General features: G+C 34.3%; 36 protein-coding genes, 5 long non-coding RNA genes, 1 other non-coding gene and 3 pseudogenes across 100 annotated transcripts; 22 read left to right on the top strand and 23 right to left on the bottom strand.

Annotated features, from left to right (window-relative positions):
* Nucleotides 1–23318: 23318 nt before the first annotated feature.
* On the bottom strand, nucleotides 23319–46764 carry LOC112732754 (putative disease resistance RPP13-like protein 1). 5 transcript variants are annotated; one of them, XR_003168107.3, is made up of 3 exons: nucleotides 42779–46764; nucleotides 42443–42671; nucleotides 41907–42347 (listed from the first exon to the last, which is right to left on the bottom strand). XR_003168107.3 is itself a non-coding variant. In XM_025781550.3 (2 exons), exon 1 carries the CDS (start codon nucleotides 46478–46480, stop codon nucleotides 42797–42799), a length of 3684 nt encoding a protein of 1227 aa, XP_025637335.1. In that variant the 5' UTR covers nucleotides 46481–46764; the 3' UTR covers nucleotides 23319–23401; nucleotides 42779–42796. The 5 variants fall into 5 exon arrangements, 1 of the variants encoding a protein (XP_025637335.1); XR_003168106.3 differs by having other exon boundaries at nucleotides 42443–42648; XR_003168108.3 differs by having other exon boundaries at nucleotides 42443–42562.
* On the bottom strand, nucleotides 23713–26487 carry LOC112762288 (putative disease resistance RPP13-like protein 1). The gene has a single exon (XM_025808235.1). It carries the CDS (start codon nucleotides 26485–26487, stop codon nucleotides 23713–23715), a length of 2775 nt encoding a protein of 924 aa, XP_025664020.1.
* A 20211-nt stretch (nucleotides 46765–66975) lies between the features above and the next one.
* Nucleotides 66976–71756, bottom strand: LOC112732749 (putative disease resistance RPP13-like protein 1). 7 transcript variants are annotated; one of them, XM_072213149.1, is made up of 6 exons: nucleotides 69094–71726; nucleotides 68533–68631; nucleotides 67955–68112; nucleotides 67664–67808; nucleotides 67485–67594; nucleotides 66976–67387 (listed from the first exon to the last, which is right to left on the bottom strand). In XM_072213149.1, the coding sequence occupies exon 1, from the start codon at nucleotides 70424–70426 to the stop codon at nucleotides 69614–69616; it is 813 nt and encodes a 270-aa protein (XP_072069250.1). In that variant the 5' UTR covers nucleotides 70427–71726; the 3' UTR covers nucleotides 66976–67387; nucleotides 67485–67594; nucleotides 67664–67808; nucleotides 67955–68112; nucleotides 68533–68631; nucleotides 69094–69613. The 7 variants fall into 7 exon arrangements, with proteins under 7 accessions (XP_072069250.1, XP_072069260.1, XP_072069253.1 ...); XM_072213159.1 differs by having other exon boundaries at nucleotides 67485–67603; nucleotides 67955–68104; nucleotides 68529–68631; nucleotides 69094–71723; XM_072213152.1 differs by having other exon boundaries at nucleotides 67955–68104; nucleotides 68529–68631; nucleotides 69094–71723.
* A 2068-nt stretch (nucleotides 71757–73824) lies between these two features.
* Nucleotides 73825–79192, bottom strand: LOC112732746 (putative disease resistance RPP13-like protein 1). The gene is made up of 3 exons (XM_072213147.1): nucleotides 75299–79192; nucleotides 74614–75051; nucleotides 73825–74478 (listed from the first exon to the last, which is right to left on the bottom strand). The coding sequence occupies exon 1, from the start codon at nucleotides 78824–78826 to the stop codon at nucleotides 75317–75319; it is 3510 nt and encodes a 1169-aa protein (XP_072069248.1). The 5' UTR covers nucleotides 78827–79192; the 3' UTR covers nucleotides 73825–74478; nucleotides 74614–75051; nucleotides 75299–75316.
* Nucleotides 79193–92908: 13716 nt separating this feature from the next.
* On the bottom strand, nucleotides 92909–98494 carry LOC112732720 (putative disease resistance RPP13-like protein 1). Of its 5 annotated transcripts, none has more exons than XM_025781491.3 (5): nucleotides 94711–98494; nucleotides 94451–94465; nucleotides 94182–94298; nucleotides 93978–94097; nucleotides 92909–93842 (listed from the first exon to the last, which is right to left on the bottom strand). In XM_025781491.3, the coding sequence occupies exon 1, from the start codon at nucleotides 98353–98355 to the stop codon at nucleotides 94729–94731; it is 3627 nt and encodes a 1208-aa protein (XP_025637276.1). In that variant the 5' UTR covers nucleotides 98356–98494; the 3' UTR covers nucleotides 92909–93842; nucleotides 93978–94097; nucleotides 94182–94298; nucleotides 94451–94465; nucleotides 94711–94728. The 5 variants fall into 5 exon arrangements, with proteins under 5 accessions (XP_025637276.1, XP_072069246.1, XP_072069245.1 ...); XM_072213145.1 differs by lacking the exon at nucleotides 94451–94465 and having other exon boundaries at nucleotides 92909–93569; nucleotides 93683–93842; nucleotides 93978–94088; nucleotides 94711–98479; XM_072213144.1 differs by lacking the exon at nucleotides 94451–94465 and having other exon boundaries at nucleotides 93978–94088; nucleotides 94156–94298; nucleotides 94711–98479.
* Nucleotides 98495–100876: 2382 nt separating this feature from the next.
* Nucleotides 100877–106330, bottom strand: LOC112732711 (putative disease resistance RPP13-like protein 1). Of its 4 annotated transcripts, none has more exons than XM_025781476.3 (5): nucleotides 102577–106330; nucleotides 101936–102285; nucleotides 101562–101773; nucleotides 101372–101467; nucleotides 100877–101289 (listed from the first exon to the last, which is right to left on the bottom strand). In XM_025781476.3, exon 1 carries the CDS (start codon nucleotides 106198–106200, stop codon nucleotides 102595–102597), a length of 3606 nt encoding a protein of 1201 aa, XP_025637261.1. In that variant the 5' UTR covers nucleotides 106201–106330; the 3' UTR covers nucleotides 100877–101289; nucleotides 101372–101467; nucleotides 101562–101773; nucleotides 101936–102285; nucleotides 102577–102594. The 4 variants fall into 4 exon arrangements, with proteins under 4 accessions (XP_025637261.1, XP_025637252.1, XP_072069237.1 ...); XM_025781467.3 differs by having other exon boundaries at nucleotides 101936–102341; nucleotides 102577–106316; XM_072213142.1 differs by having other exon boundaries at nucleotides 101150–101289; nucleotides 101372–101430; nucleotides 102577–106316.
* Nucleotides 106331–111520: 5190 nt separating this feature from the next.
* Nucleotides 111521–118705, bottom strand: LOC112732680 (putative disease resistance RPP13-like protein 1). Of its 9 annotated transcripts, none has more exons than XM_072213131.1 (5): nucleotides 114810–118584; nucleotides 114180–114324; nucleotides 113373–113604; nucleotides 112177–112309; nucleotides 111557–111925 (listed from the first exon to the last, which is right to left on the bottom strand). In XM_072213131.1, the coding sequence occupies exons 1-2, from the start codon at nucleotides 118421–118423 to the stop codon at nucleotides 114279–114281; spliced, it is 3660 nt and encodes a 1219-aa protein (XP_072069232.1). In that variant the 5' UTR covers nucleotides 118424–118584; the 3' UTR covers nucleotides 111557–111925; nucleotides 112177–112309; nucleotides 113373–113604; nucleotides 114180–114278. The 9 variants fall into 9 exon arrangements, with proteins under 9 accessions (XP_025637225.1, XP_072069227.1, XP_072069221.1 ...); XM_072213128.1 differs by lacking the exon at nucleotides 112177–112309 and having other exon boundaries at nucleotides 111557–111654; nucleotides 111740–111925; XM_025781440.3 differs by lacking the exon at nucleotides 112177–112309 and having other exon boundaries at nucleotides 111521–111925; nucleotides 114810–118705.
* An 8706-nt stretch (nucleotides 118706–127411) lies between these two features.
* Nucleotides 127412–129843, top strand: LOC112762272 (uncharacterized). The gene is made up of 2 exons (XM_025808234.1): nucleotides 127412–129235; nucleotides 129823–129843. The coding sequence occupies exons 1-2, from the start codon at nucleotides 127412–127414 to the stop codon at nucleotides 129841–129843; spliced, it is 1845 nt and encodes a 614-aa protein (XP_025664019.1).
* A 10541-nt stretch (nucleotides 129844–140384) lies between these two features.
* Nucleotides 140385–146713, bottom strand: LOC112762256 (putative disease resistance RPP13-like protein 1). 5 transcript variants are annotated; one of them, XR_011870180.1, is made up of 3 exons: nucleotides 142330–146713; nucleotides 141753–141949; nucleotides 140385–140703 (listed from the first exon to the last, which is right to left on the bottom strand). XR_011870180.1 is itself a non-coding variant. In XM_072213109.1 (2 exons), the coding sequence occupies exon 1, from the start codon at nucleotides 146275–146277 to the stop codon at nucleotides 142348–142350; it is 3930 nt and encodes a 1309-aa protein (XP_072069210.1). In that variant the 5' UTR covers nucleotides 146278–146396; the 3' UTR covers nucleotides 141462–141949; nucleotides 142330–142347. The 5 variants fall into 5 exon arrangements, 1 of the variants encoding a protein (XP_072069210.1); XR_011870183.1 differs by having other exon boundaries at nucleotides 140385–140700; nucleotides 141831–141949; nucleotides 142330–146557; XR_011870182.1 differs by having other exon boundaries at nucleotides 140385–140700; nucleotides 142330–146396.
* Nucleotides 146714–147662: 949 nt separating this feature from the next.
* On the bottom strand, nucleotides 147663–150838 carry LOC112717883 (bystin-like). The gene is made up of 5 exons (XM_025769810.2): nucleotides 150698–150838; nucleotides 150425–150472; nucleotides 150020–150178; nucleotides 149874–149939; nucleotides 147663–149778 (listed from the first exon to the last, which is right to left on the bottom strand). The coding sequence occupies exons 2-5, from the start codon at nucleotides 150445–150447 to the stop codon at nucleotides 149751–149753; spliced, it is 276 nt and encodes a 91-aa protein (XP_025625595.2). The 5' UTR covers nucleotides 150448–150472; nucleotides 150698–150838; the 3' UTR covers nucleotides 147663–149750.
* A 2626-nt stretch (nucleotides 150839–153464) lies between these two features.
* Nucleotides 153465–155879, top strand: LOC112732675 (protein BPS1, chloroplastic). The gene is made up of 2 exons (XM_025781421.3): nucleotides 153465–153837; nucleotides 154481–155879. The coding sequence occupies exon 2, from the start codon at nucleotides 154493–154495 to the stop codon at nucleotides 155552–155554; it is 1062 nt and encodes a 353-aa protein (XP_025637206.1). The 5' UTR covers nucleotides 153465–153837; nucleotides 154481–154492; the 3' UTR covers nucleotides 155555–155879.
* Nucleotides 155880–158386: 2507 nt separating this feature from the next.
* On the top strand, nucleotides 158387–162434 carry LOC112732663 (mitogen-activated protein kinase homolog MMK2). Its single transcript, XM_025781412.3, has 6 exons — nucleotides 158387–159163; nucleotides 159974–160103; nucleotides 160218–160355; nucleotides 160931–161263; nucleotides 161565–161748; nucleotides 161875–162434. Exons 1-6 carry the CDS (start codon nucleotides 159009–159011, stop codon nucleotides 162048–162050), a joined length of 1116 nt encoding a protein of 371 aa, XP_025637197.1. The 5' UTR covers nucleotides 158387–159008; the 3' UTR covers nucleotides 162051–162434.
* Nucleotides 162435–162627: 193 nt separating this feature from the next.
* Nucleotides 162628–168141, bottom strand: LOC112732653 (probable polygalacturonase). The gene is made up of 6 exons (XM_025781405.3): nucleotides 167998–168141; nucleotides 167556–167900; nucleotides 164937–165057; nucleotides 164001–164175; nucleotides 163720–163790; nucleotides 162628–163467 (listed from the first exon to the last, which is right to left on the bottom strand). The coding sequence occupies exons 1-6, from the start codon at nucleotides 168007–168009 to the stop codon at nucleotides 162758–162760; spliced, it is 1434 nt and encodes a 477-aa protein (XP_025637190.1). The 5' UTR covers nucleotides 168010–168141; the 3' UTR covers nucleotides 162628–162757.
* Nucleotides 165814–165885, top strand: TRNAK-UUU (transfer RNA lysine (anticodon UUU)). The gene has a single exon. It is a non-coding gene; the product is annotated as a tRNA-Lys (tRNA).
* Nucleotides 168142–170825: 2684 nt separating the features above from the next.
* On the bottom strand, nucleotides 170826–171754 carry LOC140177760 (uncharacterized). The gene is made up of 2 exons (XR_011869261.1): nucleotides 171487–171754; nucleotides 170826–171033 (listed from the first exon to the last, which is right to left on the bottom strand). It is a non-coding gene; the product is annotated as an uncharacterized lncRNA (long non-coding RNA).
* Nucleotides 171755–173496: 1742 nt separating this feature from the next.
* Nucleotides 173497–174272, bottom strand: LOC140178063 (uncharacterized). The gene is made up of 2 exons (XR_011870176.1): nucleotides 173898–174272; nucleotides 173497–173773 (listed from the first exon to the last, which is right to left on the bottom strand). It is a non-coding gene; the product is annotated as an uncharacterized lncRNA (long non-coding RNA).
* A 2541-nt stretch (nucleotides 174273–176813) lies between these two features.
* LOC112732648 (putative N(6)-adenosine-methyltransferase MT-A70-like) lies at nucleotides 176814–181285 on the bottom strand. The gene is made up of 8 exons (XM_025781398.3): nucleotides 180877–181285; nucleotides 179120–180293; nucleotides 178890–178988; nucleotides 178659–178742; nucleotides 178212–178561; nucleotides 177904–178120; nucleotides 177708–177787; nucleotides 176814–177417 (listed from the first exon to the last, which is right to left on the bottom strand). Exons 2-8 carry the CDS (start codon nucleotides 180281–180283, stop codon nucleotides 177174–177176), a joined length of 2238 nt encoding a protein of 745 aa, XP_025637183.1. The 5' UTR covers nucleotides 180284–180293; nucleotides 180877–181285; the 3' UTR covers nucleotides 176814–177173.
* Nucleotides 181286–182774: 1489 nt separating this feature from the next.
* On the top strand, nucleotides 182775–188833 carry LOC112762239 (putative disease resistance RPP13-like protein 1). 7 transcript variants are annotated; one of them, XR_003812773.2, is made up of 5 exons: nucleotides 182794–183195; nucleotides 184009–187241; nucleotides 187373–187556; nucleotides 187886–187963; nucleotides 188522–188833. XR_003812773.2 is itself a non-coding variant. In XM_025808232.3 (4 exons), the coding sequence occupies exons 2-3, from the start codon at nucleotides 184056–184058 to the stop codon at nucleotides 187550–187552; spliced, it is 3366 nt and encodes a 1121-aa protein (XP_025664017.2). In that variant the 5' UTR covers nucleotides 182794–183195; nucleotides 184009–184055; the 3' UTR covers nucleotides 187553–187556; nucleotides 187886–187965. The 7 variants fall into 7 exon arrangements, 2 of the variants coding, with proteins under 2 accessions (XP_025664017.2, XP_029146668.1); XR_011870174.1 differs by having other exon boundaries at nucleotides 182867–183165; XR_003812770.2 differs by having other exon boundaries at nucleotides 182775–183195; nucleotides 184009–187556.
* Nucleotides 188523–195253, top strand: LOC140178060 (putative disease resistance RPP13-like protein 1). Its single transcript, XM_072213094.1, has 5 exons — nucleotides 188523–188642; nucleotides 190494–194114; nucleotides 194474–194653; nucleotides 194758–194855; nucleotides 194963–195253. The coding sequence occupies exons 1-2, from the start codon at nucleotides 188633–188635 to the stop codon at nucleotides 194108–194110; spliced, it is 3627 nt and encodes a 1208-aa protein (XP_072069195.1). The 5' UTR covers nucleotides 188523–188632; the 3' UTR covers nucleotides 194111–194114; nucleotides 194474–194653; nucleotides 194758–194855; nucleotides 194963–195253.
* A 173-nt stretch (nucleotides 195254–195426) lies between these two features.
* Nucleotides 195427–196230, top strand: LOC140178062 (uncharacterized). The gene is made up of 2 exons (XR_011870175.1): nucleotides 195427–195654; nucleotides 195889–196230. It is a non-coding gene; the product is annotated as an uncharacterized lncRNA (long non-coding RNA).
* Nucleotides 196231–196594: 364 nt separating this feature from the next.
* On the top strand, nucleotides 196595–202272 carry LOC112732631 (putative disease resistance RPP13-like protein 1). Its single transcript, XM_025781384.3, has 2 exons — nucleotides 196595–200708; nucleotides 201907–202272. The coding sequence occupies exon 1, from the start codon at nucleotides 196971–196973 to the stop codon at nucleotides 200688–200690; it is 3720 nt and encodes a 1239-aa protein (XP_025637169.1). The 5' UTR covers nucleotides 196595–196970; the 3' UTR covers nucleotides 200691–200708; nucleotides 201907–202272.
* Nucleotides 202273–203479: 1207 nt separating this feature from the next.
* LOC112732621 (monosaccharide-sensing protein 2) lies at nucleotides 203480–211354 on the top strand. Of its 2 annotated transcripts, XM_025781383.2 has the most exons (6): nucleotides 203480–203612; nucleotides 203743–203868; nucleotides 204818–205378; nucleotides 209321–210162; nucleotides 210233–210420; nucleotides 210596–211354. In XM_025781383.2, the coding sequence occupies exons 2-6, from the start codon at nucleotides 203784–203786 to the stop codon at nucleotides 211044–211046; spliced, it is 2127 nt and encodes a 708-aa protein (XP_025637168.1). In that variant the 5' UTR covers nucleotides 203480–203612; nucleotides 203743–203783; the 3' UTR covers nucleotides 211047–211354. The 2 variants fall into 2 exon arrangements, with proteins under 2 accessions (XP_025637168.1, XP_072069186.1); XM_072213085.1 differs by lacking the exons at nucleotides 203480–203612; nucleotides 203743–203868; nucleotides 204818–205378 and adding an exon at nucleotides 209119–209230.
* A 1642-nt stretch (nucleotides 211355–212996) lies between these two features.
* LOC112762207 (putative disease resistance protein At3g14460) lies at nucleotides 212997–216602 on the top strand. Its single transcript, XM_072213082.1, has 2 exons — nucleotides 212997–215608; nucleotides 216193–216602. The coding sequence occupies exon 1, from the start codon at nucleotides 212997–212999 to the stop codon at nucleotides 215589–215591; it is 2595 nt and encodes an 864-aa protein (XP_072069183.1). The 3' UTR covers nucleotides 215592–215608; nucleotides 216193–216602.
* Nucleotides 216603–216692: 90 nt separating this feature from the next.
* Nucleotides 216693–218443, bottom strand: LOC112732611 (methyl jasmonate esterase 1). The gene is made up of 3 exons (XM_029290832.2): nucleotides 217996–218443; nucleotides 217468–217608; nucleotides 216693–217078 (listed from the first exon to the last, which is right to left on the bottom strand). Exons 1-3 carry the CDS (start codon nucleotides 218383–218385, stop codon nucleotides 216791–216793), a joined length of 819 nt encoding a protein of 272 aa, XP_029146665.1. The 5' UTR covers nucleotides 218386–218443; the 3' UTR covers nucleotides 216693–216790.
* Nucleotides 218444–225658: 7215 nt separating this feature from the next.
* Nucleotides 225659–232759, top strand: LOC112732585 (putative disease resistance RPP13-like protein 1). Of its 14 annotated transcripts, none has more exons than XM_072213080.1 (5): nucleotides 226092–226230; nucleotides 227327–227558; nucleotides 227949–230967; nucleotides 231334–231477; nucleotides 232175–232631. In XM_072213080.1, the coding sequence occupies exons 2-3, from the start codon at nucleotides 227367–227369 to the stop codon at nucleotides 230475–230477; spliced, it is 2721 nt and encodes a 906-aa protein (XP_072069181.1). In that variant the 5' UTR covers nucleotides 226092–226230; nucleotides 227327–227366; the 3' UTR covers nucleotides 230478–230967; nucleotides 231334–231477; nucleotides 232175–232631. The 14 variants fall into 14 exon arrangements, with proteins under 14 accessions (XP_072069169.1, XP_072069166.1, XP_072069154.1 ...); XM_072213078.1 differs by lacking the exon at nucleotides 232175–232631 and adding an exon at nucleotides 231787–232162; XM_072213068.1 differs by lacking the exon at nucleotides 232175–232631 and adding an exon at nucleotides 231809–232162 and having other exon boundaries at nucleotides 225659–226408; nucleotides 227327–230967.
* LOC112732510 (putative disease resistance RPP13-like protein 1) lies at nucleotides 225721–348242 on the top strand. Its single transcript, XM_025781257.3, has 2 exons — nucleotides 225721–225754; nucleotides 346519–348242. Exon 2 carries the CDS (start codon nucleotides 346698–346700, stop codon nucleotides 348207–348209), a length of 1512 nt encoding a protein of 503 aa, XP_025637042.1. The 5' UTR covers nucleotides 225721–225754; nucleotides 346519–346697; the 3' UTR covers nucleotides 348210–348242.
* Nucleotides 250815–255961, top strand: LOC112732568 (putative disease resistance RPP13-like protein 1). Its single transcript, XM_025781323.3, has 2 exons — nucleotides 250815–255126; nucleotides 255485–255961. The coding sequence occupies exon 1, from the start codon at nucleotides 251395–251397 to the stop codon at nucleotides 255106–255108; it is 3714 nt and encodes a 1237-aa protein (XP_025637108.1). The 5' UTR covers nucleotides 250815–251394; the 3' UTR covers nucleotides 255109–255126; nucleotides 255485–255961.
* Nucleotides 254899–256507, bottom strand: LOC112732581 (uncharacterized). The gene is made up of 3 exons (XR_003168059.3): nucleotides 256370–256507; nucleotides 255124–255810; nucleotides 254899–255026 (listed from the first exon to the last, which is right to left on the bottom strand). It is a non-coding gene; the product is annotated as an uncharacterized lncRNA (long non-coding RNA).
* On the top strand, nucleotides 256787–261575 carry LOC112732573 (putative disease resistance RPP13-like protein 1). Its single transcript, XM_025781326.3, has 2 exons — nucleotides 256787–260612; nucleotides 261313–261575. Exon 1 carries the CDS (start codon nucleotides 256918–256920, stop codon nucleotides 260596–260598), a length of 3681 nt encoding a protein of 1226 aa, XP_025637111.1. The 5' UTR covers nucleotides 256787–256917; the 3' UTR covers nucleotides 260599–260612; nucleotides 261313–261575.
* Nucleotides 270211–271999, top strand: LOC112732559 (putative UDP-rhamnose:rhamnosyltransferase 1). The gene has a single exon (XM_025781313.3). The coding sequence runs from the start codon at nucleotides 270416–270418 to the stop codon at nucleotides 271793–271795; it is 1380 nt and encodes a 459-aa protein (XP_025637098.1). The 5' UTR covers nucleotides 270211–270415; the 3' UTR covers nucleotides 271796–271999.
* Nucleotides 287499–288412, bottom strand: LOC112732550 (protein P21). Its single transcript, XM_025781304.3, has one exon. The coding sequence runs from the start codon at nucleotides 288374–288376 to the stop codon at nucleotides 287696–287698; it is 681 nt and encodes a 226-aa protein (XP_025637089.1). The 5' UTR covers nucleotides 288377–288412; the 3' UTR covers nucleotides 287499–287695.
* Nucleotides 296966–302789, top strand: LOC112732534 (putative disease resistance RPP13-like protein 1). 3 transcript variants are annotated; one of them, XR_011870172.1, is made up of 4 exons: nucleotides 296966–300777; nucleotides 301232–301300; nucleotides 301685–301791; nucleotides 302266–302789. XR_011870172.1 is itself a non-coding variant. In XM_072213087.1 (2 exons), the coding sequence occupies exons 1-2, from the start codon at nucleotides 297098–297100 to the stop codon at nucleotides 298844–298846; spliced, it is 1650 nt and encodes a 549-aa protein (XP_072069188.1). In that variant the 5' UTR covers nucleotides 296966–297097; the 3' UTR covers nucleotides 298847–298922. The 3 variants fall into 3 exon arrangements, 1 of the variants encoding a protein (XP_072069188.1); XR_011870170.1 differs by having other exon boundaries at nucleotides 301685–301860; XM_072213087.1 differs by lacking the exons at nucleotides 301232–301300; nucleotides 301685–301791; nucleotides 302266–302789 and having other exon boundaries at nucleotides 296966–298466; nucleotides 298566–298922.
* On the top strand, nucleotides 320475–325077 carry LOC112732528 (putative disease resistance RPP13-like protein 1). The gene is made up of 2 exons (XM_025781278.3): nucleotides 320475–324523; nucleotides 324784–325077. The coding sequence occupies exon 1, from the start codon at nucleotides 320861–320863 to the stop codon at nucleotides 324503–324505; it is 3645 nt and encodes a 1214-aa protein (XP_025637063.1). The 5' UTR covers nucleotides 320475–320860; the 3' UTR covers nucleotides 324506–324523; nucleotides 324784–325077.
* On the top strand, nucleotides 325408–332127 carry LOC112732518 (putative disease resistance RPP13-like protein 1). 2 transcript variants are annotated; one of them, XM_025781272.3, is made up of 2 exons: nucleotides 325408–329457; nucleotides 331992–332127. In XM_025781272.3, exon 1 carries the CDS (start codon nucleotides 325850–325852, stop codon nucleotides 329441–329443), a length of 3594 nt encoding a protein of 1197 aa, XP_025637057.1. In that variant the 5' UTR covers nucleotides 325408–325849; the 3' UTR covers nucleotides 329444–329457; nucleotides 331992–332127. The 2 variants fall into 2 exon arrangements, with proteins under 2 accessions (XP_025637057.1, XP_025637052.1); XM_025781267.3 differs by lacking the exon at nucleotides 331992–332127 and adding an exon at nucleotides 330282–330609.
* On the top strand, nucleotides 332108–336781 carry LOC112762111 (putative disease resistance protein At3g14460). Its single transcript, XM_029294013.2, has 3 exons — nucleotides 332108–335702; nucleotides 336005–336072; nucleotides 336428–336781. The coding sequence occupies exon 1, from the start codon at nucleotides 332262–332264 to the stop codon at nucleotides 335682–335684; it is 3423 nt and encodes a 1140-aa protein (XP_029149846.2). The 5' UTR covers nucleotides 332108–332261; the 3' UTR covers nucleotides 335685–335702; nucleotides 336005–336072; nucleotides 336428–336781.
* A 1617-nt stretch (nucleotides 348243–349859) lies between the features above and the next one.
* Nucleotides 349860–351625, top strand: LOC112732501 (limonoid 7-O-acetyltransferse-like). Its single transcript, XM_025781249.3, has one exon. It carries the CDS (start codon nucleotides 350115–350117, stop codon nucleotides 351489–351491), a length of 1377 nt encoding a protein of 458 aa, XP_025637034.1. The 5' UTR covers nucleotides 349860–350114; the 3' UTR covers nucleotides 351492–351625.
* A 183-nt stretch (nucleotides 351626–351808) lies between these two features.
* LOC112732492 (uncharacterized) lies at nucleotides 351809–358434 on the bottom strand. 2 transcript variants are annotated; one of them, XM_025781238.3, is made up of 4 exons: nucleotides 358098–358275; nucleotides 356801–358000; nucleotides 352278–352817; nucleotides 351809–352040 (listed from the first exon to the last, which is right to left on the bottom strand). In XM_025781238.3, the coding sequence occupies exons 2-4, from the start codon at nucleotides 357713–357715 to the stop codon at nucleotides 351939–351941; spliced, it is 1557 nt and encodes a 518-aa protein (XP_025637023.1). In that variant the 5' UTR covers nucleotides 357716–358000; nucleotides 358098–358275; the 3' UTR covers nucleotides 351809–351938. The 2 variants fall into 2 exon arrangements, with proteins under 2 accessions (XP_025637023.1, XP_072069132.1); XM_072213031.1 differs by having other exon boundaries at nucleotides 356801–358434.
* Nucleotides 358435–370320: 11886 nt separating this feature from the next.
* LOC112732475 (mechanosensitive ion channel protein 1, mitochondrial) lies at nucleotides 370321–373873 on the top strand. The gene is made up of 7 exons (XM_025781222.3): nucleotides 370321–370480; nucleotides 370762–371653; nucleotides 371748–372025; nucleotides 372284–372384; nucleotides 372487–372594; nucleotides 372963–373184; nucleotides 373362–373873. The coding sequence occupies exons 2-7, from the start codon at nucleotides 370866–370868 to the stop codon at nucleotides 373461–373463; spliced, it is 1599 nt and encodes a 532-aa protein (XP_025637007.1). The 5' UTR covers nucleotides 370321–370480; nucleotides 370762–370865; the 3' UTR covers nucleotides 373464–373873.
* An 89-nt stretch (nucleotides 373874–373962) lies between these two features.
* On the bottom strand, nucleotides 373963–375675 carry LOC112732483 (putative UDP-rhamnose:rhamnosyltransferase 1; annotated as a pseudogene).
* Nucleotides 375676–377820: 2145 nt separating this feature from the next.
* On the bottom strand, nucleotides 377821–379538 carry LOC112732470 (UDP-glycosyltransferase 91C1). The gene has a single exon (XM_025781220.3). It carries the CDS (start codon nucleotides 379422–379424, stop codon nucleotides 377979–377981), a length of 1446 nt encoding a protein of 481 aa, XP_025637005.1. The 5' UTR covers nucleotides 379425–379538; the 3' UTR covers nucleotides 377821–377978.
* Nucleotides 379539–382799: 3261 nt separating this feature from the next.
* On the bottom strand, nucleotides 382800–384308 carry LOC112732463 (putative UDP-rhamnose:rhamnosyltransferase 1; annotated as a pseudogene).
* Nucleotides 384309–388550: 4242 nt separating this feature from the next.
* Nucleotides 388551–393961, bottom strand: LOC112732460 (putative disease resistance RPP13-like protein 1). Its single transcript, XM_025781197.3, has 2 exons — nucleotides 389722–393961; nucleotides 388551–388911 (listed from the first exon to the last, which is right to left on the bottom strand). Exon 1 carries the CDS (start codon nucleotides 393418–393420, stop codon nucleotides 389740–389742), a length of 3681 nt encoding a protein of 1226 aa, XP_025636982.1. The 5' UTR covers nucleotides 393421–393961; the 3' UTR covers nucleotides 388551–388911; nucleotides 389722–389739.
* A 3444-nt stretch (nucleotides 393962–397405) lies between these two features.
* LOC112732452 (putative disease resistance RPP13-like protein 1) lies at nucleotides 397406–402873 on the bottom strand. Of its 6 annotated transcripts, none has more exons than XR_011870157.1 (4): nucleotides 398794–402873; nucleotides 398438–398580; nucleotides 398111–398289; nucleotides 397406–397770 (listed from the first exon to the last, which is right to left on the bottom strand). XR_011870157.1 is itself a non-coding variant. In XM_072213024.1 (2 exons), the coding sequence occupies exons 1-2, from the start codon at nucleotides 402482–402484 to the stop codon at nucleotides 398273–398275; spliced, it is 3708 nt and encodes a 1235-aa protein (XP_072069125.1). In that variant the 5' UTR covers nucleotides 402485–402873; the 3' UTR covers nucleotides 397892–398272. The 6 variants fall into 6 exon arrangements, 2 of the variants coding, with proteins under 2 accessions (XP_072069125.1, XP_072069123.1); XR_011870158.1 differs by having other exon boundaries at nucleotides 398111–398285; XR_011870154.1 differs by lacking the exon at nucleotides 398438–398580.
* A 735-nt stretch (nucleotides 402874–403608) lies between these two features.
* Nucleotides 403609–405285, bottom strand: LOC112732440 (putative UDP-rhamnose:rhamnosyltransferase 1; annotated as a pseudogene).
* A 50350-nt stretch (nucleotides 405286–455635) lies between these two features.
* LOC112732434 (uncharacterized) lies at nucleotides 455636–463158 on the top strand. Its single transcript, XR_011870116.1, has 2 exons — nucleotides 455636–456096; nucleotides 457574–463158. It is a non-coding gene; the product is annotated as an uncharacterized lncRNA (long non-coding RNA).
* The last annotated feature ends 7202 nt before the right edge of the window (nucleotides 463159–470360 follow it).

Raw genomic sequence — 470360 nt, 5'->3', positions numbered from 1 at the left:
ATACAAAAAAAAAACCCTAAAAAAATTAAAAGAAGGAGAAGAAATTACAAACTCTTAGACTTAGAAGGAGAAAAAAGGACTAAAAATAGACATCACCCTGAACCAAAAGTACAAGCGCCCCAAGGATATGAAAAAAAAAGTTAATAAAGAAAAACCCAGTTAATACCCCTGGAAAGGACGCAGATCTGATAAAGAACAAGAAAGAAAAAACAATCACTAAAAAAAAAAAAAAAAAAAAAAGAAAAAAGAGATCTAAAAAAAAAAAAAAAAAAAAAACAAAAAATAATAACTTAGAACCCAGCCAGGAGAAAAAAAACGACGGCGCGTTGATCGGGTTTTAAGTAGGAAGGTCGGAGGATTACCTTCCTACAAACACATAGTGTATGAATAAAGTAATCCCTTAGAAAAAAAAGAAACCCCACAAGATAGAATCTGATAAAGATCCAAGAAAAGAGGATTACAAAAATAACTTAGAAGAGGACGACGTAAAGAAGTCGACCTCCTACAAAACAAGTTATAAAAGTAATCCCTGAAAGAGACCTGACAAAGGTCCAAGAAAGAGGATTACAAAAATAACTTAGAGAAGACGACGTAATGAAGTCGACCTCCTACAAAACAAGTTATAAAAGTAATCCTAAAGAGACCTGACAAAAGTCCAAGAAAGAGGATTACAAAAATAACTTAGAAGAGGACGACGTAAAGAAGTCGGCCTCCTACAAAACCAAGTTATAAAAGTAGTCCTTAGAAAGAGATCTGGCAAAGATTCAAAAAAGAGGACTACAAAAATAACTGGAAAGAGCACCAACGTAAAGAAATCGGTATGAAGTGCTAAAAATACAAGCAAAAGCGAGAAAACCGAAAAACAAGTTGGACCCACACAACCACAACCTCAAAGGACCCAAGCTACAAACAATAAGTACAAAGCAATCCAAAGAGGCCGAGCCGCAAGGTTCCAACACTCTCAGAAACCAGAAGAGATACCAAGTCAAGTGCAAAAAAGCATGATATAATCTACAAATTTATAAAGCTTCAGAGGCCACCAAAATTTACCTCAAAAAGCTAGCAAATCTACTTTTGTCTTTCAAAGTAAAAGTTGCTAGGCAAGCAACTAGAAAGTGTCAGCAATTAACAAAACAATAAAAGTTTAAGAGCCCACAAGCCGGGCCAGCTACATAAATATCCAGAGAGAAATCAGCAAATATCAGGAGCCTTCTTGGCAGCATCAGGACAAGGAGAAGGAGGGCGAGTCTGAATAGGCACAGCATCTACAGTTCCATCCTCCTGGTTCAGAATCTGGCAATCCGGATCAGACACAACCGGAGGATTTGAAGAGGTCGACACTTTGGCAGAGGACACAGGGGGAGGTTCAACATCATCATCATCCTCATCATCAGGGACAATCTTGCCATCCCTGACAACGTTATCCAGGCTGAAGAGGGTAAGGTCGGCCTCGGGAGCAATAACCCGAACTTGCTCCTTCAGGTTCTCATAAGCAGCAGTCACACTGCCAACGAGATGACCCTGAAGCTCAGATTAATCTTCCCGGGCACTCTCCAGCTCCCCCCTCAGGCGCATCACCTCCCGATAAGACGTAACATAACTATCCTTATGCATCAGTGTCGTGTCTCGGCCAGCCTTGCATAAGATGCCAGAGAAAGGGAGCTCGCCTTTTCATTCTCTAGATCTTTCTCCAACTTGGCCACCTTTACCTCGAGCTCCTCCTTCAGCCCCTTCATCCAGTCAAACTCTTGCTTTGCCTCCTCCATAAATTCTTTGGTGGCATGGAGAGGAAGATTCTGAGCAGTTCGGTACAGAACAGCCCCCAAATACGCCATCTTAACGCTGTTTCGGGTCATAAATTCCAAATGGCGAAGGATGGACACATCGTCCATGGGAAGGGCACATAGGGACCGATTTGCTGATCCACGAATTCAATTGCATTAAAGTCGGGAGCATCAAGGTTGAAAGGCTCAGCTATTTTTTGTTTCTTATTGGGAGGAGCGCCAGAAGGAGCGGCAGAAGTCGGGGAGGGTCAGCCAGACGAACTCGGGGAGTGGGATCACCTTCCTCGGCCCAGGAGAACTCGGCATGGACGGCTTCACGCGCACTTGGGAAGATCCCTCCCGGCCGCCTTGGCCGAGATGTTTTTAGTAGCAGTCGCTTTCTGTGCTCCTTTAAAAGCCTTCATGGATTCATTATTCTTCATTGCCTCTGCAAATAAAACACAACAGTAAGAAATTACGCTGCAAGTCGGAAAGGCATTTACGAGCAATATAAACGGATAATAAAGGAAAAATCAGGAACGCAAAATACCCAGCTCAGTTTGAAGAAGAGAGGGATTGGTTAAAAATTTCTTTGTATTAAGATGGGGAGGTTGACCCCAGTGTTCTTCCAAGACGGTCACAAAAGCTCGCTCAGCTTCATCCAACATTTTCCACGTGTATCTGGACACTCTTACATCTTTTGCCATTCTAAGGGAAAGGCGGCTCATCATTTTCATCCAGAAAAAAGGGCCGAGCTCCTTCAATAGCTCGAACTTTGAAAAAGTAGTTTTTAAAATCACAAAATGATTCGTCAAACATGGAAAAGACCTTCTTTCCCTAGGAAGATCGAAAGGAGACCAAGCTGTCTTCTTTTTACTACTCTAGACTTCGTCAAAACAAATAGATAGAAGAAGAGAGATTGCGAGGTGGGAATACCAAAACCATTACACAACAATTGAAAAATTTTTATGAAACCCAGGAATTAGGGTGAAGTTGAGAGGGAGCAACATTACAGGACCATAACAGGTTGGTCTCAAATTCAGTAAAAGGAAGGGTGATACCCAGCTGACCAAAGAAAAGTCATAAGCATAGAAAAAAGGGCGATCTCTAACAACCCGAGTAGAGAAACAAACTCTCTCTTCAGAAGAGGGAGGGACTAGTTCATAATTCTTTTCATCACCAACATTACTACAGACTCTAAGAAACTGCCTAAGCTGCGCACAAAACTCGGAATCAACCAAAGAGACACACATAAGAACCATTGAGTCCACCCAATCGGTCATGCCCTCAGGAACCTGGGAAGACATCTCTACAACGTTATTGCGAGAAGACATGAGGCCAACTAATCCTACAATAAGAAAAGAAGATAGGATTACTAAAAAAATCTCAGATGAGGGGCAAAACAACTCGACTAATATGGTACAGGCGAACAAACAGAAAAGGAAAACCCCAAGACTCAAACCAAAGTCCTGGGGCATTCTTTGGAGGCAGTAACAAAGCAAGGTTAAAAAAGAAATTTCTACAGCTTACGTCCCAGCTGTAACACCCTACTACACAGTGTTTTATGCTTAAGTCATAGAACAGAGGTAGTGTGGTATTACAGACCTTTAATAGTAAGGATATACATATAATACTGAAAGAAATAATATACTAGGAGCCTTGAAACAGAGCGGGTAAACAAAAATCGCAAAATAAAAAGCGCAACGCTCAAGGAATAGGATTACTTGCGTGCTAAGAAACCTAATAGGAACATGATAAAACAATAAACGAAGGGATAAAGAAAAGCCAAGGAACAGCATAACTAGCCTCTGACTCAGCCTGCGAAGCTAAGGCTGGCCGAAGGATACATATATACATATAAACATACATAAGTGTCCCCAAAATATACCAAAATACCAAAGTAAACTCCTATCTCTCCCTCAACCTCTAAGAGGAGCAGCATACATAAGTTACTTGGAGAGTAAGCTACACATATACATACATATATACAAATAGAAACCAAAATATACCCAAGGACTACTTCGCTTTCCAGAATCCAGACGCCTAGCGAGGAGCCTCTCGACCTGCATCTGAAAAATAACAATACAATATGGAATGAGAACCGGAGGTTCTCAGCATGGTAAAAGTGCCACGCGTATAAGAAATACGGTCCTGAGAATGCCATAGGCAATCCTAGAACTCCGTTATTCAATTATCCAACTTAAGTACTAAACAGAAGCCATAAACAGGGGTAGGTATTCTAAATCTGCCTAACTTACTCAAGTTCAAGCTTAACCTAACATCAAACCATTTCCTCCGTTTTCTCCATCCTTTCATCATTCAGAATGTAACAGAAACAAGCAACCAAACAAGTTCACGCACAAGTAATAATCAAATAGTACAAATAGCAAGTATAACAAATAGCAGGTAATATATATCAATTAGGCATACCCAAAAATGCATAGCAATCAATACAAACAAATGCATATGATGCATGCCTGTCCTATGGCTGATGGGGCCCATCTGTCGGTTATCCAGCCAACCCGACAAGTCCGAAAACCTTAGACTGTCCCCCGTCGCGCATCCCCAAGAGTCTATGCATAGAGTTCACATTCAATCATCATATAATCACTCAATGGGGGCTATCCATACCCGGGAATTTATACGTGCCCGGTCACCCTTACGACGTAGGGTCAACAGAGTATCGAGATTCAACCTGGAACACGTGGTGGCGAGCCACGGCTCTTACCCAGGAACTCGTATCTCAGATAGCATTATTCATAAGCCATTTCATAGTCATAATCATTATTTAATCATTCATCAAGCCATGGCATATTAACTCCTTTATTAACAACCTCCCTTTCACATTTTTCATCGTCATTCCCTTATAATTCAACTTGATTACCCTTTCCGGGTCCTGACCAAACTTTTATCAAACTCTTATCATCCTTCTTAATATCGAATAATCTTAAAATCAATCCAACTCTAACATTAAATCAATCACATCACACGAGGATTGAACTTTAACTTCTCGAACTCATGACTATCACTAAGACATCCTCGACACTCTATTTTCTTTTCTGTTTTTAATATAGCAAATGAACTCGGAATTGCACAAACTTTATGTCCAGGCGTTCATATTGAAATAAGCTTTCTAACAAACTAAATATCATAATTTTCTGATTTTTCTAGCCTCAGGAATAAAGGAAAATCTGTGACTGCTCTGCAGTGCATAAAACCAGAAAAACAGCAGCAGCATGTGATATTCAAAATTCAATATAAAATCCAAGTTAAATCCAATGACTTTGAAAATTAATTTAGTTAAAATTTACTCATCCAGGTTTCTTTCTCAATTGGTTCTGAGTCAATACCATTTTTAATGAAAAAGTTACATTACCTGGAAGTTAAGTAAAAATGAGACAAAATCTGTTTTAAAAACCAACAAGCTTAGTACCTTTCAATTGGAATAACTTTTATTACAAAACTCCAATTAAGCTAAATTTTGATTTGAGAACCCCTAGCTCATCTAAAAACAAGTGTGTCTTGGTTGCAACCCAATTTCTATTTAATTCTAAGAGTTACAAGCATTGGAAGTTGATGCATAGCTTGCTGAAATCTGTTTCTTTTTAGTTTTGACCACCAATATTCAAAAATTCACAGCTCCCAATCCTCAACTCTTGAAATTCTGAAATTTTAGAGAACTAAAGAAAGTTAATCAAATTTTATAACAAAATTGGTTTCGCTCCAAAACTCAACTCGTAAAAGTCGCAGCAAGACAAACAAGTTGCTGCCTGTTTGATCTTTTCTGCTGCTGGACAGATTTAACAACCTAACTTTAAAAATTTGCCATAAATTGTATATTTAACAAAAAGGTCCCAAAATTTCCAGTTTAGTTCCTTATATTCCCAAGTTTAGCCCAAACTTGGTCTCATGCAATTCCGATCATTACATAATTAGTTACAGCATATACAATACCACCACAACACAACTCTACATCCTTATTAACAAACACCAATTCTAATCCATCATAAATAAATATAAGAGCACACCATTAATAGCTTTCACACCTCATAATTCTAATATATAAATTCACTAACAAATCTATTCTAACAACATTACAAGGCTAATCATTAAATACAACAAACAATCCAACTTATTCTATGGTTCCTCTAACCTAAGTTTTCACAACACCGTAAATATTAAACGTGCGAAACTTAAACCATACCTTGGCCGATCACTTAATTCACCCAAGGCAGCTTCTCAACATAAAATCACAGCCCCTTCAAGCTCAATCAAACAGCCCCAAAGCAAGCCTTGTCACCAACAAAGCTCCAAGTAATCCAAATTCAAGTTCAATGCATAAACACCCTCTTAAACTACACCTAATACACATATATATGTTCCAATTCAGTTCTCTATTACCAAAAACAAGATTGAGCTAGGGTTAGGGTGTTCTTACCATACCCATATGCTCAATAGCTTGAGCCCACAAGTTCCGGAATCTAACTTGAACCTAGAACACAAAAATTGGACAAGATTCACTATAGGTTTTCAAGTTTACCAAAGAAAGAGGGATAGAGATTCTGAACTCAATAGAAGGCTTACCAGAGAAATTGTTTGGATAGAAAGGTAGAGCTCGACGCGCTGAGCGCGTGGCCGCGAACGGTGCGGCAATCGGAGCCCGGATGAGGAAGTTATGGTAGTTGGAAGGAATGGTGAGGGTTAGGTTTCTTCTCTTCTCCCCCTTGCTGTGTTTTTCGTTGCTGTGGTGAAATGGAGAAGATGAAGCTGCTGCTTCATTTATGTTAGGGGCCCGGTTGAACCCATGGGTCCGGTTTGGGCCTCGGTTCAACCGGTTCGGCCCTTCCGGTCCGATTTTGGGCCAAATTATCGAAATTGGTATCAAAATTTTCGTTTCGATGAGCTCTATCCTATTTTAATATTAGTTTTGTATTTTTAACTTTCCTAATTAAAATTCAATATATTAACTAATAATTTACCGATTTTAGCGGGGTTTACATCCTACCCACCTAATTAGGAATTTTGTCCTCAAAATTCAGAGGGAGTTACCTGAAAAGAGGTGTGGGTAGTCCTTTCGCATCTCTGATTCAAGCTCCCAGGTATGTTCTTCAATACCTGCCCGACTCCAAGCTACTTTCACCAAAGAAACTTCCTTTCCGCGGAGACGTTTGGTGCTGGTATCATCAATCCTAACCGGAGTTACTGGAAGCGTCAGGTCTTCTCTCACTTGGACTGATTCCGGTTCTAGGACATGACTAGGATCAAAAGTGTATTTACGAAGCTGCGATACATGGAACACGTCATGCAGGTTCGAAAGATGTGGTGGTAACGCGATCCTATACGCCACTGGTCCAATTCTCTTCAGGATTTCAAACGGCCCAATGTAACGGGGATTTAACTTCTTGGTTTTGATGGACCTCCCTATTCCAGTGGTTGGAGTAACCTTCAAGAAGACGTACTCTCCTTCCTCAAATTCTAGAGGCTTCCGTCTTCGGTCTGCATAGCTCTTCTGACGGCTTTGAGCTTCAAGCATTCGACTCCGAATTCTCTTTATTTGCTCAGTGGTTTCACTTACCATTTCAGGTCCTATCAAGCTCTTTTCTCCTGCTTCGTACCAACATAATGGAGACTGGCATTTTCTTCCATACAAAGCCTCATATGGAGCCATTCCAATACTTGCATGATAGCTATTGTTATAAGCAAATTCTACCAAAGGCATATATCGATCCCAGCTCGCCGGTTGATCCAAAACACAAGCTCTTAACATGTCTTCCAAGGTTTGGATTGTTCTTTCTGATTGGCCATCCGTCTGAGGATGATAGGCAGTGCTTAAGCTCAATTGAGTGCCAAAAGCTCGCTGAAATGCACCCCAGAACCGTGATGTAAAGCGAGGATCTCTATCCGATACAATGGTGGAAGGTACGCCATGTAACCTCACAATCTCCTTTATATATAAGCGCGCCAACTCCTCCATAGAACAACTTATCCGAATAGGCAGAAAATGAGCTGATTTGGTCAATCGGTCTATAACCACCCAAATAGCATCACAACCGGTCCGAGTCCTTGGTAAGCCCAAAACAAAATCCATAGCAATGCTCTCCCATTTCCACTGTGGAATCTCCAAAGGTTGAAGGGTTCCTGCTGGCTTTTGGTGTTCGATCTTAACTTTCTGACAAGTTAGGCATTTAGAAACATGTAACGCTACATCATTTTTCATTCCTGGCCACCAGAACATCGTTTTTAAGTCTTGGTACATCTTAGTGCTTCCAGGATGAATGGAGAACCCGCTCTTATGAGCTTCCTTCAATATGTTATGTCGCAAATCCCCAACATCTGGCACAATTATCCGGCCCTTGAACCTCCACAATCCATCTCTATCTTCTGACACTCTCCATTGCTTGCCTTTCTCAATCGCCGGCAAAATCTTATACAATTCTTGGTCGTTTTGATGAGCCTTTATCAGTTCAGCCTTGAATTCGCTTGAGATCTGTAATTGGCTTAAGCATAAAGTCCCAAACTCTTCTCTGATTCCCAATTTCAATCCTTCGAAGGCTCTCAACAACTCTTCCTCTCTCAGCATCATCCAAGCAGCACATAGGGATTTTCTACTCAAGGCATCCGCCACTACATTCGCCTTTCCCGGATGATAGTTTAGCTCGAAGTCATAATCCTTCAGAAGTTCCATCCACCTCCTCTGACGCATATTCAATTCTTTTTGTTCAAACAGGTACTTCAGACTCTTATGGTCCGAGAAGACTTGAAATTTCACTCCATAGAGATAATGCCTCCAAATCTTCAAGGCAAAGACAACGGCTGCAAGTTCCAAATCATGAGTCGGATAGTTTCTTTCATGAGGTCTTAATTGACGTGAGGCATAAGCTACAACCTTATGATGCTGCATCAACACGCATCCTAAACCTTTCAAGGATGCATCACAGTACACCTCGAATGGTTCTCTCGGCTCAGGCAACACTAATACAGGGGCGGTAGTCAATATCTGCTTTAAGGCAAGGAAACTCTCCTCACACTCGGGAGTCCACACAAAAGGAACATCCTTCCTGGTCAGCTTCGTTAAGGGTAAAGCGAGCTGTGAAAACCCTTTAATGAACCTTCGATAATAACCCGCCAAGCCTAAGAAACTCCTGATTTCCGTCACTGAAGTTGGCCGCTCCCAATTCATCACCGCCTCAACCTTAGCGGGATCCACTGCTATTCCTTGTTTACTTACCACATGACCAAGAAATTTCACCTCAGACTTCCAGAACTCACACTTGGATAGCTTGGCATACAACTTCCTATCCTTCAGAATTTGTAGCACTGTTCGCAAGTGTCCAGCATGCTCATCCTCAGTCTTAGAATAGATAAGAATGTCGTCAATAAACACAACAACAAACTTATCCAGATATGGATGGAAAATTCTGTTCATGTAATCCATGAATATCGCCGGAGCGTTGGTTAGTCCGAAGGACATCACGGTATATTCATAGTGGCCATAGCGCGTTCTGAAGGCAGTCTTTGGGATATCCTCATCTCTAACCCTTATCTGGTGGTATCCGGATCGTAGATCAATCTTGGAGAACACGCCAGCTCCCTGTAATTGGTCCATCAGGTCATCAATCCTTGGCAGCGGATATTTATTCTTCACTGTAACCTTATTCAGCTGCCTATAGTCAACACATAAGCGCATGGTTCCATCTTTCTTCTTCACCAATAATACTGGCGCACCCCACGGAGATACACTTGGTCGGATAAAATTCTTACCCAACAGATCCTCCAGTTGAGACTTCAATTCGGCCATTTCTAGAGGCGACATCCTGTAAGGAGCACTCGAGATTGGTCCGGCCCCAGGTACTAAATCAATAGCAAACTCAACTTCCCGTTTCGGTGGAAATTCATTAATATCATCAGGGAACACCTCCGGAAACTCACACACAACTGGGATTTGTTCCAAATCTTGATCATCACCCGAAACACCCGCAGCTAGCAACAATATCCCCTGACATTCAGCCCCAGAACAGTTCACCATCATGGAATTCAAGTAGTAGTTATTCACTACAACCGGCCCTTCAGTGTCTTCAGGCATGAAATACACTGTTTTCGCCGAGCAATCTAATAGAACGCGGTTCTTGGATAACCAGTCCAATCCTAGAATGAGATCAAGACCAGTCATCGTCAAACAAATTAAGTTATGCACGAAATCACGCCCTTGTACTCGAAAAGGAACTTGGGGGCACCCTAATCTAGTCACCATAGCCTCGTGGGTAGCATTATATACCTTTAAATCATACCCCAGTACTACTATTTTCAATCCTAGCTTATCAGCCTTCTCAAATGCAATAAAAGTATGTGAAGCTCCAGAATCAAACAAAGCATTCAAAGTTTTACCCGCCATCTCACATTTACCTCGGATCAATGCCTCTGACCCCTCAGCGCCTATAGAAGAAGTAGTGTATACCCTTCCTGGTTGCTGCACCCTGCCTGTCTCATATCTCTTCTTCTCGGGGCAACCACTAGCCAAGTGTCCCGGCTGCCCACAGGAGTAACAGACTCCAGTCCCAAACCTACATTGTCCTGAATGATACTTTCCACATCTGTGGCAACTCATATCCTGTTGTGGCTGCTTACCCTGTCTCCTTCCCTGACTAGCATTGGTATTAGGCCTCCTGGAGTTGCCTTGCCCCTGATTATTCTGAGGAACAAAGCTACCACGCTTGAACTGTCTGCCTCTGGGTGCAAAATTTCTCCCTGTGGTCCTCTGGAATGGCATCCTCAGACCCCCTTTTTCTGCTGCAGCCCTTCTAACACAATCCTCTGCCACCCTGCTCCTATTTACCAACTCAGAAAACACCCGAATCTGCATAGGCGCCACAAAGCTCTGAATGTCACTCCTAAGGCCTCCTTCATACTTTATGCATTTCCACTCAGCAAAGTCCTCAGGAGCTCCCTGACAGATGCGTGAGAAGCGGCACAATTCCTCAAACTTACTGGTATACTCAGTGATGGTCATCTGTCCCTGTTTAAGCTGAAGCAGTTCGAGTTCTCTGGCATTTCTAACTGAAGTGGGGAAATATTTTTTATAGAATTCATCTCGGAACAACTCCCAAGATATCACAATCCCATCAGGTTGCAGAATGCGCCTCATGCCCTGCCACCAGTGCTGAGCTTCACCATGCAACTGATAGGTCCCAAACTCAACCCACTGCTCATCCGGAACCTGTTGAGCCTGTAATGCTCGCTCAATGGCCTGTATCCAATTATCAGCATCAGTCGGATTCGAGGTCCCTCTGAAAGTTGGAGGGTGAACCTTCAGGAAGGAATGTAGTGACATAGGACCATTCTCACCATTATTGCCATTATTTCCATTATTAATTTGATTTCCCAGGGCTTCAGCTGTTGCTTGCATTGCTGCTGCCATATTGCCTAATGCAGCCATGAAGTCTATAGGATTAGGAGTGTTTCCTGATGCCTCAGGCATGGCATTGCCTATTCGGCCTCTACCTCGCCCGCGTCCGCGTCCGCGAGTAGACATCTGGTCCCTATACACACCAAACAGGTGATATCAAGTTGATCAGTCTCAATATCGCAAGTTCAGTGCTTTAAGTCCCAAATGCATGCTCAGGAACGTTTATGCCACATACATCAATTAGATATCCTAATAGCACATAAACACATACACAGAGAATGCACAAAAGCACAATCAGTCCGTCCTCAGGCTCTATAGGAACGAACTGCTCTGATACCATAATGTAACACCCTACTACACAGTGTTTTATGCTTAAGTCATAGAACAGAGGTAGTGTGGTATTACAGACCTTTAATAGTAAGGATATACATATAATACTGAAAGAAATAATATACTAGGAGCCTTGAAACAGAGCGGGTAAACAAAAATCGCAAAATAAAAAGCGCAACGCTCAAGGAATAGGATTACTTGCGTGCTAAGAAACCTAATAGGAACATGATAAAACAATAAACGAAGGGATAAAGAAAAGCCAAGGAACAGCATAACTAGCCTCTGACTCAGCCTGCGAAGCTAAGGCTGGCCGAAGGATACATATATACATATAAACATACATAAGTGTCCCCAAAATATACCAAAATACCAAAGTAAACTCCTATCTCTCCCTCAACCTCTAAGAGGAGCAGCATACATAAGTTACTTGGAGAGTAAGCTACACATATACATACATATATACAAATAGAAACCAAAATATACCCAAGGACTACTTCGCTTTCCAGAATCCAGACGCCTAGCGAGGAGCCTCTCGACCTGCATCTGAAAAATAACAATACAATATGGAATGAGAACCGGAGGTTCTCAGCATGGTAAAAGTGCCACGCGTATAAGAAATACGGTCCTGAGAATGCCATAGGCAATCCTAGAACTCCGTTATTCAATTATCCAACTTAAGTACTAAACAGAAGCCATAAACAGGGGTAGGTATTCTAAATCTGCCTAACTTACTCAAGTTCAAGCTTAACCTAACATCAAACCATTTCCTCCGTTTTCTCCATCCTTTCATCATTCAGAATGTAACAGAAACAAGCAACCAAACAAGTTCACGCACAAGTAATAATCAAATAGTACAAATAGCAAGTATAACAAATAGCAGGTAATATATATCAATTAGGCATACCCAAAAATGCATAGCAATCAATACAAACAAATGCATATGATGCATGCCTGTCCTATGGCTGATGGGGCCCATCTGTCGGTTATCCAGCCAACCCGACAAGTCCGAAAACCTTAGACTGTCCCCCGTCGCGCATCCCCAAGAGTCTATGCATAGAGTTCACATTCAATCATCATATAATCACTCAATGGGGGCTATCCATACCCGGGAATTTATACGTGCCCGGTCACCCTTACGACGTAGGGTCAACAGAGTATCGAGATTCAACCTGGAACACGTGGTGGCGAGCCACGGCTCTTACCCAGGGAACTCGTATCTCAGATAGCATTATTCATAAGCCATTTCATAGTCATAATCATTATTTAATCATTCATCAAGCCATGGCATATTAACTCCTTTATTAACAACCTCCCTTTCACATTTTTCATCGTCATTCCCTTATAATTCAACTTGATTACCCTTTCCGGGTCCTGACCAAACTTTTTATCAAACTCTTATCATCCTTCTTAATATCGAATAATCTTAAAATCAATCCAACTCTAACATTAAATCAATCACATCACACGAGGATTGAACTTTAACTTCTCGAACTCATGACTATCACTAAGACATCCTCGACACTCTATTTTCTTTTCTGTTTTTAATATAGCAAATGAACTCGGAATTGCACAAACTTTATGTCCAGGCGTTCATATTGAAATAAGCTTTCTAACAAACTAAATATCATAATTTTCTGATTTTTCTAGCCTCAGGAATAAAGGAAAATCTGTGACTGCTCTGCAGTGCATAAAACCAGAAAAACAGCAGCAGCATGTGATATTCAAAATTCAATATAAAATCCAAGTTAAATCCAATGACTTTGAAAATTAATTTAGTTAAAATTTACTCATCCAGGTTTCTTTCTCAATTGGTTCTGAGTCAATACCATTTTTAATGAAAAAGTTACATTACCTGGAAGTTAAGTAAAAATGAGACAAAATCTGTTTTAAAAACCAACAAGCTTAGTACCTTTCAATTGGAATAACTTTTATTACAAAACTCCAATTAAGCTAAATTTTGATTTGAGAACCCCTAGCTCATCTAAAAACAAGTGTGTCTTGGTTGCAACCCAATTTCTATTTAATTCTAAGAGTTACAAGCATTGGAAGTTGATGCATAGCTTGCTGAAATCTGTTTCTTTTTAGTTTTGACCACCAATATTCAAAAATTCACAGCTCCCAATCCTCAACTCTTGAAATTCTGAAATTTTAGAGAACTAAAGAAAGTTAATCAAATTTTATAACAAAATTGGTTTCGCTCCAAAACTCAACTCGTAAAAGTCGCAGCAAGACAAACAAGTTGCTGCCTGTTTGATCTTTTCTGCTGCTGGACAGATTTAACAACCTAACTTTAAAAATTTGCCATAAATTGTATATTTAACAAAAAGGTCCCAAAATTTCCAGTTTAGTTCCTTATATTCCCAAGTTTAGCCCAAACTTGGTCTCATGCAATTCCGATCATTACATAATTAGTTACAGCATATACAATACCACCACAACACAACTCTACATCCTTATTAACAAACACCAATTCTAATCCATCATAAATAAATATAAGAGCACACCATTAATAGCTTTCACACCTCATAATTCTAATATATAAATTCACTAACAAATCTATTCTAACAACATTACAAGGCTAATCATTAAATACAACAAACAATCCAACTTATTCTATGGTTCCTCTAACCTAAGTTTTCACAACACCGTAAATATTAAACGTGCGAAACTTAAACCATACCTTGGCCGATCACTTAATTCACCCAAGGCAGCTTCTCAACATAAAATCACAGCCCCTTCAAGCTCAATCAAACAGCCCCAAAGCAAGCCTTGTCACCAACAAAGCTCCAAGTAATCCAAATTCAAGTTCAATGCATAAACACCCTCTTAAACTACACCTAATACACATATATATGTTCCAATTCAGTTCTCTATTACCAAAAACAAGATTGAGCTAGGGTTAGGGTGTTCTTACCATACCCATATGCTCAATAGCTTGAGCCCACAAGTTCCGGAATCTAACTTGAACCTAGAACACAAAAATTGGACAAGATTCACTATAGGTTTTCAAGTTTACCAAAGAAAGAGGGATAGAGATTCTGAACTCAATAGAAGGCTTACCAGAGAAATTGTTTGGATAGAAAGGTAGAGCTCGACGCGCTGAGCGCGTGGCCGCGAACGGTGCGGCAATCGGAGCCCGGATGAGGAAGTTATGGTAGTTGGAAGGAATGGTGAGGGTTAGGTTTCTTCTCTTCTCCCCCTTGCTGTGTTTTTCGTTGCTGTGGTGAAATGGAGAAGATGAAGCTGCTGCTTCATTTATGTTAGGGGCCCGGTTGAACCCATGGGTCCGGTTTGGGCCTCGGTTCAACCGGTTCGGCCCTTCCGGTCCGATTTTGGGCCAAATTATCGAAATTGGTATCAAAATTTTCGTTTCGATGAGCTCTATCCTATTTTAATATTAGTTTTGTATTTTTAACTTTCCTAATTAAAATTCAATATATTAACTAATAATTTACCGATTTTAGCGGGGTTTACACCAGCACCCCTCAAACAAGAAAAGAAGATCGCAAACAGCAAACATTTTTCATCAAAACAGAACACAAAAAATCATCAAAATCACTGTCTTACAGCCTACCAGCAAAAAGCATCCCCAAAACATCAAGCACGCCAAGTAGAAACTATCAAAGGCGCAACCTTTTTTCAAGAATCAGACAAAAAGTAATCTTCAAATAAAGTGAGGAAAAGATACAGATTTTCTGGGTATCGGTATCAGACAGAAACAACAGAACATGCAAACCCCTAAAAGCATCAAGCAACAGGAAAAGCAAAAAGGATCATGCAGAAGATGAAAGAAACTCCCAGAACACATATTTCAACAAAATAGGCGCGACAAAAAATAGAAAGATACAAACTTTCCCTAAAGTAAAATCAAAACTTCATCATAAAACCAAGCGACGAAAGAAGAAGAAAATGCGAATGGAACTAACCTGGAGAAGAAAGAAGCTTCAAGGGAAGGAGGAGACGTAGAAATGAAAGCTGCCCAGAAAATCGCTAAGCGATGCCGCAACGTAAGAAAAACAGAAATATGGGCGAAAGACAGAGAGCGAGAGAACAAAGGAAGAAATTGCGAAGAAGTTACGAAAAGAGTGAAGAAGAGAAACCGTTTCCTGAGTGTGAAATTCAAAAAATAAAGAAGTTAAGGGAAACGGGGCAATTAATGCCAATTAATTAGGGTATTAAACCCTCGCACGTTCCCCAGAGCAAAGCGCTAATACAAAAGTGCACGCTTTTAGAGGAAAACGTTATACATTCAAAAGGCTCTACAAAGAAAGGAACCGACAAAATGCTTGAGTTCGGCTTCACTAGAGAAGAACCGAAGACAAGGACTCGACCTCAACAAAAAGACTGAGCTCAAGCAGGGGCACTGTTCATACCCTGGGTCAAGCTATCCGACCCGGGATGTTTAGCGACAAGCTGACCGACCTCTTCAGGTTAGACGATCCGACCTCTTCTCAAAGAGCTCGACCAAATCGACAGTGAAGCCCAATGAAGGGCCCAAATAGAGGAACACGACCCAAATCCAAAGGCAGCCTAAGCCTACAGAGAGAAGGGCGGTTCCCTTGAAGATAAGCTGACCTCAGCTCAAAGGTAAAGATAAGATGAGATAACTAACTTATCTTATCTAAAGAAGGTCACTCCACACCATTATAAATACACTAGAGCACCCAGGTATAACTCATACTCTAATTCTACTAAAAAACATGCTTAATACCCGTGCTAACTTAAGCATCGGAGTCTCTTGCAGGTACCCCCCACCCTCCGGTGGCTGTGGATCAGAAGGGTAGTCAAGCCAACAAGTCGGACGCGACCGCTTCGGTCCTCTCCTATCAGCCAGACACATCGGTACCGACCAGTACAGAAGGTCTCATCCGAGATTGACCTCCAGTTTCAGGTAACCCTCAGAACAACTACAGTTTGGTTGTCTACCGCTCCACTGTATTGTGTGAGCTCTCTTGTTAAAAAAAATGTGCCACATGTCATTCTCTCATTGCAATTGAAATCAAATTATTCCTTCCAAAATTAAAGAGTTCTCTCATCCTCCCTCTTCCGTTCTCTATTTTTCTCTTTCCTTCAACCACTCTATCTATTTTATATATCATTATTGTTCCGAGGGTTACCTGAAACTGTAGGTCGATCTCGGGCGAGATCTTCTATACTGGTCGGAGCTTACGTGTCCGGCTGGTGAGTGGCGGCCAGAGCGGTTGTGTCTGACTTGTTGGACTGGTGATGCGGCTGATCCTTTGTCACCGGAGGGTGGGGGTACCTGCAAGGGACTCCGATGCTTAAGTTAGCAAGGGTATTAAGCAGGTTTTTTGTAGAATCAGAGTATGAGTTATACCTGGGTGCTCCAGTGTATTTATAATAATGTGGAGTGACCTTCTTGGATAAGATAAGGTAGTTATCTTTATCTTATCTTATCTTTGAGTGAGGTCATCTTATCTTTAAGGGAACCGCCCTTATCTCTATAGGCTTGGGCTGCCTTTGGATTTGGGCCGTGTTCCTCTATCTGGGCCCTTTACTGGGCTTTCCTGGCAATTTGGCGGAGATCTTTGAGAAGAGGTCGGATAGTCCTAACCTGAAGAGGTCGGTTGTGTTGTCGCTAAACATCCCGGGTCGGAGAGCTCGACCCAGGGTATGAACAGTGCCCCTGCTCGAGCGCGGTCTTTCTTTTTGAGGTCGAGTCTTAGTTTTAGGACTTCGATCCTTCTCTTGGTGAAGCCAAACTCGAGCATCTGTCAACTTCTTCTTTGTAGAGTCTTCTTCTTTTTTGAATGTGGAATGTTTTTCCTTTTCATTTCTTCTAAAAGCGCGCGCTTTTGCATTAGCGCTCTAGCCTTGGGAATGTGCGAGGGTTTAATACCCTCATTAATTGATTTTTAATGCTCCGTTTCTCTTGGCCCTTTTATTTTGAATTTTACACAAAAAACGGTTTTTCTCTTCTCTGTAACTTCCCCTCATTTTTCTCTCTGTCTTCTTGTTTCGCGTTTCCTTTGCGGTGTTGTTGGTGCTTTCTTTGTTCTAAAAGGCGATTCCATATTATATCTTCCGTCTTCAACTTCTTTGAAGCTTTCTCCTTTTTCCAGGTTGGTTCTACTTTCTGCTTCTTTACTTCTTTCGTCGCTTTGCCTTTGGCTCTTTGGTAAAGTTTTGATTTTTCGTTTGAATGCATGCTGGAAAGTTTGAACCTTTTCGTGTCGTTATGCTCAATTGTTGCTGTGAGGGATGTTTCTGGCATTTCTCCTGATGATTGAGGTTTTTTAGGGCTTTGCATGTTTTGCTGCCTTTTTATTTGATTTTGTAGTTTTCTGGGGTAATGGCTTCATTTGGTTCTTTTGAAAAAAGGTTGCGTCTTTGATGTCCTCCGCTTGGCGTGTTTTTGTTGCTTTCTGATTTGAACTGCTATTTTTTGTTGCTCCTTTGATGACTTTGTTTTGACTTTATCTCTTTCTTCTCGGGATGTTGTCTCAAAGAAAAGGGCTTTTCTTTGCTGGGAGTTTTGTTGGGATGTTAGTCTTGTAGATTTTTTCTGAGTCCTTACTCTGTCACTGCCTCCAAAGGATGCCTCTGGACCTTGTCTTGGGGTTTTCCTTTTACTTGTTTGTATGCTCGAGTCATGCTCTGCTATGAGTTGATTTTGACTTTGCCCGAGATGTTTTGGTTAGTAATCTATTTTCTTCTTTCTTGCTATAGGACTAGTTGACCTCATGTCTTCTCGCAAAAATATTGTTGAGACATCTTCCCAAGTCCCTGAGGGCATGGCTGATTGGGTGGATTCTATGGTTCTTCTGTGTGTTTCGTTGGTTGACTTCGAGTTTTGTCAGCAGCTTAGGCAATTTCATAGGATTTTTAGTAATGGTAATGATAAAAAGAATTATGAGCTTGTATCTCCCAATTCTGAAGAAAGGGTTTGTTTTTCTACCCGAATTGTTAGAGAACGCCCTTTTTTCTATGCATACGACTTCTTTTTTAGTCAAATGAATATTACTCTTCCTTTTACCCCCTTTGAGACCAACCTATTGTGGTCTTGTAATGTAGCTCCATCCCAACTTCACCCCAACTCCTAGGTTTTATAAAAATCTTTTAGTTGCTGTGTCACAAACTAGGTGTCCCTGCTTCGCAATCCCTCTTCTTTTATCTCTTTGTTTTGACAAAGCCTGGGGTGGTTAAGAAGAAGGCCACCTGGGTTTCTTTCCGAGCTTCCCAGGGAAAGAAGGTTTTTTCTATGTTTGATGAATCTTTTCGCGACTTTAAGAATTACTTTTTTAGGGTCCGAGCTGTTGAAGGAGCTCGGCCCTTTTTTCTGGATGAGAATGACGAGCCTGCCTTTCCTTTAGAATGGAAAAAGAATGTAGTGGTGTCTAAATATACGTGGGAGATGTTAGATGAGGCTGAGAAAGCCTTTGTGGCTGTGCTGGAAGAAAACTGGGGGCAGCCTCCCCATCTTGATACAAAGAAATTCCTAAGAAATCCCTTTCTCCTCCGAGCTGAGCTGGGTAGTGGTCGATTTCTCTTTTGTTTTTTTGCTTATTTTGTCGAGTTTATTTCTTTTCTTTTCTGATTCATAACTTGGTTTCTCGCTGTGATGTTTGTTTGCAGAGATGATTAAAAATAATGACTCCATGAAGGCCTTTAAAAAGGTGAGGAAGGCCACTGTGGCCCAAAACATTTCTGCCAAGGCGGCTGGAGAAGGATCCTCCCATGTTCTGCCGAAGCCATCCGCACCGAGCTCTCCTGGACTAAGGAGGACGATCCCTACTCCTCGGGTTCGTTTGGTTAATCCTTCACAGGCTTCTGTTGCCACCTCTAACGCTCATCCTCCGAAAAAACAAAAGACAGCTGAGCTCTTCAACCTTGATGCCCCTGATTTTGATGCTGTCGAGTTTGTGGACCAGCAAATTGGTCCTTATGGTACCATCCCTACTGACGATGTCTCTCTTCTTCGCCATTTGGACTTTATTACTCGGAGCAGCATCAAGATGGCACACATGGGGGCTTTATATCGGACAGCTCAGGATCTTCCCATTCATGCTACGAAGGCCTTTATGGAGGAGGCTAAGTTAGAGTTCATCAGATGAAAGGTTTAAAGGAGGAGCTTGAGGTGAAGGTGACCAAGTTGGGGAAAGAGTTGGAGGGTGAGATGGCTAGTTCCATTGCCCTGGCGGCTTCTGTGAGATTGGCTGAAGACACGGCGTTGAAGCACAAGGAGAGCTATGTCACGACCTATAGGGAAATGATGCGTCTCAGGGAGGTTTTGGAGTCTGCCCGAGCTGATTATGTCGAGCTCTAGGGTCACCTTGTAGGCAACGTAAATGCTGCTTATGAGAACCTGAAGGAGCAGGTTCGGGTTCTTGCACCCGAGCTTGACCTTACTCTCTTCAGCCTGGACAACGTTGTAAAGGACGGCAAGATTGTCCCTGACGACCCTGATGACGATGATGTTGAACCTCCTTCTGTGCCCGCCACCAAAGCCTCTGTTGTGCCGACTTCTTCAGCTCCTTCAGCTGAGCTTGGTCATCCCGAGTCAGAACCTGATTGTCAAATCTTGAACCGGGATGATGGGACAGTGGATGCGGTGCCTCTTCAGACTCGTCTTCCTTTACCCCGTGTTGATGTTGCTGAGAAGTCTTCGGATCCTCAATGATATTTCTGGTTGTTTGTGTAGATAGCCCGGCTTGTGGGCTTTTGAACTTTATATTTTGTAAATGGTGGTTCTGACTTTTTGCTACTTTCTTAGTTGCTTGTTTAGCAACTTTATTTTGAAAAACAAAGTAGTTTCCAAGCTCTTGGGGCTGATTTTGGTAGCCTATTGAGTTTGTTATTATTATAACTTGTGTTTTTCATAACATGTCTGTCTGCATCTTGTCTTGGTACCTTTTTAGGTTTTTTGGGAGTGTTGGAGCCTTGTTGTCCGACCTCTTTGGATTGCCTTTGTATTTCATACTTGTGGCTTGATTCCTTTGAGGTTGTGGATGTTTGGATCCAACTTGTATGTCGGCTTCCTCACTTTGGCCTGAAGTTATTTCTAGTAATCCGTGTTATTTGGACCTTTGTGAGGTCTCTGTTAGGAATTACTTTTTATAACGTTAAGGTTTTTGGGAGGCCGACTTTGTCATGTTAGTCTTTTCTAAGTTACTTCTAGTAATCCTCTTTTTTGGACCTTTATCAGGTCTCTTTTAGGGATTACTTTTAGAACTTGTTCATGGGAGGTCGACTTCATGATGTCGGTCTCTTCTAAGTTATTTCTAGTAATCCTCTTTCTTGGTGTACATGTGCCTCACCTGTGCTAGCGCCACCAACAGAAGGCCTATCCTAGTGTGTGCATGCGCACAAAGGCGTGCGTACGCACAGGTAAATTTTTGCTTCTGTTGGGTGTGTGCGCACAGCTGTGTGCGTGGGCACACATCAGAAAATCTGGTTCTGCTGCAACATTCAAAATTCCAGTTTTTCGCACCAATTTTCCGGCGTCCATAACTTCCTCTACCGAATTCGATTTTTTGCAAATCTTATATCATTTTCAAGCTTTTAAATCCTCCTTTAATTTGAAACAAACATCATCTTTATCAAAAATGTGTAGAGCAAATTATAGACTACCAAAGTTCACCAATATTCACTTTTTTACCAAAATATACCAAACCCCACTTTTTACCAAATTCACATTCTTTACCCACAAAACCTGCAAATTTACCACATACCAAGTCCCTTTTCACTAACACCAACCACTAGCACATTAACACACACCATTTCATGAAATCCATACATTAATTCTAAAATTCACCATTCTAACCACAAGCTACAACTTTGAAATTTCATTAATTTTTCTTCTTCAATTCATTAATAACAACCCATAAATCATCATTAACCAATCAACAAGTCATAACCACAAATTCTCATTGACAAATACTAACAACATCATCAATTCACCATTATTAGTTCCAATAACACATTCTCATTAATTCCATTCATCTCATGACCATTAATTTCCAACACAAGCCTAATAATCAATTTACCATCAACATCACAAAACTAACCATTTAGTGCGTAAAACCCTTTTCAACTTATCCTATAGTTCTCTAGCCTAAGTTTTCACACAACCTTGCATATTAAACGCGCAAAACCTAAATCATACCTTGGCCAATTTCTACGTATTACTCGAGACAACCTTGCAATGCAAGCTCACAAGTTCCACTCCAAAAATCCAGCCACCAAAGTTGTTCCGAAAGCTCCAATTCACAAATCCAAACTTCACTCTAACATAATTTCAATCTAATTTACACAATTCACTAAATTAGCACTAAGTACATAAAATTGGATAACCCACAAGGGTTTAGAATTTCCTTACTTACCCATTGATGATTGAAGTGCAATCCAATAATTATCCAATTTTAGATTGCACCTAAACCACCAAAATTATCAAAATCACTCAAAACCTCAACAATTTTCGTGTAGAAAAGGGGCACAGAGAACTGGGAATGAATAGGAGAGAACTTACCACTTTGTTCAGATAGAATTGAAGAGGACTCCGAGACGAACGCGTGGCCGCAAATGGCTTGTCAATCGGAGCTTCGGATCGAAAGTTACGGATGATTGAAGCTATGCCAAGGGTTTGGAACCCTCTTCCCCCTTTCCTTGCATGCTGCACGGTTCTTCTTTGAAGAAGGAGAAGAATGAGCTGAGCTCATTTTATTTAAATGAAATGGTTGGGCCCACGGGCCCGGTTCGGGTCCGGTTCGACCGGCTCAGCCCGATTGGGCCGAATCTTTTTGAAATTAGTATCGAAATTCTAGTTTTAAAGAGCTCTATCCTATTTTGATATTAGTTTTACATTTTTAATTTTCATAATTAAAATTTAATTTATTGACTAATTATTCGCTACTTTTACGGGGTTTACATTTAATGTGGGAAAAAAACCTCTGAGTGTGAGAGATGTAAAACTTACAAATCAAAGCTACAAAACAAGTCTCAAGCTACAAACAAGTCTCAAAACTTACAAGCACTACTAAGCATACATGCAGAACTCTTGTACAAGAACATAAAAGCATAAACTAAATGGTGAAATCAATGATACAATAGACGACCGTTGCTTATGAACTTTTTGGCTACAGAGCTCGGATTGCAATCACACCTCAAAGTTGAAGGACTATGAATGAAGAACTCCAGGTAAACCAAAAAAGAATTTAACCATCCGATCATTCATTTGTTCAGGTTAATACACTAATTGGGATGTAGAGGGACTCTCCAAAAAGAGTTTGCTTGGGCCTCACACTAAGGAAAATTATCATAACCTGCTTGATAAATACAGAATGATGTATTATTCCTTTTTAGCTTCAAAAACAGAACCGAAAGGGACAAATTTTGTTTGAGAAAAGATTGACAAAAAATAATAATACCGCAATGCAAAATCTTACAGAAGTACTTACATGCTCACCAAGTTGCAATTGCCACAGAAGCTGCTAATGCACATTATAATGGTTGAATTCAGAAAGAAAGTTGATCCTCGACCATAGCAGTTATCTATTTCTTGATGCCCCTGGAAAATCTATTTGAGTTGGTATTCATAAGAAATGATATGAGATAGAGCAGCTTCAAAGATCAATACCTCTAGATCCATCAAGTTTATGTTACCTTCATAAAGAGTTTAGCTTCAACTCTTCGTCTTGTAGCGTTTTCCGGGCAAAGGACAGTGTTGAATTTGAAATAGTAACAGAAAAAGGAAGCTTTTCTCCTGCCATATTCTCCAACCTAAAGTAAATTGCAGAGAGGAATAGAGTAACTATACCTACCTGAAGCTAAAACAGAAATCAGTTCTTTTGATTGAATGAAGGTAATGTAAGTATGGTTTGTTTTACATAAAGATTATGTGCTGAAATCTTAGCCATCTGGGCACTTGTACCTCGGTAGAAGCTACCTGCAGAGGATGGTAAAAACAGTAAATTTGATTCATCCAATTATTTAATATATCTAAAGAAATTATTAAGTGCTGGATACACTAAAAAAGATATTCATTGTCCTTCAGTTTTTATTTCATGGTAATTAATTCTTATGTTCCTCTGTAATTGCAATTTAATTGTGGTAGCATGTGTGAATCATGAAGATTAGAGAATTACCTGCTCAGAAATATCTATTTAGACGACTTTAAGGAAATTGATGCATGTATAATTGAATTGTGGTGGCATGAGAACCATGAAGTTAGATAATTACCTGCTCAGAAATCTCTATTCAGGAAATTTTTTTGCTATCGACTTCAATGGTTGGGATGTGGGAAATTTTGGGCCAGATTAATTGATGCTTGGGCAGCAAAGGACAGTCTTCAATTTTGAGTAGCAAGAGAGAGGGAGACAGCTTTTCTCCTTCCATATTCTCCAGCTTTGGACACCAATAAATGTGTAGTTGTTGAAGGGAGGTGAGGCGGAGAAGCTCGTTGCACTCCAATGTCTCCAGATTATCAAAGTGTTCGATATGTAGAGTGGTAAGGGAGGGAAGGTGAGGCAGCGAACCCACCTCTGGGTATGACTTTATGTTCTTACACTCATAACCAAAAATACTGAGATGAGTGAGGGCGTGCAAGTTGCCCATCCATGATAGATCCCTCATTTGTTGCTCGCCAATTCCCACTTCAAGTTCTTTCAAGTTAGGCGGCAAACCACCCTCTGGCAACCTGCAAATATTTGGGCAACCATATATCTGGAGAGAGTGTAAAGTTGGGAGTAGACTCTTCATGTCACGTGGTAATGCCTCCAACTTCTCACAATCTCTGACTTGAAGATGAGTCAAGTTGGGTGCAGCCAGTCCTTCTCCTGCAAATGACACTAATTTCTCGCAGAGAACAATGGAGAGCCATTGAAGAGCAGCATGTGGTGCTTCTGACATTGAGATTGATTCCATATTCCAACAGTTTATGATCTCCAAATTCTTGAGATTGGGAAAGACCTCCAACGACAAGGAGGTCAGTGAATCACAGCTGTGTTGTATTAGTAGCTCTACCAAATCATACTTCTGCTGCTGCAGATGGGGAAATTCTAGTTTTCTACATTCACAGATGTGTATTTGTTGGAGGCAAGTTAGATGGTTGATGCTGATCATTGCCTTAAAGGAAGACTCCATCACAGATTCACTTCCCCTAATTGATAAAGTATCCCCATCAAGAAACATGGCCTCGGTGTGCCGTTCTATAAAGTAGTCGCCTATACGTAGTGTGCGAACTTTGGAAACATCCGACAAAGAAGAAACTATTATGAAGAATACCTGATTACGCATCTCTTCCTTCAACATTGGACAATTTGTTATTTCAAGCTTCTTAAGTTGGGGAAAAGTTTCCGACTCAGATACGTGCCACACCTCCCAACATGCCATGTTATCAAATACCAAAGTCTCTAGTGAGGGAAACGGTGCAATATGCGAAGAATGATGATCTCCTTCATTCTTGTAAAACTCCTCCCCAATACTCCTCAGCTGATCAAAACCTACAATGCTTAGGGACTTAAGAGACGGCAGCTGTCCAAGCGAAGGCAGCATGCAGCAATTCTTGCAACACTCTAGAGATACATGTGTCATGTTTTCGTAGGAACAGTTCCCCAACCAATCTGGAAATATTGTACCCTTGTATCCTTTGATTTCCAAGTATTTCAACCCATTATGCGGTTGCAAGTTATCGAGGATATCTCTTTCTTTTTGTGTACTTGAAACCAAATCATCACCAGAAGACCATTCCAAACATAATTCATCAATGTGCTTCTTATCCATTATCTTTGCCCTCTTTGCTTCTTCCACATCAACAATATTCTCCAACTTCTTAATCTCAAAGGATTCATGAAGATTTACCAGCCTTCCTAACTCCTGGGTTCCATTGTCTTCGTGCTTGCCAACGACAAAGGAACTTAAAACGTGCAACTGATTCAATTTGCTCATTTTTCTGGGCATTTCGTCTAAAGAGGTTTTTCTAATATCAAGATGCCGCAAACTCACAAGATTATGCAAACCACTAGGCAGTGTTGTTAGCTTAGAGCAACCATACAACATCAATATTTGCAAATTACACAACTTACACAAAGACTCTGGCAATTTCTTAATATCAGTCCAAGAGAGATCCAAGTAGCGCAGATGGATCAATTCTCCTATTAAATTAGGCACCTCATCAAGTTTCGTAAGGGATAAAACTCTCAAGTATTTACACTTTGATAATATCTCACATGTTGCCGCTTCAATGTTGCAGTTTGCAGATGAGAAATCGCCAAACAATAATAATGTTCTCAAAGATTCTACTTTAGAAATAGAATTATAAAGTTTTGAGCTACAATGAGTTAAATCCACAAACAAATGCCGAGTCTGAATCTTTATCTCCTCCTCTTTACCAAGTTCTTCTGAGTTGCAATAGAAATCTCCAGCAAGGAATATTGCTAAGTCGTGCAAGAGATCATGCATCACAAAATAATCACTGAAGTCTTCACTCTTCGTGAAAAATAATCTGGAAGTAAGTTCATCAAAACACTCACAACCAACTTCTTCTAAACTCTCTCCTCTCTTTGGTGGTGGTAAAAGTTCTTCTGCCTTCCACAAAAGGATTAATTCATCTTTCTCAAATTCATAATCTTTGGGATATAAAGCACAATAAACAAAACAACGCTTTAAATATGGAGAAAGATGGAAGTAACTTATCAGTAATGCTGGAATAATCTTACTCTTCTCCACCGAAAATTCCCAAATATGACTCATTAGTATCTTGTTCCATTCCTCAACATCATGCTTAGTACGTAACAAGCGACCAAGTGTTTCTGCAGCTAATGGCAAGCCATCGCACTTCTTGACAATCTTTTTACCTATTTCTTCAAGTGCTGCTCTCCCATTTGATTGTGGAAAAGATGCATTTTCTGCAAACACTGACCAACAATAGTCCTCCGACAACTTCCTGAGAAAATAAGGGCGACAATTTTGAACTGCGGAAGCAACATTTTCCTCCCGAGTAGTTAGAAGAACAATACTTCCCTTATTCTCCATTTGTTTGGATCTTTCTTGCTTTTTAAGTCTTTTCTTATTACCTATCAAACATAAAAGGAGCACTCATGCTAGGAATTCATCCCCTGAGAAACGCTGCATCAATTTTTTGAACAATGATATACATGTCAGATTGAAAAATAAAAAAGGCCATCTCGAAGTATATGAACAAAAATTTGCTTCAGAATTTTATCTTCAGGCCCTCTAGGAAATTTGTTTTGAGTTGATATTCACAAGAAATGTTATGAGATAGAGCTATGTGAAATATGAATACCCATTGATCATCAAGTTTAGAGTTATCCTCATTAGAGTTTAGTTGAAAGTTAGTTGTTACAATCCACCAATAATATAATCTGCACTTTATGTTACCAAATCTTCAAAGAAGTATCCAAATTAAGCTTGCAAACAACATCTTATCATACCAGCTAAAGTATACTAAGCGCATGAGAGAGGTATTCACACAGCATCAGATAGTTTTTCAGCGAATTTTAAGAGAAAGTATTGAAAAAGATGGATGACACTAAGACACAGTTTTGAGTTAACTGCTGAGGCTGACATCAGATTGTATTGTGAGTTAAGTAGAGGAATCGAATAACAAATTCAACAAGAGTTTATAGAGAGACGCCCATGATTTCCACTGGTTTGATCCTACCCTGGAATCTACCTTTGGTCGTCACTAAGAAACTTGACTAGAGATTTCCTTTTTTTTTTTTAAACTATGATCAAATTCAAATCTAAGCTTAACACCACATATTACAACTTACAAGAACAAACTCAGAGATCATTCAAGCCTTTACTGTGACCAATGCAACTGTTGTCTTTGTGGAAATTTTGTTGCACAGTTCAAACTTTTTCTTAGAAGCTACTTTTATTATATGTTAATTTTACATAAAATTATGTATGATGAACATTTTATTTTGTCGACGCTGTTGTGCAGTAAAACATTTGTTGCAAAATTCATAATGATCTCTTTTAACACTGCTGCAAACTGGCTCTTGTACTTGTGATAAAGTGTACACATGATGTAAAATAATAACAAAAATAATAATAACGCATGGTTTCTTAATGAATTGACTGATAAATAGTGTGTGATTCTTCACTTCTATTGAATCAACAACAACTATAGTGTTTGCCTATAGAGATTCCTTCTTGTTAGAATCTAATATATTCATGTCTTCATGGTTCATAGGCAAGATACTTAATCAGTATTTTACAGTATAAGAAAAAAAGTTTTTACAGTATGATATAAAATTTGTTTTTCACTCTAAGAATAAGAATTAATTAATTAAACTCACTATTATTCAAATCAAAGCTACAAAGAAGTCTCAAAAATTACAAGCACTAATAAGCATACATACACAACTTGTACAAAAGGACATAGACCCATCAACAAAATAAAATCAGCGATCTCGTTTACAGTCTTTCTCTTCTCATGTTTCGTATTCCTTATATGCGCTAGTTCTTAGGGACACGATTTGTGCATACGGAAAGTGAATCTGGTTAGTCTATGAAGTTATAAGGAGTTATGGAGTTTTGAGGCGACGAGAGGAAGTGATCATGCTTTGTTAAAAGTTGTGAACGAATATGTGCCTATTTGATTTTGGATTTTAAAATTTTGCTTATGTTAAGCCATTTTAACAACTCTAGCATTACCTAGTATATTTTCTTCTATGTTTATGTGATATGATTTTCTTGGAGCCTTTAAAATATTCAAAAGGGGATGTGAATATAAATCTTTTCTTCATTTTATATCAATTTTCGAGGGCGAAAATTTTTGTAAGTTGGATAGAATGTAACATCCCTCATTTTTGAAAAATCTAAATATAAATAAATTGTGATTTTACCTTATTGAGTTTAAACTTTATAATTTTAGAAATTATTTTATTAGAGATAATTAAATAGATTCGGAGATAATTTCGTTTTAAATCAAACAAGATTCTTAAGTAATTTTCTATAATGGAATATTTTGTATAATTTTAGTAATTGAAAAATTAGAAAGAATTGTATGATTTAATTCAAGTAACTTTTATTCTGAAAGGATTACGATTTATTTTATTAATTTGATATCTTATTTCATAAATTAGTCAATTAAGAATAATTAAATTAGTTTTATTAATATTTGGAGTTTAAGTTAATCAATATTCTTATGTAATTTTTATAATTGGTTATTTCATATGTTTTGGAAATAAAATTTAGTGATGGAAGTATTATATAATTTAATTTAAGTAATTTTATTATAATTAGATATTTTGTAAATTGAAATTAAAGTTCCGGTGATAGAAAAATAATAAAAGGTTATATCATTTAATTTGAATAATTAGTATTGAGTTTAAACTATATTTTATAAAAATGTGATTAATATGCTTATTTTATAATTTACACTATAAATAATTAATTGAACTTAGCAATATGTTGATAAATAATGTTCTTATATATTTTTAAGAGAGTATATTTAATTTTAAAATTACTCTACTCTTTAATTTTATCAAAATATCTATTCATATCTATCCATGTTCTTTTATAAAATCCTAATTTCTAACCCTAATTTCCCAAATTGAGAAACCCTAACCCTAATGTTTCCCTTTCCTCAGCCACTGAACGCAGCCTCTACCCGCTTTCCTTCCTAAACACCACACACACACAAAAGAAGAAAGAAACGCAGAGAGAGAGAGAGAGCACGAAGAGCAGAGAAAAGAGAGCCCGCCGCCGCGACCGTCGCACTGCCACCGTTCAACTCCGCTCGCGCTGCCGCGCGTTCTGTCATCATCAGAGTCATCGTCGTCGTTTGTGGAGCCGCGAGGAGCTCGCCGTCGAGTTGCTTTGCAGCGCCGTCCCGTCCATAGAGCCGAGCCCGAGCCCGCTTCGTCACCGCCGTCGGGGTCTTCATCGTCGCTGGTGCGGTCGGAGCCGCCGTCGTTGGAGAGAGAGCAAGCGCGAATCTGAGAAAGGGAGAGAGAGAGAGATACGACGCAACAGAGGAGGAAACGAGAAGTCTTCTGTCATCAACGCCACGCCTCTTCACCACCGCCGCCGCCGGAATTTCTGGTTGCCGCCATGATTAATGGTGAGTTAGTTAAACCCTAGCCATGAGAACCACCATCTTTGAACCTTTACTGCTCTGTAAATACCCAGTATCTACTCCTGATGCTCTTGACTATGTTATGTTTGTTGGAGCTTGTCTCCATGGAGCCACTGGCGGGGTGTTGCTGCTGCCGGAACCACCGCGGGGTGCTGCTAGGAATCGCTGCTGCCCTGCTTCCGCTATACTTAGGTTCAACATCCATTGGCCTGGGTTAGCCTTTTCCCCTTATTTCTGCTCCAATTGCACGCTCTATTCTGCCGATTTCTTATTAAACTGCTTGTTCTTGTTTTAATTCAAATTTGGCTTGTGCTCTGTTTTAAATTTCCAGAGCCGTTTCTGCTTCCGATTCTATTGAATTTGAAATCTTCGCTTCGTTGCAACCATGATCACTGTTGTGGGAGCTAACGCCGCTGCTATCTTGATTGAGACTGTTGCATAGCTAGTATTGGTCCAGCCAGCTGCCTCGCTATAATCCAGCCTCCGGGTTCTTTTAATCGCGACATCGAGGTAGGGGGGTTTAAAACGATTTCAATTTAAGAATGCTTACAAGGTTTATTGAATAACTGCAAATAGATTTAATATCTGTGAGTAATTGATTGACTATGTGAATATTGAATTGTGGCTGAAATTTTGATTGAAATGGTTGAGGTTGTGACTTGGAATTGTTGATTAGTGATATTGATTGATTGTGTGGATTGGGAATTGTTTGATGACTGATTTTTGAGAATTCCTGAATTTTAATGGGTTATGTTGGATTTGTTACCATTGAATTATTATCTGGTATATTGTAATGTTAATGAACTTGGTTGGTGGTTGAGTTGGGATTGGTTTTGAGGGGTTTTGAAGGGTTGGATTTTGAATACTAAATAGATTGCTGAAAATCTGATTTTCGAAATTTAAAAAGTGACTTTGGAAGTGAACCAGTTATTCAACGATAATCGGAATGCTATAAGAGTAAAGGCCGAGTAAAGTATGATAAAAGTTGCTGTTGAGACTCAATTTTGAGAAGTTTGAATTAATTATAGAACTAGTTATGACTTTTCAAAGTTAAAATGTAAAACTTGATTTTCTGCATTATTTTTAAAGGAAGCCGGAAACTTTGAAAAACTATAACTATTTCTGCGAATATCGGAATTGCGTGGGACCAAGTCCGGATTGAGCTTGGGAATATAGGGAACTGGACTGCTGAATTTGAGACTTTTTCACTAAGTTTATGGTTTATGATGAATTTTTGAATTATGGATGTCAAATCTGGTTTTTACTGCAGAACATTTAACACAGCAGCAACTTGATTCCTTTAATAGAAATTCTGCACCTTGAATTTTGAAATGGAACCAATTTTAAATGAAACTTTGGTCCTAATACTTTAATTTCATAAAAATTTAGAATTGTTAGAGTTGTGGTTTTAAAGATTTGGATTTTCAAAGAAAGATGTTTTATGCAGTAAAAGTCAGGCTTTGTTTTCAAAGTCAGTAACTTTGAGGTTTTATAATTTTTAAATCTGGGATGATATTGAGATGCAACCAATTGGAAGTGAAAACTAAGTATGTTTAGCATATGTGACTTAAATTTCAGGGCTATCCATGTTTTAATGAGTAAGTTATGGGACTTGGAAGAAGATAAGTTCATTAACTTTTAAAGCAGAATTCTGCAGAAAATTAGTCAACTTCTAGGTTATATAACTTCTTCATTAAAAATGATATTAACCTGAAACCAATTGGAAAAGAAACTTGGATGAGTGAAGTTGAACTGTATTAATTTTCAAAGTCATTGGATTTAACGTGGATTTTAAATTGAATTTTGAATGTCACATGCTGCTGCTGTTTTTCTGGTTTTACGCACTGCAGAGCAGTCTTGGTTTTTCCTTTATTCCTAAGGCTAGTGAAATCAGAAAATTATGATCTTTGGTTTGTTAGAAAGCTTATCTCAAGACTAACGCCTGGACATAAAGTTTGCACAATTCCGAGCTCATTTGCTATATTAAAAACAGAAAAGAAGATAGGGTGTTGGGAATGCTTGAGTGAGAGTTATGAGTTCATAAAATTAAAGATGAACCTTAGTGTTATATGGCTGTTTCAATGTTGGAATTTGCTTGTTTCTGAATTGAATTGATATTGGAAAGGTTGAAAAGAGTTTGGTGGATTGTCTGGTTGGGACCCGTAAGGGTGGCTAAGTCCTATTTTTAAAGGAGATTATGTCCAAATTTTTATAAAAGTAAAAGGGCTTCATCAAAATGAATACTTGAGACTTGTTTAACGATAACAACTTTACTGATTCTTTTGAGAAAATATATTTGGTTTATAAAGTTGCTAGCAAGGACGTGGGTTTTGTCCCGCTTGCATATTTACAATTACAAAAGAGTAAAGAGATAAAGAGAAAAAGAGTAATATAGATACAGATGAAAGAGTATTCAGAGAAAAGTAAAGAGATACAGAGAATATAACAGCGAGAGTAGAGTAAAGAGATATTTGTATATATATATATATATATATTTTAGATGCTTGATGCAACGCAGAGCTATATTTAATATATATTAGTTGCTTGATGCAACCCAGAGCTATATTTAATATATATTAGTTGCTTAATGCAACCCAGAGCTTCTGTAGGGAAACTAAGTTACCTACAGCCATTTTCCGCTTCCCCAGAGCAGAGCAGAGTATATATATATTTTCCTGCAGTAAGCAGAGGCTGTCTCAAATGAGCGGCTATTATTATATGCGCATTTATTTAGGAACGGAAAATCGTATCCGGAAAATCGGGATTACTCGTGACCGGATAAATGTCGGGATTGCGGGCAGCCAACCGACACATGAGCTCATGGCCTGTACTAGGACTAGACATGCATCATTCTTGTCTGCGCATCACTCTCTGTTGCTTTTCTTCCTGTGTGTGACTATTTCTTTATGTTTGTCTGCTTGAGTGCTAGGTGTGTGCTTTATTTCCTTGTGTTCTTCTGTTTGTGTTCTGTTGTCTCTACTTTTTATTTCTATCTTTATCTTCTGTTTACTGTTTCGTTATATTATGTTATTCGTCTGCTAATCGACCCCAAATAAATGAACGTAACTAATAACCCCGACCCTACTAAGAACTCCCCAGTTCTTACCCCTTCTCTCTCCCTTCCTCCCCCAGATGGAGACGGGCGTGATCTTCTATGAGTTCGAGGACCCTTACGTCTACGAGGATCCGGTACATCACAGTTATTTCATCATGGGATTGGAGCCTCGTATTAGACGATACGCGTTACCTGATCGAGCCTTTCAACATCCTCTGTCGAGCCCGCATTTTGACCCTGATACTCCTTACGACTTTCCCTTATCCTGGTTACATCCTGACGCACCTGTACATCCTTTTCCTGATGACCCCGAGCACCCTATACCAGCTCAACCTTTGAATGAGGTGGAACTTGAGCCTATCATTCCTGATGAGCCCGAGTTAGCTGGTGACTACGTACCTGTGATACCACCAGAGTGAGACTTTCCCCCTGAGCCGGTCCCTGACTTTCCACAGCCCGATGAGCCGGCATTACCGGATGATGGGGTAGCTCCTATATACACGAACGGACCTGTGCTCGCGAATGGTTTTGTACACAGTGACAGCAGTGTTTCTGGTGGATCTGAGGGTATAGTTGTAGCTGCGGATGATGAGGAGGAGGAGGATCCTGAGATAGAGATAGAGCAGGATGAGGAGATGGACGAGCCTCACGGCGATTCTCTGAACGGCCACGAGTAGATATAGTTTGACTGCGGAAGGGGCATTCTTTTGATGACACTCTAGTCTAACATTATCGGATAGATAGTCTCTCACTTGTGTTAGTACACCCGAGAGCTAGGAGCTATATAGTGGTTAGGCTAGCCTGGGTGCCAGTTTAGCGGCTTTTTGTATGGGCCAGGCCCTGGGAGTGTCGTGTAAATATTAGCTACGTAGGATGACGAGGATGTAAACTGACTTGATCTTGTGTAAACGTGGTGGCAGACGCCTTGAGCAGGAAGAATTTGAGTATTTCTTGGATGATGATAAAGGAAGAGAAGCTACTTGCGGAATTTGAGGACCTTAAGTTGGCTATGACTGAGACGTCAAATGGAGTCTGTTTGGCGCAGTTGCATATAACACCAGATTTTAAGATTAGGATTCAGCAAGCACAAGCACAGGACTCAGAAATGATGACGATGCTGAGACGGATGAAAGTAGAAGAACCAGAAGCTGTAAGACTAGATCGTAGCAGTCTCTGGAGATACAAGAACAGAATTTGTGTGCCTAGCTCTGGGGATTTACGACAAAGGATTCTTGCAGAAGCTCATCAAAGTAGATTTTCTATGCATCCTGGAGTAACAAAGATGTATCAGGATTTGAAACAAATGTTCTGGTGGCCGGGCTTGAAGAAAGAGGTAGCTGATTTTGTCTCAAAATGTTTAACTTGCCAGAAGGTGAAGGTGGAACACCAGAAACCGTCAGGAACCCTGCAACCCTTAGAAATACCACAATGGAAATGGGAGCAGATCACTATGGATTTTGTTATGGGATTGCCAAGGACTTCAACAGGACACGATGCCATTTGGATAATTGTGGACAGGTTGACAAAATCAGCGCACTTCCTTCCGATTCGAGTTGACTATACATTAGAAAGGCTGGCATGGATATATATTCAAGAAATCGTACGATTGCACGGAATACCTTCATCAATTGTTTCAGACCGAGATTCGAGGTTTACTTCCAGATTTTGGGGAGCTTTCCAGAAAGCTTTAGGAACAGAATTGCATATGAGTACAGCATACCATCCTCAGACAGACGGACAATCAGAGCGGACAATCCAGACATTGGAAGACATGCTAAGATCTTGTGTGATGGATAACCAAGGTAGTTGGGATAAATATTTGCCGTTAGTCGAGTTCGTCTACAACAACAGTTACCAACAAAGTATCGGGATGGCACCATATGAAGCTCTCTATGGAAGGAGATGTCAGACACCATTGTGTTGGAATGATGATGGAGAAGCTAGTGTCTTGGGTCCAGACTTAGTGCAAGAAACTACTGAGAAGATAAAGGGGATTCGCCAGAAGATCCAGATAGCACAGAGTCGTCAAAAGAGCTATGCCGATAATAGACGTAGACCCTTAGAGTTTAGTGAGGGAGACCATGTATTTCTTAAAGTAACCCCGACTACTGGAATAGGTAGAGCCCTTAAGACTAAAAAGCTTAACCCTCGATACATAGGACCTTTCCAAATACTTAAAAGAGTCGGTCTAGTAGCTTATCAAGTAGCCCTCCCTCCATATCTGTCAAACCTTCATGATGTTTTCCATGTCTCACAACTTAAGAAATATATTCCCGACGAGAGTCACATTTTAAAATCAGACAGTACAGTTACGAAACGATTTGACATATCAAGCATCACCAGTTCAAATCGTAGAAAGAAGTGATAAGCAGCTGAGAGGCAAGATTGTTCGCTTAGTCAAAGTAGCTTGGGGACAAAGAGGAGAAGAAGAACACACTTGGGAATTGGAGGATAAGATGAAAGTTGATTACCCGCATCTATTCTCAGGTAACTGAAATTTTGAGGGCAAAATTTTCTTTTAGGAGGGTAGAATGTAACAACCCCGGTTTTCGAGTACGCGAGATATTTTCTGAAAGTATGGAGAACTCCGGAGGATCAGTAAGGGGAGAAGCTCTGATATATTATCAAGTATCTCAATCCTAATTATCATTATGTCATCTTTAAGCTAGAACCTTTTATGAGGCAAGCTCGATAATGCAGTTACGAAGAACATAGCTTTTGAACCGTATCGGTTAGGAGTTTTGATCCGGTTTTTCGTAAATAGTCTCAGTTTGACGAACCGGACTCGATTCATGAGAGAAGAGAGATAATAGGGTAATATCATCATTATATGAGTATTAGAAGCTTCTTGAATGATATTATAAGGTTACCTGGTCAGTTTTAGTTAAAAACAGAAAATCGGTTTAACTGGGTTCACAGTTTACTGGTGCAACTTAGCACCAGCACTCTCTGATGACTTTAGCAATGCTAAGGCCTCATTATTCATGTTTTATTCTCATAATGAATATGTTACTAGTGTCATTTATGCTAGTAGCTCAGAAAATAATTTTTAGAGATGTTTTTGCAAGTGTTCCGATACACCTAGTTTTAGTAGTTATACACCTGAGATATTTTAATATTATTTTAATCCACCTCCAAGCCAACCAATCACAACTCACCCTACACCCCCAAAACCCCCAAGGCTGGCTCATTTTCACTTTGTGGCCGAAAATAGGTAGAGAGAAAAAGAGAGAAAAGTTCTTAGTTCCAAATCTTCAAAGCTTGATTTCTGCTGAACTAAAACTCAAATCAAAATTCCAATCCGACCAAAATGATCCTCTCTTCTTTCTCTACATGATCATATGACTTATCAAGGCTGGGATCAAGGTGAGTTGGCTGCACCATCTCTCTTTTGATTCGGTTTCAAGGAAACATGGTTAAATATGTGTTTCTTGGTGTGATTTAGGAGGAAAAAGTGCTTAAGGACCACCTGAAAGTTTGATTGGATTAGGAGCAGCAAAACCAGGTAGGGTGTCACGAAATTAATCTTGATTATTTGTGTTTGAGATGTGTGAATGTTGTGTTATTTGGCTGTGCTAAAAATTGGTTGCATATATGATTGATTCTTGGTGAAAATTTGGTGAAATTTTGATGAAATTTGATGAAATTCAAGCTTTATGTTCATGTTCTTGGAGCAGCTGGAAAAACGAAACCCTAGGCTTAAATTGAGGTTCAATTTGTGATGAAATCATGTAGAAAAGATGGGGTTTTAGTGGCTGCTAATTTATTATGAATTGTAGTAAAAATCGGTTGCTGAAAAGACTGAAAAACGGGTAAAAACAGAGAAAGAATTTGAAGAATTTATGAAGAACATGAAGAACACTTTGAGTGTGATGAAGAACAATGAAGAACAGGCCTTAGATCTTAAAAAGGGCAAGGAAGTAAAATTTTTGGTGTTTTAGGGGTTGTTTGGTAATTTCTGAAAGTTAGGGTGGTAAAAGTAGAAATATTAAAAGTTACGGGTGGTAAAAAGTGAATTTTAAAGGTTAAAAGTAAAAGTGAGTTAATTTTCGAAAATTTAATAATAAAATAATAAATAATAATAAAATATTAAATAATAATATTTAATTAAAAATAATATTTTAATAAAAATAATAAAATAATGCAGAAAATGCAGTTTTCTGTAAAAGCTTTAGAAAGACAACTTTAAGTGCAGAATCTCATAATTACCTTCATAAAACACTTAGGGAGTGGTAATAACATGTTGGGGAGGAAAAGATAAAGAAAAGATAAAAGTTAAAGAAAAGATAAAAATCGGAGAAAAAGTCTGTAAAGTTTTAACGACAGAAAGATAGACAGAGACTAGAGAACGAACTAGGGCAACATAGTTAGACCTTGAGTTCCGACTAGGAGTAGGTATTATATGAAAAGTTAAAATGTTTCAGTATAGACGTAATGAACCTATACTTGGGACAGGCTAAATATTCATACCGAAGTTTACATAAGCTTTAAATACATACGTTAAGCAGAGAAACATGGAGAATAGAGTAATCAGAGCAGAGTAGAGAAACACAGAAAACAGAGTAACCAGAGAAAAGTAAAGGGATATTTAATATATATTAGTTGCTTGATGCAACCCAGAGCTATATTTAATATATATTAGTTGCTTAATGCAACCCAGAGCTTCTGTAGGGAAACTAAGTTACCTACAGCTATTTTCCGCTTCCCCAGAGTAGAGCAGAGTATATATATATTTTCCTGCAATAAGCAGAGGCTGTCTCAAATGAGCGGCTATTATTATATGCGCATTTATTTAGGAACGGAAAATCGTATCCGGGAAATCGGGATTACTCGTGACCGGATAAATGTCGGGATTGCGGGCAGCCAACCGACACATGAGCTCATGGCCTGTACTAGGGTTAGACATGCATCATTCTTGTCTGCGCATCACCCTCTGTTGCTTTTCTTCCTGTGTGTGACTATTTCTTTATGTTTGTCTGCTTGAGTGCTAGGTGTGTGCTTTATTTCCTTGTGTTCTTCTGTTTGTGTTCTGTTGTCTCTACTTTTTATTTCTATCTTTATCTTCTGTTTACTGTTTCGCTATATTATGTTATTCGTCTGCTAATCGACCCCAAATAAATGAACGTAACTAATAACCCCGACCCTACTAAGAACTCCTCAGTTCTTACCCCTTCTCTCTCCCTTCCTCCCCCAGATGGAGACGGGCGTGATCTTCTATGTGTTCGAGGACCCTTACGTCTACAAGGATCCGGTACATCACAGTTATTTCATCATGGGATTGGAGCCTCGTATTAGACGATATGCGTTACCTGATCGAGCCTTTCAACATCCTCTGTCGAGCCCGCATTTTGACCCTGATGCTCCTTACGACTTTCCTTTATCCTGGTTACATCCTGACGCACCTGTACATCCTTTTCCTGATGACCCCGAGCACCCTATACCAGCTCAACCTTTGAATGAGGTGGAACCTGAGCCTATCATTCCTGATGAGCCCGAGTTAGCTGGTGACTACGTACCTGTGATACCACCAGAGTGGGACTTTCCCCCTGAGCCGGTCCCTGACTTTCCACAGCCCGATGAGCCGGCACTACCGGATGATGGGGTAGCTCCTATATACACGAACGAACCTGTGCTCGCGAATGGTTTTGTACACAGTGACAGCAGTGTTTCTGGTGGATCTGAGGGTATAGTTGTAGCTGCGGATGATGAGGAGGAGGAGGATCCTGAGATAGAGATAGAGCAGGATGAGGAGATGGACGAGCCTCACGGCGATTCTCCGAACGGCCACGAGTAGATATAGTTTGACTGCGGAAGGGGCATTCTTTTGATGACACTCTAGTCTAACATTATCGGATAGATAGTCTCTCACTTGTGTTAGTACACCCGGGAGCTAGGAGCTATATAGTGGTTAGGCTAGCCTGGGTGCCAGTTTAGTGGCTTTTTGTATGGGCCAGGCCCTGGGAGTGTCGTGTAAATATTAGCTACGTAGGATGACGAGGATGTAAACTGACTTGATCTTGTGTAAACGCTACATGTTTTGTTATAATGTACATGATGTATATTATCAGCTGTGTTTCTATGTTTCTTTATGCCACTTTTCTGTTATTCTTTTTATATGCTTGTTTATTTTACCTGAATGTCCTCAACAAATAAAAAAAAAAACATTACTCGTAAGATTTGCATCGCTCTAACAAGGAACAGGCTCCTATATTAGATAGTAAATAATAATTGGAAAGGATAAGTTAGTAACACTTAGCTTCTTGTATGACCATGGCATACTGGGAGTTGGGTCGTTACAAGTTGGGACCCGTAAGGGTGGCTAAGTCCTATTTTTAAAGGAGATTATGTCCGAATTTTTATAAAAATATAAGGACTTAATCAAAATCAATATTTAAGGTTTATTTAATGATAATAACGTCCATGATTCTTTTAAGAAAAGATTATTTGGTATATGAGATTGTTGGCAAGGGCGTGGGTCTTGTCCCGCTTGCGTATTTGCAATTATGAAAGAAATAGGAAAGAGTAATGTACTTATTGTATGATTATCTGTTGCTTGAAGCAACCCAAGAGATGTCTGTTTGTTGCTTAAGGCAACCCAAGAGATATTGTTTGCTTATCTGTTGCTTGGAGCAACCCAAGAGATATTTATTTGTTGCTTGAGGCAACCCAAGAGATGTTTTTCTTCATTTGTTGCATTAAGGCAACTCCAGATATACTTGTATGATCATCTGCTGCAATGAGGTAGTCAGATAGATAATGGTGTGATCACCGAGAATGTTTTCCTACGGTATAGATCCATATTTTATTTCTGTAAGGCAGAGGGGTTATTTCCTGCTACAGAATACTGTGACCACCTGTTCCATTTCTGTAGTGGCAGATGGGTTATTTCCTGTATACAGAAGGTGGTTCGGCATACATCCCTGCAGTGGCAGATGTGTTATTTCCTGCGTGCAGTGGACCCTGTGGTGGCAGAGGGGTTATTTTCCTGTACACAGGGGTATAGCCAACAGGAAAGCCATATCCGGCTGGTAATGCTGGGTTACGTTGGGAGCGGGTAGAAACCGACAGATGAGCTCATTACCTGCACTAGGACTAGACATCCATCATATGCATCTATGTGACATTGTTTGGGTTGTATATTGTAATTGGATTGCCTAAGTGAATAATTCTGTTTAACTGCTAATTGCTATACTTGATGTAATTGCTCTTGATTGTGTTTGAACCTCATTACTTGTGGTTGTAACTGATTGACTGGATTGTGGTGAATTGGATGTTGATTGAATTGCTTAGGCCTGAGGCCGTGATTGGTTTGTGTTTGAGGTTTGATAAAAGTATGAAAGATTAAGCTGGTTCAGCATAGACTTAATGAACCTATGCTTGGAACAAATTAGTCATTCATACAGTCTAGGAAACTTTTAAGAGTTTTATAAAGAAAATATGGGTTTAGGATTTTGAATAATTAACTAATGCTTTTAAAGAAGGTTAATTTTCTTTTAGATGTCTCTGAATGTAATTAACTATTTGCGCTTTATTCTTTACTTTCACGGCATTCTCGACCTCTACTGAGAACATGTGGTTTGGTTCTCACCCCAAATTTTCCACCATTTCAGTGACACAGGTTTGAAGACGCAATTTGAAACTGCGAGCGATTAGTAGGTTTTCTTTATGGTTTTAATTGCTTTCATAGAGTCCCCTCGCTCTTGTCCTTTGAAGTTTTATTTTAACAGAGGGGTAGGTGTTGTAGTTGGATTTATATGACTTCTTATGTATAAGAATTACTAATAATAATACCTCTGTGATTATTATTATTATTTGCAATATTTATCCTTGATACATGTCTTTAATGAATAAAAACAAAATTTTCTGGCATTTTCTTAAATCTGAAACGCGAAATCGATACAAAGGCTCAGTAATTAAGTTGTGTTAGTACACCCGAGAGCTAGGAGCTATATAGTGGTTAGGCTAGCCTGGGTGCCAGTTTAGCGGCTTTTTGTATGGGCCAGGCCCTGGGAGTGTCGTGTAAATATTAGCTACGTAGGATGACGAGGATGTAAACTGACTTGATCTTGTGTAAACGCTACATGTTTTGTTATAATGTACATGATGTATATTATCAGCTGTGTTTCTATGTTTCTTTATGCCACTTTTCTATTATTCTTTTTATATGCTTGTTTATTTTACCTGAATGTCCTCAACAAATAAAAGAAAAAAAAACATTACTCGTAAGATTTGCATCGCTCTAACAAGGAACAGGCTCCTATATTAGATAGTAAATAATAATTGAAAAGGATAAGTTAGTAACACTTAGTCAACTTCTAGGTTATAATTGTGTTTCATGCAAGTGTGTTCGTGGATGTGTCTAATAAAAATGTCTTTTTTATAACTGTGTTTAATAGAAGTATCTTTATAGATATATTTTCTGGATGTGTCTCTTTATATATGTATTTAAAATATATTAATTATTAGACACATCTACGAACACACTTTCATGAAACACAAATATAAATAAGAGTTGGCAGAAGTTGGCGGATACTTTTCCTTAAAATATACAACTCTTTTCTTATTTTCAATTACTAAAATTATACAAAATATTCTATTATGATAAAATTACATAAGAATATTAATTGATTCAAATTAAAATTATCTCTGAATCTATTTAATTATTTCTAATAGAATAATTATAAAGTTTAACTTTAATAAGATAAAATCATAATTTATTCATATTTAGATCTTCAAAAATGCGGAATGTTACAAACTTCCTAATGCACATTTTAAAGGTTGAATCCATAAAGAAAGCAATTCCTTGACCAAGATATTTGACAAGTTCATAGGAAAACAATACATAATTATTTGTAGAAATTTATATAATCCTCCATAATGTCAAATGCTTAAGAGAATAATGCCTATAGTATATCAAGTGCTATTCTATTTTCTAACGTATTATTTTCACAGCTTTCTCTTTTTTCAAAGCGACAAGTCGTTCTGTGCATGCCAAGAGAGAGAGAGAAAGCAGACAAAATGAAAGGTGCATGGTATATTCAACCAAGGTAGACTCCAAGGCTTTATTTCCCCTACTTGTGTGCACATTTGGGATTTGGAAACATTAAGCTACTAGTTATATAGAATGCACCTCAATATAATTTATATGCAAGATATTTAACATTGTAAAATGATCATCCATGGTGGGAATAAACTAAACCTGTCAAAGGCATAATATGAAAGCACACAAATATAATATAGGCATACTATGGCAATAGTTAACACCAGCAAGTAATTGAAGATAAGACAGAACAACAGAACCCCAAATTTTAATGTGCGAAAAAACCTCTCAATGTGAGAGATAAAAAAACCCACGGGAAGGCAAAAATTTTCAACAAACAAGTCTCAATACTTACAAGCACTAATAAGCATACATGTAGAACTCTTGTAGAAGAACATAAACACATAAACTAAATAGTGAAATCAATGATACAATAGACGGTTGTTGCATAAGAACTTTTTGGTTAGAGAGCTTGGATTGCAATCACACCTCAAAGTTGAAGGACTATGAATGAAAAACTCCAGGTAAACCAGAAAAGAATTTAACCATCCGATCATTCATTTGTTCAGGTTAATACACTAATTGTGATGTAGAGGGACTCTTCAAAAAGTGTTTGCTTGGGCCTCACACAAAGGAAAATGATCATAACCCGCTTGATAAATACACAATGATGTATTATTCCTTTTTAGCTTCAAAAACAGAACCGAAAGGGACAACTTTAGCTTGAGAAAAGATTGACACAAAATAATAATACTGCAATGCAAAAGTTTACAAAAGTACTTACATGCTCACCAAGTTGCAATTGCCACTGAAGCTGCCTAATGCACATTTTAATGGTTGAACCTAGAAAGAAAGTACATCCTCCACCATAGCAATTATCTATTTCTTGATGCCCCTGGAAAATCTATTTGAGTTGATATTCATAGGAAATGATATGAGATAGAGCAGGTTCAAAGATCAATGCCTCTAGATCCATCAAGTTTATGTTACCTTCATAAAGAGTTTATATTCCTCTGTAAATGCAATTTTATTTAAAAATATGAGTGTTAACAAGTATCACTTGTGCATGTGTGAATGTAATTGTGGTAGCATGTGTGAATCATGATGATTAGAGAATTACCTGCTCAGAAATCTCTGTTTAGAAGACTTTAATGTCAGGGATGTGGGAAATTTTGGGCCAGATTAGTTGATGCTTGTTCTTGCAGTGTTCTCCCAGCAAACCAGAGTCTTGAATTATCAGTAGCAAGAGAGAGGGAGGCAGCTTTTCTCCTTCCATATTCTCCAGCTTCTTGCATTCAAAAATGCGGAATTGTTGAAGGGAGGTGAGGCGGAGAAGCTCGTTGCACTCCAATGTCTCCAGATTATTAAACCCCGATATCTCAAGAGTGGTAAGGGAGGGAAGGTGAGGCAGCGAACCTACCTCTGGGTATGACTTTATGTTGTCGCAGTAATCACCTGAAATTTTAAGATGAGTGAGGGCGTGCAAGTTTCCCATCCATGATAGATCCCTCATTTGTTGCTCGCCAATTCCCACATGAAGCTCTTTCAAGTTAGGCGGCAAACCACCCTCTGCCAACCTGCAAATGTTTGGGCAACCATATATCTGGAGAGACTGTAAAGTTGGGAGTAGACTCTTCATGTCACGTGGTAATGCCTCCAACTTCTCACAATTTCTGACTTGAAGATGAGTCAAGTTGGGTGCAGCCAGTCCTTCTACTGCAAATGACACTAATTTGGAGCATTCACTGATGGAGAGACGTTGAAGAGCAGCGTGTGGTGCCTCTGACATTGACACTGATTCCAGATTCATACACCCTTCTATCTCCAAATTCTTGAGATTGGGAAAGACATCCAACGACAAGGAGGTCAGTGAATCACAGCTGTGACGTATAAGTAGCTCTACCAAATCATAGTTCTGCTGCTGTTGCTGCGAGAATTCTAGTTTTCTACACCTCCAGATGTATATTTGTTGGAGGCAACGTAGATGGTTGATGCTGGTCATTGCCTTAAATGCAGACTCCATCACAGATTCACTTCCCTTAATTGTTAAAGTATCCCCATCAAGATACATGGCCTCGGTTTGCCGGAATATAATGAGGTCGCCTATATGTAGTTTGCGAACTTTGGAAACATCCGACAAAGAAGAAACGATTCTGAAGAATACCTGATTAAGCATATCTTCCTTCAACATTGGGCAATTTGTTATTTGAAGCTTCCTAAGTTTAGGAAAAGTTTCCGACTCAGATACGTGCCACACCTCCCAACATGCCATGTTATCAAATACCAAAGTCTCCAGTGAGGAAAACGGTGCAATATGCGAAGAATGATGATCTCCTTCATTCTTGTAAAACTCCTCGCCAATACTCCTCAGCAGATTGAAACCTTCAATGCGCAGGGACTTAAGAGATGGCAGCTGTCCAAGTGAAGGCAGCATGCAGCAATTCTTGCAAGACTTTAGAGATACACTTGTCATGTTGGTGTAGGAACAGCGCCCCAACCAATCTGGAAATGTTGTACCCTTGTATCCCTTGATTTTCAACTCTTTCAACCCATTCTGCGGTTCCAACTTATCGAGCATGACTTTTTCTCTTTGTGTGTCTGAAACCATATCTTCGCCTGAAGACCATTCCAACCATAATTGATCAATGTGCTTCTTATCCATTATCTTTGCACTCTCTGCTTCTTTCACATCAACAATATTCTCCAATTTCTTAATCACAAGGGGTCCATGAAGATTTTCCAGTCCCCCTAACTCCTGGATTCCATTGTCTTCGTGCTTGCCGACAACAAAGTAACTTAAAATGAGCAATTGATTCAATTTGCTCATTTTTCCAGGCATTTCTTCCAAAGAAGTTCCTCTAATATCAAGATACCGCAACTTCAAAAGATTATGCAAACCACTAGGCAGCGTAGTTAGATTAGAACAATGATACAACTTCAAGGTTTGCAAATTAGACAAGTTGCACAAAGACTTTGGCAATGTCTTAATATTCGTCCAAGACAGATCCAAGTAGCGCAGATGGACTAATTCTTTAATTGAATCAGGCACCACCACAAGTATACTGAAGGATGAATCTCTCATGTGCCATGTCACCACACCACGTTTACAGAAGGATAAAACTCTCAAGTATTTACACTTTGATAATATGTCACACGTTGCCGCTTCAACGTTGAAGTTGGGAGATAAGAAATTGTTAAACAATAATAATGTTCTCAAAGATTCTACTTTAGAAATAGAATTATAAAGTTTTGAGCTACGATGACTTAAATATACAAACAAATGCTTAGTATGAATCCTTATCTCCTCCTCTTCACCAAGTTCTTCTGAGTTGCAATAGAAATCTCCAGCAAGGAATATTGCTAAGTCATGCAAGAGATCATGCATCACAAAATAATCATCCCTGTCATTATTCTTTGTAAAAAATAATCTGGAAGTAAGTTCATCAAAACACTCACAACCAACTCCTTCTAAACTCTCTCCTCTCTTTGGTGGTGGTAAAAGATCCTCTGCTATCCACAAAAGGATTAATTCATTTTTATCAAATTTAAAATCCTTGGGAAATAAAGCACAATAAACAAAACAACGCTTTAAATGTGGAGGAAGATGGAAGTAACTTATCAGTAATGCTGGGATAATCTTACTCTTCTCCACAGAAAATCCCCAAATATCACTCATTAGTATCTTGTTCCATTCCTCAACATCGTGCTTTGTACGTAACAAGCGACCAAGTGTTTCTGCAGCTAATGGCAAGCCATCACACTTCTTGACAATCTTTCTACCTATTTCTTCAAGTGCTGCTCTCCCATTTGATTCTGGAAAAGATGCATTGTTAGCAAACACTGACCAACAATAGTCTTCTGACAAGCCTTTCAGAAAATAAGGGCGACAGTTCTGAACTGCTAGAGCAACATTTTTCCCGCGAGTAGTCAGAAGAACAATACTTCCCTTATTCCCATATTGGAAAGGCGTCATAAAATTACTCCATTTGTCACCATCATCACTCCAAACATCATCCAGAACAAGAAAGAACTTCTTATTAGACAATTCTTCTTTCAAAGCATTTTGAAGTGAATTGAAATCATTGAGACTACAAGTACCTCCATGGAGCTGCTTTATGACATTCCTTGTAGTCTCAACAACTTCAAACTTCTCCGAAACGCAAACCCATGCTTTCAGATCAAATCCCTTCATGAACTCCTCCTGATTGTTGTACAGCCATTGGGCTAAAGTTGTTTTACCAACCCCACCTATGCCAACAATAGCTATCACAGACAGGTGATGCTCATTGTTGTCATTCAGCATCTTGACTAAAGCCTTCTTGTCATCCTCCCTGCCATACACATTCCCTCTCACAAGAGAACTGGTTGGAGTCCTCCATGATGAGCCACCAGTGGGAATCTTTTCAAGACCAAGGAAATCTTTTTGTTTTCCAAGATCCTCTATTCTTCTAACCACCCCTTCCATCTTCTCTACCATGTCATCTCTATGTCGGTTGATGAAGAAGCTAAGGGAACAGCAAGAACTTTCCTTCTTTTGTGTGGTGCCTTTGATGAGGACAGTGTCGAGCAAGTCCTCAGCACAGTAAACAGCATCCCTGAGATTATCGAGCCACTTCCTCACCAATGGATTACCGAACTGCTTCATCTCAGCATCAGCAACAAGAGCTTCAGCACCCAACAGAGCAGTCTTCAGCCTTTGAATCAAGTCAGAGCCAAGCTTCTTTCCCAGGACCAAGTTGATAGCATCAGTTGTAAGGAGCCTGTCAAAGACAACGTTAATGAAGCCAGAAAGAAAAGCTCCACCAACAAGTGTAGCAGCCATGATATGATCTCAACAAGTGATCGGAAATTTAGATATGAAGGAGAGTTAAAAATGCAACGCTTGCAGGCTTTGTAACCGAACTGTGTGTTGGTATATCAAAGCTTACAGTGAAGATGAAGAAGCAGTTCTGTATTGGTGTCTGAGGGTCCTAATAATTAACGATACAGGGTCTGACGGTCCTAATAATTAAATATTGGTGTCCTTTGTGGGACTGTCTTGCTAGCTCTCTATTAATTTGATGTATTTGATTGTTATTTTGGAATTTAGAAGCTGCATACAAAGTAATTTTCGTTTTTGCCATTAACTTTTCTATTGTTACCACTTTTCATTAATTTTTTATAATGTGAAGTGGGATGAGTGATATACCTTAACATTGTAATGTTTGGTGTTTTTTTAAACTAGATTGAGACCCGCACAATACGCAGAGAGTTAGATTACTTATTATATTATAAATAGATTTTAATAAATGTTATATTAAAAATATTTTAGAAAACATATTATAATAGATTTTGAATTTATTTTTTTAAAAAAGACATAGATTATTTATATTAGAGTTATATAAAACTGCATTTTCATTTTTTTTTCATTTTTCGATTTGCATTAATTGATACACTGTCTTTTTTGCGCTTTTTTTTGTTTGTAAATAATTAAAAAAATGAATGAATGAGAATGAAAAACATATAAAAATGTTAAATTAAATTTAAGAAATTTTTTACAATTAGTATTAGAGATTAAGAAATGAAGAGTAGTAAAAGTCTTAATATGTATAAGTTGTAGAATTTGAATATTTGTAACTGAAATTTTTTATAATAATTATTATTATGACACTTTTAATGTATGTTTATTGCATTTAATTAGTATTTGATATTTCAATTGAATAATAATAGATAAGAATTTTTTGTTTTAATTTTTTTAAAATATTTTACTAAATAGTAATTGGTTGATTTTCATCTTTTGCCAAGTCATTAGAATTGCTGATGTGACATCATTAGCAAAGAAAAGATGGCTTAAACTTATTGTGGAGAAAGTTAGTATCAACTTTTATATATTATAAAAATGTTAAATTAAATTTAAGAAATTTTTAACAATTAGTATGAGAGATTAAGAAATGAAGAGTAGTAAGAGTCTTAAGTTGTAGAATTTGAATATTTGTAACTGAAATTTTTTATAATAATTATTATTAGGACACTTTTAATGTATATTTATTGCATTTAATTAGTATTTGATGTTTCAATTGAATAATAATAGATAAGAGTTTTTTGTTTTAATTTTTTTAAAATATTTTACTAAATAGTGATTTGGTTGATTTTCATCTTTTGCCAAGTCATTAGAATTGCTGATGTGGCATCATTAGCAAAGAAAAGATGGCTTAAACTCATTGTGGAGAAAGTTAGTATCAACTTTTATATATTATAAAAATGTTAAATTAAATTTAAGAAATTTTTGACAATTAGTATGAGAGATTAAAAAATGAATAATAGTAAGAGTCTTAATATGTATAAGTTGTAGAATTTGAATATTTGTAACAGATTTTTTTATAATAATTATTATTATGACACTTTTAATGTATGTTTATTGCATTTAATTAGTACTTGAATAATAATAGATAAGAGTTTTTTGTTTTAATTTTTTTAAAACATTTTACTAAATAGTGATTGGTTGATTTTCATCTTTTGCCAAGTCATTAGAATTGTTGATGTGACATCATTAGCAAAGAAAGACGGGTTAAACTTATTGTGGAGAAAGTTAGTATCAGCTTTTATATATTATAAATAGATAGATAAATAGATAGATAGATAAATTGATTTGGCAAGATTTGAGTGGTGGATTCTAAAATTTTGCCAAGTAAGTGATGGTGCTGACATGACGTTAGTAGAAGAAGAGAAATAACTTAGAAGTAATGTGGGTAAACCTAATTTTGGTTGTGACCGTTCGATAGAACCGTTTAAAAAAAGAGGAATACATAAACATGTGCTACTTGCAATGAGTTCACAATTAAAATGTTATTATTTATAATAAATAAATAGGGCTATTGAAAATGATATTGAACAACAGAATGAGAAGAGTAAATGACAAAGTTGAAAATCTTTAGGAAGATACCTGGGATGAATTTCTTACGTTGGCGGCGCCGAATGGTGACGTCGGTCTGAGACCCATAATCGAGCTCTGACAGGAAAATGCAACAGGAGGAATGAAGTTTGCCCTGGTTTCTGCAATTTATGCAATACGGCTCCGCCGGAGATAGGCATCGTGATCGACAATTTGTTTTGAGGAAAAAACAATGGCTCATGGGACCCGAAGATGATGGAGGAAATAGAATCTTAGTACGGAAAGGTGCCAAGAGGAAGAGGGTTTCGAGAAGTATGAGAAAGGTAATAAGCTATTTGGTTTTCAGAGCTTTTTTTGGGGGTAAATGTTAATTTGTGTTTTTGTTGTTTTAGAAATAAGAATTGATTTGAAAAAGTTAAGTTGTTGGTTTTTATTGTGTTTTTTAGTTGTTTTTTATGTTTTTTTTTCATTTGAAAATAAAAGTTGATTTGGTAAGATTTGAGTGGTCAATTCTAAAATTTGCCAAGTAAACAATAGTGCTGACATGTCGTTAGTAGAAGAAGAGAAATAACTTGGAAGTAATGTAGATAAATCTATATACCTACTTTTATATATTAAGAATAGAAGATTATGAGAGGCACATAAATCAGTGGGTCCGAGTACAAAAATCGGACGGTCCGATTTTTGCACTCGGACGATCTAATTTCTACTCCCTAAATTAAATCATCCCACATTTTAAAAAAATACTGCACCAATTTACAGAAAAATACTATTATTAATCCGATATTAAAAATAAAAATGTGGATGAGGAGCTGCTCCTTCCAATTCAGGTTGACATTGACTTCAAGTGGTCCCAGTTGGCTCACACTAACTTTAGTCCTTGATTCTACTTTATTTCATGCAGGCAACATAAATGAATCTTGGGGTAAGTTTCAATTTTCAACCAACGTGTTATGTTATGGGAACGGGTTCAATAGTACTACCATACTAATCTCTCTCAAATATATCAAATCGAAGTCGTTATGCTAATATTTGTTACTAGTCACCACTCAGTACTATATTAAGAGTTATGTATTTCTTATACAAAGATGAAAGAAACATAACAAACTAAAGAAGTCTAAAATAATTATTTCTTATACAAGCTAATAACGCGTGCAATAAGATGTATTTGTAGTGAACAGCAAGGTAGTTGAGATTGAAATTGAAGAATAAATTAAACATGTAAAATGTAAAACCGTAACTGGATTTAAATCGAAAAATCATTTGATATCATAGAAATTTTTAAAATTTATTGGCTTATTCAAAATTGTAATATTAAAAGATTTTAAGAATTGGATTTAAATTTTGTAGTAATGTCTCAGTCTTATACTCGTGTTTTTAACTCATGAAAGACTCGACGAAATTGCAAGTTGAGGAAGGTTTCAACTTTGTACGAGCAAGGCAATAGTACGGTTTTCTAAAACTTTTATCGGTGATTGAGAGTTTGAGACGCTCATGATTATTTCTTTTTTACTTCTTATTTCTTTCTACACAAAAAAAAGGGTCTTTCTTTGAGAGATAAACCGCACTTTAATTGTTAAATAAGAGTGTTGGAAGCTATATAGTCCTCCATAATGTAAAATTTTGAAGAGAATATATAATGGCTAGGGATCATGACTTATTCTCTGTTTTCTGAAGTACTGTTTTAATATGTTGGACTTATACTTGTTTTGGGACTATCTTGTTGGCTCTGTATTAATATTGGTGTCCTTTGAGGTGCATGCATCGTAAATTTATCGTTACTTTCATTTCCAAAACTTTAAAACAGGCCATGTGATTGCAAGACGTGGAGTAGAAGTTTTTGTGGAAATTTTGTGTAATTTGATGTGATGTGACGAGCAGCTGCTCCTTCCAATAATTCAGCTTAAGCCTAGACGGCATTGACTTCAAGTCGTCGCAGCGTAAATGCATGCAGCATAAATGCATCTTGTGGAAAGTTTCAACTTCCAACCACCGTGTATGTTATGGGGCCAGGTTCAATAGTACTACCATGCTAGTCTCTCTCAGATACATCAAATCGAAGTAGTTATGCTATATAACAAATCAGTTACTCAGTATTATATTAAGAGTTATGTATTTGAACTATTACGAGTTTACAACTAGTTATCTAGCGTATAATGGATTTAATATTATAATAATAAATTGTTCAATAAGAATGTAAAATTTTGAAGAGAATATGTAATGGCTATAGGATCATGAGCTATTTTCTGTTTTCTAAAGTACCGTTTTAATAAATTTGAGCCATTCCCTTACAGTTATTACTGGTTCGATTCAGAAATTAAAAAAAAGAAGACCTACAGGCTACAGCTATAGAATTGCAAGTTAAGTTTTTTTTAAGAGTTGTACGAACAAAATTTAGACATGTGCATGTTGTAAAGAACTATAGATAATTACAGTGTTAGGAGCTGACGTTGTAAAGAATATTTAGAGAAATACATTATATCTTGAAACTATATGGAGTTTTAAAACCAAGAGTACTTTCCAAAGAAATTAAAGTGGTATATGCATGTTACATTGTTAAGTAACTAAGGTAGCGTTTGTTTGTAGAGACACGACAGAACAGGACACTGAGACAAAGACAATAGGACAGAGACATTAAAAATTATGTTTTGTGTATCGTGTTTGGATACGATGGATAGGACACTAATGTAATGTCCAATATTATGTTTGGATACACATGGACAAGACTAAAATATTATATAAAATGACTAAAATAGCCATGTGATTCCAAATTTTTTAGTATAAACTAATTTAATAAATAATGAGAGTACGTAGGAGTACAGACAGTGGGAACTTGAAAAAAATATTTGAAGTAGTAAAAAATTTTAATAAAAAATTATATAATAGTATTTATATTAAAATAAAATTTATAAATATAATTATTTTTTTAAATTTATTATTAATATGTAGGAATACATATGATTAATATTAACAAAAAAAAATCTGAGTTTGATTAATAAAGAATTTCATTTAGGTTAATAAGTCAAATTAATTTTAAATACAAAATCAGTTTAAAAAAAAGAATCCATTTTTAAATGGAAAAAAATAATTTTTGCACATAAAAATCTATTTTTATTTAGAAAATTAATTTTTTTATCTAAAATTTTATTTTTCTTTTCAAAAAATTAATTTTTTTAAAATTATATAAAATCAATTACAATTTATAAATTATTTTTTAGCATTTTAAAATATCAATTTTACCTTTATAATATTTATCTTTTAAAAGTCTCCAGACTAATTATTTTTGTTATTATTTTTATTATAAATCAAATAATATAATATAAGGTTAAAATGATGTTGAAGTAAGAATGATAAGAAAAAAGAAATTATCCAGTCTAATAAATTTTTTTATAAAAAGTAGAGAGTACCTGAGAAAAAAAGAGAAAGAAAAAGAACGTAGAGATAGAAAAAGAGCATGGAGTAAAAAAAGTACTTTCTGAGAACAACGTAAAATAGGAAAAATAAGAAAAGGTAACAGTGTAATAATAAAAAATAGCACCATGGACAAAAAAGAAAAAAAATTCATAAAAACAGTCGGCGTCCCTCTTCCAAATCCCGTGTCCATCATTGTCCTTTCTAAAAGAGTGGACACAAAAGTATAAAAAACTGTCCCAGAGACAATATGTTCAGTGTCCATGTCTTTGCTTCCAAACACTTTTTAAGAATGTACTGTCCATGTCTCCGTGTCCTGTCTCCGAAAACAAACGCTACCTAACAGTTATTCTTCTTCTGAAGGTGTCACTGATTCTTTACTAACAAGACACAGTATCGGTAGAACCTAGAAAATTCATAGCAGTGGAGTGCTTAACTGCCTTTGCTCTAACTTTTCATTCTTTCTTGCAAGTGGTGGTGTCTCCCGTGTCTAGGAATATTTTGGTACCACATTTTTAAGATTTTTCCTCCTTGTCTGCACATCTGAAAACATTAAGTTTTTTTTTTCTTTTATAATTTTGGAAACATTAAGCTACTAGTTATACAGCATCCGCCTTAATTCAATTTTTATAATCTTTTAATCTTGTGAGAATCCTATATATTATATGTGATGAGTTTGGAAAACTCTTATTTAATTTTGATGATGAACAAACATTATTGAAATATTTAAATACAAAATTATTAATTTAATCCTAATTCATATATGTTTAATTAATAATTTTGTTGTGCAGATTTTGTGCTGGGCCGAAACAAAAGAAAATATAACAAAGCCCAACTGTTGCATTATTGATTCAGCTTTGTGTTTGTAATCAAAGCTAGTTATAATTGGGCCAGAATAAATTGTTGCAAGCCCAAACATATGCTTTCCATGCTTGATCCGAAATCAATTTTATCAGGAAAGCAAATGTTAACCAAATGGGCCAGCTTTGATTATATTGTCACAAAGCCCAAATTAATTTGATTGGATCAGAATTCTATTGGGTCAGATTAAGCTTTATTGCAACATAGCCAAAATTCAATTCTGATGAATGTTTCCATGCATGACCGAACCCAAGAAGCAAAGAAAATTGGTTCATTGCCTCCAACGGATTCCATTCCTCACTTTGGATGGAATTCAAATTTGATTTAATGCATTGGAAACATAAGAAAGAGAGAGAAGATTGATTTGATGGCTATTATGTCAAACATGCCACTCTATGTTAGGGAAGTAAAAGCAAGCTATTCCAAATTAATTTGCTTAACCACTTTGCTTTGCTTTTCCTCGGATTCTTTTCTTCTCTCTCATCACCTTCTTCTTCTTTGTTCGGTCCTTGTCCAGGAAACAATGGAAGAAATATTCTTCAACACCGAAAGGAAGATGTTGCATGCGACTAAGACCATCAAGCTAATGATGGCAAGAAAACACACCAAAATAAAAGTGAGCTGTGGCTAAGATATTCACCAAATGTGGTTAGATTTGGTGAGATTATCTTGAGCCTTTTATGCTCAAAATGGAAGAAGAAGATTCGGCCAGATAGAAGAGATTCTTGAAGCATGGCTTGTCTTTGATTCTGCTCAACCACCACAGGGAGTAGCTAGAGTGGCGAAGTGATGGTTGAAGGCAGAGATTGAAGCAGATGAAGTCATCATCATCATGAGGCATCAAGGGCCAGAAATCCATCTTGGAGAGGAAGCCAAGGATGGAGAGCCCGGATTGATGAAGGGTGATGATCAAGAAAGGACTAGAGGTAATTGCATGTTGGTTAATGCATGGTTATCTCTTCTCTCTCTGAGTGGCCGAACCGGTTCTATGATTGTTGAAGGAGGAAGAAGTTGGTTCGGTTTTGGCTTCAAGTGTGGAGGCTTTCCTCTTCTTTAAAAAGGGGGAACAACCACTGTTGGAAGCAAGGAGAAAATTTGAGAGTGCAAGGCACAGAGTTCTCAGAGCTACCTGAGCTAACAGATTTCTCTTCTCCTTCAATGTATTCTGTTTTGTAATTTTTCTGTTTAATTTTGTCATGTCTTGAGTCTCATGGAAAAAGGCAAACAAGTGAGGTTTGTATGAAAACGCCATAGAGCGGAAAAAGGCAGAGAGTGCAAAATTAAAAGAAAAAGCCATAGATGTCTTAGAGGTCCTTTGTTCATCTATGTTGTGTATCATGATTCTGTGGGAATCCCCTTGTAAGTTGGGTTAGCACTTTACAAGTTGTAATCTGATTGATTATAGTGAAATTCCATCATGTTTGTGATGGAGACTGGATGTAGGCTGCACTGCACTTAGCAGCCGAACCAGGATATATCTGGGTGCAATCTTCTTCTCTTTCTACTCCATTTCTGTTTTCTACTACACAGGAGCAAAAGCCAGAATTATCTCGTGTCAAGTGACGAGACAAAACAAAAAGTCTCGTGGCAAGGGACGAGACAAAACAAAGTTGCTCGTGTCCAGTGACGAGCAAAAACAGAAAAGTCTTCTCTGAAGGTCAGCAAGTGTTAGCATCAGAAAAAGGGGGCTAAGATTCAACCCCCCCTTCTCTTAGCCACTGAAACCATCAATTGGTATCAGAGCTTGGTCTCAAAGAGATCAAGCTTTGCAGCTTGGAGTAAAGATCCTCATGGCAGAAAATAGTGGCACAAATGTGTTATCATACAATCTGGCTGAAGGACAATCAAGCAACAGACCTCCCCTCTTCAATGGGAAAAATTATACCTATTGGAAGGAGAGAATGAAGATATTTGTACAAGCCGTGGATTACAGACTTTGGAAGATCATCCTGGAAGGTCCTAAATTTCCAACTACCACAAATGCTCAAGGAGTAATCTCTCTTAAACCAGAAGCAAGCTGGACCGAGGAAGATAGGAAGACGGTGGAGTTAAATGCCAAGGCAACCAATCTGCTCAACTGTGCTATCAGCTTTGAGGAATACCGATGAGTATCACGATGCACAATGGCAAAGGAAATCTGGGACAAGTTGCAAATCACTCATGAAGGAACTACCATTGTAAAGAAGACTCGGACAGACATGTTAAACAGGGAATATGAAATGTTTGCAATGAAGGAAGGAGAGTCCATTGATGAACTGTTCGAACGGTTCAATATCATCACTGTTGGCTTAGATGCTCTTGGAATCACACATTCAGAATCTGTGCTAGTGAGAAGAGTGTTGAGATGTCTCACAAAAGAGTGGGAAACAAAAGCTTTAATTATTTCTGAGAGTAGTAATTTAGATTCCATGACACTTGATGATTTGAGAGGAAATCTTCTTGCTTTTGAAAACTCCTATTTGAAAAAAGATTCAAAAAAGAAAGAAATTGCTTTTTCTTCTGTGACTAACCCTCTGGATGATGAATCCAGTGATAACTCTTCTGAAAATGAGTTTGTGTTGTTTGCAAAAAAATTCAGGAAAATGGCAAAGCTCAAAGGCAAAGGCAGCAGCTCAAGGAGGATGAAGAAAGACCTTAGCAAAGTAACTTGTTACAATTGCAAGGAAATGGGTCATTTCAAATCTGATTGTCCCAAGTTGAAAAAGGAAGAAAAGCCGAAAAGAGTGAAGAAGAAGGGACTGATGGCCACATGGGAAGATTTGGAAAATGACTCAGATAATGATGATGAAGAGTCTGAGACTAAATCACAGCCCTGTCTCATGGCAAATGAGATAGATCAGGTATCATTTCAAAACCCTGACACTGAAGACCTTCATCTTATGATAGACCATCTTTCTGAAAAAATAAGATGTTTTCTAACTGAGAATCAAGATCTTGAACAAAAAAATTTCATTCTTAAAGCTGAAAATGACTTTCTCAAAGAAAAACTAAGGAGGCCGAAACTGCTAGTGATCTTGTGGAAGAGAATAAGCAGTTAAAAGCACAAGTTAGAAGCTGTGAAAGTAACCATTCTGTCCTTGCATATGTGAATTATTTTAAGCAAAATGAAGAGTTGCTTAAAGAGGTTAAAAGACTTAAGGAAGACTTAGCCAAATTCACCCAAAGTTCTGAAAATTTGAATCAAATCTTGGCTAGTCAAAAACCTCTTTATGATAAAGCTGGGTTGGGTTTTTATAAATCTGAAAAATCACATTTTGAAAACATTGCTTCATCTTCGAATGATGTTAAGTATCAAGACCCAACTTCCTTTAACAAAACAGCAACTCCAAGATTTTGTAGACTATGTAACCGAAGTGGTCATTTTCCAGTTCAATGTTTCTTTGGAGAAAGAATGATAGGTGATAAAGTTTACAAGGTTGTTTTTGATTATAATGATCTGGGACACAAGAGATGGTTTAACGTGAAAGGATCCAAGAAAATTTGGATACCTAAGGTCACTTGAGTTTATTTTGTAGGTCTGCCTAGCATCCAAGAAAAAGGAAAATATGTGGTACATAGATAGCGGATGCTCTAGGCATATGACCGGAAAGACAACCTTCTTCATAAAGCTTGATGAATATGATGGAGGACTTGTCACCTTTGGTGATGATGCAAAAGGAAAAATAGTGGCTGTTGGGAAAGTTGGTAAAAACTTTTCTTCTTGTATAAATGATGTGCTTCTTGTAAATGGTTTGAAACATAACTTACTTAGTGTTAGTCAATTGTGTGATTTGGGTTTTGAAGTTATTTTTAAGAAGTTTGTTTGTTTGGTTGTTTGTGAGAAAACTGGGGATATTTTATTTGAAGCCAAGAGATGCAACAATGTGTATGGATTAACTCTTGAGGATTTAAAGGAACAAAATGTAACATGCTTTACATCTTTTGAAACTGAAAAATGGCTTTGGCATAGAAAGTTGGGACATGCTAGCATGTACCAAATTTCTAAGCTAGTCAAAAGGAATTTGGTGAGAGGTATCCCAAACATCAAGTTTGATAAGGATCTTACTTGTGATGCTTGCCAATTGGGCAAACAAGTAAAATCCTCTTTTAAATTAAAAGATGGAATCTCAACCAAAAGGCCTTTGGAAATGTTACATATTGATCTTTTTGGTCCTATTAGAACTCAAAGTTTAGGAGGTAAATATTATGGTCTTGTTGTGGTTGATGATTACTCTAGATTCGGTTGGGTACTTTTCCTTGCTCATAAGAATGATGCGTTTTATGCTTTTTCCACCCTTTGCAAAAAAATTCAAAATGAAAAGGATTTGAAAATTGCCCATTTGAGAAGTGATCATGGAAGAGAATTTGAAAATCAAGAATTTGAAAAATTCTGTGATGACTTAGGAATTTCTCATAATTTCTCATGCCCTAGAACACCCCAACAAAATGGGGTGGTTGAAAGAAGGAATCGAAGCCTTCAAGAGATGACTAGGGCCATGCTATGTGAGAATGAAACTCCTAAATTTTTATGGGCTGAAGCTGTGAACACAGCATGTTATATTTTGAATAGAACAATCATTAGAAAAGGGCTAAAGAAAACTCCTTATGAGCTATGGAAAGGAACCCCTCCAAATCTTAAGTACTTTCATGTTTTTGGATGCAAATGCTTTGTACTTAACAATAAAGAAAATCTTGGAAAATTTGATCCAAAATCCTATGAAGGAATGTTTGTTGGATATTCCACCACAAGCAAGGCTTATAGAGTTTATCTCAAGGAGCATAGGACGATAGAGGAATCCATACATGTTACTTTCTGTGATTCTAACTTAATTCCCAGTACTGTGATAGATAATGATTCAGATGGAGAAGGAGCCGGAACAAGCAAAGAAAATCCCAAATCTGTCCAGAATGAAGAATCTGCCAGTCCAATTTTGTCTCGTCAGATTGAAGGAGAAACTTCCGATTTGTCTCCTGAGCAGGGACGAGAAACTGAAACAGTGAGACCACCAGAAGTTCATCAAAGCTCAACACCTGTCCGAAAGCCTAGAGAATGGAAGTCTATGAAGGGTTATCCTCATGACTTCATCATTGGTGATCCCTCTCAAGGAGTAACAACAAGATCATCCACCAAAAGGCCAACCGAACCTAGCAATCTTGCTCTCTTGTCACAAATAGAGCCCAACAATGTCAAACAAGCTCTTGAGGATCCATCATGGGTCAAAGCAATGCAAGAGGAGCTTGCTCAATTTGACAAGAATAAGGTTTGGACACTAGTACCGCATCCGGATGGTAAGAAGGTAACGGGTACTAAGTGGGTTTTTAAGAATAAACTTGGTGAGGATGGACAAGTTGTTCGTAACAAGGCTAGATTAGTGGCCCAAGGTTACGATCAAGAAGAGGGTATTGATTTTGATGAGTCTTTTGCTCCGGTAGCTAGAATGGAAGCAATTAGGTTGCTTCTTGCCTATGCTGCCCATAAGGGTTTCAAAATGTTTCAAATGGATGTTAAGTGTGCCTTCCTTAATGGTTTTATTGATAGGGAAGTATATGTGGCTCAACCCCCCGGTTTTGAACATAAAGAATTTCCAAATCATGTTTTTAAATTAACTAAGGCTCTTTATGGTCTTAGACAAGCTCCAAGAGCTTGGTATGAAAGGCTTAGTGCCTTCTTGTTGGAAAATAATTTTCAAAGGGGAACCACCGACACTACCTTATTCATTAAAGCATCTAATGATGATATTCTTCTTGTTCAAGTTTATGTTGATGACATTGTATTTGGTTCGGCCAATGTTTCCTTGTGTGAAGAGTTTGGAAAACTCATGACTAGTGAGTTTGAGATGAGTTTAATGGGAGAGCTTACTTTCTTTCTTGGCCTCCAAATTAAGCAAACTCCTAGTGGTACTTTTATTCACCAAGGAAAGTATGCAAAAGAACTTATCAAAAAGTTTGGCCTAGAAAATTCCAAATCAATGGGCACTCCTATGCATCCCAATACTAAACTTGAAAAAGATAATGATGGCCAAGATGTGGACGAAACAAGGTATAGAGGAATGATAGGTTCACTCATGTACCTTACCTCCTCTAGACCGGATATAGTCCAAAGTATGGGTGTATGTTCAAGGTTTCAATCCCATCCAAAAGAATCCCACCTTACGGCTGTTAAACGCATCATTAGATACATTAAGGGAACTTGTAATTATGGATTATGGTATCCTAAATCTGATGACTTTTGTGCAGTAGGTTTTTGTGATGAAGATTATGCGGGAGATCGAGTGGATAGAAGGAGCACCTCAGGCATGTGTTGCTTCCTTGGAAGCTCACTCAACATGTGGTCAAGCAAGAAACAAGCCACAGTGGCTCTATCCATGGCTGAAGCCGAATATGTTTCCGCATCTGCTTGTTGCTCACAACTAATTTGGTTAAAAACACAATTGGAAGATTACAAATTAAAAATCAATAGTATACCCTTATTTTGTGATAATATGAGTGCTATAAACATTTCAAAAAATCCTGTTCTGCACTCAAGAACTAAGCACATTGAGATAAAATATCACTTTATTAGGGAACATGTGCAAAAGGGTACTATTGATATTCAATTTGTAAAATCTGAAGACCAAATTGCTGATATTTTTACAAAACCTCTCTGTGAAGACAGATTCTGTACATTGAGAAAAAGTTTGGGAATGTTTGATTTAAGTTTCATTGAAAATCTGTGAATTTGTGACTCTGTTCTGTTTTTCTCGTAGGTTTGGACGAGATGAAAATAAATGGCACAATGGAAGAGCTGTGGTCTAGGGGGAGGCAACGCAGAATTCAAATTTTTATGGGCCCCACCAAAATTTCATGACCCCACTATAACAGTTTTGTTAGTTATCTCTCTATGCTAATAAGAATCTTCTTCCTTGTGTCATCATATCTTCTTGGAAGGGGTTATTGTCAAATCAAATCCCTCCCTCCATCTAATCCCTTGATTTAAGGCAACCACTTTTCAGTTTTAGATTTCAAAAGTTAAAAGGGAAATCATCTTTTTGGGTAATAACCACCCCATAATGGTCATTAACCGCCCACTAATGATCATTATTTCCATCATTCTCTCTCTCCAAGCCACATTTAATGCGTCACCCACCTTGCTTCTCTCCCACTCCACTCGGTTATCAACCACACCCTTTCATATTCTCATTCCTCCATTACTATGAAAAAGAAAACCGCGCCAAGAAAGAGTGAGAGAATTCTTCTTTCTCAGAAACCATCAATGCCTCAAACCCACACTCACATCCACATTCATTCAACCTCATCATCTTCTCTTTCACCACCATCAAAACAAACAACCATCATGAGAAAAAAGGTGATTGCTCACAAGAGTTCAGGCCGAGGCAAGAACAAGAAACCCGCAGTTGAAAAAGAAGAGCAAGAATCTCATACTTCTCCTACTCCTTCACCTCCTCCCTCATCACCGAAGAAGACCACCCCCGGAAAAGGCTCAAAGAAGAATCAAGGGTTTGCACTAAATGACACAACTGAACCTCCAAACTTGGAATCCATGGAATTCCGAGACAAGTATGGCAAGTCTCACTCTCATTTTGATCCAAGCAGATTTAACTCCTGCACCTCTTTTGAGTTTCACAAAGAGGTTATGGAGAAACGTCATTTGTGCACTACCTATCTTGTTAGTCTCGAAAATCTCAAGAACACCAACATTCCCTCTCTGTTTGAACTTCTCAACTGGAAGCCTCTGCTCCTTATCAAAAAACCAGTGTACCCAGGTCTTGTTCGAGAATTTTATGCTAATATGCAACTCATTGATGGCACCCTTCATTCCTATGTCAAAAGGGTTCAAATAGCCCTTGATGCTGAGACAATTGGAGCGGCCCTGGGCTTCAAGGATGAAGGTCCGCGAGCGTATATGGTGGAGAAATGGGACACACAAGTTGGCGTTTCACACAATACCGTTCTCCAGCACATTTGCAAGAACCTCTCTGGATTGCATGGCACCATTCCAACCCACAAAGCCCTTGGACCGGTCAATTCCCTGCTTCACAGAATCATCACTCATATTCTGACACCCCAAAGCGGCTCACACAACCGAGTAACATTTTCTGACTGTCTCATATTGTTTGCTTTGGTTACCTCTACTCCTATTTCCTTTGGTTATATTATGATTAGACACATGTGGGATTCTGTTAGAAGCACCAGAAAGGCTAACCTGCCTTATGGTATGTTTTTAACTGGAATATTTGAGTACTTTAAAGTTGATTTATTGAATGAGAAGGTAGAAAACGATGTGTCTACAATCCGAGGTGGAGGAGCGACTAAGGAAACCAAAGGGCGAAAATCGGACAGTGAGCATGAAGGAAGGCCAGAATCTTCAAAAACAATCAGATCCATTCAACAGATTTTGGGAGAATTTTCAAACATGGCAGACATGATGTTTCGATCTCATAAAGAAGCCCGGAAGTAAGCTTGTGAAAATGAGAAAGCTTGGAAAAACTGCAAAGAAAGGGTCAACTTGATGCTGGAACACCTTAACAAGGATTTGGGAGATGATAGTGAAGGAGGCGCTGAGGAAGAGGATATTCAATTCTCTGATGATTAGTGATCTTTTACTCTGTTTGATATTGGCTACATTAGGCTCAATCTTTTTTGTATAAGCATGACTTGATACTCACTGCTTTAGGATAATCTCTAGGATGCTTTGATACATTTCTGCTATTTTATCTTGAATTTTTTTGTTATGTTTATCATGGTTTGTGCAGGTGCCCCTTTGATGACAAAAGGGGGAGGAAATTTAGGTTCCAAAATTGAAATTGGAACGAAACAAGGGCTGGAAAAACAGGGAAACAGGGGTTGAAATTTTCAATTTTGAAAATTTATGATCACCCTTGTTTAAAGAATGCATGTTGTTATTGCATTTGTTTTACTATGATCATTACTGTTTGAACTGCAATTTTTAGTTTATCATGATTAGTTTATTTGGCATTAGGTTTATAATGATTAATTTAGTTTGATGCCTGGCTGTTTGTTTCATCATTGATAAACTTGTTGCATTGAAAATTTATTTTTGGCAGTTCCTTTAAACTGTGTAAAATATCAAAACTGCCTTGTTTTGTTCTTCAAATATTTTTCATCATGTTGATTTGCTCTGATATCCTAAACAGGAAAATGTTTGAAAAATATTTGGATACCTTTTGGGTTTGAGCAGTAAATCAGTTTATGATATCAAATGAGTTTTGATTATCAATTAAAAACTGCTCATAAATCAAGCATTTAGCATCATGTATAAATATGCTAAATAACATTGTTACTTTAAGCTTGATTTTAAATGTTACAGGTTTATGCTTCCCTTGGTAAAATAGCATATATTAAGGGGGAGCCATGTGACATTTTGAAAGGGGGAGAAATTCAAAATCAAAGGGAGTATTCCTTACTCAATCTTTAAATTTCTTTCCATTTCAATTTTAATAATGTTTGTCATCAAGGGGGAGATTGATGAGTTTGGAAAACTCTTATTTAATTTTGATGATGAACAAACATTATTGAAATATTTAAATACAAAATTATTAATTTAATCCTAATTCATATATGTTTAATTAATAATTTTGTTGTGCAGATTTTGTGCTGGGCCGAAACAAAAGAAAATATAACAAAGCCCAACTGTTGCATTATTGATTCAGCTTTGTGTTTGTAATCAAAGCTAGTTATAATTGGGCCAGAATAAATTGTTGCAAGCCCAAACATATGCTTTCCATGCTTGATCCGAAATCAATTTTATCAGGAAAGCAAATGTTAACCAAATGGGCCAGCTTTGATTATATTGTCACAAAGCCCAAATTAATTTGATTGGATCAGAATTCTATTGGGTCAGATTAAGCTTTATTGCAACATAGCCAAAATTCAATTCTGATGAATGTTTCCATGCATGACCGAACCCAAGAAGCAAAGAAAATTGGTTCATTGCCTCCAACGGATTCCATTCCTCACTTTGGATGGAATTCAAATTTGATTTAATGCATTGGAAACATAAGAAAGAGAGAGAAGATTGATTTGATGGCTATTATGTCAAACATGCCACTCTATGTTAGGGAAGTAAAAGCAAGCTATTCCAAATTAATTTGCTTAACCACTTTGCTTTGCTTTTCCTCAGATTCTTTTCTTCTCTCTCATCACCTTCTTCTTCTTTGTTTGGTCCTTGTCCAGGAAACAATGGAAGAAATATTCTTCAACACCGAAAGGAAGATGTTGCATGCGACTAAGACCATCAAGCTAATGATGGCAAGAAAACACACCAAAATAAAAGTGAGCTGTGGCTAAAATATTCACCAAATGTGGTTATATTTGGTGAGATTATCTTGAGCCTTTTATGCTCAAAATGGAAGAAGAAGATTCGGCCAGATAGAAGAGATTCTTGAAGCATGGCTTGTCTTTGATTCTGCTCAACCACCACAGGGAGTAGCTAGAGTGGCGAAGTGATGGTTGAAGGCAGAGATTGAAGCAGATGAAGTCATCATCATCATGAGGCATCAAGGGCCAGAAATCCATCTTGGAGAGGAAGCCAAGGATGGAGAGCCCGGATTGATGAAGGGTGATGATCAAGAAAGGACTAGAGGTAATTGCATGTTGGTTAATGCATGGTTATCTCTTCTCTCTCTGAGTGGCCGAACCGGTTCTGTGATTGTTGAAGGAGGAAGAAGTTGGTTCGGTTTTGGCTTCAAGTGTGGAGGCTTTCCTCTTCTTTAAAAAGGGGGAACAACCACTGTTGGAAGCAAGGAGAAAATTTGAGAGTGCAAGGCACAGAGTTCTCAGAGCTACCTGAGCTAACAGATTTCTCTTCTCCTTCAATGTATTCTATTTTGTATTTTTCTGTTTAATTTTGTCATGTCTTGAGTCTCATGGAAAAAGGCAAACAAGTGAGGTTTGTATGAAAAAGCCATAGAGCGGAAAAAGACAGAGAGTGCAAAATTAAAAGAAAAAGCCATATATGTCTTAGAGGTCCTTTGTTCATCTATGTGGTGTATCATGATTCTGTGGGAATCCCCTTGTAAGTTGGGTTAGCACTTTACAAGTTGTAATCTGATTGATTATAGTGAAATTCAATCATGTTTGTGATGGAGACTGGATGTAGGCTACACTGCACTTAGCAGCCGAACCAGGATATATCAGGGTGCAATCTTCTTCTCTTTCTACTCCATTTCTGTTTTCTACTACACAGGAGCAAAAGCCAGAATTATCTCATGTCAAGTAACGAGACAAAACAAAAAGTCTCGTGGCAAGGGACGAGACAAAACAAAGTTGCTCGTGTCCAGTGACGACAAAAACAGAAAAGTCTTCTCTGAAGGTCAACAAGTGTTAGCATCAGAAAAAGGGGGCTAAGATTCAACCCCCTTCTCTTAGCCACTGAAACCATCAATATGTTTCATTGGCAATAGTATGGACCTGACAAAGGCATAATATAGTAGCACCCAAACATAATATAGGTGGTAGAGCTCAGATTGCAATCACAACTCTGAATTGAACAACTATGAGTGAAGAATCTCCAGTTAGTCAAGAAAATATTAGGCCGTCTGATTATTCACTTGATCAGGTTAATATACTAATGGGAATGTAGAGAGACACTCCAAAAGTTGTTTTGCCTGGGCCTCACACATAGGAAAATGATCAGAACTTGCTTGATAAATACACAATGATGTGTTCAACATTGTTGCCTTCCTTTTTAGCTTCAAAAACAGAACCGAAAGAGACAAATTCAGCTTTAGGAAAATTTGACATCAAAATAATAATACTATAATGGTAAATTTTACAAAAGTACTTACATGCTCACCAAGTTGCAATGGCCATAGAAGTTGCCTAATGCACATTTTCATGGTTAAATCTATAAAGAAAACAGATCCATCTATCTCTTCAGGCCCCTGGAAAATATATTTGAGTTGGTATCTAAAAGAGACACTACGAGATAGTGCAATTTAAAATATCAATCCCCATAGATCCATCAAGTTTATAGTTTACCTTCATAGAGAGTTTATCTGCAACTCTTCTTCCAGCGTTCTCCGAGCGAAGGACAGTCTTGAATTTGAAGTAGTAACAGAGAAGAAGGCAGCTTTTCTCCTTCCATATTCTCCAAACTGAAGTAAATTATAAAGAGAAATAGAGTAACTATACCAACCTGAAGTTAAAATAGAAATCTCCTCTTCCGATCCCTATATATTAGTCCAGTTTACCACATTGAAAGAACTTGTAGATTGAATGAAGGTAATGTAAATATGGTTTCTATTGTATAAGATTATGTGCTGATATCTCATCATATAATCATACATGGAAAAAACAGTAAATTTGATTCATCCATTTGTTTAATACATCTAGAGAAATTCTCAAAAGTTCTGGATACACAACAATGAATTCTTGTCTTCCTCTTTAAATTGTGGCAGCACGAGAAACATAAAGATTATCAAAACTCATCACCAATACGCTCGAGCTTATCAAACCTTGAATCCACAGGGACTTAAGAGATGGCATCTGTCCAAGTGAAGGCAGCATGCAGCAATTTTTGCAATACACCAGAGATACACATGTCATGTTTTGGTAAGAGGAATGCCCAACCCAATCTGGAAATATTGTATTTCTGTATCCATCAATTGCCAACTCTTTCAAGCCATGGTGCGGTCGCAGACTGTCGAGGATATCTCTTTCCGTTTGTGTGCTTGAAACCATATCATCATCTGAACACCATTTCAACAATAAGTAGTCAATGTGCTTTTTATCTATTATCCTTGCATTCCTTGCTTCTTTGCCTTCAACAACATTTTCCAACTTCTTAATCTCAAATGTTCCATGAAGATTTACAAGCCCTACTAATTCTTGGATTCCATTCTCTTCTTGTCTTCACACAACAAAATCACTTAAGAATTGCAACTCTTTCAATTTGCTTATTCCTCCAGACATTTCTTTCAAAGGAGTTTTTCTAATATCAAGATGCAGTAAATTACAAGATTGCGCATGTCACGGGCAACATGGTCAACTTAGTACATTCATACAACATTAGTGTTTGTAGATTATACAAGTTGCACAATGACTCTGGCAATGTCTTAATATTAGTCCATGAGAGATCCAAATAGCGTAGATGAATCAATTCACCTATTGAATCAGGCAATACATCAAGTTTATCAAATGATAAAACTCTCAAGTATTTAAACTTTGATGCTATGCTTTCCATGCTAAACAAATCGTTGACATACAAGGATGTCCTCAAAGATTCCAATGTAGCAATGGAATTAAAATTGAGACTGAACGATTCAGTTTTCGAAATAACTTCTACTTTGTCATGTATAGTATTTTTTTTGTTACTTTATATTATTTTCACCTTAGGAGTTTTTTGTTTAATCTTTAGATAGGAATATTGATATACATCTTCATCTTCCAATGTTCTGTGCAATAGACACATGATAAAAGAAAAGTTTCCAGCAACATAACGCAACAAGAAGCGAAGTTGAGAAATGTGGTTTATAGATATTGATTATTATCACCATCATTATTATTTTTGGTATATTGATTTTTGCTTGGATTATAATTGGGACATGCTACTATGGTTTAAGTACAGCATTAGTGACCCTCTAATGATGATCTACTAGTAAAAGAAACGCTACTTGTGACATTCCTGGATCTTGATCAGCCAAGCCAACTCTTATTTAAAGTATTTTAACAACCGATAATGCCGTGGAAGTACTTAATGAACTGAATTTCCTTTTGGAAGAATATGATTCTTCACTTTCATTTATTCAAGGAAAATTGGGTATATGCCAACAGATTATTAGTTCTTGTAAACACCCCTGCAAGCTGCAAACATTTCAAGGTAATTAACAGTTGATGCATTATATTCAGTTCTAGTTATAAACGGCGTTCTTAATAAATATTCTTGAGTTGAGTACAACAACCAAATTGAATTTGGTTTCCTTCGGATATATGGTATATTCAACCAAGCTAGAAACCAAGATTTTTCCTCCTCATGTGCACCTTTGGAAACATTAAGCTACTAGTTATATAGCATCTACCTTAATATAATTTTTGTAGTCTTCTAATCTTACCAGAACCCTATATATTTATGGTTCTTAGGTAATAGACTTAAATTGTATTTTACAGTAACACTGTAAAATTACTTTTCACTCTAAGAATGGTGGGAATAAAATAAACCTGTGAAAGGCATAATATGGAAGCACCCAAACATAATATAGGCACACTTTGGCAATTGTTCATACCAGCAAATTATTGAAGATAAGACAAAACAACAGAACACCAAATTTTAACATGAGAAAAAACCTCTCAATGTGAGAGAGAAAAAACCCACCGAAAGGTAAAAATATTCACTATTTTCCAAATCAAAGCTACAAACAAGTCTCAAAACTTACAAGCACTACTAATCATACGTGCAGAACTCTTGTCCAAGAACATAACCACATAAACTAAATGGTGAAATCAATGATACAATAGACAGCTGTTGTTTAAGAACTTTTTGGCTAGAGAGCACGGATAGCGATCACACCTCAAAGTTGAAGGACTGTGATAAGAACCTGCTTGATGAATACACAATGATGTGTCCAACATTGTTGCATTCCTTTTTAGCTTCAAAAACAGAACCGAAAGGGACAAATTCAGCTTGAGAAAAGATTGACATCAAAATAATAATACCGCAATGCAAAATTTTGACAAATGTACTTACATGCTCACCAAGTTGCAATTGCCACGGAAGCTGCCTAATGCACATTTTAATGGTTGAAACCAGAAAGAAAGCAAATCCTCCAGCATAGCAGTTATCTATCTCTTGATGCCCTGGAAAATCTATTTGAGTTGGTATCCATAAGAAATGATATGAGATTGAGAAGCTTCAAAGATCAATACCTCTAGATCCATCAAGTTTATGTTACTTTCATGAAGAGTTTAGCTGCAACTCTTCTTCTTGTAGCGTTTGCCGGGCAAAGGACAGTGCTGAATTTGAAATAGTAACAGAGAGAAAGGAAGCTTTTCTCCTGCCATATTCTCCAACCTGAAGTTAATTGCAGAGAGGAATAGAGTAACTATACCTACCTGAAGCTAAAACAGAAATCACTTCTTTTGATTGAATGAAGGTAATGTGAATATGGTTTGAATTTATATAGAGATTATGTGCTGAAAGGGACAACTTAATCATACTCAATCAAGCCTCTTCATATCTGCAATTGACACTGTTTCGGTTTCAGAATATTTGACCTTCTCTGCTCAAGTGACAGCAAGGGTATTCCCATGTTTCTGAATTGCTGCTTATTCCTCAATGTATCTCATGCAGAGCTCAGAGGCTTTCTCCTGACACACTAATACACAAATTAATAACATCTCAAGACTAAGAGTTTGTCATCAGAAAAACCAAACACACAGTTATCAAATGCATAGTACTGCAGTAATGTTGGATCATTGTTTAGATTTTAGGATCAGCAGTGAAATGATATTTAACAAACATAAATGCCACCAAAAAGTGAAATTGCAAAGAGGGAGTTAAATGCAGTTAGAGAGAAAGATAAAGTGATCAACAAGCATAATTTAATTGCCATAATATTACAAGTTAGAAAGAAAAGATTTTCAATATAGACATTTCAGAACAGAATCTTAAGTAGCTTAATATATGTCCAAACTGCACATACCAGGATAAAGACCATTGGCTAAATTCATGGTATGCCTATATTTTAGTTTATTTAAAAATAATAATTTCAAAATAAAAAAAGATAGATACTGACCAATATGTGAAGTTGATAGAGATGAAATTGTTGTCTGATGGCTTCATCGCAACTTGACCTTCTAATGACATTAGCTATATCGAGTTCACCTTGGGAAAACTGTTTATCGATAGCGTGTTGAAAAGAAATTATACAAGGCATTAGATGAGTGTATAATAATATGAATAACTCTCCATCTATTCAACTTAAGAGTTACAAATCCAGAAAGCAGTTGAAAAGATTATACAGCAATAATTTGATCCTTTTATTTTGAAAGCTTATACACCTCATGCTGATTCCTTTTACTTTGAATCTTCTAGCACGATAGGTAACTTTGATAAAAATAAAAAGGATTAGAAACAAGTACATTTTCAATCTCGGAAACCATTTTAATAGTCGTATTTAATTTGATATGTACAATGAATTTGGTTAAGCATAAATATAAAGATTAGGCAAAGAAAAAAACACCATTTTTAAAACTCTTTTCTTTCCACAAATCAAGCTATCATTTTTTGGTATGACTTGTGCATGTGTGAATTTAATTGTGGTAGCATGTGTGAATCATGAAGATTAGAGAATTACCTGTTCAGAAATCCCTGTTTAGAAGACGTTAATGTCAGGGATGTGGGAAATTTTGGGCCAGATTAGTTGATGCTTGTTCTTGCAGTGTTCTCCCAGCAGACCACAGGCTTGAATTTGAAGCAGCAAGAGAGAGGGAGGCAGCTTTTCTCCTTCCATATTCTCCAGCTTCTTGCAGTCAGAAATGTACAATTGTTGAAGGGAGGTGAGGCGGAGAAGCTCATTGCACTCCAATGTCTCCAGATTATAGAACCAGCATATATTCAGAGTGGTAAGGGAGGGAAGGTGAGGCAGCGAACCCACCTCTGGGTATGACTTTATGTTGTCGCAGTGATAACCTGAAATTGTAAGATGAGTGAGGGCGTGGAAGTTGGCCATCCATGATAGATCCCTCAGTTGTTCCTCGCAACCTCCCACACCAAGTGATTTCAAGTTAGGCGGCAAACCACCCTCTGGCAACCTGCAAATGTTTGCGCAACCATATATCTCGAAAGTCTGTAAACTTGGGAGTAGACTCTTCATGTCACGTGGTAATGCCTCCAACTTCTCGCACAATCTGACTTGAAGATGAGTCAAGTTGGGTGCAGCCAGTCCTTCTCCTGCAAATGACACTAATTTGGAGCACCAAGAAATGGAGAGACGTTGAAGAGCAGCGTGTGGTGCCTCTGACATTGACACTGATTCCAGATTCATACACCCTTCTATCTTGAGATTCCTCATTGTTGTACAGCCATTGGGCTAAAGTTGTTTTACCAACCCCACCTATGCCAACAATAGCTATCACAGAGAGGTGATGCTCATTGTTGTCCTTCAGCATCTGGACTAAGGCCTTCTGGTCATCCTCCCTGCCATACACATTCCCTCTCACAAGAGAACTGGTTGGAGTCCTCCATGATGAGCCACCAGTGGGAATCTTTTCAAGACCAAGGAAATCTTTTTGTTTTCCAAGATCCTCTATTCTGCTAACTACCCTTTCCATGTTGTCTACCATGTCATCTCTATGTCGGTTGATGAAGAAGCTAAGGGAACAGCAAGAACATTCCTTCTTTTGTGTGGTGGCTTTGATGAGGACAGTGTCGAGCAAGTCCTCAGCACAGTAAACAGCATCCCGGAGACTATCGAGCCACTTCCTCACCAATGGCTGACCGAACTGCTTCATCTCAGCATCAGCAACAAGAGCTTCAGCACCCAACAGAGCAGTCTTCAGCCTGTCAACCAAGTCCGGGCCAAGTTCCTTGCCCAAGACCAAGTTGACAGCATCAGTTGTAAGGAGCCTGTCAATGACAATGTCAATGAAGCTAGAAAGTAAAGCTCCACCAACAAGTTCAGCAGCCATGATATGATCTCAACAAGTGATGGAAATTTAGATATGAAGGTGAGTAAAAAATGCAATGCTTGCAGGCTTTGTAACCGAACTGTGTGTTGGTATATCAAAGCTTACAGTGAAGATGAAGAAGCAGTTCTCAATAATTTGTTGGCAACAAGACAAAGATAATTAACGATACAGGGGTCTGAGGGTCCTAATAATTAAATATTGGTATCCTTTGTGGGACTCTCTTGCTAGCTCTCTATTAATTTGATGTATTTGATTGTTATTTTGGAATTCAGAAGGTGCATACAAAGTAATTTTCATTTTTGCCATTAACTTCTCTATTGTTACCTTTAATTTTTGCCATGTGATTGAAAACTTATTCGTTAATTTTGTATAATGTGATATGATGAAGAGCTGCTCCTTCCAATAATTCAGGTTCAGGCAAGAGGACATTGACTTCAAGTCGTCCCAGCTGGCTCACACTAACTTTAGTCCTTGATTCTACTTTATTTCTTGCAGGCAACATAAATGCATCTTGGGGTAACTTTCAATTTTCAACTAACGTGTTATGTTATGGGACTGGGTTCAATAGTACTACCAAACTAATCTCTCTCAAATACATCAAATCCAAGTAGTTATGCTAATATTAGTTACTAGTCACCACTCAGTACTATATTAAGAGTTATGCATTTCTTATACAAAGATGAAAGAAACATAACAAACTAAAGAAGTCTAAAATAATTATTTCTTATACAAGCTAATAATAATGCATGCAATGAAATGAATTTGTAGTGAACAGCAAGGTAGTTGAGATTGAAATTGAAGAATAAATTAAACATGTAAAATGTAAAACCGTAACTGGATTTAAATCGAAAAATCATTTGATATCATAGAAATTTTTAAAATTTATTGGCTTATCCAAAATTGTAATATTAAAAGATTTTAAGAATTGGATTTAAATTTTGTAGTAATGTCTCAGTCTTATACTCGTGTTTTTAACTCATGAAAGACTCGACGAAATTGCAAGTTGAGGAAGGTTTCAACTTTGTACGAGCAAGGCAATAGTACGGTTTTCTGAAACTTTTATCGGTGATTGAGAGTTTGAGACGCTCATGATTATTTCTTTTTTACTTCTTATTTCTTTCTACACAAAAAAAAGGGTCTTTCTTTGAGAGATAAACCGCACTTTAATTGTTAAATAAGAGTGTTGGAAGCTATATAGTCCTCCATAATGTAAAATTTTGAAGAGAATATATAATGGCTAGGGATCATGACTTATTCTCTGTTTTCTGAAGTACTGTTTTAATATGTTGGACTTATACTTGTTTTGGGACTATCTTGTTGGCTCTGTATTAATATTGGTGTCCTTTGAGGTGCATGCATCGTAAATTTATTGTTACTTTCATTTCCAAAACTTTAAAACAGGCCATGTGATTGCAAGACGTGGAGTAGAAGTTTTTGTGGAAATTTTGTGTGATTTGATGTGATGTGACGAGCAGCTGCTCCTTCCAATAATTCAGCTTAAGCCTAGACGGCATTGACTTCAAGTCGTCGCAGCGTAAATGCATGCAGCATAAATGCATCTTGTGGAAAGTTTCAACTTCCAACCACCGTGTTATGTTATGGGGCCAGGTTCAATAGTACTACCATATTAGTCTCTCTCAGATACATCAAATCGAAGTAGTTATGCTATTTAACAAATCAGTTACTCAGTATTATATTAAGAGTTATGTATTTGAACTATTACAAGTTTACAACTAGTTATCTAGCGTATAATGGATTTAATATTGTAATAATAAATTGTTCAATAAGAATGTAAAATTTTAAAGTTATATAGTCTTCCATAATGTAAAATTTTGAAGAGAATATGTAATGGCTATAGGGTCATGACCTATTTTCTGTTTTCTAAAGTACTGTTTTAATAGATTGGAGCCATTCTCTTACAGTTATTACTGGTTCGATTCAGAAATTAAAAAAAAAGACCTACAGCTATAGAATTGCAAGTTAAGTTTTTAAGAGTTGTGCGAACAAAATTTAGAGAAATACATTATATCTTGAAACTATATGGAGTTTTAAAACCAAGAGTACTTTCCGCAGAAATTAAAGTGGTATATGCATGCTACATTGTTAAGTAACTAACTGTTATTCTTCTTCTAAAGGTGTCACTGATTCTTTAGTAACAAGACACAGTATCGGTAGTAACCTAGAAAATTCATAGCAGTGGAGTGCTTAACTGCCTTTGCTCTAACTTTTCATTCTTTCTTGCAAGTCGTGTTGTCTCCCGTGACAGCGATGGACACTATATAAAACTAGGAATATTTTGGTACCACATTTTTAAGTTTTTCCTCCTTGTCTGCACATCTGAAAACATTAAGCTTTTTTTTTTTTGATAATTTTGGTAACATTAAGCTACTAGTTATACAGCAAACTCCATACAGGTATTTTTTCATAAGTTTTTTGAATTCATGCTTTAGTTCTCTCATGTTATTCTTCAATAATATTTTTAATTGATTATTTATTTGTATTTAATAGTGATATTTGAATCACATTCATGAGCACACCGATAAAAATGTCAGTATAGCAAACTCTTTACAGTATTTTTCTATAAGTTTTTGAATTTATGGTTTAGTCCTCTCATGTTGTTTTTGAATAATATTTTTAATTGATTATTTATTTATATTTAATACTTTAATAGTGACCTTTTAATTGTGAAATCATTGCAAGCAACACAAGCTTCTATATTCCTCTTTTGTAACGGTTTTATACTATAACAGTCACAACTAATATTAATGTGCATGGAGTATCGCTTGCACAATTTAGTTGAAATGGAGTATCATTCTTTGTTCATGTCTTATTCCCCTTTTTATAGAAGGATTTTCGCTTGCACACTAGTTAGAGAACTATAATATGCCAACGAATCCAAATTAATTAGGCATGCAAAGAACATCTAATTATATCAGCCAAACTATACATAGTAAGTACATGGCAGCAAACAATTTCATATTAGAAAGAGTTAGTATAGGATCTACAATGAATTTAATATGATATTTTGTAAATAATTGCACGTTTTAATCAACCAAAAGTAATTCTAAAGCAATACTCTGAGCTTTTTGTTCGGTATGCACCATAGAACACAACACAGCAAGTCAATAAAAATATGATCACAAAATTATAAAGTTTATTAAAACTTAAAAGTATACCATTCTCTTAATGAAACCTTTATTTTTTGGTCATATGATTTCGAGGGATTAACAAAGCTGTTGTACCTACCTTTGAATAGAAGTTAATTAATTAACTGTTTCATGCTGGTAAGATGCAGAGTATCATAGCTTTAACATGTAAGAGAAGGCACAAAAATACAACACCAAAATTTAATGTGGGAAAAAATATCTCGGTGTGAGAGTCCAAAGAAACTCGGGAGAAGATAAAAAGCTTCATTATTATCCTAATCAAAGGAACAAAATAAACAAGCCTCAGAACTTACAAGCACTGATCACACATGCACAATTGAAGATAAGACATAAAAAGCTTCATTATTATTCTAATCATGGTGGGATTGAACTAAACCTGTGAAAGGCGTAATTTGGAAGCACCCAAACATAATATAAGCACACTATGGCAATAGTTAATACCAGCAAATAATTGAAGATAAGACAGAACAACAGAACACCAAATTTTAACGTGGGAAAAAAACCTCTCAATGTGAGATTAAAAAACCCACAGGAAGGTAAAATTTTTCACTATTTTCCAAATCAAAGCTACAAACAAGTCTCAAAACTTACAAGCACTACTAAGCATACATGCAAAACTCTTGTACAAGAACATAAACACATAAACTAAACGGTGAAATCAATGATACAATAGACGGCCGTTGCTTGTGAACTTTTTGGCTAGAGAGCTCAGATTGCAATCATACCTCAAAGTTGAAGGACTATGAGTGAAGAACTCCAGGTAAACTAGAAAAGAATTTAACCATCCGATCATTCATTTGTTCAGGTTAATACACTAATTGGGATGTAGAGGGACTCTCCAAAAAGTGTTTACTTGGGCCTCACACAAAGGAAAATGATCATAACCTGCTTGATAAATACACAATGATGTATTATTCCTTTTTAGCTTCAAAAACAGAACCGAAAGGGACAAATTTAGCCTGAGAAAAGATTGACACAATATAATGATACCGCAATTGAAAATTTTACGAAAGTACTTACATGCTCACCAAGTTGCAATTGCCACAGAAGCTGCCAAATGCACATTTTAATGGTTGAATCCAGAAAGAAAGTAGATCCTTGACCATAGCAGTTATCTATTTCTTGATGCCCCTAGAAAATCTATTTGAGTTGGTCTTCATAAGAAATGATATGAGATAGAGCAGCTTCAAAGATCCATCAAGTTTATGTTACCTTCATAAAGAGTTTAGCTGCAAATCTTTTTGTAGCGTTTGCCGGGCAAAGGACAGTGCTGAATTTGAAATAGTAACAGAAAAAGGAAGCTTTTCTCCTGCCATATTCTCCAACCCGAAGTAAATTGCAGAGAGGAATAGAGTAACTATACCTACCTGAAGCTAAAACAGAAATCAGTTCTCCAAATATGAAGATTATGTGCTGAAATTTTAGCCATCTGGGCACTTGTACCTCGGTAGAAGCTACCTGCAGAGGATGGTAAAAACAGTAAATTTGATTCATCCAATTGTTTAATATATTTAAAGAAATTCTTAAGTGCAGGATACACGAAAAAAGATATTAATTGTCTTTCAATTTTTATTTCATGGTAATTAATTCTTATGTTCCTCTGTAGTTGCAATTTTATTGAAAAATATGTGTTTATAAGTATGACTTGTGCATGTGTGAATTTAATTGTGGTAGCATGTGTGAATCATGAAGATTAGAGAATTACCTGCACCGAAATCTCTGTTCAGACAATTTGTTTGGAGTCCACTTCAATGGTGCGAATGTGGGAAATTTTGGGCCAGATTAGTTGATGCTTGTTCTCGCAGTGTTCTCCCAGCAAACCACAGTTTACCATTGTGAGTAGCAAGAGAGAGGGAGGCAGCTTTTCTCCTTCCATATTCTCCAGCTTTGGACACCAATGAATGTGTAGTTGTTGAAGGGAGGTGAGGCGGAGAAGCTCGTTGCACTCCAATGTCTCCAGATTATCAAATAATTTAATATGAAGAGTGGTAAGGGAGGGAAGGTGAGGCAGCGAACCCACCTCTGGGTATGACTTTATGTTCTCACACTCAAAACCATAAATAATAAGATGAGTGAGGGCGTGCAAGTTGGGCATCCATGATAGATCCCTCGTTTGTTGCTCGCAAATTCCCACTTCAAGTGATTTCAGGTTGGGTGCAGCCAGTCCTTCTCCTGCAAATGACACTAATTTGAAGCACCGATAGATTTTGAGACATTGAAGAGCAGCGTGTGGTGCCTCTGATATTGACACTGATTCCAAATTCCTACAATGATGTATATCGAGATTCTTGAGATTGGGAAAGACATCCAACGACAAGGAGGTCAGTGAATCACAACTGTTATGTATTTGTAGGTCTACCAAATCATACTTGTGCTGCGGTAGCTGGGGGAATTCTAGTTTTCTACAGTTCAAGATGTGTATTTCTTGGAGGCAACGTAGATGGTTGATGCTGATCAGTGCCTTCAATGCAGACTCCATCACAGATTCACTTCCCTTAATTCTTAAAGTATCCTCATCAACAAACATGGTCTCGGTTTGGCATTTTATATAGTGGTCGCCTATACGAAGTGTGCAAACTTTGGAAACATCCGACAAAGAAGAAATTATTCTGAAGAATACCTGATTACGCATCTCTTCCTTCAACATTGGGCAATTTGTTATTTCAAGGTTCCTAAGTTGAGGAAAAGTTTCCGACTCAGATACGTGCCACACCTCCCAACATGCCATGCTATCAAATTCCAAAGTCTCCAGTGAGGGAAACGGTGCAATATGCGAAGAATGATGATCTCCTTCATTCTTGTAAAACTCCTCCCCAATACTCCTCAGCTTATCCAAACCTAGAATGCGCAAGTACTTAAGAGATGGCAGCTGTCCAAGTGAAGGCAGCATGCAGCAATTCTTGCAAAACTTTAGAGATACACGTGTCATGTTTTCGTAGGAACAGTTCCCCAACCAATCTGGAAATATTGTACCCTTGTATCCCCATATTCTCAACTCTTTCAACCCATTCTGCGGTTGCAAGTTATCGAGCATGTCTCTTTCTTTTTGTGTACTTGAAACCAAATCATCACCTGAAGACCATTCCAAACATAATGCATCAATGTGCTTCTTATCCATTATCTTTGCGCTCGTTGCTTCTTTCACATCAACAATGTTCTCCAACTTCTTAATCTCAACGGATCCATGAAGATTTACCAGCCCTCCTAACTCCTGGATTCCATTGTCTTCGTGCTTGCCAACAACAAAGGAACTTAAAACGTGCAACTGATTCAATTTGCTCATTTTTCTGGGCATTTCTTCCAAAGCAGTTTCTCTAATATCAAGATGCCGCAAACTCACAAGATTATGCAAACCACTAGGCAGCATAGTTAGCTCATAACAGCCACGTAACTTCAATGTTTGCAAATTACACAAGCTGCACAAAGACTCGGGCAATGTCTTAATATTAGTCCAAGAGAGGTCCAAGTAGCGCAGATGGATCAATTCTCCTATTGAATTAGGCACCACATCAAGTGTATGAAACGATAAAACTCTCAAGTATTTACACTTTGATAATATCTCACATGTTGCCGCTTCACTGTTGCAGTTGGAATATGAGGAACCGCCAAACAGTAATAATGTTCTCAGAGATTTTACTTTAGAAATAGAATTATAAAGTTTTGAGCTACAACGATATAAATCTACACGCAAATGCCGAGTCTGAATCCTTATCTCCTCCTCTTCACCAAGTTCATCTGAGTTGCAATAGAAATCTCCAGCAAGGAATATTGCTAAATCATGCAACAGATCATGCATCACAAAATAATCATCACCGTCTTTAATCTTCGTGAAAAATAATCTGGAAGTTAGTTCATCAAAACACTCACAACCAACTTCTTCTAAACTCTCTCCTCTCTTTGGTGGTGGTAAAAGTTCTTCTGCCTTCCACAAAAGGATTAATTCATCTTTCTTAAATTCATAATCCTTGGGAAATAAAGCACAATAAACAAAACAACGCTTTAAATATGGAGAAAGATGGAAGTAACTTATCAGTAATGCTGGAATAATCTTACTCTTCTCCACCGAAAATTCCCAAATATGACTCATTAGTATCTTGTTCCATTCCTCAACATCATGCTTAGTACGTAACAAGCGACCAAGTGTTTCTGCAGCTAATGGCAAGCCATCGCACTTCTTGACAATCTTTTTACCTATTTCTTCAAGTGCTGCTCTCCCATTTGATTCTGGAAAAGATGCATTTTCTGCAAACACTGACCAACAATAGTCCTCCGACAACTTCTCGAGAAAATAAGGCCGACAATTTTGAACTGCGGAAGCAACATTTTCCTCCCGAGTAGTCAGCAGAACAATACTTCCCTTATTTCCATATTGGAAAGGGGTCATAAAATTACTCCATTTGTCAGCATCATCACTCCAAACATCATCAAGAACAATAAAGAACTTCTTATTGGACAATTCTTCTTTCAAAGCATTGTGAAGTGAATTGAAATCATCGAGACTGCAAGTACCTCCATGGAGCTGCTTTATGACATTCCTTGTAGTCTCAACAACTTCAAACTTCTCCGAAACGCAAACCCATGCTTCCAGATCAAATCCCTTCATAAACTCCTCATTGTTGTACAGCCATTGGGCTAAAGTTGTTTTACCAACCCCACCTATGCCAACAATAGCAATCACAGACAAGTCATGCTCATTGTTGTCATTCAGCATCTGGACTAAGGCCTTTTGGTCACCCTCCCTGCCATACACATTCCCTCTTGCAAGAGAACTGGTCGGAGTCCTCCATGATGAGCTACCAGTGGGAATCTTTTCAAGACCAAGGAAATCTTTTTGTTTTCCAAGATCCTCAATTCTTGTAACCACCCCTTCAATCTTGTCTACCATGTCATCTCTATCTTGGTTGATGAAGAAGCTAGGGGACCACCAGGAAGATCTTGCATTCTTTTGAGTGGTGGCTTTGAGGAGGACAGCATCGAGCAAGTCCTCAGCACAGTAAACAGCATCCCGGAGACTATCGAGCCACTTCCTCACATTGAGATTACCAAACTGCTTCATCTCAGCATCAGCAACAAGAGCTTCAGCACCCAACAAAGCAGTCTTCAGCCTTTGAACCAAGTCAGAACCAAGCTTCTTGCCAAACACCTTGTTGACCGCATCCTCTGTAAGGAACTTGTTAATGACAATGTTAATGAAGCCAGAGAGGAAAGCTCCACCAACAACTGCACCAGCCATGATATGATCTCAACAACAGCAACAGCAAAGTGAATGGATTTTCAGAGAAAGGTGAGAGAACAATGGTTGCAGGGTATAGTGAACTCAATAGAGGGGGTTTCTTAATCAAGTGTACAAAGAAGGTGTCCAGCAAGTCTCCGAGCTAACTTAAAATTATTCAAATTTCAAAGTAGTGGAGTGTCTTGATGGCTCTTAATTATAAAACTATATTTTAATTTTTAATTGTTATTGTTATTGCTATTTTGGAAGGTGCAAGGTAATTGCATAAAACCTTTAATCGTATCTTAACTAGCTTTTGAATGATGCAATGTGAATGTGAATGTGATAGCAAGGCACAGAAAGTTCCAACTAACTTTTTGAAAAACCAATTGAATTGTAGTCTCTGTGGAAATTTTGTATCACAGTAAACATCATTGAGCTGTTTATGGTTCATAATAAAATAATGATGCTGATGCTGCAATGTTAACTTCCTTAATACTAATTAACTAAGGATTTAAGGTCTAGTTTTTCTTTCTTTTTCCTTTTGGAAGTTGTTTCTAACAAACATTACTTTACAGTAAATATGTGATGAAAATTTGTGTCTTGATGTACATGTTCACAAAGTTTATGTCTTATGAAAGTTCTCCCAACAATAAGGCAAGTAGAGGAATTTGGCAGAGAGATACTGATTAGTATATGATAAGTTTATAACGATATTGATTTCACTTCGATTATCGTTGCTGGCATAGTATCACAGACAGCATCCATGAGTAAAGTTCTTATTAGTAATATAGTAGTCTCTGTCAAATGCATCAAATTGAAGTAGTAATGATATATAACATATCAGTAATCAGTATTACATTAAGAGTTATGGTATTCAAACTATTACAGGCAGTTTATCAAGTAGTATCATGGATTTACTATCAAGCAGAGTTCTTCCCCACTTTTCTTTTCCTTTTAAAATATATATTTTTTTTAGGGAAAAAAATCTCAGCACCAAATAGTAGAGATAGAGACAAAAGTTTTGTTTCTACGCTTAGTATAAAATACAAAGGAGAAAGAAACAAAACAAGCTTAATATATTATGAGGTTATTAATAACAATAATGCATGGTAGTTGTCTTATTTTAATGACTTGTACGTTGCTAATGTCTTAGTCTTAGTTTAATAGTTTGTTTGGAACTTTTCATTTGTGTTTTTAAGTCTGAGAGATGCAACAAAACTGCAAGTTGAGGAAGGTTTCAACTCTGCCATGAGTCACGACTAAGGTAATAGCTATCAATCTTTGGGAATATGCGAGGCATATCCAAGTCAAATTAGGCGATTAGTCCGATGAACCAACTTTAGTTTATTAAACCATAGAAACAAGATCATGACATTAGATATTTCATATTGCAAACATCAATTGTATAATAATATATGTGTTTGTACTGGTTCTACTCTGAATTTAGTTTAAGAAGACTTTGAAATATTCCTCACTGAATCGTTGCCAACTAATTTGGCAAACTCAAATAACCATTTTCCACAGTGCATGAAGCCTTTCAATTCGATATTAGAACATCATTGGAGTTCTGTTTTTGGATCTTTCTTGCTTTTTATGTCTTTTCTTATTACCTAACCAACATAAAATGAGAACTCATGCTAGGAATTCCCCTGAGAAACGCTCCATCAATTTTTTGAACAATGATATACATGTCAGATTGAAAAATAAAAAAGGCCATCTTAAAGTATATGAACAAAAATTTGACTTCAGAATTTTATCTTCAGGCCCTCTAGGAAATTTGTTTTGAGTTGATATTCACAAGAAATGTTATGAGATAGAGCTATGTGAAATATCAATACCCATTGATCATCAAGTTTAGAGTTATCCTCATTAGAGTTTAGTTGAAAGCTAGTTGTTACAATCCAATAACATAATTAGGAGTTTATGTTCCCAAACCTTCAAAGAAGTATCCAAATTAAGCTTGCAGACAACATCTTATCATACCAGCTAAAGTATACTAAGTGCATGAGAGAGGTATTCACACAGCAGCAGATAGTTTTTCAGCAAATTTTAAGAAAAAGTATCCAAAAGGATGATGAGACTAGGACAGAGTTTTGAGTAAACTACTGAGGCTGACATTAGATTGTGTTGCAAGTTAAACAGACGAATCGAATAACAAATTTCGACAAGAGTTTTGAGAGAGACACCCAGGATTTACACTGGTTCGATACTAACCTGGAATCTACATCCAGTCCTCACCAAGAAACTTGACGAGAAACTTCCTAATTTCTTTTAACACTGATCAAATTCAAATACAAACATAACACCACAGATTACAACTTACAAGAACAAACTCAGAAATCATTCAAGCCTTTACTGTGACCAATGTAACTGTTGTCCTTGTGGAAATTTTGTTGCAGAGTTTAAACTTTTTCTTAGAAGCTATTTCTAATATATGTTAATTTTACATAAAATTATGATATAATGAACATTTTAATCTGTCAATGCTGCTGTGCAGTAAAACATTTGTAGCAAAATTCATAATGATCTCTTTTAACAGTGCTGCAAACTGGTTCTTGTACTTGTGATAAAAAATAATAATAACACATGGTTTCCTAATGAATTGAGTGATTAATAGTGTGTGATTCTTCACTTCTATTGAATCAACAACTATAGTGTTTTGCCTATAGAGATACCTTCTTGTTAGATTCTAATATATTCATGCCTTCACGGTTCATAGGCAAGATACTTAACCAGTATTTTACAGTATAATACAAAATTTGTTTTTCAGCCTACGAATAAGTATTCAAATCAAAGCTACAAAGAAGTCTCAAAACTTACAAGCACTAAGAAGCATACATACACGACTCTTGAGAGCTAAGATCACAACCACACCTCCAAATTGAAGAACTATGAGCGAAGAATCTCCACTTAAATAAGAAAAGGTTTGATTATACTATCATTTATTTGATTAGGAATACACTAACTGGTAGCTTGATCATGGATGTCTTTTTCTTTGTCTCTTGCTGCCTAATTCAACGTTGTTAGTTAGTTAGTTATGATTTAATGTCTAAGCCACTCTTCTTTAGTCTTATACAGCTTTTCACTATAGTGATTGACCTAATTGCCTTGCATCTCTAAAATAAGGTTGTTCCTGCATCCAAGAATAAGTATTTTTTCTCATATTTATTATTACTGTTATTATTGTTATCATTATTATTATTATGTCCAAAAATATATCTCATATGAGAATTATCATGTGATATTGATTTTTTTTAATTATTTTTATGAACTTATACTAATAATTTTTTGACATACTAAGTAGAGAAATTCTATCAATACAGCAAAAAAACACTTCTCGTGTGTGTTTAGTAATTTTTTAATATTGTTGTTAAATTAACAAGATAATATTTTCTAGCTAGAGAGAGAATTTGACTAGATCTGTTGAATATTGACATTTTTAAAATCAATTGTGGAACTTCAAACACTAACTCTTATCCCTTTATTTCTCCTATTTTGGTCTTCCTTTCTTGCTTTGTCATTGTTATTACATATCAAGCATAAGTAACAAAAATATCCTTTCTTGGTTTTGATTCTTTGTTTTTTTTTTTTTTTTTAAAAGAAAAGAGAAAAGAGATAGAGAAAGCAGATAAAATGAAAGAAAGTTATCGGGTATATTCATTCACAAAGCTTGTCCCCTTCTTGTGTGCACATTTGGAATTTGGAAACTTTAAGCTGCTAGTTATATAGAATGCACTTCAATATACTTAACATTGTAAAATGATCATTCACTCTAAGACTAGAATTTGACCCGTGGTAAATTAATGAAAATATATAATAAATATTAAAAATTGTTATGTTTTGTAGAATTAAATTAAATATGTGTAAACTAAAGTTAAATTTAAAAAATATTTTATTTAAAATAATTTGTAGTACAAATAATTTAGATGTTGGAGTTGTACAAAGTGACATTTTTATTTGGTAGTTTGATTTTTGTATTTGTTTTAGTTGATGGACTTAGTCTTCTCATATGGCGCTCGTCCTTCTTTTTCTTTATTGGTTGTTGTTAGAGTCGTTGTTTTCTTCTTTCTGTCGTAGGTTTTTTTGAAGACATGTTCTTTATGAATTGTTGAGTTATATGCACTTTCTATTGTGTTATGTTATTTGTTCCATCTTTGCATGTATGTTCTTCTTCCGAAGATGTGTCTTGAATTTGTATGATTTTCTTTCTCCTTAATCTGTTGATGTGCATGTGATTTTCGTCTGATGATATTAGTATTGACGAAGTTATTTTCTATAATCAATGAATAATTTAAATTAGAAATAAAAATGATGTCTTGAATAAATAATTTTTTATAGTACCTTTGTATTCACTAACCAATGTTGATGTGAGTGCAACAATTCATTTTTTTGGCCTTTTATTTGTGTTGTAATTTCTTTGTTTATTTGCTTTGAGAGATTTCTCTACTAAGTGAGTTTCAATATGATGTTCCTAAAATTATTAGTCTTTTGTTAATAACTATATATGTAAATGAAAAATGAATTGCTGGTATATCATTTTCATTCTTCGTATTTTTACGGGTTTTCTTTAACATCTACTTTTTCTTCTTCTCCTAGTGTATGCAATTTTTCAATGACATCTACAATAAAAAGAACAAAAATGTGTAGAGTTTTTTTTTAAATAAGTTATTTTTAATAAGAATAATTAAAATAATATAAAGTGAAATTATCTATTAATATTTTTCTTTGACCCACTCTGTCAAACAATGTCTCAAGTGATATAAATTCAAAATAGTGTTGGAAAATGTTTAAAATTGGGTTTTTAATTTCTTTCATAACAGTTATGAGTAAAAAGTTTGCTTTCATTGTACTTTTAATTGGTCTGTACAAATCATTTGCATCTTCTATTTTCAATTTTTTTTATAGTATAGACTTTTTCTTCTTGTAACAAATATTTAAATTTGTTCATTATATTTTTCTTCACAATTATATGAAGAGGTGTTTTCTGCGGTGTTAGTAAATCATAGTTAATAATTAGTTAAAAAAAATTGATTATATTTATTTTTTTAAGTTATTAGAAAAGGAACAATAAATAGCATATTAAAAGAAGTATAATTTTAACGATATTAAAATACAATTATATATAAAGTATTATAAAATAATAGAAAAAGTATAAAAAGTAAAAATAATTAAAGTATTTTTTTCGTAAATTCAATTTAAAAATATAATAAATATGTTTGTTTTGTACCTTTTCATCTAATATGATCATTTCTAAGCAAAGAGACTCCTTTTTATTTGTGGGTGTTAATGTTTCCATAAACGAACTTTGATAAACCAATTGTCTGTTTGTTTGGTGATATTGTCCAAAGAATGATGCTCCATTGAGTAAGTTTGAGATGTTGTGTAGTTCAGAAATAAATTTTTTGTGTTAAATTTGATATTATTTGAAGGAATAGTGATAAGACACTTATATAAGTAGTTCAAATAGTATGGAATTTGAATATTTGTAACGTAAAATTTATTATGATTAATAATATTATTATGACATTTGTAATATGGATGTTTATTATATTTAATGAGTTATTTATAAAAATTAATAAATTAATTATTGGGGTTATGAATTTATTGTAATGTTTAGGACGGTAAAATATAATAAATATATGGATATGAATTTAATGTTTTGTAAGTTACCAATTATTAATTTCTGATTATTTTTATTGGTAATTTTACACCATAATTTGCATATATTTCTATTACTTATATATATTTACTGATTTGTAAATAATAGTTGATTTGACAAAAGTTGAGTGGTTGATTCTAAAGTATTATTGCCAAATAATCGATGTTGTTGACATGACATTAATAAGAGAAAAAAAAATCTAAAATGTAATGTGGATAAACTTATCTATTTACTTTTATATATTAAGAATGGATGCCACTCACATAAAGATGTCTAAAACGTCTTTTTTTAAAGATGTTTTCATGTTGTGTTTTAATTTGTTTCTGTATAATTTATTCGGTATTCCTCATCACATATTATTAAATTTCTCAAAAGATTTTCTTTCCAAAGACAATAAAAAAATATTTAATTTGGACTAAAACAAAAAAGGTAATAGATTAACTATTAGATTTTTTTTAAAAGATTATTTACATAAAAAAATATATCACATTCATCAAAATATATATATATATATATATATATATATATATATATATATATATATATATATATATATATATATATATATAAAACAAGTTCAAGTCTCTTAAAATTTTTATAAATAAAAAAATAATTAATTTATATTCGTACAATATATAAAATAATTACTATATTATTATTATATTATAGATTAAGATTCACTAATTTAAATTTTTTTATTTTTAATATAAACATTAGAAATAAATAAAATTTTTATAACTAAATGTAGTGTAACAAAATATATATAATATTAATTAGTTCTTAAAAAATTCTAAAAAAATAGTTTCTTTTATTTTAGTAAAATAATAATTTATTAAAGTAGACAAATTAATTATTTTCATCTCATAAATAGCTTCTTTTAAGACATAAAAATAATTAATTAAGACATTGGTTAAGATAATTAAAGTCACTATTTCATTAAATTTTTAATTTAAAGAAAAATCCTAGTTAATTTTGGTATAGAAATTTCGAATTTGAAAATATTGATAAAAATTATGTTGAATTTTGATTTATTTGACTCTCATTTAAATTAATCACTACATAAGTTAAAGTTCTATTTTGAAGTTATGTTCGAGCTTTAATCTGATTTTTAAAGTTTCAATTTACTTTGTTTGATTTTTTAACTTAGGTATCCGTGACTCATATTAGGGTTTTAAGTGTTTAGTTAAAAAAATAAGGTAAAAAAATTTCAATTGTCACATCAAATAGTCGCTAGAATGTATAATGTAGCGGTCGTTAGTCCATCTCAACATGTCGTTAACGATTTTGTGAGACAGTGACAAAAATAAGATTAGGAACCAATGTGAGTCATAACTATTAAGTTGGGAGACTAAATTGAGTAAATCGAAATTTTTGAAATTAGATTAAAACATAGTTATTAGAACCGAACCAGTGATCGAACCGGTCAAGCTACTGGTTCACTGGTTTATTGGTTCAACTGATAAATCACTGGTTGAACCGATAAAACCGGTCTCACGTAAATATAAAATATAAAATAGTTAAAAGTTTAAAATTAAAATTTAAAATACATATTTTCACTAATATTTTATGAAGAATCAAGTCTCAACTTCTAAAAATAACTAATATAAAAAAACCATAAAATTTTAATACTACAATAGTATCTTATTTTGACACAATAAAAACATAATTAATTCACAAAACCTATCATCTAACTATAATATCAGTAGATTTTAACACTAACATAAAAACAAATAACCTTAATCGCAATTCTAGCAATAAAATAGATCAAGTGAATTAATAAATTTTTAGTGAAATTTATATTTATATTAATAATGGCTAAGTGGCAAGTAGAGGTTATTTTTGCTCCAATGTTCTTGGTTCGAGACCTTGTGGAGACATTTTAAAAATTTTTCAAGCAGACCAGTTCGGTTAGACTGGTTTGCACCGGTTCTTATCGGTTCACACCGGTTTTATTTCTTAAACGGTCCAAGGAGTAAACCGAACCGGACTAGGGTCCAATTCTAGTCCGGTTCACTAGTTTTCTGGTCGAACCAGCCGATCCAGTTCGGTTTTTATAACTATGGATTGAAATACAAACATAATTTCAGAAACTAATAAGTATTATCTCTTTGTTGACAATTAAGTTGTTTTAATGCTAATTAAGATCTAATAATGGTTTATAATAAAAGAAGCATTCTTTTGCAACAATGAACCTATAGTAGTAGTTAGCGGTGTTCATAGATTAGATCATATCCATATAAATTCACAATATTTATCCGTATCTAATTTGTAATTTGAGGATATGATCTGATCTATAAGATGATCGGATCCACACTCTAATCAGATAGAAGTAAATATGTTTAAAAAAGTAAACCAAAAAATTATTGACTTTTTTTATAAAAATAAAATTTTTAATATTTTTTATTTTATGGATATATTTGATATCTGATCCAAACATAAAAAGTGCGAATATCGAATTTGATCTAATGAGTTTAGTGCGGATTGGATTGAAATTTCAGCCATATCCCATCTGTAAACACCCTAGCAATAATAACTAAAAAATTATAATGATTATATTTTTAACTAAGAGGAAGTGCCAAAAAAAGGTACTAAATACAAGAACATTTAATCAATTATTTTTTTTTTACTTTAAAACAGTTGGACTTTTTTTGCTCATATATATGATAATTGTTTTATATATCACACAAATATAAACGTTTTTTTTTCTATGATCTTAAGAAAGGTTTTGTAAGTCCCTAACCTTGTTATCGATTTTTGTAGTGTTAGCCTTCATATTATCAATTTGATTCATATATAATTCGGATGATAAATTATTTGGTGACGTGCTTCTTTTTTTACTGTGATATACTTGTTTATTATTATTATTATTATTATTATTATTATTATTATTATTATTATTATTATTATTATTATTAAAAAATAATAGGCCAAATTATTGCCATAACATAATATAAGTATGGAAGTTTATCATTCTTCTCTAATGGAGGAAATAAAATTCTTTTCAATAGTTTATTTAACGTTTAGTAGAATAAAAATAAATTTTATTAGAATAAATTTTATTAGGAGTTTAATATTTTTATTCATCATAAAATATTTATAGAATTACTCGTAGATAAATTTTGGAGAAAAAGAAAAAAAACCAATTTTTTATTTTATTTTTAAATAAACTTTATTTTTAATTTTAAAATAAATTTTATTTTTATTTTTTAATAATATTAATTTTTTACCATATATAATTATTCAATTATTTTTTAATCATATATAAATAAATTACTCTTAATAAGACTTTTTTGTGTTATTCAATTATCTTTTTTAAAAAATAATTAATTATTAAAATAATTAAACTTTTCACAACAAAAATAATAAAAAAATTATGAACGAAAAAAATTAACCATCTTGATATTTTTTTTTATTCATATTTTAATTATAAACATAAATATAATTTAATTATATTATTTATGAAATGTGACTATAGATGTAGATAAAATTTAGTTAGGTTACTTATATATAGTTTCATTGTATTGTATTGCTTATAAAGTTAGATTATAATTATGACAATAGAATTGTTCTTGTATTTTTATATGTGTGACTAATTGGTGGTGTTAAAACATTACTCTTAATCTATTCTTAATATATAAAAGTAGATACATAAGCATGCACCACATTACTTCTAAGTTGTTCCTCTTATTCTACTAACGCCATGTCAGCAATATTGCTTATGTGGCAAAATTTTAGAAACAACCAATCAAATCTTGCCAAATTTCAACCACTCAAATCTTGCCAAATCAACTTCTATTTTCAAATTAAAAAAAAAAACTAAAAAACAGAATAAAAAAACAACAAAAACACAAATTAACATTTACCCCAAAAAACTTCTGAAAACCAAAGAGTTCATTACTTTTCTCATGCTTCTCGCCTGAAAACTCTTTACTCTTCTCATGCTTCTCGAAACCCTTTTCTTCTTGGCACCTCTCCGTACCAAGATCCTATTTCCTCCATGCTCTTCCGGTATGAGCCATTGTGTTTTCCTCGAATCAAATTTTACTCTTCTCATACTTCTCGAAACCCTCTTCTTCTTGGCACCTCTCCGCATTGCATCAATTGCAGAAACCAGACCAACTAAAAAAATTCGTCCAACGAAGAAAATTCGTGCCAAGTATTTTCTTAAGGATTACAACATTGAGGTAATTTTATATAAGAAATTAAAAGTAGATATACTTAACCTATCTTTTATCTTTTTTATTCATAAACTTATTCTTTCCCAGTCGTTTATGCTTGCAGTACTTGATTCCATATCAATGGCATTTCAACAAACTCATGAGAATATATCTTCTATAAAGTAAGTCATCTCTTACACATTGTGAGTCGATGAGTAATTTCATACCAAACTCCTTTGAAAAAACTTGCGATAATATATTTTTTCATAAGTAATCAATTTTTTACGTCTGGAGTAATGTTTATATTTCTTTCTTCTAAAATTTCTCATACATATTTTTTGTGAAAATGAGTGTTTCTACAGGTATAACACACTTCGAAATAAGGTCGACCTCTACAATGCTCTAACTGGTCCGAAAATTAAATCTCAATACTTCTTTTTAGACATTGCACATATAACCATGGGTTGAATTTAAGGATATTTTTTCCTCTTAGTTTTGTATACTTCTAAATTTATTTATATATTATGCTACAGTTTTTTATTTTTTTTCTTTTACAAAATTCTTAATCATATCATTTATAAATCATAATTTAAACCACTTAAAATTGGTCTATGAAATTTATGTAATATTCTTAATCACATATAACAATTTAAATAGGTTAAAGTTACATTTTAAAGCTTATAATAATTTATTAGTTAGTAAATAAATTTATATCATTATTATTGCATATTACTTCACTAAGAAATATATATTTAAATGTGACAATATCATATTAGGTGGAATGTTTGGTCATCTTTAACATTAAGATATTGGCATTCAATTTGATCCACCAAAGACCGATCACATTTAATAATATGATATTATCTAATTCAACTTGCTAATTTATGTATTTTATTAGAAATAATTGGTATTATTCATGATTACAGATAAAAATACTATTATTAATTAATGAATTGCTTTAAAAGTGGGATAAGAAAAAATGGGCAGAAAGAAGATGTACTAGCTTCTATTCTAACTGCAAAATTTTATGAAGTCATTTAATTAAGTAATTACAATATTAATTTTGAATTACTGCTAATAAACTTTTCGCCATTTTCGGTACGTTAGTATATATTAATTGTTCAAAGAGAAACGTTAAGGACTAATATTTTTTATTAATATTAGTCTAAAAATTTTCAATTAAGTCCATATAATATACAAATATTTTTTAATCAAGTCTTTTTAAATTAAAATTTTTGAAATTAAATTTGTAACATATAAAGACATTGAAATCATATTTCTATATTTATTATATCTTACCGTTATAAATAATACAAAAAATTTATTATACTAATAATTAATTTATTAATTTATGTAAATTAACTCATTAAAAATTTATATCATTATTATTGCATATTACTTCACTACTGCCATTATTTCAGCGAACATAGGCCTCAACTTTGGATCTCTACAATACAAAAAGAGTATCATATAGTCACACCAAGCATCGGGTGTATTTCATTCATGTAGGTGAAGTATTCTAAAACTTCCTAAAACTTAAACATTTGCAAATAGCCTAAAAGTTTTCTATTAAGTCCATATAAATCTAGAAGTTTTTTATTAAATTCATATAATATACAAATATTCTTCAACCAAGTCTTTTTAAATTATAAATTTTGAAATTAAGTTTGTAACCTATAAAGATATTAAATCTATATTCTTATATTTATTATATTTTACCGTTATAAACAATATAATAACTTTATAACACCAATAATTAATTTATTAATTTCTATAAACTCAATCATTAAATGTAATAAATATCCATATAATAAATGTCATAATAATATTATTAATTATAATAAATTTTACGTTACAAATATTTAAATTATATACTATTTGAACTACTTATATAAGTCTCTAATCACTATTCTTTAAAATAACATCAAATTTACCATAAGAAATTTCTTTTTAAACTATACAACATCTCAAACTTACTCAATGGAGCATCATTCTTTGGACAATATAACCAAACATACGGACAATTGGTTTATCAAAGTTCGCGTGGTTCGTCTATGGAAAACATTAACACCCAAAAATAAAGAGGAGCCTCTTTTCTTAGAAATGATTATATTAGATGAAAAGGTACAAAATAAACAAATTTATTCTGTTTTTAAATTGAATTTAAAAAAATGCTTTAATTATTTTTGTTTTTTATACTTTTAATATTATTTTATAATACTTTATATATAATTGTATTTTAGTATCGTTAAAGTTAAACTTCTCTCAATTTGATAATCATTGTTCCTTTTCTAATAATTTAAAAAAATAAACGCAATCATTTTTTTAACTAATTGTTAACAATGATTTACTAACACTGGAAGGAACACCTCTTCATGTAATTGTGAAGAAAAATATGATAAACAAATTCAAACATTTATTAGAAGAAGAAAAAGTCTATACTATCAAAAATTTAAAAATAGAAGATGCAAATGATTTGTATAGAGCAATTAAAGGTACTATGAAAACAAATTTTTTAATAACAACTATTGTGAAAGAAATCAAAGATCCAGTTTTGAACATTCTCCAACACTATTTTGAATTTGCATCACTTGAGACATTATCTGACAGAGTGGGTCAAAGACAAATTTTAACAGGTAATTTTATTTTATATTATTTCAATTATTCTTATTAAAAATAATTTATTAAAAAAAATCAACACATTTTTGTTCTTTTTATTGTAGATATCATTGAAAAACTGCATGCAATAGGAGAAGAAGAACAAGTAGATGTTAAAGGAAAACCCACAAAAATACGAAGAATGGAATTGATACTCAAAGAGTAAAAAAATATACAACCAATTCATTTTTCATTTAGATATATAGTTATTAACAAAATACTATTAATTTTAGGGACATCGTGTTGAAAGTCACGTTGTGGAGAAATCTCTCAAATCAGATAAATAAAGAAATTACAACACAAATCAAGGGCCAAAAAATTGTTGCACTCACATCAACATTGGTTAGTGAATATAAAGGTATGATCTTTTTCAAAAAATTTTAATTTATTGTTTTTTTTAGTTCAAAGAATTATATTTTATATAATACATTAATTGACACAATACGACACAATCTTATTTTATATAACCTATTATATTATAATATTAGGTGATTATTAGGTTAGTACAACTTCAAGTACAAAAATCTATATCAATCCAAAAATTGAAGAATTCACACAGCTGACTTATGGATATTTCATAACTAATAAGTCTCTCAAAAATTAATTCATTTATTTCTAATTTATATTATTCATTGATTATAGGAACCAACTTCGCCAACACCAATATCATCAGACGAATATCACATACCTATTAAGAGGTTGAGGAGAAAAAAAACGATACAAATTCAAGACACATTTTCGGAAGAAGACCATACATGCAAAGAGGGAGCAAACAACACAAAAGAAAGTGCACACAACTCACCAATTCATAAGGAACATGCCTTCATAACAACCTATGATAGAAAGAAGAAAGCAACATCTCTAATAACAACCAATAAAAAAAAGGAAAACGAGTGCCACATAAGAAGACCAATTTCATCAATTAAACCAAATACAAAAATCAATTCCAACATCCAAATACTTTGTACTACCATTTCTTTTAAATAAAATACCATTTAAATTTATTTTTAATTTATACATATTTCATTTAATTCTACAAAACATAATAATTTTTAGTATTTATTATATATTATTATTAATTTACCGTCCCGCGCATCGCGCGGGTCACATTCTAGTTATAAATAAGGTATATAATTTAAAAAAATCAAAGACTCAATTAAAAAGATATGAAAAAAATGATGTTAAAATATTCCAACTCTTTAAAATAAAAATATTCGAAATTCAATTAAAAATTATTTAAAATTTAAACTCAATAAAAATTTATATTCAATGTGTTTAGTATTATATATATATTGATGAATGTGATATATTTTTTTATGTAAATAATCTTTTAAAAAAATTTAATAGTTAATCTATTACCTTTTTTGTTTTAATCCAAATTAAATATTTTTTATTATTTCTGTAAAGAAAATCTTTTGAGGAATTTAATAATATGTGATGAGAAACACCGAATAAATTATACAGAAACCAATTAAAACACAACATGAAAACATCTTTTAAAAAAAGACGTTTTAGGCATCTTTATTTGAGTGACCTCGTTAATAGATAGATTGGTGGGAATAAATTAAACCTGTCAAAGGCATAACAGAGAAGCACCCAAACATAATGAATATAGGAGGCACACTCTGGCAACAGTTGATAGCAGCAAAATATTGAAGAGAAGGCAGAAAAATACAACACCAAAGTTTAATGTGGGGAAAAACCTCTTGAGTGTGAGAGAGAAAAAAAACCCACAGGAAGACAAAAATGTTCACCATTTTCCAAATCAAAGCTACAAACAAGTCTCAAAACTACAAGAACTAATAAGCATACATGTAGTCATGCAGAACTCTTGTACAAGAACATAAGGGAGGGAAGGTGAGGTAGTGAACCCACCTCTGGGTATGACTTTATGTTCTCACACCCTAAACCATTAATAATAAGATGAGCGAGGGCGTGCAAGTTGGGCATCCATGATAGATCCCTCATTTGTTGCTCGCCGATTCCCACATCAAGTGATTTCAAGTTAGGCGGCAAACCACCCTCTGCCAACCTGCAAATGTTTGGGCAACAATATACCTCGAGAGTATGTAAACTTGGGAGTAGACTCTTCATGTCACGTGGTAATGCTTCCAACTTGTCACAATATGCGACTTGAAGATGAGTCAAGTTGGGTGCAGCCAGTCCTTCTCCTGCAAATGACACTAATTTGGAGCATCCACGGATGGAGAGACATTGAAGAGCAGCGTGTGGTGCCTCTGACATTGACACTGATTCCAGATTCCTACAATAATATATCTCGAGATTCCTGAGATTGGGAAAGACATCCAACGACAAGGAGGTCAGTGAATCACAGCTGTGTATTAGTAGCTCTACCAAATCATACTTGTGCTGCGGGAAGAGCTCGGATTGCAATCACACCTCAAAGTTGAAGGACTACGAGTGAAGAACTCCAGGTAAACCAGAAAAGAATTTAACCAGTCGATCATTCATTTATTCAGGTTAATACACTAATTGTGATGTAGAGGGACTCTCCAAAAAGTGTTTGCTTGGGCCACACACAATGGAAAATGATCATAACCTGCTTGATAAATACACAATGATGTATTATTCCTTTTTAGCTTCAAAAACAGAATCGAAAGGGACAAATTTAGCTTGAGAAAAGATTGACACAAAATAATAATACCGCAATGCAAAATTTTACAGAAGTACTTACATGCTCACCAAGTTGCAATTGCCACAGAAGCTACCTAAAGCACATTTTAATGGTTGAATCCAGAAAGAAAGTAGATCCTCGACCATAGCAGTTATCTATTTCTTGATGCCCCTGGAAAATCTATGAGTTGGTATTCATAAGAAATGATATGAGATAGAGCAGCTTCAAAGATCAATACCTCTAGATCCATCAAGTTTATGTTACCTTCATAAAGAGTTTAGCTGCAACTATTCTTCTTGTAGCGTTTGCTGGGAAAAGGATAGTGTTGAATTTGAAATAGTAACAGAAAAAGGAAGCTTTTCTCCTGCCATATTCTCCAACCTGAAGTAAATTGCAGAGAGGAATAGAGTAACTATACCTACCTGAAGCTAGAACAGAAATCAGTTCTTTTGATTTAATGAAGGTAATGTAAGTATGGTTTGTTTTATATAAGATTATGTGCTTTGAAATATTAGCCATCAGGGCACTTGTACCTCGGTAGAAGCTACCTGCAGAGGATGGTAAAAACAGTAAATTTGATTCATCCAATTGTTTTATATATCTAAAAAATTCTTAAGGCTGGATACATGGAAAAAGATATTAATTGTCTTTCAATTTTCATTTCATGCTAATTAATTCTTATGTTCCTCTGTAGATGCAATTTTATTTAAAAATATGTGTTAATAAGTATGACTTGTGCATGTGTGAATTTAATTGTGGTAGCATGTGTGAATCATGAAGAATAGAGAATTACCTGCTCAGAAATCTCTGTTTAGACGACTCTAATGTCAGGGATGTAGGAAATTTTGGGCAAGATTAGTTGATGCTTGTTCTTGCAATGTTCTCCCAGCAAACGACACCGTTCAATTTTGAGTAACAAGAGAGAGGGAGGCAGCTTTTCTCCTTCCATATTCTCCAGCTTTGAACAGTACACAATGTGCAACTGTTGAAGGGAGGTGAGGCAGAAAAGCTCGTTGCACTCCAACGTCTCCAGATTATCAAAGTATTCAATATAAAGAGTGGTAAGGGAGGGAAGGTGAGGCAGCGAACCCACCTCTGGGTATGAATTTATGTTGTCGCAGTAATGACCTTCAATGGTAAGATGAGTAAGGGCGTCCAAGTTGGCCATCCATGATAGATTCTTCATTTGTTTCTCGCAAAATCCCACATCAAGTGATTTCAAGTTAGGCGGCAAACCACCCTCTGGCAACCTGCAAATGTTTGGGCAGCCATATATCTCGAGAGACTGTAAATCTAGGAGTCGACTATTCATGTCACGTGGTAATGCCTCCAACTTTGAGCACCATGTGATGCTGAGATGAGTCAAGTTGGGTGCAGCCAGTCCTTCTCCTGCAAATGACACTAATTCAGGGCAGTCAAAGATGGTGGCACGTTGAAGAGCAGCGTGTGGTGCCTCTGACAATGACACTGATTCCAGATTCATACACCCTTCTAACTCCAAATTCTTGAGATTGGGAAAGACATCTAATGACAAGGAGGTCAGTGAATCACAACTGTCTACTATTTGTAGCTCTACCAAATCATACTTGTGCTGCTGTAGCTGGGGGAATTCTAGTTTTCTACACCCTTCGATGTGTATTTCTTGGAGGCAACGTAGATGGTTGATGCTCATCATTGCCTTCAATGCAGACTCCATCAGAGATTCACTTCCCCCAATTGTTAAAGTATCCCCATCAAGAAAAATGTGCCGTTCTATGAAGTTGTTGTCTATATGTAGTTTGCGAACATTTGAAACATCTGACAGAGAAGAAACTATTCTGAAGAATACCTGATTAAGCATCTCTTCCTTCAACATTCGACAATTTCTTATTTGAAGCCTCTTAAGCTGAGGAAAAGCTTTTAAGTCAGGTAAGTGCCACACCTCCCAACATGCCATGTTATCAAACTTCAAACTCTCCAGTGAGGGAAACGGTGCAATATGCGAAGAATGATGATCTCCTTCATTCTTGTAAAACTCCTCGCCAATGCTCCTCAGCTGATCGAAACCTCCAATGCTGAGGGACTTAAGAGATGGCAGCTGTCCAAGTGAGGGCAGCATGCAGCAATTCTTGCAAAACTTTAGAGATACACGTGTCATGTTTTCGTAGGAACAGTTCCCCAACCAATCTGGAAATATTGTACCCTTGTATCCCTTGATTTTCAACTCTTTCAACCCATTCTGCGGTTGCAAGTTATCGAGGATGTCTCTTTCTCTTTGTGTACTTGAAACCAAATCATCACCTGAAGACCATTCCAAACATAATTCATCAATGTGCTTCATATCCATTATCTTTGCCCTCTTTGCTTCTTTCACATCAATAATATTCTCCAACTTCTTAATCTCAATGGATCCGTGAAGATTTACCAGCCCTCCTAACTCCTGGATTCCATTATCTTCGTGCTTGCCAACGACGAAGTAACTTAAAACGTGCAATTGATTCAATTTGCTCATTTTTCCGGGCATTTCTTCCAAAGAAGTTTCTCTAATGTCAAGATGCCGTAAACTCACAAGATTATGAAAACCACTAGGCAGCGTAGTTAGTTCGTAACAACGACGCAACTTCAATATTTGCAAATTACACAAGTTGCAGAAAGACTCTGGCAATGTCTTAATATCAGTCCAAGAGAGATCCAAGTAGCGCAGATGGATCAATTCTCCTATTGAATTAGGCACCACATCATGTTTATCAAGGGATAAAACTCTCAAGTATTTACACTTTGATAATATCTCACATGTTGCCACTTCAGTGTTGGAGTTGGGAGATGAGAAATCGTCCAACAATAATAATGTTCTCAAAGATTCTACTTTAGAAATAGAATTATAAAGTTTTGACCTACAACGACTTAAATCTACATACAAATGCCGAGTCTGAATCTTTATCTCCTCTTTACCAAGTTCTTCTGAGTTGCAATAGAAATCTCCAGCAAGGAATATTGCTAAGTCATGCAAAAGATCATGCATCACAAAATAATCACCAAAGTCTTCACTCTTCGTGAAAAATAATCTGGAAGTTAGTTCATCAAAACACTCACAACCAAGTTCTTCTAAACTTTCTCCTCTCTTTGGTGGTGGTAAAAGATCTTCTGCTATCCACAAAAGGATTAATTTATCTTTCACAAATTTATAATCCTTGGGATATAAAGCACAATAAACAAAACAACGCTTTAAATATGGAGGAAGATGGATGTAACTTATCAGTAATGCTGGAATAATCTTACTCTTCTCCACCGAAAATCCCCAAATATGACTCATTAGTATCTTGTTCCATTCCTCAACATCGTGCTTTGTACGTAACAAGCGACCAAGTGTTTCTGCAGCTAATGGCAAGCCATCACACTTCTTGACAATCTTTCTACCTATTTCTTCAAGTGCTGCTCTCCCATTTGACTGTGGAAAAGATGCATTATCTGCAAACACTGACCAACAATAGTCCTCCGACAACTTCCTGAGAAAATAAGGCTGACAATTTTGAACTGCGGAAGCAACATTTTCCTCCCGAGTAGTCAGAAGAACAATACTTCCCTTATTCCCATTTTGTTGGAAAGGGGTCATAAAATTACTCCATTTGTCACCATCATCACTCCAAACATCATCCAGAACAATAAAGAACTTCTTATTCAACAATTTTTCTTTCAAAGCACGGTGAAGTGAATTAAAATGCTCAAGACCTTGAGTATCTGGAGAGATCTCCTTTATAACATTCTTTGTAGTCTCAACGATATCAAAGTTCTCCGAGATGCAAACCCATGCTTTCAGATCAAATCCTTTCATTAAATTCCCGTTGTTGTACAGCCACTGAGCCAAAGTTGTTTTACCAACCCCACCTATGCCAACAATAGAGATCACAGACAAGTGATGCTCACTGTTGTCCTTCAGCATCTTGACTAAGGCCTTCTTGTCATCCTCCCTGCCATACACATTCCCTCTCACAAGGGAACTGGTTGGAGTCCTCCATGATGAGCTACCAGTGGGAATCTTTTCAAGACCAAGGAAATCTTTTTGTTTTCCAAGATCCTCAACTCTTCTAACCATCCCTTCCATCTTGTCTACCATTTCATCCCTATCTCGGTTGATGAAGAAGCTAAGGGACCAGGAAGAACTTGCATTCTTTTGAGTGGTGGCTTTGAGGAGGACAGCATCCAGCAAGTCCTGAGCACAGTAAACAGCATCCCGGAGACTATCGAGCCACTTCCTCACAGATGGATTACCGAACTGCTTCAACTCAGCATCAGCAACAAGACCTTCAGCACCAAACAGAGCAGTCTTCAGCCTTTCAACCAAGTCAGGGCCAAGTTTCTTGCCCAAGACCAAGTTGACAGCATCTGTTGTAAGGAGCCTGTCAAAGACAACGTTAATGAAGCCAGAAAGAAAAGCTCCACCAACAAGTGCACCAGCCATGCTATGATCTCAACAAGTGATCAGAAATTTAAGATATGAAGGAGTAGAGTGAAAAATGCAATGCTTGCAGGCTTTGTAACCGAACTGTGTGTTGGTCTGTCAAAGCTTATAGTGAAGAAGTAGTTCTCAATAATTTGTTAGCAACAAGATAAAGACAATAATTGACTAAACAGGGATCTGAGGGACCTCATAAAAAGTTGGTGTCGTTAGTGGGACTGCCTTGCTTCCTCTTTACTAATTTTATGTGTTTGATTGTTATTTTGCAATTTGGAAGTGTCATGCAACGTATTTTTCAGTTTTGCCTTTAATCTTAACTGTTGTTGCCTTTTATTTCCAAAATTTTGAAAAGCACAAGCCATATATCACCTTATCATTATCATAATGAGCCATTTGTGGTGGGTCATGGTAAAGTAATGATGTTGATAATTAGCAATGCTCACTTTCTCAATATGATTAAGGTCTACTTTGTTCTCTAGCACCTTTGTCTGAGTAAAATTGCTTTGGTCTTTGTATTATACTTTTTTGTTTCTATTTTCTAATGAATCACGACACTCCACTCTTCTGAATTATTAATCAGTGTAATGCAACAATTTTAATCCATACCTTGTAAGTTTTTCTTAGTTTGTAGTACAAATTAGTAGATAAGACAATCACTTTAAGTCCTCCCAGCTGGCTCACACTACTTTATTTGAGGGATGCAACATAATTGCATCTGGTGAAAAGTTTCAATTGTTACAGGAACAGGTTCAATAGTACTACTATACTAATATCTCTCAAATGCATCAAATACTAGTAGTTAATTACTTATGGTATTTGAACTATTACTAGTACTTATCAAGCAGAGTTATGTATTTAGTTGCAAAGTTTTTCTTTCTTTTTTCCCCATATATATATTATTTTTAATAAAAGTAAATAATGCATGCAATGGAATTAATTTTTGGTGAAGGGGGTTATTTATAAGTGCTTAAAATCTTGGCAATTGATGGTTAATGCTAATTTGTTTGGTACTGATAAATGATAATTGCTTTCATGAAGTAAGAAAGTTGCAAGTTGAGAAGGTTTCAACTTTCTCATAAAATATTTTTCTCACTCTTTTTCTCAATTTGTTAGACCAGATGCAAAGTTTAAGAGGAGATTTTTTTTTCTTTTGAATTGTTGGATTTAACTATTATCTTCTTAAAAACATTAAACTGAGTGAACTTTCCAAAGAAAGGCAGCATTATAAAAATACAAGACATGAGACAATATGATAGTGCAAAACTGATGAAGAAAATAATCAATTTTCTATTCAGCTTTTTTCCCCACACAACTAAATTGATTATGTTGTCACTTGTCAAGAGTTCTGCAATATTATATATTTTGGAGTTAGATTCATTACTTTTTTCTGTTTTTAATTACTTACTGTTGCTATCTACTGAAGATATCTGGTCTTGTGTATGTCTTTCTCTTACAAGTTAGCAGTATCAACTATGCAACTAAATAGTTAATAATAAGTTTCACTTTCTTTACAATTTCTCATAGCTTTTTAATAATCAGTTTCACTTTCTTAAACATGCATGATTAGTTGGTTTCTCTCAAATATGTTGATCCTAATGCCACAAAGAGGCCAAAAAATGTGTATCCATAAATGTCAATGTAAGTTGGGGCCTGACACAAAATTGGGTTGGTAATAGTAACAACAAAGATAGCTTTGTTAAAACAAAGATATTTGACAAGTTCAATGGAATAGTTAGAAGCTGTTTTCTTGGGACACACTTTTTTTCTGTCTCTTGCTGCCTTATTCAACATTTAGTTGGCATGATAATTATTTTTAGCTGGAGGGAGTATTTGACTAGCTCCTTTGAATGTTGACATTTTTTTAATCATTCTGGAACTCCTGAAGACTAACTCATCCGTTTATGTCTTCTATTTTATTTTTCTTGCTTGTTTTGTCATTTTTGTTGAATATCAAGCATAAGTAATAAAATTTATCCTAATAAGCCCTTTATATCATAAGTTAGTATCCTTATTCCTTACTAATAACTCAATGTCCTCACCTCTACCATGATTTATGGAGGGAAAACCTAATATTTTTTTACGTAACTTTTTTTAAGAGAAAAATTTTGTTGTCATTCTTGGATCTTGATCAGCCAAGCCATCTATTGTTTAAAGTATTTTAACCGCTGACAATGCCATGAAGTACAAACTGAATTTCCTTTTTGAAGAGAATGATTCTTCACTTTCACTTATTCCAGGAAAATTGTGTATATGCTGCGAGATAAAGTTCTAGTATACACCTATGCAAACATTTTAGACAAATTAATAATTGATGCATAAGCAGGGTTGCTAATCAGTATTCTCGAATTTAGCATCCACCTTAATATAATCTTGTGAGATTCATATATATCAGTGATTCATAGGCAATATAGACCAGTGAAAGGCATAATATGGAAGCACCCAAACATAATATAGGCAACCTATATATGGCAATAGTTATACCAGCAAAATACTGAAGAGTAGGCAGAAAAATAGAACACCAAAGTTTAACGTGAGAGATCAAAAAAACCCACATGAAGGTAAAAAGCTTCAGTATTATCCATATCAAAGCTACATAGATGTCTCAAAACTTACAAACACTAATAAGCATATGTGCACAACTCTTTGTACAAGGACACAAACTCATCAACAAAATGAAACCAAATAAGTGCAAAACTTCACCGGAAAAGCAGCTGCAGTCTACGAATTTTCTGGTAGTTCTGCTAGAGAGATCAAATCACAATCGCTACTCCAAATTGAATAATTATGAGTGAAGAATCTCCAGTTAATCAAGAAAAGATTTGACCATCCGATTATTCACTTTGCTTGTGCCTCAAACATAAAATGAACAGAACCTGCTTGATAAATACACAATGATGTGTAACATTGTTGCCTTCCTTTATAGCTTCAAAAGCAGAACTGAAAGAGACAAATTCAGCTTTAAAAGATTTGACATCAAAATAATAATACTACAAATAGTAAATTTTACAAAAGTACTTACATGCTCACCAAGTTGCAATGGCCATAGAAGCTGCCTAATGCACATTTTCATGGTTGAATCTATAAAGAAAACAGATTCATCTATCTCTTCAGTCCCCTGGAAAATATATTTGAGTTGGTACTAAAAGAAATGCTAAGAGATAGAGCAATTTCAAATTCAATAGCTATAGATCCATCAAGTTCATAGTTACCTTCATGCAGAGTTTAGCCACAACTCTTCTTGCAGGGTTCTCCAAGCAAAGGACAGTCTTGAATTTGAAGTAGTAACAGAGAGGAAGGAAGTTTTTCTCCTTTCCATATTCTCCGACCTGAAGCTAAAATAGAAATCACCTCTTCTGATTCCGTATAAGATTATATGCTTAAATCTCGACCATCTGGGAAGTTGTACCTCAGTATAAGCTACCTGCAGAAGATGTTAAAAACAGTAAATTTGATTCATCCATGCATGTAAAGAAATTCTCAAATGCTGGATACACAATAGAAAGATATTCCATGTCTTTCAATTTTTATTTCACGGTAACTAATTCTTATCTTCCTCTTTAAATATGAAGATTAGAGAAATTACCTGCTCAGAAATCTCTATTCGGAATATTTGTTGGCCATCAACTTCAATGGTCGGGATGTGAGAAATTTTGGGCCAAATCTGTTGATGCTTATTCTTGCAGTGTTCTTTCAGCAAATAACAGTCATGAATTTTGAGTAGCAAGAGAGAGGGAGGCAGCTTTTCTCCTTCCATATTCTCCAGCTTTGAACAGTACTCAATGTGCAACTGTTGAAGGGAGGTGAGGCGGAGAAGCTCGTTGCACTCCAATGTCTCCAGATTATCAAATCCCCGTATCTCAAGAGTGGTAAGGGAGGGAAGGTGAGGCAGAGAACTGGCCTCAGGGAATGACTTCACTCTCTTACAGCCATCACCTTTAATGGTAAGATGAGTGAGAGACTCAAAGTTTCCTGGCATCCATGATGCACAGCTGTATTGAATTTATAAGAATGACTCTTTTTTGAGAATAACAGAGGATATTTCTTTTGAGTACAACTACAAAGTGAGAGGTTTCCCAATGAGTGAAAAAAAATGCAAATTTATATCAGTCCAACTAGTTAATAATGTATAAAGAAAGAGGGAGGTGTTTTCTTTTGAGGAAAAGGAATTTTATGTATGTATAATTGAATTGTGGTGGCATAAGAACCGTGAAGTTAGATAATTACCTGCTCAGAAATCTCTATTCAGAAAATGTGTTTGTCATCGACCTGAATGGTGGGGATGTGGAAAATTTTGGGCCAGATTAGTTGATGCTTGTTCTTGCAGTGTTCTCCCAGCAAACCACACTCTTTAATTTGAAGTAGCAAGAGAGAGGGAGGCAGCTTTTCTCCTTCCATATTCTCCAGCTTGTTGCAGTACTTAATGTGCAATTGTTGAAGGGAGGTGAGGCGGAGAAGCTCGTTGCACTCCAATGTCTCCAGATTCTTAAAGTTGAAGAGACGTAGAGTGGTAAGGGAGGGAAGTTGAGGCAGCGAACCCACCTCTGGGAATGACTTTATCATGCTCGGAGACCAATAATCATCAATAATGGTGAGATGAGCGAGGGCATCCAAGTTGGCCATCGGCAATAGATCCCTCCATTGTCTCCCGACAGTAAGCTGTTTCAAGTTAGGCGGCAAACCACACTCTGGAAACCTGGAAATCTTTGGGCAATCTTGTACGCTGAGAGACTGCAAATTGGGGAGGAGAGTATTCATGTCACGTGGCAATGCCACCAACTTTGAGCACCTGAAAACATCGAGATCAGTCAAGTTGGGTGCAGCCAGTCCTTCTACTGGAAATGACACAAATTCGGGACATTCAGAGATGGAGAGATGTTGAAGAGAAGCATGTGGTGGCTCTGACATTGAAATTGATTCCAGATTACCAGACCTATGTATCGCGAGATTCTTGAGATTGGGAAAGGCATCCAACGACAATGCAGTCAGTGAACCACAGTTTTTCCCAATTTGTAGCTCTACCAAATCATACTTGTGTTGTTGCTGCTCCGGGAATTCCAGTTGGTGGATGCTGATTGCCTTAAATACAGAATCTATCACCGACTCACATCCCCTAATTGATAAGGTATCCTCACGAAGATACAACGTTTCAGATCGTCCACTACGATTTTTACATATACATAGTTTTCGAACTTCCGAAACACCTGACAACAAAGAAGAAATGACTCTCCAGAATACTTCACCAAGAATATTTCCCTGTAACATTGGACAATTTATTATTTCAAGCACCCTGAGCTGAGGAAAAGTTTCTGATTCAGGTAACTGCCACACTTCCCAACATGGCATATGCCGAAATACCAATCTCTCCAGTGAGGGAAATAGTGCAATAGGCGAAGAATGTTGACCGCCTTCATTCTTGTAAAACTCCATGCCGATGCTCTTGAGCTGTTCGAAACCTTGAATGTGCAGGGCCTTAAGAGATTGCAGCTGTCCAAGTGCAGGCAGCATGCAGCAATTCTTGCAAGACTCTAGAGATACACTTGTCATGTTTTGGTAGGAGGAATGCCCAACCCAATCTGGAAATATTGTACCCTTGTATCCTTTGATTTTCAACTCTTTCAACCCATTGTGAGGTTGCAAGCTGTCCAATATCTCTCTTTCAGTTTGCTTGTTTGAAACTATCTCATCACCTGAAGACCATTCCAACAATATGCACTCAATGTGCTTCTTGTCTATCATCCTTGCACTCTTTGCATCTTTGGCGTCAACAACATTCTCCAACTTCTTAAGCTGAAATGATCCATGAAGATTTGAGATTCCTCCTAATTCCCGGATTCCATTATTTTTATGCTTGTCCACCAGAAAATCGCTTAAAATGTCCAAGTGTATCAATTTGTTCATTTTTGGGGGCATTTCTTCCAAATAAGTTCCCCTAATATCAAGATGCCGCAAACTCACTAGATTATGCAAACCACTAGGCAACATAGTTAGCTCATAACAACCATACAACTTCAACGTTTGCAAATTCCGCAAGTTGCACAAAGACTTGGGCAATGTCTTAATAGAACAATAAGAGAGATCCAAGTGGCGCAGATGGATCAATTTTCCTATTGAACTAGGCAGCACATCAACTTTATGAAAGGATAAAGCTCTCAAGTATTTACACTTTGATAATATGTCACCTGTCGCCTTTTTATTCTCGAAGTTGGGATGGTGAAATCCTCTAAACAATAATGTCCTCAAAGATTTTGCTTTAGAAATAAAATTATTAAGTTTTGAGCCACAATGATATAAATCTACACGCAAATGCCGAGTCTGAATCCGGACCTCCTCCTCTTCACTAAGTTTTTCTGCATTGCAATAGAAATTTCCAGCAAGGAATATTGCTAAGTCATGCAAGAGATCATGCATCACAAAAGCATCTACAACCCCATCTAGAAGCTGATGTGTGAAAAACAATCTAGAAGTTAGTTCATCAAAACACTCGCAACCAACTTCTTCTAAACTCTCTCCTTTCTTTGGTGGTGGTAAAAGATCTTCTATCATCCACAAAAAGATCAATTCATCTTTCCTAAATTTATAATCTTTGGGATATAAAGAACAAAAAACAAAACATCGTTTCAAATATGCAGGGAGATGAAAGTAACTTATCAATAATGCTGGGATAATCTTACTCTTCTCCACAGAAAGTTCCCAAATATCACTCATTAATATCTTGTTCCATTCCTGAACATCATGCTTCGTACGTAACAAGCGACCAAGTGTTTCTGCAGCTAATGGCGAGCCATCACACTTCTTGACAATCTTTCTACCTATTTCTTCAAGTGCTGCACCCCCATTAGATTGTGGAAAAGATGCATTTTCCGCAAACACTGACCAACAATAGTCTTCTGACAACCCTTTGAGAAAATAAGGGCGACAGTTTTGAAGTGCAAAAGCAACATTTTCCCCGCGAGTAGTTAGAAGAATAATACTTCCCTTCTTCCCATATTGGAAAGGGGTCATAAAATTACTCCATTTGTCACCATCATCACTCCAAACATCATCTAGAAGAATAAAGAACTTCTTATTGGACAATTCTTCTTTCAAAGCATTTTGAAGTGAATTGAAATCGTCGAGACTACAGGCGCCTCCATGGATCTGCTTCCTGACATTCCTTGCAGTCTCAACAACTTCAAACTTCTCCGAAACGCAAACCCATGCTTTCAGATCAAATTCCTTCATGAACTCCTCGTTGTTGTACATCCATTGGGCCAAAGTTGTTTTACCAACCCCACCTATGCCAACAATAGCAATCACAGAGAGGTGATGCTCATTGTTGTCATTCAGCATCTTGACTAAGGCCTTCTTGTCATCCTCCCTGCCGTACACATTCCCTCTCACAAGAGAAGTGGACGGAGTCCTCCATGATGAGCTACCAGTGGGAATCTTTTCAAGACCAAGGAAATCTTTTTGTTTTCCAAGATCCTCTATTCTTCTAACTACCGCTTCCATCTTCTCTACCATCTCCCTCTCTCGGTTGGTGAAGAAGCTAGGGGACCACCAGGAAGAACTTAGCTCCTTTTGAGTGGCAGCTTTGGCGAGGACAGTGTCGAGCAAGTCCTCAGCACAGTAAACAGCATCACAGAGACTATCGAGCCACTTCCTCACAGATGGATTACCGAACTGCTTCATCTCAGCATCAGCAACAAGAGCTTCAGCACCCAACAGAGCAGTCTTCAGCCTTTCAACCAAGTCAGGGCCAAGTTTCTTGCCCAAGACCAAGTTGGCAGTATCCATTGTAAGGAGCCGGTCAAAGACAACGTTAATGAAGCCAGAAAGAAAAGCTCCACCAACAAGTGCACCAGCCATGATATGATCTCAACAACAGAAAAGTGAATGGATTTGCAGAGAAAGGTAAGAGAACAATGGTTGCAGGGTGTAGTGAACTCAGTAGAGGGGTTTTCTTAATCAAGTTTTCAAAGAAGTTGTCCTACATGATATCACGTGGTATCGGTTTCCACGGTAACTATAAAAGATTCGGTATCAGTGGAGTGCTTAGCTGGTTCTACACTAGCTCCATTTGTTAATTCTTGTTTGAAAGATGCAACACATTGTTAAATAGTAAAAATATTGGTGGTGTGGTTTCACTATGATCAATGGACACTAGTCTTTGTGGAATTTATATAAAACTATAAGAAGCATGAAGCTGTACAAGAATCATGGTATTATGGTTATAATATAAGGTTAAAATCTGTTGGCTTTCACGCCTTCACGTGTTGATAGCTAGCTTATCTATGAGGTTGTTTTAAAACATAACTCTGTACACTGTTAAATATGTGCTGCTTTGGGACTAATGATTTTTGTATTTTTATTTCTGATAATTGATACAGAATAATTGAAAGTAGAGGAAGCTTTCAAATGTTGCACGGCCAAATTTAATCATGTATAGAACTATAGGTAATTACTGCATTAGGCGCTCATGATGATTCTTTTATTGGATTGCTGCATGTAATATTAACTTCTTCTCAGAGAAATACAGATAAAACCAAGAGAATTTTCCAAAGAAAGTAGTACATACAAGCTATGTAACTAACAGTTAAAATTTTTCGTTGGAAGGTAAAGCACAATTGGATTTTATCTTTAATCCTAACTCATGACTGTGCAGTGTGATTGCAGGATTAGCATTTTGTGTGACCAATGGAATTGTTGTCTTTGTGATAATTTTGTTGCAGTGTTAAACCTTTTTCAAAGAAGCTTAATAATGCATGGCAATAGCGTGTGTGATTTTTCACTTTTGTTGAATCAACAAAAATTCTTATGTTTGACCATAGAGATTCAGATTCTATTAAATCACTCTTCCACCTTAGCCCATGACAATAATAAAGACGTCTCACGGCCCACAAATTCAGCCCAACAGAATACTCAAATTCAATTATAATTTTAGTCTTTATCTTATCTTATAGTTATCTTTATCTTTATCTCTATCTTATCTTTATCTTATCTTTTATCTTTTATAGGCCAATGCTCTATATATACTTAGTTTTACCTTCATGGTGAACAATTCAATCAATCAACAATCAATAAAATTTCTTCATCTTTTCTTTCCTTTCATTATTATTCTTTCACAATTTTATTATCTTTGTATACTCTTTCCATTTTATTATGGTATCAGAGGTCCTCTTGAGCTCTGCTGACATCCATGGATCAAGGAGAAAGGACACACCAGCAACTTCATCCGGAGCCTCTTTTGGACCTTTCGTCAGCCCAACACTTTTCTCTTTCATAGCACTTCCTTTCAATGAAGAAGCTCGTCCTTCAAACCAACTTGAGCTTTTGCCAAGTCCAACTACTCATTATCTTTGTTCTTTCAATACTTTTTCTATTGTTGACAATTCTTCAAATCGAGATTCATTCTTGAATACTTGGATCATTGATTCTGGTGCCACAGATCACATTGCATCAAATTTGTCTTGGTTTATTTCTTACACATAAATTTCTCCTATTATTGTTCATTTACCAAATGGTTCTCAAGCTGTTTCTTATAAAGGCATTGTTCAATTTTCACCATCTTCTTTATTTACCTCATTTCAACTTTAATATTATCTCTGTTTCAAAAATTACTTCAGCACTCACATGTGAATTCACTTTTTCATCTTCTTCTTGCACTTTACAGAACAACAATTTGGGGACGATTGACTTGGCCAGAATGAGAGAGGGATTATATGTCTTTGAACCCAATTTTGGTAAAAATTCATTCACTACACACTATAAATTCCATCCAATCTCCACCCATTACACCTTCTAATATATGGCATTTTCGTTTAGGACACCCTTCTAGGCAAAGACTTAATCATTTACGTCCTTTTATCTCTATGCATCATGATGAGGCTTGTGACATTTGTCATCTTTCTAAGTAAAAGAAACTTTCATTTTCTCAAAGTTTTAACAAAGCCAAATGCAAGTTTTGATTTATTACATTTTGATATTTGGGGTCCGTTTCGACAAAGTTTTATTCATAATCATAAATATTTTTTTACTATTGTTGATGATTTTAGCCGCTTTACATGGGTTACTTTATTAAAATCAAAAGGAGAAGTGCAAAATCAAATAAAAAATTTTATTACTTTAATTAAAACACAATTCAACTCCAAAGTCAAAACTATTCGTTCCGATAATGGACCAGAATTTATTTTACCTTATTTTTATGCTTCAAAGGGCATTATTCATCAACGTAGTTGTGTTGAAACTCCTCAACAAAATAGAAGGGTAGAACGCAAGCATCAACATATTTTGAATATAGCTCGTGCTCTTATGTTTCAATCTAATTTACCATCATCTTTTTGGTCTTATGCTGTTAGACATGCTGTTTATTTACTTAACAGACTTCCATCATCCGCAATTAATTTTAAAACACCATTTGAGATTATATTCAATCATCCACCAAATTATCATGACATTAAAGTTTTTGGATGCTTATGTTTTGTTTCTACCCTAATGGCAAATAGATCAAAATTTGATCCAAGAGCCAAAAAAGCTGTATTTATTGGCTTTCAAAGTGGTTTTAAAGGATATATTGTTTATGTTTTAGAAGATAAAAGAATTGAGATTTCTAGAAACGTAATTTTTTATGAAATGATCTTGCCTTTAGTCACAAAAAATGCCCAATTCCATACATTCAACCCAACATTGCCAAACACACCTTCTCAAAAACAAGATTCAGTTAGCCTTTCAGTTGAACCCTCACATATACCCATTGACCCAACTCCACCTAGTTCTTTATTTTCTCCAACAACCTCTCCCTCTTCCTCACTATCGTTACCTAGCCAAGTTGAACCCATGACCACCGAATCACTCTCAACACAGACACCCATCTCTCCTTCCGCACTAGACACCAGTCCACCATCACCTTCTCATCCCCCGTCACCTTCTTCACCACCTGAACAACCCCATCCTCGTCATTCCGACCGGCCTCACTGACCTCGAGCATATCTCTCTGATTACTTGTGTAATTCCTTTCTCATCTCTACAAATCAATCTCCCTCAAAGTGCAAGTATCCCTTATCTTCAGTCATGTCTTTTTCTTCTCTTTCATCTTCACATAAAAAGTTTCTTTTATCTCTACATTCTGATGTTGAGCCAAAGTCTTTTAAGGACGCCAATCAACACTCTAATTGGCGTAGTGCTATGAAAGATGAGTTGGATGCTCTTGAGCTCAACAAAACTTGGCATCTTGTTGATTGCCCTGCAGGGGTTAAGCCGGTTGGCTGTAAATGGGTCTATCGCATCAAACGCAAGCCTGATGGTTCAGTTGATCGATATAAAGCACTTCACTCAAACTAAAGGTGTTGATTTTTTAGAAACTTTATCCCCTGTTGTCAAGCCTGCCACCATCAGATTAGTTTTGGCATTGGCCTCTATGAAGCGTTGGCCCATACATCAGTTGGATGTCAATAATGCTTTCTTATATGGGGATCTTTCTAAGGATGTTTATATGACTCTGCCACCCGGATTTACATCTCCTCAACCGAATCAATGATGTAAGCTACTAAAGTCACTGTATGGTTTACGAAAATCTAGTCGTATGTGGTATGACAAACTTTCTCATCTTTTTCTATCTCATGGATATCAGCAGACCTCATCTGATTATAGCCTATTTGTTAAATTCATTGGTGATAAAATTTCTATTCTTTTAGTCTATGTTGACGACATTGTTCTTACTGGTAATTCCATTTATGAACTTGCTACCATTAAGTTTATTTTGCACCAACACTTCCGAATTAAAGACTTGGGCCCATTAAAATATTTTTTGGGTATTGAAGTTGCTCAATCAGAGAAGGGAATTTGCTTATCTCAAAGAAAATATTGTCTTGATCTTTTAGAGGATTCTGGTTTATTAGGTGCTAAACCTGCCTCTGTTCCAATGGATAGTACCACAAGACTATATCAAGACAAAGGTCCCCTGCTATCCAACCCCTTTGTATATCGCCGTTTGGTTGGCCGTCTTATCTATATCACCACTACTCGACCGGACATCATGTATGCCACTCACAATTAAGTCAATTCATGGCATCTTCTATTGAATCTCATCTTCAAGCTGCCAAGCATGTGTTACGATATCTAAAAACTAGTCCCGGCAAAGGACTTTTCTTTCCAAGGGAATCAGAAATTCAGCTTCTTGGCTTTAGTGACTCTGATTGGGCCGGATGTCCTGACACTCGACGATCTTTAACAGGTTATTGTTTCTTCTTAGGCAATTCTTTAATCTCTTGGAAGACCAAGAAACAAACCACTGTTGCCTGCTCATCCACGGAAGCAGAATATCGTGCACTTGCCAACACAACTTGTGAACTTCAATGGATACTAAATGTGTTACAATTTTTACGCATCTTTCCTATCCGCCCACCAATTTATATTGTGATAATCAGAGTGCTCTTCAAATTGCTACTAACCCAGTTTTTCATGAACGAACCAAACATTTAGAGGTTGATTGTCACTTGGTTCGACAAAAAGCTCAAGCTGGAGTGACGAAACTTCTCCCAATTCCCTCTTCTGGGCAACTAGCCGACATCTTCACCAAGCCTTTGTTTCCTCAAACCTTCCATCTTAATCTGAATAAGCTTAGTATTCTTGACATCTTTCATCCTCCAGCTTGCGGGGGCGTATTAAATCACTCTTCCACCTCAACCCATGACAACAATACAGACGTCTCACGGCCCACAAATTCAGCCCAACAGAATACTCAAATTCAATTATAATTTTAGTCTTTATCTTATCTTATAGTTATCTTTATCTTTATCTCTATCTTATCTTTATCTTATCTTTTATCTTTCATAGACCAATGTTCTATATATACTTAGTTTTACCTTCATAGTGAACAATTCAATCAATCAACAATCAATAAAATTTTTTCATCTTTTCTTTCCTTTCATTATTATTCTTTCACAATTTTATTATCTTTGTATACTCTTTCCGTTTTATTAGATTCCTTTCTTGTGATAAAGTTATATATTTATGGTTATTGTGATGAGCTCACTTGTTAAACAAAAAAAACAAATTTATGGTCCAAGGCAAGATATTTAGTTTACGTTAAGTCGTTAACATTGTACGGTTATTTTTCTTTTACTCTAAGACATAACATAGACACACTATTAAAAAAAATATTAAAGAGAAGGCAGAAAGATACAACAACTGAAAAAAATCTCTCAATGAGAGTTAAAAAAAAAAATCAGGAGAAGGTAAAAAGCTTCATTATTCATCTGAATCAAAGGAACAAAAAAAGAAGTCTTAGAACTTGCAAGCACTGGCCACACATGCACAACTCTTCTGCAAAAACAAATAGTCTCCCACAAGATTAAATTAATGAAACTTTCTGGCAGTTCTACTATAGAGTTCAGACTACAAATCACACCTCCAAATTGAAGAATTGTTTGTGAAGAATCTCCAGTTAAAATTTCAGCTCAATATCACAATGTTTTCCCATGCGATCGTTCACTTGATGAAAATAAGTTGCTGCCCTGCAAGGGTGAAAATAGCACCTCCTTTCAACTTTTCTTCTTTTGCTCAACTGCTTGTGTCCACTCAAGTTAATCCCAATCTGATTAGGTTAATACATTGATGTTAAGAAAATGACCAGATTACCAGAACCTGTATGATAATTAATTAATTACAAAAGAGTATGAAAAATTTAATAAATGGAAGTACAGCACAACCAATCTTCCTTTCTACTATCTCTTGTTCAAAGAGACAAAAATCAGTTTGAGGAAATTGGACATTAAAATAACAATGTTGCAGTGAAAATTGAGGCTGACATAATGTCAAAAGACAGAAAAAATTGTATGCGGTTACTTATACGCTCATCAACATGCATTTGCCAAAGAGGCAGCCCAATGCACATTCCATTGGTTCATGAACACAGCTGCATATATTGAAAGCAGATCCTTGACCAATGACCATAGTGGTAATCTCCACAGACATACCCCTGGAAATTTTGAGTTGATATTTTGCTTTAACATAGATCACTGTAGAATAGTTGATGCATTATTTTCACTTTTAAATCTAAGCTTTAACAAAGAAAATTGAATTTAGTTTTCTTTGGTTCTATGGTATATTCAATCAAGCTAGAAATCAGGATTTTTCTCCCTTTTTTTTTTTTTGAAAATTTGGAAACATTAAGCTACTTGTTATATAACATGCACCTTAATATAATTTTCATAAAGGTAAAGTACTATTTTGGTCCTCAACATTTGGACCAAATTCTAATTTGGTCCCTAACGTTTCAAATGTCATCTTTTGGCCCAAAAAATTTCAAACAGTTTTAAACGTGATTCTACCATTAAATTTGATACTAATAGTTAATAGAATGAGTAATGTGGAAGTTAATACTAGTTAAGTCATATCTTCTTCCATGTATTCTAAAACCTTCTTCTAGCACTTCTTCTCCTCAATTTTCTTTTTGTACAAAACTCCAAATTCTAATAATCAATCATCAATGCTTCAAAATCAAAGGAAAAACTCTTATATTAGTGATCGTTGATAGATTGATTTTACTTATATACTGAAATCAAATGCTATTAGCTCTTCAATATGCGAATTGTTTGTGTCAAATTTATTGGTGGGATAACATTGAACCCACTAAAACATTTTTGAGATTGAAATATGACGTTAAAAAGTTTTTGGGACTGAAATAAAACGTTTGAAACGTTAGGGACCAAATTAGAATTTGGCACAAATGTTCGAGACCAAAATAATACTTTACCCTTTTCGTAATCTTCTAATCTTGTGAGAATCCTATATATTTGTGGTTCATAGGCAATATACTTAACTGCATTTTACTATAACATTGTAAATTATTTTTCACTCTAAGAATAATGGGAAGGGAATAGATCTGTTAAAGGCATAATAATAATATGGAAGAACCCAAACATAATATATGCACACTATGACAACAGTTAATAGCATCAAAATGTCGAAGAGAAGGCAGAAAATACAACACCAAATACATCAGCAAGATAAAATCAATGAAGCAAGAGTGCCAAACTTACACCAGAAAAGCAGCTGCTGTTCAGTGTTCACAAAATTTCTGGTAGTTCTACTACAGAGCTCGGACTACAAATTGAACAACTGTGAGTGAAGAATCTCCATTTAAAGATTCAGCTCAATAAGATTTGACCATCCCATCTTCACTTGACAAAAACAAGTTGCTGTTGCAAAATTAGCAACTCCTCTCAACTTTTGTTCTCTTTGCTCACATTCTTGTGTCCACCAAATCTTATCCTAACAATAAAAAGCAGAACTTTTATTGTTTACACTATTTTTCACTTTTTACTTCACAAAGTATTGAAAATAAAAAATTGGAAATAAATGACAAAAAATTTATTTTCTCAAAACAAATCAGCCCTGACATAGTGCTAAAAGGAATCAAAATAAAAAAAATAGCAACCATTATTACCCATATATTATCATGGAGTTTTATTTTTATTTTTTTTGCTGAAACAATAATAGACAGGAAGTCAAAGACCATTACTGGTTGATCAGCCAAAAATTAAACTATGATGAGTTTCATAAATATGCAGACATGTCTACAATCTAAATTTTTTATACAGGTTCTCATTTTTTAAGATGAAATAAATTCTTAAATATCCTTATTTGTCCTTAACTTTGCTTTTGGTTCCAAAACATTTTGGTGTACGATACAAAACAACACTCTTGGTTCGAAATACAGTACTACTAAACAAAACTTTATGTGATGTTCCTCATGACAGCAAAAATAAACAAAAAAATAAAGGAGAGGAATGAATCATCTTTTTCATAGAAATGCAAATGATGAGTATATAGGGAGTAGCAGTTACAAGTTTGGGTCTTGAAGCATGGTTGCATCAGGGCCTTGTTTCTCTCAACCACATACAAGGGACATAATCTTTGAAGAATTCTAGTTTGCTTGCAGCGATTTAACTTAATTCCGCATAAAACCTTAGCACAAACCTTTGTGCCGCCCTGTTTGACGAAGAAAACTAAGATCAAGAGGACATTGAGTGCTAAACGATCACGGCACATTAAAGACAATTCCCCTATGCGCATATAGGACCAAAAAAACAAAGAGGAAATCGAAAGAAACAAGGCATCTAACTCTTAAAAATCAGGAATAAAGTATTTTCCACAAGATATTTTTTGCATGAAATTCCACGTGCAGTATTTTTGTATCCTTATTTTCATCTGAGTTTAAGCAATCATCAATATTCCTTTCATATTTGAGTTTTCATTATGCAATGAAAAAAGAAAGGCCGAGCTGATATTAAAAATGGGAAGTACAGTGTTTGATGAGAGATTTGTGTAATACTTTTAAAAGAAATTCTCCGGTGTCAGAGAAAAGAAAAAGATATGAATGTTAAAGTACCATGAATAGCAATCACCAACTACGAAGATTTCTTAGGCAAGATTATGTTTTCGTCTATCACTCAAGCTACTTCATCTCATATTACCTTTCGACAAGTAATTTTTCGCGAATTTCGCAGTGTCCATAACCAATGAAGGGGATATGAGAAATTTTTGGCCAAAGTTGCGGGTCCTTCTCGTTGCAGCGTTGACTCAGCAAAGGGCATTCATAAATATGAAGGTGTGACAGAGAGGGAGGCAGCTTTTCTCCTGTCATATTCTCCAGCTTTGGACAACATTCAATTTGTAAATGTTGGAGGGAGGTGAGGCGGAGAAGCTCGTTGCACTCCAATGTCTCCAGATTATCAAATCCCCGTATCTCAAGAGTGGTAAGGGAGGGAAGGTGAGGCAGAGAACTGGCCTCAGGGAATGACTTCACTCTCTTACAGCCATCACCTTTAATGGTAAGATGAGTGAGAGACTCAAAGTTTCCTGGCATCCATGATGCACAGCTGTATTGTTTTGCGTAAATTCCTAAATCAAGCCATTCCAAGTTAGGCGGCAAACCACCCTGGGGCAATCTGCAAATGTTTGGGCAACCATATATCTCGAGAAACAGTAAACTTGGGAGTACACTATTCATGTCAAGTGGTAATGCCTCCAACTTTGAGCAGCTGCTAACATGGAGACTAGTCAAGTTGGGTGCAGCCAGTCCTTCTCCTGCAAATGACACTAATTCGGGACATTCAGTGATGGAGAGATGTTGAATAGCAGTGTGTGGTGCCTCTGACATTGATACCGATTTCAGATTCCTGCACCCACTTATCCCAAGATTCTTGAGTTTGGGAAAGACATCCAATGACAAGGAGGTCAGTGAATCGCAGCTGGAATATATTGTTAGCTCTACCAAGTCATACTTCTGCTGCTGTAACTGGGGGAATTCTAGTTTTCTACACCTCTGGATGCTTATTTCTTGGATGCAACTTAGATGGTTGATGCTGATCATTGCCTTAAATGCAGATTCCTTCACAGATTCACTTCCCCTAATTGATAAAGTATCCCCATCAAGATACATGGCCTTGGTGTGCCGTTCTCTGAAGAATACCTGATTAAGCATATCTTCCTTCAACACTGGACAATTTGTTATTTCAAACTTCCTAAGTTGAGGAAATGTTTCCGACTCAGATAAGTGCCACACCTCCCAACATGGCATGTTATCAAACTCCAAACTCTCAAGGGTGGGAAACGGTGCAATATGAGAAGAATGATGATCTCCTTCCTTCTTGTAAAACTCTTCGCCAATACTCCTCAGCTGATCAAAACTTTTAATGCGGAGAGACTTAAGAGATGGCAGCTGTCCTAGTGAAGGCAGCATGCAGCAATTCTTGCAACACTCTAGAGACACACTTGTCATATTGTTGAAGGAACAGTTCCCCAACCAATCTGGAAATATTGTACCCTTGTATCCCTTGATTCTCAAATCTTTCAACCCATTGTGCGGTTGCAAGTTATCGAGCATGTCTCTTTCTTTTTGTGTGCTTGAAACCAAATCATTACTTGGAGACCATTCCAAGCATAATTCATCAATGTGCTTCTTATCCATCATCTTTGCGCTCTTTGCTTCATTCACATCAACAATATTCTCCAATTTCTTAATCTCAAAGGATCCATGAAGATTTACAAGCCCTCCTAACTCTTGGATTCCATTCTCTTCGTGCTTGCCCACGATAAAGAAACTTAAAACGTGCAATTGATTCAATTTGCTCATTTTTCCGGGCATTTCTTCCAAAGAAGTTCCTCTAATATCAAGATGCCGCAAACTCACAAGATTATGCAAACCACTAGGCAGCGTAGTTAGCTTAGAACAATGATTCAACTTCAATGTTTGCAAATTACACAACTTGCACAAAGACTCGGGCAATGTCTTAATATTAGTGCAAGAGAGATCCAAGTAGCGCAGATGGATCAATTCACCTATTGAATCATGCACCACATTAAGTTTACTAAAGGATAAAGCTCTCAAGTATTTACACTTTGATAATATCTCACATGTTGCCGCTTCAATGTTGCAGTTGGGAGATGAGAAATTGCCAAACAATATTAATGTTCTCAAAGATTCTACTTTAGAAATAGAATTATAAAGTTTTGAGCTATAATGACGTAAATCTACACACAAATGCCGAGTCTGACTCCTTATCTCCTCCTCTTTACCAAGTTCTTCTGAGTTGCAATAGAAATCTCCAGCAAGGAATATTGCTAAGTCATGCAAGAGATCATGCATCACAAAATAAACACCAAAGTCTCTACTCTTCGTGAAAAATAATCTGGAAGTAAGTTCATCAAAACACTCACAACCAACTTCTTCTAAACTCTCTCCTCTCTTTGGTGGTGGTAAAAGATCTTCTGCTATCCACAAAAGGATTAATTTATCTTTCTCAAATTTAAAATCCTTGGGAAATAAAGCACAATAAACAAAACAACGCTTTAAATATGGAGAAAGATGGAAGTAACTTATCAGTAATGCTGGAATAATCTTACTCTTCTCCACCGAAAATCCCCAAATATCACTCATTAGTATCTTGTTCCATTCTTCAACATCATGCTTTGTACGTAACAAGCGTCCAAGTGTTTCTGCAGCTAATGGCAAGCCATCACACTTCTTGACAATCTTTCTACCTATTTCTTCAAGTGCTGCACTCCCATTTGATTCTGGAAAAGATGCATTGTCAGCAAACACTGACCAACAATAGTCTTCTGACAACCCTTTGAGAAAATAAGGGCGACAATTCTTAACTGCTAAAGCAACATTTTTCCCACGAGTAGTTAGAAGAACAATACTTCCCTTATTCCCATTTTGTTGGAAAGGGGTCATAAAATTACTCCATTTGTCACCATCATCGCTCCAAACATCATCTAGAACAATGAAGAACTTCTTTTTCGACAATTTTTCTTTCAAAGCACGGTGAAGTGAATTGAAATGCTCAAGACCTTGAGTATCTGGAGAGATCTCCTTTATAACATTCTTTGTAGTCTCAACGATATCAAAATTCTCTGAAACGCAAACCCATGCTTTCAGATCAAATCCCTTCATTAAATCCCCATTGTTGTACACCCATTGAGCCAAAGTAGTTTTACCAACCCCACCTATGCCAACAATAGAGATCACAGACAAGTGATGCTCACTGTTGTCAATCAGCATCTTGACTAAGGCCTTCTTGTCATCCTCCCTGCCATACACATTCCCTCTCACAAGAGAACTGGTTGGAGACCTCCATGATGAGCTACCAGTGGGAATCTTTTCAAGACCAAGGGAATCTTTTTGTTTTCCAAGATCCTCTATTCTGCTAACCACCCCTTCCATCCTGTCTACCATGTCATCCCTATCTCGGTTGATGAAGAAGCTAGGGAACCGCCAAGAAGAACTTGCATTCTTTTGAGTGGTGGCTTTGAGGAGGACAGCATCCAGCAAGTCCTCAGCACAGTAAACAGCATCCCGGAGACTATCGAGCCACTTCCTCACCAATGGCTTACCAAACTGCTTCAACTCAGCATCAGCAACAAGAGCTTCAGCACCCAACAGAGCAGTCTTCAGCCTTTCAACCAAGTCAGAACCAAGCTTCTTGCCAAACACCTTGTTGACCGCATCCTCTGTAAGGAACTTGTTAATGACAATGTTAATGAAGCCAGAGAGGAAAGCTCCACCAACAACTGCACCAGCCATGATATGATCTCAACAACAGCAACAGCAAAGTGAATGGATTTTCAGAGAAAGGTGAGAGAACAATGGTTGCAGGGTATAGTGAACTCAATAGAGGGGGTTTCTTAATCAAGTGTACAAAGAAGGTGTCCAGCAAGTCTCCGAGCTAACTTAAAATTATTCAAATTTCAAAGTAGTGGAGTGTCTTGATGGCTCTTAATTATAAAACTATATTTTAATTTTTAATTGTTATTGTTATTGCTATTTTGGAAGGTGCAAGGTAATTGCATGAAACCTTTATTAATTGTATCCTAACTAGCTTTTGAATGATGCAATGTGAATGTGAATGTGATAGCAAGGCACGGAAAGTTCCAACTAACTTTTTCAAAAACCAATGGAATTGTAGTCTCTGTGGAAATTTTGTATCACAGTAAACATCATTGAGCTGTTTATGGTTCATAATAAAATAATGATGCTGATGCTGCAATGTTAACTTCCTTAATACTAATTAACTAAGGATTTAAGGTCTAGTTTTTCTTTTCTTTTTCCTTTTGGAAGTTGTTTCTAACAAACATTACTTTACAGTAAATACGTGATGAAAATTTGTGTCCTGATGTACATGTTCACAAAGTTTGTCTTATGAAAGTTCTCCGAACAATAAGGCAAATAGAGGAATTTGGCAGAGAGACACTGATTAGTATATGATAAGTTTATAACGATATTGATTTCACTTCGATTATCGTTGCTGGCATATAGTATCACAGTTAATGACAGCATCCATGAGTAAAGTTCTTATTAGTACTATAGTAGTCTCTGTCAAATGCATCAAATCGAAGTAGTAATGATTTATAACATATCAGTAATCAGTATTACATTAAGAGTTATGGTATTCAAACTATTACAGGTAGTTTACCAAGTAGTATGATGGATTTACTATCAAGCAGAGTTCTTCCCCACTTTTCTTTTCCTTTTAAAATATATATATTTTTTTAGGGAAAAAAATCTCAGCACCAAATAACTTAGAAAATTCATAGCAGTGGAGTGCTTAATTGGCTTTGCTCTAATTTCTCATTTTTTAATTCTTGCAAGTGGTGTTGTTTCCGTGTCACCAATGGACACTACTAGTCTTTGTGGAAACTATATAGAACTAGGAACATTTTGGCACCACATTTTTGTATGTATATCATTGTAATATATTGAGGTTATTAATAACAATAATGCATGGTAGTTGTCTTATTTTAATGATTTGTACATTGCTAATGTCTTAGTCTAAGTTTAATAGTTTGTTTGGAACTTTTAATTTGTGTTTTTTAAGACTGAGAGATGCAACAAAACTGCAAGTTGAAGATGGTTTCAACGGTGGTATGAGTCATGACTAAGGTAATAATATTTATCAATCTTTGGGAATATGCAAGGCATATCCAAGTCATATTAGGTGATTAGTCCGATGAACTAACTTTAGTTTATTAAACCATAGAAACAAGATCATGACATTAGATATTTCATATTGCGAACATCAATCTATTCTTAATATATAAAAGTAGATACATAAACATGCATCACATTACTTTTAAGATATTTCTTTCTTCCTACTAATTCATATTCCTATATTTATTATATCTTACCGTTATAAATAATATAATAAATTTATAACTGCAACAATTAATTTATAAATTAAAAGTTTAAAAAATGAAAATTATATTTTATTATTATAATTATATTTATTATAATCATTTTAATCTTTGCCAATGAGTTATATCTCAAATGGCATAGTCTCCCATATTGGTCGCGAGTTTGAGTCTCTGTATTTTTGGTAAAAAAAATAATCATTTTAATTTTTAGAAGTAACACTAGGTACAAAGAACTATTATTGTAGTTTTACTTATTATTAAAAACATATTCTATTTTATTTTACCAATATAAAATTTGAAAAGAATATTTGAAAACTAAAAAAAATTATTAAAAGAGTATCAAAACGAAACCAAAAAATATATGATATTAGACATACATTTTCATATATTAGATACATTCGTCGTAGTATATAAGATGGATCATGCATGCATGTTTACCTCAAAATACTAATTAACTATTTTTTTCTTTTTTTTTTTACTCAAAATGTTTAACTTTTAGCTTTTGTTGCGTATATTTGTACATATAAGATGCATCATTTATGGATACAAATCTAGCATCATGCATGAATGTTTACCTCAAAACACTAATTAACTATTTTTTTCTTTTTTTTTTACTAAAAATGTTTAACTTTTAGCTTTTGTGGCGTATATTTATACATATAAGATGCATATATAATTATTACAATAATTATGTTGATGGCAACTCCATAAATTTAGGCCATTGACTACGTTAATTGTATTGCCAACTTTAGAATAATTATTATATTTGGCACAACTTTAGAATCAACTATTCAATTCTTGGCAGATCAACTATTATTTCCAAATCAACAAAAATATATATATATACAAATAAAAAACTAAAAAATAGAATCCAATATATTTGTAAAAGTAGATATATAAGCATGCACCATATTACTTTTGAGACATTTCTTTCCTCCTATTAATGTCATGTCAACAATATTGTTTACTTGGCATAACTTTAGAATCAACCACTCAATTCTTGCCAAATCAACTATTATTTTCAAATCAGCAAAAAAAATAAAATATACAAATAAAAAACTAAAAAATAGAATCCAATAAATTTGTAACCTTCAAATATATCGAATTCATATTTCTATATTTATTATATCTTACCGTTATAAACAATATAATAAATTTATAACCGCAACAATTAGTTTATAAATTTAAAGTTTAAAAAATGAAAATTATATTATATTATTATAATTATGTTTATTATAATCATTTTAATTTTTTCCAATGAGTTATACCTTAAATGGCATAGTCTCCCATATTAGTCACGAGTTCGAGTCTCTGTATCTTTGGTAAAAAAAAATAATCAATTTAATTTTTAGAAGTAACACTAGGTACAAAAAATTATTATTGTAGTTTTTACTTATTATTAAAAATAAATTCTATTTTATTTTACCAATATAAAATTTGAAAAGAATATTTGAAAACTAAAAAAATTATTAAAAGAGTATCAAAACGAAACCAAAAAATATATGATATTAGACATACATTTTCATATATTAGATACATTTGTAATATATAATTAAGATGCATCATGCATGCATGTTTACCTCAAAATACTAATTAACTATTTTCTTTTTTTTTACTCAAAATGTTTAACTTTTAGCTTTTGTTGCATATATTTGTACATATAAGATGCATCATGCATGGATACAAATCTAGCATCATGCATGCATGTTTATCTCAAAACACTAATTAACTATTTTCTTTTTTTTATTAAAAATGTTTAACTTTTAGCTTTTGTTGCGTATATTTGTACGTATAAGATGCATATATAATTATAACAATAATTATGTTGATGGCAACTCCATAAGTTTAGGCCATTGACTACATCAATTGTATTGCCAACTTTAGAATAATTATTATTTGGCACAATTTTAGAATCAACTATTCAATTCTTGGCAGATCAACTATTATTTCCAAATCAACAAAAAAAATATATACAAATAAAAAACTAAAAAATAGAATTCAATACATTTGTAACCTCCAAATACATTGAATTCATATTCCTATATTTATTATATCTTACCGTTATAAACAATACAATAAATTTATAACCGCAACAATTAATTTATTAATTTTTATAAATAACTCACTAAAAGTAATAAACATCCATATTATAAATGTCATAATAATATTATTAATCATGATAAATTTTACGTTATAAGTATTTAAATTCCATACTATTTAAACAACATATATAAGTCTCTTATCACTATTCCTTCACATAACATCAAATTTAGCACAAAAAAATTTATTTTCGAACTGCACATCTCAAACTTACTCAATAGAGCACCATTCTTTCAGAGTAGAATGATTAAAAATCGAATAACTATCCAAGATCTAATGGCCATGCAATGAGAATCTGATGATCAGGTATGACAAAAAAATCACAATATACATCATACATTTATACTTATATTACTCAAATACTATATACGTAATGATAACATAAATTGAATATTGGAATAGGAAAAGATCTTCACAATTTTAGCAACTAATTTTAGTAACTATAAACGAAATTGATGACAAATTAGGATGAAACTATGTTAAATGTAAAAAGTGTCAGAAGAAGGTATATAAAAAAAAAGAAACAACTACATTGTAATCAAACACCACAATATCAAACAATAAGGTAGCTCTATATACTTTTCATAATCTCATCTATCAAATTATTAGTTGCTAGCCCAATACTTATTTTAGGTTTATAATTCAATTAAAGGTTTTAGATCAAAGTGTTACAACAACTTTTGTACTATTTGATGGTGACGCAAAAAAACTTATTGGACACAACTGCTTCAAATCTAATGACATTTCAGAAAAATAATGACAGTGAAGCACCACCCCATCAAGAGATTAAGGAGAAACAAAACCATACAAATTCAAGACACATCTTCGGAAGAAGAACATACATACAAAAATAGAACCAAATAACACAATAGAAAGTGCATCAAACTCAACAATTCATAAAGAACATATTTTCGCAAGAACCAACGACAAAAAGAAGAAAGCACCAACTCTAACAAGTAACAACCAACAAAAAAAAAGGAGGACGAGCGCCACATAAGATGACTAAGTCCATCAACTAAAATAAATGGAAAAATCAAATCACCAAATAAAAATGTCAATTTCTACAACTTCAACATCCAAATCTTTTGTATTACAAATTATTTAAAATAAAACACCTTTTAAATTTAACTTCAATTTACACATATTTAATTTATTTCTACAAAATATAACAATTTTAATATTTATTATATATTATCATTAATTTACCGTCGCGCGGTTCTCATTCTAGTTCTTAATATATAAAAGTAGATGCACAAGTTTACTCACATTACTTTTAAGCCATTTTTCTCCTCCTACTAATGCCATGTCAGCAACATCGCTTACTTAGCAAAATTTTAGAATCAACCACTCAATTTTTGCCAAATCAACTATTGTTTCCAAATCAGCAATATATATATATATACAAAAATTTGTAATCAAATTTGTAACATACAAAGACATTGAATCCATATCCCTATATTTATTATATCTCACCATTATAAACAATACAATAAATTTATAACTCCAATAATTAATTTATTAATTTCTATAAATAACTCATTAAATATATTAAAGATCCAGTTTTGAGAGAGTGGGTCAAAAAAAAATATTAACAGGTAATTTCACTTTAGAATATTTCAATTATTCTTATTAAAAATAACTTATTCAAAAAATTTTTTACACATTTTTGTTTTTTTTATTATAGATGTCATTGAAAAACTACCTACACTAAGAGAAGAAGAACAAGTAAATATTACAGGAAAACCCAGAAAAATACAAAGAATGAAATTGATACTTAAAGAATAAAAAAACATACAAGTAATTCATTTTTCATTTACATATATAGTTATTAACAAAATATTAATAATTTTAAAAACATCGTGTTGAAAATCACGTGAAAAATTTTCTCAAGTCAGATAAATAAAAAAATTACGACACAAATAAAAGGCCAAAAAATTGTTGCACTCACATTATAGGTTAGTAAATACAAATATACGATCGTTTTAAAAAAAATTTAAACCTATTATTTTTCTTGGCTCAAAGAATTATATTTGATGGTTTCAGTGGCTAAGAGAAGGGGGGTTGAATCTTAGCCCCTTTTTTTTTTGCTTGCTAAAACTTGCTGTACTTAGAAGAGACTTTTCTGTTTTATCTCGTCCCTAGCCACGAGACATTTTCATTTTGTCTCGTCATTTGACACGAGACATTTTTTATTCTTCATCTGAACAGTAAAAACAGAATTGAAGTAGGAAGAAAGAGAGAAGATTACACCCAGATATATCCTGGTTCAGCTGCTAAGTGCAGTGCAGCCTACATCCAGTCTCCATCACAACAATGATGGAATTTCACTATAATTATCCAGATTACAAGTTGTAAAGTGCTAACCCAACTTACAAGGGGATTCCCACAGAATGATGAAACACAACACAGATGTACAAAGGAACTCTAGGACATCTATGGCTCTTTCTTTTAATTTTGCACTCTCTGCCTTTTTCCGCTCTATGGCTTTTTCTTACAAACCTCACTGTTTGCCTTTCTCCATGAGACTCAAGACATGACAAAATTAAACAGAAAGATACAAAACAGAAAACATTAAAGGAGAAGAAGAACTGCTAGCTTAGGAAGCTCTGAGAACTCTGTGCCTTGCACTCTCAAACCTTACTCCTTGAATCAAACCATGACTGTTCACCCCTTTTATAGAGAAGTGAAGCCTTCACGGTTGAAATCCAAACCCGAGCTCAGCTTCTTTTCCTTCACAACAAAACCGGTTCGGCCACAAAGAGAGAAGAGGTAACTCATGCAAATACCTCTAGTCCTTCCTTGGTCATCACTCTTCATCAATCCGAGCACTCCATCCTTGGCTTCCTCTCCAAGATGGATTTCTGGCCCTTGATGCTTCATGATGATGATGACTTCATCTGCTTCAATCTCTACCTTCAACCATCACTTCGCCACTCTAGCTACTCCCTGTGGTGGTTGATCAGAATCGAAGACAAGCCATGCCTCCAAGATCTTCCTTGCTGGCCGAATCTTCATCCTTCTTTTTGAGTAAGAAGGATCCGAGATTACCTCACCAAATCTTACCAGATTAGGTGATAATCTCAGCCACAGCTCATTTTTATTTTAGTATGTTTTCTTGCCATCATTAGCTTGATGGTCTTGTAGCTTGTTCTTCCCTTGCTTCGGTAGCTCCATTTTGCTTTCATGGAAGCCATTGTTTCCTGTGTAATAACCGAAGAGAGAAGGAAAGAGATGAGAGAGAAGAGAGAATGTGAAGAAAAAGTAATTCAAAGTGATAAAACAAATTAATTAAAGATAGCTTGCTTTTTCTTCCCTGGGTAGCGTGTAAAGTTAATGCCATCAATCATGTCAATGATCCTCTCTCTCATATTTCCCATGCACTTATCAAATTTATTCTAATAAATTTGAAATCCAACATGATGAGTAAAGGAGTTCCGTTGGAAGCTATGGAACTATGCTATACATGCTTAGTGGGTTCGGATCATGCATAGGAAACACTCATCAAATGTGAAGTTAGGCTTAGTTGCAACAATTGTTAATTTTTGGCCCAATAATAATTTAGCTCTACTTTGTTGGTTATAAAGCTGAACAAAATTCACACTTGGGCTTTGCAACATTTCTTTTGTTTTTGTTCGGCCCAAATTATAATTCAGCTTCATAGCATGAGAAGCATGTAGCAAGGCTAGTTGGGCTTAATCCAGAATTTCATTTTCGGCCCAATTCAATTCCTGCATTACAAAATTATTAATTAGCATATAATCAAATAACATTGAATTAATAATTTTGTAATTAAATATTTTAATAATGTTTGTTCATCACAAAAATTAATTTAGAGTTTTCCAAACTCAACAATCTCCCCCTTGATGACAAACATTATTAAAATTAAAATAGAAAGAAATTAAAGGTTAGAGTACGAGTACTCCCTTTGAAGATTAAGTTTCTTCCTTTCCATATTGTTACTTGACTCCCCCTTAATATATGCTATCTTACCAAGGGAAGCATAACCTGTAACATTTTAATCAAGCTTTCAAAAATACAATGTTATTTAGCATATTTATACATGATGCTAAATGCTTGATTTATGAGCAGTTTTAATTGATAATCAAAACTCATTTGATATCAAAACTGATTTACTGCTCAAATTACACATCAACTAAGCTCAAATAGTGTTGTTCAAAAAATTCAATTATTTTCCAGTCAAAGTATCAGAGCTATATCATTCAAGTAAGGAAAATAGTTTTGAATCTCATATGAACAAAATATGGCAGCCAGTGGCGGATCTACGGGGGGACCTAAGGTGGCCATGGTCCCCCCCAAATTTTTTTTAAAAAAAATAGTAAATAGTAATAATTAATAATATTAAATTTTTTTATATATAATATTAAAAAAAATATAACTTACAAAATTTTATAAATTAAAAAAACTAAAAACTGCATTATGTATTAGATATTTGAATTATTGTTGCTCTTGTTAACAAATAGCCCATTCTAATAATTAATAAAAATGGTTCTATTATACTAGCCCAAGCCCATACTATTAATTAAAGTAACCCTAGTACATTTTTCAAATATTTGTTTCAAACTATCATAGGCATAGCGCCACTTTTCTCTCTCTTTTAGTGATTCCCAAACTTTTGGTCTTCTACTCTTCTCATTCTAATTTTCTTTCCATACCAAAACAAGACATATGAAGAAAAACCATTGAAGAGAAATGAACAACAAAATATTAACCATTGAATGCACAACAAAGATTCAAAGAGGTATATTTCAATTTTTTTTAAGTTAATGACAATGTCAAGTATTATTTACATTTTTTATTTAAAATAATTAATTTATTTTTTTTATAATGGACAGTGTTCAAAGATTGAAGTGAGGACAAAACTCAATAGAATTATTTTTTTGTGAGACTTGGAACAAAAAATAATCAGGTAAATCAATAACTTTATTTTTGGTTATTATATATTTGTGTTTCTAAAATTATTTGTTATTGCTCAATAGGTTTAATATTTTTTTTTAAGAAAATAATATATATGCAATTATTTTTGTTTTTTTTTTGTTAGATAGTTCAAGTTAAGTTAAAAATGTCAAAGATGAAAACAATTCACTCATTTTTCAAGAGAAAAGAGAGAATATATGATGAACAAAATTCAGCTTCAGATTCTTTGAGTAATGTTCAAAATATTATTGAACAACCTGTGACACAACTTGTTGAGCAAGATATTCAACCCCCTGCTTCCAAAATAGCAAGGACTGAAATAGATCAAGTTAATATTGATACATTGATGCGTGATCCCGGAAAGCGTCCGCAAATTTGGAATTATCCTATCAATCAACAAGATGAAATCCGTAGAGCATACATAAAGTTTGGACCATATCAATTTATTATGGATGAGTACCCTCTTTCTGGTCTAGAAAGTCATCCTCGTCGTTTCAAAGCTCATTGGTTTAAGAGTTTTTCTTGGCTAGAATATTCGCCAGAAGTGGATGCTGCATTTTGTCTTCCATGCTATTTATTTTCTAGAAAATCAAGTCCATTCACATCAGGAGGATTTCGCAATTGGAAAAAAGTGAATAATGGAAAGGATTGTGCATTTTTATCTCATGTGGGTAAATCTCTTAATTCTCCTCATAATATTGCTGTTAAGTCTTGTAAAGATTTGCTTAATCAATTATGTCACATTGACAAAGTATTGGCTAAGCAAAGCTCACAACAAGTTTTAAGCAATAGATTGCGTCTTAAAGCCTTTATTGATACTGTCAAATGGTTAACGTTTCAAGCTTGTGCTTTTAGGGGACATGACGAGAGTCATGAGTCTCAGAATCGAGGAAATTTTCTTGAAATGTTAAAATTATTAGCTTCTTACAATAAAGAAGTGGATGCAGTTGTTTTGGATAATGCTCCTCAAAATGCAATATACACATCACCTTCTATTCAAAAGGAAATTCTACATGTTTTTGCTAGAAAGGTGCAAAATGAAATTCGCAATGAGATTGGTAATGCAAAGTTTTGTTTGATTGTTGATGAAGCTAGAGATGAATCTAGAAGAGAACAAATGGCACTTGTTGTTAGATTTGTTGATAAGCATGGATTTGTCAAAGAAAGGCTAATAGATGTTGTTCATGTCAAAGATACTACTTCTGCTACTCTAAAACAAGAGATTTGTTCTGCATTATCTCATCACAATCTCAACATTCAAAATGTTCGAGGTCAAGGGTATGACGGAGCTAGTAATATGCGTGGAGAGTGGAAAGGGTTACAAGCTTTAATTATTCAAGAATGTCCTTATGCATATTATGTTCATTGCTTTGCTCATCAATTACAGCTAGCTCTTGTTGCTGCGGCTAAAGAAGTTGTTGATGTTCATGCTTTTTTCCAAAGTTTGAGTAATATTATCAATGTTGTGTGCTCTTCTTGCAAACGCAATGATGAATTACGATCTGCTTATGCAACTGAAATTTCCCATTTAGTTGCAACTAATCAAATTGAAACAGGAAGAGGAGCAAATCAAATTGGCACATTAAAAAGATCAGGAGATACCAGGTGGAGCTCTCACTTCAACTCAATTTGTAGCCTTTTACGTATGTTTGGAGCAACAACTTCAGTTCTGGAAGATTTGGCTACTAATGGATCTACATATTCTCAACGTGGTGATGCTACTTATGCTCTTAAATCTTTATTATCATTTGATTTTGTTTTCATTTTGTATATGATGAAAGAAATCATGGGAATCACTGATAAACTTTGTCAAGCATTGCAACAAAAATCTCAAGATATTTTGAATGCTATGCATCTGGTTTCTAGTACAAAGTCATTGATTCAACAGTTAAGAGATAGTAGTTGGGGAGCACTTTTGGAGAAAGTTAGTTCTTTCTGCAATGATCATGCTATTCAGATACCTGATATGGGTGCTTCTTTTAGTGACATAATTCGGTCTCATCGTAAAAAGGATGTTGTCACTGTTGAACACCACTATCGTGTTGACATTTTTACTAGCGTGATAGATTTTCAATTGAAAGAGCTAAATAGTAGATTTAGTGAGCAAGCAACCGAGCTCCTCATACTGAGTACATCTCTAGATCCTAAAGATGCTTTCAAGTTATTCAGTGTTTGCAACATATGCAATCTTGTAAAGAATTTCTATTCTTTAGATTTTTCTGAGCAAGAAAAGATTCAATTGGATTATGAGTTACAACATTATGAACTTGATGTGGTTAAAGCTCCAGATTTTCAGAATTTGTCTACTCTTGCTGAATTGTGTCAAAAATTGACAGAGACAGGAAAATCAAATATATATCCTTTAATTGATAGATTAATTCGTCTTGTTTTGACTCTTCCTGTGACAACAGCAACAACTGAACGGGCCTTTTCAGCTATGAAGATTATTAAAACAAGGCTTCGAAACAAGATGGAAGATGAATTTTTAGCAGATTGTATGATTGTATATATTGAAAAGGAAATTGTTTCAAAATTCACTTCAGAGATGATAATTGATGATTTTAGTTCCATGAAGTATCGTCGAGCAAGTTTAAAAATATCAAAATCTTAAAGTATGTAGTTGAACATTGACTTTTATATAATATAATTACTTTTTTGATATATATGCTACAAATCATATTTTGTTAATTTTTTGTTATATTTTATATTTAATTGGCCCCCCTCTTATGAAATTTCTGGTTCCGCCACTGATGGCAGCTGTTAGATATCACAGTTTAAAGGAACTACCAAAAATATGTTTTCAGATCAATATATTTACCAAGATGAATAAGAATATCCCAAATAAAAACATGTTCATCAAGATAAATCAACAATCAGGCATTCAATAAATCAAACATCATTATAAACCAAATGCCAAATGCAATATGCCGCAGTAACCATAGTGAAACAAATATGATGACAACATGCATTCTTTAAACAAGGGTGATCATGAATTTTCATCAATTGAAAATTTCATCCCCTGTTTTCATTATCCTCCCCCTGTTTCATTAGTTCCAATTTTCAATTTTGGAGACTAGTTTTCCTCCCCCTTTTGTCATCAAGGGGCACCTGCACAAAATATGAATAATACCACAAAACATTCATAACAAAAGTAACAAGAGTGTGTCAAAGTATCACAGAGCAGGGAGTTTCAAGTCATGCTCATACAAAAAATGGATTGAGCCTAATAGAGCCAATATCAAATAAAAGGAAAACAAGCATTAATCATCAGACAAGTTATAATCAGAGTCTGCAACTTCTTCTTCACTGCCAGTGCCCAGATCCTTTTCCAAGTTCTCCAGGATCATACCAACTCGCTCTCTACATCTCCCCCAAGCACGTTCATTTTCATAGGCTAGCTTTCGAGAAGCCCTATGGAATTGAATCATGAGTGTAGACATGTTGGAGAATTCGGTGAGGATTTCCCTTGTTGACTCGGTTGCTTTGGAGGATTCAAACTGGCTTTCAAGGTCACTGTCCATTGGCATTGATTTCTTACCCTTTGCTCCTTTTACAGCACCACCGCCTTTAATCATAGAAATTTTGTTCTCCACAGTCTCATTTGTTAAATTTACCTTATAGTACTCATAAATACATGTGAGAAACATTCCATAAGGTAAGTTAGCCTTTTTGGTACTTCTTACACAGTCCCACATATGTCTGATCATGAGATAAGAAAATGAAATAGGAGAAGAAGTAACAAGGGCAAAAATTATTAAGGAATCGGATACAGTTACCCTATTGTGAGAACCACTTTGTGGAGTTAAAATGTGGGTAATGATGCGATGCAGCAATGAGTTGGTTGGGCCAAGAGCTTTGTGAGTAGGAACAGTGCCATCTAACCCAGACATGTTTGCACAGATTTGAGAGAGAACTTGCTTGTAAGGAATCCCAACATGATCATCCCATTTGTCACTCATGTATACCCTCGGTCCCTCGTCCGTGTACCCAAGGGCAGCACTGATGGTTTCAGTGTTCAGAGCCATATGCACACGTTTCACATAAGAGTGAAGAGTACCATCAATCAGTCTGAGATTCGCATAAAATTGCCTAACCAATTTTGGATATACCATTTTGTGAGTGTGTAGCAGTGGAGTCCATTTGATGTTATCAAACAGGGGTTGCAAAATAATTCCTTTGGCTGACAGTTGATCAAGATTCACCAAGTAGGAGGGACAGATATGCCTCTTTTCCAGAACTTCTTGATGGAATTCATAAAATGCACATGTCAGGAATCTGGATGGATCATAATGAGAATGTGGCTTGTGAAACTTGTTCTTGAATTCCAGTGACTCAAGATTTGCCGGTTCCTTGGTTTCATGCAACACGAAACCTTTGGGCTTCTGAGAGCTTCTGCCGGAAGTGTGTGGTGTTGTCTTCTTTGGTGATCGCGGCGGTGGAGAAGGAACGGGTGAGGTTTGAGACGACTCTTCTTCAACACTGGGCTCCTTGTTTTTGCCACGGCCAGAACTCTTGTGAGCAATCTTCTTTCTCATGGTGGATGTTGGTTTGACCGATTGAGAAGGTGAGGAAGAGGATGTTGAGTGAATGTGAATATGAGTGTGTGTTTGTGGAGTGAACGGTTTTTGAGAGAGATGGATTCTTTCACTTTTTCTTGATGCAGTTTTCTTTTTCATTATGAGAAGAGAGATAATGGGGGTGGAAGAAGAAAGGTTGGCCGAATGTGGAGAGTGGAGGGAGGTTAAGGGAGCAATAAATGTTGATTGGAGAGAGATGATGGGAGTGGTTAATAGTCATTATGCACGGTTATTAACCAAAGCGATTTCCCAAAAATTTGAAAAGAGAGTTCCTTGAATCAAGGGATTAGTTGAAAAGGTAGGATTTGATTTGACATAACCCCTTTTTCAACTAGATATGATAGGACATCTTTGAGATTTGGTTTTCAAAAAATGAATAACTAACAAAACGGTCAGAGATGGGTCAAAGGGATTTTGTGGGGCCCATTGAAATTTGTTTCTGCGCAGCCTCCCCCTTAAGCATAGCTCTCTTATCATTTATTTTTTTTTTATCTCGTCCATTCCTGCGAGATAAAATTGAACAAAGTCAGAAATTCACAGTTTTTCAACTTGATTTAAATCAATCATTCCCAAGCTTTTCCTTAACAAACAGAATCTATCTTCACAGAGGGGTTTTGTAAAAATATCAGCAAGTTGTTCCTCAGATTTTACAAATTGAATATCAATAGTACCCTTTTGCACATGTTCTCTAATAAAATGATATTTAATTTCAATGTGCTTCGTTCTTGAGTGCAGAACAGGGTTCTTGGAAATATTTATTGCACTCATGTTATCACAAAATAAGGGTATGCTATTGATTTTTAATTTGTAATCTTCCAATTGAGTTTTTAACCAAATTAATTGTGAACAACACGCAGATGCGGATATATATTCAGCTTCAGCTGTAGATAGAGCCACTGTGGCTTGTTTCTTGCTTGACCACATGTTGAGTGAGCTTCCTAGGAAGCAACACATGCCCGAGGTGCTTCTTCTATCCACTCAATCTCCCGCATAATCTGCATCACAAAACCCTACTGCACAAAAATCATCAGATTTTGGATACCACAAGCCATAATCACATGTTCCCTTAATATACCTAATGATGCGCTTAACAGCCGTTAAATGGGATTCTTTTGGGTGAGATTGAAATCTTGAACATACACCCACACTTTGAACAATATCCGGTCTAGAGGATGTAAGAAACATTAATGAGCCAATCATTCCTCTATACCGTGTCTCATCCACATCTAGGCCATCATCATCCTTTTCAAGTTTAGTGTTAGGATGCATTGGAGTTCCCATTGGTTTGGAATTTTCTAAGCCAAATTTCTTTATCAATTCTTTTGCATACTTGCCTTGGTGAATAAAGGTACCACTAGGAGTTTGTTTAATTTGGAGGCCAAGAAAGAAAGTTAGCTCTCCCATTAAACTCATTTCAAACTCACTAGTCATGAGTTTTCCAAACTCTTCACACAAGGTCTCATTGGCCGATCCAAACACAATATCATCCACATAAACTTGAACAAGAAGAATGTCATCATTAGAAACTTTAATGAACAAAGTAGTGTCGGTGGTTCCCCTTTGAAAATGATTTTCTAATAGGAAGGCACTAAGCCTTTCATACCAAGCTCTAGGGGCTTGTCTAAGGCCATAAAGAGCCTTTGATAGTTTAAAAACATGATTAGGAAAATCTTTATGTTCAAAACCGGGGGGTTGAGCCATATACACTTCTCTATCAATAAAGCCATTAAGGAAAGCACATTTAACATCCATTTGAAACATTTTGAAACCCTTATGGGCAGCATAGGCAAGAAGCAACCTAATTGCTTCCATTCTAACTACCGGAGCAAAAGATTCATCAAAATCAATTCCCTCTTCTTGATCGTAACCTTGGGCCACTAATCTAGCCTTGTTACGAACAACTTGTCCATCCTCTCCAAGTTTATTTTTAAATACCCATTTAGTACCCGTTACCTTCTTACCATCCGGATGAGGTACTAATGTCCAAACCTCATTCTTGTCAAATTGAGCAAGCTCCTCTTGCATGGCCTTGACCCAAGATGGATCTTCAAGAGCTTGTTTGACATTGTTGGGCTCCATTTGTGACAAGAGAGCAAAGTTGCTAGGTTCGGCTTGCCTTTTGGTGGAGGATCTTGTTGTTATTCCTTGAGAGGGATCACCAATGATGAAGTCATGAGGATAACCCCTCATGGATTTCCATTCTCTAGGCTTTCGGACAGGTGTTGAGCTTTGATGATCTTCTGGTGGTCTCACTGTTTCAGTTGCTCGTGCCTGCTCAGGAGACAAAATGGAAGTTTCTCCTTCGATCTGACGAGACAAAACTGGGCTGACAGATTCTTCATTTTGCACAGATTTGGTGTTTTCTTTATTTGTTCCATCTTCTTCACAATCTGATTCATTATCCTTTACAGTACTGGGAATTAAGTTAGAATCACAAAAAGTAACATGTATGGATTCCTCTATGGTTCTATATTCTTTGAGATAAACTCTATAGGCCTTGCTTGTGGTGGAATATCCAACAAACATTCCTTTATATGATTTTGGATCAAATTTACCAAGGTTTTCCTTATTGTTAAGTACAAAGCATTTGCATCAAAAAACATGAAAGTACTTAAGGTTTGGAGGGGTTCCTTTCCATAGCTCATAAGGAGTTTTCTTTAACCCTTTTCTAATGATTGTTCTATTCAAAATATAACATGTTGTGTTCACAGCTTCAGCCCATAAGAATTTGGGGATTTCATTCTCACATAGCATGGCCCTAGTCATTTCTTGAAGGCTTCTATTCCTTCTTTCAACCACCCCATTTTGTTGGGGGGTTCTACGACATGAGAAATTATGAGAAATCCCTAAGTCATCACAGAATTTTTCAAAGTCTTGATTTTCAAATTCTCTTCCGTGATCACTTCTCAAATGGGCAATTTTCAAATCCTTTTCATTTTGAATTTTCTTACAAAGGGTGGAGAAGGCATAAAAAGCATCATTCTTATGAGCAAGGAAAAGTACCCAACCAAATCTAGAGTAATCATCAACCACCACAAGACCATAGTGTTTACCTCCTAAACTTTGAGTTCTAGTAGGACCAAAAAGATCAATATGTAACATTTCTAATGGCCTTTTGGTTGAAATTCCATCTTTTGATTTAAAAGATGATTTTACTTGTTTGCCCAATTGGCATGCATCACAAGTAAGATCTTTATCAAACTTGATATTTGGAATTCCTCTAACCAAATTTCTTTTGACTAGCTTAGAAATTTGGTACATGCTAGCATGACCCAACTTTTTATGCCAAAGCCATTTTTCAGATTCAAGTGAGGCGAAGCATGTTACATTTTGTTCCTTTAAATCCTCAAGAGTTAATCCATACACATTATTACATCTTTTAGCTTCAAATAGAATATCCCCAGTTTTCTCACAAACTACTAAACAAACAAGTTTCTTAAAAATGACTTCAAAGCCCAAATCACACAATTGACTAACACTAAGCAAGTTATGTTTCAAACCATATACAAGAAGGACATCATTTATACAAGATGAAAAATTTTTACCCACTTTCCCAACAGCCACTATTTTTCCTTTTGCATCATCACCGAATGTGACAAATCCTCCATCATATTCATCAAGCTTTATGAAAAAGGTTGTCTTCCCAGTCATATGCCTAGAGCATCCACTATCCATGTACCACATATTTTCTTTCTTCTTGGATGCTAGGCATACCTGCAAAATAAACTCAAGTGACCTTAGGTATCCAAATTTTCTTGGATCCTTTCACGTTAAACCATCTCCTATGTCCCAAATCATTGTAATAAAAAACAACTTTGTAAACTTTGTCACCAATCATTCTTTCACCAAAGAAACATTGAACTGGAAAATGACCACTTCGGTTGCACAGTCTACAAAATCTTGGAGTTGCAGTTTTGTTAAAGTGAGTTGGGTCTTGATATGTTACATCATTTGAAGATGAAGCAATATTTTCAAAATGTGATTTTTTAGATTTATAAAATCCCAACCCAGCTTTATCATAAAGAGGTTTTTGGCTAGCCAAGATTTGGTTCAAATTTTCAGAACTTTGGGTGAACTTGGCTAAGTCATCTTTAAGTCTTTTAACCTCTTTGAGCAACTCTTCATTTTGCTTAAAACAGTTCACATATGCAAGAACAGAATGATTACTTTCACAGCTTCTAACTTGGGCTTTTAACTGCTTATTTTCTTCCACAAGATCACAAGCAGTTTCGGCCTCTCTTAGTTTTTCTTTGAGGAAATCATTTTCAGCTTTAAGAATGAAATTTTGTTGTTCAAGATCTTGATTCTCAGTTAGAAAACATCTTATTTTTTCAGAAAGGTGATCTATCATGAGATGAAGGTCTTCAGTGTTAGAGTTTTGAAAGGATACCTGCTCTACCTCATTTGCCATGAGACAAGGCTGTGACTTAGCCTCAGATTCTTCATCATCATCATCGGAGTCATTTTCCAAATCTTCCCAAGAAGCCATCAGTCCCTTTTTCTTTTCCCTTTTTGGCTTTTCTTCCCTTTTTAACTTGGGACAATCAGATTTGAAATGACCTATTTCCTTACAATTGTAACAAGTTACTTTGCTAAGGTCTTTCTTCATCTTCCTTGAGCCACTGCCTTTGCCTTTGAGCTTCACCATTTTCCTGAATTTTTTTGCAAACAACACAAACTCATTTTCAGAAGAGTTATCACTGGATTCATCATCCAGAGGGTTAGTCACAGAAGAAAAAGCAATTCCTTTCATTTTTGAATCTTTTTTCAAATAGGAGTTTTCAAAAGCAAGTAGATTTCCTCTCAAATCATCAAGTGTCATGGAGTCTAAGTTACTACTCTCAGAAATAATTAAAGCTTTTGTTTCCCACTCTTTTGTGAGACATCTCAACACTCTTCTCACTAGCACAGATTCTGAATGTGTGATTCCAAGAGCATCTAAGCCAACAGTGATGATATTGAACCGTTCGAACAGTTCATCAATGGACTCTCCTTCCTTCATTGCAAACATCTCATATTCCCTGTTTAACATGTCTGTCCGAGTTTTCTTTACAATGGTAGTTCCTTCATGAGTGATTTGCAACTTGTCCCAGATTTCCTTTGCCGTTGTGCATCGTGATACTCTTCGGTACTCCTCAAAGCTGATGGCACAGTTGAGCAGATTGGTTGCCTTGGCATTTAACTCCACCGTCTTCCTATCTTCCTCGGTCCAGCTTGCTTCTGGTTTAAGAGAGACTACTCCTTGAGCATTTGTGGTAGTTGGAAATTTAGGACCTTCCAAGATGATCTTCCAAAGTCTATAATCCACGGCTTGTACAAATATCTTCATCCTCTCCTTCCAATAGGTATAATTTTTCCCATTGAAGATGGGAGGTCTGTTGCTTGATTGACCTTCAGCCAGATTGTAGGATAACACACTTGCGCCACTGTTTTCTGCCATGAGGATCTTTACTCCAAGCTGCAAAGCTTGATCTCTTTGAGACCAAGCTCTGATACCAATTGATGGTTTCAGTGGCTAAGAGAAGGGGGGGTTGAATCTTAGCCCCTTTTTTTTTGCTTGCTAAAACTTGCTGTTCTTAGAAGAGACTTTTCTGTTTTATCTCGTCCCTAGCCACGAGACATTTTCATTTTGTCTCGTCATTTGACACGAGACATTTTTTATTCTTCATCTGAACAGTAAAAACAGAATTGAAGTAGGAAGAAAGAAAGAAGATTACACCCAGATATATCCTGGTTCAGCTGCTAAGTGCAGTGCAGCCTACATCCAGTCTCCATCACAACAATGATGGAATTTCACTATAATCATCCAGATTACAAGTTGTAAAGTGCTAACCCAACTTACAAGGGGATTCCCACAGAATCATGAAACACAACACAGATGTACAAAGGAACTCTAGGACATCTATGGCTCTTTCTTTTAATTTTGCACTCTCTGCCTTTTTCCGCTCTATGGCTTTTTCTTACAAACCTCACTGTTTGCCTTTCTCCATGAGACTCAAGACATGACAAAATTAAACAGAAAGATACAAAACAGAAAACATTGAAGGAGAAGAAGAACTGCTAGCTTAGGAAGCTCTGAGAACTCTGTGCCTTGCACTCTCAAACCTTACTCCTTGAATCAAACCATGACTGTTCACCCCTTTTATAGAGAAGTGAAGCCTTCACGGTTGAAATCCAAACCCGAGCTCAGCTTCTTTTCCTTCACAACAAAACCGGTTCGGCCACAAAGAGAGAAGAGGTAACTCATGCAAAAACCAACATGCAAATACCTCTAGTCCTTCCTTGGTCATCACTCTTCATCAATCCGAGTACTCCATCCTTGGCTTCCTCTCCAAGATGGATTTCTGGCCCTTGATGCTTCATGATGATGATGACTTCATCTGCTTCAATCTCTGCCTTCAACCATCACTTCGCCACTCTAGCTACTCCCTGTGGTGGTTGATCAGAATCGAAGACAAGCCACGCCTCCAAGATCTTCCTTGCTGGCCGAATCTTCATCCTTCTTTTTGAGTAAGAAGGATCCGAGATTACCTCACCAAATCTTACCAGATTAGGTGATAATCTCAGCCACAGCTCATTTTTATTTTAGTATGTTTTCTTGCCATCATTAGCTTGATGGTCTTGTAGCTTGTTCTTCCCTTGCTTCGGTAGCTCCATTTTGCTTTCATGGAAGCCATTGTTTCCTGTGTAATAACCGAAGAGAGAAGGAAAGAGATGAGAGAGAAGAGAGAATGTGAAGAAAAAGTAATTCAAAGTGATAAAACAAATTAATTAAAGATAGCTTGCTTTTTCTTCCTTGGGTAGCGTGTAAAGTTAATGCCATCAATCATGTCAATGATCCTCTCTCTCATATTTCCCATGCACTTATCAAATTTATTCTAATAAATTTGAAATCCAACATGATGAGTAAAGGAGTTCCGTTGGAAGCTATGGAACTATACTATACATGCTTAGTGGGTTCGGATCATGCATAGGAAACACTCATCAAATGTGAAGTTGGGCTTAGTTGCAACAATTGTTAATTTTTGGCCCAATAATAATTCAGCTCTACTTTGTTGGTTATAAAGCTGAACAAAATTCACACTTGGGCTTTGCAACATTTCTTTTGTTTTTGTTCGGCCCAAATTATAATTCAGCTTCATAGCATGAGAAGCATGTAGCAAGGCTAGTTGGGCTTAATCCAGAATTTCATTTTCGGCCCAATTCAATTCCTGCATTACAAAATTATTAATTAGCATATAATCAAATAACATTGAATTAATAATTTTGTAATTAAATATTTTAATAATGTTTGTTCATCACAAAAATTAATTTAGAGTTTTTCAAACTCAACAATATTTTATATAATATATTAAATGAGACCATTACAACATAATTTTATTTTATATAACCTATTATATTATAATATTTTAGGTCATTATTCGGTTAGCACAATTTCAAGTACAAAAATTTATATCAATCCACAAAATGAAGAATTCACACATCTGACTTTTGGGTATTTCATAATTAATAAGTCTCTCAAAATTTAATTCATTTATTTAATTATTCAATTTAACAAATATATAAAAAAATTTAAACAGGACTGATCAACGTGAAGAAGTAATGGAGATACCAAGTCAAAACAATATTAACACAAATCTTCATAGCAGAATGATTAGAAATAATAATTATCCAAGATCTAATAGCCATACAATAGGAATCTGATGATCAGGTATGACAAAAAAAACTCACAACATGCATCATATATTTATATTTACTCAAATACCATATACCTAATGATAACATAAATTGAATATTGGAATAGAAAAAGATCTTCACAATTTTAGCAACTATAAACGAAATTGATAACAAATTTTGATGGAAGTATGTTGAATGTGAAAAGTGTCAAAAAAAGCATATAAAAAAGGAGACAACTACATTTGTGGCACATGTAATCAAATACCACAATATCCAACAATAAGGTAATTCTATATACTTTTCATAAGATTCATTTATTTAATTATTAGTTACTAACCCAATACTTATTTTAGGTTCATAATTCAATTAAAAAATTCAAATCAAAATGCTACAACAAAAAGGAGGACGAGCGCCATATAAGAAAACTAAGTCCATCAAATAAAATAAATGCAAAAATCAAACCACCAAATAAAAATGTCATTTTGTACAACTCCAACATCTAAATCTTTTGTTACAAATTATTTTAAATAAAATACCTTTTAAATTTAATTTTAGTTTACACATATTTAATTTAATTCTACAAAATATAACAATTTTTAATATTTATTATATATTATCATTAATTTACCGCATCGCGCATTGCGCGGGTCTCATTCTAGTTACAGTAAATACGTGATGAAAATTTTTGTCATGATGTACATGTTCAAAAACGCTTGTCTTATAAAATTTTCCCCAACAATGAGGCAAGCAGAGGAATTTGGCAGTGAGATACTGATTAGTATATGATGAGTATAACAATATTGATTTTGACTTCGATTTTCATTGCTGGCATAGTATCAGTTAACGAACAGCATCCATCAGTAATGTTCTTGTTAGTACTATATCAGTCTCTCAAATGCATCAAATCGAAGTAGTAATGATATATATTAGTAATTACTAAGTATTATATTAAGAGTTATGGTATTTGAACTATTATTGGTAATTATCAAGTAGTATCATGGATTTAGTATCACCAAATTTTAGAACGGCTAATCATAAAAGAAGCTGAACAAGTAAAAAAGACAATAACAAAAAAATGATGTTCCTTTTGCAGAGGAAAATGATAATGAATCACAGTGAAAATAATGTTTAACTGCAGATTTTTTGGGAAGTGCTTAAGAAAAATAAAGTGAACTTCAATGAAAAAAGTAGAGGGTAAAATATAGGGACAAGACTTGTTTGCCCTATAAGTAATATAGAAACTCTTTATACTGATTCAATCTCCAGATGGAGTCTTTGTTCAAATGGACGACCAAGCCTCCAAGATACTGCTTCTGGTTGCCAACACATCAATCCAGCTTATGACCTCAAATGAACTAGGATTGATGAATATACAGGCTACCTGCTGAAGATGGTAAAAACAGTAAATTTTATTCATCCATTTGCTTAATACATGTAAAGAAATTCTCAATTGCTGAATACACAAGAAAATATTCCCTGTCTTTTAATTTTTATTTGATGGCAGTTCTTATCTTCTTCTATAAATGTGATTTTGTTGAAAAATATGGATGTTAAGTATCACAAATAGCAACGAGTTTTTTCTCTTTTTTTTGATATTTTTCATTTATAGAAGCACATACAAATGCACCAAAGTATTAGAAGTTAGAAAGCATAATTTTTCAGTAGATATTGTCCATAAGACCATAACTATACCTCATTTGTGAATTGTCAAGTAATATTGATCTATTTCTCAATTATTTTTGTCAGCTTATAATGATAATTATCATTTTAATATATTAAATAGAATAACTCTATCAATACAGCAAACAACACTTGTATAGTTGTATGTGTTTAGTAATTTTATAATATGAATTAAATTAGAAATACAGTTAGTAAAAAAAACTTCTTGCCACTCTTGGATCTTGATCAGGCAAGCCAAATCTTGTTTAAAGTATTTTAACTGCTCACAGTGCTGTGGAGGAAGCCTGCACTCGTGTGATGTACTTAAAGTTGTGTACATGCCAACTACCAAGAGATTAGTTTTTGTATACACCTACGGAAACCTTTTAAGCTAATCAATACTTGATGCATTATTTTCAATATTCTTGAGTTGAGTACAGTCCAATTGAAATGAAAGAAAGTTACATGATATATTCAACCAGGTCAGAAACGATGCTTTTCCCCTTCTTGTATTGATATTTGGAATTTGGAAACATTAAGGTACTAGTTATATAGAATGCACCTCAATATAATTTTCATAGGCAAGATATTTAACATTGTAAAATGATCATTCACTCTAAGAATGGTGGGAATAAACTAAACCTGCCAAAGGCATAATATGGAAGCACCCAAAAACGTAATATAGGCATAGTATATATGACAATAGTTAATAGCAGCAAAATATTGAAGAGAAGACAGAACAATTGAACACCAAAGTTTTACAAAAGTACTTACATATTCACCCAAGTTATAATTGCCATAGAAGCTTCCTAATGCACATTTTAATGGTTGAATCCATCAAGTTTATGTTACCTTCATAGAGAGTTTAGCTGCAACTCTTCTTCTTGTAGCCTTCTCCGAGTATACGACAGTCTTGAATTTGAAGAAATAACAGAGAGGAAGGTAGCTTTTCCCCTGCCATATTCTCCAACCTGAAGTAAATTATAAAGAGAAATAGAGTAACTATACCAAGGTGAAGCTACGACAGAAATCACTTCTTTTGATTGAATGAAGTTAATGTAAGTATGGTTTCCATCTGCCCATCTAGGCACTCGTACCTCGGAGAAGCTATTGCAGAAGATGGTAAAAACAGTAAATTTGATTCATCCATTGTTTAATATATCTAAACAAATTCTTAAATGCACGAAAGAAGACATAGACTGTCTTTCAATTTTTATTTCATGGTAACTAATTCTTATAGTCCTCTGCAAATGCAATTCTATTAAAAAAATACAAGTGTTAATAAGTGTCACGTGTGCATGTGTGAATTTATTGTGGTAGCATGTGTTAATCATGAAGATTAGAGAATTACCTGCTCAAAAATCTCTGTTCAGACGAATTTAATGGTGGGGATGTGGGAAATTTTGGGCCAGATTAGTTGATGCTTGTTCTTGCAGTGTTCTTCCAGCAAAGGACACTGTTTAATTTGAAGTAGCAAGAGAGAGGGAGGCAGCTTTTCTCCTTCCATATTCTCCAGCTTCTGGCAGAATGAAATGTGCAATTGTTGAAGGGAGGTGAGGCAGAGAAGCTCGTTGCACTCCAATGTCTCCAGATTATCGAAGCACCATATCTCAAGAGTGGTAAGGGAGGGAATATGGGGCAGCAAACCCACCTCTGGGTATGACTTTATGTTCTTACACCCGTAACCATAAATTCTTAGATGAGTGAGGGCCTCCAAATTGGCCATCCATGATAGATCCCTCATTTGTTCCTCACAAATTCCCACCTCAAGTGATTTCAAGTTAGGCGGCAAACCAGCCTCTGGCAACCTGCAAATGTTTGGGCAACAAAATATCTCGAGAGAGTGTAAACTTGGGAGTAGACTATTCATGTCACGTGGTAATGCCTCCAACTTGTAGCAATGTGTGATGCTGAGATGAGTCAAGTTGGGTGCAGCCAGTCCTTCTCCTGCAAATGACACTAATTTGGAGCACCCACTGATTATGAGACGTTGAAGAGCAGCATGTGGTGCCTCTGACATTGAGATTGATTCCAGATTCCCACACTGTGATATCTGGAGAGAGTGTAAACTTGGGAGTAGACTATTCATGTCACATGGTAATGCCTTCAAATTGTAGCATTCTATGAGGCTGAGATGAGTCACGTTGGGTGCAACCAGTCCTTCTCCTGCAAATGACACTAATTTGTGGCATTTATAGATGGTGAGGCTTTGAAGAGCAGCGTGTGGTGGCTTTGACATTGAGACTGATTCCAGATTTCTACACCATGATATCTCAAGATTCTTGAGATTGGGAAAGGCATCCAAGGACAAGGAGGCCAGTGAATCACAGCTGTCTTCTATTTGTAGCTCTACCAGACCATAATTCTGCTTCTGTTGCTGAGGGAATTCTAATTTTCTACATCTACGGATTTTCAGCTTTTGCAAAGATTTGAGAAAACAATTGGCCGAAAAGGATACATGAGAGTTATACCCTGAGATGTGTATTTCTTGGAGGCAACCTAGATGGTTCATGCTGATCATTGCTTTCAATGCAGACTCCTTCTCATATTCACATCCCCTAATTGATAAAGTATCCCCATCAAGAAACATAGATGCGGGGAGCCATTCTATAGAGGAGTTATATATACATAGTTTGCGAACTTTGGAAACATCCGACAAAGAAGAAACGATTCTGAAGAATACCTGAGTAAGCATCTCTTCCTTCAACATTGGACAATTTGTTATTTCAAGCATCCTAAGTTGAGGAAAAGCTTCCGACTCAGATACGTGCCACACCTCCCAACATGCCATATAATGAAATTCCAATGTCTCTAGTGAGGGAAATGGTGTAATATGCAAAGAATGATGATCTCCTTCATTCTTGTAAAACTCGCCGCCAATACTCCTCAGCTGATGGAAGCGTTGAATGCGGAGGGACTTAAGAGATGGCAGCTGTCCAAGTGAAGGCAGCATACAGCAATTGTCACAAGACTCTAGAGATACACTTGTCATGTTTTGGTAGGAACAATGCCCAATCCAATTTGGAAATATGGTACCCTTGTATCCCTTGATTTTCAGCTCTTTCAACCCACTGTGCATTTGCAAGTTATCGAGCATGTCTCTTTCTTTTTGTGTGCTTGAAACCAAATCATTACTTGGAGACCATTCCAAGCATAATTCCTCAATGTGCTTCTTATCCATCATTTTTGCGCTCTTTGCTTCATTCACATCAACAATATTCTCCAATTTCTTAATCTCAAAGGATCCATGAAGATTTACAAGCCCTCCTAACTCTTGGATTCCATTCTCTTCGTGCTTGCCCACGATAAAGAAACTTAAAACGTGCAATTGATTCAATTTGCTCATTTTTCCGGGCATTTCTTCCAAAGAAGTTCCTCTAATATCAAGATGCCGCAAACTCACAAGATTATGCAAACCACTAGGCAGCGTAGTTAGCTTAGAACAATGATTCAACTTCAATGTTTGCAAATTACACAACTTGCACAAAGACTCGGGCAATGTCTTAATATTAGTGCAAGAGAGATCCAAGTAGCGCAGATGGATCAATTCTCCTATTGAATCATGCACCACATTAAGTTTACTAAAGGATAAAGCTCTCAAGTATTCACACTTTGATAATATGTCACAAGTTGCCGCTTCAATGTTGCAGTTGGGAGATATGAAATCGCCAAACAATAATAATGTTCTCAAAGATTCTACTTTAGAAATCAAATTAAGAAGTTTTGAGCTACAATGACGTAAGTTTACACACAAATGCCGGGTTTGAATCCTTATATCCTCCTCTTCACCAAGTTCTTCTGAGTTGCAATAGAAATCCCCAGCAAGGAATATTGCTAAGTCATGCAAGAGATCGTGCATCACAAAATAATCATCACCGTCTTTAATCTTCGTGAAAAATAATCTGCAAGTTAGTTCATCAAAACACTCACAACCAACTTCTTCTAAACTCTCTCCTCTCTTTGGTGGTGGTAAAAGATCTTCTGCCATCCACAAAAGGATTAATTCATCTTTCTCAAATTTATAATCCTTGGGATATAAAGCACAATAAACAAAACAACGCTTTAAATGTGGAGGAAGATGGAAGTAACTTATCAGTAATGCTGGGATAATCTTACTCTTCTGCACAGAAAATCCCCAAATATCACTCATTAGTATCTTGTTCCATTCCTCAACATCATGCTTTGTACGTAACAAGCGACCAAGTGTTTCTGCAGCTAATGGCAAGCCATCACACTTCTTCACAATCTTTCTACCTATTTCTTCAAGTGCTGCTCTCCCATTTGATTCTGGAAAAGATGCATTGTCTGCAAACACTGACCAACAATAGTCTTCTGACAACCCTTTCAGAAAATAAGGGCGACAATTCTGAACTGCTAAAGCAACATTTTTCCCACGAGTAGTCAGAAGAACAATACTTCCTTTCTTCCCATATTGGAAAGGGGTCATAAAATTACTCCATTTGTCACCATCATCACTCCAAACATCATCCAGAACAATAAAGAATTTCTTGTTCAACAATTTTTCTTTCAAAGTATGGTGAAGTGAATTGAAGTGCTCAACACCTCGAGTATTTGGAGAGATCTCCTTTATAACATTCTTTGTAGTCTCAGCAATATCAAAATTTTCTGAAACACAAACCCATGCTTTCAGATCAAATCCCTTCATGAACTCCTCCTCTTTGTTGTATACCGATTGGGCTAATGTTGTTTTACCAACTCCACCTATGCCAACAATAGCAAACACAGACAGCTGATGCTCATTGTTGTCATTCAGCATCTTGAATAAGGCATTCTGGTCATCCTCCCTGCCATACACACTCCCTCTTACAAGAGAACTGGACGGAGTCCTCCATGATGAGCTACCAGTGGGAATCTTTTCAAGACCAAGGAAATCTTTTTGTTTTCCAAGATCCTCAATTCTTGTAACCACCGCTTCCATCTTGTCGACCATGTCATCTCTATCTCGGTTGATGAAGAAGCTAGGGGACCACCAGGAAGAACTTAGCTCCTTTTGAGTGGCGGCTTTCGTGAAGACAGCGTCCAACAAGTCCTCAGCATAGTAAACAGCATCCCTGAGACTATCAAGCCACTTCCTCACAGATGGATTACCGAACTGCTTCATCTCAGCATCAGCAACAAGAGCTTCAGCACCCAACAGAGCAGTCTTCAGCCTTTCAACCAAGCCAGGGCCAAGTTTCTTGCCCAGGACCAAGTTGACAGCATCAGTTGTAAGGAACCTGTCAAAGAGAACGTTAATGAAACCAGAGAGGAAAGCTCCACCAACAAGTGCAGCAGCCATGATATGATCTCAACAAGTGATAAAAAAATTTAAGATATGAAGGAGAAGAGTGAAAAATGCAATGCTTGCAGGCTTTGTAACCGAACTGTGTGTTAGTGTATCAAAGCTTATAGTGAAGAAGTAGTTCTCAATAATTTGTTAGCAACAAGACAAAGACAATAATTGACTAAACAGGGATCTGAGGGGCCTCATAAAAAGTTGGTATCGTTAGTGGGATTGCCTTGCTTGCTCTTTACTAATTTTATGTGTTTGATTGTTATTTTGCAATATGGAAGTGTCATGCAACGTAATTTTCAGTTTTGCCTTTAATCCTAACTGTTGTTAACTTTTATTTCCAAAACAAGACATGTGATTGAAAGATGTGCAGTTGCAGTTTTTGTGGAAATTTTGTGTTTTGTATTTCTCCTCAGATACCTTATCATTATCATAATGGGCCATTTCTGGTAAATTTTGGCAAAGTAATGAAGCTGAAGTTAAGCAATGCTCACTTTCTCAATTATTAAGGCATACTTTGTCGTCTAGCACCTTTGTTTGGGTAAGAAATTGCTTTGGTCTTTGTATTATACTTTTTGGTCTCTAATGAATCATGACACTCCACTCTTTTGAATTATTAATCAGTGTAATGCAACAATTTTAGTCCATACCATGTAAGTTTTATTTTCTTTAATTTGTAGTACGAACTTCGAAGTAGTAGATAAGATATGGTGTATGTGATGTGATGAAGAGCTGCTCCTTCAAATAATTCGTCTTCATTCACTGTATTCCCTTTTTGATTGTGTGGTGCTCCAAACTTGTTAAAGACATTCACTTCAAGTCCTCCCAGCTGGCTCACACTAACTTTGTGCTTGATTCTACTTTATTTGATGGATGCAACATAATTGCATCTTGTGAAAAGTTTCAATTGTTATAGGCACAGGTTCAATAGTACTACTATACTACTCTCTCTCAAATGCATCAAATACTAGTAGTTAATTAGTTATGGTGTTTGAACTATTACTAGTACTTATCAAGCAGAGTTATGTATTTAGTTGCAGAGTTTTTTCTCTCTTTTTTTCTCCCATATATATAAACAAAAAGTTTTAATTTTCAAATTTCTTAGTACATAAAATACAAAGAAGAAAAAAACATAAAAAGACAAAAGATGCCTAAAATTATTATTTTTAATAAAAGGAAATAATGCATGCAATGAAATGAATTTGTGGCAAAGAGAGTTATTTATAGGTGCTTAAAATGTTGGCAATTGATGCCTAATGCTAAATAGTGCTTTTAATTCCATGAAAGAAGTAAGAAAATTGCAAGTTGAGAAGGTTTCAACTTTTCTCATAAGATATTTTTCTCACTCTTTTTCTCAATTGTAAGACCAGATGCAAAGTTTAAGAACTCACATGATGTTCAAAGCAGAGGTAGTAAGCTTGACACCAGCAGAATCCACAAGCATGATAGCCACCTTCACATCTTCATAAACCATCGATCACTAATTACAAAGATGCTTGTACTTTGTAGGCTTTGCAATTCTCATAATTTCTTGGCAGGACTGTTAACAGAAAGATATTCATGTTAGTCTGTTTCCCAATAATAAATAACTTCTACTTCATCATGTATAGTATCTTGTTTCTCAGTTTATATTTTTTTCACCTTAGGAGTTGTTTGTTTAATCTTTAGATAAGATTATTTGTATACATTTTCATCTTTCAATGTTCTGTGCAATAAAAAAAATTTTCCAGCAACATACCCCAAACAAGTTAAGAAATGTGGCTTATAGATATTGATTATTATCATTATTATTATTTTTAGTATATTGATTTTTTCTTGGACTATACATGGGACATGCTACTGTCATACTGTGGTTTAAAGTTTAAACACAGCATCAGTAACGCTCTTTTGATGATTTACTAGCAAAAGAAACGCTAATTGTGACAATATAAGAAATTTCATATTGGAATTGCTTTTGGCCTCAGTATTTTATACCCTCCCCTTTTTTCAGTATGAAAGATAAATCTTCCAAAATAACTGTGGTACTCCTAACTTGAGGAAGGTTTCAGCATATGTGACACATTCATGATGATTTTTTTATTATTATTGTTGGATGTGTAACCACTTTCTTCTTCTCAAAAACATTAAACTGAGTGAACTTTTCGAAGAAAGGAATCATAGTAAAAATACAAGACATAAGACAATATGATAGTGCAAAACTGATGAAGAAAATAATCAATTTTCTAGAAGAAAAAAGACAATATATATATTACTCCCACAAAACACGCAGGTCTAAATCTAGTAATATATTAAAAGAAAAACTAAAATAAGTCTAAAGGATGAACTTCTTCATTCCTTTCTCTGATTGCTTGCTATTCTACTCTTCCCTATTTGTAGCCAATTTTCCTATATACTGAAAAGGATGAATCGACAAAAATATAATAATAAAAAATTAACAAGAATAATAAAAAAAATAAAAAAATAAGTTGTGTCTCTTGTTAGTGTCTTTGTACACAATGTCTCTATCCATGTCTCATCTGTCAAACACGATTTTGTGTTATCGTGTCCTTATCTTAGTGTCCTGTTCCTGAAAACAAACGCAGCCTATGTAAACGGTCTCTCTGTAGGCATGGTACATGATATAGCTCAATGACGTCGTTTGATTCATGTAGCTGACTCCACCTAGTAGGACAAGGCTTTGTTGTTGTTATTGTTTTGTTGTTGCCTTGCATGCCTACCATGACAACGGCAATCTCAGCTTTTTTTTCTCAACAACCTCAGCCAATGTCTATAGCATTTTTGATTATATAAAACTAAGGAGCATGAATCTGCATATCAATCATGGTCTTATGGTAGTAATGATATAAGGTTAAAATCTGTTGGCAATAGACAAGCCTTCACCTGATGATAGCTAGCTTATCTATGAGGTTGCTTTAAAAAATAACTCATTACAGTTTTAAATATGTGATGCTTTGGGACTAATGATTTTTGTATTTTTATTTCTGATAGTTGATACAGAATTGGAAGTTGAGGAAGCTTTCAAATGTTGCATGACCAAATTTAATCATGTAGAACTATAGGTTACTGCGTTAGGCGCTCATGATGATTCTTTTATTGGATTACTGGATAAAGAGAAATACATTTCTGTTTGGTGAGATTATAACTTTAAATTAATATTCCTTAATTTAATTTCTAAATCTTTCTGTTTGTTTGTCACATTTATATGTTGCAACTGTGAGTGAAGAATTTGTCGTTAAAGATTCAGCTCAATAAGATTTTATCATAATAAAAATAAGTTTCTTTTGAAAAAAGTTGCAAAATCACCACTAATACATTAACAGAAGAAAAAAAAATGTACATTATTTTTGTTAAAATTAAAACTTAACTCTGTTAATATCTAAAAATAAAAAAAATAAACTTGTGTACAGATATCTTAGCTTCATATTATGGTATGCCAGGTTCAAAAGATTCATTGAAGGTCTGACGCAACTAGTTATCGTTTAGCTCTCTAATGATCTCATGCGTAAACTGCAATACGAGAAATTAATATCAGTTAATTATGAGTTATGACGGAAAAAATTGAAAGTCAAGGAAACACGTCCATCAGAGACCCCTGCACTCACTGGTTCATGCTTTTGCAATAGAACATTAAACGATCTTTATCTTGGTACTGTAGCTGATTTTTGTACCTGAAAGAAAGAAATATCAAATAAGTGCATCACTAATGAATAATAATTACAACTTGGAACAGAAAGAGTGAATCAGTGACCTGTGCACAAATGCAAGAAGTGATTGGTGCCATAACAAAGGAAGTTGTCTAGTTTCAGTGAGAAATCTCATAAAGTGATCCATTAATGCATTAACAGCAGGATCAGGATTAGGATCAGGCAAATCAGGTTCTTTCTCCAATAAAATCTTCATAAAATAGCTGCAGTTTCCCATCAAATATAACATTTTAGCAAACTGCATTTTAAGCTATGCCACCTGTTTTGAGTATGTATGTATATTTACAATAGACAATTATTAATTGTTGCAATAATTAATAAATATTAAATAAGATAAATTCTGACTAATTTTTTGTTTTCCTAACATTATCATTATAATATATATTGTCACGTTCTTAATTTTGTACATATGATACTTTAATAAACAAAAAAAAAAGAATAAAAAATACCTTATAGTGCCAGAATGTTCCATGCTTGCCAGCTTCGATAACGCAAAGCTGTAAACAAATTGAAAAGTTTGAGTGAACCCAATATTGGCATTAATACATTTATTCATTATTTTAAGTGTACACTAAAATCAGCTACTAATATAAAATATATATTGTAATATAAAATACAAATAAAATAATATATATATTTATACACAATTATATTTTAACAGATTTTAGTATATATATAATAATTATTAAATTTATATTCAAAGAGTGCTTCAGCTAACATACCTGTGAACAAGTGGAGGAATAAAAATCCCCTCTAAAATGGACCCAACATATACCGCTTCTCTGACGGTGCAAGTTCCTGCCTGGATATCACAAGTATAAATTGTTTAGAGCACAAACAATGACTTGTTTGTTTAGTCCTTTTAATTTCTTAGATTATATATATATAATGAGCTACGGCAATGTACTGGTTACTTTAGATATATTTGACTTTTTATTTTTAATTAAATAATAATCTCTATGATAAAACCATATAGTTTTTACTTCTGCCGTAGTCACTGAAGCATTCATATATCAAATTATATATGATGAAGAATCATACAGCATTAAGATAAGCATTAATTGAATCCGTTATAAAGAAAGATGTATCAAACTTGGCTTGGGGTCTTAAATTTAAAGTTAGAGTAAAGATAGAACCAAAAGCATATCAGCCAAAATCCAGCCAAATATCTTTGGATGAATTCAAAATTTTTACGAGTTAATATATATGGATGTTTCTTCTACTAAGTATTAGAATGTTTCTTTTTCATATTAAATAAATGTTCTTTTATATATTTTTCGAATTTGTGATTGTTAGAAGTGGATAGATTAATATGAGAAAAAAGAGGAAGGTTTTTATAGGTTTTAATTAGGTTTACTTAATCAATTTAAAAATTTTTAAATTTTAAATTTAAAAAATTTAAAATTAATTAATTATTAATATAAATTAATATAGTTTTATTTAATTTTTGGCTAATAAACTTTTAGTTACTTATACTTTTCCTTAAACTTATTATTGCTAGAAAGACAGGTGGTGCACGTAATATAAAGCGGCATTTTCTATGACCATAGAGAACTTTCCGTGGGAGCAGCTCGTTAATGAAAAAGGGCCCATTATTGTTTTCTTTTTCTTTCTTCATCAACATATATATATATATATATATATATAAAAGATGGACTTGTAATTTAAGAAATTGGTTATTTTTATGAAAACATTTATGATATTCTAAATTTTAGATGATTTAGTGTGTGTTTGGATTATCATTTGTAAACAAAAATTTATATAAAATTAATTTTATAAAATTGATTTTGATCAAAGTGAGTTAGATGAAAAATTACAGTAAATTAAATATTGTTTGGATTATATTATTTAAAATCACTTTTAGATAAAAAATTGTAGAAAAGGACATGGATTTAAATAATTATTCTATGTTATCTTATAATTTTATTTTAAATATTTAAATAAATTTTAATATTTTTTTAGTACTTTTAATATTTTTTATACTCTAATAGGATTAATAAAATTATAATGAAAAGTAAAAAAATATTTCATACAAAAAAAATAACAGTAAAAGAATTCATATAAACAAAAAAACCTAGAAGTTTTATAGAAAAAACAGTAATATGCATAAGAGAGTATTAAAAAAAATTATATAAAAAAATAAACATATGAATAATGAAGGACATAATTGGTATATAGAACATAAATTTCAATCCAACGTGAAAAAGCTAAACGGAAAAACTAGAATTTATAGCTTTTGGTAAACGTGGGTTTGAAAATATAAATCACTTCTGTGTTTAGAGGATAAAAACGTTGTCAAACATGAAACGCATTTCTCTTTTCTCCAACACAAATTCAAACACACCCTTAACATGTTCAGCTGAACTTATTTTGACTGAATTATCTAACGATTTATAAAGTAGTCACCATTTAAGAATTAAATTCTATATGTACCTCACAGAGTGGAAACACAATTCCATCGAAGAATGCTTGAGGTACAAGTGATGCCCTTCCAAGTGATTGAAATAAAAGATAATGCAACTCTTGATTTTTGCTGATATAATCTCTCACTCTTGGAAGCAACACAAGCTTGTAGAAGCTTTGTGCTTTTGCAGTGAACGATAAAATCTTTGTGGTTTCATATACAGCATTTAGTGACCAATTCTGAGGTTGATTTTCTGTAAAGTACATGAATAAGAACAAGAACAAAAATCAAATTTTCAAAACAAGAGAAAATAAAGAAAAAGGACAAGTGGATGCAGCTTAATATTACCCCAAGCCATTGTAGTTTTGCTTGCTCACTACTTTAATTACTGAATTTCTACATAAATAAACCCAGAATACTCAATTTCTAGTTAATTTTGTAAAGAATTTTTGAGAGTTTATTTTTAATCATGTTAAAATTCAATCTAATCCAATTGAAAATTTAATCAAATTACAATATTTGATTCAAATTTAAATTTTAAAACTGATTTTATCTCATCTAGCTCACCTAACAAACTATTATAAAGTTAGCATAAACAATATTGAAAGCTTATTTTTTTCGATTTAAACGTATTTTCAGCAAATCAAATAAATTAATTTAAACTTAATTTTCAAAACTGATTTTATCTCATGCAAAACAAAACAAAATCAATCTTTTATCTTTTTTATTTTATTATGGATTCGGAATCTTTTTATATTCTAACGATAAATACCGGAAGAATAGTAATTAGGCGAGATGGGCCTAATCCATCAAGTGATACCAGAAGTCCAAGAAAGTCCAAAATACTTTATGAACTTGGACAAAAACTATGGTATGGCCCAAGATGATAGTTAGGACATAGATCATGTTCATGGCCCGGTCTAACCAAAAAAATAACACTTGGACCTAGTCAATTTGAGTCAAATTTGGTTCGGTTTTATTTGAACACAAATATGCTTAGTCTAATAAGATGAGAAAAATAAAACATGCAAAAATCATGGTCTAACTCTAAACTCTAAAGCAAAATAATAATCATGGGTTTAAAATGAAAGGGATAAATATTAAGAAGTTTCTAGGATATAGGATAAGCCATCATACACCACATAACAGCACCAAGCCACCAACCCAGAACCTGGCTAAACACACTCAATGAACGCGTTGAAAAAATGACATAAAAAAATATAAATAAATTTACGCGAAATCATGACAGACCAATGGAATATCTCCACGTGTCCCCACTTGACAAAAAAATCAAGCACCGCATCGTATCTTTATCATGACCAACCCCGTTTTCATCTACCACAGAGCGAGAATCGGTGTCTAAACTCTGAACCCTAAAAACAGAGACCAACAAAAACTCCCAACTTCAAAACCGAAACCCGTTTTCTTCTTTCACTCTCCTTTAGTTTTTCTCCCCAGGTAACGTCTTTTGCTCTTTGCTTCTTCATTTCATGCTAAAAAGGGATTTTTCTGTTTTTAAAACTGGAAATATCATTTTTGGGAACATGACTGGAATTAGGGTTGTTAATTTTTCTTCTTACTTTTGAATTGATGTTATAATTGGTGATTTTCTTTGGTTTGGTTGGTTGATTGCTCCTAGATCTGAAAGGATTTGATAAGGTTCATGTAGTTTGACTTTTTTTGTGGTTGGTAAATTTTGTTTTTGATTATATTTTTTGGGAATTTTATAGTTCTGTTGATGATTTTTGCTGTGGTTCTCTGGATCTTTGTAGTTTTTAGGTTTGGATCTGAACTAGGTCATGGGAAATTTAAAGGTTTTCAAGGAGGAACAGTTTTGATGGAAAATTTTGGGGGTTTTTATTTATAGATTAAAAAAAAATCTATTTTAATTTTTAAGGTTCTTTGTTCTGAGTCAGCCTGCTTTTTGGTTAGTAATTTGTGATTTACCTTGTATCTTTGGATTATTCTGTCTTTTTAAAAATGGGAAACTTTGGAATTTGCCCCAATTTGTTATGGTATAACTTGTTAATTCAAGTGAGTATGTTCAATGCTATCATACCTTGTTACATCAAATTTGATTTTACTGTCTCTTTTGTTGCAGTAAACCATAGAAATGAGCCGTGCACAGGATCCACACCCTAACAAATCCTTTTTCCCCTTTGGTAATCCTTTTCGGATGATATCACCTAAAGGATCTCGCCTGTCTCCACAACAACTAACAATATTACACGAGTTTGAGGCAAAGTTGGCTGAGCGGCTGAGAAAGCTCACACCCAAAAGCAAGGATGAAATCCTCAGCTTCACTTGGATGACATCAGCTATGGCATCGATTCGTGAAACTCATAGTGATGTACTAACCCTTATAGCAGATCTCGAGCTGCCTGTGACTGACTGGGACGACAAATGGAAGGATGTGTACTTGGACATAAGTGTGAAGTTGCTAGATATTTGCAATGCATTTAGCTCTGAGATCTCACGTCTGAACCAATCTAATCTTTCAGTTAAGTGTGCGCTGCATAGTTTGGAGTCTGCATCTCCAAAGCATTTTATTCGTGCTTGTTCGTCACTTGATAGCTGGAGGCAGCTTACTAATTCTAGGAACCCCAGAATTGAGAAATGTCTTACCGTTTTGGATGATCTTGTGGGATCACTTGATCTGCCCAAGGTTAAAAATTCTGCCAAGGGTAAGGCCTTGATGCAAGCCATGTATGGAGTCACGGTGCAGACAGTGTTTGTTTGCAGCGTGTTTGCCGCAGCTTTCTCAGCCTCACCAAAGAAGTTGCTGAACTTGGATGTCGCTGACGTGTATTCCTGGGCTCCAGCATTCAGAAGTTTGCAGACTTTTGTAAATGAGGAAATTAGAGTTAGATTTTCCAGTGGCAGATTTTCTGTGTTGAATGAGTTGGAAGCCATTGATGCCTCCGTGAAGGAATTGTACCCTATAATCCAGGGTAGTGTAGATACAGTGAAGATGGAATCATATCAACATAATGTTCACAAGTTGAGCAATGCATCAGGGAATCTTTCACAAGGACTAGATCTTCTTGCTAAGGAGGTGGATGGATTCTTCCAAGTAGTTCTAACTAGCCGTGACACTTTGTTGTCAAATTTGAGGCCAGATAAAATTGTAAATGAGAGAGTACATGGGAGTAAGGTAGATCAGCTAGTGCACTAATCATGCAGCAGACTGACTTTGGTGTATGTATAGTGTGGGGTTTTTCTTTTTTGTTTTGTGGTTTTAGAATTGTAGTGTTTATCAGGTTTTGTTTGGTTTGGTTAAGATTGTGCAAGTTATATTAGATTATAGTGTAGTATTATTAAGGTGAAATGTGTACCTGAGTTGTTCTGTGTAATATCAAAGCAGTTAAAATATATATTGAAAGTGTTATTTTGCCTAAGCTACTGCTTGTGTGTTACACTGTGATGTGTGTGTTTGTAGATATGTATTATGTAATAAACAATTGAACATGTAATGTAATATTAGTTACACTTCCTACTAATTACTTTTGAATAGTATTTTATGGGAAAAGCTCAGAATACAAGCGATTAGGGCTTGTAATTATTACAAGTTTATTAATGTCTAATCTATCAAAACGTGTTGCAACTCCTACGTTATTTACACGCGCTTTATTCATGCCGTTTCATGTTTTTTTTGTGCCTCTTTTTCTTCTTTTTCTTTCTCCGTGCTTCCTCTTCCTCTTCTTCTTTTTTCTCTGTGTCTCTTTTTTTTCTCTTTCTCTCTTTTTTTTATTGAAATTTCTTCTCCTTTTTTCGTTTTCTCTTTTTCCTTCATCAAAATCACTAGAAAAAATGAAGAAATATTATTCAAGGTACGTTTCTTGCCTTCTCTTTCTCCTTCTTCTTCTTCTTGCTACACGTTCTTCTTACTCATTCTGTTCTTCTTCTTCATTTACGTGCTTTTCTCTCTGTTTTCTTTTTTCGTTATTCTCGATTTCTATTGTTTTTTGACATCAAGCTCTGAAATCATTTTTGAAGAAGAAGAAGTAGCAGAAGATGAGGAGGAGAAAGAGAGAGTTCTGAATTATGCATGATTTTGGGTGTATTTTCTTAAATCCTTTGGATGTATTTTCTGTAATCTTTTGGGTGTATTTCTATAATCGTTTAGGTGAATTCCTGTAACCGTTTGGGTGTATTTCTGTAACCTCTTGGGTGTATTTTATGTAATCGTTTGGGTGTATTTCTGTAATGCCTGCCATTTTTTCTGAAATAAAAAATACACCCATAAATATCAGTAAGATACACCCATAGATATCAGTAAGATATCACTCAAATACACCCAAATGATTACAGAAATACACCCAAATGATTACAGAAAATACACCCAAACGGTTACAAGAATTCACCAAAACGATTATAGAATACACCCAAAGGGTTACAGAAAAATACACCCAAAAGATTTAAGAAAATACACCCAAAATTCGTTGAAGTACATCTTATGCATAATTCAGAACTCTTTCTCTTTCTCCTCCTCATCTTCTGCTTTTTCTTCTTCAAAAACGATTTTACCATGAAAAATTGAAAAAAAAAAAACGAGAAAACAGAGAGAAAAGACGTAAATGAAGAAGAAGAAGAAGAAGAAGAAAACGAGGAAGAAGAACGTGCAGAAACGAAAGAAAAGGAGAAGAAGAAGAGTAAGAGGAAGAAGAACGTGCAACAACAAGAAGAAGAATTTCAGAAACCATGAAAATCGAAAAAAACGAAAAAGAGGAAGAGGAAGAGGAAGAGGAAGAGGAAGAAGAAGACGAAGACGAAGACGAAAAAGAAGAAGAAGAGAAGAAGAAGAAGACGAAGACGAAGAGGAAGAGGAAGAGGAAGAGGAAGAGGAAGAGGAAGAGGAAGAGAAAGAAGAAGAAGAAGACGAAGAGGAACCGTTTGAGTGGGGCGCGTATAGTTACGCTCCATTCAAAATGAGTTAGTGCGCGTGTTAATAAAGTTTGGGCTGATAACTTGTAAAATTTGTACGGTGTTTTTACTTGTATGTGTAGCAGGCCCCTTTTATAATTAGGTATTATGCAAGGACAAGTATATTGCTTTGCCTTGCTTCTATCCTTTTTCTGTTATACCCTCTATTTTTATGTATTCATAAATTCTTACATCTCATTTTTGAAGACTCAAGAAGTTCAGAAATAGAGAACTCTTCTTAGCAGAGTAGCAGACTGTTAAAGAGTGTAAGAAGGAACTAAAATAATGAAGTGTGCTGTTATATCTGGTTTGGATTAAATTAACATAAGGGATTAAAAAAGATAACTGCACAACTAGATCAAATGTAAATTACAGTGAAAATAAAATAAGAATCTCCTGAGGAATATTTGCACAACTTGCACGCAAGATCAACCCTAAACAATTGACCAAGACCATTTGGAAAGATCATAGAAACCCTCTCATCCGCAAGCCTATATTGACTCCACTCATTCTAGAGTCTAAACTATCAGTAATTCTGTGTACTTTTCAATTTTGGTAACCTTTTTACATGCTTGCAAGTTACAATCTCAGGTTTAGTCTCACTCCATCTTTTAAGAGAAAAAGTGATTGTTTATAAATTTAAGATTCTATGTTTTATCAATAAGTAAGCATATTGTTGGACTAATTCAACTTCAGTAACACTGTTTTTCTTTATTCAATTAAAAGCTTGCTTGAGATAAAAGGAGTAATAAACAGATTAAACAAACAGTATCAACTTGTGAAGCAACATGATATTCATTAACCTTTTGATCTTATCACATAAGATAAGAAATATAAGAAACAAACCTGAAGGCCATAATGAAGAAATCACAGACAACACACCATAAAAACAATGTTCATGAGAAAGACAAGTCTTAAAAAAAAAAAAACAGTTTAAAAAAAAAGTTTGATTACTGAATCACGGGTTCAGACAAGTGTGTCCACTTCAAGAGGCTCCAACATTGTTGATATATATGTATATATATATATATATATATATATATATATATATATATATATATACATGTTAATAATTACAAATTGTGGAGACATTATCAATAATTTTTTGTGATGAAACTAAAAAATATGTATTAAATGAAATTCCAATTATTTTATTAACAAATTCTATAATATCTTTTAATATTTATATATAGATTAGTTAATCTAATTTTCCTTGAAATTAAAAGATATAGTACATAACATTATTTTACTCACAAAAAATTAAATTTATTTACAGTATTTAAGTTATATATAGCACTAACTATTTTTTATTTTGTAAATATAACATTAATATCCTTTATAGAAATCACATGACAAAATATTAAAATGTATGTATTATATCCACATTCTAAGACATTATTTAGACATGGAAAAAATACTAAAATAATGTCTAAGATATTTTTATAAAAAAATTCTAGATAAAAAAAATAATTTGAAAAAATACTAAGACATGAGTTAAGATTTGAGGAAAAATAATTATTTCACCAAAAATAATTTAGACAAGTTTGACTAGTCTTGTTTCTCTTTACTCTGTTGTCGCCAAAATCCTCAAAGTTAGCTCCTTTCTTGCTCTGAACCCCCTTTTCTATATTGGGTCTCTTCCCATTTCTCCATTTTTGGTTTTGGTCTCTGAATTTTGAAGATCTCATAGTGATAGTCATAGAGAGATGTCTGTTGATTCAGCTGAGCATAGCATACGAGGTGTAGCCACTCATGGTGGACGCTATGTTCAGTACAACATCTATGGCAACCTCTTTGAGGTTTCTACAAAGTATGTCCCTCCTATTCGCCCTGTTGGAAGAGGTGCTTATGGTATTGTTTGGTGAGTAAGCAAAAGAAACCATAAAAAATAGCTCTTTTTTCTTTATTTTTTAAGTTCAATTCATTGTTTTGCTTCTGTTTTTGTATTATTTTGTGAAAGGGGTAGTTCTTATATTTGAAGTGTGTTTTTAACTTGCATCTTCTGATTTTGGAACACCTTAGCTTGTAATGCTAATCAAACCTTTTGTAGGTTAGTTGATTTAGATTTAGGAATGGAAGTTAACTGTTATTTGTTAGTTGGTGGGTGGTTGATTGTTTTATTTCCTGGATTTCTTGTCATTTTAGTGTTTAGTGAAGTTGATGTTAGGCATGAAATTCATGAATGAGAATATCTGTTTGTTGATTTAGAGATTTGAATTTTTAAAAAAGGAAGACAATAAATTTGGTTATTTTGGTGTGATGATGATCATTTTTGTGGCCATGAATGTGTCAGGTTTTGATTTTTGACTGAGAATCCTGAGCTAGATCATTATGTGGGTTGTTAAAATGAGATGATTGTTCTCTAAAATCTGTTTCTGATTTTCAGTTTGATTTTTCTCTTAGATAATCTTGTTATATGGTTGGTGCCATCAAAGTGATGTAATCATAGCTAATATCATCCATTTTTTTGTGGCTTCGAATTTCCTTTTCTGCGAATCTGCCCGAATGAAAGTTGAAAATGAGGTAGGAACATATTCTGGTACCTCTGAGTTTGTATGCATAGGTGCTGCTGAATGCTGATATGTTGTGCATGGCTTATTATAGTTTGATGTTTGGATAGTTAATGTTACAAACAATTTAAGGAACATTTTTGTTTTTAATTGCCTTGAAGTGCTGCTGTAAATGCCGAGACAGGTGAGGAAGTTGCCATTAAGAAGGTTGGCAATGCATTTGACAACAGAATAGATGCCAAAAGGACCTTAAGAGAAATTAAGCTTCTTCGGCACATGGATCATGAAAATGTAATTTGTTATGTTTTTTAGTTTTTTCCCTCTTGGCTTTGATTTTAAAATCTTCATTGGTGTTCAATTTGCAAAGTAGACTGCTTCACTTATCAGTTATTTTCTGCATTGAAGGTGATGTCCATTAAAGATATCATTCGACCTCCACAGAAGGAGAACTTCAACGATGTTTACATTGTTTCTGAGTTAATGGACACAGATCTACATCAAATAATACGTTCCAATCAACCATTGACTGATGATCATTGTCGGGTCAGCACTCGAAATGTTTATTTGGCATCTAATTTTTAATGAATATCTAGTTCAGGTGCTCCTAGTTGAATTGAATGACCTTTTCTTTCAATTAATGTCTTGAGTAGTTTATTACTCTTCAGTTGACTTGCCTGATAAGTTGATTACTAACTTATGAAATATGAGTTACTTATATTTTTTTTTACCATCTTATAGCTTGTTTATTGGTCTTTTTTTCTTGTACATGAATCCATTGTTATTACAAACTTGAAACTTTCAATCTATAGAACCATTATGCTTTGGTTTTCATCAGTTATTAGGCTCCTATCTTGAGTCTGTCTTTTGAATGATAACAACAAACAAGCGTATATGGTAATTGTCATTCGTGAGAGTATATAGCCACATGTATTTATTATTTAAAATGTGCTCTGAAAATCTATGGAGATCCTTGGAGGACATATAATATAATAGGTACTGTGTCATACATCACCTATTACAGTATTACAGTGAATTGCTCTATCCCATATGTTATGGTATGACCTCTATAGCATATTAGACTTAATATTTAAGGCTATTTATACAATTTTTGTTTGCAGTATTTTCTATATCAGTTGTTACGAGGGCTCAAATATGTACATTCGGCGAATGTTTTGCACCGTGATCTAAAGCCTAGTAACTTGCTACTGAATGCCAATTGTGACCTTAAGATTGCAGACTTTGGTCTTGCTAGAACTACCTCTGAAACTGATTTTATGACCGAGTATGTGGTTACTCGATGGTATCGAGCTCCGGAGTTGCTTCTTAACTGTTCTGAATATACAGCAGCTATTGATATATGGTCGGTTGGTTGCATACTCGGTGAAATCATGACAAGGCAGCCCCTCTTTCCGGGGAGAGATTATGTTCATCAGCTGAGACTGATCACAGAGGTATTAACTAGATATCTTGAATGAAACCTTTTACTGTAACTCTTGAATTGCTAACACAATCTTTTGAGACTTATTATATTTGTGTTTGAATTTCTTGTTCTTGTTTTTTCATTTTAGATTTTACCTTTGGATCATGTGTAATTTAGAGTTCTGATTCTATAACTTGAAATGATTGTCAATTTATGTGTCAATATCTACTCGGACGGCGTCACTGCCTTAATGTTTTGATCATTTTTCAGACCTTCTCATGTTGATTTAAAATTAGCTCAATTATGACAAAGTTTCTGTTGCTTTCTTAAAGCTGGTAGGTTCACCTGACGATGCCAGCCTCGGATTTCTTCGAAGTGATAATGCTCGTAGATATGTAAAACAGCTTCCACAATGTCCAAAGCAAAATTTTTCTGCTAAATTTCCCAACATTTCTGCTGGTGCCATTGATTTGCTAGAAAAGATGCTCATCTTTGATCCAAGCAAGCGCATTACAGGTAAAAGAACATGCAAATAATTGTGAATTCATTAATGTTCAAAATGATTTTTAGGCTTTTGTATATGACAGGATTTCATTTTGTGTATTTTTATTGATGTTACTAGTTACTTTTGATACTTTACAGTTGATGAAGCTTTGTGCCATCCTTACATGGCACCACTCCATGATATTAATGAGGAACCTGTTTGTCTAAGACCGTTCAGTTTCGACTTTGAGCAACCGTCATTCACTGAAGAAGACATCAAGGAACTCATCTGGAGAGAATCTTTGAAGTTCAATCCTGATCCACCAATTTACTGAAAGCTTGCATTAACTGTTGTATATGCATAGTGACTGAAATACTTGATGACTCCTTTTAAGAGCTATGATATGAGACTACTTGAAAAGTTGAAGATCTCTACATGATTTGAAACATATTGGAGATACTAAGATTCATTGTGAGATACTATGCGGAAAGGATCAAAAGATGCCCAACATTACTAGAAGGTTTAGCATAGACTTAGGGACCATACTTTGATTTACTGAACTGTTACTGCTAGATGAGGAGAATATACACAAGATCCTTTAAGCTTTGGATACAGAAACTGATAATAATATCTAACTGTATGTCATAAAGTGTAAGGGTTTGTTATTGTCCAAAATATTTGAAAGAAAAAATAAATAAATATTGTTGCTTAAGTAAAAGAAGTCTGTAGAAAAGTTTTTATTGATGTTAACAAGGTAATCAAACTCAAATGTTTACCTAAACTCGTATATTTGTATGCTTCATGAGGACTTAACCTTGTAAAGCTACGAGTTTACGAGTTAATTCGAGAGTTTTGATAACTTTGAATGTTAGCATTGAACATAAATAAAGTTGAAGAGGGGAAAAACAAAGTTAAAGAAACTCTATAAATAACATAGTTTAACAGAGTTCATTTCACAACTTGAGCAATAGTATCTGGATAATCTAGGAAGGACTAGAGATATATAAATAATAACTAGGTAGCATGTTTCATGTGTTATGCTTATGCATGTTTCATGGTGTAACTACATTTCTTGAGTTTCACCATATCAATAGGTAAATTCTCAGGTGGAAAATCACAAGCTGTGATCTTCTTTGGACCCTGATCAGGTAACAAATCACATGGTTGAGGAGTCACACCACTAGTAACCCCTTGAATATCAGTGCAAGTCCATGGCTGCTTCTTATGCTTTGCAGCCAAACCAATTGTGACATTGGCCATGCAAATTCCAGTAAAAGGGTCTTTAGATATCCCTTCCAATCTTGCAGCCATGCTCACATTCTCAGCAACAACATCTCTATAGTTGATACCTTTGATCTCAGGCAACGCATTCGGATCATAGTGGCTATCAGCATGGGAGCCATAGTTACCAGTCATCCAGAATGCCCATTTCATTGTGTGAAGGTACATTCTTTTGACATAGATGTCCTTAACATACCCTCCTCTCCCTACAGCCGTCTTGATCCTGACACCGGATTCTGTGTTGATCGCCGTGATGTCTTCGGCTCTAACGTCTTCGATTCCGCCGGACATTTCACTTCCTAAGGCAATGGTAGCACTGTATGGTGAAATGCAAGTGAGTCTTCTAATTGCAAGTTGTTTTGTTGGCATACCAAACTTTATTCCATATTCATCCCAGCCACTCTTCACTGCTACACAATCATCTCCAGAAACTATGTAGCAATCTTCAATTCTGGTGTTTGTGCAAGAATCTAAGAATAGGAAAAAAATCAACAAAAGGAAAGAGAAAAATTTATTAATCTATATTCTATATGATTTGTTTAGGTACTCTTAGTTTGTTTCTGTTAACTGTTAATGCCACTAACCTGTCTGTCTAGCACACATCAACATTTAACATAGGCATGTTAATGGAAAGGATTAAAACTATATGTTTAAATTTTACAGAAAATACTTATTTCAATTTTCTTTAGTCCAATAATGTTAATGTTCATATATATGCTTACCTGGGTTAATTCCATCAGTGTTTGGAGATGTGACAGGAGCATTGATGGTGATGCCTTTAATGATAATGTTGCTGTATAGTGTTGGAAACTTTATTGTTAGTTTTGAAATTGGAAAAAAAATCAATAGTAGTTGTTATTATGATGGTGTCACAAAAGTCAAAAACTCAAATGTGATTTTGAAATGCTTTCAACTTTTAAGACTTTAATTTGAATAATGTGATCATATATATGAACTAATAACTATATGACAAGGATAGGATTATTGTTATTATGATTATTACCTGCTATAAGTTGGATGAACATGCCATGATGGTGAATTTAGGAGTGTTAGATTTGAGATTTGAATATTGTCTGAGAACATTAATTCAATTAAGTAAGGGCGAGTGTATTTCAATTTTTTCTTGTGAAATTGTTGCCACCAAAATGCACCTTGACCATCTATGGTGCCATTGTCTCCTGTTACCACCACAAGTGATCATAATCATTTCATTTGTAAGATTAGTCACTATCATGATAAAATTATTTAATTAAGTAAATTTCAAAGGATTTATATATTTTGCATATGCTATCAACATAAAAAAGTTTTACATGAATATATAACCATGTATTGTTAAATAAAGAAAAGTATTTTTTTTTATTTTGAACAGTGTATAAATAATTAAACTCAATTTTAAATAATACATAAAAGTTGATATGACTAATTTATCACATGACCAAAAGAAAAAGAATGCAGTATATGTATGTATCCAACAAATTAGTATTTTTTTTAATAATTAAAAATAAAAAATAGAAACTTAGAAGCAACATGTAGCACATCAAATTAATTAAGATATTTCAGTCTCATTGCATTGTTAATGATATTGTTAACCATTTATCATACCAATAACTAACTTCCATGCTCTTGAAATAACTAACCAGTTATTTGAATATGAGAGTAGGTTACCTAAGAGAGACAATATTGACTTTAAATATAAGCTAGATACCTAATTAAAAGTACTTGACTAAAATGAGCAAGTATAAAATGTAATTGAAAAACTAAAAAAGGCTAATAAATATATAATATATAGTCAATTAGATGTAAGTGAACTGTGGAAATTAAAGTAGAATTCAAACATTTTGAAGAATAGAACATGTGTTAGATGAAACTTTTCACCAGCTCTTAACTAATAGTTTGATTATTATTGTTTTCCCTATACAACTTTTTCTTTTTTTCATACCTGTGATAATGACATCAGTGAGGTTTGTTCCAAATATGAGGCTGGTGTATCTTCCAGCTGCAGCATCTCTTCCTCTTCCATAAGATGGTAGTGGTTTGATCACAGGCCACTCATTCATATCCTAACTCAATATATTAATACAAATCAAAATTCCATTAAGTAAATTATATTCACATATAAAAATAATTTATATATTGGTTGGAGATATATTTGTGACAATTAATAAACTCCATCTTCAATTTGTCTCTAACAAAAAAAGGTACTAATATGAAGATTAATTTTTTATAATGTTAATAATGTCCAAACAATGATGTTAAATTTTTATTTGTCTTCAGTTGGAAACAATAAGCTATGTATTGTTTATATTGGTCTTAAGAGAGTATATTAATTTCATATTATACAGGAAAAGGAGAAAAAGAGCAGAAAACTATGATAACCAATATCATCTCTTTCAAATAAATAATATCCGCATCTTTATTAATTTATTTTGTTAGGTCTAGTCTTAATCAATATTATATCTTTAATATTTAGTATTTCTTTTTTACCCTAAAACCCAAAATAAAATGCCAAAATGTGTCAGAACTCGCAAGTAGTCACAACCTGAACAATTCCCACATGAACAAAAAGACAAAAATGTGTGTTAGAAGTTAGGAGTTAGCACCATACCATGTCACTATAATAAAAATGTTTTGGAAGAAAAAAAAATCGACTTAAAAAATTTAAATTTATCTTATTTAATATTTATTTATTATAATATACGTTAAATTAAATTAAAAGTAATAAATTTTGACTAATATTTTTTATTATTAAATATTTTCGTTTGGCTCTTAAAATTTGTTTACTATTTTAACATTTGTAAACAATAATTAAATGTGTAGCCGTCTTAGCTCAGCGGTAGAGCGCGTGGTTTTTAACCACGTGGTCGTGGGTTCGATCCCCACAGACGGCGTTTTGTTCTATCGAACTAGAGCTAGTGTTTCAATTGTTTGTATGTTGTTTTCATGAATTAATTAACAACATTACTTATACTTAATGACACTCAAGAAATTCTAGACATGTTAATCTTTTCCTTAATGAATTCAGCTTACTATTTTGTTTAAAAATAACTACCAATTTAGATAATAAAGTAATACATTGTAAATTAAAATAATCTAAGCAATGCATAATCTAAAATATATTAATTATACAAAATTGATAATTATTTTAAAATAAATGGAATAATAATGTTTGTTTTCTACCATGCAAGTAATCATAGTTTGGAGTATTAGTTACTTCCTAATTTATTCCATTTCTTAATAAGACATAGTGGTGGTTACATTGGTTTGTTTCATGTCAGAGTTGGGAAATAGTGCTTGCCATGTTTTTCAAAAGGGTTTGTAGAAAGAAATGGCAGATGAGGCCAACTAAGTGGAACAAAAGCATTATTAGGGAATAAGTTTTTTTTATTATTATCATTTTTTATTTGCATAAAGCAGGCCTTGATATAAATTGTTTATGCTTGAGATCATATATAAGCTATGGAACTTAGTATCTTTGTTTATTTAGTCATTAAAAATGAAAGTAAACAGAGAAACCAGAAAATAAATGATGATCAATCAAGCCTTAATCTCATGAAAAAAAAGTGTGGTTATTTACTTATTTAGTTATCAAAGAATGATTATCACATGGATCAGCTCTAATACAATAATTCTTGGAGTATAATTTAAGAAAAATGTTAAAAAATCGATGAACTGAATTTTAAATCGGTCTAAATTAGTATTTTTTTTATAAAAAATGACTATAATATCTTTATTATAAAAAATAATTAAAATACTCATATATATATATATATATATATATATATATATATATATATATATTAATTTTAAATCTTAATTTCATGATGGTTAAGAGAGAAGAGAAGGGTTAAGATTTAGAATTTAAAATATATATATATATATATATATATATATATATATAATAAGAGTATTTTATTATTTTCTATAATAAAGGTATTGTAATTATTTTTTATTAAAAAATTATTAATTTAAATTGGTTCAAAATTTAGTTCATTAAATTTTTGGTTAAATTAATTTGTCTAATCTAATTTTGACAAAAATAATACGATTTAATCAGTTATATATATTAAATTTTAATTACTAAAAAATATCTTTAAAAAAAATATTTTAAACATCTTTATCTAATGATTCCCAAAATTTATGGATTCATTATCTTAATACTTTTCATTATGACATCTATCTAAAATGTTTTTAAACTTCATTTAATAATTAGTGTTAAAAATATAACATTCATACGTTTTTTCTATTTTTTGAAAAAAAGTAGCTATCAACTTCTATAATCTAAAAGTTTAAAATTCAATCTGTATTCATTCTTAAAAAAAAAAATCAGCTTACAACGAATAAAGACAAAAAAAAATTTATGCACAAAAAAAAAAAGTTTAAAGCAAGCAATTTTATTAAATTCTGACCAGCATGTAATCAGAAAAACAAAAGTGAGTAATTTCACACTATTGAATAAAATCTCACACCATTAAAAATATCATTAATGGCTACAAATCACAAAAGTTACTGCCCTAACATTTCTCTTGCAAAAATTAAAGTAAAACAAAAAAGAAGGTACCTGAGAAGCAAGAAGAACAGCATCTTGATGCAAATACAAAGTGAAGTGACTAATGAGATTGAAGCTTCCAGTGAGCCATTTTCCAGCAGGAACATAGAGCTGAGCACCACCTTTTGATTCATACTCACTCAGCTTTCTGATTGCATTTTCAAATGCCTTTGTGTTTGATGTTTTTCCATCTCCAACTCCTCCATAATCAACCAACGATGCACTGTGTGCTCTGCAGTTTATAGCATTGTACTCAAATGAATTGCTTCTAGAACCACTCTTTGATCTTCTGCTCTCACTTTTCTTTGAATTCAGCAACACAATCACCACAATCAAACCACAAACTAGTCTCATACCCTGCAAAATCAAACATGTAATAAAATAATAAAATATACAAATAAAAATATATAGTAAAGTTTAATAAAAAAATTGCATAAAAAGAGGGTCTTATTACTTCTATCCTCATGTTATTATCTTTCAAGAGGAGATTCTTCAAGTACTAAGAGAAAAATAAAAGGCACTTTAATATTTGTTTTTTGAATTTTGAGGTGTGTGTGAATGAATGAGTGAAGCTATATGTCAAGTATTTATAGGAGGGAAGGTTTAATAATTTATTAGCTATGGCTAAGAGCAGGTTCATGAATTTAAATTTTAAAAGGAGCACTTTTTAGAATTTGTGTAGAAGCATAACCAACCAAATAAAATTATTTATTGTTTGTTTAACCTCTCTAATTAGTGTTATAAGAATATTAATTTTTTTAAAGTGTATATTGGATATGTAAAATTTTGAACTTTTAATACATTAAATAAAATAAAATTTAAACAATAAAAATTAATAAATAAATTGGTAAGTATACATCTTGATTTTAACCTACATATCACATCACAAGTTAGTGTCATTCATAACTCTTAGAAACATATATGTCTAAGAATGCATTGTTTTAGTTATAAGAAGGTGGCATGCTCTAATCTAATCATGTAATAATAGAAAGTTTGTTAATTTGTTGTGTACAAGTCTTAAATCTTATATTAATAGCTTCAACTTAGAGTGGATGTATATTTTCTTTCCCTTTTGCTTTGAAGGTATTTTCATAAGCAGAACACGTTAAAGAAAAGGAAATTTTTTTACTTTTATTTGTTAATTTATTTATTGAAATATGTATGTTTATTAGAAAGTAAAAACTTAGATACAGTTATTTTTACGTGAAGATGATAGTTAAGAATTATTAGATGATTTGACATGTTTGACTAAATTATTAATTAATAATTTTTAATTTTCAACTTCACATAAAGATAACTGCATGTGAGATTCTATTTTATTAGAATTATATTTTTAAATAAAAATATATGCATATTATATAATATATTATAATTTATATATGTATCTATATTATTATTGGCTAGTGTTTTTTTTAACAATTGATGATTTTTTTTTCTTTTAAATAGGAGTGTGAATTATATTAGCCCACTTTACTTTTTATCTTTGTCCTTGAGTTGGTCAGACATAATAATGTGCACATGAAAGCATAAAGCCATAACATAAGGTGGTTTTGGTTAACTTCCAAGTCCAACTCTTCCTAGATTTTCATATTCACATGTCCAACACTATCAACTAAAACATTTCATATAAAAACACCTTGGGATAGCATGTATGTGCTGCTCCGTTGTCCGCTTAAATAAATATTAAGAGTTTAAATTTTATTTTGTGTATATAAAATTTATTGATCAGCAGCAAATTACTCCTAAATAAAGTTTACATCTGTAATAAATTAATTTTAAACTTATCGAATTAAAAAATATCATAAAAAAAAATGCATCTAGTCCCAATTTTAAATGCCCACTATATTATAAATTTTAAGATAAATTACACTCACTTCTTGATTTTATCAAAAATATATAATAATTTTCTTGAAGATTAATATATAATATTAAAAGTATTCCATAAACTCCAAAAACCATTCACTAAATTAGTCGACATATGTTATTTTACATTTTTTTAACAAAATAATAAATCAGTAAAATCAAGTTTTAAAACTATATATAATATTTTCTATAAGAAAAATATACAATATTAAAAATAATCCATAAATACTAAAAATTAATTATTATGTATTTATTTATATACATGTCATTTTACATATTTTTAACAAAATAATCAACAAATAAAATTAAATTTATCATAATAGAATAATTATTTTTTTTTATAATAATACAATCAAGCTTTTTCATGAATACCAAATATATATTTCTATATAATCACTAATTAGTAGCTAATTTTGTGTTTATGTATCATTAAATTGAAATAACCTTAAAATAAGTCGTGAAAAATTATTTTCAACCCCGTCAATAATTCTCTATGCATAGACTATTAACAGTCAGAGGATAATTACAATCTTCTTTTCTTCTAGTTTTGTTACGAAAAACATTTTTGTTATTTCAATTGAATTAAACAATTATTTTTTAAAGATATGCAGGAGGTGACAAGAAATGTATAAAAATTTGTTAATTACATTAACACAAAATTTCTTTAAGTATATATATTATTTAGATTATACTGTTTGCTAGTGTAATATATAGGAAAGGTAAATCTTGGGAATGTCAAGTGTAATTTAGGGTAGATTTTATTTTTAAAATATTAAGGTTCAGTTTGAATAAATAATTTAATTAATTTAAAATATAATTTAAATAATAAATATTTATATTAAAAATAATTTATAAATAATTTAATTTTGCATTTAATTTTTTAATTTTTAAAAAATAAAATAAAATAAGTTTTATTATGAAAATTTTTTTTATTTGAATAATTTTTAAAAAAATTATAATTTAATTTTAAAAATTATTACAAATATTAATACTATTTTTTTTATAAGCCAAAATTTTAAAAAAATAACTTTTGAAAAATAGACCCATATATATACCTTCTTCTAGAATCTAGAGGTTACCAAGATCCAAATATATATATATATATATATATATATATATATATATATATATATATATATATTGTTCACAATCAATCATTTTCTCAGTATATATCAAGTGGCAATAATTCTTATGAGGCTTTTATTTTAAGGTATCATTAAAAATTATTTTCCAGAGAGAAAAAAAAATTATTGTAACGCACACTATTATTGTAAAAATGTTCTCTTTTTCTTTCTCCCCTCTATTTATTATATTATTTAATTAATTTTCGATTAGGATGAACATATAATAAACAACTACAACAATTATATATATTATATATATTATATATATTATTGTATTTCAGAACATTTTATTACATTTTGTTGCAATAGCTATTTTTACTATTTTATAAAAATATTACAATAATTAAGTTGTTGAAACTCAAATATAACTAAAGTACAGGACAAGATAAACAAAAATTCAGAATATTAAATTAAAAAATCATTAAAACAATTAAAATCAAGCATGTGAATCACTTCTTAAAAGGTTCTTCATCTATGCATCGGAGGATTCTCATAAGCTTCATCTGATAACCCAAAAATAATAATTAAGAAAAAAAGAAAATCTTAAAAAGGTAAGTGTAAAACACAAGTACACAACAAATATTCAATTTAATTACTTTAATGGTTTCTATAATTTTTTTAATTAGATATTTATACAATATCAAATTTGTTATTAAATCTCTACCGTGATAAAAATGTTAGAATTAATAGAATATTCAATTAAATTATATAAAATATTTAGTCAAGTGTTAGATATATTCGTTTTGTTTAACAGAATATTCCGTTAATTTAAAATATTTTTGTTACGATAGAGATTTAATTACAAAATTTGATATGATATAAAAATTTTAAAAAATATATAAAAATTTAATTAAAAATTCAGTAAAACGATAAAAATTGACAGAATAATTAAATCTAAATATTTATATGTGATAGTGTAAACTAAAAAATATTTAAAATAAATTATTAGCACTTACCAATATTAATTTACTCTATAATGATCATAGCATCTAGTAATGCAAAACGTCCTTATGGTGTGTTCTGGAAAATTTTTTCGGCATCGATCGATACACTTTTCTAATTCAGATGCAATATAATAATTAGAAGAAGTAGTAGTATAATATGGTTGAGGAATTATGTGATGAAACTCAATAATGGCAAAACAAATAATCACTCCTATCATTAAAATTGGAATTATTGCATGTGATGCACAGATTCTAGCCATAGATCTCTTTTGTTCTTTCTTATTTGTTGTATTGAAGTCATAAGTTTGTGATAAATTTTTATTTATATAGTGTTAATTAAGACTTTGTTTAATATTATTATTACATGTAATAACATGATTCTAGAATTAAGATATATATTATATATTCACTTAGATTGTGTCCCATTCATGTTACTAATAGTTGTAGATCAATAAATAAAACAAATTCTCATTAACTATTAAATTAGTTATTATGTATTTATTTATATACGTTGTTTTATATAATTTTATAACAAAATAATTCATTATAAAAATAATCAAATATATATATCATAACAGAAAAAAAATTTATAATAATTTTTTTCATGAATATCAAATATATATTTTTCTATATGATGACTAATTAGTAGCCAATTGTGTGTTTATGTACCATTAAATTGAAATGACCTCAAAATAAGTTGTGAAAAAATATTTTCAACCCCGTCAATTCTCTATGCATAAAGTATTAAGTATTAAGTCAGAGTCAAAGGATAATTACCTATTTTACATAGACATATGGACACAGTGAACACAATATATGATATAAAATAGGTAGATACTTAAATTTAAAATTTTTATAAAATATGAAGACAAGTATATATAGAAAATATAAAGTATTTTTTAGATAAATTATAATGATATTTTAATATTTTATTAATATTAAAATATAAATTAATTTTTTAATTATTTTTAGTTTTTTTTAATTATGTAAAATATTTAAAATATTTTTTATTTTAATAATTAATAATATATGCTATTTCAATTCTAAACTCATTTCAAGAATATATATTAAGAAAAAAAGTATAGGATACTAACATATTGTTAATTTATTGTTAACAATAATTAAACATTATATTTTAAATACAAATATAAAGAGATACATCCATAAAATATATTTATAAAGACACTTTTATTAAATATAGTCATAAAAAAGATATTTTTATTAGACACATCCACAAGGACACTCCCATTAAAATTATAAATAAGAGTTGGCAAAAGTCGGCAGAAATGCTATTGGTAACGTAGCGATATTGTATTAAGAATAAGGATAAATATGCTGACACATGATAATATTTAAATATTTTTAAGTGTGTTTAAAAAATAATTTTTTATTAAGACAAAATTGACCACAAAGAAATATGCGTATTAATCGAATGTGGATGAATATTGTATGATTGTATCCAAAATATATTTGACAGATGGATACAACAAATCAAAAAAGTGTTGTGCTTCATAGGTAATTACAATCATTACTTCTAGTTTTGTTACTAAAAACATTTTTGTTAATTAAGCAATTTTCTTTAAAGATATGCAGGAGGTGACAAGAAAGGTATAAAAATTTGTTAATTACATTAACACAAAAGTTTCTTTAAGTATATTATTTAATTATTCTGTTAGCTAGTGTAATATATGGGAAAGGTAAATCTTAGGAATGTCAAGTGTAATTTAAGTTAGATTTTATTTTTAGAATACTATATATATACACCTTCTTCTAGAATCTAGAGGTTAATTACCAAGATCCAAATATACATTTAGATATACGGTGTGTATTATATTATTGTTCACAATCAATCATTTTCTCAGTATCAAGTGGCAATAATTCTATGCTTTCATTTTAAGGTATTATTTAAAATTATTTTTCAGAGAGAAAAAATAATTATTGTAAAAATGTTCTCTCTTTTTTCCTCCCCGGTCCTCTATTTATTGCATTATATATTTAATTAAATTTCAATTAGGATGAACATATAATAAGCAACTACAACAATTATATATTATATATATATATTGTATTTCAGAACATTTTATTACATTATGTTGCTATAGCTATTATTGCTATTTTATAAAAATTACAATAATTAAGTTGTTGAAACTCAAATATAACTAAAGTACACGACAAGGAAAAAACAAAGTAATAATATTAAATAAAAAAAGCATTAAAACCATTAAACTCAAACACATGAATCACTTCTTAAAATGTTCTCTTCATCTATGCATCGGAGGATTTTCATCATAAGCTTTATCTGGTAACTCAAAAAAAAAAAAAAAAAAATCTTGAAAAGGTAAGTCTTAGAACACAACAAATATTCATATATATAATAAATAGTATAAACTAAAAAATATTTAAAATAAATTATTAGCACCTACCACTTTTAATTTACTCCATAACGATCATAGCATCTACTAATGCAATACCTCCTAGTTATTGTGTGTTCTGGAATAGTTTCTCGGCATCGCTGGATACATTTTTCTAATTCTAATTCAGATGCAATATAATAATTAGAAGAAATAGTATAATATCGTTGAGGAATTATGTAATGAAACTCAATAATGGCAAAACAAATAATCACTCCTATCATTAAAATTGGAATTGCATGTGATGCACAGTTTCTAGCCATAGATCTCTCTCTTTTATTCTTTTCTAGTTGTTGTCTTGAAATCATAAATTTGCGATAAAATTTTATTTATATAGTGTTAATTAAGACTTTGTTTAATATTATTATTACACGTAACATGATTCTAGAATTAATATTATATGATCACTTAGATTGTGTTCTATTTTTGTTACTAAGAGATGCAGATTAATAAATAAAATAAATTCTCATTATGATAAAGTGTTGTTTTCAGAATATGTAGTTTATTATTTTAATTAAGTTTAAATTGGCTTTTGAATCCAATGAACTTTATATATGCTTTATTGGTGGCCGTCAAACGGTGTTTTATATATATATATATATATATATATATATATATATATAAAGATAAATGCCTTCTATAAATGAAGGTAAAGTATATTTTTTTGTCTTTGAAATTTGATAAAAATTGTAAAAATATTCTTGAGTTTTATTTCGTTTTAATTTTGTTTTAAAAATTTTTAATTTGTATCAAATATATTTTTTATGACTAAATTTTTAAAAAATTTAAGACCAATCTAATAATAATGCATGAAAATTATACTTGATTTGTTTGTGTTGAAGATTATTCTTATGAAATTATTGTTGAATTGGTCTTAAAATTTTTAAAAAATTAGTCATCAGGAGTATATTTAATGTAAATCAAAAATTTTTAGGACAAAATTAAAATAAAATAAAATTTAAAAATATTTTTAAAATTTTTATCAAATTTTAAAGACAAAAATAATACTTTAACCCTAAATATTATTAAGACTAATATTCTAAGGTATATAATCAATAAAAAAATGGTAATTAAGTTGCCATCTATACTTGTCATGTCATGCATGCATGAGTTTTTACATATTTGCCCCATATTTACTTTATATTTATCCTAATTTTAGTGCAATTTCTCCCTCAACATTTACCCTTACAATTCCATTAATATTGTATACTTATATAAAAAATAAGAAAAATATTATGTGATCAATATATTTTTTTTAACAAATGAATCAATATTAATTAATTCTCTACTTTTTTATTTCTTACTAAAAACGTTAGACTCCTACCATTCTCCTAAGATGATGTCATACACTCACATAATTAACTAATTAATTTATGAGGGTAACTATATAATTTGACTATTATTTTAGGATGAAAAATAACATTTGCAACCATGTATTGAGAATTATGGGTTAAAGTATATTGGGTTTGGTGTGGCAGCAACTTTGGAGTATAGTGTTGGAATATATTATATACTATTATTATAAAGAATTATAGACTTATAGTTATAATGATTAATGGGACCTATCCTTCCTTAGCTCTTTATTGGAGTTGTGAGGTCTCATAACTTTATGTCTCAATTGGTTTTGATTAGTGTTCTTCTCTTCCCCTTCAAGGGCACGCCACCCTCCACCATTGCCGTCCCACTTCATGGCCGCAGCACAAATTTAGATATATTTTTTAATTTCATTCATAAAGTTGAAGACAAAGTAGATATATCATATATTGTGACTCAAATTTTCAACATGTTTATCATTCATCATATCACTTAGACTAGATCTACATATAGACAATTTATTCATTGTTTAGTGAGTGATTAAGGTACATACTAAATAAATCTAAATCTAAATCTAAATCAAATCAACTCTCTTAGAATAAACTAAAAGGTCTTATGTAATAAAAAAGTACTATATGCAAATCTACTACATTTTAGTTATTAAATTAGTAATACGTAACGAAATATTATGGGTGAACACGAGTAGCAGAAATTCAATTACCCGTCTGAATCCGAATCGAATCAATTAAATTGGTTTTGGAACCAACGGATAATTGGATCCGAATCCGAACCAAACTAATGGCTCTTTCTAATGATTGGTCCGGGTAACGATTTTGAGAGTGCAGAATCCGAACCAACTCGTAAATCCGACCATATATTAATTAAATAAAAATTTAAAATATATATATGCCTTTTAATGATTTTGAGTTTCTCTCTATTGCACTTTTGTATTTAGCTTTTAATGTGTTTGGTGTTTAACATATTTGGATTTTAATGTGTTTAGTTTTTAATATATTTGATGTTTAACATGTTTGAATTATTTCTATTGATTTTACATATTTATTGTACTTATAGAATTTTTAAGATAAAATTTCGTTTTTTTTTATGAATTTCTGTTTCATCGGGTATCCAATTATCCGAACCAAACCAATCCGTTTTTAATCGGTTTGGTTTAATTCGAATACATATACAAAAAAACGTAAATTCAAACCAAATCGAACCAATTACAATTCAATTAATTCAGTTCTAATTTCACCATAAACTCGAACCAACTCAACCCGTACTCATCCCTAAGAAAAATGATTGGTGGAAAGGGACAAATTTTTGGTTAGGCATTAAAGCACTCTTTGCTGGCTTTGGGAGTGAAGGTAGTTTTGTTTTTTATTCTTTTTCTATTTTAGGTTAAGCAAGGGTAGAGCTTGCGGGGCTACCATTTTTTCTGGGCTAAAGATGAAGTTGATGCTTTACCTTTTGGTTGAAAACCCAAAATGGATATCTTAGCCATTGATTATATGTTATTTGACACGTATCTTCAATATATTTTATGTGAATGACTACTTTGATGATTCATTTTTTTGTGTATATCTAGCATAAGAATTCCTCAAAAGGAAAGAATTTTCTTTCAAGTTATTGGCAGACTGATATGATGCCTAAACATAATGTAATGACTAATGAACATGAACATTCAAGTACACAGCTAAAATGAGACTTCTACAACATTTCCTCATCACTAACCACTCGCTTTTCTAATTTACATAAGTACACTACAGATATTTAACCAAATTAGCCGTTTCTTCTCAAGAAAAACCTTGCCACTCTTTAACCTTTTTTTTTTTTCAAAAGAGAAAAGCAATGTGAGAAGAACACAAGTCAACACTTACAACTACAAAAGGTCAAAATGCTGTTTTGATGTGTTCCATTCAGATTTATCAAGAAAAAAGCCCTACTAATCATGAGTGACTCGGTGGAAATTTATCAGGCAACGTCGACATCTATTGCCATTGCCTTCTCTTCTGAGGCATAGGAAGTGTCTGGAGCTGCAGTGGACTTTGGTTCTGTAAATGGACTCTGTGTATGAGTCGAGTCAACTTCCATAGCCGAAGGTCTGGGAGGTGATGGCGGCTGCACCTCCACATCAGGATACGCGGCCTTAAACCTTGCCCGCAGTCCCTCATCAACCAACCTCACACCACTTAACTGATTACCAAGTGACATCCACCTAAGGGAACAATGGAGACATGATCAATTACAAGAAAGTAAAGAACTACCACAAACAGAAAAAAAATCTTCTCCATAAAGATGAAGTTTTGAACCTAAATCCACAACTATGACAAGGTTAGACTCTTTGGTCTGACAAATCAAAACCAGATTATAGATAACAAAGTACTTAATCTATACAACAATATCATGGAACTGTAGTAACATTGGATCAAATGATCATTTCAAATCAAGACTAGCCAATGGGTTCAATCTCAGTCAAAGAAATATATTTCAGTCAAGAAAACCAACCCTGCATGAGTATTGTGCATGCGAGCAAATAACTCCAGCTTTCTTGTTCTTGGACTTATCCTCTCCAGCATCGGATACATCTGCAGGAAAAAATTACTATAATTCTTTATCTCATCTTCAAAAGGAAAATGAGATTAATGCAAAATTCAATGACATAATAATTATCTATCAGGAAGTAGTTGAATGCTATAGAAACCTCATCTGGCTTGCGGCTTGTTTCCCTGACTTCAGCAACAATAACATCGGTATCAATATTTCGGTTCACTTCAGGGTTCCCCTTTATCCCAACAAGACAATGTTCCTTACTATGATTGAGCCAATGGCCTGTGCGGCCAGTTCTGATTATTCTCTGAAGTTGATTTGTTTTCACCCAAATTATCTCCTCAACACGTTTATATCCCCAAAGTTCTAAGCTGCAGAAGGCATTATGCAATATAAGCAAGCCAACTTCACTTGTTATCAGGGAAAAAAAAAAAGTATGTGACCAGTAACAAGTGCACATACCATTCACGTCCAAGCTCCATCGCACGTCCGGTGACCCACAGAAAAATAAGTCCATCGGTTTGCAGTGCAGGGACATTAAGACTGCGCATCTCATCATCAGCCATTGTTCCATAAGGCAGTTCCATGTGAATATCCCATGGTGGATCTGCCATGATTACTCCAAATTGACCTAATATGTCCATCCTAAAGTTACGTATATCACAGTTGATCCATTGTGGCTCACCAAGTTCCACCTCAGAACAATATTCAGCTCGCTGAGGTTTTAGTGGCTTTGGAGGCGGAGGTGCACCCATCATTGTTGGAGACACGTCAGGTGTAGGGTCATACTCATAATGAACATACTTGCATGTCTATCAAAGGAAAGAAGAACGATAGAGATCAGATTATGTGATACATAAGCAAAATAGGACAATTCACAATAAGATATAATCACAGAAAGAAACATGCCTTCATGTGCCGGCAAGTATCAAGAAAAGAACAGTCCCCTAAATTGATGTCTGTATGAGGAGCAATTATCCGTCTAAAATGAACCTGTGAAGAAAAGGATCAGTAATTGTTATCAACAAAAGCAGATTGATTATTGGAAATCACATCCACAAGTGACACCAGCCTAAAGCAATAGAGAACAAATAAAAAATGAAATCATACAGGTGGGAAAACAGAAACGAAATCACTAACCTTTTCACATGCTATAAAGGAACCAGATTGACGACGACAATCCTCTTTTGTCAGCAAGTCACAGTATTGCCTCACTTGAGAACCACCTTTTGTTTTGAACTGAAAAATATATTGCAAACCAATCTTAGAAATATTAACCTATACATAATGCTGGCGTGCAGTAAAAGATGGCAAAAAGCACAATAGAAACTTCAGCATTAAGCCTTTTGAAGTAGGAAATGAGGTCGAACCTTAGCAGCAACAGCAGTCTCCTTTGCAGTTGGTCGGTGAATTAGGTCCAAAAGCTCCTCACCAGTTTTAGATTTTTGCATCTCCCTAAATGATTTCTTATTCAACAAAGCCTCAAGATCCTTCATATCATCCTCTATGGTTCTTGGTTTCTGTGGCATTGAATTAGGACTATTACCTGGTGCATTTGGCCCCAATGGGAGTCTATGCATTGGTGGGATACTCAGGCCTCTATGTGCCCCCATCATGCCCATTACTCTTGGTGCTCCCCTGGGTCCTCCCGGAAACATTGGTTGTAAACCAGACATGTGAGGGTCCCCATGGGGCATCCACATATCAGACATTGGCCTAAGACCTGGCCTTCCCATCCCAAGCAAACTGCCATTAGCATTAGTGCCACCTGGAGTGATTTGCCCTTGATTTTGATTTGCATTTCCATCTCCGGAACTTGATTCGAGTTGCTGATACTGTGCAGTTTCCGGCAACTCTCTAAGAAGCCGAGTTCGGTCTATATTTAAAACCATAATTCTTGCCTTGCCACTTACCACGAACTCCTCCAGCTCAACACCACCATTATCTTCTGCCATTGACCTCAAAGCTATCTCCACTGCAAGCGTAGATCCCGAATCTCCCCCAAGCTCCTGAAGTGCTGCCTTCTCTGCAGGCGTAACCGTCTGATCATTCTCCAATTTTCTCAACACAGTGGAAGAATCAATTGGCGTGAATGGTACTCGCCCTAGCAAACAAACAGCAACCATTGATCGGACCACTGCCAACGGATTTACACTCTCGGATTCAACCTGGTTAACTGTCTTTGAATCCACAGATGTTTTCTGCTTTTGATTCTTGGTATTTGTCAGGTAACCCTCATTAGAGCCATCAGTGCTTTCAGTATTAAAACGAGTTGTTTCAAGAGTTTTCTTGGGATTCAATTTTGGGTCAGGTGGAGGCAAAGCAGGGGTAGGAGCAAACGGCCGATGATTGAAAGAAGAAACAACTTTGAGAGAAAGGTCAAGAGAGGACACAAGATTGGGGATTATGGTCTGTATAGAAGAAAGCATCTCCAGGTGAGCCTTGTGTTGGGTCTCTATTCGAGCTTCGAGGTGCTGCCTTATGTCTTTAACGGCAGCTATGGTATCCTCATTACCATCTGATTGTGTCTCCATTGATTCCTTCCTAAAACCCAAGAATGATACATACATCAGATTTCATAAACTCTTGCTACTATTTATGATTGAACATCAAGCAACAGATACAAACACAAGATGAATAGTGGCAACTAAAAGAATTGAAATGAAAAATTAAAGAAATGATTAGGTAAACAAAACAATATCTTAGTTTCACTAACCCAAAAAGGAATTCAAAATTTTGAAGTACATTGATATTGTCAATTCAATCAAATAGCAAGTAACTACAGCACAAATGAACCCTAAACCAAAATATTAGCAAGCTGAAAACTTCATTAAAAAAAAAAAAAATCAAATTTTCAAACATTGCAGTAAACAACGGATTGAGATAAACTAATCATCGAAACCTCAATGACATTTAAATAGCTACCATCAAGGAAACTCCAGAAGTATGCCTAATTCCCAGAGCTACGTAAATGACACTGAATCACCCTAAAAACCAGTCTAAATCACAAAATCCAAAACAAGAAAACCAACAAGAAGTATATCAGCATCTCAAATAAAGAAAAGTGCTTAAATTTATATGAAAAATTGAATCTTTTTCTAGTTTCTCGCAGCAAAGCTATAAACACCTTGGAATGAAGAGCAAAACTCCTGATTCTTAGGGTGAATAGAGAGGGGAAGCTGAGAATCAAAATCAAGGATAGACGTGTTGAATGCGAAGTTTTTGACTTGCTGGAGCTTCGAAGATTTTCCGGTGGATTCGGCGGAGCGAAGGGTTGAAGAGCACTGGCGGAGAAGAAGAGAAGCAGCAGATTACATATATGTCTTCGGACTCAGTAGACCAAAATCCCCTCCAAAAGTAATTACAAAAATATACCCCTGTAATTTCTATTTTATTCGAGAGTACCCCTCTTTTTGTAATATTTTCGTTTTAGACCCCCTACCAACTTTGGAAAACAAATTTTCCCACCGTATCTTTCATCTCAGTAGACATAGTTGTTAGAACCGAAGTATGAAGGCTTGTGAATGTGATTAATCATTAATCAGGAAATGCATAAGGATTATAAGTAACTTATCCTTGTCTTCATGTTCAGATCAACCAAGTGTAATTACCAAGTCTTTAATATGTTTGATTAAATGCAAATGCAATGATGCAAAACCAACCGATTCATATTTATTAGGGTGCACATGGCCGTCTTGATTCGAAGATCTGGTCTGATCTCGAATATTTTAGAAGTTAATTTGGTGTGATTTTACGGATAGATCTTTTTAATTTTTTTTAACAATTGAGGGAGTAAAGTGTGATTTCTTATTATTAATTTTATAAGTGGGACCAAAAATAAATATGAGAGAGAACAATAAAAGGTTAGAGATCACACTTTACATTCTCAATTTTTTTTAACAATTGAGAGGATTCATTTCCGTGATTTCACCGAGTTTAGAGTTGGGTAAAAATCTTAAAAATAGACCCGTTCATTATTTCGAGTCGGATCCGAATCAAAGCGAGTCCGGCTTTACTCGATCCATGTGCACTCTAAGAAAACTAAAAAGTATATATATTTTAAATTAATTTCAATATTATGTTATATTAATTATAAGCTTATAATTTTATTTTTAATCACATTTGTTGAATTAGAAAATAAATCAAAAAAATATTAAATTAAAATTTATAGATAAATTTAAGTTTAAATATAGATATCAATTTTTTGATAATAAATTTATTCTTTATAAATAAATGTATCATAAATAAATTTTTTTATAAATAAAATTTTTTATAAATTATTATTAAAGACTCAGTTTTCACTTGATTTAAACTTAATATAATTATGACCTTAAAATATTTAGGTTTCATCCGGTCTAAAATCGAGTTAAAGGTCTACAAAATAAACTTAGTATATAATTATTTGGGAGCCACTTAAATAAAGATGTTAAAAACGTCTTTTTCTAAAGATGTTTTTTAAAAATTAAAATTTAACACATATAATCAGTTAAATTATATTATTTTTATTAAAATTAGAGTGGACAAATCAGTTTAGCACAAAAATTAATAAATTAAATTTTGAATTGGTGTAAATTAATATTTTTTATAAAAAATTACTATAATATTCCTATTATAAAACACAACTAAAATATCTCTATTATATATATATATATATATATATATATATATATTAATTTTAAAAACTTTAAATTCTAACCTTATAACAATAGAGAAAAAGGGCTAGAATTTAGAATTTTCAAAATTAATATATATAATAAGAGTATTTTAATCATTTTATATAATAGGGGTATTGTAGTAATTTTTTATAAAAAATAATATTAATTTAGACATATTCAAAATTTGATTCACTATTCATTTATCAAATTAATTTTTCTGACCTAATTTTGATAAAAATAACATAATTTAAATTATTATATGTGTTAAATTTTAATTATTAAAAAATATCTTTAAAAAAAAACGTTTTCTGCATCTTTATGGAAGCATCCCTTAATTATTTACCACCTTGCATAAGTTAAATATACGGTTGATCAATACTCTCTAGCACATGTCAGTATTATCCGGATCCAATCAGTGAAGAACATGTTTCAATAATAAAAAGCTCACCTCAACAGAGAAGAGAAGCCACGCGGGCTCACGGCTGACGGCACGCAGAGAATGAGACAGAGAAGCGAGCTCACCGCGAAGCACAGCAGTGAAGGCGATCCACTGCGGAGGAGGAGGACACTAGGAGCACGGACTGGCAGAGGCAGTGAAGACGCGACACGAACGGAGGCGACAGGCGAGCGAGGGACGCTCAAGAGCCGGTGAGACGACGGAAAGGAGCCGACGAGAGGCTCGGCGACGAGGCGGCGACCATGGGGTGGCGGTGAAAGCTCTAGCTGCGGCTGCCGTTCTGCCTTTTAGTTCAAGTGAGAGAGTGAGGCTCTGCCTCTGTTCCTTCGATCAGGTGCAGTGAAGTTGATAGTTGAGAGTCAAACTGATTTGATTAAATTTTTATCTAACTGTTCTCAATTATCAATTTCACTTTAAATTGATGGTACTGAGTTTTCACCTAGATAATTTTAGTGATCGTTTTAATTGTATACATATTTAAACGTGCAAATATCTTTACCGTGTAACAGATTGTAGAAAACTGTAGTAATACCTTGTTGGGGGCGACAGTTGAAACCTTCCTAAGTAGCACTTTTGTTGCATCTCTAGGAATTCAAAACACAAAAGTTATCACTTCTAAACAAATTCAGCATAATACTTTAAAAAATGAACAAGTTATACTTTGAAGAACCTTGAAGACAATGTGTGAACACTATTGTTATTAATAATCTCATAATATCAAATATGCAGCAATATGGTGTCCCTACTTTTATTTGGTTAATTAAAGGTCAAACTTTAATACACCACGTGCAATTTGAATAAGCTGTTTTCATTCTTCAAAGAAGAATTAAAAAATGAAGACTTACATCAAAGCCAGCTAGCAACTCTGCTGTCATGAATTATTTAAAGTTAGTTACCACTTGATTCCCATGTTCTTATACCATATGACATCATGGTCATACATATTGGGATATACTTGATCCAGTAGATCACCGAGTTCAGTATCCTGCAAACATTGTTCTCTTACCCTTTTGTTTTGAAAATTTGACTACTTTGATCTTGTTTGAGATCATGGCTGGAGTTCTTGTTGGTGGAGCTTTTCTGTCTGGCTTCATTAACGTTGTCTTGGATAGGCTAATTTCGGTTGATGCAATCAACTTGGTTGCAGGCAAGAAGCTTAGCTCTGACTTGGTTGAGAGGCTGAGGAATGCTCTGATGGATGCTGGAGCTCTTGTTGATGATGCAGAGCTCAAGCAACTGGATAACCATGATGTGAAGGAGTGGCTCAACTGTCTCCGAGATGCTCTTTACACTGCTGATGACTTGCTGGACCGCGTCTGCACCAAAGCTGCAACTCAAAAGGGGGTATGCAATTTCTTGCCTAGCTTCTTGAATTCTGAAGAGAGGCAGATGGTGAAAGAGATAGAAAGGGTGGTTACAAGGATAGAAGATCTTGAGAAACGCAAAGGAAAGCTTGGGCTTGAAAAGATTTCCACTGCTAGCTTCTCCTGGAAAACTACATCCACTTCTCTTGTAAAAGGGAATGTGTATGGCAGGGAGGATGACCAGAAGGCCTTAGTCCAGATGCTGAATGACAACAATGAGCATCACTTGTCTGTGATCTCTATTGTTGGCATTGGTGGTGTTGGTAAAACTACTTTGGCTCAATGGATGTACAATAATGCAGAGTTGATGGAGGGATTTGATCGGAAAGCATGGGTTTGTGTTTCGGAAAACTTCAATATTGTTGAGACTACAAGGAATATAGTAAAGGAGATCTCTACAAATACTCAGGATCTTGATAGCTTCAATTCAATTCAAGATGCTTTGAAGAAAGGATTGTCCGAAAAGAAGTTCTTTATTGTTTTGGATGATGTTTGGAGTAATGATCATCATCAATGGAAGGATTTTCTAGCCCCTTTTCAATATGGGGTTAAGGGAAGTACTATTCTTCTGACTACTCGCAAGGAAGATGTTGGTTCAGTTGTCCAAACAAATTATCACCCTCACTATCTCATTCCATTATCAGAAGACTATTGTTGGTCAGTGTTTGCAGCCAATGCTTCTTTTCCAGAGTCAAATGGGAGCCCAACACTAGAAGGAATAGGAAAAAAGATTGCCAGGAAGTGTGACGGTTTGCCATTAGCAGCAGAAACACTTGGTTGCTTGTGCAGAAGGCATGATGCTGAGGAATGGGAAAAAATCTTAAGGAGTGATATTTGGGGATTTTCTACAATTGACAGTAAGATTATTCCAGCACTGTTAATTAGTTACTTCCACCTTCCTGCACATTTGAAGCGTTGTTTTGTTTATTGTGCACTGTATCCGAAAGATTATCTTTTGGATAAAGATGAACTAATTTTGCTGTGGATGGCCCAAGATCTTTTAAGGCTACCAAATAGAGGAGAGAGTTTTGAAGAAGTTGGTTGCAAATATTTTGAAGAATTAGCTTCCAGATTATTTTTTAAACCAAGTAAGTATAATTTTAAGAGATTTGTGATGCATGATCTCTTGCATGACTTGGCAATATTCCTTGCTGGCGACTTTTATTGTAGAATAGAAGAACTTGGTGAACAAGAAGAGAAGAAGGTTCTCACTCGTCATTTATCACATATCTCACGTGGAAGCTTAGGTCCTCGAATCTCGAAAGTCTCTAACTCCATTGCGAAATTGGAATCTTTGAGGACATCGTTGTATATCGATGATTTGTTTAACCTGGAAAGCATAGCATCAAAGTTTAAATACTTGAGAGTTTTATCCTTTCATAAACTTGATGTATTACCTGATTCAATAGGTGAATTGATTCATCTACGCTATTTGAATCTCTCTTGGACTGACATCAACATGTTGCCAGAATTGTTGTGCAACTTGTATAATCTACAAACATTAATATTGTATGGATGTACTAAGCTGACCATGTTACCCAGTGGCATGCATAATCTTGTGAATTTACGGCATCTGGATCTTAGGAAAACTTCTTTGGAAGAAATGCCTGGGGGAATAAGCAAATTGAAACACTTGCGTGTCTTAGATTTCTTTATCGTGGGCAAGCATGAAGATAATGGAATCCATGAATTGGGAGGGCTCTCAAATCTTCATGGATCATTCCAGCTTAAGAAGTTGGAGAATATTGTGGATGTGAAAGAAGCAGAGAATGCAAGAATGATAAACAAGAATCTCATCAGCAAATTATACTTGGAGTGGTCTTCAGGTGGTGATATGGTTTCGAATACACAAACTGAGAGAGAGATACTCCACAGCTTGGAACCGCACAATGGCTTGAGAGAGTTGACAATAAGGAGATACAGGGGTACAATATTTCCAGATTGGTTGGGGCACTGTTCTTACAACAATATGACACATGTATCGTTGGTGTGTTGCATGAACTGTTGCATGCTGCCTTCACTTGGACAGCTACCATCTCTTAAGTCCCTGTACATTCGAGATTTCGGTCAGCTCAGCAGCATTGGAATTGAGTTTTACAAGAATGAAGACAATCCTTCTTTGCATATTGCTCCTTTTCCCTCACTGGAGACATTGCAACTTCAGGATATGCCATGCTGGGAGGTGTGGAATTTACCTGACTCAGAAACTTTTCGTCAGCTTAAGAGTCTTCAAATAACAGATTGTCCAATGTTAAAGGGAGATATGCTTCATCATGTATTAATGAGAATTGTTTCTTCCTCAATGGATGTTTCAAAAGTTCGCAAACTGGAAATACTACAAGATGACAAAGAAAGGTTTCAACAGATGCTACTTTCTGGGGATACTTTATTATTTAGCGGTAGTGAATCTATGGTGGAGTCTGCATTTAAGGCAATGATTAGCATCAACCATATAAGTTGCCTCCATGAAATAATCATCCGGAGGTGTAGAAAACTAGAATTCCCCCAGCTACAGCTGCAGAAGTATGATTTGGTAGAGCTACTAATTGAAGAGAGCTGTGATTCACTGACCTCCTTGTCGTTGGGTGTCTTTCCCAATCTCAAGAATCTCCAGATAAAACGGTGTAGGAATCTGGAATCAGTGTCAATGTCAGAGGCACCACACGCTGCTCTTCAACGTCTCTCCATCTATGACTGCCACAAATTAGTGTCATTTGCAGGAGAAGGACTGGCTGCACCCAACTTGATTCATCTTCAAGTCGCATGGTGCTCCAAGTTGGAGGCATTACCACGTGACATGAATAGTCTACTCCCAAGTTTAGAGTTTCTCGACATACGAGGTTGCCGAAACATTTGCAGGTTGGCAGAGGGTGGTTTACCTCCTAACTTGAAATCACTTGAAGTGGGAATTTGTGAGCAACAAATGAGGGATCCATCATGGATGCCCAACTTGCACGCCCTCACTCATCTCAGGATTGAAGGTCATTACTGCAACAACATAAAGTCATACCCAGAGGTGGGTTCGCTGCCTCACCTTCCCTCCCTTACCACTCTTGAGATATGGCACTTCCATAATCTGGAGACATTGGAGTGCAACGAGCTTCTCCGCCTCACCTCCCTTCAACAATTGCACATTTCATTCTGCAGGAAGCTGGAGAATATGGAAGGAGCAATGCTACCTTCCTCTCTGTTGCTATTCAAAATGGAATACTGTCCTTTGCTGGAAGAACACTGCAAGAACAAGCATCAATTAATCTGGCCCAAAATTTCCCACATCCCAACCATTCAAGTCAATCGCAACAAAATTTCCTGAATAGAGATTTCTGAGCAGGTAATTATTTAACTTCACGGTTCTCATGCCACCACAATTCAATTATACATGCATCAATTTCCTTTTCCTCAAAAGAAAATACCTCTTTTTCTTTACACATTATCAACTAGTTGGACTGATATAAATTTGCATTCCTTTTTTTTTTCCCATTCATTGGGAAACCTCTCACTTTGTAGTTGTACTTGAAAGAAATATCTTCTGTTATTCTCAGAAAAGGTCATTCTTATAAATTCAAAGACATGGAATATATATATTGTGCATCCAACATTTGAGAATTTCTTTACATACATCGATAAATGAAATCTACTGTTTTCATCCATCTTCTGCAGGTACATTGTAATGAAGTAAAAGTGCCCAAATGGCAGAGATTCATCATATATAATCTTATACAAATACTTTAGCTTCAGGTTGGTAAATTTACTCTACTTCATTCCATTCTAGAATTTACTTTTCCTCTTCTGTTGGGAAAAAGAAAAACGTTATGAAAACTTGATTTTAGAAAAACTAGATATATGCCCTTAATGGTAAAATTGTTTTTCTGCCTTTGCTACTATTTGATGTTTATGGCTTTATGCTGAACTAATTGGTACTTCTATGTAGTAACTTAAATTTTGATTCTTTAACTGTTTTTGGAATCTATAAATTGTACTTTTTGTTACGATTCTATTTATTGTGGTTCATTCATAATTTTAGCAGAGAGATCAATTGAAATCTTTTAAAAATATTCGAGGTAAAATTAAAACTTTCACCAAATGCTAGGGACATTTAATATGGTTTTCGTTGTTTTCTTTTCTTCTATTCTTTAATCTTCTTTTAAATTTTTTGCAATATAACACAATATGATGCAGTTTGCAACTTTGAGTGATAGGCTAAAAGAAAATAAAGCTTATTGTCTTTCCTAAAATGGAAAGTGAAGCTTCAAAATAATTTAACAATCTTGTTTCTGTTTGTGCCATCTTTTGCAGGTAAAAAGTTCACAGATGTTCCAGATTTCATTGTACATGTATATGTATATGGAGATGTGTAAAGTGGATTAATGTGTTGGGAAGCAGTAGTGTTTTGTGATTTCGGCTTTCATGTTAATTGGTATGTACACTAGTTTAAATTAATGACTGATGTGTATCATATCTACACATTATTCAATGCTTTGCTTCAAAGATAGGAACCGTAGCTGGTTGTTTGGTTATATGACTTATATCAATAGCAGTCATGTTTGAACTTTGAACCAACATGCTAAACAAATGAGTTTCAATATATAATGCAAGGGTTGTATCAAACTTGAATTGTAGGTATTCTTTTTTTTTTAAAAATTTACAATTCAAAGGCATCATGATGATTAACATCGTTATTGAACTTAGCTGAAGTAGTGTTACTTATATGTTGATGTTGATAATCTACATCTTACCTGCATGAAACAGTTATTAATTAATTAACTTCTATTCAAAGGTAGGTACAACAGCTTTGATAATCCCTTGGAATTATGACACAAAAATAAAGATTTCATTAAGAGAATGGTATACTTTTAATAAATTGCTCATTTAAACTTTACAATTTTGTGATCATATTTTCGTTGACTTGCTGTGTTCTATGGTTCATGCCGAACAAAAAGCTCAAAGTATTAAAACGTGCAATTAGTTATAAAATATCATATTAAATGCATTGTAGATCCTATACCAACTCTTTCTAATATGAAATTGTATGCTGCCATGTGCTTACTATGTATAGTTTGGCTGATATAATAAGATGTTCTTTGCAAGCTAAATCTGGATTCATTGGCATATTATCGTTCTCTTACTAGTTACTTTCTGCAACCATTAAAATGTGCGTTGGTGGCCTCTATGCCAATGGCAAGTTGGTGAGCATGTAATTATTTTTGTAAAATATTTGTGTCATATGACATTATGTTAACCTCATCTTCCATTGCAGTATTGTTATATTGATGTCAAATTTTTCTCAAGCTGAATTTGTGCCTTTCTGTTTTTGAATCTAAAAAGGAAGCCAATAATGTTGAATAAGGTACTCAGATGAATTGTGAATTCATATACGCAAATTGTTACGCGGTATGTTAGCTAATATAACTGGTAAATTCATGACCCAAATTTAGTTTAGTATACACCATACTTCCTGTGCTGCCATACAAAAATTGTCCTCTCATTCCAACCTTCTAGTTGGAGTGTGCAAAAATTCTAATACCTGATTGAGGATATAAGAAGTTGTTTCATCTTTAGAAACTCTGCTACACGCATACCCTGCTAGTGTTGATCAATTTTAATGAACATATTCAATCGTGGTTTGTTTTTAATTCCTCATCAGACATCACCACCAGGACCAAAATCCAAAATTTATCTCCAATTTGAGAATTTATGTTTACCCATAACTGAAAGGACAAGATCTTGCAGACTTGTTATATGCAAGATTGATAGTTGAGATATTCATGTCTAAATTTTGACTCAAAAAGAATGAATTCAAGAAGGTGCTTTCAATGATGGAATAGTATTTTGACTCAGAATTAAAAGTTCTGAACAAATTATTAAACTAAGCATACGACATTAGCAGCATACAAATTAGAAGAAGGTAACCTCGAAGATAACTACCATTATTGTTGTTAATAACCTCATAACATACTACAATCATATACATACAAAAATGTGGAGCCAGCATGTTCCTAGTTTTATATAGTTTCCATTTATCACAAAGACTATACTGCCATGAATTTCCTAGGTTGCATCGGAGATTACTATGTCTTTTTGCTAAGGAATCATTGACACCTCGTCCTTATACTCTTGATTAAGTAAAACTAGTTCACTATTCTCTAGCCATTGCTCTCTTACCTTTCCTGAAATCCATTCACTATCATGGCTGGTGCACTTGTTGGTGGAGCTTTCCTCTCTAGCTTCATTAATGTTGTCTTTGACAAGTTTCTTACAACGGATGCAGTCAACTTGGTCTTGGGCAAGAAGCTTGGCTCTGACTTGGTTGAAAGGCTGAAGATTTCTCTGCATGCTGCTGAAGTTCTGGTTGGTGATGCTGAGGACAAGCAACTTGACAACCAACCTGTGAGGGACTGGCTCCACAGTCTCAGGGATTCTGTTTATTGGGCCGATGATTTGCTTGACGCTGTCTTTACCAAAGCCGCCACTCGAAAGGAGGTAGATTCTTTCTGGCCTATTAGCCTCCTCAACAGAGATAAGGAGATGATAGATAAGATGGAAAGGGTGGTTAGAAGAATAGAATTTCTTGAAAAACAAAAAGATTTCCTTGGTCTTGAAAAGACTACCAAGAAGAACTTCTTGTCATGGAGAATTCCATCCACATCTCTTGTAGAAGGTAATATATATGGCAGGGAAAAGGACCAACAGGAAATAATCAAGATGTTAAATGATAATAGAGAACATCAGTTGTCTGTGATTCTCATTGTGGGCATAGGTGGGGTTGGCAAAACAACTTTAGCTCAATGGTTGTACAATAATGAAAACTTGATGGAGGGGTTTCAAGTCAAAGAATGGGTTTGCATATCTGAGGACTTTAATATTGTTGAGGCTACAAAGAATATTATAGGTCAAACTGCTCGGAATATTGAGGATTTCAATTCACTTCAACTTAAGTTGAAGGAGAAATTGTCAGAAAAGAAGTTCTTTATTGTTTTGGATGATGTTTGGAGTGATGATGGTGATGTTTGGAAGAAATTCAAAACCCCTTTTCAATATGGGGCCAAGGGAAGTATAATTCTTGTAACAACTCGTGTCAAAGAGGTTGCTTCTGTACTCCAAACTTGTCCTCCTTACATTCTTAGTGAGTTGACTGAAGAATGTTGTTGGTCGGTGTTCGCAAACAATGCTTGTTTTCCAGAATCAAATGGGAGTTCAACATTAGAAGAAATTGGTAGAAAGATTGTCAACAAGTGTAATGGATTGCCATTGGCTGCAGAAACACTTGGGCGCATGTTGCGAACTAAACATGATGTTAAGGAATGGGAAGCTGCATTAAAAAGTGATATTTGGGAATTTTCCATCAAGAATAGCAAAATTATTCCAGCATTGTTAATCAGTTATTTCCAGCTTCCTGCACATTTAAAGCGTTGCTTTGTTTATTGCTCATTGTATCCAAAAGATCACCATTTTCATAAAGATGAACTAATCTTGCTCTGGATGGCTGAAGATCTTTTAAGGCCGCCAAAGAGAGGAGAGAGTTTAGAAGAGGTTGGTTGCGAGTGTTTTGAAGAATTAGCTTCCAGATTATTTTTCAAACAATGTGAGTACTTTGATAAGTGTTTTGTGATGCATAACCTTTTACATGATTTAGCATTGTTCCTTGCTGGAGACTTCTATTGTAGATTTGAAGAACATGGAAAAGTAGAAAGTGTAACTACCTACACTCGCCATTTGTCTTATGATAGTTTGAGTCATCTGATCTCAGAGCATTTTGATTCCATCAATAAAGTTGAATCTTTGAGGACACTTTTGCCTAACAATTTTTTTTCTCATTCGGACAACATTGATAGTATAACATGTACCTTGATATTGAAGCTCAAATATTTGAGAGTTTTGTCATTTCTCTCATTTGAAGGACTTAATGTATTGCCTGAATCAATAGGTGAATTAACCTACTTGCGTTACTTAGATCTTTCTGAGACAAGTATTAGAACACTACCAGAATCATTATGTGACTTGTACAATCTACAAACATTGAAACTGAATGAGTGTTCTAGTTTGACCATGTTACCCAATGGCATGCATAAGCTTGTGAATTTGAGACATCTCAGTATTAGAAGAACTTGTTTGAAAGAAATGCCGGAAGAAATGAGCAAATTGAAACACTTGCACTTTTTAAGCTACTTTATGGTGGGCAAGCATGAAGACAATGGAATCCAAGAGTTAGGAGGGCTTTTAAATCTTCATGGATCATTCGAGATTAAGAAATTGGAGAATGTTGTTGATGCCAAACAAGCAAGGAGTGCAAGGATGTTGGATAAGAAGCACATTGACAACTTATTGTTGGAATGGTGTTCAGGTGATGATATGGTTTCAAACACACAAACCGAAAGAGATATACTCGACAGCTTGCAACCTCACCATGGCTTGAAAGAGTTGAGAATCAAGGGCTACAAAGGTACAATATTTCCAAATTGGGTGGGACATTGTTCTTACCAAAATATGACTAGTGTATCTCTATATTCTTGTAACAATTGTTGCATGCTGCCTTCACTTGGACAACTACCATCTCTTAAGTCTCTTCTCATTCAAGGCTTTAATCAGCTCAAGAGTATTGGCATGGAGTTTTACAAGAATGAAGGCGATTGTCATTGTTCGCCAATTGCACCGTTTCCCTCACTCGAGACATTGGAATTTTGGGATATGCCATGCTGGGAAGTGTGGCACTTATCTGATTCAGAATCTTTTCCTCATCTAAAGAAGCTTCAAATAACAGATTGTCCAATGCTAAAGGGAGATATACTTAATCAGGTATTCTTGAGATTCATTTCTTCTTTGTCTTCAGATGTTTCCAAAATTCGCAAGCTAAGTATACAGAAAGATCATAAAGGAAGGTCTCAAGAGATTTTACTTAAGGGGGATAGTTTGTCAATTAAGGGATGTGAATCTGTGATGGGGTCTGCATTTAAGGCAATGAGCATCAACCTTCTAACTTATCTCCAAGAAATACAAATCTCAGGGTGTTCTTATGCTGTATCCTTTCGAGGCGATTGTTTACCAAAATCTTTGCAAAAGCTAACAATCTTGAATTGCAGCAAACTAGAATTCCCTCAGCAGAAATACAATTTCATGGAGCTATATATAAAAGACAGTTGTGATTCACTGTCTTCATTCTCATTGGATGACTTTCCAAATCTCAATAATCTCAAAATAGAAAAGTGTGAGACTCTAAAATCACTTTCATTGTCACAACCACCACATGCAGCTCTTAAACATCTATTCATTGATGACTGTTGCAAATTTGTGTCATTTCCGGTCGAAGGACTAGCTGCACCCAACTTGACTCATCTCAGGGTCACATATTGCTACAAGTTGGAGTCATTGCCTGCTAACATGAATACTCTTCTCCCAAATTTACAGTCATTGGAGATACAACGTTGCTCGGAGATTTGTAAGTTGCCAAAGGGTGGTTTCCCTCCAAACTTGAAAGAGCTTAGTGTGGGAGGTTGTGAGGAACAATTGAAGGGTCTATCATCAATGTGTCACTTCAATGCCCTTATTGAGCTTACAATTGAGGGCTATTTTGGTGTGACATCATATCCAAAGGTTGGTTCACTGCCTCAGCTTCCCTTGCTTACCACTCTGCGCCTCTGGGGCTTTCTTGATTTGGAAACATTGGAGTGTGACCAGCTTCTTCACCTCACATCCCTCCAACAATTACATATTCAATGGTGTGTGAAGCTAGAGAATATGGAAGGACAAAATTTGCCTTCCTCTCTCTTACTACTTCAAATTATAGAGTGTCCTTTGCTTGGAGAACACTGTAAGAAGAAGGATGAACAATACTGGTCCAAAATTTTCTACATCCCCACCATTCAAGTTGATGGTGAACAAATTTTCTGACCAGGTAATTCTCTATTTTTCATGTTTCTCATGGTATTTCATAAATGCATAAATTTCCTTTTCCTTAAAAAAAAAAGTTAAATTTAAAAGTTCTCTCTTTCTTTAGACAACATTAACTAGTCAGTTGAACTGATATGCCAAGAAGAATTTTTGCATTATTTTCTTTCATTTATCAGGGAAGGTCTCAATTTGTAGTTGTAGCTAAAGAAAAATCCTTTCTTACTCTAGAAGAAGTCATTGCTATCTGTGATACTTAACATTCACATTTTTCAATATATCTTGTGGATCCAACATTTGAGAATTTCTTTAAATGTAATAAACAAATGGATGATTCAATGTTACTGTTTTTACTATTTTCTACAGGTAGCATGTACCGAGGTAATAAGTGCCAAGATGGCTGAGATTTCATGATACATGTGTTTAGAATCTTATATAATGGTACCTGAAATAGTTGAAAAGGACACTCTAGTAGCTGAAATAGTAGACAGAGGATAATGTTATGCAGACAGCATTGAAAAACATTTCTATCAACTTCTCTTTGTGGTGAGCTTTTTTCTCTGTTCCTATTTCTTTTAGCATTTTAATTTTTTTAAACCTGAATAGACATACTAGGATTCAATTTATGGTTTTTATTCTAAAATATGCAGCTTGTACATATGGGCACCGCATAAATGGATAAAACGTTGTTCTATTCGGCCATCGAGATGATAAGTACAAGTGTGATGAGGTTGCTGCCAAATCAAATGTATGTACTGAAAATTATTATTGCAGTTAATTTATCAGTTATTATATATGTTGCTGATGACAAACATTATTTTTGAGAAAGTATTAATATGTGTGTCAATGTTTCAGCCTTTCAGTACATAGATAAATTGGATACAAAAAGGGAAGAGTGGAGCAGCAAGCAAATCAGAGAAAGATGGCAAAAATTTTTCATTCTAGGCGAATTCTGTGTATGATTTTGTGACTTGCGTGAGCTCTCATATACTAAAAAAAACATATATAGGCTTGAGGAAATTTGATTGCTTGTTAGTCTTGAGAATGAGTCTTGCTTGGTTGTTCTTCGGTTGTGTTGTGTGAGATGTTTGTGTTTCTGTGATTACTTGTTTGTAACATACATTGAAATAGGTTGTTGCTGTGTTCCCTAGCTCTCTCATTTGCATACTTAGATTATCTAGCATTCATATGTGACATTGTTTAGAACTTCTTATTTGTGACTAACATATTATTTTGAATAATCTTTCATGTTCAAAATAATTACTTATCTGAACAAATATAAAGAATCCATGATGAATCTAATCCTCTCTTCTAAAAAGAAATTCACAGATGCAAGTTAAAAGCTAGCAGCCTAAAGAGAATGGTTTAAGCATTCAGAGGAGGAAGCATTTAAGTTACAGGAAAACAATAATTAAGATTCAAATAATGTCGCAAGATACACTACAATGCTCTCAAATGAGCCCAACAAACACATTTGAGGGCATCCAAAAGAGCTTTTTTAATTTAAGAGTCTTTGCAGAACCGTTTCTCAGGAAGCTTTGAATAGAGTACGTAACTACTTCCTCTAAATTTTGACCTTAACAAATTGACTTATAGCACAAGATTGATGATTGAGTTATTAGTATCTAAAAAATCTTAACACTAAAAAAATAAATTCAAGTTGAATTTCTTAAATGAAAAAGGAAAATGATATACTTATATATGTAAATAGATAATTTCCATACTTTATTTTGAGAAAGTTTTGCTTCTTTTTACTAACATTACCAACCCAACTTATGTAGAAATTCATAGATGCAAGTTAAAAGCTGGCAGCCTAAAGAGATTTGTTAGGCACTCAGACGAAGCATTCAAGTCACAAGAAAATAATAATTAGGAATCAAATAATGCTGCAAGATACACTGCACTTCCTGCTGCTTCATTTTTGGGTCTCTTTTGTGGCTTTGGGACCAAGAGACATATTTGATTGAGAGTATGCTTAGTGCAAAAGACTTAGCAGAACCTATGGCCAGACCAAGATATTGGTGTTCAAATTTTGCTACTAAAGAAAATAAAATTCAAGTATCATTTCTTAAATGAAAAAAGGAAAATGATATATTTATACATTTAAATAGACATTTTATCCCTTTCTTTAATCTTTTCAACAGTTAAATTGTTTCAGTTATGCCTTGTGCATGCAACAACTCATTAGCCAGCGGCAGACCCTTAAATGGAACTCAAATTTGCGGCGAATTAGTTCTTGGCCTGTTGGGCTGGAGGAGACCGTGGACACAGAAAAAAAAATTGTTTCAATTATATTTCTATTTAAATGTGCAACCATCAGTCCCCAATAAAAGATTGTAGAAAACCTTACTTATACCATGTTGCTGGGACATCTCAGAATCAGACACAAAAAATATCAATTGCAAACAAATTAAACATACAAAACATTACGAAAAAAAAAAAAGGAGTTCTTTTAAAACTAAGCTTGAAGACAGCTAGCTACCTACCATGTGATGTGAAGCCAATGTCTAAATACTATTGTCAACGCATTTTAATTAACCTCATCACAGATCACACTATCCTTATTGTCATTGATATCTTCCTAATATGCAGGGATATGGTGTCCCTACTTTTATATACTTAATTAATGAATAATCTGTTTCATCTTCCAAAGAAGAGTTAAAAAAAGAATGAATACTTAGAGCAAAGCCAACTAGCAACTCCACGTGATGCTCATGTTCTTGCTGCTAAGGAATCATTGACATCTCGCTCCTTATACACTTTTATTCAGGAAACCCCGTGGAGTTCACTACCCTGCAAGCATTGTTTTCTTACCTTTCTGGAGAATCCTTTTACACTTTGCTGTTTCTTTTGTGATCATATCATGGCTGGTGCACTTGTTGGTGGAGCTTTCCTTTCTGGCTTCATTAACGTTCTATTTGACAGGTTCCTTACAACTGATGCGGTCAACTTGGTTTTGGGCAAGAAGCTTGGCCCTGACTTGGTTGAAAGGCTGAAGATCTCTCTGCATGCTGCTGAAGTTCTGGTTGATGATGCTGAGTACAAGCAACTTGGCAATGAACATGTGAGGGATTGGCTCAACAGTCTGAGGGATGCTGTTTATGTGGCTGATGACTTGCTGGATGCTGTCCTCACCAAAGCCGCCACTCAAAAGGAAACGGAGGTAAGTTCTTTCCTCAACCCCATTAACTTCTTCATCAACCGGGATAGGGAGATGGTAGATAAGATGGAAGGGGTGGTTAGAAGAATAGAGTATCTTGAAAAACAAAAAGATTTCCTTGGTCTTGAGAAGAGTACCAAGAAGAACTTCTTGTCATGGAGAATTCCATCCACATCTCTGGTGGAAGGTAATATCCTTGGCAGGGAAAAGGACCAAAAGGAAATCATCAAGATATTAGATGATAATAGAGAATATCAGTTGTCTGTGATTCCCATTGTGGGCATAGGTGGGGTTGGCAAAACAACTTTAGCACAGTGGGTGTTTAATAATGAAGACTTGATGAAAGGATTTCAAGTCAAAGAATGGGTTTGTATCTCTGAAGACTTCAATATTGTTGAGGTTACAAAGAATGTTATAGGCCAAACTGCTCGTAATGTTGATGATTTCAATTCACTTCAACTCATATTGAAGGAAAAGTTGTCACAAACGAAGTTTTTTATTGTGTTGGATGATGTTTGGAGTGATGATGGTGATGTCTGGAAGAAATTTAAAACCCCATTTCAATATGGAGCCAAGGGAAGTACAATTCTTATAACAACTCGTGTCAAAGAAGTTGCTTCCATTGTCCAAACTTGTCCCCCCTACATTCTGAATGAGTTGTCTGAAGATTGTTGCTGGTCAGTGTTCGCAAACAACGCTTGTTTTCCAGAATCAAATGGGAGTCCAAGACTAGAAGAAATTGGTAGAAAGATTGTCAACAAGTGTAAGGGGCTACCACTAGCTGCAGAAACACTTGGACGTATGTTGCGAATGAAGGACGACGTTAATGAATGGGAAGCTTTACTAATGAGTGATATTTGGGATTTTTCTGTGAAAAACAGTAAAATTATTCCAGCATTGTTAATTAGTTACTTCCATCTTCCTGCACATTTAAAGCGTTGTTTTATTTATTGTGCATTGTATCCGAAAGATTATCTTTTTGATAAAGATAAACTAATCTTGCTGTGGATGGCTGAAGATCTTTTAAGGGCACCAAAGAGAGGAGAGAGTTTAGAAGAAGTTGGCTGCAAATGTTTTGAAGAATTAGCTTCCAGATTATTTTTTAAACCACATGAGTATTCATCTGAGAGTTTTGTTATGCATGACCTTTTACATGATTTAGCATTGTTCCTTGCTGGAGACTTCTATTGTAGTTTTGAAGAGCTTGGTGATGTGGACAATATGTCTGACCGAACTCGTCATTTATCCTATAAAAAATTGAGTCATTTGTCCTCAAAACATTTTGATTCCATAAGTAAAGTTGAATCTTTGAGAACATTATTGCTCATCAATTTATTTCCTCACTCATGCAAGGCAGATGTTGAAACATCGTGTATCCTAATATCAAAGCTCAAAAGATTGAGAGTTTTGTCATTTCTCAGGTTTGAAAGATTCGAAGCATTACCTGATTCAATAGGTGAATTAACCTACTTGCGTTACTTGGATCTCTCTAGAACAAGCATTAGGACACTACCAGAATCATTGTGTGATTTGTACAATCTACAAACACTGAAGTTGAATGGGTGTTCTTGTTTGACTATGCTACCTAATGGCATGCATAAGCTTGTGAATTTGCGACATCTTGACATTTGGGGAACTTCTTTGGAAGGAATGCCGGGAGGCATGAACAAATTGAAACACTTGCACTTTCTAAGCTTCTTTATGGTGGGCAAGCATGACGACAATACAATCCAAGAGTTAGAAGGGCTTTTAAATCTTCATGGTTCATTTGAGATTAAGAAATTAGAGAATGTTGTTGATGTGAAAGAAGCAAGGAGGGCGAAGATATTGGATAAGAAGCACATTGAGTGCTTATTGTTGGAATGGTCTTCAGGTGATGATATGGTTTCAGACACACAAACTGAAAGAGATATACTCAACAGCTTGCAACCACACAATGGCTTGAAAAAGTTGAAAATCAAGGGATACAAGGGTACAATATTTCCAGATTGGTTGGGATTCTGTTCCTACAACAATATGACAAGTGTATCTCTAGAGTCTTGCAAGAATTGCTGCATGCTGCCTTCACTTGGACAGCTGCCATCTCTTAAGTCCCTGAGGATTCGAGGTTTCGATCAGCTGAGGAGTATTGGCGACGAGTTTTACAAGAATGAAGGTGATCATCATTCTTCGCCTATTGCACCGTTTCCCTTACTGGAGAGTTTGGAGTTTGATAACTTGCCATGTTGGGATGTGTGGCACTTATCTGAGTCAGAAACTTTTCCTCAACTCAGGAAGCTTGAAATAAGATATTGTCCAATGTTAAAGGGACATATGCTTAACCATGTATTCTTGAGAATGTTTTCTTCTTTATTAGATGTTTCAAATGTTCGCAAACTAGATATACTGGAAGATGATAAAAAAAGGTCTCAAAAGATGTTAGATAATGGGGAAACTTTATCAATTAGGGGATGTAAATACATATTGGAGTATGCATTTAAGGCAACCATCGTCCACCATCTAACTTCCCTCCAAGAACTACAAATCTCAGGGTGTTTGTCTGCTGTGTCCTTTCCAGGCAATTGTATAACCAAATCTTTGCAAAAGCTGAAAATCTTGAATAGCAGCAAACTGGAATTCCCCCAGCAAGAGCAGAAGTATGATTTGGTAGAACTAAAAATTGAAAACAGCTGTGATTCACTGACCTCCTTCTCATTGGATGCCTTTCCCAACCTTAAGAATCTTGAGATATCATGGTGTTGGAATCTGGAATCAGTTTCAATGTCAGAGCGACCGCACGCTGCTCTTCAACGTCTCACCATCCATCAATGCTCCAAATTTGTGTCATTTCCAAGAGAAGGAGTAGATGCACCCAACTTGACTCATTTCAATGTCACTGGCTGCTCAAAGTTGGAGGCATTGCCATGTCACATGAATTCTCTTCTTCCAAATTTACAGTCTCTCAACATAAGAGATTGCCAGAAAATGTGTAGATTGCCAGAGGGTGGTTTGCCACCTAACTTGAAAGAGCTTACTATCGGGAAACAATGGAAGGTTCTATCAACAATGGGCAATTCTGATGCCCTCACTCATCTTTCCATCTATGATTGTGATTGGTATAATAAAAGCACAAGGTCATTCCCAGAGGTTGGTTTGCTGCCTCCTCTTCCTTCCCTCACCACTCTGTGTCTCTATTACTTTCCAAATCTGGAGACATTGGAGTGCATTGAGCTTCTCCGCCTCACCTCCCTCCAACAATTGTCAATTATGTCGTGTCCGAAGCTGGAGAATATGGTAGGAGAAAAGCTGCCTCCCTCTCTGTCACTACTTCAAATTAAAGGCTGTCCTTTGCTTGGAGAACACTGCAACAACAAGCATCAACTAATTTGGCCCAAAATTTCACACATTCCCAACATTCAAGTCCATCGCAAACAATTTTTCTGAAATGGGATTTCTCACTAGGTAATTATCTAATCTTCATGTTTTTCATGCTTTGATAATGCTAGAGATATAACCATTTATGTTGTTTCCTCCTATCAGCTTAAGCTTTTGGGAGGAGTAGTATCATGACAGATAAATTTCCTTTTTCTTTGAAAAGAAATAAGAGAAAAAGTTCCCAGTTTCTTTGGACAGCATTAACTTGTTGAACTGTTATGCCAAAAAGAAATTTTGCAATAACTACATCAGAATTCTTTTAACAGTATTTCTTCCTTGTCTTGTTTGTATACAGAGATATGTATGTGTGCAACATGCTATCTGAATTTTGATAACATATTTGTATTGTGTCTATCCTTATTCTACACTCATCTAATGCCTTTGTATAATTTCTTTGTACACGTTATCTCTTAATGGTGAATTTCTTTCTCTCCCTTTAAAAAAAAAAAAGGCATACCATGAATTTAAATGGTCTTTTTATCCTGATATGTGCAGTTGGTACATATATTAGGCTGCAAAGGATCAGAATAAATATACTAATCTTACATGCGAGAGTCAAATTATTCATGAAGAAATATTGTCAAAGATGATAGCTACAAATATGATAGGGTTATTGCCCTCTAAAAATCAATGTATTCTGTGTTGGAATGCCTTAATTGAAAAAAAAAATCTTTGTAACTTGTAATATTAACTCCTACACCTAGCCAGTCTCAGTTGGAATCAAATTTTGCATGTAATTGCATTACTATTTTTGCTGATCTTGAAATAACTTGAAATAAAAAGAATGACCTACATTGTGTTGATGAGATTTTCATGTAACTGCATTACTATGCATTCTCACAAAAAGGAATAGAAAATTGAAAAAAAAAAAACACAGAAAGGATGCAGAATAATAAATGTGTGTTTGTTTTTTATGATGACAAATACTTGGTCCTGAAATTTTTTAATTTGTGTGTTTGTGCATTCATTTCTGAGAGAAAGAGTGAGTCCTAGCAACATATACAAATCCTAGCTTTGTTACTAATGACAAGTTGGTGAGCATGTAACTACTTTTGTAAAATATTTGTGCTATTTGACATTATGTCAGCCTCAACTTCCATTGCTGTATTGTTATTTTGATGTCAGTTTTTTTCTCAAGCTGAATTTGTACCTTTCAATTATGTTGAATAAGTGCTATTTCTCAATATTTTTAAATTGTTCATATCCTTGTATATTTATCATGCAGGTTTTGGTCATTTTATTTGTCACAAGCCAAAGCCTTTTGGAGTGTCTCTCTACATTCCCATTAGTGTATGAACCTAATCAGATTTGGATTAACAAGATCGGAAATCGGAAATTCTTCACTCATAGTTCTTGAATTTGGAGGTGTGATTGTGATCAAAGCTCTGTAATAGAACTGTCAGAAAGTTCATAAACAGTGACTAGTTTTTTGGTGAAGTTTTGCATTCTTGTTTCATTGATTTCATTTTGTTCATGTGTTTGAGACTCCTTAGTAGATTTGATTCTTATTCTTAGAGTGAAAAAATAATTTTACATTGTTACTCTAAATATATATTTACTTATATATTTAAAACAATGGATGGTTCATACTGTTTTCTCTGTCACCTTTATTATGTCACAATCTTTGTCTTTATTTATTTATATATAACTATTATAGGACATATCAAATAATGAACAAAGTAGTACAAATGAACGGAGAGGAATTTCTCATAAAAGCACATAGCCATCATAAAGCATGGAATTGTTGTCCAGAGATCATAGGTAGTGCTAAGAAATAAACAAGTGGTTTATCCTAATTGGCATTTACATCTTTCCACGTGTGCTTGGATCCATTTGCTCTCTCAATTCTCAGTTCATAATTAACCATCTCTCCCTAATGTTTTGTGTTATTAATAAAATATTTGCATTATTACATGAGAAAACAGACTTTGATTTTGATATATGGTCTGAGAAGAGAGCTTACTTGTGTTTAGAACCGTTAAAATGGTCAAATTCATCTAGCGAGTCCCTTTACTCATTTAAACGGGTAATTTTTGTCTTTAAAATTAAGCCTATTTAAATTTTGGCTTAAATAGAATGAGTCTGATTAACTCAAAAAAAATAACAGGTTAAATAAGCGGTCCGTTTATTTTTTTTAAAAAAAGTAGCACTTTTAGTTGATATATTTTTCGATCTGACTCAAAAATTCGATCAATCAACTAAAAAAATACTGTTTGTTTAAAGTTTATTTTTACCTAAAAGTGATTTTTTGTCAAAATATTTTTCAAAAAATAAAATAAAAGGATAAATGGACTAGTTCATTTAACCTATTGGGTTGACCATAAACGATTCGGATTGAAAAATTATGGTCCGCGAATGAAGCGGACTTAAACGGACTACCTCTAACCCACGGGATTAAACAGGGCAGGCCTAAATAGTCTGGGCTGGTCCGTTTGACAGTCCTACTTATGTTGGGCCACTATTAGAAGCTCTCGACAACTAAAAAGATTTTGGAGAAAGATCAAGCGAGAGAACATAAGATGAGAAGACATTACATCTAACTCAAAATCTTAAAATGTCAAGTTAATGAGTCTCTCATCTTATAAACTCCTCACTTCTCTTCATTTTATTTTTTTTAATGTATTACACTCTTCACACTTGTTACTTAACCATTTAGAGACTAGTGAAGAGTAGAATATACCGGTAAAATAATAAAAGGTGAAGGACAAAATTGTCAATTGAAATCAAGGAAGGCAATCATGGAAAGGAAATAAATATCAGCCATCAGCAAATACAAACAAAGTACGTATGGGGGTTAAGGAAAATGTTAGAAATTATTCGAATCAGACAGATACCTTTAAATGATTATAAATATATATATACACACACGCTATGAATCTATATTCACACACGACACTACCCGAGAGGTTACTACAAACTTCAAGAGCAAAGGTAATTAAGATAACTAACTTGGTTTAATCATTAAGCATATAGTATAATATATTCCATTATTTGCATTTGTGTTACTCTCTATCACTCTTGGTTCAAGATTTTCAATTCACTAATCAACTGATTTTTCCAGGTTAACATACATAAGAGTATCTCTAGATATTGCTTTTAAAAATGGGAGCCAGAGGAGCCATACTTGTGGCCATTGCAGCTTCCATCGGTAATTTTATTCAAGGATGGGATAATGCTACTATTTCTGGTACTCACTAATCATCCATCACCTTCTCTTCTCTTTCTTTCTTATATTATGAGAAAACCATGCTACTTTCTTCTTACAAAATCTTTAAATAATATTTTTCTCCATGATCAATTTACAAAATATAACTTTTTTCCGAAAAACTAAAACAAATTACTTTTTAATTTATTTGACTATAATACTCTTAGTTATATAAATTAGTGATAACTCAAATCATCATATAGAATAATATGAAATATATGTTTATTATTAACAGAATGAATTTTATTTATTTTTAATATTTTAATCACATAATATAAAATATTTTAATTTCTTTTATATATTTCATGATTAATAATAAGGTTGGTGATTTTAGCAACACACAAATTCAAAGTATATATAGTAGCTTAAATTTAGTCATATATGCACTCCTATAGAAAGTAAGAAAGTTGGTAAAAATAATTATAAAAAGCCTATAGATTTTCCTGAATTTATATTTTTAAAAGTAAAAAATTAGTAAAATAAAAAGTTAATTATTATTGATTTTGTAATTTTATTATGAAATATATGTTTTATTAACTTCTTTATTTTATAAGATCTTGATCCAATCCTCGTATATATGTATTTATTAGTCATAAAATAATGATTTGTCTATAAAAATATTAGATACACACTAAAAAATAATTAATCATCAAACAAGTTATCATATATTTATATAAATATATATATACAGTAACTCATTTTTAACGTGTATTTTCTGTTTTATAGTTTAATATGTATTTTACACTAATAATTAATTTTAACATATATTTAGTATAATTTTTAATTTATTAAAAATAAATAAAAAATACTATATATACACAAAAAAATAGTTATTAAATCTAAGTTATTTTATATTTTAATGTGTATTTTATACTCGAATATAATTGGAATAAATTCATAAATGACATATGTGATGATATGTTGCTTGTAGGTGCCATTGTTTACATAAAGACAGAGCTAGCATTACAAACAAGTGAGGAAGGACTTGTGGTAGCCATGTCCTTGATCGGAGCAACACTCATAACAACATGCTCCGGCGCAGTTTCAGACTGGCTTGGCCGCCGTCCACTGTTGATAATCTCATCGGTATTTTACTTCCTTAGTGGTTTGGTCATGTTATGGTCCCCTAACGTGTATGTCTTATGCATAGCAAGGCTTCTAGATGGATTCGGAATTGGCCTCGCCGTCACTCTTGCTCCGATCTACATATCGGAGACTGCTCCGCCGGATATAAGGGGTTCCCTGAACACGCTGCCGCAGTTCACAGGCTCTGCAGGAATGTTCTTGTCATACTGTATGATCTTTGGGATGTCACTGGAAGCTTCTCCAAGCTGGAGATTAATGCTTGGGATTCTTTTTGTTCCGTCTTTGTTGTATTTTCTGATTGCAATATTTTTCTTGCCTGAATCTCCTCGGTGGCTTGTCAGTAAAGGAAAGATGCTTCAGGCGAAGAAAGTTCTCCAGAAATTACGGGGCAGAGAGGATGTTTCAGGTGTGTTTTCTTCCATGTTTAATGATACGAGATGTAAGAATATTGAGTGTTATATCGTGATCTTAATCAGTCAAAAATTTCATTTTTATTTGCACTTTGAACTTTTTTGATTAAATTGTTCTTAACATCTTCTTTTGTAGTTTTTCGGGTTGGACGAACTTTTAAGAAATTTTTTTAATTATTTTTTTAAATTTTTTTAAAAAATAAAAATAATTTTATATTTAAATATTTTATATAAATTTTTTAAGAGAAAGTATATAGAGTCAATGAAATATTTGTACAATATGTACAATGGAGGTTTAGGGAGTATCAGAGATATAATCATTAGTATTACTTTTTTCCATCAGTTGAAGCTTTTGAGAAGAGTGGTATCATGACATGATTAATTTAAACTTTTGGGATGAGTAATTTCATGACTTGAGATGTTTATTATCCCTAGCACTCAGGATAGTATGGGTGATGCGTTAATGTTGCAAATGTGAGGAGTGTTGAAATTAGTCTCACATTAAAGAAAGCATAGAAGGAGTGAGGAGTTTATAGGATGAAGAGCTCCCACGGTTGGCCCAACATGATGTTCATTTTGTAACTCAATAGCTCATTGTATATATTATACACTTAAACCATTGGCTCCCTAGCACTACTCATTTTTTTATTTTTTTTATTATGTTTTTTCAGAGATTACGGAGATTTCATATGTGTTTTTAGGGTCATATTTTTTTTACTAAAGATAAGAGACTCGAACCCGCAATCTCTTAATTGAGTATGGAGAGACTATGTCATTTGAGCTATTACTCATTGGCTTTTAGGGTCATATTTAGTAATAAGTGAAAATTCAAATGTATCTTTTATTCTTAATATATAAAAGTAGATACATAAGCATGCATCACATTACTTTTGAAACATTTTTTTTTCTCCTACTAATGCCATGTCAGCAATATTGCTTACTTGGCACAATTTTAGAATCAACCACTCAATTTTTGCCAAATCAACTATTATTTCCAAATCAGCAAAAAAAAAATATACAAATAAAAAACTAAAAAATAGAATCCAATAAATTTGTAACCTCAAAATATATTGAATTCATATTCCTATATTTATTATATTTTACCGTTATAAACAATACAATAAATTTATAACTGCAACAATTAATTTATAAATTAAAAGTTTAAAAAATGAAAATTATATTTTATTATTATAATTATGTTTATTATAATCATTTTAATTTTTGTCAATAAGTTATACCTCAAATGGCATAGTCTCCCATATTGGTCGTGAGTTCGATTCTCTGTATCTTTGGTAAAAAAAAATAATCATTTTAATTTTTAGAAGTAACACTAGGTACAAAGAACTATTATTTTAGTTTTTACTTATTATTAAAAACAAATTCTATTTTATTTTACCAATATAAATTTTGAAAAGAATATTTGAAAACTAAAAAAAAAAAACATTTATTAAAAGAGTATCAAAATGAAACAAAAAAAATATATGATATTAAACATACATTTTCGTATTAGATACAAATAAAAAACTAAAAAATAGAATTTAATAAATTTGTAACCTCCAAATACATTGAATTCATATTCTTATATCTATTATATCTTACCGTTATAAACAATACAATAAATTTATAACCGCAACAATTAATTTATTAACTTTTATAAATAACTCACTAAAGATAATTAACATCCATATTACAAATGTCATAATAATATTATTAATCATAATAAATTTTACGTTATAAGTATTTAAATTCCATACCATTTAAACTACATAAATAAGTCTCTTATCACTATTTCTTCACATAACATCAAATTTAGCACAAAAAAATTTATTTTCGAACTGCAATGAGAATCTGATGATCAGGTATGACAAAAAAAATCACAACATGCATCATACATTCATACTTACTCAAATACCATATACCTAATGATAACATAAATTGAATATTGGAATAGGAAAAGATCTTCACAATTTTAACAACTATAAACAAAATTAATGACAAATTAGGATAGAACTATGTTAAATGTAAAAAGTATCAGAAGAAAGCATATAAAAAAAATAACTATATTTGTGGCACATGTAATCAAACACCACAATATCCAACAATAAGGTAACTCTATATACTTTTCATAATCTCATCTATCAAATTATTAGTTGCTAACCCAATACTTATTTTACGTTCAGAATTCAATTAAAGATTTTAGATCAAAGTGTTACAACAACTTTTGTACTATTTGATGGCGACGCAAAAAACTTATTGCGCACAACTGCTTCAAATCTAATGACATTTCAGAAAAATAATGACATTGAAGCACCACCTAATCAAGAGATTAAGGAGAAAGAAAACCATACAAATTCAAGACACATATTCGAAAGAAGAACATACATACAAAGATGGAACCAAATAACACAATAGAAAGGGTATCAAACTCAACAATTCATAAAGAACATGTGAAGCAAGAACCTAACAGCCAACAAAAAAAAGGAGGACGAACGCTACATAAGATGACTAAGTCTATCAATTAAAACAAATACAAAAATCAAGCCACCAAATAAAAATGTCACTTTGTACAACTCTAACATCCAAATCTTTTATATTATAAATTATTTAAAATAAAAAACTTTTTAAATTTAGCTTCAATTTATACATATTTAATTTATTTTTACAAAATATAACAATTTTTAATATTTATTATATACTATCATTAATTTATCATCTCGCACATTGCGCGAGTCTCATTCTAGTTTTATTTAAAATTGATAGTTAAAATTGATTAAAAAATTTGACAGCTATCAACTTTACATAAAGTTACCTAAACTTCCAACTAAGTAATATGATATTGATATGTAAGAGTTAGGCCTGGGTTATGTTGATCTCTTAATCCGTCAAAATTTCATTTCATATGCACTTTGACCTTTGATCATTAGCTTTAACATCTTTGGTTTCTAGCTTTTGGTTTAGATGGTCTTAGAATTTTTGAGATATTTGTTGTTTTCATTGGAAAAATTGAAAAATGCTTTGAGATTTTTTTTGTCTTATTAGGGAAAAAATGAATAAATCCACTAAATTAAAATTTAAAATTATTTAAAAAATTGTATGCGGTGTTTTGAATTTGATAATAATAATCTTTTAGTAGTAAGGTTGTTTAATTGTATAAAAAATGTAAAATTTATATTTGCCTTAAAAAAAATAAAACTCTTTTAATTAATTTTAAAAGACTAAACTACTATTTTAAAAAGATTAGAATCCTCTTTTAGAAAGAGGTGTGATACGATAATTTCAAAAGACCAACTTAAAGGATAATTTTGCCTTTTATTATTATTTAACCAAAAAAATATTTAGCCTTTTTAGAATAAATCAAATTTAAATATTTTAGTTCTAATATTATTATCCAACCTTAATCTTAAATGAGTATTTTATTTTTATAATATTAATCCTAGAAAGTATTTTAATTTTTTAAAATCAATCAAAAGAGTGTTTTAGTTTTTCTAAAATAAATTATAATCCCTAACTCTTAATATAAATAAACAACTTTAATCTTAAAAGATTATTTTACTCTTAGGACATTAATTCTAAAAGGTTAATTTAATCTCAATCTCTATCTCTTTTATTATATTTTTGCTAGTTACTTAAAACTTTTTTAATTATTTCAATAAGACCAACAGTGTTGAAATATTTTGAGACCATCTAAATTGGACCCTCCTTTGTAGTGTATCTCCCATCCCTTAACTTCTAAATAGTTTGGTAACACTGATTTCAAAGGTTTGTTTGAAACTTCATTATCTCTCACATTTGCAAACTGGAATCTCTTTTCATCATTGAAGATATCTCATGTGATTCTGTAAGATAGAGTGAGTGACATGTTTGCATATTATATCTTCTGATTTACTTGGTAGTTAAATATATGAATAAAATTTGTTGTGATCAATTCTAATGCACAGAGGAGATGGCATTGCTAGTTGAAGGTCTTGGAATTGGTAGTGAAACATCCATAGAAGAGTACTTAATAGGTTCTGCTGCTGATCAAGAACCAAGTGAGAAAGATTACAAAGTCTTGTTATATGGATCTGAAGGTGCTGGTCTCTCTTGGGTTGCAAAACCTGTTGTTGCTTCTGGACACAGTTCTATGAAGCCTGCGTCGCGGCTTGGAAGCATTATTGGCAATCAAAGCATGCATCTCATGGATCCTCTTGTCACCCTCTTTGATAGTATTCATGAAAAGATTCCTGAGACAGGAAGTATGAGGAGTGTGCTTTTTCCACATTCTGGAAGCATGTTTAGCAGCACAGTTGAGAATCATCATCATCATGCTAAGAATGAACAATTTGATGAAGAGAATATAGAAAGAGAAGGTGATCAGGACTACTACCCTTCAGATGCTGTTGATGGAGTTTCAGATGATGATTTGCGTAGTCCTTTGATTTCGGCTCGTGGCAGTAGTATGTTCAACCATCTCAGGTCTGGTGGTGATGGTGAGGCAGGGATTGGTGGTGGCTGGCAGTTGGCATGGAAATGGTCTGAAAAAGAAGGAGGATTGAAGAGAGTTTATTTGCATCAAGAGGGATCTAGACGTGGATCTCTTGTCTCGGTTCAAGGCCAAGGCGAAGGTGTCCATGTTGCTGCCTTGGTTAGCCAACCTGCTCTTTATTCCAAGCAAACAATTGGACCTGCAATGGTTCATCCATCTGAGGTTGCTTCAAAGGGATCAATTTGGAAAGATCTTACTGAACCTGGGGTTAAGCATGCATTGATTGTTGGGATTGGAATACAAGTGCTTCAGCAGGTAGTGGATAAATATGTTCATGTTGTTTGAATTCTCTTTCATGACCATCAAATTCTAAATATCTGTGCAGCTTGCAGGGATAAATGGAGTTCTATACTACACTCCTCAAATTCTTCAAGAGGCAGGTGTTGAAATTCTTCTTAAAGATATTGGCATTAGCTCCAAATCTACATCATTCCTACTCAGTGCTATCACAACTTTGTTGATGCTTCCTTGTATAGCTCTAAGCATGAGGCTCATAGATATCTCAGGAAGAAGGTACTTTTTTTCCCCTTCTTTTAATGTATATTGTTTTATTGGTTATATAAGTTTTTCACACGAAAACAAAGAATTTAACCCTTTAAATACTTGCATCATGAAATGGAAGGTTCAAATTATGTTTTAGGATCTTTTGAAAACAGTACACTTTCTAAGCAGATTTCTTGATGTACAGGCAACTACTACTCGCCACGATTCCTGTGTTGATAGTCTCACTTGTGCTTTTGGTTGTTGGAAACGCAATAGAGTTCAACTCCATTGTCCATGCACTAATCTCAACTATATCCGTTGTGGTTTACTTCTGCTGCTTTAAGATGGCCTATGGACCAATTCCAAACATACTCTGCTCTGAGATTTTTCCTACGAGGGTGCGCGGCGTCTGCATAGCTATATGCGCTCTAGTGTTCTGGATTGGAAACATAATTGTCACATACACACTGCCTGTGATGCTCAGCTCAATCGGACTCGCTGGTGTCTTTGGTATATATGCTGTTGGTTGCTTCATCTCCTGGATATTTGTGTTCTTGAAGGTTCCAGAAACCAAGGGAATGCCCCTTGAAGTCATCACTGAATTCTTTGCTGTCGGCGCAAGAGTAAGACGGGCTGCTTCTGCCAAGAATCTGTAACAGAATATTGATCTCCTTCTCATGAGTTTAGAGTGTGTGTATGCATGCATGTCAGTTAGTTAGTTAGTTAGAAGAAAAATATCTTGCTTGTAGTTCAACTTCAAACATATCCCATGTAAGGTTTTGCATTTGAGTGGAAATAATCATGTGGAGGCTGTTGTACTAAAGCTTTTCATACAGTATATATTGTTCTTACATAAAGGTTTGAAATTTTGATTGGTGCCAAAATTAGATGTACATATTGTATGTATTGTTCTTACAAAAGAGAACTCCTTTTAGAGGAAAATAATTCATCTTCACAGGAAAAATTTCTGTTTATACTTTTTATTACAAAATTTTTAAACCCAAGAAGGAAAAAAAAGCAGCTATACTTATTTTTCTTATGTAAATTCTACCACTATTAATTTTTATTAATTATTGTTTAAAAGCAGCTAATTGAAGTTAACTCAGTTGATATAGTTTCTTTGATTATAGCTTCTTCCTTATCCAATAGACCTTAGCTTGGAGGACTTGGACTTTTAAGTCAATGAAGTTTTCTAACACGTTACTAACAACACACATTATTGGAACAACATTGGTTGAAACTTTTTATTAACATAGTTTTTTTAATAGAAATAATTATCTTCTTTTTATTTATCTTGGAAAAAAAACTCTCATAAAATAATACATTAGTTGAAAAAAAAGAAAAAGGTAACATCAGTCCCACTAACAAAGTCAACTTTCTGTTTTTGCCAACAGATTATTGAAAACTATTTCTTCACTATAAGCTTTTATACACCAATACTGATTTCGGTTACAAAGTTTTTCACTCTCCTTCATATCTGAATTTCTGATCATCACTTGTTTAAGATCATATATATCATGACTGGTGCACTTGTTGGTGGAGCTTTTCTTTCTGGCTTCATCAATGTTGTCTTTGACAGGTTACTTACAGTTGATGCAGTCAACTTGGTGTTGGGCAAGAAGCTTGGCTCTGACTTGGTTGAGAGGCTGAAGATTTCTCTGCTTGCTGCTGAAGCTTTGGTTGATGATGCTGAGTACAAGCAACTGGGCGACGAACGTGTGAGGGAGTGGCTCAACTGTCTCAAGGATGCTGTCTACATTGCTGATGACTTGTTGGATGATGTCCTCACCAAAGAAGCTACTCAAAAGAAGGTACTTTCTTTCTTGCCTAGTTTCCTCGACCGGAAAAGGAAGATGTTGATGGTAAATAAGATGGAAGAGGTGGTGACAAGAATAGAATTTCTTCAAAAACAAAAAGATTTGCTTGGTCTTGAAAAGAGTACCAAGAGGAACTTCTTGTCATGGAGAATTCCATCCACATCTCTTGTAGAAGGTAGTATATATGGCAGGGAAAAGGACCAACAGGAAATAATCAAGATATTAAATGAAACCAGAGAACATCAGTTATCTGTGATCTCCATTGTTGGCATAGGTGGGGTTGGTAAAACAACTTTAGCACAATGGTTGTACAATAATGAGGACTTGATGGACAGGTTTCAAATCAAAAAATGGGTTTGCATCTCAGAGGACTTCAATATTGCTAAGGTTACAAAGAATATTATAGGCCAAGATGGTTGTAATACTGATGATTTTAACTGCCTTCAACATGAATTGAAGAAAACATTGTTGGGAAAGAAATTCTTTATTGTTTTGGATGATGTTTGGAGTAATGATGGTGATGTTTGGAAGAAATTTATAACTCCATTTCAATATGGGGCTAATGGAAGTATAATTCTTGTAACAACTCGTGCCAAAGAAGTTGCTTCCTTAATCCAAACTTGTCCCCCTTACATTCTCAATGAGTTGTCTGAAGACGGTTGCTGATTAGTGTTTGCAAACAATGCTTGTTTTCCCGAATCAAATGGGAGTTTGCCACTAGAAGAAATCGGCAGAAAGATTGTCAAGAAGTGTAAGGGGTTACCATTAGCTGCAGAAACACTTGGACGTATGTTGCGGATGAACCACAATGTTAAGGAGTGGGAAAGGGTACTAATAAGCAATATCTGGGAATTTTCTGTTGAAAAAAGTAAAATTATTCCAGCATTGTTAATTAGTTACTTTCAACTTCCTGCATATTTAAAGCGTTGCTTTGTTTATTGTTCATTGTATCCCAAAGATTACTGCTTTACCAAAGATGATCTAATTTTGCTGTGGATGGCCGAAGATCTTTTGAGACCACCAAAGAGAGGAGAGAGTTTAGAAGAAGTTGGTCATGAGTGTTTTGTTGAACTAGCTTTTAGATTATTTTTTAAACAAGATGGGGATGGGTATGTTTATAAGATGCATGATCTCTTGCATGACTTAGCAATTTTCCTTGCTGGAGACTTTTATTGTAGATTTGAAAAGGTTGCTGATGCAGAGTATATGTCTAGTCATATTCGCCATTTGTCCTGTGAAAGCTTGAATCATCTGAATCTTGATTCCTTCAGTAAAATTAAATCTTTGAGAACACTCTTGCAAATCAATTTCTCTTCCCTTTCAGACAACATTGATGCTGTAACATGCATTCTGATGTTGAAGCTCAAATATTTGAGAGTTTTGTCCTTCAAAATGCTTGATGTATTGCCTGATTCAATAGGTGGATTGATCTATTTGCGTTACTTGGACCTTTCTTGGACAAATATTAGGACACTCCCAGAATCATTATGTGACTTGTGCAATCTACAAACATTGAAGCTGCATAACTGCACCAGTTTGATTATGCTACCCAATGGCATGCATAAGCTTGTGAATTTGCGACATCTTGATATTTGGGGAACTTGTTTGAAAGAAATGCCAAGAAAAATGAGCAAATTGAAACACTTACACATATTCAGCTACTTTACTGTGGGCAAGCATAAAGACAATGGAATCCAAGAGTTAGGAGAGCTTTCAAATCTTCATGGTTCATTTGGGATTAAGAAGTTGGAGAACATTGTTGATGTGAAGGAAGCAAAGAGTGCAAAAATAATGGATAAGATGCACATTGACTGCTTATCATTGGAATGGTTTTCAAGTGATGACATGGTTTTAGACACACAGATTGAAAGAGACATACTCGACAGCTTGCGACCGCACAATGGCTTGAAAGAGTTGACAATCGAGGGATACAAAGGTACAATATTTCCAAATTGGGTTGGCCATTGTTCCTACCAAAACATGACCAGTGTATCTCTAAAGTCTTGCAACAATTGCTGCATGTTGCCTTCACTTGGACAGTTGCCATCTCTTAAGTCCCTGCACATTGAAGGTTTTGGTCAGCTCAAGTATATTAGTGATGAGTTTTACAAGAATGAAGACAATCCTTCTTTTCATATTGCTCATTTTCCATCACTGGAGAAATTGGAATTTCGAGATATGCCATGCTGGGAGATGTGGCACTTACCTGACTCAGAAACTTTTCCTCAGCTTAAGAGGCTTCTAATAAGAGATTGTCCAATGTTAAAGGGAGATGTGTTTAGTCAAGCATTCTTGAAAATCCTTTCTTCTTTGTCTGATGTTTCTAAAGTTCGCAAACTAGATATATCAGAACGATGCTCTCAAGAGATGTCACTTACTGGGGATAATTTATCAATTGGAGGATGTGAATCCATTGTGAAGTCTGCATTTGAGGCAATTAGCATCAACCATCTAACTTGTCTCCAAGAAATACAAATCTCAGGGTGTTTATCTGCTGTATCCTTGCCAGGCAATTGTTTACCTGAATCTTTGCAAAAGCTCGCAATCTGCAGCTCCGGGAAACTGGAATTCCCGGAGCAACATCAGCAGAAGTATGATTTGGTAGAGCTACAAATACATTCCAGCTGCGATTCACTAACCTCGTTGTCATTGGATGCCTTTCCCAATCTCAAGAATCTTGAAATACATTGGTGTGAGAATGTGGAATCAGTTTCATTGTCACAGCCACCCCATACTGCTCTCCAACATCTCAGCATCATTGGATGCCCCAAATTTGTGTCATTTCCTGGAGAAGGATTGGCTGCACCCAACTTGACTAGTCTCCATGTTAAAAGGTGCTCAAAGTTGGAGGAATTGCCAAGAGACATGAATACTCTTCTCCCAAATTTGGAGTCCCTTGAAATGCAACATTGCCAGGAAATTTGTATGTTTCCAGAGGGTGGTTTGCCGCCTAATTTGAAGTCACTTACTGTCGGAGGTTGCAAGCAACAGTTGAGGAGTGTATCATCAATGGGAGGAAACTTTGAGTCTCTCACTCATCTTGAAATTTCAGGTGTTGGCTGTGAGAGTGTGAAGTCATTCCATGAGATAGGTTCACTGCCTCATCTTCCCTCCATTACCACTTTAGTGATCAGGGGATTTTCAAATCTGGAGACGTTGGAGTGCAACGAGCTTCTCGGCCTTACCTCCCTCCTACAATTAAGAATTGGAGGGTGTCCAAATCTGGAGAACATGGTAGGAGAAAAGCTTCCCCCCTCTGTGTTAACATTTCAAATTTCTCACTGTGGTTTGCTTGGAGAACACTGCAAGAACAAGCATCAACAAATTTGGCCCAAAATTTCACACATCCCGACCATTCAAGTTAATGGCAGACAAGTTTTGTGATAGAAATTTCTAAGAAGGTAATTCTCTAATCTTCATGTTTCTCAAGCTTCCACAATTGAATTCATACATGCATAAATTTCCTTTCTATTGAACTAAATTAGTCCTCTCTTTCTTTAGACAACTTTAACCAGTTAGTTGAACTGATATGCTAACAACAGTATTCTAATTCTGTACTTTTATTTATCTGTCATACTTAGCATTCGTATTTTTCAATAAAATTGTATTTACTTGAAAGAGCATGTAGGATAGTTAAAGGATTCTGCATGAGGTGTATTAGCTTTCAACATGAAAAGGATCAAGTTATTGCTGTGTAATCTTTTTTAGCCATAGGTTGAAACATGTAACTATATGGCAACATTAGACAAATTTATTTTAGATGCCTATAATAATCTATTTCTAATACTAAGAAAAGAAGGTTCTTCAATATTAAGTTGGGACTATCCATATTGCATGTATCTATCCATATCATCAGCTAGAACTAGAAGAGTAAGTTGGGACTTTTGCCTTCAACTACTTTCTGGATTTGTAACTCAAAGTTAAACAGGGGAAGAGTTATTCATATCATTCTACACTCATCTAATGCCTTGTATATTTTCTTTAGGATACATTATCAATAGTTTTCCCAAGATGATGAAGATATAGCTAATGTCACATACCCCCTGCCTGTGATGCTCAGCTCAAATTGGACTCGCCGGTTTCTTTGGCATATATGCTGTTGCTTGTTTCATCTCCTGGATATTTGTGTTCTTGAAGGTTCCAGAAACAAAGGGCATGCCTCTTGAAGTCATTACTGAATTCTTTGCCGTCGGTGCAAGAGTACGCCAGGATGCTTCTGCCAAGAGTCTGTGACATAATATTGATTTCATGTGTTCAGCATGTGTATGCATGCATGTCAGTTATTTAGTTAGAGTAAAGATATCTTGCTTATTTAGTTCAACAGCAAATCAAACATATCCGATGTAAAGTTTTGCATTTGAGTGGAAATAATCATGTGGAGGCTGTTCTACTGAATATTTTCATTGTTCATGATAATGTAAAAAAGCAACTTAAGGTGGAATCCAAGTTTATCATTTTTAGTTTTAAGAAATCTCTAGTAAAACGTAGGACAATCTTGAATACATTTATTTATAAATCTTCTTTCTCATTCATGAAAAAGCTAGTTAAATATTTGTGAATTGTGATACATATTGAGATGCATGCTAATAATAGGTGGTTGCAATGTGGTGAAGGCAAGAGAAAAGCTCTTGTGGTTTAGAGAACATAGGCATGTGATCAGCATCAGCAATGAATTTCACATCAGTTTCTGGGTTCTTTTCAATCATAGACAACTGAACATCCTTCTTGATAGCTTGGTCTTGTTCGCACACTATGTATACTTTGGCCACACTCCCATACTTTTCCCTTGTAACTCTTGTTTGCTCTCTCACCATTTCTTGGTCCCCATACAGCCTTGTTGGCCTAAGCAATGACATTGCTAGGCTAATATCCTGCTTCATAAATTACAGAACAATATTACATGTAAATATTATCATCTTTTATCAGTATTTTGTCATTAATAATTTACACTCGTATTTCCAAAAATTTGTACACAAAAAGCATATAGTTTACATTTATGTTCACGAGATTTTGCACACATGAGTTAATACAGTTTATGAATTAGTAAAATATATCTACTAAAGACAATTTAGCGTTTGTGCTGGTCAAATAATGATCAAAATTACTAAAAACTGCTGGTTCCAAAAATTTCTCAAAATTATATTATTATTATTATTATTATTATTATTATTATTATTATTATTATTATTATTATTATTATTGTGATGTGTATTACACTATTACTGAGAACCTGAATTCCAATAATTAGAGACAGACATACCTCAGGTGGACACAATTGGTATAAATTGGATGCTAGGTGTTCGGGCCCAAATATCATACACCCATTGGGCTTACTAGCATTTTTAGCATCCTCATCAAACATGATCTTCGAGTCCATGCTAGAATATACTTTTTCCCTATGCTGAGAATTTCGCCAACCAACTCGATTAATTAGATTTCACTTATAAGCACATCAATAAAGCATTTGTAAATTGGGAAATTCATATATTCATAATTTATTCTATGAAATTAAGGTTAGTTTCATCGATGATGATGATGATCAAATGAATGAATGAAGGAATTGTTAAATAATTATTAGAGTAAAGTTACAAATAAACTTTAAAGATTTACGCTTTGGACAGATTAGTTTCTAAAAAAAAAAAGAATACTAATAAAGTCAACAACAGACATGGATACACTAACTTGTTCATGTTTATTATGAAAGATTTTATTTGTATTTTTTTTAGAGATTAATGGATCAGAAATATAAATTTTGATGATTTATTTGTTACTTTACTCTAATTATTACCTGTTGGATACGAGTCATAAAGGTTGGATCTTGAGAAGAAGGCATGAAAGAAGCTACAAAGACAGCAGCTGCAATCTTATTTGGGAACATTTCCATGGCCATGGAAATGCAGATACCGCCCAAGCTGTGACCCACCAATATAACTCTTTCCTCTGAAGGCAGAGACTCCAGCAACTCCATCAATGGCTCCACATATTCGGTTATGGAAGCCAGCTCTTGAACCTTCTTTGGATGGATCCCGGAGGCAGCCATGTCCAGAGCTGTCACTCTGTCACCACCTGATTTCAACAAAGCAGATACCTTGTACCAGCACCACGCGCCATGGCAGGCACCATGAACCAGCACAAAATGCTTCTTGTTTTCCATAGCTACTCTCTCTTGCCTAATCATTTGTCTTTGTTACACTATTCTTCCACCTTTTAAATATTTAATAAAAAATTGTATTGTTGACAAGTATAAAAAAATATAAAGAATAAAATATATTTTTTGTTTATAAAATTTGTCTAAAATTTTAAAAATATCTCTACATTTTATTTTGGATTAATTATCTCAAAAATTTTCGATTTGTATAAAATATATCCATGACAACTAAATTTTAGATCTTATCTAACAATAATACATGATAAATAATGTTTAATTTGGTTATATTAAAAGTTGTTTTTATGAGATCATTCTTAAATTGATCATATCTTTTTAAAAAAATTAGTTGTTAGGAGTAAATTTAATGCAAATAAAATTTTTTTTAGGACAAATTGAAACAAAATAAAATTTAAAAATATTTTTAAAATTTTTAACAAATTTTAAAAATAAAAAATATACTCCATAATAATATTTTTCATAAATGCACCAAACATATTGAGATTGATGTTATTCGTCTCATAGTTGTTGGAAGTACTTGAAACTATAGATCAGACTGGTATCTTTACGAAGACTTATTCTACTGGTTTTTATTTTCGAACTCTACTATTTAAATTCTAAACTCAAGATACTCCCACTTGAGTTTGCAAAAAAATATTATAATATAATTAAAACTAATTAAGATTAATTAATATCATTTATATTTATATTATATATCTATATATTTATTATAAGATTTTGTATTTTTATTATTTTAATTTTTTTAACATCTATATATACTTTTTATATATTATACTTTTTGACGCACATTTAATAATACACGATCACTTTTTTTTTTTAATTATTCTCTTATTTCTAACCAAAACAATATGTTTTGATTATTATATAGAACTTGCACTTTAACTTGCTATTTGTTTTCTTGCTTGTATATATTAATTCACGCTTTTAGAACAGTATGTTTTGGAGTGGGTATCCGTTACTTTCACATGCATATTAATATATAGATGATTTCATCTCCTGGAATAATAATTTCTTAATTTAACAAGGCATGTTTGCATCGGAAACAACGAGGGGATCAAGGCGCCGAACTAACATAAAATTTGGGAAAGAGTCAAAATTTATTTTAATATAAAAAAATTAAAATAAAAATTTACACATAATTTATAAAGAAAGTTGAAATTTAAGAAGCCATTATGTCATAATAAATCTTAAAAAGTTAAATTTAATAGTATTTATAAAATTTTCTGGAATATTTGAGAATATTCTAGATAGTTTTGGAACGTTTTAAAATGTTCTAGAAGGTCCCAGAATATCTTAAAAGGTTCTAGAAGACTCTATCCTAAAACGTTTCGGAACCATTTAGAACATTTTCAAACACTCCAAAAAACTTTACAAACACTATTAAATTTAAGGGTTAAGTTCAATTTTGGTCTCAAACGTAGGGGTCGAAAATTTGTTTCATCCCTAAATTTTATTTTTAAACAAAATCGTCCCCAAAGTTGACAGTTATATTAAAATGGTCCGACAGACAATTATGCCCCTAAATTTGTTACTCTCCTTAACTGTTTGTTAATTAATAATAATAATAATATTAATAATAATATTATTAATAATAAAAGGGAACGTTGTGGGAGAGGGAGAAGGGGAATATGTTGGCTTGAAGGCTGTGAGGAAGAAAGTTGTGCTAGGGTTCGACTCAGTGGAGGACGGGGACAGAAACGCCGATTGGATGGCTTCCCAGAGTTCAAGATCGGATAGAATTCGAACACCTGTGAAGGAGATGGTATGTGGGCATGGTGAAAGGCCGATTCTGCGTACCTCAACAACGAAGGACAACCCAGGTCGACGATTTTGAGGTTGTGTCTACTATGAGGTATTTTGATGGCCTCTAATTTCTGAGATTGAATTTTTCCATCTGGGTTTCCTTCATCTTATGAGTTCTGGGTGGTGATAGGTTCAGGATGCCTGTGATTTCTTTAGGTAGGCAGACCCAGAAGCTAGAGGAGCGCTGCGGGATTCTGAGATTGCAAGATGCAGGAAAAAGATTACAACCTTGAAGACAAGGTTGAAGGATGTCGAATGGAAGTTGAGGATTGTAGCTACTTTAGGGGTAGTTGGGTGGATTGGGTTTCTCTATTTGTTGCTGCATAATCCAGACAATTTGAGGCAACCATATGAAATACATTTAATCAGGAGATGATTAGAACATTATTTATAGGATTTTTGTGTGTTGTTTTGGTTATTTGATACTGTTGTTTTGGTTTCTCTATTTGTTACAATGATGTTATGTGATGTATCCCCTGTGAAGATGTTTCAATGTATGAATGAAGGTGTTGTGCAAATTTTCAATCATGAAGCAGTGAAAATGTGTTGAAAACATGTAAAGAACATTTATGTGCTAATTTGGATAAAACCTTAAGCAATGAACCTTAAAACACTGACAAAGTCATTCACAACAGCATCTATAAGCCAAAATGGCCAATTATAGACTTGTAGTTGTCACTTAAACAGCAAAAACATAGACCAACATAGTTCATAAACAAACTTAAAACCAGTTAACCACATGGAACAAAATAACAAAATATTGTTAGCATAATGTTACCCTGGTACACTTGAATCCTAACTTTATTGGTAGCCCATCTAGTTATTATATAGACCCTAATGTCCTCTAACATAGTGACAATTGGTTTTTCTCTAGCCTCAACTATGACAGCATTAAAACTCTCACTCATGTTGTTAACAAGGGAGTCACACTTTGAATAAAATGAAAAGCGAGAACGGGACCAGAACCTGGGTGGAATGCTGTTCAAGTGCCGAAATGCATCCTCCTTCTTGAGTCTCATTGTCTTCATCTCCTTCTCCCATTCTTTCTAGTACGTAGACTTTGCACATCTTCACATTTGATTCTTCAGCTCCAATCCAGAAAATTTCTTCCTGAAGTTGTTATACAAATGCCTCACACAGTATCGGTTGTTCACCCCAGGGATGACTTCCTCAAGAGCTGGTAACAAGCCCTACATCAGAAAGGTAACCAACCTAATTAGTATAGTCTTCACCATAAGTTATAAAATGCACAAACAACTTCAAATTAATGTTTACCTTTTGCTGATCCGATATGAATGTACACTTTCCAATTTTATCAACATCCAGATCATCAGATAAATGTCTCAGAAACCAAACCCAGGAATCCTTGGTCTCAGCTTCAACCACCACATAAGCAATAGGAAGGATCTGGTCATTAGGATCTCTTCCTATTGCAGTCAGTAACTGGCCACCATGAGGAGTCTTTAAGAAACACCCGTCCAAACTGATAAAGGGTCTGACATGTTGGAAGCTCTTCTTGCATGCATTGAAGCAGACATACAATCTCTGGAATACACAATAGTTCATCAATTCGGGGTTCTGGACCTCCTGGACAAAATCTGGGCTCCTAATCACTTTCAAGCTGACAGATGAACCTGGGTTGGCCCTTAGAATCTCCGCACAGTAATCATTAATCCTTCTATACTGCTCCCTAAATGCACCCTGAATTTGACTTAGTGCCTCTTGCTTCGACTTGGCTGCCATGGACTTGGTCACAGTAACATTCTAGTGTTAACTCCCTTATTTTAATCCTCATATTAGACTCTACCTTCTTTTTAAATTGGGCTCCAAGCCACTTAGTGTGCAGTATCCCAACTCTGTGCGTTTGCATGTAGGTGTGTTTGAGGTTCAAGCTTATTAACTGCCAGGTGGATTCATCCCCAACCCTATGTGCATAGAGCCAAAATGGACAATCCTTCTGACACACAGCTCTAACCCTGACCAAATCACACTTCTTAAATTTGATGCTCCTAGCTGTATGAACTGCATATGCCAGCACAGTCTCCTTAAATTCTTGTCTGGATGCATAAAGTGTTCCTACCTCCCACCTATAGCTGCTCATATCCTTCAAAGGTTTATGAACTGGAAACCTTTGACCCACACGATCTGATATATCATCAGCATCATTCTCAGCATTGTCATCATCCCCCTCATCCCCACCAATCATATGGTCCATCTCCAACTCATCACTATCTGCTCCATCCTCATCACTAAACTGATTTATACCATTACCCTTTTCCTTGCCAGCAGTAGCTTCTTCCGGCACAGAATTACCATAATCAAATCCACTATCACCCTCAAAATCCTCATCACTATCAGTGAAGTGCACCTCTCCTGTACTGTCCCCTTGCTCATCAGATGGCATGTACTCAGGGTCCTCACTATCTTCATCATTGGACTCACTTCCATCTACCTCAAACTCATCCCCCACATCTCCACCCTCGGTTGCCTCATTAGGTTCGGCACTGGCCCCTGCTGCCTCAACCCCGTGCCCTACGAAAACAACCAAGCCAAGCCCATCATATGTTCCCTCTTCTGCAACTCCGTCCCCCAACGTCAACGTAACCCATTTCTGGAAACGGCTCGGCATCACCCACATCGTGGACCACATACAACTCTACCAAGCCCCGTAACCCAGCAATGCTGTACATCTCGATTGCTTCTGTGTCACCCTTCAGCATCTTCAGGCAAGTCTCCAAATCATCAAAGCTTGGATCTTTATACCACAACGCAACAATGTTGGCCTGCAAGTAACCAAACTGCCTTAGTTCTTCATAGGCCTTAAATAAAAACCAACGATCGCCATCAATGTCCTCGATGATGGTACTTTGACCCTTCAGGTACTTAAAAACCCCCTCCTCATATCCGAATGCACCCCCATGATGCACCCTTACGTTCATATACACCATCTTCTGCTCAATCAACCCTGCCATACAGCATAATACATTACTCACAAACATATATACAAACCCTAGCTATAGCAGCAGACTCAAAAGCCTGCATTCAACCCCGAAATGCTCAGACAGAGCAACATGGTGATGAAATGCAAACCCCCAACATGTTGTGAACAGTTGACGTGATTGCTTGGGGGATGGAAAGTAATCGTACCTGACCAATCAGCTATTGCAGCGATGAAGATTACTCACCAATGTCTCAGCACACCGATTCTTAACCTTAATTAACTCCCTCAACGGTGACAATACTTTCTGTACACCCTCTTTGTACCTACGTCTAAGGGTTTCACACCAACGTTTTAGTTTTCAAGTGTTTCAAGGAAGTTTATGAGTTACTTGATGAGGAGGTATGCATTTCGCGGGAATGAAAATTAAAGGAGAGAAATCGCAAGGACAGAATTGTCATTAAAATTTATTTTTGGTACGAATGGATCATTTTAATACAATTGTTAACTTTGGGGACAATTTTGTTTAAAAATAAAACTTAGCGACGAAACAAATTTTCGACCCCTACGTTAAGGACCAAAATTAAACTTAACCCTAAATTTAACCTTCTAAAATTTACCGTGACAATTATCTCTAGAAGTATGAGAACCTCCGTCCTTGGAGAGGATGCTACCATGAATTCATGGTTAATGTAACACTTAGAAAGTTCATATTGCTTCCATCTAAGCCGTTCAAAACTAATATACCTAGATTTAAATTTGCGCGTTGCGACAAATTAAAATTAATTCATTTTTTATACATAACAAACTATTTAATAAAAAAATCTTAAAAATTAATATTAAATTGATATAAAATTGTAAACTCATTGTACATTTTAGTATTTAAAGGAGTTCAACACTTAATATATATGTTTAGTAAATTTAAATATTATTGTGAAAGAATAAAACTGTTAGATATAAATGGATATATGAATACAATGTTTCAATAATTGACGATAACATTCATGAATCATGACATCATGCTTTTTTGACATTATTATTATAACTAAATAATATTAAAAAATATAAATTATTAAAAATAAAAGTAATATATAAATGACAAAGACAATATATAATTAATAAACATAATTAAATAAAAAATAACAAAAAAAAATTTAAAAATATTGTAAGAATTTCATACATTATAGTATTTTAAGAGTTCATAATATATAGTGAACAAATTATTTAACAAATCAAAATAAAAAATATCATTAACCAAATTTTTTAAATAATTGTGCAAAACATTAGTAATAATAGAGGAGAAAGAGTAAAAACTAAAAAGGTATAAAATTATGTGAGAAGAGATAAAAAAAAGTGTGAAGTGAATATTGATTTATATAGTAATATAAATATAAATGAGAATAAAAAGAGGGAATAAATTAAATTTTATTAATTAATTTATATTTGTTAAAATAAATAACATTACTATTAAAGATATAGAATTACTTATATAGAAATAAAAAGTAAAAAAAATATTAAAAGATAAAGCTAATCACAACCTAAGAAGATTAAAAAGCAATATGATGATAGAAAAATTATAAAATGACAATTTCACTCAGATGTTTATGTGATAATAATAGAAATTATCTAATATGTTAAATATTCGTAATGTCATTATTTAGATTTTCTTTTTATACATGCATGATTGATAGATAGATAGATAAATAAATAGACAGATTATAGATAAATTTTTATAAAATAAAATTTATTCTCCAAATAGGAGATGTAATACGCTTTTTATTTTTAATATGGAAAAGAAAGTGGAGTGATACAACATTATGAGAAGAGGGATGCTTTTCCTGCATGTAATGTCAGGGGTGCTTTAATAAAATTTGGAGGGTCCGTTTTGATTTTTTTAAAAAAAAAACAAAACTAATCGACGGTCCGATTAGTTACTCGTAAAATTCAAATTTTTCATTCCTCACAACTCGGACCATCCGATTTGGTTATCCAATTTTTTTACACAGAACTCGGATAGTCTGATTTCTTCCACCAGATTTCAGCTAAAAGTTGTCCTACATTTATACCCCCATAATCCATATCAGCGCATAACACACATATGGCTGGCATATCTAAATTAATGAGCCAGATGTAATATTAAAATTTAGACCATCAAAATGAATTAAAATTTTTTTTTTTTGCTTTTGTAGAGTTAGATAATTGAATATGTGAAATTATGAGAATAATATTAGATTGATTATATAAATACTATTCTCTATAGTAGTATAAAATAGATATATTTTTTTATGTTATTGTTATAGATGACATGCCAATTTTTATAGAAAACATAAAAGTCTATATATCATTTATTCACTGTAATATTATTTTGGACTCTCTTTTAATATATTATAATAGATTATTTACTGTTAAAGAGAAACAGAAACAGAAAATTGGAGATGCTAATATTGGAAGCAGATATATTATAACATAACACAATAATTGGAACTATCCACAGGATGCAATTATGTTGCATCCATCAAATAAAGTAGAATTAGAAAGAAGGATAGCATCAGCATTATTATTTTACCATGACCCACAACTATAATGATAATGATAATGTATCTGACATCAAAGACAAAATTTCCACAACACATAAAATTAGTACAGAGCCAGCACGACACTTCCACTAATCAAGGAGGCCAACTTTTCATTGTGTCATCCTTCTTCCTCTTTTTGCCATCAAATTGTTGAGAACTACTTCTTCATCTTCACTATAAGCTTTGATAGACCAACACACAGTTGTTCATAGCTGAAAATCTCTGACCACTTGTTGAGATCATATCATGGCTGGTGCACTTGTTGGTGGAGCTTTTCTCTCTGGCTTCATTAATGTTGTCTTTGACAGGTTCCTTTCTTCCGAGGCTGCCAACTTGATCATTGGCAAGAAGCTTGGCCCTGACTTAGTTGAAAGACTAAGGATTTCTCTGCATGCTGCTGAAGCTTTGGTTGATGATGCCGAGTACAAGCAATTGGACAACCCTTCTGTGAAGGACTGGCTCAACAGTCTCAGGGATGCTGTTTATGTTGCTGATGACTTGCTGGATTCTGTCCTCACCATAGAGGCTACTCGAAAGGAGGTACGTTCTTTCTGGCCTATTAGCTTCCTCAAACGAGATAGGGAGATAGTAGATAAGATGGAAGATGTGGTTAGAAGGATAAACTTTCTAGAAAAACAGAAAGATTTCCTTGGTCTTGAAAAGACTACCAAGAGGAACTTCTTGTCATGGAGAATTCCATCCACATCTCTTGTTGAAGGTAATATCTTTGGTAAACAGGACTATTTTAAAATTAAGTTAAACTTTCGGATCATTTTGTAGCTAAAAAAGATCGATGACGAAAAAAATTTTCAACTCCTATTTTTGGGACAAAATCGTACTTAACCCTAATAATAAATAAATAGATAGATTTGAATATGAAGCATAGTTACCCAATAATTTTTTGGTTTGGCAACAGTTGAAACGTTCCTCAAGTTACAATTTTATTACATCTTTTTGATAATTAAAACAAAAAAAATTGTCTGTTCAAAACAAACCCAACATAAGACATCAATACGTAGAATTTATTTTTAAAAATGAAGAGTGCTAGGGACCAACAATTTTTGTGATTTGTAGCCATTAAATAGCCATTAATAATGATTTTAATGGTGTAAGATTTTATCTAATGACTCATTTTTCTTTACTAGTTACATACTGGTTAAAATTTAATAAAGTTGCTGTCCCGCTAGACATTTCCTTTAAGAATAACCTAAAAGACAGGTACCACGTGAAGATGTAAATGCATTGTCTATTGGCACAACATTTTTTAATCTTATATTGTTACCATGATTCATGTGCAGAACATGTTCCTATAATTTTTATATGTTATTACCATTATTGTTGTTATTAATAACCTCATAACATAATATATATTGCCATGATATTTTCATACATGCATGTGTTGCAGTATGATGTTCCTTGTTTATTTAACCACTTTTATATAATTAATTAATTTTTAAAGGAGAATTATTAGATCAAAGCCAGCTTGCAACTCCATAGAGTTCACCGCCTTGACACCATTGTTCTCTTACCTTTGTCTGAAAAGCCATTCACTTTGCTGTTGCTGAGATCATATCATGGCTGGTGCACTTGTTGGGGGAGCTTTGCTCTCTGGCTTCATTAACGTTGTCTTTGACAGGTTCATTACAACGGATGCGGTCAACCTGCTCTTGGGCAAGATGCTTGGCCCTGACTTGGTTGAAAGGCTGAAGATTTCTCTGCTTGCTGCTGAAGCTCTGGTTGGTGATGCTGAGTTCAAGCAATTGGACAATCCTTCTGTGAGGGAGTGGCTTAACAGTCTGAGGGATGCTGTTTATGTGGCTGATGACTTGCTGGACGCTGTCCTCACCAAAGCCGCCACTCAAAAGGAGGTATGTTGTTTCTGGCCTATTAGCTTCCTCGACTGGGATAGGAAGATTGTAGATAAGATGGAAGGGGTGGTTAGGAGAATAGAATTTCTTGTAAAACAAAAAGATTTCCTTGGTCTTGAAAAGAGTTCCTATAGGGACTTTTTGTCATGGAGAATTCCATCCACATCTCTGGTGGAAGGTAATATCCTTGGCAGGGAAAAGGACCAACAGGAAATCATCAAGATATTAAATGATAACAGAGAACATCAGTTGTCTGTGATTCCCATTGTGGGCATAGGTGGGGTTGGCAAAACAACTTTAGCACAATGGCTGTACAATAATGAAAAGTTGATGGAGGGTTTTCAAGTCAAAGAATGGGTTTGTGTCTCTGAAGACTTTAATGTTGTTCAGGTTACAAAGAATATTATAGGTCAAACTGCTCGTAATGTAGAGGATTTCAATTCACTTCAACTTGAACTGAAGGAAAAATTGTCGCAAAAGAAGTTCTTTATTGTGTTAGACGATGTTTGGAGTGACGATGATGATGTCTGGAAGAAATTTAGAACCCCCTTTCAATATGGGGTAAAGGGAAGTACAATTCTTGTAACAACTCGTGTCAAAGAGGTTGCCTCTGTAGTCCAAACTTGTCCCCCTTACATTCTCAGTGAGTTGTCTGAGGATTGTTGTTGGTCAGTGTTCGCAAACAATGTTTGTTTTCCAGAATCAAATGGGCATCCAAAACTAGAAGAAATCGGTAGAAAGATAGTCAAGAAGTGTAAGGGGTTGCCATTAGCTGCAGAGACACTTGGAAGCTTGTTGCGAACAAAACATGATGTTAAGGAATGGGAAGCTGTATTAATAAGTGATATTTGGGAATTTTCTGTGAAAAACAGTAAAATTATTCCAGCATTATTAATCAGTTACTTTCATCTTCCCGCACATTTAAAACGTTGTTTTGTTTATTGTTCATTGTATCCCAAAGATCATCGTTTTCGTAAAGATGAACTAATGTTGCTATGGATGGCCGAAGATCTTTTAAGGCCACCAAATAGAGGAGAGAGTTTATTAGAAGTTGGTAGCAAGTGTTTTGATGAACTAGCTTCTAGGTTGTTTTTCAAAAGACATGATCACTATGCTTCTGAGAGCTTTGTGATGCATGACCTTTTACATGATTTAGCATTGTTCCTTGCTGGAGACTTCTTTGGTAGATTTGAAGATCTTGGTAATGCAGTGAATGTGTGTACTCGAACTCGTCATTTGTCTTGTGAAAGTTCGAATCTAGTCTCAAAAAATTTTAATTCCATCAGTAAAGTTGAATCTTTGAGGACATTTTTGTCAATTGATGTCTTTTCAAAGTCAGATAACATTGATGATGTAACATGTACTCCAGTATTGAAGCTCAAATATTTGAGAGTTTTGTCACTTCCATGGTTCAAAGGACTTAATGTATTGCCTGAATCAATAGGTGAATTAACCTATTTGCGTTACTTGGATCTCTCTAGGACATGTATTAGGACACTGCCAGAATCATTGTGTGACTTGTACAATCTACAAACATTGAAGCTGGAATGTTGTTCTAGTTTGACTATGTTACCCAATGGCATGCATAAACTTGTGAATTTGCAACATCTCGATATTTGGGGTACTCATTTGAAAGAAATGCCAAGAGGAATGAGCAAATTGCAACACCTGCACACATTAAGCTACTTTATCGTGGGCAAGCATAAAGATAACGGAATCCAGGAATTAGAGCTATTAAATCTTCATGGATTCTTTCGGATTCAAAAATTGGAGAATGTCGTTGATCTGAAAGAAGCAAGGAGTGCAAGGATAATAGATAAGAAGCACATTGACAACTTACGTTTGGAATGGTCTTCAGGTGATTATACGGTTTCAAGAACACAAACTGAAAGAGATATACTCGACAGCTTGCAACCGCACCATGGCTTGGAAGTGTTGCAAATCAAGGGATACAAGGGTACAATATTTCCGAATTGGATGGGGCATTGTTCTTACCAAAACATGACTCGTGTATCTCTGGAGTCTTGCAAGAATTGTTGCATGTTGCCTTCACTTGGACAGCTGCCATCTCTTAAGTCCCTCTGCATTCAAGATTTTCATCAGCTGAGGAGTATTGGCATGGAGTTTTACAAGAATGAAGGCGGTCATCATTCTTCGCTTCTTGCACTGTTTCCCTCATTGGAGATTTTGGAGTTCAATAACATGCCATGTTGGGAGGTGTGGCACTTACCTGACTCGGAAACTTTTCCTCGACTCACGAAGCTTCAGACAAGAGATTGTCCGGTGTTAAAGGGAGATATGCTTGACCGGGTATTCTTGAGAATCATTTCTTCTTTGTGGGATGTTTCAAAAGTTCGCAGACTAAATATACGTACGGGTTATGAAGGAGAGTCTGAGATGTCACTTAGTGAGGATATGGTATCAATTAAGGGATGTGAATCTATGCTGAAGTTTGTACTTCAGGCAATGAGTGTCAACCATCTAAGTTGCCTCAAAGATATCTATATCTCAGGTTGGTCGCTTGATGTACTCTTCCGGGACAATTGTGTACTCAAATCTTTGCAAACTCTGAGCATATGGGGATGCAGCAAGCTGAAATTCCCCCAGCAACAGCATAAATACAGTTTAGTAGAGCTATACATAGAAGGAAACTGTGATTCACTGACCTCATTGTCGTTGGATGACTTCCCCAATCTTAAGACTCTCTCTATATCAGAGTGCGAGAATCTGGAATCAGTTTCATTGTCAGAGCCATCACATGCTGCTCTTCAACGTCTCACCATCTTTAGATGCTGCAATTTTGTGTCATTCACAGGAAAAGGACTGGCTGCACCCAATTTGACTCATCTTGAGGTCAGCTTCTGCACCAAGTTGAAGGCATTGCCACGTGATATGAATACTCTTCTCCCAAGTTTATAGTCTCTCGAGATAGAGGGCTGCCAGGAAATTTGTAGGTTGCCAGAGGTTGGTTTGCCGCCTAACCTGAAACAGCTTATTATTGGGAAACAATGGAAGGGTCTATCGTCGATGGGCAACTTGGACACCCTCACTCATCTTATCATTGATGGTTTTGGCAGTGAGAATGTGAAGTCATTCCCTGAGGCCGGTTCGCTGCCTCACCTTCCCTCTCTTACCACTTTGAAGATCAGTCGGTTTAGTAATTTGGAGACATTAGAGTGCAACCAACTTCTCTGCCTCACCTCCCTCCAACATTTAATAATTGAACAATGTGAGAAACTGGAGAATATAGCAGGAGAAAAGCTGCCTTCCTCTCTCTTACTACTTCAAATTGACTATTGTCATTTGCTGGGAGAACACTGCAAGAACAAGCATCAACAAATTTGACCCAAAATTTTCCACATCCCTTCCATTGAAGTTGGTACCAAAGAAGTGTTTCTATGGAGAACTGGTAGGTCATTCTCTAATCTTCATGTTTCTCATGCAACTACAATTAAATCCATACATGCATAAATTTCGCTTTCCTTAAAAAAAAAAAAGTGTTGTATTATCTTCTTTCATTTATGATTCCCCTGTTTGTAGTTATACTTAAAAGAAATATCCTTTGTTAATCTGAGAAGAACTCATTGCTATTTATGATACTTCAAATTCATATTTTTTTCAACAAAAACACATTTAAAGAGGAAGGTAAGAAAGACCATGAAATAAAAATTGAAAGGCAGGGAATATCCTTTTTGTGTATCCAGTATTTGAAAATTTCTTTAAATGTATTAAACAAATGGATGAATCAAATTTACTGTTTTGACCGTCTTTGCAGATCACTACTCGCTCAGAGGTAAAAAGATGCAGATGGCTAGGATTTCACCATATGTTAGGAATTAATAATCCTGAGTTTGTTCGAGGAGTAAACTGGGGTTGTATGTTAGGAATCAGAGGAGGTGGTTTCTATTTTTAGCTGCAGGTTGGTATGATTACTCCATTATACTTTAGAATTTACTTTGCTGTTTTATTTGGAAAAAAGGAAAAAGTTATGAAAGCTTGATTTGAGAAGGAATTAGTTATATGCACTTCATGACAAAATGGCCTTTGCCACTGTGTGATGTTTATGCTGAACTAAGTTGAATATAGCAACTTAAATTTGGTTCTTTAACTGTTTTTGAAATCTGTATGATGTACTTTTTGTTACAATACCATTGAACATTGACTGTTAACAATTTTATATGTTTATAAAATTTGTATATTTATATTCAAATTTGTTAGTTTTCAACAGTTGTGGGGCTGGCTGCACCCAGTTCCAAGTTTCTATGCAGTTCATGAACAAACTTCAACATTGGGTCTGATGTTTCTGCATTGTGTGGCCACAAATTCTGAGATACAAGAGCCTTGCCACCTTGGACAGTAGACTTTGCCACTATAATTAACAGCAAAGTGATATAATTTGGTTAATAAGGACAAAGATAAAACAAGATTATTGTTTATGGAATTAGTTTTTTCTTTGTTTATGTCAGCTTCAATTTTCACTGCAACATTGTTATTTCTTTGTCAAGTTTCCTCAAACTGATTTTGTCTCTTTGAAGATGAGATGATACAAAGGAAGATTGGTTGTGCTGTACTTCCATTTATTAAATTTTTCATATTCTTTTGTATTTATCAAACAGGTTCTTTACAACAATCTACTAACCTAACTATAGGGATTTACTTGAGTGAACACAAGCAGTTGAGCAAATAGAAGAAAACTTAAGAGGAGGTGCTATTTCACCTCAGCAGATTTTTTCATCAGCAACTTGTTTTCATCAAGTGACTGTTCGGATGGTAAAATCTTATGATATTGAACTGAAATTTTAACTGGAGATTCTTCACCCAAAGTTCTTCAATTTGGAGGTGTGGTTTGCAGTCTGAGCTCTGTGGTAGAACTGCCAGAAAGTTTCATTAATTTAATCTGTTGGGTGACCATTTTTTTTCTGGAGAATATGTGGTCAGTGCTTGTGAGTTCTGAGACTTGTTTATTTTGTTCCTTTGATTCGGATAATAATGAAGCTTTTTACCTTCTCTTGAGTTTTTAACTCTCACATTGAGATAATAATGAAGCTTGTATATGCCACTTTCTTTGGAAAATTTTCTTGGTTTTATCTCACAATATACAGAGTTTTGTGATCTGTATTTCTCTGAGAAGCAGATAATATTTACATGCAGCAATCCAATAAAAGAATCATGATGAGCGCCTAAGGCAGTAATTACCTATAGTTCTATACATGGTTAAATTTGGTCGTGCAACATTTGAAAGCTTCTTCAACTTTCAATTCTCTATCAACTATCAGAAATAAAAATGCAAAAATTATTAGTCCCAAAGCATCACATATTTAACAGTGTAAGGAGTTATTTTTTAAAGCAACCTTATTGATAAGCTAGCTATCATCACGTGAAGGCGTGAAAGCCAATGTCTATTGCCAACAGATTTTAACCTTATATGATTACCATAATACCATGATTGATATGCAGATTCATGCTCCTTAGTTTTATATAATAAAAAATGCTATAGACATTGGCTGAGGTTGTTGAGAAAAAAAGGCTGAGATTGCTGTTGTCAACTTGTCATTGGTAGGCATGCAAGGCAACAACAAAACAATAACAATAACAACAAAGTCTTGTCATACTAGGTGAAGTCAGCTATATGAATCAAACAACGTTATTGAGCTCTATTATGTACCATGTCTACAGAGATGCCATTTATATATAGATCTCGTTTTGACCACCTCATGAATAATCTTCTTAAGTCTTTCTCTGCCTTTCACCCATTGTCTATTGTCTATCTTCCATCTCATCCACCCTCCTGATTAGATGCTTTTCACATGTCCAATGTAACCACCCTACCCCATGAGGCCTGTGATATATATATATATATATATCAAATTAAAATTAGAACACGTAGCACAAAACTTTTTTTTTAGTACTTCCAAGCGACGAACCTTTTTCCGATTCAATTATTTTATGGAATAAGTACTCCCATAAGATTTTAATAATCTCTTTGGTTGTTTTTGAAGAGGACTAATGAATGAATCATTGAACCATATTAGTTTGATAATCCAAACCTTTAAACCGGATTGGTTTCCCTTTTCCCGGTTCAACCAAACCATGCTTCCTTTTTAAATAAACCAGACCCAAAGAAACTCTGATTAAACTCATCTTCTCTTCTCCTCTCACCACCGAACGTGTTTCAAAGGAAACTATGGTTACCTCTTCATGTAATCAATGCTGTGATATGGTGTTACAAGAGGAAGAGGCCACGAAGCCTTGCCACATCAGCTCACCTCTTCCCACCTTCTGTAGATATATATAGATGAGCCAAGTCTCTCAATTTTCCTGAAAACCACACGAAGAGAAGAAAGGAAGCAAGAGTAATGGCCAAGAAGAAGGAAGAGGAAGACCCAGCAGAAATCATCATCATCTGCGTGCGTCACCACCAAGAAGAAAGAGAAGGGCCATCAAGAGCATAGTTGTAAGAACCGGACCGGACCGGCCGGTTCGACCGAAAAACCGGTGAACCGGTGGTCCAGCCGGTTCGGTTTTAACTTTAGACCGAAGAAGGAAGCAAACCGCTCAAACCTGGGCGGTTCGTCACAAACCGGACGAAACCGGTCAAAACCGGCCGGTCCTATGGTGCTCAAATATTCAAAAATGCATGCAGTGGGTTTCGAACCTGGGTCTCCTTGTTAGACAAGGATAAAGAATACCACCAAGCTAGCATGTTCATTTGGAAATTTATGTGCTAATTATTCTATATATTATATACATACACAACTAAATTATTTTATATTTATTTAATTTAATTTTTGTTTTATACTCATTTTTTAATTCTTTAAAATTTATAGAATTATTAAAATAAGTATCAAATATTTTAATATTTACATTTACATATTAAAATGTTAGTAAAGATATTTATTTTAAATTTTTTAGAGTATTGAATTAGTAGGTCTTCGAAAATTTCGACTTAAGACTAATTAGTAGGGACATCTAAACATCACCACTAAATTTCATATGAAAAATTAATGGAGGGACGTAATGTGTTCATCGTTTGCTATCTTGAAGGACTAAATTGATATTTTATTTTTTTTCAAGGGCTAACTAATTTGAAGTAAAAAATTTTAAGGATGGACCTAATTGTCACTTTATTCAATTTTTTCTATTTTATATTTTTTATTTACGTACGACCGGTTCTATCGGTTCAACCAGTGACCCACCGGTTGAACCAGTGACCCAGTGACCCAGTAACCTGACCGGTTCGATCACCGGTTCGGTTCTGACAACTATGATCAAGAGAGCTGCTACCCGAAGCCAAAGAAGGAACCCTACCTCTTTCCCTTTCTGGTTTTCTTAGTGTTCTTCTTGTTGGGTAAGAACCAGTAACTCTGTGTTCTGTTGCTTTTCCCTAAATTAAAGATTCTACCCTTATGAGCTTCAATTCTTTTAATTGATGACCAAACCAATCAAATTCAGCCCATCACAAGAGTAAGAACTCTTTTTTTTTGCTCCACATGCAACTCGGCCAATTAGCCCTGTGAATTGACAAATCTCTTTAATTATGTTTGTTAGGATTTTCTGATTTAATATAGCAAAGGACAGTCTTTGGTTTGTGAAATTCTCAAAGAGAGGTAAGGGATAATATATATAGAATATCTTATTTGTAGCTGTGTGTACTGGTGATGATGGATGGTTTATGTTACGGTCTGGCCCAAGGACCCGACGGGTCGACCCTGGCCCGAGCTCCACCCGACCCGGCTCCTCGCCCTTCAAACGACCCGGACACGTGTCTTGTACGTCCCACACGCGGCGGCAGGACAATGTCCTTGGGAATATGGGCCTGTCCTCACGAGGGGCCCACTACTGACATGTATATAAGGGGAAGATTGGCTCTTCCCCCGAGGTACGTCACCTTTCACATCACTTTTCCCGCCTGCACACTAACTGACTTGGGCGTCGGAGTGTCTTTGCAGGTGGCACCCCCCCTCATCCTTTCTCCAGGACGAGTACTCGTCTACCCGGCAGATCCGCAACCAGCGCGACCAAAGCTAGGGCGTTCTCACTCCTCCATCCGCACATCCGATTTGTCCGGAACCCGACAACCGAACATTGGCGCCGTCTGTGGGGACTCCCTGCCTAAATGGAAGTCGTGCTGGGTCCCGGCGACCAAGCTCGAGCAGCCGGAGCGGAGGGGGCAGCCTCCGTCGCCTCGCTAAGGGGACGGCGGAGGTCCCCCCAACAACACACGAGAACACGACCATTCGGGGGAACGGGCGGTGATAGCGCCATAATAATGCAAGAGCTACGCCACAGAGTCCAGAACCTAGAACGACAGCTGGCCGACCGGGAGCGGGAGGGACGATCTACCGATCCCAGCTATACCCCGTCTCCTGGGAGTGAGGAAGAAGACTCTCACAGAAGCCGCCCGCGGCGTACATCCGCATCCCGGACGGAAGCGGAGAGCACGCAGGAGGAGTCACCCATAATGAGAAGGCGAAATGACACGATCATCTACTCCCGCGGCAGATCAACCCGCCGAGCGGCGAGAGGTCGTGAAGACGGGAAAGGGAGATATGAGAGAACGCGACAACCTGTGATAATGGGCGTCACCCCGTTCCACCGATCCATCCTCGAAGTCCGGTTGCCGAAACACTTCGACAAACCAACGGACATGAGGTACGACGGAACTCAAGACCCTCTAGAACACCTCACGGCCTTTGAGGCCAGGATGAATCTAGAGGGAGTGGGGGACGAAGTAAGATGCCGCGCCTTCCCGGTGACCCTAGCAGGGCTAGCGATCAGATGGTTTAACGGCCTCCCTCAAGGTTCCATCTACAGTTTCTCGGACATCAGCCGTGCATTCTTGGCCCAATTTACAATGCGGATAGCAAAGGCCAAGCACCCTATCAACCTTCTAGGGATAACCCAGAGACAAGGAGAGCCGACCAGGAGGTACTTAGATCGGTTCAACGACGAATGCCTGGAAATCGACGGCCTAACCGACTCGGTGGCCAGTCTCTGTCTGACAAACGGCCTCCTCAACGAAAACTTCCGAAAACACCTTACCACGAAGCCGGTTTGGACAATGCATGAAATCCAAACGGTGGCCAAGGAGTACATAAACGACGAGGAAGTCAGCCGAGTCGTGGCTGCCAATAAGCGGCAGTCCGGTTATAGCCAGGCTCGACAACAAGGTAATGAGGAAAGAACAAAAGGAAAAGTCAGGGAGGAGGCAACGAACAAGGCACCCAGACCGTTCCCTCGAGTCGGGAAATTTACAAACTACACTCCACTTGCTCTCCCCATCGTGGAAGTCTATCAGCAAATAGCTGAGAAGGGAATCCTTCCGAAGCCCCGACCACTTAAGGACCGAACGGGAGGAAACAAGAACCTTTATTGTGATTATCATAAGGGTTATGGCCATCAAACACAAGACTGTTTTGACCTGAAGGACGCACTAGAACAAGCGATAAGAGAAGGAAAGCTAGCGGCGTTCTCCCACCTCATCAGGGAGCCGAGAAGACGTTATCGCGAACAAGATGAGGAAGACAAAGCCCATCTGGCCAAGCGGCGACAAGAACCCGAAGACAGAGATCACGGCCTCACTGTGATAAACGTGGTAACGGCAAAAAATGCCGCGCCAAGATCCCGGTCGGCACACAGGAAAGACGCTAAGGTTCTGACGATTTCATCCCCGCAGGTGCAAAACTCTAAGAAACCTCCCTCCATTTCTTTCGGCCCGGAAGACCAATGGTTCAACGACGCCCCGGAAAACCCCCCATGGTCATCACGGCCAGAGTAGGAACCGGCCTCGTCAAACGAATCCTTGTCGACACAGGAGCTGATTCAAATATCATGTTCCGTAACGTGTTCGACGCACTAGGGCTAAAAGACGCCGACCTGACGACTCACCAGCACGGGGTTATTGGGTTGGGCGACCACTTCATCAAACTGGACGGAGTAATATCCCTACCAATCTCGGTGGGGCAAGCCCAAGGCCGAAGGTTGGCGATGGCGGAGTTCGTAATCCTCCGAGATTCCACTGCCTACAACATCATCTTAGGAAGAAAAACAATCAATGATTTCGAAGCCATAATCAACACAAAGCTGCTAGTCATGAAGTTCGTTACCGATGACGGATCCATAGGGACCATAAGGGGAGACCTCGAGACGGCGGTCGCTTGTGACAACGCCAGCCTCTCCCTTAGAAAGAAGTCCAAGGAGGCATCCGGCGTGTTCCTAGCCCACCTTGATGCCAGAGTGGACGACAAGTCGAGACCGGAACCAGAAGGGGATCTGGAGAAGTTTAGAATCGGTGACGACGTGGAAAAATTCATATTCGTTAACAAGAACCTCCCACATGAGTTGAAGGAGCCTTTGATCGAAATGATAAGAGCCAACAAGGACCTGTTCGCCTGGACTCCAGCCGACATGCCGGGCATAGACCCAAAAATCATCTCACATCATCTAGCCGTCAAGGTGGAGGCACGCCCAGTGGCCCAACGGAGGAGAAAGATGTCGGCAGAAAGAGCAGAGGAGGTGGCTAGGCAGACGGCCAGCCTCCTAGAAGCAGGCTTCATACGGGAAGTAAACTACTCGACATGGCTCTCGAATGTGGTATTGGTGAGAAAACACAACGGCAAGTGGAGAATGTGCGTGGACTATTCTGACCTCAACAAAGCATGCCCCAAAGATTGCTTCCCCTCCCTAACATAGATGCACTCGTCGACGCCGCGGCGGGATATCGGTATCTAAGTTTCATGGACGCCTACTCCGGTTACAATCAGATACCGATGCACCGTCCTGACGAAGACAAGACGGCGTTCATAACGCCAGGAGGAACTTTCTGCTATAAGGTAATGCCATTCGGATTGAAAAATGCGGGGGCAACATATCAAAGGCTGATGAACAGGATATTCCACGACCTCATAGGGAAAAAAGTTGAAGTCTACGTGGATGACATTCTGGCAAAAATGACACGAACTGACGACCTCTTGAACGACCTGGCAAGTGTATTCGCCTCCCTCCGTCAACACGGTATGAGGCTGAATCCCCTCAAGTGCGCCTTCGCCGTGGAAGCCGGCAAGTTCCTGGGATTTATGATAACACAGAGAGGGGTAGAAGCTAACCCGGAGAAATGCCAGGCAATACTCCAGATGAAGAGCCCGGGTTGCATCAAGGACGTCCAGAGGTTGGCAGGGCGGTTGACCTCATTATCCCGATTTCTCGGGGCCTCGGCAACCAAGGCCCTGCCATTCTTTAACCTCATGAAGAAAGGGATGGCGTTCGAGTGGACACCCGCATGTGAAGAAGCCTTTCAGCACTTCAAGGAAATCTTGGCAGCACCACCCGTTCTCGGGAAGCCAAAAAACGGGGAACCACTATACCTATATCTCGCCATAACGAGTGAAGCCCTGGCCGCAGTTCTGGTACGGGAGGACGGAAAAGCTCAACAGCCAGTCTATTTCATAAGCAGGGCCTTGCAAGGGGCAGAATTAAGGTATAGCAAGTTGGAAAAGCTAGCCTTAGCACTCCTAACTTCCTCACGAAGGTTAAAGCAATACTTCCAGAGTCACCAAGTTGTCGTCAGAACGGACCAAGGGATCCGGCAAGTACTTCAAAAACCCGACCTGGCGGGAAGAATGATGACTTGGTCCATCGAACTCTCCCAGTATGACATACGATACGAACCCCGGCAAGCCATCAAGGCGCAGGCAATGGCGGATTTTCTAGTAGAAGTGACGGGAGATCCAAGCGAAGAGGTGGGTACACGGTGGAAGCTCCATGTGGACGGAGCCTCCAACCAGACCTTCGGAGGTGCCGGGATCCTCCTGGAAAGCCCAATTGGGATTGTATACGAGCAGTCGGTCAGGTTCGAGTTCCCCATCTCGAACAACCAGGCAGAATATGAAGCCCTTATAGGAGGCTTAACCCTGGCGGCAGAAGTCGGCGCAAGAAGACTAGAAATATGCAGCGATTCCCAAGTCGTCACCTCCCAAGTAAACGGTAGCTATCAGGCCAAAGACCCCTTGCTACAGAAGTACTTGGAAAAGGTTAAAAGCTTGAGCCAAAAGTTCGAAGAGGTCACGGTCCATCACGTACCTAGAGAAAGGAACACAGGGGCAGACCTCCTATCAAAGTTGGCCAGCACAAAGCCAGGGGAAGGGAACCGGTCTCTCATCCAAGGCATGACAAGAGAACCAGCAATCGCACTGCACATGACAACCCTAAGTTCTTCATGGCTAGACCCCATCACCAACTTCCTAGAACACGGCAAACTCCCTAGTGATGAAAAGGATGCGGCGAAATTAAGGAGAGAAGCGGCCAAATACGCCGTCATCCAAGGACAGCTGTTCAGGAAAGGGCTCAGCCAACCCTACTGAAGTGCCTACACCCCGACCAGACGGGCTACGTCCTTAGGGAAGTCCATGAGGGCTGCTGTGGGCACCACATCGGAGGCAAAGCCCTAGCAAGGAAACTAATCCGAGCCGGATACTACTGGCCGTCGATGATGGCGGATTCCAAAGAGTTTGTCAAAAATTGCGTAAAGTGCCAACAGAACGCCAACTTTGCCAGGGCGCCGGCCTCCGAGTTAAGCTTGCTAACGACCTCCCGGCCGTTCTCTCAGTGGGGAGTCGACCTCTTAGGGCCCTTCCCAGTCGGCCCTGGGCAAGTCAAATACCTCATAGTTGCAATTGACTACTATACCAAATGGATAGAGGCCGAGCCACTAGCTAGCATATCCTCGTCCAATTGCAGGAAATTCATGTGGAGGCAGGTGATAACGCGATTCGGGATACCGGAAGTCGTCATCTCGGACAACGGCACACAGTTTACTGACAAAAAGTTCACGGAATTTCTCAACGGCCTGGGTATAAGGCAAAGGTTCTCTTCGGTAGAACACCCTCAGACGAACGGACAAGTGGAGTCCGCCAACAAGGTTATCCTTTCAGGGTTAAAAAAGAGGTTGGACAATAAAAAGGGTGCTTGGGCCGATGAACTAGCAGCGGTTCTCTGGTCCTACCGAACAACCGAACAGTCCTCCACTAAGGAAACTCTTTTCCGACTAACGTACGGGGTGGACGCAGTAATACCCGTGGAGATCGGGGAACCAAGCCCGCGGTTGCTCTTGAAAGGAGTGGAGGAAACCGTAGAAAAGGACCTGATAGATGAAGCTAGGGAAATGGCCCATTTGACAGAAACGGCGCTAAAACAAAGAATGGCTCTGCGCTACAACACCAATGTACTCAAGAGGGAATTCGAGCCAAACGACCTCGTCCTGAGGCGAAATGATATCGGCCTACCGACCCCCGGAGAAGGCAAGCTAGCGGCGAACTGGGAAGGCCCCTATAGAGTCAAGAAAGTGATGGGGAAAGGAGCATTCAAACTAGAAAGGCTTGACGGCAAAGAAGTCCCGAGAACATGGAACGCGGACAACCTAAGAAGATTCTACTCCTAGAGGAGGGCCCGACAAGCCGACCAACCTAGCTAAGTAGTTAATTTACAAATTTAACTTGTGAACTTTTCATAGCGACCTATCGAATAAGATATACTTGTGCAAATTTTCTCTCCTGTTTTATCACTCAATTTTCCAGATAAACCATCCCATCACGACCAACGACGACGCGCGTCCCCGGGACTGATCACCCCGGGAACCCGTCAACCACCGTCGCAACGACTACGCGAAAGGCCATGGGCCGTTGATATAAATGACGACAATATACCAAAAACGGTTAATAGAAACGGTAACACGACTAGACGAGCAAACGACTAAAAAGGTCATTGTTCACAAGCCAAAATAAAACGGCTAAAATCAAACTATTCACAAGCCAAAACGGCTAAAGTTAAAATTGTTCGCAAGCTAAGATGAAACGGCTAAACAAAAACTTTAAACAGAAGACTCATTTCTTGGGGGCGTCGACAACCTTGCCATCTTGAATGACCTTGAGAACACCAATCGCCGACGTATCAAACTCGGGAGCAATGACTTTGACCTGAGCCTTAAGAGCCTCCTCGGTCGCCAAAATTGCACCCTTCCCCTGCTTCACGATATCTTTGTACTTAGCCTTCCACGTTGCTAATTCGACCTCCACGGCTTGCTTTTCCTTCTCCATCTCGGCCACCCGTTTTTGCGCCGCGCCGACCTGGCTTTCCAAAGTCATCTCACGTTCAACAAGACGAGAAACTGTGGCGTCCGAGTCCTTTAACTTGTTCTCAACAGTGGCAGTCTTCTTCTCGGTAGCAGTGGCCCTCTTCTCGGCGGCGTCAAGTTTTTCATTTGATTGGGTCAACTGCTCCCGGAGAGTCTCGACTTCACTTTTCAACTCATTATTAGCCTTCCCACTAGCTTCCAACCTCCTGCGGAGGGACTCCATCCCGGACAGCTCAAACTCAGCCTTCCGGGCTATCACGGCGCCCCGCAGAAGAGTACGGTACATCCACCTCGCCTGCCCGGCAAGGGAAGACTCGTGAAAGTACTCCTCAGTACCAGGGATCAGCTGGGAATCTATGAAGTTCCCAGCGTCAAAATTCCTCTCCATAACGGTAAGGACCCCCTCGGGACTGGAGGACATCTTCCTTTTCCTCTTGGGGTTAGGAACCTCCTCCACACCATCATCGACCTCAGGGGTAGACGTCGAACCCCCGGTGCCTATCACCTCGCGGAAAGGAGAAGCGTGAACCGTTTTATCACCCTCGACCTGGGCAGCTTGGGCCGAGGTCCCGGTTCCGTCAACCGCGGCTTCTTGCTCGGAAGTAGTTTTGTCCTCCGGGGGAATTGCGGACTTCTCGGCGGCCGATTTTTCATTATCCCCTTCGTCGTCGCTGGCACAGAGGAAAGTTTGGAACAAGTTGGGAAGACCCGTCACCGACGCAGACATCTCCACTGCAGGAAAGTAAAGAAGATCGGTTAATCGCCACAAAGTATCAGTAAAAACACAAAGGTAAAGGGCAAAGTACAAGTTTCTCACAAATATAATTACGACCGGACTCCCGGTCACCCATAAGGAGGTGGGGATTCACTTGATTCTTCCCAAAGACCGCCATCAACACCTCGGCGATCTGCCTATCTACCGTTGACATGCCATTATAGGTTACCTTAATAAAGGTATTGGACCCTGCCCCGAAACTCCAATAGGTCGGGATGAGCCGTACTCCCTCCAACGACAACCAAAAGGGGTGACGACCTTTGACAGGGCGGACCTTGAAATATTTGTCCTTAAACCCATGGTAGGAATCTTCGAACAAGTCAAAAATCCTCCGACCCTGGGCAGACCGGAAGGACATGAACCCTTTTTTGTGTTTCCCCTCCTTGGAAGGGTTTGTGAGGGTGAAAAAGAAGAGGAAAACATCTACAGACACCGGCAGTTCGAGGTACTCACAAACCATCTCGAAACAGTGGATCGAGGCCCAACTGTTCGGATGCAACTGCGACGGCGACACGGAAATTCGACTTAAAAGCGCCATTTGAAAGGCTGAAAACGGGATACGAACTCCGACCTGGGTGAACATGGACTTGTAGAACCAAATCCAGTCGGCAACTCGGGGATGTTGGAAGTTGATTTCATACAATCGCTCGTGAGGAGCCGGGACAAAAACGTCATAATTGGCTTCCTCGTCAGTCCCTCCGCACAAGTACCTGGCCTGTCGGAACTCGGTGAGCTCCTCCTCGCCCATTTGGTTAGGCGAATCCTTCACGTCGGAAACGACCCAAGCATAGGGGTCGTACGCCGCGGGGTTAACGGAAGCCCGGAAAACCGTGCGAGCCATACCTACATGGGAGGACCATCCAGTCAGTCTAAGATATCGGTTGCTCAGGCCGAATACAGACACTACCCCCCACGACTCCCCAACTAAGGCCAATCGAGACTAAATCACGAAAAGAAGAAGAAAAGCCTACCCTGGAATGGTACTTTCCCCCCTAACACATCTAGTCGCAATTAAAAGGCTACACAACAACAGCAAAAAACCAAACAACAAACATGCAAAAATAATGCATAAAAGAGAGTGTGATTCGAAGGTTACCTGAATATTGTTAAAGAAAGATGCGAAGGAAGATGCGCACCACAGCACTGCAAAGGAATGTTGAGATTTGGGAGCAAGAAGAAGGCAGAAAAAGGGAGATACAAAAGAAAGAAAGGAGTGCTTAAACTGATCCGTTTAAAAACTGCCCCAGGAAGCGCGAAACGTCTGGGGGCAGAATGGTCTTTTCAGCAAGGGTTTTTCACCCCATTATGAGCATTTAATGCTCGGCACGGGGAACGATGCGACGAAACGGTTGCTGGTGCAATCAAAGGACACGCGCGTAGAGGGCACATCCTTATCACGAACGGCCGACCAGACGACCCCAAATGAGAGACGAGACAACACGCCATTGATAGCTCCCACAGCTACCATTGGCGCGTGGGGGCACTGTTACGGTCTGGCCCAAGGACCCGACGGGTCGACCCTGGCCCGAGCTCTACCCGACCCGGCTCCTCGTCCTTCAAACGACCCGGACACGTGTCTTGTACGTCCCACACGCGGCGGCAGGACAATGTCATAAGGGGAAGATTGGCTCTTCCCCCGAGGTACGTCACCTTTCACATCACTTTTCCCGCCTGCACACTAACTGACTTGGGCGTCGGAGTGTCTTTGCAGGTGGCACCCCCCCTCATCCTTTCTCCAGGATGAGTACTCGTCTACCCGGCAGATCCGCAACCAGCGCGACCAAAGCTAGGGCGTTCTCACTCCTCCATCCGCACATCCGATTTGTCCGGAACCCGACAACCGAACAGTTTACCATGTGTTTGATTGATGAGAGGTGTTTATTAATTTTCTGTTATGATGAAATGCAGAAAAGTGAATTAGAGTTATGAATGTGCCTTTGTAAAAAGGGATAAATTGTAAAATCCCTATAATACCCCTTGTTCCTCTTTTTTTTCAAACCAAACCCTAATCCTCTTCTAACACACTCACTCACCTCTCACTACCACACACACTCTCACTCCCGTCACACCCTCTTCCTCACAGCACACACACCCAGACCCTAACGGAAAAAAAAAGAAAGAAAGAAAAAGGAAAGAGAGAAAAGGGGAGACCGCGAGAAGAGAAGGGAGGAGGAAGGCGGGAGCTGTCCACGCCGAGCCACCATGCGAGGAGAGAGAGAGTCGCACTTCATCACTGCCGGCCTGGAGCATGCCGTTCGTGTCCCGTCGCGTCGCCGCCAGCCGCGTCCAGCTCGCTGCAGTTGCGTCACCATCAGAGGCCAGAACCGAGAGAGGTGCGTCGGAGAGGGGGGACGAGTGCGAGAGAGGAGACGCGGAAGAAGATTGCCGCTGTTCTGCCTCGCCGCTGTCGAACGGTTACAGCCGCCGCGCCTTGTCTCTGTCGCCGCTAAGCTTCAACCGCCGCCAACTCTGTTGGGGGTCACCGTCATTGTTGAATGAAGAGGGAGAGTTGAGTCGGCCAGTGAAGGGAAGAAGAAAGAGTCGCGATGGAGGAGCCGTTCACCATCGTCGCGTCTGCTGTTGCCATCAACGGAGCTCGTCGTCAGGGGAGCATCACCGACGTCACCACTAATGAACCGTCTCCATCCCTGTTGTGATCTTGCTCAGCCCTACACCCCCTTCATTCTTGTCTCTAAATCAGCACAATTTTTCCCCTGTTCTGACTCCATTTATGAAACTGTAACGCTTCCACCTTTACTCTGCTATATCTTCTTCTTTTCTTACATGCTCTGGTTTTAATTGTGATAATATATCTTTGTTTTAGTACTATCGCCCTATTTGTTGCGTTTCTGCTGGAAATTATCTTGAGTACTGGTATTAGTGCTATCATGGAACGGTTGGAGCTGTTGATGTTATGATTACATCTGCGATGTAGCCGTGGAAGTTGCTGCCACCGTCTCGATCCAAATTCTATGCTCATTCATTTCATTTTACTTCAATCCTCCTCACCTTGGATTCTGGCACTCCGGGTTCGATATCTTCGGTCCCTTAGGACCATGTTGTGAGTAGGCTTTACATTTATAATGGTTTGGTTTTACGTCTATAATTATTTTGATATATGGCACTTTGAACTTAGTTATACTCACAAAAATTATTATCAAATGATTTTAAATTGGTTTTACTAATTGATTTATTAGAACTAAATATTTATCTTTGTGAAGCTCATTTTAATATGCACATGAGACTATATATTTTATGAGACTATGTATGTTTGAAAATAAAAGTTTATATTATCTTAAAGCATTTGGTTTTATTTGAATATGTATTTTTGAAGTATTGAAATTTGGTTGGTACTCACTTATTTTGGAATTGTGAAACATGTTTGAAATGCCTTAAGATTGAGAAAATATGATTGAATATGATTCGGATGAGAAAGTATTATCTGATTTGATTTGATTCGATACCTTATATATTTGAAAGATCAAAGATTTGTTGTATTTGAAATTATATGTTTTGAATTGGTTTGGGAGGCTCGTATTAGAAAACCGTAGTTAACGGCGGTTATGACGTTAACCTAGATGCATCTGGCTCAGACCTCAGCTAGCAGGGGCGTTGCTAGCCTAACGTGTAGGCCACACGTTGGATCTGTTATTCCGTACGGACACACGAGAGGAAAGGGCTACCCTTAGAGGTGGAGCCGTCTAAGTGTGGACTATTTGATTTTATTTCTGTATGAGAACTCCCTTATTGATTCACATATTCATATAAATTATTATTTTCTAACTAAGATTATTTTTATGATAATGTTTATATGGTCTCATGTGGATTATAGATGTATTGTCTAGTCACTGAGTTGCAAAACTCATTCCGTTTTTCTAAAAATATTTTTCAGGAACAAATACTTGAATGTGTGAGCCTTCTATTCAAGAGTAATGATCTGCAATTGGTACTTCATTTTTGTTGAGTTCTTAGACGTCATATGCTCCATATGTCACAGGCAGGATCCATCCATATCTATTTATTTTACCTTTTAATAAAAATATGAAATTTTTCGTTTTAGAAACTGTAAATTTCTTTAAAATATTTGTAACTTTCTTATTTAATTTATATTTGGGTCTGATAGGCTTGCCAGGGAACTGTTTCCCTGAGCGTCGGTCATGGTTCATTTTGGGCCGTGACATAAATTAATGAGTATAAACTTTTAGAGATATGCTGACCATGCTAGCAACTTTAGTTAGTAAAAAGAAAGGTAAAATTATGGTTTTAGATGAATTCTAGGCTTGAATGTGAGAGTTGGTATATGAGGTTGTTGGAAATACATTTTGCAGAATTTCTGCAAAAAAATCTGCATAATTGGCAGTAAAACGAACGATTTTCTGGGAGCATTCCAGACCTAATTTTTAGATGAAATTTTTTTTGTAAAACTTTACTGTGTCTTGAATATGTCATAAAAATTTCAGGGAATTTGGCTAAGCGGTTTGGAAGATATGAATTTTTGAAGTTTAGTGGTTGCTACAGAATTTTTTAGTTTTCTAGTTCTGTAGTACCAACTTTCAGACGCTATAACTTTTGATTTAAACGAAATTTTGAGTTTCTCTTAAAAGAGTTTTAAAGATTTATCAGTCTATTTTAAGTGAGAACAAGTTTCAGGTCCATATATATTTTATAGACTTAGATTAAGTCATTTGAAAAATGGGTTGTTTGCTGAAAATTCTGAACTGATTCATAAACACAGGGCACCTCTTCCAATTGATAATTAATTACTCAAATGAAGTGATATGAACCTGAAACTTATGCGTTTTTAAACTTGGGAATGTTGACTGTAATCCCACCAAAATTTAGAAGCAACGGATTAGAATTGGAATTATTGTGGAATTTATAAAAAATACTGCTGCTGTTTGTTTTTCCAAAATATTGTAAATGCAGTAGCAGAATTCTAAATCTTGTAAAAAATTCAATTCTAATTTAAGTTCAGCAAAACCTAACTTAAATTGAAGATTATGATCTCTAGAGTTACCTTACCAAGAAAAATAGGTCGCGCATAAGTATTTACAACACAAGAAGGTTTTAGATTGAACATGCTTAGGAAATGAAAAGGGATGTAAGTTGCCCTAGGAAGGGTTAAAGTTAAAAACAATGATATTGAGAGATAGAGAGAAGAAAGAAAAATGAGGAACAAGGAACGAAATAAAAATTGAGAATTATATTGAATGAGCCTTGTGCCGAACTGCTAATACGAAAGTGCCTGCCTAATGGATAGTTTGAGATTGCTAATGCAGGAATGTTCGCCTAATTGATAGCATTATTCCTTACTGTGATACACATTGAACTATTATTATAATGATGCCTAATTGACACGGGTAACCGTGATGCCAAGGTGTCTAATTGACACAGTAAAGGGACCATATTCGGGGTTCACTCCGAGTAACGTTGGGTTGCGGGTAGACAACCGACGCATGAGCTCATGGCCTGCGCTAGGAACAGGCATGCATCATCTTGTTTGCGCATATGTATTTCTTGTGAATTAATCACTGCTATTTCCTACTGTCTATGCTATCTACGTGTTATATGTATATTTGTGCCTTGAGTCTCTGTACTTGTTCTTTTTCTGTTTCGCGACAACTTAGAGACAAAGACCCTAGGTTTCCCTTTTATCTTGCTGAGAACTCTAGGTTCTCACCATTTTTTCCTTTTTTCCCCCTCCCCAGATGGGTTCGGTAGACGAGTCCATTTGAGTTTCAGGTTTCGATACATCGTCCACGTTTCGACCCCGGCATATCGTACGTATTCACTCTAGCTGAAGACCATTCCGGAGATCGACCTAGCTGACTTCTTTACTCTTTTTGGTGATCTTAGTATTACTTTCCCCTCGCTTTTGTAGTACTTTTAGAGGGGTAGGACATCTTAGTAGTTCGGTTCCAGTTTAGGAAACCCGTGTGAGGGTTGGGACTGACTTCTTCTTTTGTATCTGTACATATAACTTGGTATGATACTCGGCTTTTGATAGACGGCACGTATCCTTAAACTTAGCTCATGTGTATATTTGTATATATGTTTATATATGTTATTATCTATTGTTTTGTGTTTTCCTACATCACAACTTAAAAAAAAACTAACCTTGCGAGCAACTAACGCTAATCCACGAATAATAGTTTATTCACGATTAAACCGATAAAGGCTTTTATTCAAATTTGTTTCAAATTTAAGTCTAGAGCTAAGTAGGCCCACACGACGAGTAACACCTGAACATTTGGCATTGGTCATGACGTGTCAAAAGTTGGGGTGTTACATCCAAACCACCTGAGACATGATTCTACAATTTTTTCCACAATAGGTGCTACTCCAACACTCTCTCTTTTATATCTTTATTCCTTATTCTATCCAATCGCGTATGACCACTTATCCATCTCAACATCTTTATCTCTGCCACACTTAACTTATGTTCGTGCTCCCCTTTGACCGCCTAACATTATGTACCATAAAGCATAATCGGTCTAATAGCAGTGCGATAGAATTTGCCTCTTTTTTGTCACATATAAAACCAGACGCACTCTGCCATTTTGACTAACTTGCTTGGATCCTATGATTTACATCCTGTTCAATCTCTCAATTATTCTGTATGATGCACCCAAAATACTTAAAACTCTTAACTTTTCGTAGGATGTTTTCTCCAATCTTCACCTCTATATTAAGGTTTTTCCATCGCAGGCCGAACTTACATTCTATATATTCCGTCTTGCTACAGCTTATACGCAAACCATTCACTTCTAGAGCTTCTTTCCATAAATTCAACTTCTTATTTAGGTCTTCTCTTAACTCTACCATAAAGACGATATTATCGACAAAAAGTATGCACTATGGCACATGCTCTTGGATATGCTCTGTGAGTACTTCCAAGACTAATGTGAAAATGTATGGACTTAAGAATGATCCCTAATGTAATCCTATACCAATAGGAAATTCCTGTGTCACATCACCTTGAGTTTTCACACTAGTTGTAACCTCATCATACTTGTCTTTAATTGCTCGAATATATGCGATCCTTATTCTTTTCTTTTCTAAAACCTTCCATAAGACCTCCCTTAACACCCTATCGTATACATATGTTACAGTACATAGCCGATTCTAAGTTGAAGTTTAGAACAATATGTTTTGATTATCATGTAGAACTTGCACTTAACTTGCTATTTGTTTGTATTAGGCAATATTTTTTTTATTTTCTACAATATTTTTCATTCTGATAGACCAAAGACTAATCTGGTATGAGTAAAAAATTTTCAACACTTATTTAATTTTAAACCGACTATTAAGCTAATAGCAGACCAACCCAATTTGATTTATATTAGGCAACACTTTTTAGAACAATATTTGTGAAGTGGGTATCCGTTATTTTCACATGCATATTAATATATAGATGATTTCATCTCGTGGATTAATAATTTCTTAATTTAACAAGGCATGTTTGCATTGAAAAACAAGGAGAGGATGCAACCATGGATTCATGGTCAACGTAACACTCAGGAAGTTCATATTGCTTCAATCTAAGCCGTTCAAAACTAATATACCTAGATTTAGAAATTAAAATTAATTAATTTTTTATACATAAGAAACTATTTAATAAAAAGATCTCAAAAATTAATATTAAATTTATATAAAATTGTAAAGACATTGTATATTTTAGTTTTTGAAAAAGTTTTATTGTGTAAGAATAAAACTGTTAGATATAATGGATATATGAATATAATGTTTCAGTAATTGAAATTAACATTTATAAATCATTTCATCATACTTTTTAACATTATTATTATAGCTAAATAATATTAAAAAATAAGTAGTTGAAAATAAAAGTGGTATATAAATGATGACAAATACAATATATAATTGATAAATACAATAGATCAAAAATAGCAAAAGAAAATTTAGAAACATTGTAAAAATTTCAGATATTATAGTGTTTTAGAAATTTATCATTTAATATATAATGAGTAAATTATTTAGCAAACTAAAATAAAGAACTGTGGTCATCAATCAAATTTTTTAAATAATTGTGCAAAATATTAGCAATGATAGAGAAAAAAGAGTAAAAAAACATAGAATTATATGAAAGAAGATAGAAAAAAAAAATGGAGTGAGTGTTGATTTGTACGGTAAACATGAATATAAATGAGAATAACCAGAGAATCTTCCTTCTTTCGTGTTGTAGCTGCTCAACTTACTCCCCATGTTAACTCTACTTGATAACCACTTGAAATAGTTCAAATAGTACCATCACTCTTAATTTAATACTAAGTAGTAAGTAATATATATATATATATGTTATTTGATGTATTTGAGAGAGATTAGTATAGTAGTACTCTTGAAACTGGTCCCAGAAGCCCTAACATAACACACTAACTGGAACTATCCACAAGATGCAATTATGTTGCATCCATCAAATAAAGTAGAATCAACTCAATCAACGACAATGTAAGTGTGAAACAGCTAGAAGCTAGGTAATTCACACGATTTTTTCAGGAACAGAGATGTTGGGAAGGAATATCTTTCAGCTAACAAGTTAGGAGCACCACACAATCTCACACACCATATCCGATCTATTAATTTGTAAGAATATTTTTGTTATAAACAATTTCTTACCAAAAAGAAGAAGGATAGCATCAGCATTATTATTTTACCATGACCCACAACTAGCTCATAATGATAATGATAATGTATCTGACATCAAAGACAAAATTTCCACAACACATAAAATTATTACAGAGCCAGCAAGACACTTCCACTAATTAAGGAGGCCAACTTTTTATTGTGTCAGCCTTCTTTCTCTTTTTGCCATCAATTTGTTGAGAACTACTTCTTCATCTTCACTATAAGCTTTGATAGACCAACACACAGTTGTTCATAGCTGAAAATCTCTGACCACTTGTTGAGATCATATCATGGCTGGTGCACTTGTTGGTGGAGCTTTTCTCTCTGGCTTCATTAATGTTGTCTTTGACAGGTTCCTTTCTTCCGAGGCTGCCAACTTGATCATTGGCAAGAAGCTTGGCCCTGACTTAGTTGAAAGACTAAGGATTTCTCTGCATGCTGCTGAAGCTTTGGTTGATGATGCTGAGTACAAGCAATTGGACAACCCTTCTGTGAAGGACTGGCTCAACAGTCTCAGGGAAGTTGTTTATGTTGCTGATGACTTGCTGGATTCTGTCCTCACCATAGAGGCTACTCGAAAGGAGGTACGTTCTTTCTGGCCTATTAGCTTCCTCAACCGAGATAGGGAGATAGTAGATAAGATGGAAGATGTGGTTAGAAGGATAAACTTTCTTGAAAAACAGAAGGATTTCCTTGGTCTTGAAAAGACTACCAAGAAGAACTTCTTGTCATGGAGAATTCCATCCACATCTCTTGTTGAAGGAAATATCTTTGGCAGGGAAAAAGAGCAAGATGAAATAATCAAGATAATAAATGATAATAGAGAGCATCAGTTGTCTGTGATCCCCATTGTGGGCATAGGTGGAGTTGGTAAAACAACTTTAGCACAATGGTTATACAATAATGACAAGTTGATGGAGGGGTTTCAAGTCAAAGAATGGGTTTGCATATCAGAACACTTTGATATTGCTCAAGTTACAAAGAATATCATAGGCCAAAATGCTCGATGTATTGATGATTTCAACTCACTTCAACTTGAATTGAAGGAAAAATTATCTGCAAAGAAGTTCTTTATTGTTCTGGATGATGTTTGGAGTGATGATGGTGATGTTTGGAAGAAATTTAAGACCCCTTTCCAATATGGGGCCAAGGGAAGTACAATTCTTGTAACAACTCGTGTCAAAGAGGTTGCCTCTGTAGTCCAAACTTGTCCCCCTTATGTTCTTAGTGAGTTGTCTGAAGATTGTTGTTGGTCAGTGTTCGCAAACAATGCTTGTTTTCCAGAATCAAATGGGAGTTCAATACTAGAAGAAATTGGAAGAAAGATTGTCAAGAAGTGTAAGGGATTACCATTAGCTGTGGAAACACTTGGACGTATGTTGCGGACGAAGCACAATGTTAAGGAATGGGAAGATGTACTAATTAGTGATATTTGGGAATTTTCGGTGAAAAATAGTAAAATTATTCCAGCATTGTTAATTAGTTACTTCCACCTTCCTGCACATTTGAAGCGTTGCTTTGTTCATTGTTCATTGTATCCGAAAGATTATGATTTTGATAAAGCTGAATTAATTTTGCTATGGATGGCAGAAGATCTTTTAAGGCCACCAAAGAGAGGAGAGAGTTTAGAAGAAGTTGGTTGCGAGTGTTTTGATGAACTAGCTTCCAGATTATTTTTTAAACAACATAAGGACTCTTCCAAGAATTTTGTGATGCATGACCTCTTACATGATTTAGCATTGTTCCTTGCTGGAGACTTCTATTGTAGATTTAAAGAGCTTGGTGATGCAGAGCATATCTGTCCACAAACTCGTCATTTGTCCTATGAAAGCTTGAGTCACTTGATCTCAAATGATTTTGATTCAATCAGTAAAGTAGAATCTTTGAGAACATTCTTGCCAACCAAGATCTTTTCTTGTTCAGACAACATTGATTGTGTAACATGTATCCTAATATCCAAGCTCAAATATTTGAGAGTTTTGTCATTTCTCTGGTTCACAAAACTTGATGTATTGCCTGATTCAATAGGTGAATTGACCTATTTGCGTTACTTGGATCTCTCTAGAACGAGTATTAAGACACTACCAGATTCCTTGTGTGATTTGTATAATCTACAAACATTGAAGCTGGATGACTGCTCTAGTTTGACTATGTTACCCAACAGCATGCACAAGCTTGTGAATTTGCAGCATCTCTATATTAAGAGAACTTCTTTGAAAGAAATGCCAGGAAGAATGAGCAAATTGAAAAAGTTGCACATTTTAAGCAACTTTGTGGTGGGCAAGCATGAAGTCAATGGAATCCAAGAATTAGGAGGGCTTTTAAATCTTCATGGATCATTTGAGATTAAGAAATTGGAGAATGTTGCTGATGTCAAAGAAGCAAGGAGTGCAAGGATAACAGATAAGAAGAACATTGACAAATTACAGTTGGAATGGTCTTCAAGTGATGATATGGTTTCAAACACACAAATAGAAAGAGATATACTTCACAGCTTGCAACCACACAAAGGCTTGAAAGCATTGACAATAACAGGATACAAGGGTACAACATTTCCAAATTGGGTTGGGAACCGTTCCTACAACAATATGACTCGTGTATCTCTAGTGTCCTGCACCAATTGTTGCATGCTTCCATCACTTGGACAGCTGCCATCTCTGAAGTCCCTTAGAATTGGAGGTTTTGATCAGCTGAAGAGTATTGGCATGGAGTTTTACAAGAATGAAGATGATCATCATTCTTTGCATGTTGCACCTTTTCTCTCACTAGAGACTTTGGAGTTTTCTGATATGCCAAGTTGGGAGGTGTGGCACTTAACCAACTCAGAAACTTTTCCTCAACTCAGGAAGCTTGAAATAACAGATTGTCCAATGCTAAAGGAAGATATGCTTAATCAGGTATTCTTGCAAATAATTTTTTCATTGTCAGAGGTGTCGAAAATTCGCAAGCTACTTGTAGGTGAAGATCATTTTGGAAGCAGTCAACGGATGATTCTTGAAGGGGATACTTTAATAATTAGTGGATATAAGTCAGTGGTGGAGTCAGCATTTGAGGCAATGAACATCAACCACCTAGCTTGCCTCCAAGAACTAAGAATCATACAATGTTGGTTTGCTGTATCCTTTCAAGGAAATCACTTACCAAAATCTTTGCAAAAGTTGACAATTGAGAATTGTGGTGAACTGGAATTCGGAGATCACCATCAACTGCACTACAATTTAGTAGATCTATCCATAGAAGCAGGTAGCTGTAGTTCACTCACCTCATTCTCATTGGATGCCTTTCCAAATCTCAAGACTCTCAAGATATCAGAATGTAAGAATCTGAAATCACTTTCATTGTCACAGCCACCACACACTGCCCTTCAACATCTCACCATCTATAGCTGCCCCGAATTCGTGTCATTTCCGGGAGAAGGACTAGCTGCACCGAACTTGACTCATCTTGAAGTCACAGATTGTAACAAGTTGGAGGCATTGCCGAGTGACATGAATACTCTTCTTCCCAATCTAAAATCTCTCCACATGCTACATTGCCTAGGAATTTGTAGGTTGCCAGAAGGTGGTTTGCCACCTAACTTGAAAGAGCTTACTATTGGAGTTTGTGAGGAACAACTGAAGGATCTATCTTGGATGGGAAATTTGGACTCCCTCACTCATTTTACCATTCTTGGTTTTGATTGTGATAGCTTGAAGTCATTCCCGGAGGCCGGTTCCCTGCCTCAACTTCCCTCCCTTACCACCCTAAAGATCAGTTGGTTTGAGAATCTGGAGACGTTAGAATGCAACGAGCTTCTCCGCCTTGCCTCCCTCCAACAATTAATAATTGAAGAATGTCATGAGCTGCAGAAAATGGCAGGGGAAATGCTGCCTTCCTCTTTGTTATTGCTTCAAGTTGAAAGATGTCCTTTGTTGGCAGAAGGCTGCAAGATGAAGCACCAACAAGTTTGGTCAAAACTTTCACACATCCGCACCATTGAAGTTGATGGAGAACACATTTTCTGAATAGAGATTTCTCACCAGGTATTTCACTAATCTTCATGTTTGCCATGGTACCCCAATTCAATTCATAAATTTAAATATTTTTTGTTTTTTGTGTATCTAGCATTTGAGAATATCAAAATTGGATGATAGCTCTTTGATTACATAATCAGTAGTTGTGTTGGAAGATTCATGTAGGATAGTAAAAGGAATCTGCATGAGGTGTATAAGCAACTTTTCAAAACAAAAGGATCAAGTAATTGCTGTGTAATCTTTTTTAACCATAGATTGAATCATAGGTAAAAATTAATAGTAGTAGATGCCTATAATAAGCTATTTCTAATACTAAGAAAAATGGTTTTTAGGATAATAATTTCTTCCTTGTTTTGTTTGTATACAGAGATATATCAGTGTCCAACATGATATTCTGAAAACAGAAACAATATCAGTTGCAGAAAAGGAGAGGGAAACTTGAAAGATAAACATCAACAACTGATAAGATCTTGTGGACAGTTGCAACTTGCATCTGCACTCAAAACAATGCATGCATGTAGTAAATGTATTGCAGTTAAAGCTTCGTTTTCTGAGAGAAGGAGTGCACAGTCTATTGGACTTATTGGTGCTGTTGTTTGATTGAAATCGGTGCTGATAGCTGAGATTGAACTCTCAAAGTTGAAGGCTTCATCATCCATTTGTAAGAATACTTTAATAGTGAAAATATAGAAGCTGCACATTGCCACATTTTGTTACTTTATTTAATTATTTACAACAAAGCCAGTTAATGAGTTAAGATCAATTTTTAACTGGTTTGATAAAAGTAAAATTTCATCATATATATTCACACCGTGAAAGTTCTTAACACCTTCAATTTCTCTGTTAATGATAGCAACTAGCAAATAGCAACCGTATGTAATTAAAAGAGTGACAAAAAAAAAAAACCAAAAATATCCCTAGTCCATCACAGAACTCTTGACAAGTGACAATATAATCAACTCAGCTGGAAAAAAAACTTAAAATAAAATAAAACCGACTATTTTCTCCACTTTTGTTTTTGCATTATGTTGAGCATGATTTCTTATGTCTTTTGTTTTTAATATGTATATACAACTTTCCATGGAAAGTAATCTCAGTTTAACACACAAATAAGTATAACAATCTAGAGTTTCATTTCATGATATGTATCACTTTATGAGTAGAACATAATATCTACATCCATCAATTCAATAATGAAATAATCATCATGATTCATTAGCCCCTAATTCTGCTTTATCAATATAGTATGTACCTGCTCTAATTCGTGCAAGAGTTGAAACCTTCCTCAGCTTGCATTTCTGCAGCAAATTAAAAAATACAAAACTAATTAGTTCCAAACAAACTAAGTGTAATAAATTCAACAACATACGATTTACAATCTTCATTATTTTTATTCTTTTAAGAAGTAACCTTGAAGATAGAAAATTATTAGAAACATAATATATCACCATGGTACTTACATACATACATGTGCAGTCACATGAAGTTCCTAGTTTTATGTAATTAACTATTTTTCACAAAGACTAGTGTCCGTTGGCCACACTGAAACAACACCACTTTTGCTATTTGCATAAGTTGTCTCATCCTTCAATGAAAAGTTAAAAAATGAAGAGTTTGTGAAAAGCCAGCTAGCAACTCCATTTGTTAGAATTATTTTAATTTACCTGGGAGACCGATACCACGTGAAATAATGGACATCTTGGGATATTCTTGATTCAGTAGCCCCTCAGTTCAGTACCTTTTAAAAATTGTTCTCTTACCTCTTCTGAAAGTTTGATCACTTTGCTATTGTTTGAGATCATGGCTGGAGTTCTTGTTGGTGGAGCTTTTCTGTCCGGCTTCATTAATGTTGTGCTAGACAGGCTCATTTCTGCTGATGCTGTCAACTTGGTTGTGGGCAAGAAGCTTAGCCCTGACTTGGTTGAAAGGCTGAAGAATGCTCTGACAGATGCTGGAGCTCTTGTTGATGATGCAGAGCTCAAGCAACTTGATAACCATGATGTGAAGGAGTGGCTCAACTCTCTCCGAGATGCTCTTTACACTGCTGATGACTTGCTGGACCATGTCTGCACCAAAGCTGCAACTCAAAAGGGGGTACGCAATTTCTTGCCTAGCTTCTTGAATTCTGAAGACAGGAAGATGGTCAATGAGATAGAAAGGGTGGTTAGAAGGATAGAAGATCTTGAGAACCGCAAAGGAAAGCTTGGGCTTGAAAAGATTTCCACTGCTAGCTTCTCCTGGAAAACTCCATCCACTTCTCTTGTAAGAGGGAATGTGTGTGGCAGGGAGGATGACAAGAAGGCCTTAATCAAGATGCTGAATGACAACAATGAGCATCACCTGTCTGTGATCTCTATTGTTGGCATGGGTGGTGTTGGTAAAACTACTTTGGCTCAATGGATGTATAATAATGCAGAGTTGATGGAGGGATTTGATCGGAAAGCATGGGTTTGCGTTTCGGAAAACTTCAATATTGTTGAGACTACAAGGAATATAGTAAAGGAGATCTCTGCAAATACTCAGGATCTTGATAGCTTCAATTCAATTCAAGATGCTTTGAAGAAAGGATTGTCCGAAAAGAAGTTCTTTATTGTTTTGGATGATGTTTGGAGCAATGATCATCATCAATGGAAGGATTTTCTAGCCCCTTTTCAATATGGGGCTAAGGGAAGTACTATTCTTCTGACTACTCGCAAGGAAGATGTTGGTTCAGTTGTCCAAACAAATTGTCACCCTCACTATCTCATTCCATTATCAGAAGACTATTGTTGGTCAGTGTTTGCAGCCAATGCTTCTTTTCCAGAATCAAATGGGAGCCCAACACTAGAAGGAATAGGCAAAAAGATTGCCAAGAAGTGCGATGGTTTGCCATTAGCAGCAGAAACACTTGGTTGCTTGTGCAGAAGGCATGATGCTAAGGAATGGGAAAAAATCTTAAGGAGTGATATTTGGGGATTTTCTACAAATGACAGTAAGATTGTTCCAGCATTGTTAATTAGTTACTTTCACCTTGCTGCACATTTGAAGCGTTGTTTTGTTCATTGTGCACTGTTTCCAAAAGATTATCACTTTAAGAAAGATGAACTAATTTTGTTGTGGATGGCCGAAGATCTTTTAAGACTACCAAAGAGAGGAGAGAGCTTGGAAGAGGTTGGTTGCAAGTGTTTTGAAGAATTAGTTTCAAGGTTATTCTTTAAAAAGCTTCAAGACAATGATGAGTATTTTGTGATGCATGATCTCTTGCATGACTTGGCAATATTCCTTGCTGGAGATTTCTATTGTAGAATAGAAGAACTTGGTGAACAAGAAGAAAAGAAGGTTCTCACTCGCCATTTGTCATATTTCCCACCTGAAAGGTTACATCATCCAATCTCAAAAGTCTTTAACTCCAATGCAAAGTTGGAATCTTTCAGGACATCGTTGTATATCGATGATTTATTCAGCATGGAAAGTGTAGCATCTAAGTTTATATGCTTGAGAGTTTTATCCTTTCATAAACTTGATGTATTACCTGATTCAATAGGTGAATCGATTCATCTACGGTATTTGAATCTGTCTTGGACTGACATTAACAGGTTGCCAGAATCATTGTGCAACTTGTATAATCTACAAACTTTAATATTGTATGGATGTTCTAAGTTGACCATGTTGCCCATTAACATGCACAATCTTGTGAATTTACGGCATCTTGATCTTAGGAAAACTTGTTTGGAAGAAATGCCAGGAGGAATAAGCAAAATGAAACACTTGCATACCTTAAGCTCCTTTGTGGTGGGGAAGCATGAAGATAATGGAATCAAGGAATTAGGAGGGCTCTCAAATCTTCATGGATCACTTGAGCTTAAGAAGTTGGAGAATATTGTTGATGTGAAAGAAGCAGAGAATGCAAGGATGACAAACAAGAATCTGATGAACGAATTATACTTGGAGTGGTCTTCAGGTGATGATATGGTTCCGAACACAATAGCCGAAAGAGATATACTGGACAGCTTGCAACCTCACAACAGCTTGAAAGAGTTGACCATCAAGGGATACAAGGGTACAATATTTCCAGATTGGGTGGGACACTGTTCTTACAACAATATGACAAGTGTATCTCTAGAGTCTTGCAACAATTGCTGCATGCTGCCTTCACTTGGACAGTTGCCATCTCTTAAGGCCCTGCGCATTCAAGGTTTTGGTCAGCTGAAGTGTGTTGACATGGAGTTTTACAAGAATGAAGGAGATCATCATTCTTCGCATATTGCATCGTTTCCCTCACTTGAGAGTTTGAAGTTTGATAACATGCCATGTTGGGAGGAGTGGCACTTACCTGACTCAAAAGCTTTTCCTGAGCTTAAGAGTCTTGAAATAATAGATTGTCCAATGTTAAAGGGAGATATGCTTTATCGGGTATTGATGAGAATCGTTTCTTCTTCATTGGATGCTTTGAAAGTTCGCAAGTTAGTTATAGTTGAATTTCGATCAGGATGGCTTCTAGACAGAATTCCAGGTATGTCACTTAAAAGGGACACATTATCAATTAGGGGATGTGAATATGTGGTGGAGTCTGCAATTAACGAAATGATGAGCATTAAGCATCTACCCTCCCTCCAAGAAATAGAAATCTTCGGATGTTCGTTTGCTGTGTCCTGGCCTTTACTACCCAAATCTTTGCAAAAGCTCAAAATCACGGTGTGCAGCAAAGTGGAATTCCCGCAGCAAAAGTATGATTTGGTAGAGCTACTAATATACAGCTGTCGTTCACTGACCTCCTTGTCGTTGGATGTCTTTCCCAATCTCAAGAATCTCAAGATACATAATTGTAGGAATCTGGAATCAGTGTCAATGTCAGAGGCACCACACGCTGCTCTTCAGCGTCTCTCCATTGTTTACTGCTCCAAATTAGTTTCATTTGCAGGAGAAGGACTGGCTGCACCCAACTTGATTCATCTCGAGATAACAGGGTGCTGGAAGTTGGAGGCATTACCACGTGACATGAAGAGTCTACTCCCAAGTCTCCAGTCTCTTGTGATATCTGGTTGCTCAGATATGTGCAGGTTGGCAGAGGGTGGTTTACCGCTTAACTTGAAAGAACTTTATGTGGGAAATTGCGAGCAACAAATGAGGGATCTATCATGGATGCCCAACTTCCACGCCCTCACTCATCTTACACTTTATGGTTATAAGTGTAAGAACATAAAGTCATACCCAGAGGTGGGTTCGCTGCCTCACCTTCCCTCCCTTACCACTCTACATATCGAACACTTTGATAATCTGGAGACATTGGAGTGCAACGAGCTTCTCCGCCTCACCTCTCTTCAACAATTGCACATTGAGTACTGTTCAAAGCTGGGGAATATGGAAGGAGAAAAGCTGCCTCCCTCTCTCTTGCTACTCAAAATTGAAGGGTGTCGTTTGCTGGGAGGATTATGCAAGAATAAGCATCAACAAATTTGGCCCAAAATTTCCCACATCCCCACCATTAAATTTTCTGAATAGAGATTTCTGAGCAGGTAATTCTCTAATCTTCATGTTTCTCATGCTACCACAATTAAATTCACACACGCATAAATTTCCATTTCCTTCAAGAGAAAAAAGACAATTGAACTCGTATGCCAAATTGCATTCTTTTCTTTCATTTATCTGGGAACCTCTCACTTTGCACTTGTAGTTCAACAAATATCTTTTCCTTCTTTCACAAACTCATTGCTCTCTCTAATACTTATTCACATTCATATTTTTCAATAAAATCACATTTACAAAACAAGGTAAGAATTAACATGAAACAAAAATTGAAGGACAGTGAACATCTTTTTTGTTGAAAACATTCTTTTTTTTTTGTTGGTATGTTTCTCTCTTCCTCTCTATAACTTTATTTTTGCTGTTTTGCACAGAAAAAATAAAATAATAGCTTGATTTGTGGAAAGAAGAGTTATAAATAAAATGGTATGTGCAGTTTGTACATATATTAACCTGCAGTGGGATTCAAATGATTCAAGAAAAAGCATTGTCATAGAATATTTGATCTTTTTCGACTGAATTGAAGAGGATAGCTACAAATATACAGGGTTATTATGCACTCTCACAAAAGGGTATAGAAAATAAAAAGAAAAGAAAGTTTGTAGAATGATAAGTGTGTTTGGTTTTTGTGATGACAAACACTTAGTCTTGAAATCTTTTACTTTGTGTATGTGTAACCTCTGAGTCCTGCAGGAGATACATTGAAAATTGAGCAGAGAAGGTCAAAGATTCTGAAAACAGAATTGATAGCAATAGCAGAAAAGAATATGTAAACTTGAATCATGAATAGAAGCTGCTTTTCTGGTGAAGTTTAGCAATTTCATCTTGTTGATGTATTTAGATGAGCATCTTCTCAGTGTAGAAGAGATTATGTATGATGAAGTTGTTGCCAAATCAACCTATGTACTGAATATTATTGTTGTTGTTAGTTTATTAGTTATTATTGTTGGGAATAAGACACCATTCCCCCTTGAAAAAACACATTTGACAGAGAAATAAAATAGACACAATCACAACACAAGAATTTAACGTGGAAACTCCAATTACCGGAGAAAAAACCACGGCCGGCCGTTGTCAAATGACAACTAGAGAATATCACTATGTGAAAATTGTTACAACACATAGACTTCTTTCTCTCACCGGCACCCCAGTACACCCACACTCTCTCAAATCAAATATCTAATTACACCTCACAACACTCTCTAATCAAAGAGTACAGAGGAAAAGAAAAATCAGATACAAGCTTAAAGTGTTTCCGACTGGTGCAAAAACAAATGGAGAACTTAGCCTCATATTTATAGCCTAGGCCACCCACTCCATTTGCTATCCTAAGCAATGTGGGACTAATTCAACCAAATCCTAACAATCTCCACCTTGATTGAAATAGTCACACATCTTCAGCTTCCATTGTCAACACCGACAATTCTTTGCTGCCATTGTCTATACCGACAATCATAGTTCAGAGAACTATCATACTCCACCATGAAAGTATACTCACTTGGAATTAGACCACTCCAAGCATTTCGCCTTGGTACAGATCGAAACCTTGCTGAAAATTCAGGGTGCAACTTCCAAATTGGCTTTTCCTGGAAGTTCTTCAGCCATCGACCTAACTCCGCCACACACCTTGCATCTCAACGCCAACCAATGCCCGTGTGCAATTGTGGACCCGATTGCCACAACTTATCCTTATCCATGGCAGTGCGGTAATACCATGAGGATACTTCTTGTCTTCTAGAGAACATCATCTTCTCTCATAGAGAGAGCAATATTGCAAGTATCAGATTGAGAGTCTTTTTCTGAAACTGCATTACCTGGACAATTTCTCCTTACATGCCTAGGCTTTCCACATTTCCAGCATGTTACACTCCTTCCACGATTTCCTTTTCCATAATTGTCACTTCTAGCTACAAGCGCCAAATCTGATGAAGTGCTACCCTCATTTTTCATTCTTCTTTCTTCAGCAATGAGCTTACTGGCAACTTCTTCAAAATTCAGAGTTTCCTTCCCATACATTAAAATAGGTTTGATATACTCATAGGAAGAAGGAAGAGACAATATGAGCCTCAGTGCCTTATCTTCATCATCAATTTTCACTCCAATTGCCTCTAATTGGTCGGAGATTTTCACATTGTGATCCATGCGTAGATTATGGAACTGCTCCTTCAATAACAACCGATTTGAGATGCCCTTTGCCTGATACAACCCTTCGAGTTTATCCCAAAGTTCCTTGGCTGTTTTCATTCCTTGCACATTTGCAAGAACATTCTTAGCCAAACACAGGCGAATAGCACTTGCAACTCTCAAATCTAGTTCCTCCCAATCTTCATCCTTCATACCAGAGATCCTCTCCTTCAACGCCTTGTGCAAACCTGATTGTATCAACACATCCTTGACTTGTATTTGCCACAAGCCAAAATTGATTCTTCCATCAAATTTCTCTAGCCAAAATTGATTCTTCCATCAAATTTCTCTATTTCAAGCTTCACAGCACTTGAATATCCTGACATTGTTGCAACCGTATACTAGAATAGTATAACTCAACTGTAGACCGTGCACTAGGAAGGGTCCCCAGGAAAGAGAGGTGGATCACAATGGACACACTTAAATACCAAGTCTTTCCTTAGCCAGAACCTTTCCAAACTGCACTCTCACAGTGTCACACTGCCTTCCAGCAACAACAACAGCAACCAAATATCAACCTCAAGTCACAGGACAAAATTCTTTTCTGATGTGGAAGGTCAGACTAGGCTGCAACCACAGAGCATACTAAGAATAAATCCCACCGAACCGAAGCTCTGATACCACTTGTTGGGAATAAGACACCATTCCTCCTTGAGAAAACACCTTTGACAGAGAAATAAAATAGACACAACCACAACACAAGAATTTAACGTGGAAACTCCAATTACCGGAGAAAAAACCACGGCCGTTGTCAAATGACAACCAGAGAATATCACTATATGAAAATTGTTACAACACATAGACTTCTTTCTCTCACCGGCACCCCAGTACACCCACACTCTCTCAAAGCAAATATCTAATTACACCTCACAACACTCTCTAATCAAAGAGTACAGAGGAAAAGAAAAATCAGATACAAGCTTAAAGTGTTTCCGACTGGTGCAAAAACAAATGGAGAACTTAGCCTCATATTTATAGCCTAGGCCACCCACTCCATTTGCTATCCTAAGCAATGTGGGACTAATTCAACCAAATCCTAACAATTATGTTGTATGATGATAAACATTATTTTTGAAGCAGATTGAATGTGTCTCATTGCCTTAATGTAGCTCCATTTTTTTCTTTTGGTTTAGAAATAATTATTGTAGACAGAAAAAAATATGACCTGGATATGTCTTGAATATTCTCAAGATTGATGGTTGAGATATTAGTGTCACTCTAACAGATAAGTATCATTTATTTATTTATATCATATAAAAGATTATGCAAGCTTATCACAGAATGAGTTTGTAGTATATTGTTTTGTGTAATTATGTTATGTCAATAATTTTGTATAGATGACAATTTTATAATATAAAAAATAATAAAATTCTACATTAAATAATATTAAATTTTAATCATGCTAATCATTTAATTTTGATATTTATTATTACTTAGTTAAATTAAAAAGTAACAATTATATACGATTAACATTTATATGAAAATTATAATAATAATAATTTTAAATTATAAATATTCAAAGTATATGCTATTTGGTCTACTTAAACATATTAAGTAACATTACTTTTATTACTATACTCCATCTCATATATTCTTTTAAATGAATTGTCAAAAATATCTTTAATTATGTTCAAGTTTAACATAATAACATCTGATTATTATATGGACATTCTAATATATCATGATTAATAAAATTTATATGTAACTAGAATGAGATGTGCGGAGCAGTAAATTTTTTTTAACTAAATATCATTTAAAAAAAATTTTACACACCTTTTTGTGGTTCTTAGGCTTGCACTTCCTTGCCTTTTCCTTCTGTTTCGCCAACCTTTGTTTTTGTGCAATTTCTTCGTTTTGAGCTTATAATATTGACATAATATCGTCTTCTTCGTTGTATAATACGTATCTGACTCCACTGCCAAATTCCATGATTCTTTCCTGAGGAGAATAAGCCCAACCCGGATTAGAAAACCCAGCTCCATCAAACCGTGTCTCCTCAATCATTTCTTCAATCATTGGCCCAGATATAAATCCTTCCAACTGTGGCCCAGCACCTTGATAGCCCAGCAAGTTGCACTCCATACCATGATTTTTGTCTAACAAATTGGTTCTAAGAGGGTCCGAGCTATAACTTTCTTTATAACGCAAGTTGGTACAGATGGATGAGGGTCTGTGTTTTTTAACCATCTCTCGGATTCGATACTCACTGGAGGATGAGAATAGAGTTTGTTTATTTGGAAGGTCGCCCATTTTGTGTGCCTCTGCAGTACTCGAGAGGGATTAGTCATTGGACTTCCGATCTGATAAATATCCTGGTGCAAAAAAAAAAAAAAAACTCCTTTGTGAATCCCACCAAACCAATCACCAATTGTTACCGTAAATGTCCTCTCTAAATCCATCTCCTCACTATGATCATATCCCCCAATATTAGCATTCCCATTAAACTATTCAAAACAAATTGATCCGTTACCTTGTTTTCATAAATTGGTTTTAAATGCTATTTTTTCAAATCAATTCAAAAATATTTCCGGAATTACAACTCTGCCCTTTTTTCAGCACCCTCCTTTGTCCCCGCCAACACCAATTCTGCCACCGGATCCCAAACCACTATTAGAGACTTCACAATTATGTCATCTAACCCAACATTCTCATGATCTTTCCATGTTTCTTCTTTAACCAAAACACTCGCTGATCCAACCTCTTTTACAAGAACATCAAAACCACTAGAATCAATAGTGATGTGAATTCATTCATTAATAATATCTGCTACACAGGTATCAATTTGATAATATATAATAAATATTAAAAGCAGATTCTACACATCCATGTAACTATGTAACCAAGTTGGCCTAATACCAAAAAAATTTAATACCATTAAATGAAACGTGAAATACACGCGCCGAACACACATGAAATCACTCTTACCCAACGCTTCTTCTCTTTCTCCCGCGCTTCTTTTCATGTTCGTTTACGCACGGAGCGTCTTCTTCTTCTTTGCCTTCTTCTTCGCATTCCTCCTTCTCCTCCTTTTCCTCCTTTTTCGCGTTCCTTCTTCTTCATGTGTTTTCTCCTTATCGTCATTTTTTTTGTTGCTGCTGTATTTTTTTGTCTTTTCCTCCTTCTCTCTCTGGTGAAGAAGCAGTAGAAAGTGAGGAAGAAGAATTTTGAATAGTGCAGAATGAACCGAACACAGTACTCATGGTGAACCGAAAATAGTACTCATGGTGAACCGAGCACAGTACAATTGTATAGTACTGAGTGAACGAACCCTGAATGTTAAACCCTAAATCCTAAATCCTAAACCATGAACCCTACCGTAAACCCTAAATCCCTAAAACCCTGAACCATAAACCCTAGACCCCTAAACCCTAAACCCTAAACCCTCAACCATGAACACGGTGAACCGAAATTAAAACACGGGGCGAACCGAAAGTTTGAAACACACTGAATCCCTGTACACTGAACCTTAAACCCATAAACCCTAAACCCTAAAACCTTAAACCCTAAAACCCTATTGTCATTCTTTTGTTGTTGTTACTGTTGTATTTTTTGTTTTTTTTTTCTCCTTCTCTCTCCTGTGAAGAAGCAGTAGAAGGTGAGGAAGAAGAGTTTTGAATAGTGCAGAATGAACCGAATATAGTACTCATGGTGAACCGAACACAGTACTCATGGTGAACCAAACATAGTACTCATGGTGAACTGAACACAATACAATTGTATAATACTGAGTGAACGAACTCTGAATGCTAAACCCTAAACCCTGAACCCTACCGTAAACCATAAACCCCTAAAATCCTGAACCTTGAACCCTAAACCCTCAACCATGAACACGGTGAACCGAAATTAATACACGGGGCAAACTGAAAGTTTGAAACACACTGAACCCTGTACACTAAATCCTGAACCCATAAACCCTAAAACCCTAAACCCTGAAATCCTATCGTCATTCTTTTCTTGTTGTTGCTGCTGTATTTTTTTTTGTCTTTTTCTCCTTCTCTCTTTGGTGAAGAAGCAGTAGAAGGTGAGGAAGAAGAGTTTTGAATAGTGCAGAATGAACCGAACACAATACTCATGATGAACCAAATACAGTACTCATGGTGAACCGAACATAGAACTCATGGCGAACCGAACACAATACAATTGTATAGTACTGAGTGAACGAAACATAATCCATTATATAAAATCAAATTCAAACAATTTTCTGCAGAATGAACCGAACATAGTACTCATGGTGAAACAATTGTATAGTACTGAGTGAACGAAACATAATCCATTATATAAAATCAAATTCAAATAACTCTACCTACAATTTATATATTATCAATTCAATTCAGTACACCTCCGTCCGTTTAATTCAATTCAAATTAGCAATTGCATTCCATTTAATTCGATTCAAAATTGAATAATCCAAACTTTGTCAATTTGATTTGTTTCAGAAGAGTAATCCAAATCGCTCTCCTGATTTGAAGTTGAGTCATTTATTGTTTCGATTCAGAAGTGCAGATCGAAAAGAAAACGAAGAAGAATAGGAAGAAGATAAATGCAGCGTAACCAGATCGAAATAAGAAAACGAGAAGATGAACGCGACCAGAGGAGAATGACGAAGGCAATGCAGATCAATAAGGAAGAACGTGAGCAGAGAAGAAGAAGGAGGAGGTTTACGTTGTAGTAGAAGGTTTACGTTGAGAAACGTTTTAGGTTGCAGCACGTTATATGTAGCGTGTGTATGACAAACGAGTGAGGGGTGGGGACGCGCGTGTGGAGGAAATTACTTGGTTAACAACCATATAAAAAACACATGGATGCAGAGCTTTTTTGATATTAAAAATTATTATATTTTGTAGAATTAAATTAAATATGTGTAAACTAAAGTTAAATTTAAAATGTGTTTTATTTAAAATAATTTGTAGTACAAAAGATTTGGATGTTAGAGTTATACAAAGTGACATTTTTATCTGGTAATTTGATTTTTGTATTTGTTTTAGTTGATGATCTTAGTCTTCTTATGTGGCGTTCGTCCTCCTTTTTTCTTTATTGGTTGTTGTTAAAGTTGTTGCTTTCTTCTTTCTGTCGTACATTCTTGTGAAAGCATGTTCTTTATGAATTCTTGAGTTGTATACACTTTTTATTTGATTGTTATTCAATTTTTAATCATTCAACTCTGAAAATTTGTGTTAGCATTGTCTTGGATTGGTTTTTCTATTATTTTTTTCATGTTAATAAGTCCTGTTTAAAATTTTTTATATTTGTTAAATTAAATAATTAAATTAATTAATTAATATTTGAGAGATTCATTAGTTATGAAATATCCATTAGTCAGTTGTGCAAATTTTTTCATTTGTAGATTGATTTAGCTTTTTGTACTCGAAGTTGTACTAACTGAATAATCACCTAAAATATTATAATATAATAGGTTATATAAAATAAGATTGTGTTATATTTGTCTCATTTAATGTATTATATAAAATATAATTCTTTGAATTAAGAAAAACAATAAATTAAAATTTTTTTGAAAAAGATCGTTCCTTTGTATTTACTAACTAATGTTGATGTGAGTGCAACAATTTTTTAGCTATTTATTTGTGTTGTAATTTCTTTATTTACCTGACTTGAGAGATTTTTTCACAATGTGACTTTTAACATGATGTTCTTAAAATTATTAGTATTTTGTTAATAACTATATATGTAAATGAAAAATAAATTGTTGGAATGTTTTGTACTGAGGAATGCTAGGGGCTAGCAAGTTTTGTGATTTGTACCTATTAATTAGCCATCATTAGTGTTTTTAATGGTGTGAAATTTCATCAAATGGTGTGAGATTTCATCCAATGGTGTGACTGTGTGAGATTGCTCACTTTTCTCTTGATGGTTAAGTACTGGCCAAATTTTAAGAGAAGTGCTGCCCCTATACTTGCTCTTTTTTACTATTTAAGAATCAATTCCATTCTTCGTATTTTTGTGAATTTTTCTGTAACATCTATTTGTTCTTCTTCTCCTAGTGCATGCAGTTTTCTAGTGACATCTACAATAAAAAGAATAAAAATGTGTAATAAAATTTTTTGAATAAATTATTTTTAATAAGAATAATTAAAATAGTATAAAGTGAAATTATTTGTTAATATTTTTTTTGACCTACTCTATTAGATACTGTCTTAAGTGATACAAATTTAAAATAGTGTTGGAAAATGTTCAAATTTCTTTAACAACAGTTGTGAGTAAAAATTTTGATTTAATTATACCTTTAATTTGTCTATATAAATCATTTGCATCTTCTATTAGAAAAAGAACAATGAATAGCATATTGAAAGACGTATAATTTTAACAATATTAAAATACAATTATATATAAAGTATTATAAAATAATATAAAAATTATAAAAAGCACAAATAATTAAAATATTTTTTTCGTAAATTCAATTTAAAAATACAATAAATATGTTTATTTTGTACCTTTTCATCTAATATAATCATTTCTAAGCAAAGAGACTCCTCTTTATTTGTGGGTGTTAATGTTTCTCATAGATAAACCACGCGATCTTTGATAAACCAATTGTCTGTTTGTTTGGTGATATTGTCCAAAAAAAATGATGCTCCATTGAGTAAGTAATGTTACTGATATGACATTAGTAAAAAGAGAAAAATATTTTAAAAATATTATAAATAAACTTATTTATTTACTTTTATATATTAAGAATAAATTTTATGCTATACATTCTCAATTTTTGTATTTTTCTTTTATTATCTTCAAATACAACCACTAAAAAAAGCTCAAAATTGAAGCCATGGACCACAATCTTTTTAATACAATACTTTTAAATCTATAACATATATATAGTATAATTAATTTAGCTTTCCATACATAGCGCGAGTTTTAATCTTTTTTAAAAATGTAGAAAACACACACATCAATAGCTCCAAGCAAACTATTAGACTAAGACTAAGACTATCAATATCAATGTACAAATTATTAAAATAAGACAACTAGCATGCATTATTGTTATTGAAACCTCATAATATGTTACCATGATATACATACACAAATGTGTTACCAAATGTCAATTAAGTTCTCCACTGCTATGAATTTTCTAAGTTATCTAGGAGACAGATAACGATGTCATTATGAAATTTGGATATCTCTGACCTGATGTGTCCCCCAATCACATGGAACTTTGTTGCATTCATAAAAAATATATATATCCCGGGATTTGATGTGTTCCCAAATCAGTGTGAGACAGCTAGAAGCTCAAAGTTACTGATGCTGTAACAGTGCAAGGATAAAAACTAAAAAGACTAAACATTAAATAAAAATCACATTAAAATTCAATAATGAATAGTATTTCACAATATACAAAAATAGTGAAGAAGAGAAGAGACAATATAGAACTAGTGGTTGTTATTGACAGTAAATTAGGTGCAAGTATTTTAAACCTTTTACTAGCTAGAAGAGACAATATAGTACATTGAAATTGATTAGCAATTTCCTAAAATAATAAAGTTTGAACAGTCATACACAGAAAGAAGATAGCATATATCTTTTTTCTTTTGTATATTCATATATATCCATCAAAACTCATAGGATCCTTACACAAGAAAAACAAAACAGAGGAGAAAAAATGTCTGAGAATGCAACTCATCATGTGGTGATGCTTCCATGGTCTGCATTTGGCCATTTGATTCCGTTTTTCCAACTCTCCATAGACATAGCCAAATCAGGCATTCATGTCTCCTTCATTTCAACACCAAAAAATATTCAAAGGCTTCCAAAACCACCTTCAGATTTATCTCATCTTTTCCATTTGGTGGAAATTCCATTTCCATCATCATTAGACTCATCACATCTGTTTGGTGGTGAGGCTACTGTGGACATTCCATTTGACAAAATTCAGTACCTCAAGTTAGCATGGGATCAAATGCAAAATCCAGTGAAGGAATTTGTGTCTAAGTTGCAACCAAATTGGATCATTTGTGACTTCCATGCACACTGGGCTGTAGAGATTGCTCAAGAGCTTCATGTGAAACTCATGTACTTCTCTGTTTACTCTGCTTCCACTATTGTGTTCTTTGGACCACCGGGTCAAATGAGAGCACCAACATCGCCAGAAGACCTAACATCACCAAGAGAATGGGTGAATTTTCCGTCTTCAGTGGCTTTTCAACGAAACGAGGCCATTGCGTTCTATCAAAGTGCATACATAGAAAACGTGACAGGGTTAAGAGACATTGATAGGGTTGCCAGTGTAATAGACAGCGCAAATGCTCTATCATTTCGCAGCTGCTATGAGATGGAAGGTGAGTATTTGAATCTATATCAAGAACTTATTGAGAAGCCGGTGATTCCTATAGGTTTGCTTCCTCCGGAGATGCCAGAGAGAAGACTTGTTGATGAGTTTTGGAGTAAGACTTTCGAGTGGCTTGATGCGCAAGCAACAAAGTCGGTAGTCTTTGTTGGGTTTGGTAGTGAGTGTAAGTTGAGCAAAGATCAAGTTTTTGAGATAGCTTATGGATTAGAGCTTTCTGAACTTCCATTTTTGTGGACATTGAGAAAACCAAGCTGGGCAATTCATGATCATGATTCTCTGCCTCTTGGATTTTGTGAAAGAACATCAAAGAGAGGAAAAGTTTGTTTTGGATGGGCACCACAAAAGGAAATTTTGGCACATAAATCTATTGGGGGGTCTTTGTTTCATTCTGGCTGGGGATCTATAATTGAGACTTTGATGTTTGGCCACACTCTTGTAGTGTTGCCATTCGTTGTTGATCAACCTCTCAATGCAAAGGCTTTGGTTGATAAGGGTCTTGCTATTGAAGTGAAGAGAAATAATGAAGATGGTTCATTTAGTAGAGATGACATAGCCAAATGCCTCAGAGAAGCTATGGTATTGGAGGAAGGAGAGAAGCTTAGAATCAAGACAAGAGAAATTGCTAAAGTTGTAGGCGATTTGAAGCTTCACCATGATTACATGGAAGAATTTGTCAAGTTTCTTAGGACTTGATGAATCTGAGAATAGACCTTGTTATTAGTCCAAATGTGTCTTACAGTAGTCATTAAGGAATAAACTCTTAGGCTGTGTTTGGTAAGTGTTTTAAGACAGATCATGGAGATAAGATAGTTACCGAACAAACTCTTAATGTTATCTATGTATTTAAATGTGACTTAAGCAGTAGATCAACTATGTAATAAATTATCTTCTGCTTTTGATTTTGTTGTATGGTTTGAGCAAAGCAAGTCTAGAATTACTTCAACTTGGAGGAAGTTTGGATGGTTAAAAACTTGATATTGAAAAATCGTTTTCTTAAAATTGAAATGGTAATTAATGCATCAGAAATATTTTTGATAGTTCACAAAAAAAAAAGTATTTGTAGAAAAGCTATCTATCTAGAACAAAATCTAATCTGAAAGTGAAACATCATCTTTCAGAAGTACATGTGCATTAATTGGTAGAAGTGAAACATCATCTTTCAGATACTGTGGCAAAATGTCGTTTGTTAACACCTTTCGCCGATGACCATATGAAACTTGTTTGACAAATTATTAGTGTATGGTAGATTAAAAAACATGGTAGATACATGTAATTACCATTGAGTGACAAACAGCTCATGAATCATTATGATGTTTTCTGTAATACAAAATTTCCACAAAGATTACATTTCCCTTGGTCCTAAAAACTTTGAACTTTGCACATCTTGCAATCTCGTTGCATCTTTTCCAAAATGACAATAACGTTTAAAGTAGGAATATGATTAAACATTAAAGGTATTATGCAATTACGGTGCACCTTCCAAAATGACAATAACATTTAAAGTATAGTGTTATAAAAATGAATAGTTAGTAAAGAAAGTGTTTTGAATTATTTTAAGTTATCTCGGGGACTGATACCACGTCTTGTTGCTAATTTGCAATTGCAAAGAATTGTTCTTTCCTTCTATTCTGAAAACTTTAAGCATAGTTCTTTCCTTCTATTCTGAAAATTTGATTACTTTGATCTTGTTTGAGATCATGGCTGGAGTTCTTGTTGGTGGAGCTTTTCTGTCTGGCTTCATTAATGTTGTCTTGGACAGGCTCATTTCTGCTGATGCTGTCAACTTGGTTGTGGGCAAGAAGCTTAGCTCTGACTTGGTTGAGAGGCTGAGGAATGCTCTGACAGATGCTGGAGCTCTTGTTGATGTTAAGAAGTGGCTCAACTGTCTCCGAGATGCTCTTTACACTGCTGATGACTTGTTGGACCGCATCTGCACCAAAGCTGCAACTCAAAATGTCACTCTCTTGGGTAGTTGGGTAGAAACTTCAATTCTGAAGATAGACAGATGGTGAATGAGATAGAAATGGTGGTCAGAAGGATAGAAGATCTTGAGAAACGCAAAGGAAAGCTTGGACTTGAAAAGATTTCCACTGCTAGCTTCTCCTGGAAAACTCCATCCACTTCTCTTGTAAAAGGGAAGGTGTATGGCAGGGAGGATGACCAGAAGGCCTTAATCAAGATGCTGAATGACAACAATGAGCATCACCTGTCTGTCATCTCTATCGTTGGCATGGGTGCTGTTGGTAAAACTACTTTGGCTCAATGGATGTACAATAATGCAGAGTTGATGGAGGGATTTGATCGGAAAGCATGGGTTTGCGTTTCAGAAAAATTCAATATTGTTGAGACTACAAAGAATATAGTAAAGGAAATCTCTATAAACACTCAGGATCTTGATAGCTTCAATTCAATTCAAGATGCTTTGAAGAAAGGATTGTCTGAAAAGAAGTTCTTTATTGTTTTGGATGATGTTTGGAGTAATGATCATCATCAATGGAAGGATTTTCTAGCCCCTTTCCAATATGGGGTTAAGGGAAGTACTATTCTTCTAACTACTCGCAAGGAAGATGTTGGTTCAGTTGTCCAAATAAATTATCACCCTCACCATCTCATTCCATTATCAGAAGACTGTTGTTGGTCAGTGTTTGCAACCAATGCTTCTTTTCCAGAATCAAATGGGAGCCCAACACTAGAGGGAATAGGCAAAAAGATTGCCAAGAAGTGCGAAGGTTTGCCATTAGCAGTAGAAACACTTGATTGCTTGTGCAGAAGGCATGATGCTAAGGAATGGGAAAAAATCTTAAGGAGTGATATTTGGGGATATTCTACAAATGACAGTAAGATTGTTCCAGCATTGTTAATTAGTTACTTTCACCTTGCTGCACATTTGAAGCGTTGTTTTGTTTATTGTGCACTGTTTCCGAAAGATTATGTTTTCAATAAAGATGAACTAATTTTGTTGTGGATGGCTGAAGATCTTTTAAGCCTACCAAAGAGAGGAGAGACTTTAGAAGAGGTTGGTTGCAAGTGTTTTGAAGAATTAGCTTCAAGGTTATTTTTTAAACCAGCTAAGTACAAATTTGAGAGATTTGTGATGCATGATCTCTTGCATGACTTGGCAATATTCCTTGCCGGAGACTTCTATTGTAGAATAGAAGATCTTGGTGAACAAGAAGAGAAGAAGGTTCTCACTCGTCATTTGTCATATTTCCCACGTGGAAGCTTAGGTTCTCATTCCATTGCGAAATAAAATAAGCTTAGGATCAAATCAGATAAGGTTTCAACCGTATTATTTCTAACAATACAAGACCGAAACACGACTCGAACCACCGTGGAGACTCCAAGTAGAGTGCCAACATGAAATGGGTGGGATAACAGTTCAGGTTGTTTATCGAAATGAGATGCAAGATGTGGAGATACATATAAATAATGAGAACCCGTATCAAATAACACTCGAACTTCTAAAGAACAAACTTGTAAAGTACCTGCCACCACAGTATTAGAAGCTTGAGCATCTTGACATGTTAAAGCGTACACACGTGCCTGACCTCTTCTTTTTGGCTCCCTCCTCTGTTATAAGTCTGACCCCTGCCACCTGCTCCTCTGCCACTAGGACCAGATGAATTTCTAATAGACATAACTGAAGATGATGGCATTGGTGTTGTAGGACGTGCAATACCTGGAGCAAAGCCTTTTCTAGGATTTGGACAATCCCTCCTAAGATGACCAGATTGATCACAACCAAAACATGCACCAATAGCCTTAAAACATATACCAGAATGGTAGATCCCACACTGCTGGCAGTAAGATTTAGTTGGTCTTGTCTGATTAGAACCATGTCCGCTAGATTGAGGGGTGCTCCCCCCCCTCCCCCCCAAATAAAAGGTCTTGAACTCGAAACACTCATAGGAACAGATCCAAAAGAAGCAACCCCACCGAAAGATGTTTGAGGACGAGCTCGATAACCCGAATAACCGTGCTGATTAGTCTGACCATGATGAGACTGAAATCTTCCTGAACTAGCTCCACCAGAAAATTGTCCCTTCATCTTAGGCTTCTTACCAACATCCTTAAAAGCATTTCTCTCCGCTATCCCAGCTTCAATTCTATAAGCAGAGTTTAGTACATCCTTAAAAGACATGCATCCGACTTCAGGCATAAGAATAGTGAACATAAGTTCTGCCAACCTACGAACGAACTGACGTACTTTCATCTCTTCTGAATTTTCCAAGTATGGAGCACTCTTAGAAAGTCTAGTAAACTCCTTAGCATACTCGGTCACAGTCATATTCTCTTGCTTTAATCTTTCAAAGGTAATTGCATCTTCTGCTTGCTTGTTAGCTGGATAAAATCAAGCGAGAAACTCTTCAGTGAACTCTTCCCAATAAGGAGGAGAAAGTCCAGCTGCTTCTTTGCTCTCAAGAAGAGACTCATACCATATCTTGCCGAACCACGCAAGTTGTAGGATACTAACTCAACAGCCTATTCATTGGTGCACTTAAGAGCTCGAATAGCTTTCTTTGTATATTCTAGATATTGTTGTGGATCTTCATCCAATGAATCTCCATTGAAAGTGGACGAATTCAACTTCAAATACTTTTCAATTGGCGGCTCTTGATCCCCAAACAATTGATGAATTCTATGAGGCTGAGGATTTGGCATATTAGGAATTCCTGCTCCACCCCTATTTTGATTTGTTAGGACCTGTAATACCGCATTAAGGGTTTAATTCATTCCCCTTAATTCAGCCGCTAAGTCCGGTTGAGCCTCTCTTACTGCGGGGTTCTCTCATTCGCGCCTATCAGCTATCCTTTGGCTCCTTGGCCTTTGTCGAAGCGCTCCAAGTGGTGGAGAAACTGCCCTATTAGATTCACCAGTATCAGGAGCTCCAACAGCTCCATCATGTCTTTTCTTAGGTGGCATCTTCCACTTATCGAGTAAGTAAAGCGATTGGATTACCAACGACATATGTATATGGAGTTTAAAGACAATAGGACAGACAGAAAGAATTATGAAACCAAAAGATTGAGGACAACTTCCTATAGGCCTCTAGTAACATCACACATTGTGAAAATGGACCGGATTCCATTTGCACAATTGTAATCTTACTAAAGGACACTTGCTCCATATTACACAGGAAAACCTAAGGCTCTGATACCACTTTGTCATGGCCCGAATGATGCCATGACTGGCGCTCAAGGGACAAGTCCCTTAGCAAGCCAAACGATCAAATTTTCAGAAAAACGGACAGAGTCTCCTCTGTTCCTAGGACCTTACCAACATAAATATTATCTTCCTGTATCAATAATAAACATCCATTCCAGAGACAACAACAACAAACATATTCCAATCATATCCACAATCAAACATGTCCAAAATACGCATCATATATATTAAGTTGATAACTAAAGTATATATAGTTAAATCCATAAGTCTTACATAACCAAATCATAATTACTACCTAAACAGTTCAAGATTCAAAATAACATAACACACACGAGGATCCTACCTGTGACATATGGAGCATTGACATAATCTAAAGTTTGAGCAAAGATTCCATTACATAATGACTTAGCCCTTGGAAAGAAGAAGGGCTCACGAAAATGACTAAGATCTACTGAGGGACAGGTGAAATGGAACCTGGAATGACTCCTGTATCTAAAAAACATGGGAATATAAAAGGGTGAGTTTTGCAACTCAGTGAGCAAACATTACATCTATAACCCACACGAGACAATACAGAGTTTACCTTGAAAATTATATTTCTTTTCAGAGATGAGAAATTCATATTAATTAATTATGCAAACAAATAGATAAGTAGTTAAACGGATGAACTGAAATGAGAGTTCTTATTCCAGAAGTCAAATCAAATCAAATATTACACACCTAGGGTGGCTCCACCTCTAAGGGTAACCCTTTCCTCTAGTGTGCTCGTACGGTATAACAGATCCAACGTGTGGCCTACACGTTGGGCTAGCAACGCCCCTGCTAGCTGAGGTCTGAGTTAGATGCATCTAAGTTAATTAACGGCATAACCGCCGTTAACTACGGTTTTCTAGTCAGAGTCTCCCAAACCAATCCAAACCAAATCATTTATAACAAATCTCTAATAATTATAACATATTACTAAATTTCCATAGTAAATCAAACATATATAACAATGCATACTAAAATTTAATTAAAATTTAATAGAGTCAAATAAGAAAACATGTATGCTTTACAAAATATATAAATATCGTCTCGTGTGTATTTTTATAAAATTATAAGTTTCTCAAATCAATATTTATTTCAAAAATTTAAAAATCAAAATAATCAAATCTTTTCAAACTCCAAAAAAAATTATTCAATATAAAATTGATAATAATATATTTAAAAACAATTATAGACATAATATCCACTCATAACTTGATTCCAAGAAACTGGAAGCAACTATGAGCGTGTCAACAAGCTACCGAATGATGTCCAATAACTCTACAACTCTAGAAATATGACAATAATGATATTTGTGAGCTACTAATGTTGTTAATTAATACAATCTTATTCACTTTGATAAAAGCCCCAAATTTCCTAATCTTAATAACCCTAATTCGAATTTTGCTATATCCACATGTATAGAGATGACAAAAATTAGAGATATAGCTAATTATTGAGTCAAAGAGTTACCTTGAAGTCTCAATAATTACCGGAACGAGTAAAGTATCATTTTTGTCCCCCAATGTTTGGGGTAAGTCTCAAAGTTGTCCCTAACGTTTCAATCGTCCTATTTAAGTCTCTAACGTTTCAAAATTGACTCAATTTATCCTGCCGTTAGGGATCCGTTAGCAGAATTGACGGCGGGACAAAATTGAGACAATTTTGAAACGTTAGGGACTTAAATAGGACGAAAACGTTAGGGACAAAAACGATACATAAAAATAACTTTTAATTTAATTTTATCTTTTAATAATATTAATTTTTTACTGTACATAATATTCACTTATTTTTAAATTACATCTAAATAAATTGCACTTAATCACATTACTTTTATTTTAAATAAATTTATTTGTTTATAATTTTAAAGAATTTTGATACATTAGAGACAAAAGTTATAATTTATATTTTATTATATATATATATATTATTTTATTCTTTTTTGCAAGTTTATATACTAATCATTCTACAAACATTTCATGATAACTAAAAATATTTAAAAGTAAAATTATAAAAAATTAATTTATTTAAAATAAAAGTAATATGATTAAGTGTAATTTATTTAGATGTGATTAAAAAATAATTGAATACTATGTATAGTAAAAAATTGATATTATTGAATGATAAAATTAAAATTTATTTCTACGTATCATTTTTGTCCCTAATGTTTTCGTCCTATTTAAGTCCCTAACGTTTCAAAATCGTATCAATTTTGTCTCGCCGCAATTCTGTTAAGGGATCCCTGAGTTAGGGACTTAAATATGACGATTAAAACGTTAGGAACAACTTTGGGACTTTCCCAAACGTTGGGGACAAAAACGATACTTTACTCTTACCGGAACTCAAAAGTTGAATACTTTCCTCACTAATTAAGTTGAAACTCGATGACTTAGGATTGTGATAAATGAAATTTGAATGAATAAAATAGAGAAGAGAAGGAGAAGGAAGTAAAATGAAAGAAGTGAGTTTAATGATAGTGTATGATTTCAAGAAGAAGAGATGAGAAGATGGAAAGGATGATGATGAAGAAGAAGAGAAGAAGAAGAAGAAGAGAAGAAGAAATGAAACTGAAAAGAGAGAGAAGGGTTTGGGAGAAAGAAATAACTGGGGTTGGAGAGGGGGTGAGTCACGTGACTCACTAAGTCCCTCTTCCTTTTTTTTTTCTCTCACTCTCTCTTCGGTTATAACAGAAACTTTTTCTTTTATCATGTGTCTATTGCACAGAAAATCGGAAGATGTGTTAGAGATATAACCATTAATGTTACCTTCTCCTATCAGCTTAAGCTTTTGGGATGAGTGGTTTCATGACATGGTATCAGAGCTCTATGTCCGAAAGGTCAAGAGTTCGATCCTTGGAGAACCCCAAAAGTGAAAAAAAAAAGAATAGAAAATCAAGCAAACCCAAAAGAGAGGCTCTCCTAGTGGTTTCATGACAAGATGAAGATGTATATCAACAATCCTACCTAAAGATTAAACAAACAACTCCTAAGGTGAAAATATATAAAATAAGGAAAAAAAATACTATACATGACAAAGAAGAAATTTTTTGGAAAACTGAATTGTTCAGTCTCAGGAAATTTTAATTCCATTGCTACATTGGAATCTCTGAGGACATCCTTGTATGTCAACAATTTGTTTAGCATGGAAAGCATAGCGTCAAAGTTTAAATACTCGAGAGTTTTATCATTTGATAAACTTGATGTATTGCCTGATTCAATAGGTGAATTGATTCGTCTACGCTATTTGGATCTCTCATGGACTAATATTAAGACATTGCCAGAGTCATTGTGCAACTTGTATAATCTACAAACACTAATGTTGTATGAATGTACTAAGTTGACCATGTTGCCCAGTGGCATGCACAATCTTGTCAATTTACAGACATCTTGATATTAGAAAAACTCCTTTGAAAGAAATGCCTGGAGGAATAAGCAAATTCTTAAGTGATTTTGTTGTGGGAAGACAAGAGAATGGAATCAAAGAATTAGGAGGGCTTGTAACTCTTCATGGAACATTAGGAGTGCAAGGATAACAGATAAAAAGCACATTGACTACTTATTGTTGAAATGGTGTTCAGATGATGATATGGTTTCAAGCACACAAACCGAAAGAGATATCCTCGACAGCATGCGACTGCACCATTTCTTGAAAGAGTTGGCAATTGATGGATACAGAAATACAATATTTCCAGATTGGGTTGGGCATTTCTCTTACCAAAACATGACACGTGTATCTCTGGTGTATTGCAAGAATTGCTGCATGCTTCCTTCACTTGGACAGATGCCATCTCTTAAATCCCTGTGGATTCAAGGTTTTGATAAGCTCGAGCGTATTGGTGATGAGTTTTGATAATCTTTATGTTTCTCGTGCTGCCACAATTTAAAGAGGAAGACAAGAATTCATTGTTGTGTATCCAGAACTTTTGAGAATTTCTTTAGATGTATTAAAAAAATGGATGAATCAAATTTACTGTTTTTGCCATGTATGATTATATGATGAGATATCAGCACATAATCTTGTACACTAGAAACCATGTTTTCATTACCTTCATTCAATCTACAAATTCTTTCAATGTGGTAAACAGGACTAATATATAGGGATCAGAAGAGGAGATTTCTATTTTAACTTCAGGTTGGTATAGTTACTCTATTTCTCTTTATAATTTACTTCAGTTTGGATAATATGGAAGGAAACTAAATTCAAATTGGTTGTACTCAACTCAGAAATATTACTGAAAATGATGCATCAGCTATCAACTAGCTTTAAAATGTGGTACCAAAATATTCCTAGTTTTATATAGTGTCCGTCGGTGACACGAAAACAACACCATTTGCAAGAAAGGATTTAAAGAATGAAAAAGTTAGAGCAAAGCCAAATAAGCATTCCACTGCTATGAATTTTCTACGTTACTACCGATACTGTGTCTTGTTACTAAGGAATCAGTGATACCACCAGAAGAAGAATTTTTTAACTGTTAGTTAAGTAACAACTTAGCATGCATATAACACTTTAATTTCTTTGGAAAGTACTCTTGGTTTTAAACTCCATATAATTTCATGATAATGTATTTCTCTAAATATTCCAATAAAGGAATCATCATGAGCGCCTAATGCTGTAATTATCTATAGTTCTTTACAACATGCACATGTCTAAATTTTGTTCGTGCAACAGTTAAAGGCTTCCTCAACTTGCAATTCTATAGCTGTAGGTCTTCTTTTTCTTTTAATTTCTGAATTGAACCAGTAATAACTGTAAGGGAATAGCTCAAACCTATTAAAACAGTACTTCAGAAAACAGAGAATAGGATATGATCCTATAGCCATTATATATTCTCTTCAAAATTTTACATTATGAAGGACTATATAGCTTCCAACACTTTTATTGAACAATTTAAAGTGTAGTTTATCTTTCAAAGAGAGCCCCTTTTTTTGTGTAGAAAAAAATAAGAAGTAAAAAAGAAATAATCATGAGTGTCTCAAACTTTTAATCACTAATAAAAGTTGCAGAAAACCGTACTATTGTCTTGCTCGTACAAAGTTGAAACCTTCCTCAACTTGCAATTTCGTTGAGTCTTTCATGAGTTAAAAACACAAGTATGACCCATTATTACAAAATTTAAATCCAATTCTTAAAATCTTCTTATATTACAATTTTGGATAAGCCAATAAATTTTAAAAATTTCTATGATATCAAATGATTTTTCGATTTAAATCTAGTTACGGTTTTACATTTTACATGTTTATTCTTCAATTTGAATCTCAAATCTCAACTACCTTGCTGTTCACTACAAATTCATTTCATTGCATGCATTATTAGCTTGTATAAGAAATAATTATTTTAGACTTCTTTAGTTTGTTATGTTTCTTTCATCTTTGTATAAGAAATACATAACTCTTAATATAGTACTGAGTGGTGACTAGTAACTAATATTAGCATAACTACTTCCATTTGATGTATTTGAGAGAGATTAGTTTGGTAGTACTATTGAACCCAGTCCCATAACATAACACGTTAGTTGAAAATTGAAACTTACCCCCAAGATGCATTATGTTGCCTGCAAGAAATAAAGTAGAATCAAGGACTAAAGTTAGTATGAGCCAGCTGGGACGATTTGAAGTCAATGTCCTCTTGCCTGAACCTGAATTATTGGAAGGAGCAGCTCCTCATCACATCACATTATACAAAATTAATTATGATAATTCATATGTAAAAGTATTTTCACATAAACAACACATGTTGGTATAAATGTGATTTTATAAAATCAATTATGATTAAAAAAATTTATTATCATATAATTTGTGTTGGAATATTTTTTTATAGGGCATTGAAAAAATAATATTTTTAAATAATGTTAATTAAAATTACATTGAAGTGAATTTTATTAATAGAATATAATTTATATATTTTTTTGTATTACCTTTTAAATTTATTTTTTACAATAAAATGATATATTTAAAAAATAGATATTATTTTTATGGTTTAAATATTAAAAAAATATTATTTATAATTACAAATTTTAAAAATATGTAGTGTTAAAATTTTGTGTGTAAGTGACAACATTGAAATCATATTTAACTTATGCACAAGAATATGCCTAAATAATAAAGATCCTTCACATTGGATCTAAGTTTACAATAGTTAAGTAGAATATATTAATACATAATAATAATGTCTAATTCATCTAAAGAAAAAAAAATCAATGAAACAGATTTTAACAAACATTTTTTTAAATATTTTTTAGTCTAAATAACATTTAATCAAATAATTTTTTAATATAAATATTTTATTTAAGATGGTACAAATTATAAAAGTTTGTCTGATGTAGTATAAATTGGTTTTAAAAGATAGAATTTTAAGATTTTATTTTAAAAGAAATAAATACTCCATTAGGTTGGTAAAATAAATAATTAAATATTATTTAACTCACAAAATACTTATGAAATCATTGTAATTTATAAATACGAAAAAATTTGTAACAAATTATATATATAATAAGTAAATTTTAAATGTTAATAAAAATTATCAACTATCAAATAGGTATAGATCCTAAGAACATGTGAAGATTGGATCGCATTAAAATTATTTATTTTTCACTACTTCACTATTTTTTTATAATTAGTATTTTAATTAATATAATTATTTTTTATTAAAATATTAACCTCTTTTATAATAATTAATTTTACTTTTTTATAATAGTTAATTTATCTTTTTTTAAAATTTAGTTACAATGTATTTTAAAGGTTACCATTTGAAAAAAATTATTAACTGAATTAAATATCAATATAACAAAAGAGATTAATGATTTAATTTTTTTGTATACTAAGTAAATTAATTTTTTAATAAATATATATTAGTCTTTTTATAAACAAATTATACATAAATTGATAAATATAATAAAATAAATTAAATACATGATTTACGAGTAGTACAAGTTATACACTAGAGACTAATAATATAAAATAAATATTATTTAGTTAGTATTTATTGTTTGTAATTAGAATATAAACTATTTTTATTAAAGTTTTAATTTTTTTTGGATTGTATAATAGTAACATATTTAAACACAAACACAATAATTTTTAGGGTAAAGTATATTTTTTGTTCTTAATATTTGTTAAAAGTTTTAAAAATATCCCTAAGTTTTTATTTGTTTCAATTTTATCCATCAAATTTTCAATTTGCATCAATTTTATCTTTATTGTTATTTTTTTTATAATTAATATTTTTCTTTCCGGTTATACCCTCATATCCCCATCAATCCATCATCATTATCATCTCTCTTTCCCACACACACACACTCTCTCTCTCTCTTTCCATCCTCGCCATCGTCATCGAGCACCACTATCGACAGCAGTGGCGGCAACTGCAGGGAGCCGAAGAGGGCGAGAAGAAGGCGGCAGCAACTAACGGAAGTTGGGTATTTGTGGCACCACTCTCTCTCCACCACCATCTTCATTTCCATCCTCACCATCATCTCCACCACCACCATCATCATCTCTCTTTCCCACTCTTTATCTCTCTCCGTCCTCACCATCATCTCTACCACCGTCATAATCGAGCAACCACTATCGGTGGTGGCGACCGCAGCTGTAGGGAGCCGAAGAGGGCGAGAAAGGGGGAGAAGAAGGCGGCGGCAGCTAACGAGAAAGGGGCAGCCTTTGCGGTTCAGAAGAGCGAGCTTGGTGTCACTATTGGATATTTGTGGCACCACGCAGCAGCGGAGGCTTCTCAGGAGTCAGGAGTATGCAATTTTTTTTATTTTTTAGTTTCCTGAAAACTCAATGTAAAATTTGATTCTGAAATCTGTCTATTGCAGATATATGTAATTGTTATTGTTGTTGTTATTGTTACTATTATGTTTTGTTTGTGAGGAGATAGTTCAAAGTTTCGAAATTAGAGTGAATGGAATCTTGGGTTGAGTTTGATGTAGTTTGAGGATGTGTTTTTGTGTTTATTGGCTAGGTCTTTGGATTATCTTAAAAAATTTTGGAATTGATTGTGATATAAATCTTGTTCTTGGGTGTGAATATTTGGTAGTGCTTCAAAGGAGGAGAGAGATGACTTTGGTGGTGCTGGGATTGTGCAAAGAAGAAAAAAAAGGTTGGTCATCGTCAAGAATGGAGCTCGATGGAAATGGTGGTGATGGAGAGTCGGAGGAAAAAGGAAAAAGAAGGAGAAAATGGGGGTATGACCAGCGATGATAAAGAAGGAGGTTGATAATGGTTGCTCAATGATGATGCTGGTGGAGATGATGGTGACGATGGAGAGAGAGAGAGAGAGAGTGAGCGAGAGACGATGATGATGGAGATATGAGGGGTATCATTGGAAAGAAAAATATTAATTATTAAAAAATTAATAATAAGGATAAAATTAATGCAAATAAAAAATTTGATGGACAAAATTAAAATAAATCAAAATTTAGAGATATTTTTAAAATTTTTAACAAACATTAAATACAAAAAATATACTTTACTCTAATTTTTATATTTAAATAAAATCTTTTAATATGAACTAAAAAAATAATAAAATTATTTTTTTCTCTATAAATATAAAATAAAATAATTTTATATACTGTAAAATAAATTTTTATATATAAAATTTTTTAAAATTAAAAATAATAATTATTAATATTAATAAAAAAATATTAATAAATTTTATAATGAAATAGTGTTTGATCCGGGCGTAGGCCGGGGTTTTACACTATGGAGGATTATATATATATAGCTTCCAACACTCATATTTAACAATTAAAGTGCGGTTTATCTCTCAAAGAGAGCCCCTTTTTTGTGTAGAAAAAAATAAGAAGTAAAAAAGAAATAATCATGAGTGTCTCAAACTCTTAATCACTGATAAAAATTGCAGAAAACCGTACTATTGTCTTGCTCGTACAAAGTTGAAACCTTCCTCAACTTGCAATTTCGTTGAGTCTTTCATGAGTTAAAAACACAAGTATGAGCCATTATTACAAAATTTAAATCCAATTCTTAAAATCTTCTTATATTACAATTTTGGATAAGCCAATAAATTTTAAAAATTTCTATGAGATCAAATGATTTTTTTATTTAAATCTAGTTATGGTTTTACATTTTATATGTTTAATTTATTCTTCAATTTCAATCTCAACTACCTTGCTGTTCACTACAAATTCATTTCATTGCATGCATTATTAGCTTGTATTAGAAATAATTATTTTAGACTTCTTTAGTTTGTTAGGTTAATAATCAAATTAGTTTTTAAATAAATTTTTAATTAAGGTACGAATTAATTATATTTGTCCTTCAATCACTCAACTAATAATTTTTTTAAATTAATGTTGTAAAACGTTAATTGATAACATATATAATGCTTGATATGTCTAGTTGGATATTGACTAAATATGTTTATAAAAATTTATTAATTTAGTCATTTTTCCTAATTACAAAAATCTTATTTTCAATATGAACTAGTGACTAAATTGATAGATAGATTTTCGTAAAAGTCAACGTCCAATTGAACATGTTATGGTCATGTATATGCTATGATAGCTATCAGTTAACATTTCACATCATCAATTATTGACGAAAATTGTGGGGGGATAATCGACGGACATATATGATTAATTCGTCATATTTAAAAGACAAATTTAATTGAAAAAATCTTTCAGAAACGAATTTAAAAAATGCCTTATCTTTCAAAGACTAATTTAACTATTAACTCTTAGTTTATAATGTTTCTTTCATCCTTGTATTTTGTCAATGTGTATAAACAAAAGTCTGTCTCTATCTCTATTATTTGGTGTTTAGATATTTTTTTTTTAACTGATACTAAATCCATGATACGCTTCACAGCTAGTTGTAAACTTGTAATAGTTCAAATACGTGACTCTTAATAGAGTACTGAGACTAGTAACTAATATTAGCATAACTACTTCGATTTGATGCATTTGAGAGAGATTAGTATGGTAGTACTATTGAACCTGGACCCATAACATAACACGTTGATTGAAAATTGAAACTTACCCTAAGATGCATTTATGTTGTATGCATGAAATAAAGTAGAATCGGCCACATCTCTAATCAATTGCCGCTCTAAAAAAAGTGTGGTCATTGACTATTTTTGGCCACACTTTTAAAGTGTGGCAAGAAAAAAGTGTATTCATAGACTTTTTTTCTTTTCCCTTCATATAGTCCATGAAATTGAATTACAAAACGCTATATTCACTGACTCTTTTTAAAAGTATTAATTTAAGGGCTTGCCTTTTAGCCAACGAAATCATAGTGGTAAGAACCGGACCGGACCGGCCGGTTTGATCGAAAAACCGGTGAACCGGTGGTCCAACCGAAAAACCGGTGAATTGGTGGTCCAACCGGTTCGGTTTTAGCTTTAGACCGAAGAAGGAAGCAAACCGCTTAAACCCGGGCGGTTCGATGCAATCTGTGAACCGGCCGGTCCTATGGTGCTCAAATATTCAAAAATGCATGCAGTGGGTTTTGAACCTAGGTCTCCTTGCTAGACAAGGATAAAGAATACCACCAAGCTAGCTGTTCATTTGGGAATTTATGAGCTAATTATTCTATATATTATATACATACACAACTAAATTATTTTATATTTATTTAATTTAATTTTTGTTTTACACTCATTTTTTTTAATTCTTTAAAATTTATACAATTATTAAAATAAGTATCAAATATTTTAATATTTACATTTACATATTAAAATGTTAGTAAAGATATTTATTTTAAATTTTTTAGAGTATTGAATTAGTAGGTCTTCGAAAATTTCGACTTAAGACTAATTAGTAGGGACATCTAAACATCACCACTAAATTTCACATGAAAAATTAATGGAGGGACGTAATGTGTTCATCGTTTGCTATCTTGAAGGACTAAATTGATATTTTATTTTTTTTTCAAGGGCTAATTAATTTGAAGTAAAAAATTTTAAGGATGGACCTAATTGTCACTTTATTCAATTTTTTCTATTTTTTATTTTTTATTTACGTACGACCGGTTCTATCGGTTCAACCAGTGACCCACCGGTTGAACCAGTAACCCAATAACCCAATAACCTGACCGGTTCGATCACCGGTTCGGTTCTGACAACTATGCAACGAATTACGTAATTATTTGAACTAACACTTACTTAAATGAATTAGAAAGTTAATTATTAGACTAATCTAAATTAATTATCGAAATAAGTAGTCAACGACCTGTAAGACAGGATGTCAATAATACTGATTAGTATTAATGTACACACAGCATTAATGTTTTATTGTCACCATTAATAATTTATTAAGAACACTCCATGATGTGTTAATTATCATATTAATGACAGATTTATATACGCCCAAGACGTACAAAGTAGGCCCTTTATTTGGAGGTGCTAATTAACATAATTAATTAGCGGGGGTGTTTGGGAGGTTCAAGGGCAAAAGACAACCTTGTAGTTGGTTCCTCCGGGGCAAGTAAACGTGCTTGTCTGGTCATCCTTAGGGTAACTGTATGCGTCAGGGCACCTAGTTTTAAAATATCTTGAATAATCAGTGGCGCTGCAGCTACCAGAATTGCAACAATACTGATCCGTCTTGAAAACAGTGCAAGGGTTGTTGCAGCCGCCATTAGTCTTCAGCTGGCTAGGGCACTGTCCGATGATGTCGGCAGTGCAGCTAATGGAGCGCGTGCACCCGTTTGAGGTGGGGCTGAACTGCATGGGAACGTTGAAACCGTCCACCAAGGATATGTCGTAGAAGTCCAGGTTGTTGTATTGGTTTAGGGCGAATTCTGCCAGCGTGTTTGGTGGTTGGCCGTATCCGCTGCACTGGAGCCGACCGCCGCAGTCGCCGGTGTTGCAGTGTCCGTTTCCTGAACCGTCGAAGCTGCATCCTGTTCGGGCCCAAATGCGTGCTGCGGTCGTGCGGGCAGCAACCTGAATGGTCCATGTTTGGCCAGAGTTAAGCTGCCGGCCGCCTCCGGTGGGCACCGCGGCGGCCCAGACGGTGTAGGAGCATTTGTTGATTATGTCAAACTGTGCTGCCCTGGCGGCAGCGAGGTATGTGGTGGCGAGGACGAGGAAGATGGAGAGGGTTTTGGTTGTGGCCATCATTATTGTTGAGTTTGGTTTCAGTTGAGTGCAAGAGGGTTGTGCTTTATATATAGGATTTTTTTTTTCGTGACGATCGATGCCGTGTTCTTGAATGAGACAATATGATGACATCATAGACTAGTCAACAAGTAATGTAATTGGAAAGTTCAACATATAGGCCACCATAGTTAGTGTATAAAAATGCACTTCACTTTAATTTCCAATAATAAAATACATATTTAATCAACTGTTGAATTTATATATGGGAAAAGGGGGGTTTGCCATATAGTACACGTAAAATAGTACACGTAAAATAGCCGGATCCTTTATATATATACCCAAAATAGTACATGTAAAAGGGAGTTTGCCGTGATTATCCCAAAATAGTGTAAGCCAGCTGGGACGACTTGAAGTCAATGTCTTCTAGCCTGAACCTGAATTATTAGAAGGAGCATCTTACGGTAAATTTTAAAAAGTTAGATTTAACAGTGTTTGTATAATTTTTTAGAATATTTGAGAATATTTTAAATGGTTCTAAACATTTTAAAATATTTTAGAAAGTCTCGTAATATTCTAGAAGGTTCTAGAAAATCCTAAAAGTTCATAAAGTATTTTAGAAGAGTATGGATGTATATAGGAGTATGAAGAGTAGTATGGAAGAATCTAGAAACATTTAGAAAGTTGTAGTAAGATAGATATTCGTAATGAAGGTTCTAGATAATTAATCTGAACAGTTGATTAGATTTAATCCTAACCATCTATTAAAGGGGTGGATGGCTATAAATATGAGGTGAAGTGTGAGGTGTGTGAGAATCATTTGTAACAAACTCTTGAAAAGTAAAGTGTTCTTTCCACCAAAACTTCCTTTCTCTTGTATTCTTAGCTTTCTTGCTAAATATTGAGGGTTAGGCTGACTTGATCTTAGCTCAAGAGGTTGAGTAAGTTCGAGTGCCGGCACAGTAACGTTGGAGTGTGTCCAATGCCGTGACAATTTGGCATCAGAGCAAGCTTCGAGAGGGAGTACAAGTAGTTTGTAGGTATGGCTTCTAGTGTACCATGGAGCATGTTGAGTCTCTAAGGGGAAGGAATGCTATTCCTTCTCAATGGGGAGGCAAGAATGTCCGTTCTTCAAGTGAGTTTAGAGGTAATTAAGGACTCTAACTTCTTAGAAGAGAGAGTTTCTATATTGGAGAATGTTCTATCCTCTATGGATGAGCGTTTTCAAAAGATAGAACATGATAAGGAGACCCTCGAGGCTCACGTGTTAGGAGAACTAGATGCTTTCAAAGAAAGCATGCTCCAAATCAAAGAGAAGCTTGAGAATTCTTTGAAGTTATTTGAGGAAGTTCGAGTTTGGTTTGAGGAGGCAAAAACTCGACCAATTATTATAAGTGAGACGACAAAGATTGATCTTCCAAAGCCAAAGGAGTTCAAGGGCGTGAGGGATGCTTGAGAGGTGGAGAACTTCCTATGACAAATGGAGAGGTACTTTAAAGGCCAAGGGGTGGTCGAAGAAGCAATAAAGGTACTCAATGCAGCTCTCTACCTTTCTGATAATGCTACTTTGTGGTGGAGGAGAAAGTGCGTAGATATGGAGAAGGGTACTTGCAACATAGTCACATGGGAAGATTTCAAAAGAGAGTTAAAAAGACAATTCTTCCCTGAGAATGTGGTCTATGAAGCAAGGAAGAAGTTGATGGAGTTGAAGTACAAGAGTACGATTAGCAACTACATAAAGGAGTTTACTACTCTTACGCTTCAAATTTCCAATTTAGCATCAGAGGATGCATTGTTCTTCTTCATTGATGGACTCCAACTTTGGGCAAAGCAAGAACTATAAAGAAGGAATGTTAAGGATGTCGATGAGGCCATCGTGGTGGCCGAATCACTTACTGAGTATCATAGAGGAGACTCTAAACCTAAGTCTTCCTCCAAGTCTAGTTCTACTAAAGGTGGGGGAGACAAGGGAAAGAGTTTCTCGACCAAGAAGGAAGGAAAATACTCTTCAAAGAAAGAGTACGAATAAAAGAATAAGACTTTCAGTCCCAAAGGAGGATGCTTTGTGTGCAAGAGACCACACTAAATAAAGGATTGTCCCAAGTTAGGGACTTTGGCATCTATCGCCGAAGAACGAGAGGCTCAAAATCAAGTAACTGAGTGTGTTGGATCCATCGATGAGGAAGTGGCTCGATAATCTTAGGGATGCTGTTTACTGTGCTGAGGACTTGCTGGACACTGTCCTCGCCAAAGCTGCCACACAAAAAGAGGAAAGTTCTTCCTGGTGGTCCCCTAGCTTCTTCATCAACCGAGATAGGAATCACATGGTAGAGAAGATGGAAGGGGTGGTTAGAAGAATAGAGGATCTTGGAAAACAAAAAGATTTTCTTGGTCTTGAAAAGATTCCCACTGGTGGCTCATCATGGAGGACTCCATCCAGTTCTCTTGTGAGAGGGAATGTATATGGCAGGGAGGATGACAAGAAGGCCTTAGTCAAGATGCTGAAGGACAACACTGAGCATCACCTGTCTGTGATGGATATTGTTGGCATAGGTGGGGTTGATAAAACAACTTTAGCCCAATGGCTGTACAACAATCAGGAGGAGTTCATGAAGGGATTTGATCTGAAAGCATGGGTTTGCATTTCGGAGAAGTTTGAAGTTGTTGAGACAACAAGGAATGTCATAAAGCAGATCCATGGAAGTACTTGTAGTCTCGATGATTTCGATTTACTTCAAAATGCTTTGAAAAAAGAATTGTCCAATAAGAAGTTCTTTATTGTTCTGGATGATGTTTGGAGTGATGATGGTGACAAATGGAGTAATTTTATGACCCCTTTCCAACAAAATGGAAATAAGGGAAGTATTATTCTTCTGACTACTCGAAAGGAAAATGTTGCTTTCGCAGTTCAAAATTGTCGCCCTTATTTTCTCAGGAAGTTGTCTGAGGACTATTGTTGGTCAGTGTTTGCAAAAAATGCATCTTTTCCAGAATCAAATGGGAGAGCAGCACTTGAAGAAATAGGCAGAAAGATTGTCAAGAAGTGTGATGGATTGCTATTAGCTGCAGAAACACTTGGTCGCTTGTTACATACTAAGCATGATGTTGAGGAATGGAACAAGATACTAATGAGTCATATTCCAGCATTACTGATAAGTTACTTCCATCTTTCTCCACATTTAAAGCGTTGTTTTGTTTATTGTGCTTTATTTCCCAAGGATTATCCATTTAAAAAAGATGAATTAATCCTTTTGTGGATGGCAGAACATCTTCTACCACCACCAAAAAGAGGAAAGAGTTTAGAAGAAGTTGGTTGTGAGTGTTTTGATAAACTAACTTCCAGATTATTTTTCACGAAGACAAAAGGCTTTGATCATTTTTTTGGGATGCATGATCTGTTGCATGACTTAGCAATATTCCTTGCTGGAGATTTCTATTGCAACTCAGAAGAACTTGATAAAGAAGAGGAGATAAAGATTCAGACTCGGCATTTGTGTGTAGATTTACGTCATTGTAGCTCAAAACTTTATAATTCTATTTCTAAAGTAGAATCTTTGAGAACATTATTATTGTTTGCCAATTTCTCATCTCCCAATTGCAACATTGAAGCGGCAACATGTGAGATATTATCAAAGTGTAAATACTTGAAAGTTTTATCCTCTGATAAACTTGATGTGTTGCCTAATTCAACAAGAATTGATCCATCTCCGCCACTTGGATCTCTCTTATACTCATATAAAGACATTGCCTGATTCTTTGTGCAGCTTGTGTAATTTGCAAACATTGAAGTTGCGTCGTTGTTTTGAGCTTACTACGCTGCCTAGTGGTTTGCATAATCTTGTGAATCTGCCGCATCTTGATATCAGAGGAACTTCTTTGGAAGAAATGCCCGGAAAAATGAGCAAATTGAATCAGTTGCACGTTTTAGGTTCCTTTATCGTTGGCAAGCACGAAGACAATGGAATCCAGGAGTTAGCAGGGCTGGTAAATCTTCACGGATCCGTTGAGATTAAGAATGTGTTTGGCAAACCAATTTGAGAGGATAAAAGTGTGTTAAAGTTCTTTGAACACTATTTTTTTGTGTTCGGCAATCTTTTTCTTCTAAACGCAGAAGTGATTTTGCAGCTTAAAAACGCGTTTACTGTAAGTAAAAAATTATTGCTTCTGCGTTCACTTTAAAATATGACCTTTAATGATCATTATTAGTTTTTTTCAAAAGAATTTTCATATTTATTTTAAGTCATTTTAAATATTTTAAATTCTTTTTCAATTTTTAGTACTTTTTTTATATTTTGATTTTTTATTAAATTTGTTATTGTAATTCTTTTATAATATGAATTATTGATCTTATTAAAAATGATAAAATAAATAAAAAACTAATCATACATAATAATGAAATTATAAGTAATAAAATTTTACAGTACAAAATAACACTAAATAAAAGAATACTGAGAGTACTAAAAAAAATTATAGAATATTTTTTTGTTTGACATTCTAAAATTTATTATTATAATTTTTGTTCATTGTTTATTATTCTAATTTGTTATAATATGTATTATTATTTCTATTGAAAATGATAAATTAAATAAAAAATTAATCATAAATAATAATAAAAATATAATTAGTAAAAAATTAGAATCTAAAACAGTAAACAAAATAAGATTACTGAGAGTACTCATAAAAAGTATTAAAATATATTATTTTATATGTTATTTTTAATTTAATAAATAAATATTAATTTTTATTAAAAAAATTATAACAAACTAAAATAGAATTTTATAAAAAATATTATATAAAAAATATACTAAAAGAAGTATAAAAAAGAATTAAATATACTAAAAAAATATTATAATTTAATATTATATTTTGTTAGTAATTAACTAATTATCTATCTAAAATTGATTTTAACTAATATTATCTAAATAATTTTATTTTACCAAAATTAATTTTAGTATAAAATTGCCAAACATAAATTATATTGGCACAAATTTACTTCCATCCAAAATCAATTTTACAAAATCACTTTCATTCAAATTTCAGTTTGATCAATTCTAATCCAAACACACTAAGAAGTTGGAGAATATTGTTGATGTGAAAGAAGCAAAGAGGGCAAAGATAATGGATAAGAAGCACATTGATGCATTATGTTTGGATTGGTTTTCAGGCGATGATTTGGTTTCGGGTACACAAAAAGAAAGACACATCCTCAGATCCTCGATAACTTGCAACCGCAGAATGGGTTGAAAGAGTTGAAAATCGAGGGATACAAGGGTACAATATTTCCAGATTGGCTGGGGAACTGCTCCTACGTAAACATGATACGTGTATCTCTAAAGTCTTGCAAGAATTGCTGCATGCTGCCTTCACTTGGACAGCTGCCATCTCTTAAATCCCTAAGCATTGAAGGTTTGTATCAGCTGAGGAGAATTGGCGAGGCGTTTTACAAGAATGAAGGAGATCATCATTCTTCGCATATTGCACCGTTTCTCTCACTGGACACTTTGCTATTTGATAACATGGCATGTTGGGAGGTGTGACACCTATCTGAGTCGGAAACATTTCCTCAACTTAGGAAGCTTGAAATAACAAATTGCCCAATGTTGAAGGAAGAGATGCTTAATCAGGTCTTCTTCAGAATAGTTTCTTCCCTGTCGGATGTTTCCAAAGTTTGCAAACTAGATATAAATGAGCACAGCGAGGCCATGTTTCTTGATGGGGATACTTTAACAATTAGCGGACGTGAATCTGTGATGGAGTCTGCATTGAAGGCAATGATGAGCATCAACCATTTACGTTGCCTCCAAGAAATACACATCTTGTGCTGTAGAAAACTAGAATTCCCAATACAAGACAGCTGTGATTTGGTAGAGTTACAAATAGAAGACAGCTGTGATTGTTGGGCCGACCGTGGGGAGCTCTTGACAATCGGGGAGACTTCGGAGAGGAATCAAATGAGAGAACATAAGATGAGAAGATACCACATCCAAATCAACTGCGTGCTCCAAATTAGTGTCATTTGCAGGAGAAGGACTGGCTGCACCCAACTTGACTCATCTCAATGTTAGCAGGTGCTCAAAGTTGGAGGCATTACCACGTCACATGAATAGTCTACTTCCAAGTTTACACTCTCTCGACATATGTGCTTGCCCAAACATTTGCATGTCGCCAGAGGGTGGTTTGCCGCCTAACTTGAAAGAGCTTACTGCCGGAGGTTGCGAGAAACAAGTGAAAGATCTGTCATGGATGGCCAATTTGGACGCCCTCACTCATCTCAGAATTTATGGTTTAGGGTGTGAGAACATAAAGTCATACCCAGAGGTGGGTTCGCTGCCTCACCTTCCCTCCCTTACCACTCTCAAGATATGGTGGTTTAATAATCTGGAGACATTGGAGTGCAACGAGCTTCTCCGCCTCACCTCCCTTCAACAATTGCACATTGAGTACTGCTGGAACCTGGAGAATATGGCAGGAGAAAAGCTGCCTCCCTCTCTCTCGCTACTTCAAATTAAACTGTGTCCTTTCCTGGGAGAACACTGCAAGAACAAGAATCAACAAATTTGGCCCAAAATTTCACACATCCCCACCATTCAAGTTAGAGGCCCGAAATAATAACTGTTTCTTCCTTTCTGGATTTGGATACCTCATCAGACAGATTCACAAGGTGATGAAGGTATGTAGCTAATGCAGACATGATTCAAGAATATGCTTTCCACATTTAAAGAAGACAATCCTGTCTCTGAAATAGTCATTAGAAGGTGAAGTTCTGGTGATGCCATCAGGAGCAATTTCATTCCTATCAACTTCACTCATTGATCTTTATCTTGGTATGTGCAGTTTGTACATATATTAACCTGCAGTGGAATTCAAATGATTTAAGAAAAAGCATTGTCATAGAATATTTGATCTTTTTGGACTGAATTTAAGAGGATAGCTACAAATATACAGAGTTATTTTTATGTAAAGTCAGTGTATTATGTGTATGAAAAAAATTTTCCTTTTATAACTTGTAGTATTATGACCATCAATCACTTCAGTTTCTCTATAGTTTCTCTAGTTCTGTTTTGACTTCCTGTTTTTGGGTGTCATTTCTTTTCACTGCTAACTCTAAAATCAAACCAATAATCCAACATTGAGTTCATGAGGTTTTCACATAAGTGTGTCTGTGGACATTATGATGAACACTTAGTCTTGAAACGTATATATAATTTGTGTTTCAGGAGATACTTTGAAGATCAAGCAGCAATTGTCCTGAGAGCATTGCAGTTCTGTAATGGATCTTGAATGCCAGTTTCAGTCAAAACATGCAAAATAAATGAAGAATCATTTTCCACCTTTACTTTTGTTTTTCCAAAGAAAAAATAAGATTGAAAGATAACGGATGCCATTATGAAAATTAGTAATAGCACATGGGGAGAAAAGATGATAAAGTTGCTATTAGCATGAAGGAGCATAACAGGTGAAGGAGTTGTGAAGAATGTCATGAGCTGCAGAAAATGGTGTTATTATTTTGATTGTTAAAGCTTAGATTTAAAAGTGAAAATAATGCATCAACTATTCTACAGTGAACTATGTTAAAGCATTTGCTATGAGTTATAAATTTCAACTCAAACAAAATTTCCAGGGCTCTGTCTGTGGAGATTACCACTATGGTCAAGGATCTGCTTTCAATATATGCAGCTGTGTTCATGAACCATTGGAATGTGCATTGGGCAGCCTCTTTGGCAAATGCATGTTGATGAGCGAATAAGTAACTGCATACAATTTTCTGTCTTTTGACATTATATCAGCCTCAATTTTCACTGCAACATTGTTATTTTAATGTCCAATTTCCTCAAACTAATTTTGTCTCTTTGAACGTGAGATAGTAGAAAGGAAGACTGGTTGTGCTGTACTTCCATTGGTCACACAAAATGCTAATCCTGCAATCACATTGCATAGTCACTTTCTTTGGATTAAAGATAAAATCCAATTGTGCTGTACCTTGCAAAGAATAATTTCTGTTAGTTACGTAGCTTGTATATGCCACTTTCTTTGGAAAATTCTCTTGGTTTTATCTGTATTTCTCTGACAAGAAGATAATATTTACATCCAGCAATCCAATAAAAGAAATAAAGAATCATCATGAACGCCTAATGCTGTAAGTACATATACTTCTATACATGATCAAATTTGGTCGTGTAACATTTGAAAGCTTCCTCAACTTTCAATTCTGTATCAACTATCAGAAATAAATATACAAAATTTATTAGTCCCAATGCATCACATATTTAACAGTGTACGGAGTTATGTTTTAAAGCAACCTCATAGATAAGCTAGCTATCAACACGTGAAGGCGTGAAAGCCAATGTCTATTGCCAATAGATTTTAACCTTATATTATTACCATAATACCATGATTGATATGCAGATTCATGCTCCTTAGTTTTATATAATTCCCACAAAGACTAGTGTCCATTGGTCACAGTGAAACCACACCACTAATATTTTTGCTATTTAACAATGTGTTGCTTCTTTCAAACAAGAATTTAACAAATGGAGTTAGTGCAGAGCCAGCTAAGCACTCCACTGATACCGAATTTTTTATAGTTACCTTGGAGACCGATACCACGTGATATCATGTAGGACACCTTCTTTGAAAACTTGATTAAGAAAACCCCTCTATTGAGTTCACTACACCCTGCAACCATTGTTCTCTTACCTTTCTCTGCAGATCCATTCACTTTTCTGTTGTTGTTGAGATCATATCATGGCTGGTGCACTCGTTGGTGGAGCTTTTCTTTCTGGCTTCATTAACGTTGTCTTTGACCGGTTCCTTACAATGGATGCTGTCAACTTGGTCTTGGGCAAGAAACTTGGCCCTGACTTGGTTCAAAGGCTGAAGACTGCTCTGTTGGGTGCTGAAGCTCTTGTTGCTGATGCTGAGATGAAGCAGTTCGGTAATCCATCTGTGAGGAAGTGGCTCGATAGTCTCCGGGATGCTGTTTACTGTGCTGAGGACTTGCTCGACACTGTCCACACCAAAGCCAGCACTCAAAAGGAGGAAAGTTCTTCCTGGTCCCTTAGCTTCTTCATCAACCGAGATAGAGATGACATGGTAGACAAGATGGAAGGGGTGGTTAGAAGAATTGAGGATCTTGGAAAACAAAAAGATTTCCTTGGTCTTGAAAATATTCCCACTGGTAGCTCATCATGGAGGACTCCATCCACTTCTCTTGTAAAAGGGAGTGTGTATGGCAGGGAGGATGACAAGAAGGCCTTACTCCAGATGCTGAATGACAACAATGAGCATCACTTGTCTGTGATGGCTATTGTTGGCATAGGTGGGGTTGGTAAAACAACTTTAGCCCAATGGCTGTACAACAATGAAGGGGAGTTTATGAAGGGATTTGATCTGAAAGCATGGGTTTGCGTTTCGGAGAAGTTTGAAGTTGTTGAGACTACAAAGAATGTCATAAAGCAGATCCATGGAAGTACTTGTAGTCTCGATGATTTCAATTCACTTCAAACTGCTTTGAAAGGAGAATTGTCCAATAAGAAGTTTTTTATTGTTCTGGATGATGTTTGGAGTGATGATGGTGACAAATGGAGTAATTTTATGACCCCTTTCCGACAAAATGGGAATAAGGGAAGTATCGTTCTTCTGACTACTCGGGAGGAAAATGTTGCTTCCGCAGTTCAAAATTGTCGCCCTTATTTTCTCAGAAAGTTGTCGGAGGACTATTGTTGGTCAGTGTTTGCAGAAAATGCATCTTTTCCAGAATCAAATGGGAGAGCAGCACTTGAAGAAATAGGCAGAAAGATTGTGAAGAAGTGTGATGGCTTGCCATTAGCGGCAGAAACACTTGGTCGCTTGTTACGTACTAAGCATGATGTTGAGGAATGGAACAAAATACTAATGAGTGATATTTGGGAATTTTCGGTGGAGAAGAGTAAGATTATTCCAGCATTACTGATAAGTTACTTCCATCTTTCTCCATATTTAAAGCGTTGTTTTGTTTATTGTTCTTTATTTCCCAAGGATTTTAAATTTGAGAAAGATAAATTAATCCTTTTGTGGATAGCAGAAGATCTTTTACCACCATCAAAGAGAGGAGAGAGTTTAGAAGAAGTTGGTTGTGAGTGTTTTGATGAACTAACTTCCAGATTATTTTTCACAAAGATTCAAGATGATGACGATTATTATTTTGTGATGCATGATCTCTTGCATGATTTAGCAATATTCCTTGCTGGAGATTTCTATTGCAACTCAGAAGAACTTGGTAAAGAGGAGGAGATAAAGATTCAGACTCGGCATTTGTTTGTAGATTTAAGTCATTGTAGCTCAAAACTTTATAATTCTATTTCTAAAGTAGAATCTTTGAGAACATTATTATTGTTTAGTAATATTTTCTCATCTCCCAACTGGAACATTGAAGCGGCAACATGTAAGATATTATCAAAGTGTAAATACTTGAGAGTTTATCCCTTACAAAACTTGATGAGGTGCCTAATTTAATAAGAGAATTGATCCTTCTGCGCTACTTGGATCTCTCTTTGACTGATAATGAGACATTGCCAGAGTCTTTGTGCAACTTGTGTAATTTGCAAATATTGATGTTGTATGGTTGTTATAAGCTAACTACACTGCCTAGTGGTTTGTATAATCTTGTGAGTTTGCGGCATCTTGATATTAGAGGAACTTTTTTCGAAGAAATGCCCGGAAAAATGAGCAAATTGAATCAATTGCATGTCTTAAGTTACTTTGTTGTTGGCAAGCACGAAGACAATGGAATCCAGGAGTTAGGAGGGCTGGTAAATCTTCATGGATCCCTTGAGATTAAGAAGTTGGAGAATATTGTTGATGTTAAAGAAGCGAAGAGGGCAAAGATAATGGATAAGAAGCACATTGACAAATTATGGTTGGAATGGTCATCAGGTGATGATTTGGTTTCTAGTACACAAAAAGAAAGAGACATGCTGGATAACTTGCAACCGCAGAATGGGTTGAAAGAGTTGAAAATCACGGGATACAAGGGTACAATATTTCCAGATTGGTTGGGGAACTGTTCCTACCAAAACATGACACGTGTATCTCTAGAGTGTTGCAAGAATTGCTGCATGCTGCCTTCACTTGGACAGCTGCCATCTCTCAAGTCCCTAAGCATTAAAAGTTTCGATCAGGTGAGGAGTATTGGGGAGGAGTTTTACAAGAATGAAGGAGATCATCATTCTTCGCATATTGCACCGTTTGCCTCACTGGAGACTTTGGTATTTGATAGCATGCCATGTTGGGAGGTGTGGCACGTATCTGAGTCGGAAACTTTTCCTCAACTTAGGAAGCTTCAAATAAGAAATTGTCGAATGTTGAAGGAAGAGATGCTTAATCAGGTATTCTTCAGAATAATTTCTTCTTTGTCGGATGTTTCCAAAGTTCGCAAACTACTTATAGGCAACAATTTTATGAAACGGCACATTGAGGCCATGTTTCTTGATGGGGATACTTTATCAATTTGGGGATGTGAATCTGTGGAGGACTCTGCATTGAAGGCAATGATCAGCATCAACCATCTACGTTGCCTCCAAGAAATATGCATCTCGAGGTGTAGAAAACTAGAATTCCCGGAGCTACAGTCGCACAAGTATGATTTGGTAGAGCTAAAAATACAAGACAGCTGTGATTCACTGACCTCCTTGTCGTTGGATGTCTTTCCCAATCTCAAGAATTTGAAGATAGAAGGGTGTAGGAATCTGGAATCAGTGCCAATGTCAGAGGCACCATACGCTGCTCTTCAACGTCTCATAATCAGTGGGTGTTCCAAATTAGTGTCATTTGCAGGAGAAGGACTGGCTGCACCCAACTTGACTCATCTTCAAGTCGCATATTGTGACAAGTTGGAGGCATTACCACGTGACATGAAGAGTCTACTCCCAACTTTACAGTCTCTCCAGATATATGGTTGCCCAAACATTAGCAGGATGGCAGAAGGTGGTTTGCCGCCTAACTTGAAATCACTTGGTGTGGGAGGTTGCGAGGAACAACTGAGGGATCTATCATGGATGGCCAACTTGCACGCCCTCACTCATCTTATCATTAGAGGTTCTGGTTGTGATAACGTGAAGTCATACCCAGAGGTGGGTTCGCTGCCTCACCTTCCCTCCCTTACCACTCTTGAGATAAGCTGGTTCGATAATATGGAGACATTGGAGTGCAACGAGCTTCTCCGCCTCACCTCCCTTCAACAATTGCACATTTCAGAGTGCGAGATTCTGGAGAATATGGAAGGAGAAAAGCTGCCTCCCTCTCTCTTGCTACTCAAAATTGAACGCTGTCGTTTGCTGGGACGATTATGCAAGAATAAGCATCAACAAATTTGGCCCAAAATTTCTTACATCCCCACCATTCAAGTCAATTGCAAGAAAATTTCCTGAATAGAGATTTCTGAGCAGGTAATTCTCTAATCTTCATGTTTCTCATGCTAAATTCACACACGCATAAATTTCTATTTCCTTCAAGAGAAAAATAATTCTCTCTTTCTTAGACAATTGAACTCGTATGCCAAATTGCATTCTTTTCTTTCATTTATCTGAGAACCTCTCACTTTGCAGTTGTAGTTCAAGAAATATCTTTTGTTTCTTTCACAAACTCATTGCTCTCTCTAATACTTATTAACATTCATATTTTTCAATAAAATCACATTTACAAAAGAACATAACAATTAACTAACATGAAACAAAAATTGAAGGACAGTGAACATCTTTTTTGTGTATCCAACATTTAAGAATTTTTTTAGATGTATTAAACAAAGAGTTTGATTTACACCGTCATCCAATTAGATTCATGCATTTAGATGGCTTTTGAAGTAGTGAGTTTAAAAATTAGTATCTACACTGGAATGAACAGGATAGAAAAGGAAGACATGATGGAGAAAGTTGGAGTGGCACTCCTAGTGAAAAGCTTCTGCTTTTGTTGGTATGTTTCTCTATTCCTCTCTATAATTTTATTTTTGCTGTTTTGCACATAGAAAAAATAAAACAATAGCTTGATTTGTGGAGAGAAAAGAGTTACAAAATGGTGTTTCTGTCTTTGCCAATTCTTTATGATAAGAGCCAGTTGTGCTGCAAGATTCATGTAGGAATAATAAAAGGAATCAACATGCATGAGGTGTATAAGCTTTCAAAATAGAAGGATCAAGTTATTGCTATGTAGTCGGTTTTTTTTTTTTCTTACCACAGTTTGAATCATTACACAAATCGAATAGTATTAGATGCCTATAATAAACTATTTCTAATACTAAGAGAAAACGTTCTATAATAATAATTATTTCTTCCTTTCTGGATTTGGATACATCATCAGACAAATTCACAAGGTGATGAAGGTATGTAGCTAATGCAGACATGATTCAAGAATATGCTTTCCAAATTTAAAGATGACAATCCTGTACCTGAAATAGTCATTAGAAGGTGAAGTTCTGGTGATGCCATCAGGAGCAATTTCATTCCTATCAACTTCACTCATTGATCTTTATCTTGGTATGTGCAGTTTGTACATATATTAACCTGCAGTTGGGTTCAAATGATTCAAGAAAAAGCATTGTCATAGAATATTTGATCTTTTTGGACTGAATTGAAGAGGACAGCTACAAATATACAGGGTTATTTTTATGTAAAGTCAGTGTATTATGTGTATCAAATTTTTCTTTTATAACTTGTAGTATTATAACCATCAATCACTTTAGTTTCTTTATAATTGCTCTAGTTCTGCTTTGACTTCCTGTTTTTGGGTGTCATTTCTTTTCACTGCTAACTCTAAAATCAAACCAATCATCCAACATTGTGTTCATGAGGTTTTCACATAAGTGTGTCTGTGGTTATTGTGATGACATTATGACAAACATTAGTCTTGAAATGTATATATATATATAATCTGTGTTTCAGGAGATACTTTTGAAGATCAAGCAGCAATTGTCCTGAGAGCATTGCAGTTCTGGAATGGATCTTGAATGCCAGTTTCAGTCAAAACAAGCAAAAGAAATGAAGAATCATTTTCCACCTTTACTTTCGTTTTCCCAAAGAAAAAATAAGATTGAAAGATAACGGATGCCATTATGAAAATTAGTAATAGCACATGGGGAGAAAAGATGATAAAGTTGCTATTAGCATGAAGGAGCATAACAGGTGAAGGAGTTGTGAAGAATGTCATGAGGTGCAGAAAATGGCAGGGGAAAAGCTGCCTTCCTCTTTGTTATTGCTTCAAGTTGAAAGATGTCCTTTGTTGGCAGAAGGCTGCAAGATGAAGAAACAATATCAGTTGCAGAAAAGGAGAGGGAAGCTTGAAAGCTAAATATGCAGAGTTGATAAGCTTGTTTGTGTGAAATTGTGTTGAGAGCTCAGATTGAACTTTGTATCTTGGAGGCTTCATCATGATTCTATATAGTGCAAAATCTCACCTCTTGATTTGATATAGTTTTATTAACGAAAACATAGAAGCTGCACAGTGCCACATTTCTGTTATTTAATATAACTAGAGTGAGACCCGCGGAGAGGTAGATTATTTATACTATATAGTATATTTTAATAAATGTTATATTAAAAATATTTTAGAGAACATATTATAAATAGATTTTAAATTTATTTATTTAAAAAAAAACATAGGTTATTTATATTAGAGTTATACAAAACTACATTTTTTTTTTTCGATTTACATTAATGGATACACTTTGTCTTTTCTTGCGATTTTTTTGTTTGTAAATAATGAAAAAAATAAATGAATGAGAATGAAAAACATATAAAAATGTTATATTAAATTTAAGGAATTTTAGACAATTAGTATAAGAGATTAAGAAATGAAGAGTAGTAAGAGTCTTAATATGTATAAGTTGTAGAATTTGAATATTTGTAATAAAAATTTTTTATAATTATTATTATTATGAAACTTTTAATGTATGTTTATTGCATTTAATTAGTACTTGATGTTTCAATTGAATAATAATAGATAAGAGTTTTTTATTTTAATTTTTTTAAAACATTTTACTAGATAGTGATTGGTTGATTTTCATCTAGCAATTTTGGATATTAACTCTTCCGGTCTGTCATTACCACTGCAAATTCTTCTACAACAAAGAGAATAAGACATGGTCAAAATGATAATTCATTTCAAGTAAATTGTGGAAGCAATATGCACATGTGGAATAACAATTTGAAAAAGAGGAACATGTAAATGTAAATTGTGGAAGAAGTACTCCACATGTAAAATAACAATTTATAATTTGATGATGAAATATTGCAATCGATAGTATATAGGGAGCAATAATTTTAAATGCACATTAATTTTGATTGTGACTGTTAGACAGAACCGTTTAAAAAAGAGGAATACATAAACTTGTGCTACTTGCAATGAGTTCACAATTAAAATGTTATTATTTATAATAAATAAATAGGGCTATTGAAAATGATATTGAACAATGAGAAGAGTAAACGGCAAAGTTGAAAATCTTTAGGAAGATACCTGGGACAAATTTCCTATGTTGGCGGCGCCGAATGGTGACGTTGGTCTGAGACCCAGAATCGAGCTCTGCCAGGAAAACTGCAAGAGGAGGAATGGAGTTTGTCCTGGTTTCTACAATTTATGCAATGCGGCCTCGCCGGAGATGGACATCACGATGTACAATTTGTTTTGAGGGAAAAAAATTGGCTCATGTGATCGGAAGAGGATGGTGAAAATAGGATGGGACCGGAAGAGGAGGGAGGAAATAGGATCTTGGTACGGAGAAGTGCTAAGAGGGTGAGAGTTTGAGAAAGGTAATAAGCTATTTGGTTTTGAGAGCTTTTTGTTGAGGTAAATGTTAATTTGTGTTTTTGTTGTTTTAGAAATAAGGATTGATTTGGAGAAAGTTAATTTGTTGGTTTTTATTGTGTTTTTTTTATGTGAAAATAAAAGTTGATTTGGTAAGATTTGAATGGTAGATTCTAAAATTTTGCCAAGTAAGCGTTGTGCTAACATAGCGTTAATAGAAGAAGAGAAATAACTTAGAAGCAATGTGATAAACCTATGTACCTACTTTTATATATTAAGAATATATTATTTACAGCAAAGTAAGTTAAGATCAATTTTTAACAGGTTTGATAAATTTCATCTAAAGAATTTCTTTAGTTCTCTGCAATTAAACATTAGTTTCACCATGACTCGTTATTCTTTCATGACTTTTACTTTTCTTTCTTGTTTGATTTTTATTAACTAGCATTATAAATGTCACATAAATGATAAGGAGTAAGATAAAAGAAAACTGACTATTTTCTTCGCTTCAGTTTTTTGCATTGTGCTGAGCATGATTACAGATTTCTTATGTCTTTTATTTTTAAGAGTTTAATTTTATACTTTTACAGCCATAAAATACAGTCAAGTAATCACATTTGTATTTTTAGATGACTATTTTTATCGTCAATAAAAATAGTAATTATTTTAATGATGTGGTGTTGCATGATTGAATACACATGTAAAACCGTTTTACATTAAATTCTATTTTTAATGTGTATATACAACTTTTCCTTGGAAAGAAATGTATTTTACATAGTCGTGCAGTCACATTTGTTCTTTTAGATGACCATTTTATGCGATCAATATGAAAAATAATTATTTGTACTAATATGACATTACGTAATTCGATGCACGTGTAAAACTATTTTATACTGACAATGCATCAAAATTAAATTCACCACAATATAGCGATGATATGTATATCTCTGAAAAGATGATAATATTTACATCCAACAACTATTCAATGAAATAATCATGTTGATTCATGAGCCAATAATTCTGCTTTATCTATATTAGAATGAGACCCACGCGATGCGCGAAGCGGTAAATTAATGATAGTATATAATAAATATTAAAAATTGCTATGTTTTGTAGAAGTAAATTAAATATGTATAAACTAAAGTTAAATTTGAAAAGTGTTTTATTTAAAATGATTTGTAATACAAAAAATTTAGATGTGGAGTTGTACAAAGAGACATTTTTATTTGGTGGTTTGATTTTCGCATTTGTTTTAGTTGATTGACTTAGTCTTTTTATGTGGTACTCGTCCTCCTTTTTCTTTATTGGTTGTTATTAGAGTTGTTGCTTTATTCTTTGTAGGTTCTTGTAAAGACATGTTCTTTATGAATTGTTGAGTTGTATGTACTTTCTATTGTATTGTTTGTTCCATCTTTACATGTATGTTCTTCTTTCGAAGATATGTCTTGAATTTGATGGTATTCTTTCTCCTTAATCTCTTGATGGGTATGTGATTTTCGTCTGATGATAATTTTTTGGCCCTTTATTTGTGTTGTAATTTCTTTGTTTATCTGACTTAAAGGAATTTCTCCACAACGTGACTTTCAATATGATGTTCATAAAATTATTAATATTTTGTTAATAATTATATATGTAAATGAAAAATGAATTACTTGTATATTTTTTTACTCTTTAAGTATCAATTTCATTTTTCGTATTTTTGTGGATTTTTCTTTAACATCTACTTATTCTTCTTCTCGTAGTGCATGCAGTTTTCCAATGACATCTACAATAAAAAGAACAAAAATGTGTAAAAAAATTTTTTTGAATAAGTTATTTTTAATAAGAATAATTGAAATAGTATAAAGTGAGATTACCTGTTAATATTTTTCTATATTTTTCTTTGACCCACTCTGTCAGACAATATCTCAAGTGATGCAAATTCAAAATAGTGTTAAAAAATGTTCAAAATTCGATCTTTAATTTCTTTCAGAACAGTTGTGAGTAAAAAATTTGCTTTCATTGTACCTTTAATTAATCTATACAAATCATGTCACAGCCCAAAATGAGCCATGCGCTTAGGAAAATAGTTTCCCAACAAGCCTAACTGATTCGAATATAAGATAAATAAGAAGGTTACACATATTTTTGATGAATTTACAATTTTTTAGGAATAAATAATAACACATTTTTAACAAAAATAAAATAAATAAATATGAATGGATCCTGCCTGTGACATATGGAGCAGATGACGCCTAAGAACTCAACAAGGAATAGATACCCATTGCAGATCATAACTCTTAAATAGAAATACTCACATAATCAAATATTTATTCCTGAAAAATATTAAAAAAAACGGAGTGAGTTTTGCAACCCACTGACTAGACAGTACATCTATAATTTACATGAGACCATATAAATATTATTATAAAAATAATTTTATTTAGAAAATAATAATTTATATGAATGACTGAATCAATAAGGGAGTTCTCATACAGAAATCAAATCAAATAGTTCACACTTGGGCGGCTCCACCTCTAAGGGTAGCCCTTTCCTCTCGTGTGTTTGTACGGAATAACAGATCCAACGTGTGGCCTACACGTTAGGCTAGCAACGCCCCTGCTAGCTGAGGTCTGAACCAGATGCATCTAGGTTAACGTCATAACCGCCGTTAACTACGGTTTTCTAATACGAGCCTCCCAAACCAATTCAAAACATATAATTTCAAATACAACCAATTTTTGATCTTTCAAAAATATACAGTATCAAATCAAATCAAATAATACTCTCTTATCAAAATCCTTTTTAATCATATGAAATGTCAAATATACTTTACCAATTTATAGTATATGAATGAGTATTCACAATACTTTAATGTTTCAAAAACACATATTCAATAAAATTGAATATTCTAAAATAATACAAAACTTCATCAAACATGTATATAGTCTCATGTGCAGATTAAAAATTCAAATTTTACAAAAATAATATTTAATTCTAATAAATCCATTATTAAAATCAAATTCAAATCCTTTGTTAATAACTCGTAAGTATAGTCATAAATTCAAGCAGCATATATCAAAATAATTATAGATGTAAAGCCAAATAATTATAAATGTAAAGCCTACTCACAACATGGTCCTAAGGGACCGAAGATATCGAATCCGGAGTGCCAGAATCCAAGGTGAGGAGGATTGAAGTAAAATGAAACGAATGAGCGCAGAATTTGGATCGAGACGGTGGTAGCAACTTCCACGGCTACATCACAGATGTAATCATAACATCGACAGCTCCAACCATTCCATGATAGCACTAATACCAGTACTCAAGATAATTTTCAGCAGAAACGCAATAAAAGTAGGGCGATAGTACTAAAACAAAGACATATTATTGCAATTAAAACCAGAGCATGTAAGAAAATAAGAAAATATAGCAGAGTAAAGGTGGAAGCGTTACAGTTTCATAAATGGAATCAGAACAGGGGAAAAATTGTGCTGATTTAGAGACAAGAATGAAGGGGGTGTGGGGCTGAGCAAGATTAAAACAGGGATAGAGACGGTTCATTAGCAGTGACGTCGGTGATGCTCCCCTGACGACGAGCTCCGTTGATGGCAACAGCAGATGCGACGATGGTGAACGGCTCCTCCATCGCGACTCTTTATTCCTCCCTTCACTGGCCGACTCAAACTCTCCCTCTTCATTCAGCAATGACAGTGACCCCCAACAAAGATGGTGGTGGTTGAAGCTTAGCGGCGACGGAGACAAGGCACGACGGCTGTAGCAGTTTGACGTCGGCGAGGTAGAATGGCGGCAGTCCTTCTTCCGCGTCTCCTCTCTCGCACTCGTCCCTCCTCTCGGGCGCATCTCTCTCGGTTCTGGCCTCTGATGGCGACGCAACTGCAGCGAGCTGGACGCGGCTGGTGGCGACGCGACGGGACACGAACGGCGTGCTCCAAGCCGGCGGTGATGAGGTGCGACTCTCTCTCTCCTCGCATGGTGGCTCGGCGTGGACAGCTCCCGCCTTCCTCCTCCCTTATCTTCTCGCGGTCTCCCCTTTTCTCTCTTTCCTTTTTCTTTCTTTCTTTTTCCGTCAGTGTCTGGGTGTGTGTGCTGTGAGGAAGAGGGTGTGAGGGGAGTGAAAGTATGTGCAGTAGTGAAAGGTGAGTGAGTGTGTTAGAAGAGGGTTAGGGTTTGATTTGAAAAAAAGAGGAACAAGGGGTATTGTAGGGATTTTACATTTTACCCTCCTTATAAAAATTTTCGTCCTCGAAAATTGATATAATCTTCAAAACTTTACATGGTTTTTGCACTTTACCGAAAATGAGAAATGAGTATAACGAGGTGCAAAAGTTACAAGATAGGATCTCGATAAAACGATATCATTGGCATTTTCCTACTCTCGTTCCCTTGACAACTCAGATATACATAGCCCTCTTCACGTTGTTCGTCAATCTTTTCTAAATACAATCTTGGTTCTGTAGTACATATCCATGGTAGCAACCAATCTTATGTCAAGTGTTTGAATTTTTAACTTTCCGAACTTCCGCATCGATAGCTGTGTCCTAAAGAACTAACGTATCAGTTGCTATATCTGGGAATCGCACGTGACATTGAAACAAACACGAGTTTGCTTAAAAGGATTCAAAATTTAGGCAGAAAAGAGCAAACATCACATATGGTGTTCGTAAGAATTCGGGAAGATGCGTAGGATCACAACCAAACAAGGATATACAAAAACAGTGAAGCATGCCAAAAAGAGAATTAATCGCATCTTAGCAAGGAAATCTGAATCAAGAAACTTCGATAGAATAATAAAATAAAAGATGGTGTATGAAGTCGAAACAAGTTTATGTTGGATCAAAGAAGTATGAAGTTCACAAAAGATGGCCACTAAAATCAACAGTAATATTCACAAAGATTTAAGAGAATGACTAGGAACACAATTAAATAACACACAATCTTTTAGAATCAAAGAAGAGGAAGAACATAAAAGGCCTAAAAATTTTATAATATTTATCGAGCAAACTAAACAGCAACAGCACTATAGGTAAGGAAAACTAAACAGCAACAAACATACAACGTAAATAAAATATCCACAACAATTATAAATCCAAATCCCAAGCAACAAGACAAAGACAATAACAAAGGGACAAAGCAAAACAACAAATAGAAAATTTGACCGCACCTTTTAGAAAGACAATTGTACAGTTATGAAAATTAAAAACAGTAATTGTCATAAAAATTAACATCCTCATTTTCTCTTATCTAGAATTCTTTGACAAAGGCCATTTGAAATAATTATTGCCATAACCTTGAATATTAACTATACTAGAATAAAATTTAATAGCTTTTGACTATAAATAATAGATAAATAACGTAAAACATAACGAGAAAATACAAGTAATTATCTCATTATTCTCAAAGCCAAAATTCACATATACATTTACTCATTTTTGTCATTATTGTAAAATAAAGTTAAATGATTCCCTATAATTATGCAGCTAGACTTAGTATGAAGTTACAAATAAATTCACATATAAAATAATGATAATAATAAAACTAAAATTTAAAGTACTGACAATTAACACACTAAGATCAATTATAATAACTACTTTCTTCTTCCTTTTTTTTTGTTTTTTGGTCTAAATCTCCAATTATGAATTTGCTTTTAATATAATCAAAGCACGTAGCAAAAGAATTTCAAAAAAGTAGTATGAAATCAGATTTCTTGTAAAGATAAAACACCAAAAAAAATTCATATTCATAAATATATAAATATTTAATATTTAGTTTAGAATATTTAATGCATATTTCATTTAAATGTATATTTAATGTATTTAAATGTATATTTAATGTAATTAAATGTTTGTTGTCTACATCAGTCCATCCAATAAAACTGAAAATTTAGAATAATATTATATATATCTATTATATAAATATATTAGGCTATAGTAATAGTCAATCCAAAAATTCCATTATATCCCTTCTAAAAAAATTGTTCTTTTTCGTCTCGTATTTTGTAGAAATAAATGGTATGTGGATACAGCAGAGAATTTGCCTTTTTTCTCTTATTCAAACTAAAAGTGAAACTCAAAAAAAAAGAGAACTCAAAAAAACTAAAAAGAAATAGCAGTATGACCTCTAGCAATGCTATATATATATATATATACTTTATCTTTGTTTTTTTTTAAATAAATGGAAAACACACATGCAAGTTTAACTTTGGTTATAGAAAAAGGTTGAGTATCTTTTATGTAAAAAGGAGAACAACAACTATAAACTATAAATTGCCAATTGTAAACCAGTCATTATGCATATACTGATGCACGTATTTTATATAGACAAATATCTATATCTGCTTTGCAGTAATTTTCAACCGATATTAATGGCTCTTAAAATTTTAATATGCATAAGAATAAATAAAATGAAAATAGGAGCATATAATCATCAATGGTTGGAGGAAGATGTGAAATTCTTGTAAAAGAAATTTCTCAAAAGAAAAAAGAAAGAAAAAAGCTTAAAGTAATGGTGATGTTTTATGTATACAATACATTCTGATAGAAGTCAAAACGCCAAATGTTGAAATACTTTAACAACTTCGCAAAGAGTCAAGAATTATAATAACTAAATACTTAAATGAGTGCAAAGCAAGAGAACAGAGCTTCCATAATCGTGACAAAGAAGCTAATGATTAAGATGCAAAGCAAGAAAATATTCAAGTAAATACTCCATAATACTAGTAATAACATTAGCAATAACTTCGTTGCAAGAGAAAAGACTTTCAAATTACTAATCATTCAATAAAAAAAATCCTAACTTGTTGAAAAATTTACCAAAATAGTCTTTATATATTATGATTGTCCTAATAAAATCTCAAGTTGTTTTAATATTGATTCCCACTTATAAATTTAAAAGCAACAAAGTTCACAAAAATCCTATATTATCACATTAAAATAAATAATATATTTTCAATCCTAGTGAAAATTTAATTTAAAGTATCATTGTATAGCTCAAGTAAGTACATAATTTTACTTACGTTATTTTATTCCACAAACCCAACCAAATGTAATTCATGAAACATCAGGTTTTGTTGAGAAATCAGATAATTTTAAAAGGTTTAATTACTCTGTTGGTCCCTATAGTTTAGCGAAATTTTCAATTAGGTCCCTACACTTTTTTTCCTTTCAATTGGGTCCCTGCCCCCAATTTTTTTTTTCAATTAGGTCCCTACCGTAACCAAACAGTTAGATTTAACGGAATATTCCGTTCCTAAGTTAAAGATTCTTTAACTTTATGTGAAATCCCTAATGCTCTTTCACTCATATTTTTTCTGAAATACCATTTTACCCTCTCAGAGTTAGAAACTGTTCGGTCTCTTCTCCCAAACTTAGAGAAGAAAGTTGTTTGCATTCCTTGCTTTCCAACTCGCTCAGCTGCAGAGATCAACTCCACCGGAATATTGCGGGAGGGTTTGGCATCTCCGGTATCACTGCCGTCATCGTAGGCGTTGCTTCTTCCTCTAGGTAAGACAACGCTCAACGTTTCACTCATTGAAGGGTTTTTGTTCTTTTCTCCTGGGAAAGTTTGTCATTCTGTTTATTAGAGCTTCCTTTTGTTTCTGAAAGTGTTTGAACAGGGATTTATGGCATTATTTTTTTTTGTTATGGTTATGGGTGATTTGGATTTCAGTATCGAAATTCATCATGGTGGAAAATTTGTTGACAATGGACAACGATTAGAGTATTTAGGAGGAATGGTTGTGGAGGATTTACATTTTGAGGTTGATGAATGGTCATTGCAAGAGATTGTCAGTCAGCTAAAGCAACTAGGGTATAAGGGTTTCACTAGGGTCTGGTACAAGGAACCTGGGATGGATTTGAAGTCAGGTCTTAGAGAGTTGAAGTCCGATGGGGATGCGATGAGAATGGCTAGGTCACTGATGTCAAATTCCTGCAAACATTGTGAGGTATATGTTGTCGATGGAGCCAGAGAAAGTAATGGGATTGAGATCACTTCAACTGATGCTGATTATGTGCCAGAGAAAGGTGAGGACAGTGCTGATGATGATGGGTTGCTAGAGGTTGAAGTGGATGCTGAGTCAGAGCCTTCTACTAAAGAAGAGGTATTTGATGATAGTGCTGATGATGGTGACCATGATGATCAGTTTGGGTTTGAGGTAGAGGATAATGATCCACCATCAAATGCATTTGGGGGATTTACTGGCCCACTAAATGATGAGAGAACTGCAGCAGCTGGCACAGCTGAAGGTGATGAAGGTTCAAGGGAGGGTGATGAGCAAGTTGGGGGCTTATCTGATGGATATGAGACTGATGACATAGATAGTTATGAGGGGGACTCTGATGATATGATAAAAAAGAGGAGGTTCCCTAAGTACAATGAGGCAGAGATGAACAGAGAGTATGAATTTCAGGTGGGGCTGGAATTTAAATCACTTAGACAATTCAAAGAGGCTGTTAAGGAGCATGCCCTATTGAATGGTAGGGACATTAGGTTTCGAAAAAATGATAAGGTGAGGTGTAGAGTTGTTTGCTTAGGAAGAAAGGGAAAGTGCAAGTGGGTTTGTTTTGCGAGTAAGGTGGGGGGTTCTGACTATTTCCGGATCAAGACGTTGAATGGAAAGCATGCATGTGGAAGGAACTATAGCGGAAGACTTGCATCAAGTAGTTGGATCTCAAAGAAGATTGCCAACAACATCAGTAGAGGGGAAGAGATGAAGCTTGCGACAGTTATTCAGACTATACAAGACAAATACATGGCCAATATCAGTGTTGGTAAGGCTTACTGGGCAAGGAGGAAGGCAAGAGAAGAGGTACATGGGCGGGCAATCCAATAGTATGCTAAACTAAGGGATTACTGTGCAGAGATACTTAGGGCAAATCCAGGATCTAGTCTGACCATATTGGTTGATAGGCCTTCTCTTACGCACCAGCCCCGATTTATGAGAATGTACATGTGCCTTGATGCAGTCAAGAAAGGCTTCTTGGCGGGGTGTAGACCTATTATTGGCGTGGATGGATGTCACTTGAAGGGCGACCATGGACAGCAGCTGCTAGTTGCTGTTGGCAGAGATCCAAATGACAATTACTTTCCCATTACCGTAGCTGTAGTAGAGGCAGAGACTAAGGACAGTTGGGGGTGGTTCTTGGAGATGCTGTTAAATGACATTGGAGAATCAAGAAAATGGGTTTTTATGAGTGACCAACAAAAGGTATCACTTTAATTTTTTGCAACTAATTTTATCTAAATATAAGAATGCCATGTTTATGATGATATATGCAACTGATATGAGTTTGTGAATATAAGTTTGTGAATATAAGTCTGCCATGTTTATGATGATATATGCAACTGATATGAGTTTGTGAATATAAAGTTGTGAATCTAAGTTTGCCATGGCTAAGCTTTTGAACATTAAGCTTCAAAATTTCATATGTTAGTGAACATTTACCTGACTATGTTGTGTATACTGTGTTCTGGACTGAATCAATAAAACAGGGGCTAATGCAAATCTTTCAAGAGGCATTGCCAACACTGGAGCATAGGCTTTGTCTGAGGCATTTATATGCCAACTGTAAGAAAGCTTATGGGGGTGGTACTGTACTAAGGGACCTAATTCTGTCTATTGCCAAAGCTACCTATGTGGAAGAATGGGAAAGAAGGATGAATCAACTAAAGGAGCTCAACAGAGACTGTTATGAGAAGTTGTTTGCTTTGGATCCAAAATTGTGGACAAAGAGTCACTTTACATTTCTGGCCAAGAGTGACATGTTGATGAACAACATCTCGGAGGCATTCAATGGAAGAATCCTAGAGGCAAGAGACAAGCCAATTCTGACAATGTTTGAATGGATTAGGTGCTATTTGATGACAAGGTTTGCAGAGAAAAAGAAGAAGGCAGAGAGGTATGAGGGTACACTTTTGCCAAAACCAAAGAAACGGCTAGATATCATCGCGGTTACAGCTATGGAGTGGGAAGCTAAATGGGCAGGAGACCTGAAGTTTGAAGTCCATCATAAGAACAGGATGATAATGGAAAGGTTTGTGGTCGATTTGATGGCTGGGAGGTGTAGTTGTAGGTTCTGGGGTTTGTGTGGTATGCCGTGTCCCCATGCTTGCTGTGCTATCTTTGAGAAGGGTGACAGCCCAGAAGATTATTGTAGTAACTATTACAGCAAGGCAGCATACCTTGCTACATATGGGCAGTCAATATCACCAATTAATGGAGAAAATATGTGGCCAAAGATACAATGTGATACCATCATCCCTCCAATTTTCAGAGTTAAACCAGGAAGGCCAAGGATGGTTAGGATAAGGGAACCCGATGAAAACAGAACACAAACAAAATATAGAAGATCTGGAGCTTCTGTCACCTGCAGTAATTGTGGCCAATACGGACACAATAGGAGACTCTGTCCAAACCCTATAGTGACATGTATTGTTTGCCAAGTTATTTTCTTCATATGTTGATGAACTATTATTAACTGCTATTTCATCTTGTAGCTCCTGAAGGCACACAAGGATCTGATGCTGCAATTGGAACTGGAGGAGTTGACTCTGCTGCTAATGAACCTGCTGCTGCTGATGAAGTAAATGGATCTGCACCTGTTGCAACTGCTAGATCCAGGATGGTTAAAGGGAGAGGCAGAGGAAGAGCAGCAGGAGGGATGGCCAGAGGAAGGGGTAGAGGGAGGGCTGCACCCATGACTGCAACAGCATCAAGGCCTTCAAACACCCCTGCACCCACATCCCAGCCACCACACCCCTGCACCCCCATCCCAGCCACCACACACCCCTGTCCCACCCTCACAGGCTACAAACACCCATGCACCACCATCACAGCCTGCACCACCATCACAGCCTACCACCTTACCCACACCAGCATCACTGCCCACCACTTTGCCTACACCTGCATCACTGCCCACTGCACCAGCATCTCAACCTTTGCCCAAGACCAAAATCTTTGGTGTCAGAAGAAGTGGAAGACTCAAGATTGGAGTTAGGAAGGCAACAAATCAGCCGCCTGAACATGTTGACCTTACCCTTGATTGAGGCTGAAGAAAGTTTAGGGTTTCTTTTTGATATCTCTTGTGTTATGTAGGATTTGTGTTCACCTGTGACTCTGGTTTCTTTATTGTTTGGACCACTGTTATTATGTGTTGTGGACCACTTTTGTTATGTGGGTATAAAACTGATATGAGTGGGTGTCACATTTATTTTGTTGCTATCTAGGTGTCCTACATTATATAATGTAAAAAACAATGGTATCTATTATAATTCAATGCATCTTTTGTTTTACCTACTTTTTTCTCAGTTTCATACTTGTATGCATATTAAATAGCAAAGGAACAACTTTCATTTAGAAAAATTAAACATTTCATATAACTTCATTGAACCCAACATAAACATTACACTATTGTCTTATATAGACTATTACATTATCATAACAGCCATGCTTTCTACATCTTTACATATAACACTACAACAATCAAAACACCTAATATCAAGCCCAGCATAATTAGCATCTTGTATTGCTTTTTCATACTATCTTCCATCTTAGCAAATTGCTGCTCCACTGAACTCAACTCAGCACATAACCTTCCTACCCAGGCATCTACTTCTCCAACCTCTGCAATTAATCTCTCTAGATCCACACTTAATCTGTCTATCTTCCTTTCTTGTGCCTCCAATTCTCTAACCCTTCCAAGTACTTGCTGTGAACTGTTCACTGCATCTTCTCCAGATATCTTTTTTTCTTTCCCATCAACCCACTCAAAAAACTTGCATCTCCTATTAGGGCAAGAAATGAATCTTCTGTTTGGATTTTTTGAAGTACTTGAACTACGAAGAATCAGAGTGTCTCCACAAAAGCACCGAACCCTCCTTTCCTTTTGCTTCAACCATCCGCTCTTCTCATCTTCTTCATCATCAATCCACTCGAAGAACTTGCATTTTGGCATTCTCCCACAACCAACATACCTTCTTTCATGGCTTGCTACTGCCGAAGAAGACATCACAGCAACTGCCTCACCACAAAAACAAAGATGTCTCTTCTTGACGAGGGTTCTGAAACTACAGACTCCTGAAGATAACTGACTCTAATCTATGAGTATTGACATAGTAAGGGTAAGGGTTGCAAAGAGACGAGCAGAAGTTTGAGGAAGAGGCGAAAAGAAGAGAGATAGAACTCAGATCCCTACTGAGTCTCCTTCATTTGTAAGCGATAACTGAGGGTTATAATGGTCATATCACACAATCTTAACGTTTTTTGTAACGTTTACCGTCAATAGGGACCTAATTGAAAAAAAATTGGGGGCAGGGACCCAATTGAAAGGAAAAAAGTGTAGGGACCTAATTGAAAATTTCGCTAAACTATAGGGACCAACAGAGTAATTAAACCATTTTAAAACTAGAGTTATTAAGGGGTACATAATAAGAAAGCATGGTTTATAATAATTAGTTGAATACAATAAAAAAAATTCGTATAAATAATTTATTTTACTTTAAGAAATTAAATATCTAGTCTTTTTATCAAAAATCGTCAACAATTCCTTCTAATCTCTAAGATCTACAATCTAAATATCACAAAGGCATTACAAATCAAGAAAACCAATCTCCCTAAACCTCTGAGAATAAGAGCAATAGTTGAAAATAAGGAAATTTTCAGAAAAGCAAGGGTTAAGAAAATTCTCAGGTTTCAGATCATACTTAAAAGCAAAATTCATCTTATAATCACCAACCAAAAGGCAAGCGTTCACAATCTTTCTCTCAACTTATCAAGTAGGAAATAATTCCGTGACAAAAAGTCATATTCAGCAACAAAGAGCCATAATGGAAACAGATCATCAAATTAGAAAACAAAACTAAACTTCTAGATCGAAAAAGACTTTCGATCCAGCTAACTTATCACCCAAATAATTCACTACACTTAAGCAAAGAAAACCAACAATCGAACAAACAATAATAACACTCTATTCATATGTTTCATCACATAGTCCTTCTTGAGCAACTAAATAGCTGTTTTCAAAATTATTGATTTGAAAAAAGAATTAAAAGCTAATCAAAATTATGTTAGCTTCAAAAATCATCAACATAAGAAGAAAAATCTCAATATCGCTTATCAAATCCAGAACAAAGCATCTCGATCAAAAACTCAGCAAATTCATGCAATCCACAAATCCAAATACAATTCTATAAGGAAATCAGATGGTAATTCACAGCAAACATAAATCGAATCTTTTAAGTAACTCATGAACTATTGACATTAGGAATCATAGAGAACAACCCAAAGACAAAGAAGATTAAAGCACACATTCACAAAATCGGAGAAAATTAGAACTAGCTAGGAGAGAAATCGCGAACCGGAACCAAAACTGAAACCCTTGTAAAAACACATTTGAGAAAATCTACCAAAGGATATGTCAAGATTGGGTACAAAAGGACAGGAGTAGTAATAAGCGGCAGAGAACGCATGCCCTCAATAATCAGAAGACAACAATGACATAGAGGACAAGGAGGACATTCCTATAGGCCTTTGATAGGGCACAATTTGTACAAATAGGCGCGCTTCTATTTATACAATTGTGATTCATTCATAGGACACTTGCTCCATATTACACAGATTAAACCTAAGCTCTGATACCATTTTGTCACAGCCCAAAATGAGTCATGACTGGCGCTCAGGAAAATAGTTCCCTAGCAAGCCTAACTGATTCGAATATAAGATAAATAAGAAGGTTACACATATTTTTGATAAATTTACAAATTTTTTTTTTGAATAAATAATTACATATTTTTAACAAAAATAAAATAAATAAATATGAATGGATCCTGCCTGTGACATATGGAGCAGATGACGCCTAAGAACTCAACAAGGACTAGATACCCATTGCAGATCATTACTCTTGAATAGAAATACTCACATAATCAAATATTTATTCCTGGAAAATATTTAAAAAAAGGGAGTGAGTTTTGCAACCCAGTGACTAGACAGTACATCTATAATTTACATGATACCATAGAAATATTATTATAAAAATAATTTATTTTAGAAAATAATAATTTATATGAATGAGTGAATCAATAAGGGAGTTCTCATACAGAAATCAAATAAAATAGTCCACACTTGGGCGGCTCCACCTCTAAGGGTAGCCCTTTCCTCTCGTGTATCCGTACGAAAAAACAGATCCAACGTGTGGCCTATACGTTAGGCTAGCAACGCCCCTGCTAGCTGAGATCTGAGCCAGATGCATCTAGGTTAACGTCATAACCGCCGTTAACTACGGTTTTCTAATATGAGCCTCCCAAACCAATTCAAAACATATAATTTCAAATACAACCAATCTTTGATCTTTCAAATATATACATTATCAAATCATATCAAATAATACTCTCTTATCAAAATCCTTTTCAATCATATGAAATGTCAAATATACTTTACAAATTCATAGTATATGAGTGAGTATTCATAATACTTTAATGTTTCAAAAACACATATTCAATAAAATCGAATATTCTAAAATAATACAAAACTTCATCAAACATGTATATAGTCTCATGTGCAGATTAAAAATTCAAATTTTACAAAAATAATATTTAATTCTAATAAATCCATTATTAAAATCAAATTCAAATCCTTTGTTAATAACTCGTAAGTATAGTCATAAATTCAAGCAGCATATATCAAAATAATTATAGATGTAAAGCCAAATAATTATAAATGTAAAGCCTACTCACAACATGGTCCTAAGGGACCGAAGATATCGAATCCGGAGTGCCAGAATCCAAGGTGAGGAGGATTGAAGTAAAATGAAATGAATGAGCTCAAAATTTGGATCGAGACGGTGGCAGCAACTTCCACGGCTACATCGCATATGTAATCATAACATCGACAGCTCCAACCGTTCCATGATAGCACTAATACCAGTGCTCAAGATAATTTCCAGCAGAAATGCAACAAAAGTAGGGCAATAGCACTAAAACAGAGACATATTATCGCAATTAAAACCAGAGCATGTAAGAAACTAAGAAAATATAGCAGAGTAAAGGTGGAAGCGTTACAGTTTCATAAATGGAATCAGAACAGGGGAAAAATTGTGCTGATTTAGAGACAAAAATGAAGGGGGTGTGGGGCTGAGCAAGATCAAAACAGGGACGGAGACGGTTCATTAGCAGTGACGTCGGTGATGCTCTCCTGACGACGAGCTCCATTGATGGCAACAGCAGACGCGATGATGGTGGACGGCTCCTCCATCGCGACTCTTTCTTCCTCTCTTAACTGGCCGACTCAAACTCTCCCTCTTCATTCAGCAATGACAATGACCCCCAACAAAGATGGCGGTGGTTGAAGCTTAGCGGCAACGGAGACAAGGCGTGACGGCTGTAGCAGTTCGACGGCGGCGAGGCAGAATGGCGGCAGTCCTTCTTCCGCGTCTCCTCTTTCGCACTTGTTCCCCTCTCGGACGCATCTCTCTCGGTTCTAGCCTCTGATGGCGACGCAACTGCAGCGAGCTGGACGCGGCTGGCGGCGACGCGACGGGACACGAACGGCGTGCTCCAGGTCGGCGGTGATGAGGTGGGACTCTCTCTCTCCTCGCATGGTGGCTCGGCGTGGACAGCTCCCGCCTTCCTCCTCCCTTCTCTTCTCGTGGTCTCCCCTTTTCTCTCTTTCCTTTTTCTTTCTTTCTTTTTCCGTCAGAGTCTGGGTGTGTGTGCTGTGAGGAAAAGGGTGTGAGGGGAGTGAGAGGTGAGTGAGTGTGTTAGAAGTGGATTAGGGTTTGGTTTGAAAAAAAGAGGAACAAGGGGTATTGTAGGAATTTTACAAATCATTTGCATCTTCTATTTTCAAATTTTTTATAGTATAGGTTTTTCTTTCTTGTAACAAACGTTTGAATTTGTTCATCATATTTTTTTTCATAGGTGCATAGTTAATAATTAGTTAAAAAAAATTGATTGCATTTTTTGTAAGTTATTAGAAAAAGAACAAAGAATAGCATATTGAACGAAGTATAATTTTAACAATATTAAAATACAATTATATATAAACTATTATAAAATAATATAAAAAGTATAAAAAGCAAAAATAATTAAAGTATTTATTTCGTAAATTCAATTTAAAAATACAATAAATATATTTGTTTTGTACCTTTTCATCTAATATAATCATTTCTACGTAAATTAATTCTCTAGTAAAAAAGAAAAAATATTGTTTAGACATGTGAATACTGAATAGGTATTTCACATTCTTCTATCAGACTATCACAATTAAATTTAATAATCATTTCAATTATTTGCCTATTTAAATGTTTCAACTATTCAACTATTTATTAAAATATTAGTTGGGTTGTGAAAAAAGTCTGAAACCTTCCTCAAGTTGCAATTTTAATTTGTTGCATCTCTTGGAATTAAAAACACAGAAGAGTAACCTTGAAGGCATCTACCGCTTGAAGTCAATGTCTATGCGATATTGCCAAATGCCAACATATTTTAATCTCATACTATCCATTATTGTTATTAATAATGATATCCATTGATATCATATGATGATGAACCTACATTAAATTATATAGTTAATTAATTTCCAGAAAGACTAGTTTCGGTTGGTCACCCTTTTGCTATTTGAATATTGTGTTTCAACCTTCAAAGAAGAATATAGAAATGAAGTAAATATCTCTCTCTTCCTTACATTCTGAGAATCCAATCACTCACTGATTCATTTGCTGTTGTTGTGATTTGTATCATATCATGGCTGAAGCACTTGTTGTTGGAGCTTTAGTTTCTGGCTCCATCAGCCTTGTTCTTAACAGGCTCATTTCACCTGAGTTTGTCAACTCGGTGGTGAGCAAGAAGCTGAACCGCAAGTTGGTTGAGAGGCTCAAGACTGCTCTCTTGGCTGCCAAAGCTCTGGCTGCTGACGCCGAGCAGAAGCAGTTTGGAAACGATCATGTGAGGAAATGGCTTGATAGTCTCAGGGATGCTCTCTACACTGCTGATGACTTGCTGGACCGTGTCTTCATCAAAGCTCGAATTCGCAAGAAGGTACGCGTTCGCCTTCCTCTCCGCCTTAATTTATCTGTTAGGAAGATGGTGGCTAAGATAAACGAGGTGGTTAAAAGAATAGAAGATCTTCAGAAACTTAAAGATAGCCTTGGTCTGAAAGAGATTCCAACGGGTAGCTCCTCATGGAGAACTCCATCCACTTCTCTTGAAAGGGGGACTGTCTATGGCAGGGATGATGACAAACAGGCATTAATCAAGATGCTAAATGACAACAATAATCATAACTTGTCCGTCATCTCTATTGTTGGTATGGGCGGGGTTGGTAAAACTACTTTAGCACAATGCTTGTACAACAACAAGGATTTGATGGACGGGGTTGATCTGAAAGCATGGATTTGTGTTTCTGAAAATTTTGATGTTGTTGAGACTACTAAGAATGTTATAAAGGGGATCTCTTCAGGTGTTTGTAGTCTTGACAACTTTGATCTACTTCAGCAAGATTTGAAGAAAAAACTGTCAGAAAAGAAGTTCTTCATTGTTTTGGATGATGTTTGGAGTGAAGATGCTGACAAGTGGAATAGTTTTATCACCCCTTTTCAACATGGGAGAAAGGGAAGCACTATTCTCCTAACTACCCGCAAGGTAAATGTTGGTCGAATAGTCCAACACTATAACTCTTACACTCTCAAGGAACTGTCAGATGATTATTGTTGGTCTATTTTTGCGGACAATGCATCCTTTCCTGAGTCAAATGGGAGCTCGGAACTGGAAGAAATAGGTAGAAAGATTGTCGAGAGGTGTGATGGTTTGCCATTAGCTGCGGAAACACTTGGACGCTTGTTGCACTCAGAGCGTCGTGTTGAAGAATGGAATAGAATACTATCGAATGACATTTGGGAATTTCCTATGTCAAATAGTAAAATTGTTCCTGCATTGTTAATAAGTTACTATCATCTTCCTGCACATTTAAAACGCTGCTTTGTTTATTGTTCGTTGTATCCCAAAGATTATCAATTTGACAAAGATGAATTAATCTTGCTATGGATGGCTGAAGATCTTTTACGACCACCAAGGAAGGGAGAGACTTTAGAAGAAGTTGGTTGCGAGTGTTTTGATGACTTGTCTTCAAGACTATTTTTCAAGCAGGCTGAGCACTATGCTAGGAAGTATTTTGTGATGCATGATCTCATGCATGACCTGGCAACTTTTCTTGCTGGAGATCTTTATTGTAGATTCTCAAAAGAACTTGGTGAAAAGGAAGAGAGGAATATTCTAACTCGTCATTTGTCATACACTCATTCAATCCCTGAGAAAGCATGCTCCTCTAGTGAAATAAAATCTTTGAGGACATTATTATATATCAATGATATACCTTATATCCGGGATGAGCGCGCAACATTACCATATGACATATTGTCAAAGAATAAATACTTGAGAGTTTTGTCCTTTGATAGACTCAATATATTTCCTGATTCAATAGGTAAATTGATCCAACTGCGCTATTTAGGTCTCTCTAGAAGTGATGTTCAGATATTGCCCGAGTCACTGTGCAATTTGTGTAATTTACAAATATTAAAGCTAGAAGATTGTTCAAAGCTGACTATGCTGCCCAATGGCATGTGTAATCTTGTGAATTTGCAGTGTCTTGATATAAGGGGTACTCCTCTGAAAGAAATGCCAAAAGGAATGAGCAAATTAAAACAGTTGCACATTTTAAGCAAGTTTGTGGTGGGAAAGCAAGAAGACAATGGAATTCAAGAGTTAGGAGGGCTTTTAAATCTTCATGGATCACTTGAGATTGAGAAATTGGAGAATGTGGTTGATGGCAATGAGGCAAGGAGTGCAAGGATAATAGATAAGAAGCACATTGACGAATTATTGTTGAAATGGTCTCTATCTTCAGGTGATGATATGGTTTCAAACACACATACTGATGAACAAGATATACTTTGGGGCTTGCAACCACACACTGGCTTGAAACAGTTGACTGTTGATGGATACAAAGGTAAAATATTTCCAGATTGGATTGGGCATTCCTTCTACCAAAACATGACAAGTGTATCTCTAAAGTGTTGCAAGAATTGCTACATGCTGCCTTCACTTGGACAGCTGCCATCTCTTAAGTCCCTCCGCATTGAAAGGTTTGATGAACTGAAGAGCATTGGCAAGGAGTTTTACAAGAATGAAGGCCATCAACATTCTTCGCCTATTGCACCGTTTTCCTCACTGGAGGAATTGATATTTTATAATATGCCAAGTTGGGAGGAGTGGCACTTACCTGACTCAGAAGCCTTTCCTCAGCTTAAGAGCCTTGAAATAAGAGATTGTCCAATGTTAAAGGGAGATATGCTTAATCAGGTATTAATGAGAATCGTTTTTTCCTCATCGGATGTTTCCAAAGTGAGCCAACTGGAAATACAAGAAGATGGTGAAAGATGGTATAAAAAGATGAGCCTTGATGAGGATAGTTTATCAATTAGGGGATTTGAATGTGTGGTGGAGTCTGCATTTAAGGCAAGGATCATCCACCATCTAACTTCCCTCCAAGAAATAGAAATCTCAGGGTGTTCATCTGTTGTATCCTTGGGGGGCAATTGTTTACCCAAATCTTTGCAAAAGCTCAAAATCTTTAATTGCCGCCAAATTGAATTACTCCAGCAACAACACAAGTATGATTTGGTAAACCTACAAATATATGAAAGCTGTGCTTCACTGACTTCATTGTCATTGGATGCCTTTCCCAATCTCGAGAATCTGGAGATAGAATGGTGTTCAAATCTGGAATCAGTGTCAATGTCAGAGCCACCACACACTGCTCTTCAACGTCTCACAATCAGTCAATGCTCCAAATTTGTGTCATTGCCATCTGACATGAATAGTCTTCTCCCAAACTTACACTCTCTGGACATACAAGGTTGCCCAAACATTTGTAGGTGGCCAGAGGGTGGTTTGCCGGCTAACCTGAAAGAGCTTAGTGTAGGAGATTGCGAGGAACAAGTGAGGGGTCTATCATGGTTGGGCAACTTGGACAACCTCACTCATCTTACCATCTCAGATCATCACAGTGTGAGCAGAATAAAGTCATACCCAGAGGTGGGTTGGCTGCCTCGCCTTCCCTCCCTTACCACTCTACATATCCAAGCGTTTGATAATCTGGAGACATTGGAATGCAATGAGCTTCTCCGCCTCACCTCCCTTCAACAATTGCACATTTCATGGTGTAAGAAGCTGGAAAATATTGCAGGAGAAAAGCTGCCTGCTTCTCTCTTACTACTTCAGATTGATGCCTGTCATTTGCTGCGCAAACGCTGCAAGAACAAGCATCAACAAATTTGGTCCAAAATTTCCCACATTCCCACCATTCACGTCGATGGCAAGCAAATTTTCTGAGTAGAGGTTTCTGAGCAGGTAATTCTAGTTATCCTGATATGTGCAGTTTGTCATAGAATATTTGATCTTTGGGGACATAATTAAAGAATGATCCAACATTGTGTTCATGAGATATTCACATAACTGCATTATTATGCATTCTCACAAAAGGGTATAGAAAATAAAAAGAAAACAAAGTTTGTAGAATGATAAGTGTGTGCTTGGTTTTTTGTGATGACAAACACTTAGTCTTGAAATCTTTTTACTTTGTGTATTTGTGTAACCTCTGAGTCCTGCAGGAGATACATTGAAGATTGAGCAGAGAAGGTCAAAGATTCGAAAAATAGACAACACTTGGCTCAATAGAAATCATGAACAGCAGCTGCTTTTCGGGTGAAATTTGGCAAATTCATCTTCTTGATGTATTTAGGTGACCATCTGCTCAGTGTAGAAGAGATTATGTATGACAAAGTTGTTGCTAAATCAACCTATGTACTGAATATGATTATTGCTGTTAGTTTATTAGTTATTATGTTGTATGATGATAAACATTATTTCTGGAGCAGATTAAATGTGTTATTGCGTTGATGTAACTGCATTCTTTTCCCTTTGTTTTAGAAACAATAAACTAATATATTATCACTGTACAAATTATTAAAATAAGACAACTAACATGCATTATTGTTATTAAAATAACACAACTAGCATGCATTATTGTTATTAAAATAAGATAACTAACATGCATTATTGTTATTAAAATAACACAACTAGCATGCATTATTGTTATATCCATACAAAAAATATGGTGCCCAAAGTTTAATATAGTTTCCTCAAAGACTAGCAGTGTCCGTTGGTGACACGGAAACAACACCACATGCAACAAAGAATTAAAAAAATGAAAAAGTTAGAGCAAAGCCAATTAAGCTCTCCCCTGCTATGAATTTTCTAAGTTATCACGTCTTATTGCTAATGTGTGTTGGTTTTTGTGATGACAAATACCACTTTTCTTTTGTTTTTTCAAAGGAAATATAAGATTCAAAGATAACGATGTCATTATGAAAAATGTTGAATATTGAAATGCAGTTACATGTGCAGTTACATTGCTTCTTAGTTTTATATAATTTCCACAAAGACCACCAATACCTTGCTATTAAACAATGTGTTACATCTTTTTTCTTTTAAACAAGAATTAACAAATGGAGTTAGTGCAAAGCCAGCTAAGCAATCCACTTATACCGAATTTTGTATAGTTACCTCTTACTTTACACTTTTGAGACTCAAATTCCTGAGTTCAGTTACAAACTTGTGAGCATTGTTACTCTCATTCTAATCTGCAGAGTACTCTTACTTTTCCTTGAGATCACCATGAACAAAGTGGGTGAAGCTTTTCTGTCTGGTTTCATCACTGTTCTCCTGGAGAGGTTCATTTCAGCTGAGACTTACAACTTGGTTGTGGGGAAGAAGCTTGGTCCTGAGTTGGTGAGAAGGCTGAAGACTGCTCTCTTGGCTGCTGAAGCTCTGGTTGCTGACGCGGAGCAGAAGCAGTTTGGTAACCAATTTGTGAGGAAGTGGCTGGATGATCTGAGGGATGCTGTCTACAAGGCTGATGACTTGCTGGACCGTTTCTGCATCAAAGCTGCAACTCAGAAGAAGGTAGGAACTTTCTTGCCTAGCTTCCTCAATTTCGAAGAAAGGCAGATGGTCAATCAGATAGAAGAGGTGGTTAGAACTATTGAAGATCTTGAGAGATGTAAAGAAAGCCTTGGCCTTGAAAAGATTCCCACGGGTAGCTCCTCATGGAGAGTTCCATCCACTTCTCTTGCAAGAGGGAATGTGTATGGCAGGGAGGATGACCAGAAGGCCTTAGTCCAGATGCTGAATGACAACAAAGAGCATCACCTCTCTGTAATCTCTATTGTTGGCATTGGTGGGGTTGGTAAAACAACTTTAGCCCAATGGGTGTACAACAATGAAGAGGAGTTCATGAAGGGATTTGATCTGAAGGCATGGGTTTGTGTTTCAGAAAATTTTGATATTGTTGAGATTACAAGGAATGTCATGAAGGGGATCCTTGGAGGTACTTGTAGTCTCGACGATTTCAATTCACTTCAACATTCTTTGAAAGAAAAATTGTTGAATAAGAAGTTCTTTGTTGTCTTGGATGATGTTTGGAGTAATGATCAACATCAATGGAGAAATTTTATAACCCCTTTTCAATACGGGGCTAAGGGAAGTACTATTCTTCTCACTACTCGCAAGGAAAATGTTGGTTTAGTTGCTCAAACAAATTATCAACCTCTCGTCCTCAACACGTTGTCAGAAGATCAATGTTGGTCGGTGTTTGCATCTAGTGCATCTTTTCCAGAATCAAATGGGAGCCCTGCACTAGAAGAAATAGGCAAAAAGATAGCTAAGAAGTGTGATGGTCTGCCATTAGCAGCAGAAACACTTGGTTGCTTGTGCAGAAACCATGACGCTGAGGAGTGGGGGGAAATATTAAAGAGTGATATTTGGGAGTTTTCTACGAATGACAGTAAGATAATCCCAGCATTATTAATAAGCTACTATCATCTCCCTCCATATTTGAAACGTTGTTTTGTTTATTGCTCATTGTTTCCCAAAGATTATCAATTTGAGAAAGACGAATTAATCTTGTTGTGGATGGCAGAAGATCTATTACGGGTATCAAATAGAAGAGAGACTTTAGAAGAAGTTGGTAGCAAATATTTTGACGATTTAGCTTCTAGATTAATTTTTAAAAAGCATCACCATGACTATTTTGTGATGCATGATCTCTTACATGACTTGGCAATATTCCTTGCTGGAGATTTCTACTGTAGATTAGATGAACTTGGTGAAGAAGAGGTGTTGAGGAGTCTTACTCGTCATTTGAAATCTGGAAAATTTTCAGTCTCAAAAACTTTTAATTCCATTGTTACACTGGAATCTTTGAGGACATCCTTGTATGTCAACGATTTGTTTAGCATGGAAAGCATAGCATCAAAGTTTAAATACTTGCGAGTTTTATCATTTACAAAACTTGATGTGGTGCCTAATTCAATAGGAGAATTGATCCATCTGCGCTACTTGGACCTCTCTTGGACTTATATTAAGACGTTGCCAGAGTCTTTGTGCAGCTTGTGTAATTTGCAAACACTGAAATTGTATTATTGTCGTAAGCTAGCTACGCTGCCTAGTGGTTTGCATAATCTTGTGAGTTTGCGGCATCTTGATATTAGAGGAACTTCTTTGGAAGAAATGCCCGGAAAAATGAGCAAATTGAATCAATTGCACATTCTAAGTTACTTTGTAGTTGGCAAGTACGAAGACAATGGAATCCAGGAGTTAGGAGGGCTGGTAAATCTTCATGGATCCGTTGAGATTAAGAAGTTGGAGAATATTGTTGATGTGAAAGAAGCAATGAGGGCAAAGATAATGGATAAGAAGCACATTGATGAATTATGTTTGGAATGGTCTTCAGGTGATGATTTGGTTTCAAGTACACAAAAAGAAAGAGACATCCTCGATAAGTTGCAACCGCGCAGTGGGTTGAAAGTGTTGAGAATATGGGGATACAAGGGTACAATATTTCCAGATTGGTTGGGGAACTGTTCCTACGAAAACATGACACGTGTATCTCTAAAGTCTTGCAAGAATTGCTGCATGCTGCCTTCACTTGGACAGCTGCCATCTCTCAAGTTGCTGCGCATTCGAGGTTTCGGTCAGCTGAGGAGTATTGGCGAGGAGTTTTACAAGAATGAAGGAGATCATCATTCTTCGCGTATTGCACCGTTTCCCTCACTGGAGACTTTGGAGTTTGATAACATGGCATGTTGGGAGGTGTGGCACGTGTCTGAATCGGAAACTTTTCCTCAACTTAGGAAGCTTCAAATAACAAATTGCCGAATGTTGAAGGAAGAGATGCTTAATCAGGTATTCTTCAGAATAGTTTCTTCTTTGTCGGATGTTTCCAAAGTTCGCAAACTACTTATAGGTGACCACATAAGACGGCACACCGAGGCCATGTTTCTTGATGGGGATACTTTAACAATTAGGGGAAGTGAATCTGTGATGGAGTCTGCATTTAAGGCAATGATGAGCATCAACCATCTACGTTGCCTCCAACAAATACACATCTTGAGGTGTAGAAAACTAGAATTCCCCCAGCTACAGCCGCACAAGTATCATTTGGTTGAGCTACAAATTCATGACAGCTGTGATTCACTGACCTCCTTGTCGTTGGATGTCTTTCCCAATCTCAAGAATCTCCAGATAGATAGGTGTAGGAATCTGGAATCAGTGTCAATGTCAGAGGCACCACACGCTGCTCTTCAACGTCTCTCCATCAGTGGATGCTCCAAATTAGTGTCATTTGCAGGAGAAGGACTGGATGCACCCAAATTGACTCATCTTCAAGTCAGCTTCTGCTCAAAGTTGATGGCATTACCACGTGACATGAAGAGTCCACTTCCAAGTTTACACTCTCTCAAGATAAAGGGTTGCCCAAACATATGCAGGTTGGGAGAGGGTGGTTTGCCGCCTAACTTGAAATCACTTGAAGTGGGAATTTGCGAACAACAAATGAGGGATCTATCATGGATGGGCAACTTGCACGCCCTCACTCATCTCACAATTAATGGTTATAAGTGTAAGAACATAAAGTCATACCCAGAGGTGGGTTGGCTGCCTCACCTTCCCTCCCTTACCACTCTTGAGATATGGCACTTCCATAATTTGGAGACATTGGAGTGCAACGAGCTTCTCCGCCTCACCTCCCTTCAACAACTACACATTTCATTCTGCAACAAGCTGAAGGATATGGAAGGAGAAAAGCTGCCTACCTCTCTCTTGCTACTTCAACTTACAAGGTGTGGTTTGCTGGGAGAACACTCCAAGAACAAGCATCAACTGATCTGGCCCAAAATTTCCCACATCCCCACCATTAAATTTTCTGAATAGAGATTTCTGAGCAGGTAGTTCTCTAATCTTCATGTTTCTCATGCTAAATTCACACTCGCATAATTTTCCATTTCCTTCAAGAGAAAAAAGACAATTGAACTCGTATGCCAAATTGCATTCTTTTCTTTCATTTATCTCGGAACCTCTCACTTTGCACTTGTAGTTCAACAAATATCTTTTCATTCTTTCACAAACTCATTGCTCTCTCTAATACTTATTAACATTCATATTTTTCAATAAAATCATATTTACAAAAGAACATAAGAATTAACATGAAACAAAATTTGAAGGACAGTGAACATCTTTTTTGTTGAAAAGATTCTTTTTTTGTTGGTATGTTTCTCTCTTCCTCTCTATAATTTTGTTATTGGTGTTTTGCACAGAAAAAATAAAATAATAGCTTGATTTGTGGAAAGAAAAGAGTTATAAAATGGTATGTGCAGTTTGTATATATATTAACCTGCAGTGGGATTCAAATGATTCAAGAAAAAGCATTATCATAGAATATTTGATCTTTTTGGACTGAATTGAAGAGGATAGCTACAAATATACAGGCTTATTTTTATGTAAATTCAGTGTATTATGTGTATGGAAAATTTTTTCTTTTATGACTTGTAGTATTATAACCATGAATCACTTTAGTTTCTTTATAATTGCTCTACTTCTGTTTTGACTTCCTGTTTTTGGGTGTCATGTCTTTTCACTGCTAACTCTAAAATCAAACCAATAATCCAACATTGTGTTCATGAGGTATTCACATAAGTGTGTTTGTGGTTATTGTGATGACATTATGACAAACACTTAGTCCAGAAATGTATATATATAATTTGTGTTTCAGGCAGTTTTGGCTGGAATGGATATTGAATGCCAGTTTTAGTCAAAAGAAGCAAAAGAAATGAAGAATCATTTTCCACCTTTACTTTTGTTTTTCCAAAGAACAAATAAGATTGAAAGATAACGGATGCCATTATGAAAATTAGTAATAGCACATGGGGCGAAAAGATGATAAAGTTGCTAATTAGCATGAAGGAGAATAACAGGTGAAGGAGTTGTGAATATCAATTCACATCAAATCATAACTTTTCTTTTTCTTTTTATTTGTATATTTCTTTGTTGTTTTATGGTTGATATCCAATGCATTAATACATGAGTTCAATTTGGAATTCTATTACTACTTAGTCACGAGCGATCAATGGTAAAATAAATATTTGTTCATTATATTCCAAAGATGAACACTACAAATTTAAACATAAAAAATAAAGATCATACTAAGATTCAATGATAATAAAATGAGTATTTGTGCACCATATCCCAAATTTACTGAAATAAAATAAAAAAGACGGCTGTTTCCAAAAGCACATATTCATGTATGTTAATACCAGATTAGTTATGTGGTAGGTAAGATTTTTTTTTTTAGTGTGTATGTAAGATTGTTTTGGTGTGGATTTTTTTTAGTGTGTATGTTAATACCAGATTAGTCCAAATGTTTCTTATACTGAGTAATTAAGGAATAAACTCTTAGTTTGAGTTTGATAAGTGTCTTAAGACAGATGCAGATATATTGAGACTATGGAGTCAGATAAGATAGTTAGCAAACAAACTCTTAATGTTATGGATGTATTTAAATGTGAGTTAAGCAGTAGATCAACTATGTAATAAATTACCTTCTGCTGTTGATTTTGTTGTATGGTTTGAGCAAAGCAAGTCTAGAATTACTTCCAACATGCAATAGATCAACTTGGAGGAAGTTTGGATGGTTAAAAACTTAGATATTGAAAAATCGTTTTCTTAATATTGAAATGGTAATTAATGCATCAGAAAATATTTTAATAGTTCACAAAAAAAAAAGTATTTGTAGAACAAAATCTAATCTGAAAGTGAAACATCATCTTTCAGAAGTACATGTGCATTAATTGGTAGAAGTGGGAGCTTTTGTTAGATGACATGCATGGATATCAAAATTTGTAAAGATAAAAAATGAGATATTTTAGTGGTATTAATAGCTTGAGTAACTTTTATAAAACAATCTGGTGGTGATTAACCATCTCAATTTGGATTGGATAAAAATAATAAAAAAAATACTAATAATGAAATTCATATTGTGGAAGTCAGTCACAATTATATGAAGCAAATTATTCAGATTCTTTCTGGTAAAGACTACATTTCCATTGGTCCTAAAAAAGTTTGAACTTTACACATCTTGCAATCTCATTGCATCTTTCAAAAAGTAGGAATATGATTAAACATTAAAGGTTTTATGCAATTACGGTGCACCTTCCAAAATGGCAATAACATTTAAAGTATAGTGTTATAAAAATGAAAAGTTACTCCACTGTTTTGAATTAAGTTATCTCGGAGAATAATACCACGTCTTGTTCCTAACTTGCAATTGTAAAGAATTGTTCTTTCCTTCTATTCTGAAAACTTTAAGCTTAGTTCTTTCCTTCTATTCTTAAAATTTGATTACTTTGATCTTGTTTGAGATCATGGCTGGAGTTCTTGTTGGTGGAGCTTTTCTGTCTGGCTTCATTAATGTTGTCTTGGACAGGCTCATTTCTGCTGATGCTGTCAAATTGGTTGCGGGCAAGAAGCTTAGCTCTGACTTGGTTGAGAGGCTGAGGAATGCTCTCATGGATGCTGGAGCTCTTGCTGATGATGCAGAGCTCAAGCAACTAGATAACCATGATGTGAAGGGTGGCTCAACTCTCTCCGAGATGCTCTTTACACTGCTGATGACTTGCTGGACCGCGTCTGCACCAAAGCTGCAACTCAAAAGGTCACTCTCTTGGGTAGAATCTTCAATTCTGAAGATAGGCAGATGGTGAATGAGATAGAAAGGGTGGTTAGAAGGATAGAAGATCTTGAGAAACGCAAAGGAAAGCTTGGGCTTGAAAAGATTTCCACTGCTAGCTTCTCCTGGAAAACTCCATCCACTTCTCTTGTAAAAGGGAATGTGTGTGGCAGGGAGGATGACAAGAAGGCCTTAATCAAGATGCTGAATGACAACAATGAGCATCACCTCTCTGTCATCTCTATTGTTGGCATGGGTGGTGTTGGTAAAACTACTTTGGCTCAATGGATGTACAATAATGCAGAGTTGATGGTGGGATTTGATCGGAAAGCATGGGTTTGCATTTCGGAAAACTTCAATATTGTTGAGACTACAAAGAATATTGTAAAAGAGATCTCTACAGATACACAGGATCTTGACAGCTTCAATTCAATTCAAGATGCTTTGAAGAAAGAATTGTCTGAAAAGAAGTTCTTTGTTGTTTTGGATGATGTTTGGAGTAATGATCATCTTCAATGGAAGGATTTTCTCGCCCCTTTTCAATATGGGGTTAAGGGAAGTACTATTCTTCTAACTACTCGCAAGGAAGATGTTGGTTCAGTTGTCCAAACAAATTACCACCCTCACTATCTCAATCCATTATCAGAAGACTATTGCTGGTCGGTGTTTGCTGCCAATGCTTCTTTTCCAGAATCAAATGGAAGCCCAACACTAGAAGGAATAGGCAAAAGGATTGCGAGGAAGTGTGACGGTTTGCCATTAGCAGCGGAAACACTTGGTTGCTTGTGCAGAAGGCATGATGCTGAGGAATGGGAAAAAATCTTAAGGAGTGATATTTGGAGATTTTCTACAAATGACAGTAAGATTATTCCAGCATTGTTAATTAGTTATTTTCACCTTCCTGCACATTTGAAACGTTGTTTTGTTTATTGTGCACTGTATCCGAAAGATTATCTTTTGGATAAAGATGAACTAATTTTGCTATGGATGGCCGAAGATCTTTTAAGGCTACCAAATAGAGGAGAGAGTTTTGAAGAAGTTGGTAGCAAATATTTTGAACAATTAGCTTCCAGATTATTTTTTAAACCAAGTAAGTACAATTTTAAGAGATTTGTGATGCATGATCTCTTGCATGACTTGGCACTATTCCTTGCCGGAGACTTCTATGATAGAATAGAAGAGCTTGGTGGACAAGAAAAGAAGAAGGTTCTCACTCGTCATTTGTCACATTTCCCACTTCGAAGCTTATGTCCTCCAATCACAAAAGTCTCTAACTCCATTGCGAAATTGGAATCTTTGAGGACATCGTTGTATATCGATGATTTGTTAAGCATGGAAAGCGGAGAATCAAAGTTTAAATACTTGAGAGTTTTATCCTTTCATAAACTTGATGTATTACCTGAATCAATAGGTGAATTGATTCATCTACGGTATTTGAATCTCTCTTGGTGTAACATTAATAGGTTGCCGGAATCGTTGTGCAACTTGTATAATCTACAAACATTAATATTGTATGGATGTACTAAGCTGACCATGTTGCCCAGTGGCATGCATAATCTTGTGAATTTACGGCATCTGGATCTTAGGGGAACTTCTTTGGAAGAAATGCCTAGAGGAATAAGTAAATTGAAACACATGCCTATTTTAGATTACTTTGTGGTGGGCAAGCACAAAGACAATGGAATCCAGGAATTAGGAGAGATGTCAAATCTTCAAGGTTCATTTGAGATTAGGAAGTTGGAGAATATTGTGGATGTGAAAGAAGCAGAGAATGCAAGAATGATAAACAAGAATCTCATCAGCAAATTATACTTGGGGTGGTCTTTAGGTGGTGATATGGTTTCAAATACACAAACTGAGAGAGAGATACTCCACAGCTTGGAACCGCACAATGGCTTGAAAGAGTTGACAATAAGGGGATACAGGGGTACAATATTTCCAGATTGGTTGGGGCACTGTTCTTACAACATTATGACACATGTATCTCTAGAGTCTTGCAACAATTGCTGCATGCTGCCTTCACTTGGACAGCTACCATCTCTTAAGTCCCTCTACATCCAAGATTTCGGTCAGCTCAGCAGCATTGGAATTGAGTTTTACAAGGATGAAGACAATCCTTCTCTGCATATTGCTCCTCCTTTTCCCTTGTTGGAGATTTTGACATTTGATAAAATGGCATGCTGGGAGGAGTGGCACTTACCTGACTCAAAAGCTTTTCCTCACCTTAAGAGTCTTCTAATAACTGATTGTCCAATGTTAAAGGGAGATATGCTCAGTCATGTATTAATGAGAATTGTTTCTTCCTCAATGGATGTTTCAAAAGTTCTCAAACTGAAAATACAACAACATGACAAAGGAGGGTTTCTAAAGATGCTACTTTATGGGGATACTTTATCATTTAGCGGTTGTGAATCTATGGTGGAGTCTGCAATTAAGGCAATGACGAGCATCAACCATCTAAGTTGCCTCCAAGAAATATACATCTCAGAGAGTTCATCACTGATCTCGTTGTCGTTGGATGCCTTTCCCAATCTCAAAGTTCTCGAGATAAAAGGATGTTCAAATCTGGAATCAGTTTCAATGTCAGAGCCACCATCTAAATCTCTGCAGAATCTGAGAATCATAAAATGCAGAAAACTGGAATTTCTTCAACAACAGCACAAGTATGATTTGGTAGGCCTGTATATATTTGACAGCTGTGATTCACTGACCTCGTTGTCGTTGGATGCCTTTCCCAATCTCAAGAATCTCAAGATATTTTGGTGTAGGAATCTGGAATCAGTGTCAATGTCAGAGGCACCACACGCTGCTCTTCAACGTCTCTCCATTGCTTTCTGCAACAAATTAGTGTCATTAGCAGGAGAAGGACAGGCTGCACCCAACTTGACTCATCTAAGCCTCATAGAATGCTCCAAGTTGGAGGCATTACCACGTGACATGAATAGTCTATTCCCAAGTTTACACTCTCTCCACACATATTGCCCAAACATTTGCAGGTTGGAAGAGGGTGATTTGCCGCCTAACTTGAAAGTACTTGAAGTGGGAATTTGCGAGGAACAAATGAGGGATCTATCATGGATGCCCAACTTGCACGCCCTCACTCGTCTTATTATTAATGGTTCTTGGTGTAAGAGCATAAAGTCATACCCAGAGGTGGGTTCGCTGCCTCACCTTCCCTCCCTTATCACTCTTGTGATATGGCGCTTCCATAATCTGGAGACATTGGAGTGCAACAAGCTTCTCCGCCTCACCTCCCTCCGACAATTGCACATTTCATACTGTTGGAAGCTGGAGAATATGGAAGGAGAAAAGCTGCCTCCCTCTCTCTTGCTACTTAAAGTTTATCACTGTCATTTGCTGGGAGAACACTGCAGGAACAAGCATCAACAAATTTGGCCTAAAATTTCCCACATCCCCACCATTAAAGTCAATGGAGAACAAATGTTCTGAATAGAGATTTCTGAAGAGGTAATCATCTAACTTCACGATTCTCATGCCACCACAATTCAATTATACATGTATAAATTTCCTTTTCCTCAAAAGAAAATAGTTCTCTCTTTCTTTACATATTATTAACTAGTTGGACTCATAATCTGATTCGCCAACAATAAAATTTGCATTCTTTTTTATTTCATTCATTGGAAATCTCTCAATTTGTACTTGTACTCAAAAGAAATATCCTCTGTTATTGTTATATATGTTGTGTATTTATTTGAGAATTTCTTCCATAAATAGATATTAAAATCTTTTGTTTCATCCATCTTCTGCAGGTAGATTGTAATGAAGTAAAAGTCCCCAAATGGCGGAGATTTCATCTTATACAAGGTTTGAGCTTCAGGTTGGTCAATTTACTCCACTTCATTCCATTCTAGAATTTACTTTTCCTGTTCTGTTGGGAAAAACAAAAATGTTATGAAAGCTTGATTTTAGAGGAAATTAGTTATTAGTTATATGCAGTTAATGGTAAAATTGTGTTTCTGCCTTTGTCACTATTTGATGTTTATGCCTTAATGCTGAACTAATTTTGATGGTTTCAGTGGCTAAGAGAAGGGAGTTGAATCTTAGCCCCTTTTTTTACTTCTGAACACTTGCTGGTCTTTGTAATACTTTCTAGAGTCTTTTTTATTTTTGTCTTGTCCCTAACCATAAGACTTTTCTTTTTGTCTCGTCACTTGGCACGAGATATTTTTCAGTTTTATCTCCTGTGCAGTAGAAACAGAAATGGAGTAGAAGAGAGAGAAAATTACACCCAGATATATCCTGGTTCAGCTGCTAAGTGCAGTGCAGCCTACATCCAGTCTCGATCACAAAGATGATGGAATTTCAATATAATCATTCTTGATTACAAGCACCAATTCTCCCTAGGAACTACCCTTCCTATCTGGGACAAGTCCAGAATCTAATCCCAAACTGAACTTGACTTGGTCACTGCCAAGATTTCAACTGTAAAGTGCTAACCCAACTTACAAGGGAATTCTCACAGAATCATGAAACACAACATAGATGAACAAAGGAACTCTAAGGACATCTATGGCTTTTTCTTTTAATTTTGCACTCTCTGCCTTTTTCCACTCTATGGCTTTTTCATACAAACCTCACTGTTTGCCTTTTTTCCATGAAACTCAAGACATGACAAAATTAAACAGAAAAATACAAAAGAGAATACATTGAAGGAGAAGAGAAATCTGTTAACTCAGGTAGCTCTGAGAACACTGTGCTTTGCACTCTCACACTTTCTCCTTGCTTCAAGCCGTGGCTGTTCTCCCTTTTTATAGAAGGGGAAAGCCTCCACAGTTGAAACCAAAAACCAAGCCAACTTTTTCTTCTCCATGCAAACCGGTTCGGCCAGAGAAAGAGAAGAGATAACTCATGCAAAACCCAACATGCAATTACCTCTAGTCCTTCCTTGGTCATCAATCTTCATCAATCCGAGCGCTCCATCCTTGGCTTGCTCTCCAAGATGATTTTCTGGCCCTTGATGCTTCATGATGATGATAGCTTCGTCTGCTCCAATCTCTGCCTCTTCCATCACGTAGCCACTGTAGCTGCCTCCTGTGGTGGTTGAGCAGAATCAGAGACAAGCCATCCCTCCAAGATTTTTTCCTTGCTGGCCGAGATCTTCTTCAACCATTTTTGGTATGAAGAAGCCAAGATCTCATCACAAAATCTTACCATAAGTGATAAGAATCTCAGCCACAATATTTTTTATGTTTTCTTGCCATCATTGATGTGGTCTTTTGGCGTGCAACTCCTTCTTTTTTTCTTCGGTGTGTAGCCATAGCCTCCATGCTTTCTCTGTGTTTTCTTGCCATCATTGATGTGGTCTTTTGGCGTGCAACTCCTTCTTTTTTTCTTCGGTGTGTAGCCATAGCCTCCATGCTTTCTCTGTGTTGATATGACCGAAGGTGAGAAGCAAGTAGAAAGAGAAGAGAAAGTAGGAAGAAAAGCAATTAATGTGTTTGAATAAATTAATTAAAATGGATTGCTTTTACTTCCCTTTGATTGAGTAGCGTGTAGCATTGATGATCACCATCATGTCAATCACACTTTCTCTCTCATAGTTTCCATGTATTAACTTAACTTTAATGAATTTTAAATTCCATCATATGGTGAATAAAGAGATCCGTTGGAAGCAATGGAACTTGGCTTTTCTTTGCTTATTGGATTCGGACCATGTATTGGTCTTTTTAGCAAAGATTGCAATTTGGGCTTATAGTAATAATTCAATCTGGCCCAAATAATCACAAATTGCTTAAGCCACATAATATAGGAAACATTAAACAAGGCTGATTGGTTTTAAGCATATTGGGCTTGCAATAATTCTTCTTTTCTGTTTGGCCCAATAAGAAAACATGCATCACAAAATTATTAATTAACATATGTTAAATAAAAATCAAATTAATAATTTTGTAATTAATTATTTCAATAATGTTTGTTCATCATCAAAATAAATTTGAGTTTTATTTTGTAAAACTAAAATTTTGTAAAACTAAAATTATTTGTAAAACTAAAATTTTTGCTAAACACTAGGAACATTTGATATGGTTTTTCCTTGTTTCCTTTTCTTCTATTCTTTAATCTTCTTTTAAAGCTCTTTTACGATATAACATGTTTTGGTTTGCAACTTTGAGTGAAGGCTAGAAGAAAATAAAGCTTATTGAGAGGCTAGAAAAGTGAAGCTTCAAAATAATTTAACAATTTTTTTCCTACTGTTTTTTCCATCATTTTCAGGTAAAAGTTCACAAATGTTCGAGATTTCATTGCACATGTATATCTATATGTATATGGAGATGTAAACTGGATTAATGTGTTGGGAAGCAATAGTGTTTTCTGATTTCAGCATCCATGTTAATTGGTATCTACACTAGTTTAAATTAATGACTGAAGTGTATCATATCCACACTACATGTGGACTTGCTTGGATTATTCAATTCAATGCTTTGGCTATCAATAGCAGTCATGTTTGAACTTTGAACCAATATGTTAAACAAATGAAATGAGTTTCAATATCCAAAAGGATTGTATCAAACTTGAATTGTAGGCTTTTTCTTTCTTTTTCTTTGTCTTTTTTTTGTTAAATTTACAATTCAAAGGCATGATGATTATTAACATCATTATTGATCCTAGCTGAAGTAGTGTTACTTATATGTTAGAATTTATGATAATCTACATCTTACCAAGCTTGAAACAGTTAATTTAATTAACTTCTAATCAAAGATAGGTGCAACAGCTTTCATAATCCCTTGGAAACATATATATGACAAAAAAAAAATAAAGTAACTTCCATTGTTAATAATACATGTTTTTTCATTTGTGAAAATATAAACCTATGTTTTTTTTGTTTTCTTTTTAGGTCTAAAAAAGCCATTGTTTCTTTTGCTTAGAGTTTGTGCGCATCCGTATAAAATTGTAAAATGCATATGACATAAGATTAATAAAAAACTAGAGTGAGATCCGCTCAATACACGGAGAGGTAGATTATTTATACTATATAGTATATTTTAATAAATGTTATATTAAAAATATTTTAGAGAACATATTGAAAAATAGATTTTGAATTTATTTATTTTTAAAAAAGACATAGATTATTTATATTAGAGTTATACAAAACTGTATTTTTTTTATTTTTCGATTTGCATTAATGGCTACACTTTGTCTTTTCTGACGATTTTTTTGTTTGTAAATAATGAAAAAAATAAATGAATGAGAATGAAAAATATATAAAAATGTTATATTAAATTTAAGAAATTTTTGATAATTAGTATAAGAGATTAAGAAATGAAGAGTAGTAAGAGTCTTAATATATATAAGTTGTAGAATTTGAATATTTGTAACCGAAATTTTTTATAATTATTATAATTATGACACTTGTAATGTTTATTGCGAGATAATACTCAATTTGGTCCCTGAACTTACACAACAACAACAACAACAACAACAAAACCTTATCCCACTAAGTGGGGTCGGCTACATGAATCAAACGACGCCATTGTGCTCTGTCATGTATCATGTCTACAGAGAGACCGTTTACATGTAGATCTCGTTTGACCACCTCATGGATGGTCTTCTTAGGTCTTCCTCTGCCTTTCGCCCTTTGTCCATCTTCCATCTCATCCACCCTCCTGACTGGATGTTCTATCGGTCTTCTTCTCACATGTCCAAACCACCTGAGACGCGATTCAACCATCTTTTCCACAATGGGTGCTACTCCAACTCTCTCCCTTATATCTTCATTCCTTATTTTATCCAATCGCGTGTGACCACTCATCCATCTCAACATCTTCATCTCTGCCACACTCAGCTTATGTTCGTGCTCTCCTTTAGCCGCCCAACACTCCGTACCATACAGCATAGCCGGTCTTATAGCGGTGCGATAGAATTTACCTTTAAGTTTTAAAGGCACTTTTTTGTCGCATATAAAACCAGATGCACTCCGCCATTTTGACCAACCTGCTTGGATCCTATGATTTACATCATGTTCAATCTCTCCATTATCCTGTATGATGCACCCAAGATACTTAAAACTTTTAACTTTTCGTAAGGTGTTCTCTCCAATTTTCACCTCTATATTGGAGTTTTCCCTTCTCAGACTGAACTTACATTCCATATATTCCGTCTTGCTACGGCTTATGCACAGACCATACACTTCTAGAGCTTCTCTCCATAACTCCAACTTCTTATTTAGGTCTTCCCTTGACTCTCCCATAAGGACGATATCATCGGCAAAAAGCATGCACCATGGCACAGGCTCTTGGATGTGCTCTGTGAGTACTTCCAAGACTAATGTGAAAAGGTATGGACTTAAGGATGATCCCTGGTGTAATCTTATACCAATAGGGAATTCCTCTGTCACACCACCTTGAGTCTTCACACTAGTTGTGGCCCCATCATACATGTCTTTAATTGCCCGAATATATGCGATCCTTACTCTCCTCTTTTCTAAAACCTTCCATAAGACCTCCCTTGGTACCCTATCATACGCTTTTTCCAAATCAATAAACACCATGTGTAGATCCCTTTTATTACTACAATACCTCTCCATCATCCTTCTTAATAGGTATATCGCTTCAGTGGTAGATCTGCCTGGCATAAATCCAAATTGGTTCTCTGTTACTTATGTCTCTTTTCTCAACCTCCGTTCTATCACCCTTTCCCATAACTTCATAGTATGACTCATAAGCTTAATCCCTCTATAATTTCCGCAACTTTGTATATCCCCCTTATTCTTGTAGATAGGTACCAAGGTGCTCTTTCTCCACTCATCAGGCATCTTCTTTGACCTTAAAATCTCATTAAAAAGCTTGGTTAACCAGTTGATGCCTTTTCCTCCAAGACCCTTCCAAACCTCAATCGGGATATTATCAGGTCCTACTGCCCTGCCATTTTTCATCTGCTTTAGAGCCTCTTTTACCTCGAAGTCTCGAATCCTTCGATAGTAGTCAAAGTTTTGATCTTCTTCCCTTGTGCATAATCGACCAAGGCTCGGAAGAGTCTTCTGTCCCTCATTAAATAACTCGTAGAAGTAGCTCTTCCACCTTTCATTAATCTTCTCCTCTTGAGCCAACACCTCTCCATCCTTATCCTTTATGCACTTAACCTGATCCAAATCTCTCGTTCTTCTTTCCCGGCTCTTTGCAATTCTATATATACCTTTTTCTCCTTCTTTCGTGTCCAAAGACTTGTAGAGACCCTCATATGCTCTTGTTCTTGCTTCACTTACAGCCACTTTTGTCTCTTTCTTAGCCGCCTTATATTTTTCCCAGTTATCTGCATTGCGGCATAAAGACCACTCTTTAAAGCATTCTCTTTTTATCTTTATCTTTTCTTGTATACTCGCATTCCACCACCAGGACTCCTTGTCTCTTGGTCCTATTCCTTTAGATTCACCAAAACTTTCTTTTGCTGTTCTTCTAATAACTTCTGCCATCTCCCTCCACATCTCTTCCGCGCTTCCATTCCCATCCCACCTTGCCTCTTCTCCTACCCGTCTTAGGAAGCTTCTTTGTTCCTCACCTTTCATCCGCCACCACCTCGTCCTTGGGTTCTTCGTATGATGTCTTTTCCTCAACTTTTGCTCAACGCGAAAATCCATGACGAGCACCCTATGTTGTGTTGTCAAACTCTCTCCCGGGATAATTTTACAGTTAATGCAAAATTTCCGGTCGACTCTCCTCAACAAGAAGAAGTCGATTTGAGAGCTTGTCATGCCACTCTTATAGGTTATAAGATGTTCGTCTCTCTTTTTAAAACATGTATTTGCGATGAGAAGATCAAAAGTTGAGGAAAAGTCCAAAATAGTTTTACCCTCGGCATTGATCACCCCGAAACCATGGCCTCCGTGAATACTCCCATATCCAGTCACTTCTCTCCCAACATGGCCATTTAAATCTCCTCCTAAGAAAATCTTATCTCCCAAAGATATGCCTTGAACTAAACTCTCTAGATCCTCCCAAAACCTTATCTTGTGTTGTTCGTCCGAACCCACTTGCGGTGCATAGGCGCTAATCACATGAAAAACACCTCCCTCCACCACAAGTTTGATAGAGATGATCCGATCTCCCACCCTCTTGACATCAACTACGTCCTTCTTCCACTGCTTATCCACAATTATTCCAACTCCATTCCTATTCTTCACCTTTCCTGTATACCAAAGTTTGAAACCAGAAGAATCCAACTCCCTAGCCTTTGCACCAACCCATTTCGTTTCTTGTAGGCACATAATGTTAATCTTCCTCCTTGCCATGGTATCCACCACCTCCATGGACTTTCCTGTTAGAGTGCCTATGTTCCATGTCTCAAATCTCAACCTTTTGTCGCTTCGACCTTTACCTTTTCCTTTGTGAACTAGCTTATTTACCCTCGTCCGTTCACGAAAACGCGAGAACCCTTGCTCATTTAACACTACATCCGGGCACCGATGCAGCGGCTCTTGCTTTGACACCGTACTCGAGCCATACGGCGCGTTACTTCCGGGTAACGACCTAGCTTTAGCGCAATAATGTCTTTGATTCATGTCATGGGGGGTTCGGCTATATTTTTACGTTGGTTGCCGAAGACCTAACACAACCCTCCTCCTTTATCCGGGCTTGGGACCGGCTATGTACCGCAAGTGTAACATAGGCGGAGTTTGTAACATAGGCGGAGTTGGTCCCTGAACTTACACGCAAATCTTAATTTAGTTCCTCAAATTTCAATTGCCTCTATTTAGTCCTCAAACTTTGTGAACATAACTCATGTTAGTCCTTAAAACAATTTTCAACGTACAAATGTTAACGAAACACTGTTGTCAACAACCGGATGCCACACTAAACTTTGTAAAATGATGTCGTTTTAGTTTTGGCATTCAAATAATCCAAAAACAACATCGTAAATGATGTTTATTAAAATTTACCTAACAAAATAAGTAATACGATGCCTTTTTTAGCTATTTAAATGCCAAAACCAAAACTGCATCATTTTACAAGTTTTAACGTGACATCTGATAGTGTATAACAGTGCTCCATTAACGTTTTTATACTAAAAATCGTCTCAGGGACTAATACGAGGCACGTTTATAAACTTTGGGGACTAAATAGAGGCAATTGAAACCTCAGGGACTAAATTGAGATTCGCGTGTAAGTTCAGGGACCAAATTGAGTATTATCTCGTTTATTGCATTTAATTAGTACTTGATATTTCAATTGAATAATAATAGATAAGAGTTTTTTTGTTTTAATTTTTTTAAAAGATTTTACTAAATAGTGATTGGTTGATTTTCATCTAGCAATTTTGGGTATTAACTCTTTGGGTCTGTCATTCCCACTGCAAATCCTTCTACAACAAAGAGAATAAGACATGGTCAAAGAATGATAATCCATTCTAAGTAAATTGTGGAAACAATAATGCACATGTGGAATAACAATTTAAAAAAGAAGAATATGTAAATATAAATTGTGGAAGAAGTACTCCACATGTAAAATAACAATTTATAATTTGATGATGAAATATTGCAATCGATAGTATATAGGGAGCAATAATTTTAAATGCACATTAATTTTGGTTGTGACTGTTGAATAGAATCATTTACAAAAGAGGAATTCATAACCTTGTGCTACTTGCAATGAGTTCACAATTAAAATATTATTATTTATAACAAATAAATAGGACTGTTGAAAATGATATTGAATAATGACAAGAGTAAAAGGCAAAGTTAAAAATCTTTAGGAAGATACTTGGGACAAATTTTCTACGTTGGCGGCGTTAAATGGTGACGTTGGTTTGAGACCCATAATTGAGCTCTGGCAGAAAACCACAAGAGGAGGAATGGAGTTTGCCCTTGTTTCTGCAATTTATGCAATGCGGCTCCGTCGGAGATGGACATCGCGATGTACAATTTGTTTTGAGGAAAAAACAATGGCTCATGAGACCGGAAGAGGATAGAAGAAATAGGATGGGACCGGAAGAGGATGGAGGAAATAGAATCTTAGTATGGAGAGGTGTTAAGAGGGTGACGGTTTTTGAGAGCTTTTTGTCGGGGTAAATGTTAATTTGTGTTTTTGTTGTTTTAGAAATAAGGATTGATTTGGAAAAAAGTTAATTTGTTGATTTTTATTGTGTTTTTTAGTTGTTTTTTGTGTTTTTTTTATGTAAAAATAAAAGTTGATTTGACAAGATTTGATTGATGAATTTTAAAATTTTGCCAAGTAAACATTGATGCTAACATGACGTTAGTAGAAGAAGAAAAATAATTTAAAAACAATGTGAATAAATCTATGTACCTACTTTTATATATTAAGAATAGATGAGAGTCACATATGTTGGTTATTTCTCTAACCCTTAAGTATAACTATTATATTTGTTTAAGAAGTTTTCTTTTCTTATTATATGATTTAAATTGTTTAGACATTGGATAGCTATATATCTTATTTATGTCAAAGGCTACATTTTTAGCCTTAGTGTACTCTTCTATTCATATATAACAAAGTGTACTCTTCTATTCATATATAATCAACCCAAAAAAAATTGAAAGTTTTCTAGTCAACTTTATGGATTCTCTTAGTCCGGTATGTCTAAAATAATCACAATAACTTTGTGCTTACTGAATGTGCCTTATTGTTATAAATCATTGGATTTCATTAAATATAAATCAAAAGCTACTATAAAAAAAAAACATTGATAAACCATAATAAATATAGAATACACTAAATATTACTAATACATAAATAAATAAATATCTTTTAATATACAATACTTTAAATGAGAAAGAGAAAGAAACAAAATTTTTTATTTTTAAATAATAAATATAAAACATATAAATACAAAAAATATAAATCTTTTTTATTTATTAAGTTGGAGTAGCAGTTAAAAGGTTTTGTTGTTGGTATCATTACTTTGTTCCTTTCCATAATTTTATCTTGTGATCACTTCTATCTAACTCCCTCTTTTGCAATTTCATTTTTTGGTGGCATTTCTGTTTGTTAAATATACTTGCAGTCCTGATCCTAAAATCAAAACAGTGATCCAACATAACTGCTGTACTATGCATTCTCACAAAAAGGTGTAGAAAATAAAATAAACAGAAAACCGTAGAATGATAAGTGTCTTTGGTTTTCGTGATGACAAGCACTTAGCCTTGAAATGTTATTAATTTGTGTATTAGTGTTTCTGGATAAGTCCTGAAATCAGAAGAGTTGTTTTCTTATTTTAGGTTCAAGTTGGTAACTTTACTCAATTCCATTCTAGAATTTACTTTTCCTGTTCTGTTGGGTAAAAGAATTAGTAATGAAGCTTGATCTGAGAAGGAATTAGTTATATGCGCTTAATGACAAAATTGTGTTTCATGTTTATGCTGAATGGTATTGCTATATAGGCCATATAGCAACTCAAATTTGATTCTTTATGGTCTTTTCTTTCTTAGTTTCTAGTCAACAAAAAAAAAGCTTATGGTCTTGCAGGTAAAAGTTCACAGATGTTCCGGATTTCATTATACATGTATATATGTGGAGATCTAAAGTGGATTAATGTGTTGGGAGCAGAAGCACTGTTTTCTGATTTCAGCTTCATGTTAATTGATATCCACACTACTTTAAATTAATGGCTGATGCATATCATATCTACACTACATGTGGACTTGCATGGATTATTCAATTCAATTTTTTGCTTGAAAGATGGGAACCATTGGTTATCAATAGCAGTCATGTTTGAACTTTGAACCAACATGCTAAACAAATGCTCCTCTCTCTAATGCAAGGGTTATATATATATATATATATTGGCTAAATTTACAATTCAAAGCCATGATGATTAAGATCATTGAACCTAGCTGAAGTAGTTGTAATATTGAGCCTGGTCACATAAGTCATAAGATAACACATTAATTGAAACTTGCAACAATATGCAATTACGTTGCATCCATCGAATAAATTAGAATCAAGGACAAAGTTAGTGTGAGCCAGCTAGAAGCTAGGCAATTCAAATAACTCAAATTCATACAAATTTTTCATGGACAGAGATGAGGGCTTGAAGTGAATGTCTTTAAGCTAAAAAGTGACTGAAGCTGAATTATTGGAACTTGGAAGGAGGAAAGCAATTGCACTGCATCTGCATCATTATTTTACCATGACCCTCAACCAGCTCATTATGATAATGTATCTGACATCAAAGGCAAAAATAATTATGCCAGTTTTGAAAAAATAAATAAATAAAAGGTAACAAAAAGTAAGAATTAAAGGCAAAAATGAAAATTACGTTCCTTCCAAATACATAAAATTAGTACAGAACCAGCAAGACACTCGCACTAATTAAGGAGACCAAACTTTTTTATTGAGTCAACAGTCTTTGTCTTTTTTCCATCAAATTATTGACAACTACTTCTTCACAATAAGCTTTCATACACCTACACACAGTTCAGTTACAAACCCTGCAAAATCTGCATTTTTACTCTCCTTCATACCCGAATTCTCATCACTTGTTTGAGATCATATCATGGCTAGTGGAGCTTTCCTTAATGGCTTCATTAACGTTGTCTTTGAAAGGTTGCTCACAATGGATACGGTCAACCAGGTCTTGGGCAAGAAGCTTGACCCTGGCTTGGCTGAGAGGCTGAAAATTTCTCTGTATGCTGCTGAAGCTGTGCTTGATGATGCTGAGCACAAGCAACTGGGCGACGATCGTGTGAGGGATTGGCTCAACAGTCTGAGAGATGCTGTTTATGATGCTGATGACTTTCTGGACGCTCTACTCACCAAAGCCGCCACGCAAAAGGAGGTATATTTTTTGTTGCCTAGTTTCTTCCTCAACCGACATAGGAAGATGGTAGATAACATGGAAGGGGTGGTTGCAAGAATAGAATTTCTTGTAAGTCAAAAAGATATCCTTGGTCTTCAAAAGACTACCAAGGATAATAACTTGTCATCATCATCATCATCGTCATCATGGCGAGAAACCACATGTCTGATGGAAGGGAACATATATGGCAGGGAGGATGATCAACAAGCTCTAATCAAAACAATAAATGACAACAGTGAATCTCAGTTATCTGTGATTCCTGTTGTTGGCATGGGTGGGGTTGGTAAAACAACCTTAGCCAAATGGGTGTACAGTGTCGTGGAAGGATTTGATCCGAAAGCATGGGTCTGCATCTCTGAAACATTTGATGTTGCTGATATTACAAAGAAAACCATTGAGGACATTACTAAAAATTCTTTTGCCCTTGGGACTTTAAATTCACTACAAAATAAACTGCAGGAAGTCTTGTCAGCAAAGAAGTTCTTCATTATTCTAGACGATGTATGGAGCGATGATGCCGATAAGTGGAAGCAATTTATAACTCCTTTTCACTGTGGGGCTAAGGGTAGTACAATTCTTATTACTACTGTGGCAGCCAATGCATGTTTTCCGGAGTCAAATGGGAACCCAATACTAGAGGAAATCGGTAGAAAGATTGTCAAGAAGTGTAAGGGCTTGCCATTGGCTGTAGAAACACTTGGGCGCTTGTTGCGAGGAAAGGATGATGCTAAAGAATGGAATGCTGTTTTAAGCAGTGACATCTGGGAATTTTCTACGAAAAATAGTAAAATTATTCCAGCATTGTTAATAAGCTACTTCCAGCTACCTCCTTACTTGAAGCGTTGTTTCGTTTATTGTTCCTTGTTTCCCAAAGATCATGAGTTTGAGAAAAATGAACTAGTTTTGCTGTGGATGGCTGAAGATCTTTTAAGGCTACCAAAGAGAGGAGAGAGTTTAGAAGAGGTTGGTTCTCAGTGTTTTGAAGAATTAGCTTCGAGGTTATTTTTTAAACAAGAATGGTGTTTTCATAAGATGCATGATCTCTTGCATGACTTGGCAATATTCCTTGCTGGAGACTTCTATGGTAGAATAGAAGAGCTTGGTGAACAAGAAAAGAAGAAGCTGCCTAATGTAATTAACTTCATATTTGATTCAATAATTAACTTCATATTATGCATCACATGCTTTTATTATATACGAAAAATATAACACAAAAAGGGATAAATAAAAAGTTTATGTAAAGATTGGCCTCTCTATATTCAAATTTTTAAATTTGTCATTATATATAATATTTACAATTACATATTTATTATATCTAAAACAATGATGTTAGTATAAAATATATGTCGAAATATAAAATACATTTTAAATTAAACAACACACATATTTGTATATATATATGGTAACTGATTTTAGTGTATAAATAATATTTTATATTTAATATTACTGGTTTATTCTAGCAATAACTAAGAAATATAAAATAAAAAAAGTTAAAATAATTTTGTGATTTTTTGTTGTTTTCTAAATATTTTTGAGTAAATTAATAGTCTTACTTAATTTAAGTGAAAAATTTTTTTAATAAAAAGACACATGTATACAAATACAATTTTATCTGTTAATTCATGACTAATTTAAGAGTGAGAATATTTTTCCACTTCCAATTTTTTGGAAATATTTTCATGTAAAAATCACTTGTAGCCGTAGCCCGTAGCTCTCAATTTTTATCATCAATAAATGAAAATTCAATCAATTATAATATCTATAAAAAAATATTTAATCAAGCAATGATTTTTTTTAATTCAAAGTTTATCCAACTCTTTTAGTGATGCACTAAGCACATGTTATTCTAAGAAGTGATGATAATAACTTTATGGCAACCTGCCACAAACATATGGTAAAGGGAAATGATATTTGGCCAAAGCTTATATGGCAAATAAACCAAAACCAATCTAAACCATACATTGTATTTTGATAAAGAGAGAAGTCTGTGGGAAAAAAAATATTTAAGTGTTTTTGTAAAATTAAATATTAAAATATTTTTATTATTATTAAATTATACAGATGTTTTAGTAAAAATAATAATATAATATATATTTTAAAAAATAAAAATTAATTATTGACGTAAAAAATATAATTCATGTATTATTTTATTATTTGTCTATATTTTTAACGTATAAGAATGGCAATGAGGAAGATAGAGGTAGATTTTTACTCTCTCGTCCTACAATAACCCATTTAAAACTCGTCTCATTCCTACTTGCAGATAGTAAAAAGTTAAATTCTAATTCGCTCTCGTGGATACCTGCCCTACCCCTACCCGTCACTATAATTATTAAAATCTAACAAATAAAATTAAATTTTAAAATTTATATAACCATCATCACATACATAACATAAATTAAGAAAAAATTTAAATATGATACAATGTTATTAATTATTTTACTAATTATTTTACATATATTATATATATTATATATTAAAATTATATATATTATATACATACCAGAGTAGGTAACGACAGATATTACCTAAATTCGACCCCTATCTGCCCCGCCTAAGATCCGGCTTTCAAAGCGGATAATTATCCGTCCCGAATGAGTAAAGACGGAATGAGTACCTGCAATTTTAAGTAGTATTATCATCCTTACATACTGATACGTATAAATTTATCATTTTACAGAAACACCTTTTTTAATATCATAAGCGTATGATATATATGCAAAGATATTGTTACATCACTTTATACAAATCCAAGACCTACCACGTCATATTGAATCAAATAATGTAATTAAATTGAGCTCTATTAGTCTCCTTTTATTTTTAAATGTTAAGATACACTAAGTTCCATACGGATTTTACAAAGTTTGAAGTTAGAAACTTGTTGACATTATCTGCAATCATCATTTTCCAATAAAATGACAAATATCAAATGGCAGAGCACCTTATATGATAAGATTCTCTTCTTGTTCTAGTTCTAGTATAATCAATGATTACATTAAAAGACAAGTCAAAACTTTTTGCCCTCCTTGTAGCTATAAATTAGATTACACATGTTTCAACTTTTTCTCACACAGTTCATTCTCTTGAAGCCACAGAAATTAGAAAAAAAAAAGGATGAAATTTGAAGTAGAAATCATTAGTAGAGAAGACATTAGGCCTTTTTCTCCAACACCCTTTCACCTAAGAACCTTCAAACTCTCCCTTTTGGATCAGCTCATTCCTGCTCCATATGCTCCTATAATCTTGTTCTACACCTCACAAAATGACACAAATACCCTCCTTGAAGTCCCCAAGAAGCTAGAATTGCTGAAACAATCTTTATCTGAGACACTAACACAATTCTACCCTCTAGGTGGCAAGATCAAACATGAACTTTCCATTGATTGCAATGATGAAGGTGCTAATTTTGTAGTATCCAAAGTAAAGTGTCATCTTTCTGTGTTTCTAAGCCACCCCAATTTGACCCTTTTGCACAAGTTCCTTCCTAGTGATGAACTTGTTTCTAAAGAATCAAACTTTGGAACCTATGTCACCAACATCCAAGTGAATGTGTTTCAATGCGGTGGAATTGCCATTGGAACACGCATTTCACATAGGATCATAGATGGTGCTGCATTAGCCACATTCCTAAAGTGTTGGAGTGAAAGAGCTAGAGGCTGCAAACACTTGACACAACCAAAGTTCATAGCATCTTCTGTTTTTCCCACAAATAGTTTATGGCTTAGAGACTTATCAATGGGAATGTGGGGTTCCTTGTTCAGGCAAGGAAAGGGTGTAACAAAGAGGTTCTTGTTCACAAACAAAGCTATATCCACCCTCAAGGTTCAAATATCTGCAAAATATTGCTATGATGTAGCCGAAGATTCGCCTACGCGGTTGGAGACTGTTTCTGCAATCTTGTGGAAGTGTCTCATGGCAGCATCCCAATCGCGATTTGAAGTGCAAAGGTCTTCTTTTGTGACTCATTTGGTGAACTTGCGGCGGAGAATGGATGAAGCTCTATGTCCTGATCACACCATGGGTAACCTAGTTTGGTTAGTTTCTGCTAAGCATTTCGACGAACACGGGACGAGCATGGATGACTTGGCGTGTAAACTAAGGAACACAATATCAAGAATCGATAAGGATTTTGTCAATGAATTGCGAAGCGAAAAAGGGATCTCGATCATGAAAGATTCGCTTAGGAAAATATGTGAGTTAAGATCAAGGAATGAAATGGAACATTTTGGGTTTAGTAGTTGGTGCAATCTTGGATTCTATGAAGCTGATTTTGGGTGGGGAAAACCAACATGGGTGAGTAGTGTTGCATCAAATGGTTCTGTGTTCATGAATCTCATCATTTTGGTTGATACAAAGTTAAAAGATGGCATTGAAGCTTGGGTTACATTGGATGAACATGACATGAATCATTTGATTTCAAACACTGAAATCCTCAATTATGCAACTTTGAATCCAAGTCCTTTAGCCAAAGTTAATAAGTCGTTTCCATGAAAAGAACATAACTCAGATGCAATTAACGTCATGTAAAGTTAATAGCTGAGAACCGTTAAATAAGATAACAGATTTGATTAAATTCTCATCTAACGACTCTCTCAGCTATCAACTTCACATGAAGTTAAGCACAACAAAATTTTCACTTTCACATAATAGACATATTATCATGCCTTCTTCAATATTTGAACTTTGATTCAATCTTCAAGTGAGATATATATCAATCTCAATGCTTGTTGATTAGTTATTTAGAATGTTTAACTTAGAAAATTGAACTGCATCAAATAGTTGCATCTTAATAATGTTATTCAGATTAGTTAACCAAATAATAAATAATTATTTATTTTTTAAAAAAGGAAAGAATTAAGATTGCATATAACTAAAGGTAGGGTTAAGAAGAATTTATAAACAAAAGCGTGTTGGAACTGTTTGCAGTTCTTTCTATAACTATAACTCAACAATTTCATCTTCAATGCATTCACCAACATGAATCACCAAAGTTCCTTTCTTCTTTGTTTGTCTTACCCTGCAACAATTCCTTCTTGGAGACTGCTCAAAACAACAACAAAAACAAACACATTAAAAAAGAAATCAAGAAAAAACTGATGAAAGTATTTCGCTAAGTGTACACCAAAGTCAACTACTAGTATAAAATACATATTGGTACAAATACACATTGAAAATGAATTAAACCATACATGTATTTATACACAAATATATTAGTGGCTGATTTTAGTGTACAAATAGCATTTTTGATCTTGGATAAGAGTAGATTGAAGTTTTTACCTTGTCCCACAAATGTGGGTCGGGTTTCTTATAAACCTCAACTATTTTGATTTGGGTCGGATCCTCCATTTTCCACTTGCAAGCCGGGTTGGACTGAGTCCGAACGTACCGGCTCGCAGTCTCATTAGCACCCTTGTTGTATGCTGCATTGGACAAGTAGTAAACAAATGGTTTTTGGCAGACATTCCGGCTAACCGGGCGGGTATTGAACGGATAGGCTGTGTAATCGGCCCGCTTGTACCAATTCAAGAAGGTTCTTGCCGGCATTTCCATCTCCCGGGCCGAAAAAATGCCCCGGAAAATTTGAACCGCATAGCCCCATGAAACGGATATGGTCCAAGTCCGGGTCTTGTCGTAGCAAATGGATTGCTGCATGAGCCCAGCCGGGTCGAGTTGCATGGGCACCTTGAGCCGCTTTAGGGCTTGGACTCGGCTCACGTTTGGAAAAATGGGCTCGACTATGTCCAAATGATGGAGGGACACAAGTGGAGTAACAGGATGGGCTGCTAAAAGCCCAAATAGATTGCCGTACACATCAAACTACCCAAAACAGGACAAAACAAAATAAGCCAAGTCAAATAATGATAAAACTCAAAATTAGGGCAACAATAATACATAGTAAGTGTAAATTAATTTATATTATCTTGGTGTGAATTTTGAGGTAATTATTTTAATAATTATAGTGAATTAAACTTAAATCCAACTAAAATGTCAAAATGGACATAAAAATATATAATTGTTTATAGATAAATACTATGAATTATGAAAGAGAGAAAGAACGCTACAAGTCTACAACTAAGACTAAGAGAAAAACAAAATTAAAAAGAAAAAGGAATATCCATAACTTGTGGTTAAGTTTAATGTAATCAATCTGGCGAAAGAAATAGTCACCAAAAAAATCTGGCGAAAGAAATGGAGAAATTTCAGAGATAAAGAAAACAAATTAAAGGCTGGATTCAAACAACAAAAAACGCGTATTTTATTATGTGAAAACAACTGTGTCTAACACGTAATGATGTAACTGGAGTAGTGGCAACTTGGGAAGAGTTTTATTCATTGTATTCGAACTAGAAATATATATAGATTAAAGAGACAAATTTTGTCAGATAAAATTCATTTCTAGACTATCATAGTATCATATATGGTATCACACTTTTTTAAAAAAACATAAAGTCATTACTCCAAGACATATATCATAGACCTCAATATGTAGGTGATTTAAGTGTCTCAAAAACAAAAAATAATTGTTGACGGCATTACTAAATATGACTATGGAGGGATGTCTGTTTGTTTGATTAGCATTTATTTTTTGTTTAGTTGCTCCACCTTTTTGTGTTGGGTTCTTTCCTTCAAAAAAAAAAAATCCAATTCTAAAACAAAAATCACTTTAGTTTAAAAAACAGAGAATTTTGTCCTTGTTCCAAACATGATACTTAACAGCTAACTCAGCAAGTTAAGAGGTCGTGTCACCAACTTTTGTTAGTCTTAACAAGGTAAAAACTCAAGTGCAGTTAATTTCATGTGAAGTTGATAGTTGAATACCGTTAAATGATTTGACAAATTTGACTTAATTGTCATCTAAACACTCTCAGCTATCAACTTCACATAAAATTAACTGCACCTAAGTTTCTATCCTTTAACAAACATCATTGTTTTTGTCATACACCCTAACATACTCGCCCTTCCCTTCCCGTGAGTTCCATATAACCACTTCTTAGTCATAGCTAGGATTTGAATCCGGATGCACTTTCTAACAGGACATACACAAATGTCACTAGACCAAGCCTTGCAGTGCAAGAAACAACATTGAAGAACCACATTGTCTCGCGCTAAACCGGCGAGGACGAATTTTCTTCTTTTTATCCATCAACGATCATGTTGTCTTTCGAAAAAATAGATTGAGTCGGATTGGGTACGGATATTATTGTATTAAATCAAGAAAATTTCTATGGTGAAGTACAAGATTAGATGAAGAATGAAAATTTTTACTAATTTTATTAAAAAAACAAATAATTTTTCTTATAAACTTTTTTTTTTTAAACAATCTTCTCCCTCCACTAAAATTTCACAGTTAAATCAGACCCAAGGAAGAGTTTCTTAGATTTCTAAGGTGGGATTGTGACGTGCCTTATGGGATGTGACAAGTGTTATTAGGTTTAAATCTTTGTCCCTTTTACATAATATTATTAATTAGGGTGGGACCAATTTAACAAACACATCCCACACCGAAACAATCTCTAGACTTGACAACTGGATGCTTTGTGCAATTACATATTCCCCACACTATGAGCTTTTTATTCACTACTATGATTGAGACCTATTTTGAATATAACTTAATTATGTAATTTTTTTTTTTTCCAAAGCTAGGAGTGAGACTCGATCCCGAGATTTTTAGATGAGGATGGGGAGACTACTATTTGAACTATAGCTCATTTAGCTCGTTGGCAATTTTCTAAAATTAATTAACTTACTTTTGTTTTGTATGATTTTGCTAAAAAAATACCAATAAAAAATTAGCTACATTAATTACTATATATTTGTATATATTTATGTATTTTATTTCATAAATTTTTAATTTATATTTTAAATTTCAATATTTATTCTATACAGATAACATGATCAAATTTTATAATTACTTTTAAAAAGGAGGTAAACTTTTTTCTTTAAAAAAATAAAGCAACTCTACATCAAAACTAAATCATAATTTCATTTAGATATATATTGTTTTCTTTAATATAGTATTTTGTTTAAATAGATAGTAATTATTAAGAATTCAAATTTAAAATAAATTTTTTTAATATAAGAATTTTGTTAGCATGAGCATTTAAAACATATTTTAAAAATACCACAAAAATATTTTTTCAAATTTATTAAAAAGATTTTTTATACTTTTAATACATTAAATATATCAAAAATTTAAATCCTCTTAAAAATAAAAATACTTGAAACGCTGAAATTGAAAAGCAGCTGAAAGAAAAGGAAAGGTAGGAAATAATGAAATAACCAACAAATTTTATTAATTGACTCATTTAGTCGGTGGAGATATATAGCTGCAAGCATCAAACCCTAGATGTGGTGGTGGTGGCCTAGTTTTGATTTGGAGACTAAGACTATTGAAGATTTGAAGTTTTTTTTATTATTATATTTTTGAAGATATTCATAGTTAGAAGAATATAATCTCCCATCTCCCAATTAAAGAATAAACAAATTTGGTAAAGTCTTTAAATTCAGCACCACATTCTTTTCTGTCAATTAGGGTAGAAAATTGGTGAAAATCCTACTAAATTCAGAAAACTACTAGCAATAAATGATAGTATTAAAATTTTTTGGGCACATAAAAAATATAATAATGCTTTATTTTATCCAATAATTGCTAGATCTATTGGCGCCAATGGAAAGCAGGGATTTTTTTTAATTCTTGATATTATAAATTAATCATTAAATTAATCATCTTCCTCTAAAATTTATCCACATCATAGACAAGACCCTAGGGAACTTCATTCCACAAATACATAAAAAAAATTAAAAAAGAACTATTTTTAAAATGTGACACAAATCATCATAAAGTGACCTTAAATAGAATCAATAGATTTGATTAGGTTACCTACATTAAAATATTCTTAATGATCTATTACCTGTTTTTGACCTAAATCATTATTATTCCAAGTAATGATATCTCCCCATACTCCCCTATTCATTCAACAAAAATCCCACTAAACAATATCTCTTACTTTATTATAAAATGAGATCTCACATGAACAAAAAATTAAACCAAGTGGGGGAACCTAAGGAAGGCTTTCCTAACTTAACTTATTTTTTATGATCCCCCAAAATTCTCCCACATTATCTTTTGTTCATTTTATAATTTTGTCCCACATCACTTCCAATAAATTTCTCCAAAACCACCATAGGTTGACCAAGTCAATATGTAAAGTCTTCAAACAAGAAAAAAAACTAAAAAAACTAGCCGAATTTATTGTTTTTGATATACAATTTTAACCATCAATTCAATTTATTTAGTCTAACAATAAATTCTGCTAATCCTCTTGTATTTCTTCTAATTTTGTATTTTTCCTAATTTTAAGGTAAAAAATCTTCATTAAAGGTTAACAGTTAAAAATCTATAAGTGATTTGACATATTCGATTAAATTGATAAATAAAAGTTTTTGACTATCAACTTATGGAATCTCCACCAAATTTTAAACCTCTAAACTATCTATCTATATCCATTGTCCTTAAGTTCTAGTGTTCTTCCACTCCAAAATCCAAACACTTCTATACACATTACAAGACCCAAATCTGTTTTGAAAAAACAAGACAAATACACATAATAAACACATAATTTTTCAGTCAACACCATCTCAATGTTCCTATATTTTCTATCCTATAAAATTTACCAGACACAAGCTAATGGCTGATTTCATCACTTTTTGATGTTAATGTAACACACCTCAAAGATAAAATATGAAAAAAAAATAAAAGCAAAAAAGGAAAAGAAAAAGAGAAGATTCCAGAGACAAACCTGATGAAAGCCTCTTTCCTTGGTGAGAGGAACACCAAGCTCAGCCATACAAGCTTGAATCCTATCATCAGAACCATATAAACCAGGGTACCTCTGAATACACCTATCTTGAATCTTCTCCAATGCCAAAGCCAAAGGGTAACTAATTGCAAAACCACCACCACCATAAGCCATGTTATAAGAGAAATAAATGTTCTGCAGATGACTCTCTGAGCTACTTCCAATGTAATAATACTGATTGTGATCGTATTTCTGCAACACTTTCACCAAATTCTCAGTGACAAAAACTGTGTCATCATCTCCCATCACAAACCACCTCACATTCTTCAATCCAAGCCTTAGTGTCTCTGAAACAATCCTTGAGATCCTTATGGCTGATCTATGACCCTTTGGATTCTTGTAATTGAACCTTGAAGTGTCTTCAGAGATCTTCAACTGTGGCAAGAGCTTCTCATCACTTGGATCAGTTTTCACTTTCTCTTCTAGCCACACTATTCCTCTCATCTGATTTGGTTTCCACCATAGCTTTATGTACTCTTTTCTTTGCTTCCAAAGCTTTGCTGAGGCTCCAATCCCAAACACTATGTGGGAAATATTTGTTTCTTCAAAAGCTTTCAACTTTGTGGAAACAATTGCTGCATCTTCTTGTTCTTGTTCTTCTTCTTCTTCTTCTTGAGAGTGTGAAGTTGTTGTTGCTGCTGTGGTTGAAGTGGTGGTGGTGGTGGTGGTGTCAGAAATGTGGCTAATTGAAATGTGGTGTGTTTGGCCACAGTCATATGAATTGGTAACAAATCTAAGAGAGTAACAAAGGTAAGAGATTGTGATCAAGAGAAGAATGAAAGCCATTAGCTTTGAGAAGTTCCATGAAGAATATATGTGTTCTAGATCTTTGTGATTGTTCTTCATGATAGACATGGTAATTGGTATCTCAAAAATAAATTTAAGATTTGGTGAACTTTATATAAAAAACACAGAATCACACAGGTAGAAGTCTAGAAGAAGAAGAACAATAATAGTAGTAATAAAAAAAAAAATGAGCTATATAACAATATTTTGAGTCATCATAATAACTTCCTTTATTAGCCAGAAATATATAACAACCCCATCATAGAAAAAGTGATGAACCCAGATCAGATTTTAGGAAAGTTTGTTTCTTTTTGCTAAGGTTGCAAGAGTTTCACAAGGAACAAAAAAGGGTAGCTGAAAATAAGAAAAAAAAAGAATGTTAAAAAGAAAAATCTTCGAGCTGAAGTCAAGTGAGAATTGAAACTGAACAAAAAACAAGTAAACACTTAACCTAAGATGATGCTGCAAGTCTGCAACTATGTGGTTTCTTTTTTGCAGTTTTAAAGAATCTGTGTTCGATTTTTATACATATAAGAACACAGTTAGATACCCTTTTAGATTTAGTTCTTAAAAAATAGTTTTTTTTTTCAATTTTAATAATTCGTTTTTTTTTTCTTTTTAACTTTTTTTCACATTTTTCTCTTGGCCGTTCGGTGCTATGGATTGCAATGGACATGTGTCTACTCACAAAAACAACACATTCTTTTGAGAAAAAATGAACACAAAAAAGATTAAAATAAAATAAAGAAATTCTCTTTATTTCTTGTTGTACTTTAATGCACTCCAAAACAGAAAAATAAAGAGAAAATAGCTAATAAGTAACTAATTAATTATATTCTTTTATTTTATTGAATTCTACTTTATTCACAAGATAAAACACGTATCAAGTTCGTTACATGCGTATGATCATTGATTTCTTATCTTTTAAACTGAGAGTCTAAAATCTAAAAAAAAGTGATTCTAAAATAAAAAATATATAATCGAGATTTTTTGGTATATATACTAGAATTTTCACAGAAAATCAACTAAAATAATTTTTTGACCGAGACAAAAAGGGATAATAATAAATTGAAAACAAAAATTAGTAAAATAATAGGTAAATTAATACCGCAAGATCGGTTATAAATAAAAAAAACAATATCTTAAACCACATAATATTTGCTGTAATTTAAATTAAAATTGAATTTAAAATTTGAGTCTAGTCGAAAATGTTAGTTTTCGATTGAATAAATTTTAAAGGATTTTCTTAAAAAATACTTTTTTTAAGTTTAAATTATCACAAAATTAAAATATCTTTATTAAGTCAGTTATACGAAAAATACCTCATTTAATATTTATACAAATATATTAAAGTGAGAATGATACATAAATAAGAAAATAATAATATATTAAAAAATATTTTTAACGAAAATTAATAAAAAAGTTAAAAAGCCAATTACAGCTAAAAAAAAGTTGTTACTATCTAACAACTAGGAATAATTTCAGTTATAAAAAAATGTTTGTTTAATAATTTACACTTTTGTTAAATAAATTATTAAATTTGAAAAAATATTTTATTATTTATTGTAATGATAAATATTTGGTTATTTGATTAAAAATTGATTTTAATTTATGATGTTATTATTTGTGTTATATAATTTTAGGATTAGTAGTAATATATGTAGTGATTTGATTTGATTTGAAAAGAATCAACCATTAAGAGTAAGATATGAAATAGATTAATACTACCGAATAAAACAAATAATCATGACAATTATAACCGAATTTGGACACTAAAAGGCTAGTATGAATAATGAAGCATTGATTTGATTATGTTTAGAAATAATCAACTATTAAGAGCAGGATATGAAGAGAATATAAAAATTTGTGCTGCTGTCCAAATAAAGGAAAGTATAAAATCTTTATGATGATTGATTTGTTGCGACGGCTAGCAAAAGATTAGGTTTATGATATAAGAAGAAGAATCAGGTTTCAACTTTCAAGGTTCTCAAAGAGAAATATTCAAAAGACAGAAAATAACACGTTAATTTTCTTCTTTTTCACCTTGATATATTCAGTTTTGTTTGAGTGTTCCTAATATAAAAAGAAAATACTTATGATTTATTAAGAGATTATTTGAAAAAACCTATGAGTCATAATTATAAATTAGAGAGAAAAGATCATATTATTTTAGATTTAGTTTGTCTTGATTTTTTTTTATTTTGGCACTTTTTTGTCTTGCCATTAATTTATAAAACACGGAATTATTGGTTCGATTGTCTTATTTTTTTTTTGTGTTTTTGTTTGATTTTGGTAGGTTTGGTGCTATTTATTTTTGTCTTAGTCTTGGTTTTGACGTTGGTAATTGTAATCTTAAATTGGATTTAATGAAATTCTACTATCATTATAGTAGAGATTAATTCACATCATATATATATATAGAGTAATCACATTATATTTTCTCATATATTGGCTTTGTTATAATTAGTGTATTATTGTGGGTAGTATTCAATTTTATATTATTTTGTATCTATTAGAAGTTCAAATTCTGCTACAAACTCAACAATTGGTATCAAGAGTCAATATTATATTATTCATTATTTGATTGGTAAAATTCAAGTTTGAATACAATGGCTTCTACTAGTGAAAATGTCAAAAGTAGACAAATATAAAATCGAAAAGTTTAATGGAAAAAATAATTTTTTCTATTGGATGATGCAAATGAAAAATTTGCTTATATCACAAAAATTGCACAAGGCATTGGCAGAAAAAGAGAAAAAAATCAGAGGATATGAAGGATGAGGATTGGAAAGAATTAGATCTTGAAGTGCAGGTTCCGATAATCTTATGCCTTGAGACGGATGTTGCTTTCTTGGTGAATGAAGAAGCAACTGCAACAGGCATCTAGTTAAAGTTAGAGAGTAACATCATGACAAAGGCTCTAACTAACAGGATCTACTTAAAATCCAAATTGTATATATGCAAGATGGAGGAAGGCACCTCAATCCGAGAATATACCAATAAGTTTGATATGATATATCAAACTTAAAGGATATAGATGTGAAGATTGATGATGAGGATCAAGCACTCATATTATTACTTTCATTATCGAAGTCTTATGAAAATTTGGTGCAGACTTTGATGCTAGTGGGTGACACTCTGACCATAGATGAGACGAGGACAGTACTTTTAGCAGATGATCTACGTATGGTGGTTGCTACGAGTGTAATGTCGTCTTCAAATGAAAGAGAGTATAATAATTAAGCACAAGGATTGTTTGCAGCTAGAGGGAGGAGTAATGAAAGAGGAAAAGGTAAGCGTGGAAAGTCTAGGCTAAAATCTAGACCTCACGCAGAGAGAACATGCTTTAAATATGGTGAGCCTAGACATTTTAAAGCAAATTACCCAAATAAGAAGATAAATTTCAAGAAACAGAACAATGACAACTCAAAAAAAAAGAAGCAAATTACATCTCAAAGGATGATGAAGATTGTTACTGTGTAATAGATGGTTTTTACGAGATATTCGGTAAATGGATGCTTGATTCTGAAGTTTCTCGTCATATGTGTCCAAATAGGAAGTGGTTTACTACCTATCAAAGCACTAATGGCGGCACAGTTTTGATGGGCAACAATCATGCTTGCAAAATTGTAGGGATAGGTACTATAAGAATCAATATGCATGATGGAGTTGTAAGAACCTTCAAGAATGTGAAACATATTCCTAACTTGCAAAAAAATATGATCTCTATAGGTTTATTAGAGAAAAATGGTTGCAAAATTGTTGCTGAAAATAGGATTTTAAAAGTTGTTCATGATTTTTTGGTAATGATGAAGGAGATTCGTTATGGTAATCTTTATCCTCTTTTGTTGGACAACTATTACAGGTAAGCTAGCAATTGGAATCGGTGAAAATAAAGACCAAACAAACTACATGAGGATTTGGCACATGCAGCTTGGGAATATATCGAAAAAGGGTCTATCATTGCTTAGTGAAAAAGGTTTGCTGAAAAATTTGAATAAACCACAAATTGAGTTTTGTGAACACTGTGTATATGAAAGGGCACACAGGGTGAAATTTTCTACAAGCAAACACAAAAGCAGAGGGTTATTAGACTACGTGCATAGTGATATTTGGAGTCCAGCTAAAGTTACTTCCCAGAGTGGTTCTAGGTACTTTATTATGTTTGTTGATGATTATTCAAGGTATAATTGGGTTTACTTCCTCAAGCATAAGAAAGAGGTATTCGACATTTTTAAGCGGTGGAGAGCAATGGTTGAAAACAAAACAGGTGAGAAGCTAAAAACTCTGCGATCTGATAATGGTACAGAGTACACGGATGAAACTTTCAAGGAGTTCTGTGATCAGGAAGGGATTGTAAGACATTGGACAGTTAGAGACACACCACAACAGAATGAAGTCGCAGAAAGACTGAATCGTACACTACTTGAGAAGGTAAGGTGTATGCGCTCTAATTCTGGGTTAAGTAGAGAATGGTGGGCTGAGTCAGTTGCTACAACGTGCTACATAGTGAATCGATCTCCACATTCTTCTTTAGATGGAGATACACCTTATAAAGTATGGTTAGGAGAATATGCAGATTACGAGAAACTCAGATTCTTTGGATGCACGGCTTATTATCATGTCAAAGACAATAAACTTGATGAAAGAGCTAAAAAAGCAATCTTTTTGGGGTATCGAAGAGGGGTTCAAAGCTATCGTCTTTGAAGTGTAAGTGATTCTAAGTTTTTAAGAGCAGGGATGTGACCTTTAATGAAAGATCCATGGTAGCTTTGTCTAAAATTATGATGACAGATGATGGTGATGTTGAAAAAATTATAAACACTCAAGTGGTGGAGATGGAGTTTAAAAACCAACCAATAGACTCTAGTCATGTTCAGGTGGAGCATCTTAATGCTACTCACGAAGATGAGAAGGTCAATAAACTTGATCATGAGAAGATTCAGCGGAAAAATACACATGTATTACAACAGCAACAACAAATTTTTTTGGCATCCACTAGGCCAAAGAGAAATTACAAATTCGTACAGAAGCTTGGGTCAGACAAGCCTTTAAGGCATTATGGACAGTTAAATTTGGTAGAGTATGTACTCTCGGTGGAGGATGATGAGCCAGTCACCTTCAAACAAGCTATTAAGGACAAGGATATTGAAAGCTAGTTGGTTGCTATGGAAGAAGTGATGCAGTCTCTTCATAAAAATAAGACATGAGAGGTAGTCCCATTGTCCGTGGAAAAGACTGCTATTGGTTGTAAGTGGGTGTATAAAAGAAAAGAAGATCCTACTAAATCGAATGGTATAAGATTCAAGGCTAGGTTAGTGACCAAGAAATTTGCACAGCAGGAAGGAGTTGATTATAATGAGATATTTTTTCCTATGATAAAACACACTTCCATACGAATACTTTTAAGTCTTGTAGCTCATGGCGATCTTGAGTTAGAACAACTAGATGTGAAGAGTGAAGACAACGTTCTTGCATGATGATTTAGAGGAAAAAATTTATATGTATCAACCTGAGGGTTTCAAAGTTGAGGGTAAAGAAGGTCAGGTTTGTCGCTTAAGAAAATCACTTTATGGATTGAAACAATCTCTTTGGCAATGGTACAAGCGATTTGATTACTTTATTTTAAAACAAGGTTTCTTTAAAAGTAACTATGATTGTGTGTATACATTTGTAAGCTTTCTAGAGGTGATTATATCTATCTTTTATTGTATGTGGATGACATGCTCATTGCTTCTAAGAGTAAGGTGGAGATAGATAGGTTAAAGTTTCAACTTGGTGAAGAGTTTGAAACAAAAGATTTGGATGATACGAGAAAAATTTTAGGCATGGAGATTAGAAGAGAGAGAGATCAAGTTGAAAATTGTTCCTGAGCCAAAAAGACTACATTGAATGGGTTATCAAAAGGTTTAGGATGAAAAATGTTAAGTCGGTGGTGACTCCATTGGTTCCACATTTCAGACTCTCAGGCAAATAGTCTCCTACAACAGTAGAAGATAAGGCTTACATGAACAATGTACCTTACGCAAGTGCTGTAGGCAGCCTAATGTACGCTATGGTATGCACACGCCCAGATATTTCACAACAAGTCAGTGTTGTTAGCATGTTTATGGCAAATCCGGAGAAGACACACTGGGAAGCAGTCAAGTGGATATTAAGATACTTGAAGGGTACCATTGGCACAAGTTTATGCATTGGTGGTAAATCATCATGTCAAATTAGTGGTTTTGTTGATTCAGATTATGTTGGTGATCTAGACAGACGACGATCTACAACTAGTTATGTATATAAAATATATGGTGTTTCGATTAGTTGGCGATCGATGTTACAAGTTACAATGACACTATCTACTACAGAGGCTGAGTACATGATAGTAGCAGAAGGGGTGAAGGAGGCATTGTGGTTAAGGGGTCTTCTAGATGATTTGGATTTTAAGCAAGATTGTGTGAATCTTAGTTGTGATAGCCAAAGTGTGATTCATTTGACTAAAAATCAGATTCATCATGCTCGTACCAAGCATATTGATGTGAGGTATCACTTTGTGCGTGATGTTATAAAAAAAGGTGACATTTCTCTCGTGATGGCATACACAAACGAAAACTCAGCAGACATGTTGACTAAAGTAATATCGAAAAACAAATTCCAGCATTGTTTGGATTGCTCAACATTATTCCATGTTAAGTATTACATGGCGAATAAAGGAACTACGTTTCGTTTGATCTGGTAAAGGGTACGTAGACAGTCATTGTTAAGATTATGCAACCGGATACGACTACTACAACTTGTTCATTCAAATTTTGAGTCAGTTTTTTAAATTGTGATCGAAGTGGAGAATTGTGAGAATACAGGAAGGTTAAGAGCAAACTTAGGAAGTAAAATAAGATTTGCAAAGAGTTTTAACAGGAGAGAACTTGTAAAGAGTTTTCATATGAGAATTTTATTCTTATTCATTAAAATTATAGTATAGATGATATTATATATATATTTCTGTAGTATTGTAATTGATTGAAACATCGTCAAAATAAAAAAAAAATAATTCACATCATATTATATAGAGTAATCATATCATATTTTTTCATATTAACTTTGTTATATTTAGTACATTATTGTGAATAGTATTTAATTTCATATTATTTTGTATCTATTAGAATTTTAAATTCTGCTACAGACTCAACAAAATACTTACAAAATACTTAAAAATTAGCCACTATAATTTACAATTATTTCGATCATTAAAAAAAAATTATGAATAAGAGAATATATTTGATATCATAACCAAAAAACTTGTGGCCTTGGTGAAATGTTAATATGATCAGTGATTATTACTTGGTTGAATTATTCAACTAACATTATCATTGATTTTGTGGAGACTTGGATGGAAACTGAATAAGAAGTTTCACTATCCCGTGGAACTAAAAGTGAACTCATCAATGCTTGTAAGACTCTAAAACTTGCTAAATATTAATGGTATTTAAGGGGTTTAGTTAATTCTTTTATTGTGAGATTGTGGTTGGTAGTCTTCCACTTCCATAAATTAATCTAATTTCTATTTCTTCACATGCTAATTTTAGAAATAAAAAATAGTGTTACAGCGTGATCTACTCCACTTACAAGGTCAAACGCAAAGTACAAAAAAGTTTAGTGGAAATATGAATTATTAGTTCCAACTTATTTTACTCAAGTAAGATGACTTATATATCTTAAATATGAAGTTAGTAGGTTAACAAAGACAAAAACCAACATTATATTAACACTCTATATATTTTTTATGGAGATACATTTTACTTTTAACATATTTTTATATTATTATTGATTATACATGTAATATCAACACTTACAAAAATTAAATATATTATTAAAAGTATAACTTTGATGCACCGATAATATAAAAGAATTTTATATAATATAAAAGAAATTTTATACAATTATTTAATTATATTTATATGTTTAGATAATTTTTAAATAATAAATTTAAAAATTAATTATTTTTAATAATGTAACAATATATAATTAATTATCTGTATAATATTAAATTCTATTACTACTATGATAACACATATCAGATAAATGTGTGTGTATATATATATTTCAATTGATATGTCATTTACTAGTGGTGGATTTTATTGTGTCCAATTCATTTTTTTCTTCTTTTTTCAATGAACATTATTACTCAAATGTGTCTAACAAGTAAATTTTGAACAATACATTTGAGATACTTAAAAATTCTCTTATTTTATTTCAGCTGAAACAGATTCAAACATAGTTTGGTGATTGCTTCTTATTTTAGGTACTTTTCCTGAGTGATTATACATTAAGCAAGATCTTGTAAACTTGCATACATAGTATAACATATCCATGACTTTATAAGACAACTTTCCAATTTTGTGTTATAGTCCCTTCAATTATTATATATCTTATGATAATAGTAGTTTAATTTGTTGGGGAAAGAAGAAGAAGAATATTTTATATATATTCCAATCTTATTTAAAAAATAAAAAAATAAAAAATGTTTGTATACTTGTTATTGTATCTATGGTGTAGTTATTCAATCAAAATCTCATTATATTTGATTAACATAATTCATCTAGGTCCCATATATATATATATATATTGTGTATATCACATAATGTCAATATAAGCAAGTGAAATAGACGGATAAAATGACTTGTTAACAAAATTTATATCTCTAATTTTGATTGATAATAATAATGGTGCAGATGCTTTAACAAATAATTACAAGGAATTGATTTACAAACTTTCTTTTTTATAAGGACTAAATCTATTATATTTATTATTAAAATTGAATTTTTTTTCAATTAATGACATAACTAACATGACATATTTTTAAAGGAATTTATTGATTTATTTGATTTGATTTATTTAAATACATTAATTAATTAATCATTTATTTTATTTGATTGATATATATATATATATATATTGGTGAATTTTACCATATTTTTTGTAAAGTAACATATAACTTACTTTGTGTGATGTGTTACTTTAATTGGTTATTAGGTTAATAATCATGGTTAGATTATTTTATAATTAAATTAATTTTTAAAATAGGTAATTATATAATTTTTTAAAGTATTAAAAATTGAGACATGACTTTTGTTTTCAAATCATTTCTAAATAATGTATCCTAACTCTATGTAATGGCTTTTGGCCTTTCGCTCCTCTCCCATTCTTTCATCCTTGCCGTGTCTCCCAAGTAAATTGTAATCAAATTATAAGTCAACTGAATAACTAAAAAAACTGATAAGGAGTTTCAAGAACGCAAAGAAGAGAGAAAACCAACCTGTCCAAGCACGGTGAAGCAGACTCGTGATAGCAGCGACAGACAAGGACGCGACGACGAGAGACGCACCGGAGCAAAGAGACGAAACGATGTAGAGTAGGAGAGCCACAGACACGACGGTGCAGTGTTGGAGACGCACCAGAGCTGGCGAGACGAATCAGAGGAGCCGGCTATCGTGACTTTTGGACGCTGGAGTTCGGCCGTTCGAGACTTCAGGAGAGGCTGACTGAGTGACTGGTGAGAAAGAGTTGTTGAGTAACATTGAGAGAGAACAAAGAAGAAGAATTTAGGATTAGGACCACCGTTAGCGTGATTTGGAAAATAAAAAAAATCAATTTCTAATCTTTTAATAAATTATATATTTACCCTTTTTAAAAATTTAATTACAATATAATCTAATTATGGTTAAGATAGTAACTCAAATTAAAAACAAATATCAAATTAAGATGTGACACATCATAGAGGATAATTTACATGTTATTTTAGAAAGGATTGGATAAAATTATCATATTAACTATAACTAATTAATTACATTAATTATTTGATTTAATTGAAATAAATAAATTGATTTTGTTTTATTTTGCATTAATTTTTAATTTATGTATTTTGATTAATAATTTTTAAACATACTATAATTAATCATTTATTTTATTTGATGGTGATAAATATCAAATTATTTAATATTTTATTTGACCACATTGGCTATAACTAATTAATCATATTAATTATTTAATTTAACTAGAATAAATTAATAGATTTTGTTTTAATTTACATTAATATTTTGGTCTTATGTATTTTGATTAATAATTATTAAAAGTGTTATAATTTTTACATAGAATTAGACTAAGATCCGTGCGATGAATGGAGTGTTAAATTAATTATACTATATACTATAAATTTAAAATATTATAGTTTAAAAAATAATTAAATAATATATAAATTAATATTAGGTTTAATTATCCTATCGGTCCTATAGTTTCATTGAATTTTCAATTAGCTCTTTATATTTTTTTTCAATTAGGTCTCTATATCATATCAGATTTTGTAATCTACCGTGACAAAAATATTGAAATTAACGGAATATTCTGTTAAACTATATAGAATATTCAGTCAAATGTTAGGCATATTCGTTTTATTTAATAGAATATTCCGTTAATTCCAGCATTTTTTATCACGGTAGGGACTTAATTACAAAATCTGATATGATATAAGGACTCAATCAAAAAAAAAAAATGAACCTAATTAAAAATTTAGTAAAACTATAAAGATTCACAAAATAATTAAACCTTAATATTAAACTTAAAGACTCATTTATAAAAAATATTTATAATTTTTATATAATGTCTTATAATTATAACAATAATAACAAAAGTCTTGTGAAATTAGTCTCTTTTTTAAATACTAACTTATGTATGTTTTCTAATATTTTATATAATAAAAAACTTTTTTTTTTGCAAAATTGTAAAATTGTCATTTAACGAATTACTCACATGATACAATCACCTAAATCAATATATCATAAATTCATTTAATAATAAATTTGTATCAACTTTTATATAATAAAAATAGATAATAAATTTTATATAACAAAAATAGATAAATATTTATAAGATATTTTTTATTTATTTAACTTATTTTATTGAGTCAAACAATTATAATTAATTTATTATATTAATTAATATAATTAACTCAAATATATGTTATTTGATTCACGTTAATGTTTTGAGTCGTTGTTTATCAAAAAGTTCTCTTTATTTCCTTCTTTAATTTTAAATACTTTGATTTTAAATTTCAGATTTTTATTCGTTATTTATATCTTTTTTATTTTTATATTAAATCAAATATTTGTATTAATATTTTTTTGTAATTTATTGTCTAATAATTATATACCCACATTAATTACATAATCGTGAATATTTATTCAATTTATTAAAAAAATTATTTCATTTCTTTTTTATTTTTTCTATTTTTGTGTTGTATAATTTATTCATTGTAAAAAATTATATGCTAAAAGAGAATTTCATTTTTTTTTTACCAATTACTCTTTCATTCGGTAATATTTTTTTATGATACATTATTTCTATTCTTTGATTTTTATCTCATACAAGTTAATTTATTATAATTTTTCATATGTTAAGTCTTTTTAATGTTTTAAATATACTCTTTATTATGTGCTTAATTTCATTTTCAAGTTGGGAGATTGAGTAATAAAGTAACATCATAAAAATTGTTGTGTGTCTTCTTCTTCATCTTTTTAGGTTATCTTCTTTTTTTAGGGATCATGAGTAATTATATATAATAATGCTTATAGATAAAGATAAGTGTAACTTGTATCCTATTTTTTAAGTAAAGTTTTTATTATTTATCTTAAAATAGAACAAAATATTGTAAATTATTTTGAATCAATAATTCTGTCATTTTTGTGGACAACTGTAGAATTTTGAAAAAAATTATAATGATTCAAAAATTATTTTATTTAGTCTAATATATTAGTTTTTTTAATCGAATATTACCTTAGATTTATATCGGACTCAAATATTATTTTAACAAAAGATATTTAAAAAAGTACAAACCTTCTTAATTAAAGGGTTGGTACAATGCAAAAGTAGTGATGCAAAAAGTGGGTTATCTTTGACAAAATTCGAGCGTCTAAAACTATTACCACCTACGTCGTCAATCTGAAAACTCTATTACTTGTTGGGTCATGATTTTTCTATAGACATCAAATGTTAGGTACACATACTCATCGTCATCAAACCGAAAAATACGAAATTAAATTCCCAATGGTGCTAACAATTTATATCCAATATTTCAAACTCTCTTTGTTAAGTTAGCAATTTAGTATCTATGCTTGTTAATATTAAACTCTTAAATTCAGAAAGAGAACTTAACCAGTGAGTATGTAAAAGAATAGAATTATCACACTCAAATATAATTGTATCGTTATTATTTCTCATGTGACAATTAAGATATACATTTACAAAAATATATTTATTACTAGATATTTTTTTCTAAACTTACTAAAAGGGCGGAGAAGAAAAATGAAAAAGAAATAAAGAATTGATATGTTTGAGAAAAAGGTTAATACTTGCATATTTTTTTATAACTGTTTTAAATTTATTGTAATGTATATTATTTATAGTATAAACGAATTGATTATGCATGTACATGCATAAATTAATTCGTTTAAACTACAAACGAGATAAGTAATAAGATTTAAAGATATAAATTATCTCTAAATTACTTATATCAGTTAATAAAAAAATTAAATTATTTATTTAAAAAATCCTTTAAATTTAATTATAGGCCTAAGGACTAGTGTTATATTTTAACCTTAGATTATTATTAGTAAAAGATATTTATAGTTACTTCTTTTTATTAAATATTTTTATAGTTAATTTGTTGCTTATTCTTGTCTTACTTTGCAAGCAAAAAAAAAAAAAAATCTCGAAAAAAATGACGATTGTTGTGAGTTTTGACACTGTTTTCCTCACTGATTCAGCTCCACTTCAAGTTGAAGAAGCTAGCACAAGGTGGGTGCAAGTTTTTTTTGTTAAATAAAAATATTTTCCTTTTCCCGTTTTTCGCTGTTTGATTCCATCAGAAAACGCACGAAAATCGAATTCACAAAACCAATTACTTTCTTCTGTATCGCATTTGTGTTTTTTCCCTCTGCAAAAATCTTAGGGTTCACTAACCTATTCAATCATTCTGATATATTTTTTTTTCCTTTTTATATTTTTTCAATGTGATTGAATCTTAGCATGTTAATTGTGTTGAGAATTGGTGTGTGATACTGTTTTTGAATTTGCAGATTTTGAGGTGATTCTGGACTTGGATTAAAACCATTATCAATTATCGAACAATGGATTGTTTTTCTTCTTTGAAATGCTGAACTGCTTGTAGGTTTTTGATAAAATGGCTGCTGTTAGGTTTTCCCATTTAAAACGCCTCCAGAGTTCAATCAAGGGTTCTCTGAATGTTGAACTGTGTCACAATAGTGTGGATATGAATCTTGCAAGAAGTGCAAGGTTGCCTAGTGATTCACTTAGCAATGTTTATTACAAAAGGGAGTTACAGTCACCTCGAATTTTCACGAAGAATCAGTTTAGGAGTATTCCTTCTGAATGTCATGCAAGTAGTTCCCCTGTTATTACTAAACACAATGCATTAGTTTATCCTGGGTTGTCGCCTAGCTTTCGAATCCGGGGTGCTCTTCCTTTTGCTTCAATGAGCCCTGGGTTGAATTGCCGGACATTTTCGTCGGTTTTGGGTGGCAAAGGAAGCAGGGATCATAATGGCACAGAAATTGCTGCTGGTGCTGGTGATGATTCTGTTGTTGCTGGTGATCTAGCTGAGAAGGTGAAAGATACATGGAAGAGTGTGGTAGAGACAGCAACACATGCTGGAGAAAAGGTTAAAGAAGCCTCGGATGAGCTGACTCCGTATGCTCAACAGTTGCTTGATTCACATCCGTATCTTAACAAGGTGGTTATTCCAGTTGGTAGTACATTAACTGCTACTCTAGTAGCTTGGTTTTTGATGCCTTGGATTTTGAGGAAATTTCACAAATATGCAATGAAAGGCCCAATTTCTCTAATACCTGGAAGCACATCATGGGAACAAGTTACTTATGAGAAAAGCTTTTGGGGTGCTATGGAAGACCCAGTGCGATATTTAGTTACCTTCATCACATTATCACAGATGTTAGTGACTTTCAAATTTAGAAACATTTTTAGTCCCTTTTTTTTGTATTAAATTTTCAATTTTCAGTTCATGACAATTGACTTTGATTTCCAGTGGTGCAATGGTAGCTCCAACAACTATAACTTCACAATATCTTGTGCCGGCTTGGAGGGGTGCAGCGATTATTTCGTTTGTATGGTTTTTGCATAGATGGAAGACAAATGTTTTTCATCGTACCCTGTCCAATCAAGGTTTACTTGGACTTGACAGGGAGAAATTGCTCACTCTAGATAGAATCTCATCTGTTGGTCTGTTTATGATTGGTATAATGGCTTTGGCTGAGGCTTGTGGTGTGGCTGTGCAATCTATTGTAACTGTTGGTGGTATCGGAGGTACGTATTCCATAGATATATTTTACAGATTATGATGCTTTGGGATTGTCGAATGAGTTGAACTGAAAAAAGATTGCATAACTTGGTTTTGTGAAGAAGAGAATGTATAACTTGCTCTCTGTAGGAGTTTCTTTCCTGTTTGATAATGTGTCCTTTTCTTTTGTTTGCTGAACTGAATGTCTTCTTTTATAACACTGTTTCCTGTCCTGAGCGAATGACAAATGGGTGATTTTATGCTGCTCTTTTACCTTCAAACAGGAGTTGCTACTGCTTTTGCTGCAAGAGATATCCTTGGCAATGTTTTCAGTGGTTTATCTATGCAGTTTTCCAGGCCCTTTTCAATAGGAGATACAATAAAAGTACGTTGATTGAATAGGTGCAAATTAGTGACTATTTCTTTTTATTTTATTTCGTAGAAGTTATTTTTCCAAAACGTGTCTGAGAAATTGCACAAATTGCAGGCTGGCTCAGTTGAGGGTCAAGTGGTGGAAATGGGCCTTACTACAACATCGTTGCTGAGTACTGAGAAGTTTCCAGTCATAGTGCCGAATTCCTTTTTTTCTAGCCAGGTAAGCTTTGCTTTCGCCCTTTCTTCCGGGGTTTTTGTAACATAACTTAAGATGTGAGAGATACATAATTCTTGTGTCCTTTTGTTGCATGTCACTTAAATTTATTTATAATTCTTGTGTCCTTTTGTTTATGCATAATAACTTAATAAGAGAGATAAATAGGGATACATCATGTAAGAAAAAAATGTTACCTTGTCTTGTCTTGTATTCCTAAGACTAAGTTATGTTTCGTATTTCGTGCTACGAAACTTCTCCTACAGACGTGATAACGTTTGTAATTGTTGAAGTTCATGCCTCTTATTCGCACATGCAGATTCGCGTCCTCAGTGATCATACTTATAACCTTCTTTTCCATGCATACGTTGCAGGTTATAGTGAACAAATCTCGTGCTGAGTGTCGTGGCATCATCAGCAAAATCCCTTTGCAAATTGAGGATTTAAGTAAGATTCCCCAGTTATCTGAGGATATAAAAAGCATGCTAAGATCACATGCAAAGGTGTTCTTGGGAAAAGAGGTTCCTTACTGTTTCTTGTCAAGAGTGGAAAGTTCATATGCAGAATTGACTATTGGATACAACCTCAAACACATGGTACTGCACCCACCTAAATCCCAGAATCAGTCGATATTTTCTCGGTGAATGGTTTTTGTTTATAAAATGCTTTCGGAAGAGTTCTTCTCAAATGTTTTCTGCCCCTTATTCACCTTTATATTTTGCTGCACATCTTTTTATCTCTAATGCATATCTAATTTTTCTCTTTTCTTGCAGCGCAAAGATGAGTTATTTGCTGCAGAACAAGACGTTCTCCTGCATGCAGTTCAGGTCATTAAGAATCATGGGATAGCTCTTGGCAGCACATTGCCAGGTTGATTATTTTTGAAGACATGATTCATATACTTGCAAAGTTTTACACTGATACAAGGCCTGCATGGATATTAACATGCTCTACTGGTGTCTTTGGATAGAAGTTTTTACCCCTCTCCTCTTTTGGGTTCAAATTATGTACTCCCCCAAACAGATTCTGAAAAAGAAGAGTATTATTTCACACAAATCAGTTCCCAAGCGAGAACCAAATGTATTTTTGTAATTAATACTTGTAGTTTGCATCTTTTGACTTCAGATTTTAATTTTGCATGTCAGTTCTAACAGCAATTTAGCACAATTCATGTGAGAATCTTACACACTCAGTTGATGAACTTTAAACTCTAACTCTGATGATTGTCCAGTTGTTTCTGTCTATTATAATTAAAGAATGAATGCCCAATTACTATTGATGATCACATATTCACATTATATTTGTATTTCAATATGCATTCTTAAATATTCATTCCAAATCTGCATTACTTCTCAAACCAAGACAACCATGTTCACTCACTTACATAGGTAACTCACTGCTACGGTTTATTTATTTATCATTTACAAAGGATTACTGAAATCACATATCAACACTCTTAAAGAATCTATTAGCATATTTGAATCCCTATTTGGAAAGCTTAACGTTTGGTCAAAGGTTATTCTATTGTAGCTCTTTGTCCGAAAGCCATAGCTTTGAAGTTCTAAATGGAAATCCAAACATTGCTACAACAGTAGGACTAGATCTGTTTCCAGATTCCTGTCTTAAGAAACTTGACAAATTCCGCCATGTAATCCTGGTGTAGCTTCAAGTCTCCTACAACATTAGCAGCGTCTCTTGTTTTGTTTCTGAGCTTCTCCCCTTCCTCCATAACCATTGCTTCTCTAAGGGATTTGGCTATGTCATCTCGACTGAACGACCCATCTTCATTGTTTCTTTTCACTTCAATTGCCAATCCCTTTTCGACCAAAAACCTCGCGGTAAGAGGTTGATCAACAATGAAGGGCAACACAACAAGAGTGTTTCCAAATTGCAGATTTTCAATCACAGATCCCCAACCAGAATGAAAAAAAGATACCCCAATAGATGGATGTGCCAGAATTTCCTGTTGTGGTGCCCATCCCATGCATACTTTTCCTCTCTTTGATGTTCTTTCAACAAAACCAAGAGGTAGAGATTCATGATCATGAATTGCCCAAGTTGGTTTTCTCAGGATCCATAGAAAGGGCAATTCAGAAAGCTCTAATCCATAAGCTATCTCAAAAACTTGATCTTTACTCAATTTACACTCGCTCCCAAACCCCACAAAGACTACTGATTTGGTTGCTTGCGCATCAAGCCACTCAAATGTCTTACACCAAGACTCATCAACCATTCTTCTCTCTGGCTTATCTGGAGGAAGCAGACCAATGGGAATAACTGGCTTCCCAATCAATTCTTGGTACAGATTCAGATACTCACCTTCAATCTCGTGACAACTGCGAAATAACACAGCTTGCGAAGCACCAAATACCTTGTTAAACCTTTCTATGTCGCTTAGGCCGGAAACATTTTCCTGGTAGGCACCATCAAAAATAGCAATGGCTTCATGCATCTGGTAAGCCACTGAAGATGGGAAAGTAATCCATTCCGGCGGTACTGTTAGATCTTTGGGAGATGGGAGTGCACCCCTTGCACCTGGTGGTCCAAAGAACACTTGAACCGAAGCAGTAATGACTGAAAAAAACTGTAGTTTCACCTGAAACTCCTGGGCGATGTCTACAATCCAGTATGAATGAAAATCACATATTATTGTTGAAGTTGATCAGTTGCCAATTTTAAGTATTGAACTTTATCAGATGGAATGTCCACGGTGGCCTCAGCTCCTTCGGGCAAGAGGCCGGCGTCTAAGGATGGCAATGGAAGTTCGACCAAATCTAACAAATGAGCCAAAGTTGAAGGTGGTTTCGGAAGCCTTTGAATGTTTCTGGGTGTTGATATGAATGAGACATGAACACCAGATTTGGCTAAGGATATGGAAAGATGGAAAAATGGTATCAAGTGACCAAAGGCACACCATGGAAGCATCACTACATGAGTTCTACTCTCTGCCATTTTCTTTCTTTTTCTGGTGGAGGATCTTCTGAGTTCTATGCAGTCATTGACAAACAAAACTGCCAGAGATCTAGAGAAAGGAGAAAAATCTCAACCGTTCAAACACAAGAAGTGGAGTATCTTATCTAACTTTTAATAATGATGGTATTATGTCACATACCAAAATTTGAAGTACATGCACATAACCTACTTGGGTCTTTGTCATTTTACTATTCTGCATTATTTTTCCACTGGTTCCCACTTCTTTCATCTACATCATAATTTGTCCTCGGATCTCCAACTAATATTGTGTTTTGTTGGTGTATTAACTACCATTTCAATCTTTAATAAAGCATACTTAAATTAGCCTCTAACAATTTGAAGTAGAAAGAAAAATTAGTTCTTAATTTTCTTAATAAAATGATGAACCAGTCTTTAAGTTTTCTTAAGAAACAATATACTTGAAAGATTTTTGGTGACTAATATACTTGAAAGATTAAATTGTCTGGATTTTTAATAAATAAACGACTAATTTGTCGGTTTAATTTATTTGGGATCAATTTATCTAATCACTTCCGTTAAAAGAATATTCATGGTTTTGAAAATTTGGTACATTACCAATTTAATGTATTTGGATTCATTTTATGAATTTAATTTATATTTACTAATACTGTAAAAAGTTTTATACGGTCATCAAATCAGATTTATACACTTAGATAATTTTTAAAGTAACTAGAATGAGACTCTCGCGAGGGACGGTAAATTAATGATGATAGTATATAATAAATATTAAAAATTGTTATGTTTTGTAGAAATAAATTAAATATGTGTAAATTGAAGTTAAATTTAAAAGGTGTTTTATTTTAAATAATTTGTAGTACAAAAAATTTGGATGTTGGAATTATACAAAGTGACATTTTTATTTAGTGGTTTGATTTTTGCATTTGTTTTAGTTGATGGACTTAGTCATCTTATGTGGCGCTCGTCCTCCTTATTTTTGTTGGTTGTTAGAGTTGTTGTTTTCTTCTTTTTGTCGTAGGTGAAGACATGTTCTTTATGAATTGTTGAGTTTGATGCACTTTCTATTGCGTTATTTGGTTCCATCTTTGTATGTATGTTCTTTTTTCGAAGATGTGTTTTGAATTTGTATGGTTTTCTTTCTCCTTAATCTCTTGATGGGGTGGTCCTTCAATGTCATTATTTTTCTGAAATGTCATTAAATTTGAAGCAGTTGTGCCGAATAAGTTTTTTGCGTTGCCATCAAATAGTACAAAAGTTGTTGTAACACTTTGATCTGAAAACCTTTAATTAAATTTTGAACCAAAAATAAGTATTGGGTTAGCAACTAATAATTTGATAGATGAGATTATGAAAAATATAGAGTTACCTTATTGTTGGATATTGTGGTGTTTGATTACATGTGCCACAAATGTAGTTGTTTCTTTTTTTTATATGCTTTCTTCTATATTTTTTACATTTAACATAGTTTCATCCTAATTTGTTATCAATTTCGTTTATAGTTGCTAAAATTGTGAAGATCTTTTCCTATTCTAATATTCAATTTATGTTATTAGTAGGTATATGGTATTTGAGTAAGTATGAATGTATGATGCATGTTGTAATTTTTTTTGTCATATCTGATCATCAGATTCTCATTGCATGACCATTAGATCTTGGATAGTTATTCGATTTCTAATCTGAAAGAATGATGCTTTATTGAGTAAGTTTGAAATGTGCAGTTCGAAAATAAAATTTTTGTGCTAAATTTGATGTTATGTGAAAGAATAGTGATAAGAGACTTATATATGTAGTTTAAATGATATGGAATTTAAATACTTATAACGTAAAATTTATTATGATTAATAATATTAGTATGACATTTGTAATATGGATTTTTATTATTTATAAAGATTAATAAATTAATTGTTGCGGTTATAAATTTATTATATTGTTTATAACGGTAAGATATAATAAATATAGGAATTCAATGTATTTGTAGGTTACAAATTTATTGGATTCTATTTTTTAGTTTCTTATTTGTATATTTTATTTTTTTTGCTGATTTGGAAATAATAGTTGATTTGGTAAGAATTGAGTGGTTGATTTTAAAGTTGTGTCAAGTAGGCAATATTGCTGACATGGCATTAGTAAAAGGAAAAAAATATCTCAAAAATAATGTGGTGCATGCTTATATATCTACTTTTATATATTAAGAATAGATGAGTTTAAAAATTAGTTATTTTTACTAACGTGGCAATACACAATTAATTATCTGCATAAAACCCTTCTACATTGATAGTGTATGAAAATTAAGTTCTTTATTTTATTTCAAAATACTTAAGAAATGAAATATTTTAGCATAGGAGTATAAAGATAACTTGGGCAATTTGTCTTGTCTTTATTCTAAGCTCCTTTCCTTCAATTTGTAAAGCTCAAACACTGCTTTACCTAAAGTATAACTAGATTTGTTTCCAGATTCCTGTCTTAAGAAACTTGACAAATTCTTCCATATAATCCTGCTGCAGCTTCAAGTCTCCTACAACTTTAGCAGCATCTCTTGTTTTGTTTCTGAGTTTCTCTCCTTCCTCCATAACCATTGCTTCTCTAAGGGATTTGGCTATGTCATCTCGGCTAAATGATCCATCTTCATTGATTCTTTTCACTTCAATCGCCAGCTCCTTTTCGACCAAAAGCCTCGCATTAAGAGGCTGATCAACAATGAAGGGCAACACAACAAGGGTGTTTCCAAATTGCAGATTCTCAATCACAGATCCCCAACCAGAATGAAAAAAAGATCCTCCAATAGATGGATGTGCCAGAATTTCCTGTTGTGGTGCCCATCCCATACATACTTTTCCTCTCTTCGATGTTCTTTCCACGAAACCAAGAGGAAGAGATTCATGATCATGAATTGCCCAACTTGGTTTTCTAAGGATCCAGAGAAAAGGCAATTCAGAAAGCTCTAATCCATAAGCTATCTCAAAAACTTGATCCTTACTCAATTTACACTCACTCCCAAACCCCACAAAGACTACTGATTTGGTTGCTTGCGCGTCAAGCCACTCGAATGTCTTGCTCCAAGATTCATCAACATTTCTTCTCTCCGGCCTCTCTGAAGGAAGTAAACCAAAGGGAATCGCCGGCTTCCCGAGTATCTTCCAGTATAGATTCAGATACTCACCATCAAATTCGTTGCAGCTTCGAAATAATACAGCTTGTGAGGCATCAATTACCTTGTAAAACCTCTCTGTGTCGCTTAGCCCGGCAGCATTTTCCTGGTAGCCATCATTGAACACAGCAACGGCCTCATGCATCTGATAAGCTACTGAAGATGGAAATGTGATCCATTCTGGTGGCTTTGTTAGTTCTTCTGGACGTGAGAGGCCTGATCTTGCACCAGGTGGTCCAAAGAATGCTAGAACCGGAGCCGAAAAAACAGAGAAGCACAACAGTTTCAGCTGAAATTCTTTGGCAATGTCTATTATCCAATATGGATGAAAGTCACAGATGATCCAATCAGGTAGCCATTTGGCAACTAATTCCTTCACTGGATGTTGAAGTTGATCGTTTGCCACTTTTAAGTACTGAATCTTTTCAAAGGGAACGTCTATGGTGGCCTCGGCTCCTTCCGGCAAGAGGCCGGGGTCTAAGGATGGCAAGGGAAGCTCAACCAAATGGAGGGTATGAGCCAAAGTTGAAGGTGGCTTTGGAAGCCTTTGAATGTTTCTTGGAGTTGATATGAATGAGACATGAACACCAGATTTGGCCAAGGATATGGAAAGTTGGAAAAATGGTATCAAGTGACCAAAGGCACACCATGGAAGCATCACTACATGAGTTCTACTCTCTGCCATTTTCTTTTTCTTTTTCTGTGGTGGAGGATCTTCTGAGTTGTATTTGATCATTGCAAAACAAAAACTGCCATATATATAGAAGAATTTATTGTTTATGACCAATATCTTTATATTAGTCTAGTAATCTAACAACGTACTTTTAGCCCACACTTCTAAACATTACTGACTAACTACGGGCAAAAAACAATAAATTTGACTGATTCTTTAGCATTCCTCAATTGAAATATATGGACCCAACCTTCTTTTGGGAATTGCCGTTGGTTTTGGCACTATCCAACTTGTCACAGCTCGCCCCACACTTGGTCTGGTAATTACCGGCCATGAGTTCAGGTGTCGTTGTCATCCTTACTTTCTTAGCCTTTCTCATGGGTATTTGGATCATATTACATGCTAACATCTGATTTTTTTTTTTGTTTTCTATGGTATTTTCTAACTCAGTACGCCAAGAACTAATCTGTCGCAAATTTAAAGTCCAATTAAGGATTTACTGGCCAATAAGTTGGTGGTGGAAACTCACATGTAATTGCTATGAAGTTGTTAATTGAGACCGTTGGATAACAATTTAATCAAACGTCCAATTATCTAACGGTTGTTAATTAACAACTTCACATGAATACAATTGAACGTGAGTTTTTACCTAAGTTGATTAATTCAACTAAAAAAAATCCAACATTTAATATCAGCTGTCGAATAATGTTGTGATGCATTAATTACCATTTAAATATTAAGAAAACGATTATTCAAGATCAAGATCTTAACCATCCAATCTTCATTAATATTTGTCTCTTTCATTGTTAAAGTTCTTCTCATTTCTAAGTTTTGTTGCATCAACATTTTGCTTCAATCAACATTGTTGCATATATATATGTGATCACAAAAATCAGATGATTTCCAAAATATATACTTCGAAAATTTCTGCCACACAAACCAAAAAATATCAACACTTGATCTAACTTCACCCATAATGTGTGGATGCTATTTTGCATCGTGTTTAATGTGGTGATTCAAGTGTAAACTAGCGAAAAAAATTATTGAATGTTAAGTGAAATGCTACAACAATAAAATGCATCGATTTTGTGTTATTTTTCTTGACGAATTTAGTTCTCAAACCATAATACAAAACCAACAGCCAAACTAATTTATTACAAGCTTAAGTCACATATCTAAATTCATGGATTGAATTAACGAATAGTGTAGTAACTATCTTAGAATAAAAATATAGAAACATTAGGAGAAATAAACTTATTTGAAGAAGGAACCTACATAAACAAGCAAAATGTCTTTGTCCTAAAATAAAATAGATATATTTTTCATGAGTTTAATTTTGATGTACTACATTTTATATTGATAATGCATTAAAATTAAATTCTATTTTTCATATGCTAGAAATTTTAGAATAACTAGAATGAGAGCCGATGCGCGGGTAATAAAATAATGGTAGTATATAATAAATATTAAAAATGATTATGTTTTGTAGAATTAGATTAAATATGTGTAAATTAAAATTAAATTTAAAAGGTAATTTGTTTAAAATAATTTGTAGTAGAAAAGATTTAGATGTTGAAGTTGTACAAAGTGATATATTTATTTGGTGGTTTGATTTTTGCATTTGTTTTAGTTGATGGACTTAGTCTTTTTATGTGGCATTCGTCCTCATTTTTCTTTATTGGTTTTTGTTAGAGTTGTTACTTTCTTCTTTTTGTCAGAGTTGTTACTTTCTTCTTTTTGTCGCAGATTCTTGTGAAGGCATATTGTTTATGAATTGTTGAGTTGTATACACTTTCTATTGTGTTGTTGTTCCATCTTTGCATGTATGTTCTTCTTCCGAAGATGTGTCTTAAATTTGTATGATTTTCTTTCTCCTTAATCTTTTGATGTGCATGTAATTTTCCAATGACATCTACAATAAAAAGAACAAAAATAAGTAGAATTTTTTTTGAATAAGTTATTTTTAATTAGAATAATTGAAATATTATAAAGTGAAATTACTTGTTAATATTTTTCTTTGATCCACTCTGTCAGACAATGTCTCAAATGATATAAATTCAAAATAGTATTGGAAAATGTTCAAAATTGAATCTTTAATTTCTTTCACAACAGTTGTGAGTAAAAAATTTACTTTCATTATACCTTTAATTGGTCTATACAAATCATTTGCATCTTCTATTTTAAAATTTTTTATAGTATAGACTTTTTCTTCTTGTAACAAATGTTTGAATATGTTCATCATATTTCTCTTCACAATTACATGAAGAGATGTTTCCGACAGTGTTAGTAAATCATAGGTAATAATTAGTTAAAAAATTGATTACATTTATTTCTTTTAAGTTATTATTAAAAAGAACAATAAATAGCATATTGAAAGAAATATAATTTTAACGATATTAAAATACAATTATATATAAAGTATTATGAAATAATATAAAAAGCAAAAATAATTAAAATATTTTTTTCGTAAATTCAATTTAAAAATACAATAAATATGTTTATTTTGTACTTTTTCATCTAATATAATCATTTCTAAGTAAAAAGACTCTTCTTCATTTGTGGGTGTTAATGTTTTCTATAGACAAACCACGTGAACTTTGATAAACTAATTATCTGTTTGTTTGGTGATATTGTCCAAAAGAATGATGTTTCATTGAGTAAGTTTGAGTTGTTGTGTAGTGCAAAAATAAATTCTTGTGTTAAATTTGATGTTATTTGATGAAATAGTGATAAGAGACTTATATAAGTAGTTCAAATAGTATGAAGTTTGAATATTTGTAACGTAAATTTTATTATGATTAATAGATTAGTATGACATTTGATGCTTATTACATTTAATGAGTTATTTATAGAAATTAATAAATTAATTATTGGGGTTATAATTTATTGTACTATTTATAACGGTAAAATATAATAAATATAAGAATATGAATTCGTGTAAGTTACAAATTTGATTAGACACTATTAATTTCTAATTATTGTCATTAATAATTTTACCGCCTAATTTGTATATATTTCTATTACTTGTATATTTTTTTGTATATTTTTTTTGCTGATTTGGAAAATAACGGTTGATTTGGCGAAAATTGAGTGGTTGATTTTAATGTTTTGCCAAGTAAGCGATGTTACTGACATGACATAATAAGAGGAGAAAAATGTCTTAAAATTAATGTAGGTAAACTTATCCATCTACTTTTATATATTAAGAATGAATTTGGATCCTCTAAATTTTGAATTTGTACTTTAAAGACTAAAGTGTAATCTTTTACCCTTGAATGATTTCTCTCTCATATTTATTTTTTGTCTCACCTATGAAATAAATAGTGAGAGATCACACTTTATTCTCTAAAATGAAATTCAAAATTTAGAGGATCCAAATCCATTAAGAATAGATGGTGACAAAGACAAAGAAAAAGATACAATATCTTAGTATCTCACTTATCAAACACAACCCAAAGAGTTTATTCATTAGTTATTCCAAATAAGAAAAATTTAGGCTAAAAAACAAGATCTATTCGGAAATTCATCAAGTCTTAAGAAACTTGACAAATGCTTCCATGTAACCATGGTGAAGCTTCAAATCTCCTACAACTTTAGCAACTTCTCTAGTCTTTATTCTGAGCTTCTCTCCTTCCTCCAATACCATAGCTTCTCTAAGGCATTTGGCTATGTCATCTCTACTAAATGCACCATCTTCATTGTTTCTTTTCACTTCAATGGCAAGACCCTTATCAACCAAAGCCTTTGCATTAAGAGGTTGATCAACAACAAATGGCAACACTACAAGAGTGTGGCCAAACATCAAAGTCTCAATTATAGATCCCCAGCCAGAATGAAACAAAGACCCCCAATAGATTTATGTGCCAAAATTTCCTTTTGTGGTGCCCATCCAAAACAAACTTTTCCTCTCTTTGATGTTCTTTCACAAAATCCAAGAGGCAGAGAATCATGATCATGAATTGCCCAACTTGGTTTTCTCAATGTCCATAAAAATGGAAATTCAGAAAGCTCTACTCCATAAGCTATCTCAAAAACTTGCTCTTTGGTCAATTTACACTCACTACCAAACCCAACAAAGACTACCGATTTTGTTTCTTGCGCGTCAAGCCACTCGAATGTCTTCCTCCATGACTCATCAACAAGTCTTCTCTCCGGCTTCTCCGGAGGAAGCAAACCTATAGGAATCACTGGCTTCCCAATAAGTTCTTGGTATAGATTCAAATACTCACCTTCCATCTCATAGCAGCTGCGAAATGAAACAGCATTTGAGGCGCCTATCATCTTGGCAAACCTATCAATGTCTCTTAAACCGGACACATTTTCTACATATGCATCTTGGTAGAACGCAATGGCCTCATTTCGTTGGAAAGCCACTGAAGACGGAAAATTCATCCATTCTCTTGGTGATGTTAGGTCTTCTGGCGATGTTTTAGCTCTCATTCGATCGGGTGGTCCATAGAACACAATAGTGGAAGCAGAGTAAACAGAGAAGTACATGAGTTTCACATGAAGCTCTTGTGCTATCTCTACAATCCAGTGTGGATGAAAGTCACAAATGATCCAATTTGGTAGCAATTTAGACACAAATTCCTTAACTGGATTTTGCATCTGATCCCATGCCAACTTCAGGTACTGAATCTTGTCAAATGGGATGTCCATGGTGGCCTCACCACCAGAGAGTTGTGATGAGTCCAATGATGATGGAAATGGAATTTCCACCAAATGTAAAAAATGAGATAAATCTGAAGGTGGCTTTGGAAGCCTTTGAATGTTCTTTGGTGTTGAAATGAAGGAGACATGAATTCCTGATTTGGCTATGGCTATGGAGAGTTGGAAAAATGGAATCAAATGGCCAAATGCAGACCATGGAAGCATCACTACATGTTGAGTTGTATTCTTAGCCATTTTTCCCCTCTTTCTTTTCTTGTGTAAGGATCTTACAAGTTTTGCTGCAAATGTATTTATTTATGAGTATATATATATATATAAATGCTAGCAATTCTTTCCGTGTAGGACTATCCAACCTTTATTGTTATGAATTGATTAATAAAGTTGAAGGAACTATGTTTTTGTCTTATAGTATGAATTTGGCACTACTACTTTTTTGTTCAAACTTTTTCCACCTTAAAGACTGAAAGTCAAGACTATTAAAGAAGGAACAAAACTCACCCACCACTTCAATTGTTTTTCTCGAATAGTTCAAAAATGCTTTAAACTCCGCCTATGTTACACTTGCGGTACATAGCCGGTCCCAAGCCCGGATAAAGGAGGAGGGTTGTGTTAGGTCTTCGACAACCAACATAAAAATATAGCCGAACCCCCATGACATGAATCAAAGACATTATTGCGTTAAAGTTAGGTCGTTGCCCGGAAGCAACGCGTCGTATGGCTCGAGTACGGTGTCAAAGCAAGAGCCGCTGCATCGGTGCCCGGATGTAGTGTTAAATGAGCAAGGGTTCTCGCGTTTTCGTGAACGGACGAGGGTAAATAAGCTAGTTCACAAAGTAAAAGGTAAAGGTCGAAGTGACAGAAGGTTGAGATTTGGGACATGGAACATAGGCACTCTAATAGGAAAGTCCATGGAGGTGGTGGACACCATGACAAGGAGGAAGATTAACATTATGTGCCTACAAGAAACGAAATGGGTTGGTGCAAAGGCTAGGGAGTTGGATACTTCTGGTTTCAAACTTTGGTATACACGAAAGGTGAAGAATAGGAATGGGGTTGGAATAATTATGGATAAGCAGTGGAAGAGGGACGTAGTGGATGTCAAGAGGGTGGGAGATCGGATCATCTCTATCAAACTTGTGATGGAGGGAGGTGCTTTCCATGTGATTAGTGCCTATGCACCGCAAGTGGGTTCGGACGAACAACACAAGATAAGGTTTTGGGAGGATCTAGAGAGTTTGGTTCAAGGCATACCTTTGGGAGATAAGATTTTCTTAGGAGGAGATTTAAATGGCCATGTTGGGAGAGAAGTGACTGGATATGGGAGTATTCACGGAGGCCATGGTTTCGGGATGATCAATGCCGAGGGTAAAACTATTTTGGACTTTTCTTCAACCTTTGATCTTCTCATCGCAAATACATGTTTTAAAAAGAGAGACGAACATCTTATAACCTATAAGAGTGGCATGACAAGCTCTCAAATTGACTTCTTCTTGTTGAGGAGAGTTGACCGGAAATTTTGCATTAACTGTAAAATTATTCTGGGAGAGAGTTTGACAACACAACATAGGGTGCTCGTCATGGATTTTCGCGTTGAGCAAAAGTTGAGGAAAAGACATACGAAGAATCCAAGGACGAGGTGGTGGCGGATGAAAGGTGAGGAACAAAGAAACTTCCTAAGACGGGTAGGAGAAGAGGCAAAGTGGGAGGGGAACGGAAGCGCGGAAGAGATGTGGAGGGAGATGGCAGAAGTTATTAGAAGAATAGCAAAAGAAAGTTTTGGTGAATCTAAAAGAATAGGACCAAGAGACAAGGAGTCTTGGTGGTGGAATGCGAGTATACAAGAAAAGATAAAGATAAAAAGGGAATGTTTTAAAGAGTGGTCTTTATGCCGCAATTCAGATAATTGGAAAAAATATAAGGCGGCTAAGAAAGAGACAAAAGTGGCTGTAAGTGAAGCAAAAACAAGAGCATATGAGGGTCTCTACCAGTCTTTGGGCACAAAAGAAGGAGAAAAAGGTATATATAGAATCGTAAAGAGTCGGGAAAGAAGAACGAGAGATTTGGATCAGGTTAAGTGCATAAAGGATAAGGATGGAGAGGTGCTGGCTCAAGAGGAGGAGATTAATGAAAGGTGGAAGAGTTACTTCTACGAGTTATTTAATGAGGGACAGAAGACTCTTCCGAGCCTTGGTCGATTAGGCACAAGGGAAGAAGATCAAAACTTTGACTACTATCGAAGGATTCGAGACTTCGAGGTAAAAGAGGCTTTAAAGCAGATGAAAAATGGCAGGACAGTAGGACCTGATAATATCCCGATTGAGGTTTGGAAAGGTCTTGGAGAAAAAGGCATCAACTGGTTAACCAAGCTTTTTAATGAGATTTTAAGGTCAAAGAAGATGCCTGATGAGTGGAGAAAAAGCACATTGGTACCTATCTACAAGAATAAAGGGGATATACAAAGTTGCGGAAACTATAGAGGGATTAAGCTTATGAGTCATACTATGAAGTTATGGGAAAGGGTGATAGAACGGAGGTTGAGAAAAGAGACACAAGTAAGAGAGAATCAATTTGGATTTATGCCAGGAAGATCTACCACGGAAGCGATATACCTATTAAGAAGGATGATGGAAAGATATTGTAGTAGTAAAAGGGACCTACATATGGTGTTTATTGATTTGGAAAAAGCGTATGATAGGGTACCAAGGGAGGTCTTATGGAAGGTTTTAGAAAAGAGGAGAGTAAGGATCGCATATATTCGGGCAATTAAAGACATGTATGACAGGGCCACAACTAGTGTGAAGACTCAAGGTGGTGTGACGGAAGAATTCCCTATTGGTATAGTATTACACCAGGGATCATCTTTAAGCCCATACTTTTTCACATTAGTCCTGGAAGTACTCACAGAGCACATCCAAGAGCCTGTGCCATGGTGCATGCTTTTTGCCGATGATATCGTCCTTATGGGAGAGTCAAGGGAAGACCTAAATAAGAAGCTGGAGTTATGGAGAGAAGCTTTAGAAGTGTATGGTCTGCGCATAAGCCGTAGCAAGACGGAATATATGGAATGTAAGTTCAGTTCGGGAAGGGAAAACCCCAATATAGAGGTGAAGATCGGAGAAAACATCCTAGAAAAGGTTAAAAGTTTTAAGTATCTTGGGTGCATCATACAGGATAATGGAGAGATTGAACAGGATGTAAATCATAGGATCCAAGCAGGTTGGTCAAAATGGCGGAGTGCATCTGGTTTTATATGCGACAAAAAAGTGCCTTTAAAACTTAAAGATAAATTCTATCGCACCGCTATAAGACCGGCTATGCTGTATGGTACGGAGTGTTGGGCGGCTAAAGGGGAGCACGAACATACGCTGAGTGTGGCAGAGATGAAGATGTTGAAATGGATGAGTGGTCATACGCAATTGGATAAAATAAGGAATGAAGATATAAGGGAGAGAGTTGGAGTAGCACCCATTGTGGAAAAGATGGTTGAATCGCGTCTCAGGTGGTTTGGACATGTGAGAAGAAGACCGATAGAACATCCAGTCAAGAGGGTGGATGAGATGGAAGATGGACAAAGGGCGAAAGGCAGAGGAAGACCTAAGAAGACTATCCATGAGGTGGTCAAACGAGATCTACATGTAAACGGTCTCTCTGTAGACATGATACATGACAGAGCACAATGGCGTCACTTGATTCATGTAGCCGACCCCACTTAGTGGGACAAGGCTTTATTGTTGTTGTTGTAGTTCAAAAATGCTTTAACTCTGAAATAAAAAAACTACTAAAGACAAAAAGATCCAATACCAACAAGATCTGAAAAACAAACAAACATCATTCAAATAAAACTCTAAATTTACACCTTCAAACACAGTCTTATCTGATATCATTAACTAACAACCTGTTAACAACTAAATTCATCACCAAGTAAGTATCTACTTAGATTGAAGAAAACACTCTCAAAATCCACACCAAAACAATCTTACATACACACTAAAAACAATCTTACCTACCACTTAACTAATCTGGTGCTATCACTTTGCTTCAGTATTTGATAAAGGAACTGATCATTTTACACTTATGTCTATTTGAGACATCCATTGAATTTAATAGAAATATTTAGAAACTATATTTTAATCAATAATCATACATTAAGTGTCTAAAAGTTTGTGTGCCAATTTTAATATATAACATTTTTCATATAATATATGGTCACAAAAATCTGGTTCACTTACATCAATATCAGACAATTTTCGCCTCAAGAAAATGATAAAATGTCAGCACACAACATTTAATAGGCAGTAAGATACATGCTCCTAATTAGAGAAATGTTTTTGAAAACAGCCTTCTTTTTAATTTTATTTGACTAGTTTTGGGATATGGTGCACAAATACTCATCTTATTATCATTGAATCTTAGTATGATCTTTATTTTTTATGTTTAAATTTGTAGTGTTCATCTTTGGAATACAATGAACAAATATTTATTTTACCTTTGGTCGCTCGTGACTAAGGAGTAAGAGAATTCCAAATTGAACTCATGTATTAATGCATTGGATATCAACCATAAAACAACAAAGAAATGTACAAATAAAAAGAAAAAGAAAAGCTATGATTTGATGTGAATTGATATTTACAACTCCTTCACCTGTTATGCTCCTTCATTCTAATAGCAACTTTGTCATCTTTTCTACCCATGTGCTATTACTAATTTTCATAATGGCATCCGTTATCTTTCAATCTTATTTTTTCTTTGGAAAAACAAAAGCAAAGGTGGAAAATGATTCTTCATTTCTTTTGCTTGTTTTGACTGAAACTGGCATTCAAGATCCATTCCAGAACTGCAAGCTCTCAGGACAATTGCTGCTTGATCTTCAAAGTATTTTCTGAAACACAAATTATATATACATTTCAAAATTAAATGTTTGTAATAATGTCATCACAATAACCACAGACACACATAATACAGTGACTTTACATAAAAATAACCCTGTATATTTGTAGCTATCCTCTTCAGTCTTCAATTCAGTCCAAAAAGATTAAATATTCTATGACAATACTTTTTCTTGAATCATTTGAATCCCACATATCTGCACATACCATTTTATAACTCTTTTCTTTCCACAAATCAAGCTATTATTTGATTTTTTCGGTGCAAAACAACAAAAATAAAATGATAGAGAGGAAGAGGGAAACAAAGCAACAAAAACAAAGAATCTTTCCAATAAGAAGTGCCATTCCAACTTTCTCCATGATGTCTTCCTTTAGTATCCGAAATTTGTAAGCACAGCTTCAGGTACACAACAAATAATTCTTAAATCCACAAAAGTAACTAAGTTTCAAACTCATCACTTCAAAAGTCATCTAAATGCATGAATCTAATTGGATGACCGAGTAAACCAAACTCTTTGTTTAATACATCTAAAAAAATTCTTAAATGTTGGATACACACAAAAGATAGTCACTGTCTTTATTGAAAAATATGAATGAGTTTCTGAAAGAAACAAAAGATATTTCTTGAACTACAACTGCAAAGTTTGAGCTTCCCAGATAAATGAAAGAAAAGATTGCAATTTGGCATACGATTTCAATTGTCAAAGAAAGATAGAATTATTTTTCTCCGGAAGGAAATGGAAATTTATGCGTGCGTGAATTTAAGTGTGGTAGCATGAGAAACATGAAGATTAGAGATTTACCTGCTCAGAAATCTCTATTCAGGAAATTTGTTCTCCATTGACTTGAATGGTGGGGATGTGGGAAATTTTGGGCCAGATTAGTTGATGCTTGTTCTTGCAGTGTTCTCCCAGCAAACCACACCCTGTAAGTTGAAGTAGCAAGAAAGAGGGAGGCAGCTTTTCTCCTTCCATATTCTCCAGCTTTGAACAGTCATAAATGTGCAATTGTTGAAGGGAAGTGAGGCGGAGAAGCTCGTTGCACTCCAATGTCTCCAGATTATAAAAGTCTTGGATATGTAGAGTGGTAAGGGAGGAAAGGTGAGGCAGCGAACTCACCTCTGGGAATGACTTTATGTTGTGGCAGTAATAACCATAAATGGTAAGATGAGTGAGGGCGTGTAAGTTAGGAATCCATGATAGACCCCTCATTTGTTGCTCGCCAATTGCAACATCAAGTACTTTCAAGTTAGGCGGCAAACCACCCTCTGCCAACCTGCAAATGTTTGGGCAGCCATATATCTGGAGAGACTGTAAACTTGGGAGTAGACTCTTCATGTCACGTGGTAATGCCTCCAACTTTGAGCACCTGCTAACATTGAGATGAGTCAAGTTGGGTGCAGCCAGTCCTTCTCCTGCAAATGACACTAATTTGTGGCATCCACTGATGGACAGACGTTGAAGAGCAGCGTGTGGTGCCTCTGACATTGACACTGATTCCAGATTCTCACACCCTCTTATCTCGAGATTCTTGAGATTGGGAAAGACATCCAACGACAAGGAGGTCAGTGAATCACAACTGTATATTAGTAGCTCTACCAAATCATACTTGTGCTGCGGGAATTCCACTTTGCTGCACTTCCTGATTGTGAGCTTTTGCAAAGATTTGGGTACTAAACAATTGTTCGGCCAGGACACGGCAAACGAACACCCGATGATTTCTACTTCTTGGAGGGAGGGTAGATGCTTAATGCTCATCATTTCGTTAATTGCAGACTCCACCACGGATTCACTTCCCGTAATTGATAATGTATCCCCATTAAGTGACAAACCTGGAATCCATCCTGCTTCATATTTGTTTATAAATAACTTGCGAACTTTCAAAGCATCCGATGAAGAAGAAACGATTCTCATGAATACCTGATGAAGCATATCTCCCTTTAACATTGGACAATCTGTTATTTGAAGACGCTTAAGCTGAGGAAAAACTTTTGAGTCAGGTAAGTGCCATTCCTCCCAACATGCCATATCATAAAATTTCAGACTCTCCAACAAGCGAAAAGGAGGAGCAATATGCAAAGAAGGGTCACCAATATCCTTGTAAAACTCCATGCCAACACACTTCAGCTGACCAAAACCTTGAATGCGCAGGGCCTTAAGAGATGGCAACTGTCCAAGTGAAGGCAGCATGAAGCAATTGTTACAAGACTTGAGAGATACACTTGTCATATTGTTGTATGAACAGTGCCCCAACCAATCTGGAAATATTGTACCCTTATATCCCTTGATGGTCAACTTTTCCAAACTGTTGTGAGGTTGCAAGTTGTCAAGTATATCTCTTTCGGCTTTTGTGTTCGGAACCATATCATCACCTGAAGACCACTCCAAGCATAATTCGTTCATGAGATTCTTGTTTGTCATCCTTGCATTCTCTGCTTCTTTCACATCAACAATATTCTCCAACTTCTTAAGCTCAAGTGATCTGTGAAGATTCGAGAGCCCTCCTAATTCCTTGATTCCATTATCTTCATGCTTCCCCACCACAAAGGAACTTAAGGTATGCAAGTGTTTCATTTTGCTTATTCCTCCAGGCATTTCTTCCAAACAAGTTTTCCTAAGATCCAGATGCCGTAAATTCACAAGATTGTGCATGTTAATGGGCAACATAGTCAACTTAGTACATCTGTACAATATTAATGTTTGTAGATTATACAAGTTGCACAATGATTCTGGCAACCTGTTGATGTCAGTAGAAGAGAGATTCAAATACCGTAGATGAATCGATTCACCTATTGAATCAGGTAATACATCAAGTTTATGAAAGGATAAAACTCTCAAGTATTTAAACTTAGATGCTACACTTTCCATGCTGAACAAATCATCAATATACAGCGATGTCCTCAAAGATTCCAACTTCGCATTGGAGTTAAAGACTTTTGAGATTGGATGATCTAACCTTCGTGGTGGGAAATATGAGAAATGGCGAGTGAGAACCTTCTTTTCTTCTTGTTCACCAAGTTCTTCTATTCTACAATAGAAATCTCCAGCAAGGAATACTGCCAAGTCATGCATGAGATCATGCATCACGTATGTGTCATAATGTGGTTTAAAAAATAACCTTGAAGCTAATTCTTCAAAACACTGAGAACCAACCTCTTCTAAACTCTCTCCTCTCTTTGGTAGCCTTAAAAGATCTTCAGCCATCCACAGCAAAACTAGTTTATTTTTCCCAAAAGCATGATCTTTGGGAAACAAGGAACAATAAACGAAACAACGCTTCAAGTAAGGAGGTAGCTGGAAGTAGCTTATTAACAATGCTGGAATAATTTTACTATTTTTCGTAGAAAATTCCCAGATGTCACTGCTTAAAACAGCATTCCATTCTTTAGCATCATCCTTTCCTCGCAACAAGCGCCCAAGTGTTTCTACAGCCAATGGCAAGCCCTTACACTTGTTGACAATCTGTCTACCGATATCTTCGAGTGTTCGGTTCCCATTTGACTTCGGAAAACATGCATTCTCTGCAAAGAGTAACCAACAAGAATCTTCGGACAGCTCATTAAGAAAGTAAGAGGAACATGTCTGAACAACTGAAGCAACCTCTTTAATGCGAGTTGTTAGAAGAATCATACTACCCTTACCCCCACAGTGAAAAGGAGTTTTAAACTTCTTCCAGTTATCAGCATCATCGCTCCAGACATCGTCTAGAACAACAAAGAACTTCTTCCCCGACAAGATCTCCTGCAATTTATTCTGAAGCAAATTCAAACTCCCAAGGGTACAAGTAGTTTTAGTAATTTCCTCAATGGTTTTCCTTGTAATCTCAACAACATCAAATGTTTCAGAGATGCAAACCCATGCTTTCAAATCAAATCCCTCCGTGGTATTGTACACCCATTTTGCTAAAGTTGTTTTACCAACCCCACCCATGCCAACAATAGGGATCACAGATAAGTTAGATAACTCACTTTCACTGCTGCCATTTATTACTTTGAGTAAGGCTTGTTGATCATCCTCCCTGCCATATATATTCCCTTCCACCAGAGATGTGGATTCTCTCCATGATGATGACAAGATATTGGTAGTCTTTTGAAGACCAAGGAAATATTTTTGTTGTTCAAGAAATTCTATCTTTGTAACCACCCTTTCCATCTCATCTACCATTTCCCTTTCCCGGTTGAGGAAGTAATCAGGCCAGTAAGAACTTCCCTCCTTTTGAATCGCCTCTTTGGTGAGGACAGCGTCCAGCAAGTCATCAGCCTCATAAACAGCATCTCTAAGATCGTTGAGCCACTGCCTCACAGATTCGTTGCCCAGTTGCTTGTACTCAGCATCATCAAGCACAGCTTCAGCAGCATGCAGAGAAATCTTCAGCCTCTTAACCAAGTCAGGGTCAAGCTTCTTGCCCAACACCAAGTTGACCGCATCTTTTGTAAGGAGCCTGTCAAAGACAACGTTAATGAAGCCAGAAAGAAAAGCTCCACCAACAAGTGCACCAGCCATGATATGATCTCAAACAAGTGATCAGAATTCGGGTATGAAGGAGAGTGAAAATGCAGATTTTGCAGGGTTTGTAACTGAACTGTGTTTAGGTTTATCCAAGCTTATTGTGAAGAAGTAGTTCTCAATAATTTGATGGCAAAAAGACAAAGACTGTTGACTGACTCAATAAAAAGTTGGTCTCCTTAATTAGTGGGGAGTGTCTTGCTGGCTCTGTACTAATTTTATGTGCTTCAAAGTTATTTTGCAATTTGGAAGGAATGTAATTTTCATTTTTGCCTTTAATTCTTACTTTGTTGCCTTTGATGTCAGATATATTATCATAATGAGCTGGTTGTTGATCATGGTAAAATAAGGATTCAGATGCTATGCAATTGCTCCTTTTAAGTTCCAATAATTCAGCTTCAAGCACTGTATTCCCTTCTTGATTGTGTGGTGCTCCTTACTCGTTAGCTGAAAGTCATTGACTTTAAGTCGTCCCAACATCTCTGTCCATGGAAAATTTGTACGAATTGAGTTATTTGAATTGCCTAGCATCATTCTAGCTGGCTCACACTAACTTTGTCCTTTCTTTTACTTTATTTTATGGATGCAACATTATTGTATCTTGTTGGAAGTTTCAATCAATGTGTTATCTTATGACTTATGTGACCAAGCTCAATAGTACTACTATACTAAATTACTGATCTCTCTCAAATGCATCAAATCGCATTAGTTATGGTATATAGCATGTTAGTTACTACTTAGTATTAAATTAAGAACTAGAATGAGGTCCGCGTGATACGTGGTACGGTAAATTAATGATAGTATATAATAAATATTAAAAATTATTATGTTTTGTAGAATTAAATTAAATATGTTTAAATTAAAGTTAAATTTAAAAGGTATTTTATTTAAAATAATTTATAGTATAAAAGATTTGGATGTTGGAGTTGTATAAAGTGACATTTTTATTTGGTGGTTTGATTTTTGTATTTATTTTAGTTGATGAATTTAGTCTTGTAGCACTTATCCTCCTTTTTCTTTTTTTTTATTTGATTTTTGCATTTATTTTAGTTGATGGACTTAGTCTTTTTTATTGGCGCTCATCCTCGTTTTTCTTGATGGGTATCTAATCTTCGTTTGATGATATTAGTGTTGGCGAAGTTGGTTCCTATAATCAATGAATAATTTAAATTAAAAATAAAAATGATGTCTTGAATAAATGATTTTTTTTGTATTACCTGTTTTATTTATTGTAATAGATGTTGAAGTTTAGTGTTTTTTGTTGAACAAATGTCTTGGTAACAGTGTATTGTTGACAATTTTTTTTAGATTAAAATCATTTACTTTGACAATTTTTCTTCGCCATCAAATAGTACAAAAATTATTGTAACTGGAATAAGTATTGGGTTAGTAACTAATAATTTGATAGAAGGGATTATGAAAAGTATATAGAGTTACCTTATTGTTGGATATTGTGGTATTTGATTACATGTGTCACAAATGTAGTTGTCTCATTTTCATCTAATATAATTATTTATAAGCAAAGATGCTCCTCTTCATTTGTGAGTGTTAATGTTTTTCATAGACGAACCACACAATTGTTTGGTGATATTGTCTGCTTTATTGAGTAAGTTTGAGATATTGTGTAGTTCGAAAATAAATTTTTTGTGCTGAATTTGATGTTATTTGAACGAATAGTGATAAGAGACTTATATAAGTAGGATAAATAGTATGAAATTTGAATATTTGTAACGTAAAATTTATTATGATTAATAATATTATTATGATATATGTAATATGGATGTTATTACATTTAATTGAGTTATTTATAGAAATTAATTATTGGGGTTATAAATTTATTGTATTATTTATAATGGTATATAATAAATATAGGGATATGGATTCAATGTCTTTGTAAGTTACAAATTTGATTAGACACTATTAATTTCTAATTACTGGTGTTTTTTAGTTTTTTATATATATATTTTTTGTTAATTTGAAAATAATAGTTAATTTGCCAAAAATTGAATAATTGATTCTAAAATTTTGCCAAATAAACAATATTGATGACATAATATTAATAAAAAAAATGTCTTAAAATAATGTAAATAAATTTATCCTTTTACTTTTATATATTAAGAATAGATTATGCTACTATTTCAACTGTTACAAGTAATTATCAAGCAAAATTAGCTTCAACACTACGAAGAAGCAACAAAATGTCAAGGCTTTCAACTTTTGTATGAGCAAGGTAACGTTACGGTTTTCTACAATAAATATATCTATGCTGTTAGTAAGGGACATATGATGATGTTTTTTTTTTCACAATTACTTTCAACTTGAATGAGTTTGGCAAGTTGTGAGGAGAGTAAATTAATGATATTACATAATAAATATTAAAAATTATTATATTTTGTAAAATTAAGTTAAATATGTATAAACTAAAGTTAAATTTAAAAAGTATTTTATTTAAAATAATTCGTAGTATAGAAAATTTGGATGTTGGAGTTGTACAAAGTGACATTTTTATTTGAGAGTTTGATTTTTGTATTTGTTTTAGTTGATGGACTTAGTGTTTTTATGTGGCGTTCGTCTTCCTTTTTTTATTGATTGTTGTTAGAGTTGTTATTTTTTTTCTGTCATAGATTCTTGTGAAAACATATTCTTTATGAATTGTTGAGTTGTATGCATTTTCTATTGTGTTGTTTGTTTTATCTTTGCATGTATGTTCTTCTTCTAAAGATGTGTCTTGAATTTGTATAGATTTCTTTCTCCTTAAACTCTTGATGGATATGTAATCTTCGTCTAATGATATTAGTGTTGACAAAGTTAGTTTCTATAATCAATGAATAAATTAAATTAGAAATAAAAATGATGTCTTGAAAAAGTGATTCTTTTTTGGAGTATTACCTGTTTTATTTGTTGTAATGGATATTGAGGTTCAATATTTTTGGTTGGAACAAATGTCTTAATAACAGTGTATTGTTGAAAACCTTCTTTGAGATTAAAATTATTTACTTTGACTTCAAATATAAGTATGAAGTTGCACAAATTTTTCAATTAGAGTAATGCTTTAATGTCATTACTTTTCTGAAATGTCATTAGATTTAAAGCAATTGTATCCAATAATTTTTTTTTGTTTCGCCATCAAATAATACAAAAGTTATTATAACACTTTGATCTGGGGCTATCATTTAACTAATCTCACCTATCATTTAACTAATCTGGTGCTATCACTTTACTTCAGTATATGACATAGGAACTGATCATTTACACTTGTGTCTATTTGAGACATCCATTAAATTTAATAGAAATATTTAGAAACTATATTTTAATCAATAATCATACATTAAGTGTCTAAAAGTTTGTGTGCCAATTTTAATATATAACATTTTTCATATAATATATTGTCACAAAAATCTGGTTCACTTACATCAATATCAGACAAATTTTGCCTCAAGAAAATGATAAAATGTCAGCACACAATACTTAATGGGCAGTAAGATACTTGCTCCTAATTAGAGAAATGTTTTTGAAAACAGCCTTCTTTTTAGTTTTATGAGAAAAGGATAAATAGGTTCATAACTTTTTATCCCGCGGACATTTTTGTTCCTAGCTATTGAAAAATACTTTTAAATTTTTGACTTTCACAAAATTTGGACGGATTAGTCCCTTCATCCAAATGCCTCTGTCAGGGACTGATTCGTCCAAATGCTTCTATCAGGGACTGATCCGTCCAAACTTTGTGAAGGTCAGAGACTTAAAAGTATTTTTCAATGGTTAGGGACGAAAATATCCGCGAGACAAAAGGTCAAGGACTTATTTGTCCTTTTCTCTAATTTTATTTTACTAGTTTTGGGACATGGTGCACAAATACTCATTTATTACCATTGAATCTTAGTATGATCTTTATTTTTTATGTTTAAATTTGTAGTGTTCATCTTTGGAATACAATGAACAAATATTTATTTTACCATTGGTCGCTCGTGACTAAGTAGTAAGAGAATTCCAAATTGAACTCATGTATTAATGCATTGGATATCAACCATAAAACAACAAAAAAATATACAAACAAAAAGAAAAAGAAAAGCTATGATTTGATGTGAATTGATATTTACAACTCCTTCACCTGTTATGCTCCTTCATTCTAATAGCAACTTTATCATCTTTTCTACCCATGTGCTATTACTAATTTTCATAATGGCACCCGTTATCTTTCAATGTTATTTTTTCTTTGGAAAAACAAAAGTAAAGGTGGAAAATGATTCTTCATTTCTTTTGCATGTTTTGACTGAAACTGGCATTCAAGATCCATTCTGGAACTGCAATGCTCTCAAGACAGTTGCTGCCTTATCTTCAAAGTATCTCCTGAAACACAAATTATATATATAAATTTCAAGACTAAGTGTTTGTTATTGGTTTGATTTTAGAGTTAGCAGTGAAAAGAAATGACACCCAAAAACAGGAAGTCAAAGCAGAACTAGAGAAATTATAAAGAAACTAAAGTGATTGATGGTTATAATACTACAAGTTATAAAAGAAAAATTTTTCCATACACATAATACACTGACTTTACATAAAATAACCCTGTATATTTGTAGCTATCCTCTTCAATTCAGTCGAAAAAGATCAAATATTCTATGACAATGCTTTTTCTTGAATCATTTGAATCCCACTTCAGCTTAATATATGTACAAACTGCACATACCATGATAAAGATGAATGAGTGAGGTTGATAGGAATGAAATTGCTCCTGATGGCATCACCAGAACTTCACCTTCTAATGACTACTATTTCAGGTACAAGATTGTCTTCTTTAAATGTGGAAAGCATATTCTTGAATCATGTCCGCATTAGCTACATACCTTCATCACCTTGTGAATCTGTCTGATGATGTATCCAAATCGAGAAAGGAAGAAAAAATTATTATTATAGAATGTTTTATGTAATGATTCAAACTGTGGTAAAAAAAAAAAAAAACCCGACTACATAGCATAGCAATAACTTGATCCTTCTAATTTGAAAGCTTATATACCTCATGCATGCTGATTCCTTTTATTATTCCTTTATGAATCTTGCAGCACAACAACTGACTCTGATCATAAAGAATTGGCAAAGACAGGAACACCATTTTGCAACTCTTTTGTTTCCACAAATCAAGCTATTATTTAGTTTTTTCTGTGCAAAACACCAAAAACAAAAATTATAGAGAGGAAGAGAGAAACATACCAACAAAAAAAGAATATTTTCAACAAAAAAGATGTTCACTGTCGTTCAATTTTTGTTTCATGTTAATTCTTATGTTCTTTTGTAAATGTGATTTTATTGAAAAATATGAATGTTAATAAGTATTAGAGAGAGCAATGAGAAACATGAAGATTAGAGAATTACCTCCCCAGAAATCTACGAATTTAATGGCGGGGATGTGGGAAATCTTGGGCCAGATTAGTTGATGCTTGTTCTTGCAGTGTTCTTCTAGCAAATCACAGTCTTGAATTTCGAGTAGCAAGAGAGAGGGAGGCAGCTTTTCTCCTTCCATATTCTCCAGCTTCTTACAGGATCTAATGAATAATTCTTGGAGGGAGGTGAGGCGGAGAAGCTCGTTGCACTCCAATGTCTCCAGATTATCAAAGTCTTGGATACGCAGACTGGTAAGAGAGGGAAGGTGAGGCAGCGAACCCACCTCTGGGTATGACTTTATGTTGTCGCAGTAATCACCATAAATGCTAAGATGAGTGAGGGCGTGCAAGTTGCCCATCCATGATAGATCCCTCATTTGTTGCTCGCAAAATCCCACATGGAGCTCTTTCAAGTTAGGCGGCAAACCACCCTCTGCCAACCTGCTAATGTTTGGGCAACAAAATATCTCGATAGACTGTAAACTTGGGAGTAGACTATTCATGTCACGTGGTAATGCCTCCAACTTATCACAATATGCGACTTGAAGACGAGTCAAGTTGGGTGCAGCCAGTCCTTCTCCTGCTAATGACACTAATTTGAAGCAGAAAGTAATGGAGAGACGTTGAAGAGTAGCGTGTGGTGCCTCTGACATTGACACTGATTCCAGATTCCTACAATGATGTATATCGAGATTCTTGAGATTGGGGAAGACATCCAACGACAAGGAGGTCAGTGAATCACAGCTGTCTATTAGTACCTCTACCAAATCATACTTCTGCTCCGGGAATTCTACTTTGCTGCACTGCCTGATTGTGAGCTTTTGCAAAGATTTGGGTAGTAAACAATTGTTCGGCCAGGACACAGCAAACGAACACTCGATGATTTCTACTTCTTGGAGGGAGGGTAGATGCTTAATGCTCATCATTTCGTTATATGCAGACTCCACCACGGATTCACTTCCCATAATTGATAATGTATCCCCATTAAGTGACATACCTGGAATTCTGGCTGAAAGCCATCCTTCTCGAAATCCGATTATAACTAACTTGCGAACTTTCAAAGCATCCAATGAAGAAGAAACGATTCTCATGAATACCTGATGAAGCATATCTCCATTTAAGATTGGACAATCTCTTATTTGAAGACTCTTAAGCTGAGGAAAAGCTTTTGAGTCAGGTAAGTGCCACTCCTCCCAACATGGCATGTTATAAAATTCCAAACTCTCCAACAAGGGAAAAGGAGGAGCAATATGAAAAGAAGGGTCACCAATACCCTTGTAAAACTCCATGTCAACACACTTCAGCTGACCAAAACCTTTAATGCGCAGGGCCTTAAGAGATGGCAACTGTCCAAGTGAAGGCAGCATGCAGCAATTGTTGCAAGACTCCAGAGATACACTTGTCATATTGTTGTATGAACAGTTCCCCAACCAATCTGGAAATATTGTACCCTTATATCCCTTGATTGTCAACTCTCTCAAGCAGTTGTGAGGTTGCAAGCTGTCCAGTATATCTCTTTCGGCTTTTGTGTTTGGAACCATATCATCACCTGAAGACCACTCCAAGTATAATTCGTTCATGAGATTCTTGTTTGTCATCCTTGCATTCTCTGCTTCTTTCACATCAACAATATTCTCCAACTTCTTAAGCTCAAGTGATCCGTGAAGATTCGAGAGCCCTCCTAATTCCTTGATTCCATTATCTTCATGCTTCCCCACCACAAAGGAACTTAAGGTATGCAAGTGTTTCATTTTGCTTATTCCTCCAGGCATTTCTTCCAAACAAGTTTTCCTAATATCAAGATGCCGTAAATTCACAAGATTGTGCATGTTAATGGGCAACATGGTCAACTTAGAACATCCATACAATATTAAAGTTTGTAGATTATACAAGTTGCACAATGATTCTGGCAACCTGTTAATGTCAGTAGAAGAGAGATTCAAATACCGTAGATGAATCGATTCACCTATTGAATCAGGTAATACATCAAGTTTATGAAAGGATAAAACTCTCAAGCATATAAACTTAGATGCTACACTTTCCATGCTGAATAAATCATCGATATACAACGATGTCCTGAAAGATTCCAACTTTGCATTGGAGTTAAAGACTTTTGAGATTGGACGATCTAACCTTCCAGGTGGGAAATATGAGAAATGGCGAGTGAGAACCTTCTTTTCTTCTTGTTCACCAAGTTCTTCTATTCTACAATAGAAATCTCCAGCAAGGAATATTGCCAAGTCATGCAAGAGATCATGCATCACAAAATACTCATCATTGTCTTGAAGCTTTTTAAAGAATAACCTTGAAACTAATTCTTCAAAACACTTGCAACCAACCTCTTCCAAGCTCTCTCCTCTCTTTGGTAGTCTTAAAAGATCTTCGGCCATCCACAACAAAATTAGTTCATCTTTCTTAAAGTGATAATCTTTTGGAAACAGTGCACAATGAACAAAACAACGCTTCAAATGTGCAGCAAGGTGAAAGTAACTAATTAACAATGCTGGAACAATCTTACTGTCATTTGTAGAAAATCCCCAAATATCACTCCTTAAGATTTTTTCCCATTCCTTAGCATCATGCCTTCTGCACAAGCAACCAAGGGTTTCGGCTGCTAATGGCAAACCATCACACTTCCTAGCAATGCTTCTGCCTATTCCTTCTAGTGTCGGGTTCCCATTTGATTCTGGAAAAGAAGCATTGGCTGCAAATACTGACCAACAGTAGTCTTCTGATAATGGAATGAGATAGTGAGGTTGATAATTTGTTTGAACAACTGAACCAACATCTACCTTGCGAGTAGTCAGAAGAATAGTACTTCCCTTAACCCCATATTGAAAAGGGGCTAGAAAATCCTTCCATTGATGATGATCATTGCTCCAAACATCATCCACAACAATAAAGAACTTCTTTTCGGACAATCCTTTCTTCAAAGCATCTTGAATTGAATTGAAGCTATCAAGATCCTGAGTATTTGTAGAGATCTGCTTTACTATATTCCTTGTAGTCTCAACAATATTGAAGTTTTCCGAAACACAAACCCATGCTTTCTGATCAAATCCCTCCATCAACTCTGCATTATTGTACATCCATTGAGCCAAAGTAGTTTTACCAACACCACCCATGCCAACAATAGAGATCACAGAGAGGTGATGCTCATTGTTGTCATTCAGCATCTTGATTAAGGCCTTCTTGTCATCCTCCCTGCCACACACATTCCCTTTTACAAGAGAAGTGGATGGAGTTTTCCAGGAGAAGCTAGCAGTGGAAATCTTTTCAAGCCCAAGCTTTCCTTTGCGTTTCTCAAGATCTTCTATCCTTCTAACCACCCTTTCTATCTCATTCACCATCTGCCTATCTTCAGAGTTAAAGATTCTACCCAAGAGAGTGACCTTTTGAGTTGCGGCTTTGGTGCAGACGCGGTCCAGCAAGTCATCAGCAGTGTAAAGAGCATCTCGGAGAGAGTTGAGCCACTCCTTCACATCATGGTTATCAAGTTGCTTGAGCTCTGCATCATCAACAAGAGCTCCAGTATCTGTCAGAGCATTCCTCAGCCTCTCAACCAAGTCAGAGCTAAGCTTCTTACCCACAACCAAGTTGACAGCATCAGCAGAAATGAGCCTGTCCAGGACAACATTAATGAAGCCAGACAGAAAAGCTCCACCAACAACAACTCCAGCCATGATCCCAAACAATCAAAGTAATCAAATTTTCAGAATAGAAGGAAAGAACTATTCTTGAAGTTTTCAGAATAGAAGGGAAGAACAATGCTTTGCAATTGCAAGTTAGCAACAAGACGTGGTATCAATCTCCGAGATAACTTAAAAGTAATTCAAAACAGTGGAGTACATAGCTGTCTTTATTAACTTTTCATTTTTATAACAATATACTTTAAATGTTATTGTCTTTTTGGAAGGTGCACCATAATTGCATAAAACCTTTAATGTTTAATCATATTCCTACTTTTTGAAAGATGCAATGAAATTGCAAGGTGTGTAAAGTTTAAACTTTTGTAGGACCAACGAAAATGTAGTCTTTGTGGAAATTTTGTATTACAGAAAACATCATCATGATTCATGAGCTCTTTGTCATTCACTGGTAATTACATGCATCTACCATTTTTTTTTAAATCTACCATACACTCATAATTTGTCAAACAAGTTTCATATGGTCATTGGCAAAAGGTATTAATAAACGACATTTTGCCATAGTAACTGATCTACCCTGCTATCTAGAATTTATCAGAAAGAATCTGAATAATTTGCTTCATATAATTGTGACTGACTTCCACAATATGAATTTCGTTATTTAGTATTTTTTTATTATTTTTATCCAATCCAAATTGAGATGGTTAATTTAATCACCACCAGATTGTTTTATAAAAGTTACTCAAGCTATTAGTACCAAAAAAATATCTCACTTTTTATCTTTACAAATTTTGATATCCATGCATGTCATCTAACAATAGCTCCCACTTCTTCCTCTTATCGTTCATAATTTTCTACCAATTAATGCACATGTACTTCTGAAAGATGACGTTTCACTTTCAGATTAGATTTTGTTCTGGATAGATAGCTTTTCTACAAATACTTTATTTTTTGTGAACTATCCAAAATATTTTCTGATGCATTAATTACCATTTCAATATTAAGAAAACGATTTTTCAATATCAAGTTTTTAACCATCCAAACTTCCTCCAAGTTGATCTATTGCTTGTTGGAAGTAATTCTAGACTTGCTTTGCTCAAACGTAATTTATAACCCTTTTAATCATTAACAATATTACCGAATTTATTTCTCAAACCATACAAACAAATCAACAGCAGAAGATAATTTATTACATAGTTGATCTACTGCTTAAGTCACATTTAAATACATCCATAACATTAAGAGTTTGTTCAATAACTATCTTATCTGACTCCATAGTCTCAATATATCTGCATCTGTCTTAAGACACTTATCAAACACAACCTAAGAGTTTATTCATTAATCACTCAATATAAGAAACATTTGGACTAATAACAAGGTCTATTCTCAGATTCATCAAGTCCTAAGAAACTTGACAAATGCTTCCATGTAATCATGGTGAAGCTTCAAATCTCCTACAACTTTAGCAATTTCTCTTGTCTTGATTCTAAGCTTCTCTCCTTCCTCCAATACCATAGCTTCTCTGAGGCATTTGGCTATGTCATCTCTACTAAATGAACCATCTTCATTATTTCTCTTCACTTCAATAGCAAGACCCTTATCAACCAAAGCCTTTGCATTGAGAGGTTGATCAACAACGAATGGCAACACTACAAGAGTGTGGCCAAACATCAAAGTCTCAATTATAGATCCCCAGCCAGAATGAAACAAAGACCCCCCAATAGATTTATGTGCCAAAATTTCCTTTTGTGGTGCCCATCCAATACAAACTTTTCCTCTCTTTGATGTTCTTTCACAAAATCCAAGAGGCAGAGAATCATGATCTTGAATTGCCCAATTTGGTTTTCTCAATGTCCACAAAAATGGTAATTCAGAAAGCTCTAATCCATAAGCTACCTCAAAAACTTGATCTTTGCTCAACTTACACTCACTACCAAACCCAACAAAGACTACCGACTTTGTTGCTTGCGCATCAAGCCACTCGAAAGTCTTACTCCAGGACTCATCAACAAGTCTTCTCTCTGGCATCTCCGGAGGAAGCAAACCTATAGGAATCACCGGCTTCTCAATAAGTTCTTGATATAGATTCAAATACTCACCTTCCATCTCATAGCAGCTGCGAAATGATACAGCGTTCGCGCCTTCTATTATATTGGCAAACCTATCAATGTCTCTTACCCCGGTCACATTTTCTATGTATGCACCTTGATAGAACGCAATGGCCTCGTTTCATTGAAAAGCCACTGATGACGGAAAATTCACCCATTCTCTTGGTGATGTTAGGACTTCTGGTGATGTTAGAGCTCTCAATGAATCAGGTGATCCATAAAACACAATAGTGGAAGCAGAGTAAACAGAGAAGTACATGAGTTTCACATGAAGCTCTTGAGCAATCTCTACAGCCCAGTGTGCATGGAAGTCACAAATGATCCAATTTGGTTGCAACTTAGACACAAATTCCTTCACTGGATTTTGCATTTGATCCCATGCTAACTTGAGGTACTGAATTTTGTCAAATGGAATGTCCACAGTAGCCTCACCACCAGAGAGATGTGATGAGTCTAATGATGATGGAAATGGAATTTCCACCAAATGTAAAAGATGAGATAAATCTGAAAGTGGTTTTGGAAGCCTTTGAATGTTTTTTGGTGTTGAAATGAAGGAGACATGAATGCCTAATTTGGCTATGTCTATGGAGAGTTGGAAAAACGGAATCAAATGGCCAAATGCTGACCATGGAAGCATCACCACATGATGAGTTGCATTCTCAGACATTTTTTCTCCTCTGTTTTTTTCTTGTGTAAGGATCCTATGAGTTTTGATGGATATATATGAATATACAAAAGAAAAAAGATATATGCTATCATTTCTTTCTGTGTATGACTGTTCAAACTTTATTATTTTAGGAAATTGCTAATCACTTTCAATGTACTATATTGTCTCTTCTAGCTAGTAAAAGGTTTAAAATACTTGCACCTAATTTGCTGTCAATAACAACCACTTGTTCTATATTGTCTCTTCTTCACTATTTTTGTATATTGTGAAATACTATTCATTATTGAATTTTAATGTGATCTTTATTTAATGTTTAGTCTTTCTAGTTTTTATCCTTGCACTGTTACAGCATCAGTAACTTTGAGCTTCTAACTGTCTCACACTGATTTTGGCCTTTTGGGAACACATCAAATCCCAGGATATATATATTTTTGATGAATGCAACAAAGTTCCATGTGATTGGGGACAAGTCAAGTCAGAGATATCCAAATTTCATAATGACATCGTTATCTGTCTCCTAGATAACTTATAAAATTCATAGCAGGTGGAGAACTTAATTGACATTTGGCAACACATTTTTTGTATGTATATCATGGTAACATCTTATGAGGTTTCAATAACAATAATGCATGCTAGTTGTCTTATTTTAATAATTTGTACATTGATAATGTCTTAGTCTTAGTCTAATAGTTTGCTTGGAGCTTTTGATTTGCGTGTTTTCTACATTTTTAAATTAGAAAAACTAGATTAAAACTCGCCTACTGTGGAAAGCTAAATTAAAAGTGCTGTATTAAAAAGATTGTGATCCATGGCTTAAATTTTGAGCTTTTTTTAGTGGTTGTATTTGAAGATAATAAAAAAAATTGAGAATGAAAATACAAAAAAGATAGCACAAAATTACAAATAAATTTTATTAATCATCATATATTAGAATGTCCATTAAGTAGATGTTATTATGCTAAACTTGAACATAGTTGAAGATATTTTGGACAATTTAAAATATATGAGATGAAGTATAGTAGTAAGAGTAATGTTATTTAATGTTTAAGTAGACTAAAAAGTATATACTTTGAGTATTTATAATTGAAAATTATTATTATTATAATTTTTATATAGATATTAATTGTATATAATTGTTACTTTTTAATTTAATTAAGTAATAATAGATATTAAATTTAATTGATTAGCATGATTAAAATTTAATATTATTTTATGTAGAATTTTATTATTTTTTATATTGTAAAATTGTCATGTATATACAAAATTATTGACATAACATAATTAATTAATTACACAAAATAATATACTACAAACTCATTCTATGATAAGCTTGCATAATCTTTTATATGATATAAATAAATAAATGATACTTATCTGTTTAGAGTGACACTGATATCTCAAGTCTCAACCCCCAATCTTGGGAATATGCAAGGCATATCCAAGTCATATTTTTTTCGTCTACAATTATTTCTAAAACAAAAGGAAAAAAATGCAGCTACATCAAGGCAATGACACACATTTAATCTGCTTTAAAAATAATGTTTATCATCATACAACATAGTAACTAATAAACTAAGAGCAATAATTCAGTACATAGGTTGATTTGGCTACAACTTCATCATACATAATCTCTTGTACACTGAGCAGAAAAGCAGCTTCTGTTCATAATTTCTATTGATCCAAGTGTTGTCTATTTTGTTTTCAAGTTTACATATTCTTTTTTGCTATTACTATCAATTCTGTTTTTAGAATCTTTGACCTTCTCTGCTCAATCTTCAATGTATCTCCTGCAGGACTAAGAGGTTACACAAATACACAAAGTAGAAAGATTTCAGGACCAAGTATTTGTCATCACAAAAACCAAGCACACACTTATCATTCTACAAACCTTTTTTCCTTTTTATTTTTTATACCCTTTTGTGAAAATACATAATAATACAGTTATGTGAACATCTCATGAATACAATGTTGGATCATTATTTAATTATGTCTCCAAAAATCAAATATTCTATGACAAACTGCACAGCAGACTAAGAATCTTACAACAGAATGATTACTTGTGCATGTTGGGTAAGAAAGAAGTGGAAAATATACAATATTTATTTGTTACATGTAAGTTCTCTTGGTAAGTGTGATGTGCATGAATCTTGACGTTTGGACAAGAGTGGACTGTTCCCGATATTTTAAAAGATCATTTTAAGAGTTGAAAATCTATACCGATAAAAAATGAGTAACGCAAGTATTGGTTAGTTTGATTCTTCTCAATAATATGGATTATTTGACTACGACGAAATGATGTCATATTTTAGAGTAAGACAACCGAGAGTTATAGATTGTGTAAATTAATTATTTTCATGTGCTACAGGATAGTATAATAAATAATTTATGTTGTTGATAGTTTCTTTAATGATTTTGTCTGTTTTCCTAGCTCCACTTGAGTGTTATACTCCTTCTCTTTCAAAAAAAAAAAACATACGAGAGTAACTAAACCATTGGCTAAATTCATGGTATGCCTATATTTAAAAAAAATAGAAAAAAAACTCGCCACCGTTAAGTGAAGTTGATAGAAATGAAATAAGTTGTCTGATGACCTGACCACGACTTTCTAATGACATTAACTACATCTTCATCACCTTGAAAAAACTGTTTGATAAAAGTATTATGTCCAAGAGAAATTATAGAATAATATGAATAACTTTTCATCTGTTCAACTTAGAGTTACAAATCCAGCAAATTAAATTTATTGATCGAGTTCTTGCTGAAGATAAAGATTAGACATGATGGTGCAATAAATTAGTATTTTTAGTTATGAGAATAGGATAAAATAAAATATATAAAATATAAAATACAGAGATACAAAAATTAATATTTTTGTATTTTATTTGAATAAATATTAAAATAAATTATAAAAATTTAATTTTTTTATTTAAAAAATTAAAATATATATATAATAATAAAAAATATAATTATAAAAATTAATAAAAATAATTAAAAAAATAAATTTTATTTTTTGTTAATAATTTTTGTGAATATTTTTATGTTTTTTTTAAATAAATATAAAATATAATAATTTAATATCTTTAAACATAATATTTATCAAACATAATTTTAAGTCTTTTTATCTCTACTTCAGTATCATATGTATCTCTGTAAATACTAAATAGACACACTCTGACCTAAAAGAGCGAGAACAAAACCTGTCACTCAAAATATCATTGTCTCTTGTTTTTCCGTATAAGTATTTAGGATTCATTTCTTTTCCTTTTTTTTCTTGCTTTAGCGTTTTCTTGTTGGATATATGGTTTTTTTTAGGTCAGAAGACCTCAAATAGACTGGACAACAACTACTCATTGGCAGTTTGGCACCTGGTTTGTGTTTTTTTTTTTTTTTGATTAAGTGAATTAGATAAATCCCAATCTTAAATATTATATTCATGCATTACACACTTACACATATTATATAGATATATTATTAATATGGGTTCTATAATTCTCACTGAAGATTCAAACCCGAGTGCAGCTCTCAGTGAGGCAGATGATGCTGCCATTGGTGCAAGGCCTCGGCTGCCACCTGGTTTGTGTTTAACATCACTTTCTAACTGCTTCAGGAGGTTAGATGGGCTATACTAATGGGCTTTTTGGGACCGGTAATACAATAGACCATAGACCATAGGCAAAGGCCCACTACCCTTTAACTAATTGTACTACCTCATCAGTATTCATATTCAATATAGATTCGGAACATTAGCCATAGGTACTGTTTTCCACTCTCACAAGCAATCCGACCCAGAACACTAGAAAAAGACAAAGCAAAAATTTTACATGTAATTTCTTTCAAAAAAATATTTTACATTTGAAAAAAAGAAGGAATTCTTAAGTTAAAAGCTTTTAACTTTCAATTAAAAGTTTCCGTTTGAAAAGTTTTAACGAGCAAATATCTTGTGTTAATAATTTAAGTGTTATTGTAACTAAGTATTCTTTAAAAATTATCCATTATTCAGTCTTTAAAAGAGAAAAACTAAAAAATAAGTATTTTTTTATAAAAATAAGTAGTTAAATTAATTAAATAATATTATTTAAATTAAAAAATTGACTAAAACTTAAAAATTTAAAAAATAAGTAGTATTTCTCTTTAAATTTTTAGAAAATGTTATCAATTATTAGATTGCAAAATATAAATTAAAAAAAAAGCGTAAGTTTTCGGCACATGTCTAAAATGAAATAAATTAAACCATTTCTTAGAATAATTTATCTTGTCTTGTTTTTGTATCTCTATCAAAGTATCAATAAGAAAAAAAATAATAGATTATGTTAGGTAATTAATGACTTTTTTAAATAATATGAAAAATTATCAATAAAATAAAAATATACTATACTTTTAAATTATCTATCTAAATCTAAATATTAGAATAATTATCCGCACACATACTAAAATGAACATTCGATATATCTATTGTTCACCAATCCCTTTAGTTACCTATATTTTTCCAAAAATAATTCACTTTTAAGGGACCAGCTAATTAAAGTAATTAACCATGCATTGTAGCCTAGGATGAGGGGCTTGTTGTTCTATTTTTTATTTAATGTATATTTTAATTACGTCCTGAACGTTTAAATGATTTTGGATTTTTTTTTTCAAAATCAGAAATATAGAAAAAAAATAACTATATATATCTATACAAAATATAATTTAAAATTAACTAAAATATTATATAAATCAAATTATAATTTAATTTTTTAAATTAAGTGTAGAACAAATATTATTATTTAAAAAATCCAAATTTAGATTCCTATGTCGTCATTTTAGAAAATTATGTTTTATATTAATTTTTTTAATATTAAAAGTTTTGATAATAATTTTTTAGATGTTAATAAGTTAAATAATAATTTTTAATAAATTTTAAAAAATTATTTTAAATAATAATTCTTAAATAAATAAATAATATTTATTTATCGTTGATATTATCTGTGAATTTGTACAAAATAATTTTCTTTTTGTATTTCATAGATATTGATTGTAAAGTTATATGATACTATATAAATTAATAAATATTTGTATTTTGCTATAAAATAAGAAATATAAAATTTTATTCATTTATTTAAAAAATCCATCTGTTTTATGCTTACTGTTTTACTTCATTTTAATTTTATTCTTTTTTAATTTTTCTAACACAAAAAATGAGTTTTTTTTTGTTTTATTTTATTTTTAATTTTGTCTCTTCACTATCATCTCTATCATTTTTCAGTTTTACTCAACCCGTCACTACCATCACCATTAAAAACTTTCGTTATTTTATTTTTTTGCTTTGTTTTTTCAACTACCAACCACCACTATCATTGTGGATGCCGTCAGCATTGCATTGTAAATAATTAAATATAGAAATCTCAATGGATAATAAAAGGGGTTTATTAGGCATGTGTACGATTCGGTCCGACCTGAAGATTTGTCTGAATTTAAAAGATTTTGGACTATAAAAATTTGGGTCCGAAGTGATTCGAAATTAACCTGAAGAGAAGAAATGAAATCTCAGAAATGAGTTGTAACATTTTAATTTTTTTGAAATATTTTATATTTACTCTCTAATTTTATCAAAATACTTAAACTATCCCTTATCTCTCTTTTTAAAACCCAAGTCCTAATTTCACTAACACTTACTTTACCATTCACTCTCCCACTCACACTGAATAATAAAACAAAAAGAAAACACAGAAGAGAAAATGAATGAGAGAGAGAAAACAGAAAAAGAGGGGAAAGGAGAGGACGATGTCGGCTATGAGAGCAGGAGAGAGAGGGAACGTAGACGCGATGAGCAGAGAAGAGGAAAAGAAGTGACGATAAAAGCCTTTGTCGCAATCGAAGGAGATGTCGCCGTTCCGTCGCTGTTGCCGTGATTAAGGAGCCGAAGGAGAGAGAAGAAGCTTGTAAAGAGAGAAACACGATAGGGAAGGAGATGTTCCTCTGCTACTGCTGTTTCCATCGCTGTTGAGGCCGCTGGCATCTCTATTATGGGGTCGCAGTCGTTGCTGAATGAAGAGTGAGAGATTGAGCTGGACAGAGAAGGGAGGAAGAGAGAGTTGCGATGGAGGAGCCATTCACCATCATCGCGGCTGCTGTTACTATCAACAGAGCTTGTTGTCGGGGCATCACCGTCGTCGCTGCTGATGAACCGTCTCAGTCGTTGTTTTGGTCTTTGCTCAGCCCCACGCTCCCTTCATTCTCGTCTCTAAGGGGTTCGATCTCTTGGGACCAAGTTGTGAGTAAATTTTATATTTATAATCGTTAATTTTTTTATTTATGCTATTCTGAGTTTTTAATTATATTTATAACACTATTGTTGAAAAACTTTGATTTGATTAAAATAATTAATTATTATAATTGAATAAATATTTTTATGAAGCTCATACTTTAAAAATTTTACATGAGACTATATATATGTTTGATGAAGCTTTACATTATTTTAGAACATTTGATTTTACTCGAATATATACTTTTAAAGCGTTGAAATATTTGTTAATACTCACTGACCGAAAATTTATAATGAGAAAGTATTATTTAATTTTATTCGATACCACATATATTTAAAAGACCGAAAATTATTATATTTGAAATTATATGTTTTAAATTGGTTTAGTTGAAAAATCGAAGATTTATTATATTTGAAATTATATGTTTGAATTGGTTTGGGAGACTCGTATTAGAACATCGTAGTTAATAGCGGTCATAACGTTAATTTATAGATGCATCTAATTTAGATTCCAGCTAGCAGGGGTGTTGCTAGCCTAACGTGTAGGCCACACGTTAGATCTGTTATATTTTGTTAGGACACATAAGAGGAAAGGACTATCCATAGAGGTAGAGCCGTCCAAGTGTGAACTTTTGATTTGATTTTTGTATGAGAACTCCCTTATTGATTCACTTATTATGGTCAATTACAATTTTCTAATTAATAATTACTTTAATGATAATTTTTATATGATCTCATGTGGATTATAAATGTATTGTCTAGTCACTGAGTTGCGAAACTCATTCTGCTATTTCTAAAAATATTTTTTTAGAAATAAACATTTGAATATGTGAGCCCTTCTATTCAAGAATTATGATCTGGAATGGGTATCTGTTTCTTAACTTGTTGAGTTCTTAGAAGTTATATGCTCCATATATCACAGACAGGATCCAACTATTCTTAATTATTTTAACTTTTGTTAAAAATATATAACTATTTATTTTAGAACTTGTAAATTAGTCAAAATCTTTGTAACTTTCTTATTTAATTTATATTTGAGTCTGATTGGCTTGCTAGGAGATTGTTTTCCTGAGCGCCGGTCAAGGTTTATTTTGGGCCGTGACATGAGTAAAATCGGGACCGGGCCATAGCTCAGGTCACTAGACCTGACCCGGTAGCCTAATTATCATACACAATTAATATTTTGTATTATTAGTGATGGATGATAGTTGTTTTTATGTGAAATTTAAGTATTGTAAACTTTAATATTTTGTTTTATTAGTTATTATAAGATTGTAAGTTAATATTTTATGTTTAGAATGTATAACACTTTAGACTAATGCATAATATTGTGTTATTTGTATTGACTTAAATATTTGGTGTTATTAGACAATATTAGTATTGATTGTAGTTATGCTTTAATTTTGGAGAAGGCCAGGGTTGGTTCTTGTTATGTTTTTTTAAGTGAATTTTACCTTGTCAAATAATAGTTGGAGTTTTGGAACTTTGGATATTTTCACATGCTAGTTTACAAGAAAGTATCAATGTAATGTAATGTTAATGTGGCTAGATTTTTATCTGGTTTTTATCTAATATAATCGTGACCTGAAAAGTGTGTAAATTTTATCGGGTCTAGAGTCGAATTTGGGTATAACAAATAGGCCCAGTATATATTTCGAGTCGAGTCTGAATCACATCAAACCCAATTTTACCCGACTCATGAGCACCCTAGAATCTATGCATCAAATTATGGAAGGATAAAAATGAAAGAAAAAAATTACTAATCTTTAATATTAGAATAAAATAAAAGAGAAGGTCAAATATAAAATTAAATAAATTATTTAAAATAAAACTAAAATAAAATAAGATTTACAAAAATATTATATACATACAAAAAATTAGTCATTAAATCAATTGTTTAATTTATGTATTTATTATATATAAATGTATGTGTTATTTAATTTATTTTAATATATATTTTATATTTTAATATTATATATATATATATATATATATAACATAATTGTAAAATTTAAGTGTAAAACTAAAACCAACTTCAACATTAAAAATATAAATAATATTTCCTCCTCTTTTTCTTTTCGGTTAGGTGCTATATATATATGCTTGTGTGTGGTGTGGCGTCATTTGTGTGTGCTTATCTCTTTCCATTTTGCTATGTTATTTTTTATTAGTGTGAAAAAAATTGGTAACATTATTTATTATAATTAATTTATTATTGCCAGTATATATTAAGACACTTTTTTTGTTGATAGCAAATTATAAAACCAGAAAAAAATTGTTGTAGCAATCATTTATTCAAAAAAAAAATTGATGTTTAAATAAAAAAGACAACTAACTAGGGGTGGAGTTTGAAATAAAATTTTAGAGGTCGAATAGAAGATAATTGTCAAGATGCTTTTGATATGGACTCCATTTAAGATAAGTTCGCCTAACGTCATCTCTCTAATTTAGGTCATATTGCCAAATTTAAAGTCGTTTTCGAAGGTCTCGTTCCAAAGAATTAAAGTCAAACTCATCAGATGCAACTCTTTAAATTTTTTATGGCTGTATCTCACTTTTTTTGGGATTTATTAGAGTAGAAAAACTATCTAAAGGTGTTGATATTGTAAAAGTTATATGTTCTCCTTCTTAAATATTAATTTTTCTCTTAAAAAATATATCAATTCTTTGATTTTTCATGATTCTTTTATAGAAAAATTTGAATATATATCTTATAAAATATATAAAAAAGAAGTTAAAAGGACAAATATTAAAATTTATAATATTTATTGAATTTTTTTATCAATTTATACAAATAAAATAATATCAATACTTATTGAATATTCTAATATTTTTTATCATATAAAAAATTTAATTAAATAAACAATAAAATATAAAATAATATTAAATTCCATAAATAAAAAAATTTAATTTTTTATATTTAAACTCAAAGATAGAGAGAGTGTTGCTTATTAAATAGAGAGCTGCGAAATGCAAATACACTCAATTCAGTCCAAATCCAATATGTTTTGAATGTTTAAAATCAAAAATTATTATGCAACAAAAGTAGGAGATAAAGATTAAACTTTAATATTTTAAATCATAATAAAGTATTTGAGTCAATTAAACTATTTTTTATTTTTTTAACAAAAATTTAAAAAAATCATGACCCCATTTGTCTCAACTAAACTCTCCCTCTGCAACTAACCATTTAGAAAAATAATTTTGTAATATCATCAATCTTTGAATCAATATATAAGTGAACCATCACTCATGTAACTATCTAGATGAGTACACATAGTTCGTTATAGTGAATCAATAACTACTCATCTACTATTGAATCATGCTCAAACAATTATTCACTACAATTACAGGATATTTAACGAGAATAAAAATAAAACAAAAATTCAGTATTGTGTTTACATGTATGTACGTATTTTCTGAGAGGATGATACTCGATAAAATGGTCATTATTGTAATAAACACTTTTTTTTAAAAACACAACATTGTGATTAATTTAAATTAAAGATACTTTTTGAGGTTTTCTACCGAAAGATACCCTTTTAAAAGTTATATCTAAATATACTCTTCTTAATTTTAATATATGAATAATTAATAATTACCTCTAAACTTAATTACTAATACATAAATATTTATCCTCCCTCTATCTTCTTTAAAACGATTAATCAATTGAAAAAGATTAAAGAGTAACAAAAACAACAATGTATAATAAGATAGAGGTGGGATAAAAAATTTTCTTTACACAAATTTACATTGATTATATATAAATAATACGTACAATAAGTCTATTGTCCTTCTAACAACAACAAAATCTTGCCCTTCTAATAATTTATTATTATTTTCAAATTTCCAAAACTGTGACATATGTGAAAATTATGCACCGTATTTTCTTTAGTTTTACTATATTTAAAATAACTACTTTTAACCTAAATATATATTCATGACAATTACAATATTGCGTAATAACTATGCAAGATTATTGTATTATTGTTGGACACTACGTTTTTCATTTTTTGGTGATTGTTTGCATATATATTGTAGAATTTAATTTTGATGCACTGAATATAAAATAATTTTATATATGTATAATGCATTTAATTATATATAATATTATATTAATAAAAATAATTATTTTTTATATTAACTAAGTGATCATTTAAAAAAATATATATAATTATACGATTATTATATAAAATGCTTTATATTGTCAAAATATCCAAATTAAAGTGATATATTATAAGTATATAACTAGATATAAGAATACAGAGAGAGATAAAAACAAACATGTAGGTCCTCATTTGCATTGTTAGATACGTATTTGAATCTTTCCGTATATTTTTTCATGCAGCAACTCAATCCATTAAAAACATCCAAAAATTTAAAAAATATTATTTATATATTAAAATTAATTATTAAAATTAATTACTAATGTATTTATATATAAATATATATATAATTTAATTTATTTTAATATGTATTTATATTTTAATATATATTTTATATTAGTGACTGAATTTAATAATTAATTTTAGTATATAAATAGTATAACCCTAAAAACCCATCTCACATTCTTTCACGTGCCCCATTTTATAGTTAAGCTTCAACCAACACCTCGCTATTTAACCCTAACTCTCATCCTCACTCTCACTCTCCCCTTATCGGCCCCTCTCGTCAGCATTGCCATCATAATCCAAGTCAAGACTATCTCTCAATGTGGTCTTGTGATTTTTCAATAGGAAAAGTCTAGGGGCAGCAATTTTATTGTTGTTTGGCCAGTATGTAACCAGCAGAGAAATGTGAGCCATTGGATAAAATTTTACATCAATCTCATACCATCAAATCATCATTGATGACTAATTAATGGTTACCAATCACAAATATTGCTAGTCCCCTAACATTACTCTTTTCAATAAACGAACATAGCATATTAATTTTATAATAGATTCTTTTAAATTTAAAATTGCAATGTCCAATATTATTATGTGTAGTATTATAATTTAAAATGCTAATACATAACAACAAAAATCTTATTTTTATATTAAAATTAAATATTAAAATTAGTTATTAATATATATAAATATATATGTAATTTAATTTATTTTTAACGTATATTTATATTATAACATATATTTTATATTGGTAACTAATTCTAATAACTGATTTTAGTTTATAAATAACATATTTTACTTAAAAAATATTAGATATTCAACTTGCGAGTCTCATTCAGGTGCCATTCAAATTTCATCCATTATCCATATATATAGCAGGAGAGGTAGCAGAGTACGAATTAAAGTGAGTTCCGAAACTTAGCTAGCTACGAACAAAACAAATATAAAAAAACCCTAAATAGAGATCAGATCAACGTAATTTTTTGAACAATAACGATACAACAATATATATAGCTACCTTAATATAAGATAAACTGAAGCAGAAGCAGCAGACACCAGTAATTAAACTTTTAAATTTCCAGCGACCTAATACTACAATAAAACAGAAAAAGAAGAGCAAAACACAGAGAGTGCATATTATAAAGTACGTAACCTAATCTAATTAAGAAAGTCATTAAGAAAGTCCGAGTACTGATCAAAAATGTCTTCCATCATAGGCCACTCTTCTTCAAGATGATTACTATTATTATTATTATTATTATTATTATTATTATTATTGTTGTTGTTGTTGTTGTTGTTGTTGTTGTTGTTGTCCTTCTTCTTCTTCTTTCTCTTCTTCTCCTGAGTAAGAGGCATGCCAGATGGAACTGCCGTATTGCTAGAGCCATTGAAATTAAAAGCACCAAGTTGCTGCATGCGGAAACCATCTTGATACAAAAGAACATTAAAATCCTCGTCTTTCTTCGTCATCTGGCCTGTCGAAACAGCGGAAAGAGGAGGAAATGACTCAGCCTTAAGGTGGGAAGAATCTTGTGATGGAGAAGTAGGAGCACCTAACAACTGACACTCACTTTTAGTGGGCTTTGGACTTTTCAAAAAAACGCTAACTATGTCTTCCAACAACTCCGATGACGAGTCTGAGTGATGAAAGAACTCTTGCGAGTATTCACTGCCATCAGCTTTATGATTATTATCACTGCCACAACCGAGACTGTTTGTGTTTGTCAGTCAAGAGGAAGAAACAGAGTGGTTATTAGCATTGACTAAACTGCCCTTGAAGTACGATAAGGAAGATGAAAGAGAAGGATTATTAGCATTGCCACTATGTGATGAGTTGACTAAACTGCCCTTGGGGTATGATAAATGGTGGCTAACGGAAGATGAAACAGAAGGCTTGGCATTACCACCATGTGATGAGTTGACTAAATTGCCCTTGGGGTATGATAAAGGCGGATTAGCATTGCGACCATGGGATGAGTTGGATAAACGGTGGGTAAATGAAGATGAAAGTGAGTTGAAACTTCGCTTGGGGTAGGATAAATGGGGACTAAATGAAGATGAAGGAGAAGGATTAGCATGCCCACCATGTGATGAGTTGACCAAACTGCCCTTGCCAAAGGAAGATGAAGCAGAAGGGGCTGCGAAGTCATGGGGGAGAAGCATGTTTGTGGAGTTAAGCTGCTGGTTTCGCTGTTGCTGGAAGGTAGAAAATGAAGAAGGGGCGGAGTAAGAGGAGAAGGGGTCAGGCCAAGAACCACCCAAGTGGCAGTTACGTCTGTTGAAGAGTTGGTTAGGATGGATGGGGAAGCTGAACTGACTTCCCAAGAAGTGGCTACTGCGGTTAAGGATGTTTTTATTGTTGTTTTTGTTGGTGACGAAGACGAAAGAAGGTTGAGGAGGGGAAATATAATACACAAAGTTGGTTCTCGCATTGGGACCACGCAAGACTCTGGCGGCGGAGTCGTAGGCTTGGGCGGCTTCCTCCGCAGTGTCATATGTCCCCAGCCAACGCCGCTCCTTAGTTTGAGGGTCCCTTATCTCAGCGGCATAACGTCCCCATGGCCTCCGCCTCACACCCCGGTACCTTATGGTTCCGGCGGGGGTGGGGCCGTCCTTTTGAAGGATCCGCTTGCTGGTGAGGTTGGTGGCAACGGCGGTGACGGCAAGAGCAGTGTGGCGGTCGGGTTGGGGAAGCTGCTGGTCCATGGCGTGGATGTTATGAGAGGAAGGTGGAAAAAGAGAGAAGAGAAGGGACTCAGTGGTGATGGGGATCTTTCTTTATCCTTCCTAGGGCTTGACGTTGTTTATAACGTGAGAACCGACCAGGCAAAACCGGTTCTATTTCAGCTAGCTTGGCTAATGCTGTCCTACAAAACCGGTTCTGTTTTTGTCAATTCAAGTATTTTGCCAATCACCAAATAGTACATAGAACATTAATAAAGTTACAGTGTTTACAGTTGTATATGTGGAAACTTTCCTCTATATTATAAATAGAAAATGTTCTTAATATCTATCATCTTATTTTTGTTAGGGAGTTACTCGTATAAAAGATATCTAAAATGTCTCTTTTTTAAAGATATCTTTTAGTAATTAAAATTTAACCTATATAATCGATTAAATCATGTTATTTTTATTAAAATTAAGTTAGATAAATTAATTTAATTGAAAAAATGATAAATCAAATTTTGAACTGATCTAAATTATTAATATTATTTTTTTATAAAAAATAACTACAATATCTTTATTATAGAGAATGATTAAAATGTTCTTTTATATATATATATAGATATATATTAAAAATTTTAAATCCTAATCCTACGATAGAAAAATAAATGACTAAACTTTAAGATTCTCAAAATTAATATATATAATAGAAATATTTTAGTTATTTTTTATAAAAAATAATATTAATTTAGACCAATTCAAGATTTGATTCATAATTTTTTGGTCAAATCAATTTGTCTAACCTAATTTTGACAAAAATAACACGATTTAATCGATTATATATGTTAAATTTTAATTATTAAAAAACATCTTTATAAAAAGACGTTTTCAACGTCTTTATCTAAGTGACTCTTTTTTTTAATAAGTATTTTAATTTCATAAAAAAATATGTTTCATAAATCATAATAACTATATCTTTTAACATTTATATTTAAATAAATTAGACAAAAAAAATTATAGACACCGTAAAAATGTTAAAATTTATAGACAGTTAGACACTATAAAAATACCTTCTTTAAAATAATAATACTTGACTGTTGATACGGTTAGGATTTGTATTTTGTAACCAAAGAAACAATTTTGTTAGAATATTCTAAAATAGCCATATATTAGTAATGTTAAAGAGATTATTTTAAAATTATTTTATATAACATAATATCTATATTTTTAAATAACATTCGTAATTATATATTTATAAAATTAAAATTATATTATTATTTTAATAATAATTAATAAATACTAAATAATATCATTTTAGACTGATTTGATTGATTTTTTTATTTTCTTCCAAATATTATTACGAATGGATATATGTACACATCCAACTTTGGCAAAAGTAAGAAAATTAGGCAAATACTAGGTGAGTTAATTAAATTAATTTATGTGCATAACGTTCCCGCCGCGTGGTTACGAATTTTCGGATGGATGTCATGGCTCCCCACTCACCACTCACCACTACTACGAGTTTTTGGATACCTGTGGCCTTCTATATATGGACCAACTTATATATCATTAAAACTTAGATCAAGGGAGACTAAATATATGGACCAACTTATATATCATTAAAACTTAGATAAAGGGAGACTAAATATGACGCTTATTTTAACCCGCTTGTAAAAATTTGAGAGGGTTATCTCAATTGAATCAACATGATATTATTGTGCTTGCTTGACTTTATTACCAAGGATTAAACAATTAAAATAATAGTAGTTATATTTTCTTGTCATTAAATTTTTGTTTTTTTAAATTATAATGATAAAAAAAGAAACGTAAATTATATATTTAACGCAATAATATTAAATAGACAAAAAAATCAAAATTTATTTTAATTAGTATTTGATCTAGCGATTATAAACCTAATATCATAACTCGACATCATGCGTTATAATTTCGTAAAATACGTTATAGCTCGGCATTACACGCCAAATTCAACAGACTACACCTTAGGATCAAAACGTCCGAATAGACATCATTACTTATTAAAGCCTGTTTATTGTTCTTCAATTCAAACAATAAAATAAAAATGTACCCGATTTCCTTTGCTTCACCTATAAAGGACGTTCTATGCTAAATAGGACACATTGAATTCTCAATACTAACTTAAGCATCGGAGTGCCTTTGTAGGTACATTCCCCCCTTTGTTCATACTCTCCACGATTGGACATCTCCTTAGGTGTAAAGTTCGGACTTCCCCAAAGATCACAGATCGGCATTGAAGGAATCAACTTGGCATCGATATCTAGAAGCCAAGCTACCCTCAAAGTATTCATACAAGAACAATTGGCGCCCACTGTGGAGCTGAAAATATAATCCCTCTCTTTTTCATCGGCCTCAAGGTTTTCACCCTCGATCATAGTTGAGCAACTCCCACCTACACCATCCGAGCTCCTTCGGATGGTAACTAAGTTGCAACATGCCAATCAGCGCATGGCGGAGGAGAATCAGAGAATGGCAAACTAGATTGCCGAGTTAACTAATGCTTGGATTGAGAACAATAACGACGGACGTCAAGAACGGGCCGAAAAAAGTCGAGCATCAGTTTGACCCAACGCATGTCTTCGAAACTGCTCGGCATGATGAAGTTCAAAACAATACAGTTCGAAATGAGAAAACCCTACCCGTGCATAACGCAGAAACTCGGCCAAAAAATGAAGACAGCGAGTCAGATAACTCTCTGGGACCATTCACGGCCGAGATGATGAACTTCGTACTGCCCAGAAGGTTCACACTGCCGACCACTTTAACCCCGTATGATGGGCTAGGCGATCCAAAGAAATACATCAAAAAGTTCACCTCCATAATGATAGTAAACTGTGCATCCGATAAAGTTTTATGTCGTTATTTTCCATCTTATTTAGACAGTCCTGCACTTGATTGGTTTTGTTCTTTGCCTGCAGATTCTATTTCTCATTTTCAAGACCTATCAAAACTGTTTGAGGAGCATTTCGCTGGATCAGCTATCTACCTGCATGATTCTGATCGATTACTTGAACACAATCAAACAAGGCCAGCATGAAAGCCTAAAAGAGTACATGACGCAATTCACAAAGGTGGCTATGAGTACACCAGACCTCCACCCTGAAGTGGAATTGCACGCCATCAAAAGTGGACTCCGACCAGAAAAATTCCAAGAAGCTGTCATTGCTATGGCCAAACCTAACACTATGGTCAAATTCTATGAAAAGGCGAAAGAGCAGATTGACATTGAAGAGCTCCGACAAGCTCGGAAAACAGAGAGACCCCAGTACAGAGAAGATGATAAAACACGGGATAGCAATAAAAACTTCAAGCCAACTCCCCGTTATAAATCATAAACTCAGTTCAACACAAAGCGCGACGACATCATTAAAGAGATCCTTAATTCCAAATTAATCAAACAACCACGGAAGGCTGGCAACTATCCAGACTTGAGGGGTGCAGACAAATCAAAATATTGTACTTTTCACCAGAAGCACAGATACACCACCGATGAATGTGTCATCGCCAAGGACCTTTTAGAGTGACTAGCTCGGTAAGGACATCTCGACAAATATATAGGTGGTCATATACAACGGCGGGCTCCTCCTTCCAATGACAATAATTCGGCATCACATCACAGCCGAGATAAAGAACGCCTGAGTTCGACCAAGCCAGACCAACCAAGAGGTATCATTAACTGTATTTCTGGAGGTTTTGCAGCTGGAGGCGCCACAAGCTCGGCAAGAAAACGATCTTACCGAGCTATGTTGTCAATAGAAGCCAGTCAAGATCATCCCCAGACGCCTTCACATTTTTCCCATATTACATTCCAAATCCCCGACTTTAATACAGTTGTAACAAATCTTGACGACCCTGTTGTGATCTCCATCCAGTTAGGAGATCTCCTGGTTAAAAAAGTATTACTGGATCTAGGGAGCAGTGCCGACGTTCTTTTCTATTCGACATTCCAGAAGATGAAGTTAAGTAACAACATGCTACAACCTTCCACTGGAGACCTAGTCGGCTTTTCAGGTGAAAGGGTCCCGGTTTTGGGCTCTGTGTGGTTCCAAACCACACTCGGTGAGGTTCCCTTATCAAAAACTTCAGATATTCAATACTTAGTCGTTAACTGTTTTAGCCCTTACAATTTGATTTTTGGCCGACCTTTTCTAAATAGGTTCGACGCTATCGTTTCTACAATTGATCTCTGTGTTAAGTTCTCTTTGCAGGATGATACAATAACAACTATTTACAGTGATGCCCGTGAGGCCAGAGAATGTTACAACAACAGTTTTAAAAGACCTAACCGAAGTACCCAAGCTCGTGTAAACAACATCAGCAATAAGGATGAACTCCCAGTCCTGGCCGACCTTGATCCAAGGGCGGACGCCTTAGAGCGACCAACCCCAACAGAAGACTTACAAAAGGTTTATTTTGCAGATAGCTCTGATAAATTCACCTATGCGGGATCCACATTAAGCTCGGAGGAGAAGACCTTATTCCAAGCTTTCCTACAACAAAATGCCGACTTGTTTGCTTGGACACCAGCAGACATGCCCGGCATTGACCCATCCATCATATCTCATAAGCTGGCATTAGGCCCGTCTATCCAACTTATTGCACAGAAGAAGAGAAACCTCGGCCATGAACGAAAACAAGCCTCTCTGGAAGAAACCAGGAAGCTCATCAATGCTGGCTTCATCCAGGAAATTAGATTCACAACATGGTTGGCAAATGTCGTCATGGTGCAAAAACATAACGGTAAATGGCGCATGTGTGTTTATTTCACCAATCTCAACAAAGCATGCCCAAAAGACTCTTATCCCTTACCATCTAGTGACTGTTTAGTTGATAATGCTTATGGTTATGAAAAACTAAGCTTTATATATGCATACTCTGGTTACAACCAGATCTTAATGCATCCATCTGATCAAAGCAACCACTTTTATTATGAATATGGAAATTACTGTTACAAAGTCATGCCATTTTGTCTTAAGAATGCAAGTGCAACATATCAACACCTCTTGGACAAAGTGTTTGCCCAGCAGATAGGCAGAAACATCGAGGTCTATGTAGATGACATGGTTGCCAAAACAAAACTAGGTGATAACCACCTCGACGACCTCAAAGAAATTTTCCGTCAGATCCGAAAATATAACATGCGGTTAAACCCTAAAAAGTGTGCCTTTGGTATACAAAGTGGCAAATTCCTCAGCTTCATGCTAACCAACCGAGGAATCGTGGCCAACCCCGAAAAGTGCAGAGCTGTGTTGGATATGACGAGCCCAAAAACTATCAAAGAAGTATAATAGTTAACAGGAAGACTTGCTGAACTCTCTAGATTCTTACCTTGCCTAGCTTCTAAATCTTTCTGTTTTTTCCAAACTTTAAAAAAGAAGAACGTTTTCCATTGGACCGATGAATGTGAACAAGTATTCACAACTATAAAAGAAACTCTTTCAAAACCATCAATTTTACAAACACTCCTTCAAGGGGAACCACTATTTTTATATTTATCTGTGACTAAATAGGCTGTAAGTTCTGTTCTTATTGCAAAAAGGCAAAGGCAGGAATTGCCGATCTATTTCACTAGCAAAATACTACAAAATGTAAAACTTCGCTATCTGAACATTGAGACGCTGGCTTTAGCTCTTGTTTTCTCAGCACGAAGACTTCGGTTATACTTCCAAAGTCATGTCATCTATGTTCGGACAGATCAACCCTTGCGACAAGTCCTTCAAAAACCAGAATTAGCTAGCCAACTAGTAAAATGGTCGGTTGAACTTTTCGAATTTGATATCAGATAAGGCCGAGCATTCATCCAATCTCAATTTTTGGCTGATTTCATTGCCAAATTCACAGCCCAAACACAACCGATGACTCAACCCAATGGTGTTTATACGTAGATGGCTCTTCAAATTCACAAGGATGTGGAGTTGGAATCATACTTGAAGACAAAAATGGAAATGTCATCGAACAATCTCTACATTTTTCCTTCAAGGCAAGTAACAATCAAAGTGAGTACGAAGCTCTCATTGTTGGCCTAAAACTTGTGACCGACATAAGTATAGCTAAACTCAAGGTATACTGCGATTCTTTGCTCATTGTACAGTAAGTGAACGATTTATACCAGGTAAAAGATCCTCTGTTATCGAAATACCTTGCCATTGTTCAGAATTTACTTTCCAAATTTTCAAAATACAAAATTCAACATATACCTCGAGAGAGTAATGGCCGAGCTGATATTCTAGCTAAGTTTGCCATTACTCAAACGACCAAATCCTCACTTTATCAATCAATACTACTTAAACCAAGCATAGATCTCACAGAAATTCTAAGTGTTACACAGGATATAGATTGGAGATCTAGAACAACTTACATAAATTATCTAAGAACTGGAGTATCGCCAGCCGATATTGACAATCCTCGGCATTTTCATCGAAAAGCATCATTTTTCACAATATATGACAACATCTTATATAGATGAGGATTTTCTCGTCCTTTGCTTAAATGTCTCTCCAAATCCGAAGCTGAACTTGCAATGACAGAAGCACATAAGGAAATCTGTGGGACATACCTCGGCGCTCGAAGTCTTTCTTTAAAGATCCTCCGTGCTGGCTTCTTTAGGCCGACATTACAACAAGACTGCAAAACAAAGGTAAGAAGTTGTGACAATTAGTCTCCTTTGTATGGAAGAATATTATTTGTAGATTTGGCATACCTCGGCACATTATCACAGATAATGGTCGCCAGTTTGCTAATCATAAATTTACCTCCTTTTTGTAGGATTTAAAAGTCAAACAACATTTTTTTATCGATAGAACACCCATAGACAAATGGGTTAGCCGAGACTGCAAATAAAGTCATCTTTCATGCTTTAAGAAAGAAACTAGATGACGTCAAGGGTCTCTGGGCCGCACTCATACCAGAGATCATATGGGGATACAATACCACTGTTCACTCAACAACAAAGGAAACCCCTTTCTGACTAGTATATGGCTCAGACGCAATGATACCGGTGGAGATATCTCAGACTTCACTCCGCACTTAGTTGGTAGATGCAATGATACCGGTGCATTTAATTCTTTCCTATCTCCTAATCATACTACTATTTACCATCAATAACTATTTAATAAAGCAAATTGAACTGGGGGCTCCAAGGCCAGATTAGTTGCCGAGTTACAAACTCTTTCAACAGCCGACTTATGATTCATTAAAAACTCAACCTGCTTCATTAAACACATTCCCAGGCTAAGATTGGGGGTTATGATCCGGCCATTATAAACCTAATATCATAACTCGGCATCATGCGTTATAACTCGGGAAAACACGTTATACATCGGCGTTACACGCCAAACTCAACTGACTACACCTTGAAATCAAAACGTCCGAACAGAAATCATCACTCATTAAAGCTTGTTTATTGCTCTTCAATTTAGACAATAAAGTAGAAATGTACCTGACTCCCTTTGCTTCACCTATAAAGGTATAACGTTCTATCCTAAACAGGACATATTGAATTCCCGATACTAACTTAAACATCGGAGTGTCTTTGCATGTACACTCTCCCTTTATTCATACTCTCCACGATTGGACATCTCTTTAGGCGTAAAGTTCAGACTTCTCCAAAGATCACAGATCGGCATTGAAAGAATCAACTCGGCATCGATTTCTAGAAGCTGAACTACTCTCAAGGTATCTATACAAGAACAGTATTCATTATTAATTATTATCATATATCATAATTAATAAATATTAAATAAGACAAATTCTAACCACTTTTAGCTAATTTATTTTGATTTCAAACATTTTCGTATCTAATGTATTCAATGTACGATAGCTTTTAGTGAAGAATTTTAGTAACGAATCCGTGGAGCAACTAGAAACAAAAGAGGAAATTTAAACATAATTTCAGCTTCTTATTGTAAATGGTTAGATGGGAATATAAATTTCATGTGTATACAAGTTGCTTTATTTTTTAATTTCTTCTACAACTTGCTAGAGTTACTATCATAGTATATAATGACTATTAATTATTTATCGCTATGTTGGCACCTTAATAGTAGAGCTACTGGTTTAAATATAAAATTTTCTATACCTAATAATACAATTACCGAATTCTTGAGAGATAATGAAAAACATCTTCTGCTTAACCTTACCTGCTTGAAGTTCATCACTTTATTATTATGATTATTCACTTAATAATATGAATGTTAAAATTTAGAACGTGAATAAAGAAATTAATTAGTATCCAAATATTATCTAGGGATATCATTAGAATCCGGACGACCGCGGATGGCACCACACAAAAGCCTAAGGCCTTGTTGGTGGCAAAAGAATTTAGTAGGGTGGTTTGTGAATAGCGATGAGATCTCACTTTCTGCATATGTGAAGTGAAATTAGCCTATCCCTAATTATAATATTGTAATCATAAATGAGAAATGCTAGCAATTTATAGCTGCTTATTTTAATTTTTAAAAGTGTGCTATAAAAAAATAGTTCGAAGTTAGAGATATAATTATTAATGTTATTTTTTTATCAATTTAAATTTTTAGAATAAATAAGTTTATGAAATAGTATCTGAATTTTTAAGAGTCTCTTATTTGAGAGAGAATATTACTGATATAATTATTCTATTATTTTTTCTCTTATCAACTTAAGTTTTTGAGATGAATAATTTTATAACAATTTAAATAACATATATAAATTAAATGTCTTTTAGTTAATTAAAAACATATGAAAAAAAATATCTCTGTCAATTTTTTTTTAAAAATATACTCAACTCATTCCTTTTTATCAATCACTAGCTAAATCCGTAGTTATCATATAAATCTTGGAATTAATAGTAACTAAAAGGATTATCAAATAAAATTTGAGTAACAATCAACAAAAAAAGAATAGTTGTCTACTTCTAAAAAAATTTATTGATTGTTAAGAATATAATTGATACTTCAATGATAAATAGTGCATAAAGAATGAGAGTGGAGTTAAGCCCCACTTTAGTCCCTAAAATTGGCGAGTTGCACTGAATTAGCTCTTGGGATTCTAATTACACTAAATTAGTCTTTCAGATTCGAAAAAATGCACCACATTAGTCCTTCTTCCAATTTCCGTCACCAGGTCACACTTAGACTTGAAATACACAGCTGCCTTACATTGTCTAAAGTTAGGATACGTCCTAACTTTCTTCACTAACTTGTTAGTCAACCAATTCTTATTCGCAGTTCTGTTGGTGGCTTCTCTAGGACATGTGTGGTCGTCGTTAAATGTTTTAATCTGCCAACATGTTTTTTCATGATTCCTTGAGGCATAAAATACCCATTTGCATTATTCAACCTTGCACACAGTCCTACATCTGACAGCATCATTTTTAATAAATTGAATTTGTCTGCCTTCTTGAATTGTAAACTCCCTCACTGCGTCTCTGAATTTATACTTTGTATTAAACTTCATTCCTACCTCAAGTTTCAAATCACCAAACCGAATACCATCGTTAAATACTGGAAAAACATCATCAGGCTCTTCTTATAAGAATTCTTCTTTTGAAGGGGGAGGAGTGTTCAGCTCCCCGAAGTGCCAAGAGTTGGCTCCATCAAACTCTGCACCTAGGTCCAAAGCGTTGTCAAGTTCTTCATCTTCTGTGATAGGGACTCGTAAGAAATTTAAGTCTACTTCGCACTCCTCATCATCCACCACCAATACATCATCATTATTAATTAAATTTCTTTTATACTTTGCAAAAGTCTCTGCAGGTACATGACTCAACTTAAAGTTTTTTGCCTTGCCTTTACCAATTGCCCCGTCTATGTCATCACCACTTGAGTTGTCATCTCTTCTAGGTTCATATGAACTGTCCTCTGTGGTGTGTTCATATTTAGAAGAAGACAACATTACAACTTATTTTTTCTTGAGACCTTGATGGACTTGCCTCACCCCTGAAGCAGATCTTGTGCAATGGGCCTTGGTTTTGTGACTAGGCTTCGAGCTTCTCTTGGACTTGGCCCTACATTTGGAGTTGGACTTGGGCTTGGAAGAAGATGTATTGCTGGGTTTTGGTTTTGAGATGGCCTTTTTCTTGGGTTTAGTCTTTGGGCAAGTTGGAGGACAATTCCTGTTAGGCTTTGCAGTAGTAGTTTGATTAGCATTATTGTTGGTAATGGGTTCCGTGATGTGGGATGTTGGGGTCTTAGCACCAAGATTTGTTGGTTCTGTGTTGTTGGGTGATGAAGTGTTATCAGCCAGGACAGTGGGCTTATTCCCTTCGTTGGGATTAGAATTGGATGTGGTTCTGGGTTCATTGTTGCCAGACAGGGGATAGGTAACTTGTTCATAGATCTTGCTTGCTAGGGGTTCATTGTCAAGCATTGTTACATCTTTCTCATTAGGCTTGGCAGGGCTATCTTTTTTGGGTTCATCATACTCATCTTCAACATACAGAACAATCTCCTTCCCCTCTAGAAATTCTGGTGATGACACTGCATGCTCAAAGTAAATATCAATCAGTCCATCATTTTCTTGAGCCATAAAACACATCTCTCTTAATTCATTAGAGCTATTAGTCCACTGTCTAAACTCCTCCTAGGAACATGCCACCAACATTCTTCTACCTTATCATATCCTAATTCTTTATAATAATTTCTCACCCAAAATACATCAAAAGTATCTTGATCAATGTCACCAACACAAGCCTTTTTTATCAAGGGAATAAATAGTTATTCCATTCTCATCTTTCTGAAACTTTTCTCCATTGCGGAACATAATATCTAACTGCACATCCATTTGCATGGTTCAAAAGAATTTATTTTCATCAACAGTAACACACACTAATAACTTTAAGATAGTTTTCATCAATAACATTCATAAAAGCCATAGAAAATATCATAAAAAAATATGATCACTCATGCGAAGGTGTTAATTCTTCCACCATTGAAACAAAGCATAAAAAGAAAGCCCTAAACACAGTCCCACAAAATATCAAAACAAAACCCTAACACAAAATCAGTTTTAAAACTTGTAAACTGACAATATACAAAACACTTAACCATGATCAACAAACATCATAGCATTCCATTAAATTTGAAAAAAAAAATTTGATCCTCACTAACCTCAGCAATGACACAGAAGATTCTTGTATTGGCAAACGAACTCTTCCGACAACTGCACAGCGAACGTCGTGTTCCAATGGCCTCAAGAAATCCTATTGCAGCCACCTGTTGCTATTTTCGATCACCCATGAAAGAGAAACTTTTTTTCTGCGCCACTCATGGAGAAGTAGAAGACGAATAGTAGAAATAAGAAAGGGTGCCTAATGTTATATTTCCCATCACATAGAAACGATGTCATTCAAAGGTAGGGGTGACAAAACGGGTTGAGCCCGTCGGGCCGATCCGCTAAACCCGCTAAAAAAGGTGAGTCGGGCTAGGATTTAGAGCCCGCCAAGTTTAAAAAATCCGTCAAACCCGCACCACCAAATTGGCGGATTTTGGCGGGTCGGGTCGGGTCGGCCCGTCGGGTCGGAGGTTCTTATTTTTTTAATTAAATAAAAGAGTGATTACTATTATAAAATTAATAATTATAGAATTTTTAAACATTTTTTTCATTTTTTGTTTTTATTCTTCTTTTAGTTATTAACTTTATTTATTTTATTTTACAATTTCGTATATATGCTCAAATTATGTGACTTATTTTTTAAAATAAAGATGATTTTATTGACAAATATTATTTTGAACAATTTTATTGAAGTTAAAAATTTTAAAAAAAATAGTAAAAAAATTATATTATAATTTGACTATTTTTCATTTATATTTGATTTTTTTATTATTATTTTTTGGTTAATTTTAATAAATTTTATTTTTAAAAAATAAAATAGTCAAGCGGGCTAACCCGCCAATCCGCCATAAAACGGGATGGGCTAGCATTTTGAACCTATTTTAATTGGCGGGGCGAGCCAGTCCGCCTCGTTTATAGGGCGGGCCTAGGCGGAATGGGGTGGGTTGGGGCGGGCCGACCCGCTTTGCCACCCCTGTTCAAAGGGGTGTTTAGCGTCAAATTAGAAACGACATCATTTCATTCTGTCAATCGTGGCAAGAACTGGCCACGTCACTGACGGCGTCAGTTCTCTGGTGACGAAAATTGGGAGAAGGACTAAGACCATCTTCAGTTGGGAACTCATCTCAATTTTTGTTTATAGCCCACCTGTCATAAAAAATAACTCCACATCAGTTTTTGCATCATAAACAGTAAATAAGAACTCAAAACATCTCTCTCTTCTCCATTAGGAGGAACTAATTTCAGTCCCTATTGTGGTCCCACTTAATTAATTAATTAAAATACTTGAAATTAATGTAATTAATTTTTTTCAACAATGTAATTTAAATATTTAAATTTAAAAATAATTCACTATTAAAAGATATTAATATTAAATAAATTCATATATAACAAAAATACACAATATATAATTTGGGGTTACACTAATTTGTAAAATTCCTTAATACAAAGAAAAACATAATTAAACTCTATAGTTGACGACAAGCATTGTGAAATTGCCATTTTTTCGGTAGTGTGAAGTTTTGATTTGGAACTTGAGAGTTTGAGGTTTGAGATGGTTGGGTATTTGGAATTTGAGAAAAGTTTTGTAAGTAATTGAAGAAAGAGTTGAGTTGGTTTGGATCCATTTTTTCGAACAAAAAATAATATTAGCAGAACTTTGATTTCATAAACTTGGAAGAAGATGAAGAAGAGTAGTAGAGAATGTGAGAATAGAAGTGTATCTAACTGGTATATATAGAGTAACAAAATATTAATTTATTAATAATAACATACAGTAACATAGTAACGGCTAGTTTCCAACGACTAATTTTGCAACGGCTAATTTTACAACGACTAATTTAATATAATAATATAAATAATATTCAATATTAATTATGACATAAATAATTAATATAAATTATTAATTAAATAAAAATTTAATTATTTAATGTAATTAATTATTATAATTATTAATAAATTAACGATGATTTAATTATTATTTAAATAATTAATATAAATTATTAATTAAATAAAAATATAATTATTTAATATAATTAATTATTATAATTATTACTAAATTAATTATTATTTAATTATTTAATATAATTATTTATTTTAATATAATTATTTAATATAATTAATTAAAATTTTATATAATTATTTATTTAAATAATAACTTGCCATTTGGCAAGTTATTATTTGCTACTCCAGTCCCTACTCAGAGGAACATTGTGTTAGAATTTGGTTGAATTAGTCTCACATTGCTTAGGATAGCAAATGGAGTGGGTGGCCTAGGATATAAATATGAGGCTAAGTTCTCCATATTTTTTGCACCAGTCGAAAACACTTAAAGCTTGTATCTGACTTTTCTTTTTCTCTATACTCTTTGATTAGAGAGTGTTGTGAGGTGTAGTTAAATATTTGCTTTGAGAGAGTGTGGGTGTACTGGGGTGCTGGTGTTAGAGAGAAAGAAGTCTATGTGTTATAACAATTTTCACATAGTGATATTCTCTGGTTGTCATTTGACAACGGCCGTGGTTTTTCTCCAGTTTCTTGGATTTTCCACGTTAAATTCTTGTGTTGTGATTGTGTCTATTTTATTTCTCTGTGAAAGGTATTTTCTCAAGGGGGAATGGTGTATTATTCCCGATAAGTGGTATCAGAGCTTCGGTTTGGTGGGATTTATGTCCTGTAACTTGAGGTTGATCTTTGACTGCTGTTGTTGTTGCTAGAAGGCCGTGTGACACTATGAGAGTGCAGTTTGGAAAGGTTCTGGCTAAGGAAAGACCTGTAATTTAAGTGTGTCCATTGTGACCCACCTCTCTTTCCTGGGAACCCTTCCTAGTGCACGGTCTACAGTTGAGTTATACTATTCCAGTATACGGTTGCAACAATGTCAGGATATTCAAGTGCTGTGAAGCTTGAAATAGAGAAATTTGATGGAAGAATCAATTTTGGCTTGTGGCAAATACAAGTCAAGGATGTGTTGATACAATCAGGTTTGCACACGGCGTTGAAGGAGAAGATCTCTGGTATGAAAGATGATGTTCTCTAGAAGACAAGAAGTATCCTCATGGTATTACCGCACTGCCATGGATAAGGATAAGTTGTGGCAATCGGGTCCACAATTGCACACGGGCATTGGTTGGCGTTGAGATGCAAGGTGTGTGGCGGAGTTATGTTGATGGATGAAGAACTTCCAGGAAAAGCCAATTTGGAAGTTGCACCATGAATTTTCAGCAAGGTTTCGATCTGTACCAAGGCGAAATGGTTGGAGTGGTCTAATTCCAAGTGAGTATACTTTCATGGTGGAGTATGATAGTTCTCTGAACTATGATTGTCGGTATAGACAATGGCAGCAAAGAATTGTCGGTGTTGACAATGGAAGCTGAAGATGTGTGACTATTTCAATCAAGGTGAAGATTGTTAGAATTTGGTTGAATTAGTCCCACATTACTTAGGATAGCAAATGGAGAGGGTGGCCTAAGCTATAAATATGAGGCTAAGTTCTCCATATTTTTTGCACCAGTCAAAAACATTTAAAGCTTGTATCTGACTTTTCTTTTCCTCTATACTCTTTGATTAGAGAGTGTTGTGAGGTGTAGTTAAATATTTTCTTTGAGAGAGTGTGGGTGTACTGGAGTGCCGGTGTTAGAGAGAAAGAAGTCTATGTGTTGTAATAATTTTCACATAGTGATATTCTCTGGTTGTCATTTGACAACGGCCGTGGTTTTTCTCCAGTTTCTTGGAGTTTTCACGTTAAATTCTTGTATTGTGATTGTGTCTATTTTATTTCTCTGTGAAAGGTATTTTCTCAAGAGAAAATGGTGTATTATTCCCAACACATTGTTCCATTGGACTTTGTGCAAGGACTTATTTCATTTTGCTCCAACAGGAGGAACTCATTTTGTGTCAGAAAAAGTTACTAAGGCACTCACCGTTGGAACTGCTCTAATGTGGTACATTTTTTTAAATTTGGGGGACTAATTTATTGCAACTGGAATCTCGAGGACTAATTCAGTGCAACTCGCTAATCTCAGGAACTAAAATGAAAAATATTACACAACAAAATAAAATAAAAAAGTTAAAATAACTGATAACAAAAAGAAAAATGAAATATACATATTTATAATATCATTTGATCTCTTTAGAGTTTAGGGTTTATTTATTATTTATATCTTTTAAAATGAATTTTTGGATACTATACCATTATTTTAGTAATTTATTTTTTATTAGAGAAGAAAGTGTTATTTTCTTATATGTTTAATTCTCTCCCTAGCTAGTAGTAATATCTGAAGGTTGGTAATAAATAGCGTAGCTAACCTTTAATAATGTAAACCTTTAATAATGTAACTTGAGAGCAGGGGCAGAAGACAATGACAGATCTATACTCATGGAAACTTTCTACTATAATAGCTAAAAGATTCAATGTATTAAATATATAATCTGTAATTTAATAGCTTAAGTTTTAAACATCCTAAACACTAAAATAAACAAAAAATTTTCTCAATATAAGAAAAATGATGCAATCTTTTAAAAGAGCGAGTGACGAATTTCTAGAGATGAAAAAAAAAAAAAAAACAGTGATCAATCTCTTCTTCATATATTGTATATAGTAAGTGCACTATGTTTTTTGTTCCCCATATAGGAATGGAAGGGAGAGTATGATATGAACTTAAGTTACTACACCACCTATAAATAGGAATAATAATCATACCAATATAACTCGGACAATGTCAATAATATCCTTGCAATCTCACCTCTAAACCCTAAACCATAGCATTTCCAGTAAGGACTTGTGACAGTGTTTGTCCCTGCAATAATGCAAAACACTAAATTAATTAATAACTGAAAAACAAAAAAATATAGAAGATTAGTTAACAAATTCTCATAATTATCTAGCAACTAATTATTAAAAGAAAATTTTCGTTTACAAACTCAGAGACACCAAACACCTACTTTTGTATATATTTTTATTTTAATTTAAAAAATATTACATCACTAATAAAATTTATTATTTTTTATCAAATAGTTAACGTTTTAAATCTTAATTATTAAATTTAAATTCTAAATTCTAATAATATAAAAAATAAAATGTTGATCAAGTATTGTCTAATATATATATTAATAAAGAATGTTGGATAATCCTAACATTTTTCTTTTGTTTTATCTTCTGATTCAAATCAAATTATTACAATTTTGCATTGCTTGATGTCACATTTAGATATCAAATAAGTGTTAGACATAAAATTATGTTTGTAAAAAATACTTCGAAAAAAATATCCTTTTTTATCAATAGATTTGATTGTTGACAATACTGATCAGAAGAATATTTAAATAAATTTTTACCCACTAAAATCTTACTTCGTATGATACTTTAATTTCAACTAATCGTGAATTTTGAGTTGTTACCATTAACAACTATTTTTATATGGCAAGTGAGTATACAAAAATACTCATAAAAATTGATTCACATGACAAAAAAATACCCATAAAAAATTAAAAACTCTCTTGTAACAGTTAAAGATAAAGTTCATATGTCAAATTTAACACTTATCATTTCTGGTTTTGGTTGAATGACTGAAAGTGTGAGAATCTTTCTAGTTTAATTTACGTAGAATTTTTTATTAATGGTCAATTTATTATCTGGTTGTTCAAGTTTAGTTCTGATTTTGAATGAGTTTTGGTTGGTGAAAGGGGAAGTTAAGGTAAGAGCAATGAGATTTTGCAGTAGAAAATAAAGGGACTAAGGGAGAAAAACTTCACCGATGGAGTTGAGTTTTTATTAAGAGTAAAGTATATTTTTTTGTTGTTTTTGAAATTTGTTAAAAATTTTAAAAATATTTTTAATTTTATTTCATTTTAATTTTATTTTTGAATTTTTTAATTTATATTAAATATATTTTTTAAGATTAATAATATATGACATCTATATCTGATGATTTGCTTGTGTTAAAAATTTTTTTGTAAAAATTATTGTTAAATTTATTTTATTTTTTTAAAAAATTATTAACAATCATAAATATATATTAAATACAAATAAAAAATTTATAAGATAAAATTAAAACAAAATAAAATTTAGAGAATATTTTTAAAATTTTTAATAAATTTTAAAAACAAAAATTATATTTTAATAAAACTTAAAAATATTTTTTATAAATATTTTTGTCATGTGAATAATTTTTTTATAAGTATTTTTGAATACTTACTTGTGATGTATAGCATCTAATTAATGACATGAGCTCAAAATTGACTATTGCTTCAAAGTATCAAAGAGAACAAAATTTTAATGAATAAAAAATCTATTTAAATTTTTTCAACAATATTATCAGTGCCTAGCTAATTTTTTTTTTATCAGAAATAGTGATTTTTTCAAAACAAAGTCAGATAATTAATGAGACAAATATATAGATTCTTAAATACTTGTGAATGGTATTAATTTATAAAATTGTGATACAGGATAAACATTTTTTTTAGTCTTTCATTACCATGTAAATTACTAAGTCATGCTAGAACTTTCTAAGAATGAATTGACATATCTATGTCTTATTTATTTAATTTATGTTAAAAATTGTTCTTCTAAAAATTATTGTTAAATTTATTTTAATTTTTTAAAAAATATATATTAAATACAAATAAAAAATTTATAAGATAAAATTAAAATAAAATAAAATTTAAAAAATATTTTTAAAATTTTTAACAAATTTTAAAGATAAAAATTATATTTTAAAGAAACTTAAAATTTTTTTTATAGATATTTCTATCATGTGAATAATTTTTTGAGGCCTGCTACACATACAAGTCTTTTTGGCTTACAAGCTATACAAGTTGGTCCAAGTACAAGAAAAAAACACACGCACCACTTCTTTAAATTGAGCATCCAATGCACGCACCTCACAACATGTTCATTATGCCGCACTCTTCCTCTTCTTCCTCAATCAAAACGCAAACCGTCAAGATTCAAGCGACATTCGAAACAAACTACGATTCTACGAAGAGTAGAAGAAATCAAGAAGAAAATATACAAATCTCCATAAAAAATCACCAGAAAAAACGAAGAAACATTATTCAAAGTACTGTTTTACTGTTCTTCTAGGGTTTTTTTTCTAGATTGTCTTTGCCATGTGTCTCATCTTTAACCAACAAAACATTAAAAGATTTCAAGAAATATACTGTCTCCCTCCCTGATATTGGGTGTATTTCTTAAATCTTTTGGGTGTATTTCTGTAATCCTTTGGGTGTATTTATGTAATCATTTGGTTTATTTCTGTAACCGTTTGGGTGTATTTCTATAATCCTTTGAATGTATTTTTGTAATCGTTTGGGTGTATTTCTGAAGTTCCATTATCTTCAAAACAATTTCAAAACTTGATTTCAGAAACCATGGAAATCGAAAAAAATAGAAGGAAATCGAAGACAAAGAGAGAACGCACGAAGGAGATCGAACAAATTTGACAAGAAATTCGAAAAAGAAAACAAAATCTTTTGAAAAATAGAAGTTATATATTTACGCGTTAATTGATTTGAATTGATTTAAAAGTATGTTAAAGAGGCACATAACATAAGCAACATGCTTAGAGTGTTTCGTTCTTTTCAAACTTGTAAAATTTATAAGTGCAAAACACTTATATGTAGAGATTAATCCAAATTTTTTATAAATATTTTTGAACATTTATTTGTGATGTATGAATAGCATCTAATTAATGACATGAGTTCAAAATTGACAATTACTTCAAAGTATCAAAGAGAACAAAATTTTAATGAATAAAAAATCTATTTAAATTTTTTCATCAATATTATCAGTGCCTAGCTAAATTTTTATTATCAGAAATAGTGATTTTTCAAAACAAAGTCAGATAATTAATGAGACAAATATATAGATTCTTAAATACTTGTGAATGGTATTAATTTATAAAATTGTGATATAGGATAAATATCTTTTCTAGTCTTTCATCACCATGTAAATCACTAAGTCATGCTAGAACTTTCTAAGAATGTATTTGATATATTTTTTTTTCTTTTTTTAGATCTATAAGTCTAATAATTCGAAAAATTTTTAAGCTAAAAACTTGTTTTTTTATTAATAATTTATAATTTTATGGTAAACTTTTTTGGATACCAATTTATTATTTTCTATCAGGAGTGGAGTCTCATGCAACAAAAGAAGGATAGTAGTCCTCCAAACTTCAAAATTTTTTTTTATATATTATGTACAAATTTTAGTTTAACTTCCTCTTAAAAAAAATTATTTTATTTTTTATTACAAAATTAAATTTTAATTTATTTAAAAAATTTAATATATCTAACTCAAAAATTTAAAATATTAAATTAATAATTTTTTATTTTATAAATTTTTTATTTTTTTTATTTTTTTATGTGAAACTAATTTAATATAATCCTCACATTTGCGATATTAACAAATATTATTCTGATGCCGTGGGGATTAAACCTTTGCAGTTAGGTTAGCCTAATAAGATATGGTCCACTTGCATTGCATTGCCCGAACAAGCATAGGACACGTGCGTGAAAGCTTAAAAGCAACTAAACTAAAAGACAAAGAATAAATAGAAAAATAAATACTCCCTTGTTAGCCACATGGATCGGAGATTCCATGGCATTAAAATTGAATGTTAAGGCTCCACCTAAAATCTTGAAGGAAACAGTGGTACCAGTACATGCTCCTTATATTTCCAGCACAACTCAAACTGAGAAGAGGAGAAAGAATTGATGATGATGACTGCTTGCATTAGAGAGATCAATCAATTTAATATGCGGATATCTCCTCAAAGACGGAACATGTAGGTACCCACTTCCCTTTCTTTCATTCTTTCATTTCTCCATACATCTTCCTACGTTTAATTTGTGTTTTGTCTCTTTCCCTCTCCCCCACTCCCCTCTCTTCATTTATGGCTCCCTCTCCCCCATATATACTACCCATATTCATTAAAAGATATGATTAATTTGAGAAAAAGTGAATATAAAACTAAAATATAAAATAATTTAATTGAATATTATATAATATATATTTTAATTAAAATAATACTATACATCCAAATATTTTTATTAACCAAATCAAATTAAATTAGTCTAATATAATAAAAATTAATTATAACTAATATTATTTTAAATTTAATTCATAAAAAAATTTAAATATATAATATTACTTCTTAAATTAGTATATTGTATCATAGTTCATAGACATATCATAGCCCAGCAGTAGACGTCTAGAGAATGGGCTGTTTATCTTGAGAATTCGGGTTCAAGCCTTGCTTTAGTATTTTGGAACTATTTCATACTTCTTTGCACTTTGAAATTCAACATCACTCGAAATATATTGATTTTTGAATGTTAAAGAGGGCTATCAAAAATTTTTTTTAAAAGAAAAAGCATACATAAATTAATAAGGGACTAATTTGACTTTTTTTTTTAAAGAAGAGTGTTAGAATTTGTGATATTTAATCACTAATTAGTTATTATTAATATTTTTGATAGTGTGAAATGACATCTAATAGTATAAGATTACTCATTTTTTTTATGATTAAATGCTGACCAGATTTCAACAAAAATACTAGTCTCCTAGACTTTCTCTTTTTCTTTTGCTGGTGTATAATATAATTTTTTTTAATATCAAATTTATGAGCGGTTAGAATTTAAAATCGGCATTGTAATTTTTTGAGATATGAAGCATTAAACATATAAAAATACTATAATGGTGAAGGATAGAATAAAAATATGTGATGAAAATAGAGATCAAGAATTGAATCAAAAAATGTTAGCAACTAATTTCTGTATTTAGTTAACTAACTAACAAGTAGATAAAAGCCGTAATACAACTCTAATTCAGTAATTCTTTTTTCTACATTCTCAATTTCTCTCAATTCTATGCTCTTATATTCTCTCAACTTCATCTTTTTATTCTGATGATTTGCTCTCTATCTCATCAATGCATGATAAAAATATTAACATGCTATCAAGAACCTAAAGATTAGCAACTATGGTTATGATTTTTTTTTTTAGCACTTTCACCACTTTTCAAGTATCTTTTTCATGTCATCATTGACAAACTCAATGAAAATGATTATATTACATGAAATCATTCAGCCATTACCACGGTAGAAAACCAAAGCTTGGAAGGCCACTTCAAGAAAGAAAACATTCCAGCTCAATGCACTGATGCAATCGATCTTGTCAAATCAACAAAGGTGGATCGGAATCAGAACGGAACGAGTTGATGGTTATCCGTGGACCCTCCAATCTTTGTATCTACTCTACACCGTTTGTCGTAACTTAATTTGGACCATATACACTGTTTAATCAACTATGATATGTATTATATTATAGTTTAAACACATATAATGATATGACGACGAATTAGTCAATAGTATGTGATATTAACGTAGAGAATTATATTATTTGTCACAAATTTATTTAGTCATGTATCAATATATATCACATGTTATAATATTATTTGCCCACAAATCATTGGTTATGTTATTATTATATATACAATAAATTTCTATGTCTTCAGTGGACTCATTTTTTTTGATACGAAAAATATGTGTGTTGTGTATTTTTATAAAGAATATGGGTATTAGACATGAATAGGGAACAATTTTTTTTGAAATGAGGAATAAAGAAATTGGACTATTAGATTTTTTCGTAAAAACATTTAAGTCTACGGACAGTTCAATTTGTGTAGAAGAAAAAATTTAAATTTTAGTAAAGGTAATCGAATTTTTTAATTTGTGTTTAAAAAATCAGACAGTTCAATTTTTGTTCCTAACATTTAAGTTGCGTAAAATATCTATATACTCTATAATTATGTTTTACACCATTTTTCTTTTTATATCTAAATTAAAAAGTGCAGAAACTGATGACATCGATGCTTTTTTTTCCTTCTCTAAAAGTCCGAGTTAAATAGATATAGCACTTTTTTCAGGATCATGATCATTATCATGATCATGATCATGATGATATGATGATAATAGAGTACTCAAAGTTCCGGGACAATTACTATACAATGCAGAGTTTGGTATGTGTCTTTATCTAGCTAATCAAATTTAGATTAAAATAAAAAAAAAAGATAAACTAAAACTGTTTTTCATTTTTAAAAATGATGATAAAAATATTTTTTTAGTAATGATAAAAATATAATAGTTAATTTATTATTAATTTTTAATATACATAAAATATTTTTATATATATAAAATTATAAATATATAATAACTAATTTAATATTTAAATTTTGTGTATTAATAACAAACATTTTTTTATTGTCGACACAATACTGATCTACTTTAAATATCTAATGATTTAAATAAAACAAAAATACAAAATGAAATGATAAAAGACGTGGGTGCTTGGTTCATTATTAAAGAGCACTTATGTTTCTGAAAGTGGATGTACGACATTAATTTTGCTAAATTGAGTGCTTTATTTGACACGGAATGGATCGTCATCCGGTACCTGCTTTTGCTTCCCTTTGTCATAAATAATTGTTTACGAATTTGAAAACAATCGTGCTAGACTTATGCACTGAATGAGCTTTTTTGGTATGAAAATAAAAATAATTATATATTTTAATATTGTAATTTTTTATATTTTTTAAAATTATGAAAGGTACACAAATTGAAGAGTTCAATTTTTGTATCTCAAAATTTTTAATTTTTTTAATATAAATTAGACAATTCGATTTTTGTATTTCTACAAATTGAAATATCTAATTTTTGTATCTTTAACAAATCAGACAGTAGCCAATGAGTAATAGTTCAAATAACATAGTCTTCTAATACTCAATTAAGAGATTGCGGATTCGAGTCTCCTATCTTTGGTTAAAAAAAAAACAAATCAGACAGTTTGATTTTTATCTTTCTATAAATCGAACGATCCAATTTCTCTACTTCTAATAAATCAAATAGTCTAATTTTTTTAATTAAACGATTTTATATTTAAGACTAACACTCTAATCGTCCATATTTTAAAAAAATATCATTCCCACTCTAATATAAAAGCCAAAAAGTTCGAACTTAATGGCTAACAATATTAATTTTATTGTTCTGTACTATATATGAATGGCTAACACTATTATTGTTCTGTATATGGGTCATGCATTCAGAAGAAAGATACCGTTGCAGTTTGTGCTGAAAGGAAGGGGTAGAGAGATGTTATTAATTATTAAGACATAAAACATATTTTAAATATAATAAAAAATTAATATAAAATTATCGTATTTTGTATTCTATAGTTAACACTGTAATAATTATTGAGTGATATTAAATATAATAGGTCTGTAATTATAAATTTTATATGCATAAAATTATGAATTTTAAATTAAATAAAATTATTTTAAATTATTATCATTCTATTATTACTGACAATTTTTATTCTAAATAATAAGAGTTTGTATTATTATCTATACCAAAAAATATTGTTACATTTTTTAGTATTTTAATTTAATTGTGTATTTTATTCCATTTTGTTTTCTTATGTTGATTGTGTATGTTATGTGTATTGGTAATAGTTGTGAGAAAATATAGATACTTTCAGTTATAAAAAAAAAATTATTACATGATTTATATTAAGAAAAAAATAAATTGACGTGTAAATTTTTTATTTGTGAACATTTTACTCTTTTAAAATTGAAAAATACCAAATAATTCTTAACTATTTAAAATGTTGTATATATGAGTCTTTTTATTCGATCATCTCTCTAATGTTAAATGAACAAAGTTGATGTATACATGTGTCTATAACGAAGTGATGTGTCCGTTACGATATCAATATGTGATGTATACAAAAGTTTGGAGGACAAACAGGTCTTTGTACTCCTAAAACGATGACATTTTGAAAGGTGCCTTAACTCTTGAAATTAGTTCCAGATACATCGCAATTTAATAGTTAGGAGATTTTTGTGTTTAGCGCTTTGTTCTATGGCCATTGAAGGAGGTTCCTCGAACATGCAATGAGTCCGATTGCCGTCCTATATTCGTTGCGTGGAAGGTGGAGACGAGAAAGACGACATTGTTTCGATGTGCAAATATAAAGTGTATGTAGACACGGACCCAGTAATAGCAACAAGGGGGCATTTGCCCTCACTGGGTTTACTTGTCGATTGGATTTGACTAAATTTATATTGAATTTTTGTGATATATTGATATTTGTGATAAATTTGAAATTCGAAAAATTTTTGTCTCTATGTGATTCTGAAATTCAGTTTGTCAAAAGTGATAACTAATAAAATACAAAGTCGCATTAATTCAATATAAATAGAAATTATTTTAGAATTTATATGGTACAAATTCAAATAAAAATACAAACAACTCATAAACAAGGGTAAATGTTTTAGCATCAATTTCTTTTAGTAAAAAAAAAATAATTAATATTAATTTAAATGTAAGATAAATTCTAATAATAATTTATGAAGGAACTTGTTAATGCGGAATAAAATAAAGATAAAGATTAAGATTGTGTTTGAAAAGCATAAAATTAAAATTCTCTTAAAAATTCTTGCTTTAAAACATAAAATATATATGAATTTAAATTTTTTGAGAATTTTTCTTATCTTCAAGCCATAAATAAATCATACAAATCCAACTTAATGAAATTAAATTTGCATTTGAAATTAAAATATCTAAATTAACTCTAACATCACTTAATTTTTCAAATATTTTCATTTCTCTTTTCCTTTCTCCCTTCTCTCTTATTGAGATAACATAGGAATATTACATATATTTCAACCATTTTTTTTTATTTAATTCTTTTTATTTTACTTTTTTCTTTTTTGGTTTGGGGTTTGGACATGCCATGTTTAGTATTGCATTAAGCTCATAAAAAAAGCATGGGCTTCGTTTGGGTTCAAGAAAAAAATTTCTAAAACCGAAAGTTTTGGTGGGTGCATACAATGAATAACATGAAAAACTCTTAAAAGACGCCTAAATTTTAAATATTTTTCTTTTAGTGCCTGTCTTCAAAAAGTAGTAATCACATGCAATGTTTGAATTTTGAGCATAATCAGTTAATCACTAGGTAATTGTGGGGAAAAGACAATAAGATACTGGTAATCGTTCAATGAGAATCTATCATACCTTATAAAAAGGCCAGTCACCACTTGTTTTGATTTTCAAAATAGAGGATTCGAATTTTTCAATCGAATCACAAAGTCCAATTAATGCATGCTCTTATGAATTGATAATTGTATGGTCTAATTTAAACACAGGAATAAAGACAGATTAAAGTAGACATGGAAGGGATGCTATTTGGCACTCTTTTTGGTGGGCAAGGAATTTTAATGGATTAATGCTTAAATTCGTCTATGAAAGATCACACGATCTTCATTTTCATTTTCGAATGATTTTTTTAATCAAATTAGTTCTTGAAAGATAAATTGTAAGTCAAATTAGTCCTTCCGTCAGTTGGACGATGACGTGTCACGTGACATGATGACGTAACACGCCACGTGGCAAGTCAAGCACGTGTCACTTGACATGTAAAAAAGTTTTTTATTAGTCAAAATAGTCCTTGAAAGTTAAAAATTAGTCAAACTAGTCTTTATATAATTTTTTTATAATATTAAATTTATAATATTTTTTATACTCCTAATTTTAATATTATTTTTTAAACCTTAATGAACAAAATTCTCTTTACATAAAATAATAAAAATAATTAAAGTTTTATAAAGTTATTTTGTCATTTGTATTTTAAAATTTTACATTTTTAAATTGTAATTTTTTATGTGAATTTTTTTTATTTAAATGAGTTTATCAAATTATTGTTGATTATATATTTAAAAATTTAATATTTTAAATTTTACCAAATAATATAGTAATTATTTTAAATTTTAAATCTTTTAAATTTTTTAAAATTATAATTTTTATTATTATTTAATTTATATAGTAAAACTCAATAATTGAAAAACTGGTTTATGGAATCACTTTTTGAATCTTAATATTCTAATATAATTTTTTAAATATTTCATTTAAAACAAAAGGAATTTTATTTTAATACGAAGCATATCTATTTATATAATGTACTAGTGCGTAGTAGTCTGTGTTATGCATATGTATAATGTTTCCTATTTCATTTTATCTCATTGATTGGTGAAATTAAAAGAAAAATGATATAATCTATCTCAAACATATGAAACACATAAAAATTTATTATGATCTTTGCACGTATTACACTTAAGAAGCAATTCGTTTATAATAATAATAATAATAATAATAATAATAGTTTAGTTTAGTTTTCATCATGTTTTAGGGAGAATTCTAGAGAGAGAGGCTCTCTCATCTCTCTAGATTTTAGGATAGTTTTAGTTAATTCTTACTTGGATCTAAGGTTTAATTCATGCTTTGATTTACTTTTCCTTTACAATTCCTTGTTCATCTACTCTTTCTCTCTCTAATTTTGTATTTCATTCTTGTAATTGTTACTTGTTTGTTGATACACTTTTTCTTCTTCTATTTTCCTTCAATGAAATTTGAGGTAATTCATGTAGATCTTGTTTCCTTTAATTGTTGTGTTAATTCTGATGGTTTCAGTGGCTAAGAGAAGGGGGTTGAATCTTAGCCCACTTTTTCTTGATTACACTTTCTGGTCTTTGAGGAGACTTTTCTGTTTTTGTCTCGTCCCTAGCCACGAGACTTTTTACTTTTGTCTCGTCATTTGGCACGAGACATTTTTTATTTTAGCTCCTGTGCAGCAGAAACAGAAATGAAGAAGTAGAGAGAGAAGATTACACCCAGATATATCCTAGTTCAGCTGCTAAGTGCAATGCAGCCTACATCCAGTCTCCATCACAACAATGATGGAATTTTACTATAATCATCCAGATTACAAATTGTAAAGTGCTAACCCAACTTACAAGGGGATTCCCACAGAATCATAAAACATAACATAGATGAACAAAGGAACTCTAAGACATCTATGGCTTTTTCTTTTAATTTTGCACTCTCTGCCTTTTTCTGCTCTATGGCTTTTTCATACAAACCCCACTGTTTGCCTTTTTTTTCCATGAGACTCAAGACATGATAAAATTAAACAGAAAAATTACAAAATAGAATACATTGAAGGAGAAGAAAATCTGTAAGCTTAGGTAGCTATGAGACTTCTATGCCTTGCACTCTCACTTTCTTTCCCTGAATCAAACCGTGACTGTTCACCCCTTTTATAGAGAAGTGAAGCCTTCACAGTTGAAACACAAAACCGAGCTTAGCTTCTTTTCCTTCAAAACATAACTGGTTCGGCCACAGAGAGAGAAGAGGAAGCTCATGCAAATACCTCTAGTCCTTCCTTGGTCATCACTCTTCATCAATCCGAGCACTCCATCCTTGGCTTCCTCTCCAAGATGGATTTCTGGCCCTTGATGCTTCATGATGATGATGGCTTCATCTGCTCCAATCTCTGCCTCTTCCATCACTTCGCCACTCTAACTACTTCCTGTGGTGGTTGAGCAGAATCAGAGACAAGCCATGCCTCCAAGAATTTTTCTTGCTGGCCGAATCTTTATCAACCATTTTTGGTATGAAGAAGCCAAGATCTCATCACAGAATCTTACCATAAGTGATGCGGATCTTAGCCACAACATACTTTTCTTTTGTTATGGTTTCTTGCCATCATTAGTTCGATGGTCTTGAAGCATGCATCTTCTTCTTTCTTTTGGTTGTTGAACATTGCTTCCATTGTTTCCTGGACAATGATCGAAGCAAAGAAAGAAAGAGATGAGAGAGAGAATAAGCAATCTTGGAAGAAAAGCATTTAAGTGAGTTAAACCAATTAATTGGTAAAAGTTGCTTTTACTTCCCTTAGAGTGGCGTGTAGCAAGAATCATAATGATTCCATTAAATCAAAGTCAAATTCTCTCTCATAGTTCCCATGCAATAAATGGTAATATAATGAATTTGAAATCCATCACATGGTTGGAATTGAGATTCGTTGGAAGGCATAGGCAAATATCAACATTTGCTTTCCTGATGAAGTATATTTCAGATCATGCATGAGGAACATTTTTTGGGCTCGGAGCATTTAAACTCATTCTGGCCCAAGTTATTTATTTTCCATTCAGCCACAAGAAGCTAACTTCATATTAATGCTGAATATTTTAATCATTGGGCTAGCAACATTTTTATTTCGGCCCAATGGTTTCAGCCATATATGATCATAATATACTAATACCAAGGTTGAATTGGGCTTGCACCAGAATTTTATTTTCGGCCCAAATAAAACCTGCACAGCAAAATTAATTTAATTAACATAAATGGATCAAAATTAGATTAATTATTTTGCTGTTAATAATGTTTGATCATCATCAATTTAAATTAGAGTTTTCCAAACTCATCAAATTCTTTACATTTGATTGTTGTTAGATTTAATTCTTGTTATTGATTTACTATGCTTTCCTTTTATGCCTTCCAAATGTTTGATGAAATGATTGGTTGTATTTTAGTATAGATTTTGTTTCTCTTGGCTTTGGTTGAGTAATTAGTGACGCTTGAGTTATCTAATTCCCTTGTTGATTGACAATTGGAAGTTGCTAACTGACTTGGATACCACTAACGCTAGTCTTTTCCTTGGGAATTGGCTAGGACTTGTGGAATCAAGTTAATTCATCTACTTGACTTTCCTCCTTGGTTAGAGATTAACGAAGTGGTAGCAATAAACAATTTGTGATCATAATTAAGGAGGATAACTAGGATAGGACTTCTAATTTTCATATCTTGCCAAGAGTTTTGTTAGTTGCTAGTTTATTTTCATTCCTATTTACATTCCATGCCTCTTATCCCAAAAACCCCAAAATACCTCATAACCAATAATCATGCACTTCATTGCAACTCCTTGTGAGACGACCCGGAGTTCAAATACTCCGGTTAATTCTTATTTGGGGTTTGTACTAGTGACAACCAAAATTTTTGCATGTGAGGACTCTTTGTTGGTGTAGAACTATACTTGCAACGAGAATTCATCTATTTGAGGAAAATTTTATATTAGCAAGAGTTCCCGCATCACTATCCTCTGCACTTCCGCCTGAAGTTCAGCGAATTGGGATAGGAGCTCAGCTTGTGTGAGTTGGGAATTCTCCATGTCAGCCATGTTCGGGGATCAGAAATCCTGCAAAATAGAGGAAAAAGAGGAAAAAAGAAAACTGAACAAAGAGAATAGTGGGATTAGGTGTATTCCGAGCCCCACGGTGGGTGCCAGTGATTCATCCGAGTATTGAGGTGGTCGAGCTTTAGCGCTTTCGAGCAAGTTGTCAGCAGAGAGGAAGAGCTATGCGTTGGCTAGGATCGAACACCGCGGCAGAAATACCTGCAAAGGATACTTCGATACTCAAGTCAATAATAATCTCAAGTGAGTGTATTAAGTAAAACACGAAGACTGAGAATAGAACCTGTCTTTAGCCGAGGATACTAGCTCGGCTTTATAGGCGTTGGTTTACCCGTTTCCTAGAGATCAGTCTGAGTTTATGGATTGGTTATCGTATTCTGTTTTGGTGATTTGTTTTGTTTAAACACGTTTTTTATTTTTCGGAGGAGTGATCCCGATCTTATCTGATTATGTGCCGAACTTATCGGGTGGCCGAAGTATGTGGTGACGTATCAAATATTATTATAAAACATTTTATTAAAATTAAAATTAAAAAATATGTAAAATTATATTATAATTTAATTATTTTTTATTTATATTTAATTTTTTAATTATTATTTTTTAGATTAATATTAAAGTAGAAATTTATGTGTAGTAACTTTACATAAAGTTAATAACCGAGAAATATTACATAAAAATTTAGTCAAATCAATCAAATCATTTAACATAACTTTTAACTGCACCTAAGTTTTCATCTAATATTAATTAATTTTATTATTTTTTAAAAAAAAAATCAGACTAACTAGCATTTTAAATCCGTTTTTAGACGGACCTTCACGGTGTGGGAGTACGACGTGCCCGTTTTGCCACCCATAGAAACTTCAAGAGCACTTGAAGGTGCATGCCTTCTCAATTCTCACATTATAAGCTTAGTCCCTTCTCTTCCCTCTTTTTCCACCTTCCTCTCACAACTTCTGCAAACATTCACACACATCGTCATATATGTGCCTCCACGCCATGGACCAGCTTCCCCAACCCGAGCGCCACCGCAGCGACAAATACACTTCCACTGCTCTTGCCGTCACCCCCACCAGACTCAGCACCAAGCGGATCCTTCAAAAGGACGGCCCAACCCCCGCCAGAACCATGAGGTACCGGGGTGTGAGGCGGAGGCCATGGGGACGATATGCCGCTGAGATAAGGGACCCTCAATCTAAGGAGCGGCGTTGGCTGGGGACATATGACACGGCGGAGGAAGCCGCCCGCGCCTACGACACCGCCGCCAGAGTCTTGCGTGGCCCCCATGCGAGAACCAACTTTGTGTACTATACTTTCCCTCCTCAACCTTTTTCCATCTCCGTCACCAACAAAAATAACCATAAAGACATCCTTAACCGCAGTAGCCACCTCTTGGGAAGCCAGTTCAGCTTCTCCATCCATCCTAACCAACTCTTCAACTGCCGTAACCGCCACTTGGGTGGATTTTGGCCTGACCCCTTCTCCTCCTACTCCGCCCCTTCTTCATTTTCTACCTTCCAGCAACAGCGAAACCAGCAGCTTAACTCCACAAACATGCTCCTCCCCGGTGACTTCATAGCCCCTTCTGTTTCACCTTCCTTTAGCCAGCATTTATCCAACCCCAAGGGCAGTTTGGTCAACTCATCACATGGTGGCCATGTTAACCCTTCTCCTTCATCTTCATTTAGTCACCATTCATCCTACCCCAGAGGCAGTATCAACTCATCACATGGTGGCAATGCTAATCCTTCTCTTTCATCTTCCCTTAGACAGCCTTTATCATACCCCAAGGGCAATTTAGTCAACTCATCACATGGTGGCAGTGCTAACCCTTCTGTTTCATCTTCTTCCTTTAGCCACCACTTATCATACCCCAAGGGCAGTTTAGTCAACTCATCACATGGTGTCAATGCTAATAACCTTTCTCTTTCATCTTCGTTATCCTACCCCAAGGGCAATTTAGTCAACTCATCACATGGTAGCAATGCTCCTAACTACACCGCACCCTTTTCTTCCTCTTGCCTGACAAACACAAACAGTCTCGGTTGTGGCAGTGAATACTCGCAAGAGTTCTTTCATCACTCAGACTCATCATCGGAGTTGTTGGAAGACATAGTTAGCGGTTTCTTGAAAAGTCCAAAGCCCACTAAAAGTGAGTGTCTGTTGTTAGGTGCTCCTACTTCTCCATCACAAGATTCTTCCCACCTTAAGGCTGAGTCATTTCCTCCTCTTTCCGCTGTTTCCACAGGCCAGATGATGAAGAAAGACGAGGATTTTAATGTTCCTTTGTATCAAGATGGTTTCCACATGCAGCAACTTGGTGTTTTTAATTTCAATGGCTCTAGCAATGCGGCAGTTCCCTCTGGCATGCCTCTTACTCAGGAGAAGAAGATAGACAACAACAACCACAACAGCATCAACAACAACAACAACAGCAGCAGTAATCATCTTGAAGAGTGGCCTATCATGGAAGACATTTTTAATCAGTACCCGGACTTTCTTAATGATTTTCTTAATTAGATTAGGTTGCGTACTTTTATAATATGCACTCTCTGTGTTTTGCTTTTCTTTTTCTGTTTTATTTTAGTATTAGGTCGCTGGAAATCTAAAAGTTTAATTAGTGGTGTCTGCTGCTTCTGTTTCGATTTATCTTATATTAAGGAAGCTATATATATTGTTGTATGGTTGTTGTTCAGAAAGTTACGTTGATCTGATCTCTATTTAGGGTTTCTTATATTTGTTTTGTTCGTAGTAGCTAAGTTTGGGAACTCATTTTAATTTGTACTCTGCTACCTCTCCTGCTATATATATATATATATATGGATAATGGATGAAATTAATATCTAATATTTCTTATGTATTAGTATTCTAGATTTATAATACTACACATATTAGCAGGGACGGACCCAGGCTATACAGGAGGGGGGCACTTGCCCCCACTAAAGAAAAAAAATAATTATATATATATATATATATATTCTTAATATAATTATATTTTTTACTCCCACAAAAATTTATAAAATTGTTTTGAGATTTATGTTAAAAATAATTTTTTATTAAATTAAATATGTAACAATATTTATTTTATTAAATTTGATTTAATATAAAAATAAAAAATAAGTAAATAAATTAACTCAATAAAAAATTAATGAATAATGTTAATATAATTTTTAAAACTTATTAATTAGTTAATTATCAAACTAAAATTCAGTTTTTTAAATATAAGTAAAATTATTAATTTTTTTCTTCAAAAATTTGTTGAAATAAGAAAAAATAATATCATCTATTAATTAATATTTTTTATTTTAAAATTATATAATACTTTTTAATTTTATCTCTTAAATAATCTTGCTTGCAACAACTATTTTAGATTAAAAAGTATTTTATGTCATAAATATTATAACAAATAAATTTTTTAATCCAATGGGTGGTAATTAATATTTGAAAATTATAATGAGTAATAGAACAATTATTTAAAAATATAGAAGTTAATTTTGATATGTTAAAATATGTATATTTTTTAACATAGTCATTTAATTAAATTTATTCTTTTAGATAACTATTTAGGTGATAAATGTAAAAAATTATATTTTTTAATTATAATACATAATTAAATTGATACATAAAATCTTTAATAAGATAGTATATCAAAATTAAATTAAAAATATATAAAAAATGTAATTATTTAAAAAAAGAAAAATAATTATAAATTAAGTTTCTATTATTTTATATAAACATACTTTTTATATATTCGTTTTTTTGTATTTACTATTTATATATAAATCTAGTTTCAAATTATAAATACTAGCGTATCAATAAGCGCTAACGTGTCAACTAATTCACTCTTTTTCTTATTGAATGTGTATAAAAATAAATAAAAGTAAAGACAGTTAGAATGACAAGTTATTTAAAATTTAATAAGATATTTTAAGTTTAAAATGACAAGTTAGTTAGTTAGATATTTTTGTCCCCATTTCTAAAATTTTCTGGATCCGTCATTGCATATTAGACATTGCGGTTTTAAATTTAAAAGAATCTATTATAGAATTAATATGCTATGTTAATATTAGATAGAATATAGTGAATATTTTTAAAATTAGATAATACTTGAATTGATAATAATATTTGTTTGGAGAGAAGAAGAGTGATGCTGTCCACGGATTGGGAGACTCGAATATGTCGCATACAAGTCATCAATGGCAGGTGGCCAATATTTTTTATGATAAATACATCTAAAATATTATTTTTAAAGATATTTTTTATAATTAAAATTTAATATATATAATTGATTAAATCATATTATTTTTATTAAAATTAGATTAGATAAATTAATTCAGTAAAAAAATTTATAAATTAAATCTTAAACTAATCTAAATTAATATTTTTTATAAAAAATGATTACGATATCTTTTTATATATATATATTGAGAATTTTAAATTATTACCTACCCTTCTCTTCTCTCTCTATTTTATAAAGTTAAGATTTAAAGTTCTCAAAATTAATATATATCATAGGAGTATTGTAGTCATTTTTTATAAAAAAATATTAATTTAGACCAATTTAAATTTTGGTTTATCGATTTTTTGGCCAAATCAATTTCTCTAATCTAATTATAACCGAAATAATACCGTTTAATCGATTATATATGTCAAATTTTAATTATTAAAAAAATCCTTAAAAAAAGATATTTTAGGTGTTTTTATTTGAGAGACTCCTATTTTTTATATAAAAAATGTTATTCGTACATGACAAATTAGTCTTTAATATATTTATATATAAGTATATATGGTTTAATTTATTGTCAATATGTATTTATATTTTAACATATATATTTTATACTAATAACTGAGTTTAGTTATACGAAGAATTTCTGTTTTTATATTTTTTTTGAATTTGAGTCAACATTAATTAATTCTTAGTATTCTTTTTTACTAAAAAATTTAACGCTAATATTTAATATGTTTTCAAATATATATATATATATATATATATATATATATATATATATTTTCCTCCCCTAAATCGTTGCAATTTCTTTTGGTTATGCATACCGGCCATTTCTTATCATTTCTCTATGCTTAGAGCACTTTTGGTTTCTATTCTATTTTTTTATTTTTTTTTATAGGAATATTATACATAACTTATATTTTTATGTTTCGTTTGATTTTGCAAATAACATCTGATGTATAATGTATTAGATATTTAGTTATTTTTATATAAATTATAACATAATATTAGATGTTTGTTTCTTTGTAGAAAATAATGTTAAGGTTAATTGGTTTTATATAGAACTCTAAAAGTTCATTAGTTTAGCACAATTTATGTGTATATTTATTACTAAATCGTATTAAAGTAGTACCTTTTTTTTAATATAGAGTAAACCTTATTATTCTATAGATTAATATAAATTATAAAAGAAGGCATTTATATGTAACTAGTTTTCAATTTAAATAATCTGGGAAATATGAATTTTATTTATTTATATGTATATTATTGAACAATTGATATATTTTTTTGAGGGACTAAAAAATAAATTGTAATGGTAGGAAGATAAATAAAACAAAAATCAGAATTTGTCTTCATATAGCTTTGATTAATATGGTTATACAAAGGCTTTAATATAGCTTGTCTATTTCTTCTAGCTTGGGTAATGTTGTCCTACAAAACCAGTTATTTTAATTTTGTCAATTCAAGTATTTTGCCATTTTAAACAAAACCAATCACCAAGTCGTACATAGAACATTAATGTTACAGTGTTTACAGTTGTATATGCGGAAACTTTCCTCTATATTATAAGCAGAAAATGTTCTGAATATCTGTCTTTTTATTTTTTTTAATAAGTATATTTTATGGTGTCTTAAATTATACATATTTTAATTCCATAAAAAAATAAGTTCTATAATAACTATATCTTTTAACATTTACATTTAAATAAATTAGACAAAAAAATTATAGACACCTTAAAAATGTTAAAATTTATAAACACCATAAAAATGTTTTCTTTAAAATAGCAATAGTTGATCGTTGATACGGTTAGAATTTGCTTTTTGTAACCAAAGAAACAATATCGTTAGATTATTCTAGAATGGTCACATACATATCAATAATGTTAGAGAGATAATTTTTAAAGTTATCTTATATAATATACATCTATATTTTTATATAGAGTAGTGTTAAGGAGTCAATGGTCTAAGCGTATAATGTGTATAATGAGTTAAATTTTTGGTCCATGAATAAAATAAAAAAAAAAGTATGAGGAGCCAATGAAATATTTATACAATATATACAATAGAAGTTTATAGAGTATTAGAGATATAACTATTAGTACTATCTTTTCTCATCAACTAAAGCTTTTGAGATGAGTGGTATTGTGACATGATATCATGTCATTGGCTCCCTATACTTTCTCTTTTATATAACATTTATAATTATATATTTATAAAATTTTAAAATTATATTATTATTCTGATAAAAATGAATAAATATTAAATAAAATAACTTTAGACTAATTTGATTGATTTTTTATTCTCTTCCAAATATTATTACCAGTGGATATATATGCACATCCCAATTTGGCAAAAGTAAGAAAATTAGGCAAATACTACGTCAGTTAATTAAACTAATTTATGTGCATAATGTTCCCGCCGTGCCGTTACGAGTTTTCGTATCGATGTCACCGTTCCCCACGCCACTCACCACTACTAAGATAGCTGTGGTCTATATATGGACCAACTTATATATATCATTAAAACTTAGATCAAGGGGGACTAAATATGACGCTTATTTGGACCTACTTGTGAAAGTTTTTGTCTTTTAGAGGGTTATCTTAATTGAATCAACATGATATTATTGTGATTGTTTAACTTTATTACCAAGGATTAAACAATTAAAATAACAGTAGAGTTATATATTGTCATAATTTTTTTTTTTTTACAAAATTTATACTGTTAAGAAAAGAAAGGTAAATTATATATCTAATAAGATAATATTAAGTATTTAATATTATCTTATTAGGACTTATCTTATTTAATATTTATTAATTATTAAAATAAATTATGACTATTTTTAATTAATTTATTTTAATTACTACTAAATATTTCTGTATCTAACGTATTCAATGTACGAAAGCTTTTAGCGAAGAATTTCAGTAATGTATTTGTGGAGAAACTAGAAATAAAAGAGAAAATTAAAACATAATTTCAGCTTCTTATTTTAAATGGTTAGATGGAAATATAAATTTCATGTGTATACAAGTTGCTTTACTTTTTAATTTCTTCTACAACTAGAGTTTCTATTTTATAGTACATAATGACTATTAATTATTTATCGCTATGTTGGCACCTTAATAGTAGAGCTACTGGTTTAAATATAAAATTTTCTATTCTTAATAATACAATGACCGAATTCTTGAGAGATAATGAAAAACATCTTCTGCTTAACCATACCTTAAAGTTCATCACTTTATTATTATTATTATTCACTTATTAATCTGAATGTTAAAATTTAGAACGTGAATAAAGAAATTAGTGTCCAAATATTATCTAGGGATATCATTAGAATCAGGACGAACGCAGTTGGCACCACACAAAAGCCTAAGGCCTTGTTGGTATCAAAAGAATTTAGTAGAGTGATTTGCGAATAGCGATGATGAGATCTTACTTTCTGCACATGTGAAGTGAAATTAACCTACCCCTAATTATAATATTGTATTATTGTGAGAAATCACTACAAAAAAAAAAAATACCCATTTAGATATATTTAAAAATTGTAGTTAAAAATAAAAAATGATGTCTTAGACAAAGACTACACTTTTCAGACTATGAAAATACTTTAATTGAAATACCTATTTGGTCATTGTCTATTCAGCCGTCGCCTATATATAAGTATTTTCTAATAAAAGTCAATAGCAAAGTTTTAAAAATCGGACCGGATCGACCGATTCAACCGGATTAATCAGAAACCGATCCAATTCACTTATAAAATTGCCTTGAAAAAATTGGTCTAACCGGCAGTTAACCAACAAACCGGTCGAACCACCCAGGTTTCAGTAAGTTTCGATTTTTTCCCAAGCCACAAAACAGCGTCGTTTTGGCGCTGGGTAAAAAAAAAGGAAAAAAAGGGGCCGAGGTAAAAATAACGTTGCTGGAGCCACTCTCCTGAGTTTCCTCTTCGAAAAGTAGTCACCCCCAACCCTAAATTTCTCCTCAACCTTCTTCCCCACAAACGCCACCATCACCTCCACCAAACGCCGGAGCGAAGCTCACCGTCGCGAATCGAGGCAGCTATCGCGGATCAAAGCATCACCATCACCGAAGCATTGGGGTCGTCTGGTCCTCGGCTTTAGCATTGTCGTGGTTGTCGCCTGCTTGTCATCATCACCGAACCGTTAGTCATCATCTGGCTCTGACCTTCTGTGTTCTCCGCCTCTCCCACGGTGAGTGCTTTACTGTTTTTGTTTTTTAATTAATTTTGTGTATTTGGTGTTGGTGATAAAGCTGTATGAATTGGGCATATTTGAGTTCATAGGTTTTTGGTTTTTTCAATTAAATTTTTATTCAATGAAAAATATAGGAGAGATTGGAGTTCACAAATTCAGATGCAGAGTTCTTCTGAGTTCTTGTTCTGTTGAGTTCTTCTGAGTTCTTCTAAGTTCTGTTTTAGAATTTTGTTATATAAATTAAAATTCTATTCTGTTGAATTTTTATTTGAATTTTGGTATTTTGAATTTTGCTGAATAAATTTAATTCTGCTCTGTTGAATTTGGCTATATTGAATTTTGGTGAATTAACCAGGTGAATTGCTGAATTTAATGATGTTGATTGTCGTATGAATTGATATATTCGTCTCGATTTTAGATTGCTGTCATTTTGAATTTAGATGGAACAGTCATAAAATGATCAGCATTCACAGCAATTGATAGTTTTCTAATAAAATCAAAATGATTGGTAGAAAAGATGCTTAACCCCTGTATAATCAATAATCTTGAGAAAAGTAGAAAAGTTATTTGTAGTTTATCATTGAGAGAACTTTTATACAGGTCAATAAAACTAGACTCCAAAATCTTTCAAATAAGAGAACTTAAATTAGTAGCATTATAGATAGAATATAGATGACATAAAATGCACCCAACAAAATTTCCAAGTCCATTCACTAAAGTAGTGAAGACAACACAAAACCAAATCTATATATAATGTCATTGCAGCAACTCACAAGGACCAACATGGTAATAACAAAATAAACATGGTAAAATATATGTCATTAATATTGATTTTTTATTGAATTTTCCTCCTATTTTATTAGATGGAGGAGACATAAAAGTTAAGGTGGATATGTCTGATATTTTAATTGAATCCTCAAATACTTCTTTTGGTGGTACTTCTAAAGATGGTGACTTTGGATTACCTACTTATGATGTAGACATTGGAACACTTAATGATGATTATGACTTCTGATGAGTAGTGTTTTTGTTTTGTTGAAGTATTGTTTGTTCAATGTTCTTTTGGTTGCAAAACATATTGTGTTTGTCATTTATGTGAGTCTTGATTTTCTTTAGTTATAAACTTTGATATTTGAAATTGTTTATGACTTTTTAATGATAAATTATGGATAATTTATTTTGTGAAATTGTTAAAATTTAAATTTTATTAGTTTAGAAATTATTGAATTTAAACTTTTAAAATTATATATTGAATTTTTTATAATTTTATTCTATATTTAATTAAACCAGTTCAACCACGATTCAACCCCGGTTGAACTATTGAACTATTGAACCAGTTATTTGACCGGTTCAATGACCGGTCCGGTTCTCGCAACCTTGGTCAATAGTCAATCATACTTATTCAGCCGTTGCCTATTTTCAAAAGCTATACTTTTTTTGTACCAAAAGCTACATTTTTGGCATTTGAAAATAGGGTGTGCTATTCAAGTGATGCTGTTCAAGATCAAAGGCTATGTTTTTCAGCTTCCATGCTTATCAGAATAGACTACACTTATCCTTGCTACTGTATCACTTATAAAGCGTAGCCACATTGTATACCATAACTACTCTATATAAGTATAGCCTTAGGTCCCTTGTTATTTTTTATTATTATTTTCTGTATATATATATATATATATATATATATAATAATTTTTTGTACAACATAATATTTAGTAGCATGATTACATATATTATTCTGTATTTTTAATTAAATGAGTTAAATATTAAAAAATAAAAATAAATACATAATTATACAAAATAATTTCTTTAAATAATAAAAATTATATGTAAACAATATATTTATAATGATCCTAAAGTACTGAAATGAAGATAATTTTGAATATTCATACATCTCATACTAAATTAAGTATAGTTATATCAAAATAAACATGAGATCACTTACAATTTACTACTAATACTCTCAGAAAAACTAAAATATTATATCCTATATATACATAAGTATCTTCTAATAAAAGTCAATAGTCAACCATATATGTATTCATTTTTAACATTACTCCATCTTAGCCAATAAACCACAATAATAAACAACTTAATCTTCATTATTCATTCTCAATATTACTCTGCATAATTATATAGTAAAATATTTATAATGACATTCGCAATTATAAAAACTAAAAAATCAAACTGAAAATAGTTGGGTAAATTATCAAAACTATGTTAGCTTAAAAAATAAAGTTAGCACAATTCTTGGTGCTGCTTCAGTTTCTGATATCCAGAAAAATGATATTCAATAGATAAAAAAAGCATATATAGCTACAAAGGACATGCATTATTACACATTCAACTGCTTCAACTTATAATTACCAACACTTCAAAACTATCAATGATTGAAATTAGAAGATATATAGAATTGCAGAAATGAAAATTACAGAAAGAAGTGCATAAATTTAAAATTGTAGAAGTGTACAAATTCAAAAGTGCAAAAACGAGAATTCTAGCAAACAGAAGTGCACAAAATTAAAATTACAACAACTAAAATTGCACAAACAATTTTCAGCCATAGTAATACAACTTCAAGTGTTAAAGTGTTAATAAAGCCAGCAACATATGATTTCCAGCCATAGCAATTAAAATAAATGCAAGCAAAAAACGATAGAACAAGGAAAAATGGGCATACCACATCTATGTTCGAAAAATGATCGAATTGATCCATGAGTATTATTCGCATCTATTGGAGAGTGTTGGACGTCTTGTAACAAAGCTTCATATTCTTCTGGCCTCATTCCATGTTTAGATCACTGCAGTATTAACTTAACCATATTTTGAAATCTATGAATCTATTTTTCTTGGTGCTGTTGTTTGGCCTTCATGTCTCTAAGTTCATCCTTCAAAGTTGTCACTTTCTCTTTGTGCTACTTCTCGATTTCAAAAATTTTAGCATATTTTTTTAAATCACTTTGTGTAATAAATCTTCCATACCACCTAATCCGACCTGGTTGTTCTTTCCCAAATAAGGCCTCAAATGCTTCCTCTTCTATATCACCAGCAGCTTGCCAATTTTGGAAGTCTTTCTGCTTAGAAGAAACATTTAAAATTGAATTAGTTACTGTATCCTAAATTTAAAATATAATTATTAATGATTCATTGAACTCTTATAATGACATCTTGTGTTTTCTGATCAATTTCTTTCCTCTTCCAACTTGTTCGAGTAGCAATGAACATTTCAAACCTTTTTGGTTCCTCATTTGTTTCTTTTGTCGCTCGCTATAAAACAAGGTCTTACTTCACTTTCTTCCTTCAATTTATGCAAATATTAGTCCTAATAAATATAAATGTGCTCTTCTATATTAAATAATTATACTAGAGCCACTCGTACTCTTACGAAATTAATTGGCGCATGTGGTGTGAAAACTTCTGTTGTTTCTAATGTTGATTGTTCTTTTGACTTATTGACTATAAGTGAATAACAATTTAGCATATAATTACATAAAATAGAATTAGCAAAAAATCAAATTACAGAAGACAGAATTAATAAAATAAAAATTGGCAGAAAACATAATTACATAAAACAGAAGTGCACAAAATCTCCTAACGCGTCCACCACCAGTTATTATTGCAGAAAACAGAAGTGTAGAAAATATAATTACAAAAAATTCAATTAGCATAAAACTGAATTACAGCAAATATAGCAAAATCCATTTGCAATATAGCAAAATCCATGGAATAAACCCACAACATATATAATTTCTAGCAGAATCAACTGACCTGAACTTTACAAAAATTATAAACAAAATATTTCATAATCACTAAATATTCAAGGATTACAAAATTCTATGACAGACAAATCCAAATTATCCTTATAAAATGCATGGGCAATCCTCACCTTAATAATTTTAACTAATTGATCAACTCCACTCTCTCCAGGAAACAAAGGCTGCAATATAAGTTGAGCTTCAGGGAAGAAATGCAAAAATGAGTAAAAACATTGATACCTATTTATTCAAGCATCAAATTACCTGTCCAAGAAGTAATTCAGCTATTACACAACCAGTTGACCATATATCTATCACGGTTGTATATTCAGTGGCACCAAAGATAAGTTTTGGAGCACGATATATAGTATCTTGAATAGATGTAAGAAACATTAGGTTCTCCTTTCACCTGATGAATTAAAACATGGATGAAGCTTGAGTAAAACACAAAAAAACCTCTATCAACAACAATCTGTGTATTAAGCACAAAATCTTGCCAATACTTCAGCACTTCCAAAATCATATAGTTTCAGCTGATGAGTGTGTAACCTCACCTGACACAAGTAATGTTTATGAGTACGACAAATAGTAACTAATGCCATCATAAGTATACCAGACAAAGATCCTACCATCTTTGTGTTAAATTAAGCATAACTTAAATTCACAAGTATTACTAAAAGGTATGGTTCTAAAAATCAGATCGAACTGGCCGATTAGACCGGTTCAACTGGAAACCGACAATGAAAATGCTCTGATTCCTTATCAATAACCACTGATTAGAGAACCGTTCAGAAACTATTGAATCATCCGGGAATCATTCGGTTGGACTGGACCAGTAATTGGCTGGTTCTAAAAAACAATGCCATTTTATGTTTTTTTTTTAAAAGAAAAACCAAAACCAAGTTGAAGCCATTCGTGAACCCCTCCCTTCCTTGCTGCTGTCGTCCCCAGGTTCTCGGCACCTCCATTTCTTCCTCTTCCCCATGTCCTAACAAGGATTGAGAATTGAAATTCCTATCCTCATTATCATCATCAACTGTGATGGTAATTGCCTTTTGCTTTCACTTAGTTAACCTCTAATAATGAAGGTAAGTCAAATAAGTAAAATCAACTTAGGTTCACAAGTCCTAATCTAAGACTAGATTTAGTGAAGTCTAAGCCAATTAGCAAGTCTCAATTACCAATCAACAAAAGATTTTTGATAACTCAAGAGTCTCTAAATAATCAATCCAAATTAAGAACATAAAAATCTAAATTAAAATCCTCCCAAGAATTTTATCAAACACTTGGAAGGCACATAATAAAAACATAGAAAATTAATAAGAGATAATAAAATCTAAGATACCCTATTGCAAGACAACAATAACCAATGATTAAAGAAAGAACAATAACATAAAAATATGAATTGCATTAATCTAAATCAAAGAGGGCAAGTGTGCATTAATAATGAAGTAAACAAACGGAAGCAATAACAAATAAACAAAAAGAAGTAAGATGCTAGAACAAACAAGAGTAAAGGAAAACTAAATTAAAGGAACATTGAACCTGAATTGGAGAAGAAATTGACAAGAGAGAGGAGAGATCCTCTCTCTCTAGAAAACTACATCTAAAACCTAAAATTATGTGAATGAGAGTGTATGTGAGAAGTCATCCCTGATTCCCTCACTCTGCAGCCTCTAATATGTGTTTTCGGGCTTGAAACTGGGCCAAAATCAGCCCAGAAATTGCCCCGGCGTTTTCTGATATCTGCAGCATGTGACGCTTTGTGACACGTACGCCTCGCCACGCGTACGCGTTGCTGAATAAAAAACTTGGTCATGCGTACGCGTCGTCCCATGCGTACGCATCGCTTGACGCGTGCGCGTCGCTGCCAGCTTCCTAAAACCTCAATTTCTTATATTCCTTCCACTTTTGCATGCTTTCTTTCCATCCTCTAAGTCATTCCTACCCTATAAACCCTGAAAACACTCAGCAAACATATTACGACATCGAATGGTAATAAGAGAGGATTAAAACTAGCTAATTTAGGGCCAAAGAAGCATGTTTTCACTCATAGTATAAAATTAGGAAGGAAAATGTAAAACATGCAAATTATATACATAAGTGTGAGAATAATTGATAAAATCCAATAAATTAAGCACAAGATAAACCCAAAAATGGTGTTTATCAGTAGCTCGGCACGTCGTCCACTGGCTAGCTTTTCTGTTCGTGGCTTGGAGCGGTTCGCCGTTTGTCGTTGTCTCACCTCTCGCCGTTGTCTCGCCTTTCCCCGTCGTCTTGCCCGTTGCCGTCCGTGTCTCTGTTGAAGGTGAGTGGTCATGCTTTGCTTCTTCCTTTTAATTTTGCTTTGGTCCTGATGGCTCTGTTTAATTTCTGAATGCTCGGTTCTTCTTCTTCCTTTTAATTTTTAAAATTTTTGTTCAAATAATGTTGCTAATGTTCTTCTTCTTCTTTGCTAATGCTCTATTTAATTTAGTGTCATCACTGTTTTGATATTTTTTATAATGTACTACTCTTACTGTTTGCAGTGTTTTGTAATTGCTGTTTTATAATTTGTCACCCTTTTAGTGTAATTATTGGTTAATGTTCCGTAATGTTTGTTGTTGAATGCTGATTGTTGAGTTCACATATGGTATTGAATGTTTGTTGCTGAATGCTGGCATTCAATCTGTAGTTGCTATTTTATAATGTTTGTTGCTGAATGCTAAAAATGAAAATCAAAGGGTAGTAAAAATCAAGTCACAATGAAACCGACACAACACAAAATGTATAATTAGGGTTTAAGGTCTCCTCCACCGAACGCTGCCAGCGAGCAAGCAATTAAACACACTCACTGAGAGAGAGAATCAAGAAGCAAGAAAAGATCAATGGCATTAAGGGGTGTGTCTCTGAAGATTGAAGGTGAAGGGAAAGAGCTCAAAGGGTTCGAAGGGATCGGAGGATCATTCCTTAAGCGAGAGCGTGAAGGAGTGGTCGACATGTGCGATGAGGAAGGCCAAGGATATCACCCACTATGATTCATCCCTCTCATCATCATTATCGACAAGAACTACTCCAAACCAAAACCCCAACTCTCTCATCTTTTCAGCTCTATTTGATTCTTCATCTCAGCGAATTGAATCAAATCAACCAGGCCTTCCTCTTCTTTTTCATTTAGTTGGTTCTTAATTTTTCTAATATATGTAATTTTCTGAATCAACTGGATTAGATTATGTAGCTTTTTTTATTTGGGATATTTTTGGAGACGCATTAGAAGAGCTATTTTGTTATTATGTTTGCTATGATAACATTCACATATTGTGTATGCTTGTGATTGTTCGGTATTTCCATTTTCTTTCCAAGTTACTTGTTGTGGTTATTTTTTGAGTTAAGGCTTTGTATTTGTGTGTGTGATGAGAATATATGATAATGTTGAATGTTGTTGTATCTAATAGAAATTCTTGGATTACCCTCATCTTTGGTCTTTTATATAATTTATTTATTATTTTATTTTAAAATGATTTTTTTTAGTTGAATTACTAGTTGAATCGATTGGACTAATAAACCAATAAATCAAAGACTAAAATGGTTTGATAGTTGGTCCAATTCTAAGAAGCTTACTAAAAGGCAACGAGGCCTACATGTTCAAGAAACACGACAGTCCACTTATGATAAAATGAAATCTAGCATTTTCATATAGAGCAATAGGAAGAAGAATTGGATTAAAGAAAAATACAACTGGAAAGTAGTTTTAAGAGCAAGTCACCTTTAGTTGCTGTGCACATAAATAGACATTTGACGATATATAGAAATAAGGTGTATAAAATTTTCAACAAATATAAGATGAAAATTGACTTAACAAAAAGAAAGGTATAATTCCTAATACAAAATCGCAGAATGTAACATGAGGCAGAAAACATCCCAATCCAGATAGAGAGTGAGCCAGAGAATGATTACCTAGTGAGCGCATGATGGTAAGCGACGATGATGAGTGCACGAGGCTTGCGACAATGGTGAGCAACGACGATGAGTGCCCGAGGCGACGATTGTGAGCTACGACGGTGAGCACCCGAGACGACGATTGTGAGCAATGGCGAGCTCACTAGATGACGATGGTGAGCGAGATGGCAATGGTGAGTGGCGGCGATGGTTAGAGACAGACGAAGGTGAAGAAGAAAAGGAGAGAGACGAATGAAGGTGATGAGTGAAGGCATGGGGAAGAGTAGCTTTCTTTGATTTGGTGAAATGAGTGGCGCAAAGGGGAAAAGCTTAAGTGTATTTGGTGAAAAGGGAAAAAATTTTATTAAGTGTCGGTGTGTATATTTGATCCTAGATATATTAGGCAACACTTTTGAAGCGCACCCAAAACATAACAAACATGTTATTCTTTTAAAAACGCATTTTTTGGTAAAAAAAAAGTGTATTCATAGATATTAAGATAAGGTTACGCTTTATAAGTGCTCTTTATAATATCTAGGGAGACGCTTTTCAAGTGATGCTACAACTGTATTTCCTATTCTCTTCTAAAAAGGCAACACGAAGAAAAGCGTAGCCTATTCCAAATGCAGCTTAAAAAAAGTATGGTTGAATTGGTGCTTTTCTTGTAGTGAATGCTAGTAATTTATAGCTACTTATTTTAATTTTTAAAACTGTGCCATAAAAAATAGATTATGTTAGAGATATAACCATTAATGTTATCTTTTTTTCATCAGCTTAAATTTTTGGAATAAATGATTTTATGACATAATATTAGAGTTCTCAAGAGTCTCTCATTTGAGAAAAAATATTACAGATATAATCATTATGTTATCTTCTTTTATTAGCTTAAATTTTTTTAATGAGTGATTTTATGACCGTTTAAATAATATAAATTAAATGTTCTGTTAGTTAAAAAGATATGAAAAAAATTATCTTTGTCAATTTTTTTAAATAAAATATACTCAACTCATTCCTTTTTATCAATCCCTAGCTAAATCACTACAAGAGAGGCGCTACATTACGGCGGTTTTTTTTCATGATTAGCGGTTATGAATTGCATCAATGTTATTACGTTTTTTAATTTAGGAATGTTTGTGGCGGTTAGAAAACCGCCGCTAATTTCAATACAAATTAAAACAAATTAGAATTTCCTTTCAAAAAATGCTGATTGTTTTTTGTTTAATTTTAAAGATACATTTTTTTGGACATTTTAATATTATAAATTTTAATATTTTTCATTTATTGAATCTAAACTTATGTCAAAAATAACAAAATTAACTGGAAAACAAAATAATATATTTATAAAAATATCAACATATTAAATCTCTTGTTAAGAATTGCATAGTCAAATTAAAAAAAATTATTTGCTTCAAACCAAAATAAATTCAACCCTAAGATTCTATTTTTCACTCTATCCTTCCATGGAATTCATCCATGCGATACTATTGAGTCAACAATCTGCATAAGGATAAATAACAATGTTTTAGTCTAATTAAACAATCGAACACACACTTAAGCTAGAGATATATATGACTTTTAATACTTAGTTATAAAATACTACCAAGAATTTGTAACATTAGAATAGAGACATGCACATTTTGGCTCTGTCCAATGAAGAGTTGTCTAATCATAGTTACTAGAAAGTTAGGTTCACGGTTGGTTTCGGTATGCATTCGTTATTTTCTATGATTAGATTACGAGTATTTTATTTGGAGATAATTAAATCAGTTAGGTTCATGGTACATATATGGAGAAGCAGGAGAACCATGTGCATAATACTTTATTACTAATAGTAAAACCATAAGTAATAATGAATTTTTAGACATACCGTAATCCAAAACTCACTAGCACAAGCAGGAATGACTTCTAATCCAAAGTCATTTGCAGTTGCAAATCGCCATCTGAATGAAATAAATTTTGTTGAAATTAATTAGCTTGCTATCTTTGAAACAAGCAACTTATTGTCATGTTATATGTCATTATTGAACTTCACATTACAAGATATAAGTTAAAATAAGCAGTACCTTAGTAGATTAAGAAGTAAGTCCTTCTTAAACACATACACTCCCATGGAAGCAATGTATGGTTTCTTTTCAGCCTTTTACTATGAAAGTCCCAAGAGTGTTGTATCTATTTGCTAAATTATGTAGCAGCATTAGCAGGGAAACAATATCCTGAAACTTGATATTAACAAGCATGAGTTGTGCTTTTTACCATTGCTTTCAGGTCTTCTCCTTTAGACTTCTCACTGAATGAAACCACCCTTCCTTTATTGTCTGTCTTCATTAGACCAAAATCTGAGACACGGCTAGATGAACACACCCATTCCAGCTTAAGCTTCTTATGTTGGGACCTCAAAATTACATTTTATCCTTCCTTCTCCAGTTTTTGCACTATATCATGTAAAAGCATAATGAATTTGGAGATGACAAAATTATAAAAAAGAATGGCGAAATGTCATTATAATTTTTGCATAAGCATCATTTCTGTTGTATGAGAATGACTATGCAAAAGAGTTACAAGTTAATTTCTATTCAGTTCACATGCACCATGATTACAAACATAATTGAGTTGAACTTTTATCATTTAAGAAGAACACAACTGAAATCATATTTTGAGTTTAAACAAGTAATAACAAGGAGAAAAGGACAGTGGAAACATACTTTTAGTAGCTTAGAATTTTATGCATAGATGATGGCATCAATATTGAATGAAGCCAAGGAGGGAATCAAGACATCCATAGCAAACATTTTTTAAGTCAAAGGGTGGGATCAAAAGCTTACTTTTGCAGTTGCATAAAGGTAGTGTGAACTCCTAATATTACTGCAATCAAATCTTAATACATTACAATAAAGAAAGAACAGTGAATAATCACCAAAATACAGAAGGCAATAAATGAGATCCAATCAACATATTAAGCTCATTCTGAATTAATCTAACAGGACAATCTATAAAAATATTTCAAATATTTCAATTGCAAAGAATATTATAGAATAGTTAAATGAGGGAGAAAATGAGAATATGTATACCATATATGTTTAGTACTAGCATATGGAAAAAATTGAATCAACATTTATGTTATAATGCCTCTCTCTGGTTTTTTATGCTAAGAAAAATGTTTAAGTGTTTCTTTGAACCTGTTGAATAAACCAGAAAAAGTTATCATGGAACAATGCCAAAGGTATAGAAAAAAAACTAACTTTCTTCTTCTCCCCTATGAATGGAAGAAGCCATCCAAACCTGTTTGTGAGCAAGCTGTAATCTCAGATCATCTATACTTTTTCCCCCTCTTCCATTGACTCCAAAATCTTCTATTGCTGAACAGAATGATAAATAAGACAAGCTTAGTACAGGCCACTTCACCAATTCAATAAATCAACAATTGAAAGGGGGACAAAGAAGAAAAACACTGCTTTAATGATAGTAACCACAATGGTGTAGCATACAACAAAAAACTGATATCAAATTTCAATTGAATAAGAAACTTAAGACATACCGTACTTTAAATCACCAGAAAAGCTTATGATAGCAGGAGGAGCTTGCAATAGCTGGAAACGGATGCCTTGCTCTGTACTCTATGACATTCAAATCTTAAATGCTGCTATCAAAGAAACAATAACATAAAAAATAATGGTGTCAAAAGATCTAGGGCTACATACCAATGGAGCAATCAAGGAAAATTCTGATAACATCAATGAAATTAAGGGCAGAAGCACTGGTCTTGACCAAACTTCAAAGGACTTTTCAGACATCCGAGCATTTAACAATGCTAGTGTTATCTGATGAGAGTAAAAGAATATGTGAAAACATGTTATATGATGCACTTGCAAAATGCATAAGTGAACCATGCATGTGTGCAAAGAAATTAATTGCTATTTGACCTTTCCTTTTGTTTAAAAAAAAGTAGGTCTCACATATTCGTAAACTACCATTTACGAACTAGGTTATCTAGTTCTAATTCTAGCGGATTAAGAATGAATCTATTCTTTTGTACCGTAAGTGGTTGACGAGAGTATATCATGAACCAAATATAACAACTACTTACATCATTTTGGGAAGCATGCATGATAAGATTTGGCCACATTTCACTTTCCATCAGTATAATAGCTTTTGGTTTCCAGTAATGAAGGAATGAATAAATGGAACCAAGTGTATCAAGTAGAGAAAACTGCCAAACTTGAACAGCTGAGAAAATCAAAACAAATTATTAATAAACGGCTGTCAATTTTTTGCCGCCATCCTCCGTATTTGTTGTAGTGAATCCATAATTATCATATGAATATTGGAATTAATAATAATTTAAAAGGATTATCAAATAAAATTTGATTAACAATCAACAAAAAAAAAATAGTTGTCTACTTCTAAAAAGATTTATTAATTATTAAGAATATAATTGATACTTCAATGATAAATAATGCATACAAGAATGGGAGCGGGATATATTATATGAAAAATAAAAGTAAAATTAAATAAAAACAACAAATTTGAGTGTAGAAAAAAAGTAGTACAAAATAATTTTACTCCTTTTTAACATTTTTAATGTTTATTTTTATCACATTTATATATAGTCACTTATTATAATTTATGATATAAAAAATAGCACAAAAATTAAAAAAATAGCTATAATAACTTGAATTAAATGTACTTATAATTAAGAACATATACAACTATTATGTTTCTCAATTTCAAAAAATATATTTCACTTGTTCTTTTTTTATCTATTACTTTGACTAATAATGCACGCTTATCAGGAAACTTAAAATAATCAAGGAGTAATTTAAAAAATATTACTAAATAGAATTTAATTAAAAATGAGAAAGAGAGTAGTCAAGTAATTTTAAATAGATTTATTAAGAGTTAAGCTTTAAAGTGGTTCATAAAATTGTATTCGAAACTCAAAGTAGTCCTTAAAATTAATAGTTACTTAATTTCGTCTTTAAAATTACACTCTGAGACTCATAGTAGTCTCTCAAGCAATTTTCGTCATCGAAAAACTAAGGTGAATTGATTCCTGCTATGCTGGCATGCCATGATTACTAATGTGGCAAACGAAACTTTTTTGTTTGCAATGTGGTCCATTTCTCCTTTTAAATTCCTAATCCCCAATTTTTGTTTCATAAATTCTCTTCCTCATTCTCTTCTTCTTCAACCCCTTTTTCTAGTCTTACTCTTCTAAATTCAATCATCAATGCAACAACAATGTAAAACATCAATAGTTATTTATTAACAAATTCATAGTAAATCATAGTATAAACTTTTCAACGCGTACTAAAGTACCAGTACCAAAGATATGAAACAAAAAATATCATTTCATAACTAAGACAAAAAGAAATCCAATTAATTTTGTATAATTTGGTAAATTACCAATCAGTTTATCACACACAATGTTCTAAGAAAAAACACTTTCAGTTCATCTCCAACGATGATAATTCAACTCACCACCACCACCATCACATGGCTAACAACAACGATAACGTTGATGAAGCCCCAACCTTCCCTCCCCCTTCACTCACAGCCAAGGCCACCTTCTCCCATCAGAGTTCCACCTGCTACAGCTCCCCGTCCGAGGTGACATTAACTGCCAGCGACCCCATGGAGCTAGCCCCTGCCAACAGCTAGCGCGCTACTCTAACTTTAGCTTTCGCGATGGAACTCCTCCGGCATGGTGTCAGAGTTATTCCGAAAGGGATCCACGATGACGTTCCGGGACAACTTCGATGACGAGGAGCAGGACGACGATGAAGGGTCACGTGCGGATGGCAGTAGGACACTATTAGCAAGAGAGGCGGTCGTGGCACAGGAAGCGGTTGAGGTGGTTGCCATAAGGGAAGTTGTTGGAGGGGGAGAGAAAGACGAGGTGGTGCAGCCGGTGATGATGTCACTGATGAACTTGTTGGAAGAGACTGACAGTGAGATGGGGCTTGAAGGATCGAGGTACATTCTAAGTGATTATGAATTTGATGACGATGAGGAAGATGAGGATGGTGATGACTTAGAATACAGATTATATAATAGAGGTAATTGATGATTGAATTTGAAAGAGTGAGAGTAGAGAATGGAGTTGAAAAAGAAGAGGATGAGGAAGAGAATTTAGGAAAAATTGTGGATTAGGGTTTTAAAAGGGGAAAGGGACCACCTTGCAAACAAAAAAGTTTCGTTTGCCACGTCAACAATCATTGGCGTGCTAATATGGCAGGAATTAGTCCACTTCAGCTTTCTGATGATAGAAACTATTTGAGGGACTATTATGAGTCTCGGAGTGTGGGGTAAATTTCAAACACAAACCCCCTCCCCCTCACTTCTCCGAACTCACTCTCTCTCTCCTCTCGTGGTCTCTCATCGCTGCTGAAGGTGGCGGTGATTTCGCTGCCGTTGCTGTCGCTGGACATTCTCGCTGCTGGAGCTGTTGGTCATTACTGGAGACATTGGGAACGCCCCCACTATTCATGTTCGAGGTCACTGCCATCGACGATAGTGATGTTGTCACCGTCACTGCTGTCTCCTGTTACCACCACGCATCCACCATTCTTCAGCCACCAATAGAGGTAA

This window comes from Arachis hypogaea, chromosome 2, assembly GCF_003086295.3.
Source record: "Arachis hypogaea cultivar Tifrunner chromosome 2, arahy.Tifrunner.gnm2.J5K5, whole genome shotgun sequence".
Lineage (NCBI taxonomy): Eukaryota > Viridiplantae > Streptophyta > Magnoliopsida > Fabales > Fabaceae > Arachis > Arachis hypogaea.
This window is presented reverse-complemented; position numbering and strand designations above follow the sequence as displayed.

Bases quoted from the DNA above. Each gene is read 5' to 3' on its own strand.
- LOC112762288 (XM_025808235.1), bottom strand. From the start codon at position 26,487: ATGGAGAATAAGGGAAGTATTGTTCTTCTAACTACTCGGGAGGAAAAT.
- LOC112732754 (XM_025781550.3), bottom strand. From the start codon at position 46,480: ATGGCTGCTACACTTGTTGGTGGAGCTTTTCTTTCTGGCTTCATTAAC.
- LOC112732749 (XM_072213148.1), bottom strand. From the start codon at position 70,426: ATGGCTGCTGAACTTGTTGGTGGAGCTTTACTTTCTAGCTTCATTGAC.
- LOC112732746 (XM_072213147.1), bottom strand. From the start codon at position 78,826: ATGGCTGGTGCAGTTGTTGGTGGAGCTTTCCTCTCTGGCTTCATTAAC.
- LOC112732720 (XM_025781491.3), bottom strand. From the start codon at position 98,355: ATGGCTGGTGCACTTGTTGGTGGAGCTTTTCTTTCTGGCTTCATTAAC.
- LOC112732711 (XM_025781476.3), bottom strand. From the start codon at position 106,200: ATGGCTGGTGCACTTGTTGGTGGAGCTTTTCTTTCTGGCTTCATTAAC.
- LOC112732680 (XM_072213117.1), bottom strand. From the start codon at position 118,423: ATGGCTGGTGCAGTTGTTGGTGGAGCTTTCCTCTCTGGCTTCATTAAC. The intron at 113,605-114,809 runs GTAATATGAGAT...TTTTATTGTTAG, and splicing joins GAAAAATTACTTGTCGAAAG to GATAAGATTTGGTGGACACA.
- LOC112762272 (XM_025808234.1), top strand. From the start codon at position 127,412: ATGCGTGATCCCGGAAAGCGTCCGCAAATTTGGAATTATCCTATCAAT. The intron at 129,236-129,822 runs GTTTGCAACATA...CACTGATGGCAG, and splicing joins ATGCTTTCAAGTTATTCAGT to CTGTTAGATATCACAGTTTA.
- LOC112762256 (XM_072213109.1), bottom strand. From the start codon at position 146,277: ATGGCTGCTGCACTTGTTGGTGGAGCTTTCCTCTCTGGTTTCATTAAC.
- LOC112717883 (XM_025769810.2), bottom strand. From the start codon at position 150,447: ATGGAACATTCTGGCACTATAAG. The intron at 150,179-150,424 runs GTATTTTTTATT...GGGAAACTGCAG, and splicing joins GAACATTCTGGCACTATAAG to CTATTTTATGAAGATTTTAT. The intron at 149,779-149,873 runs GTGAGTGCAGGG...CTCGTATTGCAG, and splicing joins TATTGCAAAAGCATGAACCA to TTTACGCATGAGATCATTAG.
- LOC112732675 (XM_025781421.3), top strand. From the start codon at position 154,493: ATGAGCCGTGCACAGGATCCACACCCTAACAAATCCTTTTTCCCCTTT.
- LOC112732663 (XM_025781412.3), top strand. From the start codon at position 159,009: ATGTCTGTTGATTCAGCTGAGCATAGCATACGAGGTGTAGCCACTCAT. The intron at 159,164-159,973 runs GTGAGTAAGCAA...ATTGCCTTGAAG, and splicing joins GGTGCTTATGGTATTGTTTG to TGCTGCTGTAAATGCCGAGA. The intron at 160,104-160,217 runs GTAATTTGTTAT...TCTGCATTGAAG, and splicing joins GGCACATGGATCATGAAAAT to GTGATGTCCATTAAAGATAT.
- LOC112732653 (XM_025781405.3), bottom strand. The intron at 164,176-164,936 runs GTATGAAAAAAA...TGGTGGTAACAG, and splicing joins CACTGATGTCATTATCACAG to GAGACAATGGCACCATAGAT. The intron at 163,468-163,719 runs GTAAGCATATAT...TCCTATTCTTAG, and splicing joins CACTGATGGAATTAACCCAG to ATTCTTGCACAAACACCAGA.
- LOC112732648 (XM_025781398.3), bottom strand. From the start codon at position 180,283: ATGGAGACACAATCAGATGGTAATGAGGATACCATAGCTGCCGTTAAA. The intron at 178,989-179,119 runs GTTCGACCTCAT...TATATTTTTCAG, and splicing joins AGACTGCTGTTGCTGCTAAG to TTCAAAACAAAAGGTGGTTC. The intron at 177,788-177,903 runs GTTTCTATAGCA...TTTTTCCTGCAG, and splicing joins CAAGCCGCAAGCCAGATGAG to ATGTATCCGATGCTGGAGAG.
- LOC112762239 (XM_029290835.2), top strand. From the start codon at position 184,056: ATGGATGCTGGAGCTCTTGTTGATGATGCAGAGCTCAAGCAACTGGAT.
- LOC112732631 (XM_025781384.3), top strand. From the start codon at position 196,971: ATGGCTGGTGCACTTGTTGGTGGAGCTTTCCTTTCTGGCTTCATTAAC.
- LOC112732621 (XM_025781383.2), top strand. From the start codon at position 203,784: ATGGGAGCCAGAGGAGCCATACTTGTGGCCATTGCAGCTTCCATCGGT. The intron at 205,379-209,320 runs GTGTGTTTTCTT...TCTAATGCACAG, and splicing joins GGGCAGAGAGGATGTTTCAG to AGGAGATGGCATTGCTAGTT. The intron at 210,163-210,232 runs GTAGTGGATAAA...ATATCTGTGCAG, and splicing joins GAATACAAGTGCTTCAGCAG to CTTGCAGGGATAAATGGAGT.
- LOC112762207 (XM_072213082.1), top strand. From the start codon at position 212,997: ATGTTGCGGATGAACCACAATGTTAAGGAGTGGGAAAGGGTACTAATA.
- LOC112732611 (XM_029290832.2), bottom strand. From the start codon at position 218,385: ATGATTAGGCAAGAGAGAGTAGCTATGGAAAACAAGAAGCATTTTGTG. The intron at 217,609-217,995 runs GTAATAATTAGA...CGAAATTCTCAG, and splicing joins TTATGACTCGTATCCAACAG to CATAGGGAAAAAGTATATTC. The intron at 217,079-217,467 runs GTATGTCTGTCT...TTTATGAAGCAG, and splicing joins ACCAATTGTGTCCACCTGAG to GATATTAGCCTAGCAATGTC.
- LOC112732585 (XM_029290829.2), top strand. From the start codon at position 227,265: ATGGCTGGTGCACTTGTTGGGGGAGCTTTGCTCTCTGGCTTCATTAAC.
- LOC112732568 (XM_025781323.3), top strand. From the start codon at position 251,395: ATGGCTGGTGCACTTGTTGGTGGAGCTTTTCTCTCTGGCTTCATTAAT.
- LOC112732573 (XM_025781326.3), top strand. From the start codon at position 256,918: ATGGCTGGAGTTCTTGTTGGTGGAGCTTTTCTGTCCGGCTTCATTAAT.
- LOC112732559 (XM_025781313.3), top strand. From the start codon at position 270,416: ATGTCTGAGAATGCAACTCATCATGTGGTGATGCTTCCATGGTCTGCA.
- LOC112732550 (XM_025781304.3), bottom strand. From the start codon at position 288,376: ATGATGGCCACAACCAAAACCCTCTCCATCTTCCTCGTCCTCGCCACC.
- LOC112732534 (XM_072213087.1), top strand. From the start codon at position 297,098: ATGGCTGGTGCACTCGTTGGTGGAGCTTTTCTTTCTGGCTTCATTAAC. The intron at 298,467-298,565 runs GTGAGTGTTTTG...TGCATGATTTAG, and splicing joins GAGTTTAGAAGAAGTTGGTT to CAATATTCCTTGCTGGAGAT.
- LOC112732528 (XM_025781278.3), top strand. From the start codon at position 320,861: ATGGCTGAAGCACTTGTTGTTGGAGCTTTAGTTTCTGGCTCCATCAGC.
- LOC112732518 (XM_025781272.3), top strand. From the start codon at position 325,850: ATGAACAAAGTGGGTGAAGCTTTTCTGTCTGGTTTCATCACTGTTCTC.
- LOC112762111 (XM_029294013.2), top strand. From the start codon at position 332,262: ATGGTGAATGAGATAGAAAGGGTGGTTAGAAGGATAGAAGATCTTGAG.
- LOC112732510 (XM_025781257.3), top strand. From the start codon at position 346,698: ATGGCTAGTGGAGCTTTCCTTAATGGCTTCATTAACGTTGTCTTTGAA.
- LOC112732501 (XM_025781249.3), top strand. From the start codon at position 350,115: ATGAAATTTGAAGTAGAAATCATTAGTAGAGAAGACATTAGGCCTTTT.
- LOC112732492 (XM_072213031.1), bottom strand. From the start codon at position 357,715: ATGTCTATCATGAAGAACAATCACAAAGATCTAGAACACATATATTCT. The intron at 352,818-356,800 runs GTTTGTCTCTGG...TGTTTTGGGTAG, and splicing joins AGGAAAGAGGCTTTCATCAG to TTTGATGTGTACGGCAATCT. The intron at 352,041-352,277 runs GTAAAAACTTCA...TGTTTTGAGCAG, and splicing joins ACCCACATTTGTGGGACAAG to TCTCCAAGAAGGAATTGTTG.
- LOC112732475 (XM_025781222.3), top strand. From the start codon at position 370,866: ATGGCTGCTGTTAGGTTTTCCCATTTAAAACGCCTCCAGAGTTCAATC. The intron at 372,026-372,283 runs GTACGTATTCCA...ACCTTCAAACAG, and splicing joins AACTGTTGGTGGTATCGGAG to GAGTTGCTACTGCTTTTGCT. The intron at 372,385-372,486 runs GTACGTTGATTG...CACAAATTGCAG, and splicing joins CAATAGGAGATACAATAAAA to GCTGGCTCAGTTGAGGGTCA.
- LOC112732470 (XM_025781220.3), bottom strand. From the start codon at position 379,424: ATGATCAAATACAACTCAGAAGATCCTCCACCACAGAAAAAGAAAAAG.
- LOC112732460 (XM_025781197.3), bottom strand. From the start codon at position 393,420: ATGGCTGGTGCACTTGTTGGTGGAGCTTTTCTTTCTGGCTTCATTAAC.
- LOC112732452 (XM_072213022.1), bottom strand. From the start codon at position 402,484: ATGGCTGGAGTTGTTGTTGGTGGAGCTTTTCTGTCTGGCTTCATTAAT. The intron at 398,286-398,793 runs GTAATTCTCTAA...ATCATCAGACAG, and splicing joins ATTCGTAGATTTCTGGGGAG to ATTCACAAGGTGATGAAGGT.